The 468,762-nt window shown below is 47.5% G+C and overlaps 9 protein-coding genes and 6 long non-coding RNA genes across 15 annotated transcripts; 7 read left to right on the forward strand and 8 right to left on the reverse strand.

The window, feature by feature from the left end:
• Positions 1–20,756: 20,756 nt before the first annotated feature.
• On the reverse strand, positions 20,757–21,668 carry LOC135399464 (uncharacterized). The gene is made up of 5 exons (XR_010424285.1): positions 21,581–21,668; positions 21,455–21,496; positions 21,161–21,229; positions 20,888–20,932; positions 20,757–20,818 (listed from the first exon to the last, which is right to left on the reverse strand). It is a non-coding gene; the product is annotated as an uncharacterized LOC135399464 (long non-coding RNA).
• Positions 21,669–38,124: 16,456 nt separating this feature from the next.
• On the forward strand, positions 38,125–38,523 carry LOC135399896 (THAP domain-containing protein 2-like). Its single transcript, XM_064631632.1, has one exon. It carries the CDS (start codon positions 38,125–38,127, stop codon positions 38,521–38,523), a length of 399 nt encoding a protein of 132 aa, XP_064487702.1.
• Positions 38,524–39,059: 536 nt separating this feature from the next.
• Positions 39,060–39,507, forward strand: LOC135399466 (uncharacterized). The gene is made up of 3 exons (XR_010424286.1): positions 39,060–39,158; positions 39,250–39,387; positions 39,470–39,507. It is a non-coding gene; the product is annotated as an uncharacterized LOC135399466 (long non-coding RNA).
• Positions 39,508–56,599: 17,092 nt separating this feature from the next.
• LOC135399901 (uncharacterized) lies at positions 56,600–58,112 on the forward strand. The gene is made up of 3 exons (XM_064631637.1): positions 56,600–56,841; positions 56,965–57,078; positions 57,194–58,112. Exons 1-3 carry the CDS (start codon positions 56,600–56,602, stop codon positions 58,110–58,112), a joined length of 1,275 nt encoding a protein of 424 aa, XP_064487707.1.
• A 469-nt stretch (positions 58,113–58,581) lies between these two features.
• LOC135399902 (transcription factor Adf-1-like) lies at positions 58,582–60,482 on the reverse strand. The gene is made up of 3 exons (XM_064631638.1): positions 60,299–60,482; positions 60,037–60,199; positions 58,582–58,993 (listed from the first exon to the last, which is right to left on the reverse strand). The coding sequence occupies exons 1-3, from the start codon at positions 60,480–60,482 to the stop codon at positions 58,582–58,584; spliced, it is 759 nt and encodes a 252-aa protein (XP_064487708.1).
• A 2,164-nt stretch (positions 60,483–62,646) lies between these two features.
• On the reverse strand, positions 62,647–233,276 carry LOC135399468 (uncharacterized). The gene is made up of 17 exons (XM_064631244.1): positions 233,239–233,276; positions 232,686–232,727; positions 232,483–232,515; positions 231,696–231,740; positions 230,332–230,361; positions 227,503–227,571; positions 226,533–226,574; positions 224,623–224,658; positions 218,990–219,019; positions 213,737–213,778; positions 212,590–212,622; positions 207,540–207,575; positions 206,054–206,089; positions 205,153–205,185; positions 69,615–69,656; positions 69,412–69,447; positions 62,647–62,731 (listed from the first exon to the last, which is right to left on the reverse strand). The coding sequence occupies exons 4-17, from the start codon at positions 231,726–231,728 to the stop codon at positions 62,729–62,731; spliced, it is 501 nt and encodes a 166-aa protein (XP_064487314.1). The 5' UTR covers positions 231,729–231,740; positions 232,483–232,515; positions 232,686–232,727; positions 233,239–233,276; the 3' UTR covers positions 62,647–62,728.
• Positions 66,637–67,775, reverse strand: LOC135399467 (uncharacterized). Its single transcript, XR_010424287.1, has 3 exons — positions 67,566–67,775; positions 67,208–67,371; positions 66,637–66,755 (listed from the first exon to the last, which is right to left on the reverse strand). It is a non-coding gene; the product is annotated as an uncharacterized LOC135399467 (long non-coding RNA).
• Positions 231,852–273,539, reverse strand: LOC135399903 (uncharacterized). Its single transcript, XM_064631639.1, has 11 exons — positions 273,371–273,539; positions 263,796–263,870; positions 258,105–258,197; positions 248,927–248,959; positions 247,812–247,853; positions 245,870–245,920; positions 241,630–241,662; positions 238,049–238,090; positions 235,697–235,738; positions 233,239–233,280; positions 231,852–231,917 (listed from the first exon to the last, which is right to left on the reverse strand). Exons 1-11 carry the CDS (start codon positions 273,413–273,415, stop codon positions 231,852–231,854), a joined length of 564 nt encoding a protein of 187 aa, XP_064487709.1. The 5' UTR covers positions 273,416–273,539.
• LOC135399907 (uncharacterized) lies at positions 273,414–281,376 on the forward strand. The gene is made up of 2 exons (XM_064631641.1): positions 273,414–273,496; positions 280,605–281,376. Exons 1-2 carry the CDS (start codon positions 273,414–273,416, stop codon positions 281,374–281,376), a joined length of 855 nt encoding a protein of 284 aa, XP_064487711.1.
• Positions 281,377–313,429: 32,053 nt separating this feature from the next.
• LOC135399914 (putative nuclease HARBI1) lies at positions 313,430–317,017 on the forward strand. The gene is made up of 4 exons (XM_064631647.1): positions 313,430–313,606; positions 315,160–315,295; positions 316,482–316,861; positions 316,988–317,017. The coding sequence occupies exons 1-4, from the start codon at positions 313,430–313,432 to the stop codon at positions 317,015–317,017; spliced, it is 723 nt and encodes a 240-aa protein (XP_064487717.1).
• Positions 317,018–397,564: 80,547 nt separating this feature from the next.
• On the reverse strand, positions 397,565–398,332 carry LOC135399469 (uncharacterized). Its single transcript, XR_010424288.1, has 2 exons — positions 398,217–398,332; positions 397,565–397,740 (listed from the first exon to the last, which is right to left on the reverse strand). It is a non-coding gene; the product is annotated as an uncharacterized LOC135399469 (long non-coding RNA).
• Positions 398,333–405,295: 6,963 nt separating this feature from the next.
• Positions 405,296–406,088, reverse strand: LOC135399470 (uncharacterized). Its single transcript, XR_010424289.1, has 3 exons — positions 405,753–406,088; positions 405,554–405,698; positions 405,296–405,488 (listed from the first exon to the last, which is right to left on the reverse strand). It is a non-coding gene; the product is annotated as an uncharacterized LOC135399470 (long non-coding RNA).
• Positions 406,089–409,543: 3,455 nt separating this feature from the next.
• LOC135399471 (uncharacterized) lies at positions 409,544–410,726 on the forward strand. Its single transcript, XM_064631246.1, has 2 exons — positions 409,544–410,596; positions 410,657–410,726. Exons 1-2 carry the CDS (start codon positions 409,705–409,707, stop codon positions 410,707–410,709), a joined length of 945 nt encoding a protein of 314 aa, XP_064487316.1. The 5' UTR covers positions 409,544–409,704; the 3' UTR covers positions 410,710–410,726.
• Positions 410,727–411,725: 999 nt separating this feature from the next.
• On the forward strand, positions 411,726–412,546 carry LOC135399472 (uncharacterized). The gene is made up of 2 exons (XR_010424290.1): positions 411,726–411,894; positions 412,371–412,546. It is a non-coding gene; the product is annotated as an uncharacterized LOC135399472 (long non-coding RNA).
• A 13,652-nt stretch (positions 412,547–426,198) lies between these two features.
• Positions 426,199–426,915, reverse strand: LOC135399926 (uncharacterized). The gene has a single exon (XM_064631664.1). It carries the CDS (start codon positions 426,913–426,915, stop codon positions 426,199–426,201), a length of 717 nt encoding a protein of 238 aa, XP_064487734.1.
• Between the last annotated feature and the right edge of the window lie 41,847 nt (positions 426,916–468,762).

Raw genomic sequence — 468,762 nt, forward strand, 5'->3', positions numbered from 1 at the left:
GAGAAGTTCGCTCAGAGGTCCCAGGAAAGAGCAACTATTTGGGTGTTGAACCACAAAACAGTTTGTATTTCTTTTAAATGTCCCGTTAATATTGTTCAACTATCTTCAATTATAACGACGACCGTTTTGTTAAGTGCCCATTGACTTCGATGAGCACCCTGCGAATTAATCTTTGCCACGTTCTTGTTAAGCCTGATTTTTCTCAGAATGAAATTTATAATTTGGCACCCCCAGTGCACCAGAGGAAGCACACTAAACGCCCTAACAAACAGCATCATTCGCGACATACACGCGTTCTGCATATGTGCATCGTGCCGCGCATTGTACACATGTTTCAGCGACGTTTTTAGAAAGAATTTGTCGATCCTTTTGACTTTTTTCTATCCGGAAAACAGATGATAAACGATAACGCCACAGCAAGTTAGCCAGACTAGACTGAGTGTCGTCTGCTAGGGAGCGGCCGTGTGTTAAAAAGATCGCCACTAGCGGCGCTGACACACAAGGCTTGCTGCGCCACCTGGCCCAGCGCAACAAGCCTATAGTCAAGGAGGTCACACGTGTTTATGGAACTACACAATCCTGCGGAGGAGTGAGTTATTTGTACTAAGGGTAATGGTTACAGCTGCCTTCAGGCTGAGACCCGTATGTTCGTGTGCCGCCATCTACATGCGAAAAAATCGTGAATCGGAGATGCCGCCTCACTCGTATCCCCTCTTAAGTTGGCGCTGGCGGCAATTCCAAAATTGCATGCGCCTGACCCAATGAGAGATTTCACGCTAACAACAGACGCGTCAGAAAAGGCAGTGGGAGCCTGCCTGTCACAGTGTTTTGAGGGCGACAATATCCCAATAGCATTTTTCAGCAAAAAGCTGGCACCCTCACAAACAAAATGGTCTGCAATAGAGCGGGAGGACTTTGCTATCGCACTTGGGCGCGTGATACATGGGTATATGGAGCAAAAATCAATGTGGTGACAGACCACAATCCCTTGGTGTATCTCGCCCGATCAGCTGGAGGCAGTGCCAGACTGACACGTTGGTCACTTGCGCTGCAAAAATACAACATCGAAATAAGCCACATTAAAGGTGTGCTGAATCAGTGCGCAGACGCGCTATCCCGCCTTGATAGGGATCAGTAAGATATGTGTAATTAGCTACTGCGACGCTACCGATTTATTAAGTTATTATTATTATTTGGTTAATTTCATGGCTCATTATGGCAGTGTTTTGTTCAAAGACATGGTGAAGCCTGGAACGTACCGCTCAGGGTGTCAAACCTAGGTTTTCTGTGTGTGTGTGTGTGTGTGTGCGTAGATCGGCACTAACTTTTTTTTTATTGTTGAAGTTCCACGACAGACTTCTGTGCGTAGAACATTCTTGGTGGGGAGGTGTGAAGTTATTGCCTCCATCATACTTCGCTTGTAGTGGAATTTTACCGAACCTCGAAGTGACCAATTTAAGTGGCGACTCAAGGCTACTCCCGCCGCGGAGCTGTGGGGAAGAAAGGACTCCGTAATACGCACGGAAGGTCAACAGGCACTCGTCATAATGGATGAAGGTCGCGGAACGCGAAACCTACCTTGTCGCTGACCTCGGACCGAGGTGTAGCGGAAAGTGAATGTGATTGTTACAATCACTCAGGATTTGGCAATCGGGTGGGACACTGGTCTCCCCGTGTAAATAAACTTGTATATAGTGTACTCCTAGTGTACTCATGCACGGCCGTCAAGGCACCGACGAACACCAACCCCTTCCCCCGTCATTACCATCATCGACTAGGGGAAAATCTTACTACGACTAACAAGACAAGAGCACTGCTATACTATTAACGAAGGTGATGAGTGAGTGCTGCGCAGCCTGACGATGAATCGGCTGAACTTCTCACTGGTCCAACCAATTGAAATCCATTGGAACTTGTGAGAACAGCTGCTTAGCATGCTTCCCTCATAATACATTTAAGCCACCACCCGCATTAGCTGTGCAGGCAAGTTGTAACCCAAATTTTTATAAACTAGGCAGTTCTGCTTTTACACAGGAAAAGGTTCCGTCAGGCCCACGAGGGTGGAAACACGAGTTAAATGACTAGGGTTGAAAGAAGCTTTACCTACCAATAATGCGTCTGGAAACGTTAAGGTTGCAGAATGAGTGCTTCCCTTTTTTTCCTTGCCACGAAAATTCTGCCACCACCCGATCTGACATCAGCGTCCTTAGTATTCGCCTAGTACAAGATTCCGGGCTCACGCCCCCAATGCTCGACAAGTAGCGAACCTGCAAGGATAGAAGAAGACAAATGAAATCGGAATCCGTTTGGCAATGGAAAGAGCCATAACGCGACAGCATGACGGCTTTGTGCCTCTATCGAATTGTTGCAATTACCAGCAACGGGAAGCATTAAAGCAAGCGTATTTTTATTTGAAATAATTAACTGCTTATATTCCTGATGTATTGGCACTTCATTACCCTCTAACAGATTAATATAAGGTTCACGTAAAGGGCTGTGTATACTCCAACAGCAGACAATGTAGCTCGTGCAGGGTTGTTGCTCTCTGCCATTTCCATGTTCTTGCCATCCCGTGAGATACTTCTCTATTAAAATGTCAAGAATGCCATTCGCTCTACTAAACTGCTTTAGTGTACCTGCAGTGACAGCTATATATGGTGTTTAGTGCAAGCATTTAACTACTTCCAGGCAATTGTCTTTATGCTTGACGTGTCATAGCCCGTACAAAATTCGTGCAGTATTACCAGAGATCCTTTCGTTGCTTCGGTCAGGGACACATCAAAGCGTTGCAACGCCGCAGTGTCGCCAAACTGATCCTTGAAGACGCTGCCTTCTTCCAGAATGACACTGTCTTTTGTGCATTGTGCTGTCAACAGTTCAGACTGCTGCTGTAGTACCATGCGAAGAGCTGTGAGACGAGTCAGCACCTCATGCTGGAATTCTGCAATAATAACATGCATTAGAGGTGTGCGAATAGCAAAATCCCCATGTCGAATCGATTTCAAATATTTCATGTTCAATGCGAATCGAAGTCGAATAATTTGGCACCATTTCGAGTCGAATTCGAATATGTACGGAACATTCGAAACGAATACCTTTCGAATATCTCACCTTTATAGTTTGGAAATACTAAATCAAATAATTGGCTCACTCATAAGAATGGGTTGCCTGACAAGATCATGGCTGTCATCATATCTATGCAGACTTCCGCATCGCATGCCAAGACGTTGATTTCTGCAATCAGCCCTGAGTTTGTTTCGTGTGGCACATGTACATGTGGACGATTATGCACTTTACTCAGATGCAATCGATAGCTTTGGAATCTGAGGTGATCAGTTTTAATACAAGACTGGAAGCAAAGAAAACTTGATGAAGTTCACATTTCAAAGTAAGGTGGCACACATATGAAAGGGCTACAAATTATCATGCAAAAAAGCAAGATGTTCCACATGTCGTGGTGTAAGACGGGCCCTGCGTGTGCATGCAACATTGCCGGACAAAGAAAAAACACGTTCACTTGGCACTGATGTTGCCGGTATAGGTAGGTACCTCCGTGCAAGTCTTGCCAAGTGGGGAAATTTGTGTTGCCCCGTGGTGTACCACCACTGACATGGGTCAGCATCACGACTCACTGGTTTGTCACTAGTGTAGTTCTCCAGTTCTTTTTGTGGCTGGGAGGCAGAACACTCTTGATCCTTGACAAGCAGGTCAAAACTGTCCCAAAGTGTTGTGCTAGCTGACTGACACTGATGTTCTTGATGAGGAGTCAGTTCGACCGAGGAAGGCCATTCATCTGGTCCTAATTTCTCTAGCTCCTTGGATACGACATCCCTTAGCCATACTTCTTTTGCCGGCACACTCTTGTAGATGAGAGTCTTATACCTGGGATCAATAAACATTGCTAGACTGGCGGCCACATCAAGCTGGTAGTCAGAAAACCTCGTTTTTAGACTCTTGACCAGGTTTTGGGCAAACTCTGAGTCTTCTTTCTCTGAGGCACACCTCAAGTGTTCAAAAATACAATACAGGATTGGTATCTGGGATGACAAAGTTGGGTATTTGTCCCCTCCTGCAGTTGTCGTTGCATCTGCCAGGGGCTTAAGGGTGCCAACATATTCTTTCATTTGCCTCCAGTCGGAGGCCGTTAATCCATCCACAGGCATATCATGAGATGCAAAGTCCACACATATCGCCTCTTTTAACTCAAGCAGACGATCTAGCATCAGAAATTCGCTGTTCCATCTAGTCTCTACGTCTTGCTTGACGTGGAGTGGAGCCTTTCCAGACTTTCGCCGATATTCGTCCAGTCGTCCCTGAGCTTGAGTGCTGTGCTTATAGTGTCCCACTACTGCCCTCGCCTTCTTACAGAGTTCTTGAATGCCGCGTGTGCAGTCCTTTGCATCACTTATGACTAACTGCAGTGTATGCGCCATACACGACCTTTCACACCAACCTAGTTCTCTGATGGCTGCCTTCATGTTACGGGCGTTATCGGTGACGATATACACAGGGCACGCATGAGTGTCTATACTCCACTCCGCTACCAGTTCCTCTAGGGCTGATCTTAGCGGCGGTGTGCCTTCCCGAGAAATACGATGTATTTAGGTGATAGTGCTTCAAGCAATACGCTGAGTCCAAAAAGTGGCAAGTCAGGCTTATGTAGGCTTCGTTAGCACATGAAGTCCACATGTCCGATGTGAATGATATACTTTCCATACCGTTTTCAAAGGCTGCGCGAAGTTCTTCTTGCACCTTCCTTCTCGTGTCGTCATATAACTTAGGTATGATCGTCCGTGAAAGAGACGTTCTTGATGGTGGTGTGTAGCCCGGGACAGCCTCTGTCATCAGCTCCCGAAAACCACGATCGTTTACAATAGAGAACGGCTGAAGATCGACGGCAATCATTCTTGCCACCTTCGCGTCAAGAGCCTCCTTCCTTCGTGAGGATATGGTGTCCTGCCTTTTCATCGTGTCTGTTATCTTGCGTTGCGTACCGTCTTTCAGCTGCTGACACTCATTTTGATATTCCTTGAAGACCAACACGTGTCGTCTCAAGTGATTAGCAAGAGCCGTCGTCGTCCCCGTTGGCGTCTGAAGGGACGCGCCACAGGTCTTGCACTTCCCGCCTGTCGCAGATTCTTCGAAGTACTTCCACACTGCACTGCGCTTCTTTTTCTTCGTCGGGCATTCGTCAGGCGTTTCCATTGTGCCGGAGAACGGCGTAGCGGCGTGAAGACTGCGGCACCAGTTGCACTTCCAAAGTTTCGGTTTACAGCTCGACTCGCGCACGTGAGTAGCATGCGTCAGCAGGAAGAAGAGGAGGAGAAGGAAGGACGGTGACGATGGCGATATGGTTGCACTAGGTTTGCGCTAAACACGCTTAACGAAGTGCAGGGGACTTCTAGGACTCATACCTGCGCGCATGGAGTACCAATTTTGCGGAATCCGGCCTCTTTTACGCGCATTTTTGGTTTTCTGTACACAATTCTATCTGCGGCCTCTCACGAACGGGCAGTCACGGCAATTTCCGGTAATATTCGAAAAATATTCGAAAAAATCGAATAGTTGTAACCATTTGCGAATACCATTCGAATAGCGCGAACTATTCGAATCGTATTCGAAACTTCGAATATTCGCACACCCCTAACATGCATCAGTGAGTAATCGTGCCTGACGCGAAATTGCTTCACACTAGTCTTTCCACTACACAAGCCGATGGGATCAGAACGTTGTTAAAACTCTGACCTAAGTTGCAATATACTGTAACCGACAGGAAGTTATTGTCCCACCCTGGTAAGCAATTTGTTTGCCCTCAAATAAGTTACCTCTTGAAGCAATCACGTCCATTATAAGGACTAAACCACAAGTGAAAGGCTGAAATTCCATGTACATCAGCAGCCAATTGGGATGTGGAATAGCACAACATTATGTACAAACACGTGCATGTACCAAGTTACTCACCACCAGGAGGCGACGCTTTTCTATTAGTGCGTGTCGGCTGCTGTTGCTGTTTTGTACGTTCTTGGTCAATCTCCAGGGAAGCCGAACTATGCACTGTATAGAAATAGAACGACTGAAGCATAAGGGCAGCCATGGAAATTTGTGGCATGTGTATTTGCTATTGCACATTCAGGGATACATGCTATTTCCAGAGCTGGATATCCTACCAGGCAGGATATTTCCTCATACAATAGATAATTATCAGCTAATCCCTAATCTGGTGTTCAGACATTTCTGCCAAAGCATCTTTGAAAGGCCAATTATCAAATTTCACCTAACTTCACGCACTTATTTTGCTTGCACAAAACGTTCACCCGCATAACCAGCAAGAACAAAATCTATGCTTCTATGGCTGCACTCTGGCATGCGCGAGAACGTTTTTTCCTTTTTTTTTTTTGCTATTATACAGCGGAACAGAGTAATGTAGAGCGGAGACTAATTGTGTAGAAATAATGCTTTACAGTTACCTTTTCGAAGTGAGCTTTCGCAATCAACGCTCTCATCTGCTGCTTGGATGTCACTGATGTCATCTACCAGAACGAAAATATAATTGCTCAAACTAGTGCTACACACTAACCACATAATATGCAAGACGTAACCAGCATATTCATAAGATTAGCATAGACCCCATTCTGCAACAGTTATGTCAACGAAATGTTGTGCATGAGTGGGGTAACGGTCACAGCAAGAAAATTCACGACTGATGTTGTTTGATTTCTACACTAATTTCCCCTAATAGTAGTAGGAGTACAAGAAGCCCAGTTAGTATAGGCTGAAGTAGGAGCTCATTGAGTGAGGAACCTATAAATGGACTACAAGTATTAATCAGTCGTCATGTCGGCACAGTACTTTGCGATCCCACTAACGACTTACGTAATATATGTATACGTGTACATGTGAGGTAACACACCGAGGCCACTTTAGAACAAGGATAAGACCTACAAATTAATAATTACCAATTATGGTATCCGATACCGTGGACAATGCTGCATCATCTGAAAAAATATTCCCAAACATTCAGCAAATATATGAATACTGCACCCTAAAAAAATATTTGCAAGTGTTACCTTCATCAGGTGTATCATTACGAGGAGCTGTAATTAGAGAACGAAAAGTTAATAAAACTACTAATTTCCTTCTGAGGGATGCATTACAGTGGGACGCCGAGGCTCGTGGAAAGCTCAGTGGTGGCGTGGGTGCACTGTAGAGTCCGTCTTCGTCGTCGTATCTGGTGGGCCTTTGTGTTCTTCGCTTTTTGAGCTCCTGACCCGAGTCTAAATCTGAAGTGTACTGCGCAAGTTCAAGCTTCCTCCGGCCATCTTCGTACCTATCTGTTGAAGTGAAGCAAGAATGAAGGTGTCTAAATCAGTGGCTATGATTGTTCGTGAAGTTCAAGCATTACCATAAGCTCCCTTGACTGCAACCTTGTACATTTTCCATTCTCGTCCTGGAGGCTGACGCTTCTTGATCAAGTGTGTCTTGTGTACCAGGTCCAGGTGGCCACGAGCACTTGTTCCCAGTTATCCAGTTCGATTGAACTAGTTCAACGCTGCCTTCTTCAACACACTCAACAATGCAGTACTTTGCCATCTGAAAACAAGCAACAAAACTTACGCAAGGAAACAAACAAGTGTAGCTTTTACATACTTTTCACTGCTGTTGACTGCAGAGGACCATATCACGTCACAGGAATCACCCTAGTGTGCAGCTGCATAAGAGTACGATTTCTGAACCCCAATGTATCAGCAGCGTGCCAGGATATCACAAACTGCCGTAAGTCTGTCTGAATCCAAGAAAAAATCAACGGTCTGCGAAAGTAACTCGACGTTGTGAAAGGCACATTGACTTTCTTTGTATCTAGTTTTGGTTTAGAGACATTGTATAGAGAGCTTTTGGTTTAGACGCATTGCTCAATGACAAAACACAGGTTTGCGGTTAAGAACTCCATTATTATAATCCCAGAACTCCTCCTGGATCCTTAAGCAGTATGCTGGAGTGGTATTACCACAAACTTGTCGCCGTACGGCAGCTATACAAGCTTTCTCACGTTCTCCACAGGCCAACACATTGTTGAAGAAAGTTTGCTCACAATCTGAATGCCCAACCTTGTTGAGTCAATCGGGAAATTGTGCAAGGCTTCCATTTTACAAAACTTCTTGCCGATTATGCACGCATGGCCGGTTAACTTCAGATGAGCGAAATTTTCAACAACCACGATGTCCCCTTTGATCTCGCAACAATTGTCACTCTTGAATAAGTTCAGTGTAAAAGATGGGGCTCTTAGCACTTTGTATTGCGGAGGCCTGCACTGAGGTGGAAGCTGGTGCTCGTCATGGCCGCCTGACAGAATAAACTGTGTCGATTGTTCCGTGCATTGATGGCGTTTTGTGTGCATGCGCTTTTCTTCCATCCTGTTGTATATTTGGCACAGAGGAGAGCCAGGTCTACGGAGAAGCTTCTTCATTGTCTGCATGTTATTTTCAAATGGGAATGCTGAAAACGAATCCAGCGTACCGTAGAGATGTGCGTCGTCTGCTAGGTGTAGCAATCCGTGAACATTATATGACACCTCTTCTTTTCCGTAGATTTTCTGAAACTTTTTCACAAAGTGTTCAAGAAGCTCCCCAGCATACGTAGCGTACTCCTGACAGAGAGATTTACTGCACAGAATGGTTGCTGCTACATGTAGTGTCAAAAAGTTTGCATATACAGTGTCAGATAAAATATCTTTCAGGATCACGAGACCAGTGTAGTGGAGAAAAGTCCTGTATTCAGTAGCTTTCCAACGGTCTTTTTCATCTAGTGTCCTCGGTTTCCTCGAAAACTCCAGTGGGACGCCTTTTCTAGAGCGGCACTCTTCAGCGATATCTCCTTGCGATCTACCGGGCCGAGTCTGACTGGTAATGGCCCAGCAAACCACAGCTTGATAACCTTTCGCACGACTCCAAGGTAAAGCAAGTGCATCGGATCGAAGGGGACTGATTTAATGCAATCTATTGGGAGTTCTGTTAAAATTGATTCTCCATGGTGGTGTTCTGGATCTTCTTGACTCCTAAATGACTGATCAGTTCGTATAGTTCCGGGTTTGACAGGGTAAAACATTTTGTTCTGAAACTGACCTTCAACCGTGCATTTCGGACAGGCGGAATAGCCACTGTGACTTTTTGTTTTAAATATAAAAGCACGGGCGGGTGCATCACAAATGAAATTTCTTATTTTGACTGGGACAGCGTTACCAGAAACAGAAATTCCTTCTTCAGTCAGCTGCTTTAGCTCACATACGAAAGGCTTCAAAAACGTGTCGGCACAATCGGGTTTCGAGGCTCCAACAAATGCTCCAACCACAAATGGTCCCAGCTTCTGATTATTACCAAAATGCGTCAAACACTGAATGGGCCACAGTTGCTGTCTCGAGCTCTTTGATAAAGGCAAGCCATCAACATTAAATGACAAGCTCAGCTCATGCAAAAGCTGGGTGCCATCAACCAAAATATTCATCAGGCCTTTCTTTAGGCCATAATGACAGTACTGCCCGGGTGGGAGTTCTGTAACATTGGCAACATCAGCTGTCCGACGGGGTGTCCTCAACAGCGTCCGGGCATCTGTTGGCAGGTTCGAAAAGCAGCTATGCTCTTCCAAGAGGCTGAGAAGATGTGATAACGTTTTGTGTGCGATGTTGTGACTAACTGCCCAGTCTGCCAATCGGGAGGGGAATTTCTCATCTGAACTTTTGTCCGCTGAAAGGAACGCGAACTCATGTGAGGAAGAGTCTGTTCTTTCATAGCTTCCACCTTGCATGTAATCCAAACCATCTTTTACCCCACCGGCGTACGATCTATTTGTATCAATGACAGCATATTCATCTTCCGCTAACAAGTCATGAAAACCTACATTCTCTGTGTTAGCTGCAATGTAGCTCCTCGTAGAAGAAGCGTCTGTGCAAGTAGACGCGCAGCTATCTGAATCGCTTTGCGGGCTCTAATTTTTCGTGCGCGCTTGCTACGACGAATTGGAGAACGCATCCCGAATGTCCCAATGGGCCCTTGATTCAAACAAACTTTCAACTTCCATGCGAGCAAGCTTCCTAACATGATTTATGGTAAGGAATTTTGACATTGTGGGGGAGAGGTCAATCAGCAACGGCGTCGTAGAAGTTAAACTTCACGTTATCGTAGTGAAATACGCCTCAAATCTGTGTCAGGAGAGTTTAGTATAACAAATCGGGCAAACATACGTACTTTGCAGTCCCAAGCGTAGGCAATTACAATGTGCGAACGCGAGCACAAAGCAGAAGACACAGAACCCGACAGGACGCCGAAGCAACAGGGCGGAGGTCACCGGAGCTCATCCAAAACTGCCGTCAAAGTAAGGAAGCCGCCATTAGGCGTCCCCGTGTTGCCAGGCCAGAACTGGCGGAGCCCGCTAGTTTTGGCGGAGAAAATCTGAACAATGGTTTCGGTTCATGTTTGTCGTTTTGTCACTGTGTGTACCAAACAAAGAGGTGTGAAACGTGATAAAAAGCGATTAAATCTATAGTGGGGTCATATCTTGTGTGTTTTATTGTTCCGATGTATTCTTTTAGACTGGCCTCCACGTCTGAGCTTTCTAACTCGAGCCTACTTAGATTTCGGTTTCTTTTCCGTGGTTGTCAAACCTGTCAAGCCATAAAACGCGTGAACGTGCCGTTAATTAGTGAGTTTGTTGGCGATTTCGAAGATATCGTGGTTACAGATGCCTTGAAATGTAGCCGAAATCCGAGAGCTTCGACGCTCTGTTTCGGAAGTCAGCAACATAAACATGAAACTCCCCATTGGCCTCTGGCGATAGAGCTCCCCATTCATAGTTGTTATTGTTGTTGCCCAATAAATGCATAAAAGAGAACTGCAAGCAGTGCAGAGATGGTGGATCAGGAGCATCTTTCCTAAAGTAAGTAGCCTGCTTTTCCTACTTTCATGTGTGTGAAATTCTTTCACTATGTTTTTGAGAGAATTAAGTTTGTCTTTCCCTGGCCGTGCAGCTTTGCACATCAGAGTGCCAATATGTACAAACATAGCTTTATATTTGTAACATTCACACAAACCTATAAATTTCAACATCAGAAATATTTTACTAACACTGCATTGACTAGAGGGCACATGCCGCAAGGTAGCATTCCGCTTAGCACCCACCTTATCCCAGTTGCTTATATTTGTTTTATCCCATCTGCCACGTTTTTGTTCAATCATCTGAGAAAAGGTACCGAAAGAAGCAGTGCAAGTTAGCATTTCAGATACTAGTACACACAAATATAGGAGCACCTTGTATTTTCCTCAAGGTAATACAAGCACTCTGGGAATATGGCAAGCAGATGCTGCACCATCCCATTAACAGCTCCACTCGGGAAGGCTTTGGGGATGCATGTACCTGCAGCTGGAGATCCTATAGCTTTTTCCAACACATTTGAAGGTGTATTATGCGTGTGCTACATAAAGGTAAAGATGGCCTACTTCTGTTGTTTCTGTAACATTGTTAATGGAAATTTGTCGCCCTCACAGGCTCCCACAACAACATACCAAACGATATTCGAAATGGGTTCCGCGACTTGAGGAAGTGAATGTGAAATCCTACACTGACTGCAAACACGACATCATGTGCTCCACTCATTTTCAGCAATGCTCCTTTTATGGTGGACACAGTCGAGCTGTATTGAAGCATGGTGCATGCCCTAGCGTTCCGGCACCAAGTCAACAAAGTATACATGTTCAGGTGATGGAGCTTACACTGTTTCATTCCTTTTAGTGTCAGTGTGCCTCTGTACTTCTCTGTGAATTTTCTCAATTTTATCCTGATTGTGCTTGTGTGCAGGTTATGCAAGAGTATACCAACAGCAAAGTGTGTTTCAGATGCAAACCTCTTCAAGCATTCGCCATGAAGTCATGACACAGGAACGGCTTCACTTAGGCCATTCAGTTGAAAGTCTGCTTGCAACGTACTTTTTGCTTGAGCAAGGGTTTTCAAATCCTTTAAAAAGTAAAGTACTGATTAAAAGTACATGATTGCTGCATCAGTGTAATTTTTAAAAGCCAGAAAAGCCAAAAAAAGGTCGCCAGGTAGTTTGTGTGAGGCATATTCATCTAGCACATGTTACATGACTGAAATTCATGTACTAACCACAAAACTATGGCTTAAATCTTTGTGCAATTATACCAAAACCAAGGAAGAATCTCCAGCAAAGTGCGCGGGCACTACGACTGTCTACATCATGCAGCTATGTGCTACAACATGTTCTACATCGTGGCTGCTTAGTCGATCATCTCTTTTATAAGGGGAGTACCGACACTGACAGTGCAGCGTGGCGTGGTGAATGCTCCTGTGTAATACAGTCACAGCTTGTTACAGAGAAGGTCAATGCAATTGTATTTTCACTGTAACAAAATAGAATCATCTCTTGATTAATGAAATTCACAAATTCATTTATTTTATTAACAGTGCCCTCTCAAACAAAACCGATTTCCTTATTTATTGCAAAATTATAAGCCTCGCTTTATGAATCTCAATTAATTATAATATTTTGCAGGAATATTGACCATTCATAAATTGTGTGTTAATTGTATTCGATACAATAAAGTAGACCACTCATGATCACCATCCATTCTTTTAATACAGAGGTGTTCCTGTGTCGAACAGCCTGTGTACCTGCAACACTATATTTATGGTCTGACATTTTCAAGTTAAACTCATCTCCTACTGATTATTACCCCGAATCAGTTGAGCCCCAATTTTGTTTGAACATGATCTCTGTCTGAACTCCAATCATGTATCATATCTACTAATTAATGGCAATATGAATGCATATGTATGATGTAAAATTATTTTAGTGCAAAAATAAACTATGCAAGGCACGTTTGATATCACAACATTCAGCGTTTGTGACCATTAATTGTGATAACTGTATATTTGACTTCCTTTACCTGAGGTCCAGTTGCACAGAGAATTACGCAGCTTATAACACCGAAATGCATCAGCAGCACCTGATGTCATCCTGATTTACAGATGGGAAACTGAAAGACTGTACCTTCAGCTTTTTCTTCCCTTTTCTAGGGAGCGTACGTAAAAAAAAGACAGACGCAAGTATAGTTTGCTCAGACGTAGCGCTGTAGAACAGCATCCCATCCACAACTACGTTTTTACATGCTCCTTGGCGGCAGCAGCTACATGTCTGTTGACTACCCCGTAAAACAGCTTAATTTTACTGTACTGTTCTCTAATAAAATCGTGACTCGCATTAATAAACAGATTTTCTTTGTACCAGCAAAGTTTTGTGTTGCTGTCTCATTCACCTACATGTTTCCCTCTACTTCGTGCATTCGAATAGCTATTCTGCCTGAATCACGGCAGATTGTGATATCGCACATCGACCTACAGAGCTCTGCGCCAAGTGCCATCAACATGCGCAGTTCATTCGATGCAAACAACTTGATGCATCTGTTAATAGTTGAATTGCATGATGCAGCTTGCACGATGATCCTAATGCTGCGTACTTCACTTCGCTAAACTTGAAACGAATTCACAAAAACGAACGCAGGTCATCGTTCTTGGTAGAAAAGGTAAATGGCACGCAAATGTAAAGGTCACAGCACCGACAACACTACTCCAACAAACGCGATGACGTAAACAAGGCTTGAAGCCCGGAAGCCACAAATCACCAATTTCACAAAACTGTGCAGCATATTGTAGATCAAGAACTTCCAAAAATACGTTTCTTCAATTCACAAACCGACGATTTCGCATTATCTTCGCCCTCGCAGTGCTTCTTGTTGACATTAGGAGCATTTAGGCTTGGCTTGGACAAGTTGCCAGTTGGATCGCTTGGATTGAGTCTGTGATCCACTTGGATCCAAACAATCATCCAACTTTAGGATCAGTGTGCCCAGACACTTTATACTTTGCGCCAAGTATGGGGAGAGATATTTCTGTGCTAATACCTGTGGGACGTCTGATGGCTGCCGCCGCCGTTTGGACGCGCTGAATAGGGAGAAATGCATGGGAAGATGGCACAGGGGTGGCGTACAATGCATTCGGCCCATAGAGATAGCGTGTCGGGGGTCCGCAATGCATTCTGGACACGTCCTGGTCGCACGTCATGAGCTACGTCACTGTTCACGTCACCAAAAACATGGCTGCGCCCGTGATCGGTTTCGAAACGTTTGTAAACAATACGGATTCTACTTCTGTGCGGTATTTCGTGACTTCTTTCAACCTCGGTAATCAGTTTTATTGGTTATTATTGCAGCTGAGCATGCAAGTTCATAAAATTGGTCTCGCAGTGACCGCCGACGACATCGGTGTTTGGGTTCGCTCAGTGAATCGGATCGGAGGTGCTCTTCGACACGGAGTCATATTGGTACCCATCATATGTGAAATAAACTATCGCTGTGATTCGATAGATAAAATATCGCTTAGTGTTGATTTATGCCATCTTGTTCCAACTACGTCAAACTGCGGCACCGTAGTATGATCACTTTGCTTGCAACGGAACGATGGCCTCAGATTTCACGTGTTAAGAACAACTTATTGACAGCTAAAAAAAGTACTGTATTGCTTACAGACATTATACGAACGTACCTATATGTTTATGACATGCATGATAGATAGCACGAGGTGAAAAATTATATGCAGACATGGGAAGTAGTCAATAGTAGCGATGTTTTCTGCTGATTACCTACATCAGTTAGGTTATATTGCAAGGCGTAACTACTTAGTTGCAGCTTCTGCCTTCACGTTGATACACAGCGGTCTTTATGGCTCATTGAAGCTTGAAATAAACGGGGGGAAAGTACAGATATAGCATACAGCGATCATTCTACAATGCTGCTGGGCGCTTTTTAGTGCATACAACATTCCACATCACGTATCACCTGAACACTGACAAAAGCACCACATTCTCCTCCATTCCATGCATTATTATCCCCAAAAGGCATGGGCAGGCAAGACATCTGGTCCTAATTTTCACTTTACTTTTCTTTTTTTGTGTGTATGCTATAATAATAATAGTATTTATTTCCACAATATTGTGGGGGAGCCAAGGACAAAAAGCTCCTTTAGAGTTTGACAACACCTAGTGAAGCACGGCCTGACATTTTCATGCTTGTTAGGGACCTACAACTTTGCAGCCAACTTACAAAAGTGCAGCCTAAGAAAAATCATAACTAATCATAAGTTATCATAACTATGATGAATAAGTTCTGACTGCATGGAGATGCCAAAGGTCTCGGGGAGCCATTGAAAGTACTCTCATAATCGGATCTATTTCACTGATTTTGATTCACAATGCATAAAACTTCATTGTGAAACTTGTTTGCAAGTACAAGTTTTTGCTCACGCAAAGGAAAAGCAATGAAAAATATCTGCTGCACGGGCCCAATTTTTGTAAGACCACATTTTGGAAAAGACAAGATGCACATTGTACAAGGTAAATCAGAGTAGACAGAATCCCGGGCGTGGGCATGCTCCAAGGTACAGAGTACTGTCAGTGATCTTTGTGTATGATATTTTGTAAGACATGGTAGGGTGTTATGAGCATGGGAATACTGGGAAAAAATGAACTATAAAAAGGGTGAGTAATTGAAAATATACTTACATTGCATTACACAGTTGCAGTAGTCATGGCTTTAATTAATGGTATAGAAATGTAGTTTCACTAGTGACTGAACTACATCTTCAAATAGTAGTAGCACTTGAACTATAGTACATGATTAAAGTACTTGCTGTGCATATGTACAAAACAACAGGAAATAAGCATACTATAAGGAATCACATAAAACGATTGTACTTTAAACTAATAGTAATTGCACTTGAACAATAGTATGCAATTAAAAGACTTACTGCGCATATGTACAAAACCCCTGGAAATATGCATATTGTAAGAAGTTACATAAAACTATTGTCCTTTAAACTGAGTTAGCTTAGTAAAGAATTGCCTGCATCTGACTTTATGCAGCTCCTCTGTGCGTGTCTTGCTGGCATGCCGCATACGTATATTGAGGTACTTGTGTGCAATGCATCTTATCAAGTGAAAGTAATGATTTTCCAATGGAGACTGCTCGAGCATATGTTCTTCACGTAGAGAAGGAAAGAACCCACTGTCCATCACAGAATCCAGCACTTGCAGGAGCATTCTTTGCATGAGAGTTCCTGATGCCATACCTTCTTTAAGAAGGGCCTCGCGTAGCACCTTCTCTGATCTTCTGCATATCGTGATTACATCAGGGGATGGATAAGGAAGTTTGTGAAACATTTCTTTCTGTTGTATCAAAGAATGGTGGAGAGAAGGCACAAGAACTGTCAAGTGGGAGACACAGGTCTCACATTTTAGGTATCCCTGTAGGTAGGACACGATGTGTCCTGCAATATATACGATAACTCTGTCACCAAAAATGGACGGTTCTGTAGGATCTGAAAAATAGTCATGATCAGAGATGTCGTTGTGCAGGCTTGTTTCTTCAGTCACCACAGTCCTCCCTTTTGACGTCCAGTTTATTATGTCTTCTGACTGCACCTGTGTTGCACTACTGACATGCAGTATAGTGACGTTTTCAAGTGGGAGACAGTTTCCTTTCCGGGAGCTTTGTACTTCAGTACTCACAATCAACTTTTTATATGCTGCTGCAAACTGCCTTGCAGTTGGGTTGTTGTTGTAGCCCCCATGTGAACGTAAGATGTCAAAGAATAGTTCTAAGTGGTCTTGGCTCACTCTATGCATTGGGAGGTAGTTCACCAGAGACTTAGAGAAGAGAGAGTCATACAGTTCAGTGGCACTTTTACAGCACACAAGGAAACCAAGGAACCCAGTTTTCCTATTTGTTTGCAGAAGAAGAGGCCCAGATTCACTTTTTTGAAGCCGAGATATGTAGGAGGTTACAATTTGAAACATTTTACGGACATCATCAATGTTGTCAGGGCACAGTGGTCTTTTCCAAGACTTTTGTTGCACATTCACTGAGTTAAGGGCATCAAAAATATTGTTGATGATCCTAAGAAACCTTTCAGTTGCTTCAGAATCTTCGAAACCTTCAATGGCCAGGTTACGGCATTCATTTATAGCATCTGCCACAGACATACTTAGAAGCTCTGTGGCAAGCCTCACCTTCATAGGCTGTCGCTGCCAGTGAATGTGGGCTTTTCGTAGCTTGTTTGCTGCATGAAGCCCCTCTTTCTCCTGCAGTAACTGTAGTCTTTCAACGTGGTCCCACGAAACTGTGCAGCCATCTTCATCAACAAAGCATTTGAAATGTGATAAGGCATTTCTTATTAATTTTAGCATATGGCATGTGTCAAGGAATATAAATATGGGTTCTGCTGTGTTGGGATGGGGGAAGCTTATTCTCAGATTGTTCGACTGTAGGCAGCAGCCAAGGTTTTGCAGCATGGAAAGGTTAGCTGCAGCACCATCACAGGTAAGTGACACAACTGCTATTCCAGCTTCGTGAGCAAGTACCAATGCTTTTTTCACGAGGTTGCTGCGCTGTTCCCCAGAGATGCCATCTACTAGGAAGTAGCCAATGGGTAACTTCCATTGCTCATGTAGGGAAACAAGCAGGATGACAAACGCTTCCTTAGCTACTGTGCCAGTATCGTCACAGCTTGGTCCCACACTTACATACCCATAAGTCCTTCTTCCGTCCCACTCTATGTGCCGCCTTATAGCCATTTCGTCAACCATAAGGCTGCACACAGATGGCACACCTTTTTGCTTGTTGCTCATTGCCTGCATGTGTAGTGCTGCAATTGCCTCCTTTGTGAAGCCAGGCTCACCATCGACAGACTGGTACCACCTCTTAATAGTACGGGGATGAGGAAGGCATGTGCCAAAAGTGTGACGTACGTAGTCGTACCCACGTGGTGAGAGATAGTACAGAGTAAGAGCAAAAGCGCGGAGCTCTGGACTGTACTGTTTTGGTGAGCTAGTGCCTGCAACCTTAGCTGCCTGTCGCATAAGGAGCTCTTTGTTTGCGCCAGCAATATTTTCTAGACACCTTGCTTGTTCCTCCAGCAGAATGTTCTTGGATGTGAGGTCGCTAGTTATATGCTCTAGCTTTGCAACCTTTTGTTTTATACGACGCTGTGCCTGTTGCAGAGCCTTAATCCTCTTCTTGCTGACAGTGTGAAGGTTTCCTACTCTTTTTACTTCCTTTTTGAGGAAAGCCTTTACAGATGTATCCTCAGATGATGGTTCCTAGGACAGTATTTAGCATCTATGTTAACACATCACTGGGCCAGTTTTGATATAGATAACAGCAATGGCCATGCAGCTATCTTATATCATGCATCTATTGTTACTTGTTTATTATTTTGCTTTCATGTAATAGTAGTGTGCTGCTTGCACTTTATCAAGGGCAAGGGAGACTTATCTTAATTCTCTTACAAATGGTTCTTCCTTGAGTAAAGAAAAATAAAAGGACGGTAACATATGCTCAGTACAAGAGCCATGCCATTTGGCTAATTTGAACACTTACATGCAGTGGAATGCAGATGAGGTATATATATATATACATGAGTGGGAGGTAGAGTGGGAAAGTCAGGTCTAGTAGTAGAACAGACACTTGAAAAATGGCAATGATGCTTCCTAAAATTGATTACAAGCTTTCCACACTTCTTCCTGTACTGATTCCTTTCGTTCTGTACCTGATGATGTTTCCCTTCATTCAGCACCATGCCAAAGCTAGTAATAACTTTAAGGAAGCTTCATTGCTGTTTCTCACTTGTACGCAGTGCTACCCTGAACTAAGTGATGACCTAACAAACTTGTATCTTTCTGAATACATACTGTGATACTCACAGAGTACAGGAGTGCTGCACCTTTGAGCCGTAGTTGCCACAACAGGTGGCACAAAATCAGGCATGCAAATCACAGGAAGTCCACCACTGTGGGATGGCTAAAGTAATCTTTATTTCGTCAAATGTGTACAATTCATTGTGGTTTGTGTTACAGTTGTAAGTAATCAACAACATGCAGAAAGTGGTATGCAGTGGATAATTTGTCATTAGAGGGAATGAAACTAAGTATCCTACCGAATATCTTATGAAATCTTGACGTTAATGCTCATGTATACTATCGGTAACGTGAACACCAGTGTGTGGCCAATCCCTCACTGTGTTCTCCAGCATGTCGTATATGTCGTATTTACATCCGATAAATATGTACTTTAAAAATTACTTCCTCCCCCTGTTTCAGAGTTTCCATAAACTTTCATGACTTTCATTAACTGCACTTCACTATGGTTGTGCCCTCTGCTCTCATGCTCAGCTGTACTTTGTTCTTTGCACCAAATCTTCAGCATGTTCTTTGCACCAAATCTTCAGCATGTTCTTTGCACCTAAGCTAAGCTATTTTCAGTGTGGAGTTTGCCGTCTACAAGCAGTTTGCCTGTACTTGTACGACATATTATCTCTCCTGCATATCCACTGGTTAATCTTTTCACAGTCTATACGCATGCAATTCTTAGTATCCCTGGTCACTACTCTTACCGCATATCTGCTGGTGCTTGGGGTAGAAAAGGTAATGCTGGAGGAACTAGTGATCTGGAAATATACAGAAATAACAAAAACATAAATTACATGTTACAGGTTTGCAATGTTGAATTACACGCTTTCAGAGCACTCACGTATATTTCACATAAAGAAACCAAGAAGTTTTTTTTTTTTTCACGTTTAAATAATGCTGTGAACGAAGCGTGTTTTGTGATCATGAAGTGACCAGCACATAACTGGATGAATGGCATGGGTGCTACACTCTTTTTTTTTTGTCTCAGAACTACCGATCTTTCTCTATGAGGCTTACCAGAGATGGGTATTTCAACGATTTTGGAGTTTCAGCACTGGTACTGCTTTCCAAAAAACTCTGCAAAGCAAATGTACTAAGAGATGCAGGATTATGCTTCGAAGTGGTTTAGAATAGAGCAAAATATGGTTTTTGCCACGGTGGGTAAATGAAAATTGAATTAATGAGCTGTACCACATATACTACCACAGAGGGGCAGAGAGCAATAGCTATTGCACAGCCAATTAACATTCATACAGCAATTTCCACGTGCTAACATCTTACCGGTGATGTTGCCTCATTCCAGTCATGAAAAGCTGAAAGATTTTCGCAGTCAAATCCAGTGCTGTCCTAAAATTGACGTCAATACGATTAGCACTTATCCAAACAGTCGGAAAACTAAAAACAAGCTCCAGATTTTTGTGATGATGCAAGCATATAGATCTTTTGGGACTTTAATGTGCTCAGTCACTTCATTCAAGCAAGGTTCAAAAGCACATGCAAAAATACTCACACAACACTGCTACATCTATGTAGTCAATACGGTAAAGCACAAGTAATGGACAGGAAACCTAATCATTTTGGCATCGCATTTACAATATGGCTATATTTTTTAGCAGTACACAGCAATGACAGCGTCCATATGAAAGCAAAGCAATGCTTACACCACTCAGCGCAGTATCCAAGTGACCACCTGATGTGCCCTTAAAGGGAGAAAATAGCAGAATGTCTTATATGGTGATGTACATAATCCAGCTAAAGCAAATAAACACATCATGCCCAATCGAGCTACTGTGTAAACAGGTGACTTGAAATGCATAGCCGACACCTGAATATTAAACTAAGAACACTAAATCACATATACCACAGTTGACGAGGCGAATACATCCATAGCTTTGTGCACCTGTAATGCAAAATTTTTAGTGATACTGTAGTGGAATGCATATAACCAGATCTTACGTCACATAGCTCTGGTCCAGGCTCAGACACAGTATGTGGCACTTCTGTTTCTTGTAGATACTACAATGACAACAGTGGCAACAGCTATTATATATGCACCACTGCACACAACCACAATTTTTCACATACCTGCTGAGCATGGATCAAAGAGTGTGGGCTCACCGTACTGGACCCCTGTTCAAAGGAGGAACATGATGTGTCTTACACAAAAAAGATCATGACATACCATATACATGCAGGAACTTTCCACTGTCAGGGATTTAATATAGGGCACCAAGTAACCAAGGCAACAGATATAATGTAGCACATTAATGTTAGAAATGTAAGCCAGCAGTAGATTCACATGGCACATTATTCAGCTTTGCAATTACTTCTATGCACAAAACGAAATTCTTTATGCACCTGCTGAGCTTGCGCAGAGCAGTGTGGGCCCAACCTGCCTTCCTGTTCAAAAGAGGGACCTGATGTGCTCTACACGAAAAAGAAAATCAGAACAGTATTGTATTTGGTACCATATGCACATTTTCCGATTTCGGGAACTACATACGTCGTAACAAACAAGGCAACAGAAATAAATGATGCGCGCAGTACAATGTAATAAATATAAGCCGGCTAATGCGGTTGGCACATCCTCAACTTCGTGAACTTAAGCAACAAGCATTTTGTGGTACTGTATAATGAAAATGACTAGCTTACATCACTTGGTTCTCGTCTGCTGGCTTGTAACACCTGCAGGTGCTATAAATGACAAAGTGATATCAGCAGCATATCAATGTAGTTCATGCACGCGCCGACTACCTTTTCTTCTTTTATTTTACGCACCTGTAGAGCGTGTACCGAAGAGTGTGCAACGGGAACAGCGCCTTGTCGTAGGCGGACTCGTGCCGGTGATGTCCTGTCAAAATCGTCATTCCGGAAATGCTTCGAGCAGACAACACTATTATTTGTTGGGACCCAGCTTGGACGTCCAATTGCATGTGCCCATGCCAGCCGCAGAGAGGAATCGCGAGGAAAACTATACGAAGAGCCGAGGGCAATAAATACGAAGAGTTTCGAAACTCGCGGAACATGTCACTTACCAGTGGTATGTTATACCAGATTCTTTGCAGGCGAATGTCGAGCGATTCGCGCATCCCAAATAGCAACATATCACCATTGTGAATTACAAATAGCATGCCGACAACAGAGAAACAAAACTACCGAAGTACACGGCAGCCCCAGCTGTGCGCTGCGTCAAAGAGCAATAACGTTTAATGACGTTTAGTGACGTGCGACCAGGACAAGATGGCGGTTTTGCACCAAGCGACCGCTTGAGGGTAGTTACAAATATGGCGGACATATGTCACCCCTGTGGAAGATGGCGACTTACTCCCACCTGTATGGCGGGCTAGAATGCCACCTGCAGGGCGGGTTAGGATGTCAATGACCATGACGCTTATGCAAAGCCAGTGAATAACGCGAAGATATTCAATATGCCCAGCTTTACGTTTGTGGCTTTAGCATATGGTTTCAAGCAGCCGCGTTTTTATTCTCGTGCGGCTCCAAATACTTCGGTCGACGGTTATTTGCCGTGGAATGAGACAAAATAGGAAGAGTACGAAACCGAAACCACTGGGAAATGATATGGAGGATATATTGTACTGACACATCACACAAAAGAAAGCGAGAGATATATATAAAGGGTCAGAAGAACCTATGAGACTACGAATCCGTTTACATCAGCGCCCATGGCCAAGAATTACAGTGATGTCTTCACTTTGAAAACGCCAAGTTTTGTCACATATATTAGACGTTGATCGCACTTAAGAATAGATGTGCATTAGATATCGGTAACTTTTGTATACTGCACGTTCTATGGACGTCCACCTGTTCTAATGTACTCAGTGTACGTATGATGGATATCGAGTGGACGTTACTTTTGGACTTAGATATTTGGATTTTTCTGGTACGTCGAAAAGATGTTTGTGGTTTACTGGGAATAGGTTGAAACACATGGCATGATGGCGACTTTGCCTGTTAAGTTTCTTCATCCAGATCACCTCTCCGTAGTTTGTATTGTATTTTGTTTGCCAGAATTCCTGTATACCGTCGGTCGTCTCTTTCTGTCCAGAGGGTTTTGTTTAGAGCCACTTTCGCTAATACGTTCCTCCGTGAATAGCTGCGGATTATGTCAGGACATCCATGTACGAATGAGCATTGTGGCACGCGGAACACTAGCGTTTATCCCCATTGGGGGACACTAGGAACGTGGATTGGGGAAAAACTTGCCATCCGTGGGAACCTCGACCCTGCGAGCCCTATCACGTGTTTGTATACATTTCTCTTTGAGCCAGTAATGCCGTTTTGGATTTGTAACATTGTTTATTTGCGACAATTATCTAATTCCGGGAACTCTCTTTTGTAATGTGCTGGCCTTGGCATCTGATCATTTTGGATACTTTCTGTAACGGAACAATCCTGGGACTGAAAAGTGAAAAATTTGCATGCTTAATTTTGTTTGTGTCCCTCGTGGACGGCGCCCATAGTTTACACAAAAAGCCCCGTCGTCCAGAGCTCTTTTGATCTGACCCTATTCGCGCTTCCTCGTCAGGAGCAGTCTTGCTGTACATAGATGTAATAAAGTTATTTCTCTGTGACCTGGACTGTCTTGACTCCCTCCGCGGCCAGCGGGTCTTGACTCGCGTCGTCCCACCACCACCTTTCACGACAACTCTTTTCCACGGGACCGGTGGAAGGAGGTGACTTTGCCCCACCTGTGTTTATATTTGTATTTATTTATATTGTATATGTGTATCTTATTTGTATAATTTATACGTGTACTCACTCCCTGGGGACATCATGCGAATCCTCCCATTATGTCAAGCACCTACCCATCCATTAGTCTCCTCTTCAAACTACGCAGATACCTTCCTCTAAAGTCTCTTATAACAATATATAATTCATTTATATTCACTCTCGCTTAGCATATTGTGCAGCTGTATACGGCATTACATATAGATCTTCGCTCCACCCCCTTCAAATAGCGCAAAACACTGTCATACGCACCATTCTACATATGAAGCGCACTGACAGTGTCACATCCGTATACACAGCAATAAATATAATCCCATTGGAAAAACTCATCAATTTCCGCGCTCTGCTTCTAGCCCACAAAATACTCCACAAGACGATAACAATTTCAGACATCAAACGCACATACAAACAACCCACCAAGATAACGCGAACATCATCGCAAAACGCCTTGACCGTTACCACATGCAGAACTAATTACGGTGTATTCACATTTGCTCACTACTCCTCTACACTCTGGAACTCGTTACCCTCAAACATAACAAACTTATCATCCTTTTTGTTCTTCAAACGAGTATTATATCGTTATATCCTAACAAACGTATAGAACACTATGCTACACCCATTTTAGATGCTACACTCTTTTTGACCGTTAAATGCTGTTTAGCGCCATTTAACATTGGACTTTTTTTTTCTACTGACCGGTTTGTGCATTTATGTACATATATTTATATTTATGTATCTTGTCTTTTATCTATTCATAAATTACATATAAGTGAGAGCCATATGTTTACGAGGCATATGTATATAGGATATATCACTCTGTATGCAGTATATTTCCTAATATAATAATTTAGCTATTCCTACTATATATACTGCACGGTAATATGTATTTCACTGTATATCTATTGTTGATGATTATTCTTTCTTGAAGGATTGACCTACCTAACATATATATTCACCATATAGAGCTGCTAACAAAATAAGATAATAACTCGTGGTCCCACAACTAGCATTACCTATGGGACCTCTTTCTGTACAAACTCACCCAAACTTTGTACCCTTCAACGAGTAAATAAATAAATAAAAAAATAAAAAAATGTCACCTGTATGGTATCAAATGATCATAGCGCCTTGATGGGGTCATAGTTATTCCAGGAGGGGGATTATACAAGGTGTGCCAGGAAACGTGTCATTGAATTATAATAATAATAATAAAGAAAAAAACTACGCCACCTACAATCATGCGGTCAACAGCATTTCTTCTTACTAGGTCTTTTCACCTCCTGATGTGAATGCCATGTAACGAAAGTTTTATTATATAAATTTTTGCGAACCGAACTCGGAAATTTGCATGTAATGGCAACTTTTTTTTACACCACTAATGTGAACAGTGTGCCGAATTTACACAAATTCGTGATAATTAACGGTGATATTGAGGAGCTGTACCACTGGAAAAAAGTAGCCGAACATGTGACTTTCGGGGCACCAAGAGCATAGCGCTTCATGATTTTTTTGTGCGCAATCGTTGTCAGTCCGACGAAAGGAGGTGAGGTCCCACCAAGTGATAGTAAAAAAAAGCGACAGTTGCTGAAATCTGGTAAGGGAAGGCATGATCCCAGCGGAGTCGGATGCGCTAAGCCATGCCTGTGTTATCTCTCTCTCTACTGTCACTCTGTGGGGTGCGTTTATCACCTCCTTTCGTCGGGCTCACAACGATTGCGCTCAAAAAGTCCTCAAAATCGCTGTGCTATCAGTGCCCCGAAAAGCATGATGTTCAGCTATTTTTTCATCGTCATCATGTATTTCTCTCTCTCTCTCTCTCAGATGGGATAGTTCCTCAATATCCCTGTCAATTATCGTGAATTTGCGGAAATTTAAAGCGCTCTTCACTTTGGTTGTTTAAAAAAGTGACCTTTATACTTGGCAAATTTCCGAGTTTGGTTCGCAACAATTTACACAATAAAACTTACGTTACTTGACATTCACATCAGGAGGTTGCAAAAATCTAGTGACAAGAAATGCCCTTGACCGCATGATTCTAGCGTAGTTCTTTTTTTAATTATAATTATAATTCAATGACACGCTTTTTGGGACTCCCTGTATATGTGGCAGAGTTTTACTACCTTCATAGAGAATCACTCTAACTCATAAAATTGCGTAGACACAGGCAAGCTGGTCTTCTATGTGTTTGGCCCCTCTCAGGTTTGCTGTTATGGAGTTCAGCCTAACTCCGTTTTTTTTCCTTTCCCCTTTTTTGGGAGTGTTCAGCTCGCGAGTCGGGGTCGGGACGTATGAGAGTCATCGTATTCGTTGTCATCTCCAGCGGCCCGAATGGCGAAGGGAGTCGCTGGGGGTGCTGGAATTCCACTCACGAGCGTCTCTGGTTTTTAAAGAATGGGATTTTAGAACGGATGGTGTACATACCATAAGGATAACGTAACGAGAGCCGCGCCGCTGTATTTTCGCCCACCAAGTGTCGACTTCCGAGTAGCTCGAGTCCAATGAACGAACACAGTCACAAAAAATAAGCAGTGGTGTCTGTGAGTGTAGGTCCTAGCGTAGTGTCATTTTTTTTTTAATTTTGCGGAATAGGAGATATGCGAAATAGCGCCATCTGTCGAGTGCGCCGCTCCCGACCGCCATGGCTAAGGCAGATCTCTCACGAGCTGCGGCGCGGCTTGAGGGGATTCCGCTAAAGAGGAATCCGCGGCCGCGATTTTTGAAGCACGGCTTCTCGGTGGAGTACAGAACATTTCGGCGGAATGTACGAATGACAAACTGTTCAGAACTCTAGTCTCAGCAGCAGAAATAGTCCTACAGTTTTGCGGTCGATTCCATTTTCAGCGAGATCTCACACGGCATTTATCATCGACGTTCGGCATTTGCATTTACTTTGTTTTCTGTAATACTTCACTTTTTAGTTTTAGCTGATATTGTGATGGTAAGATTAAATGAGATACTGGTCTTATAAAAGGGAATATTTTGATGCAGGAGTTTTTCATACCATTTGCCGCACTGTGCCGAACAATCTCTTCCTTAACGTTTTGAGATTCTGGTAACCACGCCACGGTTGTAGTGCTGCTGCATTTCGTAGTTGTGATATATAATTAGACTATATAGTGCTAGGTTTCAGATTTAGATGTTGGAAGGTATCTGGTTCTATCATTGCTGCTTGCTCTCCTTAAAGGGGCACTAAACAGCTCCAGGAATATTCTCCAGTTATTATGCTCTATGAAAGAACGTGGCTCACGATATCCAATTATGAAATTCATTTACTTCTAGCGAGCGCCTTTACCACGAAACAATGCAATTCAAAGAACATAATCCGCGTGAGTCTCTCCTTCCTACTCCGAGAGCACCTACGTCACACGTCTCGCACGTGTAGCAAAGCTGCATTCCAGTAACTGGAGGTGGGGGAGATTTCGGACTTCTAGCCAATGACGGGCCTCGTTGACACAAACAGCAGCGTGCGGGGAGAACCGGTTGTGAGAACACCGCTGTGACCCCGCGGAGCAAGACAGCGCTGAAAACATAGTGCGCACATGAAATGGAATATTGTGGGCTTTTGGTACCTTTTGATCTGGCTACCTTGAGTTTGACAAGTGTAAATATGTTTAGAATTGACCTCACTACCCGATATTAAAACAAAGTCACTCTACAGGCGCCCCGCATTTTGAATGGTTGATGGTGCGCGACGTCAAAATGACGTGTGGCTATTGTCGCCAGGGCATCACCGGGCGGCGCATGAGCGCGAAAGAGTGCAGTGAATATTCGGTTGGTTTGGAGCCATTATTTACTTTTTTGCGACAAAAATTTTTGCTAAACGTCACTGTAGGAAACGAATCACACTGCATTACAAAAAAGTGCACCTTGCATACCTGTTTATTGCCCCTTTAAGCCACGACTTGACCTGTTTGTCGAGCATGTGACTTCATGACCAACATTTATTTGTTATTTAATAAAAAAAATTGATCAACATAAATGCCATGATTCTGAACCTGTAATAAGAGTGGTTTTATCCTACGTAGTTCAACTACAAGAAGTGATCTTCCTTAACACACACACAAACACAAATAAGATTTAAAAGCAAATATTCATAGATTATGTCCTATTCTCGCGTTCTGGCCTATTTAGTGTCTCGACTAATTTCTTTTCTTACTTTCCCTTGTGCACGAGAAACTGGAACACAGTAGAGAACACATGTAGAGACCGCAAATTATTGTGCACATGCTTATTTGGAGTTAGGATGTACGTCAAGAGAGCGCACTAGGTACATATGCAAAACAATATTCCAATCTATCACATTTGACAATTCACCTGCGGGTTATGATATAATTCACCATAAGTTCAGTGATTTTACAAAAAGAGTCAAATCAGGATCACTCATATCAAATTATGGGTCTGCCTCTCAGGTTCTCCATCAGTGGTGCGTAAACGAGCAGTAAATGTCTGATTCTAAAGTGACTGAACGATCGAGAATGTTAAGCTTTACTCGTTAAGCTTTAGTCTGGTCCGATAGTAGCCTCAACTACAGGATACTATTTCAGGTTTTTTCTTCATGTCATTTTCTTCCTAGTGCTCAGTTACAGCAATTCATGAATATGCACCCTTTTGTCGTTTTATTCCTCTCTGCTAGTACAGCAGTGCGGTGACACCTTCATCATTACTGAATAACATTGTGTTTTGTTCTTCAGAGTTTCGACAAACGCAGTTCTTTTCACGACAAAAAGTTGTGGTAATCAGACGATTCTTTACTAAGCAGAACGAAAAGCTTGCAGTGCCTTTTACACTATGCTGCCGGCTGCTGCCTTGCTGCACAACAAACTTTTACTAAGGCAGTGGTACACGAGGCGCATACACATATGATGACAACAGAAGCCCTTTTCAGCTGCCACTATTCAGTCAAACTTACTCAGGGGCAACGCAAACCGTGTACACGGAACAGCGGGGCCATGCTTTCCAAGCATCGCCTCGACGAAAATGGCGCGAGCGCGTTTTCGCTAACGGGCAAGAGAGGGCGCTTCATTTCGCATATCTCATATTGCGCGAAAACGAGCGCGCGGTTTTCTCGAGGAAATGTGCACTCATGTTCTTTTCCCCCTTCTTTTTGCTACCATCATTTGTGCTTTGATACGCGTTGTTTGTGTTCCAAAACCGGAAGAGCAAAAAAAAAAAAAAAACCCACGACACAACACGGACAAACTGTTTATGTTGCGTTCTGGTGTGCATTCTCCCCAAAGATCTCGCACCAGATACTCCGCTTTGTGTAAAAACATGTACCATTGGGTACCTCAACCACTTGCTTTCTTTAAAACAAGGTAATCTTTTCTACATTTGCTACACGTCGCTTTTGCGAGTTCCGCGATGCGCTTGCAGTGGTTTATTTATGATGCCAAGCACGAGTGGTGTTGCAGAAACTTGAAGGGAGGTTCATTATTACAGTTACGGTCATACCAGCTCGAGGTATCGTACTGACATATGCCTGATGCTGTAATACCCCTCTGTAGGGGACGGACATTTAAAAAGTTAGGAGTGTCGTCAAACATTTAAGGATGTGTCGGGGTTGGATCAATAACTGACCATTGAGAAACTTCATTACTAATCTGCACCAGCTGAATATTTCTATGTATTAATATCGTAAGAAACAGTCATGTTACATAACGAAGAAACCAGTGGCTACCCTTTATTTGCTTACTTACTTACTACAAAGGCACAGAGCACATTGTGAGCATAAGTCGAACACTGTGAGGCGACTCGTTATCCCAACCCGACATTACCACCAGCAATGGTGTATACGGTACACCGCTGGGAATGAAGCTCCCCAGTACCGTCATCATAAAATAAAGTTGTTGTTGCAGTTATTTAAGTTGCAAAGCGACGTTTTTGAGGTAGCCTTGCATGAGTTTCTCAAAAACGGATGTTTTCACACAAGGCGTTTGCAACAGATATCTATTGGGGAAGATGCACTCTTGATAATAGCAAAATAGAAAAAAAGAAAGAGCTGCTTGCTCTTCGACCACATCCACACCAATATTCACCTAAAGATGATCACAAAATCATGGCATGAATGATAATATATTATCATTCATGTACAGTGTCATTCAAGTACACTGGAATCCTCGCAGCCTACGTAACAAGCTCCCAGATTTTAAATCTCATCTTTACCAGTACAAGTTTCCTTTCATAGCTGTATGCGAAAATGGCATGGATGCTGCACATCGTGTTCATGGTTATACAATCTATCGATCCCGTCAATCCTCTGAGAGCCGAACAGCGTTATACATTCGTAATGACCTCTTTGCTGCTCCCAGAGGGTCAGCTTGTCATCGATCTTACGATTATGTCGCCTGTAAGATCCGCCTTGGGCACATGCTGTTAACCGTCGTCAGTACCTATCTACGTCCCGCGGTACAGGTTCGGTGGACTGACCTTCACCGCTTATTCAGTTACTGGAATCCCCAGCTCTTGTACTGGGTGACTTCAATACTCATCATACGGCCTGGGGAAGTCGTAGAACGGATGAACGGGGAAGGAGATTGTTAGAAGTAATGGAGACTGCTCACATGTGCCTCCTAAACAACCGACAGCCAACTTATATGCGATCACCAACGTCACTCGATGTCCTGGATCTTTCCTGGTGCTCAGCAGACAGAATTCGCTACATGTCGTGCGCTACAGATGTCGACACCCGAGGTAGTGACTACTTTCCCATCTATATTTCGCACGAAAGGCTGCCTCTGTCACCCACTACTGGACTGCTCCCTTTCACGAACTGGGCACTCTTTCCTGCTGCCCTCCGAACATCTGTGCACACCGGCATGTCCTCAGAGGCCCTCTCTCAAGGCATTCGTTCCGCCATGCAGGACGCGGTAGTCATGTCTAAACAGTTCACCGGTCACGTCGGTCATTCTTCCGCAATTAACCACCTCAGAGCATTAAATCGCCGAACCGAGAGAACGGCTCGCCGAACTGGGCAACTTCCTGACATTGTGGCGTACGGCCGGATGAAAGCTAAAGTACCACGAGAACTTAAGAACGGGGACCGGAAGCGTTGGCGTAAGTTTTGTTACCACCTTTCACCATTTGACCCCGCCACAAAGATCTGGAGGACAATTCGAGCTCTGAAGGATGCGCCCCCACAAAAGGATCTTCTCGTCGCATTGGCTATCGTTCAGGGTGTAGACGAAACTACGCTCGCGACAGATTTCTCCGTCGTCCTAACGACATCAGCGGCTGCCTCAAGGTCTGCAGTACACCACAGTTTCGTCCAGAGCCTGCAGACACCAAGACTGGTCCCGTCCACAACAACCAAGCAGCAACAATTTTTCTTTTATACCTCTCTTTGTGAAGTGATCTGTCCCACTAAAAACTACATGTAACAACGGCACTTTATATATTCACACAAAGTTACTGTGGGCAGAAGAAAGAGATCGTACTAACTTGTGAGGCTTGGAGCTTGACTGGCGTCAGCGCCTTTCTGGGCTTCACTCCAATCTCTTTGTTCGAAAAGCGACGACATGGAGCCCCATTGATGCTCCTGCCTTTTAGTTCAGAGATCGGCCACAAGATCTTCACTGCCTCCTTGCAGAACAGAGAATCCCTCCTGCGACCCAAGAGCCGCTGCCACTGCTCCTCAGTGACAAAGATGCCGTTGCCGAGATGAACCTGGGATGAAATGCCCAAAAAATGAGCTTGTGATATCCGATGTAGAGTTTGGGATGGCAGGATTCAGCATAACTTATGAGGATTGCACCACTTCACTTACCCGTTCGTTCACCTCTGACAGCAAGGGCAAAGTGGTGAACTCTGCATGGGATGCTGTGGGAATGTCCGTTGAAACCTAAACCCGCCAAAAAGATCTGGAGGACAATTCGAGCTCACAAGGGTGCGGCCCCAGAAAACAATCCTCTCGTCGCATTGGCTATCGTTAAGGGTGTAGACGAAACCACGCTCGCGACAGATTTCTCCGTCGTCCTAACGACACCAGCGGCTGCCTCAAGGTCTGCAGTACACCACAGTTTCGTCCAGAGCCTGCAGACAGAAATCCACCAAGACTGGCCCCGTGCACCGGCGGCTATAGACCGCGACTTTACTCTCATTCAGCTGCAGACTGCGTTGAAACTTGTGAATGTGCGATCGTCCCCAGGACCAGATAAAATCACTTACGCCGCACTGCGAAACCATGACGAGCCGTCACTCCTAGCTCTCCTTCATGTTTATAATACGTCTTGGCGACAGGAATCCGTACATCGACTTGGAAGGAGGCTTTAGTTGTTCCAATCCCGAAACCAGGCAAACCCCCAAATGCCATATCCTCCTTTCGCCACGTGAGCCTGACAAGCTGTCTGGGCAAACTCATGGAGAGAATGGTTTTGCATCGCCTCGACTGGTGGCTCGAAAAACAAGGTGCGTTCCCTCAGGAAATGGCTGGATTTCGCCGCCACCGAAGTTCTATGGATCCAGTTCTCGATCTCGTCTCTACAGTCCAACATGCTCGTGCTCATCGGTGACTCGTTGTATCGGTCTTCCTGGACATGAAGCGCGCCTATGACGCAGTCTCGCACATCTGTGTCCTCCACGGGTTGCGGTCTTTTGGAGTCTCTGGTCGACTTTTCAGCTGGCTTGGCGATTTCCTTACGGACCGAACTGTCGCTGTCCGCACATCCCTCGGCAAAAGCCCCAAGCACCCTGTTCATCAAGGCGTACCCCAAGTAAGCATTCTCATTCCTACACTTTTTAATGTGGTCATGGCAGGACTAAAATCGACAGTTCCACGCAAGCTCGCATTCTCCGTGTATGCCGATGACGTTGCCCTTTGGACAGTAGGCAAGTCACGACCAGCCATTCAGCGCCGTTTACAACAAGCCTTAAACAACGTTCATCTCTACCTTACGCGACTTGGAATGGACCTTTCGCCCGAAAAGTGCGTCGAGCTCCCTTTCACCCACAATGCTACGAGTAATTTCCCTCTTTGGGTTGGTGCACGGAAGCTCGAGCCTGTGCGTTCCCATCGCTTCCTTGGCGTGGTCCTGGACTCCCACCTGCGCTGGGCTCGCCACATTAAGCACGCACAGTAGACGTGCAGTTTTCCACCTCTACAGCCGCTTACACCGATGGCGCCCCTCGAAATGGCAAGTGCGCGTCAGCGTTTGTCATCTCCGGCGAAGGCGTAGTTCAAGGACGTCGGCTTTGGCATTGTACATCATCCACAGCTGCGGTACTCTACGCCATACTTTTCTTTTTGCAGCACATCGTTCCTTTCGCCCCCCGGAATTGGGTGGTCTTCGCTGACTCAACCTCTGCGCTGCAAGCAATTGAAAATTCTGGCATCCGAGGCTCCTCCGCCCCGTTGGTTTGGATGTGTTAACCGCTTAGAAACTTGTCTACGAAGCAGGACATAGGCTCGCTCTCCAATGGGTTCCCGCCCATTGCGCTGTCGAAGGCAACTGGCGGACAGCGCCGCCGAAGCAGCTCTCGTCTCGGACACGGACGCGTATTGCACTGCTCAGAGGCGATCGGCGGTCCATACTTCGAAGCCTTGTGACTCCTCTGGCTACCCGCCAACGGACCGCCGACTTACTACACCCCGCCATGCTGAGCAGAGTTGACCCAGCGCTCGCTTTCCGCATGCCAGCACATATCTCTCGTCAAGACGCCGCAGCAGGGGGACGTCGCAGCAGTTCACCGAATACGCCTCGACGTGGCCTTCACAGCTCAGTGGCGCTACTGCTTGCGACATGTTAACTCTCCCCACTGCAGTCACTGCGGTGACTGCGGTGCTGTTGAAGATCTCGAGCACATTCTTTGCCTACACTACCACCCTTCCGCTCCGTACTCTCCGCCTTCCTCCATGAGCTCGACTCCCGTCCCCTCTCCCTCACAAAATTGCTTGGCCCCTGGCCGCATCCAGCACACCAACGCTCTGTCCTCAAGGCTCTCTTCGCCTTTTTAGACGCCACAGGACTTCGATCCTCATTGTAACGGGACCCATTCCGTTATTCATTGCTTCACTTCCAGCAATAGGGTAGAGTATCGACCCCGGCGATGAAACTCCCCACCCATTATCCTGAACTAAAGTTGTTGTTGCTGTTTATTATCATTCATGCCATTTTGTCTTGACTACGTCAAGGACGCCTTTCAAATGGACATTTTTTTTACAAAGGCTTTAGCGCATGCGCATGCCCATGACGCGCCGGAGAGGGTTATCTTTGTCTGCATTAGGTGTCACAGTAATTGAAATAATCGGGCTTGTTGGTACACTGTCAAAGGGATGCTTAGCGCCATCAATTGCATTATCCGATAACGAACTAGCATATCTTGACACGTGGCGTTGGAAGAATACCCGGTATAGACGGTCGAGGTTGTATAAATGTGGGGGTGATTTCCTCAAATAAATGTGTTGTAACTTAGCGCCCTTTTTTTGTGTGCTTTGTCCGTGCCTCGTCTGTTAGCGCCAAGCGTTTCTTTGATCACGTGCGGGGACGAGAGAATCGGGGGACCAGTGGGGAGACCGCTCGAACGGCGCATCTCGGGACCGATTTTGGTCCTTTTGTGGTACCCACGTGGATTTGTTCGGACGCGCCTAGAGCGTGGTTCGCCGAAGAGGTCCTTTTCAGTTTTAGTTTTGTGTTCTTTCTTTCCTTTTCTTATCTTCTTCGTCTTTTCCTCTTCGTTTCTTTTCTTCTTTGTCTTCCCCTTTTCTTTTCTCTTCCTCCTCTTTTCTTTCGTTCCTCTTTCTTTTCTCCTTTGCCTTTTCTTTTCTTCCCCTTTTTTCCCTTTTCCTTCTCTTCTTCTTTTCATTTTCTTTTCATCTTTTACTTTTCCTTTATTCTTCCCCCATTTTACATTTTTTGGAATAGCAAGCCGACCTCCGTCTGGCTGACCTTTCCTCTTTTTTCTTAATAAATATATTCCGCCCCCTCGATTATCCACCCGCCGCCTGGCAAGCCGTCCTCCGACTACACTCTTAAAAATGAACTTCTCCACATAGCACACTCCTAGCCAACCGTCATCCGTCAACCGTCATCACCGTCTCACCGACATGAATGAAAACGGACTCTTAGAACTCGTTGTTTTATCGCGTAGGACAGAAATATAATTTGAGACCTTTCGTTAAACTACTCAGGTAGCGAAAGTATTAGATGTCTATAACGGGTGTTTCATGAAGCTCCCCCCCCCCCCCTCCCGGGCTCAATAATTCGTGAACAGTTGACGCTAGCGAAGAGACTTCTCTTTAGTAAGAATCATTGGGACATTGGCTATGAACCGAGTAGCGGGTGTTTGATTTCGCACACTTACGGAAACTCTGTTCTACGGACCGGGACCTTTATCGACAACTATTAAAAAAAAAGGCTTCGGCATTTCGTAATTTTTCCAGGTGATTAATTGATTTCGGTTTACATGTTTCTTGAGGAGTACACCAGTGCGCTCTTTGCATGACATCTACGGTTGTCAATTTCGTGTTCATCCGTCTGTGTCCGTGTCCGGAACAGCACCGTAAGCGATACTGCCAGACGGCCTTTTTATCAGCCGTGCTTTGAAAGACGCGCCCCACCTGGGGGTGAACCGCGTTATCAGGGGGCCCTTCTTGTATGGTTGACTGGTCAGATGAGTCACAAAATTAGTGAGCCCATCCTCCTTATCGTTTTAGCCTACCACTCCCTATATCCTTAATTTACTGATTCTCCAATATATGAAGGACCGGCTCCCCTTTGACTCCCTCCACCGCGTACTGATTGTGTGTATTGTCATCAAGCCACAGAGTACTGATTGGCGAAATCAAAGGAAATTTATTGACATGAGCGCCAATGAGTACAATGGAATGTACAATGCAAACAAGCTAACGGTGAATACAACAACAAGCGAACAGTGAATACAAGAATCAATTAAGCTTAGAGTGGACAGTTAATTATTTACATACTTAAATAATCACATATTTATAAAATGCACATCTTAAAACCGTATATTTACAGTGTGCGCAAACACCTCTAGATTTACACAGACACATGTCAGCACGTCTTTCGGCCACTTAATGTTGCCGAAGGATAATGATCCCATTCTTGATGGTGAACTCATTTTCAGCTGCCCGCGCGTGGACAAAGCCATCAAAGTTTGTATTATCGAGCTCCTGCGTTAGGAATTCTTGCACCTCCCTGCGAAGCGATGTCACGGCCGCTAAGACGGGCAAAAACCTCGTATGCTTAACCATGGACCTGCTACGAGCCCGCCACAAGACATGAAACCCCATGAATGTCACAAGCCTGCACAGTCGATGCGTTGGAGATCGAGGCGCCACACGAAGCGCACCCCACAGGAACGGGACACGAAGAGAACAGCTGTGGGCAGCTCGGGACCAAAAAATCCTTGAAACACGGCAATCGTACAGTAGGTGATCCATAGTCTCTTGTGCTCTGCAGAGACAACAGAAGGGAGTGTTTGTGATGCCGATTCTACACTGCCTGTTGAGTGTGGGGAGGGCCCCCACCAGGCCTGCCACATGAAATCACGAGTTGGACCCGAACATCCGCAAACGTGCGAGATCGGAAAGGCATACGCAACTTCCGAAGTCGCTCTCGAGCTTCGTTCGATGTCAAAGCCAAACGCTCGGAGATGCGGACAGCGGCAACGCCGAGAATATCCCAATCTCTGAGAAGAGGCCCAATGTGACGGTAAAAGGTGATCAAGAAGCCGTGCAGCTTGTGAGGTTGCTCAGCTCGGAGTGTAGTTCTCAGGGGTGGAAGATAAGGAAGGGGACGAGTCTGAACGGAACTGAAGTACACAGCAAGTCTGTGAGCAGGGCTCTCCTTGTCCCTGAGGATGCTAATTAGGAACTTTAGCGCAAGGCACTCGCAGACCGCCCCTATGTCAGGAAAGCTCCAGCCCCCTAAAGAAACCGGAAGTTGCAGAGTCGGATGATTCATAACTGCTTGTCTTTCTGACCAGAAGAAAGGGAACAAGACTGCGTTTAGTCTCTGTACTATCGAGGGCGGCGGGAGAAGAATCTGGCCCAAGTGCCAGAGACGGGGGCAAGCGACCGAGCAGATAAAATAACTGTGCTCTGCGAAAGTGAAAGAAAAGTGCTCTGCTGCCGCAACAGCGGCCCGCATGATTGCATTGTCCCGGTTTGAAGGCAACGCTCCGTGGCCATCAAAAAACACGCCAAGAATGCGCAGAGACGTGCACGTAGAAATACTAAACGCGGAGGGCAGTGCAAAATACCCTATCGCCATAATCTTGCTTTTTGAAGCATTTAGCTGAGCACTAGATAGCTCGGAGTACCGCTGAAAGAGATTAAAAACATTGCGTAAGGACGTCTCGTCCCGCACGAACAAAGTAACGTCGTCCGCGTAAGCAGACACTTTTATGGCACCGGCCCCTGGCAACGGAAAGCCCTGGATGCCCTGACAGGCGATCACATGGCGTACAAAAACAACCAGTGTGAGAACAAAAAGTATGGGTGACAGAGGACACCCTTGGTGTATGCCGCAGGTGACCTTAAATTGAAGTCCTTCTCGGCCGTTAAACACTAGACTGCTACAATGGGACCTGTAGATGTTTTCCAGTATTGCGCAGAACTCAGGGGGGAAACCGTATTTGCGTAGTACACAGAACAAGAACGAGTGGACAACCCTGTCAAAGCCTCCTGCCTCTGGTCTAAAGAGAGGACGCCGCCGCTCACTCCAGTCACGGTGGTGTACTATAGCATGTCTCGTATCAGAGATAAGGCGGGGTACATTCCCCGACCTGGCACGGAGCAACACTGGGGCGGGTGAACTACTGTGGGAGACACATCTCGGAGGCGACCACTAAGGACGGCCATCAACAGCTTCTAGTCGGAATTTAAAAGCGTTATTTGTCGCCAAGAACTGGGAAGAGACAGGTCTACTTCTTTCTTGGGAACAAGTATGACCCTGCGGTGCGTGGAAAAAGTGGGGATGCGAGTACTCGCGATAACCGTGTTGAACAGGTCGAGAAGGTACGTCCTAAGCGACGGCCAGAAATTGTGGTGAAACTCGATCGTTAGCCCATCTTCTTCTGGGGCGGTTCCGTGACGCATTCTCTTCAGCGCACTATCCAACTCCTCTAGGGTCAATGGGGATCTTAAAGGTCAGCTCCGGGGAAAATTCAGTGTGACAGATCACAACAAAAACGAGTAGGCACAAAGGTTGGTGCCTACTGAGCGTGCCTCCTAAATAGCTACGCCCATTAAACTGTATTTACGGAGAAATCGATTTTTTGCTTCGACGCCCGATCATCCGCACAAGCCACTGACGTCACTGTCAGCTTTCGCTTTGGCTGTTCTTGGCTTGCTTACTTGCTCGCAGTTTCGCAATCGCCAGCCATCAGCAGGCTGCTTCCTATCCGGCTCCTGCTGGCTTCCGCTTCCGCCTCCTTCACAGGCTTTGTATTTCTCTTGATCATCTCGGACTCGCGGGAAACAAAACCGAGAGTCGCGCGTACGAGTCATAGCGAACGAGTACGGCTTTGCCTTTGATAGGTATATTTCGCTACGCATCGGTTTTCGCTATTCTCACAGCTTGTCAGTGCGTTTACGCCAGTACAAGTTGTGCGAAATGAAGTGCTGTGCACCTCGGTGCACCAACAGGTACGAGGACAACAAACTGGTTTCGTACCACAGATTCCCTGTGGATTCTGTTGTACAGAACCGGTGGTTGCGTGCGATGAACTTGGAAAACTGGACACCGCGGAAGAACAGCCGCGTGTGCTCGAAACATTTTGGCCCGGAGTGTTACGAGGATTTTCACCTGATGGCAGAATTCGGACTCCAGACGCGAAAGGCACTGAAAAAGGATGCCGTGCCTACGCTCTTCGATGACGACGACGAAGAGGAGAACCCCAAAAGACGAAAGTTGGAAGTAAGTATCAGTCTCGGTTTTAATCGCAGCCATTCGTCCTCTCTTGCGGCCACAGGATTGATCTGTGCATCTTTGGCTACGTGCCGCACCAAGTAGGGGATCCATACTGAAGAACCTCCAGACGAGGGACACGAAAAAAAAGGGAAAAAATGGGTTCTCGGAGTTCTTCAGTATGGATCTATATCATTGCTTGCTTCGTAACTATTCTTCAAGTAGAGGAATAAGTGTCACTGCAAATACTGCCACATTATGTCAAACAGAGAAGCGGATCACGGCACTTTTTGTGCGAGGATGTAAGAAGTGATATTCCCAGAATTTTCGTACAGGGGAAGGGGGGAGTGCTCTAATATTTGCAGCTTATCTGGCTTTTTTGGCCTTATTGGCAGACAATTTGGAGGGGTGGTGGAATGTTTTCGGGGGTGTCTTAGAGGGGGCATGGGTATGCTGGAAAAATCTCAGAGTGTAGGCACGGGAGCATGCATGAAGCAGTAGCAAATCGATTGAGATCTGTTGTATGAAAATATGATGTTCCTCAGAAAGCGCTATGTGGAGATGAGCATGTTGCATCCACATTGTTTATAAAGTGCTTCATTCAGCAATTACTAACAATCTACTCTCAAATGTACAGGGCGATGTAGGGGAAGGGACGTCTTCTCACACTGAAGTGCAGCTTGGTGCCGACCCTGCAGTAGGCACTGGATCTCAGCAGGAACCAGCATTCGTGGATACAGGTAATCAAGAACGATGTCTTAGTCTCCAAAGGTTGCATGCAGGTCGTGAAATGTCAAGAAAAGAAATGAACCTTTTTCTTTGGTTTGGCAGAGCATGGGATGGGGCCATTAGAAGTGCCGCTGGAGCAAGCTGCACGGTGCTCTCATTGCCACCAAACACTGCCTGCATCATTCAACATCGATGCACCTGGCACGTACAGTGTGCAAGCACGTTCTAGTGCAATCGATGGTACGGCACACTGATTTCAGCAGTGCTACTATCTGTCAGTTCTATTGAAGACTATTGAGTGTGTCCAACATTCGCATTGCAGAGCCCAGGCTTCAATCTAATCCCGAAGAGCTGGAGGCCTTTGGAGGCCATTCAAGCCTTTGACGATGACATTATTGAGTCTTTCTTCGTCGAGGAAGTTCCCCATGTCACCTTTGAGGCAAGGTACTACATGAATGTGGTGATAAGAGAGTAGAAATGGTGTGGTTCTCAAGATTTCAGCTGCGTCCTGCAACACCAGTTGTCCAGAGTAAGAGGAAGTATGCAATGTTAACTACAGTTAAACTTCGCTATAACGAAACTCACAGGCAATACGATGTTTGTGTGTTGTTTTAATTTTGTTGTGTTTTCTTTTGTTGATTCAGTTCAGTAATCTTCATGGAGGAACCTGCTACTGGGACTGCGGATGATACAAAATATATTGTATTCGAATCGTGTCTCAGGCAACTACTCCAGAGATGTCCACAGTGTGGCACACCAGGCTGTGACGTGACCCTCAGAAACTTTGGTACAATGGTGAAGGCAACAGTGACTTGTTCGAAACAACATGTCACACTGTGGTCAAGTCAGCCAATGCACCACGGCAAAGCCCTGGGGAACATCCTGTTGTGCTGTGCTATTTTGTTTTCGTGCAGCAGCCCTACCCAAGCACTCAGAATGCTTCAGTTCATGGGTGTTCAAAGCCTCCAAAAGACTCACTACTTCGAGTACCAGCGGTTCTACATGCTGCCTGCAGTAACTGAGGTTGGTTGCAAGCAATGAGATTGAATGCTCACTAAGTGTGAATCTTCCACGCATGCACAGGTGTGGCAGTCCGAGCAGGCTATGCTGCTGGACAAGCTACGGGGCCAAGAACTTTGCATTGCTGGTGATGGTAGAGCGGATTCCCCTGGCCATTCTGATGATTTCGGCACATACTCTCTTTTAGAAACTGGGATCAACCGCATTATACATGTAGAAATAGTAAAGGTAAATTGGTACCATGAGCATGAAATGTATTAGTTAATACAGTTTGATCTAATTTTAATGCAAGATTCTCATTCTTCTAGTCCACTGAGGTTGACTCCAGTAATCGCATGGAAAAGGAGGGCCTCCAAAGGTCACCAGAGTATGTTTGCAAACAGGGAATGACAGTGGGCATGCTTGTGACCGACAGACACAACGAAGTGAAGTCTTTCATGAGGAAGGCCCACCCTTCGGTGAAACATCGGTTTGATGTATGGCATGTCGCAAAGGGTAATAACACATTATTCCTTTGTGCTGAGTAGTGTGCAGCATACATACATACATGCGTACATGCTGCACATGCATATCATATTTGTAAATTTTTTCAGAGGCAGAAGGGTAAACACAATACTCTGGATTTGATTGTTGTGAAATGAGGTTGAGCTAAGTCCTAGCTGTTCTTTCACCAAAAATGCGAGCAGTTGTTTATGTATCAATGCACCTATACTTGCTGTAGAAAATACTTGGGATTCCTCAGACTTTTGGATGAGCAAATGCGTGTTTAGTGTCTGCACATATACAAATAATATACGTAATATCGTCAAAGAGGGCAACAAAATGTTTTGTCAAAGTTCAGTTTAGTGGAATGGTGCAATTTTCAGTTGCGTTACTGTGACCAACCACTGAGTGGTGATGTCATTTAAAAGACACATCTAAAATATAGCAGTTATAATTTCACACTTTTATTTTGCAAATTCCTGCTAACCTTTTGTAAATTTACGACAGTACGATTTTTGCATTATGTTGTCTGACTGTTGGTTTTGCCCACACACCATTACCTACATTATGAAGGAATGTATTCCTTAAAAGCAGATGTTTTGCCATATGCAGGTATCAGGAAGAAAATTCATGCCGCATCACTGGCAAAGAAGCATCAGGTTCTGCAGAAACGGTGCCCCAGTATCCTGAATCACCTCTATTGGTGTGCACGAACCAGCAATGACAATGGTGAGCTTGTCCTTGCTAAGTGGCTCACCATTCTACGGCACGTGATCGATATTCATGAGCATCAAGGCCTTCATGCAAGGTGTGCACATGGAGACATGGACAGCGGCTTTGGCTTCATGAAGGTAATTTGCAGTATTTCAAGGAAGCAGGGATAGCTAAGCATTCCTGCATTCCTCGCTTGCAGGAACGGAAACGTTCAAAAAACTGGAGGGGATAGTCGCTGCACCTCACCTTCTCATAGACATCCCATCGCTCGCTCCCAGCAAGCAAACCTTTGGGCTGGAGGCATTTCATGCCGTGATAATTCATTTCGCCCCGAAGTCCTCAAAATTCACGTACAGTGGGATGGCTGCACGGTAGGTGTTTGCTGGGAAATGCTGTATACTAACTCCTTTTGAATAACTGTAGGGAGTCTAGTTCAGGTTAGTTTTATATTTCAGAACTTGTCAAAGACACATATGCTTTGTATTAGTAACCTCCCAAATTTTTCATATTGCTAACAAAACTATACGAAATGAGATTCCCAGAGTGTGCAAAGATATGTCCCCCTCTTCGCAGGAGCATCGCACTGAAGGAACAAATTAGTTTTTGTCGACGCTGTAGCATCTGCCATTGGTCAGATCAACTTTTTATAGCTGCCACTTACACACCAGCTGTTTTTCGGCTAACATGTTACATTAGAGAGGAAGTTATATACGCTTCCTGTGCTGCCTTAGAGCCATTTTATCTGTGGTTCGTATATCATTTTTGAAAAATAAGAAATTGAAAATTAGGAATTCTAAAAAATTTGCATAAAAAAGGATTGCCTACAATTGTGCTATTTTTGGTTTTCCAGATAAACCTTCATTAAAAACTTAATGAATGAACTTTAGCTCCTCATGTGAATTAGGCCCACAATATGCTATCTCTCATACATTTTCAACCAGGCTATATAACCTAAATGCAAAAACTGCATATAGATGCTCTGATACTTTTATTATATATAATATGTGTTCCAGGCTTTAAAAAGAACACCCTGTATGTGTCACCCCCATTGGAATTTATAGCCTGTCTGGTATTACAGAAGCATCTAATGTCTTTGACAGCAGCCGTGCAGATACCCTTACAGACACCTGGAGATATCGAACTCCTTATGCCGCTGAGGAGCTAACTCGTGTCAGCGTCCAGCAGTTTGTGTTCATGGAAATACTGACCAGTATGTGGCTTCCAGAACGTATATCGCAGCCTTGCACTTCAACCACAATGCAGACAGGGCTGTAGCCAAATACATTGTGCGGTGCTCAAAAGCTCGAAAACACTGGACATTGGCTGGTGTGAAAACAAAGGCTTCCATATGGTGAGAATATTTTCATTTAAAATGTAGTACCACAAAGAGCTCTCAGCTAATACAGTACAATATGTAGAGCAGTTTTGCAATGGGTGTTCTGAGGGAGAGCGCTTAGAGCTTGAGGCATGCGCTCATAAAACAATTCCCAAAGCTGAAGTTGGAGTGCACTGTTTTGGCCAGTGGAAGGTAGAGTGCATGCTGCAGAGCGCTCACAGGCTACCAGTTGAAGATACCATTAGATTTAAGAGCACTGCTTCCACCTTATCTGTTCCATCTCTTAGGTGTTTCCCTGCTTTGGGTGTTTATTGATTTTAGTGTCAAGCCAACAGCCCAGTTTTTAACCCCCTTTGTATTTGTGGAACACACATTGTGTCTTCACATAAGGATGCACGCGTGCAGTTATGTACTACCGAAATGTGAAATTACATTGTTCCTTTAGTGCACAAGCCAGTTCCACCTGCTTTAGGTGTTCTAATGATCCTAACTTCCCGTCAGGCTACGTCCAGAAGCTTACCGACACCGTGCTTGACCTCTGTGTGCGGTGGCCCTCCTTCACTGTGGCAAGGCAAAATGTGGAGGAAGCCGTTCATGAGACCATGAGCAGCAGATATGGTCCTAAGCCCCAGCTGGAAGAAGCTAGACAAGCTCACCACAAGAGGTTCAGCGAATGAGTGGCAACCCTAGTACTAACTGCAAGTGGAGAACATAGGGGCTTTACTGAAAGTGAACAAACAGTCTCATTCCTAGGATTTTTGCTTCTCAGTGCTTCGTTTGTCATGAATCGGTGGCTTCTGCAGAAGCATGGGAGGTGGGAACAAACAATTATTTTTTGTGCAAATGGTGTGGTGCATTGCGTTGTGCAAGATACCCACGTGCAATGAGGTAGGTTTCTGTTGATGCTGTGAAACACCAACCCATTCCATCGTCATAAGTCTAGTTGCTGTTTCATGTAAAATCAACCTGCACTAAGGGGAACATATTTCCAAACCGCAAATGAGCGTGTACTGTCAACCCTCCCAGACTCAAGACTGACGCAAGTGGTTTTCATTTGCAACACTGCAGCACGACGACTTACAATGTAAAATTTGCATTGAGAACTGTGATGCTAATTCAAGTTAAAGGGACTATCGCATCCGTCCCGGTCGATTCCGAAACTGTAGTGCTTTTTTACTCCGCGTTCATCACTGATAATAACGCCGAAAACCCGACGCGAATTGGCAGCGTTGTTCCTGTGTAGTTTAACATAAAACTTGGCGAGAGCAGACGACGCATTCCTGGATTCCCTCTCTGGAAACGTCACACAGACGAGGCCAATCACTGCGCGCCCTTTGACATGGAGAATACCAATCACGGAGCGGCCGGAGGGACCTTGGTAGCCTTGGCAACCCACCGACAGGCGGGCGGGCGAGGCGGAATGCTAGGGGACGACGTCTTCTCTGTTACCGGCTAGAGGAATGTTGTTTCTGGTTCGTTGAACGTGTTCGTACAGTCAGGAGCGTAACGCGGTGTTTCACGTAACATGGTTACGTCTGCACTTACATTGGTAAGCGAAAGTCAGCCATATTTACCGAGGACTTTTCACGTAGTATAGTGCGATGCGAACGCCAAGCAGACGATCTCGGAGACAATCGCCTACGCTGCGCTCCAATTCGTGCGCCTGGCTTACGTCATCATGATGTAGGCTGCAGATGGAACGCGGACCTTTAAAACTCGTTTACTTAATATGTAAGATGTTTTCGGAAGAGAAGTTTGGCAAAGTTGACTCTGAAGCAGTGAGGAACATTACCCTATCGGTATCATACATACTTTGCCGGATGCGATAGTCCCTTTAAGTCAATTTAGTACACTGCAACGGCGAACAGGGGTGACCCAACAAGTAGGCAGCACGAGAAGCACATAGCAGAAAGCAGCAATTCAGTAACGAGAAGTTACAAAATTTCAATTTGCCAACTTCGCACAAAGGTGCTTTTACTGGACGTACTAATCGGGAAAGTATATGGGTGGTTGTTTATCACAAAATAATGCAGGTAAAGCGAGCAAAAGTATCAGAGTACTATTTAGATACGTTTTGTGTATGTCAAGCGAAATATCAGATGCATTTATCTGTTGGTGCTTTTATGTGCAACTTGGTTACGTTGATGAAGACTAAATCTTGGGCCTGTATTGGGGTATACGCCATTCCTAAGCAACTTCAGCTGTACTCGTATTACCCAACTAAGGAAAACAATCTCTGGCGACAACACAGGCACTACGAAAGCTTTGCTTAGGTCGGATGCAGAATCATTTATTGGATTGTTTCAGCTGTCATCCCTGTTCATTTGCGGTTTCTTTGCAAGACATTGCGAACATGCCAATATATTACAACAGGGCTCCAAACCCTTATTAAACGGCACCACACTCTTGCCATAAAGGAGAAGACAAACTGGAAACAAACTGAGCTTGGACGTGAAACCCCAAAGAGCAAACTGTTGGTCAAAATGTCGCTACTATACTGGCAGGGGAACATGCAACCAGAACAGAGCATTGTCCATAATTCTGTGTACTTTATCACCTGTGGCGAGCACTACGCGGGCAGTTGCCAAAACTTGCCACTCGTGGTCGCGTGCTCGTAGGTATACGTAGGTGTACCTACAGTGTGTGCACGTTATCATGGTGTTGCCAAATACGACTCGTTCACACGATTGTTATGCCAGTAAAGAAGTGAAACTATTGCCCCTGGAACGTCAAACGCCGGGCCACTTACGCATTCCAAAGTAGATATGTGCGAGCTTCATGGCTTCGCAAGCAGCAAGTCATGCAGCGGTAGTGTCCAACAGTGATTCGACGGCGAACTCTTGAAATTAAACAAACAATCTACTTACTTTATCAAACGTAACTACAATTGGAATAAAACTATCGCTTCCGTATGTAGGCGTACCTCAGCTGGTTCACGAATACGTGACGTTCACATGGTGCTCTTCGCTAGTTAGTCGCAGCAGGCAACGCGAAAGCACAGTTGCACGAATCATAATTTCACAGGTGGTGTCTACAACGTGTTGTTGCGATTGGCAAACAGCAAACAAGCAGACAAAACAGCAACAATAACACTGCAATGAAGAAGCCTACGTTGATCGAGCAGACGCTCTCCGCTACCATCACCCAGTCTGCGTTCCCGTATGTTCCGTAGAGAGGGAGGGTCGCTAAAGAACACTGACATCGCTTACGTCTGTGGTGTAGATCGCCTAAACCAATGCCGTCATAAAAATGGCGGCCCCCATGTCTGTTTCGGTATGTTTAATTTACGATTTCTTAAAATCTGGGCCCTTTTTTTGGAAACGAAGGGTGATATCTGATAGAGCTCGACATGGGCTACCAGAATATCATCACAGTTTCAAAAGGTTAAGGTACCCCCGGAGCTGACCTTTAACACCTCCCGATCTACGTCCGATAAACAAGGCAAGATGTCAAAGAATGGCTCCGCGGGGTTACACGGAGGGACGCCAGCTGAAAGATCTCGGGAGTGATCCTCGTTGAAAGCGTTTAAGATTTCACCTGTGTCCGTCGTCACGAAACCGTCCTGTCATCTGCATGACTGCACAAAGTTGTGCTGCCTCTTACGTTCCCGAAGGAAATGATACATATCAATAACGGACACTGAACAACTGCACGCCCTTTCCCGCTGAGCGGTTGCAGAAGTGGCTCTGAGCAGCTCATCACGTTTGGTGATCAAGCTGTCAAGGTACTCCCGGGAGAGCTTCGATAGAGGGCCACCTCTCCGAACAGCCTTGTCGCATAAATTGTTAAAGTAGTGCGTACACTCTCTAGCTCTACGTTTGCCCCACTCTGTGAAAAGAGCACGCATATCCTGCTTACGGCGCTGCCACTCGCGCAAGGTATGCGCGATAGGCTGACCAAGCAAGCTATTCGCAGCGGTAACACACACGTCGTCTTACAAGAGAGTTCTGTAAATACGCCAAAAGGGATGATGCAAAACAGGCGGATGATCAAGATCAAGTACGCTCGCTGATCAAGATCGCTGACCAGGTCCATGGACCACGCGCCAAGCGTCGATCAACTGGAATTGGTTGACAATACAAATGAGCTCGCGAGCATTCCATATCGGCCGGCCTTGACCTTGACCTATGACATTGACGTTAGAGTCAACCACGCAGTTAAAGTCGCCTGTAAGCAGGACGTTCGCGTTTGATAACAGTCTGTGATCAAGAGACGAAAAAAAAGCCATTCGTTTCATTCACCCTGGCTGAGGCGTAAACGTTTACAATCGTGTCCCAAGCGGCAAAATGTACTGAAAGTCGAGTGCAATAGGGGTGAACGGATAGGCGGAAGGCCTTGAACAGACTCCTGAAACTAAAGAACATTGATAATACACATACCGTCCACCCCTATTGCACCCGGCTTTCAGTACATTGTGCTGCTTGGGGTACTTCACATCTCGTAAGAAAAAATCAAAATTTAAAACACGGCCGTCTGCATCATACGTGCAAAAGAAGTGGTTCAGACACGCACTGTTAAAAACGATCACCGCTACACCGCAGGAGTTTGGTGTGCCCAAACTCGCAAAAACTGAAATGTTGAAACGGGCTTGTGCAATATTCCTCATGGAGTAAAAGTGTGTCTCTTGTAACATGAAAATATCCAAACCTAGGCGACGTCCAACACTAACTACATCCGCCTGTTTCTGAACATTGAGGAGTCCGTTGACATTTAAGGTGGTTATCTTACCCCGCATAATGAGAAGCAGGCAGACAAGTACACAAGCACAGGCCAAGTTCATTATAGAAAAAGCAGAAACAACGAACCTAAGAGCTGTCCGAGTCCGAGCCGGAGAGCTCGTGAACCAGTGGTACTTAACTTTCTTTCGTCGCTTCCTTTGCAGCCCGTCGTCTCCGGTGTTCCTCTGCATTCCTTGATCCGTGGCGGATATCTCGCGCATGGTTGTGTCGACATCAGCGTTCGAAGGGTCACCACACTGTGACACTGCAGGAAACGAGACAGACGACGCTGAGTCGTTCACGGACGGCTCAACGGTGGATGATGATGGCGAGACCACAGCAGACCCGGAGCTGCTGTCCTCGGTTGTCGGTGCATGGCCAGTAACTTGTTCAGTTTCCGGCTGTTGCGTCGCTTGTACTTGGCCATACGTCACTGGATCCGTGGCCCTCTGTAGGTCAGGGAGCTCGGGGAAGTCTGTGCGGATTACCGAAGCATAAGATGCGGGTTCAGGGCAAGGACATGGGGGTGTCTGGTGCGACAACGCCGGCAGCGGGAGCCGCATTCGTCGGTAGTGGGCCGAACGTGGAGCACCGATTAGAAAACGGGACCTTGTAGGCCGATATAAACTGTCCTTCTTGCTCGCATCGCCGACAAATCTTCTTCACTCCAGCGTAGTCGCACTGGACGAGTGCCTCCACGACCCGGACGAAATTGGGAAGCAGGGTTCTCTCACCCATCTCGAAGACGACCTTCTTGTTTCCGGTACGCAAGGTACCACGACCCTTCCGATCCTGGAAGGTAACGTCCCCATTTTGAGCACTTTCCAGTACCTGTTCAGGGCACGAATAAGATTCTCATCGCGCATATAAAGCGGTACCATATTGCAGGTGACGTTCACAACACGTGGCTCGAAAAGCTCAATCGAGCAGGCTTGCTCTGCGACCGTAATGCCGCATTCAATGACACGATCCAAGCAGACCGCGTTCCAGGGTCAACCTCGTAGAGGATGCCACCACGACGCAGGATCCCGTAGAAGTTCCCAGGTCCCACTGTATCAAAAACGGCGTCGATGACGTCGTCCATGGTCGCGACGTCCGTTACGCGGACGGCGAAGCACCACTCCCGGAGGGGTGAGTTGTTATTCATCCTGATCCCCGCGGTGTACGCGGTACATCGGCAGGAGCAATTTAAATCGCAAAAAAGGTTAAAAACTGAAGACTTTGTATTGCCAACTGTAGGATGGGACAAGCGTAAGCTTGCCCACATCACGCTTCAAAAATAAAGCGCCACCTGTGGAAAGCAAGCGCCACCTGTGGTACGCAAGGGCTCATGGGAACTTGGAGCTGAACTTGGAACTGAAGACTTACAGCTGCTGCTCGTAACTGTTCAGAAAATTTTATTAACAGGTATTCTAGTTACATCACCTAAAGGTGGCCACTCTTTAACACACAAAACCCAAACCCCCCAAAACAAGGAAAAACCATTCTATCTATGTAGTCACACACACAATTGTCCCACTACAGTTTTGTTTTTTGTGATAGCTCCTAAGAATCATGATTAAAACCCTATGACGAAGAGGAAATGAGTGGCATGAACAAGTTTATCCTGGTTGAAATGGGAAACGGCCAGCTTTCCTACAGTAGCAGGGTTCCTTTTGTAGCACTCGTAATTTCCCTCCTCTGACTTGCACTAGAGGCTGCCACTCCCACTCTTTCCCAAGGCTTATTTCATCCATAACTCGGAAGCGGTTATGTAAAAATTGCTTAAAGTGCTGGGTGACAATATTCACTATGTAGCTGATAGATACAAAACGGCGATTTTCCCTGGTGTCACGACATCGCACTTGCCATAGAGCTTCCTCGGTTAGCGTGGTAAGAAGCACTCTTATTCTCTTTCTTGGTGTGGTCCAATCCCGAGAAGAAAAACCAGCAGGGAGCTGAAGATTATAGGTGTTGGACATCCGTGACCACGTTGCACGAGCCACTGAGCACTCCCGAAACACATGTTGGACAGTTTCCGTACTCAGGCAATGAACACATTCATCTGTATGTGTGATGCCAAACCGTGTGAGTCGGTCTCGTGTGGGTAGGACTTCCCAGGCCGCCTTCCACCTTAAGTCGTGTACTTTACCTGGCAACCACGATGCTGACACTGCCCTCCAGTTATGCTGCCGTCGTGCTTCTTCTATCGCCTCCTCATTGGAAATTCTTTCTCCTAGCTCTGTAGCCGTCGTTTTGAAAATGTCTATATTCGGGTCCAGGGCTTTTATTTTCTTGTAATGTTGCACAAGCAAAGCGTAGTGTTGGGTCGGTGTCTCTGTCTTGCTGGACTTCTTCCATGTTTCAGCTTGGAGGACGAACCTCCCCAACGGTCCCAGCAAATATCGTGCTAAAGCTGCAGGTGGTCCCTCAGTCTCGAGAGTTTGGAGCAGGCTTTTTAGTGCCAACGTACGAGCGTTGGTACCTAAGTGTGGGAAACCTTTTCCTCCTGACTTCGGGGAACAATGTAGGAAACGCCGTGCTACTAGCTCTGTAGAGTAATCCCAGAAGAAACCGAAGACCAGAGAGTGAAAAGTTCTCAATATGTTGTTAGACGGCACGCATACCCGTGCCATATGCCAGCATCTTGAAAAAACAGCCGTTTTTATGAAATAGGCTTTTTCGTTGAACGAGAAAGAAAACTTTTTTGTTTCTTGGATACATTCTCTAATGTGACGAAGCTTGTCCAACCAGTTTTCTTTTGCCAAACCATCTCTGTTCAAGATGATGCCCAATATCGTTATCGTCTCACACCTCTGTATGGGAAGTTCTTTTGCATCAAAGTTTCCAAATGAGAGTAGCTTGCACTTCCTCATATTTAGTTCTGCACCTGTGAAACTGGCGAAAAGCTCAAAAAGGTGAAGAACCACGAACACTGCATCTAACACGAAGATGGTGATGTCATCTGCGTATACCGCGGTCTTCCACACTATTTGGCCAGGGACCGGTAGTCCTCGCACAGATACAGAGTTATTTAGCATTCTAATGTAGGGGTCGAGGGCAATCACAAAAAGGGGACAGTGGACAACCCTGCCGTACCCCTCTCCCTATGTTGAAGGTTCCTCCGATGTGTGTCATAAAAAGAAGTGCTGCTCGTTGACTTGTGTATGGATGCGTTTGGATGCATTGCGATGGATGTGTTTGGATGCATTGTACGAAGCTCGATGGAAAATTGTACATCTGAAGTAGGTCGAAAAGATAGGTATGTGTTACGTTATCGAACGCTTGTTTCTGATCTAAGGAGAGGACTGCTCCTCTTCCTGTTCGATCTTTGGAGAAAGGTAGCAAATCTCGCACTCCCGACAAAGTGGTGTATATGCTTCTGCCTTCTACAGTGCACGTCTGGGATTCTTGTATTATGCTGGGCAAGACTTTCCGTAACCTGCTTCTTAACAGTCCCATGATAATTTTATAGTCACTGTTGAGAAGAGACATTGGCCTCCAAGTCGACGGGTCTTCTATGACTGAGTTTCTTTTCGGAATGTATACAACATAGCTGGTGTTGAAGTGTTCTTCCCAAGCATTTTTCTCAAACATGTCTCGAAACATTGTGGTGAGAAAGATTCGTAGTTTTGGCCAGAATACTTTGTAGAAAAGGTTTGGCAGACCGTCCGGCCCTGGGGACGACCCTGACCGCATGTTTTTGATCACCACCTCCAGTTCCTCATCGTTTATCGGGCTTTCGAGTGCTTCTTTACTTTCTTGCGAAAGGTGAGGTAGTAAGTCTGCTACATAGTCTAGAATATTTGTTACTGACTTTGCTGAAAATTGCTCCTCCGCATGTCGGAGGAAGCCTTCTTGATCTGCCTGTGTTATATCCCGTACTGCCTTTGCGTCATGCTGACTTGTCAGGTCCTGCCACCTTGTATGGCTAAAGTATCGGAGCATTTCTGCGCCACCTACATGTTGCGATCTGGCATGTTCGAGCTTGGCTGTCATTGTGGATGTTCGGAGCACTTCGAAGTATTGTGCCTTCAGCTGCTTCAAAGCCGCCTGTGCTAAAGCACATTGAATGCCTCCTCTTCGGACTTTTTGAATTTTCATTGCGATGTCAAGTAGCTCTTTTGTGCGTTGTTTTGCCTTAGCCTTCCTAAGCTCGATGAAAAGCTCTTCCAGTTCATCTTTTATGCTTTTCCAATTCGTTAACGACGGAGGTGTTCCTATAAGGCGTTCAGTTAAAAAGTCATTTACTGTGGCCACTACTTCCTGGTCACATAACAAAGCGTGCGAGAGCCTCCATGGTTTCCTTTCCGAGGCCCTTCCACTTGGTATATTAAAGGTTGTTACAACGGCTCTGTGGTCGGATACATACGTCCCAGTGATCGAGGTCTCGAAGACTTCACAGTCTCGCGCACAACTTGCTACCTCTTCAGTTGCATATAGACGGTCTAACCGAGAACTGCTGGTTCCACGAGACCATGTGCTCACAAAGCTATTGCCTTTGATTTTCCGCCAGATGTCTTTCAATGTAAATTGATCAATGATGCGAACTAGCTCTCGACTGTTCCAAATCGGGCGGCCTTGACCTTGCCCCGCAACGTCTAAAGTGCTATCTGTCACGCAGTTGAAATCACCTGCCAAAATGAAATCTTGGTGATCTAGCACAAACCCATCGAGATCCGCAAAAAAAAGCATTGGTATGTGCTGACTGAGCTGTAGCATAAATGTTCAAAATTCGCAACTTTCTCCCGGCACATCTGATATCTACAGCGATAATCCGGCCGTCAGTATCAGGAACAGCAAATGCTTGAGACTGGAGAGACCTGGTTAAGATGACAACTGCTACGCCCGTACACCGACTGGACGCCAAACTAAAGAAACAATTCACTCTAAAACGTTCGTTAAAAGTCTCTACCTGATGCACACTGAAAACGTTTGTCTCCTGTAAAAGCAAGATGTCTAGACGTGCACTCCGCGCAAAACCCATCACTTCAGTTTGTTTTTCAAGGTTGCTAAAACCTTGAACATTCAGCGTTCCGATTCGTAAAAACATTACGATAAAGGAGAGTAAAGGCACACTACACATACCCATAAACGGTTCAAGATTAATCACTTTGCATGTCTTGTGAACTATCTGACGACACACTAGACAAGTCTTCACTTAAGACATTATCTGAGATCACCACAATCTTTTTTGCTGCATGTGTCACTTCGATGTCTTGGGTTGAATCTGATGACGTTGATGTATACTGTCGCTTTTTCACCAGTCCCGCGTCTGGACTGAACTTTGCTGCTGTTGATGCGCGGTTTCTAGGCGCTGTGGGTGAGGGAATGGCAGAAATGTGTCGTCTTGCCATTGGAGTTGATTGCACTTCAGCTTTGGCTATCGGCGTTAGATGTACTTCGTTGTTTTGATTCGCGTCAGAGTCATCTTTGTCGGGAGATTCCGTTGACGAAGTCTTTGTGGTGTCTGATATTTCATGCTCTTTAATTGTATCTTGCATTGTTCTTGCCTCTGAAGCTGGGGCCAAATTAAAATCGTGGACTGATGCTGTGGCCTCTGAAGCGTCTCGCATTTCATCCATGTATTCCAAAGAAAGCTCTTGCGCACAACTTGTGCCATTTCCTGTCACATGGCTTTCTTCTTTTTCCGGTAAAGGAATCCGCGGAAAAGCCTCCACCGTTACTTCTATCCTGCGTTGTTCATCCGAAGTTGGGCCATCCCGTTCGTCGTCTCGCATTTCTCCCATCGTGGCTGGTTGTCTGACAACATCCGACAGAAGCCGTCTCTTGCGGAAACAATCCGCCGACGCGTGTTTTCCGCCACAGCGCTTGCACGCCGGTGCGCACTCTGATGTTTCATGGCCATATGTAGAACAGCGATTGCAAAAGGGTACCGTTCACCCTGCACGCATATGACCTTCACATTTGCATCGGCTACACACCCTGCGAATGCCGAAGTAGTCGCAGGTAACTCTGTGACCTAGTACTCTCAGAAAGTTTGGGACTGGGTGTTTGACCTCCATTTCTATCTCCACTATGCGGTTTCCATTCCGCACTGTGGGCCGGTCTCTTGAGAAACCCCACTCGATTTTCTTCACTTTTCCATTAGGTGCCAGCGCCCTCATTAAATACTCATCAGGTATAAAGACAGGTATGTGCATGCATGTTACCCGAGTGACTTGAGCCCCCAACGACTCCAGAGTGGAAGGTACTCCGGCTATGACGATGACACCTTGAGAAAGTAGTTTCTCCATGGCGTCGAGACGAGGAACTGAGATTTGGAACTCTGTTCCGACCACGTGTTGAACGCTAAAAACGCCTTCTACACTCACCACTTCAGCCACACCATTGATGACGTCTACCAGGGAGGCGTCCTGTGGGGCGTTGACGGTGCAGACCAGTGCCTTCGTGGGGATGAACCGCGAAGTCATCTTTACCCCGGCAACTTGCTCCTGCAAGGACCGGGGCTTCCAATTAAAGCTCAGCTCCGCCGATTTTCGACTGCGACAGAATGGAGCCATGCTTGGGCTGTGCGTTCGTTTCCGCACAGGGAGCATACATGTGAAAAATTTTCACCGATTTGTTTGTAGTTTTTAAGAAAACATTTTTTTAAATTTCCCTGGCACGGCGGTCCTCTGGTCGGCAAACCCTGACCAATCCCGGCTTCGTCCTGGCTTAGCCGCGCTCGTGGCTTGGCTAACGCCAAATCGTCGATGCGATGGCGGAGATCTATGGGCGAAGGTGAATGTTTTGGGTGTGTTCCGTGATAATTGCTGTCGTTAATAGCCTCAAAGATAGTTTTGCTGGTCTTCTTTAACAAGCCTTACAGGATGGCCTCGTTGTGCAACGACGGCCGTCGTGAGCGGACATTCTGTGCCCGCACTGTGCTTCATGCTACCAACAAGACCTAACACCTAACGTGTGACGTACTCGTACGCATTCTCAATAGCTTTGGCAGCGCACTATGCGCGGACTTGCTGCGCGTGCAGAAAGCACCACCAAAGCTATTGAGAACGAGAACGAGCACGTGCTCGAAGACGAAGAAACATGATAAAACGGTGCGGTGGTCCCCGATAGCTCGTGACAGCTATTTCAGCACGATACAGCGGACATGACGGAGTGTAAACACAAACTGGTTGCCAGGCAGAGCTGGCTAGGTGTGGCTATCCAATCCGCGCAGTTCCAAGTATGACGTCACAAGTGGAACCGCCGCCCGGTAGTTTTTCTCAAATTTCTCACGAAGGAGTATGGAAATTTGGAAAGCAATGTGCGTTTATGAATGAAGTTGGGACCACGGTTCTGAATATCACAACGTCTTCATACTTTCGGCACAGCAGCGGAGCTGCACTTTAAGCAGAAATGACCTTGAACAAACGAACTTTGACCTTAGCCAAAAGGCCGAAAAGCGATCGAGCGAGAAGCGATCGAGCAGCTCGTAACTTTTCTTTTCTTTTCGTTTCGTTTCGTTTCGTTTCGTTTCGTTTCGTTTCGTTTCGTTTCGTTTCGTTTCGTTTCGTTTCGTTTCGTTTCGTTTCGTTTCGTTTCGTTTCGTTTCGTTTCGTTTCGTTTCGTTTCGTTTCGTTTCGTTTCGTTTCGTTTCGTTTCGTTTCGTTTCGTTTCGTTTCGTTTCGTTTCGTTTCGTTTCGTTTCGTTTCGTTTCGTTTCGTTTCGTTTCGTTTCGTTTCGTTTCGTTTCGTTTCGTTTCGTTTCGTTTCGTTTCGTTTCGTTTCGTTTCGTTTCGTTTCGTTTCGTTTCGTTTCGTTTCGTTTCGTTTCGTTTCGTTTCGTTTCGTTTCGTTTCGTTTCGTTTCGTTTCGTTTCGTTTCGTTTCGTTTCGTTTCATCATGAAATGTTAGTGCGGCGACTGCCGCGAACGGTGTGTTGCAGTCTGCCCACGGCCACATATCATCAGTGCTAGCTATTCAACTTTGCCGGTGTGGTGGAAGCTTAACAATAAAAGTGTCCGCCTCTCACGCCACTTAGCGATACGCAATGAAGACGACGTTCCACTTTTGAGGACTGAAATAAATGTTGATCATTGTGCACCCTTAAAAATGAACTTCACTGGATAGCACCATCCTACGCTCTTAAAAATGAACTTCACCACATAGCACGCTCCTAGTCAACCATCATTCCGAATGACGTCGTTGTCTCCCCTGATTTGTTGGAAACGGGGGGCACACTTATGGAGAAATGCTAGTTGTCACAAAAAGGCGTACGCCCTGCGCTTTCCGCAAATCAAGAATGATGGAGGTATCTCTCTGTACAATGGGCGGCTTTCAGCGTGGTATCTGATGAAGCTTCGTCATCCCAGATGACAACGTCGTCTCCCTTGATAGCATAAGTATGGGAGGCATGCGCCTTTTTTTTTCATCAATTATGCACGACATAAGAACAAAAAATATAAATAAAAATAAAGGCTCCCGTTCTCGATAAATCGGCCTAGAACGCTGTCATTGGGGATGATGGTGGCTAGGAGCGTGCTATATGTTGCAGTTAATTTGTAAGAGTGCACCCCAGTGCTCCACACCGCAGCGCTCCCGGCGCAGTGCACCACAGCGCTCCCGGCGCATTCGTTATCATCCATGATAAGAGCGCACTATCTCAGCTACGGAATCACAGAACGGTCAGCGTCAAAATGTCAGTCGTGTTGAGAAGGGATACCAAAGCGTCTCTTGTGGCTGTTCCAAGTCTTCCTTTTTCGTTCTTTTTTATACTTTCGTGTTAGCGCCGAGAAGCAACTGTGGCTGTGAGCCGCGTACAGACGTGGACAGATGGAGAGAGGACAGCAGGAAGGAGTGGCGGACAGGGGGGTTAGTATGCGTCCTGGGCCGACTTCAGGGGCAGCTGTGCCGACATACGTCTGGAAAGTCTTCGGAAAACCCAAGGAAAACCTCAGACAGCACAGCCGGTGGTAGGATTCAAACTCACCACCCCCCAGTCAGCACGACATCAAAGAACGAGACGTCTTAAGGCGCCAATATACTCCGACGTTGTCCGCGCGCCGGCAGACGTCCACTGCGCCAAGTTAGCTGAACTACGCCAGGCCAGGAACACGACACGCTATACTCACATGCGAAGCATCGTGAAACGGTACGCCCGCGCATGCGTCGTGCATGGATCAACATACGCGGCAGCTGTCGGCGAGGCGACGAAGCTGTCAGACGCGCGTCCATATCCAAACGTTGGTTTTGTGCGCGATGGCATGCGATGGAGTCGGCATTATTTTTCCGAATTTGACAGGGGACAGAGCAGCATGGACCACCCATCCTCTTCGGCAAAATCTGCTGCGAGCGTTGCTGATTCATCGTCTGCGGCGCAAGCGGAAGCGTACGATGTACATTCGGGATATATTTGACAAACGCACTGTCCTCGGGGAATACCACCATCTCGTGCAGGAACTACGAAATGACGACCCTGAGTACCATTTCAAATATTTCAGGTAATTAACTTTGCAGAAAACGTTGCGTCTGCAGCTCAATTGCGTTAGTGTGACTACTGCACCAATTTGAATGTGAATCACACCTTGCAAATTGCCTGCACTGGTTTGTTAACATTTTTACAGAATGACTAAAGCATCATTTGACCATTTGCTTGGTGTTGTACGCGACCGGATTCTCCATGCACCTACACATAGGAGGCCCATCCTCCCTGCAGAGAGGCTTGCAGTAGCACTGAGGTAAATTTGGTTCTGTAGTCTTTTTTCTTCTACTTTCTGTTCTTTTTTTCTCTCTCTCTCTCCTGGGTTGTTCGGGGTCAGAGGCCGTTACCACCATGTTCAAATCTTTCACCAGGTTTTTGTCGACCGGAGGCTCAATGCAGGACATTGCTATGAGCTATCGAATGCACCGATCAACTGTCTCTATGATCCTCAAGGAGACATTGCCTGCAATATGGGACTGCTTATCACCAGTCGTACTGAAGGTACCCACGAGAGCTGCGTGGGAAGACATACGAAATGGCTTCGACACAAAGTGGAACTTCCCAAATGCCATCGGAAGCATAGACGGCAAACATTTTGCCATAAGATGCCCCGACAAAAGCGGCTCAGACTATTATAACTATAAGGGATTCCACTCAGTGGTCCTGCTCGCTGTAGCAGATGCAGACTACAGGTTTATTCTGGTGGATATCGGGGCACAAGGCCGCCTCTCAGATGGTTCTGTGTTCAGAGACAGTGCAATAGGGAAAAGCTTTGAGCAAAGCACTCTTGACCTGCCAGCGAACATGTCCAGGTGGCCTTTGTGCTTGGTTGGAGACGCTGCATTTCCTCTGCGCCCATACCTGATGCGCCCTTACCCTGGAAGGAACCTGACAGAGAAGAAGAAAGTGTTCAATTACCGTCTATCAAGAGCTCGACGTTGCGTGGAAAACGCATTTGGGATTCTTGCATCCAGGTGGCGTTCATTTCTTGGAACTGTTGAAGGTGATCCGGACTTGCTGACAAGCATGATCAAGGCAGCAGTGTGCCTTCACAATTTCCTTATGTCAGATAGTGTGTACTGTCCAAGCGACTATGGTGACACAGTGTGTGGTGAGGCACTGCAAGAAGGGTCCTGGAGACAAGTTATAAGAGAAACTGTCAGTCACAACCGATCAACTTGTAACCGCTCTGCACCAGCAGCCATGGCGTTGAGGGATGACATCGCTACCTATTTCATGTCCACAGAGGGCTCCCTGCCATGGCAGCTCAAGGTCGTAAGGCGAAGCTGAAACAAAAATGAACTTTGTGAAGTGTACCGAACTGAAAACTGACTTACACATGTATTTTGAAATCTGCACTCTATTAAACTATAATGAAAGCAGAGTTCTCACACAAGCAAGTGTTATATTTGCTCGAATAAAAACCTAACAATACATAATAACCATTAATGATGAGAGTGAAGTTAGCCATTGACAGAATGGCGTAAATGCAGGCTAGCTGGTGGATAAATTCCATGATAGGCAAGCCTGAGCGATGGGCAAAACACGTAAACAAACACAAACACGAAGGCTCAAACCAGCAAAACGTTTTGCTGGTTTGAGCCTTCGTGTTTGTGTTTGTTTACGTGTCTTGCCCATCGCTCAGGCTTGCCTATCATGGAGTGAAGTTAGACAGCGAAATGGCAAACTGGATAACGACATACATGTCCTGTTCTGTGTATCGAGGTGCTGACAAAACAACAAAGCACATATTCACAGCTCATTCGTCGTATTCAGCAATGAGCGCCATAATCTTTGCCTTGCACTGAGATGCTTGACGTGTTGGTAGTCTGTCGAGTGACATCCCAACAGAGAGTCCAAATGCTTCATTCTCAGAAATTTTTTTGTCTAGGCGGCACAACAGCTGCTCCTCGAATGCCTCTGTGTTACTTCTTCTTTTCTTTTGCTGCCGCGAAATCCCTTCCCGCTCCACTGTTGTTGGAACTGTTTCAACAGGTCGTGACGATGCTTCTGTATCTGATGGCGCCGAGTCCATTAGGGGTGGCGGTGTGTGCGATGCTTCGCCACGTACTATTGAGTTCAGTATAAATGCTGCCGTCGGCTGTACCGTATTCGTGTGATCGTCTGGTCCGTTGCAACCCGGTCCTGGCACCTCTAGGTTGGACACTGTCCTGATGCAAAAAGGAGAAACGATGAGTAACTGCAAAAGGGGGCACATTGAAGAACGGGGTACACTGAAACAGTCAACTTTACTGGTTCCATTCTGGCCCAAGCAGCTCCACCTTTCGGCGGTAGCATAGCTCCATACTTCGGCTCCATTCAGAACAGTGCTGCTTAGAGCGGATCATCCCCAAGACAACAAAAAGTGGTTTCTGGCCTCGGAAACAAATTTTCTCTGTCTACATTTATTTTCCCTTTGGTTGGGATTGTTCACACAAGAAGCACGAAAGTTGGGACATCCTTGGAAGTCCTTCCGCAGTTTTAGCTTCTCAAACTCTAGTAACTTATGACGTCTCCTTCGGTGACAAAATGGCATTTACCGGTGGCATGCTGCTATGGGGCAAATTGCAGCGAGTGTTTCAACTTGTGGTATTTACATCACAGAGAAAAGCAAGGAAAAACAAACATTGAGCAAAGCAAAGCAGAGGAGAGTGAGGAATAAACTGAGCCCAAATGTTGCAGTGGACGACTCCACGGAATATTACATTCTGGTGTGCCAAGAGTACGAAATAAACCAGGAATAGGCTAGGTGTGAGGTTTATAAATGCTGGTCACACTGTGATTGTAGTAACAGAGTTTATAAACGCTGGTCGCACTGTGATTGCAGTAACAGAGTCCCATTATATATTTGACATGAGTGCACAGCAAATCTGTAAATCCTGTCTCATGCAATACCCAATTGTTTGAATACTGCTAGTTCGTTATAATGTACGGTTTTATAGGGGGTATATAATGTATGTGTTTCAACATATTACATGTATAATGTAATATGTTGAAACACTCTGCCTTCTGTTGCATATCAACAGTTCTTGGTCATATAGTCATGAAATACTATTGTCGTTTTTATTCCGAAGTATCTTGAGGGATCAACACAGCAGTTAGTACACTGAGACGCATACACCCCCCAAGTACGTTTAGTTGTTAGGACGGTTTTCTAAAGAAATTATTTACTTGCCCCCATTTCCCTACTAGCCTGACCGCTATATATGCTCACTTTCGGGGACGTCCGCAGTCTTTATAAAATTCCATGGCCTGGAAATATTCCCATGTCCGCCTCGGAACAAAACCGCTCCCACTTGCCTGTGTTACCTCAACCGCCTTCTGCTCTCGGCTGTAGCGATCTCGCAGCCTTTTCCATATTTTCTGACACTCATCCGCTACAGTCACAAACGAAAAAGGTGTGCTATGTTATTATCACACTGCCAAAAAGCAAAGGCTCACAACAGAATTGTGTTCAGAAACGAAACGCAACTTGCCTGTGCGAAGTCCGCATGACGACCTGATGATTTCCCAGGCGTTGTTCTTTCTCATCTGGTCGCGATACTCCATGCGCTTTGTATCGTAAACGCAAGGATGTTGCCGAACTGCCTCTATTAACTTTTCGACAACATCTGCAGACAATGCTTGCACTTGGTCACCGAGTTCGCTGGAGGCCGCCATGATGAAACGCAATGCACTCTGGTCTAGCGACCACCAACCAAGCACGGCCTGGATAGAACAAGTTCTATCTCCGCGCCGATCCCGCCGAGGCAAGCTGGCGGACGCCGGGCGCCGCTGCGTCTCGGGTACGCCGGAGTATAGTGTTTCCATGCTCGCCGACGTGACGTCGCATTGACGCGCGCGCACGCTACGTCGGAGTATATTGGCGCCTTTAGGGACAGTTCCCACTTGGCGACGCCCGACGTGGCGTCGTGAGCGGGCGGCGGAAGTAGAGGCACATTTCCGCCGCCCCGTCAGAGTGCACGATTTTCATGTTCCCACCACAGCGGCATTCCGTCGTCCAAAGCATACGAAAACTCAAGAGGCGTGGCCTTTCTCTGTCACCTAATTGGTAGCCAGCTGTCGTTCTCAGCAGCTCTAGCCGACCTCGTGAAAGAAGGTCGGCATGGCACGTTTTTTTACATGCGACTAGCCACAGAGTTATTCCGCCCTCCGATTGGCTCACTGTGCGCAGGCGTGGTAGGACATTTCGAGCGGGTGACTGCTTCGCTCCCGTTTTCTTCTGTAACTGTGACGGACTCGTGGAGACGTGGACGCTACTTGAACTTGGAATTATAAATTGCTGACGCGCTCGTTTTGTGAAGGCATTACCAACCGGTTTGCTTCTTCGGTCTGTAAGGACTGTGTTTTCTCTAGCGCTCGTTCTTAATGCTGCGACGTCTCTTATGAAAACCAATAACACGCAGGCCTATTTGTTTTTGCTTTAGTATATTTAAAGAGATTGAAACATTTGTTGTACTGAAAAACAAGCTTTCGGACGGAGTCTCTCCTTCATCAGGCACTTCTTCATCCTTCTTCCTCGCACCTGATGAACGATGAACTCCGCCCTTAAGCTTGTTTTTCAGTAAAATAAATGTTACTTACTTACTTACTTACCTTACTCACTTGCAAGTGCTAGACTTCTCCCATTTTTTTGGCTGTTAGTTTGCTTTTGCTTTGTAAGAATCGCCTGCTTAGCGATTAACAAGACGACGCCGGGCAAAGTTCACAACAATGAAGCTCTAACGTGACATTTTTCAAGTCAAGTGCGAAGATTTTTAGGAAATGTATAAGCTTTATCATCACAAGTTGTAGTATTATTGGAAGTTTTGTACACTTTCAAGATGAACCTTAGCAAGTACGAACTAAGGAAGGGCGTAGAGAGTGGAATATATATTAACGTGGTTTGCTCACATTTTAGCTAAACAACCCGTTGTTAGGAAAGTTCAAGTAAGCTTACACAGCCTCGCTCAGAGTGATGCGATATACAACGCATACCTCCACCCAGAACTGGCCACGTCTACCCACGTCTTTGTGCGCCACGACGGCACCCGTAGACCTCTCCAGCTTCCGTAAGACGGCCCGTACCTCGTCCACGCCCGCCAAGGCAACACTGTGACCATCCAACTGCCGAACCGCCGAGATGTCCTATCCATCGACAGGGTGAAGTCGGCCTTCCTCCTGCCGGACGCCCCGGCTCCTGCGTCACGCATGCCCCTGCCAGAACCTTCAGCACCTTCGCCGAGAAGGGTCCGGTGGGCGTCCGCCCCGCCTTCGGTGCGACTCGTGCCGTCGCGACATTAGGTCCAGGGGGGGGGGGGGGCGCTTGTAGCGGCACTGTGCGTTAGCCGACGATGAAGATTTCACCAGGCCCGTGTTGCCCGCGCCCACGCTCTTCTGCACCAGCCACCCAGTCATTCTCATTCTTTTTTCCAGCTGTTCGCCAGTAAACAGCCTAGCCCCGCCTTACCCCTTCGGTCTCCTTCACTCTCGGCCTAACACTATAAAACGCTGCGGAGTGTAGTTTTCAACTGCTAAATAATTTGTCCGAATAAACCTTCAGCGGACTTCGTATCATATGCGCTATAACAGCGCAGCCTACCGTACTGCATTTTTTTTCTGGCTTTGTAACTTTCTAGACGAGTGATGATGGCTGGCGATGGCCGTACTTCTCAAGGGATATTTTTTACGCTACAGCGCCTTGTTCCAGTCTCCCTCAATTCACAATGACGAAGGAGAGCATAACTACACACGAAGATGCTGCAATCGAGAGTTCTGTTCAACGTGACCAATCGGGCGGCTCGTAAATGTTATTGCAAAATGCTACAAAATGAATGGACCAGTGTCAATTTGCAAAACACCTTTATTTCGCAGCGCCAAAGAAACGTCATCACTCCCAATGACAGCGTCCCTTGCATTCCGGTTGGTTACTGCAAAACCACAAGACAAAATTGCTACAAAATAAATAGTGTAGTGTAGCTTTAGAAAACGGTTTAAAGCATAGATTGAGAAGTTACGGGTCAAAAAGAACTCGTTACAAGTTAGGTTTCCGTGTGCAAAATCTAACTAAGTTCATAACGAAGTTCTTCAGCCTGAAATGTAGCTCGCAGTTACTGAGTTACTTAAAAAAAAGAAGGAGTTACTTCCAAGTTACTTGGGATACAAAATAGCATTACGCAGGCGCAGCGCGTGAGCAGTTGAGTTTGACCTTGAGCTGCCTGCGGAGGAGTGCAACACGCTTAGATCGTTTTCGTTTGTGCCCAACAATAGACCTCTCTCTGTTTGTAAACAAATGACGTCATAGTGTTCGACAGTGCCACAAATTTGGTAGAATTGAACTACACTCGAAGCTAGAGGTGAACAAAGTCGCGCCCGAAAGCCACCGTCTTGAGGGGATTACAATATGGTCCCTTAAAGGGACGTGACCCTCGGTCCTGCTTTTCTTTCAGTGGGAGGCAGGGAACAAGTGCCCGTTCGTGGAACCCAGCCCGCTCCCTCCGATTTGTTTCGGTTTCAGTCTGTCTACCAATGTCATGATAACGTTTCTCTGGTGGAGGTCTATTCGAACGCTTTGTATCTTACTCCCTGTGGACGCACAGTGGTTCAGCTTAATTTCAATGGCAGCGGTTCTTATTTCCTGAATAAAATACTGTCATTGATTGAATATCACGTTTTATGGCAAAAAATATGGCCATGAAGGAACCGGAGAGAAAACAAGAAAATATTTGGACGTCAGTGAAAAGCGAGTTAAAAGTAACTTGGCACTTCAGTTACTTTGGCAAAGTTACGTGAAAAAGGAACCAGTTCCTCTGAAAGTTACCATGGCGCAAAAGTACCGAGTTAAGGTACAAGTTACCAAAGGAAGGAACTTAGTTACAGTAACGAGTTACCTCGAACTCTGGTTTAAAGTGGCACTACGGACTAAACATCGTGTTATCAGAATCCTACAAAATTTATGTTACTGATATCTTCTTGTCGCACTTTACATTCCCGCAAAATATTTTGGCTCTATATGACGCGAAAACTAGAGAAAATTAATTTTAATTTCTGAGAACTGTGACATCACGTCCCGGCGTCCCGCGCCCGGCTCTCATCTGGCAACGTTGTTGCCCTTCGCGGCTTCCGGGGGTGGCTAACTTTTTGCACTGCGTGAGCGGAGCCCCACGTGACATATGATCCGACCGTTCCGCCCTTGGAGGAAACACAAAGGAAGGAGAGAAGACATCTCTCCCATTTTCCCCTCTTTCCATCAGTGGCACGTGACTTCTCCACCACGTGACCCTACCCAGACAGCAGCGTCGTTGCTAGGAGACGAGTGTCCTCTCCAGAACTTGACATCATTGCAATTTGTGCGCTTATGATGACCTCATTCGGTCGTCGCGTCATCGAAACTTGTGGAGGCTCAGCAGGTCTTCAAACATTGACAGAAATGCACAGTTTTCGTGAACAGCCATGAACTTTTGCGTATGAAATGCTTGAGGCATCTTCTTTTCATCGACTGAATAGCATAAACGCTGTTTTCTGAGTCCAGAGTGACACTTTGAAGAGTTAGGACGTATGCTGAAGAAGTTCCCACACTTCTGCGCAACTTCTGTAGGACAAATGTAAATGAGTGTTATTTTTATGACGTCATCTTGTATTCAAATTTTTCTTGAAAGGGGGCAAGAAACGCGCAGAAAGTCTATACTCCTAATACAGAAAGTCATATAAACGTGACGTCACGGGAGGTATTCTATGATAGGAAGGCGGGAAAAGTGTTTAGAGAGCCAATAGTGATGGACCTGGGCCTTCTATATCTCCTGAAATCTAGGCTTGACGGCGAAGTCCTTCTAGAGCTTGTATCTCAGCAACATGTAGAACAATAATGTTTTACACTCGTTATAGCTTTAATGGAAGATGGCTGGCATGTATCGCAATGCACGCATAATATGGATATCTAGAGGCAGCGCACTAGACGGATACAAAAAGCACTAGATAGGAAAACTGATTAATATGAATAAGTATAGCGTAATGAGCATAATATAATGAATGCAATGGTACACATTAGTGAGACCGTTGCGGTCCCTTTGAATGCTGCAGGCCGACTTTTGGCTCAAAGACACACGCTTCTGGGTAGTTGATTGATTCATTTCCGCTGCGTATGAACAGCGTGGTGTACGTGCGTTTTAGGCACTCGTATTCCCCCAGTCTACAATGTTCCGCGAAACATACATTGTTCCCATTTTCGGATCGAAGTTTAGATAAGGGACGCATCATTGAACTGTCTCACGTTTTGCTCACAGTATCACAGTACAGTAGACTGCCGCTGCGCGCCTTCGGTTTTCGTTTTAATCTGTTTTTTATACTTCGTCGCTTATGTCCAGGGTTTACTTCTGAACCGGCACTGGTATGAGTTCATGACTGTCGTATGACCGAAGGTGGACCTTTCCGGCTGGCACCGGCAACGATGATTTATCTGTCTCAGGTATATGTGCGAGATTGCCGGGGCACCTTAAAGAACCGCAGGCGGTCAAAATTATCCGCAGTCTCGCCCCGCGGCACATATAGCATGTAGCCATATAAACTGTTGGGGGGTCTCGCCTTACGTGTAAATTTATTTTCAATTGTTATTATCTGCCTCAGACTATTATCCTCATTTGGAGAGCGTTGGAACACACACGCGAGGGAAAGACAGCGATCAGGTGATCGGAGTTCAAGCACATAAGTTTCATAAGTGGACGATTAAAGTACCACTACGGACTAAATCTCGTGTCTTCAGGATCCCACCAAAGTTGTGCTACTGAAACCCTTCTTGTCTCACTTTACATTCCTGCAAAATATTTTGCTCTGCGTAATGCGAAAGCTAGAAAAAAATAATTTTTATTTTTGAGAACTGTGACGTCATGTTATGCTCCAACGGAGCGCCCGGCTCTCATCTGGCAACCTTGTTGCCCTTCGCGTCTTCCTGGGGAGCTCACGTTTTGCACTCCGTTCGCGGAGCCCCACGTGACATACCCAACGGACCGTCTGACCTTGGAGAAAACACAACAATGGGAAGCCATCTCTCCCATTTTCCCCTCTTTCGATGAGCGTCATGTGACTTCTCCATCACATGACCCTGCCGGACGCCGGCGTCGTTGCTAGGAGACGAGTGCCGTCTACAGAATAAGACATCATTGCAATTTGTGGGCTTATGATTACGTCACCCGCTCCTTGCGTCATCGAAGCTTGTGGAGGCTGGGCAAATCTTCAAAAATTGGCACAAAATGCACAGCGCTCGCAAACAGGATTGAAATTTCGCGAATAGCATCATTTAGGCACCTTCTTTTTATGGACTAAATAAAATAAACGCTGTTTTTCGAGTCCGGAGTGGCACTTTAAGGAATAATGATTAGCCGTTTCCAGGACAGCCAGTGTTACCTCCATGAAAGCTAGTCTTAACCTATCTCATCTCTCACTTCGACGCAGTGTTACTCGTCTTTGTCTATTTCACAAAATACCCGGGCAGCACAGCCGACGGGACCGATATCGGTGCGCCAACGGGGAACAGTCTCTTTCGACCGGGGCTCTGCTGGCTTACGGTACTGGCGCGCCGCCGATTTTGCAACACCGTTATCGGGCCGGGCCAGTATTGGCAGTCGGTACTCGTGTCCCATGCCTTCCCGATGTGAATTTGATGCACTTCGGACGTTGGTACTGGCACTACCCACTGTCACTCAGTTGTTTACTTATATTTATTATATTATGCTCCAATTTTAGCATCCAGTTCTGATAAGCAAGGGATCACTTACAAAAACACATGCTGCATGTTCTACACACTTTATTGATTACAAGTTATCACACGATGAAAGTCTATTCGCTGCTGGTTTGGCTTGTGTCTTTCTTTTGCGGGCTTCTCGTCCTCCCTCCCGGTCAGGTGCGCCGGCTAAGTACCTCCCAATTCTTTCCACGATGTTGTGTGTTTCAGTAGTACCTCTACAGGAAACACGGTAAGCAACAGTATCTGACCACATTGTTGTAAGAAGGGAGTTGCCTCAGGACAGAAGCCGCCGATATTTCGAACAGAGACTGTTCTTCTTCTCCCAGAAGAAGAACAGTCTCTGTTCGAAATATCGGCGGCTTCTGTCCTGAGGCAACTCCCTTCCTACATCTCTACCGGTTCGCTGGATTTCTACCCATCCACATTGTTGTAAGGTGTTTGAAAAGTAAGTGACATACTCTAATGTTAGCATACAGTTCGGATAAGCAAGGGATCAGTTGCAAAAACATTCAGATGGATAAAGAAGCAATCAAAGAGGGAAAATTCTCGGCAAGCATCATCGAGGCACAATGATGTCGGTATGATAAACAACAATAGAGTAGAAACACTATTGCATAACCTGAACCACAATAGTAAGCGAGCATGTTGAATGCGATATGATACTCACCAGTAATGCAGGAGTAGACTCGCAATGCGGGAAAGTCTTTTTTTTTTCTGTTGTGGCCCCCTTAAGCTGTATTGAAACGCAACGCTGCTCTGTATAAGATTTTTCACCAGGACTCGAGCACTTTCAGTCAGCGAGTTTCCGCCCAGACGAGAGAGCTTTCCAATCTGCAAAAGTTGAACTGTTAAAAAAGGCAATTAGCAGAAGATAGCAACACGATTTCGTTCTAAAACACATATTACCCAGCGCTATCGTGCTTTTTCATCAAATGCAGCATTAAGAGAAATACAAGAGTTAAGTTACACGAGACTAATCATGACTGTACAAGAGTATTATACTACTTACGTGGCAGGAAACTTACCAGGTATACATTGGCTTGCTCATCTGACAGTGACGTTTCAAGATCAAGTAGCTCACTGCATGTCTGAATTGGGAGTTCGGGAAAGTTTGGCTTTGCAATTCCTTTCTCCTGGGAAATTCTTTCGATGAAACGTTCCATTACTTGCAGTCGTTGATCAAGAGATTTCACTGCCCTCTTTATGTCAACCAGTAGCAATAATATATTGCGGTCATCTCCTAGAGAATGATCAAAAGTGAGGGATCTAATTATCATTTCTCGCAGCTGTTCCCATATTGCACCTCGAACGCAGATGTTCCGAAAGCTACAAAATTCCAATAACTGTGACCAAGAATCACGCATCAACTGTCTGTATCAGCAGTGGCATTAGCACCTCGCATGATTAGCAATTGCAGCAGGTTCTGTTTTTTATAGATATATATATATATAGACAGAGAGGGTACCATCGAGTGCGCGTTCGCAACGCAATGAAGCAACATAGTGACGTTAAATTACCGTGGAACCTTCGCCCCATGTCTCGAATCCTACGGCCTCGACAGCAACCAATATCACATACAGGTTCGTTCCACAATAATGCCACAGATAATAGGAAAATGCAAACGTACCTTCCAAATACTTGTAGACGCACACCGCCGAGGGTCAACCGTCAAACCTGGATGGAGGAGTGACGCCGCGCATGCGCGGCACAGCGCACGAGCGGAGCCCTGGCACGATGTCGCAGTTCGGCGTAACCCCAACGCTGTCGGTGATGTGTTGGAGAAGCATCGGGGATGGATGCGAACTTTGTCGGCGTTTGGCGTAACCCCAACGCCGTCGGTGATGCGTAGGAAAAGCATCGGGGACGGGTGCGAGCTTTGTCGGCTACAAGGCGGGGACGGGCTGGTGCGCGACATCCAGTGGGCACCCGCAGATAACCAGTAGCCCCGGGAGGCTCCCGATCGTTTCCCAACCCGCTGTGCTGCCCGGGTATTTTATCATAGCGATATCTTCGGACGTTCTTTTATTTCTCGTCCGTCACATATCTCTTCACCGCTGGACCATGAACAGAAGGTTGCCATTCCCTTTCGCACTACTAATACACGCTCTCGGTCATTTCTGCCCACAACTTCTTTCGAGTGGAACCACCTTCCCGGCTCTATTTCATCCATTACTGACCCTTCCTTATTTAAGAAAGTTCTTTGTGATCATCTGAACGCCACGTAGTGGTTGTTTTTGTCTAATTGTTCGTTGTTTGTTTTGTGTCTCTGTATCCATCCACTTATATTTGAACTTAACTGTTACGCCCCTCCCCTCTCTAATGCTAATAAGCCCTGAGGGTATCATAACTAAATAAACAAATTGTGTACAGTGTGCTTCCATAATGCGTGATTGCGATGTTTTCCATTCTTGATGTTCTGTGTCCACATACATGTCGAATACTTGTGCCACAAGTGTTGCAATTTTTACTACGTGCTTACATTTAGCGTATTTTTAATTGTCTTGTTCGAAGTAAGACATATTTTTAAAATAACGACTCCAAGTACCTCATCTAATGGCAAGTACCGTCTTATTCAGCCTTACACATATGCCTCCGTTTTACTTTTTTTGACAGACAGTACAAGACTTCATGTATGCTGTCTATTACAGCTTAGAAAGTAGTTCAAAGAAAAGGGTCCCTTTGCCATGTCGACCTCACCCCTCATCCACGTCGAAATTACGTTGGTCTTTAAACCATTTATAACTGTTGAGGTAAGCAAGATGGATTTAAACTTAGTTGGACTTGTTACCTCAAGCACAGATACTTATAATTTCCTTTATATCCGCAAACTGTTTTTGCATAATGCTATCCGCTACTGATATCGGGGCTTACCTTCTTTTCGGGTCCAGCGGCTAAGACACCGAGTCGCTGAAAAGGCAGAAATAGGCTCTCATAAGTTGAGAACTGACTCGACCATTGTCACAACTATGTTCAGAAGCAGTGGAAACCAACTAGCAGGGAGTTTTTTCAACCCAGGAAAAGCAACAACTACTTGGTGAATGACATTCAAATGTTTGCGTTGTTGTTGACATTACCTCACCGATCCCAAAGATGCTGTCACGAAGATTCTGGTCGACCTAGGAACGTAAAAACACAATGCGCAATATTAATTATCAGAACATACGTTGATGGTTCACTTCGTCATTAGCTCCCGCCGAGATGTTCCGCACTCTCATTATAATCGTCAAGCGAGATGATTCAAAGCGATTTGGTAAGCCTCATAGAAAGCACAGCAAATAACTTCCAGTATGTTAGAATGAAATTAACTTCTCAAAGTACAACAGTTATAGTTCTTTTCGACAAAGTATACAACTATACGTGTGTTATTTGCAATGGATGTCTAAACCTCTGGGTGAGGCGTTTCATTGCCGCATGATCAGTTTAGAAGGTTATGGCTGCAGGTAACAGATTCAGAAATACTCTAGAAACAGAAGTTGGACAACACAACACACTCAAGACCAAGCAGCCACGTCTGATCTGGGGAGAGTTTCACGGGGGGTGACGTTTAGAACACGTTAAAATATATTCATATATGTATACATATATTATCAATATCGTAAAGGGTCTCTGACCAGAAGCTGGAGAGCCTTTGCCGCAGTGGCTACCGATAGAATACACAAAAGCAACATCACATACGAAAACGCATGCCTCAGCACCTCGTAGTTTTCGTAAACTCGAATTTTGAACATCGCGGCTCACGCTGACGCTGGCACACCTAGCGTCAAACCAAGAAAACGTACGCATATATAGAAAACTCATCTGGTCCTCTCTCTGGGATGACGTCAATCGCCCATGCAATCAGCGCGCAGAATGCTGTCACGTGATCGAGCACTACAACAACAACTTTCAGCAAGGACCAACATTTTACGCCGATATACTGTTGTCACAATGCCTGGAAATAAAAAGTATGTATATACTTCGAAATCTACGACCTGTTTTATAACTGCGATAATCCAATTAGCGACTTCCGTGGAAGGAGGAGCTACGAGGCTACGAGCTACGACGACTTTCGGGATCCAGCGCGCTGTTTCACAGCAGTAGTGCAGTGTGTCTATTTCCAAGTTTTCTTTATTTATATCTTTTGGAACAACGACCAATTTATCGAGGTACACAGACTTCATTTGACATGCCTCGGTTGTGTCGTCAAAGCGAGATTTCTCGGCGGGCATTCAGTTCCGTACGATACTGCGCGTTCAACCGCAGCGGCAGGTATGGTTGGCAACGGATTTTGCCAATCGTATTTGAAGAATGCAGACTATGAGACGGACCCCTCAGTTTGAGTACAAAGAACCTCCGCCTACAGCACTCCGCAGTGTTTTCCTTGAATCTATCTTCCAAGACTGTTGCATCTGGGCGTGACGAGGTTTGTGTCTTCCGTATAATTTATACAGTGATTACTCTCCTTGTGAGAACTACGTTGTGGCATGCAGATGTTAGGAGACCATTTACGCCACAAAGAAAAAAGAAATTCAAGTTTACGCACTAAATCAAAAGATTACTGTACAATTCCGAGTGTTGTTGAATGCAGCCATGCCAATGCAGTAAGCAACATCCACGTACGTAAAATGAAGCTGTGTACTCCGCATCTAGGGGTAACATTATAATTGTCACAGCAGTGTGCACCAATGTAGTTCATGCCTTCCTTGGACAAGATGTAGGAACCAAATGTTGGAAATACAAGGCAGGGATCAGGTACAAGTTTTCTCCTATTTGTTTTCCTTATAATAGGCAGCATACTGCACATAGTAAAGAAGGGCTCTGGATTCTAAACAAACGCAGTTCAAGTCCTTAGTTTACCCCAAGCTGTACTATTCCTGTCTAATCTGGGGAAACACCACAGAGGGCAACTACAATAAAATTACAGTGCACACACACACAAAAAGGAAAGAAAACCTGGTGTACACTCTTAAAAATGAACTTCACCCCGTAGCACGCTCCTAGACAACCATCATCTCGAATTATATCGGTATCTGCCCCGATTTGTTGAAAGCGAGAGGCGTACGCCTTTCTGTGACAATTCTGGCGTTCATAATTCTCACAGAAAAGGCGTACGCCTCCCGTTTTCAACAAATCAGTGCAGATAACGATATCATTCGAGATAATGGTTGGCTAGGAGGGTGCTATGCGGTGAAGTTCATTTTCAAGAGTGTACGTCAACCATGTCTACAGGTGCAATGTGCTGAACCCTCGTTGCAAAGAGGCCCACCAGGGGTGCCAAAGCAATCCATCCTCAGCTCCTTCAAGACATGCAAAATACAGTAGACAAAGTATTCACTTGGAAATCAGACATTTACACAAAATTTCCTTGCAAATTCAGGATCTTTTAGCGCCATCCCAAACACTTCCTATTACGGTGTGAAATCTATCACTGTATCACCTTACAAGGTTCCACTGCTGCGGACCAACTACGGAAATCAGCAGAAACCGTTCCTCTTCCGAACGAATCTGTCAGCTGATTGGAAACGGCCTTCCTGTGTCCAGTTTCAAAACAGAGTTACACAAACTTGTTGAAGTGTTATTAGAGACAGGCCACTCTGTTATCTATTTTTTTTTTGTGTGTGTGTGTGTGTGTGTGTGTGTGTGAAAATGTGCACAGTTCGGTGCAATTGTGTATTTAATTTATGTGGTTGTGGTTTGCTGTATGCTCGTAGTGGTAATATCTCAGTTATCGCATTTATATGGCTTTTTTTTTAAACAATGTTAGGGTGATGACTTCATGGAAGTAGAAGGAACAGGGGAGGAAGACATCTGGCAATGGTCATGACAGTTGTCCGTCAGGTACGGGACCAATTTCTTTTATAAATGTGGTATATAGCGTGCAGTTGTATATAGCGTGAAGTTGCGTGAAAAGTTTTTTGTTCCCTTTAAAGGAATCTACAGGTGGTGAGCATGCGTAACGACTTGACATATCTCAATACAACTTAGACCTGCCTGTTGCACATGAGATGTGTGACTACTCTACTTACACACACAAACTTCTGCAGGTTCGATGCATGTATATTTTGAAACATGAAAGACAGAGTGCTAAAAATATATCTGAGGAGAAAAATTGAGCAGTTCATTGCAGTAATTCTATCGATTTATTTTCAGCATTTTGGGAAAAATATAGTTATGGCAAGATTACCTGTGTTGTACTGCCAGACCATCTGCTATTGGAGTTCAATGTCCCAGTTATTATATATAATAGCTGTTTGAGGCTATTACATATTTATTATGCAAGTTTTGTGCCTGTGAGTTCCTGTAAATGTGCTCTGCGGTGATCATATTAGACAGAGAGCTATGCTTGTATAATAACAGCGACTAATGTTCTCCTGCCCATAAACCTATTCCTAGGGTACATCTGCACCCTTGGAAGTCACTGGAGAGGCGTGTTAGCTTAGCTCAATTGGTAAGGGCCCTGGATCGGTAATACAGAAGATGTGGGTTCAAGTCCTACTACTGGCTAACCTTTCCAGTGACTGCCTTCTTTCATCATTCATTTCTTAGGCACTTGATGCTTTGTATGTATTTGCCTTTTCTATGTGTTCCAGTCTCAGAACATCAACTGCCATGTTCAAAAGAAGTGGAATATGCCTCTGCAATCTGGAACCCATCCCAACATCTCTTAATCGACAAAGTAGAATTTGTACAGAACCGCACGGTTTGTTGCTCGTGATTGTCATCCTTTTTCCAGCGTCTCAGCCATTAAAGCCAAACTCTTTCTTACTCCTTTGATTACCAGATGAAAGGTATCAGGCCTGGCATTCTTTCATAAGTTATATTACAGTCACACCCCTCCCCACTCCACTTACTGTCAATCCCCTCACAAGATACTTCCAAGACTTGATGACTCGCACAAAGTACTTGCTCCACCTACACAAACAAAAAAATTCCTCTACTCTCCGCACCAGCTGATGGTGTCAAACTGGAATGACGTTCCTGCCCACATAGCATCAGAATAAAATGTATTTTCATTTATTTCCAAGTGCTATGATCGTTTTCAGATCGAATGAATTTCTTTGTGGTGCGTGAACGAATTTTGTGTACATCATTTTGGTATTTGTCTTTTTTGGATAAGAAACCTCCCGCATTTATGTAAATCCCTTCACAAGGGTCTTTAAGTAAACAAATGAAATGAAGAACTTCGTGATACTTTCATAATTGGAGCATATTTAATGCATATTTTAAAACAGTGGCTGCTAAAAATGTGTCGGACACCGTTACAAAAGCTGCCGTCTGTATCAGGTAAATCATGATTTTTCCCAGAAGCCCAATAATGTATAACTCTGCATCACATATGCTATTTTGGAACAATCTCTGCAGACATATTATGAAAATATTATCTGAGTGCCACAATAAACTATATGAACCACATTTCATGTTACATCATCTTAGACTAAAACATGCCTATTTGAGTATTCGAGCAGCCCAAGATACAAAGCTTGGTTCCTCAAGGTCTACATCCTATTCGAACTGGGTGTGCACTTTGCACACAAAAGGAAGATTGAGAATGAAAAAATGGCTAGGAAGCAAGCGAACTGGGGTTTTACATCATGCATGGAAGATTGAGGTTTTCGATAGTCAACTTGTGTAGTGAGCACTTCTGGAGGACTGAGAGCAGGAACCGAGGTCACACACAGGGTAACCTGCATAACAGTCTGATTTACTTCCACATAACGATCATTAAAATACTTGAGGTGCCTAAACAATACTATTTGGGTGCTATCAGGTCATTATTATAGTTGCATCATTAGTCTACAGGTGAAATTGCAAGGGCACCCCCTGTAGGGGGTACTTCCACCTAGTATCTTGGGTATTTAAAGCAAGTAGTAGTTACTATGGGAAAGGCTTTGCGTATCCTGTTCACCGCGCAGACTGGTATAACGATTCTCTTGTTTTTTTTTCAAGTTTGTGCAACATCCATCCCACTAACTGTTGGTATGTAGTGTACGTATCTATTTCCTGTATGAGACACGCAAGCTTTGAACAAAACTAAAGCTAGTAGGGCGCAGAGTATTAATTCAGCTGCACTCTTTTTGAATAAGTGACGAACAATAACGAAACGTTCAGAAAAACTATTTTGTATTGAAACCAACCAGCATGGTTGTGCATGAGACACGTACGCTTCTTACTTGTGAATATGAGCGCTAGGTTGGTGCTGCCCTCGAAGTTCTAAATATGCTACTTTAAGAGCAGCTCCTTGCAACATAAGCACTCGACTTCTTTCGGCATTATTATGCAATGAACCACTCCGGCCCCTTTACACGGCGCCGTCAAACATGAAATATACACAAACTGTTCATGTGCTTCATCGTGATGGATGCTGAAAGCTCATCTAACAATCTGTCGTTGGAACTTCCTCTTCATGCTGAAGTCGATTCGCGGCTCAACATTTCAAAAGCAAGGCCTCCAAACTCTGCTGCACCTAGCAGGTGCCTCTCAGCTGCTGAACGGTAGCTGAAAAGATGACTTCTCGACTCCGCTGTGCGTCCGCGGCCATATTGAAAAAGCACCCAGCAACACGGAAGTTGCGGAAACCTCCCGAACTTCCGGTGTGGACTTTCCACCAATAAACGTCGCGGGCGTTTGACGTCATACACATGGGAAAACCACTGCATAATAGCTAGAGTTTTGCGCTGATCGCACGAGTTGAGGGCAGAAATCGAAACCGCTTTTCGGCTCCTTGTTTGGAATAGTTGGCGGCTCCGCAGAGACGAAACGTTTCAGTTGTAACTTGGAGGCACCATGTAGGTTCGTTATCCATACAAACAAAGACATTGACCAGGTTCTGGTCAGAGACCCTTTAAATATACTTTCATCAAAATAAGCAATAGTCTGCACACACTAGCTTGAGCTGCCATTATATCACACTCTCAAAACAGAGCTCTACGGTTTAGTACGCTCCCGTTCTCAGCAAATCAATGGAAAGAACGATGTCACTGGGGATGATAGTTGGTTAGATGCGTGCTATGTGGTGAAGTTCATTTTTAAGAGTGCACCATGATCAACACTTATTTCAGTTCTCAAAAGTAGAACGTCGTCTTCATTGAATACTGCTTAATGGCTTAATGGCGTGAGAGGCGAAAACTTTTATGGATAAGCTTCCACCACGCCAGCAATGGTGAACAACTAGCACTGCCCAACAGCTAACGGCATATTGCACTTATGTAACAGGATAGTCATGGAGTAAGAAAAAAAAAGGTGGTGTTATCTAGTTCTCTTGCTCCATACCTCCATAGGTACCTCCCCTGCTTGATGGCAATACACCCAGTTAGGTTGTTGACAAGAGACACCCCCGTTTTCAGCAAATGAGGGGAAAGAGCGATATCACTGGGGATGACGTTAAGCAGTAACCGCAGGTGTAGCAGTACGAGTGACAAGCAGTCGAGACGTGTGTCAACATTGCATGAAAGTTAAGTAGCTGTCTCACGCCCAGTCGGACGTCTTGACTCGCGCACCCTCACCTTTTATGCAAATAGGCAATGTGGTGACTACGAGGGCAACGTCACGACTCACGCCCTGGGGGAATGTGACTCCTGGACCGACTTGCAAGGGAACTGTGCCACATATGTCTGAAAGCAAGAGAGGAAAACTCAGACGGCACAGCCGGTATCTCTCTGAGGCCGACAACGGCGAGCCCTTTCACAAGCATCACCACCATCGTGATCCCACGAGACCACCTGAAGTCTAAACACAGAACTTCATCGCATAGCACGCCGAAGGAAGCCAACCATTCTACAGGTCGATGCCTTTATTACTCCTGATTTGTTGAAAACGGGACGATAAGCCTTTTCGAGAAACTTAACTGCGTAAGTGTCCCGACAAGGAGTACGACTCTCGTTTTCAGCTAATCAACAGTGTTAAATGCATCATTCTGTACCGTGGTTGGCCTTCGGCGTGCGATGCAGTGAAGCTCTGCTTTTAAAGTGCCGGCTGTGCTGTCTGGGGTTTTTCCTGGGTTTTCCTCAGACGCTTTCAGACATATGTCGGCACAGTTCCCTTAGAAGTCGGCCCAGGACGCACATTCCCCCAGGGCGTGAGTCGTGACGTTGCCCACATACGTGAGGCCGACAACGGCAAGCCCTATCACCACCACCACCACCATTTCTGCTTTTAAAGTCCGTGACCTCGTTCGTGACACTTGCTGTGAGAGCACTCGTGACACATTCTTCCAAAAGTAACAAAAAGCTTCTGATTGTGGCACTTGAGCAAATAGTGACTCTTTTTGCAAAAAGTGAGGCGTGCAATGCATCACAAAAGTGCCACCATGTTTAAACTGACGAACCGACTTCAGCTTTATCACTGGCGAAAATGTCTCCTTGAATTCAATTCCTTCAACTTAGGGGAAGCCACACGCGACCAGCCTGGCTTTATACCTGTCTAGATACATTTCTTCCGGAAGACCCATTTGCTCTTGATGACATGTCGACACCTCGGCCAAGGAGCTACCTCCTGCGTTTCGTTGTTTTTCAGGTCTCCCTTCGCGGTGGAGGGAGGCGAAAGTGAGCTGGTCCTTTAGATTTTGGAGAATTACCTCTGGATAACGCGATCCGTCCCCGGGTGGGCAGTGTCTTTGAATGAGCGGCCGATAAAGAGATCGTCGGGGCAGTATCGCCTGCTCTAAGCTGTCCTGGGAAGATTTTTCTTCAAATCTCATTTGTTCTCAAATGTCCTCTTGTATGACCTTTCTCCGTTCGGTTCCGTCAGGCGCTGACAGTGCTCCTTCCACATTTCTTGGATCAGGCATGAAATTGCTTATTTCTACTGCAAAGCAGGAATAACTTTGCTTTGGCTTGGCGGCTAGCCGTTCGAGACGCCTGGGCAGCGCTGATTGGGGACCACGTTGACAGCTTGGGACAGTGACGACGTCAACAGTTGGAGGGCACACGTCTGCTGGCGCTGGCGCAACCTTCGACGGTTCCACTGGAGCTTTCGTAGGGTTTTCGCCGTCAGTGCTATCGCAATCCAAGCGTAAACTCACGGCGCCATCGCTGAATCCGGGTTTACAAGGAGGGGTCAGCGCGTTGTTCATGCCCGTGTACGGAAAGCAATCTTTGTCAAAGAAAACGACACGGCTGACGAAGAAACTCGGTTTCTCTGTCCCACAACTTGTACCCTTTTACGCCCTCGGGGTACCCGACCAACATAGATTCTACTGCCTTGGGGTCCAGTTTGGACTGTCGACGCTGCTTCTTTATGGCCCAGGCTCTGCATCCACATACCCTTATGTTGCGATACGGACTTGTTTCCCAAACCACAGCGCGTCTGGCACCTGCCCGCCCACCGAGATCTCGGAAGCTCAAAAACAACCGTCACTCTGCTCCACAGGAGCAGCGGAATCTGACACTGAAGGAAGCAGTGCTCCGGCGACTCCGAGATGCCGCAACACGGGCAGTGATCCGTGCGACAGGTATCGAAGCGGTGTAAACGCCCACGGAGCGGCAGGGCACCATGAGCCTGCTTCCACTTGAGACTCGCAGGATGAGCGTTCAACCAGCCAGCCATGATTCGTCGCCAGGCACTCCTGGAAGGGCCACCCACGGCACCAGGCAGGGAGGGAATCAGCAGTGCCTCCGTGAGTGCGGCGTAGAAATATGTGGCTTCCCAGAGAGAGACGTCAGCGTCCAGGGACATCTGCCGCACGCGTCTGGCGGCAGCTATGCAAGCTGCGAAAAGGAGGCGAATGAGCTCCTCCTCTCGGACGGCTGTCAGTGGTGCGGGTGAACCAGCATGACGCAGGAAACAGTGCACCAAAGCTCGCGCTGGATGATCAAGACTGTGAAGCGCCTGAAAGAGAGCACTGATCTGAAATGCTAGACATCGCTTCGTGACAACCGGCACGCCCAACCTGGCCCTATCACGCGTGAGATGCAGATGTGACCTCCTGCCCCATTCAAAGGGACCAGCCCACAGGAAACGGAAGACGTTGCGAGTTATGGCGATTCCAGTTACTGCAGGGGGAGACATCAAGCGTCGAGGAACCATAGACGGCTGTTGTACCAAGAGGTCAGTAAACGGGCACAGAAAGTGAGGGCCAGGTCTACGGAGAATAGCGGAGGAACGTTTAAGCACTCTAGCCCAGTTTACACAAGGTACCCCACTTCCATCGAAGATGACACCGATATTTTTTTACACCTTTTGAGGGTACGCCATAGGCGGCAACGCGAGAAGGTTGTGCATTAATGTAGACGGCACCGCCCTTAAACTGGTTGAGTTGTGCGCCAGACACTTTACAAAAATCGTCGAAAACCTTCAGCACAGGTTCAAGGCAAGCTTCCCTGGTAGCATGAGAGAGATAATCATCTGCATGCGCGATAACAGGAGGGGGGCAACCACCAGGCAGCCTAAGAGGGATAGGGAGGGAGCTTAAACGAAGCAGGAGCGGGTTGATTGCGACAACGTACAACACAGGAGAAACGGGACAGCCCTGCAGTACACCCTGCGTAATTTCAATCGGACGCGATAGACCACCTGCAACTTAGACCAGGCTTTTCGCACCGAGGTACAACACTTCTGCAAAGCGAATGAGAGCCTTAAGCTGTAAGCATGGAAAACAGATACGAATAACGCACTCTGTCAAAGGCTGTCTCAGGTTTAACCACTGGATGGCGTCACGAATGGCCATCCTATGGAGGACCGATGACCTTGTTATCGGCCGCGCCATTCAAGGACATGGCCCACCCAGGGGCGAACCGCGTTATCAAGGGGTTCTTCTCCAAATACGAAGGACCGTCTCCCGTTCGCTTCCCTCCACCGCGAAAGATCAATGCGCGGATTTGAAGGGAGACCAGACCTATGGAGCGGTACGCATCCGCATCCTGCTTAGTGCGACGACTGCCTTATCTGCCCACTGCTACATATCATCAGTGCTACGGGGCGGTACGCGTCCGTCTGTATTGTTGACTGATTAGATGAGTCGTTTAGCTTATCCTTATCGACTCCTGCTTCGTATTGCAACTGTAGAATGGGACAAGAGAATGCTTGCCCGTATCACATTATTCTCGTCTTATCGTCTCCTGTTCAGGTATTCCGGTATCATTGTGTATTGTAATCAAGCAAGATACTCATGACACACAAAATAATCCTTGCAGCACATTGTTAGTGCGACGACTGCCGCAAACGCTGTGTTGCTGTCTGCCCACTGCTACATATTATCAGTGCTAGTTATCCAACTTTTCCGGTGTGGTGGAAGCTTCACAATAAAAGTGTTCGCCTGTCACGCCACTTGGCGGTACACAATGAAGACGACGTTCTACTTTCGAGAACTGAAATAAATGTTCATCGTGGTGCTCCCTCAAAAATGAACTTCACCACATAGCACGCACATAGCCAACCATCATCCCCAGTGATATCGTTCTTTCCCTTGATTTGCTGAAAACGGGGGCGTAAGCTTTTTTTCCCCTTACTTGATGACAATACGCCATTTTTATGGCATTATACAGTTCATAATTGCCATAAAAATGGCGTATAAGCCGTTCGATTTTCATCAAATCAACGGAGAGAACGCTGCCATACGGGGTGGTGCTGGTGGTGGTGGTAGTGACGTTTATTAAGAAAAGAAACCTGCGGCAGTATGCCTGTTCAGAATAGTGGCGGCCAGTTGCATTCCCTAGGGAGGGAGTAGTGGGCGGAAAGATTAACCTATGTAGTTAAGAAAGTGGAAGGGGAGGGGATGATGGTTGGCTAGGAGCGTACTAAGCGGTAAAGCTTTGTTTTGAGAGTGTGATATGATGGCAGCTCAAGCTATTGTGTGCAGACTATTGCGCAATTTGATGAAACAATATTTAAGAACGAAAAATGACCATTATTAATGACCATTAGCTAATCACTAGAACCACATAAATTCAACATAAACCGAATCGATAAAACATGGTTGTGGAACAACTAGATAACAGGATAGCAGTCGTCTTCAACTGACAGCGGTAAACATGGGTCTGGGAATCGCCATCTGATTATCTTACAATACTCTTCACAACCACCGTGCAAAATATTTCAGAAAAAATCGCATCGCGCGATTTATACTCCATTTTTTTCTAGGCCGCAGTAGGTTCTGAGTAAAGGCCGCAGCGAGCTCTCGTGTGACGTGCATAAGAGCAAATCCGCAAGTGACTTGCGCATGCCTATTGCGCGACAGTTGGTTGTCGCGTGCTAGCATTTGCCCATTATGATGATTTTCAGTAGCAATCACACGTTATGCGGAGTAAAATGTAGAGTAGCGTCAATGTAAACACAGGTATCACGACGCAGCCTAGGGTTCAGTACACTCATAGGAAAAAAAAAAACACCTCTCTGCATTCCCAGCAACGGCGCAGTCCTGCGCCTCACTCTGTCCATTGGGGACGTCATGGTCACGTGACCGATAACGGGCGTCGCACTAACAATGTTAAGCGTAGGCATGCCACCGTCGTGTAAATAGACGGCGATTGATTTTCATCTGTGACACCTAAGTAATCACTGTGAATGAAACCTTTTCCAAAAAAAAAAGCAGGATGCGGATGCGTACCTCTCCGTAGCACTTTTGACTTGCTCTTTTGCTGTGGCTCATCTCATAGAGTCAGCAATACAACACCTTCGGGAACATTGCTCCAAGGGGCAGGGGCAAGGGGCTCCGATGCCAATACATATGGGGCAGTATTGATTACAATTGTATTGATATTGATTAAATATTGATACACACCCGGAAAACAAAGCTTCACCGCATAGCAATGCTCTAGCCAACCATAATTCCAAATGACAACGTTCTCTCCCTCGATTTGATGAAAGCTCGGGGCGTACGCTATATGTGTGTCAATCATGAACGCCATAATGCCACTGGTGGTGGTGCTGACGGTGACAGGACTCGACGTTGTCGGCCACAAAAATGGCGTACGCCCCCGGTTTGTAGCAAGTCAGGGGAAAGAACGATATCACTGGGGATGATGATTGGCTAGGAACGTGCCATGCGGTGAAGATCTGTTTCAGAGTGCACTGATCAAACACTCATGCGCGGTATGGCCATCCAATTGGGCTGGATGAAGATGCAAAGAGTACGCATTAAATTCAATGAAAGGATGCAGACAATACATTTCATATAGTTCACGGTTTTTTAACAACACGCACGAAAGAGGGAACCTCGACGCAGTTAACACAACCTATATAGTCGTGTTCAACCTAAGAAAGGAGTTCCGCGGCTGTTGTAGCACAACTTTAACGTATTCTTATTAGGCTTATATAAGGAAACATGTTTTGTCGGACGTAAGTACTACACGACTAGATTGTATGCAACGTTTCAAACAGTATGTTTTCTGGTTTGTTTTTCTGGATGTCGATATCAGGAGGAAAAGAGGCGATGCCGTCCTTAGTACTATCTATACTATAACTATCCCTTATAAAAAAAAAGGTGTCTAAATTATCTCGGAATTGTATACAAAAAACTAGACAGGGCAGGTACAAAAGCCAGCTTTTATCTAATCCTAATCAATTTCCAATGAATATTTGGAGAGCAATTTCTAATGAAACTATACATGGTGTTTGCTCTAACGTGTCCAGGAGTTATATTTGAAGATTTAAAGCGAGCGATAAAAGAAAAGCAAGTGGTACTTTTCTGCTACTTGAGTAAGAAGCAGATACTGCTTCACTATAACACCTCTTTCTTAGTCAAGTACCTGAAAAGTGGCGTCCGTTTCTCTTGTATCGCTCGCTTTAAATACAATTTCTGGACACGTTATAGCAAACACCCTGTATACAGGAAAATAGATACAGGTCGTAAATAAAACGAATAGAATACGCTTTGATCTTCAATTTAGTTTACAGCTTCGATACCTCGTAGGATACGCAGGGTTTGCACCTAGCCGATGCAGTGGTTCGATAACCTTTTTCTTTTGTTTGTGTCTGTAACTTCAGAAACCATGAATAATGCATTTATTTCAGTGCGACATCGGAGAGCTGCTTTCCCACTCGCAATCCCAACAACGAACGAAGAAAAACAAAAAAAAAAAGACTTGTATTCTCATGAAGCAGGAGAGCTATCTACGGAGGTAGGCTGCTTTACACAAACAGGAAGACTAAAAGCGCACTATTATGACGAACCTGTGACGTGCTTGCAGAGGAAGACATACACTCTAAGACAAAAAAAAGAGCAATTTTACTCCTTTTGGGAACTAAATGCACTGCCACAAAAAATAGTCCCGTTAGGGAGTAAATGAATGCCAGGGAGCGGGGACTGCATTTCAAGCTCTGTTCTAAAAGTCCCAGGTGCATAATTCGTGTGCATGCATGAGAATACTTCGCATCAAACGATCAACCGTCATCTATCGAGTGATATAAAGTCTTGCGACATACATAGAGCACAATGTGCGAAGAAAGAAGCGCTAACTGTTTCTTATTCTGTGTGGGTGGAACATTGCTAAGTTGACTGTGTTGTACAGCCTTATGCCGTCAAATAGACCGAGCGCACGTATTTACGTAGACTGTTGCATTCGGAAGGCCATTTTCGGAGTTCAGTGACTATTTGCAGTCGCGGGGAGTAAATGTCGGTGTTAGGGAACTAAAATAGGGAGTACTTGCAGTGTAGGGGACTAGAAGCTGCAATTACTCCCCATTTTACACCTTTTTTTCTTAGAGTGTACTGGTACAGCGTACAAGGTAACGGCTTCGCAATATGCGGAGCCGTGTTCACTTGAGAAGTTCACTTCATTGCAATACAGCTTGGGACAAAAGCTTGCGGACAACGCGAGCGGCGTGCTCTTTCCTCGGTGCGACACCCTAGCGGCTGGTGGAAGCGGGCGAGTTTACTGCATCGGAGGGGTGAAAGTGGCGCTGTTAGTGACACACAGTAGTAGTTCCGGCTCCGCTTGGGTGTCTGGGAAGTGGAAGCTACCACTGTGTGTCCCTAACGGCGCACCTTTCCACCCCTCCGAAATAGTGAACTCACCCGCTTCCGGCAGCCGCTAGGGTGTCGCACCGAAGAAAAAGTATGTCGCTTGCGTGTTCCGTAAACATTTGTCCCAACCTGCACTTCAGCCCTGGTTTATACCTTTTCAGACCTATTGCATACGTCTCCCTCTGACATTGTAGAAGCAGTGGTGCAATATTAAAAAGTATAAGTGATAAGTAAAAAGCTGAAGTGATAAGTCACAATAATGCAATTAACATTTATATCCATGTTCATTCGTGCGCACATAATTACCCGTATTCACCAACTTACTTAAACCATTGGTTTAGTGACGTCGGGTTTAAATCGATCACGTGAGACTTTCGTTCGCCAATCCTGGATCACCACCCCATGCTCTAGAACCTGCTGCTGTGAAGCCAATGGCACCGCACATAGCGAGCTTCTTGCACGGCGCATGCGCATTTCGCCAGAGTCTCCCAGAAGCAGTTGTGACCGGTAGGCCTAATCCCCGGTTCACGAAGAATTCAACGACAATGTATCTGTCCTCTCTATGTTGTTCCAGCCTCAGAACATCAGTTTATCTCACGAAGAAGTTTTCATCAAATCTTGGCTAAGGTTTGGTTGATAGATACTAGAAGCGCCCAGGAGATTCATTTTATCGCAATGGGATGAATATTCGCCTCAAATATTCCATTTCGATCATCCACCCAAGCTACTTACCGGTGGTTTAAGACCCATGTATTTGAATAGGACGTATTTTAAACTACACTCTTAGAAATAGGTCTTCTATCATGCCGTCAAGAGCTGCCGTGTCTTCTACAGGTTTTCCCGCTCATTTTAATCCATTGGTCACTCAATTTAATCCAAGCGCTACCCAATTTAATCCAAGCAACACTTGTAAATGTATTCCGTATGTATTCAGTCATGTCATGACTGAGACTTTCATGATTTCGCCGATGTGTCATGAGTTTATGAGTACTGATTCAACAACTCAGGGGATTTTGCAGCGTCATGGGGTGTTTTATGACTTCTTTTTGTCATTATGATATTTCATGACTAGTTTCATGTTGTGTGCCATGAATATTTTTATGGGACTGCCACTGCTTCAAACAGTGTCATACAGTGTTTTATGACTACGGAACGGTCATTACGGCATTCAATGACTATTTTCATGACTTGTGCCATGAATAACTTTTATGGGACTACTGCTGCTTGAAGCAGTGTCATGCAGTGTTTTATGACTACCGACGGTCAGTACGACATTTCATGACTATTTTCATGATCTCTGCCATGAACCGATTTTATGGGACTACTGCTGCTTCAAACAGTATCATACAACGTTTTATAACTACTGATGGTCATTATGACATGCCATGACTATTTTCATGATATGTGCCATGAATCGATTTTATGGGAAACTGCTGCTTCAAACAGCATCATACAACGTTTTATAACTACCGATGGTCATTATGACATGCCATGACTATTTTCATGATATGTGACATGAATGAATTTTCTGGGACTACCGCTGCTTCAAACAGTGTCATGCAGTGTTTTATGACCACCTACGGTCATTATGACATTTCATGACTATTTTCATGACATGTGCCATGAATCGATTTTATGGGACTACTGCTGCTTCAAACAGTATCATACAAAGTTTTATAACTACCGATGGTCATTATGACATGCCATGACTATTTTCATGATATGTGACATGAATGAATTTTCTGGGACTACCGCTGCTTCAAACAGTGTCATGCAGTGTTTTATGACCACCTACGGTCATTATGACATTCCATGACTATTTTCATGACATGTGCCATGAATCGATTTTATGGGACTACTGCTGCTTCAAACAGTATCATACAACGTTTTATGACTACCGATGGTCATTATGACATGCCATGACTATTTTCATGATATGTGCCATGAATCGATTTTATGGGACTACTGCTGCTTCAAACAGCATCATACAACGTTTTATAACTACCGATGGTCATTATGACATGTCATGACTATTTTCATGATATGTGCCATGAATCGATTTTATGGGACTACTGCTGCTTCAAACAGTGTCATGCAGTGTTTCATGACTACAGACGGTCAGAACGACATTCCATGACTATTTTCATGATATGTGCCATGAATCAGCTTCAAGGAACTACCACTGCTTCAAACAGTGTCACACAGTCTTTTATGACTACCGGCGGTCATTATGACATTCCATGACTATTTTTATGATATGTACCATGAGTCTATTTTATGGAACTACTGCTGCTTCAAACATTGTCATGCAATGTTTTATAACCACCGATGGTCATTATGACCTTTCATGAGTATTCTCATGATATGTGACATGAACCGATTTTATGGGGCTACTGCTGCTTGAAACAGTGTCCTACAATGTATTACGACGACCGCCGGTCATTATGACATTCCACGACTGTTTTTATATTACGTGCCATGAACCGATTTTAGACGACTAATCCACAGACCGACCGCTGTGGCGTCGCTCATGATCTCAGCTGTCACGCGACGTAAACCCCCAGTTATTATTATTATTATGATCATTATTAATGCTGCTAGAAAGGGTGCCATATAATGCCTAATAACTACCGATGGCCGTTACGATATTCCATGACTATTTTCATGATATGTGCTATGAATCGATGTTATCTGACTAAGGTTGCTTCAAACAGTATCATATGGTATTTTATGACATTATGGCATTCCATCTGCTATTGCTAGTGCAGTTTTCTACAAAGTATTCGTGGCTACTGCTTGTCATTGTGACATTTCATGACTATTTTGCATATACGAGTCAAACTTTCGGCTACTGCAGCTGGTCCAAACGGTGTCAGGTGATGATTCATGACTACTGCTTCTAGGTATGACATTTCATTTCAATTTTGCATATACGGGTCTTAAGTTGAATTTGTGGGATCACAGCTGGCTCAAACAATATCTCGCGATGAGTTATATGTATGACTTCCCATTTCAACGTCTTTATGCGTCACACTAAATTCCAGTACGCTTATGTTTCCATAGACCAACGATCATAGATCATATAGGTTCAGTTATGTCTTTGATGTACGTACTCAAGTTCATAAAACGTTCAGTCTGTAGGCACAGCCACGTCATTGTCAACTTTATAACATGAGATACCAGCAGCTGAATCTACAGGAAGTATGACAATACCGCTAAGCTTTCTTGAAGCGGTGTTCTATGAACGAAGAGAACAAAAGCGGAATCCTTGCACTTTTTCTTAATTCCTACATCTCAGCCCCTTGGAGAGCTTGCTCAATATAGCTGAAGTGATTTCTGTTATGCGATGCACAATCCATGCGGTGTTTGCACTGCATGGCGTGCTGCGCCGCATCGGAAAACACGAATTTCAAGCTTAAATTCGGATAAGATTTCCTCAATCTGATTGAAAAAGGTGCTATACGGTGGCGGAAATTTCACGCAATGTCCATCACAGTGTGTTGCTTGATGTGCTTGCTTGTGCAGAGGGGCATTATTCATTGCCAATACTGCCACGACCAGCTCCCGAGGCGTAGTGGTGCCTTCTACGCCGGGACTAGGAGGTGACACAGGTTCGAATCCTGTCACCGGCTTTGCTGTCTGAGGTTTTCCCTGGGTTTTTCGAAGACTTTCCAGACGAATGTCGGCAGAGTTCCCCCTGAAGTCGGCCCAGGACGCACACTAACCTCGCCTGTCCCCCACTTCTTCTTGCTGTCCTCTCTCCATCTGTCCACGTCTGTACGCAGCTCATAGCCACAGTTGCTTCGCGGCGCCAACACGAAATTAAAAAAATACGGCCACGAGACCATATACTAGGTATTGCACTAGGTGAGTCCTCCATTTTAGCGCATTTGTGAAGAAAACGCCGCGTCGGTTCTAGCCGTGTGTCTTTCACGCAGTGTCGTCTGCTGCTCTTTTGTCGGCTTTGGGCGGAGCTTCAAAACACCACCGAACAACTTAGCAGACGACACGGCGTCGCACGCCGTGTCGTCTGCTAGGCTGTCGTCTGCTAAGTTGTTCGGTGGTGTTTTGACGCTCCGCTAAAATGGAACTCGTGGAGAGCTCACCCGGCGCAAGAAGAGAAAATGAAGTGGAATGCGAGCGGCGGCGACCAGGGCGTCCACGAAAAGAACCCGGTGAACCTCTGCGGCGGTACGCAAGATTATCGCAACAAGATAGAGATCGCTTGCTGGATTGTCACAGGCGCGGTGGCGATCTCGTTTCGCTGTCTGCCACCTTGGGGATCAATTGCATTTTGCACATACATACAACACATACAACAAAAAAGTGTTGTTATCTAGTTCTCTTGATCCATACCTCCATTGGTAGCTCTCGTGCTTGTCGACAGTACATTCTAGTTCTCTTGCTTGATGACAACGCACACCTAGCTTGTGGCATTGTAACGCGGAGTTAGTATCTGTCCAAAGGGGACTACCTCCATAGGTAGCTCTCCTGCTTGACGACAATATACCTCATTAGGTAGGTTGCATGCTTGATAAGCATACACACCCCGGTTTTCAGCAAACAGCAAATCAGCGGAAGGAACAATGTGACTGGGCATGTTGTTAACCAGTAACCGCAGGTGTAGCAGTACGAGGGACAACCAGTCGAGACGTGTGTCAACGTCGTCGCAGAAGCCTTTAATGGCGTAGAGAAAAGGAGGAACAACAGAGCACCAGCAGCACCACCACCATTGTGATCCCATGAGACCACCTGCATTCTAAACCATGGTTCCCACCGGTCCTTAAAACCCTTGAAAACCCTGGAATTCGAAAATGCCATTTTCAAGGTCGGGAAAACGCTAGAAATTCACCATGGTCCTTGCAAATCCTTGAATTTATGCTGTTGTTGAGCTCTTAAATTATATGAACCGCAGAAAACGTGTTTTCTTTCTTTTCTTCTTGATTTTGTTCCAATGGGAGCACCATTACCAAGGGGATCATTTGCGAACTGCCCGCAGCAACAGTTTCGGAACGACGGCAGCTCGACCCATCGAAACCGACCTCAGTAGCTGGAACCGGAAGTGCATTGACTTGCTCCACGTGCGTTTCTTCGTGACGCTCTATCGTCGTTCGGGTGTGTGGTGGTTTTGTTCACGAACGCTGGCATTTATTGCCATAATGTGTGTGCAAATGATGTTCCCTTGTTCACGCTTGTTGCTGCTGACGTGGTTAGTTTGGCAACCGAGCATGCTGGCAAGTGCACTTTTCAGCAGCGTTGGCTATGGTGCAGTGAGCACAACTGGGTTGCTCCTGACACAGCAAATGAGAATCGAGCAAAGTGCAAGGTTTGCGCTAAAGATATCGATTTAAAGTGACAGTCGCATCCGGAAACGGGTCTATCAAATTGATACCATAATGTTCGGTATCGTTCATTGGTCTATTTGACCAATTTTCATGACTGGGAACTGCTTAGATATTAAATAGGCGAATTTTAAAGATCAGAGCCGCCTCCGCAGCCGCGGAGGCTCCAGCGGGACCGACATCAACGTGACGTATTTATCTAAGCGAACCAGAGGGCTACGCTGGCTGGGAGCAGTCGACCGTGTTGTTATTGTCTCCAAGTTCGTCTGCTCTGCTTTCGACACGTGTGAATAATGGGAAAATCGCTGACATTTCTTTCACGTCTGGAAGCTCCGAAGTGATCATGTCAGGTGGTGCACGTTGTTACGGTCCTGGTTATATGAAGACGCCCACAGCTAACCCAGTGGTATTTCACGAGCCGAGGGACCGCGAGACGAAGCGAAAGTGGGAAGATGCAATTTCCCGTGCAAACCCTGACTTACGAGAAAACTACGCGTCTGTTCTTCGCATTTTTCGGACGACGTCTAAAGGTCCACTGACATTAAGCGAATGCGCGTAGGGATTCCAGTAAAAAAGAAAGCGTTTGAGTTGACGCCGTGCCGATATCCACTGAACAAAGGCAACTACTCAGCATGCCATTGCCCGAGGTAAGTGACATTTCTTTCTCAGCCTCAATGGGCTATAATGATTTGAAGATATGGTACTACGATGAGCTTTCACGGAATTCGTACGTGCCAGCTAGGATGTACGGAACGTCGTAAAACGATAAAATGAGCAGCGGCTCAGCCACAAACCATACGAGAAAGATATATAGCTGTTCCAACCTGCGGACTCAGTAGTACTGCATGACGCTTTTGCAGTTAAGATTTGCGTGAAACGTAAAATGTTGTATGTGCGCACTTGGAACACACCCACTGGTTCAAATCGGTGCAGAATAAGTTGATTAATTTCAGCTAGGGGCATTTGATCTTATTTATCGAACAAATTCAGTTGATCAGATTAGAGGTAACTTTTTCCCACAATAAAAAGTGCTTCAAATTGAATGGGGTTCCATCTATGGCACAGAGCATAAATAGTACTCCCTTATTAGCATGAAATAATATTTCTTGTTCAGAGCAATATTGGATTATCACTGCCTAAAACGGTAGACTGCATAAGTCAATATCTCCGCTGTAGAATGTGACTCATCCAAATAGTATTATAGTGTCACTTTATCATGAATTGATGCCACGTTACGATACAGTTACACTTTTCAGAAACCCACAACTGTTTGCAACCTTGCCTTGCAGGTACTCAGACCCACTTCCTGATGCCAAGTAGGGCAAGCCTCCCACCTTCTAGCACCCTCCAACAATAGTGTCAGTCGTTCTTGGGGTATGCAGGAGTAGTAAGTACTGGACTCTCACAGTGCACAACGCTCAACTGTCGTGAACACGATTTAATTAGCAATTAGAGCTAATTGGGACCCCCCACATTAATCAGCACCCTCCAGGGAGCCACCACACTAATTGGGGAGCATCTAGACGTGTCCAGACCAGCTGAGCGTTGTGCACTACGAGAGTCCATAAAAATAAAAAAATTGGCAGAAAATAAAATAAAAAGATAGAAAGAGAGTGGAGAGAAACAATTTATTCGAAAACCAACGATGCCGCGGCGAAGAAGCCGCTCCGCAACACCCGAGTGACCAGCGCCCGCCATGTTGGTAGTTGGCACCCAGGAGTTGCAGAGATCGACGACAGGTGGCCACTTAGTTGCAAGGCATCACACCAGATGGCGCCACCATCATAGCTCTAGACGGGAAAGACAGAGAACAAGATACTAGCGGCAGGTAAAAATGGCAGCACTGCTAAACAAGTCTAGGCATGCGAGAGAAAAGGTCTAACCGCTACTGCTAAAACAGCACGGAGAAAACAGTACACATCGGGGAAAAAGGCTTGCAGGGGGTCGATCGCTTAGGCTTAACGTCAACGTCACAACACTACGCAGCTAACACAAGGCGGGAACCACTGGGCACACATCGCTAAACATGCGTCAACACGAACAAAAGGCTTGCTCACCGCAAAACAAGTCTAAACATGCGAGACAAGGCTTAACACGAGCGCGGTCAAATCACTCGTCGGTCACCGCTAAACACGGCAAACATACGAGAAAAGGAGCGCGTCAAATCACTCACCTTTTCCCCCGCGGCGACTTCCAGGCAGAAACTGAGCGAGCGCGGGGAACACACGTCTGCTCTCTACGAGAGCCAGCCAGAAACTGAGCGAGCGCGGGGAGCGCACGTCTGCTTTCCATGACAGACAGAGAGAAACTGACTTGGGCGACGCGCAGCGGCAGCTATGGATGCGCGCGCGCCCTCTGCTTCACCCGTGCGCGCATGCGCGCGCGCGCTTCTAGCGCTCTCTCCGCCGCCCGCGGGTGTTTTCGGTTTCGGCTTTCCGCAGCGCGCGCGCTCCTAGCGACGACGGGTGGCTCCTGAGTTTCGGATTCACTCTCGTTTCTTTGCGCGCGCGCGTTTAAAGGCAGCGCGCACCGCGCTCGCGTCATCATTCTGACCGATATGTGGAAAACGCCATGTGTGGTTTATTCTCCTGGGTTTCTCGTCGTCGCAAGGAAAAGACAAAAAACGAAGAACTTCGCGAATTTATTCGCGCCATCGTGGAGGAAGCCTTTCAAGTCCACTGCCTTGAATGGTTGCAAGCGCGTCAAGAAATGTGTCAGGACAAGATGAAGACGCTCGACCGCATCTTAGCGGCGGACAGGCTGGCGAAAAAGAAGCCCAACTTTAGCCTGGATAATCTGTATTGGGAACGCAGTTCCGATGTAGAGGACGACGACGACGATGTGTAAATAAAAGCGATGCATTTCTCTTCAAGTCTCAGTCTCTTCTTTTTCTTCGTGCAACGTGTACGCACGTAACATGTCTTCCCCCGAACCTTTTCGTTTCCGTCATCCCTTTCGCTGTATCTTAAGCGGCCCCTCGATGTGCGGCAAATCTACTTTCGTGGCTAACGTGCTGAGGAACCTGAACGACGTGGTGGACAAGCCTCCGTCACAAATATTCTACGTGCAGAAATATGCTTCGCCAAGCATGCAGGACGAATTCGGGGACTCCGTAAGATTTACCAAGGAGCTACCGCGAGAGTGGGACACGTCGCGCGCTACGCTGATCGTCGTCGACGATCACATGACCGACGCCGGTTCCTTGAAGGAGGTGACCGATCGTTTCATTCGGGGTTCTCACCACGCCAACGCGTCGATCTTCTTACTCGTTCAAAACATCTTTTTCGACAGTAGCCATTTTAGAACAATATCCTACAACGCCAGTTATGTCGTCCTGTGGCACACCGTGCGCAGCGTGCACCAGATGGAACATTTCGGCCAACAGCTATTTGGCAGAAAAAGATTGGAGTATTTTCTGGACGCATATAAACAAGCGATGTCGTCGCCCCACGCACATTTACTCGTGGATCTTCACAACTATACGCACGAGGATCACAGGTTGCGTAGCAATATCTTTCCGGGCGAACGTCAATATATCTACGCTCCGAAATGAATCTCCGCCCTCACCTCACTTTACTCTCCACTCCCAAGTACTCTCCACTCTACCCCCTCCGCGCCGTTGCGACGTCTTGAGACGTTCGTCCTCGTCCGACATGAAACACCTCTCCGAAATTTGCCTCAATGTATTGAACGGAAAGGCGGCTCTAGCTCCAGATACGTTCGCGCGTTTGAAGAAGCACAAACGCTTTTTACGTCGGCTCGCCTACAAAAAGATTCACAAGAATCCGCAACGTTTGAAGCGCTATCTGTCTCAGCAGCGAGGACAGGGCGTTCTTTCGTCGGTGGTTCTTCTCCTGCTTTCCGCCGTGTTGAACCTCTTCGTCAATGGCCAAGAGAACTGAAGTGACGAGTTCCATCGGAAACATTCTTTCCTCAAACTCATACTGCAAGCACTGTATCGCATACTCAAGCAGTACGGATTCGACCCCTACGACAATAAAAACAAGGCGTCCGACGCTACAAATGACTTTGACTATTCGCTCCTCTCTCCAGAGGTGGACGAAGAGGAAGCGGAAAGGGTCGTCTCGGAATTAAAGAAGGTTCTTTCCTGGGATTGCGAGGGTTGTGTCTCCGTGTCGGGCAAGCCCATCAGACACTCCTCCGTTTACGAACTCGTCAATTATTTGTTGCACCGTAAGACGGGAAAGAAACCTTCCTGGTTCCCCAAAGTCTCGAAACTATTGCGTCTGATTTCTCAGCCCAAATCTCGCGAGCCTCAACAGCAGCAGCAGCAGCAGGCTTCCATTGCGTGGACGACTTATGGAGGGATATGAGAAACCAGAGTGTGGTTTGGGGGGTGTGGAACGCTATAGAAAAGCGCGTCACTTGAGCAAAAAGAAGACTCTCGCCATTCTCAGAAAGCTGGATGCCTACACGCTACACCATCCAGTCAGAAGAAAGTTTAATAGGAGACGCATCATCGCGCTCAAGATCAACGACGTGTGGCAAATGGACCTCGCCGATTTTTCAAAATACAAGAGATTCAACGGTGGCTACCGCTACATTCTCGTGGCAATCGATTCCCTCTCTCGCTTTCTGCGCACCCTCCCGCTAAAGACGAAGTGCCCCGCCGAAATGAAAAGGGCCATGATAAGACTTTTTCGGGGAGGTAACGTACCTACACACATCTTTTGCGACAGAGGAGGGGAATTCTACAACAAGACTGTCAAGGAGTATCTCTCACGAAAGAAGGTACACATGTATTCGGCCTTCTCTCCAGTAATCAAAGCATCACAGGCTGAACGCATGATATGCACTTTACGCGACAGAATATTCCGTTATTTTAGAGTAACGGGAAAATACCACTTCGTTTCCGCGCTTCCCAAGATCGTGCGCAACTACAACAACACCAAACACAGGACTTTGGGCATCAGCCCATCCGAAGTCACGCCCGAAAACGAATTGGAGCTGTTCAATAAGATAAATGGGAAGCCCGTCGTACCCTCCGTGAAAAAGAAGCTCAAAGTGGGGGATAGAGTGAGGGTCCTAGTACACAGAAAAGGTTTTCATAAGAGCTCGGAAGGGAGTTGGTCGCCTCAGATTTTCACCGTCTCCCGCCTGAGCGACACCTCCCCTCCCGTCGTGCACCTGGAAGATTACCGGGGTAAGGAAGTGGACGGATCTTCCTACCCGGAGGAGGTACTCGTCGTAACCCGAGACGCCAATCAGCCTTGGCCAGTAACGAAAGTGCTGAGAAAGGAGCAAGTGAACGGTCAGAGCTTCTCCTTGGTTCGCTGGTTCGGTTACGACAAAGAACACGACAGTTGGGTGCCGAGCAGCGACGTGGTCAAGATTGGGAAATGACGTCAGACATCTACGTCCACCTGCTCTCGAACGCCAGCATGGATAAGTTTCCCTCGAATAAACTCAACGCCTTCACGGTAGCCTTTGATAGTCCGCTTCAGCTCTCGAACCGCTATAAAGTCGGTCTGATGGATCTCAGCATAAGCAACGATTTTTTAAATATTGGTTACGAAAGGCAAGATGCAAAAATCGAGGTTTCTTTCGAGGACACGGTGGAAGCCGGGAGAACTTTTCGTGTCACCTCGGATCTCGAGAGGGATTTGGGAAAAGCCCTTTCGGAATTTTATGTTTCTTTCGGGTACAATAAATCGCGATACGACTTCGTCTTACCCGTGGACGTGAAAGCCGTGGAATTGGACCCTCGGCTCGCACAGGCGCTTGACGCCTCGCTAGCGTCCCGCGAAGCAGGTCGTGCGGTGAAACCTCCCAAATTGAGCGAACGCGAAGCCACCTCCGTTTTATTGGAGCACGCCGCACCCGTCGCTTTCGGCGACGTCACTTTGAATTCGGAAACCACGTCCCTACGGAACACACTCAACAAGTATTTCCAGACGCACAAGCTGGACGCCTCGCTAGAATTCGCGGATAATGTCTACTCTCTGAAAACGCCGAAAGGGTTGCACGTACCAGAACCCTTTGCCAAGCTGCTACATGTCACACCCATCGAGGGTCACGGAGAAACGCTACGCGTCTCTCTCCCCGTAGCGCGTCAATTTTCTTTCGCGATCAAGACGAAAATTCCTCGATCTTTGCAAGTACATCTACCTCCATGCTATTATGCGACGCCGCAAGCACTTCTGGATGCGATTAACCAGCGCGTAGGCGAACGCGCGCGCTTCAGCTTCGACGGAACCGAACAGAAATGTAAAATTCAGCTTTCCGAGGGCACCTCCACCCTAAGACTTTCCGAGTACCTGGCCGTGCTTTTGGGCTTCGAATCGCGTACCGTGTTCACGGGGGAGGAGGAGCATGCCACGAGCTCCGTCGAGGTACTCCTGGAACCCCCGTTTCACAACATAATCGTCTACACGGATATCGTGGAACCCACGTACGTGGGGAGCGGGAAAAAACGATATTAAAAATACTACCCTTTTATTACGAGAAAGACAAGCACGTCGTCAGCTACACGTTAGATAACATCCAGTATTTTAACTTGTCTCAATTCGAAATCCCCTCAGTGACGATCGTTCTCGCGGACGAAACGGGAAGACGTTTGCCGTTGCGGCCCAAAGGCTGAACCAATCTAACGTTGCATTTCAAATATGTACCGTAATTCCCCCAAAATAATTCCCGTGTACACGGGACCCCTTTTCCAACGAGGGGGCGGTGTGTTGAGCAACATATCCAAGTTTATCGTTCCCATCTGGCAGCAAATAAAACCGATCGCCAAGAGAACGTTGAAGCGCTTGGCGCGGAATTTGGCCGGTGGCGAAGGAATATCGCGCGCAGAAAAAAGACGGCCATAGCAACGGGGAGAGACGTGCTGGATTCCATGGAGGGCTCTGGAAACAACAACAATGGAAAGAAACGCCGCAAACGACAACAAAAGGCGCCGACACACGACGCACCTGCAGATATCTTTGGTACGCCGTGAAGGTCACACATCCGCTGTGCGCGCTCCGTCATGACGTCAACGAAAGCAAAAATACAGACGCCAATCTGTCTAACGAGTGATGTGATGATATTCGAACCCCCTTCCATTCAATACGGCGTGGAAGATACTTCGTACCAACTCTTTTATCCGGTCAACGGGGTAAATAATTCTGTGATCGAATTTTCTATTCAAAATTTGCAAAGGGCACACTTGGATCTCTACGGCAGTTTCGTGTCTTTGACCGTGCGCATTGTCCGCGACGACGGGGAAGAAATGGACGAGAAAGATGTCGTTTTCCCAATAAACCACCTGTTGAGCGGCATGTTTAAGACGGTCACCGTTTATGCGAACAACAAGCTCGTCAGTTCCAACGAGTTGTACGCCTACAGGAGTATTTTGGACGTCGTGCTTCATTCCACGCCCATGGCTCAAGAAACAGTGCACGCGGCTGGACTTTATGTCGAGAACGACGAACATTTAAAGAACGATTACGATGTCTCGTCTCGCGGTCCGAAACAACGTTACGAAGCGACGAAGGGTGGAAAATACTTTAACCTGGTCGGACAGATCAATACCGACCTGTTTCAACAGCCGCGCCTGATGCTACCTGCCGTCGAAATTCGCGTCGTTTTCCTGTTAAACAACGACGCATTTAAACTCGTATCGGTTCCCAAAGACAAGAAAACGTACAATTACGAGGTGGATATTAAAGAAATGACGTTACACTTGAAAAAGGTGACGCTGGCACCTTCCCTGTTTTTGGAATACGAGCGACGACTTCAGACCACGACGGCCATCTACGTGTTACGCGGATTGGAAACCAAGGTGTGGAGCTTGAGTGCTTGGACGCTCACTTTGAAAACGTTTACCCCTAAAGAGTACCTTCCAACTTATGCGTCGCCCTGCTCGCCACACTCTAAACCTGGTACCTTCTAGTAAAGGGTAAAAATTTCAAAATTTTTACCCTCTATTTCAGAAGTTACCTTGTAACCTATGGGCAATACCCTCTATAAAGGTTACACAGATCACCTATAAATAGAGGTTACTGTCTCCTAACCGCCACACCGACGTAGAAGTTAGTTTCGCCAGGCATGGCTGTCTCTAAGACGCTCGCCTCTTCACAGACGCTACAGAACAAATGGTGCTCAAAATGAGCTCTCATCAGTGCAGAAGGCATACTGTCATTCGGAACATATAGCTATAATATACGTAATTCATCTAAGGGCATCCAGTGGCGAAAAGTGAGCGATCACTACATGTACATTATTCACATGCACTACAAATGAAAGAAAGAAATAATTGCTACTGGAGCATATGTATTATTTAATTGGCAAACCTGGAACTACAGCTGAGGCAAGAACATGAGGACGTCACAATACCAACACTTCAGCTGTGATGAACGACATTCAGTTTCAAGGAGGTATACTCTTTGCAGTCCCACATTGTTGCAACTTCCTCCCCTCCAGTACGCCGAAAACATTTCTATTCCTTTCTGGTATGTCAGAATGACACATCAGCGACTGTGGTTAATCAGAAGCACACGAAGAAGTAAAACACAAGTATGACAAAGGACTAAGCAAATAACGGACGTAAGACACACACGTACACACTGTGTTGAACCGTGTTAGAGAGACAGACTGTGCTGTGATTAGTGTTCGTAGACTGTCCAGCAAAAACGTACCCACGTAAGCTTCGTAGTGAACATACCGTAGAAATACCCTGATAAAGTTCCGTCACTTGACCCTTGTGCATTCTTCACAATTCTGAACACGATCCGCAGTTCGTACAGACGCAGAGACACAATAACGTAACGCACACTGATCCGACACTCTCGTACCGCATGATTGAATGTGCGGCTTGAACGAGAACGCAGTGACTTTTGAGCAGTACCTTTAATACAGGTTACCTTGTAAAGAAACAAGAAAAACAAGCGAAGGAAATTCAAACGCGGAATTCGTTTAGAAGTTACAACATTCCCATAAAGGGTACATTTATAAGTTACAACGATTGGATTTCCATTGAACACTGAAGTAACCTCTACTGCTCCTCCAGTGTCGCGTTAGAAGTTGTGTTTAACCTCTAAATAGAGGTATCGGACGTGTAACCTCTACGATATTTGGAAATATACGTCTATATAAAGGTTACACATTGCTAAAAGTTACAATAAAGGGTACCGAGTTAAGAGTGCACGTCCGACTTTCTCGGCGACATCCAATCGAACCCCTACAAATTCCGCCATTACGACCTGTCTCATTCGATGCTCTCCGTGGACGGCCAGCAAGTGCGAGCCGAGTACGATTTTCAGAACGACCTCGTCAAAATTCCCTACTTTAACTTCTTGCAAGAACTGGGAGAGAAACATTTCAAGTATAGCTACGAGCGATTTAAAACGAACGGGTTCCTTCTCTACTTCAACTTGGACGTGGACAAGTGTTCTTCTCCTTCGCATTTGAACGAGAGGCGAAAAAGAAACGTTCGCCTGCAATTACGCTTCGCTAAAGCCCTTCCACACGCGGTCACCGTGCTCTTGATTTCTGGGTTTCCCAAGCTCATGTGCGTCGACAAGGACCGGTCACCTTCCCATAAGAAAAGATGTACGAGAGCGACATCTTGGAACTCGTGTTCCTGAACCCCCTCGCTTCCTCCATGCTGAGAGGCATTTGCGCTTCCGACGAAGCCTTCGTTTTACGCAAGCCCGGCTATTTAATCATCAATACGGAAGAGCGAAGAAGACGCGGGCAGCACTGGGCTTGTAATCTACGAGCTTGTAAAGCTCGAGCTTGTAATCTACGAAACGCTTCAATTTCTTTGCAATCTTCCCACTGACGGTGAACAGACGTAAGGGTATCGTCTTGAGAATCGAGCGAAAGTCTCCCTCGCAGCTATCGCCGTGAATATAATCGCGTAATCGCAGCAAGTCCCGATACATTCGCGTTTGCACAGAGGTTGCGAACCTCTGCTCGGGCGTCATGACTGAGATGGAATGAGAGTAGACAACCTTTTTTTTATTTCTCGTTACACATGAATTAGGCTCCAGCTTTGGTTTCATAGCCGGGAAGGCAGCCCAAATACGGACGAAGGCTCGAGTCTAACCAATGGCTGGGGTTTCTCGACCAGAGTCCACCGCAGCGACAGGTAGCCAGTTGATCGCCGATTCGCAAAAAGAAGGTCTTCGGAGGAGGTTTGAAGGTTAGGACCAGAGGTAGATCTCCCGTCAGTAGCCATTCGTAATCTGCAACGAAAGCAGTGTGAGAAATGCGTGTTTTTATATCTCAAACACACACACGTACAATCTTCTTCAGTCACAGAGTGACACTGATGGTCCATCTTCTCCATCTTCCTTCAATACTCGAAGTTCTTCGCAACGTACGTCGAACGGTACCGTCCGACAGCCGAGAAACGGGCGAATCAATCGGTCCGTCCAATGCTTTTGCTCTGAAAAAATGGGAACGATTATAGAACGCATTAAAAAATAACGAGGAAGCGTACCTTTGGACCACAATCCACCGCAATTGGTGCAGAAGAAGCGGCCGCTGCCAATCTCCCGAAATATGTGAGGTGGGAAAAAACCGACTTCACGCGCAGCAAAGGTGTTGTACACTGGAAACGAAACTCTTCAAACATTTCGACGATGATGACGTCATGGGTATTACTTACGAGGATCTACCAAGCTGATCATGATGGCACGAGAATGACAATCGAACGTTCGCTTCGTCATTTATAGTAAAGCTTTCCTCTCCCTCTCTATGACGTCATTGAACGTGTTTGAACATGTTGGGACACGGGCGGCGAACCGTCGAAGTCGCCCCTGGACACACTCGTTCCTCTCTCTTCCTCTTTATGACGTCATTGAACGTGTCTGAACATGTTTGGACGTGTTTGAACATGTTGTGACGTGTGTAGACACGAACTCCGCAATACGAAAAACGTCACGCAGTACGAATTAGACTGGTGGTTAGTGTGTCGCGCCCAGTGTGGAAGGATCCTGGGTTCGAATCCCACTCTGGGTCTTCTCGTCGTCGTATACGAGTCGGCCCAGAGTGTTAGCTAGAAAATACTGTAATGTTTTATTCAACGTCGATGGTATCATTGTCATATGCGACATCGCAAAAGGGCGCGAAAGATGGAAGGCGGGGTGGTCAAAGTACAGACGACACCGTCGCAATGCGAGGAGGAGGAGAGCGGTGTAGCGACTATAAAAGGTGCGCTGGTTCTACGACGATTGATCCAAAGCCCATGAGGGGCATTCATCCACGACGCGAGGCGTTTCGTGGAGCAAAATGTAAGTTGACCGTCTCTGCTGTGAGAGTGTATTCTATGTATGACATTGTTTTTCAGGAACCAATAGCCGCTGTCACCGCATGATACTGAACACACACAGGGACTCATCCCATCCTCTCCCATCATCATCAATCTCAAGCGTTCCTCAACTGAAGCGAAAAGTTAGCATTGTTTCGTGAGGGGAAATCTCGTACTGATTTTGTTTGACCGCAGTGCCGCGCTGTCTCGTATGTCAGTACGACCCCATCGATGCCATGCTCGTGGCCGTAGAAAGAGAGCACGAAGCTAGAATAGAGAATCTCGGTAACAGCCCAGTCGTCCTTTCAGACGGCGACGACAGAGTCAGTAGTCCGCCTTTCGTAATACCTGAAACGGACGACGACGAAGCCCTAGATGGGCACGACAGTGCAGACGAATTGCTCATGTGGGAAGGGGATCAGTCGTATGCAGATTTCATTCCTCTGTCTGGTAGGGTTCGAGATGAATCACCAGATGCAAGCCCAGAATTTCGAAACGAAGCTGAGCCTGTCCAGGGTCGTAGAATCGTTGAATTGAGAGAACACGTCGTAGAGAATCATCCCTCCGTCACGGAGAGACGATTCCTTCCTTTTTTTGTCACAGATGAGGCATTTGACGGAACGGCTACCCGCTTACTACTAGGTACACGCTTCTCTGTTCCCCGCACGATGATAACGTCGACGATTTGCGACTCTACCTACCGAGCATAGCTCCAGTAATCACGCGCGTCCTCGAAGCTTATATCATGCCTTTCAAATTTTGTCTGTGCTCGAAGGCGCTCATGGTTAAGGACGGAGCCGACGGGTTGACTTCTCATCTCCTTCACGTGAACCTTCACATGAGAGTGGTTCATAACCGTCAAGAAATCGAAGGCGCGATAAATGCTGCTATCGCAGAATCCTCGCAACGCGTTGAAAACTATGCGAGAGAAGGGTCTGGTTTCACCTCGAACGACGTCCAATGTGTCGACTTAAAACTAACGCGCTTAAAACCGAAGCGGATTGGGTGCACGATCGAGCTTCCCGAGCTGCTAAAAAGGAAACGAAAGACTCTCACAAACGTCAAACTTCCACCGAATCACGAAAACGAGTGTTTCAAGTATAGCGTGCTGGCACTCTTGCATCCATTGAGAAACAACCCAAACGATTATGTTAGATACCGCAAGTACATGAATCCTTCGCATCCGGAGACGCGCGTAACGTACTGGCCGCCCTGCTTCCCAGTCACTTACGAAGACATCTCCCTGTGGGAGAGAAAAAACAAAATCTCCGTGTACATCTACGTGTTCGACGAGCAGACGAGTTCGATAACAACAGGACGGGTTCCCTGTACGCTCTATAAGGATAAAGTCCACTTGCTCGAGGTTAAGAAGCATTTCTATGGGATCCGAAAATTTAGCACTTTCATGGGACGAAGTGACTACTTTTATTGCGAGAAATGCACGTCCGGTTACGGAACGAGAGAGGCATTGCAGCAACACGAACGTCTGTGTCGAGACGTAAACGAAGTGATTCTCGAAATGCCAAAAGCGGGGGAGAGTGTCTCCTTCAACAAGATACAGTACATGCATCCCTATCCCTATTTCGCGGTGTTGGACACGGAGAGCGTTTTGGAAAAGGACGCGCTCGTGAAGGACGCCGTGAGTGTGCACAGGATGAGCTCGTACTGCATCGTTGTTGTGAGAAGTTGGGACGGAAAAATACTAGGCCTATATGGCTATTTGGGACCCAACGCGGCAGAGAAATGCTTGCTCTCGCTCAAGCGATTTAGAAATCAAATCGATAGGTTGAACAGTTGTCCCGCTCCGTTGGTCATGAGTATGGAAGACCACTTTCGGCACGCGAGCGCTACACACTGCCAATTTTGTGGAATCGAATTTAACCGACATACGCGGAAGGTATCGCATCACGACCACATCCGCTTCGTAGAGCCCGGTTCTTCGAATTTTGTCGCGACGCTGTGTGATACGTGTAAACTTACGTGTCGTAACACCAAAGAACTCGTCGTGTGCGTGCACAACCTGCAGTACGATTTGAGCTCCCTTCTCCGCCACATGCACGTTCTAAATCTGGGCGAGCCGTGGATCTTAGCTTCGAGCTCGGAAAAGATAAGAGGGTTCAACATTGGCGATCTCCATTTCCGCGATACCACGCAGTTTTTCAACCTCTCCTTGTCGAACCTGGTGGAAACCCTGCTCGCCAGCGGTGGTGAAAGCGCGTTTCATTGTACCCGTCAAATGTATGGTGACCGTTTCCGACGCCTTCTCAGGAAAGGCATTTACCCTTACACCTTCGTCGACAGTTTTGAAGCGTACAATTTGCCCGCACTACCGCCAAAGGAAGCTTTCAAAAGTGACCTGAACGACCAAGAGATCACGGACGAGGACTATCAGTACGCCCTCGAGATTTTCGAATTGTTCGAGTGTAAGAACCTCGGTGGTTACACGCGTCTCTACGTCACGCTCGACGCCTGTCAGCTCTGCGACGTCGTACTGTATTTCAGGAAGATTGCGCTAGAGATGGATAGGTTAGATATCCTATGCACAGTGTCCCTCGCCAGTTACGCGTGGAGCAGCGCTCTGAAGCTCACCAAAGTCAAACTCGAGCTCATGACCGATCGCGAGATGTACGAAACAATCAAGAAGGGAATCAGGGGAGGTATTTGTAACAGCTTCGACAGATACTGTCGGGCTAATCACGAGGGGTGTGACGATTACGATCCCCAGCAAGAAAAGACTTTTATCCAGTACCTCGACGTGAACAGTTTGTACCTGTACGCAGTGATGGCCACTAACTACTTCTATAGTAGTTTAACTATAACTACTAACTACTTTGAGATTGAGTAGTTTAACTAGTAGTTCAACTACTTTTCAGGGGAGTAGTTAAAACTACTTCTTTAACTACTGCAATGTAGTTTAACTACATCTGTAACTACGTAACGTTGTTCATCAACACCAATTCCTTGTAGTGTTCTCGGACACCTAAATATGAACCGCAAGCAATGATAAAGTTGGGCTCAAGCCATTGCTACGGTCGCCAAATACAAAGCTTGCGGCGAGGTTTCACAGCAAATGAGGCTTTACTAGACAAGCATTACAAGTGAAGATTTAGTATACACGCACGACACAATTGCTCTGCACCTCCATTCTCATCAAACAAGTAGCTCAAGGTAAAAGTCGGAAGCACAATCGTGCCGTAAAGCTTGCGGCAAAATCGGAAGTAGTTGGCACCTTCAGTAACCTAACTACTGTAGTTAACTACTTAAAATAGTAGTTTAACTAGTAGTTGTCACTACATTTCGGCAAGTAGTTGATAACTACTTTTTAACTACAATCAGGTAGTTTAACTAGTAGTTTAACTATATGTAGTTAACTACTGGCCATCACTGCCTGTACGCGATGACTTTCCATCTCCCGACAGGTGGTTTTGAGTGGGTCGATCCTTCGAGGTGGAGCGAGATCAATTTTCTCAACATTCCTCACGATTCGGAAGTGGGTTACGTCTACGTGGTAGACTTGTCATATCCTGAAGAACTGCACGCGCTCACCAGGGATTTTCCCCTGGCACCCGAACACAGGTGCGTGGACGAGAACGAACTCTCCCCCTACCAACGCCACCTGAAAGATGCGTTGGCGCTGAACGCCCCTTCCACAACGAAACTCTTGCTGACGTGCTACGACAAAGAACGCTACGTCGTTCATTATGCATTCCTCGCTCTGTACGTGAGGTTGGGCATGAAAATAAAACGTGTTCACAGCATCCTCTCATTCCGCCAAGACAACTTTTTGCGAACCTTCGTGCAGAGAAACGTCGCGTTGAGGAATGCCGCGAGCACGAAATTCGAGCGACTTCTGTACGAAACCATGTCGAACAGTACGTTCGGTAAGTCGATACAAAATGTGAGACGCATGAAAAAGTATGCCCTAGCCTACGACAAAGAAAGCGCGCTCCGAAAAGCTAGCTCCGTCGACAGTCAGCATTTTCACATTCTGAGTGACAAGTGCATCTTGTACGAGATGAAACAACGCCGCATCAAATGCACGCACCCCCTTTATGTGGGCTTTGCCATCCTTGAGATATCCAAAGTCCGAATGTACAGCTTCGTCTACGAGTCGCCCTTTTCTCGCTTGACATGTCCACTAGTGCAATTGATCTATAGCGACACGGACAGCATAATTTTTTCTCTCACGTGTGAGAGCCTGGAAGAGCAGCTGATGAAGATTGAGAGTGAGTTAGATCTGTCTTCCTATCCGCCAGACCACCCACTTTTCAACGACGAGCACGCGAATCAGATGGGGTACTTCAAAGACGAGACGGGGGGCGGAGTTATTCAGGAAGTCGTAGCCATCCGAGCGAAAATGTACAGCATTCTCTTGGCTGAGACACACAAACAGATCGCGAGAGCGAAAGGAGTTAAGAAAGACGTGGTGAGGAAACATTTATTGCACGAAGTGTACCGAGATTCTCTGTTCAATGAAAAGGCGGTCTCTCAGAAGCAGTGCACCATCCAGAGTATAAAGCAAACGATGTACACCATTTCGAGATTCAAGAAGAGCTTGGTCCCCTACGACGACAAACGCTATCTCGTGGATGCCGTACACTCCTTCCCTTATGGGAGCTGCGAATACGGTAAGCTTTCCTAGTGTTTTGAAGCGTATCGCATTACGATAGTACTCCCTCTTTGTGCAGCACCGGAAAACCCGGAAGAGAGCCCGAGACCGTCGACGTCAGGCATCGAGTAACCGTGGAACAAAGAGCTGCACGCGCATGTAATCGAGAATAAAAGTTCTAGTCAAGACATGCTTCTCTCTCTCTCTCTTTCTCCCTCAGACAGAAGAAGCACGGGCCATCGTGGCAGTGTGGTAGCGGAATGGGTGTACGAAAAGAATGACCATTCCGTCATCGTGCTGGTGCAGTGACCCGCGCAATGACGACGCTGCGATGAAGATTCCCCTTTTCTGGCACGTCCGATCATCTCGTAATGTTCGTTAGATCAGAGAAGTTACGGAGGGTGTAGGCACCTATTGACCAAGTCCTTTGTATGTATTCAATAAACATGTTTCAGTGAAAGCAAACACAGAGTCTCGTCAACGTTATTCGGACTGTTTAATGCGTTGCATGTCAATAACTAAGCGGTATTTCAATAAATCAATGACAAAGTTGGCGATGTAGACTGCTTGCAAATGTCGCTGCTTCCGCAGGGCGTGCTTAATATGAGCGATGGCACGAGCGAGAAGGTCCACGATGTCTGCAGCGATGTAGTTGAATTCTGCGTTGGCCAGACTCACAAATTCACTCATCAGTCCCAGGGGTCCGTCAGGAACCGTTATGCAGACGTTCTTGTAACGGGCGTAGATCCGACGCACCATCTCCTGCAGCGGCCCCGGCGAGATCTCTCCTATATTGCCAAAGCCTACCATGTCTATCACGTAGCGAAAAGCAGTGATGACGAGCTCGTTGCGGGGACTTTCACTGTTGAAACATTCCTTCTCCACTTCTTCCCAAGAAGCGTGGGTGCGGGAACAATTTTGTAACGAGTGGTAGCTGAACATCTTCACGTAGTGATGACGCGAGCGCAGTGCGCGCTGCCTTTATACAGATAAACGCGCGCGCGCAAAGAAACGAGAGTGAATCCAAAACTCAGGAGCCACCCGTCGTCGCTAGGAGCGCGCGCGCTGCGGAGAGCCGAAATCGAAAACACCCGCGGGCGGCGCAGAGAGCGCATGCGCGGACGGGTGGAGCAGAGGGCGCGCGCGCATCCATAGCTGCCGCTGCGCGTCGCCCAAGTCAGTTTCTCTCTGTCTGTCGTGGAAAGCAGACGTCCGCTCCCCGCGCTCGCTCAGTTTCTGGCTGGCTCTCGTAGAGAGCAGACGTGTGTTCCCCGCGCTTGCTCAGTTTCTGCCTAGAAGTCGCCGCGGGGGAAAAGGTGAGTGATTTGACGCGCTCCTTTTCTCGTATGTTTGCCGTATTTAGCGGTGACCGACGAGTGATTTGACCGCGCTCGTGTTAAGCCTTTTCTCGCATGTTTAGACTTGTTTTGCGGTGAGCAAGCCTTTTGTTCGTGTTGACGCATGTTTAGCGATGTGTGCCCAGTGGTTCCCGCCTTGTGTTAGCTGCGTAGTGTTGTGACGTTGAGGTTAGGCCTAAGCGATCGACCTCCCGTAAGCCTTTATCCCCGATGTGTACTGTTTTCTCCGTGCTGTTTTAGCAGTAGCGGTTAGACCTTTTCTCTCGCATGGCTAGACTTGTTTAGCAGTGCTGCCATTTTTACCTGCCGCTAGTATCTTGTTCTCTGTCTTTCCCGTCTAGAGCTATGATGGTGGCGCCATCTGGTGTGATGCCTTGCAACTAAGTGGCCACCTGTCGTTGATCTCTGCAACTGCTGGGTGCCAACTACCAACATGGCGGGCGCTAGTCACTCGGGTGTTGCGGAGCGGCTTCTTCGCCGCGGCATCGTTGATTTTCGAATAAATTGTTTCTCTCCACTCTATTTCTATCTTTTTATTTTATTTTCTGCCTATTTTTTATTTTTTATGGACTCTCGTAGTGCACAACGCTCAGCTGGTCTGGACACGTCCTAGATGCTCCCCAATTAGTGTGGTGGCTCCCTGGAGGGTGCTGATTAATGTGGGGGGTCCCAATTAGCTCTAATTGCTAATTAAATCGTGTTCAGGACAGTTGAGCGTTGTGCACTGTGAGAGTCCAGTACTTACTACTTGCAGAGACGAGCACAGCTAAAAGTGTGCAACTGGCATCCTTTGGCGATATCAGCTGTTCCACACCAGCACCTCGAGATCCTGATATAACAGCTGCGTCAACGTGGTATGGTGAAGCATATGTTGTATAGAATCATAATTATTTGGCGAGTTTGCTGATATTTGAAGGGAATTGCCTCAGGACGAGAGCCGCTGATATTTCGAACAGAGACTGTTCTTCTGGGCACCATCCTTATCATTGGCATGGTATTTAAAGGGTTAGGTAACCCTTTAAATACCATGCCAATGATCCGGACGGTGCCTAGGAGAAATATCAGCGGCTCTCGTCTTGAGGCAATTCCCTTTATACTTCCTTATACTGGTTCGCTGGATTTCTACCAGTCTACGTACTGCTGATGTTGTGTTATTTCGGAAAGGGGAAGCTGAGATTCTGAAGGTCAGTCGGGCTGCACCAAGGGAGATTAATTTGCTTTTGTCGTGCTATACATGTCACCACACTGTGGCATGTATAGCATGGCAAAAACAAATTAATCTCCCTTGGTGCAGCCCGGCTGACCCTCAGGATCTGAGCTTCCCCCTTTCCGAAACAACAGGGAGCTCAGATTCTGAATACCAAGTTTAAGTCCTGTGCTGGCAGATCTCATCTGAATATACTTTGTCTAGTGAGGAGTACAAAAAACAGTTACAGTCGCAGCCTCGCGAAATCTCGTGTGCATGTGATGTTGGACATACTTTCCACAGTATGCCCATAAACTATACAGTTGCTCATCTACATTTTAGATCAAATCCAAAAGAATACTTGTATCTCATGGCTGAGTTGAGACGTGTGCCGTTGGAGATAAGGAGGTGCAATAGTAAAATTTGGAGTTTTCTCACACAAAAATAAGATGCAATTGGCAATAGTGAAATAGATACAATTACATTATCTGGCGCAGCGATTCAGCGTAACCTCTCTGCATCCAACCATCCTATCTGCCGTGCAGTAATATTTTGAGAGCTGACGAACTAGATTTTGTTTCCTTCTTAAGTCGAACAAGACTATAGAACCCTTGTTGAAGGGCCCATCTTGCGCCAACAGCAATACTCACGTCATAATAACAACAACAGGCACATGGCTGAAAGCAACAACTGCCTGCAGTTGCGGCATCCAGAGCACATGGTCAAGCCAGCCCTGGGTAGAAAATAGGTCACTGGGAAGCACCCTCCTGTGCTCAGCCATTCTCTTTTAGGGCATGAATGTTGCAAAGGCGCTTCGCATGTTTGACATATGAAAGTGTCTACCCTGACGAAATCACAAGCAGTATTTAAAGGCACAAAGCAGCATTTCTTATTTCTTGCTGTGAATGACATGAGTACATTAATGTGGTACAACTTTGGACGGTACAAGTCTCATGCTCGTAACTGTTTCTATTTCCTACATGTAATTAAGACTTAACCACACTGAGAGGTGAAACTTTGATGCTGTATTATGTGTCTTTTGTTCAGGTGTTGTCATATTCTGCACAGGGCTTGTAATTGTAATTCTCCCATCATATTTGTTTAAATACTGTGTTAATGATGAGGACAGTGCACAGAAGGACAACAGTCAAAATATTGGTAGCTGTCCTCCAGAGGCACTTTCCTTCACATTTCCCAACCAATTCGCTGTATTTTTTACCAGTTTACATTTATGGACAAAGATGTCCAAAGCAGCATCAGGGAGAAAGTGTTTCATAAACTACTTGTTATTGCGGACATATTTTGTGTGAGTCAGTTGCTGCTTCATTTGCCTCTCACTTGTACTGCTGTTGCATTTCAGGGATCCCTCAGGAGGGTCGTTAGGTTGACCCTTCCCTGTGCACATCTGATGCCCATGCACCTTGGACCTCCTGGCTAGGCTGCTAGCTCTTGGTGCATTAACCCATCCCACAAGCAAAATGGGACCCAGGGCCCTGCACCAGAATGCATCACTGTGAAGTTGAACATGGTGGAGAACCCACACGGACAAGTACACACACAGCGTTCAACTAGCATCTGGTTTATTTGGACAAACACCCCTAGTCCAAATAAATCTGTTACTAGTTGAACACTCTGTGTTTGTTGTCCTTGTCCCTGTCCATTCTCCAATACGTTAAATCCAAACAGACATGCTCTATTGTTGCACTGTAAAGTTTTCAAGATAAAGCAAAATTTATGTCATGCTTTGCTTATCGTTTTATTGTGCAGTGCAATGTACATCTACACCACATTACAGAGCTGAAACAAGACATGGACAGCAGGAATGAGACAGGTCTCAATGTTATGCTGCCTGACATGCGTTATAACTGAACTGATCAGAATGATTTACTTGCAGCTTGTTAGTTTACAACACGGGATTGCTGTGGAGCAAAAGGATGCACAGAGCAGCAATTTATATGAAAGAAACCTGCATAAAATGGAATAAGTCTGCGAACACATGTACACTCACACAATCTCCATGTCCTACGAATCCAGGCAGTCATCTTCAACCAGCAAGAGACAGGGACACAAATATGCACAACAAGACTATCTACTTCACTATAGCAACTGCGTGACAGAATACAACAAAGACATATCTTTTACTTGAAGAAAAATTTAAGAACATAGGCGCAAGACCTGGAAAATCTGGGATCTCTTCTGGAAAAACTGTGGGCAGCTTCTTCTAGTAATCTTTTACTTAGTTGCTAGTAAAGCAGATTGTCTTGCTGTGCGTGTTCGTGTTCCCTGTCTCTTCCTGTTGGAGGATGCTCGCTCAGTACAAACTACTCCACTTCGCAAGTTTGCTCCGAATACAGGCAAGTAGCAAAACTCATAGTGTCACCAATATACTGCATTGTAAAAAAATTGGTATCCATAGTAAAGTAAGTTATAACATGAAAATGAAATATGTTATCCTTCTGAATCTGTTAGTACCCTCATATGGCGATTGGACGAGCAACAGCACATCCAGGTAGCCGCAGATCCAGCTAGTGAATCATAGACACCTGTGAGAAAAAATCCTTAAATCTGCTGTGTCAATTAAAAAGGGTAAAAGCACTAAAATATACCTTGTGCCATGAAAGACAACCAAGCTAAACTCTACACAGGATATAAACATGAAGCAACATATATACAAAGTATGCCACTAAAGTGTGTTTGGTGTGTGTGTGTGTGTGTGACCCTTCTTAGTGTTTGTTCTGTACAGTTAACATCGTAGTCCAACATGCCCAACAAGATGTTTCGCGTAATATAATAAGCAGGGTGGGACTGGTTCAAATGAGATGATTTTCCGAATTCAGGCGATAAAAAGTGGGGTGCTAGTTGTGGAGAAACATGCATTTCATGTGAAATACAGCACAAAAGGAAGAGATAGACGCAAGATTTGATACGGAATTTGCAGCGATGGCTGCGAGATTTCTAGCTATCTAGCTGTCGTTTGAGAGTGATAACCAGTGCCCCTCAAAGAAACTGAAAAAAACATGTTACTCTACCTGTTGTCTGTTGGAGCAGGAAGTTGCAGCCGGTAGCATAGGTCGGGGAAAAAAAGAGGATACTCCGTAATGCACTAGAACAATGTGCTAGTGCAGAGCGTCGCTACCGGGCCCACTGCACGGTAACACAGTACACGTTCGGCTCCTCTGATTGCAAAACCCGCAGAGGCAGCTGTTGGGCTGTTGTTTTTGAAGTGGGCGCCTGTCAAGCACTGAATCGAGAAGCTGCTCGAACTGACGAACGGCGTATGATCGTCGCGACCATTTTCGTCTCGATATCTCTAGTGTCGTTGCAAAGGATCCGTAGAATACGGATCATTGTCCTCTATTACTGCATCACTGCTGTCCTCGCGAGGAAATCTCTGGATAGCGACGACAGGTAACATTCGCTCGCGTCGGACATGTTGACATCCAAATGCCTTGCAGAGCTTGCAGACGACGGCGGATCAAAAGCGTCCCGGTCCAGATTCTGGAGGCCGCGCCCTGATTGGTTCTTAGATAAATACGTTTCCACACTTTTTGAGAGAGGGATTAGCGGAATACAACAACATCCGTCGTCTGCTCTTGTCATGTATTCCATCGAATAACAGCCGAAGAACGCCACTATTTGGTGTGGGGTTTTCGATGGCGTGTTCAGCAGTCCATAAGGAATAAAATGACACTAAAGTTACGAAATCGCCCGAAACGGATGCGACTGTCACTTTAACGGGTGAATCCGCCCTAAAGTACATGAAGAGAAGAAATATGATTGAAAAACAGAAGAAGGATGCCCAAACATTCGCTACACTGTCGAAACGCAAGCTGGTAGTGGAAGAACTTGATGCTCTCAAGGTGAAGAAAGCGAAGTTGGGAACGGTAATAGACTCCCTCAACGAGAGTGCTAAGTTATGCGGAAAAAGCTGAGGTATCGCAGGACTTCTCGCTTACTGTAAAGTCGAACAGCCTTCGCAAGACTGCTAAAGCAAAGGCGAACGAAATTTTCCAGCTGGAAAAGGAAGTCAAAAGTAAACTTGATTATCTGGCTTTGAGTGGTGAAAACTTCGCACAGCCCGCCTTCCAATGATTGCATTACTGGTAGTATGACATTTTCTGGGTTTTGTAGCTGATGTTGGTGTCTGTGATAGTCATTCCACTATCTATTTGTTTTATCTAGTCATTTTTACTGAGAGGCTTCCTCAGGTAGAGTTTAGTTATGAACGAGTGTGAATCGCTGTTATGCAGCCCCTATTAACATCTCGCTGTAATACAGGGTGTTACCCTATAAAAGTCTACCCGCGCCGGCATGCCGTGCTTGCAATTACTCAATGCAGGCGGTACAATGTGTTGCCTACGTATAAAACTCATAAGGACATTCCATCATGGTAAATATCGATGTGACTGAGCACCGTAACGCAAAGTTATAGCGCAAAACGTGAGGTTCCGGTAGTCAAAACAGCCAAGATGGCGTCTCTCAGTTAGCAGACGACATCCCTTTTGGGTGTCGTCTGCTGAGTATGCGTCGGCATTTTTCGTTCCTCACGTTGCTTACTTCTGAGCAAAATACGACAGTTACACGAAAGCGAAATGAAAACTGCAGCTCCATCCGGCTGGCAGGATATGTGACACGTTGCCGTGTGGGGAGCAGCATGTCAAGTGCTCTTCTCAACGCCGCCATCTTGTTTGTTTTTTTGACTATGGGAATTGCACGTTTTGTGTTATAACTTCGTGCTGCGGCACTCAGTCACTTTGAAATTTACCAAGATTAAATGTCCTTATGAGCTTTATATGAAGATCGCACAATGTGCCACCTGCATTGAGTAATTGGCGAATACGGCAATGCGGCACGGGGACTTTTATAGGGTAACACCCTGTACTATTAGGTTGATCTTTTCGTCCCCTCCCTTGGGAATGGAACTGTTCCCACTATTCTGAGCACACAGACTGCTGCAGATTTCTTTTCCTAATAAACGTCACCACCACAACCTCCACACCTCCACAAGTTATTAGCCCGGCTTTCCGAATATGGCATCGTCCTAAATGCCGCCAAATCTCAATTTGGTGTCCATCAGTTGGAATTCCTTGGCCATCAGGTGGATAAGCTTGGCATTCGCCCTCTGTCGCACAAGGTGGCTGCAATTCAACGGTTCCCCCAGCCCACCACTTTGCGGGGTTTGCACGCGTTCTTGGGACTTTTTGGACTTGGGACTTGGAACTTTTATCGTCGATTCTTAACCAACTGTGCTATGATACTCCAGCCCCTCACTGACATGCTGTCCAAGCATGCTGACCCCCATGGTGCCCTCACTTGGACCTTCGTTGCCTCCGCCGCCTTCCTAAAGGCCAACTAAGCTACTGTAATTAAATATTAGTGCACCCAAAATACTTTCGCACCTGAGTAACTATAGGTTTAATTTAAAGGGTCAGCTTCTTCGTCTCAAGCTAATTTCGGACAAACGTGACTCTGCTGGCTACCGTTACTTTGTTAGCGCATCCCCATCCATCGGCGCATACTGCCATTATGCTCGACGTTTCGAAGGTGGCCATTGGCGTGGTTCTCCAACAGTTCGTCAATGGCCGTTGGTCGTCCCTGACTTTCTTCTCCAGAGTTTTGAACGCCACTCATCGACATTACTGCACCTTTGGCCGCGAACTCCTTGCTGCCTTTGAAGCAGTCGAGTACTTCCGATACTGTGTCGAGGGCCGCGATTTCTCGCTTTACAGGGATCACAAGTCCCTACTCGGTGCTTTCTGCTCAGCTGGAGCCAACCTGTTGCCCCGAGACATACGCCAGATATCATTTATCCTGGAATTTACGTCTGACATCCGCCACAGAAGCGGCACGTCGAATCCCGTGGCCAACGCATTGTCCCGTGTTACGGACACGCATGTCATCACTACCTCTGACACAGTCCTCGATCTTCATGACCTAGCGTACGCTCAAGACAGTGATCCCGAGTTGTCCGCCCTGCCTCACCTGGGCTACTCCCTACACGTCCCATTCCCCGGTTCTGCGCATCATCGGTGGAGCGACATGTCCTCCGAACAGCCCCGACGCTACCTGCCATTCTCCCTTCGCCGCATCGTTTTCGACCGCCTTCATAACCTTTCCCACCCTGGCATCCGCGCATCGCAGCGGCTCATCTGCTCTCGCTACGTTTGGCCTCGTACGCGTGCTGACATACGCGACTGGGCCTGATCCTGTGTGCCACGTCAAGCCTCCAAGATCCACCGCCACACTACTCGCGAACCTGTTCACTTCCCTATGCCAGACTTTCGATTTGAACATCTGGATCTCGACCTTGTAGGTCCCTTACCTCTGTCCCACAGCAAGAAGTATATTTTAACCATCATCGACCGGTGCTGTCCCTGGATCGAAGCCATTTTGTGCAAAATACAGTAGCGCAGAAACTGTTGCGAGGGCATTTTTCGCGGTTTGTGTCGCCCGGTTGAGTGTGCCACTTTGAAACCCACCAGACCGCGGGCGACAATTCGAGTCCCACTTTTTTCATCATCTTACCCGGCTGTCGGTTGCACCCACCTCAAAACAACGCCATATCATCGTGCGGCCAACGGACTCGTCGAACGATGCCACTGCCAATTCAAGTCCGCCCTTCGCGCATACCCCGACCCCAACAATTGGGTTGATCATTTACCCTTCGGCATTCTGGGTCTTCGCAGCGTCGTTCGAGAAGATCTCAAGTGCTCCACGGCAGAGTTAGTTTACGGAGCTACCTTGCGCTCGCCAGACGATTTCCTTTCACCTGTAACCAGGGTGTCGAACCGAACCCGAACCCGAACCGGAAACCGTACCCGAACCGTCATTTTTGCCGGAACCGAACCCAAACCCGAACCGAAATTTTCATGACACTGTTGAACCCGAACCGGAGCAGAACCGTAAAAAATAATAGCGGTAACCGGTTCGCAACAAAACGGTTCGGACATAAAAGAAGTCAGCATAAGAGTTGCTCTCTATCCCCGAACGAAGACACATTGGTATCATCATCACGCGCCTATATCATGGATTTCCGAAATTTTCACCTAGCAGTCAGACGACGACGTATAGTAAGTATACTTTCAGCGTCTTTTTAACATGTTGAAGCGCAGTTGTCCTTGTGAGCGCCGCGGCTAGCGCCCCGCACGCGTTGCGGCGTCTACTCTTCAGAGACGAGGTGCCACGCCTACGAATGAAACAGGAATGGAGTAGGCCAGTTATCTAGCTCTACAGGACGAATATGTGATCAAATAAGCGCCCAAGATTTCCCTTTACTTGTGAGCAGTACAAATTAAACAAGTCAGAAACATAAGAAGTAGAGAAGGAGCGTACGCAGAACGGTGCCTGTTTGATTGGTCGTGGTTTGAAAAGTAAATGTGGTTCTGCTTATTGGTAGCGCAGTTATGTCGTGACACATTGCCTTTGTGTTGTGGATTAACTAGTGCACTGCTGTGAGCTGCTTACACTGCTGGCAGGCTTATTTTCGACATGCTTCAGTACGGTTTCAGATCGATTCACGCTGCGAAGGCAGTGTACCGGCAAGTACTGTCGTCTAGTGTGAAAAAAGAGATTTTGGAAACAGAAAGTAGCAGGACTACATCGCTTCAACAGCGTGGACTTTATTTGCAATAAGTGTTCATCCATTTCTCATTTCTCTCGCTAAAGGGCTACATCACCGCTAGAAACGTCAATGGTGACAACAGCAGTAAGCTATTAGCCACGCATTTCCTGATAAAATCAGTTTTATGGAACATATAAAACGGAAGCGTTGAACCGGTTCGCGAACCGGTTCGGGGCTGCGAACCGGTTCGAGTTTTGGCGTGGCCGAACCGGAACTGAACCGGAACGAAATCAAAACAACGCGAACCCGAACCCGAACCGAACCCGTATTTTTTGCGGTTCGACACCCTGCCTGTAACCCATGATCGTACGCCTACAGTGGAATTCGTTGACAGGTTGCGCCAAAGTATGTCGCTGCTTCGCCCGGTTGCCACCAGGGTTTCCGCTTCGCACCCCACTTATTATCCGGCCGGCCTTGCCAAGCACGTCTTCGTCCGGTGCGATGCCGTTCGGAAGCCCCTACAGCGACCCTACGATGGCCCCTTCGAGGTCCTGGAGCGCAATGCAACGTCCTTCAAGGCCAAAGCCCTTAATTGAGAGGAGCGCATCGACATCATTAGGCTGAATGCGTTCCTATTCTCGGACAGTTGAACCAGTTCAACTGCAGCCCTCACGCCCACCGTCACGAAATCATTTCCAATCCATGTGCGTTTTCAACTCCCCTTCTCGCACAGAGGAGGGGGGGGGGGGATACTGTATTGGACAAAGCCAAAAGCTGATCCGGGGGCACGAGCCTCGCGTTCGTGATCTCGTGTGCTCTCGGCTGATCCACTGGTGCTGTTGACCACGCCGTTGCATCGACCCCCATCTTCAAGTGTTTGATCACTGCACACTGAAACAGAGCTTCACCGCATAGCACGTTCCTAGTTCTTTCCCCGGACTTGCTAAAAACTGAGGGCGTACGCCATTTTTGAGGCAGACAACGTCGAGTCCTCTCACCGTCAGCACCAACACCAGTGGCATTATGGCGTTCATAATTGACACACATATGCCGTACGCCCCCCGCTTTCATAAAATCAAGGGGGAGAACGTTGTCATTGGGAATTATGGTTGGCTAGAACCGTGCTATGGGGTGAAGCTATGTTTTTCGTGTGTGTATCAATATTTCAGACGACTGCTATCCTACTATCTAGTTGTTCCACTACCATGTTTTTTATCCATTCAGTTATGTTGACTTTTATGTCGCCCTCGTGATTAACTGTGTCAAAAATGGTCATTTTTCGTTCTTAAATATAGTTTCATCAAAATGAGCAAAAGTCAATAGCTTGAGCTGCCATTATATCACACTCTCAAAACAGAGCTTTACCGTTTAGTGGCGGCAAGTTTCAGTTTTCCGTTTTCAGCAAGTCAATCGTCTTCATTGCGTACCGCTAAGTGGTGTGACAGGCGAACACTTTTATTGTTAAGCTTCCTCCACACCGGCAAAGTTGGATAACTAGCACTGATTATATGTTGCAGTGGGCAGAGTGCACACAGCGTTTGCGGCAGTCGTTGCACTAACACTGTTAAGGAGACGGACGCGTACCATTTTGACTTGTTCTTCTACAGTGGATCGTCTCATAGAGTCAACAATACAACTTTTGGGCGTCAACAATACAATACAAGTCAACAATACAAGATGTGGGCGTGCTTACGCTTGTCCCATCCTACAGTTGGCAATACAACAATACAACTTTTGACTAGTTGGCGATACAAGGTCATCGATCCCCCATTGGATGGCGGTTCGTGACCCCATTCAGTGGTTAAACCTGAGACAGCTAACAGCGGTGTTAGCCTCGTTCGACCAGGCAAAAGCTTTTGACAGAATGAGTCATTGGTACCTGTTTCATTCAATCATTCATTCATCTGTTTCATTCGTATCTGTCCATTGCAGTTCCACTGCATCATCGTTGCACTGCCATAGGTTTTAACCATGACTGGCTTGTGTAATCATCCTCAGCAGCTCAGGTTCGAAGGGTAAAGCCTGCTTTACCTCGGGAAGTTGTTGGGCTTGTGAGAGACACAACAATAGCCTTAAATGCTGCCAGAACAAACGGAATGATGTGGAGGACCAAGGAGACCTGTTGTGAGTGGAACCCTTGTGTCTGGCCGAGGGATGAGTTGCCTCGGTGGCACTGGTGGCGGGGTAGGCTTGAAACCTTCGACAGACTCTTCAGTAGACCGTACACTTGGAGGCCGTGGAGGCATTTCTGCTGGCGGTGGGCCTGTGGTCTGTCGTGCTTGCCTTGCTTTATCTGGCCTTTGTGGCAGCTGAGGGAAGTTTTCAAACATCAGCGGTGGTGGTAGAGGCGCTTCTTTCTTTTGTTGAGCGTTTTGTTTCGTTTGCTTTGTTGCTTTGTTTGCTAAGAGTATTGTCATGAAGTAAGAAAAAAAAGCGTATGCCCTCGTTTTTCAGCAAATCAGGGGAAAGAAGATGTCACTGGGGATGATGGTAGGCTAGGTGCGTGCTATGTGGTGAAGTTCATTTTTAAGAGTGCACTGTGATCAACACTTACTTCAGTTCTCAAAAGTAGAACGTCGTCTTCATTGCGTACGCCTTAATGGCGTGAGAGAAGAATAGTTTTATTGATAAGCTTCCAACACACCAGCAATGGTGAACAACTAGCACTGTCCAACAGCTCACGGCATATTGCACATGTCTAACAGGATAATCATGAAGTAAGAAAAAAAGTGTTGTTATCTAGTTCTCTTGCTCCATACCTCCATAGGTAGCTCGCCTGCTTGATGACAATAGACACCCCCTATTCAGCAAATGATGGGAAAGAACGATGTCACTGGGATGACGTTAAGCAGTAACCGCAGGTGTAGCAGTAGGAGAGACAAGCAGTCGAGACGTGTGTCAACAGAAAAGCTAGTGAATTTAGTGGCTAGAGATAAGAAGGCACAACAAAGCACGCCACAAGAGACGCGATGACACGCAGAGGAAGTGCAGAACAGACACAAAAGTGGCGTTGATGTTCCCTCTGCGTCTTTCATCCGAAATACGTCCAGAATGTCTTCGGCATACCTCGACTGATCGAGGGTCAAACTCCCATCAGCTCCACGTTGTATCCTCATAGAGAAAATGTGGCTAATTTCTACGATCTCTTTGATATCAAAGGTGGCTCCGGTGCTGTGTTTGACCTTTCTTAGGGTCAATTCACACAATGCAACTTTAGTTTCGCGCAACCGGGTTGCGCCACCAAGTTGCACCGTGTGAACGTGAAGCTCTGGTTGCGCAGCTTGAGCTGCAGGAGTTGCAGAGCCGATCGCTTCACGAGCGATTCCTCAGCTGCAACTCTAGCTGCAACCTGCCAATTACACGGCTCCGCCTTGCAAGCGCCACCAATCAGGAATACTTCGATGTGTAAGTTATGGCAGCGGCGGTTCGCGAGACGATGAAATTACCACGGATCCGTGGAAATTATGCAAAATTATCAAACTCGCAAAGGATTGAAGTCGTAACGAGCGGAAGTCGCGGTGCGATAGGACGAAAATTATGACAATGATGTTCTTTCGTGCCATCCTGCGAGCTCGGCGACCACTACGGCATCCAGAGTTGCTCGCCGTATGAAAGGGACCTTTCTGGAGCAACTTCGGTTGCGTGCAACTGTAGCGGGAAACGAGTTGCAGCAAAAAGTTGCATCGTGTGAATCGACCCTTAATTTGGCTTCGTCCACCGCAATGATAAAGATGTCATCTACGTACACTCCAGCGACTATACCTTCCACGTTGTCGAAATAAATACAGGGATCCGCTTTCAACCTGGTTAAACCCACGCTCTTGAGAAAGTTCTCAAGTACCACATTCCACTAGTGGACTGACGTAACCCGTACGAACTCCTCATGAAAAGCCGACGTCTTCTCCATTTCCTTCATGAAACAGCGCAGCTTGCTCAATGTAGATGCGTTCTTCCAACATCCCGTTTAGGTAGACGGCTGTAATGTCGATTTGATGCGCGGGCCACCCTCTTTCGACTGCTAAAGCCCAAAGTGTACACTCTAAAAGCAGTGACGCTTAAGTGACACATGAAATTGTTGTGACACTTTTGGGCGAGCCTAAACATTAATCTGAAAAACGTCACACCGCGAACTTCGTCCCTATGAAGCAACAGGAAAGGTGTTTAAGTTTTTCAGAGAGGTGGATGGGGTGTCATAGCTGATTACTCAAGCCTGGGAGGGCGTGTGACACTTGAGTTGTGACACTTGCCGCAGCTGCGGCCGTTGTCAGTAAGACATAGTTTGATCCCTGTTTGAACGCTCCGGATCTCTATGTTTTCTCATTCAGCTACGGACAATGGGCAAGCTTTGGCCAATTGAAGCGGGGAACGCGCACGAGGTTTCTCACATTCGGTTCCATCTGCTAAAAATGGCTTATGTAACTCGCTGTCGAAAACACTCAGACGACTGAGACGTTCACGTTACTGGAACGCGTCGAGGAATCTGTGTGTGTTTGATCCATGCGAGAGCCCGTCATTTATGAGATCATAACGTTCGCATTCGTCTGCCTTACAGGATGGCGTATCATGCATGGGCACCCTCCCGTAAGGCAGGGCGTTTCTTTCCTGTTCAGGACGACGAACACAATGAAATCGCATAAACACAGAAAAGCTGGTGGATGCCGGTTTGTCTCTGTGTCTCTCTCATCCCCGCTGACGTACGCGAGCACACTTTCGAAAGCCTATTTGCTTGCCGTAAAGCATTAGAAAAGACAGAACTTGATCCTTGTGAAATCGTTGCCATGCAGACAATCACATCTGCTATGCTGCAAAACGTGCTCCACATGTCCTCGGTGGGTTCAGATAAAGTGGCCCGGTAGGTACGCACCTATGGCTCTCCCTGCTTGCCGCATTAACTTCCGGTGGCGCGGGAAGACGCATTTATCCGGTGAAAATGAACAAATTTTAACGAACAAATTTCATCTTTCATCGTAAAAAATCCTAGTAACCAAACTTCACGTAACAAATAAAATTGTCTAGGCAAACATTCTCTCCGTGCATCCCGATTTTCCCATGCAGAAATCAATATGGCGGTCACGGCAAAGTTGCGTCTAGCTACCGCTAGGTAGCATCCTACCAGATCTCCTATTGTTTCAGGGTGAGTGGCACCTCTGGCGGTAGGGTAATGCAACTGTGCTACACGGCCATGTCCCTTTGGAAATGAGCGGAACGAAGGTCGCGTTGCTAGCGATTTTATTGCGCCAAGTTCGGTTATTACTGTATTTTTTTCTCTATTTGGACCGCATAAATACACCGTCGTGCGCCGCTGGAAGTTCGTAATGTGTGCAGGGAACGCGCTATGTGCGAAAATGCGGGGCTACCTTGTCTGCACCCACCCCGTATTATTCCGGCGTCATAAGCGTCCCTCACGAGTGCACATTGAAATCTGTGCGCCAAAAATCCTTTGACATCCGAAATGGCAATTTACAGCGATAGAAAAAAGGTTTAAAGGTTTTCGGTAGCTGCCAACAATGAAGTATTCGCGGATTATTTTTCATCTTCATTGCGACGTTTCTTCCGATTACGTTCTGCATTTCGTTTCTCTTCTTATCCCTTTTTGAATGTCTCATGATCTAAACTGGCCACGCATCGCTTAGTCTCCGCAGAAACATTATTAGGAAATTTCTGAATAGCATGTGAAAAAATAGCGTAACGTCAACGCAAACACAAATGAATCTGTTTTGCTCGCTATCCAGGTACCATTCTTCCCTTCAGGACATCCCCGTATTTCGAGCTGCATTTCGAGCAACGACTGCCATCTTAGAAGGGGTTCCATGGATCCATCCACCAGAAAGGTCTTGAACGCCGATTACCTCATAGTGTGCCTGTCCTGAAAGAAAATGATTTGCTTTTCATGTGACCCCTAGCATCTGAGCGTGCCAACCACATACATCAGATGTCAGTGTCAGTTGCACGTTTCACCCATCTCTGAAGTCTATATAGCCACATTCAGATTGGGCTTTTGCGTGAAAGTTAAACAGCTCTCTCACGTTCAATCGCACGTCTTGGCTCGTGCACCCTAAACGTTTATCAAAATAGGCAATGTGGTGGCAACGAGACCAACGTTACGACTGATGCCCTGGGGGAATGTGACCCCTCGACCGACCCCTAAGGGTACTGTGCCGACATATGTCTGAAAGCGTATGAGGAAAGGCCAGAAAAAAAAACAGACACCACAGCTGGTATATCTGTGAAGCCGACAACAGTGAGCCCTTTCACCAGCATCACCACCACCATCGTGATCCCATGAGACCACTTGCACTCTAAACACAGAACTTCATCGCATAGCACGCCGAAGGAGGCCAACCATTCCACAGTAGCCTTTATTATTGCTGATTTGTTGAAAACGGGACAATAAGCCTTTTCGAGACACTTAACTACGTAAGTGTCCCAACAGGGCGTAGGCCTCCCGTTTTCAGCTAATCAACTGTGTTACATGCATCATTCTGTACCGTGGTTGGTCTTCGGCGTGCGATGCGGTGAAGATCTCCTTTTAAAGGGCGCGACTTGTTCCTGACACTTGCTGTAAGAGCACTCGTGACACATTCTTCCAAAAGTAACAAAAAGCTTCTGAATGTGACACTTGAGCAAATAATGACTTTTTTGCAAAAAGAGACGCATGCAATGCGTCACAAAAGTGCCACCATTTTTTACTGGTGATATTTAAACTGCACGAACAGACTTCAGGTTTATTAGTGGCGAAAATGTCTCTTTGAAGTCAATTCCTTCAACCGAGGACAAGCCACACGCGACCAGCATGACCTTGTACCTGTCTAGATCGCCGTTTTCGTCGTACTTCTTCCGAAAGACCCATTTGTTTTTGATGACAGGTTGACCGCTCGGCTGAGGAACTACCTCCTCTGTTTCGTTGTTCTTCAGGTCTCCCTTCGCGGTGGAGGGAGGCGAAAGTGAGCTGGTCCTTCAGATTTTGGAGAAGTGCGCCTGGATAACACGATCCGTGCCAGGGTGGGCAGTGTTTTTGAATGACCGGCCGATAAAAAGAATGTCGGGGCAGTATCGCCTGCGCTAAGCTGTACCGGGAAGATTTTTTCTTCAAATCAAATTTGTTTTTAAATATCCTCTTCTATGAGCTCTCCATTCGGTTCCGTCAGGCGTTGACAGTGCTTCTTCCACATTTCTTGGATCAGGCATGAAATCGCTTATTTCTACTGCAAAGCAGGAATAACTTAGCTTTGGCTTGGCGGCTAGCCGCTCGGAACGCATGGGCAGCGCTGATTGCGGACCACGTTGACAGCTTCGGACACTGACGACGTCAACAGTTGGAGGGCACACGTCTGCAGACGCTCGCACAATTTCCGGCGGTTAAACTGGCGCTTGAGTTGGGTTTTTGCCGTCAGTGCTATCGGAATCCAAGCGTAAACTCAAGGCGCCGTCGTTGAATCCGGGTTTACAAGGAGGGGTCAGCGCGTTGTTTATGCGCTTTTACGGAAAGCAATATTTGTCAAAGAAAACGTCACGGCTGACGAAGAAACTGTCGGTTTCTCTGTCCCAGAACTTGTACCCTTTTGCGCCCTCCGGGAACCCGGGGAACATACATTCTACTGCCTTTGGGTCCAGTTTGTAAGGTCGACGCTGCTTCTTTATGGCCCAGGGATCTGCATCCAGGTGCCCTTATGTGGCCGCTACGGGATTCTTTGCCAAACCACTGCTTGTTTGGCACCTACCCGCCTACCGAGCTGGAGGAACACGTATTTCGTACGTAACCGGAAGTTACAAGGGCGTCCGCCCAGAGTCTTTTGGGAATACCAGACTCTCTTTCCAGAGCTTTTACCAGACATGTGAAGGACTTGACTTGAAGGAAGGAAGACATGTGAAGGATAGGAATGACCAACATATATTCTATTGCCTAGGGGTCTAGTTTGGACTGTCGAAGCTGCTTCTTTATGGTCCAGGCTCTCCACCCGCATACCCTTATGTTGCGCTACGGACTTGTTTTCTAAACCACCGCGCGTCTGGCACCTGCCCGCTCACCGATATCTTGGAAGCTCAAAAACAACCGCCACTCTGCTCCACAGTAGCAGGGGAATCTGACACTGAAGGAAGCAGTGCTCCGGCGACTCCGATATGCCGCAAGACGGGTAGTGATCCGTGCGACAGGTATGGAAGCGGACAAGCGGAAGCGCAGGACGAGCGTTCAACCAGCCAGGGGTGATTTGTCGCCAGGCACTCCTGGAAGGGCACCGGGCACCACCGGGCAGGGAGGGAACCAGCAGTGCCTCCGTGAGTGCGGCGTAGAAATCTGTGGCTTCCCAGAGAGAGACGCCAGCGTCCAGGGACATCTGCCGCACGCGTCTGGCGGCAGCTCTGCAAGCTCCGAAAAGGAGGCGAAGGAGCTCCTTTTCTCGGACGGCTGTCAGTGGTATGGGTGAACCAGCATGACACAGGAAATAGTGCACCAAAGCTCACGCTGGATGATCGAGACTGTGAAGCGCCTGAAATAGAGCACTGATCTGAAATGCTAGGCATGGCTCAACATCGCTAGACAACCGGCACGCCCAACCTCGCCCTATCACGCGTGAGATGCAGATGTGACCTCCTGCCCCATTCAACTGAACCAGCCCACAGGAAACGAAAGGCGTTGCGAGTTATGGCGATTCGAATTACTGCAGGGGGCAGACATACAGCGGCGAGGAACCATAGACGGCCGTTGTACCAAGAGGTCAGTAAACGGACACAGAAAGTGAGGGCCAGGTCTACGGAGAATAGCGGAGGAACGTTTAAGCACTCTAGCCCAGTTTAGACAAGATACCCAACTTCCATCGAATACGACACCGATAATTTGTTTACACTTTTTGAGGGTACGCCATAGGCGACAATGCGAGAAGGTTGTGCAATAATATAGGCGGCACCGCTCTTACACTGGTTGACTTGTGCGGCAGCACTTTTACAAAAATCGTCGAAAGCCTTCAGCACACGTTCAAGGCAAGCTTCCCCTGGTAGCACGAGAGCAATATCGTCTGCATACGCCAAAACAGGTGGGGGCAACCACTAGGCAATCTACGAAGGACAGGGAGGGATCTTAAATGGACCAGGAGCGGGTTTATTGAGACGGCGTACAATACAGAAGAGGACAGTCCTGCAGTACACTGTGCGTAATTTCAGTCGGACGCAATATACCACCAGCTGCGGAGACCAGGCTCTTCGCACCGAGGTCCGAGAACACTTCCACAAAGGGAATCCACGCTTCATGAAAGCCTTAAGCTGTGGGCATAGAAAACATATACGAATGACGCATCCTCTCAAAGGCTGTTGCCTGGTCGAACGAGGCTAACACCGTTCTTAGCTGTCTCAGGTTTAACCACTGGATGGGGTCACGAACGGCCATCCTATGGAGGACCGACGACCTGCCAAGAACTGAACAGGCTTGACATGGGTGCAAGGACTTCTGTAACTGCGGCGAAACACGTAGAAGGCAGGGAAGGATCACAGACGTATTTTGGTTACCGTTAATTTGTGCGCCAGACACTTCGCAAAAATCGTCGAAAACCTTCAGCACAGGTTCAAGGCAAGCTTCCCTGGTAGCATGAGAGAGATAATCATCTGAATACGCGATAACAGGAGGGGGGCAACCACCAGGCAGCTTAAGAAGGATATGGAGGGAGCTTAAACGAAGCAGGAGCGGGTTGATTGAGATAGCGTACAACACAGGAGAAACGGGACAGCCCTGCAGTACACCGTGCGTAATTTCAATCGGACGCGATAGACCACGTGCAACGGAGACCAGGTTTTTCGCACCGAGGTACAACACTTCCACAAAACGAATGCACGCTTGATGAGAGCCGTAAGGTGTAAGAATGGAAAAGAGATATGAATAACGCACCCTGTCAAAAGCTGTCTGAGGTTTAACTACTGGATGGCGTCACGAATGGCCATCCTATGGAGGACCGATGACCTGCCGTAAACCGAACGGGTTTGACATGGGTGCCATCTCCAACCGCGGCGAAAAACGTAGGAGAAGTGTCCTGACTAGAACTCAAGTCAAACGTCGTTGTATTGTTGACTCTATGAGATAAGCCACAACAGAAGAGCAAGTCAAAAGTGCTATGGCGAAAGAAACGTTCTTTCCCGGAACAGCACCGCAAGCTGTACTGCCCCGACGACCTTGTTATCGGCCGCGCCGTTCAAAGACACGGCCCACCCCGGAGCGGTCCGCGTTATCAAGAGGCCCTTCTCCCAATACGAAGGACCGGCCCCTTTCGCCTCCCTCCACCGCGAAAGGTCAATGCGCGGATTTGAAGAAAGACCAGACCTATGGAGCGGTACGCATCCGCATCCTGCTTAGTGCGGCGACAGCCGCAAACTGCCCAGTGCTACATATCATCAGTGCTACTGGGCGGTACGCATCCATCTCCTGCTTATTGTTGTATTGTTGACTGATTAGATGAGTCGTTTACCTTATCCTTATCCACTCCTGCTTCGTATTGCAACTGTATACTGTTCAAAACAGAACTTCACCACATAGCACGCTCATAGCCAACCACCATTCCGAATGATATCATTCTGTGTATTGACTTGTTGAAAATAGGAGGAGTCGCCTATCTTGTCCCAGATAGGCGCCTCCCCCCTATTTTGAACAAATCAGGACACAGAATGATATCATTTGAAATTATGCTTAGCTAGGAGCGTGCTATGGGGTGAAGTTCTGTTTTAACAGTATAGAATGGGACAAGAGAAAGCTTGCCCATATGACATTATTCTCGTTTTATCGTCTCCTGTTCAGGCATTCAGGTGCCCCCCAAAACTCTGCCCCTATGCTTTTGCACTTGAGTTGACATTGTTGCCTGATTAGATGAGTCTGTATTGCCATCATGCAGCTGATTAGATGAAATAAAAATTCTTTCCCGGAACAGCGCCCCGACGACCTTGTGTGTATTGGCATCGAGGCGGACCCCGGCGACCTTGAGCCCTGCATTGTTAGTGCGGCGGCTGCCGCAAGCGTTGTGTTGCAGTCTGCCCACTGCTACATATTATCAGTGCTAGTTATCTAACCTTTCCGGTGTGGTGGAAGCTTAACAATAAAAGTGTTCGCCTGTCACGCCACTTGACGGTACACAATAAATAACGACGTTCTACTTTTGACAACTGAAATAAATGTTCATGGTTGTGCTCTCTTAAAAATGAACGTCACCACAAAGCACGCACATAGCCACCCATCATCCCCAGTGACATCGTTCTTTCCCTTGATTTGCTGAAAACGGCGTCGTACGCTTTTTTTTTTCTTACGCCATTTTTATGGCATTTTACAGTTCATAATTACCATAAAAATGGCGTGTATAAGCCGTTCGATTTTCATGAAATCAACGGAGACAACGCTGCCATACGCGATGGTGCTGGCGTCACCTAGTGACGCCACGTACGATACGTGACGAAGTTCGATAGTGGTAGTGACGTTTATTAGGAGAAGAAACCTGCGACACTCTGCCTGCTCAGAATAGTGGCGGCCAGTTACATTCCCAAGGAAGGGAGGACACTCTAAGAAAAAAAGGAGCAAAACGGTGATTAATTGCAGCTTCTACTCCCCTGGGCTGCAGTTACACCCCATTTTAGTCTTCTAACCCGACATTTATTGCCGACATTTACTCCCTAGGACTGCAAATTGTCACTAAATTTCGCGAATGGTCTCCTGAATGCAACAGTCTACGTAAATATGTGCCCTTGGTGAATTTGAACGACATCAGGCTCTATAGCTCAGACAACGAAGCAAATTTCCAGCCACACAGAGTAAGAAACAGTTAGCGCATTTTTCTTCGTAAATTGTGCCCTAGTATGACGCAAGGTATCACTCGATATATCACAATTGATGGTTTGCTTCAAAGTATTTTCATGCATGCACACCAATTATGTACCTGGCACTCTTACAACAGCGCGTGAAATGCAGTCTCCACTCAGTGCCATTCATTTACTCCCGTGCATTTACTCCCGAAAGGGACTATTTTTGTGGCAATGCATTTAGTCCTCAAAAGGAGTAAAAGTACTCCTTTTTTTCTTAGAGTGTGGATGCAGGCTCGTACATAACTGAACAGTTAGGCGACCTTCGTTATGACTCCCAGCGCCTCAGCGCAATGACAGAGCAGCAAGAAACTGTTGACGTCCCAATCATCGGAGAAGCTGCCAGTGCAGAGCACGTAGACACAAGCCAAGATGCCGCAGAGATCGAAGAGAGCGTTGATAGGCATGATGTCCATAATTCAGAGAGAGATGGGCAGGATCAGACTACTGACACCGAGGAGTCTTCCTCAAGCCCTCCGTTACGACGATCTGCCCGGATAAGTAGAGCACCTAATCATCTACAACTTGACCCAAGAAAGGTCACTTACTGTGAAACGGTGACGGAGGAGCAAACCGATGCACGATCCTATGCCGAAGCCATGTGCTCACCACAAAAGGAACAGTGGATCGAAGCCATGGAACAGGAACTTTCTTATCTCCATCACATGAACACCTGGACGCTAGTAACAAGAAAACCTGACATGAAAGTCGTCAAGTCAAAATGGGTATTTCGCATCAAGAGGGACGCATTAGGTCAGCTAGACATGTACAAGGCACGTCTTGTGGCCGTGGGAGCTTCGCAAAGAGACGGCGTGGACTACTTTGGAACTTTTTCGCCGGTAGTTAAGCTCACGAGTCTACGAACACTTCTTGCTATCGGATTGGAGGAAGATATGGTAATGCGTCAACTGGGGGGGGACGTCAAAACAGCATACCTACATGGAACGCTCGAAGAAACTGTTTATGTGGAACCGCCTTTGGGATACCCTGCGTCAGACAGCAAAGTTTCTCTTGAAAAAGGCACTCTACGGATTGAAGCAGTCGGGAAGAACATGGTACTTGACGCTTGACGGTATCCTGAGGAGACAGGGCTACAGAAAACTCGAAGCCGACAGATGTGTCTACGTACTATCCAAAGGACGACGTGAAAGAGTGAGCCTTAGTGTGTATGTCGATGACATGCTAATGATGGCTACTTCCCAGACTCTCCTACAGACTTCGATTAGGAACCTAGCAAGAGAAGTGTAACTGAAGGACATGGGAGAGCCCACTTACATCTTAGGGATTCAAGTACAGCATGATAAAGAGCGGAGGACGCTGACCATTAGCCAGATAAAGTACATCGACGAGATTTTAAAACGCTTTTATATGGAAGACTGTAAGCCCGTCAAAACATTCATGTCCGAAGAATGAAAACGCAGAACCTGAATTTGTCGAGAGGAGCCCGAATGTTCCAGACTCTAGTGGGCAGCTTGATGTACTTGGTTCAAGGTACCCGACCGGACACTGCATTTGCCACCAGCTACTTGAGCCACTTTAATTCAAGCCACACGCAAAATCACTGGCGAATGGCCAAACGAATACTTCGTTACCTAAAGGGAACCCGTGACGTAGGAATAACTTACGCTGCATGTCAGGAGCGAATTTCAGGGTACACAGACGCGAGCTTCAACGAAAACGGCACAGGAAGATCTAGAAGCGCTTATGTCTATACCATGTCACAGGGAGCAGTCAGCTGGCGGTCCACAAGGCAACAGCTCGTCGCTCTGTCAACTTGCAAGGCTGAATACATCGCTCTTGTGGAGGCCCTCAAGGAAGGCAAATGGTTCAAAACCTTCAATGCGGAACTTGGACTCAACAGTTACGGAACAGACGTATTAGAAGTTCGATGCGACAACCAATCAGCGATAAAAATAGCTGAGAATCCGACGTTTCACCAACGGACTAAACACTTCGAACTTAAGCACCTGTTCGCCAGGTATGAAGTCGAAACAGGGCAGTTCAAACTATCGTTTCTACGCACCGAAGACATGATAGCTGGCGCCCTGACAAAACCAGTGCCACACGCAAAGAATGCCGTGTGTGCCAAAGGCTTCGGCTTCAAAGACTTTTATTGATGTTTTTTTTTCATCTTCCAGGTTTGCTTGACGCGGGGGGGGGGGGCTATGTTGGACTGGACCTTTGTACATCGAGCGGAAATCTTGTTACCTTCACTTTCGGTTTCGAGTGGACAAAATAAAATGATCCTGGCAGCGTGTGGCAAGGGAAGGTGAAGTTACCTTGCACCGTCGGCTGCCACTTTCCCCTCTTCTACAAATATAACATTCCCTTCCATGCAGTCCTTTTGCTGGGTGATGAGCCCCTGGTTACTTTTAATTGTGTATACAATTTTTTAAATGATGTTGGTTGCCTCAAGTACCTTTAAACTAAATTGTAACTGAAGTATTCCCCTTTTTTAAATACATAACATTTTATGATTGTCTTGGCGCATAATAGCCCTAGTCGCTCATGTGCCAGAAAAACCTGAATCACTCACTCACTGAAGTTACCTTGCGCGCGTGCTCGACGCTTCTGCAGGACGAACGACGAAGATAGGTAGTTGTCTCTTGCAAGGTGTCGAACCGAACCCAAACCCGAACCGAAAACCGTATTCGAACCGTTATTTTTGCCGGAACCGAACCCGCACCCGAACCGAAATTTTCATGACACTGTTGAACCCGAACCGGAGCACAACCGTAAAAAATAATAGCGGTAACCGGTTCGGAACAAAACGGTTCGGACATTCAAATAAGTCCGCATAAGAGTTCATCTGAATCCCCGAACGAACACACATTGGTATCATCATCACGCGTCCATATCATGGATTTCGGAAATTTTCACTTAACAGTCAAACGAGGACGTATACTCTCAGCGTTTTTTTAACACGTTGCATTTGTGCTTGTGAGCGCCGCGGCTAGCCCCCCATGCACCCGCTGCGGCGTCTATATCTTCAGAGACGAGGCGCCACGCTGACGAATGAAACAGTAATTGAGTAGGCCAGTTATATAGCTCGATAGGGCGAATATGTGACTAAGTAAGCGCCCAGCATTTCACGTGAGTAGTAGAAATTAAATAAGTCAGAAACATGAGAAGTGGAGAAGGAGCGTACGCCGAACGGTGCCTGTTTGATTGGTCGTTGTTTAAAAAGTACATGCAATTCTGCTTATTGGTAGTGCAATTGTGTCGTGACACATTCCCTTTGTGTTGTGGATTAACTGTTACACTGGTGTGAGCTCGGACAGAGCAAGGCTGGCAGACGTATTTTCGAGATGCTTCAGGACGGTTGGAGTTAGATTCACGCCGCGAATGCAGTGTGCCTTCAAGTACCCTCGTCGAAGTAAAATGCTGTCGATTCTATTAGGCTTCCTTTAAGTGTACTTTACTGGCACTGTGCGTGTGAAAAGAAGTTTTTTTGGAAACAGAAAGTAGCAAGGCTACACCGTTTCATCAGCGTGGACTCTATTTACAATAAGTGTTTCTCCATTTCTCCTTTCTCTCGCTAAAGGGAGAAATGGACGAGCTTACCGCTAAAAACGTCAATGCAAACAACAGCAGTAAGCTATCCGCCACGCATTTTCCAATAAAAGCAGTTTTATGAAACAAATAAAATTGAAGCGTTGAACCGGTTCGATTTTGGCGTGGCTGAACCGAAACTGAACCGGAACGAAATCAAAGCAACGCGAACCCCAACCCGAACCGAACCCGTATTTTTTGTGGTTCGACACCCTTGTCTCTTGATCTCCTCGGGGTTTAACTGAAACCGTCGCGCATCACCCACTGTGCCGCCAAGACCCCTCCAAAGGTCAACAGAGACTTGAGCTCCAGGTCCCTCAGGAGATTTTCGAAAGGTTCGCCCTCCGCTTGCACGCGACATCGAAACACATAGCGTTCATATGTCTCATTCCGCTTCAGTGTACAATACGCTTCAAACTTTTTCATCAGTGCGTCCAAATCGTCTTTTTCCGCAATGCCAGGCTTAAACGTGTTGAATACGTCGATGGCTTCCTGGCCCGCCAAGTGTAAAAACATTGCACCTTTTTGCTTACTTGATCTGGTCTCTGCTGCCGTTGCCTGCGGGTAAAGCAGGAGCCGTTGCTTGAATTTCTTCCAGTTTTCCGCTGCATTTTCCAGTAGAATCAACGGCTCCGCCGGCGGGAGAAATTCCAATCCGACGCACTTGGCTATCGCGTTTCAACGCGCCCTTTGCTTCGCTCTCACAGACGGGCAGGCCCCACTAGGCGCCTGCGCACGTCCTACATATCAGACGCAGATTCAGGACTGCGTGAGTCAGGATGGCGAAGCACAGCTAACACCTGCCTGAGCGCACCTCTACACTGCCGGTGTTCACGCGCGCGCTGTCTTCCCCAGTGCCGAAAACGGTGCGCTGCATCCAACTTCAGAGCTTCCCAGTGACAAGGCCCAAAATCGGGCGCGGAACAAACATCCGCAAGCCGATTTTTTACGTCGTTTTTAAATTCGGGGTCGTTGAGCAAAGACACAATCAGGCGCCAAAAACAGGAGCCAGAGCGAAAATTTAGCCCGCCAGATAAAGATAACAGAACACCAACACGATCCGTGAGATCCCCAGCAGGTCGCGTCATACAGATAACGTTTCACTTTTGAAGACTGAAATAAATGGTGTTAAACATAGGACGCACCTAGCCAACCATCATACCGAGTGACATCATTCTCTCCCCTGATTTGTCGAAAACGGTAACGTACGTTTATTATTATTATTTTTTCATTACTCGATGACAATACGCCATCTTTGTGCCCCAAAAGTGGCCTGCATTGTTCATTTTTCATCAAATCAACGGAGAGAACGTTGCTATACGGGATGGTGTGGTGGCAGTGACGTTTATTAGACAAAAAAGGTCTGCAGCAGTCTGCCTGCACAGAATAGTGAGGACAGTTACATTTCCACGGAAGAGGGTAAGGGACGAAAGGATTAGGGTAATAGTTAAGAAAAAGTGGCGTTTTCTTTGACGAATATTGCTTTATGTCCACGGGCGTGAACGTCACGCAGACCCTACATTGCGAACCCGGATTCAACGATGGTGCATTAAGTTTACACCTGGACTGCATACAAGTTGTGGGTGCCCGCTCACGAACCAAGACGTCCGATCGAGCGAAGAGAAAGCTACTTCACTTTCATGCAAAAGGCCTGTCAAAATGTGGCTGCATAGACTTCAGAGATGGGTGAAACATGCAGCTGACACTGACATCTGATGTTTGTGGAAGGCATGCTCAGATGCTAGCTGTCATATGAAAAGAAAATAATTTTATTTCAGAACAGACACACTGTGAGGTAATCGGCGTTCAAGACCCTCTTGGTAGAGGAATCCGAAGAACCAAGATGGCACTCGTTGTTCGAAATGCAGCTCGAAATACGGGAATGTCATGAAGGGGAATGGTAACTAGATAACTAGCACAAGAGATTCATTTGTGTATGCGATGGCGACACGCTCTTTTTGCTGCTTTTTGCTCTCCTGCCGCAATGGACCGAACAAGAACACAGGAAACGGAATCCGAGTTATGGCGACTTGAATACCGCACGGGGCAGACATACAGCGGTGAGGTACCACAGACGGCTGCTGTACCAAGAGGTCAGTAGCGGAGTCAACAGCGGAGGCATGTTTAGGTACTTTAGGCCTGTTTACACGAGATACCCCACTAGCATCGAAGACAACACCGAACATTTTGACTAGGGTACGAGGGTACGCCACGAGGAGCAACGCAAGAAGGTCGTGCATTAATGTAGAGAGTGGGCACCGCTCTTAGACTGATTGAGTTTTGCGCCAGACATTTAAAAAAAAAAAACGTCGAAAACCTTCAGCACAGGTTCAAGGTGAGCTTCCCCTGGTAGCATGAGAGAGATATCATCTGCATACGCGAAAGCAGGATGGGGACAACCACCAGGCAATCTAAGAAGGACAGGGAGGGAGCTTAAGCGAACCAGGAGCGGTTTCATCGGGACAGAGTACAGTAATGGAGAAAAGGGACAGCCCTACCGTATACCTTGCGTAACTTCAATCGGATGTGTGTCAACAGCCTGGTTGACCGAGGCCAACACCGTTGTTAGTTGCCTCAGGTTTAACCACTGGATGGTGTCACGAAAAGTCATCCTATGGAGGACCGACGACCTGCCGAGAACCGAATACGCTTGCCGTGGGTGCAAGACCTTCTCCAACTGCGGCGAAACACGTAGGAGAAGTGTCCTGGCTAGAATTCAAGTCTAAAGTTCTTGTATTGTTGACTCTATGAGATGAGCCACGGAAGAAGTGAAAGTCGAAAGTGCTACGGGGCGGTACGCATCCGTCTCCTGCTTATTGTTGAATTGTTGACTGATTAGATGAGTCGTTTAGCTTATCCTTATGGTCTCCTACTTCGTATAGCTAACTGTAGAATGAGATAAGAGAAAACTTCCCAGATCAGATTATTATCGTTTTAAAGTCCCCTGTTCAGAAAGTTTTAAGAAGTATTCTACAGGAATTTTACAGATATTCATTTAACAGGTGTGGGTATTGTCCTGCTGTATTGCCATCAAGCAGGAGACCTACCGTGTGTATTGGCAAGCTACCAGAGCTTGTATTGTTGAGTGATTAGATGAATCACAGAATTAGTGAGCCCATCTTCCTTATCTTTTAGCCTGCCACTCCCTATATCCTTAATTTACTGATTTGCTTTATTTTCCACAACCGAGTCAACAACTGAGGCCAGTTCTAAAACTCTGCCCCATTGCTTTTGCACTTTCGTGTAACGCTGTATCGTGTGCTTGAGAAGAGCGTCAAAACTCCTGTGCTTTACAATTAACTCACCCCAAAATTCCGATAGATCTCCTCCTTGTGTTGCGGCCGTTAGTATATTCTAAATTCATTTAACTAACCTGCAAATTTAAATTTTATAATACCCTCTACTACTCTGAACCCTTTACACTGCCACTGTTTCGCGAAGTTTTTTGCTCCTAACCTTAGCCGCTCCCTCCCAAGCCAAGTTCGTACGTAGTAACTGATTGTATTTCTCATTCGTTCTTTACCCCAGCACTCACCACCATGCACCACTCTACACCTGTTTACCCAAGCTTAATATGCGATTTCGACTGCTACTAACATGTAAAAAATCTGTTGTCTTTTGGTTACTTTCCCAACATGTATTCCCACAGCTTCTTCAAACGTTAAGTTACTTAATCCAAAATATTTCTTAAAACAGGACCACAGGTACACTGGTACACCGGTACCTTACACTCGAAGACAGCGTGCCTCACCGTTTCTATTTGACCGCAAAGCTCGCAGTCCCTCCTGCGACTTTTACCCCATAGATAAAACTTGCCCTCACTGGTATGACCTCATGCGCCATTTTCCACAGGAATGATTTTCTTTTGTATTCTAACCAGTAACTATGAATTCTTTTCCAACCTTCCGCTGTTATTGTAGATGGATATTTCTCTATTTCTTTCGCCCTCAGATCTCTGTGTATTTCAGCGACTGAGCTTCCGCTGTAGTCTTTGCTCTTGTCTGATCTTTTCAATTGCAGCAAAGTGTGCTTCCCTGCTTCATAAATTGCTGGCTGCCATTCCGACATTGAACTGCTATGATCCATCCCGTGTTGGCGAAAATGTCTTATGTTAATTCCCCGCCAAAATTTTGCTACCTGCTGTCCGATGTCCTTGCCATCCAACATCCTATATATTCCATGTAAAGCATGTGCTTGTGACAATTGTTTCAGGTCAGCAATCTGTAGGCCCCCAACTTCAATAGGCAGATTCATTTTCTCTTGTGCTGCCCATTGCGTTTTCCCATCCCATATAAACTGAGAGCAGAGTTTCTCAATTCTACGGCATATTTCAGGAGAAGGGTAAGCGACAGAAAACAGGTACGCACATGTCGGTATCATAATTCTTTTGACAATCTGCGCTCGAGCTGTAAGTGGCGTTCCTGGTTCAACGTAGTCTTCCTTCAATATTTTTCCAAGTATTTTTCCAACTGCATCCAATCCTTGTGTGAAACCCCGTCCTTATTAAACCTGACTCCGAGGATTTTGGTCTCGTCCACAATGCTCAAACCCAGATCTTTCCTCGGCTTCTCCCCACCTAAATATATCAAGCTTGATTTGTCTGTATTTATTTTCGCCCCGCTCATTGTCCCATATTCTTCCATTACTTCTAAAGCTTTCTCAACTTGCTCTTCGCCTTGAACTACCATAGTGACATCTTCTGTGTAGGCCACTATGGTTTTACACTGTACTGCCCCAGGTAATCCAACCCCTTTCACTGCCTCAGACTGGTTCAGCTCTCGTAACAACCTATCAAAGGCTAACACATACGGCAGGGGAGAAAGGGGGCAACCTTGCCTTACTTCTCTTTTGACCTGAAAGCTCCTTCCCAATTGCATATTGATGAGTAGCCTTCTCCTGGCGTTTTCATACATGGCTCCTATTCTGTTTATTATTGGATTTTCCGTCCCAATTCATTATAATGATTGTCTTAAATATGCGTGTTTAAGCCGGTCAAATGCCTTTTCTTGGTCTAAGGTCTTGAGAATACTCATTATTGTCCTTCTGCTTGTCCATTCTATAACATCTCTTAGCTCCCATATTTTCCTTTGGATTCTTCGACCTTTAACTGCAGCACCCTGTGATAGTGACACCCATTCTTCCATATTTCCTTGTATTCCTAATATTTTATAATCTAAATATCAACCTTCGCCTTTCTACCACCTTTTTGCCTTCCTAGATACCCTTCTCCTTTCAAAGCCATACCACGGCCTTTCTTATCAACTTCCTCGCTTTCTGGTGCTTCACTTTCCTCCGTGCTATATGTATTGGCATGGGAGCGGAAGACCAGCCACACAGACAGCTACCAGAGCTACATTAACATTGTTAGAGCGACGACTGTCGCAAACACTGTGTTGCAGTCTTCCCACTGCTACATATTATCAGTGCTAGTTATCCAACTTTGCCGGTGTGGTTGAAGCTTAACAATAAAAGTTTTCGCCTCTCACGCCACGTAGCGGTACGCAATGAAGACGCCATTCCACTTTTGAGAACTGAAATATATGTTGATCATGGCACACCTATAAAAATGAACTTCACCATATAGCACGCACGTAGTCAACCATCATCCCCAGTGACCTCGTTCTTTCCCCTGATTTGCTGAATACGGCGGCGTACGCTTTTTTTTGGATTACTTGTCCTTTCACCACCATCACCACCACCTTGTATTACTTGATGACAATACGCCATTCGTTTTTCATGAAATCAACGGAGAGAACGTTGGCATACGGGACGGTGGTGCTGGTGGTGGTAGTGATGTTTATTAGCAAAAGAAGTCCGCAGCAGTCTGCGTGCTCAGAATAGTGGCGGCAGGTACATGTCGAAGGGAGGGGGTAGGAGACGAATAGATCAAGCTAACAGTTAAGAAAAAGGAAAGAGGAAGGAGAGGGGACGGAAGGAAGATTGGGGTTGTCGAAATAGATACGGGTATCCGCTTTGGACCTGATTATGCCCACGCTCTTCAGTCTCGCTCCCCAAGCCTCACATTCCACTGACCCCGTAACCCGTACAAACTCCTTTTCAAAAGGCAGACGTCATCTCTATTTCCTTCATGAAACATTTATGGTAAAACCTCTGGAAACAGAGTCTGGTATTGCCAAAACACTCTGGGCGGACTCCCTTGTAACTTCCGGTTAATGTACGAAATACGCGTTCCTCCAGCTCGGTGGGCGGGCAGGTGCCAGACCAGCTGTGGTTTGGTAAAGAGTCCCGTAGCTGCCATATAAGGGCATCTGGATGCAGATCCCTGGGCTATAAACGAGCGGCGTCGATCGTCCAAACTGGACCCAAAGGCAGTAGAATGTATGTTCGCCGGGTACCCAGAGGGCGTAAAAGGGTACAACTTGTGGGACAGGGAAACCGACGGTTTCTTCGTCAACCATGACGTTTTCTTTGACGAAGATTGCTTTCCGTGCAAGGGCATAAACAACACGCTGGCCCCACCTTGTCAACCTGGATTCAGCGATGGTGCCGTGGATTTACACTTCGATTCTGATAGCATTGAAGGCAAAAACCCGACGAAACCCTATTGAAAAAACCCATAAGTAATTCATATAGGTCCTGTGTAAAATTATATAGGATGCTACAGGATCCTTATGGGTTATTTAGGAACCTATATAACTCATGTGTAGGTCATTATAGGATTCTATACGAGTCCATGTAGGAGTCATGTAGGAGCCATAAGGTCCTATATAACTCCTGTGTGAGCCATTATGGGATCCTAAACGAGCCCATGCAGGAGTCATGTAGGACCATGCAGGACCCATGCAGGAAATGCAGGACCCATAAGTTCCTGCATTGAGGATGTAGGAGTTACACGGGTCCTATATGTAGACCATGCAGGAGTCATACAGGGTCACATACGGCCACATAGGAGTCATCCTTTGTCGACCAGTTATAAGTCCCTGCAACCTTGAAACAAGCAAGAACGTGAAGGAATCAATCAATATAAAAGTTTTACATGTGAAAATTTTAAATCAATAAACTAATTAATTAATTAAATTAAAAAATTACATGTAAAAATTTTATATTGATTTTAGTAGGGCTGATATGTGTTTCATCAGTTATTTTAAGCTGCAGCTTAAAATGACTGATGTTCGATTCATTTTTGGAACATACATACAAGTCCATTATTGATCGACCAAACATCAAACATAAAATGATGCGTGCGTTCCATGCACACATTTGGCATATTACAGTACTTGGCGTTCTTCAACCGTCCAGTGGTTGTTGAACCCCATCCAGCGACATTGCTTTGTCGCTCGATGGGTTTCCGGGTCTAATATCTTGGCCTGCAGCTGTCATATCAGGACGCGTTTTTTGTGACGAATTCCCGTTTCTTTCCCCTTCGCCTGCATGCTCGTGGCTTCTGAGAAATCCTGACAGTTGCCGAGATATTTGGAAATTCAAGGCCCCTGTCGGTGCTTCCGACACCTCCAAAGTCCCGTACCTTTCGCCCCGTTTGTCGGATCGAGACCAAAATTTAGGTCCGAACAGGTCTGGAATAGCTCTACGATCGCTCAAATCACACTAGCAGCTGATCTCTAGTGGTTTAGAAGTTGTACGAGGAGACGCGTTAGAAAAGCCGTTTTTTCGAACTTCGGGGCCCTTTTTCGGAAATAAGCTCGCGTCGGACATGATGTATCTTTGGAGAGCATACTGTTACCGACGCGGTGCACGTGGTAAAATTTACCACACTTTTCCAACTTTAGCGGTTGTCGAGTTACAGGTTTCCGCGCTAACTGGCCTCCCTGTACATGGGACCGACGGCTTTTTTCCCCAAAAATGTTCCCCTTGCTGCGACATGCTCGTGTTTCCCTTCGTTGTGACAGTCTCGATGTGCTCTTTCGAACAGCGTTGATCCCGTAGACGCGCGACGTTCTGTTCTCGCGATATCGGCTTAAGAGTATGACGAGGCGACCAGTATCGCTAGCGCAACTCTGAAACGCTTCCCACTGTTCGGAGTCTCAACTCGCATACCCGACGTCCGATTCAGTCAAAATTTTGTGTGCATGTGCTCTGTTCTCTGCTCTACAACTTTCTCATTCAAACCACCCGTCCATTTCCAGCGGTTAAGGCGTCATTCTCGAAATTCCTGACACCGACCACCATTTCCTGACTTTGTCCCCGTTTTCAGGTTCCAAGCCCGCGGCGGATGCGAATTTCCTTTTAATGGATAAACGCACTCGACATAGGCAACGCGTAGAAACATACGGCACCTTTCTATCCCTCTCCGTTCCCGAGTTAGGACACCGTGGCAACGGCGGCCCTCTTATACATAGGACCGGGGGCATTTTTCTCGATATCGGGTTTTTGTTGGCGTAGAAAGGCGATTGAGGTCTCTTTTTGACGGGGAAAGCGTCTTCTTTTCGATAGTATTAGTCCCGTCTTCGCGCGACTTTCCGTTCTCTTGCCATAGTGCGAGGAGCGCCTGAACAGCATGCATTTTCCTTCCCTTCCACCGCCGCCACCAGGCGGGGCGGCGGGGCTCTGGCGCTCTGGCGTCCATTTCGCTTGCAAAGTTCGTTGAGGTCGGACGCGTTTGTTCTCGCATCCGGATTTTCGCGTTTCGTTGTGGCTCTGGGCTTCTCTGGTGCACCGAACTGCTGTGGATGTGTTATTCTGCTCTACAGGTGATGCCTGGACATGCTTTCTTGTGTGCGTGTTGGAAGATACGTCCAGAAGCCCTCAGATTTGGTGAAGTAAAGGTTAGTTGCGTGCCAGTAATGTCATGTTTCGTGCTTTTTTGTTCAATATCCTTTCCAGCATGTGGGTTCCTCCTACTTTATGCTCTCAGCGTGAATATTACCGTTGGGAATCCTATTACCTTATCTCTATCTGTTAGCTCAGTGTCCCTATTGGTAAACCTCCAACGCTTATCTGGGTGAACATGTCACATGTGATGCTCCAGTGGCCCTGCTACTTACGACGAATTGGTGAATTTCAGATGCTTTTCACGGATCGATTTTCGTGAACAACGCAGATGAGCCAGCACACACACGACGTGGGAAAATGAACAGATGCGTCACGGAAATGTGCAAAGACATCAAGTAAGTCGCGCCAAAGTCCGTTGCAGAGTTCTTCACTGATTTGTGTTTACTGTGAAACAGATGAAGGCCTACGCCTCACCCATGCAACTCCGTCATCTGCTCCATGGCAGTGCAAGCCTTTACAGCTGTGTCCTTGAATGTAAAAAAACGTGAATGGTATTAATAAATAAAGGGAAGTAGACGGTATTTTATTGGACTCCTCTCTTATTATTTTTGTTCAGTGCATGTGTATGCATGTATCGCCACAGCCAAATTTCATACCGTGTCCCCATACACGCAATGTACAGATCATATAGGAGACGCAGGTCCTACATCTCCTATAATACCTATATTGCTCCTATAAAACCTATAACTCGTGTGGTACCTACACCACTTATAGGTCCTATATCCAATAACATCATATGAGGATCCACATATAGGATTTTTCAGTAGGGAAGCGCTAGTGGAAGCGTCGGAGGTTGCGCCAGCGACTGCAGACGTGTGCCCTCCAAATGTTCACGTCGTCACTGGCTCATGCTATCAGCGTGGTCCGCAATCACCGCTTCCCAGGCGTTCCGACTAGCTAGCCACCAAGCCCAAGCAAAGTTATTCGTACTTTGCAGTAAAAATAAGAGATTTCGTGCTAGACCCAAGGATTGTGGAAGAAGCACTGTCAGAGCCTGACGGAACTGAATGGAGAAAGGCCATACAAAAGGAGATAACAAATTTGATGTTTAAAAACCTTCCCGCGACAGCACCGCAAGCGGTACTGCCCGATCAGCCTTTTCTCATTTTTGCATTCAAAGTCAGGGCCTACCCGGGGGCGGACTGCTTTATCCACGGGCCCTTCTCCAAAACCTAAAGGACCAGCTCACTTTCGCCTTCCTCTACGGCGAAGGGAGGCCTGAAAATAAGGTTACTATAAAGTGTATGCTAGTAATAGCGGACAGTTGCCCACAAAGTCATTATGGGTAGCGCGGCTGTGTAGACGTATAAATTGAAGCTCAAAAGAAAACAATATGAATAGTGTTGTGCTCGTCTTTATATCCAACCACTGAAGATGTGCAATACAAACGCAAACGAATGACTACTCGATAGGGGATAGTTCATTTTACCTATTTATTTTTCATCGTCGTACACGCTCGACGTGCTTGTGGCGTACGCGAGACTTGAAAAGCTTGGTGAGTTAGTAATTTTTTGCCATATTAAATTTTAAAGTTTCTTCCTCAAGTGTTCCTGCGAATACCGCCAGATTTTATCCTTTAAGGATACATAAAAAAAATGTGTCCCGCGTGTGCACTGTAAGCCGCAGCAAATAGTCGCCAACTCTTGAAAATTCGGCAAATTGCACGTTTTTGATTGGAGTGAAGTGTATTTGTGCCACTTGAGAATCGTAAGGATCAAACCGAAAAACAAAAAGCGGTTCCGATCCCTCGTCATAATGAGCCACCTAAAATCCACATAAAATTCTAGGGGGAGGAGAGTGGCAGCTCTGGATCATTTACCTGGAACGGCCCTGCTATGGGTGAAGAGGAACCATCAATATTGGAGAGACTTCGGCAACGAGATCCCTACCTCGGCATATTATCTGCGTTACTTTTATTTGAGAGTGCTAGGTAGCGGTATTGCGTTAGTGTTTCCAAATATGTAGCGACGGTACTATTGTATTGCGCTGTCTGCTTTTATTCATTATATTTTTATTTGGGGTGTAGGGGGTCATGGTATCCCGTTACTTCGTTTTGGTTGCTGGGTACAACACTGCCTCATTGCACGGGTTCCTCCCCACTATTGCCCCGCATCACTGCAACTTTCTCACGGTACAGAAATAGCATGTGAAGAAGACAAAGGCAGAAAATTTCGATACCTGTTTTTCATTTTGCGCATTTTCTCGAGTTGTATCAGCCATGTACGGTTCAAGGAAATGGAAAAAAAAGTCAACTCAACAAAATTAAATAACGTTCCTTGTTATTTCAACGGTGTCTCTATTAAAGGACTGTCCTTGATTAAGGGTCCGTCGCTTTCGATCTTTGTAGTACAGTGTGCAACTTAAAACCACACGTGAAGAAAACAAACTCAGACGTAAACGAAAAACTGAAGGAAAGAGAGAAACAGCACGGGCACGGAGCGTGCAAAGGGCGAAAATACCAAACCGTGTGTCACGGTCAACGGCCGCTGCTACGGCTAGTGCCACAACTCGCGTGTCACACGTCCTCCCAGGCTTGGGTAATCAGCTGTGACATCTCATCCACCTCGCTGACACGCGATAACACGTTTCCTGTTGCTGCACAGTGAGCAAGTACGCTGTGTGGCCTTCCAGGTTTGGGCTCGCCCAAAAGTGTCAAAGCAGTTTTATGTGTCGCTTAAGTGTCACTGTTTTAAGAGTGTATACCTTTGGCTTTAGCAGTCGAAATAGGGTAGCCCGCGCATCACATCGACATTATGGACGTACACCTGAACGGGTTGTTAAAAGAACGCATCTACATGACTCAACCAGCGCTGTTTCATGAAGGAAATGGAGATGACGTCTGCCTTTTGAAGAGGAGTACCTGTTTCGCTACACTCTGAAAAGAGAGGTGGCGTCACGACTCCCTTAAGGGAGTAAATGGCTTGTCCCAAGGAACACTCCCTTTTGGAGTAAAAGTTACACCCCTAAGGGGAGTAACATGCTACTCCATTTGTGGGACATAACCGTGACAATCCTGACGACTTCCTTTGGTATGGTCCAAAGGGAGTTCCCTTAATACCGGGTAAAGTATGAACACTGCCTCCGCTGTGGGAGCATATTTTGATAAAAAATGCTGTCATCACAACTCTTTTGGGGGAGTAAATGGCTTCTCCCGTAGAACGCTCCCTTTTGGATTAACACTTAAACCTACCCCGAAGGGAGTTCCACTTTAATACATTTCTTAGGAGTAACCATGACAGCAGTTACAGGCACCATGCTGACATCATGCAAGAGATTTATGTAAGGGCCTCTGCATCTGATTCGGAATCATCTGTGAAATTTCTGATTTCGGAATCTTTGCATCCGCTGATAAGCAACTCGCATAGTACATACTCGATGGCGATGCGAAAAGTTGTGCGTAACGAGGAAGAGAAGTGTTAGGACATTGCACGAAAGGTTGGGGAGGGGCCGGTGATACCTCCATGTAAGAAATTCGGTAGTCACACGGAACAACACGCTAGAAAAGGAAACATCCGAGCTTCCCTCAGTTACCTTCATTGGGTGTGTATTGTACATGAAAGTCATGACTTTCATATTTCATCGTTAATTCCTTAAGCAAATCGAGGCTTTGTATGTATTTGTCCCTTCTATATTGTTCCAGCCTCAGAACATCAGTTCATGTTCATCAGTTGCCGCCTGCGTCGATCCCGTCGTATGAATGTGTGTGTGAGTGAGCAAAAATGTAAGAGTGAACGGAGGATGAGTGAGAGAGAGTGGCTGGCTTGTCCTTTCAGATGACGCACCCTGGAGGTCGCTGAGAAGGCGTGTTAGCTTAGCTCGATTGGTAGAGCCCTGAACCGGCAATCCAGAAGATGTGGGTTCGAGTCCTACAGCTGGCTAACCTTTTCAGTGACTTTCATCTTTCATCCTGTGTATTGTCATGATGCAAGATAACTACCTATGGAGGTAGGCTCTTTTACACTAACTCAATCTTACATACCAGATAACAACGCTCCATAGGGAGATTGCTTTTTGTACATGCCATACACTGTGAACAATCCTGGAACTCCGGAAGAGTCGCTACGGGGGAGCAGTACAGTTCTAGTGGGCTTACTAGGACTTGATATGCCACTCACCTTGATCATGACCAAACAGCCGAGTCGCTGTAGGCCAGCGGCGACAGCACTGCTCACACCCAAATAATGACTGCTCACGAATGATATGTGCACGGAGCCCGGCTCTCACTGCCTGAAAAATAGCCATGCTCCCAACTTCTGGGCGACCAAAGGACAGCCGGCACAGGCGAATCCAAATTTGGAAGTTAATTTCCGAAATCAGCAATGCTAGTTGCTTCCGCTCTGCGCGTGCGACCAGCAACGCCTCCAGGTACCTTACGGTGGCTCAATCAATTTCTGGCAGCCCAAATATTTGCCCTTATCAATAAAAGTATTCGCCTCTCACGCCACTTGGCGGTACGCAAATAAGACGGTGTTCTACTTCTGAGAACTGAAATAAATGTTGATCATGGTACACTCTTAAAAATGAACTTCACCACATAGCACGAAGCTAGCCAACCATCATTCCCAGTGACGTTAATCTTTCCCCTGATTTGCTGAAAACGGGGTCGTACGCTTTTTTTCTTACTTCAGGACAATACTCTTAGAAAACAAAACAACAAAGGGAAACGAAACAAAACGCTCAACAAACGAAAGAAGAGTCTCTACCACCACCGCCAACGTCTGAAAACTTCCCTCAGATGCCACAAAGGCCAGATAAAGCAAGGCAAGCACGACAGACCACAGGCCCACCGGCAGCAGAAATGCCCCTACCGCCTTCAAGTGTGTCCTCAGCGTCCTCAGACGCTTTCAGATGTATGTCGGCACAGTTCCCTTAGAAGTCGGCCCAGGACGCACATTCCCTTAGGAAGAGAACGGCGAGCCCTTTCACCATCACCACCACTGTTCCTTTCTTCGTGGCAATGCTGTTACAAAACAAAACAAAACAAAGCGACAGGCTCAACAAAAGAGACTAGCCCCTGCGAGCACTGCCAATGTATGAAAATTAACTTCCCTCAGCTCCCACAAATGTCAGCTAAATGAGGCAAGCACGATAGACCACAGGCCCACCGGCAGCAAAAATTCCTCCAGCGCCTCCAAGTGTATCGTCTACTAAAGAGTCTCTCGAAGCTTTCAAGCCTTCCCAGCCACCAGTGCCACCGAGGAAACTCATCCATCGGGCAGACACAAGGATTCCACCCAGAACAGATCTCATGGGTCCTCCAGACCGTGGCAGCATTTAAGGCTATTGGTGTGTCTCTCACAAGCCCAACAACTTCCCGAGGTAAAGCACGCTCTAGCCTTCGAACCTGAGCTGCTGAGGATCATCACGCAAGCCAATCATGGATAAAACCTACGGCAGTTCAACGATAATGCAGTGGAACTGCAGATACGAATGAAACAAATGAACGAATGAAATGAATGAAACAGATACCAATGACGCACTCTGTCGAAAGCGTTTGCCTGGTAAGGAGGATAACACCGTCGTTAGCTGTCTCAGGTTTAACCACTGGATGGGGTCAACAACGGCCATCCCATGGAGGACCGATGACCTGCGAGAACCGAATAGGCTTGACGTCGGTGTCCTGGCTAGAATTCTAGTCAAAATTTGTTGTATTGTTGGCTCTAGAAGATGAGCAACAGTAGGAGCATCGGGCTCTAGTGTTGGAAACCCGCGACCAGCAGGGCTTTGGCTACACCCTACGCCGTGGCGTCTAAACGTGTCCTTGTTGGAGGAAGAACGTGCGGTGACCGAAGTTACGACATACCTCCGTGGTCGCATGCAGGAGCCCCCTAACCTCGACTGGTGGGATAGCGTTAAAGACGGCGCGCGAGACATCTTGCGGACATGGGGTACAAGACTGGCGGCTGAGTCGCACATGGAGATCGCGATGCTACAGGTTGGACTCCGAGGTCTCCTGGATGCTCGCTTGACGACACGGGAAGAGCGCACTGCGTACAAGGAACTTTAAGCTGACCTCGCTGCTCTCCTGTACCGGAGGTCAAAAGGGTAGTCAACACAGACAGCAGGGATTTTCAGCCCTCGGCACACTTCAGGAAACGCTCCACGAATTCGGTCCGTCCTCGCCGACACACTTCGATCGCCGCAAGAATGTCTTACAAGACATGTACGGGAAGACGGTTTCGTCGCCACCAGCATGGACGAGCTGATGAGCACCTGCCACTCGTTTCACGCAAGCCTGTTCGACCGAAGGGCGGTGGACACCTCTTTGTGGGAGGACGTTTGCCAAGACTACCCGAGTCTCACCCATGACCAGTCGTGTGACCTTGATTTCGAAGTGACGCTGTTGGAGCTCTTCAAGGCTACCAGGACATTGCGGAAAGGTAAATGTCGAGGGCCTGATGGTCTCCCGGTGGAGTTTTATTTACGCTTCTGGGACATCGTCGGCGCTCCTGTGTCGGACGTCTTCGCGGAGGCCATCGAACAAGGCTGCTTGCCAGCATCATGGCGCTGTGGCCTTATCAAGGTAATTTGTAAAGATCGAAGTCGATCGGAATACCTCACGGCCTGGAGACCGATTAGTCTACTAAACGTGGACTATAAATTGTTCGCTAAGGTGATTCAGCTGCGCCTTGCCACTTGCATCGATCGGCTCGTCTTCCCTGTCCAGGCCTGCTCGGTTCCCGGAAGAAGCATTCAGCAGCACTTGATCGCTCTGCGGGACATTTACAACTGGGTGACATGCACGGGTTCTCCTGCGTTCACCGTCTCGTTTGACCAGAAGAAAGCGTTTGACTTGGTGAGCCACGATTTCCTGCATTTCGTCTTGAGACGTGGTGTATTTGGTGAGCCCTTTCGGTGCTTTGTTCGAGTGCTCTACGCTGACTCTCAGAGTAAAGTGTTGGCGAATGCAAGAGCTACTGCGCCATTCAAGGTGCGACCAGGAGTGCGGCAGGGGTGTCCGTTATCACCTCTGCTTTACGTCCTTATCTTCGAGGTGGCCATCCGAAAGCTCTCCGACGAACGTCAGGTCCCGCGACTTCCCGTCCCAGGCAGCAGCCGGTGTCCTACCATCTTCGCCTACGCGGATGATCTGACTGTATGCTTGCCGGAGCCAAGGGTAATCCAACAGGTGCTGGCCTGTCTGGCCACATACAATGCAGCGAGTGAACGAACGGAAGTCAGTGCTGCTTGCTTTCGGGGAAGACTTCCCCTAGGTCTCAGCGTACGGCATACCGCTGCAGGAGTCTTGCCGCATCTTGGGCGTACATTTCAATCGAAGAGGTCCACTTACCAATAATTGGGCCCTCGCCCTGCAAGACATGGAGGGCCGTCTGAAAGCGCTGTCTTCAGTGGATTTGGATTTTAGGCATCGCGCAGAGGTTGTCCCATGAAATGTTTGTTCTCGGTTGTGGTTCTTTGGGACGGCCTTCCAGCCCGCCACTGCAACGGCTCGAAGGATGAACCGCATGACATTTTCCTACTTTTGGAACGATCGTCCTGAACGAGTCCAGCGGTCAGTGATGGTTAGGCCACCACAAGAAGGGGGCTGGAACTTCCCCGATGTTCGCCTCTTCTCCGTCGCCTTGGGCCTTGCGTCCCTGTTCAGCATTCTTCGCAACAAGGAAAACATCTGTCACGACCTTGCCTTCTACTTCTTCGGCAGCTGGATACAGGACTTCGGAGGCTCTTACGACAATGGACGCCCGCACGCCGAACGTCTAATGACGTTCTACAGTCTGATGAAAATGCATGCCGTTAGGCTTCATCAGTTCCTGCAAGAAGCAGACTTCCCGATGTGGTCTGTCCGTTAGATCTACCGAGCACTCTGCGACATAAGCTTTCCAATTAGGGAGCAGCAACAACACGACCAAAGTCGCATCGCATCGAGGCTCATCCACGGAACAAGGGTAGACATCCTATGGCAACATACGCACGACATCCTTCCTGTACGAGCAAGACTGTACCAGTTTGCGTTAATCCGGTCGGATACGTGTGTGCTGTGTGGTGAGAGGGAAACCCACCGCCACATCTTCTACGATTGTATCAATGCGGCGGCTTTGTGGCGTCGAGTGGCTTCTGTCTACCGGATTCCACGAGTGTCCTATGACACGGTCCACTACCTGGACGACCTCCCAGTACCATCGAGGAAGGAACCCGCCTTTCAGTTGCTGGCAGCAGAGATATGTTTTCAGTTGTGGTGTGCGCGAACGCGTTCCGTCTACGGAGCGGCACCGGCTACACTCCTGAACCTGACACTAGCGACACGCGTGGCACTCAAGACCCGCCTACAGGCAGAACTTCGTAGACTAGGCAGCGACGGTTTCCGACGCCGATGGCGAAGTCATCATGACGTCTTTTTGCTCTCCCAGGGAAACAACTTGGTCACTTTTTAGACAATCTTGTGATGTTTTGTCTGTCCTTTTCCCCTTCTTTGTTTAGGTCACTCTGAGCCTTGTGGCTATTTGTGGCTTAAGCAAGTGCACTAGGGCTTTGACGTATATATTATTCTCAAGTGTGTATTGTCATCAAGTAGGAGAGCTACCTATGGAGGTAGTCCCCTTTGGACAGACACTAACTTTGCATTGCCAACTTTGTATTGCCAACTTTACGACACTCAAGTACTATAAGACTCTCTCTGTATTGGCATCAGAGCGGAAGACCAGCCACACAGACTGGCTCCCTCCTGACCTGACTATAGGAATCTAAACATTGTTAGTGCGACGACTGCCGCACACGCTCTGTGCATTCTGCCCACTGCTACATATCATCAGTGCTAGTTATCCAACTTTGCCGGTGTGGAGGAAGCTTATCAATAAAAGTGCTCGCCTCTCACGCCACTTAGCGGTACACAATGAAGACGACGTTTCACTTTCGAAAACTGAAAAAAATGTTGATCGTGGTGCACCCTCATAAAATGAACTTCACCACATAGCACGCACCTAGCCCAACCATCTTCCCCAGTGACATCGTTCTTTCCTTGGATTTGCTGAAAACGGGAGCGTACTAAACGGTAAAGGTCTGTTTTGAGAGTGTGATATCATGGCAGCTCAAGCTACTGTGTGCAGACTACTGCTCATTTTGATGAAACTCTATTTAAGAACAAACATTTTTTTCCCGAATTTTACAAATTTTTTGAATAATGTTTACGAAAACAAAAAAAAAACGACACAGCTAATCACTAACGCGACATAAAAGTAAACATAACCTATGGATAAAAAACATGGTGGTGGAACAACTAGATAGTAGGATAGCGGCCGTCTTAAATATTAATACACACACGAAAAACAAAGCTTCACCGCATAGCACGGTTCTAGCCAACCATCATTTCGAATGACAACGTGATCGCTTGATTTTATGAAAGCGGGGGGCGTATGCCAAATGTGTGTCAATTAATACATAATGCCACTGGTGTTGGTGCTGACTGTGAAAGGACTGGACGTTGTCGGCCTCAAAAATGGCATACACCCTCGGTTTCTAGCAAGTCAGGGAAAAGGACGGTATCTGTGGGGATGATGATTGGCTAGGAACGTGCTATGTGGTGAAGCTCGGTTTCAGAGTGCACTGATCAAACGCTCAAACACTCATGCGTTCTCGGGTAAACGTACACAAGCCCCCGTCACGACTTCCGGTGCCACGAAGACTTCCGGTCCTTCCTCGAGTAAAGACGTTCGGAACCAGCCGCCATGCAGGATATCTTTCACTTTCCCTGTTTGCTGAAAATGGGACGCGTACGCTCCTTTGTGGCAATTTCAACTGCGATAAAAAGGGGCGTATACTCCCCTGTCTCTCCTCAAATCAGCAGCGATAACTGTATCAATCGCCATAGTGGCTGGCGTAGAGCGCGTGTGCTGCGAAACCGGATGGTATTTTGGCCACAAACCGGAAGAGTTGCATAAAGGCATGTATAGGCTTATTTAAGGAAGCATGTTTTGTCGGACGTAAGTACCACACGAGTAGATTGTATACAACGTTTCAAACAGTATGTTTTTTTTTCTTGTTGTCGATATAGGCACGAAAAGACGCGATGCCGTGCTTGGTTTGAACGTCACCATAGATGTAGAATGCCTTCTTAATTATTCATTATAAAAAATGTGTCTAAATTCTACAGGAATTGCGTGCAAAAGTCTCAGGGTATGTACAAAAGCCAGGGTTTATCTAATCCTAACCAATTTGCAATGAATATTTGGAGACCAATTTTTATAGAAACTGTATACAGGAAAATATATACAGGTCGTAAACAGAACGAATAGAATCCACTTTCATTTTCGATTCAGCGTACAGCTTCGATAACTCGTAGGCTACGCAGAGTTTGCGCCTAACCGATACAGTTGTTCGATAAACTTTTTCATTTTTTCCATTTTTTGTGGCTTCAGAAGCCAGAAATATTGCATTTATTTCAGTGCGACGTTGGAGAGCTGCTTTCCGTCGCGAAATCACAACAACGAAAGAAGAAAAACAAAAACAAAAAAAGGTGGGGGGAAATATTTGCGCACGCATAAACCTGTGACTTGTATTGTCATGAAGCAGGAAAGCTACCTATGGAGGTAAGCTCCTTTGCACAAACAGGGACACTAAAAGCGCACAATTCTGACGCACATGCGATGTGTTTGCAGAGGAAGATATTACTGGTAGAACGCACAAAGCGACGGCTTGGCAATATGCGGAACCGTCTTCACTTGAGAAGTTCACTTCACTGCAGGAAAGGCTGGAACAAAACATGGAGTAAGCGGCTCTTCGCGCCACGCTAGCGTAGCCACCCTCTAGCGGTCGCTCGAGTCAAAATCGCCATGCTTCCTGTCCACCACGTGATTCCCTCTAAAGTTTCGGTTTTGCGAGGCTTTCTTTCTCATGCTGCTCTCCGTATGATTTTGCTTTTTGAAAGTGTTTTATTGTGAAAATGTGAGCACCATCGTACAAACGTATGGTAATGTGTTCCTGTTCCTTCTACGGCTCTCGTTGAACTTAAATCAGCTCTGTTACGGGTAACGCGTTGTTCGTAAGTACACGGTCAGTTGTTTTAGTCGCCCGTGTATGCTCGAGTCATCTTGAATTGTTCATTTGGGATCTCAAACTGTGCCGCAGCTTCATTTCATATCTTCTGTTGTTGTACAAATCTGATTAATGGTATTTTGAGCACGGCATTCTTTACCACTTAATCAAGGAACGTACGTACCTTGAAGTAACCGTTGCCATACGTGATGTTTCCGGTCCCGCCTACTCCTTTTGCGTTCTGCACACTGTGACTGGTCTTCTAATACAACAGCAAACATTTGAATACACAGATATAGCGTGCAGGCACGAGTTCAACGTAATACTGCCATATAAACTGTGACACAGGTCGTGTCGTCTGCTCCGTTGGCGCCATGCTCTCTGGTGGGTCACGTGAGCGGTTACGTGGTAGAACAGGAGTATCCCAGAATGCAATGCGAAGCCGCTACACTCGTTCCGATGGAAAACTGTCGGAGGGGCGGCTGCTTGTGCTTCCTTCCTCCATAGTACAAAAGCTTACGGAACACGCGAGTGGTGTGCTTTTTCCTCGGTGCGACACCGCAGCGGCTGGCGGAAGCGGGTGAGGTTACTGCACGGAGGAGTGGAAGGGTGCGATGTTAGCGACACACAGTAGTAGTTCCGACGCCTCTTGGGTGTCTGGAAAGTGGAAGTTACCACTGTGTGTCGCTAACAGGGCACCCCTACCACCCCTCCGAAACAGTGAATTCACCCGCTTCCGTCCGCCGCTATAGGGTGGGCACGGAAGAAAAAGTACGTCTCTCGCGTGTTCCGTAAGCCTTTGTCCCAATCTGTATTTCAGCCCTGGTTTACACGTTTTTATACCTATTGCATACGTTTCCCTCTGACAGTGTAAAAGCAGTGGTGCAACATTAAAAAGTATAAGTGATAAGTAAAAAGTTGAAGTGATAAGTCACAGTAATGCGACTGACATTTATACATATGTTCATTCATGCGCACATAAAATGTATTAGTGATTGCTCAAGTGTACAGCGAACAAAAAGTACCACATGTCTATAAATAGGAACTCCTGTGCTTACTATCAGCTCGACACAGATTGTATCACTCCCAAAATTCGCGGTCACCGTCGGCGCTCTCCGCCACTCTGCTCAGCCGCTACGCGAGAACCTGCCTTACAGGATGTGATACAATGGGAGACAGCGTTTATGCCAATTAAGAGCAAAACACAATAAAAATTTTAAGATGTCATCCTCTAATACAGCACAATATAAATCTAGCGCCCCCTGGCCAATTGAATTTTAATGCATTGCGCCTATGGCGATTTCATCGATTTTTGAATGGGGGCCCCATGTTTAGGCTACAATTTTTCGACAACGAAAGTCACGGTACGAAGTGTGAGGGTTAACTATGACGCACCCAGGGCCTTGCAAGTTGCCAGTCAAAGAGGGTTCCCCTCCTATAGGCACTCGACGGACTAAGTCCCAGTATTATCGTAATACGCATGCGCTGACACTGTACGGCTGGTCTGAAGAAGTACGAGAGGCGGACTGCCATTTCTTTCCGACACGCAATGCCAACATCCGGCACTGCCCAGCCTCCTCTCTGTCAGCCTGTGGCGGCCTTCAGAGCATCTGTTGATCGAGAACTGCTTTTTCCGACTCCAGAAGAACGAGAGGAGAGGATCGTCGTGTTTATACATGGCGTTGAGGTAGCAGGCGGCAGAAGAACGTGGGCCGGAAACCAAAGGTGGCCTAGGAAGACGCACCGGAGGAGATGTTCGCTCTCCTGCTCGCTCTCTGTGCGAGAAGTCGTACTCCTACGCTGCGTGACACGAGTCCTGGATCCGACGAGTGGATAGTGTCCACCTGAGAGGAGTGGACCCATCTTGATAAAAAAACACGCCAAAGATGCGCATGCTCGCGCAATGCTGCCTCGGGAAGTCGGGCTCGACATAAAACGATCCGTGAGTGAGAGTGTTAGACATTTGGGTGTTAAGTTGATTGCTTTATACTGCTCCGTATTGCTTGTATAGCTGCAGGACTGGCATTAGCGAGCATGGGTCGTTGTCATGATCTTCAGCATCGGTCACGAAGGGTATGTCGTCATCAGCATACGCAGAGACCTTCCAACTTCCCACTCCAGGAAGGGGGACTTCATTGACGGCACAGGACGCTTTTACGCATTGTAAAAAAGAAAGGTCCAATGCCAGGACGTTGAGGGCGGGAGACAATGGGCAGCCTTAGCGGACGCCTTGCTCGATGGGGAAGCAAGAGGACTGTAGTCCTCCTACACACATCTGGCTGCGGTGGTTCGCATACAGGAAACGTATGCGAGAAACTAAAATCTCTGGGAAGCCATAAGCGCTCAGCAGCGAAAAGAGGCATGCGTGTAACACTGTGTCAAATATTTTGGCCTCGTCGAAGGAAAGGAGACCACCGGACGCTGCCAGTCCGCGTGTCTAGTGCAAGAGGTCGCGGATCCCACTCAGGTTGTCACACAGGCTACGGACCTGCGCACCGCATGATTGGACAGCGCGAAGGAGCAGCGGGAGCATTTGACTGACTTGAAAGGCAATCGCTACTGTGACGAGCTTGTAGTCGTTGTTGAGGAGCGTGATCGGCCTCCACGATTCGGGATCTGCAGGACTGCCAACTTTCTCAGACACAAGCATAGTGCTTCCCAATCCAAAAGACGATTGGAGGGCGCTAGCCGCGAAACCACGCTGAACAACCCGTACGAAGAAGGTACGCAGCACCTTCAGCGTCGTATTACCAACTGTAGGATGGGACAAGCGTAAGCTCGCTCACCATCACGCTTTAAAAAGAAATGTTTATTGAGAGAGTGAACAAAGGGCTGAAAGCCAGACAACAATACATTGAACAAATACCAAACACTCTTACAAGTGTGTTGTCATCAAGCAGGAGAACTAGATATGGAGGCTACTCTGATCATAGCGGAAAATGCGAGTGGAGCAAAGCCAGCGACGGGAGGACTCGGCTTTGCGGAGCAGTGCTAGGCCGGCGCACGTATAGTCCAGCACGAACTGCCTAAAACAAACCTAAACGCCCGCAGTCATCGAAGGCTAACTGGCACCGGCGTATCCAAATTTGAAAATTTATCTCCGCAAGCAGACATGCCAAATGTTTCCGATCCTTGCTGCAATTGGCAACGGTTCCATGAACCTTACGGTGGAACATTAGACTCGACCTTGGAAGCTCAAAAGCAGCCGCCATTCAGCTCCACAGGAACAGCGGAATTTGACACTGAAGGAAGCAGTGCTCCAGGGACTCCTAGATGCCGCAAGACGTGCAGTGATACGTGCGATAGGTATCGAAGCGGTGAAAACGCCAACGAAGCGGCAGGACACAATAAGCCCGCTTCCTCTGCAGACTCGCAGGATGAGCGTTCAACCTGGCAGCCGTGATACGTCGCCAGGTACTCCGGATGGGCCACCCACGGCACCAGGGAGGGAGGGAACCAGCAGTGCCTCCGTGAGTGCGGTGTAGACATCTCCGGCTTCCCAGAGAGAGACATCTGCGTCCAAGGACATCTGCGGCACGCGTCCGAGAGCAGCTATGCAAGTTGCGAAAAGTGGGCGAAGGAGGTTCTGCTCTCCGAAGGCTGTCAGTGGTATCGGTGAACCAGCATTACGCAGGAAATAGTGCACCAAAGCTCAAGCTTGATCATCAAGACTGTGAAGCGCCTGAAAGAGAGCACTGATCTGAAGTGCTAGACATCGCTCAGTGATAACCGGCACTCCCTATCCGGCCCGATCATGTGTGAGAGGCAGATGTGACCTCCTGACACATTCAACTGAACCTGTCAACAGGAAACGGTAGACTTTGCGAGTTATTGGGATTCGAATTACTGCAGGAGGCAGGCAGCGGCGAGTAACCATAGACGGCTGTTGTACCAAGAGGTCAGTAAACGGGCACAGAAACTGAGGGCCAGGTCTACGAGGAACAGCGGAGGAACGTTTAAGCACTCTAGCCCAGTTTACACAAGATGCCCCACTACCATCGAAGATAACACCGATAATTTTTCACAGTTTTTGAGGGTACGCCATAGGCGACAATGCGAGAAGGTTGTGCATTAATATAGGCGGCACCGCTCTTACACTGGTTGACTTGTGCGGCAGCACTTTTACAAAAATCGTCGAAAGCCTTCAGCACACGTTCAAGGCAAGCTTCCCCTGGTAGCACGAGAGCGATATCATCTGCACACGCCAAAACAGGTGGGGGCAACCACCAGGCAGTCTAAGAAGGACAGGGAGGGAGCTTAAACGGACCAGGAGCGGGTTTATTGGGACAGCGTACAATATAGAAGAAAGAGGACAGCCCTGCAGTACACTGTGCGTAATTTCATTCGGACGCGATATACCACCAGCTACGTAGACCAGGCTTTTCGCACCGGGGTATCCACGCTTCATCAAAGCCTTAAACTGTGGGCATGAAAAACAGATACGAATGACGCATCCTCTCAAAAGCTGTTGCCTGGCCCAACGAGGCTAACGCCGTTCTTAGCTGTCTCAGGTTTAACCACTGGATGTGGTCTCGAACGGCCCTCCTATGGGGGACCGAGGACCTGCCGACAAACGAACAGGCTTGACATGGGTGCAAGGACTTCTCTAACTGCGGCGAAACATGTAGAGGAAGTGCCCCGGCTAGAATTCATATGAAAAGTTGTTTTCTTGTATTGTTGACTGATTAGACGGGTCACAAAACTAGTGAGCCCACTTTCCTTATAGTTTTACCCTAACGGTTGTTGTATTGCTGACTGCTGAATGATCTCTCACTCACTTGGGGCGATGTCTCACGATATCACGGAGCGATGTTTATCACTTCAAATCCGTGCTATCTTTGAGGTGCTTCACAGTCCTGATCATCCAGCGTGCGCTTTGTGCACTATTTCCTCCGTCATGTTTTCCGGTGGTTCACCGATACCACTGACAGCCGTCAGAGAGCAGAAGCTCATTCCCGCCCTTTTCGCTGCTTGCATAGCTGCCGTCGGATGCGTACGCGAGATGTCCCTGGACGCTGACGTCTCTCTCTGGGAAGCCAGAGATTTCTACGCCGCACTCATGGAGGCACTGCTGGTTCCCTCCTTGCCTGGTGCCGTGGGTCCTCCTTCCGGGAGTGCCTGGCGACGTATTACGGCTGGCTGGATGGATGCTCGTCGGGCGAGTCTCCAATGGAAACTGGCTCGTGGTGACCTTTGGCTCCGTGGCTCGACCGCTTCCATATCCATCGTTGCCATTCGTGCGGCATCTCGTAGTGGCAGGATCACTGCTTCTTTGCGTGTCAGATTCCGCTGCTCCTGTGGAGCAGATTGGTCACCACCTCCTGTAGAGCAAGAGTCGAATGGGCCACCGTAACGTAACAAAAAGTTTCTCACGTCACTGAGTCGTCCCTGATGTCCATTGCAGTTCCACTGCATTATCGTTGCAGTGCTGTACTTTTTATCCATGACTGGCTTTCGCGATGGTCCTCAGCAGCTGAGGCTCCAATGCTAGAACCTGCTTTGCCTCGGGAAGTTGATGGGCTTGTGTGAAAGACACAACAATACCCCTAAATGCTGCCAGAACAAAAGGAATGATCTAGAGGACCAATGAGACCTGTTGTGGGTGGAACCCTTGTGTCTGGGCGAGGGATGAGTTTCCTTGGTGGCACTGGGTGGCGGTGTAGGCTTGTAACATTCGGCATGCTCTTTAGTAGTCCACACACTTGAAGGCGGTAGAGGCACTTCTGGTGGCCACGGACCTGTGGTCTTTCGTGATTGCCTTGTTTTATCTGGCCTTTGTGGCCGCTCAGGGAAGTTTTCATTTCACATTGGCGATGGTGGTAGAGGCTTCTCTTTCCTTTGTTGAACCTTTTGTTTTGTTTTGCTTTGTTGCTTTCCTTCGTTTTATTTTCTAACATCATCATGAAATCAGAAAAAAAATGCGTACGCCCGTTTTCAGTATATCAGGGGAAAGAAAGATGTCACTGGGAACGATGATTGGCTAGGTGGCGTGCTATGTGGTGAAGTTCATTTTTAAGGATGCATCATGACCAACGTTTATTTCCGTTGTCAAAAGTAGAATGTCGTCTCCATTGGGTGCCGCTAACTCGCGTGAGACATGAACACTTTTATTGTTAAGGTTCCACCACACCGGCAATGGAGGAAATATAGCACTGCTCAACAGGTAATTGCATTTTGCACATACATACAACACATACAACAAAAAAAGTGTTGTTATCTAGTTCTCTTGATCCATACCTCCATTGGTAGCTCTCGTGCTTGTCGAAAAATACACTCTAGTTCTCTTGCTTGATGACAACGCACACCTAGCTTGTGGCATTGTAACGCGGAGTTCTAGTCGGAGTTGACATTGTAACGCGGAGAGATCTACCTCCATAGGTAGATCTCCTGCTTGACGACAATATACCTCATTAGGTAGTTTGTTGGGTCGATGGGACCGTGTCACCCAGTAATCAGTCAGCTCAGGACGCTTTGCTCTGTTCCCAACACAATATAGACGAAATTGCTAAAAAACGGGGCAGGGCACACCAGCCCTTTAAAGTGCACACTGGGTGTTGTTTGGTTGATGGAACCATATCACCAAGTAATCAGTCAGCTGAGGACGCTTTGCTCTTTTCCCAGCGCGACATAGACGAAATTACTAAAAACGGGCACAACCAGCCCTTTGAAGTGCACACTGCGTGTTGTTGGGTCGATAGGACCGTGTCACCCAGTAATCAGTCAGCTCAGGACGCTTTGCTCTCTTCCCAGCACAATATAGACGAAATTGCTAAAAACGGGGCAGGGGACACCAGCCCTTTAAAGTGCACACTGGGTGTTGTTGGGTTGATGGAACCATATCACCAAGTAATCAGTCAGCTGAGGACGCTTTGCTCTTTTCCCAGCGCGACATAGACGATATTACTAAAAACGGGCACAACCAGCCCTTTAAAGTGCACACTGCGTGTTGTTGGGTCGATGGGACCGTGTCACACAGTAATCAGTCAGCTCAGGACGCTTTGCTCTGTTCCCAGCACAATATAGACGAAATTGCTAAAAACGAGGCAGGGCACACCAGCCCTTTAAAGTGCACACTGGGTGTTGTTGGGTTGATGGAACCATATCACCAAGTAATCAGTCAGCTGAGGACGCTTTGCTCTTTTCCCAGCGCGACATAGACGATATTACTAAAAACGGGCACAACCAGCCCTTTAAAGTGCACACTGCGTGTTGTTGGGTCGATAGGACCGTGTCACCCAGTAATCAGTCAGCTCAGGACGCTTTGCTCTCTTCCCAGCACAATATAGACGAAATTGCTAAAAACGGGGCAGGGGACACCAGCCCTTTAAAGTGCACACTGGGTGTTGTTGGGTTGATGGAACCATATCACCAAGTAGTCAGTCAGCTGAGGACGCTTTGCTCTTTTCCCAGCGCGACATAGACGATATTACTAAAAACGGGCACAACCAGCCCTTTAAAGTGCACACTGCGTTGTTGGGTCTATGGGACCGTGTCACACAGTAATCAGTCAGCTCAGGACGCTTTGCTCTCTTCTCAGCACAATATAGACGAAATTGCTAAAAACGGGGCAGGGGACACCAGCCCTTTAAAGTGCACACTGGGTGTTGTTGGGTTGATGGAACCATATCACCAAGTAGTCAGTCAGCTGAGGACGCTTTGCTCTTTTCCCAGCGCGACATAGACGATATTACTAAAAACGGGCACAACCAGCCCTTTAAAGTGCACACTGCGTTGTTGGGTCTATGGGACCGTGTCACACAGTAATCAGTCAGCTCAGGACGCTTTGCTCTGTTCCCAGCACAATTCAGACGAAATTGCTAAAAACGGGGCAGGGCACACCAGCCCTTTAAAGTGCACACTGGGTGTTGTTGGGTTGATGGAACTGTCGGAGAAAGAGGTAGACTAGACACAGGTTGCCGTGAGAGCCAGGCCAGTCGAACTAGAGCCCGAGCTGGCCGAGGCAAAGGTTTTTATTACCAGCGCGCCTAGGTTATTGGTGCGCGGGAATGGTAATGGCGATGCCGCTACAGGGCTCCCCCCCTAGTGAGGCGTCGGAAGATGTCGAGCGATACATAGCTGTGGGGCCCAGGTGACGTGTCGGCGGCGGGGGGGAGGCGATGGAGTCGAGGGTGGAGAGTGAAGTGCGGACGAAGTGGCAGGAAGAATTGGCGTCGGCCCTGTGTCGGAGTTAACGGCGCTGGGGGACGTCGCAGGAACGTCGAGGAAGGCGGGCTTCAATCGCTGCAGGGCGACAGTCTCCTCTCGGTTCTTTACCAGGATGGTGTAATGCGTAGGAGATCTTCGCACGACAGCGTACGGGCCGGAGTATGGGTGCTGAAGGGGCCTCTTGACTGCGTCGCACCTGAGGAAGACGTGTGAGCACGTTTCGAGTTCGGGGTGCTGGTACGTCGCAGCAGAGCGCGGCACACGCGGGGGGATCGGGTGGAGGGCGGCCATTGTTTGGCGAAGGCGGGACACGTAGTCGGCTGGTGATGGAGACGGGAAGGCGGGAGGTGGGTCGATGATATCGCCAGGCAAGCGAAGAGACGTCCCGAAAACTAATTCCGCCGATGTGCAGCCTAAGTCTGGCTTATAAGCCGACCGAACTCCCAGCAGAGCTAGGGGCAGGACTTCTGTCCAAGGAATGTCAGATGAGGTCCGGAGCGCGGCTTTCAGCTGCCGGTGAAAGCGCTCAACGAGGCCGTTGGAAGCCGGGTGGTAGGCGGTTGTTCGAATACGTTTGGTGCCAAGGGCTTGCGTGAGGATGGAAAACAGGTTGGACTCGAACTGCGCGCCCCGGTCTGTGGTGATGATTGACGGAACACCGAACCGCGATACCCAGGTGGAGATGAAGGCTGAGGCGACGGTGGGGGCGGTAGCGTCGTGAATGGGATTGGCTTCGGGCCACCGGGTGAAGCGATCGACGATGGTCAGAATATACCGGTGGCCAGCACATACCGGAAGCGGTCCAACCAGATCAATGTGGAGATGCGCGAAACGGTCGTCGGGGGGCAAGAACCTTTCTGGTGCTCTGCGGACGTGCCGTTGCACTTTGCTGCGCTGACAGGGAAAGCAAACGCGCACCCAGTTCTTGACGTCCTTGTTCATGTGGGGATGCGCGAAACGGTCGTCGGGGGGCAAGAACCTTTCTGGTGCTCTGCGGACGTGCCGTTGCACTTTGCTGCGCTGACAGGGAAAGCAAACGCGCACCCAGTTCTTGACGTCCTTGTTCATGTGGGGCCAGACATACCGTTGGGAAATCAAGCGCAGAGAAGCGCGGGCGCCGGGGTGAGAGAGCGCATGGTACGTCTCGAAGATGCGACGTCGCAGGGAAGAGGGGACGAAAGGTCAGGGCCGTCCCTGAGAAGTGTCGCAGGCAACCAGAGTGGAGGAACCGGGTAAGGCGACATCTTCGATGGTCAAAGAAGCCGCGCCAGAACGGTACTGAGCCAGCTCGGCGTCGGAAGACTGTGCTTGGGCCAGGGCGTCGAGAGAGAGTGCTGGCAGCGATCCGAGAGTGTTCACGCGACTGAGAGCATCCGCCGCTGCATTGTCAGCACCGCTGACGTGTTGAATGTCGGTGGTGAATTCCGCGACGAACGCAAGGTGACGGGTTTCGCGAGGACTGTATTTGGTACCTGATGCAGAGAAGGCATATACAAGGGGCTTGTGGTCAGTAAGCACTGTAAATGCACGGCCTTCCAAGAAAGGTCGTGAGTGCTTTATCGTGAGGTAGATGGCTAAAAGTTCTCGTCCAAAGGTGCTGTACCTCGTCTCTGGCGGTTTGAGCTTGCGAGAGAAGAACGCCAAGGGGCGCCACGCTCCTCTGATACGCTGTTGAAGCACGGCGCCGACGGCTGTGCTGGAGGCGTCAACCATAATGGACGTTTCGGCGTCATGGCAGGGGTGGAAAAGGAGCGATGCGCTCGCAAGTTCTTCCTTAATGGCCTTGAACGCGGCAGTGGCTTCTTCGGTCCATGATAGAGGCGGTGGGGACATAGTACGTTTAGAAGTAAGCATGGCTTCGAGTGGAATAAGCTTCGCCGCGCACGACGGAATGAAGCACCGGAAGAAGTTGATTAACCCAAGGAACTGGCGCAGCTTGGTCAAGGAAGTGGGAAGCGGGAAGTCCTGGATGGCCGCAACTCTGGAAGGCAAAGGGAGGATTCCCTGGCTGTTGACACGGTGCCCGAGGAAATCGAGTTCCGGAACGCCGAACTCGCTCTTCGCTGCGTTAATGATGATTCCATAGTCGTGAAGACGGGAGAACAGCGCACGAAGGTGTTGCTCGTGTTCGGCCGGCGAACGACTTGCGACGAGGATATCATCAATATACGCATAGACGAAGGGGAGGCCGCGGATGATGTTGTCCACAAACCGCTGGAACGTCTGAGCGGCGTTCCGCAACCCGAAGGGCATCCGCAGAAACTCGAATAATCCGAAAGGTGTTGTGATCGCGGTTTTGGCAATGTCCTCTTCGGCATCGGGATCTGGTGGTACGCACGGACAGGATCTATTTTGGAGAATACTGTGGCGCCCTCCAGCTGTGCAGCAAAATCCAAGATGTGCGGTATGGGGTATCTGTCCGGGATAGTGGCTTGATTCAAAGCGCGATAGTCGCCGCACGGTCTCCAATCTCCGGTCTTTTTGGGCACCATGTGCAATGGCGACGACCAGGTGCTTGATGACGGCCGGACGATTCCGAGCTCAAGCATGTGGTCGAATTCTGCTTTGGCTACCCGGAACTCTCTCGGGTCTCTTCTCGGGTGCCAGACGACGCGGGCGAAAGTGGACCGGTGGGCCACGGGTGGTGATGTGGTGGACCACGTCGTGCTGCACAGGCCTGGTCCAGTCAGGTGGCTGGGTGAGTGCCGGGAATTCCCTCAGTATGGCGGCGAAGGGTGATTCAGCTGGTGATTCAGGCACGGCACAGGCCAAGACACGCAACGGTGGAGTCGATAGACGTAGCCCGTGCACTGACAAGGAAGTAGTCCTGTCGATCAGACGCTTCCCGTGAACGTCTACCAGCAACTTGAAGTGATTTAAAAAGTCGGATCCGAGGATGGCTTGTGTGACGTCTGCAAGCAGGAAAAGCCATCGGAAGTCTCTTCTGAGCCCAATGTTGAGAGTGAGCGACTGCTGGCCATAAACCGGGATAATGGAACCGTTGGCGGCCTTGAGTGTGGAGCAAGGTTGTCGGGAACGGGAATAGCGCGCACCGGCGGGGATGACGCTGACCTCGGCGCCCGTATCGACCAGGAGCCTTAAGCCAGATACACGGTCTACGATACGAAAGAGGCGGCTGTCGCCGAGGCCGAATCCACTTGCCGCCATTAGTGGGGGGCCGGCGGGTTTCCCGTCCAAGAACAGGGGAGCAAGCAGTGGTGGGCTTCGGCACCGAAGCGATGGTGGTACCAACAGAGGCCATCCTGATTCGCAGAACGAGATCGCGATCGCCGTGGCGACGGGGAACCTCTGCGGAACCTTGGGCGACGGGGGCTCGGGGATCGTGGGCGAGCAACCAGCGTCGCAACCAATTGCGTAAGGCTATTAACCTGCTGGAGTATAGCTTCGGTGGCTGGAGTGGGTTGGGAAACCGAAGGACAAGCTTCTGGGATGGGCGGAATGGCTGGGGGAACCGCTCGCCCTCTAGTCTGGGTAGCCGGTTGCTCGAGAACGGAAAGAGAAGGAGATGAGGCAACCTCCATGACAGCATCCGCGAGGGTGGCGAGCTCGTCGATGGGAAGATTCGCGGCTGCTGCAAAGACCATCTGCACGTTATTGGGTAAGCGCTGCATGAACAGCTGACGCAAGAATTTGTCGCCGGCCTGCGGCGCGTCATCTCCCAAGAGCTGCTTCATGCGGCGCAAGAGCTGGGTAGGCCGCCTGTCACCGAGCTCTTCCGCCGAGAAGAGCTGCCTCAGACGGTCACGGTCGGAGGCGGACGTACGCTTCAACAGGGCAGACTTGAGTTGGTCATACGCGTTCTGCGTTGGGGGAGAGATTATCAGATCTTGTACTTCCTCGGCGGCCGCGGGAGACAGGGCGGAGATGACATGATAGAAACGAGTGGTCTGAGCAGTCACACCGGCCAGGTGGAACTGGGCGTCCGCCTGGGCGAACCAGATAGCTGGATTGCGATCCCAGTAGGCTGGAAGTTTAACGGCGATGGCTCCTACATGGTGCTGTTGTCCGTCAGAGTTGGGCTGTAGGGAACCTGTGCTAGACGACGACGGAGGTGGGTCGCCTTGATGCATCGCCGACGGAAAAGGGAAAGTAGCGTCGTTCCAGAAAGGAACGTCCGGGTCACCAATGTCGGAGAAAGAGGTAGACTAGACACAGGTTGCCGTGAGAGCCAGGCCAGTCGAACTAGAGCCCGAGCTGGCCGAGGCAAAGGTTTTTATTACCCGCGCACCTAGGTTATTGGTGCGCGGGAACGGTAATGGCGATGCCGCTACAGAACCATATCACCAAGTAATCAGTCAGCTGAGGACGCTTTGCTCTTTTCCCAGCGCGACATAGACGAAATTACTAAAAACGGGCACAACCAGCCCTTTAAAGTGCACACTGCGTGTTGTTGGGTCGATGGGACCGTGTCACCCAATAATCAGTCAGCTCAGGACGCTTTGCTCTGTTCCCAGCACAATATAGACGAAATTGCTAAAAACGGGGCAAGGCACACCAGCCCTTTAAAGTGCACACTGGGTGTTGTTGGGTTGATGGAACCATATCACCAAGTAATCAGTCAGCTCAGAACGCTTTGCTGTGTTCCCAACGTGATGTAGACGAAATTGCTAGAAACGGGCACACCAGCCCTTTAAAGTGCACACTGCGTGTAGTTGGGTCGCTGGAACCATATCACCAAGTAATCAGTCAGCTGAGGACACTTTGCTCTGTTCCACAATCGAAGCCACACAATCGAAGCCTCTTTCCCTTTGTACCTGACATGCTGGACTGTGCATCCCAGTGCATCTATTCGCTTGTGCGAGTAGTCAAGCAGTTTGATTGATGCCAGTCTCAAGGACGTGCTCTCCCCAAGCAGTAAAAGGTCATCGTGTCGCAAAATGGAAACGGGTGATCCAGTATCTACCAAGAAATTTTTGCGGCTTCCACTGATGTCCACATCCACCGTAATCGTATTCTTGCGTATTTGTAACAAACACAAATTCTTTTCTTCAGTTCCTCTGATTCGACTACATCACGAGTGTTCGCTTTATCTTTTTCACCTCAGCACACTCCTGCATCCAGCACATGAGTGCACTCACAGGAGACCTCATGAGGGTAAGAACGTCATGAGTGCACTCACGGACATAACGACATAACGAAACGAACGAGCGACATAACGAAATTGGTAAAAACGTGCGCACCAACCCTGTGTACACAGCTGGTAGTTGGGTCGCTGGAACAATATCACCAAGTAATCAGTCTGCTCAGGACGCTTTGCTGTATTCCCAGCGCGACGTAGACGACATTGCTAGACACGTGCACACCAGCCCTTTAAAGTGCACCCTGCCGGTAGTTGGGTCACTGCAACCATATCACCAAGCAATCAATCAGCTCAGGTCGCTTTGCTGTATTCCCAGCACGACATAGATGAAATTGGTAAAAACGTGCACACCAGCCCTTTAAAGTGCACACAGCCGGTAGTTCTGTCGCTGGAACTATATCATCAATGCCTTCATAATTGAATTTGCGCATGTCTGGTATGCGTCATTTGACCTCATTTCTGAATGCCCCCATACTGACCTCACACACCTCAGGCCTCACCAGTGACTTCACCCACACAGACCTGGCGCCTTTCAGACCTCATGAGTGCACCCATGGGAGACCTTATGAAGGGAAGACCCTCATGGGTGAGGGCTTGCGTTTGTGAGTGCCGTGGGGGTGAGGGCGAGTGAGGGCATGTGCCCGTGAGGGCAGTGAGGGTGAGGGCGAGTAAGGGCATGTGTCTGTGAGGGCCGTGAGGGTGAGGGCGAGTGAGGGCATGTGCCCGTGAGGGCCGTGAGGGTGAGGGCGAGTGAGGTTTCACCAAAATGCCCACCTATGCATCTTCCTGAAGCTGGGTCTGTAGGCAACTCAGTGTTGCACTCCTGCATAGCGTCCCACTTTGTGGCATTTCGTGCACTCACGGTTTCTTGCTTTGCAGTGAGGGAAATTCGCAAGGTGGTCATCTTTGCTACACCGGTAACAGAATCGCTTCGAAGTAGATGAAGCGCTGGATTTCTTCGCCGAAGCCAGTTTCTTCTTTCGCCCATAGTGTCTCACTTTTCGCAACTTGTTTACATCGTGGGCGTCATCCTGCATCTTGTTGGCCTCGTTTAGTGCCTGCTCGACTTGAGTAGCAAGGGTGACAGCCTTGTCAAGTGATAACGTGGAGCCTTCCATTCAGTAGTCGTTCGCATGTCGTAGCGAGGCATCGTAGCGCGGAGACAAAATATTCGATGCCTTCATCGTGATTCTGAGCTCGTTGGCAACACAGGCGATTATTGGACATGGTTATTGATGCAAAAGATGAGTATTCCCCGAAATATGTGTAAATTTAAATGTCATACCGCATTGATATGATTATGCATTGCCCAATTTAGGTACACTGGTAGCTGATATCCTGTGATCAATGACAGGGCTAAAAGCAACTTTATTTTCAATGATGGTGTATCGGGAGTTTCATAACAGCGATCATGACACTGGTACTGCTTCAGTCACAGATGTCTATATATATGACATGAGCCACACAGGCGATTATTGGACATGAATCTCGATGCAAAACATGAGTATTCCATGAAATATGTGTAAATTGATATGTCATACTGTATTGATATGATTATGCATTGCCCAATTTAGATAAACTGAAGGGACGACACCTTGTGAACAGCACAGGGATCATGACGCCGGTTAGTGTTTTAATCATTGATGTCTACGTGTATGATGTATCCCAGAAGCTACGCGGGGGACTGTCGGAGCTGGTTCTTGATGAAGAAGATGAGTACTCCATGTAATATTCGTAACCTGAAAAAATATACAACAGTGATATGATTATGCATTGTGCAATACAGGTAACAGTGACACGGACACAATAACGGAGTAGATTACATGTTAGGTGAGCGGGCCCATATTTGTGTTGCGATATTCCGCATGTGCATCTAGGTAGGACTACGGATAACTTCAACGATTTGGGTTCCTTTGGAGTGCAGCCGAAATATCGACACCACACGCTGAAGCAATCTTTACCTCCCACACGTCGCTGCAGTCCTCTGTCAGAAATGAGAGGTATGATCACTGTTCTAATCATGGCTATGACAATAATACAAAGAAAGATGTTCATACGAGGAGAACGCTCTTATGAATGACAGAATCAGATAATAAGACTAGATATGTGTGTAATATGCAAGTGAGTTGGTGTATTGCTGACGTTGGCAACATATCTCTGAGTCTTTGGGAAAAGACAACACGACACAACACAAGAGAACACAGAAACATTGTTTCTGTATTCTGCCTTTTTGTCCTTTCCTCAAACTCTGGGATATCCTGCAAAGGTTAAGAGGTTACATCAGGTTACATAAGGTTACATCTTTAGAGCATAAACTGAGCCAAATTGCAGAAAAAAAAAGAAAAACAAGGTGGAGGGATGTCCTACCTGTCCGATGCGTTCTGCGCTCGCCGTTCTCAAGATTTCTGCTCGATCTGTCACCAACGCTTTCCGTGTTGGAAAACGGCAGCAGGTCGGTAAAGGAAGGCTGTTGGTCACATATATTAATGGGTTTTCTTACTCACAGTCTGCTGCCAAGCAGTCGCTTCGCTAGACACACCTGCGTTCGTGGTTTGCACAGTGGTTTGGGTGCTATGGAGCCTCCGTCAGCTGAGCGATTGGGAATCTCGCCGCCAAGTCCAATTACGTCACCGGAAGACAGGTTGACGGAAAAGCGGGAAGCGCTGTTTAAACCGGAAGCCGGTATTTGGTTTCGGAATCGATGTTTTTGATGTTTTATTAAAAAGCACGAACGAATTTTGTGAAACTTTCCTGGGGTTTTCTTCCAGGATGGCATCTCGAAGTTGATACCACGTTTACTTCATAATTCCGGATTGCTCGCGGACACCACCTTTAACATAACTACAGAAGTGTCCCAACACGGCGTAGGCTTCCCGTTTTCAGCTAGTCAACAGTGTTAAATGCACCATTCTGTAGCATGGTTGGCCTCCGGCGTGCGATGTGGTGAAGCTCTGCTTTTAGAGTGCTTCACCTCGCTCGATCGTGACACTTGCTCTGAGAGCTCTCGTGACCAATTCTTCAAAAAGCAACAAAAGCGCCTGAAAGTGGCACTTGAGCAAAGCGTCACTATTTTGCAAAAAATGACGCTTGCAACGCGTCACAAAAGTGTCGCCGTTGTTACAGCGTACGAACCGACTTCAGCTATATCACTGGCGAAAATGTTTCTTTGAAGTCAATTCCTTCAACCTAGGAGAAGCCACACGCGACCAGCCTGGCTTTATAGCTGTCTAGATCGCCGTTTCTGTTATACTTCTTCCGGAAGACCCATTTGCTTTTGATGACAAGTCGACCCCTCAGCCGAGGAACTACCTCCTATATTTCGTTGTCCTTCGCGGTGGAGGGAGGCGAATGTGAGCTGGTTCTTCAGATGTTGGAGAAGGGCCCCTGGATAACTCGATCCGCTCCCGGGAGGGCCGTGTGTTTGAATGCTCGGCGGATAAAAAGTTCGTCCGGGTAGATTATTTTTCTTAAGATCAAATTGTTAGCTCCTGTTGTATGGCCTTTCTCCATTCGGTTCCATCACGCGCTAACAATGCTTTTTCCTGAGTTCTTTGATAATGCACGAAATCGCTTATTTCTACTGCAAAGCACGAATAACTTTGCTTGGGCTTGGTGGCTAGCTGCTTGGAAGGCCTGGCCAGCGCTGATTGCCGACCACGTTAATAGGTTCGTTCAATGATGACGTCAGCAGTTGGAGAGCAGATGCCAGCTGTCGCTGGCGCAACCTCCGACGGTTCCACTGGTGCTTTCGTTGGGTTTTTGCCATCAATGCTATCACAATTCAAGCGTAAATTCACGGCACCATCGCTGAATCCGGGTTTACAAGATGGGGTCAGCGCGTTGTTTATGCCCTTGTGCGGAAAGCAACCTTCGTACGGAAAGCAAAGCAGACATCACGTACTTGTACACATTTGTACTTGTACCCATTAACGCCCTCGGGGTACCCGACCAACATACAGTCTACTGCCTTGGGGTCCAGAATTGGGCTGTCGACGTTGCTTCTTTATCGCAATGCTCTGCATCCACATACCCTTATGTGGCCGAAAGAGACTTGTTTCCCAAACTACAGCGCGTCTGGCACCTACCCGCCCAGCGACCTGGAGGAACAGTTGTTTAATACGCTACCGGAATTTAAAAGGGCGTCCGCTCAAAGTGTTTTTGGAATACCACACTCTGTTCCCAGAGCTTTTGCCAGACGTGTTTCATGAAAGAAATAGAGATGACGTCTTCCTTTTGAAGTGGAGTGTGTACGGGTTGCATCAGTGCATCAGTCCGGCAGGCAGTGGAATGTAAGACTTGACGAGTTCCTCGAGAGCTTCGGCTTAAGCGGGTCGAAAGTGGATCCCTGTATCTGTATCGACAACCCGGACGGTCCCATCTTCCTTCCTTCCCCCTTCTTCCTGTTTCCTTTTTCTTAACTATTAGCTTGATCTTTTCTTTTCCTCCCTTGGAAATGTAGCTGTCCCCACTATCCTGAGCAGGCAGACTGCTGCAGACTTCTTTTCCTAATAAGCGTCACTACCACCACCCCCATCCTGTATGGCAACGTTCTCTCCGTTGATCTGATGAAAAACGAACAGCGTACGCCATTTTTGTAGCACACAGATGGCGTACTGACATATGGCGTATTGCCATGAAGTAAGGAAAAAAAAGCGTACGCCCCAGTTTTCATCAAATAAAAGGAAATAACGATGTCACTGGGGATGATGGTTGGCTAGGTGCGTGCTATGTGGTGAAGTTCATTTTTAAGGGTGCCCACCATGATCAACATTTATTTCACTTCTCAAAAGTGGAACGTTGTCTTCATTGCGTACCGCTAAGTGGCCTTGAGGGGGGAACACTTTTAGCGTTACGCTTCTACCACACCGGCAATGTTGGATAACTAGCACTGCAGTGGTTCGATCACTAGCAGTGGCCAGACTGCAACGCAGCGTTTGCGGCAGTCGTCGCACTAACAATCGACGAAGCACTTTGATCCTGGCGGAGAGTAACCCAGATATTTGAGCTGTCGACTGTCGCCTGGGCCACCGTACAGTTCGTGGAACCGTTGCCTGTTCCGCGCGTTCAGCGTAAACAATTGGCTTTATTAATTACCGAGATCAACTTTCAAATTTGGATCCGTCGTTGCCGGCTGGCTTTCGGTGGCCCAGACTTCGGAGACGCAGCTATATTTCAGGCTGTCAGGGCAGGGCTTCGTAGCCACATTGTGCGTGAGCAAGCACTGTATGGTCTTGTGGAGTGCTCTCGCCGCTGGCTGACGTCTACTCGGCTTTTCCGCCACGTTCAGGGTGAGTGGCAAATCATGTTCTAGCCAGCTCGCTAGGACCGTATTGCACTCTGCAGCGGCTCTCCCGTGTTTGGATGGTTCGCTTGGTATGGTCAGTACGAAAAGCAAACTCTCCTAGAGAGTGTTGTTATCTAGCTTGTAGGACTGTAACGTAAAGTTAGTGTCTGTCCAAAGGGGACTACCTCCATAGGTAGTTCTCCTGCTTGATGACAATACACACTTTGATCCTGCTCTTCGTTTATAGGGCGAGGGCAGTATTATCTTTGAAATGTGATGTGGGCAAGCTTTCGCTTGTACCATCCAGTTCGTGGCTCATCAATGTGGCTCATCTCATAGAGTCAGCAATACAACAAGTCTTAGGCTAAAACGATAAGGAAGATGGACTCACTAGTTTCGTGACGCATCTAATCAGTCAGCAATACAACACATCAACTTTTCATTTGAATTCTAGCCCGGGCACTTCTCCTACGTGTTTCGCCGCATTTAGAGAAGGTCTTGCATCCATGTCAAGCCTGTTCAGTTCTTGGCAGGTCATCTGTCCCCCATAGGATGGCCGCTCGTGACCCCATCCAGTCGTTAAACCTGAGACTGCGAACAACGGCGTTAGCCTCGTTCGGCCAGGCAAGAGCTTTTGACAGAGTGCGTCACGCGTATCTGTTTTGCCAGACCTACAGCTTAAGGCTTTCATTAAGCGTGGATTCGCTTTGTGGAAGCGTTGTACCTCGGTGCGAAAAGCATGGTCTCTGTTGCTGGTGGTCCATCACGTCCGATTGAAATTACGCACAGTGTACTGCAGGGCTGTCCCTTTTTCGCCTGTATTGTACGCTGTCCGAATAACCCTGCTCCTGGTCTGTTTAAGCTCCCTCCCCGTCCTTCTTAGATTGCCTTGTGGTCTCCCCCACCTCTTTTGGCGTATGCAGATGATATCTCTCTCGTGCTACCAGGGGAAGCTTGCCTTGAACCTGTGCTCAGGGCTTTCCACGATTTTTCTAAAGTGTCTGGCGCACAATTCAATCAGTGTAAGAGCTGTGCCGTCTACATTATTTCACAAACTTCTCGCGTTGCACGAGGAGAATTCAGGGACATTCCTTCTGGACGCTGGCTTCCCCTTACTTCACAAATGTCTTGTAAGATAAGCAATGCTACGGGTCACAACATCTGAAAGGAGGAACTGTTGGGTAGAGCGGGAGAGTAAGCCCGAGCCCGCGTGAAACGACATATCCTTGTTCCGCTATCCTTCCGCCAGCGTGGTTATCAGTTTTTTTCCTTGATTTTTTTACCAGACGCCTGCTAACTGGGCTGAAGAAGCAATCTTGTTTCGCCCCTTCGGTTGTACTCCGATTTGAAGACTCGCCGTTTTTGAGCTGCGGGAGCACAGCATAGCAAAAAAGCTTATGAAAGGCTGGGATTTTGTATTGAACTTCTCTCAGCCTCCCTTGCTGCTTAGGGGAACACGTATTAAGCAGAATCCTTGTAATAAATCAACTCACGGTTTGTGTTCAAGAAATCTTCCCCTAGGGCCGCAGGGGAAGAATTTAAATACAAGATTCCCGTAGTATATGATCCGCTCAAGTAGCCGCCAACTCACACAGTGGCCTGGACGCCATTAATTAGCAATTAGAGCAATTTGGGACCCCCCACAGTAATTAGGATCATTCAATGAGTCATCACACTAATTGGGGATCATCTAAAACGTGTCCAGACCACTGTGTGACTTGTGGGCTACAGCTGATAAAAAATAAAAAATAGGTATAAAATAAAATAAAAATATAAAAACAGAACAGAGAGAAGCAGTTTAGTTGAAGATCAACGACACCATCTTGAAGAAAGTGGTCCGGAACGGTCGGTGACCATCGCTGGGCAACGGAGCACAGAGGCAAAGCATCACAGCTGTGACCACCAGTTCCGGACATCCTGTGACGTCAGCTGTGACGTCATCATGGCATGTCCGGGCAGGTTAGGACAGCTCTGGACATGCAAGGAGAAAGACACTCGTAATACGGAGGCTGTGAGAGCAAGAGTAAAGATGCTAACCATGAATAGCTAACAACAAAAAGAATCAGACACAGAAGCAAAGCAGCCCACCACAACAGCAGTCATAGGGAGCGGAGAACGATGCGACTGCTCCATCCGATAGCCAGGCACAGAACTGAATCGTAATGCTTTTTCTCCTCTTTAAAGTCCCGCATCTGCACCCCCTAGCGGGTACTTGCTCAACTAATTTCATGACAAAATTATTAAGAATCACGCCAGTACGAGCGCTGGGTTACAGAGGAAAGCAAACACAGAAAAACACTTGAACAGAGTGAAAAAGACACTCACCCTCATCGGACACATACACTGCATTCCTTCATTGTAAATCCGCTCGTCGCAAAATCCACCATTCACCAGTGACGAACCACACATCTGCACCCCACCAGAGGGAAACGGAACCCCACCGAAGCTACGCTCTTCCACTAACGGCCAACGCAATTGCTAGGAACAGAATTAACGCGTCCACACCACCCAGTGTCCAAGAGAGAAGTGATTCCTTGCGCCCTCTGCAGACCTTTCTCATTGGTCGTGACGTCATCCTATTGTCTCAGGGCTACACTGTTTTTTTTTTCACTAATGTCCAACGCATCTCCTCTGGACAAGGTCCACCTGAAACAATAGAGTCGCGGTATGACCCAAGCATGCACCTGCGTGGCTCAAGGACGCGTACGCTCTAGACCGGGGACCTGTTATTTATTGAATCACTATCCCAAGATTATTTACTTTATTCTACTATAACAATTGCATAGGAAACTATTGCAGAAAAACACCATGCATGAAAGCTGATTGTAGGAATTAGGTATTTCATTCCCAAAGTCTTACTAAATGAGACTTACGAATACATGAAAAAACAAAATATCCCAACAAGTAGCATCATCAATGGCTACATACAACGAGCCAATCGAGACATGTCCGTCTCCTCCCAGAGCCAGGCGTATGCTCGGAGAGTGTCGTGCTCGACCCCCTCAGTTTTGCTTCCAAAAATATTATGGACTCCTTACTGCAAATAAAGGCATTTTCGCGAGTTTTACTGGACAATGTTGAACCCTTGTCGATTTAGGCGGGGTCAAAGTTCGTCAGAATCGCGAAAAACACCCTACGAAAAGAATTACCTACAGAGCTGGGTTTTGCGTCTAGGTGCACTTTAGTGACATAGAATGAAAGAGCGTGGCCCTAACATTCTGCCAATATCAAGTTCTTCCCTGGTGTTTGATTTTCGGCCAGCGAAACAGGGCTGCTTTTTGGCGCTATTTCTTACAACTTTGCGCCTTGCTAAGGGCACTTTCCGCACAAGCTGGAAGGGACAAATAAATTCAGCGTGTTCTGGACCTTCCATACTTCAAAATCACATGCTTTGAAGGCCGACCACACTATACTTTTTTGCCCCATTTAATCCCAAATGCCGTACTTTTGGTAAAGTTGGCCATTTTCAACGCCATTTTTGAAAATGAAGCGGTCGTCCGAGAACGATCCAAATAGATGGAGATGATAGATCAATATCTATACTAAAGCATATAAAAAATTGAGAAGGTACTTTTTGATAAAGGCGAGAAAATAATTTTTATATCCCACCCACTCTACACATAGTTACGGTGAACGGCGCACGGGTGGGTCGCGAGGCTTGGTTCGGCGAATAAAGTTTTTTTCCGTGCGGTGAAGTTTTCCTATCCGCTATGGAGGACCAGGACAGACATTATATACAGCTAAGTCACATCTATGCTACTACCGCAACTAGCCAGAGACGTTCATGTGGTGCTTGCTAATCTACACACACCGAACAGCTCGCTGATGATGATCACCCCAGCAGGCTGGAATGATAAAAACAGTTTATTTGCAATTCAGACAATGTACATATTTTATTTTCGCCATTGTAAGAGTTTGAAGTAATAGCAGAAAAAATACCCACATAATTGAATGCACAGCGGTTTCATTATTATTTCATATTTTCTTTTCAACCGTTAAAAAGCAAAGGCGACCATTTGTAGGGTATCTTATTAAAAGTGACCACTACAATTTCCTCTGTACGGTGAAAAGATAGGTCTTGAACGCTGCTCCGACTGAAGTTTCCATGCGTGCCACGCACTTTCATACCGCAGTCCTTCATTTTGCACGCGCGCATTTGCTGACTTTCCTACTTCGGCCATTATTCAACACAACGACTTCAGCAAGAAACCTGGAGCAATAACAACCCTTTCGGTTACCCGGCATGCATCACATGTGAGAAAGACGATCATAAACTAATCAGCTGAGCCGCGGATGAGCTCTCCAAAGCCGATTTCAAGGCCACGTGTTACAGGTTGCGTGGATGTACGAGCGCGTTTTTAGACGCTACAATGCAGAAAAAGTCATCCGCTCACAGCGTGACCTGCTTTGCTATGGAGGAGGAGGGGGAGGAGTGTCGTTGGGAGGAACCCGAGAGGTCTGCCTGCCTGATTAGGCGGCATGTTTCTCGGGAAGGGAAAGATGGTGGAGAGGAGGAAAGGGTGAAGTGGAAGACCGAGCGGAATCCGCTCGGGGGGAGGATAGCTGCGTCCATGGGCCGACTTCAGGGGAACTGTGCCGGCATACGCCTATTACACATCTGAGGGAAACCCAGGAAAAACCCCAGACGGCACAGCCGGCCCGCGGATTCGAACCGCGGACCTCCCAGTCTCCAAGCGCACGCGTTACCGCTGCGCCACCGGAGCTGGTGCTTTGCTATTGATCATAAGAAACGCGCATTTGAAGGGATAGTATGATTTGCTCATAATGTTCCTTGTGAGTGTGAAAGCATCGCTGTCGTTTCTGATGACTACCACTTTAAAACGCCGCGAATGAAATACTCTGAGAAGCACCTACTAACAATACTTACCAGTGCACTGATAACAATAAAAACTACACAGTTTAGCAACAGGCAAAAAAGATGACATGCTCATATGCGGCCGCTGTACGCGGCTTGTGAGACCTAGGCGATCCAAGGTATATTTAAACAGGTAGCGCAACTCCCATCGGCCCCTGTGTCCTCAGAATGACGCCATGATTGAGACGGTCAGCGCCATCCATTCGTTGCGCGGACCACTACGATTGTAAATAAATGACGTCATAGATGACGTCACTAGTATGAATAATAATTAGTGCATAATTAGCCATGCACGTTTACATTGGCCCACTTCACTTGCTCTGTATTCCCTTTTCCGCGCCCAGTCAACAATACCAGACGAGAACACAGAAAAATAAAGCATATTAGGTTTAATTAATCATATCAATTCCAAATACATACGGTTATCACAGATTTTGACAACTCCAAACAGAAAGGCATCGTGATGACCATACAGAAATTAGGAAGGCTCACATAAGGCCCATTTCTCACCCAGAGCTATACGTACACCTAGTGATTAGACATTTGCATTTATTCAGTGAGTGGCCGTTATAGGTCCATTGCAACAAAACACGACATCGTTGGTGCACAGTTGGTTCCTGCTCACACTCACACTATGATGGCCGCTCGTCCCATGACGAAATCTTTTTTTTTTTTCGCGGGCCCAGCAACAGGGGATGCATTGTATTCACCTGTTCACACGTGTTAATCTTGGTCTACAGCAGGGAGATGTGAACGTCGCTTCCTGTTTGACCCAAAGAGTGTACGAACTCCGTATTACAATGCACGGACACACGGTACGGATACAGAGACGCACGGATAAACACCCCCAACTGTGACACATGCGCAAAGGAGCAGGATACGGAAATGTACTGAGTGGTAGATGATCTCGTATAAGTGCACGAGCGGGGCAACAGAAAGTTTTTTCTACATTGAAATTATGAATAACCTATTAGTACACACACAAGCGACGCCCATGTTTCAAAGGTTTTCTGTTTACAACCGTACCTCTACTGTCAACACCCAGGATCACTCGCGCCTCTTACTGGTGGCCTTGCCGATGGGTCTGATTTGGTATTTTCGCTAGTTTTCGCTACCAGTTTAGATATACCTTGCGCGATCTGCTCGCGCGCCTCACAGGGAGCCGTCTCGTGCGGCCCTCGTGTAACCATGTGGGACATAAAAAATATTTTGTCGCCCTTATCAAAGTGTACATTCTCAATTTTTTATATGCTTTAGTATAGATATTGATCTGTCATCTCCATCCATTTACATTGTTCTCGGCCGACCGCTTCATTTTCAAAATGGCGTTGAGAACGGCCAACTTTATCAAAAGTACGGCATTTGGGATTGAATGGGACAAAAAGCATTGTGTGGTCGACCTCCAAATCATGCGATTTTGAAGTATGGAAGGTCCAGAACACGCTAAATTTATTTATCCCTTCCAGCTTGTGCAGAAAGTGCCCTTAGCAAGGCGCAAAATTGTAAGAAATAGCGCCAAAATGCAGCTCTGTTTCGCTGACCGAAAATGAAACACGAGGGAAGAACTTGATATTGGCAGAATGTTAGGGCCACATTCTACGCCACTAAAGTCCACCTAGACAAAAAACCCTGCTCAGTAGGTAACTTTTTTCGTAGCATGTTTTTCGCGATTCTGACGAACTTTGACCATCCCTAAATCGACAACGGTTCAACATTGTCCAGTAAAACTCGCGAAAATGCCTTTATTTGCAATGAGGTGTCCATGATAATAAACCTCCACCTGAGGAACGTCATCATGACGTTGGTAGACACACCGAAACCAAAAACAGATCGGAAGGGGAGAGCTGGGTTCCACGAATGGACAATTGTTCGCTGCCTTCTATTGAAAGAAAAGTAGGACCGAAGGTCGCGTCCTTTTCAGAGACCATCGTAATCCCCTCAAGACTGTGGCTTTCGGGCGCGACCTTGTTCGCCACTAGCTTTGAACGTAGTTCAACTCTACCAAACTCGTGGCGCTGTCGAACATTATGACGTCATTTGTTTACAAACAGGTAGAAGTCTATTTTTGCAAGCAAAACTGAGGGGGGTCGAGCACGACCTTTGGGTGATTTGGCCTGGAATGACCCTTTTGAGAACTGAAATAAATGTTGATCATGGTGCACTCTTAAAAATGAACTTCACCACATAGCATGCACCTGGCCAACCATCATCCCCAGTGACATCGTTCTTTCCCCTGATTTGCTGAAAAACGGGGGCGTACGGTTTTTGTTTACTTTATGACAATACTCTTAGAAAACAAAGCAGCAAAACAAAAAAAAAAAAAACGCTCAACAGAAGAAAGAACAGCCTCTGACACCACCGCCAATGTCTGAAAACTTCCCTCAGCTGCCACAAAGGCGAGATAAAACAAGGCGAGCCACAAGGCCACAGGCCCAGCGCCAGCAGAAATGCCTCCACCACCTCCAAGTGCGTGGCCTACTAAAGAGTCTGCCACCCCGCCACCACTGCCACCAAGGAAAGTCATCCCTCTGCCACACACAACGGTTTTACCCACAACAAATCTCCTTGGTCCTCCATATCATTCCTTTTGTTGTGAAAGCATTTAAAGCTATTGTCGTGTCTCTCTCACAAGCCCAACAACTTCCCCGGGTAAAGCAGGCTCTAGCCTTTGAACGTGAGTTGCTGAGGATCATTACGAAAGCAAGTCATTGTTAAAGGTCAGCTACGACGATTTCCCGATGTGTTAAAACGGTTGTAATATTCAGAACGAGCACATCCAACTGCCCCCGAAACGCACCTTTGTTTCTCAGTTTTGTCTTCCTGTTACGAAAATTAATTAGTCAAAGAAACCAAAACAAGCCATGGGCGCAGCCATTTTTGTGACGTAGATGGGATAAACCTGCTCCATCTACGTAGACAGAAAATCGTGCTTCTGAATGGATGAAAGCTGAGGCTTTCTCTGACTTCCCTGGCGTCTTCTCCCGTTTGCGTGGAAATCCAGTTATGGCCGCAGGCTACGATGAGCGTTTCGCCCGAGGTAATCCCGAGAACTATTGAACGGTGGAAACAACAACGGCGAACTCACATCAACAACATCTTCGGCTTGAAATTGTGATTGTGTGCTCGAGAACTTCGCGGTTCAACCGTTCAGCTGCCATTCACGTCAACCCGTTTGCTGCTTTTACAACAAGTGCAGGAATGGGAGCGATTGAGCAACAACGTGAGACTTGGTGGTCGTTTGAGCGTATACCTGCAGAGGACTGGTATTCAACGAAAGAAGGCCGTATTTCTGCCCATGCACATCGTGCGCTTGCCAGGCTTGTTACACGAGATACATATATTGTGCAGCATCATAGCGCAACCGCAATGAACGACGTAGGAATGTATCGTGACCACTCGAACTGCATTCGCCATTCGTCGGTTATATGAAAGTGCTCATTAGAGTTGCTCCGCACAAAAAGTGTTGGATATAGTTTTGTGGTGTGTTGTTTATCTCGTAGAGCGCATCGCGGCATGTAGATTGAGAGCCCTTACACGTATTTTTTTGCATGTTTACTTGAGTGTGCGCATTGCTCTATACCACACAGGCCATATTTCATTCATAATAATTTCGCAAATAAACACGTGCATCTCATATTGCTTTTGAGTTAGGCATAGTGTCTTCAGATCAGGGTATGTGTATCCTGTTTGCTGGGCCCAACAGATGTTATTAAGGGTAGTGCAACATTTCCTACTTCTTGAACTATGCTAACATTACCAGAATAAGGAACATTACACTGTGCTGTGTATTCCACACTCAGTTGTCTCGCGATGTAAACCCCCAATTATTATATTGGGTACCCCACATGTTCAACGAGGCAGCACTTCCCATACCCTAATTTTTTAAACATGTGCTTAAAAGTTCACAACTGCCACTCAAGTAACTTTGCCACCAAATTAGTCAGTGACAAAAGGTGTATGTACTTTATCACAAATTTAATAACCTTGGTGGAAATGGTTGATGGTGCCCTCTGCCTTGTACGGTGCCCTTCGTAGCAAAATACACAAGAGTCCAAATGTTTTCCTTGTCCCGAAATGCCCTGTCAAAGCTGAAAGACCGTTATTAAAATGGGGAAGCCGGGGCTTGCTTGTCCAGAGAAAGAAATATGAAACTGCAGCGCTCAACGTAAATAACTGCATGCTCAGCAACTAAGGCCGGTGATGCCGAAGACCTACTATTTCTAGGTTAAAAGGAACAAAGGAGAAAAGACCACTGCGGCGTATTAATGTTGTTTCAAAAGTATAACACCACAAAATTTGTGAGAGTCAGTTGGTGTATTTAGTTATGTTGGTCACCTCCTGCACCAATTTTTAATACGGTTCAATTGCGTTGCTACCGACCAAGACCTAAGCCTGACCTATGATCTAATAACAATAATAATAGTATCTATCTATGACCTATATGGACCTTCAACACTATAGTTTGGTCTAGGTTTCGCACGTGGCTTCTAGTGAAATTAGAAGCTGCTCTGTAGAGCTGACAGGAGACGTGCAGAGTAGTTAATTTTTTTTATTTATATTTTCCAAAGAACATGTAAGAAACAATGTGCTGTACTAACTGTGTTCACAGAAATACAAATATACTTTGTTTTAGCTATGTGCATGTTAGCAGATTACAGGTGACCGATGACATACAATGGGCGTCAAGGGTGAGAACACAAGAATACTACCACTGCAGGCACTGTCCTGAAATTCTAAGTCCCCATTTGTCAGAAAGCAATGACAACGCACAGCCTAAGGATCATATTGAGCTCCTTCCATCATTCTTTTTATGGACAGCGCGTTGGCTGCCATCCAGTTCATGAAAGTGACCTTTATCGTTGAAAGAACGGTTCAACAGTAAGCCAGCTGGTGATAGTGTCCATGATGGCGAGACCAGAAGAGGAGATACAAGAAGGGACATACACACACTATGTTGAGACATTGTGTATGTCCCTTCCTATTCCTCGTCTCAGGATTTTTCGCTATGGACCTTCATGATGTTTCCTTCCGGAAACGTTACATATTTTTATGTAGAATTGCGAAGGTACAGCCAGGCGCTGTTAGCAAATCACACAGTACTTTTCTTGAAACAAGAGTCCATAGAAGGTACGCAGTCATCTTCAGCATTGCACACATCTATGGGACATGTTAATCAATTTGGAATGTCACAGACATGTCATGGAAGCCAGCACATGATTAGTGGTGTTGAACAGACCCCTATTTATCATATTTTAGGCACAAAAAGCAGTTTTGGCACCTGCATGTTGAGACAGATGTATCTCTACATACTTTGCCATGACACAAATATATGAAGCAACAAATGTACCCTCTACTTTATTATGGTTATTAGTCAACACTGCCAAGAATGTGGGAACACAGGCTTGTACCACCTACACTCTTCAAAATGACCTTCACACACGACACATTGTAGGTCAACGAGACTCCAGAATGATGTCTTCTCTCCCCCCCCCCACCCCCATTAGCTGAAAACATTGTCTACTACTTTGCACATGAGGAAGTTAGTACAAGAAACGCACACGTTCCTTTTTTGAGCAAATGAGTATTCAGAGCGTTACCATACTGTGGTGGGCCTGCAGTGTATTACGTGGTACAGCACACACTGCAAAAAATTTCACCGTAGAACATGTCCCTCGTTCTAATGATAATCTTCTCCAGTTTTTCAAACTGCCATTTCCAATAGTGCTTTATAGAATGACACAGTATTCTAAATCTTTACTGTAGTTTATCGGTTGTAGCAGAAAAAGTTACCACTGTTTCCGACCACAGGACGCAAACCATAAGTGCTATACGGCAACAGTACATGCTGCTGTCTAGCAGTTCTTCGTGTTTGGGCATGGTATGATGCATGCAGAGTAAATTCCATGGCTAAAATATCCAAACGTGAACAATTGTTTGACTAGATGATGTAGAATGCTATATAGTACAGTAAAACCTTCAAAGGCGAACACCTCCCTACCTCGGACAACTTCCCATGATTTCATTGCATGGGCAGGCTCTCATTGAAACTACATGGGGACGAAATTCTCTATGTCGGACACCTCCCTATCCCGGAAGTAGGACAGGGTTTTCCCTGCTAAGTGGGACAAACCCCTGGCCAAATTACCTCAATCTCGGCCCATCTTTGCACCAAAAAGGCCCAAAATGAGCCAGTGGCCTTGACATTTGCCCCTTTTTTCCCGTATACAAGTCTCAGTATTTTGTCGTTTTAGTTGTTCGTGTCCAAAAACAAGTGCTGTCAGTCTACATTGTAATTCTTTGTGTGAGCACTTGTCCTCGGTTTGTCTAGAGCCTTTGAACGCGCACTGCACCAAAGCATTTAAGAGCTTCAGAGAAAAGTCCTCGCTGCTCGAAAAGCACCAGAGGTAGTGCCATTGAGTGGAATCTGACCGGAATTCAATCGACCAAATTCAGTAATAGTTATCAGTGAAGAGTGGGTAGAGGTACCACTACCACCAGGTACCACTACCAGGCACCACCACCAGGTACCACTAAGGAACATAAATTGAAGAAGGGGGACATTTCTGGCGACACAGCTGTGATCATTTCCATTTTTGTTTCTCTCATATTCTGTAACTCGAACACCTCTATAAGTAGAACACGCTTCGTCTGCACCGCAGGCATCCAACATAGGAAGGTTGCACTGTATTTATGTCCCGTGTCATGTGACCAAAAACAATATGTGCTTTTGCTCATGCTGCACAGCACAAGCGAAATGAGCAGGATGTGAGGATAACAACATGAAACCCGAGGCGCGGAGGAAAAGGTATGACCTTACGATCTCTGTGTGAGTTGCTTCATGTTGTAGTTGCGTACCATCTCGCCTATACCTGAGAATAGGTTTGATGCATTGAACACGCACCTTAGACATGCAGTGTGTGGTGTGTTGTGATAGTAATGCCACTGCAAATTGAAAAATAACGCTCCATGTGGATTGTTTCGGTACAATCTTGAACTAAGCATACCAAGGGGTAGGGCATCTGCGTGGCAGGTTTACCTGGAACTAAGAATGCAAATGTTAGCTGAAGTCAGCTGAATAATTAACATTATCAATATACTGCTGCAAATCTTACCAACAATAGCACACAAGATACTCCGATATGTTGTGCAGGAATGTCTCTGCACTTACAATATCAGTATAGCAGCTACAGAAAGGCATAAAACAAGTTTTTGTATACATGATACCACTAGAATGCAACACAAGCTTCTGCTGCAATGCCAGAACACAACAGCGGACAGATTTACCTTACTTCACCTGAGAAGAAGAATGTACTGTTGCACACATGATGCTTTTTGAATTCAATCCTGAAACTTCTCGAAAAACATAATTTATGACCGAAACACATCAACTGGAAGATTTCGACTTACCTTACTCAAAACTGCCAAAAGCTATGTGCTGTTGCACACATGAAACTGCTTGAACTGCCCTTGAGGATTCTGGAAGAACACCTTATTTATGACCAAAATACAACAGCTGAGCAAACATTTTATTTTATACCTTACTCAAAATACACAAGATATGCTGCCGTGCATATGATACGATGATACTGCTTAAATGTACTCTGGATCATGGTGCGTGCTATGGGTAGTGAAGTTCATTGATTCAAGGTGCACCACGATCAACATTTATTTCAGTTCTCAAAAGTGGAACCATGTCTTCATTGCGTACCGCTAAGTGGCGTGAGAGGCGAACACTTTTATTGTAAAGCTTCCACCACACCGGCAAAGTTGGATAACTAGCATTTATATTATGTAACAGTGGGCAGACAGCAGCACAGCGTTTGCGGCAGTCGTCGCACTAACAATCTTACTGTGTAAATGCTACATCCTACATCCTACAGTTCGCAATACGAGGTGTAAATAATTGTGCGATTTGTGAAAGGCGTGTTGAAAACATATTTATTTTTGAAGCGTGATGTGGGCAAGCATACGCTTGTCCCATCCTACAGTTGGTAATACCAAGCCTAAAATAGCAAGCTTACGCTTGTCCCATCCTACAGTTGGTAATACCAAGCCTAATACCCTAAGCCTAATTAGGAAGCCTACGCTTAGGAAGCCTAGTTAGGAAGCCTAATGTGGGCAAGCTTACGCTTGTCCCATCCTACAGTTGGTAATACCAAGCCTAATACCAAGCCTAATCTTGAAGCCTTATTTTTGAAGAGTGATGTGGGCAAGCTTACGCTTGTCCCATCTTACAGTTGGTAATACCAAGCCTAATCTTGTTGGAGACAGATTTATTTTTGAAGCATGATGTGGGCAAGCCTACGCTTGTCCCATCCTACAGTTGGTAATACCAAGCCTGCACTTCGGTTTGTTATTCACTCCTGTCCCAATGAAGGCTACTGAGGGATGGTTGGTATTGGCAGTTCAGTGGGACAGCCTGCTTAACACTTGTTGATTCTGCTCTTCGTTTTTATGGCGAGAGCAGTGCTATTTTTGAAATGTGATGTGGGCAAGCTTTCGCTTGTCCCATCCTACAGATGGCAATAGAAAGCCTGCCCCTCTGACCGGCCTTCCATTTGATGCCAATACACTGTGTAACTCATAGGTAGCTCCCCTGCTTGATGACAGCCCTGTTCCCTTTCTCCTCTGTCCGCCGCCACATATGTCAGTGACCACAAGGCTGTCTCCATGGTTCTCGACATTTCCCGCCTGCAGAGACGCAGTGTCGCCACGTGGCGGCTGAACCCGTCCCTGCTCTTTGACCATGTCGTAGTCTCTGACGTTACCGATCGCATAAGGGACTATCTTTCCGGCCGAGAGCACACAGCGCAGGAGTGGGAGGGCTTGAAGCAGTGGGATACGTTTATAAAACTCCCTGAAGCACGTAGCACTTCGTTTGCGGCGATCGTCGAAGTAACATTCGCTCTAGCTTCGTTCCATATTTCGGGTAAGTGATTTTTGGTTTTTTGGGTGGTTTCTTCTGTTTCTGTGTGCTGATTTTTTTTTGTGTGGGTGCCTCACTATGTGAGGAGAGTACAGCCTGTCGTTTTTTGGCGTTTTCGCCACCTATTCGTATGGCCAGTCGGCCGTTAAGATTTTCCGTGACAGTGCCTCCGGCAGTATCGCGGGTAGACTTCCTACTTCCTTTTTTCAATAAGGTAAGGAAAGTCGTGAAAAGCATGCGCCACTTTGGTGGTGGAGCATGTGATCTGATTGTGAAGACCAGGTCTGGTGCTGAGAAGCTTAAGTCCATGGGGTCGCTCACAGTGAAGAGCAATGTGATCGACTTGATCCCGTTCGAAACCAACTTGGTCACAATTTCAGTCATATCGGTGCCAGATGGCATCCCTGATGTAGCAGTGGAGGCCATTCTTACTGAGTACCGTCCTGTCGCCAAAGTAGCCGCGAGACCTTCCCTCAGAAGGAGCTAGAGGGTATTGAAACGGGCAACCGGCGCGCACTTATGAAAGTGCGGACCCCAGTTCCGAACTTCATAAGTGTGCGTGGTAAGCGTTTGACCGTCAACTATGACGGTATCAAACGAGTTTGTATGCGGTGTGGCGCAGTGGGCCACTTCAAAAAAGACAGCGGTCCCAGTGTGTGCTCGCTCTGGTGACTTTGGTGACACGAGAGGTGTGATGCTTCGTGTAAGCTCTGTGGCGGGGACCATGCTGTATCCGAATGTTTGGCTACAATATGGGCATCCCGTGTTTCTGGTAGCGGTGCGCTATCAAATCGTCCCGTTGGAGCTCCTCCTGTGCACGCGCTAGCGGACGAGAGTGCCATGGCTGAGGTGGCAGCGCGTTCAGCGGGAGTGCCTCGAGATAACGCTAGTGTGGCGGATGAGCCTTTGGCTGTTAGTGCTGGCAGTCATATTGGGAGGGGAGACGCAGTTAGTGGTCTAGTTTATGCCTATGGACGCTTAATTTAAGAGAATTAACTTCGCTGATTGAAATATTAGATGGGGTAATTTGAATTTGCACGCCTAGATAGCGCTACCGTCGGCTACTCATTCTGCTTGCCATGTGGTCATCTGAGCGCTAATTTGCCGCTCTCCCTATGCTGCGTCCGCGGTTTTTATCACATTTTAAGGAGTTCACCTCCAATGCAGCGCAGGATGGATGCGCCTATGAGTGTTACGTAAAATGTGTGGTTGTTGTTGTGGGTAAACAGCATCGACGCGAACGCGGCCGACGTACAGACAGGTGGACGCGCCTACATCCAAGTAAACGCAGCTCAAAAATGACTCGTCGTAGGTCTACCTTTTACCGTAAACTGCGACGAAGGGTTCGTCGCACCTTGTCAAGTATGCATGACGAAACTTCTAGCGGTTTCTCGCCAGCTACCTCAGCGGCTTTGCCGAGTTCAGTGCCGTCAGTTGCGAGTTCATCACACGAGCATTTATCATCGCCAGCGGTTTTGATAATCAAAGGGCAGGCTCCGCACCTGTTGGACGACACTTGGCGCGCACAGAATTATCAGCGACTTGAGGAACCAACAGATTCCTACAGTGAAGTTGATTGTGATGCATTCTGAAGGATGGCAACATTGTGAAAATTGCAAACATTGCTTACGACTCCAGCAGTGGTGAACCGTGCATTATTGGCAGATGCTACCGGCACAAGGTGGATCTATATGCATCATCTTGCACATCATCCTTGCTAGGTGTTCACATTGTATCAGACCTTTCCTCCCTTTGATCATGGACTGTCAAGCATTTCACAAAAGTGCCTGAGACTGCCGCACCGTAGTGGCTGGGCAGTTTTTCATCTGCTTCACGAATCTTAGTTGTATTTTATTCACCTCATTTTACTGTATTTCCTTATTTATTCTTTTTTGTTTTGTTGCTCCAGCCGGAACAAACTTTGCAATTGTGGAGTTTAGTGATGGGGTATTGCCGTCGTAAGCGCAAAGTGGATCTCGGGTGACACGTGTGCATGGCCTACGGATAAAGGGACCAAAAAACTGCAGGACCTCGTGATATCTGGATGTACACCAAAATCCACCTGGAAGTGTAGACCGGTGTCATGGTTTGGTATGTGCTATATTTATGATACAAACAGCTCGAAAATGTTACATGTACTTTCTTGTGTTTCTTCTTCTCTCTCTCTTTTCTTTTCTTTTTCTTTTGCAGCATCCTACAGCCAGGCAAGAAGAAATCTTGCATTAGCAGAAGACATATCGGACATCGCGAGTGACCGAGAACTTGGCAGAGGGAAATGAAAAATTAAAGTGAAGAAGTTCACGTCAGAGGACTCATTTAGTGAAGCGAGCATATCAAGTGATGACCTTCTTGAGCTGCCAACGCCTCCACAACCGCCACCTCCTCCACCACACCCTTTAGACCCACAAAGAGAGTTTTTCGAGAAGGGGGACTGCTGATTGATAGCATGACCATTGGAATAGAGAAGAAGTAATTACAATGTGTTGCTTCCACTACTTGAGTCAAGGCACATTGTCTAATCAGCATAGCTTGGAATTTCGGGCCGCGGAACTCATGATCACAATCATCTGATAAAGTGTGAGCACCCATGCGTGCTATGAACTTGCGTGAAGGTGGCTATGGTGTATCACTGAGCTGAATTATGTCGCATATTACCACACTCATTGGATAACGCCACACTTGGGTTAGCCTGCCAGTCTCTGGCTAGCTACAGGTTTGATGTCATTTTCTGATATGATCATGATTGAGCTCAGAGATATGCCATGTTGACCTTCACATGACCGCGCAGGATGTGGCTGAGCTCAGGCCTTATCAGATGATTGTGATGTGAGTTTAACAGCCTCGAATGCGGGGCATTGCTAATAAGTGATTGCCTGCGTTTTCTTTGTAAGTCGCGGGGAAAAGACACTTGAGAAAACACAAACCAGCACAAAATCATACTATGGGAAGAGGCTGAGGCAGTCATCGACACGAGGAAAGGATACATCTGGGTCTCATCATGCACAAAGTGGTAAATGCTTAAGAACTACTTAATGGTCTTATTTGACCGCTCAAGACTGTGGGCCTGCTTTGGAATGAAACGTTTTTGTACATTGTACAATCTGAGATTACTGTTTCTAGGTTGCCATGGTGCAAAATGCACTCAAATCTGTGAAGAAAAAACTTTTAGAAACGCCATGACTTGAAAACCCGAGACGAGGTAGGGACGGAGTTTGTGTTTGTCTGTTATCGTCCCTACCTCGTCTGGGGTTTTCAAGTCATGGATCGTCACCACCAGCTCGCTCTTTTTCCACGGGTTCCAATCCCACACATCCTTTACAATGTATTTATTGCAAGTTCAATGTTGTAGTGCGCTAAATATATTGCAGTACAATTAGCACTTCTCATTTAGATCGATTTAGTCTAGATAAGCATTGATAAGCACTTTGTGTCAGTTTCTCAGCAGCTGAATTGCATGGCAGGCTTGGTAAAGAGTCCGTTTTCTGCTTTTCTTTTTTACAGCCATGGTGTGGAATCCATGTCAACCGGTATCCATGTCCATTCAGAAACGATCACATGAGGCTCAACATGCAGTTGGTCTGGGTGAGTATATGCTGCATTTTTGTGTTAGGAACAATTCATTTAAATGACAAATTCCAATGCCATCAAAATCGGCTCTTCATTATTGAGGTGCCACTTCACGCTCTGACGTAGCGATGAACACTGCGATGAACACTCCTGTGCCACCAGGTGACGACATGCCTCCCAGATGTTAGCAGTATTTCTTTTGCGAAATACAATATAGAATTTGAAGCAAGTTTGTAGTAATGAAAAAAATGTGTTGCATTATGTGTACTTGGTGTGGCACATTTGCTGAAACTGTGCTGCATGTGTCTTCTCTTGTTTCAGAGATAAGCTGTACAGTGCAAGTAGAGTGGTGTGCCACTACTTGTTTTTTCACGCTGTAGTCCTATACAAAATGCTAGGCCGAACATCTGCTTGTAAATCTGTACCCAACTGTTACAGATTCTATCAGTGTTTTATTCTTTTACAGATACTTTTTTGCCACTGCATAGTGCTACAGTCCAAGTTCCTGAGTTGTATGGTTCAGGTGATTGGATCAAGGAAATTCTACATTTCGTAGCACCATGTACGAATGTGTACCCAACCTTGACGGATAGCTTTATTTCTTTACAGAGTGCTCCCGGCAACTGCCTAATGTTCCTACATCTCGAATTCCTCAATCTCAGTGCTCCAATGGTTCAGGTGAGTCGCTTAATTGATGGTTTCATCGCATTTATGGGCAGGACGCTACTTGGGGCTCATATGTTTATATGATAGAAATGTCAAATAATGGTGGGCGTGTTTTTAAGCATCACATGTGAAAGCTCACTTGTGTGAAAGTTGACTATGTGTGCCCAGGGAACAGAACACACTACGTTGACGCACTAGATCAAAAAACTATATTGTTACACCTTTGCCTTGTCGTATCGTCCCATATTCAGTATGCATTGGGTTTACAGTGTAGCTTCTTATATTTTGGATCAGCACGCACACATCTGTTGTAGCTAGGATTATGTAGCTTGCTTACGTTCAGAGATAAATGCTGCTGCCCTTCTTTTCTAGGTCCTGAAGGAACATTCATTGCAAGAGAAGAGACACGGAGACCCCTTTTGAGCAATGCAGTGACAATGTCAGGCTCAACAGGTAAGGTAAAATTTCTGATTCTGTATTGCCTTTTACCTGTAGTTCCGTACTAATGGAAAGTAAACTAGAGCTGGATTGTTTTTGGATTAACGCATTTTTGGAAATATGATTTCGGAGAGTTTGGGTCGATTCACACGATGCAACTTCAGTTGCGCGCAACCAGGTTGCGCCACCAAGTTGCACCGTGTGAACGGCGAGGGTCTGGTTGCACAACCCGAGTAGGAGTAGTTGCAGAGCCGATCGCTTCACGAGCGATTTCTCCTGCAACTCTAGCTCCTACCTGTCTTATCACACGGCTCCGGCTTGCAAGCGCGACCAGTCAGGAAGACTTCCATGTGTCAGTTATTGCAGCGGCAGTACGCGAGACGATGAAATTATCACTGACCAGTGGATATTATACAAAGTTATCAAACTCGCAACGGATTGAAGTCGTAACGAGCGGAAATCGCAGTGGGATTGGACGAAAATGATGACAATGACGTTTTTTCGCGCCATCTGGCGAGCTCAGTGACAACTACGGCATTCAGAGGTGCTCGCCGTATGAAAGGGACCCTTTTAGAGCAACTTCGATTGCGTGCAACTGTAGCAGGAACCGAGTTGCAGCAAAAGGTTGCATCGTGTGAACCGACCCTTTGTTCACTGGTGAACTAGCCTCCACAGGTTCAACTCCCATGCTGCCCCAATAACAGGTTGCTATCGTTAAGATAACTGGGCCACCTCGGCCACACTTCAATGTGCTTAAAGAAATAGAATGTGGCCAATATTAGGTTTTTCAAAGTGTGTTATGCAATTGGTCAGCATGATTTTACTTGGCTTGCAGAGAGCGAAAAGAAGCTTTTCAGGCTACTTCACACGATCAAGCTCACGCTAGAGGAGTACTCGGAACAGATAGATTTCCTTGTGTCCAAGGCACATAGTGAAACGTTCAACAGTGATGAAGACGAAATCCTTCAGGAACCCTTTGGTACTGTAGAAGCGCTCCAGTCACTTGATGAAAATCTGAAGTCATTTCAGAATGCAAGGGAGAAGCTGGTATGTTGAGGCCCTTTAATCATAGTGTCATCATAATTTTGTTTGTGTGCCATTTCAAATACCATATTTTCTCGATTCTTAGGACCCCACGAATCTATGGATCCGCCTCACTTTTTGCCCCACAATTAAAAAGAAGTTTTGACACGAAACTATAAGGACCTTTGTCCATAGCTTCACGTGAGCAGCGCAACACTCGCGTCTGGTTCTCAGCGCCAAGGTGTCCCGTGACACTCAGTCAGCCTTCCTCCTCGCCTCCTTTCTCCTTGACGTCAACCCCGCACTCTGCAGTTTCCTTTTGGTTTTTGGACTTGCCTGGTGCTCGCTGGCCTTGCGCCATAATGATGATTTCCGGACGTACCCTGCACAGTTTAAGCGTAAAGTTATACAAGGCGAATCTCCGGGAAGAATGTGAAGTGTGGAATCGGAATGGCGTTCGTGAGCAAACGCCAGCTGGGGAGATACGAAAAGCGTTTCGGGTGGCCATCGCACAATGTGTTTCAGAAGGCCAGAGATGGTTGAAAAATCGTTTAAAAAATGCTGCATCAGCATCGCATTGGATGGCACAGAAGACTATGTGTTGTGGCGGGCAATCTTGCGGGGGACTCTAACCCCGATTCACTCATGTCAGCTGATGGTGGTGATTAGCACTAAAGTTGTAGCAAAATGAGGTGATGATTTCCACTTTTTTTTGACATTTCTATGTCTTGTAATCCTTATATTCGAATGCAAGGACCCTCCCACACTTTGGCCTGCTTTGTTTAAAAAAAAAAAGGTACTTAAAATCGAGTAAATTTAATGCAGGAACACTGAGATATTATATGCACTCATATATATGATGACAAACAGTCTTTCAAAGGAGATGAAGTCTGTGTCACGGAAGAGGTGCCCACATACGCGGATAACATTCAGTTTGCCCATTAGTATACACTAGTAGTTCAAAGGATATTTTTTAAGCTTTAATATTATTTGCAGTAATAATTTAAGGGCACCATAACAAAAATATTTTAAGAGTGCAGTGCACTGTACAGTAGGCTGTTAATAGTTGCAGACAAGGCATATATAGATGTAGTGACGGAACACATTCACTTGCATGGCGCATGGTGTAAAATATGTAGAAAAAACTACGGATGCATTCAGAAACTTTGCTTGTGTCCTATACACTTGTATGTAGCATTCCAGAGAAGCCAATAAGTGCAATTTGCATAATCCCCCTGAGAAATGTGTGTATTGTCATCAAGCAAGATAACTACCTATGGAGGTAGCCTCTTTTACACAAACTCTATGGAGAAATGTTACTGTTCAGAAAATTTTATTAACAGGTATTCTATTTACATCACCTAAAGGTGGCCACTCTTTAACACACAAAACCCAAACCCCCCAAAACAAGGAAAAAACATTCTATTTATGTAGTCACACACACAATTGTCCCACTACAGTTTTGTTTTTTGTGATAGCTCCTAAGAATCATGATTAAAACCCTATGACGAAGAGAAAATGAGTGGCATGAACAAGTTTATCCTGGTTGAAATGGGAAACGGCCAGCTTTCCTACAGTAGCAGGGTTCCTTTTGTAGCACTCGTAATTTCCCTCCTCTGACTTGCACTAGAGGCTGCCACTCCCACTCTTTCCCAAAGTTTATTTCATCCATAACTCGGAAGCGGTTATGTAAAAATTGCTTAAAGTGCTGGGTGACAATATTCACTATGTAGCTGATGGATACAAAACGGCGATTTTGCCTGGTGTCACGACATCGCACTTGCCATAGAGCTTCCTCGTTTAGCGCGGTAAGAAGCACTCTTAGTCTCTTTCTTGGTGTGGTCCAATCCCGAGAAGAAAAACCAGCAGGGAGCTGAAGATTATAGGTGTTGGACATCCGTGACCACGTTGCACGGGCCACTGAGCACTCCCGAGACACATGTTGGACAGTTTCCGTACTCAGGCAATGAACACATTCATCTGTATGTGTGATGCCAAACCGTGTGAGTCGGTCTCGTGTGGGTAGGACTTCCCAAGCCGCCTTCCACCTTAAGTCTTGTACTTTACCTGGCAACCACGATGCTGACACTGCCCTCCAGTTATGCTGCCGTCGTGCTTCTTCTATCGCCTCCTCATTGGAAATTCTTTCTCCTAGCTCTGTAGCCGTCGTTTTGAAAATGTCTATATTCGGGTCCAGGGCTTTTATTTTCTTGTAATGTTGCACAAGCAAAGCGTAGTGTTGGGTCGGTGTCTCTGTCTTGCTGGACTTCTTCCATGTTTCAGCTTGGAGGACGAACCTCCCCAACGGTCCCAGCAAATATCGTGCTATAGCTGCACGTGGTCCCTCAGCCTCGAGAGTTTGGAGCAGGCTTTTTAGTGCCAACGTACGAGCGTTGGTACCTAAGTGTGGGAGACCTTTTCCTCCTGACTTCGGGGAACAATGTAGGAAACGCCGTGCTACTAGCTCTGTAGAGTAATCCCAGAAGAAACCGAAGACCAGAGAGTGAAAAGTTCTCACTATGTTGTTAGACGGCACGCATACCCGTGCCATATGCCAGCATCTTGAAAAAACAGCCGTTTTTATGAAATAGGCTTTTTCGTTGAACGAGAAAGAAAACTTTTTTGTTTCTTGGATACATTCTCTAATGTGACGAAGCTTGTCCAACCAGTTTTCTTTTGCCAAACCATCTCTGTTGAAGATGATGCCCAATATCGTTATCGTCTCACACCTCTATATGGGAAGTTCTCTTGCATCAAAGTTTCCAAATGAGAGTAGCTTGCACTTCCTCATATTTAGTCCTGCACCTGTGAAACTGGCGAAAAGCTCAAAAAGGTGAAGAACCACGAACACTGAGTCTGCATCTAACACGAAGATGGTGATGTCATCTGCGTATACCGCGGTCTTCCACACTATTTGGCCAGGGACCGGTAGTCCTCGCACAGATACAGGGTTATTTAGCATTCTAATGTAGGGGTCGAGGGCAATCACAAAAAGAAGGGGGGACAGGGGACAACCCTGTCGTACCCCTCTCCCTATGTTGAAGGTTCCTCCGATGTGTGTCATAAAAAGAAGTGCTGCTCGTTGACTTGTGTATGCTGTTTGGATGCATTGTACGAAGCTCGATGGAAAATTGTACATCTGAAGTAGGTCGAAAAGATAGGTATGTGTTACCTTATCGAACGCTTGTTTCTGATCTAAGGAGAGGACTGCTCCTCTTCCTGTTCGATCTTTGGAGAAAGGTAGCAAATCTCGGACTCCCGACAAAGTGATGTATATGCTTCTGCCTTCTACACTGCACGTCTGGGATTCTTGTATTATGCTGGGCAAGACTTTCCGTAACCTGCTTGTTAACAGTCCCATGATAATTTTATAGTCACTGTTGAGAAGAGATATTGGCCTCCAAGTCGACGGGCCTTCTATGACTGAGTTTCTTTTCGGAATGTATACAACATAGCTGGTGTTGAAGTGTTCTTCCCAAGCATTTTTCTCAAACATGTCTCGAAACATTGTGGTGAGAAAGATTCGTAGTTTTGGCCAGAATACTTTGTAGAAAAGGTTTGGCAGACCGTCCGGCCCTGGGGACGATCCTGACCGCATGTTTTTGATCACCACCTCCAGTTCCTCATCGTTTATCGGGCTTTCGAGCGCTTCTTTACTTTCTTGCGAAAGGTGAGGTACTAAGTCTGCTACATAGTCTGGAATATTTGTTACTGACTTTGCTGAAAATCGCTCCTCTGCATGTCGGAGGAAGCCTTCTTGATCTGCCTGTGTTATATCCCGTACTGCGTTTCATCATGCTGACTTGTCGGGTCCTGCCACCTTGTATGGCTAAAGTATCGGAGCATTTCTGCGCCACCTACATGTTGCGATCTGGCATATTCGAGCTTGGCTGTCATTGTGGATGTTCGGAGCACTTCGAAGTATTGTGCCTTCATCTGCTTCAAAGCCGCCTGTGCTAAAGCACATTGAATGCCTCCTCTTCGGACTATTCGAATTTTCATTGCGATGTCACGTAGCTCTTTTGTGCGTTGTTTTGCCTTAGCCTTCCCAAGCTCGATGAAAAGCTCTTGCAGTTCATCTTTTATGCTTTTCCAATTCGTTAACGACGGAGGTGTTCCTATAAGGCGTTTAGTTAAAAAGTCATTTACTGTGGCCACCACTTCCTGGTCACATAATAAAGCGTGCGAGAGCCTCCATGGTTTCCTTTCCGAGGCCCTTCCACTTGGTATATTAAAGGTTGTTACAACGGCTCTGTGGTCGGATACATACGTCCCAGTGATCGAGGTCTCGAAGACTTCACAGTCTCACGCACAACTTGCTACCTCTTCAGTTGCATATATACGGTCTAACCGAGAACTGCTGGTTCCACGAGACCATGTGCTCACAAAGCTATTGTCTTTGATTTTCCGCCAGATGTCTTTCAATGTAAATTGATCAATGATGCGAACTAGCTCTCGACTGTTCCAAATCGGGCGGCCTTGACCTTGCCCCGCAACGTCTAAAGTGCTATCTGTCACGCAGTTGAAATCACCTGCCAAAATGAAATCTTGGTGATCTAGCACAAACCCATCGAGATCCGCAAAAAAAGCATTGGTATGTGCTGACTGAGCTGGAGCATAAATGTTCAAAATTCGCAACTTTCTCCCGGCACATCTGATATCTACAGCGATAATCCGGCCGCCAGTATCAGGAACAGCAAATGCTTGAGACTGGAGAGACCTGGTTAAGATGACAACTGCTACGCCCGTACACCGACTGGACGCCAAACTAAAGAAACAATTCACTCTAAAACGTTCCTTAAAAGTCTCTACCTGATGCACACTGAAAAAGTTTGTCTCCTGTAAAAGCAAGATGACTAGACGTACACTCCGCGCAAAACCCATCACTTCAGTTTGTTTTTCAAGGTTGCTAAAACCTTGAACATTCAGCGTTCCGATTCGTAAAAACATTACGATAAAGGAGAGTAAAGGCACACTACACACGGTTCAAGATTAATCACTTTGCATGTCTTGTGAACTATCTGACGACACACTAGACAAGTCTTCACTTAAGACATTATCTGAGATCACCACAATCTTTTTTGCTGCATGTGTCACTTCGATGTCTTGGGTTGAATCTGATGATGTTGATGTATGCTGTCGCTTTTTCACCAGTCCTGCGTCTGGACTGAACTTTGCTGCTGTTGATGCGGGATTTCTAGGCGCTGTGGGTGCGGGAATTGCAGAAATGTATCGTCTTGCCATTGGAGTTGATTGCACTTCAGCTTTGGCTATCGGCGTTAGATGTACTTCGTTGTTTTGATTTGCGTCAGAGTCATCTTTGTCGGGAGATTCCGTTGACGAAGTCTCTGTGGTGTCTGATATTTCATGCCCTTTAGTTGTATCTTGCATTGTTCTTGCCTCTGAAGCTGGGGCCAAATTAAAATCGTGGACTGATGCTGTGGCCTCTGAAGCGTCTGGCATCTCATCCATGTCTTCCAAAGAAAGCTCCTGCGCACAACTTGTGCCATTTCCTGTCACATGGCTTTGTTCTTTTTCCGATAAAGGAAGCCGCGGAAAAGCCTCCTCCGTTACTTCTATCCTGTGTTGTTCATCCGAAGTTGTGCCATCCCGTTCCTCGTCTCGCATTTCTCCCATCGTGGCTGGTTGTCTGACAACATCCGACAGAAGCCGTCTCTTGCGGAAACAATCCGCCGACGCGTGCCTTCCGCCACAGCGCTTGCACGCCGATGCGCACTCTGATGTTTCATGGCCATATGTAGAACAGCGATTGCAAAAGGGTACCGTGCACCCTGCACGCATATGACCTTCGCGTTTGCATCGGCTACACACCCTGCGAATGCCGAAGTAGTCGCAGGTAACTCTGTGACCTAGTACTCTCAGAAAGTTTGAGACTTGACTTAGACTTGACTGAGAATGTTTGACCTCCATTTCTATCTCCACTATGCGGTTTCCATTCCGCACTGTAGACCGGTCTCCTGAGAAACCCCACTCGATTTTCTTCACTTTTCCATGAGGTGCCAGCGCCCTCATTAAATACTCATCAGGTATAAAGACAGGTATGTGCATGCATGTTACCCGAGTGACTTGAGCCCCCAACGACTCCAGAGTGGAAGGTACTCCGGCTATGTCGATGACACCTTGAGAAAGTAGTTTCTCCATGGCGTCGAGACGAGGAACTGAGATTTGGAACTCTGTTCCGACCACGTGTTGAACGCTAAAAACGCCTTCTACACTCACCACTTCAGCCACACCATTGATGACGTCTACCAGGGAGGCGTCCTGTGGGGCGTTAGCGGTGCAGACCAGTGCCTTCGTGGGGATGAACCGCGAAGTCATCTTTACCCTGGCAACTTGCTCCTGCAATGACCGGGGCTTCCAATTGAGCAGAAATGACCTTGAACAAACGAACTTTGACCTTAGCCAAAAGGCCGAGAAGCGATCGAGCGAGAAGCGATCGAGAAGCGATCTGAACAGCTCGTAACTGAAAAGGTTTTATTCACAGTGATTACTTAAGTGTCACACATGAAAATCAATCGCCGACTATATACACGAGGGTGGCATGCCTATGCCTTGAAAATGACCTTTCCCCTTGTGTTCCATTCCCTTTCTCGGTGCACGTTTGCAAGCACTGAAGTTATGCCATTCTTGCTAGAAAGTTGTTAACAGTTTCACCCGGGAGTTAGCAACCTCGACTATGTTGACACAAGTCCACGCAGACGAAAATGCTGTCTCACCCGTCATCAGCAACTGTCTTTCGAGGAACTGTTTCACCTCACTTCCAACACAGTCGACCAACATCATCACGGAGCACCACTGCCTGGACTGTATGGTATCCCTGCATCGGGCCTTCCAAAGAGCTTGTTCTGCAATGGCTGTGAGCAGAACCCGAAGCTTGCCTTCTGTTGGACCGTACGATCTTGTCTGGAGCCCAGCAGGGAGCCGCAAGCGATATTTTCGAGATAGTATTGACCATACTCTGCGGGCCACAGGGCATTCACGGAAAACATGTAACTTCGTCAGAGAGTGTATTGGCATCAAATGGAAGGCCGGCCACAGGGGCAGGCTTCCTGCAGCATCTCAAATAGACTCGAACAACATTCTGAATACCATACATGTAACTACGTCATGGAATGTTAGTGCGGCGACTGCCGCGAACGGTGTGTTGCAGTCTGCCCACGGCCAGATATCATCAGTGCTAGCTATTCAACTTTGCCGGTGTGGTGGAAGCTTAACAATAAAAGTGTCCGCCTCTCACGCCACTTAGCGATACGCAATGAAGACGACGTTCCACTTTTGAGGACTGAAATAAATGTTGATCATTGTGCACCCTTAAAAATGAACTTCACTGGACAGCACCATCCTACGCTCTTAAAAATGAACTTCACCACATAGCACGCTCCTAGTCAACCATCATTCCGAATGACGTCGTTGTCTCCCCTGATTTGTTGAAAACGGGGGGCACACTTATGGAGAAATGCTAATTGTCACAAAAAGGCGTACGCCCTGCTCTTTCCGCAAATCAAGAATGATGCCGAGAAGCAACTGTGGCTGTGAGCCGCGTACAGACGTGGACAGATGGAGAGAGGACATCAGGAAGGAGTGGCGGACAGGGGGGTTAGTATGCGTCCTGGGCCGACTTCAGGGGCAACTGTGCCGACATACGTCTGGAAAGTCTTCGGAAAACCCAGGGAAAATCTCAGACAGCACAGCCGGTGGTAGGATTCAAACTCACCACCTCCCAGTCAGCACGACATCAAAGAGCGAGACGTCTTAGGGCCAGTTCTCACTTGGCGACGCAAGACGCGGCGTCGTGAGCGGGCGGCGGAAGTAGAGGCGCATTTCCGCCGCCCCGTCAGAGTGCACGGTTTTCATGTTCCCACCACAGCGGCATTCCGTCGCCCAAAGCATACGAAAACTCAAGAGGCGTGGCCTTTCTCTGTCACCTAATTGGTCGCCAGTTGTCGTTCTCGGCAGCTATCGCCGACGTCGTGAAAGAAGGTCGGCATGGCACGTTTTTTTTACATGCGACTAGCAGCAGAGTTATTCCGCTCTCCGATTGGCTCACTGTGCGCAGGCGTGGTAGGACATTTCGAGCAGACGACTGCCTCGCTCCCGTTTTCTTCTGTAACTGTGACGGACTCGTGGAGACGTGGACGCTACTTGAACTTGGAATTATAAATTGCTGACGCGCTCGTTTTGTGAAGGCATTACCAACCGGTTCGCTTCTTCGGTCTGTAAGGACTGTGTTTTCTCTAGCGCTCGTTCTTAATGCTGCGACGTCTCTTATGAAAAACAATAACATGCAGGCCTATTTGTTTTTGCTTTAGTATATTTAAAGAGATTGAAACATTTGTTTTACTGAAAAACAAGCTTTCAGATGGAGTCTCTCCTTCATCAGGCACTTCTTCATCCTTCTTCCTCGCACCTGATGAACGATGAACTCCGCCCTTAAGCTTGTTTTTCAGTAAAATAAATGTTACTTACTTACTTACTTACCTTACTCACTTGCAAGTGCTAGACTTCTCCCATTTTTTGGCTGTTAGTTTGCTTTTGCTTTGTAAGAATCGCCTGCTTATCGATTAACAAGACGACGCCGGGCAAAGTTCACAACAATGAAACTCTAACGTGACATTTTTCAAGTCAAGTGCGAAGATTTTTAGGAAGTGTATAAGCTTTATCATCACAAGTTGTAGTATTATTGGAAGTTTTGTACACTTTCAAGATAAACCTTAGCAAGTACGAACTAAGGAAGGGCGTAGAGAGTGGAATATATATTAACGTGGTTTGCTCACATTTTAGCTAAACAACCCGTTGTTAGGAAAATTCAAGTAAGCTTACACAGCCTCGCTCAGAGTGATGCGATGTACAACACATACCTCCACCCAGAACTGGCCACGTCTACCCACGTCTCTCTGCGCCACCGTAGCTCTCACCGTAGCTCTCCAGCTTCCGTAAGACGGCCCGTACCTCGTCCACGCCCGCCAAGGCAACACTGTGACCATCCAACTGCCGAACCGCCGAGTTCGAACCCATCGACAGGGTGAAGTCGGCCTTCCTCCTGCCGGACGCCCCGGCTCCTGCGTCACGCATGCCCCTGCCAAAACCTTCAGCACCTTCACCTGCAGCACCTTCGCCGAGAAGGGTCCGGTGGGCGTCCGCCCCGCCTTCGGTGCGACTCGTGCCGTCGCGACATTAGGTCCAGGGGGGGGGGGGGGGCGCTTGTAGCGGCACTGTGCGTTAGCCGACGATGAAGATTTCACCAGGCCCGTGTTGCCCGCGCCCACGCTCTTCTGCACCAGCCACCCAGTCATTCTCATTCTTTTTTCCAGCTGTTCGCCAGTAAACAGCCTACACTGTAAACTGAAGAACACCCTTATGGGTGTAAATGACTTGTCCTTTAACTCACACCGCTTTTTACACCGTATGGTCTGAAACACACTATTTAGAGGGTGCATTCTGTGTAAAACACCATTTGAGAGGGTGCTTTTCCTCGAAACCGCCGTCTTTTGCACCCTTTATACACCCTTGTTTGAGGGTGTTTAACAATCTTACACCCTCCTAAAAGGGTGTTTAAAGGGTGCAAAAGAAGGTATTTCCAAGGAGAAGCACCCTTTCAAGGGGTGTTTTACACAGAATACACACTATAAAAGGGGTGTCCCAGACCATATGGCGTAAAAAGTGGTGTGAGTTATTGGACAAGCCATTTACACCCATATGGGTGTTTTTCAGTTTACAGTGTAGCCCCGCCTTACCCCTTCTGTCTCCTTCACTCTCGGCCTAACACTATAAAACGCTGCGGAGTGTAGTTTTCAACTGCTAAATAATGTGTCCGAATAATCCTTCAGCGGACTTCGTATCATATGCGCTATAACAGCACAGCCTACCGTACTGCATTTTTTTTCTGGCTTTGTAACTTTCTAGACGAGTGATGATGGCTGGCGATGGCCGTATTTCTCAAGGGATATTTTTTACGCTGCAGCGCCTTGTTCCAGTCTCCCTCAATTCACAATGACGAAGGAGAGCATAACTACGCACGAAGATGCTGCAATCGAGAGCTCTGTTGAACGTGGCCAATCGGGCGGCTCGTAAATGTTATTGCAAAATGCTGCAAAATGAATGGACAAGTGTCAATTTGCAAAACACCTTTATTTCGCAGCGCCAAAGAAACGTCATCACTCCCAATGACAGAGTCCCTTGCATTCCGGTTGGTTACTGCAAAAACACAAGACAAAATTGCTACAAAATAAATAGTGTAGTGTAGCTTTAGAAAACGGTTTAAAGCATAGATTGAGAAGTAACGGGTCAAAAAGAACTCGTTACAAGTTAGGTATCCGTGTTCAAAATCTAACTAAGTACATAACGAAGTTCTTCAGCCTGAAATGTAGCTCGCAGTTACTGAGTTACCTAAAAAAAAAGGAGTTACTTCCAAGTTACTTGGGATACAAAACAGCATTACGCAGGTGCAGCGCGTGAGCAGTTGAGTTAGACCTTGAGCTGCCTACGGACGAGTGCAACACGCTTAGATCGTTTTCGTTTGTGCGCAACAATAGACCTCTCTCTGTTTGTAAACAAATGACGTCATAGTGTTCGGCAGCGCCACAAATTTGGTAGAATTGAACTACACTCGAAGCTAGAGGTGAACAAAGTCGCGCCCGAAAGCCACCGTCTTGAGGGGATTACAATATGGTCCCTTAAAGGGACGTGACCCTCGGTCCTGCTTTTCTTTCAGTGGGAGGCAGGGAACAAGTGCCCGTTCGTGGAACCCAGCCCGCCCCCTCCGATTTGTTTCGGTTTCAGTCTGTCTACCAATGTCATGATGACGTTTCTCTGGTTGAGGTCTATTCGAACGCTTTGCATCTTACTCCCTGTGGGCGCACAGTGGTTCAGCTTAATTTCAATGGCAGTTGTTTTTACTTCCTGAATAAAATACTGTCATTGATTGAATATCACGTTTTATGGCAAAAAATATGGCAATGAAGGAACCGGAGAGGAAACAAGAAAATATTTGGACGTCAGCGAAAAGCGAGTTAAAAGTAACTTGGCACTTAAGTTACTTTGGAAAAGTTACGTGAAAAAGGAACCAGTTCCTCTGAAAGTTACCATGGCGCAAAAGTACCGAGTTAAGGTACAAGTTACCAAAGGAAGGAACTTAGTTACAGTAACGAGTTACCTCGAACTCTGGTTTAAAGTGGCACTACGGACTAAATATCGTGTTATCAGAATCCTACAAAATTTATGTTACTGAAATCTTCTTGTCGCACTTTACATTCCCGCAAAATATTTTGGCTCTATATGACGCGAAAACTAGAGAAAATTAATTTTTATTTCTGAGAACTGTGGCATCACGTCCCGGCGTCCCGCGCCCGGCTCTCATCTGGCAACGTTGTTGCCCTTCGCGGCTTCCGGAGGGGGGGGGCTAACTTTTTGCACTGCGTGAGCGGAGCCCCACGTGACATATCATCCAACCGCTCTGCCCTTAGAGGAAACACAAAGGAAGGAGAGAAGACATCTCTCGCATTTTTCCCTCTTTCCATCAGTGGCACGTGACTTCTCCACCACGTGACCCTACCCAGACCCTACCCACGTGACCCTACGAGTGTCCTCTCCAAAACTTGACATCATTGCAATTTGTGGGCTTATGATGACCTCATTCGGTCGTCGCGTCATCGAAACTTGTGGAGGCTCAGCAGGTCTTCAAACATTGACAGAAATGCACAGTTTTCGTGAACAGCCTTGAACTTTTGCGTATGAAATGCTTGAGGCATCTTCTTTTCATCGACTGAATAACATAAACGCTGTTTTCTGAGTCCGGAGTGACACTTTGAAGAGTTAGGACGTATGCTGAAGAAGTTCCCACACTTCTGCGCAACTTGTGTAGGATAAATGTAAATGAGTGTTATTTTTATGACGTCATCTTGTATTCAAAATTTTCTTGAAAGGGGCAATAAACGCGCAGAAAGTCTATACTCCTAATACAGGAAGTCATATAAACGTGACGTCACGGGAGGTATTCTATGGTAGGAAGGCGGGAAAAGTGTTTAGAGAGCCAATAGTGATGGACCTAGGCCCTCTATCTCTCCTGAAATCTAGGCTTGACGGCGAAGTCCTTCTAGAGCTTGTATCTCAGCAACATGTAGAACAATAATGTTTTACACTCGTTATGGCTTTAATGGAAGATGGCTGGCATGTATCGCAATGCACGCATAATATGATAATATGGATATCTAGAGGCAGCGCACTAGACGGATACAAAAAGCACTAGATAGGACAACTGGTTAATATGAATAAGTATAGCGTAATGAGCACAATATAATGAATGCAATGGTGCACATTAGTGAGACCGTTGCGGTCCCTTTGAATGCTGCAGACCGACACTTGGCGCAAAGACACACGCTTCTGGGTAGTTGATTGATTCATTTCCACTGCGTATGAACAGCGTGGTGTACGTGCGTTTTAGGCACTCGTATTCCCCCAGTCTACAATGTTCCGTGAAACATACATTGTTCCCATTTTGGGATCGAAGTTTAGATAAGAGACGCATCATTGAACTGTCTCACATTTTGCTCACAGTATCACAGTACAGCAGACTGTTGCTGCGCGCCTTCAGTTTTCGTTTTATCCTGTTTTTATACTTCGTCGCTGATGTCCAGGGGTTACTTCTCAACCGACAGTGGTATCAATTCATGATTGTCTATGATCGAAGGTGGACCTTTCCGGCTGGCACCGGCAACGATGATTTATCTGTCTCAGATATGTGTGCAAGATTTCCGGGGCACCTTACAGGACCACAGGCGGTCAAAATTATCGGCAGCCTTGCCCCGCGGCACATATAGCATGTAGCCATATAAGTGCCGGGGGTCTCGCCTTACGTGTAAATTTATTTTCAATTGTTATTATCTGCCTCAGACCAATTGGAGTGCGTTGGAACACACACGCGAGGGAATGACGGCGATCAGGTGATATCAGTTCAACCACATCAGCTTCACACGTAGACGCTTATGGAATAATTATTAGCCTTTTCCAGGACAGCCAGTGTTACGTTCATGAAAGCTCATCTTAACCTATCTCATCTCTCACTGCGACGTGGTGGTAGTCGTCTTTGTATATTTCACATTTTTTTTTATCATAACGATATGTTCGGACGCTCTTTTAATTCTCGTCCATCTCTTCACCGCTGTACCATGAACAGAAGGTTCGCATTCCCTTTCGCACTACTAATACATGCTCTCGGTGATTTGTGCCCACAACTTCTTTTAAGTGGAACCACCTTCTCGGCTCTATTTCATCCATTACTGACCCTTCATTATTTAAGAAAGTTCTTTGTGATCATCTGAACGCCATATAACGATTGTTTTTGTCCAATCGTTCATTGTTTGTTTTGTGTCTCTGTATCCATCCACTTATATTTGAACTTAACTGTTACGCCCCTCCCCTCTCTAATGCTAATAAGCCCTGAGGGCATCATAACTAAATAAATAAATAGTGTACAGTTTTCTTCCATAATGCGTGATTGCGATGTTTTCCATTCCTGATGTTCTGTGTCCACATACATGTCGAATACCTGTGGCACAAGTGTTGCAATTTTTACTATGCGCTTACATATCGCGTATTTTTAATTGTCTTGTTCGAAGTAAGACATAGTTTAAAAATAACGACTCCAAGTACCTCATCTAATGGTAAGTAAAGACTTCTTCAGCCTTACACATATGCCTCCTTTTTACTTTTTTGACAGACAGTAGAAGACACATTGCATGCTGTCTGTTACAGCTTAGAAAGTAGTTCAAAGAAAAGGGTCCCTTTGCCATGTCGACCTCACCCCTCATCCACGTCGACATTGCAACCGTTTATAACTGTTGAGGTAAGCAACATACCTACCTCACTAATATAGCAATCTCGTTTTGCAATGTTTGTGCAATGCAATGTAACCTGGTTTCACACTTCATCCGTGCGGGTTTCGATACGTTACATTCCTAACCGCAGCCACGATGTAACGCGGATATATGTGCGGATACGCCGGAATAAACACTCCCGCACACACCTCTAGACAGCAGTGCAAGTAACCTTTATGAGCGCAAGCGGTGCTTTCTGCCTAAGTGCAACGAAACATAGTCTACCGCCACAAGTGGTCCATTCGCAAGGTTCACCTTTCTGGTATCCTGTCGTGGTAGCAACTTCAGGCATAGTTCTTAACAATGAACACTAGGGTACTTTTTTTTAAATTTATTTTTTCCGTTTCTATCTAAGGCAGTAGGCAGCACTATAATTAAGGTGCAGAAGTACAGTAAAGAGAAATGCACAAGAACCTAACACACAAAAGCCTACGCTACATAATCTCATACCCAGACAGTTTTTATAATAAGTACAAATATGACAAAGGATAATAGTGAAAAGAAAAATGATAAAATAAAAGCACTCAATACAGCTCACTAAGCAAACAAAAAATCATGGAAAATTTTAGCTTGAATGTTAAACTTAAATGGATTTAAACTTAGTTGGACTTGTTACCTCAAGCACAGATACTTATAATTTCCTGATACCCGCAAACTGTTTCTGCATAATGCTGTCCGCTACTGATATCGAGGCTTACCTTCTTCTCGGGTCCAGCGGCTAAGACACCGAGTCGCTGAAAAGGCAGAAATAGGCTCTCATAAGTTGAGAACTGACTCGACCATTGTCACAGCTACGTTCAGAAGCAGTGGAAACCAACTAGCAGGGCGTTGTTTTCAACCCAGGAAAGGCAACAGATACTTGGTGAATGACATTCAAATGTTTGCGTTGTTGTCGACATTACCTCTCCGATTCCAAAAATGCTGTCGCGAAGACTCTGGTCGACCTAGGAACGTAAAAACACAATGCGCAATATTAATTATCAGAACATACGTTGATTAAAGGTGAAAGATGAAAGTCACTGAAAAGTTTAGCCAGCTGTAGGGATCGAACCCACATCTTCTGGATTACCGGTCCAGGGCTCTACCAATTGAGCTAAGCTAACACGCCTCTCCAGCGACTTTCGGGGTGCGTCATCTGAAGGGACGACAAACCAACCACTCACTCTCACTCACCCTGCTTTCACTGAGGGCTGGTTGAGTGAGTGGCTGGTTTGTCGTCCCTTCAGATGACGCACCTCGAAAGTCGCTGGAGAGGCGTGTTAGCTTAGCTCAATTGGTAGAGCCCTGGACCGGTAATCCAGAAGATGTGGCTTCGATCCCTACAGCTGGCTAACCTTTTCAGTGACTTTCATCTTTCATCGTTGATTTCTTAGGCAATTTGAGGCTTTGTTTGTGTCTGTCCCTTCTATGTGTTCCAGCCTCAGAACATCAGTTTCTCTCTTATACGTTGATGGCTCACTTCGTCATTAGCTCCCGCCGAGATGTTCCGCACTCTCATTATAATCCTGAGGTGAGATTATTCAAAGCGATTTGGTAAGCCTCATAGAAAGCACAGCAAATAATTTCCAATATGTTCGAGCTACTTTGCGAAATTGAAGTTAACTTCTCAAAGTACAACAGCTATAGTTATTTTCGACAAAGTATACGACTATACGTGTGTTATTTCCAATGGATGTCTAAACCTCTGGGCGAGGCGTTTCATTGCCGCATGATCAGTTTAGAAGGTTATGGCTCCAGGAAACAGATTCAGAAATACTCTAGAAACAGAACTTGGACAACACAACACACTCAAGACCAAGCAGCCACGTCTGATTTGAGGAGAGTTTTACGGTGTGTTACGTTTAGAACACGTTAAAATATATTCATATATGTGTATATATATTATCAGTATCTTAATATATATTCTAATCGTTGGGAACTACTAGCAGGTTTTGAATTTGGCTACCATTTACCCTGCATGACGGAGGCGTCAATCCCCGATGAGACATTTTGAAAAAAACACCTTTTTTGAGGTATATTTTTGATAATATATTTCTGAACGTGTATTTTTCAACGGGGATTTTTGAGCGATTGTTTTTTTTTGCACGGATTCGTAACCGTATATTTTAGGTGATATATTTTCCATAGCATATTTTTCCACGATTGATTTTTGACGGGATCGAAGAGCAGTGGTTTACCCACAATTTCGTGCTTGAGGGGGGGGGGGGATCTGCAAAGGGGTGTTTTCCATGATTTTACGAAAAAAAATTTAGGGAGGGGAAGTTACGGGGGTGAAGGGGGGGGTCTGGATAAATCACTGTCGAAGAGTGTACAACCGTGGTTGGTGTAACCACACTCTCAAAAAGGGGGAAAAAAAAGGTTGTCTTTTTATGCCTTTTAGCGGGGTAATGGCTTGTCTCAAACGTTAGCCCATAAGTGTGTGAACTTTAATCGCTTTGCCAGAGTTGTACTGATCAACTCTGCACGTGGGTCCTAACTTTATCGACCTCTGTCAAATTTATACATTTGAAATATGCAAATGGATCGTCTGCAGGCATATGGCGTTTAAGTTGTGGACAGTGCGACTTCCTCGCAATATGCTCAAAATGTATGTTTTGTTGCTCTTGTCTCTCTTTTTTTTACGTTTTAAATATGATACATGCATACGAAATTCGTGATTTTCCCGCTAATTTCCATCTATATAGCGTAATTTCTCCGTAAAACTTCGGCTTACCGGTTGTTACCGATGATAAACAGAAAAATCAAGAAATCTTCTTCACCGGCCGATCACGAGCGCAAATACGCAAACAAAATTAACTGCGCCTAAAAAATGCAAACTTCGTACACAAGGTCGTGCAGATATGTCATGAATTAAGGAACACGCGTAATTGGCGGAGAACAGATTCTATTAATAGGCTGCGACATCGCAAATACTGAGGTCCTCTTGGCCTGACAAGCGACTTTGCAAGTGAGGGTTCGGAGATTTCCTCTTCGTAGTAACGGAAAATATGCCGCAACAAGTGACAACATTTCGCATTAAACTACAACCGTGTTTCTCACTCTAGTTTCTACTTAAATTACACCTCAAATACGACGATGCCGGCGCTTCCAAAAATTATCGCTGTTTCATGTAAGAGACTGAAGTACCTTGGGTGGTAAATTGGCTCAGTTACCGCCCTAAATATGTTGTCGACCGAAGGATGGCGCCGCAATCGAGGAAATAAACAGTCGCCCTTTCCGAAAGGAGGCGCTGCCTCCGGGGAATGTAAGAGAGCGGAGGTTACCACTTTTTCAACCATTTCGAAATGAAAGTTGTTGGTCTGAGTCTTGTGTTTGTGTTGTCGTTCTGTTCATACTTTCAGTAGATCAATCACGAATACTCACCACGAACCCGTAGTGGTAAAGGATAGCGCCCACCTAGAGATTAGACAGGAACTTCATTAACGTAATGACGCTTCATGTTTGCGCGCAAAATACCGCGGCTACTATGCTCACATTTGCCGGGAGAAAGCCCTAGCATACCAACCACTACGGAAATCAGCTCCATTCAAATGAACGACCTATGAACCAGGATCCGCGCGAACGGCTACCAGCTACACCATCTCGAAAGCTTAGTTCAACATCGTGCCAGAACTGAGTTTTCCTGTGTCCAAGAGAGCGAGAGAGAGAGAAATACATGATGATGATGATATGGGGATGACTTCCGCTCATTGAGCAGAATGCTACCTCAGTGCTATTGGGGAAAAATGAGAAGGTGGTGTCCAAAGCTCCATTCTGGGTTTGAAAAACTGCGCTCTAACAAACAAGCTTACTTTACTTTCTTTCATCATTAAAATCTTACTTTAGTCATCAGGTGTAGTCATTCCTGCTTGATTGTATTTTGTGATGAAATAAGGAAGTCACTGAAAAGGTTAGCCAGCTGTAGGATTCGAAGCAACATCTCAGCCTCAGAACATCAATTGCCATCATGTATTTTGTGTCTGTTCGCGATGTTGTCTAGCCCAGCAAATTCAGTCTGACTTCAGTGTCAACTAAAATTTCAGCGTGAGTTTCATGTATCAGCTCTGTTCAGTTCCTTTCCTTCAGTTCACGCAGTGAAATCGATGCTTTCGTGGCACCGCGAGAAGACGGGTTGGGACGCATTGGGACGGGGTAGAATTATGCTGGGTCGCAGAGTACCAGAGTTCGGGAAGCACTGACGTACGGAACATATAAGAACAGATCAGCAGACACCTTGGCTCGTTCACTTTTAGTTGTACAGTTATATAAAGTATCCAGCACTCACCTCAAATATCATACCTCCAAGATCCGACTGCCATTCCTAAGGTTGAATGGAAAGGAAGAAAAAAAAAATCAACAATACGTGGGGCGGATTCTTGGACGCAAACGAAGGAAACTAACAAGATGGCCATAAACAATTAAGGTAGAGCGTAAAAGAATTGTTGCAACCGGCGGACGGCATCTGCGATTACATCTGGCGCAGTACGTGTTCTGTACGTTCGCTGTCGAGGTGCTGTCAAGGTGTTCGGTCAAACAAGAACTCGTCTCGACTAAGAATTAATTTATTACTTATATCGTAGCATAATTTTCCTTAAATGTACCGGAGCCGAACACTCTTTGGGAGCAAAATGACAACAGCGCAACAGCGAGGACTGCATCACTGCGCCTCTGCACCATCCGCGTTAATTAACGTCTCCCGTGGCCGTCAATCAAACTGCACGCAACCGGCACGAGCCCCCCGATGCTACAGGCCGCATCAAAGAAGCAAGCAACGGGCTGTGACTCCATCAGGTAACACTGGGCCAGTCGGCAGCTTCAGTCAGCTTGAAATTATACAAACTATCCAGATCTAGCTTACAATACCTAAAGGGTGATGTACACCTTTTATTCTAACAGGTCCTTATCATACGCACGGAATGTTGATAAATTACCATTAAGAGACGTTCTAACAATCAAGCATCGTTCTTTGATGGCAAATTGAATGTCATTCCCAGCGAAAGGCATTCGTTCCCTGTCACACGGTGAAACCAAATGGCAATACATGCGAATGATATTTGACCAGAGAGGGTGAAGAGATGTGTGTGAGAGGGTGAAGAAGCACAGTGCCACCTCCGATGCCGAAGATGGGTTTTAACTTACGGAAGCAAATAAAAAATAAATGTATCGCGTGACTCTATCGGAACTGCCCTTATCTTGAGTTGCATTTTCTGTTTCCTTTTAATCTTTCTCCAGGACGCAAGTGGCGATAGTGTGCTCTTCCACCCTGTCACATTGGGGGCGAACGAAAGACGCGTCTCTGAAGATGCGCAATGAACCACATAAAGAAAAATGTGTTCCTTCACGAATTTTTTTGCGGACGATCTATCGAACGGATTTTTGTTCTGAAAACGCCGCCGGTATCAAGTGACCAAAGGGACCAGATGTAATCATTGGGACAACTTATTAGCTCTTATTGTTAAAAATTTAATTATTGAAAGTTATCTAAGACTTTGCCTTAGGAGTTTGCTAATGCCTCTATAAGGAGAGCCCTTCAACATATGCTATATTGCAATTGATTTCGTCTCGGAAAAAGTGATATATACATTTAAGAAAAATATGTTCGTATTTAGCTGGGACACGCTGTACATGTTTGTGACTGTGAGAAAATAGCACTGGCACACTGTGAGCGAGCAGATGTGCGCTGGTTCGCCGTGTGGAGAGCACTAAGGGCACCACATCAGATAGCTTTCTATGTGCTGTTAGCCAAATTGTGATGTAGGAATGTGTCTTACCTGCTGGTTTGAACGGGAGTAGTATGACTCTCTCAGCTGTTACGGATGCAAAATGATATAACTCAATGTTATGCTGAAACACGCACATTCCGTCGCGAACTCTCCGAAGGTATTCTTTCGTTTATGTGTGGAGGAACCCGCCTGCTCTACATTTCACATTAGATAGTATAAGGCCTGCTCCAACATATAGCGATATATTATACAGCCTTAGAAAATAGCCCAATATTTTCCTCCCCATAGTGCTCCAAATCGCTAAAAATTACTGCTTGCAGGAGGCGAGCTCATGTCAACTTTTTCAGCGCTAATATTAGCGCTGTATTCGTGTTGAACAATGAGGAGGACCCCCAGCGATGACATCAGGGAGGCCAACGGCCACAGGCCAGGGAGGCAGACATTCGTGAGGCCAACAACGGCAAGCCGGTTTACGCCAGCACCACTACCATCAGGGAAGTCGTCGAGTTGCTTTGAAAAAGCGTAGTATGATGACGATCATTAACTTTAGAAAGATACATCTCCCGTGGGATATCCTCCACTTGTACAACAATACTAAAGTAAGCTAAAGTAGAAGTACTGGAGAAATTCAAGAAGCAATAACCAGCCGATGAGGAGCGCCATCGCTAGCCTCCAAATACGGCGCTGGGAAGCGGTCTATATAACATGGTCGCTATAATCTAGTAGGTCGTGGTCTGGACTGTCCTTTAGAGTTGCGCCAATTAGCGGTTCCGCAAGGCAACGTCTGTTACTTGTGCCTTTTAATACCGTTGTGCGTGGTGTTGCTATGGCACCCATGGTTTGACATAGTTCACTCAGCATTGGGCAAAATGCAAATTAAATTGACTGGACCGTTAAAAATGCGACTATATACATTCCAGCCGGCCTGCGTGTCTCGTCTTTTTGCGTGTCCTGGCTTTCATCGACGTTTACTGGCTGTGGTGTGAATTAACTATAAATACTTTTGTGTAAAAAAGCCATTGCATACATCGTATCAGTTCGTACATGATAGCTAAGTTGCGCGTGCTACCGCCCCGTAACCAACTCCGAAGTTTCAAAACGAACACGCTCTACAATTCCTAATACTGTGTAACGGAGGTGTCTCATGCGTGCACACTACTTCGTGATGAGCATCATCTTTGGCTGCTCACGCAAAATACGTAACGCGCGACCCCCCGCCCAAATGTTCGGTACTTGCCGACAGAAAAGGTGAGAGCCCTAAGGCAAACACTTTTTTAGGACACGTCGCATTTGTATGATACTTAGTTGGCTGGGAGCGCGTTCTAACTTTACGGTTTTGGCTTGTACCAGTACACACTACACATAAAGCATCGCCACACTTAACCGTAACGCGGGAGCGCGTACACTGTATTGACGACAGCGCCGCCTGTATCGACGCTGTGTTCGGAACGACGCTGCATCCTTGAAGCTCAGCTCCGCCGATTTTCGACTGCGACAGAATGGAGCCATGCTTGGGCTGTGCGTTCGTTTCCGCACAGGGAGCATACGTGTGAAAAATTTTCACCCATTTGTTTGTAGTTTTTAAGAAAACAATTTTTTAAATTTCCATGGCACGGCGGTCCTGTGGTCGGCAAATCCTGACCAATCCCGGCTTCGTCCTGGCTTAGCCGCGCTCGTGGCTTGGCTAACGCCAAATCGTCGATGCGATGGCGGATATCTATGGGCGAAGGTGAATGTTTTGGGTGTGTTCCGTGACAATTGCTGTCGTTAATTGCCTCAAAGATAGTTTTGCCGGTCTTCTTTACAAGCCTTACAGGATGGCCTCGTTGTGGAACGACGGCCGTCGTGAGCGGACATTCTGTGCCCGCACTGTGCTTCATGCTACCAACAAGACCTAACACCTAACGTGTGACCTACACTTACGCATTTTCAATAGCTTTGGCAGCGCACTATGCGCGGACTTGCTGCGCGTGCAGAAAGCACCACCAAAGCTATTGAGAACGAGAACGTGCTCGAAGACGAAGTATTCCTTATAAGAAACATGATAAAACGGTGCGGTGGTCCCCGATAGCTCGTGACAGCTATTTCAGCACGATACAGGGGCCATGACGGAGTGTAAACACAAACTGGTTGCCAGGCAGAGCTGGCTACGTGTGGCTATCCAATCCGCGCAGTTCCAAGTATGACGTCACAAGTGGAACCGCCGCCCGGTAGTTTTTCCCAAATTTCTCACGAAGGAGTATGGAAATTTGGAAAGCAATGTGCGTTTATGAATGAAGTTGGGACCACGGTTCTGAATATCACAACGTCTTCATACTTTCGGAACAGCAGCGGAGCTGCACTTTGAACACAAGCGCCTCTAATCAGGGTCGCCAGATTTGGCTACTTCGCGAAATTGGCTACTTCCAGACATTCGGGACATGGAAATTTGTGCAATGGCGATTCGTTATTCTCCTGCTACTTGTGTGGATACTTCTTCTGACTACATTTGAGACTCCTGTGCACCTAAGTCGGTGGGAGGGGAGTAGATTTAATTGTTCACCATAGAATGCCAGAATAGGCAGAGTGCGTTCATTCCTGTTTCCCTTGACGATCGGCCTTCTCTCAGTCGGTACGGTGTTCTATGCGGGTGGCATCATCAGTACACACCAGCTCAGGACTTAAGCAGAGCACGACAGCCTACTTATCTACCAAGGCCCTGCAAACGTCCGAAATAGGGGGCCACGGTTGCTATTGCACACTGTCGCGTCAGACATGAGGAACCAAAATTCGAGGAACGCTCTCAGACACCTATCGCTTGTCACGTGCCAAAGTTATTGCATCGTCGAAATTAATGACGTGTTCTTTAGTCAACAACGGTCGACCACCTCAGTTTTTGTCTGTGTTACGTGTGCGACCCTGACGACGTTCCTTCTGTGCTTGTGCTTGTGCCGTGTGCTAGCTTCACCTATACCGGCTACTTCACTAAGGTGTCCTGGCTGAATAATTCGTAACCTTGCTAAGACCCGTGTAACATCGGTTATGAACCATGCTGGGGGCAGATAATTTGTGTACTGTCATTAATAACATAAAACTCCAAACTTCTAAATTGCACAAATTTTAGTTCAGAAGCTTCTGGAACCTCTGTTTTACAAGACCTCCAGCGAAAAATACTAAAAGCAAACAACAAAAAGAAAAATTATTAATAATTGGTTCCGGTTTACATATTTCGTAGGCGGAGCAGTGTACAAATTCTCTTTTTGGCTGAGCTATGCGACTGTCAATTCCGTGTTCATCCGTCTTGTTCACACACCGGGCATAAGGAGGATAGCCGATGAATATCTTCCCGAATCCAAATGTCACGCATGATGAACAGTGTCATCGCCCTCTCTCATTCCACCACAAACAAGGTCACGCATACAGGGAAGAGGACTTATACCCAGTCCCAGCCTAATCTCAAACTAATAGCGCAAACTGGACCTGATACATTGATCCCATCGACATGTTGTGGGGCCTCGTGCTCCTTTTCGAGTCAACGCGTGCTCACATGAGCAAACTATACAGGGTGTCCACGCTAACAGTGAACAGATTTTTTTAAAATATATATAACACTTTTTCCAAGATGAAATCAATTGCAATATAGCATATGCTGAAGGGCACTCCCTAGGAGGGCATTAGCAAAGTCCGAAGGCAATGTCTTAATTAACTTTCATTACTTAACTTGTTAATTATAAAAGCTACAAAGTTGTCCCAATGAGAACATCTGTTCCTTCCGGTCACCTGATATCGTAGTCGTTTTCAGAACAAAAATCCGTTCCATAGATCGCCCGCAAAAAATTAGTGAAGGGACGCCATTTTTTTCTTTATTTTGTTCATTGCGCATTCTTCACAGACGCGTTTCCTTCAACCCCAACGTGAGAGGGGGAAGGAGTACAGTGCCGCCTCATGCGTGAAAGATGAGCTTTAACTTGCAGCAACAAAACAAAAACAAATGTATCAGTTGACTCTATGGGAACTGGCCTTATCTTCGGTTGCATGTTCTGTTTCCTTTTAATCTTTTTCTAGGACGCGAGAGGCGATAGTGTGCTCTTTTTCCCTCTCACATTGGGGATAAAGGAAAGACGCGTCCTCTAAGAAGCGCAATGAACAAAATAAAGAAAAAAAATGGCGTTCGTTGACGAATTTCTTGTGGGCGATCTATCGAACGGATTTTTGTTTTGGAAACTGCGACGATATCAGGTGACCGAAAGGAACAGATGTTCTCATTGGGACAACTTTGTAGCTTTTATAATTAACAAGTTAATTAATGAAAGTTAATTAAGACATTGCCTTTGGACTTTGCTAATGCCCTCCTAGGGAGTGCCCATCAGTATATGCTGTATTGCAATTGATTTCATCTTGGAAAAAGTGTTATATATATTTTTAAAAAATCTGTTCACACTTAGCATGGACACCCTGTATATGCACACGTGCAGCAACTACTCTTATAAACCTTCAGAACTCGTCGTGGTTACTTCAACTTCAGAACACATCGCCGCGACTTCAACGTGAAGCTCAATATCACATCATGGTCGATATACAAGTATCAAATTCAACATTATATTAGATCACAGACGTTCATACAACAGCATGAGACATAACGACCCATTTGTCTGTCCCCATAGGGGCCAAAGCAGGAGATGCAATAACAGCACGGATAGTGCAGTACTTACGGTGCATAACACTCCGAAAGAGCGTTAACAAACTCCGTGACAGTGCTCAACACTCAACAACAGCAGGTTGTAATGAGTTCCACTTCTCGAGAGTTTCAGGAAAAGACCATGACCGACCGTGACTTTGTGACACAAAGCCATGGTCGGTCATTACTACTGTCAAAAAAAAAAGAAGAAAAATTAAGCAGTTACTGGCACAAAGTTTTTGCCAGTAACTGCAGTAATTTTTTCTCTATGTTTTCGGTGTCTGTCCTCAGCTTATAAAATAGTAGACAATACAACACTGATTTCAGACCACGCGTGATTTCCTATCTCCCTCTCGCCTTCGCTTTTTTCCCAGACTATAGGGAAAACCTTCGAGTACGACACCGTGCCCATTGCTGGGAACTGAATCGAAACGACTGTACCTTTGGTAGCAGCTTAACCATGGCCCAGTATATCTGAAAGACATGTTGTCGGTAACTATATTCGCGCTGTAAAATCATCACTAATAGTGGACCACAAGAAGACCAAATGCGTTGTATTAAAGCGACAGTAGAAGACTAAAGCGACCCATACCAAAGATTTAAAAAAAATTAATAAAAAGGCATGTCAGATGCTTTGTTTTCTATGGTCAGAGTCATCGTACAAAGTATTTCAATTCAATGCAATTCAGACAATTAGTTCTAAATGCACCTTCTACTCTGCACTTTGCCGTGATTGCATTGTTACTGATTTCGTGCTTCTGTTCCACAAAGCCACCAAGCCACCGACTCGAGAACCAGCGAATTCATAGATGTGACTTGATCTCGACTTGATATGCTGATACCTTGGAAGAGCGAGAGCGCACTTCAGAAACCCTGCTCGGCTTGAAGCGTTCTTAAGCAACGAGCTCGAGTTTACACGCGTGGTGAAAATGTCAAGTCAACGCTCGGGCTACCTTAAACCCGACTTGGATGACGCTCCAGTACGGCAGCTCCGGGAAGTCACGTGACACTCAGAATCTTGCCTTGGCTTGGCTTTACGTGAACTGATTCGTCATCAATTTGTTTACAGGGGCTTTGTACAAGCGTTGGTGCCATATGACAAGTGTGGCACATATTAAGTCCTAACGCTAAGAAATGTCGCGGTTTCATTCGGCAAAGCAAATCTTACGTGCAAACTTGAGCGAAAATGTCGCTCCCAGACGCAACTGAAGTTCGCAGGCTACGGCTTGACGAAGTAAGCCAAGCGGGAGGGTTCGTGAAAGACAAAAAAACGTTTTGAGCGAGGACAGGAATTGGCGCGGACTTGCGCGAGTCAAGACACGGCTTCAAGTCAAGTCACATCTACGCATTCGGGGATAACACATGCTGATGATACTGTTTGGCACATCCCTAGACTGTCCTTTATCATCTATATCGCGATTGTGCACACTTGCGATGTCCGTCAAAGTGATCCGGTTAGCTGATGCTTACGTCACCGTGCAGCCGAAACAACCCGTAAACATGCAGTTCATGTTTGTTTATTATCTAAGAATACGTCTCTTTTTGCAGGACGTTTGAGAGTAAACATCATAATGGATTGTGTACGTACGTTCTGCCTACTGCTGGGTGCCTGAACAAGGTAGCCAGTCAGCTATAACGAGAAACATGCGGTGGTAATCAACAAAGAGCGAGGGAGAGCAAGATACACGGGGAAAAACTGTTAATGGTGAATTCATTCACACGAATGGATTAATTCATAACATGATTCCAACGTAATATCCAACCTCAATGTGACGCTCGCCTCTGGAAACACATTTATGAAACCCATGCCAGAATGGTCGACATCGGCTTATAGACAAATTTTTTGCCCGAAAAGTGCTTAGATATTAAATGAACGAATTTTAGAGATCAGCGCTGCTTCCTCCGCTACAGGGCGCTGAGGTGTGACCTCGCTCCTTAACCGTATGACTGAGAGAGCGGCGCTCAGACGAGAGGAGAGAAAGTCGCCGAGCGATGATAGGGTTATCCTTTCGAATTCGAAGAGAAATGGGGGCGTACGCTTTTTTGTGGCAATTTTCCTATATCCGAATTGACATAAAAAGGCGTACGCCTCCCTCTCTACTCCAACGAGAAGCGATAACCGTATCATTCCTGGCAATGGTTGGCGCAGAGCGTGCTATGTGGTGAAGTTCAGTTTTTAGAGTGTATACTCTAAAAGCAGAACATCACCGCATTGTAACGGGACCCGATACTTCATTCCCCGCTTCACCAACTCCCCTGCCATCATCCTGAAAAGTGAAAACCACCCATCATAATGAAAGTTGTTGTTGTTGCTTCCCCGCATAGCACGCACTGCGCCAACCATTAACACTGATTCGAAGAGAAATGAGGACGTACGCCTTTTTGTGACAATTTTCTTATATCCAAATTACCACAAAAAGGCGTACGCCCACCTCTCTCTTCGAATCAGAAGCGATAATCATATCATCCGTGGCAATGGTTGGCGCACTGCGTGCTATGCGGCGAAGTTCTGTCTTTAGAGTGTAGATGCCCGCGGCCGGCCCACTGTGTGCATGATTATTTTATGACTGAATGAGCTTTTTAGCGTTGTAGCATGCTTGATCGACGAGCACGGGTGCCAGACCAATTGTGGCACGAGTCTGAAACGGAGAAATTTTAAGCTTCCTGAAGAACAAAAGCAATCATAAAAGTGCCAACTGTGTCAAACCACCTTTACATTATACTTGCGAGCTATCTCCATCAAGTAGTGTTACTACCCATGCACATAACGAATAACTACACTCTTAAAAATGAACTTCACCACATAGCACGCTCCTATACCAACCATCATCTCGAATGATATCTTTATCTGCCCTGATTTGTTGAAAACGGGAGGCGTACGCCTTTTTTGTGACAATTATGAACAGCATACGTGTCACAAAAATGGCGTACTTCTCCCGTTTTCGACAAATCAGGGCATGTAACAATATCATTCGAGGTGATGGTTGGCTAGGAGCGTGCTATGCGGTGAAGTTCATTATTAAGAGTGTACTTGTTGTTCCAGCCTCAAACTATCAGTTCTCTAATGAATAACTACTTCTCTGCTATCTTTTCTCCCTTTTCCTTGTGCGCATTCTTCAGGATTCTCTGCCAAACAGGATGTCTTCCAATTTGAGCGGCAAAACTGTTATTAGTTTAGAAGGACTGGACTTGGTTAGGGCTGACTTCACGTCGTCTGTTGCAATCTATATTCTGATTATCTTAGAGATGTTAGAGTAGAAGGGCATGAGTAGTTTCTTGCATTTCCGTTGGTAAGTCCAGTAACGATGCTGGCCTTTTCTGAAGTGAACAAATTTTTCACTACGTAGACGACCTTCTAGTAATCAGACCAGAGATAGACAGCAGCTGTTCGGATCAAGTGGCTACTTTCTATAAGCGAGCAGCCCCGGGACTTAGTTTCACTATATCAAACATAACCAATGACAAACTCCGAATCTTGGACTTGGGGTTAATCAGAAAAGGCCAGAATCCACACTGGAGGTACCGACAGAGGGGCCAGAAACCGAACATGCTATTCTAGTCTAACATCTCTAAGACAATCAAAATAGTGATTGCAAGAAACGCCGTGAAATCAGTTCTAAGCAAATCTGCTCCTCATGCGACTAATAATAGTTTTGCCGCTGAGGTCGGAAGACTAGTAAACGCTGGGTACAATGAAGATTTTCTGGTCAATGTTTGCCACAGAGTCCAGAAAAATGCGCACAAGAAAAATGAGGGAAAACAAAGAGTGGAGGACGAGAAGAGGAGATATACGACGTCGTTGCTGTCCAAACCGACAGCATGCACCCACGTGGTCCCAAGGAGTGTGTGCTCCCGATCGTCCACAATTGACTGAGGGGCCTGGACGTTGATGACGTAAGTTCGCTTCGAAGGGATGTGTCTGACGCCCCTATTTTTGCGTGGTAAGTGCGACGCCAGTGCACTCAACACGGTTAAAAGTCGATGTGTGTATTATATGAGGGATCATGAGAAACGTTTCATCGGCGTGACATCTCTTCAAGTTTCAAGAACAATGGTATTCTGGTCGCTTTCCGAGGTGATGCACTTCATTTTGTTTAGTTTTGTGTGCTTGCTTATCAGCCAAGGCAACACGAATAAATAATACAAAGCACCAATAAACTCCCACTTTTCTAGTTTCCATTTGATTTTGCCTCCACGAGTTCAATGAAATTGGGATAGCGTGCTAGAGCTTCCTACTCGACCGATTCGCGAGCTGCATGGGTTGTTATGCAAGCCTGACAAAATTGACAAATATAGACTCTCGTCAGCTGCTCCCCCATTCATTAAAATGCTACTGTGTCAACAACTGAGTTCCTTATCTGAAATTCCTGTTGAACTGAAACGTGATACCCTCCCACACTCTTACCTGAGTTACTTCTATTGTTACTTTTAGACCGTCGTTACGTGTATTTAGAAGTCACATCGGCTCAAAGGAAGAGGTAGCACAGGAAATTGCGAATTTTAGAAGTAAATTGGGACTCGAAGAGCTGGGGCAGAGGTAACCTGTGGGGAAAACCCCTATCTTCTCCTGGTTACTTGTACGTGTTACTTCTAGTGGGAGTCCGTTACTTCTACGTCGTAATGCGTTCGCAAACAATCACAGCCGCTTTTGATCGCTTTTGGTCGTTCATCTGGCAACAGTTTACACTATCACACGAGAAGGGAAACTACATCGCGTCCTCGTGTTTTGTCGGTTGCATCTTTTGAAATGTAACGCCTCTGTGGCTGACAAGTTAAATCACGCTCGTGGTTGTAGAGGTGTTGTGAACTGCTTCCAAATGATGTTTACAAACAAGGACTTCTGGGGAGTGCGGAGAGGCAGATGGAAAGAGTGCGAGGACTGCAAGCAGTCGTCATCTAAAATATGAATACTGTGCGCACAGCCCGGTTTCACATAACAGGATACGTGAAATAGGTAAGTGCATATTTCATCATGATCGTTCGAAGTAGATTCGCTATTGGTTCCTGTCTTATGGTAAGTCATACATGATGTGCTGTCTGCGCATATGCATCTGTTGGTCGCAGTGTTAACGCTCGGCCTTAGCGCATTCTGCTTTCTCTTGCCAGCTTTGCTCTCTACATCGACTTTACTTTGTATCTCTCCGTGTTGCCTTCTCGTCCCAGCATCTTTCATACGCTGAAAGGTATGCGATACCTATAGAGCCATTTTGACATTGGGTTTTGTGCAATGAAATTTAACTACGAGCAAATTGTTTCCATTCAGCGTTGAAGAAGAGTGATAAGCGCTATAGTCTGTGTGTCGTAGCAATTACAACGAAGAGAAACTGGATTTTTCGTAGTACATTGTTCTGAGAAGTATTTAGTTCCCTTATCGTGTGGTTATACCTTTCATTTCGTTTTTTTTTTTCTGACGGACTTAATCGATTTTGGTGTATGGGCTAATTGCTAAAAAACTAAAGCCTAGTCGACAAGTCGGCCTGAAAACTAATGTCGACTGATTTCCCTCAGGTGGCGAAGAACATGTTCAGGACGTGAACTTGCAGCCACAGGAGGAAACAGTGCATAGCTGTGACGTTTTCCATGGTATTGATTTTCTTACATATAACGACCTGCCATCCACAAAATATTTTGCCATCTGTGTTTGTCAGAAGTTAACATTTCAATACTCTCTTCTTTTCATGTGCATGTATCGCTGGCCTCACAATTATGCTGCATTACACCTTGCCTTGAGGAAGTTCAATGTGAACTCCATACTGTGGCTGGTTTCATCACTGCCGCTACATGTACAAATATGGAAGCTCGTGAATTGGAAAATCCCCCGTTTTCGGCAAACGACGCTACGATACCGAACACCGAGTCTTCCAACATATCAGGTATCTGCATTTTTTGCATTCATTACTCGTGCTTGCACAAGTGTAATTACGATCTGCTTTTGCTATTAATGATGTACCCAAACAACGTGAGAACGATAAATAAGGAGTGCCCATTCCATTTTAGATATTTATGGTGGTGAAAGCGGCACCGTCCCCACAGCAACAAGCAAGAATGAGGACAAGGTCCGCATGCATTCATGCCGCCCCTCCAATTTTACAACACAATATTTCACGCGATTCTGTGAACACATCAAAGCCACTTTGGAGCTGTGTTCATCCTACATAGTCTCACATATGCCACCACATTGAGAAACGATATCTTCGTTATCTTACGTTGCCAATGCTGGGTTGTGTTTTCCTGATATTCACAATAAAATACGTGCCCAGGAAAGCCCATGGTCATTGTATTTTGGTATGTCACCCGTGTCGTGTTTCGTGTGTGCCTGCATGCAATTTGCTGCATGCATGCACGGACGCGAGGAACTGGCGGGTGCAGCCCCGGAGCCCCGGGAACGGTGTTACTTCTATAATACACGATGCATCTGGTTACTTTTAGAGAGGTAACCCCGGCAGAGGTAACGCTGTACCCATCTAGTGTACAGGTAACAATATTGCAATTTTTTTACCTTTACTAGAAGTAACCGGGCTAAGAATGCAGTCACAAATATATGTGCAGCAACGGGTTCCGCAGGTAAAAGTATACGGAATACGCTGATGATATAAACGTACTACAATGTGCGCCTGATCGGACTGAGTGGAACTGCTGGAGGCATATACTTCTTGTTCTGTGCGTTAGAAGTGTCAGTTGGAAATTACGGTACTGATAGAGCACAACTATATTACTCTAGCTCTGTCCGATAGGTTATTTCGTTTCCGCCACACAGTGTGCATCCTGCAAAACTAGCAAGTGGGTAGTTTTCCGTGTCGTCTCATCTCAGCTACGGCTACCAGACTACAAGGTGTCTTACCTCAGCCAGAGCTGCCTGGTATGTGTAGTCCTGAAAAACGACAGGAAAAATAAACACGTCAGACGGCATAGAACCCTCGTGAGACTCATTTTCCCTCCCGCGGGCATCTTTTATGAGCAGTTTCTTTATTTTCTTTTTTTGCGTATCTGTTGTTCATTGACCGTTCACCTTTAGGGTACTCGGCACTGCTAACGCCGAAAAGAATGTCCCTTTGCAACCGTCACAACAAAATTGTTCTCTCTCGTGATACGTCATACGTATTCGTCATACACCGTTTCTTGTCAAATTCAATTTGCATAAAGTATCACTGAAAGACTGAAATAATAGACCTCTACTTGTTTGTAAACAAATGACGTCATAATGTTCGACAGCGCCATGAGTTTGGTAGAGTTGAACTACGTTCAAATCTTGTGGCGATCAAGGTCGCGTCCGAAAGCCACGGTCCTGAGGGGATTACGATGGTCTCTGAAAGGGACTCGACCTTCGTTCCTACTTTTCTTTCAATAGGAGGCAGCGAACAATTGCCCATTCGTGGAACCCAGCTCTCCCCATACGATCTGTTTTGGTTTCGGTCTGTCTACCAACGTCATGATGACGTTTGTCGGGTAGAGGGTTATTGCAGTCGTCGAAAAAACCATACAGTGGCGAGAGTCGAACCCCACACCTCTGGATTGCCGGTCCCGAGTGGTTGATAAACATTACGCTACGTGGCAAACAACTTCCCTACAAAGGGAGATATGACAAAAAAAAAAAAAAAACAGAAAAAAAAAACAGACTAAGGCGACGACGAAAAACTGACACACAAAACAGACATCTCAAATACTGCTAGAGCTTATTTGCAGAAGGATACAACTTCTAAAGAGTCCTCAAGAAGGTTAAGGCGGAGGGGATGGTAGTCTCATGAAAGGGCCGAACGTCGTGCCGACGGCTTACTGACACAGCTCCTACACGGACGGATTCAGAAGACTTCTTTCAAAAGCCCATTTCAAAAGCCGCCTGGTGTGGTCATTACCAACGGCCTTTACAACAGTATCTTGCCACGTAGGAACACGAGCCGTTACAACATAACGGTGCTTTGCAATATCTGAGGGATGAACGATATACTTTTTCAACGCATGTTCCTTGAAACGATCGTTTACGCACCTCTTGGTTTGACCTGTGTAACAGAAGCCGCATGCTTGCAAAATTTCATAGATGACATTTGACTGACATTGGAGATAGGTCTTATGGTGTTTATAGGTTGCTTGAGTCTTTTCAGAGGGTGTAACATAATCTAAGCGAAAATAATTTTAATTTTTAAGAACAACAGTAACATTGAACATACGTGTTACAGACAGTAAATTGACCATCTCCATATTCGCGTCGCCCCTGACGGCCGTGTCGAACGTCGTATCTTTCGTCACAATAGACGACCGGAGCCCCTACGTGATCGATTACGTTTTTGCCGCCATGCCGAGGTGGTGGTGGTGGTGATGGTGAAAAGGCTCGCCGTTGTCGGCCTCACAGAGGTGGACAACGTCACGACCGACGCCCTGGGGGAATGTGCGTCCTGGGCCGACTTCTAAGGGAACTGTGCCGACATACGTCTGAAAGCGTCTGAGGAAAGCCAAACCTCCAGACAGCACAGCCGGCACCGGGATTGCAGGTGGCACTGTCAGCTTTATCAGCCTATCAGCCTACGCATTTTTCCCGCTTCTTGTCTACCACAGCAAAATATAACCTCGAACCGGTCTCGTCATGACATCACATGTTTGTGAACAGAGGGTCGTCTATAACCATGGGGACGCTATTCGGCCTGGCATGTTCCGTGGGAACAACAACAAATCAACTTTATTTTTGGCTTTGGAAAGTGGGGAGGTTCATCGCCAGAATAGCGCCTCCTGCAGACTTCCCCGCTATGCCTAACTACGATTTATTTTTACAGTGTGGATATTACGAGCGTGGATTCTTAAAAGGCTCATTTCAGCAGATGGATTTTGACGGGTGGTATCCTAAGCGTGTATTTGTTTATGTTTTATTTTTAAGTGTTTATTTCAGCATACACCCATTCAAAAGACGGGTGTTTCTACTTGATCCGCCATAGCTCCTGTCATTACTGAAATCTACTTGAACACTGATTGTGTCTTTTTGTCGTTTGATGAAGATGCTATGAGTAAAAATGAGCGCGGGTTTCGGTATACCAGCGGATATCCGCGCAATCCGCGCAGCAGGCGCAAAGCCATCCCCTCGGCTTTCTGTGCACGACCCGAGTCATTGCGAATATTTGGCACAAAGTACTTTCCAAGACCGATACCAAGACCTTCCGTGATGTGACAGCTTTCTCATTCACTGGCACCGCGTTTTATGCTTACTCTTTGACTAAGTTTGTACGGCTAGTGCGCTTGGCGTTAGTAAGCTGGCAGCCATGTCAACACTCTCAACAGCGTCTGGCGCCTTGGAAAAGTGGCTCGTAACGGACAGTATCCCCAGCATTAATAAATCATTTCGTGGTGTAACGATCATGTGGAAAAACTTAAACTTGCGAACGCATAGAGCTGCAGGTACGCGGGTACGCACCGGGATGTGCGGGTGCAGATTGCACCAGTAACATTGCTGCGAGTGCGGGCCGTCCGCCCGCGGGTACAAACTTTCATGCCCGCACTCATCTCATCTTTCATCATCTCTATAGTTATGAGTGAGCGTAAAAGGGTTATCATGTATTCCTCACCGAAACTTGTCTTTACTGTCGAGCATCCAAAAAATGGGGTTTTGCAATTTCTTGGTCTTACAGGGGTTACGGAAAAGTTACGGAGCTTCTGCGGGTGTTATGTAAAACTGAACTTGAAACCCATCCTGTGAGCAATGAGTCGTCACTCTAAAATAGTAAAAACGGGTGATGTAAGTGGTCGACTCCTAAATGTATTTATAAAAAAGTCCTGTACGCACTCTCTTCAATCATACGTCGGGTGTATCGCGTTTGGAACCATTAAAAATAATCTTTCAAAAATAAACGCGCAAGTACCCACTGTTGAAAATATATCTCTCAGAATATACGCTTAAAAATCAACGCACAAAAGTAATCGCCGAAATATCCTCGTTTAAATAAAAACGCTAAGGAATCCACGGTTAAGAATATCTCGTTAAAAATAAATCGTTTCAGAATACCCCCCAAAACCACTCTATAGTTGTAGAGTCATGTGGTATGGCCCAAATCATGGTGAACTACAAGCAAGGGGCTTACACTAACCTCACAGGACCAAACTAGCCTAAACTATCCTAAACTAACCGAAACCAAACTAAGCTAACCTAACATAACATGATATAACCCGGCGGCGTAAATTGCAATCAGTCCGCCTCCGTGATAGATGGTGGGTGGATTTTTAAACAGTTTATTTTTAATGGTGGATTATTAAACGGTGATTTCTAAGCGGGGATAGTAAGCGGTTTATTTTAGGAGATATATTTTTAACCGTGTGTTTTTTAAGCGGATTATTCTTGAATGTTTTATTCTTAAACGTTTATTCTTAATGGTGGATTTCGGGGACCCCCCCATACGTCAGCTTCGCCGTCTGGTTGAAACTGAAGCCACCCACAGTTTTTGTTGTCACGTTGGGAAATTGTGTGCTTCCTCACGCCCCCTCATTGACTGGTTCTGCTGGCACTTGTGTTGTAGTGCCTTATTTTCATATTGTATCACACAATTTGCTGTCTGTAGCACGTAAGTACAACGCTACTGTTGTTTTTAAGAATGATTTTTGGATAGACTACCTTACCATTTCGGTTAGATTACATTTGAAAACACTCAGGCAACCTATAAAAACCGTAAGACGTTCTATGTCGAATGCCAGTCAAATGTACTCTATGGAATTCCGCTAGCATGCGACCTCTCTTACATTTACATATAGGTCAAACCAAGAGGTTCCTATACGATCGTTTAAGAGAACTTGCGTTGAAAGTAGAAACAACGTATTGCAGTATATGCTCCTGCCATTTCGGCAACACAGTGTTCTGGTTTCCCTTGAAATCAGCGTACGCGGTGGAGGGGGCAAAAAGAGAGACTGCTCTTATTTTCAGGGCGAGAGCAGCTGAAACACATTTATCCTATGTTTGGTAAGTATGTACTTTCCATTCATATCACCGTGGCATCGTCACTTCGGATGTATCAAGTAAAAGTAAGTGCACATTATATTAAATTTTAACAGTCAGAACAACGTACGGTTCATAAACGTCCCACATTTGTCCCAATATCTCGAAGTGACATCGCAGGGACATACCTGCGACGTTCAAGCAATGTTCATATCCTGGTCTCCTAGAGATGTCACATGGATATCTAGGATATTCAGGCTGATCCCATTACGGATATCCTATTGTCCAAGTTGGGATATCCTGCAGACGTTTGTCAGGACATGTGTTGTTTGTTGGGACATGGATCGAACTTCAGAAATTTTAAAGCGTCTTGTATGTCGTAAAGGCTGTTTTCTTATGTGACAAGATACTGTTGTAAGGGCTGTTGATAATGACCAGACCAGGCGGCTTTTGAGAGAAAGCACCTGAATCCACTCGTTCGGGAACTGCGTCAGTAAGCAATAGCTGACCTACTATCCCCTCCGCCTTAACCTTGTTGCAGACTCTCTAGAGGTTCTTTCGTCATGTATTCCAGTCACTAGCTCGCTTCGTTCTCAAGTCATTCTTTCAGTATACAAAGGGACCTCATTCAAGGAACAGGACATGCACATACTCTCTTCCCATCTTCTCCTGTACTGGTTTCTTATATGTACATAATCATACATATAGGGCAGAGGACGAGGTAAGGGAATCTCGTCGACATGGTGTAAAGTAGATATTCTGAGGTTGCAACACAGGCGTGTCACATCACACATGAGTGTGATGTGATGTGAGTGCAAGCTCCCATTTATCTTTTGGCTGTCATCACTTTGCTTTTTTGTACCGTCGTTCATGATGTGAATTGAAACATTTAATGCGATGGCAGGCTCACACACTAGCTACAATATAGGAGAGTAGACGTCCCGAATAGGCTGGACTCGAAAGCAGCTCTTCCTCGACGTGGCCTTCCGTTTATTGTCCCTGGGTCATTATTAGAATAATGCAAACCAACCCACTGATCGAGCACCGTGGAGTGGTGCTCGACCATTCTCAATTTTCATTTCCTTCTCTGTGTAATTAAGAGTATCTTACAGGATATGGCTCAAATGGGTTCTGGAACAGCAGTCACCACAAATTCTTATATCGTTATGCTCACTTATTTTTCAATATATGTTTGGCAAGTCCCGGTGAAACTCATAACGTTTCCTCCTCTGCCCAAGACAGTCTTGTTTACCAAAAACAAAAGCAAAGCAAAATTCGATGCTGTCAGGTGCTTCATTACATCATGTCGATCCGCTGGCGATGAAAGTTCCCACTCATTACCCTTTAAATAATGTTGTTTTTGGGACAACTAACCAGGCAACCAACCGACCATGTGGAACACTTTGTTGCGAGAGATAGCCACAAGAAACGAATGTAACGTTATGAAGAGGTTGATATTGCTTTTCAAGCGGTTTCTGACCCTCCTTCGTGATATTTTGCAGGTCACGTCTGTAGAAATGTCAAGGGCCTCGTTTTCGGTAAGGTCAGGAACTTCTTACTGCACTTACCTTTTCCGCCACGCTCCTGATAACACCATTGAGCATCTTGAAAAAATAAAGTAAGAGCTATGTTAGTGTGCGCGACCAAGTTTGAAAGGGGTTTACTCCCGAGTGATTTCCGAAGCACAGTCTAATACCCTAGTCAGACGGCAAACCTAAGTCCTTTAGCGGAAAGGCCGTTACTTCACCTGTAGTCCAATCATCATTTGGGACGACATCGTTCTCTGCCCTGATTTGTTGAAAATGGGAGGCGTACTCCTTTTTTATTACAATTATGCTGTTCATAATTGCCACAAAAACGGAGTATGCCTCCTGTTTTCAACAAATCAGGGCGGAGAACGACGTCATTCGAAATCATGATTGGACTACAGGTGAAGTAACGGGCGTTCCGCTAACGGACTTAGGTTTGCCGTCTGACTAGGGCATAAATTTTCTCGGAGATTAGCACGACGCGAAATGGGAGACCGCTCCAGCAGCCCATGTGAACATATTCATGCTTCTAATCCCCTTTGCGCCTCTTTGGGCCGATATCATTTCGGTCCTAATCGAATTTCGTGATTATTTCTGGCGTGAAAGAACCATTCCTGTGTTGAGGAATATCGTTGGTTCTGGATTTCAGTGGGCACCGCAGGCTGGCTGATGAGCCTCGAATTCCAACAACTGTCTGTGCGTCTGTGTCGTCCCTAACTGTGGTCTGCTTCGGCCATTTCACATTGTTTACCGGTGAGCCTCATGCTATTGTTGCATTCTACGTACAGAGTGTTTTCGTTGAAGCGTTACAAATTTTCTAATAAAAAAAACAGTGAGAGTAGCACATGCTCATCGTTTTTGCACGTACGAGTGCATAGCGAATTTGAGAAATGGATGTCTGAACGTACGTGCTGATTTCAGGATGTCGAAAAATATAATAGCTTTCAGCGTGGATTGTCTTCCATTCTGCTGCCTCATTTTCGCCCATAATTACTGAGTTAAATGAATTGTCAGTAATTATTTATCTAGTAGCTACACTCTGTTCGGGAGGATGTCCGCCTCGCCGTACAACTGAAATGCAGAAACAACATTTATGCTCCTCTCATAGCTTTTGTTTAAAAAATATGTTGCGAATTAAGAAACCCGTATACAGGGTCTCCCAGAAAGCGTGTTAATAAATTATAATGAGACTACGCCACCTAGAATCACGAGGTCAACGACATTTGTCCTTACAGTATTATTGCCAGCGCCCAATGCGAATATAATCTAACTTACTTATACGTAGCTTTTTACGAACTGGACTCGGAGATTTGCTAAGGTCGCTTTCTTACCCCATCGATATGAAGCGCGTGCCGAATTTACTCAAGTTCACGGTAATTGGCACGGATATTGAGGAATAGCCGAACATACTTGCGTTACGGAGCGCCCCATAGCCTAGTGTCCGACCACTGTTAGGGCGCCCTCGCTCTCAGTCCGACGAAAGGAGTTTGTTAAATCCAGCCACCAATATAGTGGCGTTCTCAGCCAGGTTCGAATCGGCAACCTTACGATCAGAAAGCGGGAGTGTTGCCGACGAATGCCAGTTTGACGCATTCAATTCCTTCCTTTTTTTTTATAATCAAACTCAAACACAAGCCAATTTGACGCATGTCAATTCAAAAGCATGTTCCGACGAAGCTGGTGTATTGCAGGTTCAATTCACAGAACCAATTTTCTACATGTACCCAATCTAACATGCGTCAAGTTACCACTTAACGTATAATTTATAGCGACGGCGTCATACATGAGGATTTAACGCGTTTAAAACTATTTACAGTTCGAAGTGACCATATGTCCTGGTGATGATTATGATTGAAACGATGAATTCAGAATCAGGTTCGAAATAGTATCCTTCATAGATTTCGCACAAGTTCCAGTTTACGTGGATGCTACGTGTAACCGTATCTTACCTCCAAGCTATAGTTTCCAAAGTCCCTCCAAGTTGGCAAGTCCTGTGTGGGCAAATCAATTCAAAGATGAGGATTCAACGTTATGAATGGCAAGTCAAGACAAATGGCATTGAAAGGGAAAGAAGATCCGCTAGATAAAGAATAAACTTACTGGCAAAACGCAATGGCAACTGAACCTCACTGTTAACAGAGAGCTCCACAATATAACACGCTCCCAGCCAACCATATTCTACCCCATTGCTGGTGGGTGCAATGGAATAATGAGGCACCTCACAGTCAGGACCGAAGGGCTACGGGATCCAATAAGGTTAGAAGTGATTTTAGGGCAGAACGGTGATGGGCTGAATTTGGCCACGGACCAAGCAATCTTGACATAATGAGAGGGCGAGAGTCCAAGTGATTTAGAGACACTGAAAGTGTGGATCTGAAAGCTTCATAGGGCGGGCAAACCGAGAAGGATGTATTTAGAAATACCGACAGAACCATTGCCATTACGATTTGGAGTGCAGGCTATTACACTTGATTTTGAGAAGATTCGGGAGATCTTGAGAACGAGAATACGAGATTACTCGCAAATTTTCTTAAGTTAGCTTTGTGGCAACAACAACAACAGGTACATGCGTGACGATGGGATACAGTGCTTCACCGCAGGAATTGCGATACCCTACCTCAGCGCATCTGGGTTAATATATGAGTGGGATGGCGATGAAGCTTTGTGGCAATTATGAAAACCTACTCATGTTCTCACTCACACACACACATAGATGGGATGATGATGTGGTAGTTCATTCATCGCCGTTATGGCGGTACATTGCTCCATTGCGCTTGTGGAAGGGATGAGAAAGTGAGGATGATGGAAAGGGGTCCTATTAGAGCTCGTTCATGTTCTCAATTAGCAACGTTGATTTTGAAAACCCAGATATTAAAACTTGATGCATTGACAAGGAAGAAACGTAATAACATGACTTACCCTGGCCAAGGTGAGAGTTTCACGAAGCTCCCTTGACGGTCTCAGCCTTAGTAGTTGATTGCATAGCGTCTACAGTATTGCACTTTCTGTTAGTAAAAACGCTCCAAGGTCTGGACGTTCAATCAGTCATACGAAAAAGCTCAATCACTTATGTTCCTCTTTCTCAAGCGCTATTCTGGTGTTAAGGTGTGTGGGACAGCGATACCGTTCTCCGAAGTGTTCACCCAAATACACTCTATACTGATCTACGCATCCGGGCCACGTCCATAAGCAAGTTTGTTTGACGCGCTTCTTTGGTTTCAGCAGTCCACCAACATTGGACCAGTCCACCATACTAGGGCTTGGCGGCCATTTCGACGTCTTCTTCATCAGTAACACTTAAGAATCCACGCTTCTGATTGGAGAGCTAGTCCTTCATACCCTTTATGGTTTAGGACATGATGTTAGCCAAATGGAAAGTATGGCACAGTCTTTGAACATGGTGGCATTTTCCCTGCATGACCACCGAGGCTCACTCGTGAACCAACCCGTTTTCTGACTTCCTCACCAGCCAAACACAACACCAGCCAATCACCTAGCACATGTGCTGAGCTTGAAAAAAGCATTTTTCTTTCCGTTCACAGAAGGAAATCGACTGCATCGTACCGCGAATGCGAAAAACGTCATAGTTATCTGCTCCCATGTGAGCGCTCAACGTCGTATCTACGCGTGCACAACCGTGAGGAATGTCCTGCTACACAGCCACAAGATACTATTCCATAACGGACGAGAGGAAAAGACGATGGCGATGTCATCAGCTGAGTACGAAGTGCACCACTCATACTTCGTCACCGTGTGAATGCTCCGTATAATACGGGGAGGATCCTCTGCTTCGTGAGCAGTATTTTTGTTTTTTCTTCCACTACAATCTTCCGTAATGAACATCGCGCGTGTGAAAATACGGTCAGAGTCAAATTTTGTAGAGTTCCCGTACGAAGTTCGTCTGGAAAATTAGGTATTTCATACGAGTGGCAAGTGGGGGGGGGGGGGGTGCATGGACAGTTTCAGGCATACACCTTGTACAGCAGTTACCCAGCAATAATCCGATACAGTATTCGTCTATTCACACGAGCGACATCTCCACGAAATATCCTAGTGGAAAAAAAATAAGAAAAAAACTGCTCAAGAGCAGGAGTTGCCAACGCGTGCCAAGTTGAGCATTCCCACGGCGCCGGAATATCGGAAACGGCGTACGACAGGAAATATGGTGTCGTCTGCTATGGAATATCTTGTGGTTGAGCCGCGATATGTTCCCCATGATTACGAGAAAAAAGACATGACGTTAAGCACGTGCCAGCACAAAACTATTACGTTTTGAGTTGACGAAGGTGGCGCAGGTGCCAGGGGTACTTACGCTCAATTAAAATATTAAAACTCCACTGGCAACTACCACCTTAAAACAGTTAAAATCATAGCTTTCGACACCTGTACGGGTTTCTTCATCGGAAATGAAATACCGTGCCATTCAATCGCGCTATTTGTCAAGCAGGGCATAGCAATCAGGAAGTGGACGCGGATGTTTGTTTGTGCGTTCCTTATTCTTTTGGATATGCCAGATGTTTCCTTACTTCCCAACGTCCTTCGTTTGCCAGAATGTTAGGGGGGTCTAAGTTTACCGCGTGACCTGTTTTTCGCACGTGTCCGCAAATCTGAGTTTGTGTGTCGGTGTCCTTAATAAGAGCCAGTGTTTGGGTCGATTCACACGATGCAACTTTAGTTGCGCGCAACCAGGTTGAGCCACCAAGTTGCACCGTGTGAACGCAAAGCTCTAGTTGCGCAACTCGAGTTGCAGGAGTTGCACAGCCGATCGCTTCACGAGCGATTTCTCCTGCAACCCTAGCTGCAACCTGTCAATCACACGACTCCGCCTTGCAAGCGCGACCAATCAGGAAGACTTCCATGTGTCCGTTATTGCAGCGGCAGTACGCGAGACGATGAAATTATCACTGGCCAGTGGAAATTATGCAAAATTATCAAACTCGCAACGGATTGAAATCGTAACGAGCGGAAGTCGCAGTGCGATTGGACGAAAATGATGACAATTATGTTTTTTCGTGCCATCTGGCGAGCTCGGTGACAACTACGGCATTCCGAGTTGCTCGCCCTATGAAAGGGACATTTTTGGTGCAACTTCGGTTGCGCGCAACTGTAGCGGGAATAAAAGTTGCATCGTATGAATCGACCCTTAGTACAGCGCTACCGGTATAGCCGGGTAAGCTACCACGTCTATCGTACCTTTTCGACAGATGAAATTCTGGGTCACGCTGTTCTGGTAGGCATCGTAAGCTAACGGTGACGTTATCAGCAGTCTACTAACACTCCCTATTGTCTGGTTTGTGCTTTTTCGTTCTGGTAGATACCTTCTGGTAGAGGCGTGTCTCTCGCTCATGTGTTCTTTGGGAACGTCGCTCATGTATACGCACAGTACGCGCCATGTTCGTCATATTCAGTCTCCTGCATTTAATCTCGCATATATCAAAGTGCACTTGCAAGAAGCTTGGGGCATTCAAATGAACACGACGAAGCGACATTTTCTTATTTCTAAGAAAGACTTCACATAATTTTTCGAAAAGCACTGGGGTAAGTGTGCGACTTCAGAGAATAAATATTTCAGGGTTACTAAGTTTCAATTATGTGTTTTACTTGTCAGGATATATAAATCCGGTCATGTTATTCATGAGTCCTATCATACCATACAGATTCTGAAGGGTTTCGTGAAAACAACGAGGAATGAATACCTCTAAAGAGCACGCTTTTCAGAAATATGAGAAGCTGATGGCTTTTGCTTACCCATTTGGCCCATTCACCGAGTTCGTTGCCCTTTGCAGGTTCGCAAGAAAAGAAAACAATGAGATTCACACGTTACGCTTAGGTTATGTTTCGTATTAATGTGTCTTTGTTAACGAAGGCGCCGGAACACTGTTTCATTAATCAAATTATGTCTACCTGTTTATGGACAGCCCAGTTGTGTGATACACTATTTTGTCAATTGCTTTTTATCTATTTTATCATTATTAGCAAGGCCGGAGAGAAATTACGATTCTCAGGGGTGACTCCGAATGAGTCCTGCCCCGGGCTCCCTCCTCATGTCTCCTGGTGCTGGCAACCGTCGGGCCTTCGGTAGGGTGGGCCCTCTTGGGCCCTCTCACCGGCCCTGATTATTAGACCACTTTGTTTTAATCATAGTGTTTGGGTTGTTTCATCGCGAAAGGCCATACCGTGCTTTCTTGCCCCTGGTACTTTGGTTGAGTCTCAGAGTGAGTCCTACTTTGCACATTTCCTGTCGCGAAGAGTGTGTTCGTTTATGTGAATGTGGGAACGACTGACAACAATGTAAGAGATAATCTGTTGACGGTGAGTGCGCGCCCCCGTGCTTTCTAGCGTTGCTTAGTACGTTAAAAATGAATTCACACAAAGGTCTCTTGAGGCGGACAAATCTAGAAAACATCACCTTCTACGGCTGCTTATCCCTAGTGTAAACTTCCGACTTTCAAAAGCGTGTAGACGGGAGACGGTCTACGCACTTATAAAGAGTGTAAAGGACGATGACAAGAAAAGACGAAAGACAAAGCCAACGTGCAAAGAATGCGTACGCCTCTCCTGTGATTTGGATCACCGTTGTGTTCTTCTGTATTACTTAAAAGTATACTTCGGCACTGCAACATAACAACGAGTGCTTTATCATTTTTATGATGCAGTGACGGAGTGTACTTATGGGACGAACATGTCTCTCCTTGGGCTTGGGTTTTTTTTTTTTTAATGTTGTATTTATCGCTTGAAACGCCATGGCGCACCTGCAACACCGTGTCGACTGTTCCTACAGAGAAGCCGCCTCTCAGCACGAGGGATGACATCAAGAGAAGCCGTAACCCTTTTGCCGTTTCAAAACCATATCCATCCTGTGAGCTCTAGTTGTACGCGTATCGAGCGAGGGACCAGGTGGCAGGGATTTTAACGTTCCATCCTTTAGATGCCGGGAGAGTCGCCGTTCATAGCGTGAGTAAGTTTGTGGTCGGTCTGCTAAACGTACTTACTTCAAGCACGTGTCGGATACGATCATGTATAGCTGCCTTTGCATTAGCATTTCGTCCGTTGGAGAACAGTTTGCTGAAACTCTTTAATATAGCTCAAAGTGGAACGCTTACGCAGCTTACCTCTAGAATTGGAATTCCAGATTGTCCAGACATTGTTAGAAGAGCCTGTTTGAGAAAGTCGAGGCATTATAAATAAGAGAAAGAGGGCAAAGAAAATAGGGCAAAGACCCAGACAGAAAACCATCTCCCACGGACGTCCGAAACAGATCCCAATGTTCATATCGGAATACCTCCGTGGGACTCCGCTGGGATATTTATGGAGGGACACACGTAGCCGTAGGTCTGCGGAGACATAGCAGAAGTCTTGTTGCGTCTGTTTCACGGACTGTCCGAATCAGCTCCTTGATGGGATGCTGTATGGATCATGTATTGCACTGTTCTTTTTTCTTTTTGTTTGCTTTTTTCAAACACCCAATTGCCCCTCATTGGAAACAAAGAGGAGCAACAGAAAATAAAAGGACCGGCGATGGTGGCAGATATTTAAAAAAAAAATGGCGCAAAGACGCTTTAGATTCCACTACAAAGCATGTGCTGACCTCTAAAAAGAGATAAAGTAACACTCGCAAAATACACGCTGCATCCCAAAGAGCTCCTGCTTACGTGGGTATCTCCTGGTTATGTCCGCAAGGTGGACGTTCGTAGGAAGTTCGAAGCCCGGCCTAGTGGATCTCCGTAGTGTATACGCTGGAGCAATTTCATTATTCTACGGATATCCCTATCTCTGTCAAAGTATATACGATGGACATCCGTGGGACATAATTTTCTGACTGGCGATTCCTCCAAAGCTCCCGACAAAAATTTGCTACTCTTTGAATAGCACGCAGAACGCCTCATGTGTGTCCCTTACCGAGGTCACTTCCTCTCCGATTGCAGCCGCTGCCTATATAGGATCAAAACGCGGGCAACAATGGGGTGAGTCATGGCATAAATAAAAGAGAAAACAACGACCTCACCAGCTTATATTATTACTAGAGGCTTTTAAATGGCTAAATAACTAGAAATATTCATTGACTCATCCTTCACAAAACCGCTCCGGGGTCGCTTCATTACCTTGCGAACCTGAGACACGTGCCCAGTCCAAAGAGATATAACCTGCAAATAAAGTCGCAAACCCAGTCATAATCTGTCGTGTGTAATTACCGAAACTGGACATTGCTTATCGCATTGGTATTACAACGGCCGTTCACCGTCAGTGAAACGAAAATTCTCGAGTTCGTCATTTTAAGGCTCGCCAGACATTGGTGCAGAAAGAATGAACCATTCCCGTTCACAACCCGAGATCCCAAGATTGGAAGATAAGCTCGCCTTTTTCACTTAGTTAATGTTAATGAACGGAACCTACTGCACACTACCGATTATGGTGAAGGTTTGCAGAAAGTATATCTCATTATTCTTTGGCATACATCTGGCACCTTTCAAAATGTATATCCAAGTTAAATAAAGAAACGGGTCGCGGGAATGTTAGCATTAACACGTTGAAATCAATACCGTAATGCACGCAAATATGTGGCCGTGGAGTAACCGCGATTAGACGACGACAACGCTGCATGTATATTTTTGAGTCTCCAAGTAGTTGAAAGTGTCTCGGAAAATATATGCGTACCAAGGCGTTTGTCTCCACCTTCACAGCCTCTGCGTTGACGAACTGCAAATAGAACGATTCATTCTCTGAATTGCATTATTGCACAGTGTGATCATTGAAATTCAATTACAAGCAACGGAATTACGACTGAGCTATGCTGAGAGGATGTAGACTTGCACAACCGATTCTCGCCTCTATAACTTCGATGTCGAGCGGGAAAGGTGTGAGTGATTAATTGCCAGTTCTCACTTGGCGACGCCCGACGCGACGTCGTGAACGGACGGCGGAAATAGATGTGCATTTCCGGCGTTGAGACAGGATAGACGTCGAGCCAAAGAACTTGCCATGCCGAACTTTTTTCACGACGTCGGCGAGAGCTGACGAGAACGATAGATGGCGACCAATTAGGTGACACAGAAAGGCCACGCCTCCTGATTTTTCGTCTGCTTCGGACGTCGGAATGCCACTGTGGTGGGAACATGAAAATCGTGCGCGCTGACGGGGCGGCGGAAATGCGCCCCTACTTCCGCCGCCCGCACACGACGCAGCGTCGGGCGTCGGCAAGTGAGAACTGGCCTTAAGGCTACATATCTTGTACAGTGTATAGGGGTCAACACTTCCTTTATCTCCCCGTGAGCGAAAGTTGATGTGTCAAATGCACGCGACAGTGAAAGAACGAACAAGGAAAATATCATTTTGCAAAAAAAAAAAATCCTATGAAACCATTATATATCTTCTTGTCCCTCACTCCCGCTTACGGCCAGCACGTGCAGTAAGTAAGTGAGCATTGCTGCAATGTCCTTCAGTATTTACTGCAGATGCTGTAAGTTAGCCCCGTGACTGGTGAAGACAAGGGTAAGCTGTTCACACCACCACCTAAGTTACCTTTGTTAGTCCTGCGAGGGCTGCAACGTACTCGAACAAAGCCTGTAAAAGAACCAGTTTTATTTCCGCTTAAGTGGCAACAGTGAAGATGGAGTATTTGTCTTTCTTTCTGTCCCGTACCAAAAGTTCGACAGTTGACAACACATTGGACTTAACCGTATAGAGAAACATCGTCTGCTTTTCTCCTGTATCATGTGAACGAATTGAGATTACATACTCGGTTAATCTATTCAAATCTGTACTGAAGAAAGCATGCCGTTACTCGAGCACGCGCGTGCACTCCATATGACAAGCGCAGGATCGGATGACTGCCAACAAGGTATGGCCACGCCATTGTTTTGATGTATGAAGCGCCGTCAGAGGGCACATCACACGGCACTTCCGGTGTAAGATAACAGAGGGGTGGTGCACTTATCAGATATTTAAGCGAGGTGCTTGGGAAGTGCTGTCTCTCTTTTCTTGAGTTGGTTGGCTGGATGCAGCGCAAGCTGTTTTGCTCTTGTTTGTGAATAAACCCGGTATGTTGCATTGAATTTCTGTGTGTGCTGCTTGTTCCTTTGCGCATGGAGCGGACGGTCTGACGCCACGAGGTTGTCGGAACTTAGGTTTCCACAAAGGCTAGGCTAGTTGGTGCAATCTGTTCAGTTTGAAATGCGTCAAGTACGAGAAGGACTGGGCATGTCAGAATAACACACGAAAGATGCACGGTGGTGATGTATGTACATTTGCGGCGAAGGACCGAAAGAAAGACACTGGCCTTCGTTAATAAGTAGTGGAAGCTTGCGCAGTCTTTCACGTTATCCTCGTCTATCCCATCCTTCTCAGTTCAAACTAAAAAAAAAAAAAAAAGAGCGAAAGAAAAACGTAGCAAGTGGCTGTCACTTGTCCTCGCACTTTTTCGTGGTACAACAATTGCAATGGCAGCGAAATGATTATCAAAATCGTATCGAACATTGAGGAAAGTTTTATGCACTTTGAGATAAAGTGATATTGAAAACATCATCATGGAGGGCGAGTGTCGTAGATTGTTCTCCTTCGTTGGAGGGCCAAGCAAAGGAGAGCAAGTGATTCCTAAAACCCCGGCAATTGCCGAACAAATTATTTAAATATTCTACCGCAGGCGGAAAACCATTATTGGCGCAGTTCGTGCCAGCTGGCATTAAGAAAGTTGTAACTTTCCGTTATGTAGGATAGAATGCTAGCACAATCATTCTGCCGCATGTGGCCATAACCCATAATGCAGAGGCGGCACCGCATTTTCAAACGCATGTGTGAATGAGCCTTTAGAACAGCGTGAAAAAGATGTGTTCCTCTTGCCAATAAAAAAAAAAGTTCATTAACGGTTTAGAGGATGAAATTGGGGATAGAATTACATCTCTCCTGTCATCATTAGTGGGACGTGTTGAAATATTTATGTTTGTTCTTCCTGTTCTCTGTTGGTGCTATTCGGATCGAGTTGTATCCAGAGACACGCAGCGCCCTCGAACATGTTAGCGAGCAATACACACATGTATGGGACAAGCTAGATTCTGCGACCTTGAAAACATGAACCAGCATCTAGATGTAAGCCATTGTAAATCTGAGCAATAATTACCGCTTCGGAGTCATCTTCCGTCGGGTATTTCTGGGGTTCGATCTGTAGAGGGTAATAGTTAAAAGGTAAAGGTAGCATGAAACAATGAACCCACAGAAAAGCGGGCAAGCACTACATTGCAGACGTTAAGTCATATTGCGCTTGGAATCATATCGCCGAATCGGTATTTTAGATCTGAAACCCAAGACCTGCTCCGTCGTGGGCATGGAGGAAGGAAAGAGAGGAGGAGCCCTACTGCTCGGAGAAGTGAAGCCGAGATTGGCGGCCACTCCAGTGACATCACCGCTCGCTTTCTGGTTTCGGTTACATACATCTCTATGGGAGCCCGCAACGCATGTACAGGGTGTCCCACCGAAAATGAGCCAGGGGCTAAAGCAAAAACGGACTGCTCTACAGAAATGGAACCAGCTGTACTGCTTGGCAGTTGTGTGGTCTATCCAAAAATATGTTTTTCATCGCCTCGTGTCAATTAATTAGCGGTAATTAATTTTCTAACTTTTTAATTATCGGGTTTAGGTCTTACATATCAATGAGGAAGTTGTAGCACATGTCGAAAAAGACACACCTGAAGTGGTTCGAGGTCGCTACGGCTTGTGGTTTCGTTTTTTTTTCCCCGGGTTTAAAAGGTGGTTCCAGATGCTGGACAGATCGCTGCCCACAAATCGGCTCCCGCGCGTGACGGTTCCAGCGCCTTCCGGCGTACATTCACCTTGAGATTAGCGCGTGGAGACCATCCTTGGGCCACGTCAGACAAGAGGAAGATATTTCACCTGTTTCACGGCACATCTGTCAGAGTGCACCGGAATTATCGCCCGCGGGTGCCGAATTATGGGGAGCGCTCTGTGGTGCGCACCGGCTTCGGAAACCAATTTTTAAACTCGCGAAAAAAAACGAAACCACAAGCCATAGCAACCTCGAACCACTTTAGTTGCGTCTTTTTCGACATGTACTACTACATCCTCATTGACCTGTGGGAGCTAGAACCGACAATTCAAAAGTTAGAAAATTAATTACCTCCAATTAATTGACGAGGGGCGATGAAAAATATATTTTTGGATAGACCACACAACTGCCAAGCACGTGCAGTTGGTTCCATTTGTGTAGAGCACTCCGTTTTTTGTTTAGCCCCTGGCCCTTTTTCGGTGGGACACCCTGTATAGCTTCGGAGTACTTGTAGAGGTGTGGTGGTAGCGCGCCGAAGTGGTCCCCAAAATGGCGTGTGCAAAGCGACCTCATTGGGCTATTCAGGTAACGTGACCCTCTCGCGGCTCCAAAGAAGCTACATCTCATCTCCTGAATCCTCACGTCACTTGCCCCACGCTTTTCTCTTCTGTCGAAGAGCCGTTGGGGCCTCTCCTTTTCTTCTTTCCACCATGGTTGTGGGTTTGTATTGAATCATTAACGGGCTCGACGCGAGATGGCGCCACTGCATGTGTTCTTGCTCTGGGTCGATGGTGTTGGTTGCAAAGCAGATTAACTTCTTTGATGGTTACATTTATATTTTTCTGAAGGCAAAAGTAATGAGTTGACTGATTGTCAGCGTGCGCTGCTGTGTACGACAGTTCTTTGCATGACTGGGTGAACAAGAGGGAGTATTCCTTGTGTGGAGGAAGCGCGAGGAGCGAGACAGCCTACACGAGGTACAGGATACACTCCCCAGATTGAGGATGGTTTCCGACAAGATGTTAGAAAGCGTAGACACTCAGCGCGAGTGAGATCAAAATTCCCTCTTTGATCCAAATAACTTCAAGAAGCTTATTGACTGAAAATGTGGTGTTGTAACGTTAGTGCAGGTCCCCCAAACTCACCTCGGAAAAGCGTGCAACGAAGAAGGCCGCCACTAGATACCCCACTGTTGCCGTTCCGGATCACTTCAGCGCGCTAAGTTTAGCGGCAAAATGTTTTTGTTGTTTCTGCGAATGAATCTAGTCTTTATATGTCCAAATAAAACGCGTATAACAACTCTCTGTAGTGTTTCACTTTTTGGCCCGTTTTTAAACGTGTTGAGCGATCGGAAGGGCCTAGTGCACGGCTGCGTGCATCACATAGCGTACCTGTCGTACCAGGCGCCGCAGGCGCTGCAGTCGTCCATTTCTCCTTCGGTGACTTGGCCTGTCTTGGATTGTGCTTCAACTGGATCTTTAGCGCGCTACAATCCACGCAAGCCAACGTCTGGTAACAATGGGGTATCTAAGGGCGGCCTCCGGCATTGCACGCATCGGGATAGGAAGGAATACATGGGAAAATGGCGACCTTGGGGGACCTGCGTTAGTGGAAGTAAAATTTGTTTGTATTTTCTTGCACCCTTGCACGGGCAGGGCGTCTTCTTGAAAAGAGGACGGAAGGACTTACCACAACATGCTTGAAGAGGGATGTGCCCTCGCATGCGTTAACCTAGGTGAGAAATAAAAGGATAATGTTCCCTGCAGTAGTGGGTCGAGAATCTCTGCCATGTAGAAATACGCCACCGCTAGCTATTTCTATCTCAACTCCGGTATCTGCAAGCGGGTAGCTAATTCTGTGTTAGGTGGCAATGTCACTTCGCCGCATCAATGAGCATAGAATTGATGTAGTGTAAGAAACGGTGGACGCTGTTCGGGAAGGGTTAGCTACACTGTAAATCTGACACCCGTTGCGTACCTTTTGTGTACCTCTCGGAAGCAATGGGACCCGTAGGATGAGGTACACAACTGGTCTGTTGAAAGAGGGTGACAGCGAGAGGGGAATACGAAAAAAGCGGTCGCAAAACTCGCGCACCGCTCGAAAATTGTGCAGTTTCTATATTTCTACTAGAGACATAGAAAAGCGCTGGAGTTTCGGTTCCATAGCGGAATCGGCACCTCGGGGTTAGGCTCTACAACACTGCAATTTCGCGGTCAATCTATTCTCACCACTAACTATGAAGGTTAATTATGAAAGTTAATTAACGGCTACATTAATTACTGATACACCCTTGATAATCACACTGATACCTTTGAGGAGACTCTAACATGAGTATAGATATATTCAACGACTCTTCGAAAAGAAAGTAAATCGCGAATTTATGAAAATTCTGGAAAATTACGTGACACACCCTGTATATCCCAAACTACATTTTGGACTGTGCTTTGAAAAGGTGGCTTATTGTTTGATTAATACTTCAATATCCTCTGTCATTCAAAGTTCCGTCCGTTTCTTGCGCATGCGACGGGAAACTCGGTACCTCGCATCGCTGCGGAGCGGTCATCGCAATCGATATTACCCGAAGGTTGTTGGAATGTATGCTGCAACAGGCGTGCATCGGATCAGTGCTCGCCTGGTGGTCGACCATGAAAGAGCAAACGAGGATGCGATTTTGCGTCGTAAGGGGTAAGCTGATTGTGTGTTTGTTGGCCGTCTCTGAGCTTTCCCAAGGTGCTGATCAGGCTTCAGTCATATTCAAGCCAGGACTGTTGTGCTGTATATCCTATCGAGCAGCAGCTCCAGATCGCGCTCTGTCAGAGTAACGGCATCTCATTCGAGACGATGGCTGGGCTATACCGGTGAAGTTACGGCTGCTCCGTTTATGGCCTTAAGTTTGCCGTCTGTCTAGGGTATTAGTTCGTGTTGCCTCTGCATATTTCAGTCTCGAGTTTGCAGGCATCGCTGTGTGAAGCGCAAAGCTGGTTAAACAAACATTTTGTTGCTGTGATGATTTTACTCAGCTGTACGGTTCGAACATTGCTAATTTGTGCTTGAACACTCCATCTCAGACACCTTTCGGTCCAGTGCCTCAGAAACTTCGCTTTCTTTATGCCATTTGACGAATTGACATCCAATTGACCTTTTTCACATTTGTGTCGTATTCCATCGGCGCTCCAGCGAACCACTCTGGCAGACCTTTCCATTCAATAATATATATCCCCCCCCCCCCACTCTCGGCTGCGCCAAAACAATCACACGTGGGTATAGCATAAAGGACCAAAACCGGTCTTGGAGTAAGGCCGACATGTTCGCGCTGTGTGTCACTGGTCCCCAATCCAGACGTTACCATTCAGCGCCATCGATTGAACACGGAGGTAACCTGGTCCAGCGCAAACCCAAGGTCATCGGCCCACAGTGCATGCGCATGCGCAGCTGTGAAAAATTGTCTATTGGATATTAAATGCCCCGTGATTAATCGTAGGTCACCAGAAGAACACGCGCGGACTGCAGCGAGTCATAATTAGTGATGTCACGAACTTTTTGGTGGTCCGCACTTGGTGGTCCGCAAGGTTCGACGAACCTTCGAATTTCTTGTCAGTTTCGCAAAGGTTCGCAAAAGATCGCAGCTGAATTTAGCTGATTTTTAGCTGCTTTTTAACTTTGAAAGAAACGGACGAAAAGTTAAAAAAATCAAGCAATAATGAACGGTTATGTGCGCCCTCCTGTGCAAGGTACATATTTCTGCCCACATGAGCGAGGCTAGCGTTACTGTCGGTCGAGCCTTTCACTCTCACGCGCCGGGGCCTTATGTCGGATGACTTTGCTGCTGGTTTTGTTGACTATCCCAACCAGTTCAAGCTTCCACTTTAAAGGTATGTTGTTGGCTAACGATAAGGTAATTTGATAGTCGTTGTCTTGAGGCACTTTGATGACGTGTTCCAGAAGTCTACAAGGATGACGCAAAACAGAAAGTACTGAGGGAATGTCGACGTCGTAGCGTCGCAGTTGCTGCTGTGTTTTGTTGACTACCCCAAACAGTTCAAGCCTGCACATTGACTGTATAAGTGTGTTGCCGGCTAAAGATACGGTATTTTGGTAGTCGTTGTATCAGTGCACTGTGGTAACGTGAGTCCCCTGTGAGCTACAGCACAGAAAGCAGCAAAAGGTTTCTTTTACCAATAAAATAGATATTTCTCATGTTGCTGTTATTCAGGAAGACTCAGAAGAGGGTGGTATAATTGCCAGCTGGCTATAAAACTTCGTGGGGCCTTGGATGACAGGTAAGCGACGAAAGTCCGTCCCAGAAAGAGCCCACTAGTGTTCTGGCTTCGTGGTACGTAGTTTGTACGTTTAAGATTTAACTGCCAATAGTTTTGCGCCGTTGTCCTTGCGTGCTTTCTTACCGACTGTCTGTTTACTCTGCGAAGGTGTATGTAGGAATGGCTAGGTGGTTCCGTGGTAGGCGCGGGTAAGTTTATGTTGCTAGAACAGTACAAATCGAAAGAAAGCTAACTGATCTATCGTACATACCGTACAGGAGGACATATTGTCTGATGTGATAAAGCCTAATCAAGCCTTGAGTGGCGTACGTTGGACTGTTTACGTTACCGGGCAGGTCACGCCAGCGCATGCGCAGTGAAGTCGAACTTTCGCGAATTTTTGTGAGAAAAGTTCGAAAGTTTCGAACTTTTGCGAACTCAAACCTTGCCAGGTTCGTGACATCACTAGTCATAATGGCTGTCCATTGTCCGATGTCTAGTGACATTGAAGCTTGTGTGCGTGTGTAAAACGCTTCTTGACAGTGTGCGCGGAATGTTTTGTATGTATGATGGTGCCAACACTGTATACCACTTTCAAGGTACGTATTTTCAGAATAAAATAGCTTGTTGTGTAGAGCCTCATTTCACACATACACTAGGGCGGCACAACAGTGTTAAATTTTACCGACACTTGACAACATTCTCTCTGATTAGCAATGTCGCTATATGCGCCACGACAACCAAGGGAATAAGCTTTCGTGGAAACATTGTGCTACAGGATTATGGCAGGCTCCACCGTTCCGTCTCCAAATCGTTGACACCCTGCTTTGGAAGAATAGTTTCTTGCTTTCACGTGCTCGACTTCATAAAAAAAAGTCATCCATTTATTAAATTTATTCCTTTCGAACTTTTTTTTTAAATCTAAGTCCTAGGCGGGTAGCGACACTCTTTCCCTCAAGCATCGGATGGTAACACCAACAACGTAACACCAATACGATATCTTTCACGTACCTTGGGTTCGTTGATGACATCCTGCAGGGTCACCTGTGTGTGGCGGGAACGCAAGCTGCATCTAAGCCATCTACTTATGTATTAATGCACGATGTAGAACAAAAAACTTGAAGGCCAGCAGGAACACAAATTCCACTGATCAATCGCAAGCGAGTACCTGAGTCCGCTACGGAGCAACAAAATCGGGCACACATGGACCAGGGAATGCACCAGAAAAGCAATGACGCTTCAACCAAGATCATGCATTTTTAAATCAGAACTTCACCGCATAGCGCGCTCTTTGCCAACCACCATCCCCAGTGACAGTGCCCCCTGATTGGAAGGCGTACGCCTTTTTGTGACACTTATGCGGTTATCCTAATTGTCAAAGGGTGGTGGTGGATGTGACGGAACGACCTGTCGTAGCCGGCCACGCTCACTCAGGCAAAGTCACGGAAGGGGGCGTGCGTCTTGGGCCAACTTCTCAGTGAATGTATGAGGAAACTGCGCATTCCCCGTGCTTTCCACAAATCAGTATATTTTTGCGCAATGGTTCGCCTTCACCGCGCTATGTGGTGAAGTTCCCTTTTAAGAGTGTTCCTGCACCCGGCACCGTATTTGTGGACCCTATTCCATTCAGAACGTACCGGAGAAAGGCGTTGCTGGTTGGTCCGGTTAGAGGAGATGAACTTATCGGAGGGGACAGCGCGGTAAGCGGGCAAGCGCGGCGCAGGCAGGTGCACCACTCAGTATTGACACGACACCAAACAACCCGACGGGAGCGGTCGTTTATCATTTATATATTCGTAACTCCACAAGGAAAGCTAGAAGGACAACGAGTATTCCACGCCAAGCGACTTCCAGTATAGAACCAGCAGTCGTAGGAATCGCTGCCTACACTCTTAGAAATGAACTTCACCACATAGCACGCTCCTAGCCAACCATCACCCCGAATGACAACGTTCTTGCCTTAGATTTGTTGAAAACGGGAGGAGGAGCCTATTTTGTGCCATTATGCACGGCACAGAATAGGCTCGGCCTTCAGTTTTAAACAAATCTAAGTCGAGAACGTTGTCATTCGGGGCGTGCTATGTGGTGAAGTTCATTTTTAAGAGTGTAGTTGCTGTAAGGAGCTTTAGTTCACATGCATTGTTTTTACTGGCGCTGTCAGATACTTTCAGAGCATGATGGCCAATCTCTGTTCTCTACGATTGGCGATCATGTCCTTTGACTGTCAGTATACAACGGCCATGTAACGAAGCGACAAACCCATTTTCAGGACTATGTCGCACTTATTTTTTATTGCTGATATCTGAAACAACTGCTATACAAGGAACCACATTGTGCTCAGCAAGGAACCAAGGTCGGGCAAGTAAGCGTGTAAGTTCTGCACTGTTAAAACCAGGGAAGGGTAACGGTAATGGTAACGCAAACAGAAACGGTATATTACCGAAATTGGAGGTGGTAACGATAACGGAAACGCATACCACGGTCATCCGTTACCGGAAACTGAAACGCAAACGAATTTATCGTCCCGTATTGAATTCGGGTAATGACTATTCATGTTGTGCGATGACATTTGAGTGACTTTTCATTTTTTTGTTTTTGTTTTCATGACTCCATTCCCTGTAATGCTCTAAATACTACACGAAAGCATAGAAGGAAAGCGCAATATTGAATCTCCAGGATGCATCCGTCGCTTACATCGTCCCAGTCTTCATAATTTCATAACATCAACACATGACTATATTCCACCATAGCACCAGGATGACAACCTACTATTTAGTTACTTATTTTGTACTTCGTTCTTTTTTTAATTTCACCGTGGCCATGACAGTATTATTTACTACTGAGAGCGTCTGCTTATGAATGCGACATTGAATGAAGGTTACGCCAATCTTGAGTTGCTGGACTCCGAGTGACTGAAGACTGAAGACATGTTCCTACATTTTTTTTTAATCTTGCGAAATGTGCGCATCCCAACGACGTAAAATTACTTGTGTAGTGTGTACGCGTGACACCGAAGGCACCTGTGCAAAACAGGGTGCTGACAGAGCCGGAAGGGCTGTCCGCTCGCAGCTCTGTAACAACCGTTCCATTACCGGAAACAGTAACGGAAACGTAACGGAAACGAAATTGAAGGGCCGGTATCAGAAACAGATAACGGAAACGAAAATATAGCAATAACGAAAATAGAAACCTTAACCAAAATACGTCCATTATCCTTCCCTGGTAAAACAGAACTTCAGCACATAGCACGCTCATAGCCAACCATCATTCTGAATGATATCATTCTGTGCATTGATCTGTTGAAAATTGGTGGAGGCGCCTATCTGAGAACATTATGATTGTCCCAGATAGACGCCTCCCCCCTATTTTGAACAAATCAGGACACAGAATGATATGATTCGGAATGATGGTTGGCTAGGAGCATGCTATGTGGTTAAGTTCTGTTTTAACAGTGTAGCTCTGCCAACCAGAGATGCTTGCACTAGATAGCGCATTCCCAATCAAACGCAAGACGTTCGTGCCTTACGACTTGTATGTCGATACCTGACGACGATGTCAAACCTAGCGATTGTCTTGTCCCGTGTTATATGTCTGTCTGTTCGTCCCCTAGCTTGTCTGCACCACAAACACTGGGATATGCTGCATGAGTCAAGCTTTCACCAGCTCGCTTGCTTAAGACTTCTATGCCCAGCACACTATGGTTCTCAGGTGACAGTAATCATTACATTATGCGGAAGTGACTACAGCTCTCTCGAACTTACAAAGCATGCAAGACAATGGACCTTTTCTGATTAAGCATATGCGCTTATTCATCAACCTGCAGTCAGCTGACATGTCATTTTGGGGTAGGTAATTGGTGTCAAGGTTGCGCGGACGTTCGTGGTCGACACTTGACGTCACTTTGTACTCGTAATCAGTACAATACGCTTTCACTCTTTCCGCATTCTTTTTTCAATTTTCTCAGGCTACTTTCGCACGTAACGTGCCAGCCTGAAAAGCGCCCCGCGTTAATTTTGAGTTGAAATAAGAAGTTTATTTGCATTCTGGCGCCAGAGGCGACACGTACATGCAAATGGTCCGTTTAGGTTCTGAAAGCCATGCTGTTTTAACGCACTGCACGTCCGCCGTACTCCCCGGATGTTACCCGACCGAGAGCAAGGTCTTTTTTTCGAAGCTTAAAGAAGCTTCAAGAACGACGTGCACTAAACAGGTCATTATGCCGAACTGTAATATAGAATTATGACATTTCCTTGTCGGACCGAAAACATTTCAGCATCTCCTGGTATGGTATATGTGACGATCCAATACAGGACAGCCGGTCTGCTGAGAACAGTATGGTTTTTAATTGTGTTCTGCTCTATATAGAAAGGCGTAGATATTCATTGCGCCAGCAGGAAGCATATCGCATAAGGTATGAACATTTTTCTTGTCTTCTTAAATATACCACGTTGCTCATCGGCACGCTTTCTGCACAGCAGTGCGAAAATGACCGTGCCCATTGTAAATGCTCTACCGTCTGGAGAAGTTTCGACGCACTTTCTTATCGTTGATATTTACATGTGCGACACTATTGGCGTCAAATAGCCTCCCCACCCCCCACCCCAACCCCCTGTGCAAGAAGGAAGCAGGCAACGCAACAATAACATCTTTCGCCTTTACCAACATGGCTGTCGTCATCCGCCATTCACTGACAACGACGGACTGCGCGACAAGGTCCTCGAGCGGAGTAAAACTGTGTCGCTCCTTTCCACTTCCCCTCGATAAAGGATGAGCCAGGAGTTTCGAAAACGCAAATTTCACTGGGCATGCTTCGACCAGCAACTGATTGTGAAATTTTTGTAGAAATCTTAAGAAAAACACGTGTTTTTGATTCGGATAGCGTGTTACGGCTATACGCTTCCGAATTCAGGAAGAAAAATGCTGCTTTTCCTTGGCAGTTTCTCGAGATTAATTATGCAACTGAGCTTAATTAATACGTACCACGAACGCAAACGACCTCAATGTGTGGCAAAGGTCCGTGTGAATGTATTTTAAGTGGTTCCATAATTTTCTGAAGTAAAACACACTTTTAGGAATTCAGTTGCATTCTCTCGTGGAACACCCTGTATTACAACTACATATCGCACGTTTAATTTCATCATACTGATCTGATAAAATGTGATTACTTTTGGTGAGATGCTAGTGCGAACGTGATCAACACCGAGCACCCATTCCGTTATTTGGGTGTCACAAATTCTGCAGTATGATTTACCTCCAAAAACAGTTGCAGATCCTTCATGGGTCCACGGGACTGGTTAGCGTTCTGAAAGTAAATTCACAATGTTAACCAGGCTAACGACAATATTTCTATTGAATCAGGCATTACCCAAGGCTCCGTACACCTTAAGACAAAAAGGAGTAAAATGCGGAGTAATTGCAGCTTCTAGTCCCCTAGACTGCAATTAGTCCCAATTTTAGTCCCTTAAACCCGGCATTTACTTCCGAGGAGCGCAAATTGTCACTGAACTTGGCAAATGGTCTTCCGAATGAAACAGACTACGTGAATATGTGCTCTTGGTCAATTAATCTGATGGCATATGGCTGCATAACTCAGCCAACTTATCAATTTTCCGCCCAGTCAGAGTAAGAAACAGCGCTTCTTTCTTCGCAAAATGTATGTCGCAAGATTTTATATGACTCGATATATCATGGTTGACCTTTTGATTTAGAGAATTGTCATGCATGGACACGAGCTATGTACCCGGGACTCTTAGAACAGATTGTGAAACGCAGCCTCCACTCTGTGACAGTCCCGAAAGCGACTAGTCTGGTGTCAATGCATTTAGTCCCCAAAAGGAGTAAAGTTGCTCCTGTTTTGCTTAGAGTGTACTAAGCTCCGTGTTATTCTTGATATGAAGTAATGGCCCACCAACTAATATTTCGTCTACTGTCAGGCTGTTCGCAGATGATTCAGTTATCTACCGAACAATTGTTTCTTCCTTTGATCAGCGTATGTTACAAGACGACCTTGTGAACGTGTACACGAGTGGTGCATAACAATGCATACGCGCTCTTAGCAAAAAGGGTAGAGCAGTTACACCTTTTAAGAGGAAATAGGTTGTCGCATATGTTGTGCCTAAAACGTTGAAAATATTCTACCTGCTATCTATGAATGATAGGGTTACCGCTCTGATATGATGGTGAGCGAGGAGGGCGTACGCCTTTTTGTAGCAATTTAGAGATATGATAATTGCTTTTACCACCCTTTTAAAGCCCTTTATCAGGCGCTACGTTCACCTAGGTGATAACTCTAGAAGTTCCCGCCTTTTCACGCCCTTTTTTTTTTCGTTAGAGTGTGCCATTGAACCTCCACATAAATGTAACATTCCCTTATGTGGTCACCGTATAGTCCTCGTGCCACGGATGATCTTACGTACACGATTAATGACACGATCATCCCCTTCCCTTACTGTTATAAATATCTTGGCGTTTCCGTTTCATCCAACAGTACCTGGAACAGTCACGTTGAACACATTTCTACTAATACAGTATAGGCGTTGATTTAAAAGAGCCCCTCCTCACCTAAAGCATCTGGGACACACTTATTGCGTACGACCAGAACTGGAGTACGCCTGTTCTGTGTGGGACCCTTCCCAAACTTATCTGTCCGGGTCCATTGAGCGCATCCAGAACAGATCTGCCCGTTTCAGCGCTAGCGACTTCTCTTTCTGCACATCTGTATCGTCATTAAAACGTAACTACATTCTCACTAGGCTATCTCAATACTCCCCCTGCACCACACACACACAGAGGGGCTTACTACAGCCCGCAGGAAGAACATTTTGTATGGGAGAGAGTTCAGGATTTTAATTCAACCTTTAAGGTTATTTACTGAACGACTCTCGTAAATCGTTATTCAGCATGATAGGCAAGAAGGAAAGAATTGCGAGCGCATTTTATTCATAGAAAAAGCGCAAGGACAACCGTGCCGTCGTTTGTCTGGAAGTGCCAAAGAAAACCTGAGACTGCACAGACGGCCCCAAAGCGGCCCAGTCTACTGAAAGTCGAGTGCAATGTGGGTGGACGGGTAGGTGGATACAAGGCCTTGAACAGGCTCGTGAAACTAAAAACATTGATAAGACACATACCATCCACCCTTATTGCACTCGACTTTCAGTACTCTTGGGGAAACATAAACGTGGGAATTATCTTACCTCTATGAAGGCATTCACGCCGCTTGCCATGTAGTCGATGACCTTGGAAGGAATAAGACAAGCGTGCTATGTTCATTGATATAACTGAAGGGCGGAGCGTCCAGGTCTAGGATCATGCCGGAAGTGACAGTGTTTTTGCTCTGTCATCCCAGTATACATGCGCCTCTGAGAACCCTAGATATGTCGCACAGGACAGAAACCACATTATCGGGTAGTGGCATGGATATCAAACACTCTTCGAGGATCAGCATTATCATTGAACCAAAGGGATAATGTGTGCAGACAAATATCACGGTGATGACTCTTAGGAATGACTGCCGCGTTCAAGGGGTTTGATACTTTGATGTCGTCTATTACGTCACGCACACATCGTATTGCACACTGAAACACTAAGGGGAAAGAGATTTATTCTCCTGTGTGTAGTACTTGGCGAGATGGGAACCCCTCAACACACGTACGCGCTAAGCTTTGACATCAAGAGCTCCGGCCATTCCCATTGGTATTCGTAAGCACGTGACTTCTACCGCGCTTCCTCCCTTTCGGAGACCTGCTGTGACATCAGAGACGCATGAGTTCCGGTATATTTGCTCTGTCGGTTTTCTACGCGCCTATAAAGTCCATTACTGTACAACATGGAATGCAGGTTCACATGGATGTAAACCTGATTACATTTACGTTTATGCGGAATAACTTGAGATGAAGTGTTGTAACCTCCTTTAAAGGAGCATGGAAGTGACATTTCACGTGGCTCGACACCCTGCTTCATCCCTCTTCATCAAGGAGGCACGATGCAAAACATTTTCGCTCTGGGGCGTATTGTCACTGCGCAATACAATTTACGAAACACAGTCGGAGAAAGCAGTCGCGGACGAGAGACACGAGCCCCGCGTGACGTAGAACCTGCTTGAGCTGTGCCGTTGGACGTCACTGGTGACGTGCCGGAGCCCGTGATACGTCAAGACGTCTTCTCGTTCGCCCATGTGCTTTGGAGACTGTCATCATATTGCTACATATTTCTTTCCAACATGGCGCAAGTTTCAATATCCCCATACTAGCTCTTGCTGGCACTTTTTTGTTTTCCCTAGAGCCTGTACTGCTGACTTTTCGATAATTACCTTTTCTGCCGCTTGTGTATAGTTCTCCAAAGCCTGGAAGTAGACAGAAGGACAAAGTGGATTTAAAAAAACGTTTCGTGATAGTCTAATATCGATACCGCACAACCAGGAACCACTGAGAACTAAAACTGATAATTTGTTCATCGCAGTATTGCACCCACAGTCTCCACATTTTTCTGCACATTACGCTGTATGCTATGTGGTGACAAGCCGTGTTATTTTTTCTTTTTGTATTGCGAGCGACATCACCGGTAGACAGCCTTCCAATACCGTGCGCACCCAGGAGCCTTCATAACATACCGTCAAAGCATTCCTGGTGAGGGATATATCCTGCGAATAATATGCAGGGTTGACCAGGATCAAGTTTCGGCTTTTTAATGACGATAAAACAAAGAACGTTGCTTTTCGGGACCATAAATATGCATCGGACGACGTATTGTACACTAAAATACTATGTCAGTACAGTCACTCCGTTCAAATTACTGCGAATAACTCGTGAGAAAAAGAAAAAAGAAACGGCGGCTCTATAACATTTTCTATAGGGCCAATACCGGTTTCCGTTCCGTCCGCTGGTTGGCGCCACAGTCGGAAGCGGCGTTGAAGTCGAGATTGAGGGCCAGTTCTCACTTGGCGATGATCGACGCGACGTCGTGAGCTGACAGCGGATATAGACGCGCGTTTCTGGCGTTGGGAGAGGAGAGACGTCGAGCAAAAAAAAATTACCATAGCGGTCGCTTTCACGACGTCGGCGACAGGTAGCGAGAACGATACACTGGCGACCAATGAGGTGACAGAGAAAGGCCACGCCTCTTGAGTTTTCGTATGCTTTGGACGTCGGAATGCCGCTGTGGTGGGAACATGAAAATCGTGCGCGCTGACGGGGCGGCGGAAATGCGCCTCTACTTCCGCCGCCCGTTCGCGACGTCGCGTCGGACGTCGCACAGTGAGAATTGGGCCTGAGAGCAACGGAGTGCGTCGAACCCTATGCACAAAAATGCTGTATAAAGCTATTTTATACAACGAAATAAAGTTAAAATTCGGGCGGGTCGGTGATCCATACTAGAAGCGAGAAAAGAAACATTGCTGTGGGGCCACGAAAAGGACAAAGGACGAGACAAACACAGCGCTGTACTGCCAACCAAAGACTTTTACCTGGGAAACATGCCCCTTTTTATAATACAACAACCCTCTGCCCTTCCTTCTCCTGTCGAATATCCGATAACTGCCGAACCCCACCTAGGTCACCAGAAAGTTCATCACCTTATCGAACAGAAGGACACAGAAGGGTTTCTGATACAACTCGAACCCGCTTTGCTATCTCTTATGGCCTTCCTGTACAGCAAACAACCTGGGGGCTTAATCACTTCCATCGTTCGCGAGCCAACGAGGGGCGGAGCTCTTGTTAAAGGGAGAATCCGCATAAGGTCCCTTCCGAGATTTTCGAATATTCGTCACCTTTAGCCATCAACGACCATGCCTGTAAAATATCTCCTTCGAAAACTGAGTCAAACTTGATAAAAATTATTTACTTCTATGACGCGCTCGGTGACAGGGTAGTGCGAGCCACGAGCGCTTTTCTGCAAGCAACACCGAGCGTGATGTAAGTCGCGAGATATCCCGCGCCGTCCGCCTTGCTTTGCTGTGTAAAACACACAGTAAAACACGCAGTTTTGACGAAGGAAATTTTCCGTAGCAATTGTGTTCGTTACGTCTCACACTGATCTTACACCCACCACGATGGCCGGTAAGACATGCTGTATAATCAGTTGTGGCAACAGGTCGGATACAACAACAGACGTAGCATATTTCCAGTTTCCGACGGCCAAACAACGTCGTTTGGAGTGGGAAATGGCGCTGCGCAAAATCAAGTGGAGGAAGACCAGCTCGAGAACGATATGTTCTCATCATTTTGAGCCAGGAATGTTCGACACGAAAAGACGGCTCATGCGGGAACTCGGAGTGGCACCTGCGGGAGGCACCGACCGCATGTGCACCTGCAACATGTTTCATATTACGCGTGCACCCGTGGCACTTATACAGGGTGTCCCAGAAAACGTGTCATTGAATTATAATAAAAAAACTACGCCACCTAGAACCATGCGGTCAACAGCATTTGTTCTTATTAGTTTTTGCCACCTTCTAATGTGAATGTCATTACTCCAAGTTTAATTATGTAAATATTTGCGTACTGAACTCGGAAATTTGCCAAATAAAGGTCCCTTTTTTACCCCACCAACATGAAGAGCGTGCCGAATACACTCAAATTCATGATAATTCACAGTGATATTCACGAGCTATTCCATCGGAAAAAATAGCCGAATATCATGCTTTTCGGAGCACCGGACAATAGCGCGCGATGACGTTTTGAGCGCAATCGCTCTCAGTGCGACGAAAGGAGGTTCCGAAGCCAGCCCACAGAGTGATAGTAGAAAAAGTAACAGTTCCTAAAATTGGGAGAGGGAAAGCAAAATCCCAGCGAAAGTTGGACATGATAAGCCGTGCCTGTTTTATCTCTTTCTGCGATGTCGGGGAGGGCTGGGTTTCCAACCTCCTTTCGTCGGACTGACAAAGATTGCGCTGAAAAATTCATCGTGCGCTATTCTGTGCGACCTCCGTAGAGTATGATGTTCGGCTATTTTCTCCGATGGGATAGCTCCTGAATATCCCTGTCAATTATCATTAATTTGACTAAATTAGAAACGCTCTTCACATTGGCGGGGTTACAAAGTTACCTTTACTAGGCAAATTTCCGACTTAAGCTCGCAAAAATTTACATAATTAAACTTACGTTACACGACATTCATATGAGGAGGTGGCAAAAACCCAGTAAGAACAAATGCCATTGACCGCATGACTCTAGTTGGTGTAATTTTTTTATTATAATTCAATGACACGTTTTCTGGGACACCCTGTATAAGAATGTGCGACAACCTATTAGAAACTCATCATTAGTTACTCCGAGTTCGACAGTCTTCAGTGTATGGGTCCGAGGCCTCGGTTTCAAGCGACGCGCACACTGGTACAGGGTCCGTCGAATACGGCGAGTCGTTGTGGTTTATGGTGGCGGTCAAGTCATTCTCCTCATTAGAATACACGTCTGAATCGGGCTCAAGTCCCGTGGAGTTCTATTCTGATGCGGAGTCGGTTTCCATGACTGCGCGTTGAGCGTAACTTGCTTCCTTGCGTCTTCAATGCAATACAGCACATGGGAATCACGGCAGACGAATCTCGCGACTGACGTCACGGCGTGGCGCTCCTCGATTCCGATGACACCGCCTGCTCTCATAGTTTCGGTTTCGCTTTATCGTTTTCGCTGTTTGTAAATTATACGCGCACGTTTATACGAAACGGAGGCTGTTGTCAGCATCTGGGGGGTGGTCTCTGCTGAAATCAACTTTCACTTAATTTTGGGCACAACCGTTGCGGACCCTCCCTTTAACACGAACAGGTGACACGTTTCACGTGATGCGCGTTTTTGGTTGACGGGACAAAGACGTAATCTCTTGCTCGCGTAGCGACGGACGGTGTCGTCTGCCTAACGAATGCACGTGCACACAGGCTTCATCGCCTACATATGGCTCATGATCTAACGAGGCGGGAGGCACTCGGGAGCTCGAGCACGTGGTGTATGACGCGCACTTTTCGTTAAAGTGACAGGGGCGTAATCTCTCGGTCCAGTTAAGAACGAATTAGATCGTTTGCCTAACGAGTGGGTCTACCCACTCGTTAGAATGTGAAACATCTTCATTTGGAGATTTGCAGAAACGGAGTTTCTGCAGAAACGAACATATATTGCTCCACGACTGTGTACAAAATGACATGCTCCCCGTTTCCAGGTATTTACACCAGTGGTTACATAAGGGCTGTGAGATATTCTCGAGAAGATGCAGATAAAGACTAGAAAAAAGACGAAGAAGTGACACCCACAAGCCACAGACAAACCATAGACAAACCATGCGAGCTATCCAAACAAAATTAAACGACCTCATTGGTCAACAAGATTGCAGCCTCGTTGGCAGCTGTAGTTCGTTCTCACCAGCTCCCGTGGCTCAGTGGGTAGCGTGCTGGCCATGTCACGTCGAGACTGGGAGGTACCCGGGTTCGAATCCCGGTGCCGGCTGTGCTGTCTGGGGCTTTTCCTGGGTTTTCCTCAGACGCTTTCAGACATATGTCGGCACAGTTCCCTTAGAAGTCGGCCCAGGACGCACATTCCCCAGGGCGTCAGTCGTGACGTTGCCCACATACGTGAGGCCGACAACGGCAAGCCTTATCACCATCCACCATCACCACTGTAGTTCGTTCAGGGCGGTGACATCACAACACGTACGAGCACGATAGCCTCAACGACGAAGCAAAACGAGGAGCAGAGATTGTGCCACAGCAGGGCGTCGATAAGTTTCTTCGTTTCGCTATTCGTAACGACACGCTGACGTTGAAGCTGCCCAAGAAAGATGGCGGAGTGATTCTCCGCTTGGGCGATCACACAAGCGGCTAACTGTGCCCCATGGACGTGATGGCGTCAGGAGTCCTTTCAACTGGACGAGACAGATTTTGTAAAGTTCTTCCGTCCACCAAGAAACGCTTTCCGCACCGTTTGTGAGGACTTGCAACCTGCAACCCTCACTCCGTCTTCGTAGCTACGGGTGTTGTGATGAACAACACAGGCGAAATGGATGAATATAGTAGTGTTCGAATTGTTCTCTTTAATAGTACATTGCGGACATAGTGTTGATGTAGTAGTGAGCAGAAGAGCAAAGGATTCTGTGGATTTTCTGAGGTCGATTGTCTTGAATAGTTTCATAACAATATCTTGCTTCGCGGTGCTAACATGGGATTAAAACAGTTCACTAACGTTCTGTTCAAGCTCACTAGAAAAACGTTCCACTTTGAATTTATTTTATTTTAGGCGCCAGGATGCCTTTCAACTGGACCAGATAGATTTTGTAAAGTTGTTCCGTCCAGGAAGAAATGCTGTTCGTACTGTTTATGAGGCCTGACAGTAAGGCAGCGCGTTGCACTTCCATGCTTGAAGGAAAAACTTACATAAAGTTAATGAAATAAGCGTACACGTTGAGGAGAACGGGCAGTATCCTCCTCTTTCTTCTTTTGATACTTCTGATACCACTTCGTCTTTCCTTTCTGGTCTCGGACTCCCACTTGCCCTAGAACTCAGCGTTTGCCCTAGAAAGGCGTTTGTGACACTTATGCTGTTCATAATTGTCACAAAGAGGCGTACGTATTGCTCGACGATTATCCTTACAGTGACGTACATGTTTGTTAATTATTTTCACACGACTAGCGAGCCATATATTGAGACGGGAAGAACAAGAAGATGATGAACGAGCCTGGGAACGAACGCAATGAGCATGTATGAGAGCACGAGAATGCGAGCTATCGGAACAAACGAAACAGTCCTGTTGGTCAGAGAAGATGCAGCCTCGCTGCCAGCCTGCTCTTCACTCAGGGCGGTGACATCACAACACGTGAGCGCTCGCAACGTGCACAATAACCGCAAAGAAGGAGCTTCACGAGGAGCACAGATTGCGACCACGCAATGCATCGATAAAGTTGCTCGTTTCGATAGCCTGAACGTCTCGTTCAGCTGTCTCGTGCCGTTAAGTTGAACGTGTGAAACGATTAAGCCCCCAGATTTGCTGCTCTTAAAAAATAAGCTTCACGTTAGTAAATAATGCCTAGCACCCAACATACGTGGCCAAATCGTCCCCCAAGGTAAACGATGAAAGATGGAAGTCACTGAAAAGGCCAGCCAGCTGTAGGATTCGAACGCATATCTTCTAGATTACGGGTCCGGAGCTCCACCAATTCAGCTAAGCTGACACACCTCCCCAGCGACATCCAATGGAGCGTCATCAGAAGGGACAAACGAGCCACTCTCTCCCACTCATCCTCCTTTCACTCTTACATTTTTGCTCACTCATACATACATTCATACGACGGTATCGACGCAAGCGGCATCACCATGATAGGGAAGCCTGAGCGATGGGCAAGACACCAGCTCAGGCTTCCCTATCATGGAATTTATCCACCAGCTAGCCTGCATTTACGCCATTCTGTCAAGCGGCATCAGTTGCACATAAGACAATTGATGACATCAATTCAGGCGGCATTGGAAGTCGCTGGCGAGGTGTGCTAGCTTAGCTCAATCAGTAAGGCCGGTAGTCCAGAAGATGTGGGTTCGAGTCCTACAGCTGCCTAACCTTTTTTGCGACTTCCATCTTTCATCATTGATTTCTTAAGCATTTGAGGCCTTGTATGTGTTTGTCCTTCTATTCGCGTTTTCGACGACCTGTAGGTGGCGCATCTTAACTCCAACATGGCGGACGTATCCAGGTTGTCACTTAGTTTCGATTTTGATATTGCTGACCTGCAATGTTGATTCTCGATGCGTTGAAGGCGAACGAGTATTACACGCTGCTCATATACTTCTGGCAGGCGTAACCGAGTTGTCCAAAGAGAAGGCTACAGTTGTCGCGTATTATTTGCGAATTTCCTTGATCAACCACACTTCGTGAAGGTGAATTTCACGTTTACCGATTGCGAGGCCGAAATACCAAGCAGCGAGTGACCTGTGCTGCAGGAATGTCAGAGACATGCAAGCACACGATATCTGTGCTTGCATGTCTCTGACATTGTGACACTGACACAGTGACCTGTGTTGATGCTCTCTTACAGATAAGATCTTCTAAGTGTGTAGCGCGTGTACGAATGTAGTTTAGAATTTATAGGGTAATGTTGCCACATCCGTGTGTCATTGATGCGTATGTTTTTGGGAAACCTTAACGAAACGTCGCATTCTTTCTGCATTCTTTCCCAAGTGATTTGACGCGCTGATTCAAATGCACAGTTACAAAACTGACTTAGTTTTCGCGCTATCCCTTGTACTTTATTGCACATAATGGCTACTGTGGAGACTATAGGGGGCGCCAGTAGGAGGGAGCGAAGGCAAAGAAGGAGCCGCCACGGGAGGGCGCGATTGCCAAAGGGTGGAAAGGGAATAAGGCAGGTCCTGGTAAAAAGGAACAGCGGGGAGGTGGGAATTAAGAGAGACTTGTGGCGAGCGGCACGTCCGAGGGAGCGGCCTTACTCTATCAAGGTATGCAATAAGCCGTCTGATGTTTGACTGACCTTTCTTGTGTTCCTCCAAGGGCAGGAGGGGCGGGGGTGGTCGGGGAGATGGGAAGAAATTCCCGTACTACTCAAGTTTGAAAAATATTGTTCTATTTTGCCTAGACTAAGTTTTGCTCCCCTTCCTGACGTGTAGGCAGTACCGCTCCAAGAGCTCTGCCATGCACACATAAGCATTGCAGATGTAACAGGTTTGCTGATTTTGCGTTGCTCAATCCACCTCTTCCGAGGATGCGTCAAAGTGGGCGGTGTTCCATGTGTGGAGAGAAGGAAACGTGGAAAGACAAACTGCTGTCCCCTCGGCGCGCATAGTCGCGTTGTGTCACAGAGCAAAAGTCGTTTGGTTTAGTTTGCTGGTCGTTATCTTCTCTGTTTCCTTCATCCATGATTTTAGCAGCAAAATACAGGTGCAGCTGAGCGACCCATGCGAAAAGCAGCAAGTTCTCCGCACGTGAACGCGGGGTCGGCCATGTGTACCTGGATCGGCTAGTCCCGAGTTTCACCGCTGTGTGGCGTCGATTTGGCGAAAAACGCGAATATGTGTTCCAGCCTCAGAACATCAATTGTCTCAAGGTACCTTGTTATATACGTTCAAATGATGTTGTTTTAATCTTGATTTACCACAATTGGAAATCTCACCTATATACATACAGCTTCCCGCACTTTAAACTTTTCCCCTTTAAATTTTCAGGAATTATTCCCAGTAATTTTAACGGAGTGGCCCTGAATTGACATAAAATTCTAGTGCATGATAAGTCCCTCGATGCACAGGTCCCGAAAAGCCAGTATTCTCTCTGTAACCGTCATTATAATCCCAGAAAATTACTTTCGACAACACCATAGTACGTAGAGGGTGCGCGCAAGGGCCGTTTGTAGACGGATGTTACCTGGCTTTATTCCCCCGTGACATTTTCCATCACTGCTGTAGAGTGTTTTCATACTCTCTCACACACAGTTTTTTTGCTCTTTAAAAGCATTTCTTCCTGGGCATAGCAGCGGGGAAATTCCGCTGTGCCCGCCTACAGGGCGTCCCAGCTAAATGCCAACATATTTTCTTTTTAAATATATATATCCCTTTTCCCGAGATGAAATCAATTACAATATAGCATATGCTGAAGGACACTCATTAGGAGGGCATTAGCACACTCCTAAGGCAAAGTCGTAATCAACGTTTAATAACTAACCTTTTAATTATAAAAGCTACAAAGTGGACCCAGCAAGAAAAAGCTGGTCCCTTCGGTCACCTGATGCCGGAGCCGTTTTCCGAACAAAAACCCGTTCGGGAGATCGTCTGCAAAACAAAAAAAAGTATTGAAAGAACACGTTTTTTTTTTTCAGTGTTTTGTTCATTGCGCATCTTCGGAGATGGGTCTTTCCTTCACCTCCAGTGTGAGAGGGTGAAGGAGCAGAATGCCGCCTCGTGCGTAGAAGATGAGCTTTAGCTTGCGGAAACAAAACGAAAACAAATGTATCGGGTGACTCTAGCGGAACTGCCCTTATCTTGGGCTGCGTTTTATGTTCTCTTTTAATCGTCTTCCAGGACGCAAGAGGCGACAGTGTGCCCTTTCACCCTCTCACATTGTGGTTGAAGGATAGTCGTGTCTCCGAAGATGCACAACAAAGAAACTAAAGGAAAAATGGTGTTCCTTCACGATTTTTTTTCCGGACGATCTATCGAAGAGATTTTTGTTTTGAAAACGGCTCCTGTATCAGGTGACCGAAGAGATAGATCATTTGTTGTCATTGGGACAACTTCGTAGCTTTTATAACTAAAAAGTTCAATATTGAAAGTTAATTAAGACATTGCCTTAGGAGTTTGCTAATGCCCTCCTGAGGGGTGCCCTTCAGCATATGTTATATTGCAATCGATTTCATCTCGGAAAAAGTGGTGCATATATTTTCTAATAAATATGTTCGCATTTAGCTGGGACTCCCTGTATATACTTGAATGCATCACTGTTAAGTACAGTATCTACTACGAAGTAACGTTTGAAAGGTTGTATCCTACCGTGTACGCAAACGTGCAACTTACATGGGAGAATGGATGAGCCTGGAAAGGCATGTTGGTCCCACCGGTGGACGTAATGTACCTCGACTGAGGGCGGCAAGCGGAGTCATCGAAGTCCTAAAACGTACAAATATATGTCAAATTCAGGCAATTTTGGTAGGACATATACAACCCCTTTCTTTCGTTTTCTTTTTTTTGTTGTTATTGTTGTTGTTGTGAGGATGATATGATTAACCTAAATGATTCGCGCTAATTTCACTCAGCAGACTAATTTAATGCAGTAATACGATTGGAAGCTCGAAATGTTGTTCTCTGTACTTAATTTAGGAATACGTAGCGGTTTTTCACAGGTAGAAACGGTAGGCAGGTGAATGTGACCTTGGTCACATGCCAGGAGAACGCGTCACCAGAAATCGCGTTTAATGCTGATAACAGGTATCAACACTAATTGAAGATGAAAAAGCGGCGTTATAGAGGTACTAAAGAAAGGAAGAAAGTCTAAAAGCACAAACGCACTATATTCTGAATGATGGAAAGGAACCCCGACCGATACAAGGAATAGACGTACAAGTACAGATGAATAGACGTGTACGTCTATTCCTTGTCTCCCTTCCATCACGTGCAACCTGCTACCCGTACTCGGTAGCTCAGTCCGTAGCGCACTGGTTTGTCGAGCTCAAGATGGCGGGTTCGATCGCGGCCGAGAGCGGCAGCAATGGGGGAAGGTAAACATTGCTTCCAGCACCGTGCGTTGGAGATCTCCGACACACGTCAAAAGAACCCCAGGTGGTCCAAATTATCCGCAGTTCCATACCCTGCGGCGCGTGCAACATGTCGCCACACTGCGCAGACAAACCTTACGTGTAACATCACGGTATCCTTATTACCCTCAATCTGACCTCCCCTTCATATCCTGAATACTTATCGTACGAAGTCGAGGTCAGTAACAATATGGGTAAGCTGAACAGAGGCAATGTTTGTCGAAGGTTTCCGGCGCACTGCGCAAGACCCCGGGTCATCGAAATGATCCCGTACTCGTAGCCCGCTCCGCGTGCAGCGCATCGCCACACAAATATTGGCAGACTAAGCTTACACTCCTAAAACAGATATCGACGGCATAACAGGTCCCTTCCCAACCATCATCAAAATGACATCGTTCTATCCGTTGATTTGTCGACAACGGGAAGCGTACGGCTTTATGTGACACTTACGCAGTAACGTTTCCTCAGACGCTTTCACACATATGTCTGCACAGTTTCCTTAGAAGTCGGCCCAGGGCGTCAGTCGTGACGTTGACCACATCTGTGAGGCCGACAACGGCGAGCCGCTTCACCATCGCCATCACAACCGTAATGTTAAAATTACACTAGAAGGCACCAGAGCGCAATTATTTCTCCTCGCGAAATTAAAAAAAAACATTGTTACCTTGACACCAGCACAAAAGGAACTTGAGTAAACTGATACGTCGTTAGTGATACATGAGCGAAAGAAGCCACAACTGACGCTTTATCCCTCTCCTATACGCAAGAAGCTCCACAATGAGGAAAGGCCCTCCGATTGGTCCGCGCAAACGATCGATCCAATCATCGAGAGAGGTCGTTAAGTTGAAACCAATTTGTGCCTCATCCGGCATTTTGGGAGGGATAAAGGCCAACCTTCATGGAGCGAATTTTTTGGAACGAAGTTCGCGCGGCAGACTACCACGCGCGTTCCGCCCACAGTTGTACGCCGTCACCAGCTCCATGGGAGGAAAAACTAGCGGACGGCGTCGGAAAGTCACGCCCTGATGTCACTGTTGTCAGAATACAAGGTGAAAGCTGCTCAGTTCATCAGTTGCTCGAAACATTGCATTTAATGTCACAAATTTTGCAAGTAAATCCATCAACTGCCTAAAAAAGCGTGCCCAGTAACGTACCGAAAGGCACATTCACTACTACGAAAGGAAAACATGTTTCTTAGCAGAGAATGCCTGGCGTTCTTGCAATGCAGTATAGGCGAAACAGCGAGCAGACGACAGCATCCCATAGAGAAGAGGACGACGACCACGACGACGATGACTCACGAGAGCAGACGACTACTTGCAGACGACAAGACCTAGCCGGCGTAGATTCGTAGCGGGATTGCGCTTTGATTGGTTGATCTGCAGTTGACTCTTCCGGAATCGCAGACACTTGGCGAAAATATCTGGCATGGGTGGATCGCGGGCGAACTCTCACATTTTTGACGCCTCGCTCAGGGCGTCCGACGCTGAGCGAAGTTCGCAGCTTTTTTCGCTCTACATTCGCTCCATGGATATCGGCCTTAACGCGCGTGTTGCAGTTTCATTTCGTTCAGCTCATAAATCCCGAAAGACGCAGCGGATGAATTCCGCTCCTTTTCTGTTGGTGTCAAGGTAGCGACATCAGCAAAGGGAAACTTTGTCACTATAGTGTCCCTTTAATAGTCGAGAAGAGTTGTCTTGCCTATTCGGGACATCGGATGTGATCTTTCTGTTTAATGATCCGTTATGCCACGAGCTTCTCTTTTAAGAGCGCACGTGTAAACGTGCCATTACTTGTAGTTGAAAGGTAGAAAATAAAGAAACGTGAACAGATACTTTTCGTTAATAATTATCAAGAGCCTCATCCTTTATTTGTTTTTTCAAAATCCGAGTTTTTGCGGCGAAGCAACTGTGCCTATGAGCGGCATACAGTCGTGGAGAGAGGGCAGCATTAAGGAGTGGGGGAATCCTGTGCTGGCTTCAGGGGGAACTGTGCCGATATTCGACTGGAAAGTCTTCGGAAAACCCAGGGAAAACCTCAGACAACACAGTCGGTGCCGGGAAACAAACCCGCGTCACCTCCCAGTCTCGACATGGAAGGCGATCGTTCTAACCGCTACGCCATGCGAGCTGGTTGACTTCAATATCGTCGGCTTTCCCTCTGGGCCCCCCATTATTCCTGACCCACAGTGCGCACAGCGGGAAGAAATCTGTGGTTATCCGTGTATTCACACGGATGACATCCCCACGGAAGATTCTAGTGGAACGAAAAGCAAAAACAATGCTCACAGAGTCGAAGTCCCGTCCCATCCCATGTTACGTGCAGAGTTCATACGGCGCCATTCATAGCAGACGACACTTGGCAGACGACACCGTCAGCGTCTTTCCCTGTCGTCTGCTACGGAATATCTTGTGGCTGTGTCGCAGGATACCCTACGGTTAGCAGTCTACTTGAAGTGCTCGCGCTCACGTGACAGCAGAAAGCTATGACCTTTTTTTTTTTTTTTTTGCATTCTCCGCTGTATTCTGGGGAATGTCCTTCGTGTGAATACAGAGTATGGCTTCCAGGAATAAACGTCTTTGATGATGCCAGTACTTTAAGTGGGGCTGTGATCAGCGCTCCCTTCTAGCCGTTCACGCGGTTTTGGTGAGGCCTACTGTACGTGCTTTACAGCCTTCCAGTCTTGCACAGAATTTCCACAACGTCATTCAATACTCTTCGCGCCCTATTTGCCAGAAGCCTTTGCCGCTGCTTTGGAGTTCTCAGAATGTCTGAAATACGGCAAGCCCTGGCTGAATCTGGTGAACTCCCGGTGGACGTTCTCCGTGAGCGTGAAGTGGCTCGGCACTTCCTACGCTTGCGTGCGCGTCGACCACTTCCCTCGGGGAAATTCGATACCGTGCTGAAAGCGATTTCCATCGAGTTGGGCAGAGGACACGCCGCCGGACAAGGCTTCACACCGACCCCCTGATTCCTTCCTGTGCCACTCACCTTCCTCGGTGGGTGGTACGGGTGGCAACCGACCAGCTGGAACGAAGAGGTCAGGTTCCCCCACAAGTTTTTAGCCCGTTTTTATGCTCTGGTAGAGGCGAAGTTTCCTACCTCTGCCGCAGCATACACTGATGGCGCTCAGCCTCGAAATGGCAAGTCCGCATCGGCATTCGTCATCCCAACCGAAGGCGTAGTGGAAGGCCGTCGCCTTTCTCATTAAACCTCCTCCACAGCTGCGGAACTCTATGCCATACCTTTCATTCTGCAGCATGTCGTTGATCTTATCCCGCGGGAATGGGTTGTGTTCACTGAATCTATGTCTACGCTGCTAGCAATTGAAAATTCTAGCATCCGATGCTTATCCGCACAGTTGGTGATGGATGTGTTAATGGCTTACAACCTCGTCTACGAAGCAGGGCACAGGCTGGTTCTCCAGTGATGGGTTCAAGTCCATTGCGCGTCGATGTGGCTTTTACAGCGCGGTGGGGATACCGCTTGAGACAAGTTGACTCTCCACACTGCTGTCAGTGCTCATTTTAACAGTTGCAATCTACTTCTGGACATAGTCCAATGGTTCAATACAAGTATTTTAATACAAGTACAGAAGAGCCGAGGAGCAAGTGAACAAGGTGAAAGTTTTATCCCCACTTTTTCTTTATCACATCACCATCACCATCAAGGTGAAAGTTTTCTGTGATTTTCCATGGCATTCAGATACTTGATTATTTGAATTATTTCAAAACTTGATTATTTGAAATATTATTTATTTGATTATTTGATTTATATTTAATTATCGCCATGCTGCCTGTAAATAAGCTTTAAATACGGAAGAAACTGTGTACAGATTCACGTTTGTAAAAGTAAACTGTATTATAAAATTTATAATGATTAAAATTCGTTGCGTATTTACACAAACATTTACGAAGCGGCGACACGAAAACCCTTCAGTGCCATGAAAGTCGGTACCTTCGGCTGATTTCGTTGTCATGATTGAGCTCAGCCAGATTGAATAATTAACTAGCGCGGCACTTCATGAACCACAAAAGTTAGAAAAGAACAAAGAAAAGAAAAGAAATGTAGACCTGTGTTTAATTTCACCGTTTCTTCCTGTGCTTCATGCTTCTTTTTATCTACCAGGTTACCGACACAGAATGTATTCTTTCAGGGCATTCCTCAATAGTTATGCAAACCATCGCCCGCCGTGCAAGATGATATGAGATACACAGCAATTGGAGTTACGTATATTATGGTGTCTTAAGGGTGTCTGAGGTATCCTCTGGCGGCTTAAAGGAGCGCTAAAACGCAAAGACATCTTGTTTTGAAATGAAAGTACGTGTTTCAATCAGTATAATGCGAGCAAAGTTAGTTCCCACAGCGCTACGCTGTAGAAGGAAAACTCAGTGAAAACAGAGCCGTGTTTGGGGGCAACGAATGGGATCCACAGGAAGCGACGATTGGCGGCATCCAACGAGACAACAGGACAAGCGCGTGCTTTACCTATCATGGCCGTGGGGATTTGGAACGGGTCCGATCGTAGTGTTCCGTATATGCGCGGCATGATGCGCACTGCTTCATTTTTCAATACCGATTCACTGCTCTACAGCTCTCGCAGGCGTTCCACCGACAACATCCATTTTCACGTCCTTCGGGCAGCGACGCCAGCCCGCTTCGCAACGAGCAACCATGTTTTTCGACGGGACTGGCATGGCACGCGCGTGCACGCGCAGCATGCAATAAAAACACCGATGTACGAGCTGTAACGAGGCACAGTCGTTAGCGCCGAAGCAAGAAAGAGTCCTGTATATTTTTGATGGAAATCTGGTAACGGAATGAATCAAAGGTTTGAATTATGATAACAAGTAGAAAATTAACATAGCGTAGAACGTGATTGGAAGTGAACTTGTTATCGCATTCTAGTGGACCTTTTAGGGCGAGTGTCTTAAAAATAGTGGTTGCAACTTACGACACCGATGGCATCAAAATAAGCCTTGACGTAATGCAGCCCAAACTCTTCACTGCTGATGGCTGTTCCAGGGCTCTGCGTACAAGAGGTATATATATAATACTTAGAGGACTACATTAAAAAAAGCTACCTGCCTAAGTACCTTCCTAAGGAACGCAATGGTGCAGTAAAAAAGCATGAGTTTGGGCAATAAAGAACGGTACTGCATCATTTACTTCACACAAAATAGGGAACGTATATAGTATACACCACAGACGTGGGAAAATTGAGAGGGAAAGGACGGCGAGGGACAGAGGGAAGACGGGTCAAGTACAGCACGAAACAGAGTTAACTGGAACGCCGCTTCGACCGACGGAGCAAGAGGGGAGCCACCCTGGCGGCCTTTAGCAGAATTAAAGGGAGAGGGCGTTTCGACATTTCCATTCCAGTCGGAGGGGTGTTCGTTGTGGTGTGCCGAATAGCGCCCAATCAAGCTGGCGTTATCAAGGCTGCGCCTGTTTGTGTTTTGGATGGGCGATTGTGTCTGAGATAATGCGGAGAATCGACGTCATGGCACGCACCTGGAAACAAGTTGGCGCATGGGCACGCACCATCCGAATCGCTCATTGTGTGATCGAATGAAATTAATAACAATTTCTCTCTTTCGCAAAATTTACTGTGCTCAGAATAGAGGATGCGAAGAGGCTTTAAATAATTAGCGATGGGAATCGCGAAACCATCGTAATGAGTTTTTAAATAATAATAAAACGATGCTTTCATGGTGTAGAATCTCGCGTTTCTCGGGAGTTTCTCACTTCAGTTTCCGTCAGCAGAGGTTCGTTTCGTACATCGACTGCACGTTCCCCAAATTTGCCCTCCCACCTTTCGTAAATCGCATTTTGATTTTTTTTTGTCCCACATCAATCCTTTTTCTAAAAATTTTCCTCATCTCGATCACTTCACCTTAATTTTAATTTTGGAAGTTTGGAGAGGTGAGAGACGACAGGTTCGCACGTGCTAACCCGGCGCGCACCATCGGGATATCATCGATTCTTCGCAATCCCTCAGACAGGGTCGCCCAAAACAAACGAGCCCAGCGTTGATAACGCCAACCTGATTGCGCACCCGTTTATTTCTACTAAACGCCGCCAGGGTGGCTCCCCCCTGGCTCCGCTGTTCGAAGTGGAGTTCCAGTTAACTCTGCTTCGAGCTGTACAACAAGGTCATCACAAGACTTCCACATAATGGTACTATAAGCCAGATGGATATACACTGAGGGCACGCTAACAGAACTGCCCAAGCTTGGGTGTTGTTGCCAAGATAGGGATTAACCTATCGAGTCGGTGGCACCGACAGAATGTGGGTCACCTGAAAATGGCGCATTGACCACTTGACGTCATAACGTCATCACGGGGTCGGCGATTCTGTCGAGAGAGAACGTGGTTAGGGGTGGTAAGTAGGGAGTCCACGTTACTCGTCGGGGGCGCTGCGGGCGTCGGAGATGTAGTGACCCCAGGGGTGACACAAGCCCGCCATTGTTGTACCTACCCTCAAGCGGGTGTCTACGGCAAAACTGCCTTCTTGTCCTGGTCGCACGTTATAGAAAACGTCATTTTGAGGTCATGTGACTTTGTTTACATGCCGTTTGCCGCCTGCCGCATATCTCCGTCGTTGCCAGCGTGAACTATGCGGTGCTTCTTCCACAACGCAGTAGCTCGTTTCTCATTAGTTTAAGTACATCGCATCGGCACAGTGAGTCGTAACGCGCGGTCGTCATCACATCTTTCTAAGTCTTCAACATTACGAGGCCTTATGTTCAAAACTGCGCGTTTTACTGCGATATTATCGGATAAAAATAATTACTGTGATCGAAAGACATTCAAAACGTCGCGCAGAAACAACAACCGCATTGTTTACATACGGTTGGGCCGCCGATCACGGGCGCAGCCATCTTTAAGGTCAGGTGTGCCTTTACGCTTGCTGTGACGTGCGACCAGGACCTGTCCAGGATGCATTGCGTTCGCCGAGAACGCTTTCGTCTACGGAGCGATACATTGGGTGCCATCCATGTGGGACTGACGGCGGCGGCAGGCGCAGCAGCGGGTGCTGCCGATGCGAGCAGTGCATGGAGCGTACTAGCAAGGATGTCGTCACGGTAAAAATAATACTGTGTAAACATGGTGTAAATGGTGGTACGGTGTAAACACGGTGTAAAAATAATAACGGTGCTTTAGCGACACTCGAAGCAGCGCAGAGCATTTTAACTCTGATACGATACTTTTACTTTTTGGCCAGTTAATAACGCGTTTGCAACTGCAGTATGCAGTAAGAGGATATAACGGCGCTGTTGATTTTCATACACTTAGTTATTGTTGGTTTGCGTATAGTGGATGCTGACTGTGATATGGGGAGCGACTGCGGCACCTGGGACGCTGTCACAATGCATTGGCGCTCCGTTAACCGATGGTTAATATTATATAATACCTAAAGCCGATATGGTTTTGACAGTTGGGCCGGTGAAGTTTTGACCCTTTTTCATGCGATTTTAATACACACAGTTTTTGTGATTCGAAATCCGCGCGTATGTATTTCCGTACGCAACGCACGAAGAACGGTGGCGTGTTCCATGGATGCGATGATATAACTGGCTGCTATACCCTGTAGATGGGTGGAAATCCAGTGAACCGGTGGAGATGTAGGAAGGGAGTTGCTTCAGCACAGAAGCCGCCGATATTTCGAACAGAGACTGTTCTTCTTCTGGGCCCAGAAGAAGAACAGTCTCTGTTCGAAATATCGGCGGATTCTGTCCTGAGGCAACTCCCTTCCTATTATATCCTGTAGTTTTTCTGATCAGCATTGCATGTAATTTATGCCGTCTGTCGCTCATATATTTAGTTCTAGTTTCACGTATCTGTAATGTGCAATATATTATTGATGACGTACCAATATGTCCACCAATAATATTCTATATGTGCTGTGACCTACGAGTGCATTACGGAATCCTGCAGCTCTAGTTATTTTGTAGGGGATTACGTAGAGTCTTAATCCGTAACTGTATTCTCTATTTCCTATGGCTGTGTTGTCTACAGCATTATGCAGAAATTTATGAGCGAGCGTCAACAGCAAGCCCCTCGCGGCTGTTCTTGAACACGTATAATATTTAAAAAAACGTCATTATTTTAGTCGCATAACGGAGCGTTCGCAACTGCAGTATGTATCAAAGGAGGTAAGAACTCCTATATTCAGGTATATTTACTTACGGGTGTAATATGTGTAACACTGATCTTCTACGTTCGTTTCGTAATTCTACGTACAATTTATTGTTCAATTCTTGTCCTTCATAACGTGTGCAGCATTAATGCAAAAACTCACTCTTTTTTTTTGGGATACGGGCGAGTAGACGCAGTGCCATCCAGGATACCTCTATCCATTGCTACGTCACTTGAAGAATTGTAGCACCCAATCAGACGCCAACGCCGAGGTACATATAACGTTCTGCTCAACGCACTTCACCACATAGCACGCTCGTAGCCAACTATCATCCCGAAAAAGGACGTTCTCATCCCTGTTATGTTGAAAACGGGAGGCGGAGCCTATTTCGTAGCCATAATGCTGCACGTAATCGTATACAATAGGTTCCGCCTCCCGTTATCAACAAATCAGGAGCGAGAACATTGTCATTTGAGATGATGGTTGACGAGCGGCGTGCCACATCTGGTGAAGAGACGGACCAGTCGGGTTCATTTATACATAAGGTTATACAAAAGTCAACAAGTTAAAATCGCCGTTTGGAGCCGGCACAGTCGGCGGGCCTGCTCAGTAGAGTTCATAGCCGCTTTAACACCGTGATTTTTTTTTTGTAGCTACTATGACGGTGACGTAAGCTACACAATAATGTTTAGAATGAAAGCTTTTGTAACTGCAGTATGCATGTGTTTGCTACGGTCTTTGGTATCAGCAAAGAAAGCGTTTCTTATGAAGGTGCGATTTTATTACGGAGGTGCCTTCTTTTATACGTTATGCACTCCATAATGAAGTTGTGTTCCAGCGCAGCATTTTGCAGATATTAGAGTGTTGGTCATTACGCCACATTTCTGTTACTTTGTGTACCATGTACACTGAAATTCACTACCATGGCGCAAGCACTGCGGCGCATTCGTGACAACAAAGCACTTGCGAAAAAAATTACGTTTACGTCATCGTGCGGAAATTCACTGAAGGGACACGCATACACTCTCATCGCACTCTCTCCTACATTTCTTGTAATTCACACACACACGCACACACACATGTATATATACCACGACCATCTCAATAATACACTACCATAACACTCGCCCGTTCGCCTATGGGACTTCCGTCCGTTGCTCCAGGAGCCGAAGTGCCGTATTTACGCGCGGAGCGCCCGCCAGGGGTGCCACCTGCCGTTCCCCAGGAGAGCGCCTGTTATAGCTCAACTGTGTGCAATATGAGTGGTCATTGTGGAGAATTCGTCGTGCGTACATGCTTGTGTATCATCGCAGGTTCTCTGTGCATGTAAAGCTCAGAGCTATGAAACTAAATACTCAGAAATGGGCTGTGCCCTGAAGCGTGAGGTGGCAAGCCAAAACTGTGAAACTCGCGCGCTATATACTGTACATCGTACACATAAACTTAGCAGCAGCACCTTCTGTGTTGGGCCAGTTATCATGCGTTTATAATTGTCAGACGCAAGTGCGTTCGGACTTTACGTTTCGCGTGAGAGGCGTTCCATGTTAACATGCGGGGCAGTTACAGAGAATGGGTGAATGCGACCTTAAGAGATGACTGACACCAGTTACGACGCCCAAAAGAATTTGTTGTATAAGCAAGCACTTCAGTTTTGAATCAGCAGTTGCTTGTTTTGTTTTCCTACTTATTGGTCCTTTTTTTTCGGTTTGCCATTACAAGGCTCTGCTAACCTTTATTACGCTGTTCGGACAGAAGCCACTTTGAGAACTTTTCTTGATGGTGGCTTTTCTGCGACACTACCTTGTGGTGCCTTTTTTCTGTTACTTTCGCACTCGTGGGAGATGCAAGACCACCTAAACTTCGGGATCGTTAAACTTCGGCCTTGAAATGCCGTAAACACGCTGTCGAGTAGTCTGTCGGAAGCAGGGATGGGCAGTATTTAAATATATTGTAATTAAAGTACTACTTAAAAAATATATATATATTGTTACGACGACGACGACGGTGTCGGCAGGGACGAGCGCGTGTCACGCATGGCCATTCTCATTCTGTCCATTAAACCATTGCCATCACCACACTGTGCTGCCCGTGTCATTTGGTGGAGGTGCGGGGCATCCTTCTTCGAAGCACTGTTGTTCTGGCCATCAATGCCCCAGCCCCGATCCCAGGACCACAAGAGACGACGACGACCGGAGACGACAATGAATAAGCCCTGATGATGCCCCCAGCCCCTAAGACGCCCAACGACGCCCACGACGACGGCGCTCAGTGGAGGATACCCTCGGTCCCGACCCTGTGGAGGCAGCACAGCGTCATTCCACCATCGTCCCATCGTCGCCCACCCGTCCATCTTTCGAATGTCACCGTATCGATCCATTCCCATCATCGATCACACCGTCGCCTCGCTCTTCGCCGAGTACATCACTTATTGTGCCCCCGGCAGCATCGCATTCTTCATCTGTCGTGTCCCGGAGGTCACGCCTCGGGGATGGGGCAATGTTACGACGACGACGGCGGTGTCGGCAGGGACGGGCGCGTGTCACGCACGGCCATTCTCATTCTGTCCATTAAACCATTGCCATCACCACGCTGTGCTGCCCGTATCAATATATATGACACGTATTTATGTTTTGTATCTAAATACATAGTAGAAAAACGTATTTATAATTATATTTAAATATCCGTTTGGGGGTATTTATTCTTGTAAATACTTTATAAATACTCCTAAATATATACTCTTCAAAAATATACAAATAGTAATAATAAATAAAAATATATATTCCTAAAAATATACTGACTCATGTCTTAAATATGCTGCGCTTTTGACCTTTTGGAAAGAAGGGCGAGTTTAGGGCGCAGTGTTTTGTCTAGCATGCAGCCGAAAAACGATTTTAGATGGGGAGTTCTTCCCTGTTGTTGGAGAGAACAGTCGCGGCTGATTACCTTGTAGTACCAAGCATATTGGTCAAATTTAATGCAAGCCTTTGTTCATCGGCACCTGCGAAGATGATGATGTCTTTTGCGAATCAGATTGTACGGCCGAACACAAGACGCCGAAGTGATGCAGTCTTCAAAAGACTTGTAATTTTAAAATTACCATGATAATCTAACAAATAAAGACTATTTTTCCTTGCTGATTTGTTATGATCATCGTTATTTCTGTAGTTCCAGATGACATCCAGATCACAGTATTTATGGCAGTAGTTATGGTGTTTAAATGGTGTATGTGTATTTTGTATTTAAATACTGATATCGAAAAGTGTTTATGAGGAGTATTTAAACACCTCCTGCAACAAAGTATTTTGTATTTATATATTTTATTTTATTGTTGTTATATATTATATATTATTATTTATTATATTTATTATTTTATTATTTATATATATATTTTGTATTTTATATTTACATATTCAAAAGTTGTATTTATGCCCATCCCTGGTCGGAGGCCACGGTTTATCATTCATTCTTTCAGAGAGAGGGGCATAAAAGGTACTCAGCTACTAGATAAAACTATTTATGGTACGCACTGCCGTCGGTAAAGCACACCGTATATGGCATGAAACAATCGCAGTGAAGTTACTTGTGTCAGGACCCAGCTATATATTTCGAGCTACTTGTCCCGTGGGGCAGAATGTGAGCGGAACTCGTGGAACGAAATACTTCGGTCCGACCCTGCCTTCTTCGGCTTGCAAAGCGGGACGGTGCAGTACACCATCACGTCCCACGTCTGACAAACCATGCACTGGAGACAAACACTGGCCACCGCGTGGAAACCAGCAAAGAGCCAAACGCGAATGACGGCAGCGACGGTATCCGCATAGCATGCGTCGTCCTCAGAGGGTCCCGTATTCAGCGCCACAAACGTGCGGCGGCCGCTTGGCGAAACTAAATCAGCGGCGCTGGGGCTAGGTGCGAGTGTTATGCTCGGTATTACAGAGATGGTCGAGGTATATAAACAAGACACAAATTCGAAGCATTTGGTGAGCATGACGGAAGAACTTGTTCTGAGGTTGATGATGATGATGATAATTGGAGGTTTTCGGCGCAAAAGCGACTGAGACCATAGAGCGCCAAAAACTATGGTTGTAAACGACTCAACTTAGGTTCTGAGGTTGGAACATGGAAACACACAAGCACAACACAAGCCTCAAGTTGTCTGGGGCCTGCCGCAAGTTGAGCATCCTGTTGTGCGTGTTTCTTTCTGTGTATCGCCTAAACTGCGGCTCTGAAAAATCGTGGCGCAATGATTTCCACAAAAGGGATGACATCCGCGCTCAACGAAGGCAGAGGACACACCGGACGCGACCGTCTAGAAAGGGGGCGCTTCACATGAGGAGAGAGTTGGCGCTGCGGTCGCCGAGCGAAACTTTAGTACATCAGACCCATGCCAGTTCCCTGAGTTACCGCCGCCGCCACATACCAAGAGAGCCTCTATCATCCGCAGCGTTCCCGCAACGATGGCAGCCTGTAGAAGTGGGCTTCCTACTTCGCACGTCTATGTTCCCGTGTGTTTCCCGACGGGATCGCTGGGCCCGCGATGACGCCTTGACGTCGTGTAGCCAAAGCGCCATCTTCGTATGTCCAGGCACCCGTCGTCGTAATAGTAAAGTCCTCTATTCGTTTGGGATAATCCCTCTCTTATGGGCCTCTTTCGCAGCAATTAAATCAGTGCGAAAGACATGATCATGACATGTCTGTCGGACCACGCTCTTACCACACCCCTTTGTAAATTGTGAAAGAAATTTAAAGCGAAATAATATAGTGCGCAACATACAAAAGCATATAGACAGCACAAGACACAACATAACATGATTTAAAGACTTCCATAAACACCCTGTTCTTTCAAAATATTACTCATCCGTGTATTGACACGAGCGACATACTCACGGAATATTCTAGTGAAAGAAAAAAGCCAAAACACTTCTCACAGAGCCGAAGTTCCGTCTCGTATTATGTTGAACATTCACACGGTGCGAAATATCGGGAGTGGCGTACTGCGTAGTTAGCAGACGACGCTTAGCAGACGACACCGTCAGCTTGTTTTGCTGTCATCTGCTACGGAATATCTGGTGGCTGTGTAGCAGGATATTCCCCACGGTTAGCAGTGTACGTGAAGACATGACGTTGAGCGCTGGCGCTCACGTGATATCAGAAAGCAATGACGCTTTTCCCATCTTCCGCTTCTGGGGGATGTCGCTGGTGTTGTTGTTGTTGCTCCATGAGCGGGATGGCGCTTATCCGTAAGGGAGATTGACCAGGACTAATGAGGTGCGATCATCAGGATGGTAAAAACGAGTTAGAATACATGATATCCCCGACAATTAAGAAGAAGAAGAAACGTTCGCGCTCGCGCGCATTCGTGTACTTCCAGTGCACAAGGAAATGTGGACTAGGTCAATGCATGAACGATACTAAAGGCACTAGTATATACCAGTGTATTACATAACGCCGTTGCAAGGAACGGCACAACTCATATCGGAAACATTCTTCCGGCATCGAAACTGTTTAAAACTGGAATCGCAAAAGCATGTACAGACTATTCGATATGTTGGTTGGAATTTGCAATAGGGGTCGCTCAAACTCCTCGTCTGCCATCTTACTGAGGTTTCTCCAACCGTACACTGGTACGCGCCAGGCGAACCAGTGACGATGAATAAAAGTAAGAAATATGGCCGGTGCAGAAGAGGGGGGGGGGAGGCACTATGAGAGTATATGCATTGGTAACGACACGGAGATCGCGTTACCACAAATTTGTAGCCGAAATACTATTCCGGTATCTACTTAAAGAAAAAAAAGTATCGCGACCCACACTGTGTTGCCGAACATAGAGTATCGATTCGATTACGGTAACGGCGTTGCGTACGTACTCAATTACCTACGAAATTAATCATGAAAGATGGAAGTCACTGAAAAGCTTAGCCAACTGTATGGTTCTTAATAGTTTACACCTTTTAGTATCTATTAGGGGTGTAATCCAAAAGTGCGGAAACTCACATCTTTTAGGGTGCACTATAACACCGTTTTTCCACAGGTTATAGCCTGTTTTTTGAGGGTGTAGCCTGTGGAAAAGGGTGTTATATTACACCCTAAAGGGAATGAGTTATCGCCCGAATGGATTACACCCGTAATACACCCTAAATGATGTAAAAAATTAAGAGTGATTACTCGAACCCACATCTTCTGGATTACCGGTCCAGAGATCTACCAATTGAGCTAAGCCCTTCAGCTAAACTTGGTAGAACGCTGGACCGGTAATCCAGAAGGTGTGGGTCCGAGTCCTACAGCTGGCCATTCTTTTCAGTGACCTCCATCTTTCATCGTAGTATACTGCTTTGTACAGCCGACCAGTAGAGCCCTCTGAACCTAATCTTCTCAAGTTTGCTTACCAGCATGAGTGTCCACACTAAGAGCAGTAGTAACGAAGCGTACATGACGAAAATTCTATGCCACGCAGCGAGAGGAAACCTAAACGAGTTTCAAGAGGGGTGCCCTGCAGACCAGTTACTGCATTTGTGAGTGAGTTATTAAAACGAGCTCGCCGTTTCTCTTCACGCAGGTGGTGCGCATTAGCGCGAGTATACTAATTTGAAGTCGTGACGTCAGCCGGGCGAACCCAATTTCTTTTCGTCCTTTATTGAGCAGTTGCTGTTATACTGAGCGTAGTTAAAGCCACATGGTAATTTCAACGGTGTTTGCTGTCCAGGTGTTGGCAGCCCGTACATAAAGTGAACACGCGCGAAATTGGATGTTTTAAGCAGGCCGTATACGGTATTTACGGGTCACTAGCGTACGTTTTACTCATAAACACGGCGCCGTGGTGAAGGTTCGTTATTACGAAGAGAAATTGTAGTGATTCAACTCTCCGCTCTTAAAACATAACTTCACCACATAGCACGGTGAAGTTCCGCCATTGCACAGATTGATAACCACCACGAGACAATTGATGTTCTGAGGCTGGAACACATATATCATAGAATATCAATTTCGCGATACCCCCCACCCCACCCGAATTTATGTAATGCGCGGGTCCGGATGCTTTTTTATAGCAACTAACATAACTGCATAGTGTCAGCAAAAGGGGTACTGCGCGCGTTCTTAAACAATTATTGGCCAGAACGGTGTTAGCCAAAGTGGTGGTTTGCTGAGAGCGTGCTATATGCGGTGAAGTCCTGTTTTAAGAGACTATCGAACATATGCTGACATAATGGCGCGCATATCACAGTAAATCATTTTACACCTTTTTTGAGTAAACTGCTTCTCCTATAACTGACTCCTTTTTTCACACCAAAGTGGCTGGTGTATTTTAGTACGGCGTTTACTGAAGTATATTATATAGGAATCACTCCTACAATAGTAGATGGGTAGAAATCCAGCGAACCGGTAGAGATGTAGGAAGGGAGTTGCCTCAGGACAGAAGCCGCCGATATTTCGAACAGAGACTATTCTTCTTCTGGGCACCATCTTCATCATTGGCATGGTATTTAAAGGGTTAGGTGTGACGTGTTTAAAGGTTCATGCGAATTGTCGGTCAACAGCCCGGGGGGAAGAAAGGGTCCCTACGGGCTTCTATGGCCGGAGTGAATGGCTGCTTTGTTAAGAGTATGGAGGGGATTATGTGAACGTAGTGATCTAGGCTACAGACCGGTTACAGAAAAATGGAAGGTTCACGAACACGTGGACGAAACGGGACAACAGAAAAGAATTGGCAAGCATAGTGAAAGATAAGGAGGTTAGTGGTTACGTGGGGAAAATTCCAGAACGAGCAGTTTTTTTTTTTAATATATATTTGTAATACAAAGTTGTGGCATGCAATAAAGAAAGCAGAAAGCAGTGGTCATGCAGAACATAACAGATGATAATGGAGGTAGAAGGGAAAAGCATATTTTATTTGTGAAGTGTTTCTAGGGTGCCTGATTTGTTGATACCAGACGGGTGAAGAGCGTTGAACTTGTATATGAGATAAGACTCCCTATCACGTCTGTCACGAGTGGATCTAAACCCGGTTTCTAGAATATATAGTTTAATGTTGTCAAAATTGTGACCAGGAACGTTAAAGTGTTCGGCGACTGCTTTGGGGAGTTTGTTGGACGTGTCGGTTCTGTGTCCGGTAAGGCGGTTGTTCAATTGTTTGCCGGTTTCACCAATGTATTGCATAGAGCAGTCGCCGCATTCAATGCAATATATGACATTGGAGCTTGTGCATGTGAATGCGTGGTTAACGGGGTGGGTGTAATTGCTCGCAGTGCTTTTGATGGAGTTAGCGTGTTGAACGTGCTTGCATGTTTTGCAGCGCGGGAGTTTGCAGGGCCGTGTTCCCGTGTACGGGGCGCTCGTTTCGCTGATTTTGGCATTGACCAAGGAGTCTGCTAGGTTTTTTGCGCGTCGGTATGTCACCTGTATGGGATGGGTGAATATATTGCTAAGTCGGTCATTGCTTTGGAGGGGGGGCTCGTGCTTCTGTAGAATGGCTTTGATGTTTGGAAGTGCGTTGGAATATCTTGTGATGGTATTGGCACGATGATATTGGATGGATGGATGGTATTGGTATGATGGTGTGTATTTGGCACGCGTCAGGATTTTTTCGGTTTTCCAGAACCTCGTTTCGATCGAGTGTGAGTGCCTTGCGACGGAATTCGGTTAGGAGGGAGTCTGGATAGTTCCTTTGGGCAAGTGTACTGCAGAGTTCGTCAAGCTTCTCAGCGTAACCTGTGTCGTCTGAACAAATTCTGCGTAGTGTTACACTCTACCCATTAGGAATTCCAACCTTACAGTGGCGCGGGTGGTGACTCTTGAAGTGAAGGTATTGTTGTTTGTCAGTTGGCTTTTTGTACAGGGTTGTGATGAGGTTGCCGCTGTCTAGTGATATTGTGGTATCGAGGAAGTTAATTAAGTGAGTTGACTGTTGTGATGTGAACTTTATGGTGCTATGCGCGGTGTTCAGTAGATCTACGAACTTTTGAAATTCATGTTCCCCGTGTTCCCATATTATCAGTATATCATCGATGTATCGAAGGTACACAGTGGGTTTTAATGAGAGGGCGCTGAGAACTTTGTTTTCCAAGAAACCCATGAATATATTTGCGTATGTGGGTGCAACAGGTGTGCCCATACTTGTACCGTGTACTTGTAGGTAGTATTCGCCTTTGAACTCGAAGTAGTTCAGTTTAAGGACCAAGTCCATTAGAGCGAGTATGGTTTCCGTGTCTTTTCTGGTGTTTGTTGTAGAAAGGGTATTGCAGAGGGCTGTGATTCCGTCGTTGTGTGGGATGTTAGTATACAGTGATGTCACATCTAGCGTGGCTAGTATTGTGTCCCTACCAAATGTACGAGTGTTGTTTATATCTCTGATTATTCTGAGGAGGTGGGGTGTGTATTGTACGTGCGATGGCAGTGTTGTCGGAATATGGTTTAAATAGTGGTCCAGGAATTTCAAGAGTCTTTCTGTTGGCGTGTTGTTATTAGATACAATTGGCCTGCCGGGGATGTCAGTCGTATAGAGCTCGTTGGCGTGTACCTTGTGGATTTTGGGCAGTAAATAGAAACGACCTGCGCCTGTGTTTGATGGGGTGAGATATCTGAGGTCATCACGTGTGATGAGCTTTCGTTCGTGGAGGTCCTGTATGGTATGGGTTAGTAGCGCCGTGTACTCCTTTGTTGGGTCATGCTCCAGTTTGAGGTAGTGTTGCGTATTGTTGAGTTGCCTATGAGCTTCAGAAATATATTTATCTGTGGGCCAGATGACGATACTCCCACCATTATCTGCGGGCTTGATAATGATATCATCTCTGTGAGCTAGCGCTTTGATGATGTCACGCTGTGTTTTAGTGAGGTTGTGACCACGCGAGCTTTGGAAAATACTGCGAAGGATGTCGTTGCTTACTTGTTTAATGTACAGGTCTAATGCGGGTTCTCGGCCGTGATTTGGTGTCCAGGTTGATGGTAGTCGGAGGTCGTTGTTGTTTTCTTGTGTTGTATCAGCGGAGAATTCTCTAAGGCGTAGCCGTATAGCAAAGTCTGATATGTCTTTGTGGATTTCGTATTCGTTAACAGAATTGAGTGTAGGGCAGAATGTTAACCCCCTAGAGAGGATTTATAGTTCGTCGCTGGTTAGTGAGCGTGATATATCTATTACGGTGCTTGCGTCAGCGTTTTCTCGGGGTGAGTCAGCGATGTTTCGGAGAGTTCTGGTTGTGGTGCTGGAAATGATTTGTTCGGCTGCTGCGTGTGTCATGTTAGTGGGTCCGGTATCCGTGTCGTTGTTGGAATTAGGTTTTCCGAGTTTTGAGTGTTTCTTGTTAGCTAGCTCGCGGTTGAGTTGTTGAATGTGTAGTTCGAGAGTGTTTGCCTCCGCGTCGGTGAGACTGATATTGTTCATATGGGCCTGGATCGTAGCGAGTTGCGCGTGGCACTGTTCCTTTAATATTTCTAGAAACGTACGGGCTGTGTTGCTAAGGTCTGATGCCCACTCTAGCTCTAGTTCAGGTGTCAGTTTTCCTAATGCAGGGACTGTTTTAGGGGTGAGGCCTTTAGGTACTGTGTTGTGAGCCAGGTGGTGGGTGTAGATCCGTAGATGATGTAGGTATCGGCTACGTTTCTCCGTGAGTTTTCGCATTCGTAGAAAGTTCGTTGACTGCGTGGTAGGCTGGTGATTACATAGTCAACGGTGTTTTCTGCGTGATGTGCGCGTGCGTCGTGTCTGTGGGGTTGGTGGCTGTGGAGACTCGCTGTGTTCCTCGATGTCATCTGTCTGTGTTTGCGTGCTTGTGGTCTTCCGTGTCACCGTTTGCGTGAACTTTGTGTGTGTGCGGCTTGTGTTTGGAGTGTTCTCGTTTGCCGCGTGTGTATGCGTGGGTGCAGTGGTCGTTGTGGTCCCCTTTGATGCCGTGTGTTCGTGTGATCGTGTGTTCTGGCGTGTTTGCGGTGCTGCCACTTAAAGTGTAAGCTGGTTGAGGATGTTGTGTTTGAGCGTTTGTCAGTGCAGGACGGCATCTATGGACCATTAGGTGTTTGATGTTGTGTGCCATAGCTCGTACGCCTGCGTGGTTTGGGTGGATGCCATCCCGAGCGAGATGTGCTTCAGCGTGGTATTCGAAAGCTGCGTGTGTGATAACCATAACGTTGGTGTGTACCTGACGCATGTGGATGAGGTGGTTGTTGACAGCGTGCGCCTTCCTGTTGAACTCGTGTAGCCATGCGTCCTGGTATATGTATGCTCGGTGTTTGTTCTGTCTTCGGGGAAGTATCGTTGTCAGTAGTATTTCAGCGCCTGGTCTGTTGTTTGTGATGAAGGAAACTAGTGCTTCGAATTCCTGCATGACATGTTGTGCTGTCGACCGTGCGATGTCGTTGGTCCCTACGTGGAGTATGAAGTGCGTGATGTTCGGTGGAGCGGCGGTTACATGTGTCATGATGTCTCGTATTCTTGCGCCGCTTGAGAAGTGGATGTGAGGTCCGTGCTCTCCGTGCGGGATGTGTTCGTGTATGTACTTGTAACAGCTATCTCCTAGGAGTGCGACATGTGAGAAAGAGAGGACGGGTTGCTTACCTCCTGAGGCCATCGGATCGTCAGTAGCGAACGTAGATGGGTAGAAATCCAGCGAACCGGTACAGATGTAGGAAGGCAGCACTATTTAAACCATATTCCGACAACACTGCCATCGCATGTACAAGACACACCCCACCTCCTCAGAATAATCAGAGATATAAACAACACTCGTACATTTGGTAGGGACACAATACTAGCCACGCTGGATGTGACATCACTGTATACTAACATCCCACACAACGACGGAATCACAGCCCTCTGCAATACCCTTTCTACACCAAACACCAGAAAAGACACGGAAACCATACTCGCTCTAATGGACTTGGTCCTTAAACTGAACTACTTCGAGTTCAATGGGGAATACTACCTACAAGTACACGGTACAAGTATGGGCACACCTGTTGCACCCACATACGCAAATATATTCATGGGTTTCTTGGAAAACAAAGTTCTCAGCGCCCTCTCATTAAAACCCACTGTGTACCTTCGATGCATCGATGATATACTGATAATATAGGAACACGGGGAACATGAATTTCAAAAGTTCGTAGATCTACTGGACACCGCGCATAGCACCATAAAGTTCACATCACAACAGTCAACTCACTTAATTAACTTCCTCGATACCACAATATCACTAGACAGCGGCAACCTCATCACAACCCTGTACAAAAAGCCAACTGACAAACAACAATACCTTCACTTCAAGAGTCACCACCAGCGCCACTGTAAGGTTGGAATTCCTAATGGGTAGAGTGTAAGACTACGCAGAATTTGTTTAGACGACACAGATTACGCTGAGAAGCTTGACGAACTCTGCAGTACACTTGCCCAAAGGGACTATCCAGACTCCTTCCTAACCGAATTCCGTCGCAAGGCACTCACACTCGATCGAAACGAGGTTCTGGAAAACCGAAAAAATCCTGACGCGTTCCAAATAAGCTTCATCACAAGATATTCCAACGCACTTCCAAACATCAAAGCCATTCTACAGAAGCACGAGCCCCTCCTAAAAAGCAATGACCGACTTAGCAATATATTCACCCATCCCATACAGGTGACATACCGACGCGCAAAAAACCTAGCAGACTCCTTGGTCAATGCCAAAATCAGCAAAACGAGCGCCCCGTACACGGGAACACGGCCCCGCAACCTCCCGCGCTGCAAAGCATGCAAGCACGTTCAACACGCTAACTCCATCAAAAGCACTGCGAGGATTTACACCCACCCCGTTAACCACGCATTCACATGCACAAGCTCCAATGTCATATACTGCATTGAATGCGGCGACCGCTCTATGCAATACATTGGTGAAACCGGCCAACAAATGAACAACCGCCTTACCGGACACAGAACCGACACGTCCAACAAATTCCCCAAAGCAGTCGCCGAACACTTTAACGTTCCTGGTCACAATTCTGACAACATTAAACTATATATTCTAGAAACCGGGTTTAGATCTACACGTGACAGACGTGATAGGGAGTCTTATCTCATATACAAGTTCAACGCTCTTCACCCGTCTGGTATCAACAAATCACAAGGCAACCTAGAAACACTTCACAAATAAAATATGCTTTTCCCTTCTACCTCCATTATCATCTGTTATGTTCTGCATGACCACTGCTTTCTGCTTTCTTTATTGCATGCCACAACTTTGTATCACAAATATATATATATATAAAACTTTGCTCGTTCTGGAATTTTCCCCACGTAACCACTAACCTCCTTATCTTTCACTATGCTTGCCAATTCTTGTCTGTTGTCCCTTTCGTCCACGTGTTCGTGAACCTTCCATTTTTCTGTAACCGGTCTGTAGCCTAGATCACTACGTTCACATAATCCCCTCCATACTCTAACAAAGCAGCCATTCACTCCGGCCATAGAAGCCCGTACGGACCCTTTCTTCCCCCCGGGCTATTGACCCACAATTCGCATGAACCTTTAAACACGTCACACCTAACCCTTTATATACCATGCCAATGATGAGGACGGTGCCCAGAAGAAGAACAATCTCTGTTCGAAATATCGGCGGCTTCTGTCCTGAGGCAACTCCATTCCTACTCCTACAATAGGTTCTTTAAGAGCAACTTTCATCTGTCCGGTATCACGAAATTCTATTACGTCGTCGCAGCGCTCTCTCCATCCGCCGCCGACGAGGTCTATGATGTCATCGCTTCACCACCTGCGGATTGCCCGTACGACAAGCTGAACTCCGCACTTCTCAAGCGAACGACCTGCTCCGACCGCGCACGTCTTCAGCAGCTTCTGTCTGCGGAGGAGCTCGGGGACAGACGCCCCACGCAGCTGTTACGGCGCATGAAACAATTGCTCGGTGACGGAGCTGCTTCCACAAGCGACAGCTTCCTGAGAGAACTCTTTCTGCAAAGACTTCCAAGAAATGTGCAGATGGTCCTAGCCACTACGACAAACCTTTCAACGGACGAGCTCGCCACCCTCGCCGATGCTGTAATGGAGGTTGCTATTCCATCACCCTCCGTAATGCATGTGGAGACACCACACCCTCCTTTCCCAGAGCCCACACCTTCGGCCGTTTCGCAAGTGTCTACCCCCGCACCAACGCAAGACACCTCTCAGCACATGGCCGCCATTGAAAGCTTGACGCAGCAGGTGAACAACCTAACCCACCTTGTCGCGACACTGGCAGCGCGGAGCCGTTCGCCAAGCCCCCGGCGCTTCCGCCGACGATCGCTCACCCCTCGCGGCCGGCGCAGCCCAAGCCCTCGGTCCAACGGCATGTGCTGGTACCACCAGCGGTTTGGCGCCGAGGCCCGGTACTGTTTCCAACCCTGCTCGTGGTCGGGAAACGCCCCGCCCAGTCACTAATGGCGACAAGTGCACCGGGTCAACTCGAAAGTCGCCTTTTCTACGTTGTAGACCGTGTGTCAGGCAGACGCTTTCTCATAGATACCGGTGCCGATGTCAGCGTTATGCCCGCTAGCAAAGCCCATCATAGCCGACAACCGTGTTTCACCCTACGCGCCGCCAACTCCACCACCATCCCGGTATTTGGCCAGCAGTCCCTCACTTTGAACCTGGGCCTACGACGAGACTTCCGATGGATTTTTCACGTAGCCGATGTCTCCCAGGCCATAATTGGTGCTGACTTTCTCACGCACTTTGGACTCCTCGTTGACGTCGCTCGGAAACGCCTTATCGACGCCACCACCCATCTTCAGGTTCACGGCATCCGGCGTCGCATTCCACCCTGCCACAGCCTTTCTTACTGTGCGCCGGCGTCGCCCTACTCCCATATTCTGGAAGACTTCCCTGAGCTCACCAAGCCCCCCGATTGGACTCGCCCGGTCAAGCACGACGTCGTACACCATGTTGTCACTCAAGGCCCGCCCGGTCAAGCACGACGTCGTACACCACGTTGTCACTCAAGGCCCGCCCGTTCACTTTCGCCCGCTCCGCTTGGCTCCCGAAAAGTTCTCCATCGCTAAGGCTGAATTCGAGCATATGCTCGAGCTTGGCATTATCCGACCGTCAAGCAGCAGCTGGGCATCCCCACTCCATATGGTGCCCAAGAAGACGGGAGACTGGCGCCCTTGCGGTGATTACCGTGCCTTAAACCGCGCTACGGTGCCCGACCGATACCCCATCCCTAACATCTTAGACTTCACCGCTAACATCGAAGGCGCCACCGTTTTCTCTAAAATCGACCTGGTGCGCGCCTACCACCAAATACCCATGGCGGAAGACGATATTCCGAAGACCGCCATCATTACACCCTTTAGCCTCTACGAGTTCCTGCGTATGCCGTTCGGCTTGCGTAATGCAGCCCAGACATTTCAACGGTTTATTAACTCCGTCACCTTTGGCCTCCCGTTCGTCTATGCCTACATGGACGATATTCTGGTTGCCAGCGCCACCCCAGAAGAGCACGCCGAGCACTTACGAACCCTCTTCGCTCGCCTACAAGATTACGGCATTGTAATCAACGCCGCGAAAAGTGAATTCGGCGTCCCGGAGCTTGATTTCCTGGGTCACCGCGTTAACCAGCACGGCATCCTTCCTCTGCCCTCTAAAGTCGCCGCCATCAAGGATTTCCCCCGTCCCACGTCCGTCAAACAGTTGAGACGTTTCCTCGGTTTAGCCAACTTCTATCGGCGCTTTATACGATCTTGTGCTGCCACACTGGCCCCGTTGGAAGCTCTACTCTCTTCCCGAAAACGCGACGCCGCCACGCTACCATGGTCCGACGACTCTATCGCCGCCTTCGACAAAATCGGGCAAGACATCGCCGCCGCCTCTCTTCTTGTCCATCCCCGGCACGATGCACCTACTTGCATCATGGTGGACGCTTCGAGCAGTGCTGCCGGCGCCGTCCTGCAGCAGCGAGTTTCTTCTGCTTGGCAGCCCATCGCTTTCTTCTCGCGCAAGTTCAAACCTGCAGAGACGCGCTATAGCACGTTTGGACGCGAGCTCCTGGCCATATTACTAGCAGTGAAGCACTTCCGGCACTTGTTGGAAGGACGATCATTCACCATATATACGGATCACAAGCCGCTTACTCACGCTCTCTCATCTTCTGGTACCGGATATACACCTCGAGAAATCCGGCACCTGGCCTTCATCTCAGAATTCACCAGTGACATACAGCACGTGAGCGGCGTCAACAACCCCGTGGCCGATGCTCTCAGTAGAATATCCACCCTGATCACACCCACTACAGCGCAGTGCTCAGCCGTTCTGTCTCTGGACCTTCTTGTCACTGCTCAGTCATCTGATGAGGAGCTGGCCGTACTGCGCACGAAGCCCGCGTCCAACAGCCTCAAGCTTGAAGATGTTCACCTCCCCGGGGCGACGGCCGCCGTGATTTGCGACACTTCACGGGGCTCGCCACGACCTTTCGTCCCCCTCGCATTACGCCGTCCCATTTTCGATCACTTTCACGCTCTCTCCCACCCCGGCGTCCGAGGCACACGAAAGTTCATAGGCACCCGATACGTCTCGCCGAATATGCACGCTGATATCAAGCACTGGGTGCGCACATGCTTGCCGTGCCAGAGAACCAAGACCCAGCGCCACACCCGTCTGTCGCCAGCACATTTTCTGCCACCTGACGCCCGTTTTGACCATGTTCACATCGACTTGGTCGGCCCACTTCCGCTTTCCCAGGGTTTCAACTACATCTTGACGGCCGTTGACCGTTTCACCCGCTGGCCGGAAGCGGTGCCCATTGTTGACTCCACTGCTCCAACAGTCGCATCCGCTCTTATCAACACCTGGATCTCCCGTTTCGGCGCACCATCCATCATCACGACCGACAGAGGTCGGCAGTTCGAGTCTGCCCTCTTCGCCGCTTTCACGAACGCATTGGGCGCCAAACGTATTCGTACAACAGCTTATCATCCTGCTTCGAATGGGCTCGTCGAGAGACTACACCGACAGCTCAAGATCGCCTTGCGTGCCACTCCTGATACACCCTGGCCCGAAGTACTCCCTGTTGCCCTTCTTGGAATACGCACAGCCCTCCGATCCGACCTTCACTGTACCGTCGCCGAGCTGGTTTATGGCACAACGCTCCGACTTCTCGGTGAATTTTTGTCCGTCCCAGACGACCCGCAACCCGACGCACAACAGGACTACGTATCCCGACTTCGCCGTGTTATGTCTTCGTTGCGTCCGGTGCCAGCCCGCTCGCCTGCCCGGTCCGGTCCGACCTACCGACACCCCGACCTGGATACGTGTTCTCACGTGTTTGTGCGATGCGATGCCGTCAGAAAGCCGCTGCAGCCTGCGTATTCCGGCCCCTTCCCTGTGACCACCAGAACCACCCACCACTTCACCCTCCTTATTAACGGCCGGCAGGACACAGTCTCCGTCCATCGCCTGAAGCCGGCGTTCCTCGACGTGTCCCTCAGCTCGCCCCTTCCCAGCAGCCACAAATCGACGGCACCCTCTTCCGTGGACAACCGCACAGCTCCACCTCTCCACCCAAGTCACCCGATTCCTCGACCACGCCACGTATCCTGGGCACGCAAGCTTGCCAGTTTTCGCTCCCTGCCCCCGGCAGGTCGCTAGGGGGGGAGCCCTGTAGCAGCCGCATCGCCAGTCCCTGACATCCAGCACCTGCCCCGTGGCTCGAGTAAATAAACATCCTCGGGCCAGTTGGAAGCTGGTAACCGAGACAAACGGACTACTGCTTCCTGTCTCCTCTAATTCCAACAACTCCATTATTACTCCGCTTTTATTAGGAGCGTAATCCGTTGAAAACATCATTTTGGAAAAGGGTGTTCTATAGGGGATACCCCAAATAGGGTACTAGCTGCTGCAGGAACTGCAGGTTCGCATTTTCACTTTGGTGGCAAGCACCACACAAAAAAGAAATGCGGTAATTCATGCACTGTGTTGCCTGCCTGCGTATCACGTATAATACCGCACAACTTTGAAATTTGAGTACTTGTGCACTTGTTCGCAAAGTTGATGAGATACTGAAGTTTCGGCAGACTGCTGGCATTGCCTGGATCGCAGCATCGTAACGCCGTCCGCTCTCGTGCAATGAGCGCCGTTCCGATGCGGCGATCACCAGGCGATGCCAGCAACGTGCTCAGGCACCCTCGTGTATTGTCATCAACAGCATGTGTATTGTCATCAAGCAGGAGAGCTACCTATAAGGAGGTAGTCCCTTTTGGACAGACACTAACTTTACGTTGCAGTCCTACAAGCTAGATAATAACACTCTCTAGGAGAGTTTGCTTTTTTACTGACCACACCAGGCGAACAATCCAAACACGGGAGAGCCGCTGCTGAGTGCAGTAAGGTCATAGCGAGCTGGCTAGAACACGATTTGCCACTCACCCTGAACGTGGCGGAAAAGACGAGTAGACGTCAGCCAGCAGCGACAGCACTCCACAAGACCATACAATGCTTGCTCACGGACAATGTGGCTACGAAGCCCTGCCCTGACAGCCTGAAATATAGCTGCGTATCCGAAGTCTGCGCAAACGAAAGCCAGCCGGCAACGACGGATCCAAATTTGAAAGTTGATCTCAGTAATTAATAAAGCCAATTGTTTACGCTAAACGGGCGGGACTGGCAACGGTTCCAAGAACTGCACGGTGGTCCAGTCGACAGTCGTCAACCGAAAAATCTGGGATACTCTGCGCCACAGCAAAAGAGGAACACGACAACGCCTGAAACACTCTGCTCTGTGGTTTCACACATCCCGCAAGACGTGCAACCGTCACAGGGAGATGTGAAAACGGTGTAGTCGCTGACGAAGAGGAAGAACACCGTGGGTAACGTTCCACTGAAGGCTGGCGCGGCGGGCATTCGACGCCAAGGCAGTTTCGTCGGTACCGAAGGAACTGGAGGACCAGACTCCAACTCCCACATAGCTATATAAAAATCGCTGACAGCCCATAATTGGATGTCAGCGTCCGGAAGCTGGAGTCCCAAACGCCGTACAACATCAACACAGGCACTGTATTGATGAGGCAGGACTTCGGACCTAAGCCGAAAGCTATGGCTCTCGACGACCCACCTGGTAGCACCTCCCAGAGTGTACTGCACTATTGCGCACGCCGGGTGTTCGGGAGTGTGCAACGCCTCAAAATAAACGCGCGATTGAAGTGCAAGATATTTGTCGAGCACCACCGGTAAGGCTAAGCCGCCCTGGTCACGTGTACGGTGCAAGCGCGACCACGCGACCCACTCTACCGAACTGCCCCAGAAAAAACGGAACGCGTGCCTAGTGATGGCAGTATGAATTAGTGGTGGTGGCGTGGCAACGACTCCCAGAAACCACAGGCGACTGTAGTACCAGGCCACTAGCAGATGAGCGCGAAAAGTGATGGGCAAATCAACAAACTTAAGCTGCCGCAGGACAGCTCTGGAACGATTAAACACTCGTGGCCAATTTACGCTAGATATACCAGTGAAATCAAAAGTCACACAAAAATTTCGACTTCTGGCCTCACTGGAACACAGAAAGGAGCCCCGCGGGAAGGCTGGAGCTTCAAAAACAGTGCTGCACTCTTTGATCTATTCAGTCTTTCCCCTGAAAGAGCTCAAGCGCCTTCAAAACAGGCCCTAGGGAACGCTCACGAGAAACGATCACAGAGATGTCGTCCGCGAACGCAAAAACAGGTGGGTGTCATCCATTGGGCAGCGGCAATGTAACAGGAAGCGAGTACAGTCTCTCGAGTAGAGGGTTGATGGCAATGGCGTACAAGGCGGGAGAGAGAGAACATCCCTGACGGACCCCACAAGTTGAAAGGGGGACGGCAGTACGCCAGAGACAGAAACAAGGCTTCTAGCGCCCCTATACAACGTTTCCACATACCTGACCCAAGCAACTGCGAACCCATATGCCCTCAGTCGAGAGAACAGGTATGCGTGGCGCACACGATCAAATGCTTTGGACTGATCGAAGGACGCCAGCACAGCGGGGGCATGGCCACTGTTAACCCAGTGGATGTCATCGCGAAGAGACATTCTATGAAGGTCTGAGGATCTGCCGGAGACGGAACATGCTTTGCAAGGATGTAACACCTTCTCCAACAGAAACAGAAACGCGCAATAGAAGAATTTTACCTAAGACCTTATAATCGCTCGTCAGTAAAGTAATCGTACGATAAGCATCTGGGTACAGTTTGCGAGACTTGTCTTTGCACAGAAGAACAACAACACCATTCTGCATGCTGGGGCATAGCAACCCCTGGGCTAAGCAGATGTCAAAAACCCGAATCATGGAAGAACCAATAACACTTCAGAAGTGCTTGTAACCGTGTATTCACACGAGCGTGTTTTCTGACGGCGCAGCGACTGAAGGAGCGAGAGGGGTAAATGATAAGGCGCTGAGGCTACGCCCTTTTGGAACGCCTACACAGATAGTGTTCCAATGTGCTGTCGGCTCAGATGCTGGGGAAGCCGGGGATTACTTTCGCGCTGCGGTTGAACGTTGCAGCATTAATTTTATGTGCACGGCGCTTGGTACACAATGGACGAAAGAAAGCGAAAATTTGTGGCTCTTGTTTTTCTCATTGACGATAGGGAATGCTGCCACGAAAAGAAGCGGTTAAAGAAGCTATGGACGAATGAATGGTTGCTGAGGAAAGAGTACGGTCTGAAAAATACCCTTCTACGGGAGCTACGACACGAGGACCCATTTGTCTACCGCAAGGTTTTGAGCATCGATGCGGCCACTTTTAAATACATTCTGCTCCGCATAGCAAAGCGCAAAAGGAGAGTATAGAGGCCAATATGCGGGACAGTATACTATCCAGTGATCGTCTTTCCGCAACCCGTCTGCAACAGGTTCGTTCGAATTATGTGCGCTTAAACATGCCTCTAAATGCATAAATGTTCGTAAATAAGAGTGAGCGGGAAAGAGTGTAGGAGAGAGTGCTGTGAAAGCTGTGCGTCGTCGTTTTCATGTCGTTGGACGTCTGGAAAACGTCGTTTTTTACCGTGACTCCGCAGCAGTCTGACGATGTTGAGTGTGGTGTAAAGCAGAGACGGCTGTGGCGTAAAGGTCGCACCTTTCGAACACAGTAAAACCAGCTTCACCGCATAGCAGGTTCTGCGCCAATCATTGCCGTGAATGATAGGGCTCTCACTTCTGATTGGAGGACAGAGTGGAGCGTACACCTTTTTGTGTCAATTGTGTGTGTGTCTCTGGTGGTCCCTCTGCTGTACGTTCCGCTAAAGCACGAAACCTTGTCCTCTTTCTGCAGAAGGGAGGTCTTGCTCAACGGCCCATCTAATACTTTGCTCTCCCCGACGAACTCATGCACCCTCAACGCATCTCCACCCTTCATCCTCTATCCTCCATCCGTCTTGCTTTTTTTTTCGGCTAGCTTTGGTAGCTTCCAATCCCTGCGTTTCATTGGCCCCATTGCTTTAGACGTTGGACAGGCCATGTTTTTGTGTCTACTACTCATTCCCAGTAAAACGTTCATCGCGTATACCGGTGGCATAGCGAGGAAGAGTTCACATCCACTCAAACCACCCTTATGATCTGTTTCTTTTCTTTTTCTCTTTTTTTGGTGGGGGTACGTTACCGTCCCATACATACATATAAAATTATGGAACAAAACGAAATTCACGAATTGGCACTTTTTGCATATCGCGTTATATAGGAAGCACCCCTAGTGACTAATTATGAAATAATGTCATGACAAAGCGAGACGCCATCACGTAAGTGTTGCATCTTCAGCACAATAGCTTTGTCCAGGGGTTACTCTAAAGCGCTGTGGCAGTTCTCAAACTGTGTGGCCGCGATGAATGGGAAACACGTAAGAATAGTGAAACGGCGGAAAACTGACTCCCTTTATTACAACTGATCGTTCTCGTTGGTGCTTGCCAGAACACGATGTATGCATACAGTGGCCTCCCGTGAATGCGCTGCATGACGTGATGATGACCCCGGGGTGCTGCCATGTAGGCTTGTGTAATGACAGCCCTAAAATATTATACCATTACATGGTTAATTTATGATGCCAGACAACTATGAATATGCGTGACCCCACAGTGGCCGACTTGGGGATAAAATTTTGCACCCCTTTGTCTTACCCGGCGTGCGATACTGCTCACACATTTCTCGTTTTTAAACCAAACTGCTAGCGTCCTGAGCCGATACCTTTTGGTTTGGAACGCGAATGCTGCCAACTCGTTATTATTAATTAACAGCAACTGATACAACGAATGCGCCGTGAATATGGGGACCCAAAAAGTGTTTTGATGTACACATCTACCGTTGCTTCGACATCCGGGTGTCTCTTTTCCATTTCAAGAGCGATCTTTTCCCACATGGCATGTTTCCTCGGTACATTTCGGTTTTGCTCATCGGCAAGCTTCCACAAGATCGGATGTTGCTCTACCTGGTGTAATAGATAAAAAATAATAGAGCTTGTAACATTGGCAACAGAGGGTGGCTTTCTTTTTCGCTCCGTCCTCCTTCTGCGCGTCAGTCGTCAGATTCTGTGCCCCGCGAACAAACTATCCGTGTGCTTCTTTCTGACGGACGGAGCTGCTGAGCGCAGTGATGTTGCACAAGGCTTCTTGATATCTCGCCAAAAATACAATAAAAACGTGCGCGCTTCATAGATTCTGCTGTGCGATAAGCTCCGCCCGCGACCGAATGGTTGGATGATTGCGTGATAATGCTGCTACCTCCTTCTCCTCCTTCAGTCGCTGCGCAGTCAGAAAAGGCGCTCGTGTGAAAACTCAACTGGGAGGCCATCAATGCCAGGGTACTTTCTGGTCGTCATTAAGGAGACAGACGGAAAAACTTCATGTTGCGTGAGCGGCCCTGAGTCAATACGCTCTATTAGTTTCGCCGGCAGTAGGCACTCTCGGCTGATAACAGGCTCGCCGTGAGGTGACTCCTGATAAAGGGTCGCGCAATGCTCACGCATTGCTTCCTGAATGCCACCAGGATCAGTGTGAGCCGTCAGCTGACCGGAGCTCAGTAATTCGAAAGTCCGCGTTTTCTGCTGCATAGTGCTTGAGTAACACACGGGAGCAATATGCCTCCCGCACCAGCGCACCACATAGTGTTGCGTAACAAATTTGCGTCTGGGCTGCATTCGGAGAGAGGCCGGGCGCCTCCGCACGTCCGCGATACCAGACGCAGATTCAGGACTGCGTGAGTCAGGGTTGCGAAGCATAGCCAACACCTGCCAGAGTGTACCTCTACACTGCCGGTGTTCACGCGCGCGCTGTCTGCCCAAATGCTGAGAACGGTGTACTACATCCAGCTTCAGAGCCTCCCAGTGACTGGGCCCGAAATCGGGTGCGGAACAAAGATCCGGAAGGCACTTTTTTACGTCGTATTTAATTTAGGGGTCGTTGAGCAAAGACACGTTCAGGCGCCAAAAACTGGAGCCATAGCGAAAATTTAGCAGGCCAGATAAAGATAACAGAACACCAACATGATCCGTGGGACCCCAGCAGGTCGCGTCACAAAGCGGGAGATGAAATCCGAGAGTCCTGGCGAGATATAAAATCTGTCCAGTCGGCTGTGGCGGCCCAGGGTAGCAACCCAGGTGAGTTCATTAGCATTCCCGTTGTCGTGTGACAAAGCATCAATGAAGCCAACAGAATATACTAAGCGCGCAAGTCCTCTATTTGCTTGTCTGCTGTGCTGTCCGTATATCGTGCAGTTGAAGTCGCCCGCAAACAGTAAATTTTGGTTACCAGAGAAAAAAGGGTCAATTGTGCGAAAGAAATCTGAGCGCTCACTGCGACGGGCAGGGGCGTAAACATTAACAATGCGAAAACCACAACTGCCGTACTCTAACTCCACCGCCACAACCCTACTTTCGGTGACTGTGTCGGACCATCGCACGGTACCCCGGAATGACGGGAACACTAAAATACCCACGCCTGCCTTGTGTGGCGAGCCAGGACTGAAGAAAGCTGTGAGCCCATGTAAATCGTCAAGGCACTTGATTGCACGCCCGTAAGGGCAACCACTCCCATCAAGAATGATTATGCATGTCCACATCTGCCAGCTTTGCCGAATCGACAACCTCCATATGCTTGGCCTCCCTGCCAAGTCCCCGGACGTTTAAGGTTGCAGGACTGAACAGAGGCATTAAGAAAGGAAATGCAGCGAATTTAAAAGTAGCACTCATTGTCCATTTGAGAGTCATCATGCACTTTGGAGCTGTCGGAGGACACACACATACGTTTAGCGACAGAAGCCGGAAAATCCTTATCTCCCACGTGCACTATCTTAGGGTCCTCATCAATTACCAAGCGCTCGGAGTCTGAGGACACAACACTGTCATCCTCGTCGCTGATAGCTTCGGTAATGTGGGAGTTGCGCACTGCCACAACGCCACCAACGACAGCACTAGCGTGCTCAACAGGAGAAGCATCTCTTGCATCAAGGGCACCACACCTGACTACAACAGCTGAAACACTAACAGCACCAGCAGGACTGGGTACGGCGCTAACAGCAGAGACGAGACACCTGCGACTGTGTCGTCGTTATCGGCACCGTCACCACTAGCTGCGTCCACACTACCATTTTGACTGCCAGCACGAACCGCGAAAGGCACAGAGGCATAGAGGCAGTCCCGCTGAACATAACACCTAAGCTGTGACACTCTCGTCCGCGGGCGCCTGCACGGGAGGCGCTCCAATGGGAGCGGTTGATAGCACACCGCTACCAGAAACAAGCGATGCCCCTGTTGTAGCCAAACTTTCGGATACAGCGTGACCCCTACCACAGCGCTTAGAGACGAAGCATCGCACCTCTCGTGCCCCAAATCACCTCAGCGAGCACACACTGGGAGCGCGCAGTCTTTTTGAAGTAGCCCTCTGCGCCACACCGCATACAAACTTGTTTCATACCGTCATAGTAGACAGTCTCACGCTTACCATCCGCACACTTATGAAATTCGGATCTGGGGTCCGCATTTCCATAAGAGCGCGCCGGTTGCCAGTTTCAATACCCTCTAGCTCCTTCTGAGGGAAGGTCACACGAGCAACTTTGGTGACAGTACCTTACTCAGTAAGTACTCTATGAGATGATAGTCAAAAGAGAAATTCTTTTCCGGAAACAGTACCGAAAGATTGAAGAAAAATCTTTCCGGAACAGCACCGCAAGCAGTACTGCCTCCACAACCTTTTTTATATGCCACGCAAGGACACGACCAACCCGGGGGCGGACCGCGTTATCGACGGGCCCTTCTCCACTACCGCAAGCGATAGTTGAATGGTAGTGCGGAGAGCTACCTACAGAGGTACGCTAGTACACACGTGGAAGTAGCTCTATTTTCCTATCTACGAGGGGCGTTCAAGTCAGACCGGGGCTTTCTGTCTCCTCAGTGTACAAATGGATCGCGCTACTTATTTTTTCATCTTTTTCACACGCGACAGGCATCCGCGTCCACCACATAGTGGTCCAAAGTTTGTGCAAACAGAAGACACGTGCTAGACAAGATGACCGACAACATGGTGAGCGCGCACATCGAACAGCGAATTGTCATGAAGTTTCTCGTGAATGAAGGCGTAAAGTAATCTGCAATTAACAGAAGACTTCAAGCCCAGTATGGCCACGATACACTTAGCCGCAGCAAAGCGTTTGAGTGGTGGAAACAGTTCCGAGGCGGCCGTACATCAGTGCAGGACGATCCCGGCGGGGGCGGCTCAGAGCCCAGTGTTAGAGTTCCTGAGAACATCCAACTTGTGGAGCGCCTGATCCTCAAGGACCGACGGATAATACGTCTCGAACTGGCTCGAAAGACGGACCTTTCTGTAGGAACGTTGAACACTATCATTCATGGACATCTCCAGTTTCGGAAAGCCGGGCCATATCACCAAAGAAGTTCTCCTCCTACAGGACAATGTACGCCCGCATACCGCGCATCTCACGGCCCGCACCTTACAGGAATTTGGCTGGGAGTTGCTGCCACATCCACTTTACAGTCTAGACCTCGCCCCCAGTGATTTCCATCTCTTCGGGTCACTGAAAGCGTTCCTTGGGTGCCGCCACTTCAGCTGCGATGACGAGATCAGTAATGCGGTCCAATTATGGCTCCTACGCACCGGTAGGGATTTCTACGCTGCTGACATCCAAGTCCTCGTGAAACGCTGGGATAAGTGCGTAGTGCAGCTGGAAATTTCGCTGCAAAATATAGCTAATTTCTCGCCTGTAAGTTTATTTTACCTTTTCGAAAAATGAAAAGTCCCGGTTTGACTTTGTGTCGCCAACTGTAGGATGGGACAAGCGTTTATCCTATCCTATCCTAGTGTCTGAGATCTGCTACCAGCTCTGGTGTGCCAGGACTCGCTCCGTCTATGGTGCGCAGCCAACGACCCTGGTCAATTTGTTGATGGCTTGCCGCATCGCGCTCAGGACTCGCTTGCAGGCCGACCTTAGGCGGCTCGGCCGAGACGGATTCCGGCGCCGGTGGAGGAGTCACTGTAACTTCTATGTACTCGCCAATGGTGAAATCGTCATCAAATTGTGACTCGGCCAGGATCCCTCGCTGAACTGTGCAATAGTGCGACTGTGATGTGCGGGTACCCTTCATGGCTTGTGACTCTCCAACTTTATGCGTGTTCGGGGTTGCTCATTTACCTGCCTTTTGCTGTTATGTTCATGAGTAGGCCTACTCACCTAACTTTTGTATAGCGTTGTATAGTGTGTTGTATATCATACAGTGTAGCGTAATGTAGGGTATATTGTAGCGTACACCGTGTAGCGTAGTGTGGTGTAGTGTATAGCATTTTATAGTCTTTTTATAGTGTATAGTGTATTGTTGTACAGAGGCGCTTGTCGAGAGTTGCCTGATTTTTAAGCCGGAGGCATTCATGCGCCTGTCTGTTGTATATTTTTGGCAATGTGTGGTTCTTTTGTGCATGAGGGTTTTCTAACCTCTGTAATGTATTTTTTTGGTCTGGGCTTTAGGCCTTAGTTTACTCTTTCAATAAACATCCTATCCTATTATCCTAAATATTGTTAGTGCGGCGACTGCCGTAAACGCTGTGTGACATGTGCCCACTCAGTGCTAGTTATCTAATCAGTGCTAGTTATCTAACTTTGCCGGTGTGGAAGAAGCTTCACAGTAAAAGTGATCGCTAAAGGACTCGCCATTGTCGGCCTCATGGAGGTGCCGGCGGCTGTGCTGTCTAGGTTTTTTTCTCTCAGTTTTCCTCAGACGCTTTGAGACATACGTCGGGACATTTCCCTCAAGTCAGCGTACGACTGACATTCCCTCAGGGCATGAATCGTGACATTGTCCTCGTGGTCACCACATCGTCTATTTGCATAAAACTTGAGTGTGCGCGCTCACGAAGCACACAGGGGAACTAGCCAAGACGTCCGATTGAGCGTGATATAGATACTTAAATGTCATGCAAGCGGCGAATCAGAATGTGGCTGTATATACTTCAGAGAGGGGTGAAACATGCAGCTGACACTGTCATCTGATGTATGTGGCAGGCACGCGCTCAGATGCTAGGGGTAACATGACAAGAAAATTATTTTATTTCAGAACAGACACACTGTGAGGTAATCGGCGTCCATGACCCACCTTGTGGATGAATCCGTAGAACCACTTCTATAAGATGGCAGTCGTTGCGCGAAATGCAACTCGAAATACGGGGATGTCCTGAAGGGAAGAATGGTAACTGAGTAACGAGCAAGAGGAGATTCATTTGTGTTTGCGTTGGCGTCACGCTATTTTTTTTTTGCATGTTATTCTGAAATTTCCTAATAAGGGTGCTGCGCATACTGCGCATAAGGGTGCTGCGCAGTTTAGATGACGAGACGTTAAAAAACGGGGGTAGAAACAGCAACGAAATGCAGAACGTGATCGGAAGAAACGTCGCATTGAAGAAGTAAAATAGGCCGGGAAGACTTCATTCTCGGGAGCTACTCAAAAGCCTGTGAGGTTCTCTCTATTGCTATAACTTGCCATTTCGGATGTAAAAAAAATATTGCGCACATGTTTGAATGTGCACTGGAGTGGGACACTTATGACGCCAGAATAATACAGGGCGGGTGCAAATAAAGTAGCCCCACATTTTCGCACATAGTCTGTTCCCTGCATACCGTACGAACTTGCGGCGGCGCACGACGGTGCACTTACGCGGTCCGAATCGAACAGAAAATACCGTGATAGCCAAACCTGACGCACGCAATAAAATCGTTAGCAACGCGAGCTTCTTTCCGTGTTTTTCCAATGGGACATAGCGGTGTAGCACAGTCGCATGAACCTACCGCTGGGGGTGCCACTAACGCAGAATCGAGACTAGGGGCGCGTTCCCAGCCACGTCGTAGGTGCGCGAGCTCGCTATTGTTTCACCCATCCCCATAGCAACAGCCGGGTCACGTGACAGGCTTCGCGATGGAGCACTAAAGAGCCGTTCCCTGCTACCCCGGCGGCGGCTCGTGCATCACGTGACCGTAGCCGTTGTGAGCGGAGGTAGGACGACCCAAACCTCTTCGGGGTTCGCGATCAAAATGGCGGATCTGTTCGTCATTTTTGACGAGGAGGGCATCGCCGATCGCGACCCGGAACGCACATATCGCACTTACAGCGATGCTTTCGCTACGATGTCAGAGGACAACTTCATTGCAACCTTCCGCTTGTCTAAGGACGCTGCTAGAGAGGTCTGCGAAGCTGTCAAGGGGGATCTAGAGCGGCGTAAGTAGTATTGGATAAACACGACTTAACGAGCAACATGACACCTTCCTCCTCTCTCACCCCCCCTGTTACCCCCAATTTTGCAATTTGCACCCCCACCAAATTTTTTTAAAAATTTTTTTTTCAATTTTTTCACTTAAAATCGCTCATACACGCATAAGAATGTGATAATAGAGCGTAGAATATAATTTTCAATTAATAAATTCAATTACTATTCATTCCATCGAGAGAGAGAGAGGAGGAAAATATCAAATTATCGTTAAGTCGTGTTATTCTATAATGAGACACACGAAAAGAAGCGCACATACGCATAAATGCACTTTCTAAACTCATTTAATAATTCAAGTCATTACTATACACATTCAATTCATTAACGTGCCAGTCCAGGTTCGGTAACAGCATCAGCCCATGGGCGCCGCCATTTGCAAAGCGTCACACCAGGCAGGTCGGAAAGCATCACGTCAGGTGGCAGCACCGCTGTCATCATGGGGACTTCCGTGGAATGCAGAAAGAAACAAAACAAAAAAAGTGCTAACGAGGGGAAAACACGCGCGAAAACAGGCACACACACACACACACACACAAAATTTTCACCATCGCGAATATGTGCGGGCATGCACCGACGAGTATAGCAACAAGGGTCATTGACAGAATGGCGTACAAGGGAATTGCGAACATGTTTGGGCATGCACGGACAAGAATAATAACAACAAGGGGAAGACTTTCTGCTAATCGCAACAAGGTAAATCGACAAACATACACTACTCCAATACACGCTGACAAGTAATCGCAGTTAGGGGGTAGGTAAACGCGTCAACAGAAGAGGAAGTATTAAAACGACAACTCACCGACATCCAAGCATATCTGTGTGCACACACACCGCCCTCCATCTTCTTTACATGACTAAAGAGTTCACCAGCACATCAACGGTCACGATACGAGCGACGCGCCAGACGTCCGCACCCGACGAGAGGCAAACAGAAAACTGAATCTGGCGCCCTCTCCGCGGAGCATACGTCACACGCGCGCGCGCGCGCTCGCAGCGCCACCACGTCTGCCGTCGGACGTTTCGGTTTTGGTCTCGTCGCCCTTCACGTCTCGCGCGCTCGCAGCGCCACCACGTCTGTCGTCGGACGTTTCGGTTTTGGTCTCGTCGCCCTTCACGTCTCGCGCGCTCGCAGCGCCACCACGTCTGCCGTCGGACGTTTCGGTTTTGGTCTCGTCGCCCTTCACGTCTCGCGCATGCGCTTCGAGCACGGTGGTGGCGGTGGTGGTGGAGGATTCGCTTTCGTTCTGACGCCCATTTCTTTACGTTTTTTATTTGGAAGCGCCGTATAAAGGGAGAGCGCGCTATCCGCGCGTTATCATTCAGACCAATACTTGGAAAACACCATGTGTGGTTTATTCTCCTGCGTTTCTCGCCGTCGCCAGGAAAAGACAAAAAACGAAGAACTTCGCGAATTTATTCGCGGCATCGTGGAGGAAGCTTTTCAAGTCCACCGCCTGGAATGGTTGCAAGCACGTCAAGAAATGTGTCAGGACAAGATGAAGACGCTCGACCGCATCTTAGCGGCGGACAGACTGACGAGAAAAAAGTCCACCTTTAGTCTGGATAATCTGTATTGGGAACGCAGTTCGGACCTAGAGGACGACGACGACGTCGTGTAAATAAAAGCGATGTATTTCTCTACGAGTCTCAGTCTCTTCTTTTTCTTCGCGCAACGTGTGCACACACGTCATGTCTAACCCCGAACCTTTTCGTTTCCGCCATCCTTTTCGTTGTATTTTAAGTGGCCCCTCCATGTGCGGTAAATCCACATTCGTAACGAACGTGTTGAGGAACCTGAACAACGTCGTGGACAAGCCTCCCTCGCAAATATTCTACGTGCAGAAATATGCGTCACCGAGCATGCAGGACGAATTTGGGGACTCCGTAAAATTTACCAAGGAGCTACCTCGCGAGTGGGATACGTCGCGCGCCACGCTCATCATCGTCGACGATCATATGACCGACGCCAATTCCTTGAAGGAGGTGACCGATCTTTTCATTCGGGGTTCTCACCACGCCAACGCGTCGATCTTCTTACTCGTACAAAACATCTTTTTCAACAGTAGCCATTTTAGAACTATATCCTACAACGCCAGTTACGTCGTCCTGTGGCGCACCGTGCGCAGCGTGCACCAGATGGAACATTTCGGCCAACAGCTATTCGGTAGAAAAAGATTAGAGTATTTTCTGGACGCATATAAACAAGCGATGTCGTCACCCCACGCTTATTTACTCGTGGATCTTCACAACTATACGCACGAGGACCACAGGTTGCGTAGCAATATTTTTCCGGGAGAACGTCAATATATCTACGCTCCGAAATGAATCTCCGTCCTCATCTCACTTTACTCAAAGTACTTTCCACTTTACCCCCTCCGCGCCGTCGTCACGTCTTGAGACGTTCTTCCTCCTCCGACATGAAACACCTCTCCGAAATTTGTCTCAATGTATTGAACGGAAAAGTGTCGTTGGCTCCAGATACGTTCGCGCGTTTGAAGAAGCACAAACGCTTCTTACGCCGGCTCGCATACAAAAAGATTCACAAGAATCCGCAACGTTTGAAGCACTATCTGTCTCAGCAGCGAGGGCAGGGCGTTCTTTCGTCGGTGGTTCCTCTCCTGCTTTCCGCCGTGTTGAACCTTTTCGACAATGGCCAAGAGAATTGAAGTGACCAGTTCTATCGGAAATATTCTTTCTTCTAAGGAGAGTGACGACGTCAAAGTGAAACTCATACTGCAGGCACTGTACCGCATACTCAAGCAGTACGGATTCGATCCCTACGACAATAAAAACAAGACGTCCGACGCTACAAATGACTTTGACTATTCGCTCCTCTCTCCAGAGGTTGACGAAGAGGAAGCGGAAAGAGTCGTCTCGGAATTAAAAAAAGTTATTTCCTGGGATAGCGAGGGTTGTGTCTCCGTGTCGGGCAAGCCCATCAGACACTCCTCCGTTTACGAACTCGTTAATTATTTGTTACAACGTAAGACGGGGAAGAAACCTTCCTGGTTCCCCAAAGTCTCGAAACTATTGCGCCTGATTTCCCTTCCCAAACCTCGCGAGTCTCAGCAGCAGCAGCAGCAGCAGCAGCAGCAGCAAGCCTCAATTGCGTGGACGACTTATGGAGGGATATGAGAAACCAGAGGGTGGTTTGGGGGGTGTGGAACGTTATAGAAAAGCGCATCACTTGAGCAAAAAGAAGGCTCTTGCCATTCTCAGAAAGCTGGACGCCTACACCCTTCACCATCCGGTGAGAAGAAAATTTAATAGGAGACGCATCATCGCGCTCAAGATCAACGACGTGTGGCAAATGGATCTCGCCGACTTTTCAAAATACAAGAGATTCAACGGTGGCTACCGCTACATTCTCGTGGCGATTGATTCCCTCTCCCGCTTTCTGCGCACCCTCCCGCTAAAGACGAAACGCCCCGCCGAAATGAAAAAGGCCATGATGCGACTTTTTCGGGGTGGTAACGTACCTACACGCATCTTTTGCGACAGAGGCGGGGAATTCTACAACAAGACCGTCAAGGAGTATCTCTCACGAAAGAAGGTACACTTGTATTCGACCTTCTCTCCAGTAATCAAAGCATCGCAGGCAGAACGCATGATACGCACTTTACGCGACAGAATATTCCGTTATTTTAGAGTAACGGGAAAATACCACTTTGTTTCCGCGCTTCCCAAGATCGTGCGCGACTACAACAACACCAAACACAGGACTTTGGGCATCAGCCCGTCCGAAGTCACACCCGAAAACGAATTGGAGCTGTTCAATAAGATAAATGGGAAGCCCGTCGTACCCTCCGTGAAAAAGAAGCTCAAACTGGGGGATAAAGTGAGGGTCCTACTTCACAGAAAAGGTTTTCATAAGAGCTCGGAAGGGAGTTGGTCGCCTCAGATTTTCACCGTCTCCCGCCTGAGAGACACCTCTCCTCCCGTCGTACACCTGGAAGATTACCGGGGTAAGGAAGTGGACGGATCTTTCTACCCGGAGGAGGTACTCGTCGTAACCCGAGACGCCAATCAGCCTTGGCCAGTAACGAAAGTGCTGAGAAAGAAGCAACTGAACGGTCAGAGCTTCTCCTTGGTTCGCTGGTTCGGTTACGACAAAGAACACGACAGTTGGGTTCCGAGCAGCGACGTGGTCAAGATTGGGAAATGACGTCAGACATCTACGTCCACCTGCTCTCGAACGCCAGCATGGATAAGTTTCCTTCGAATAAACTCAATGCCTTCACGGTAGCTTTCGATACTCCCCTTCAACTCTCGGATCGCTATAAAGTCGGCCTGATGGATCTCAGCATAAGTAACGATTTTTTAAATATCGGATACGAAAAGCAAGATGCAAAAATCGAGGTTTCTTTCGAGGACACGGTCGAAGCAGGGAGAACTTTTCGCGTCACCTCGGATCTCGAGAGGGATTTGGGAAAAGCCCTTTCGGAATTTAGCGTTTCTTTCGTGTACAATAAATCGCGATACGACTTTGTACTACCCGAAGACGTGAAAGCCGTGGAATTGGACCCTCGGCTCGCACAGGCGCTCGACTCGTTACTGGCATCACGCGAATCAGGTCGTGCGGTGAAGCCTCTTAAAATGAGCGAGCGCGAAGCCACCTCCATCTTATTGGAGCACGCCGCACCCGTCGCTTTCGGCGACGTCACTTTGAATTCGCAAACCACGTCCCTTCGTAACACACTCAACAAGTATTTCCAGACGCACAAGATGGAAGCAACGCTAGAATTCGCGGATAACGTCTACTCTCTGAAAACACCGAAAGAGTTCAACATTCCAGAACCTTTTTTAAAGCTGCTACAGTTCACACCCGTCGAGGGGCAAGAAGGAACTCTGCGCACCTCGCTCCCTGTAACGCGTCAATTTTCTTTCGTGATCAAGACGAAAATTCCTCGATCATTGCAAGTACATCTACCTCCCGGCTATTATGCTACGCCCCAAGCACTTCTGGATGCGATTAACCAACGCGTTGGTGAACGCGTGCACTTCAGCTTCGATCGAGCCGAACAGAAATGTAAAATTCGGCTTTCCGAGGGAACCTCCACCCTAAGACTTTCCGAGTACCTGGCCGTGCTTTTGGGTTTCGAATCGCGTACCCTGTTCACATGGGAGGAGGAGGATGCCACGAGCTCAGTCGAGGTACTCCTGGAACCTCCATTTCACAACATAATCGTCTACACGGATATCGTAGAACCCACCTACGTGGGGAGCGGAAAAAAACCGATATTAAAAATACTACCCTTTTATTACGAGAAAGACAAGCACGTCGTTACCTACACGTTAGATAACATCCAGTATTTTAACCTGTCTCAATTCGAAATTCCCTCAGTGACGATCGTTCTCGCAGACGAAACGGGAAGACGTTTACCGTTGCGATCTAAAGGTAGAACCAATCTAACGTTGCATTTCAAATATGTACCGTAATTCTTCAAAAATAATCCCCGTGTATACGGGTCCCCTTTTTCAACGCGGTGGCGGTGTGTTGAGCAACATATCCAAATTTATTGTACCCATCTGGCAACAAATAAAACCTATCGCCAAGAAAACGTTAAAGCGCTTGGCGCGAAATTTGGCCGACGGCGAAGGAATATCGCGCGCAGTAAAAAAAACAGCAATTGCGACGGGGAGAGACGTGTTGGATTCCATGCAGGGCTCGGGGAAGAACAATGGGAGGATACGCCGCAAAAGACAACAAAAAGCCACACCTGTCGAAGCACCTGCAGACATCTTTGGTTCTTTTTGAGCGAGAGGGTCACATATCCACTTCGCTCCCGTCATGACGTCAACGAAAGGAAAAATACAGACTCAACGGTCACCGCATTGTCTTACGAGTGACGTGATGATATTCGACCGCCCTTCTGTTCAATACGGAGTGGAAGATACTTCGTACCAACTTTTTTATCCGGTCAACGGAGTAAATAATTCCGTGATCGAGTTTTGTATTCAAAATTTACAAAGGGCGCACTTGGATCTCTACGGTAGCTTTGTGTCTTTGACCGCGCGCATTGTTCGCGACGACGGGGAAGAAATGGACGAGAAAGATGTCGTTTTCCCAATAAACCATCTGTTGAGCGGCATGTTTAAGACGGTCACCGTTTATGCGAACAACAAGCTCGTCAGTTCCAACGAGTTGTACGCCTACAGGAGTATTTTGGACGTCGTGCTACATTCCACGCCTATGGCTCAAGAAACAGTGCACGCGGCTGGACTCTATGTCGAGGACGACGAACATTTAAAGAACGATTACGACGTCTCGTCTCGCGGTCCGAAACAACGTTACGAAGCGACGAAGGGTGGAAAATACTTTAACCTGGTCGGTCAGATCAATACCGACCTGTTCCAACAGCCGCGACTGATGCTACCTGCCGTCGAAATTCGCATCATTTTCCTATTAAACAACGACGAATTTAAACTCGTATCGGTCCCGAAAGACAAGAAAACGTACAATTACGAGGTGGACATTAAAGAAATGACGTTACACTTGAAAAAGGTGACGCTGGCACCTTCCCTGTTTTTGGAATACGAGCGGCGCCTTCAGAGCACACCTGCTATCTACGTCTTACGCGGATTGGAAACCAAAGTGCGGAGTTTGAGTGCCGGGAGCTTGGACGCTCACTTTGAAAACGTTTATCCCGAAAGGGTGCCTTCCAAATTATGCGTCGTCCTGCTCGCCACGTCCGACTTTCTCGGTGACATCCAGTCGAACCCCTACAAATTCCGCCATTACGACCTGTCTCATTCGATGCTCTCCGTGGACGGTCAGCAAGTGCGAGCCGAGTACGACTTTCAGAACGACCTCGTCAAAATTCCCTACTTTAACTTCTTGCAAGAACTGGGAGAGAAACATTTCAAGTATAGCTACGACCGATTTAAAACGAACGGGTTCCTTCTCTACTTCAACTTGGACGTGGACAAGTGTTCTTCTCCTTCGCATTTGAACGAGTGGCGAAAAGGAAACGTTCGCCTGCAATTACGTTTCGCTAAAGCCCTTCCACACGCGGTCACCGTCCTCTTGATTTCCGAGTGTCCCAAGCTCATGTGCGTCGACAAGGACCGCACGGTCACCTTCCCATAGAACAAATGTACGAGAGCGACATCTTGGAACTCGTGTCCCTGAACCCCCTCGCTTCCTCCATGCTGAGAGGCATTTGCGCTTCCGACGAAGCCTTCGTTTTACGCAAGCCCGGCTATTTAATCATCAATACCGAAGAGCGAAGAAATCGCGGGCAGCACTGGGTGCTTTACATGAAAAACTACGACGGGTCTGCAGTGTTTTTCGACAGCTACGGACTTCCCCCCATCGAAGCAAACCTTCGAAGGACTTTACTAGTGGACGAGTATAACGACCAGTGTATTCAATCACCCTTTTCGCCTTACTGCGGGCTTTTTTGTATCTACGTAGCCACGCGCATGTCGAAACGCTACAGCTTGAAAAATTGTGTATCCATATTTTCCTGTAACCTCGAAGAGAATGACGAAACAATAAAACGTCTCCTCGTGAGCGAACTCGTTTCGTAAAAAATAGTCTATTTATTCACGACATACACAAGACCCTTGCGAGACGATCTTCCAACGTGCTGACCCGACGCTCGCCGTCGTTGCCGGTCACCGTGACGTCGAGGGATGTGTGGAGAAGCCAGTAGCGACGGACGATAGGTCGGTTGAAACCCGCGTTGATGAGACACGGGTCAATTGACAGTCCTCGTTTATACTTTTCCAACAGCTCGAGCTTGTAATCTACGAATCGCTTCATTTTCTTTGTAATCCTCCCACTGGTGCTGAACAGACGTAAGGGTATCGTCTTGAGAATCGAGCGAAAGTCACCCTCGCAGCCATCACCGTGAATATAATCGCGTAATCGTAGCAAGTCCCGATACATTCGCATTTGCACAAAGGTTGCAAACCGCTGCTCGGGCGTCATGACTGAGACATGAATGAGAGTAGACAACCGTTTTTTTTTTTATTTATCGTGAGAGGTTACATGAGAGAGAGAGAGAGTTAGCCTCCAGCTTTGGTTTCGTAGCCGGGAAGACAGCCCAAATACGGGCGAAGGCTCGAGTCTAACCAATGGCTGGGGTTTCTCGACCAAAGTCCACCGCAACGACAGGTTCTCAGCTGATCACCAATCCGCAAAAAGAACGTCTTCGGAGGAGGCTTGAAGGTTAGGACCAAGGGCAGATCTCCCGTCAGTAGCCATTCGTAATCTGCACGAAAGGAGTGTAAGAAGCACGTATTTAAAAAAAAAAAAAAACAGATACACGCACAGTCTTCTTCAGTCACAGAGTGACACTGATGATCCATCTCCTCCATCTTCTTCTTCTTCTTGTTCTTGTTGCTTTACGAGACGAATTCCTTTACAATGCACGTCGAACGGTACCGTCCGACAGCCGAGAAACGGTCGAATCAATCGGTCCGTCCAATGCTTTTGCTCTGAAAAAATGTGACTGGTTATAGAACGCATTAAAAAAAAATAACGAGGAAGCGTACCTTTGGACCACAAACCACCGCAGTTGGTGCAGAAGAAGCGTGCGCTGCCAATCTCCCGAAACACGTGAGGTGGGAAGAAACCGACTTCACGAGCCGCAAAGTTGTTGAAAACTGAAAACGAAACACTTCAAACAAACTTTTTTTCTCAAAACGGCCATCACTTACGAGGATCTTCCAAGCTGAGCATGGTTTTCTATACGATTGCTCAAACTGTCGCTACTGCTTCGAAATTTATACTAACGTTTATTCCCTCTCTCTCTCTATCGTCCTTGAACGTGTTGGGACATGTTTGGAAACAGCGGTCAGAACCATCATTTGGAAGCAACGATAACAACTGTCTTATTAACATTTGAATTTGCGCGCGCGCGCGCGCGCGTCATATTGAACGAGAAAATGGCGGTTTCCCGTAAGCGATACTATTACGCCGGATGCATGCGAGCGTGAGAAAGCACGGTTATAAGATGGACCGTTCCTCTTGCCACCTCATCTTCTATTCCCTGCCTATCATCAACCAACCAACCAACCAACCTACCAAGCGATATGGCTCGTCGTTTCCAATCCATCTTCGACCTCCTTGTCCACATCCGTCCCCTCTTTGGTAAGTCTGTTCGACATTGTATAGCGTCTTGTTTATTTATTTATTTATTTTATTTCATGCATTTCTGTAGGGTTTACAGTTATCGCAGTGGTAGAAGCGTTCTTCCAACTGATACCGGCGACGGGGTGCGACGTCCCCCGCATGGACGTGGAGGCCTTCTTTCAGTGCTTCACGTTCAGTGAGGACGTTGAAATTCAGGACGCAACGGTGGCAGTTTTCATGGGCTACTACGTGACTGAGTGGACGCAGATTGCTATGCGTCGGGGACTGGACGGAGAGCTATTTTTTAGACTCCCCCGAAACTTAGAGGGAGAGCTCTGTCTTGAAGGTAATCTTCCCCTAAGTTTTGAGGCCGCAGAGCGCCTCCTCCGGTCCCTCACCACTCAGTGGAACCAAGTGAGCAGTGCGGGATGGAGAGACATCCTCGAACGGTGGATGCGAACGCAAATCCCGTAAGTTTTCCGAGAGATCTTTCTTGTTCGATGTTTCATTCTTTTTGTTTATTTCTATAGGCACGACCCTTGGATCCTCGATGAACATGACGAGGAGGAGGAGGAGCAAGGAGGAGACGTCGACGAGGTCGAATAACTGTATATACCGAATAAAAATTTTCCCTGTCTTCATTCTCTCTCTCTCTCTCTCTCTCGCGCGCGCGCTAGCTAATCGTTCGTGAGAACCCTGCTCAATAGAGGAATACGAAACCGTGCAACCTGAGCATGACAAGTGAATATGTGGGAGCAACCTACCCAACATGCACTCAGTCAGTCAACCAGTTAGTCTTCATTCGAAACGTCCATCCGAAATTCGCGATGAGGCGTTTCGAAAGTGTGACGCACTTGTTGCGGGTCATGGAGCCGTCGAGCGGTGAGTGCTCATCATCATAGAAAGTGTTGTTTATTTATTTATTTATTTAACATTTGCATAGGGTACACCATCCTGGGTATCGTGTCGCTGTTCTTCCAACTCGTGGATTACAACGACGTCCCCAGGGTGGTCTTCGAGGACTTTTTGGAGTTCCTCGTTTTCCCCCTGGACGACGCCGTTGAGGAGGCCCTCAACACCATCCTCCTCGCCTATTACAGGGAGGAATGGGAGGGCAGGGGTCAACATCGCCACCCGTTATACCAGAACCTTGTGTCAGTGCCCAGGAGCCTGGTGGATGACCTCACCGACCTCGATGTCGATGAGGCCATCCCCCTATCCACTGGAATGATCGAGGAGATTATGCACTCCCTGATCTTCCAGTGGAATACCTGCGCGCACAGGCGAAGCGGACCCCAATTCGTAATCCAGTAAGCTCTTTATTATTTTATTTTTGACAAGATAATCACTCTCGTGATTCTATATTAGCAGGTTGATAGTGCACGACCCGGAGGATGATGCGGGGGACGTAGGGCGAGGACGCTAGGTTAGGATACTCGTTAAAGAAAAGTTGTCTTCCTAACGGTGCTTTTGATTTCATCCTAGACCCTCCCTTCTTTTTTTTTTTTTTTTTTTGCACGTGGTAACGTGCTTCGAAACAACGGTTACAACAACCACAAGCAACGTGATGAAAACAGGAGGCTGGACACGAACCCTCATCTTCTGTGTTCCAGCCTGAGAACATCAATTGCCTTCATGTACAAGCAACGAGCTTCGAAACAATGGTTACGGTGACAACAACAACAACAACAAGACAACAAAAATCAAGGAGCATCGAAACGACGGTTACGACAGAAAAAAAAAAGGTGGAGCTTGGAACGCAAGTGTCGATTTCACTCCGGTAAGACTGAGAGGGGGAGAGAAAGAGGAGAGCGGTGTCAACTATAAAAAGACAGTCTTCGCAGGAATTATTGCAAGCCCGCAAGGGCCATCCCTCAACGACGTGGACCGTTTCGTTGAAAACAAACATGTAAGTCGAATGTGTTTGATGATTGCTCTGTTTGTTCTAAATTTTGTACTTTTAGGGGATGATAGTCGCTGACACAATCTTTCATCACGCACAAGTTCTACAGGGGCACCGTTAACTGTGTCCATCCTTTCCCCAACAACCACAACATCAACAGAAACAACTACTACCTCAAGTGTTTCTTATCAAGAAGGAAGAGTGAGTATTTTTTTTTTTTTTTTTTTTAGAGGGGGAATCTCGTATTGATTGTGCTTGGTCGCAGTGCCACGCTGTCTCGTATGCCAGTACGACCCCATCGACGCCATGCTCGTGGCCGTAGAAAGAGAACACGAGGATAGAATAGAGAATCTCGGTAACAGCCCGATAGTCATTTCAGATGATAATGATGATGATGATGATGATGACGAAACACTTATCAGTCCGTCTTTTGTAATGAATCAAACAGATGATGAAAACGACGACGACGACGACGACGACGAGCCCCTAGATGGGCACGACAATGCAGACGAACTACTCATGTGGGAAGGGGATCAGTCGTATGCAGATTTCATTCCTCTGTCTGGGTGGGTGGGAGTTGAAACACCAGATGCAAGCCCAGAATTTCGATGGGAAGATGTCCCCGTGGAGGGTCGCAGAATCGTAGAATTACGAGAACACGTCGTAGAGAATCATCCCTCCGTCACGGAGAGACGATTCCTTCCTTTTTTTGTCACAGATGAGGCATTTGACGGAACGGCTACTAGGTACACGCTTCTCTGTTCCCCGCACGACGACAACGTTGACGATTTGCGACTCTATCTACCGAGCATAGCTCCTGTAATCATGCGCGTCCTGGAAGCTTATCCCATGCCTTTCAAATTTTGTCTGTGCTCGAAGGCGCTCATGGTTAAGGACGGAGCCGACGGGATAACTTCGCACCTCCTTCACGTAAATCTTCACATGAGAGTGGTTTATAACCGTCAAGAAATCGAAGGCGCGTTAAATGCTGCCATCGCAGAGTCCTCGCAGCGCGTCGAAAACTATTCGAGAGAAGGGTCGGGCTTCACTTCCAGAGACGTTCAATGTGTCGACCTAAAAATAATACGTTTGAAACCGAAGCGGATTGGGTGCACTATCGAACTTCCCGCGTCCTTAAAGAAAAAAAGAAGGATCCTGACAAACGTCAAGCTACCGTGGAACCACGAAAATGAGTGTTTCAAGTATAGCGTGCTGGCGCTCTTACATCCGCTAAAAAATAACCCCAACGATTTCGTCAGATACAGAAAATACACGGATCCTACGAATCCGGAGACGCGCGTAACGTACTGGCCGCCCTGCTTCCCAGTCACTTACGAAGACATTTCCCTGTGGGAGAGAAAAAACAAAATCTCCGTGTACATCTACGTGTTCGACGAGCAAACGTCGACGGTGAGCACGGGGAGGGTTCCCTCTATGCTGTATACGGATAAAGTACATTTGCTCGAGGTTAGGGGTCATTTCTATGGAATCAGAAAATTTAGCACTTTCATGGGACGAAGTGACTATTTTTATTGCGAGAAATGCACCAAGGGGCATCTAACGAGAGAGGCGTTGGAGCGCCACGAACGCCTATGCCGGGACGTAAATGAAACGATTTTGGAAATGCCAAAAGCGGGAGAAAGCGTCTCCTTCACCAAGATACAGCACATGCATCCCTACCCCTATTTCGCGGTACTGGACACGGAAAGCGTTTTGGAAAAGGATGCGCTCGTTAAGGACGCAGTGAGTGTGCACAGGATGAGCTCGTACTGCATCGTTCTAGTGCGAAGTTGCGATGGAAAAATAATGGACGCAGATGGGTATTTGGGACCTAACGCGCCAGAAAAATGCTTGCTCGCACTCAAGGGATTTAGCGAACAAATTGATAGGTTGAACCGCCTCCCCTCTCCGTTGGTCATGAGTCCGGAAGACCACCTTTGTCACCAATGCGCAACACACTGTAAATATTGTGGGGTAGAATTTAACCGTGACACGCGGAAGGTGTCGCACCATGACCACACCCGTTTCGTAGAGCCCGGATCCTCGAATTTTGTCGCGACGCTGTGTGATACGTGTAACCTTACGTGTCGTAACACCAAAGAACTCGTCGTGTTAGTGCACAACCTGCAATACGATTTGAGCTCCCTTCTCCGCCACATGCACGTTCTAAATCTGGGTGAACCGTGGATCTTAGCGTCTACCACAGAAAAAATACGAGGGTTCAGCATTGGTGATCTCCATTTCCGCGATACCACTCAGTTTTTCAACCTCTCCTTGTCGAACCTGGTGGAAACGCTACTTACGAGCGGTGGCGAAAGCGCCTTCCTTTGTACGCGTCAAATGTTTGATGAGCGTTTCCGCTGTCTCCTAAGGAAAGGCGTTTATCCGTACACCTTCGTCGACAGTTTCGAAGCGTACGATTTGCCCGCGCTACCGCCAAAGGAAGCTTTCAAAAATGACCTGAACGATGAAGATATCTCGGACGAGGACTATCAGTACGCCCGTGATATTTTTGAATATTTTGAATGTAGCAACCTTGGCGATTACACGCGTCTCTACGTCACGCTCGACACCTGTCAGCTCTGCGACGTCGTGCTGTATTTCAGGAAGATTACGCTAGAGACGGATGGGATAGATATCTTACGCACCGTATCCCTCGCCAGTTACGCGTGGAGCAGCGCACTGAAGCTCACCAAAGTCAAACTCGAGCTCATGAGCGATCGTGAGATGTACGAAACGATCGAGAAGGGAATCAGGGGAGGCATTTGTAACAGCTTCCACAGATATTGTCGGGCTAATCACGAGGGATGCGACGATTACGACCCTCAACAAGAGAAAAAATTTATTCAGTACTTAGATGTAAACAGTTTGTACGCTTATGCCATGACTTTCCATCTTCCGACAGGAGGTTTTGAGTGGGTCGATCCTTCCAGCTGGGGCGATATCGATTTTCTCAAAATTCCTCACGATTCAGAAGTGGGATACGTGTACGTGGTAGACCTGTCCTATCCCGAAGAACTGCACGCGCTCACGAGGGACTTCCCTCTGGCACCCGAACACAGAACCGTGGACGAGGGTCAACTATCCCCCTACCAAAGGAACTTGAAGGAGGCATTGGCACTGAACGCGCCACCCACGAGGAAATTGTTACTGACATGTTACGACAAAGAAAGTTACGTCGTGCACTATTATCTGCTCGCTCTCTACGTGAGGTTGGGCATGAAAATAAAACACATTCACGCCATCCTCTCGTTCCGCCAAGACAATTTTTTGTCCGCCTTCGTGCATAGAAACCTCGCATTGAGGAATGCCTCAACCACGAAATTCGAGCGTTTACTGTATAAGACCATAACAAATAGCACGTTCGGGAAAACGATTCAAAATGTGAGACGCATGAAGAGGTACACCATAGCCTACGACAAAGAAAGCGCGCTCAGAAAAGCTAGTTCCGTCGACTTCCAGCATTTCCACATCCTGAGTGACAAGTGCATCTTGTACGAGATGAAACAGCGTCGTATCAAATGCACGCACCCCCTTTACGTGGGCTTTGCCATTTTAGAGATATCCAAAGTCCGAATGTACAGCTTCATTTACGAGTCGCTCTTTTCTCGCTTAACCTGTCCAGTGCAGTTGATCTATGGAGATACGGACAGTATAATTTTTGCTCTCACGTGCGAGAGCCTCGTAGAGCAGCTGATGAAAATTCAGCACGAGCTAGATCTCTCCTCCTATCCACCGGACCATCCACTTTTCAACGCCGAGCACGCGAACCAGATGGGGTACTTCAAAGACGAAACGGGAGGAGGAGTTATTCAGGAAGTCGTAGCCATCCGAGCCAAAATGTACAGCATTCTCTTGGCCGGAACACACAAACAGATCGCGAGAGCGAAAGGAGTTAAGAAAGACGTGGTGAGGAAACATTTATTGCACGAAGTGTACCGAGATTCTCTGTTCAATGAAAGGACAGTCTCTCAGAAGCAGTGCACCATCCAGAGCATAAAGCAAACAATGTACACCATTTCGAGAGTCAAGAAGAGCTTGGTCCCCTACGATGACAAGCGCTATCTGGTCGACGCCGTACGTTCCTTTCCTTACGGCAGCTGCGAATACGAGGGTAATTTCCGCTCTGTGTGTCTCAATGCATTGTAACAAAACACTCTCGTTTTTTGCAGCACCGGAAAACCCGGAAGAGAGCCCTCGAACGTCATCGGGGATTGAGTAATACAACAAAGGACCAAGTCTGTGCACGCGTTGTCATAATAATCGAGAGAGTCTAAAAAATAATAAAATTGTAGCTCAGAAATATAGCTTCTGTCTTTCGCGCGCGCAGGAAGAGAAGGTGGTTGGTCATCGTGCTAGCACGATGGTGAAATTGACGTATAAACGACTGTCTATTGCACCATCACACTAGCCCGGTAGTCAAGCGTAAAGTCGACACTGCGATAAAAAGACGAAGACGGGAGGAGCACGGGTCATCGTGGCAGTGTGGTGGCGGAATGGATGTATAAAAAGAATGACCATTCCGACATCGTGCTGGTTCAGTGACCCGCGCAATGACGTCGCTGCGATGAAGATTACCCGTACCTTTTTTGGCATGTCCGATCTTCTCGTAATGTTCTGTTCGTGTGGATCGAGCAAGTCAGGGAGAGTGCGAGCATCTATCGACGTGCTCAAGGAAAGAGTATATGTTTAGATTCAATAAAGATGTTTCCATGAAAAAACAACAGAGTCTCGTCAAAGTTATTCAGACTGTTTAATGCGTTCCATTTCGATGACTAAACGGTATTTCAATAAATCAGTGACAAAATTGACAATGTAGACTGCTTGCAGATGATGTTGGTTCCGCAGTGAATACTTAATATGAGCAACGGCGCGAGCGAGGAGGTCCACGATGTCTGCAGAAACGTAGTTGAATTCGGTGTTCGTCGACTTCAAAAATTCACTGATCACTCCGAAGGGTCCATCCAGAACGCTTATAGAGACGTTCTTGTAACGGGCGTATATCCGACGCACCATTTCCTGTAGGGGGCCTGGGGATATCTTTCCTATATTGCCAAAAGCCACCATGTCTATGACGTAGCGAAAAGCAGAGATGACAAGCTCGTTTCGGGGACTCTCCTTGCTGAAACAGTCATTCTCCAGCTCTTCCCAAGAAGCGTGGATACGAGGACAAGTTTGCAAAGCGTGGTAACTGAACATTTCCAAGTATTGGTCTGAATGATAACGCGCGGATAGCGCGCTCTCCCTTTATACGGCGCTTCCAAATAAAAAACGTAAAGAAATGGGCGTCAGAACGAAAGCGAATCCTCCACCACCACCGCCACCACCGTGCTCGAAGCGCATGCGCGAGACGTGAAGGGCGACGAGACCAAAACCGAAACGTCCAACGGCAGACGTGGTGGCGCTGCGAGCGCGCGAGACGTGAAGGGCGACGAGACCAAAACCGAAACGTCCGACGACAGACGTGGTGGCGCTGCGAGCGCGCGAGACGTGAAGGGCGACGAGACCAAAACCGAAACGTCCGACGGCAGACGTGGTGGCGCTGCGAGCGCGCGCGCGCGCGTGTGACGTATGCTCCGCGGAGAGGGCGCCAGATTCAGTTTTCTGTTTGCCTCTCGTCGGGTGCGGACGTCTGGCGCGTCGCTCGTATCGTGACCGTTGATGTGCTGGTGAACTCTTTAGTCATGTAAAGAAGATGGAGGGCGGTGTGTGTGCACACAGATATGCTTGGATGTCGGTGAGTTGTCGTTTTAATACTTCCTCTTCTGTTGACGCGTTTACCTACCCCCTAACTGCGATTACTTGTCAGCGTGTATTGGAGTAGTGTATGTTTGTCGATTTACCTTGTTGCGATTAGCAGAAAGTCTTCCCCTTGTTGTTATTATTCTTGTCCGTGCATGCCCAAACATGTTCGCAATTCCCTTGTACGCCATTCTGTCAATGACCCTTGTTGCTATACTCGTCGGTGCATGCCCGCACATATTCGCGATGGTGAAAATTTTGTGTGTGTGTGTGTGTGTGTGTGCCTGTTTTCGCGCGTGTTTTCCCCTCGTTAGCACTTTTTTTGTTTTGTTTCTTTCTGCATTCCACGGAAGTCCCCATGATGACAGCGGTGCTGCCACCTGACGTGATGCTTTCCGACCTGCCTGGTGTGACGCTTTGCAAATGGCGGCGCCCATGGGCTGATGCTGTTACCGAACCTGGACTGGCACGTTAATGAATTGAATGTGTATAGTAATGACTTGAATTATTAAATGAGTTTAGAAAGTGCATTTATGCGTATGTGCGCTTCTTTTCGTGTGTCTCATTATAGAATAACACGACTTAACGATAATTTGATATTTTCCTCCTCTCTCTCTCTCGATGGAATGAATAGTAATTGAATTTATTAATTGAAAATTATATTCTACGCCCTATTATCACATTCTTATGCGTGTATGAGCGATTTTAAGTGAAAAAATTGAAAAAAAAATTTTTAAAAAAATTTGGTGGGGGTGCAAATTGCAAAATTGGGGGTAACAGGGGGGGTGAGAGAGGAGGAAGGTGTCATGTTGCTCGTTAAGTCGTGTTTATCCAATACTACTGGCGTAAGTATAACTATAGAAACTCATACAGTGCACTTGCTAACTGCATTTGTGCACCAATTCAGAAGTTCCATTCTTAAACAACGGCACATTTCAGCTCAGCAGTGGCGTCGTACAACCCCCAGCGTCGAGCAGAGAGTTCTAATGGCGCTACGGTTCTACGCCACTGGGGCATTCCTCGGCAACATTGCGAGGGAAGAGAGCTTCGTTCGCAGTAAGCATGCAATATCCGAGGCTCTCCACGCAGTGAGCCTAGCCATCACAATGAACCTTGCGCGGAAGTATCTCCAGTTCCCCTCGACTCCAGAGGAAAAGCTGGAAGTAAAGCGCGGGTTCTAAGAGTTGGCTGGGTTTCCTGGGTGCCTAGGTAAGCAATCCCTGTTTTCCATAAACAACATAGGAATGCCTCTCACAATGCATGCAAGAATCATGATGAATAACACGTCTCCTCCGTTTCACTTTTTTTGCCTAAATGCAATGTGTAACAAAAAGTCACTATACAAAAACACAAACTGGATATAACATGAAATAGTAATGGTGATTAGCTTCAGCATTCGTGATCATGCAACTCCCTGGTACAAAATGAATGATTATCCCCTAAAAGTCGTGTCAGAGGGGAACATCCTAATTATTTGAGTGTATATTTTTGGCAGGTGCAATTGATGGTACCCAAGTGGCAATACAGCAACCGAGCCTTGCTGATCCACGCTTCGTGGATGGAAACTACTATTGCCATAAGGGGTACCATTCCATCAACGTCTTAGCGGTGAGCAATTCTCGTACCTTTTTGGTACTTATTTCTGCACAAATATTTCCAGAGTACGAGGTAACTCGTTACTGTAACTAAGTTCCTATTTTGGTAACTTGCAACGTAACTCGGTACTTTTGCGCCGTGGTAACTTTCAGAGGAACCCGTTCCTTTTCTTGGTAACTCTGTCAAAGTAACTTCAGTTCCAAGTTACTTTTAACTCGCTTTTTACTCACGCCACACATTTTCTTACTTTCTCTCCGGTTCCTTCATGGCATATTTTGCCATAAAACATGATATTCAATGAGTGACAGTATTTTATTCAGGAAGTAAGAACCGCTGCCATTGAAATAAAGCTGAACCATTGCGCGCCCACAGGGGGTAAGATGCAAAGTGTTCGAATAGACCTTTACCAGAGAAATGTCATCATGACATTGGTAGACAGACTGAAACCGAAACAAAGCGGAAGGACGGCGGGGTTCCACGAACGGGCACTTGTTCGCCGTCTCCCATTGAAAGAGAAATAGGACAGAGAGTCTCGTCCATTCAAGGGATCATGTCGAAAACCCCTTATAACTGTGGCTTTCGGGCGCGACCTTGTTCACCTCTAGCTTCGAGCGTAGTTCAATTCTACCAAATTTTGGCGCTATCGAACACTATGACGTCATTTATTTACAAACAGGGAGAGGTCTATTGTTGGGCATAAAGGAAAACGATCTAAGCGTGTTGCACTCCTCCGCAGGCAACTCAAGGTCTAACTCAACTGCTCACGCGCTGCACCTGCGTAATGCCATTTTGTGTCCTAAGTAACTTCAAAGTACCTCGTTCTTTTTGTTAAGTAACTCTGTAACTGCGAGTTAGATTTCATGCTGAAGAACTTCGTTATTAACTTAGTTACACTTAACATGCTGTAACTTAACCTGCAACGAGTTCTTTTTGACGAGTAACTTCTCAATCTATGAATATTTCATTTCAATTTTGTACCAGAAAGTCAAAAAATCAATTAGGCAACTATGTTTCCAGAACCATTGTATTTCCAATGCCCCTATGTACATTCTCTTGCTTGTTTGTTGCCTTTTATGCATACAGAGGATGTTCACGCTGTAACATTGCACATCTTTCTAAGATCTGTGATGCAACCAGGCGCATTCTGTTCCTGAATGCCAGACACCCGGGATCGTGCCATGATGCCTCTGTATGGGCAGCGTCCCAGCTCTGTCGAGAAGCTCCCACAATATTTGAAGATGGAGAGTGGCTCATTGGTGAGAATTTTTTTGTTAGTCTGTACATGTCCTGCTTTTCTTCATTTGGTTACTGATCTGGGTTGCACTTTTTTACGATGGCCCATTTTCATGTAACCTTTCCCTCCCACCACACACACTGCAAGTTGTGTCAACATCCCCACACATGTACTTCAGTGTTCCTTAGACGCTGCCTAGATTTTATTGCCTGCCAACACCTGAGTCGCGGGTTCAAAATGAAGCTTGCAGGCCTAATCCTACCTCGTGAGAGAAATGTATATAAAAGGCACATCTTTGTGACGTGCTGATAGCTATTGCAGTTCACGACTGCATCATCATATAGCTAGAGAGCATGTGTTATGCTTTTGTTGGTTATTCAGTGATCTGCTCAACAGATTTCTCCATATGACATTTACATATACAGGGTGTTCAAAATTAAGCTTTCACGAGCGCTACGCAAACACAGCGATGACAGGAAACCGGATGACAACGTTATGCAACTTGTGTAAGAAACAGGTGCTGCTAATTATGTAACACCTGTTTCTTACTCAAGGAACAGAAAAAATAGCACCAGTTTTCTTTTGTTCGCCTATTTATAAAGTGCTAGTGAAAGCTTAATTTTGAACACCCTGTATGTCAGAGTGTGTCAAGTTGTCATTTCAGACTATCCGTGGATGCAGATCGTTGAATTTGTCTGATACACCCAACATAAAAGTCGATGAGGTAGTTAAACTTAGCTTAGAATGACGAACAAAATACAAGCCTCACAGTGCCCCTTTACATGCTTTGATGTAAGAGAGAACGTACTGAGGGTGGGTGTTTGTGTTTAGCATGGCTTCGAACGTTGAAGGGAGGATGGCTAGCATGGTGTATCTGCTAGCTCCTCTGGCCAGAAACTGAAGGGTGTGGAATGGAATCCACTACTGGTGCCTTATTGCTTCAGCGGCGAATTGAAGAAAGAGAATAACACGGAAACGTAGATTACACTGACGCGACCAGCTGCTCCCTGACGCTTGATGAGTGCAAGCATGCAGTGACTTCAAAGATTATTTTCGAATATTCATTTGATACAGTCATTCTCAGTACTCAGTCTTTTACGTCTCATAATATGTTTGAGTGACCTGCTTTGCACTACGTGCTATGATCACGATTGGGCATGCAACCTACATCTGCAGAATAACGGATGAGAGTTTTTAATTATCTACAGGAGACAGCGCCTACCCCTTGCAGCCATGGCTGATGACGCCTGTCCGAACACCAACGACACAGGAAGAAGAGGACTACAATGACACACACAGTCGAACACGTGTGCGCATTGAGCACTGTTTCGGCATGCTGAAGATGCGGTTCCGGTGCCTTCAGAGGTACCGCACCTTACACTTTGCTCCAGACCGGTCGTGCAACATCATAAACGCTTGTGTGGTGTTGCACAACATGTGTATAGCGTACAACACACCTCAGCTACCTGATGCAGGTGACGCAGAAAGTGGGCCTGATGATGACATGACAGAAGAGGCACACGTTGCGGGGGCAGACGATGTAGAGGACAATGGCAGTGCTGTTGCAACAAGCAGTCGCGCAACCCAGGTTAGAAGTCGCCTTATAGCACGGTGCTTTAGGCGACATCTTTAACTACCTAACTGACTCCAGTGCTTGTGGAACTTTGTCACCTGTGGCTATAAAACTGTGCCTTTGACTTCTGCTCTACAACAGGGGCCTCAAACACCTGAGCGAGCTGTGTGACTGATTTTCAATTTCTTTTTCCAAGACTATTTTGTGAAGAAAGTGCACAATACAGTTTGTAAATAGCAGGTAATTTGGATTTTCCTGACAATTGTATTTGTTTCTGAGGGACTACACATTTCTGTTGCATTGTTTTTCACGTTTTAAGTACTGGATTTGGAAAGGCATTCGATTTATTTCCCTTGTGTGTCATGTTGGGTTTTCCAGTAACAAATTTTGTACACACACATAATGCCTCCACATTAAGTGCACCTCCCCATGTTTTCTTTTTAGCCCATCACTGTATGCTATAATAAGGTGTTTTATGGTAAATGCTGTTGTGTGTTCTCTGTGTGGCCCTCTACGCAACCAACAACCTGATTTGAGCGTGAGGCCCCTGTTCTAGAGCTCATGAATTGTAGTACACATTCATTATTTGTTGTACCATAATTTCGTGTGCATTAGCCGTGGTACGTGCACAATTTTTTTCCTCACAGACGTCCTGTAGCTTATCTCACAGAGCGGCTTATCTGGAGACTATTTTTCCGTCGTGTTTTCCCCATAGGGTGGTTTTAACAAAAGTGCCAACTGTGTCTTCGGAACAGCACTGCCCTGCCAATGAACGAACAATACGTAATATGGGCTTGTCCACATTCAGGTAGACTGACTTTCTGGTGCCTTTGCCAGGCAGCTTTAACGAAAGTGGTGTTAATGATCCATTTCTTGTGGAAGGCTACTGACCTGTCGATCCATGAAAAACACTCACCGGCACAATCTTACCCTGGTAGTGCACTACAACTGCCCTTCTTTGTTGTACACCATGCAAACCCTGGAATACGGACCACATGCAGGGTTTTTAGCCTTCTCTATGGTCTTCTTTGTGGCATGAAATCAGTTGTGTCGTATTGCACACGGCTCATCCGGCCAAAGATTTTCAAAAGACTTTCCTAAGGACAGTCCCTGTAGCTTATGCGCGTGAAATTACGGTACTCAACTCATTTGATTCTCCTGTACATACACATTTTAAGGTATACTCAACGACAGCGATGTGCATACATGTCACGCAACTTCCTTACAGTTTTCAAAGATTTTCAGTATTATATGTGGTGGATGTTTTCCTATCAATGGAGGGGAAAAGTGAGAATTGGTTTATTTGTGATATCATAGTATTTACTTTCACTTCCAGTTCTTACTCTGTGGAGGTAGCAGTGAAAAATTGAAAGATTTGTTTATGTACTTGTATTTCTGTGCAGTGCACATTGCCTTTGTTCACAGTGTTTCAGTCCTAAATTCATGTGCCTCTGCTCTGTTCTTCCAGGCTCATGCTGCCACTCTAATTGCGAAATGTATTAAGTGAATGTGTCATGTAATGTGGGTGAAGTGTACGGAAACACCACAAACTGCACACAGAGGATCAACTGATAGAAATGTGTGTGACCAACAAGGACAGACACCAGTAACGAAACTTACAGAACTGATTTATTGAAGGATTACAGTATCCCATGTCAAATATGTGCATGTGTATATACCAGAGATGGGGAAATTAGTATACAAAGGGAACTCATTGCTGCTTAGGTTACAGTGCAAGAAATCTAAGTTACTAACAAATTTACATGTAATGAAAGTGAACTTTCTCCAAGTTATTCTGAGAAAGTTTTCTTTTTCTTTTTTTATAATTAGGGGTTTACGTCGCGAGAAAACTGAGGTAATGAGTGATGCCACAGCAGCTGGTCTGTGGATTGCTTTTGCCCACCTGAGGGTTCTTTAACGTGCGATGACAGCTCATCACAGGGTGACCTGTATTTAACATCCCTCGAGGAAGACGGCATGTCTAAGCAGCTTGTACCCTGCCACCAAGTTGCAGGCGTCCTCGGCCGGGTTCGAACCCGCGATCTCGGGATCGGAAGGCAAACACGCTACCAACTGAGCCACCGAGGCCGGTCCCGAGAAAGTTAACTGACAAATCAACATGTTCCCGAGGAAGTTACTGGAACTCAAAAGCAACAAATTAAGGAAAAAGGTACTAAAAAAGAAGCATAGTTACAGTAGCCAGTTACCCCCAATACTGGTATATACGAGTACATAAAAAATACATAGTGAATAAATAGTTCATTGCTATACTATCAGTAAGTGAGGATGCAGTTATAAGTTTTTTACAGACATAAAAAGTGAACATAGTTAGAAATCAGTCAGTAGCGGTATTATAATGTTGGGAAACTGGTGAAATGTTAAAGGGTGTTGGCAAGCTGCTGTTGATGAGGGTGCAGATGCTGGAGAAAAGCAGAAAGTGATATGGCAGAGGGGCAGACGGCACAGGCCAAAAGATGTCATGCATTGCATTTGCATGTTACAGTTGAGCTCGTGACAGGGGTTGTCACACTGGATACTAGCTTACCTTATTGGCTTGACCTATGTCTTCGCTCCCTCTCTAACAGAAGAGCAGCATACTCACTTATGGGAGTGAACAGCTGTAAATATTGTAAAAGTACATTACGTCAGCAATTAATGAGATCTTGTATCGAGTACAACAAAGATTTGGAAACATGTTTTCAGAGGTTGTCATACTGCTATCACAATGGAATGCTCTGTTGTGTCCCATTAAATGCTCTGTACACTTCATTTCCTTCATGAGCAATGTCTGCATTTTTAAGATAGTTCCCTGACTATTTTGTTTTCGTAACATTTTGAAAACATCTTGCTGCTTGAGTACGTGAGACAATAGCTTCTGACATAGTAATGCAAATCATGAGCTCTCCAACACTGCTTCTGACACATAATCATGTGCACTTATGTTTACTATACCTGGACAAGTGCACTCATCCTGTCTATGATTTTTTTTTTGTCCCGCCACCAATTGTCGCTGCTGCTCGAGGACATCAGTGGCAATGGATGGCGGAATCCGCCGCCTTCGCCTGCGGCACGGTCTTCTTGTTCGCTGTTGCTGCTGCTGTTGCTGGGGTTCGCTTTGAACCTCAGCAGCTTCAGATGAGGCCTCCCCCTGTGAGCCATAAAACATTGTAGTACAATACCATCCGATGATGTACTTGAGCAGTCTTATGTACCGCTGCTGGTGTTGTCACTTCTGTGGCAGCAGATGTTGATGGCAGTGGCTCTGTGTCACTCTGCAAAATATAGACATAATGTTGTCCCCAAAAGAATAATGCAAGACCGAGAGGCTAAAGCACGTTGATTCTTCTGATGCAAAATCCAGGTTGATATAATTGCTTTCAGTTTGATGACGTGGCATATTTGTCAGCTCTGATTGTGACATGATGTACCACTTACAGCAGCAGCAATAACTATAGGCACTGCCGCTTCTCCTCTGGAGGACACTTGAACCCCTCCTGCGAAGCCGGTCACCGTGTCCCAGCCGACTAGTGCCATGACACGCTGATCGGTTCCAGACAGGAGGGATACAATGTCCACTGGTGCAGCACCTGGCCCAGGAGCAATGAAGCCACTGCCTCCTCCTGTAGCGTGCATTTTTTCGGATATGAGCCTCGCTCTGTTTCGGACTCTGTAGCGCCAGTCCTTCCACAACTGCTGCCACCCCTTCCCATCCTTGTGGAGTGGCCCAACTGCGTTCAGATGGGCAGCAATATTGTCCCACTGGGCTCTCCTTTGCGTTGCAGTTTCTCCCTCGAGGAACGTCCTGTTGTTACACAACTGTGGCGATTCCTCGAGGACGCCTAACAAAAGCATATGTTGCTGATGTAACGCCATCTGTAAAAAAGGGGGAAAATATGCTATGTAGTGGACAAAAAAAGAAAAAAAAAGGAATAGTCATGCGTTTTAATTAAAAGTATTCTCCTGCCAGCCTGTGGTTTGTATCTGAGTGCCAATGCTAATCAGTATTGAGCTACTTGCGAATTCTCACTCAAATGTTCACCCAATTTGTTTACAGTAAGTAGAAAATTACATTGTGCACAAGTTTAATGCCAGCAAAATATTCCCAACTTCAGTCAGAAACCTAAAGTTAACGTTAAACTTAACGCCTACAAACCAAGAACTTTGTTGTCATGAACACCGAAAGTCAGGACCCAAGGTAATTGAACTAAACTACGAGTAACTGTGATACCAACTTGTTGTGAACTTTACTTACGTTGCATAACATCGTACAACGTCAGTTACTCACTCACAAATGATTTATGTAACTGATTTGCACTTACCACGAAGTGTTCGCTGTGGATGTGAATGCCGATATGAAGCGACTAACTCGATAGCAGGCGACAGTGCTCTGTGCTGTTATTGGTTATAAGTTGACTTAAAAAGTTGCGGTAAAGGTGGACACATTTCTGCAATACAGCAGCACCTTATTTCTGAATGTCAACAAAAGAACATGTATGATTTTCATTTTATTACACTTACTTCCAGCCCTACTGCCGTTCCAACAGGCACCTGTTGCAGAGAGTTATTGCGGGTTCGCGGTTGGTTGTCGCCAGCCGTTGGTTGTCGCCAGCGCACTCAAAAGATGGCGTTCCTTGCCATGCGTCGGCTGGCGGCGGCACACCGTCGGTCACACGCGCAGCGCCGACTGTGAGCGGAGCAATTGCGAGCTCGCGAGGTGGCCGGGAACGCGCCCCAGATGTCATGTCAACAACAAACCGGAAGCATTGCATAATGGCATGTATAGGCTTATTTAAGGAAGCATCTTTCGTCGGACGTAAGTACCACACGAATACATTGTATACAACTTTTCAAACAGTATGTTTTATTTTCTTTCTTTTTTTCTGCTGGTTGTCGATATAGGCACGAAAGAGGCGATGCCGTGCTTGGTTTGAACGTCACCATAGATGTGGAATGCCTTCTTAATTATTCATTATAAAAAATGTGTCTAAATTCTACAGGAATTGCATGCAAAAGTCTCAGGGTCTCTTATACAAAAGCCAGCTTTTATCTAATCCTAACCAATTTGCAATGAATACTTGGAGACCAATTTTTATAGAAACTGCATACAAGAAAATATTCAGGTCGTAAACAGAAAGAATAGAATCCACTTTCATTTTCGATTCAGCTTACAGCTTCGATAACTCGTAGGCTACGCAGGGTTTGCGCCTAACCGATACAGTTGTTCGATAAACTTTTTTTTCTTCTTTTTGTGGCTTCAGAAACCAGAAATATTGCATTATTTCAGTGCGACATCGGAGAGCTGCTTTCCGTCTCAAAATCACAACAACGAAAGAAGAAAAACAAAAACAAAAAAAGAGGGGGAATACTTGCGCACGCATAAACCTGTGACTTGTATTTTCATGAAGCAGGAAAGCTACCTATGGAGGTAAGCTCCTTTGCACAAACAGGGACGCTAAACGCGCACAATTCTGACGCACTTGCGATGTGTTTGCAGAGGAAGATATTACTGGTAGAGCGCACAAAGCGACGGCTTGGCAATATGCGGAACCGTCTTCACTTAAGAAGTTCACTTCACTGCAGTAAAGGTTGGAACAAAACATGGAGGAAGCGGCTCTTCGCGCCAGGCTAGCGTAGCCACCCTCTAGCGGTCGCTCGAGTCAAAATTGCCATTGCTTCCTGTCCACCACGTGATTCCCCCTAAAGTTTCGGTTTTGCAAGGCTTTCTTTCTCGCGCTGCTCTCCGTATGGTTTTGCTTTTTCAAAGTGTTTTATGTGAGCACCATCGTAGAAACGACGTATGGTAATGTGTTCGTGTTCCTTCGACGGCTCTCGTTGAACTTAAATCAGCTCTGTTACGGGAACGCGTTGTTCGTAAGTACACGGTCAGTTGTTTTAGTCGCCCGTGTGTGCTCGAGTCATCTTGAATTGTCCATTTGGGATCTCAAACTGTGCCGCAGCTTCATTTCATATCTTCTGTTGTTGTGCAAATCTGATTAATGTTATCTTGAGCACGGCATTCTTTACCACTTAATCAAGGAACGTACGTACCTTGGAAGTAACCGTTGCCACACGTGATGTTTCCGGTCCCGCCTACTCCTTTTGCGTTCTGCACACTGTGACTGGTCTTCTAATACAACAGCAAACATTCGAGTACACAGAAATAACGTGCAGGCACGCGTTCAAAGTAATACTGCCCTATAAACTGTGACATAGCTCGCGTCGCCTGCTCCGTTCGCGCCATGCTGTGTGGAGGGTTACGTGAGCAGTTATTTATTTATTTATTTATTTATTATTCCAAAACCCGAGGGACCGCAAAGGGTCATTACATGGGTAAACGATAAAGAAAAAACTAACAACAGCCTTTGCACACTATTAGTTTAAAAGGAGAACAAACAAGAATTATAACAATAATAACAATAGTAATTCAATGCAATAACGATGGTACACTGGCCACAGTAGACCTAGGGAAGGAGGTCTATGTGACAACAGAGTTATTAATGAAACAAATGGGAAAGTAAATGCCTGCGGAAGGTTAGGGGATCTGCGATGTCAACAATGTTCTGTGGGAGTGAGTTCCACTCGGTTTCGGCGAGCGGTATGAAAGAGTGTCTGAGGGACTCGGTGCGAGAGATAGTACGTGATACTTTCAGACTGTGATCGGTGCGATGAGAAATATACCGGGCCCGAATGATGTATAGCTGACTCAGGGATGTAGTGTAGAAGAATTTGTGGAATAAGCAGATCCGAAGGTACTTCCTCCTTAATGTCAAAGAGGGAAGACCTAGATTAAGTTTCAATAAGGACACACTTGATTGAATGGAATAGTCCGATAGGATGAAGCGGACGCACCGGTTCTGGACTGACTCAACAAGTGTTTCCAAATATGACTGATGGGGATCCCATATCGAGGCTGCATACTCCAACTGAGGTCGAACCAGAGTGTTATATGCAATTATTTTAACATTTGAGGGCGCTTGTCTTATGTTGCGTCGAAGGAAAGCAAGTGAGCAATTGGCCCTCTTACAGATGGCTAAGATATGGTCCTTCCATGAAAGGTTAGATGAAAAGGTAAGGCCCAGGTACTTGCATGATGTGGAAGGGAAAACAGAATGATTGGATATAGAGTAGGTAACAATTACAGGTTGTGCGGAACGGGTGAATCGAACAAAAACGCACTTCGGCAAGCTGAGTTCCATTTGCCAGACTTTCCACCATTCACCAATTAAGTTAAGATCGCGTTGTAATATGACCTGGTCTGATATACTCGATATTGCTCGGTACACCACACAGTCGTCTGCGAAAAGCCGAATTTTTGAAGTGATGTTGGTGGGGAGGTCGTTAATGTATATGAGGAATAATAACGGACCGAGAACGGTGCCCTGAGGGACACCCGACGTGACAGAACAGAAGGATGATAAGGTACCGTTAACTATCGTGGCTTGTTTACGGCAGGATAGGAACTGTTCGATCCAGGTTAAGAGAGATGGGGGAAGGTTTAAACGAGATAATTTATAAAGAAGACCCGTGTGAGATACCTTGTCGAACGCCTTTTTGAGGTCGAGGAAGATAGCGTCTGTCTCCACCCTATTATCCAGGCCAGTTTGTAGGTCATGAACGAAGCTGACGAGTTGGGTTTCACAAGAGTATTTCTTACGGAATCCGTGTTGGTGTTGATAAAAGAAAGAATGGGCTTCCAAGAAGGAAGAAAGATTTCAATAGATTATGTGTTCAAGAATTTTGGAAGGAACACTTGTCAGAGAAATGGGTCTGTAATTCAATGGTTCACTACGGTCCCTTCCTTTAAAAATTGGCACAACTCTCCCCAAGCGCCAGTCTAGAGGGACAATGCTGGACAAGAGCGATTGCGAAAAAATGACTGCCAGAAACTCGCTAGATATCCTTTTTGTACTTTTCAGTACTTTGGCGTTTATACCGTCAAATCCACAAGCCGAAGATATTTTGAGACCGTCAATTATCTTAGCGAACCCGTTTGTTGAGATTGAGATTTCGTATTGGCGGTAGGATGATTTCTTGGACAGGACGATTTTCACGGATATTACTCGAGATAAACACAGTTGCGAAGCTTTCATTAAATATTTCACTGATGGTATTCTCGGGAAGGCTGTTGCCTTCATCGTCACTTAATTGAATTGTTTGAGTGGTAGCCGGATTTAACACGTTCCAAAACTTCCGTCGATTTTGTGTCATCATTCTGGGTAAGGTGTCCGCGTAAAAGTCCTTTTTCGCTTTCTTAATCGCGAAGGAGCATAGCTTTGCACATGCGCGGTAAGCGGCCAGGCAATCAGGGTTCGGGTCGTGACGAATTCTGCGGAAAAGACACTTCTTCTTGTTAATTAACCGCCTAGTTGATAGGTTGAACCACGGTGCTGATGGATTGTGTGATATAGTGATCGATGGTACATGAGCAGTCACCAGGCCATTCAATAGCTCCTTGAAGACTGACCAGCTCTCCTCCGCTGTTCGGTGCATAGATCGTTCAGTGAATTCCGTTAAACACGAGGCCAATGTAGCGTTAATGACGTCAAAGTTTGCTTTGTTGTACAACTTAATTAGTTTACATTTTTTCTTAGGTGGAGGGTGTTCAAACTGCATATTTGCACAAACAGTAAGATGGTCACTAAGAGGACACGGTGATGTAAATACGGAATCGAAAAGTGCTGGGTCAGTCGTCAGAATGAGATCTAGAGTATTGTTAGTTGTTGTGGTTATTCTCGTTGGAGGAGTTACGTGGTAGAACAGGAGTATCCCGGAATGCAATGCGAAAGCCGCTACGCTCGTTCCCATGGAAAACTGTCGGAGGGGCTGCTCCTTGTGCTTCCTTCCTCCGTAGTACAAAAGCAGACGGAACACGCGAGTGGTGTGCTTTTTCCTCGGTGCGACACCGCAGAGGCTGGCGGAAGCGAGTGAGGTAACTACACGGAGGGGTGGAAGCGTGCGCTGTTACCGACACACAGTAGTAGTTCCGGCACCTCTTGGGTGTCTGGAAAGTGGAAGTTACCACTGTGTGTCGCTTACAGGGCACCCCTGCCACCCCTCCGAAACAGTGAACTCACCCGCTTCCGTCCGCCGCTAGGGTGCCGCACGGAAGAAAATGTACGTCTCTCGCGTCTTCCGTAAGCCTGTGTCCCAAACTGTATTTCTGCCTTTTTATACCTATTGCATACGTTTCTGACAGCGTAGAAGCAGTGGTGCAACATTAAAAAGTATAAGTGATAAGTAAAAAGTTAAAAGTGATAAGTCACAATAATGCGATTAACATTTATACCTATGTTCATCCATGCGCACATAAAATGTATTAGTTGTTGCTCAAGTGTACAGAGAAGAAAAAGCACCACATGTCTATAAATAGGAACTCCTGTGCTCACTATAAGCTCGGCACAGATTGTATCAGTCCCAAAATTCGCGGTCTCCGTCGGCGCTCACCGCCACTATGCTCAGCCGCTACGCGACAACCTGCCTTACAGGATGTGATACAATGGGAGACAGCGTTTATGCCAGTTAAGAGCAAAACACAATACAATTTTTAAGATGCCATCCTCTAATACAGCACAATATAAATCTAGCGCCCCCTGGCCAAATCAATTTTAATGCATTGTGCCTATGGCGATTTCGTCGATTTTTAAATGGGGCCTGCATGTTTAGACTACGATTTTTCGACAACGAAAGTCACGGTACGATGTGTGAGGGTTAACTATGACGCACCCAGGGTCTTGAAAGTTGCCACTCAAAGAGGGTTCCCCTCCTATAGGCACTCGACGGACAAAGTCCTAGTATTATCGTAATACGCATGCGCTGACACTGTACGGCTGGTCTGAAGAAGTTCGAGAGGCGGATAGCTATTTGTTTCCGACACGCAATGCAAACATCCCGCACTGCCCAGCCTCCTCTCTAGGTACGTTCGATTAGGCCTGCACTTCCTGAACCAGTTCCGGTAGTGCTGCACTCGCCCGTTCGTTTCGGCAGTGCAGCCGAGCGCCCCCTGCACCGTCTCGTTCGTTTCAGACCAGTGCACGCCAAGTGTACCCCTAGTGTAAGGAAACTCTGCACTCCCACAGGGGTCAGTTCAACATTCAAGAGTAATGGCGGTAATGGCAGCAGAAGACACAAGGCAAATAATACTTAATGTAAATTCTCGAACGTATCCCGAGAGAGCCAGAAGAGACGTTTAAATTTGAAGTCGAAATAACGATTCACTACAGTTTCGGTGTACATTGGTACACGGTTCCGGTCAGTTCGCAGAAGATTCAACGCTATCACGGTTACCAGGTCGTCGAATTCTTCATTCTCGCTGTCAGAATCCACAAGTTCCATGGCTGTTTGCACAATTGAATCTCTTATGCAATAAGGGGATAAGTCGATTTATCACCTTTTTGCAATTTTTGCTGCAGTGACATCTACATAACAGTATGTACCTGCCAAAGAAAACTTAGAACCGTATTGCAATCTAATGGCCTGCTACAGGAGGGTAAGAAACGGGAAATGCATGTGTGTCAATGGGACCGACAATCAGATCAGGCCTCTTTTCTCGGTTTGGGATTTTTCGACTTATTCCCTTATTGCATACAGAGGTTCAATTTTTGAACAGTTCATTGTGTTCGAAATTAAAAAGCAGCAATGCACCTGTATTTGAAATGTCACAAGCGTTCTTACAATCCGTAGCGGTGTAAAGACTCGTTGAGAGCAGAAGACCTGCACTAGCGCTGCACTTCGATATTCGCGGGGGCACTAGTGTTGCACAGTTGAACTGGAGCTGGTCTAGTGCAGCGCTTGTTGAGAACTCGCCCTGCACCTCCCGGAACTGGTTCAAGGAGTGCAGGCCTAATCGAACGTACCTCCTGTGGAGGCCTTCAGAGCACCTGTTGATCGAGAACTGTTTTTTTTTTCGACTTCAGAAGAACGAGAGGATCGTCGTGTTTATACATGACGTTGAGGTAGCAGGCGGCAGAAGAACGTGGGGCAGAAACCAAAGGTGGCCAAGAAAAACGCACCGAAGGGGATGCTCGCTCGCCTGCTGGCTCTGTGTACGAAAATGTCGTACTCCTGCGCTGCGAGACCCGAGTCCCGAATCCGACGGGCGGCTAGTGCCCACTTCAGAGAAGTGGGGACATCTTGATCAAAAACCACACCAAGGACTCGCATGCTCGTGCAATGCTGCATCGCAAAGTCGGGTTCGACATAAAACGATCCGTGAGGGAGAGTGTTGGACATTTGGGTGTTAAGTTGATTGCTGTATACTGCTGCGTATTCCTCGTACAGATCCAGGACTCGCATTAGCGGGCATCGGTCGTTGTCAAATCTTCAGCATCGGTCACAAAGAGTGTGACGTCATCAGCATACGCAGAGACCTTCCAACTTCCCCCTCCAGGAAGGGAGACTTCGTTGAGTGCACGGGACGCTTTTACGCATTGTAAAAAAGGAGGTCTAATGCCAGGACGTAGAGGGCGGGAGACAATGGGCAGCCTTAGCGGACGCCTTGCTCGATGGGGAAGCAAGAGGGCTGTAGTCCTGCTACACACATCTGCGGTGGTACGCATACAGAAAACGTGAGCGGGACACTAAAATCTCTGGGAAGCCATAAGCGCTCAGCAGCGAAAAGAGGCATGAGTGTAACACTCTGTCAAATGTTTTGGGCTCGTCGGAGGAAAGGAGACCGCCGGACGCTGCCAGTCGGCGTGTGTAGTGCAAGAGGTCGCGGATCCCACTCAGGTTGTCACACAGGCTACGGGCCTGCGCACCGCATGATTTGACAGCGCGAACGAGCAGCGGGAGCATTTGACTGACTTGAAAGGCAATCGCTACTGTGACGAGCTTGTAGTCGTTGTTGAGAAGCGTGATCGGCCTCCACGATTCGGCATCTGCAGGACTGCCAACTTTCTTAGACACAAGTATAATGCTTCCCAATCCAAAAGACGATTGGTGGGCGCTAGCCGAGAAACCACGCCGAACAACCCGTACGAAGAAGGTACGCAGCACCTTCAGCCTCGTATTACCAACTGTAGGATGGGACAAGCGTAAGCTCGCCCACATCATGCTTTAAAAACAAATGTTTATTGAGAGAGTGAACAATGGCCTGAAAGCCAGACAACAATACATTGAACAAATACCAAACACTCAACTTACAAGTGTGCTGCCATCAAGCAGGAGAAATATATGTGGAGGCTGCCCTGATCATAGCGGAAAATGCGAGTGGAGCAAAGCCAGCGACGGGAGGACACGGCTTTGCGGGTAGTGCTACGTCGGCGCACGTATAGTCCAGCACGAACTGCCTGAAACAAACCTAAACTCCCGCCGCCATCGAAGGCTAACCGGCACCGGCGTATCCAAATTTGAAAATTTATATCCGCAATCAGACATGCCAAATATTTGCGATCCTTGCTGCAACTGGCAACGGTTCCATGAACCTTACGCTGGAACATTAGAATCGACCTTGGAGGCACAAAAACATCCACCACTCTGCTCCACAGGAGCAGCGCAATCCGACACTGAAGGAAGCAGTGCTCCGGCGACTCCTAGATACCGCAAGACGGGCAGTGATACGTGCAATAGGTATCAAAGCGACGCAAACGTCCACGGAGTGGGACGACACCATGAGCCAGCTTCCACTGCAGACTCGCAGGATGAGCGTCCAACCCGCCAGTCGCGATACGTCGCCAGGTACTCCGGAAGTGCCACCCACGGCACCAGGCAGGGAGGGAAGTAGCAGTGCCTCCGTAAGTGCGGTGTAGACCCAGAGAGAGACATCTGCGTCCAGGCACATCTGCCACACGCGTGTGACGGCAGTTATGCAAGCTGCGAAAAGGGGGAGAAGGAGCTTCTGCTCCCGGAAGGCTGTCAGTGCTATCGGTGAACCAGCATTACGCAGTAAAATAGTGCACCAAAGCTCAAGCTGGATCATCAAGACTGTGAAGCGCCTAAAAGAGAGCCGTGATCGGAAGCGCTAGACATCGCTCAGTGATAACCGGCACTCCCAAACCGGCCCGATCATACGGGAGAGGCAGATGTGACCTCCTGACACATTCAACTGAACCAGCCCACAGGAAACGGGACGCGTTGCGAGTTACTGCGATTCGATTTACTGCAGGGTGCAGGCAGCGGCGAGTAACCATAGACGGATGTTGTACCAAGAGGTCAGTAAACGGGCACAGAAAGTGAGGGCCAGGTCTACGGAGAATAGCGGAGGAACGTTTAAGCGCTCTAGCCCACTTTACCCAAGATACCCCACTACCATCGAAGACAACACCGATAATTTTTTACACTTTTTGAGGGTACGCCATAGGAGAACGTTGTGCATTAATATAGATGGCACCGCTCTCACACTGGTTGACTTGTGCGGCAGCACTTTACAAAAATCGTCGAAAGCTTTCAGCACACGTTCAAGGCAAGCTTAACCTGGTAGCACGAGAGCGATATCATCTGCATACGCCAAAACAGGTGGGGGCAACCACCAGGCAATCTAAGAATGTCAGGGAGGGAGCTTAAATGGACCAGGAGCGGGTTTATTGAGACAGCGTACAATACAGAAGAAAGAGGACAGCCCTGCAGTACACTGTGCGTAATTTCATTCTGACGCGATATACCACCAGCTACGGAGACCAGGCTTTTCGCACCGGGGTATCCACGCTTCATCAAAGCCTTAAACTGTGGGAATGGAAAACAGATACGAATGACGCATCCTCTCAAAAGCTGTTGCCTGGTCGAACGCGGCTAACACCATTCTTAGCTGTCTCAGGTTTAACCACTGGATGGGGTCACGAACGGCCATCCTATGGAGGACCGACAACCTGCCGAGAACCGAACAGGCTTCACATGGGTGCAAGGACTTCTCTAACTGCGGCGAAACACGTAGAAGAAGTGCCGTTGTATTGTTGACTGATTAGACAGGTCACAAAACTAGTGAGCCCACCTTCCTTATAGTTTTACCCTAACGGTTGTTGTATTGCTGACTTCTGAGAGATCTCTCACTCGCTTGACAGCGACGTCTCACGATATCAAGGAGCGATGTTTATGACTTCAGATTCGTGTCAGATGTCTTTGAGGTGCTTCACAGTCCTGATCATCCAGCGTGCGCTTTGGTGCACTATTTCCTCCGTCATGCTGTCCGATGGTTCACCGATACCATTGACAGCTGTCAGAAGCTCCTTCCCGCCCTTTTCGCTGCTTGCAGAGCTGTCGTCTGATGCGTACGCGAGACGTCCCTGGACGCTGACGTCTCTCTCTGGGAAGCCAGATTTCTAGCCGATTTCTACGTAGTATCCAAACAGCCATCCGTCGCCATATACACAGGCAGGTAAAACTCGTGACCATTTTCATATCGTCGTCGTCGCCTTCCCGCCTTGCTGCTATGGTTGCTGCTTCGTGTGATCGGAAGCAACACAAACCCTGCGACGTCACGGCTGAAAGAAGAGCTCACGGTTGGTTAAAGCAAAGTCAACGCTCAAGATAGCGTTACAAAAGTTGACCGGGGCTCTACTTGGACTATAGTGGTTTTATAGCGCTTCGCAGCAATGCGAGGAGGAAAATATAGCGAAATTTTCTAGCACTATGTAGGGAAGCGCAATATGTGGGAACTCGCCTTAACACGTTTATTGTTAGGTTTTCACCACACCGACAAAGTTGGATAACTAGCACTCACGATATGTAGCAGTGGGACTGAAAGACCGCGTTTTCGGCTGTCGTCGCACTAACAATATCACAATGCCAGCCGCTCTTAAATGTTTTACGAAGCTCTCCTGCGCCGTTTCAAGTTCCTGTAAGGCCTCAGGTTCGGCCTGTAAGCTAGCCAGTTCGCCTGTTTGGCCAGGTAAGACCTCAGGCTTGCGATTCCAATGAAGGCTTCTGAGGGATATCAGGCGGTTGCTGTTTTGTGGTCTATTTTCGAAAAGTGATGTGGGCAAGCTAACGCTTGTCCCATCCTACAGTTGGTGATACAAGGCCTCAGGTTAAAATCCTAGGAGTTGTTTTTGACAGTGAAGGGGTCTCAACTGTCAACCGGCCTCGAGAATTCAGCAGCTGTAGTGCTATGCTGCGTGAGCTTAAGTTTGTTGACCTGCCGATCACTTTTCGGGCACGGGTAGTGCAAGCTGCTATCGCACGACACGCGTTCGGCATTCCCTGGGGCGGATCCACTGAATGGGTCGGTAGGTCTCAACAACACGGAGGCCGTGAACTGTGTGGCTTAGGAGTACCAGCTGTGCCAGAAAAGTGCTTGACGCTTCAATCGCGTATACTGTTTCAGGTGCTCCGTGCATCAGAGCACCCGGCCTGCGCAATATAGTGCATTATTTCGTAGGGTACGCCGCTAGGTGGTTCCTAGAAAGTACCGAGCTTCGCCCGAGAGCGGAAGTACTCCCTGCTTATTTTTGTCCTTGTGTTGCTATTGTGCGGCACTTGGGTGTCCGATGCCCAGGTGGAAACATTTCCTTCTGGAGCGTCCAACGACGTAAAAAAAATTGGCTTGCGGATGTTTGTTCCGCGCCCGATTTTGGGCCTAGTCACTGGTTGGCTCTGAAGTTGGATGCAGCGCACCGTTTTCGGCACTGGGGCAGACAGCGCCCCCGTGAACACCGGCAGTGTAGAGATGCGCTCAGGCAGGTGTTAGCTGTGCTTCGCCATCCTGACTCACGCAGTCCTGGATCTACGTCCGATATCGAGGACGTGCGGTGGCGCCTGGTCTCTCTCCGAATGCAGTCCTGGCGCAAATTTTTTCCGCGACGCAATGTGGTGCGCTGGTGCCGGGAGGCACTTTGCTCTCGTGTGTTGCTCAAGCGCTACGTGGCAGAAAACCCGGACTTAGGAATTACTAAGCTTAGGTCAGCTGACGGCTCAACTCTGACTGATCCCGGTGATATTCAGGAAGCAATGCGTGAGCATTGCGCGGCCCTTTATCGGGAGTCACGTCACGACGAGCCTGTTGTCAGCCGAGAGTGCCCACTGCCGGCGAAACAAATGCAGGATGTTGACTCAAGGCCGCTCGCGCAAAATGAAGTTTCTGCGACTGTCTCCTCAATGACGAGCGGAAAGTGCCCTGGCATTGACGGCCTCCCAGTTGAGTTTTACAAGCTCTTCTGGAGCGTGATTGGTGCTTGCATGGCTCGGGTTTTTAACATCTGCTTAACCCAGGGGTTGCTATGCCCCAGCATGCAGAATGGTGTTCTTCTGTGCAAAGACAAGCCTCCAAAACTGGACCAAGATGCTTATCGTCCGATTACTTTACTGACGAGCGGTTATAAGGTCTTAGCTAAAACTCTTCTATCGCATGTTTCACCTCTGTTGGAAAAGGTGTTACATCCTTGCCAAGCATGTTCCGTCCCCAGCAGGCCCTCAGATATTCATAGAATCGCTCTTCGCGATGCCATCCACAGGATTAACAGTGGCCACGCCCCCGCTGTTCTGGCGTCCTTCGATCAGTCCAAAGTATTTGATCGTGTGCGACACGCTTACCTGTTCTCTCGGCTTAGGTCATATGGGTTTGGCGTTGCTTGGTCAGGTATGTGGAAACGTTGTATAAGGGCGTTAGATGCGTTGTCTTTGTCGCTAGTGGACTATCGTCCGCTCTTGATGTAACTTGTGGGGTCCGTCAAGGATGTCCTCTCTCTCCCGCCTTGTACGCCATCGCCATCAACCCTCTAGTCGAGAGACTGTGCTCGCTTCCTGTTACATTGCCACTGCCCAATAGATGCCCTCCATGATTTTTTGCGTTCGCGAACGACATCTCTGTGATCCTTTCTCGCGAGTGTTCCCTTGGGCCTCTTTTCAAGGCGATGGAAGATTACGGAGCTGTTTCAGGGGCAAGACTGAATAGATAAAAAAAATGCAGCACTGTTTTTGAACCTCCAGCCTTCCTCCAGGGCTCCTTTTCGTGTTCGGGTGAGGCCAGGAGTCAAAATTATTGTTGTGATTTTTGATTGCACTGCCATATCTAGCGTAAATTGGGCACGAATGTTTAATCGTTGCAGAGCTGTCCAGCAGCGCGCGTTTGTTTCGAGGCATTGCACACTCCCGAACACCCAGCGTGAGCATTAGTGCTCATACACTAATGCATGCGGCTCAAGTCTCAGGACGTCTGAGATGTGCCACCAGGTGGTTCGTTGAGAGCCCTAGGTTTCGGCCTAGGTCCGAAGTGCTGCCTCATCAACACAGTCCTTGTGTTTATGTCGTAAGGCGTTTACGACTTCAGTTTCCGGACGCTGATATCCAGTTATGGGCTGTCAGCGATTTTTATACAGCTATCAGGGAGTTGGAGTCCTGTCCTCTAGTCCCTTCGGTGCCGACGAAGCTGTCTTGGAGTCGGATCACTGCGGGCTGGCTAGATGCCCGCCGCGCCAGTCTTCAGTGGAAGTTGGCCCATGATTTTCTTCCTCTTCGTGAGCGATTTCACCGTTTACACATCTCTCGCTCGACGGTTGCCCGTCTTGCGGGATGTGTGAAACCGCGGAGCACTGTTTCAGGCTTTGTCGTGTTCCTCTTTTGCTGTGGCGAAGATTAACCCAGATATTTCAGCTATAGACTGTCGTCTGGGCCACCGTACAGTTTCTGGAACCGTTGCCTGTTCCGCGCGTTCAGCGTAAACAACTGGCATTATTAATTACCGAGATCAACTTTCAAATTTGGATCCGTCATTGCCGGCTGGCTTTCGGTGTCCCAGACTTTGGAAACGCACATATTTCAGGCTCTCAGGGCAGGGCTTCGTAGCCACATTGTCCGTGAGGAAGCAATGTATGGTCTTGTGAAGTGCTCTCGCCGCTGGCTGACGTCCGCTCGTCTTCTCCGCCCCGTTCAGGGTGAGTGACAAATCATGTTCTAGCCAGATCGCTGTGACTGTACTGCACTCTGGAGCGACCCTCCCGTGTTTGGATTGTTCTCTCGGTATGGTCAGTACAAAAAGCATACTCTTCGAGAGAGTGTTGTTATCTAGCTTGTAGGACTGTAACGTAAAGTTAGTGTCTGTCCAAAGGGGACTACCTCCATAGGTAGCTGTCCTGCGCATCCCGGTGGCACTTTTAACTTGCTCTTCGTCGGTGGCTTGTCTCACAGTGTCAACCCATTTCTACGTGTTTCGCCGCAGTTGGAGAAGGTCTTGCACCAATGTCAAGCCTGTTCGGTTCTCGGCAGGTTATCGGTCCTCCATAGGGTGAGTAGTATAGAATAATACTGTATAAGAACCGTGCTAAACAACGACATCCTTTTTCTAATCCAAGATGGCTGATTCTAATCCAATTCTAAGCCAAAATCCAGTTCTAAGCCAACACAATCCACTTGTAATCCAACACAAGCCAAATCCAAAGCCATCTGATTGGCAGCCATTAGCCCCGCCCACTTCACGTTGATTGGCCACCACGCCACTGATGGGTCAATTGTAGCTCCGCTCCTTTATGCTGATTAGTTGGCTGGGCTCCGCACTGTTCACGCTGAATGGCGCGTGCTAAGCCCACTGATCATTGATTGGTTGACTGTAGCTCCGCCCCTTTATGCTAATTACTCGGCTCTGCCCACTTCACGCTGATTGGTGGACGCGTATCGCTGAGCACAGCTCCGCCCCTTTATGCTGATTAACCGGCTCCACTGATTGGTTCATTCTAAGCCTACTGATCACTCTCCACATTTTCTACGCCCTCTGATTGGCCGTCCCCCGTTTAAGCCTACCGATTGGCCAGTTCTAAGCGCACTAATTGGCTGACTAAGCCCCGCTGGACATAGCCTTCGTTAGCGCCCGCCAGATGGCAGCGACACCGCTGTGGCTTTATCTCAGATGTTCAAACTCACCTATCTCTTCATGCCCACGCTAAGCCATACCATAATGGCTGGCGGGTGGCCTACTGAACATAGCCTTCACCGGCGCCCGCCAGATGGTGCGCCGATCGCTCGCCGGTGGCTTCAGATGGTTCTAACTTATCTCAGATAGCTCTACGAGGTCAAATAGACAGGGGAAAAATACCTTTCAACGTTTATTGAGTACATGTTTGAGGAAAAGCATGGCGGTCTTGGAGAGATTGATTCCTTTGATGCTGGGCGTGGTTCCGCGTAAGTGACGGATCATGTAGACGTCTCCAGGACAGCGACTGAGAAAAATTTCGTCCTCGGCGAGTTGGCACTTCCGCGTGCACTGGATATCTTCGTAGCTGTCGCTCACATCCAACGAGTGAAGGCACATGCGCAGCGATTCAGTACCGTTCCTGTTCAGGTTAATGCTGGACCACATAGGTACCACGTGCCACTCTCTAATGGCCTAGATGTCGCCAGGGCATTCGTGCGCATACGTGTGCTTATCCTTCTCCAGCTTGATGCTCGCAGTACAGTTGCCGGCGTCTAGCGCCAGCGCGCACGAGGCGAGCGAGAAGAGAACGAGGTGCCACATCCTTCCAATGACGCAGTCCAAATGATGATACTCCTACTCATCCACTGCATTATCTGTGCGGCAGGGGAGAGAATGCCAGGTGAAATCCCGCTATCTACGTCATCCACTCGAGCTTACCATATTCGCAGCTTCCGTACGGGTAGGAGTCCACGTCATTGTAGAGATATCGTTTGTCGTCGTACGCCATCAGACTTCTTTTCACATTTCTGATGGTGTACATGCACTGTTTCTTTCCCACTATTGACACCTGTTCGTGCGATACGCTGGCGTGCTTGAATTGGGTATCGCGGTACGTATCATGGAGGAGATGTTTGCGCACAATGTTCTTTTTGACCCCTTTAGCTCTTGCAATTTGTTTTCCACCGGCTAATTTGATGGAATACATTTTGGCTTTCAAGCATTTTACTTCCTCAATGGGTACGCTACCCGTTTCACTTTTGAACGCGCCAAGCCTACCGCGATTCCTCTCGCTGTACAGTGGATGATCACGATAGAAGGAAGACAAGTCCAAATGTTCGTCGGCGATCGCACGTAACTGGTCTTCGTAGTCCTTGCAGAATAGGCCGAGGATCAGAGAATCCGTGTCAAAGTAGCAGGTAATCACCGGACACGTGAGCTTGCTCAACAGGGTTTCATAGTAGAACGAGTACATGGTTAACTTACTCAGTTCTAAAATCGTGAAGCCAATCTGCAGGGGGAAATCGCATCGCACTTTTCTCCTGCGCATTTCGTACATGACACAATCGGGGACAAAATTTCCATTCGCGCGCATTCCGCCCGACTCCCGAGGCGACTCGCCGTCCCCTCATCGAAGGCTACTCGAATGTCCCGCATATTAAATTTATTTAGCAGCGTACGCCCGAAGACCGCATTATTTGGGATTTTATAGAAATTTTTCTCGAACGTCGTGCTCGAGGCGACGCATCTGGCAACATTGTTCTTGATGTAGGGACGCAGGAATGGTGCCTGATGAAATTTTAGAATTCTGTGAATTTTTGTCACCCGCATGCCCAATCTACAATAGAGCGCGAGCAGCGCGTAATGAACGACGTACTCGACCTTGTCCTTGCACGTGAGCAGCAGCTTTCTGCTGTTCGCCGGCTGATACATTAACTCTTCGAGAAGCCCCCGCTGGAATGGTGAGAGCCATTCCTTCGGGACGACCGCCTTCTCGGGAGCCAGGGGGAAGTACCGCGTCAGCGCACGAATAGATTTTGGATGCTCCAAGTCACACACGTACACGTATCCCACGTCCGAATCTGTGGGGTGACGCATAAAATCCACGGAGCTAAAATCCTCGACCCATTCGAAATCGGCGACAGGGAGGTGCTTTATCTTGCTGAATCCGTAAAGATTGTTGCAATCTATGTACGATATGTACACCTCCTCTTTATCGGGATCGCAGCCACTGCACAGTGGGTTGTTAGCCCGTAAATGACGCCTGCTCGCCTGACAGAGCCCGCCTCTAACACCCGATTCGATGATCCGGTACATGTCCTTGTCGATGATCAGCTCCAATTTTGCCCGCGTGTAATTTAGAGCGCATTGCCACGAATAGGATGCCAGAGAAACGCAATGAAGCAATTCCAAACCGCGTGCATCGTAGCACAGGCGTCGGAAGTGCTGCATTACGTCAGCATGTAACAGGGCATCCGTTTTCAGGTACAATGCATTATAGTCCCTCAGATTCGAGCATCCAAAACGTTCAAATACGTGCAGCGCGTACTGATTGTCTTCGTCGCTTATATCCTCCCCCGTCAGATCGTTTCGGAAGGCGGATTTTGCCGGCAGAGCCAATTCGTCGTAGACCATGAACGAGCTAACGTGGCTGTACGGGAATACACCTTTACGAAGCAAAATTTCGTAGTCGACTCCAAATACCTGCTTCAGGCATTGGAACACCTCTGCGCCCCCCATGGATTCGACGGTTTCCACGAGCTCTCCCAGCGACGAATTTAGGTACTGCATGGTATCTCTGAATAGGAAGGTGCCAATTTCGAACAATCGGATTTTTTTCATGGAACTGGCCACGATGAAGGGAGCTCGCTTCCACCCGAGAAGGTGAAATTCCCGCAGTAGTCCGGCCAAATCGTAGGCCAGATTGTGCACCATGATGGGCAGTTTTTCCCGTGTCGTGCACGCCACGTTGCAGGGGTTGCACAGCGTCGCGATGTAATTTGTCTCGCCTGCAGTACAACGCTTGGAATGGTCGTGGTGCTGGACACGGGGTAGATCTTGCGCGAACTCCCGCCCGCAGTACGCGCAGTGGGTGGCAGCTCTGTGCCGCGCTCGTTGCTCATCATTCAGCACCATTTCCGCGGGGCAGGCGTTCAGGGCGATCATCTCGTCCCGCATTTCCATCAAAGCTCTGACGCACTGCCTCGCGGAATCTTCACCGTGGTGCGTCCTGATGCGCATCACCTTCGAGTCGTGGCTGCGCATGAGCACGGCATAAAAGCTCGAGGTGACGTGACGCTGCATGCCAACACCACTGGGCGTGAGAACGCTCTCCGTGTCCAACGCGACGACGTAGTTGTACTGCTGCTTGTACTGAATTTTAGTAAATTCTACAAAGTTTTTGCCCGGTTCGCAAAATTCCAATATGATTTCGTTTACGTCCGCGCACAGGCGACGATGTTTCGCCATGCTCTCTTCCTTCAGGAAAGAGCGCGTGCAACGCTCGCATACGAAACGCCTATTGTCTCTCATCAGTAACCGCTCGAGAGACTTGATTCCGAAAAAATGTTCATCTATAGCCAATAAGTGAATTTTCTTCTCATACTCGAGTTTTGGAGGTTGCGACATGTGCACTCCCTGATCGACGTACTGGTATACGTACACGGATATCTGGTTTTTCTCTTCGAATTCGTCCAGATCAGAGTAGGAAACGGGGAAGCGGCTAGGCCACCAGTACTCCACTGCGTGGTTTTCACATTTTTTCCACGAATTCCTTTCCTGCAGGTGCAGGAGGGCGAGCGTATTGTATTTAAAACACTCACCCTCCTTATGTGTTGGTAAAGTAATATTCGTCAACACGTTCCTGCGCTTAGCCAAATGATCGGGAAGTGTCCCATTGCATCCAAATTTTTAGTTTTCACCACGGAAATGCATATTTGAACGTTTTGGACGTCGGCGGACACGAACCCACTCCCTTCCCGCTGTTAATTTTCGACGCGCCCAGTGGACTCCTGAATCACGTCCATCAGGGTATCCGTGATGGCTCTGTCGCTGTGGACTTCGCGAGCAAACGCCATAAAGTGGGGAATGTGCGCGGTTATGTCCCCCCGAATTTCCTTTACCATTAAAACATCGGAACAAATGCAAAACCTAAAGAGTATCCGTTGCGCTCTCAATATAGCGACAATATCGTGAAAGTGACTCATTAAATATTGTCGCAAATCCTCTACTCCCTGATCGTGAACAGATGCCAATAGCGTGAATCTTTTGACGATACCTCTAAATGCGATGTCAGTCTGGAAGAAGGGCAGGAAGGATGTATCAGCGATGCGCTTTCGAGATCCTTCAACATGGATGTGCTTCACCTGAATGAAGTCCAGAAACTCGGTCGACAAGTTGAAATTCGTCGGGAGAGAAAGCGAGTAAGTGTTGTCTTTGTATTCCACCCGTGATTCTGTATCATTCGTTGCTCTGAAGAATTCGTTGAATCTGTCGGTAATGAGCGATCGGGGTTCTAAAATTAGATCGTTATTGATCACTATCACCCGGCGAACTCGGATCATAACGGCTCTTTCCTCCGCGAGCGGTAACACGTTTGGGACGGCGCGTACTTAACCGCCATCCGGGTGATCTCCATCGATGTTGACGGTTCCAAAGGCGAGATGCAGCGGTCTGTCGATTAATTTCACCGAGCGCACGCGCGATGGTAGCTTAAACACGTAGTGATCTTCCTCGTAAGTCCACTCTATCCCATATTCTGGAAATATTTTATTCAATAGTGTGTCCGTGTCTTCGAACGTGAGCTGTTTTGTTTGCCACTTCTCCGTTGATAGTGTTATCAGGTTATCAGGCGCTTGGTTCACGTTCAGGAAGCTGTTGGGAATGGAAAATCCCTCTAGACTGACGACGTACGAATGATCCAAGTGTAGCGGCTTATCTAACGCGATCGTGAAGTCATTCAGCGTGTTGGACGGGTACAGGTCCATGCTGGCGTTCGAGAGCAGATACACGTAAAATTCATTTTCTGACATCGCTGGCGGGCACCCAAGAATCGTGATCTTTGGCGTATCCGAACCAACGAACCAAGTAGTGCAATACCCCGTTAATTTTCTTCTTTCTAATCACCGCGGATATGAGTCGCTTATCGTACGAGGAAAGATGGTGGACGGGCTGCAGCTCCTGCTCGTAGAATGATCCCAGTATTTCTTTTCCTGTCGAATCTTTCACGTACACTACGGGCGGATCGGTCTTTCTCATTCGCGACACCTCGAACACTTCGGCCGTCCACCTTTGATCGTAGCCTTTGGCGAACACACCGCGATCTAACGCGAGCCTTACCTGGTCCCCTGCTTTATACTTGCTCTCGCGCGGGGTCGTCTTACGATTCAGTCTGTTGAACAGAGCTACTTCATTTCCGGCGTTCACGTTTTTCGGCTTTTCGCCCGTGACGGAGTGTACCGAGTCGTTATAGTCGGCCACTATCTTCGGCAGCGTGTTGATATAATTAAACTTCCCCGTACTAGTGAAATGCCTGGCTATTCTTTCTCTAATTGTTCTCCGCACGCGTTCACAGGAGGCCGCTTTCATTCCACTCTGCGTGCTATAGTGATTTAGAAGCTACTGAAAGTACTAACGAACTGGGGAACCCCAAAATTCGCTTCCGCGATCTGTGAGCAAATTCTTCGGAATTCCGTGACGGAAAACTCGTTGGAAAGCTTTCTTTACGTCTTGCGGGCGCCTTGTGCGAATGGGGACCATGTACAGGTACCTCGATAGCGTATCTATGACCGTTGGGATGTACCTGAAGCCCTTGTTAAATTTCTGATATTTGCGCATATTCAGAAGGTCTGCCTGATACAAATCCCGCACATGAGTTGCGATGATGGAGCGTCGCTTAAATTTTTTCTTCACTGGCTTGTGAAGGGTGTAAGCATCTTCTTTTTTCATCTGTTCCACGGCTTCTGCGCGCGTGAGCTAGTGATAGCGTCGGTACCGATCCACTCCACCTAACCCTTTCTCCTTGATCTTTCTATAGGGCCCCATATTTGCTCCAGCGAGCAATTCGGTGTATTTTCAGAGTGCGTATAATTTTCGATACTTTTTTGTACCAGCTGGGTTTCTTGATGAGCGCGCCATGACGTGCTAAGTAGCTCACGAGAGCCACAATGTTTGAGCGATTGATTCGCTTCCCTCTATATACTAGCACATTATCCGCCTGCCAGGTGAAAACTTTCTTGAATTCTTTTAGCACAGATTTCGCGCATGCTTTATCAACGCAGGAGGGTAGAAGATTAAAATCGAATGGATTGGGTTCCGGTTCGGGCTCCGAATGGACAGGTTCCAGAGAAGGAGGAGAAGGAGGATGAGAGTGAGCACGCTTCAGCAAGTAATAGAGGGCTTCCAGTATTTTGCCCACTTTTACATCGTCCGAATCGTTCGATTTCAGAACTTCACCTATTTCTATTCTATGAGCCATAACCAGGCTTTGGATATCGCTCCCCCGCCGACTCCCACCACGAGACTTGATAGCCCTGAGAGGAGCAGTGGAAGTATGGGAATGAGACCACCTCGTTGTCCCCTAATATATTTCTTCAACTGCCGGGGGCAGTTATGAAGTGACCTGTAAGCAAGGAAGCGGAGGATTTTTTTGTGTTTCTTCAGGTTTTTATGAAGTTCCGTCGAAAGTGGGATATTTCCACGTAGAATGTTCCGACAGATTTCCGAAAGGATTCGAATGTCGTCGCAGCTGAGCTCTTTAAGTAACTCTGCGCGGTGCGTCGGTTTGCTGGCGGCCAATACTTTGAGGAGCGTGAGATGTCTTCTAAGATCGGCCGTCATTTCGCGGGCGTAAACAGGAACTGCCGGTTGTGCGGTAAAATACCCGTTCGCAGGCTACGAGAGGGAGGTGTTTGCGCGTGCAGATCCACATCTAAATAACCGTGCGCCTTCTCCGTCGCCTGGTTATATGCGTCGAGAAAATAGGAGAGCCCCTGTTTCCCGAATACCTGACATCCGAAGGTTTCGATCTGTTGTACGGACCGCGCATTCCGGAACAATACGATATAACTGGCGTTCAGCGATATCGTTCGAAAAGCGGCGTTGTGATAGAACAAGGCTTGTGTGATCAGGATCACGGACGCATTCTTATGGTGGCTACCACGCACAACTAGCGACTCTACCTCCGATAGAACCGCCTTTTCCGTGATTTGATCGTCAATAACTATGAGAGTGGGATATCGCTCATCCCAATCTGTGGGTATCCGGTCCATAAACTCCACACCGTCGAATTCCTTTTCCCAGCCGGCTGCATACTTTCGTACGTAGAGTATCTTCTGCGGTGGAACGCTAAATAATTCGGGGCGTCTCATTATATTCTGCGTGAGCACTGTCTTCCCACACATGGACATGCCAGAGATGAGAATCCGAGCGGGGTGCTGGAACTGCATGCGCATCGTGGAATAACTTGAGCAGACTGTGTAGCGAGGTGTGATGCATCTTTATTTTCATCCATACCTCCTAGCGCAATTGATGATCGTCTCCAGGACTTCTTCCTGACATAGTTCCTGAAGCTCGTGCAGAGACTGCTCCCTGTAAGCCGACAGGTACTCGTCCAAGATTTCGCGTATGATTTCCCGCAACTTGTTTGCGGTGATACGGGAGTGCAATATGTGGCAGCACATCTCGACGACGTTCTCTCACTCGTGTGACGCCTCGAAGTGGAACCGCGCGGAGTTGATGCACCTGAGTCACGCCATCTGGTGGCACGAGGTAAGTTTGATGTATGGTAAGATGTAAGATGTATGAGATAGAGACATTGAGTTAGAATCATCTGAAGCCACCGGCGAGCGATCGGCGCACCATCTGGCGGGCGCCAGTGAAGGCTATGTTCAGTAGGCCACCCGCCAGCCATTAGGGTGGGGCTTAGCGTGGGCATGAAGAGATAGGTGAGTTGGAACATCTGAGATAAAGCCACAGCGGTGTCGCTGCCATCTGACGGGCGCTAATGAAGGCTATGTTGAGCGGGGCTTAGTCAGCCAATCAGTGCGCTTAGAACGGGCCAATCGGTAGGCTTAAACGGGGGACGGCCAATCAGAGGGATTAGAAAATGTGGAGAGTGATCAGTAGGCTTAGAATGGGAGCCAGGGAACCAATCAGGGGAGCCGGTTAATTAGCATAAAGGGGCGGAGCTGTGCTCCGCGATACGCGTGCACCAATCAGCGTGAAGTGGGCAGAGCCGAGTAATTAGCATAAAGGGACGGAGCTACAGTCAACCAATCAATGATCAGTGGGCTTAGCACGCGCCATTCAGCGTGAACTGGGTAACTAATTAATAAGCATACTAACTAAGTAACTAACTAATTAGCATAAAGGAGCGGAGCTACGATTGACCAATCAGTGGCGTGGTGGCCAATCAACGTGAAGTGGGCGGGGCTAATGGCTGCCAATCAGATGGCTTTGGATTTGGCTTGTGTTGGATTACAAGTGGATTGTGTTGGCTTAGGACTGGATTGTGTTGGCTTAGAACTGGATTTTGGCTTAGAATTGGATTACAATCAGCCATCTTGGATTAGAAAAAGGATGTCGTTGTTTAGCACGGTTCTTATACAGTATTATTCTATACTACTAGGGTGACCATTCCTGATGCCATTCAGTGGTTAAACCTGAGACAGCTAACAACAGTGTTAGCATCGTTAGATGCGGCAAAAGCTTTTGACAGAGTGCGTCATTCGTATCTGCCTTGCATGCTTACAACTTACGGCTTCCATGAAGCGTGGTAGGTTCCGTGGTGGTGTGAAGGCTAGGTCTAGGTCGATGAAGCTTAAGTAGTCTGATGAAAGAAGATACGATTTCCACAGTTTGACGAAGCTTACAGACAGCCCTCCACCGAACTCGCAAGGGTGTGCTACTAACCAAGAGTGTTGTGAATCCCTACAGACCTTCGGCCTCCACACAGTGTCCCATGTGTGGCATCACCGAATACACACTACACATAATAATGCAGTGCAAAAAGTACTCTACAGAAGGATCAAGGCTTGAGAGCACGCTCGCTAAGCTGGATGATCGACCTCTCTCCCTCGTGAAGTTAATTGGAACCTGGCAAAATGACACTCATCAGACGGCCGCATTAACAGCATTCTGCAACTATTTAAGGCTCCCGTATTATCACCCGTATCCCGCATGTAAATGAAATCGCAACGCACGGGGATGCACCCCACATCCCAAGTCACATACATATTTATTGTGTGTGCATGTGTGTTGTCGCATGTGTCTTCTGTTCTGTACGTATATTATTTTATTCATGCGTTATTGAAACGCTTCCAAGAAATGGAGCAGCAGACACCTGATGGGTGTCACTCAGCTCCAATGTTTGTAAATAAACTGATATTCGCTCCCTCTCTTCATGAAGCGTGGATTCGCTTTGTGGAAGTGTTGTACCTCAGTACAAAAAGCCTGGTCTCCGTTGCGGGTGGTCTATCGCGTGCGACTGAAATCACGCACGATGTACTGCAGGTCTGTGCCCCTTCTCCTGTATTGTAGGCTGTCGCAATCAACCCGCTCCTCGTTCATTTAAGGTCCCTCCCTGTCTTTCTTAGACCCTCCTTCTGTTTTCGCGTATGCAGATGATATATCTCTCACGCCACCAGGGGAAGCCTGCCTTGAACCTGTGCTGAAGGCTTGCAATGATTTTCGTATAGTGTCTGTCGCACAACTCAGCCTGTCTCAGAGCATTGCCTTCTACATTAATGCCTTTTTGAATTAATACCTTCTCGCGTTGGCCCCTATGGCGTACCCTCAAAAACCTAGTCAAAATGCTTGGTGTTGTCTTCGATGATAGTGATGTATCTTGTGTACAGTGGCCTAGTCTGCTTAAACGTTCCTCCGCTGTTCTCCGTGAACTCAAATCTGTAGACCTGGACCTCACTTTCTGTGCCTGTTTACTGACCTCTTGGTACAACACCCGTCAGTGGTTCCTCGCCGCTGCATGTCTGCCCCCTGCAGTAGTTCGAATCGCAATCACTCGCAACGCCTTCCGTTTCCTGTGGGCTGGTTCAGTTGAATGGGGCAGGAGGTCACATCTGCATCTCACGCGTGATCGGGCCGGGTTGGGCGTGCCTGTTATCATGGAGCGATGCCTAGCACTTCAGATCCATGCTGTCTTGGCCCTTTCAGAGTCCTGCTCATCCAGCGTGTGTTTTGGTGCACTACTTGCTTGGTCATGCGTCCGGTGGTTCACCGATACCACCGACAGCTGTCCGTGAGGAGAAGCCCCTTTCCTCCTTTTCGCAGCTTGCATAACTGCCGTCAGACGCGTACGGGAGATGTCCCTGGACGCTGACGTCTCTCCCTGGGAAGCAAGGGATTTCTACGCCGCACTCGTGGAGGCACTGCTGGTTCCCTCCCTGCTGGTGACGTGGGTGGCACTTCCTTGAGTGCCTGGCGACGTATCACGGCTGGCTGGTTGGACACTCGTCCTGCGAGTCCCCAGTGGAAGCTGGCTCATCGTGTCCTGCCGCTCCGTGGGCGTTTACGCCGCTTCCATACTTGTCGCACGGATCACTACCCGTCTCGCGGCATCTAGGAGTCGCGTGATCGAGCACTACTTCCTTCAGTGTCGAATTCCGCTGCTCCTTTGGAGCAGAGTGGCGGTTGTTTTTGAGGTTCCAAGAATCGAATGGGCCACCGTAAGGTTCATGGAACCGTTGCCGGTTGCAGCAAGGAACTGGAAATATTTGGCATGTCTGATTCCGGACAGAAATTTAATACATAATAAAACGAATAAAAACCTTAAATTTATCAATAAAAACTAATAAATAACATATAATAGAATAAAAATAGGAAATGAAAATTATTAATAAAATAATAAATAAAATTTAAAAAATAGAAACGCCGATGCCGATTAGCCTTCGATTCGGGAGTTTAGGTCTGGTTCAGGCAGTTAGTGCTGGACTATAGAGGCGCTGATCGTTCAGTGCTCCCGTCGCTGGCTTGACTCCACTCGCATTTTCCGCTATGATCAGGGTGAGTGGCACATTCTGTTATAGCCTCCATGTGTAGCTCTCCCGCTTGAGGAAAGTACACTTGTAGGCTGAGTGTTTGGTATTTGTCCAATGTATTGTTGTCTGGCTTTCAGCCATTTGTTTACTCTCTCAATAAACATTTGTTTTTAAAGCGTGACATAGGCGAGCTTACGCTTGTTCCATTCTACAGTTGGCAATACGACGCTGAAGGTGCTGCGCACCTTCACACAGGTTGTTCGACGTGGTTTCGCGGCTGGCGCCGTCCAATCGTCTTTTGGACTGAAAAGCACTATACTTGTGCCTAAGAAAGCTGGCAATCCTGCAGATCCCGAATCGCGAAGGCTGATCTAGCTCCTCAACAACGACTACAAGCTCGTCAGAGTGGGAATTGCCTTTCAACTCAGCCAAATGCTCCAGCAGCTCCTTCGCGATGTCCAATCATGCGGTGTGCAGGGCCGTAGCCTATGTGACAACCTGAGCGGGATCCGCGACCTCTTGCACTAGACACAACGACGGGCACCGTTAGGCGGTCTCCTTTCCTTCGACGAGGCCAAAACGTTTGACAGAGTGTTCCACGCACACCTCTTTTCACTGCTGAGCGCTTGTGGCTTCCCAGAGATTGTTGTGTGCATGATTGCAGTCCCCTTACTTCCCTGTCCGGCGAGGTGTCCACCAAGGCTGCCGGTTGTCACCCGCCCTCTACGTCCTTGCACTGAACCTTTTTTTTTGTTACAATGCGTAAAAGCGTCTCTTCCTGGAGCAGGAAGCTGGAAGGTCTCTGTGTATGCTGATGACGTCACACTCTTTATGACCGATGCTGACGATCATCACAATGACCGATGCACGGTAATGCCAGTCCTGCAGCTGTACGAGCAATACGCAGCAGTATCAGGCAGTCAACTTAACACCCAAATGTCCAACATTCTCCCTCGTGGATCGTTTTATGTCGAACCGGACTTTCCGATGCAGCATTGCACGACCATGCGATCCTTGGTGTTTTTTTTTTTTTTGTCAAGATCGCCCCACTCCTCTGAAGTGCGCACTAGCCACTCGTCGGATCCAGGACTCGTGTCACGGAGCGTAGGAGTACGACTTATCATACAGAGAGCGAGCAGGAGAGCGAGCATCTCCTCCTGTGCGTCTTCCTAGGCCACCTTTGGTTTCCGGCACGCGTTCTTCTGCCGCCTGCTACTGCAATATAACGTATAAACACGAAGATCCTCTCGTTCTTCTGGAGTCGGAGAAACCAGTTCTCGATCAACAGATGCTCCGAATGCCTCCACAGAGAGAAGGCTGGGCAGTGCCGGATGTTGGCATTGCGTGTCGGTGTTTTGCATTCATGCCCAAGATTCGCGGACACGTTTCCCTAAAATGCGCTTAGCCCAATAGTACCCGTTGTGTAAGTAAGACGACTTTACATTTGTTCACCCTATATAGGTGAGAGGAGGCATGAAACCCGAAAGGCAGGAGGAGGAGAGGAGAAGAGAGCAAACACTTTTCACGGGTCACTTCCTTTTGATTGGTTATAACAGGCACTGCCTGCGAGCTTGATAAGGATTCTTCAAACTGTTTCATTCCTTTCAAATGCCGGACTTAAGACGAGTGTCGCTGGTAGAAATGGCACTTTGTGTTTTCCGTATTATTGCAGTTTCATTTCAAATGAGTCAAAGGGTTTTTCTATATAAAAATGGCCCATTGCACTTTAACGAGACTTACTGCGTAGTGTTAGTAAACCGGCACTCGAAATAACCAAATGGCCAATTTTATCAACTGCGGCGCTTAATATAATTCAATATAAAAATAATATTAAATATGTCCTTAGCTCATTTTCTAATTGGTCCATGTCAAAGTAGGATCACGGGGTTTGAACCCCGTATGTTGTTGCCCTGTTGCACCATGAGAGGTCTCGTTTGACAAAGTCGTTTCCAAACCGGCACTCGAAATGGCCAAATGGGGTAGTTTCATCAACTTCGGGGCTTAATATCATATGATATAAAAATGTTACTAAAGATGTCGTCAACTCATTTTCTAAGAGGTATATAAGAAAGTAAGAGCTCGGGGTTTGAACCCCATACCTTGTTCGTCTGTTGCATCCTGAAACGTCGCGTTTGAGAAAATCGCCTCAAAACCGGCATTCGAAATGGCCAATTTTATCACGTAGTATGGCTTACTATAAAAGCGATATAACACACAAGACGGTATCATCTGTATACAGTCGACCCCCGTTTATCCGGACGGTGCCGTTCCCGGCGAAATCGTCCGGATACCGGGGTATCCGGGTAAATGAAACGACCGAATAGAAACGTCCTACAGAGCAAGGTTTAATTAAAACACAGAAATCTCGTCAATGACAGCTTTTACATAGTAGTGTAGGCACTCGATTCCTGCAAACTTTTGCTAGTTTCATAGAGTTGAGCCACGCTGTTGCGCTGCTCGAAGAATGTCAGTGCGGACGCAAAGTGTCAATGTCGGAGCCTTGTTTCTCACTGGCGTTATCGGCATCGTCTTGCTGCACATCATCGGAGGCAACAGCAGCAATCACACCGTCATCAGTCATAGCTGCACAAGCGTCACCATCCTTATCAACGTCAACGTAGTGAGACACCACAGCATCATCTACGGCAGTCGCAGTTAGCCTCTGCATCAGGGATCGCAGCAGGCCCTCGGGTTGGAGTTTTCCCGTCTAGAATCGGACAGTTGCTCGAGATATTTCCAAATGACTCGACTGGTCAACGTGACCCAACGCACACAAATAGAAAAGGGGGTCATCGAGCACAGTTGTCTCTCCTACGGAAGAATGTAGGTCCCTAACGTGTGACGGGAATAACCCCAACACAGCGAAAGAGGTGACGAAGCGGGGTCAGCATCTCCTCTTACTCACGGTAGTCCGGATAACTGAAGCTGGATTACAAGAATTTTCGACTTTCGTTCCCTGGTATTCTTGTCCGAGTCCGGAAGCTGAAGTCCGGATAAACGAGAACAAAATACATGGAGGAAAATCCGTTCCCGTGCCTTTTGTCCGGATACCGCGGGATCCGGATAAATGAAGTCCGGTTAAACGGGGGTCGACTGTATATTACTTACTCAACGTAAAGTTGTCTGTTCTGTCAGTCGTGTGGAGTTCCGGAAAGAATGGCTGTCCGCCTCTCGAACTTCTTCAGATCAGCCGTACAGTCTCAGCGCAAGCGTATTACGATAATACTGGGACTCAGTCCGTCGAGGGCCTATAGGAGGGGAACCCTCTTTGAGTCGCAACTTTCAAGGCCCTGGATGCGTCATAGTTAACCCTCACACATCGTACCGTGACTTTCGTTGTCGAAAAATCGTAGTCTAAACATGGGGACCCCTTAAAAAATCGGCGAAATCCCCATAGACGCAATGCATTAAAATTCATTTGGCCTGAGTACACTAGATTTATATTGTGTTAGCGCCTTTCATGTCTACATAGGTTCTTTTCATGGCATTCTTCTGAATGAGACGATGACATTTTAAAAATTTTTAATCTGTTTTGCTGTAAATTAGCATAAACGCTGTCTCCCAATGTATTCATATCCTGTAAGGCCGCTTCCCGCGTAGCGGCTGAGCACGGTGACGGAGAGCGCCAACGGTGACCGCGTATTTCGGGACTCATACAATCTGTGTCGAGCTCGTACTAAGCACGGAAGTTCCTATTTAGACACGCGGTACTTTTTCTTCGCTGTACACTTGAGCAACAACTAATACATATTATGTGCGCATGAATGAACATGGATATAAAGGTTAATCGCATTATTGTGACAACATTTTACGTACTTAACACTTATACGTTTTAATATTGCACCACCGCTTCTATGCTGTCAGAGGGAAATCTATGCGATAGGTATAAAAAGGTTTAAACCAGGGCTGAAATGCAGGTTCGGACAAAGGCTTACTGAACACGCGAGAGACGTACTTTTTCGTCGGTGCGACACCCTGGGGCGGACGGAAGCGTGTGAGTTCACTATTTCGGAGGGGTGGTTGGGTGCAGGCTTCCACCATCCGCCGGAAGCTGCCGTTTACGCAATGGTCCAGGGAAAATGGCGGGCGCCAAAACCACGTGATCCCCAGGAGCCACTCACAACATCTCCGAGCTGCGGCGCGGGAAAAAAGCCCGGGCCCAGTGCGCATCCGCAAGACCGACCTCCTTTCTCAACCTCCTCCTCCTTCTCTCCTGGGGTTTTTCGTCTCTCTTCTCGTCCCCCCTACCCCCCAGCCTCGTCCGTTTGGTTTGTCTTCGGCGCTAGCTGTAGAACAACGATCATGCTGTCCCAAAGCAGACAATCAAAAAGCCGGTGGTGTATGACAAATCAAGTTTATTTGTCCTCGGGAACTGCCCCGAAAAAGCTACAGTACATATTTTTTTACGTCTTGTAACAGGCTTCACTGGGGCCTTAGGTGCTTCGACATTGAAGGGCAGTTCAGAAGCCAATGCTGAGCTATGTACGTCGTTGTTGCCCATGGCTGCGGGAGAACTGAAAAAAAAAATCTATTGATGATCCGTAACTCTGCACGAAAATCACTGCTATGATAGGCAATCGATCTTGATTTCGTATTTGAACACCAAGCGCACTTGTCACAAATGTTCATAGATCACCGTGAATGAACGGCTGCGACGTGCAGGAGGGGCAACTAGCATAACCACACTGTGGTGGAAGTGTGTTGCCGCGTACCCGTCAGGTGGCGGAAAAGAAAGAAGTGGCACCGAGGTGAAGAGGAAGAGGGGGAGAAGGACATCAAGACAGTCTGTAGCCAGCACTGGACGGTTTAAGTGATCTGAATAAACTACTGGTAACTTTGACTACGTTACATCTTGGCGCCCGAACGTGGGGCCACTTCAAGCCGTCTTGGTCGCTACCTTGCATGTGGGGTCGTCGGTCCTTGGGTCATCCATTATCATCTGCTTCTGCTGCCCGGACATTTCGTTCTTCTGCACGTGCCATGGAACGAGACGGGAGTTCCATTGGAGCCTTCAGCGACATGGATGACGAAGCGAAGGCCGAGGCTTATCGGACAGCTCTGGACACTATTTCCCAGTTGACCGACAGAATCAACGCTCATGAACAGCGGCTTGCTGAAAGACCCGACAGTCCTTGTGTGGAGCAACCACAGCCTTCGGTGGATTCAGCTCGTGTATGTGATGATGCCCTCGATGCGCAAAATCTGCAACAAGCTACTCACGATCTCATCTGCGGGCTCTTGGCACCCATCATCGAGCGCATGGATAAACTGGAATCCACGCTGTCCAGCCGAGAAAAACCAGATAAGTCATCGGAAATTATTCCAGGAGGGGTCCGGCCGGCGTGCGGGCCCTTGACTTTGACGCCGATGAAAAGCAAGAATGACGGGGAAGAAACATCGGCACACACGCATCTTTCTTCGGCTGCGGTGAGCGCTCTACCGATGTTCTCGAAAGATATCCTCACTTGGATACACCAGACAGAGTACTGGATGAAGATATACCGCGTTCCGAACGACGTTGCTGTACCATTAATTATCTCAAAGATGCCATCCAGAGACTTCGCATGGATGCGATATGAGCTGGTAGCCAAAAAGCTGTCCACGTGGAACGAGGTGAAATCAGCTGTTAGAAGACGCTATCATCTAGACAAGCCCGTGGAAACTGCGCAGAAGATGTTCTCGAGAGCTCAGCGTCAAGGTGAATCCTGCGTGGATTACGCAATACAGAAGCTCGAGCTTATGGACGAATGCGAGTACTCAGGAAGCGAACAGGAGAAATGTGAAGTCATTCTCGCTTCTGTATCCAGCCAGACCAAGCGTCGTTATTTCGACCGGTCGTTCACCTCTCTGGACGACTTATTTAACTCGCTCCTGCTGTACGACAGGGCTAGTACGGTCCGGGAGACGTCAAAGGACAAGCTGCAGAACGTAACTCCAGCTACCGTTCGCCGACTCACGGAAACTTCTTCGACCGCCGCACCGCGTACATCGGAGACGTCAAAGCTGGATTCTCCCGTGCACAAACCTGGGTCGCAAAGCAAACAGAGCCGAGCCGCTTCTAACAAGTGTTCTCGCCAGAAAACTCGCTCTGTTGTTTCCAGTTCGGAGGCGTCCCCGTCAAGGAACCAGTCCAACGTATTGAAGATTTGTTTGAACTGCAAGAAGCAGGGACACTTCGTCACCAGGTGCCCGGAACCGTTGTCTCGGCAATTTCTCGACTGGCAGGAGAGCTTCCTGGTGTCTCCTTTATTGCCATCGAAACGTCAGGGAAACTGAAGACTGATGCCTCCTATACCTGCGGGGAGTCATCAGTAGCTCAGCGTGTTAGCTGTAAAGAACCAGCGGGTACCAAAAACGTAGATGTAAAAATTTTGCAACAGCATCTCACAGCAGTCCTCGACTCGGGATCTACGAAGAGCCTAATGAACTGCAAGTTGGCGTTGGACCTTGGACTTGCACCTCAGCCTTCTCAAGTCCGTTTAGTTGGCGCAAACGGCATTGACCTCGTCAATTCAGGGGAAGTACTGACTCAAGTTGAAGTAGATGGTGAACAGTTTCAACAGAGGTTCATCGTCGTCCCCCATCTAGAAGACGATAGGCTGATTCTTGGCGATGACTTCTTGAAATATTCCAAGGCAGTCATAAATTGGGCTACAAACTCGTTCGCCGTACAGTGTACCAGATCAGAGAAAATTCGCGCGGTGCGTTCTCAGGTAGTTCAGCCTTTGACTCGGAAGTTCGTCGAAGTCCGCTTCGATAATCTACGGGGATCCTTTGAGCAAGACTTCTACGAGGTCATCGGCTCTGCGACACTCCACGATCGCTTCCTTCTTCATATGGAGCCCTCATGCGTCCAGGCCACGGAAGGCACGTTTAAAGTCCTTTGTACTAACGCAACGCTTCGACCAGCTCGGATAGAGGAAGGAGCCTCCCTGGGCCTGGCTGACAGAGTTCTGTGCACCGAAGAAATTGAACTGAGCAAAGAGGACAGAGATTTGATTGACAAAGCTCGCAATCTGGAATCGTCGGAAGACTCTGACCGCCTGCCAATTGTTCGTTCGTCTCACCAGGAGATCAAAGTCAGACATGATCTACAATGTCGGGACATCCGTCTCAAGTGGGGAACTGGAAACTGTCAAGTCGCTGTTACTCGATAATGCAGCTGCCTTCGCAACTCATCCTTCAGATTTGGGCCATTGCAAGCTCGGACACCACTTCGTGCCAACGGGGGACATCCGTCCAGTTTCCCAGCGTCCTAGGAGGTTGTCGCCGGCCCAGCGAGATCTGGTTAAGGCCATGATCAGGGACTTATTGGATGCCAACATTATTAAGCCTTCTAGAAGTCCTTGGGCATCACCTCTTGTCCTTGTAAAGAAGAAAGATGGCACCACCAGAATGTGCGTTGATTACCGCAAGCTCAACGCATTGACCGAGAACGACGTGTACCCGCTTCCAAGGGTAGACGACGCCTTGGCTGCTCTGAGCGGAAGCAAATTTTTCTCAACCCTAGATTTGCTCTCTGGATTTCACCAAATTCAGATGAACCCTGAAGATACGCCGAAAACTGCATTCGTAACGCAGTGGGGCCTGTATGAGTACCTTCGCATGCCTTTTGGGTTGAAAGGCGCGCCATCTACTTGCCAACGGACCGTCGACAACGTCATTGCTGGGATAAAGTACCGCAGTGCCCTAGCATACATGGACGACTGCATAGTGTATAGCAAGACTTTTCTGCAGCACATCCAAGACCTCCAGGAAGTATTCGACCGCTTTATCAAGGCAGACCTCAAATTCAAACCAAAGAAGTGCTATTTCTTCTGCTCTTCCGCCGCGTACCTGGGCCACATAGTTCAAGAGGATGGTATTCTGCCGGACCCTGCGAAGCTCGAAGCAGTAGCCTCGTTTCCTGCACCCCGCAACGTCTCCGAACCTCAATCATTCTTGGGTTTAACCTCCTACTTCAGGAAGTTCATTCCCAATCACAGCGCAATCGCAGCCCATTGCGTCGACTGTTGAGGAAGAACATACCGTTTCAATGGGGAAATGAGCAGGATCGAGCCTTCATGGAGCTCAAAGAGGCGCTGTGTGAACCACCCGTCCTGAAGCACTTCTCGGAGGATCCTCGGTTCGCGGTACAAGTTCACACGGACGCATCGTACCAGGGCCTCGGGGCAATTCTTTTGCAAGAAGATGAAAGTGGAGAGTTTCGCGCGGTCATCTACTTGAGCCGTTCCCTTCACTCCGCAGAGGAAAACTATGAATCTACAGAGTTGGAAGCGCTTGCTGTTAAATGGGCACTCGACCAGCTACGTCCATTCCTCGCTGGGAGAAAATTCCAAGTAGTTACGGACCATCATGCCCTATGTTGGGTCCTTCGCTACAAGGAGGGGAACCAAAGGCTGTTACGATGGTCATTGGCACTCCAAGAGTACGACTTCGAGGTTGTTTACAAGTCTGGAGCGTCTCACAAAGGTCCAGATTGCCTGTCGCGCACTCCACCTTCAGCGCCTGAAACAAAAGATGTTATCCTTGCTGTTTCCTGTGAGATAATGCAGGTTACATCAACGGAAATCAAGCATCATCAGCAAAGCGATCCGTTTTGCAAGCAATATCTCGACATTCTTGCACAGAACATAGGTACCAAAAAGGTGCAGAAGAGAGTTAGCAAGAGATACGTCTTGTTCGACGGCGTCCTATACAAGAAAGATGCCGGCCCTCTCCACCAACGGTTCCTTTTGTGTCTTCCAAGCAGTAAGCGGTCTGAGGTCCTACACGAGTTCCACAGTGGGAGGTTCGGTGGTCACATGGGCATTCGCCGCTCGTTTGAGCGTGTTCGTGAAAAGTACTTCTGGCCGAAGATGTACAACGACGTCAAGCGCTTCGTTCAGAGCTGTGACTTATGTCAGAGGATGAAGGTTACGTCGTCGGCTCCTTTCGGCCTGCTCCAGCCTGTGAATGTGGACACCGCATTCCACACAGTCGGGCTTGACATCGTAGGTCCACTGCAAGCGGCTCGTCGATGCAGACACATCATCGTCGCCATTGACTACCTCACGAAGTTTGTCGAAGCAAAGGCGGTCACGAACATTGAGGCGAGGACGATCCAGAAGTTCATCGAGCGTCGCATCATTCTGAAGCACGGCTGCCCAATGGTGCTTATAACCGACCGGGGAACACAAATGATGGCCAGGTCCACGGAGAAGTACCTTGAACATCGTGGGATTCGTCACTCACCGACTACCGCTTATCACCCGGCAGGCAACGGTTTAGTTGAGAGAGCCAACAAGACACTCAAGACTATGATCCGTATGTTGGAGGCGGAGACCGCAGAAAAGTGGCCTGACATACTGCCGTACGTCGTGTTCTGCTACAACACCGGCTACCAGGACACTGTGCGTCAGACTCCATTCTACTTAGTGTACGGCCGGGATGCCGTGCTTCCTCTAGACGTCATCTACAGTCGCAGGCAGCTCGTTGATCTGGAGCAAGCGTCCGATTATGCTGCCGTCGTCCGATCCAATCTGGCGGAAGCTCGGAAGTTGGCTTCGAAGCATATGAAGTTGGCTCAGCAGAAGCAAAAGCGACTCTTCGACAAGCGTCACCGTGAGGTTTCTTTCGAAAAGGGCCAATTAGTGTTGCTGAGGACTCCGCCAACTGGGCTGAAGAAGACAATTCTTTTCGAGGGACCACACCGCATCTTGTCAAGGGTGTCCCCGGTCGTGTACGAGATCGAGTACAGCGACGGCAGAGGGACAGATCTTGTTCACGTTGAAAAACTCAAACCTTATCTCGAACCTGTTGCGGACTTCGTCCAGAGTTAGGTGCCCCACTTCTTTCACCGCATGTAAATACTCATTGTGTAAATAGCTTTTTTCATGGATTGTACATATAGACACCGGGACGTTGTCTTCCTTGGCGCCGCCATGTGGCGGAAGTGTGTTGCCGCGTACCCGTCAGGTGGCGGAAAAGAAAGAAGTGGCACCGAGGTGAAGAAGAAGAGGGGGAGAAGGACATCAAGACAGTCTGTAGCCAGCACTGGACGGTTTAAGTGGTCTGAATAAACTACTGGTAACTTTGACTACGTTACACACACATTATTTGATTAGCGGCATATCAGAAACGTACAAGCTACGGCAATGCACTGCACAATGAAACGCCGCTAACGTACCGAGTGACTCGTAAATGTTGTATGTAATAAACTTAACTTGATAAACCTGCATTACTTCCTTCGGTCACAAAAAAGTAATCAAACTTGTCTTACCGTTGTTACGACTCGCTTGATTTCGCCATGCCACGTGAACCCGTTCCCACATTCTGCAGCGCAACATTTAAGGAAAGCGGGTCACGAGCGGATAACCAACCTATTCATCCCGTCGGCCAGCCGGACCTTGGAGGCTCCAACAATAACGGGGTAGCATCGTGACCTACAGACTCAGGACACGACGCTACGAAACAACGAAAGTTTGGCCCCATTCCCAGACACTATTTGGACCGGAGCTGACGTCTAAACTTGTATACATTCAGCTACTGTGACATCAGTTTCCGGACTGTAGGATATTTAAGCGCGGGATCCAGAGGACCCGAAACATTCTGCTGTCATCATCGCCTCAACATGTGATTAAACGTTGTTTTGTTACCCGAGACGTTCTTCTGCCTGGTTCCCTGCCTGCACGCTACCATTAGGACCTTCGGTTGCAACAACTGGTTGGCAGCGGTCGGATCGACTTCGTCGGATCATGACTTCTGGTTTGGGTGAGTGTTTGGTTCTTTCCATTCGTCTGCCAGACTGTTAGCTATATATGACTGTGTGAAATTTTAGCTGCGGTTGGAGATTGTTTATTCCTTTGAAGCTTAGTGTTACTTGAGGAAAACAATACAGTGCAGAGTGTAGCCGACTCAGTGAACGTGATGGATCTAAACAAGTTGCGAGTGCCAGATCTGTTAGCTGTGTGCGAGGAAATGGGCATAAGCGTAGGAAAGGCAAAAAGAAAACCCCATATTATAGAACTCATCCGTGAGACAGATGCAGAGGACAGTGAGCTTCTAGAATGTTGGGAGTTGATTGTGGAAAAGCGGGAGCGGGAACGGGAGGCAGAACAGAACGAACGGGAAGAAAGACAAAGAGCAGAAAAAAACGAACGGGAAGAGAGACAAAGGGCAGAAGACAAACAAAGGGCACATGAACTAGAAGTAAAGAGGCTTGAGCTAGAAATGAAGAGACTCGAAGCTGAGAGTGCCAGTCGTGTTCACACCCCGTCTAGTGAGACAGGGGCAGAAAAATTCAAGATGAAAGACCTCATGCAGCCTTTCAAGTTAGGAGAGGATATAGGTCTATTCCTCGTAAATTTCGAGAGGACATGTGAAAAAGTCGGATTTTCACGCGAGTCTTGGTCGCAAAAGTTGTTAACGCTCCTCCCGTGTGAGGCAGCCGATGTTATTGCTCGACTAAGCAAACGGGACGCGGAAGACTATGAGAAGGTGAAAGCCGCGCTCCTCAAAAAGTACCGGTTGTCAACGGAGGCCTTCAGACAACGATTCCGTAACGCGTCTAAAAAGGTAAACGAATCCTTCCCTGAGTTTGCTTACAATTTGAAAGCGAATCTTGTGGAATGGCTGAAAAGCGCCGAGGCTTATGGGGACCACGGAAAGGTCATAGAATGCGTCGCGCTAGAGCAGTTTTTTCGTTGTCTTTCTGAACCAGCGAAGTTCTGGATTCAGGATAGGTTAGAGGAACTTGATATTCAAAAAGCCGCGGAGCTGGCAGAAGAGTACACGACGAGAAGGGGTTTAAGAGAGGACCAAAGCAGTCGACCCAAAAACGGCAGGGAGTACAAAGGGGAACACTTCAAGAAAGTGGAACGGCTTAAAGACGAGACACGGGGGACGCTAAACAAAGAGGGAAGCATTCTCGACGTAGCGACCCAAAAAGGCGAAAATGTGGACAAACCAAAGCCGGAAAGTGACAGGATATTTGAAGCTAGGAAACCCAGGGTGTGCTACAACTGCAACGAACCGGGTCATTATGCAGCCAATTGTCCAAACGAAGTCGCGTTTGCGTATGTCACTGGTAGCGCCCAAGATGGGAAATTGTTAGAACCGTACGTGCGAAGAATGATTGTGAACGGCCGGCCATGCGAGATCCTCCGTGATTCTGCAGCGACTGTAGACATGGTCCATCCGGATTATGTGAAGGCAGCGGACTACACAGGCCGAAGCGCTAGCATAAAGCAAGTGGCAGAAAAGCGCAGCGTACGACTCCCTCTTGCAAAGGTAAAGATAGAAGGCCCGTTTGGCGAGCTAGTCACTGAAGCGGTCGTGTCAGTCAACCTTCCGCAACATTACAGATACCTCTTTTCTAACAAGTCAGACCAAATATTAAGGAAACGAGGGCAGTGTTTTTCGAATGCGATGAGCAAGGCGCTACAACATTCGAAATCGAGGCGACGGAGGACGATATCGAAATATCGCAATGATCAACGTGCTTCATGCGACTTGGCGACATCGCAAAATATAGAAAGGTTGGGTGTCGTGAACGACGCGAGCGGCGGCACGACGGATATGGTGAAAACTGAACAGACGTTACTTCGTGAAAGAAGAAATGACGCAACACACGCAAGGCGGAGTGCGAACACTGTACCTTCCTCAACTTATCAAGGTGTTGTCTCTAGTCTCCACAGTGTAGATAGGGAATCGTTGATATCAGAGCAGATGAGTGACCCCTCCCTCAAAGATTGGCGCAATGGCGCTAGCGACGGGTTAGCCGCGAAGAACATTCCGTTTTACGTGAAATCCGGCCTGCTCTACAGGCGCTTTCAAGGCAGAAAGGGGAAGACAATTGACCAACTGGTTGTCCCGCAAAAGTATCGAGCTGAGCAGCTACATTTAGCTCACTGTGGCCCTAACGCAGGGCATTTTGGGGTTCGTAGGACAAAGCTACGTCTGACACAAGGATATTACTGGCCAGGATGTTTGGAAGACGTTGACATATACGTCAGGTCATGTAGCACTTGCCAGTAAATAGGACAGCTAAGAGAAAACGGAAACGCAGCCGGGCTCAGTCGCTGTTTTTAGTTTCACAGATGAGTCCTTGTATGCTTCCAAAATTTGTAATTATGCAAATGTATATAATAGTATGAATTTTCGCATATGACAGAATGGCATGAATAACTGTGTGAGAAACATGCTTCATTTTGTAGTTTGGCTACACATCTCACTGAAGGGACTCATTAACGATTCTGGGATTTGCGGGATTTCATAGGGCGAGTACTGCCACGTAATAATGAAGTCTGGTATACGACAGGGAGAACCGGCACTCGTCCGTGCTAGGGTTATGTTTTGATGAATGTTTGTCCTGTCGTTGTACTTCCTTTTGTTTGCTTCGTGTTTGTCTAAAAGACAGTGAAAGGCAGCCGCAGCAGAGATAACTCATCGGAGATTGCAAGCTTGTGCGAGCTGCTGGACAAGGCAACTGCAGGAAACAGAATACTCCAGAGAACTTACTCATCGACTCAGCGGAGCAGCGACAGGAACTGCACCTCTAGCGATGACCAGCCCGGCGGCGGAGATGCTGTTACGACTCGCTTGATTTCGCCATGCCACGTGAACCCGTTCCCACATTCTGCAGCGCAACATTTAAGGAAAGCGGGTCACGAGCGGATAACCAACCTATTCATCCCGTCGGCCAGCCGGACCTTGGAGGCTCCAACAATAACGGGGTAGCATCGTGACCTACAGACTCAGGACACGACGCTACGAAACAACGAAAGTTTGGCCCCATTCCCAGACACTATTTGGACCGGAGCTGACGTCTAAACTTGTATACATTCAGCTACTGTGACATCAGTTTCCGGACTGTAGGATATTTAAGCGCGGGATCCAGAGGACCCGAAACATTCTGCTGTCATCATCGCCTCAACATGTGATTAAACGTTGTTTTGTTACCCGAGACGTTCTTCTGCCTGGTTCCCTGCCTGCACGCTACCATTAGGACCTTCGGTTGCAACACCGTTCACCTGCAGTACGTCGGGAAGAGTGCAGATTTCCTCTCTGATGATTTCTGCGTCCTTTGGAGGTGCAGGGATTCTATGTCATGTTCGTCTTCCCGCTGCTGTGATGATTAGGTGGATGCGCCATTCCGTTCTCACATTAGCAGTTCGCCACAATCTAAATCTAAAGCATTCAAAACCCTCAAACTACCCCTAGCGTCTGCGTGCACAACGGTTGCAGTCACAGAGAATACGCGTGGCCGGACAGACGCGATGTCTCCTTTGTCGTTTTTCTTTCTCCTCTGTTCGACCGACCGTTTGGACACGCGCGCCTCAATCTAATGACTCTCGCCCAATCAGCGCGAAGGAAACTGACGCCAGTTCTTGGAGACCAATGAGCATCCAAATATTTATACATATAATGCGCAGCCAATCAGAGATCTCCCGAGCTCGCGCGCCGGTGGCGACAATATTTTCGAGGCGGTGCGTTTCGCTTTAGAGCCGGCGGCTGCTTCCACCCCTCCGAGGCAGTAAACAGGCCCCCACAGCTCCCCCTCTTCGCGGCTCTAAAAAAATGTTTGCACGTCATAAACACGTGGTGTTACTCCGTCAGGCATCATAGTTGATACCCATTGGCCGAAGGACATTGCGCTCTCCGCTATTGGTTGGCAAAGTTTCAAAAGAACATTCTTTCGCGGGCTGCCTGTCTGGCGGGCAGTTACGAGAAGAGAATGGAGAGAAGTGGCAGCGGCGTCTCGCGTCTCGACTATGTCAGTTGACACCACGGTATGATGGCATTGTTCAAAGAGAAGTCCCAGATTTGTTCGTGTGTCAAAGTGACTCAGTGCGTGTTGTGATGTTTCCCGACACAAGTATCCTACGTACGAACAGTCTCTCGAGTTCAGAACTGAAATGCCTGAATGAACTGAGACGCCTGAGGAACACTTGTGAGCGCCGTCGCATTTTCAAATGCAGTCACAACGGAGACAGGATTCGGTGTCCGTGCGACAAGCATTGCCCGCTTCGTTGAAACCTTCGCACTGCAACCAACGAAAGGAGATCATCACCGTGAAATCGCGTACACTCGTGTGAGCGTTGCTCACTTCTGGGAGTAGAGTGTGTGTGTGTTTTTCGAGTTCGAACTTGGTCAACGAACGCAACGATTTGGACTCTGTAGGCACGGTGAATATTTGTGTCAGGCTATTGAATTAGTACGATGTTTCAAATAAATGTTTATTTTGTCAAAAATTTGCCTAGTTGTTCTGGAATACGGAATAACAAGCGTCGGGCATGAAAACCAGTAAAAGTAAAAGCCGATGGTAGCCAGTACCGGGCCGAAAGGCGAGCCAAACTGAGAGACTCCTGATTGGCCGAAAGGTAGGCATCATAGTTCATTTTCATTGGTTGCATGTCCAGTGTTGCCTGAATTATCTCAAACTATGGGCTCTATGGGGAGCTGTGGGAGCCTGGCAGTAAACTCACGCGCTTTCGCCAGCCGCTGCGGTGTCGCAACCGAGGAAAAAGCACGCACCTCGCGTGTTCCGTAAGCTTTTGTCCCAACCTTTACTGCAGTGAAGTGAACTTCTCAAGTGAAGACGGTTCCGTTACTTTGTGCGCTGTACCAGTAATATATTTCTCAGCAAGCACGTCGCAAGTGCGTCAGAATAGTGCGCAACGCTTCCAGTCCTCTTTCTTAAGTTCTCGTGTTATCTTAGCTTTTATCCGGCGGCACGCCACAATGTCAGGAAGTTGCCTAGTTCGGCGAGCCGTTCTCTCGGCTCGGCGACGTAATGCTCTTAGGTGGTTAATTGCGGGAGAATGATCGACGTGACCGGTGACCCGTTTAGACATGACTACCGCGTCCTGCATGGCGGAACGAATGCCTTGAGAGAGGGCCTCTGAGGACATGGTGGTGTGCACAGATGTTCGGAGGCCAGCACGAAAGAGTGCCCAATTCGTGAAATGGAGCAGTCCAGTAGTGGGCGACAGAGGCAGCCTTTCGTGCGAAGTATAGATGGGAAAGTGGTCACTACCTCGGGTGTCGACATCGGTAGCGCACGACATGTAGCGAATTATGTCTGCCGAGCACCTGCAAAGATCCAGGACATCGAGTGACGTTGGTGATCGCATATAAGTTGGCTGTCGGTTGTTTAGGAGGCACATGTGAGCAGTCTCCATTACTTCTAACAATCTCCTTCCCCGTCCGTCCGTTCTACGACTTTCCCAGGCCGTATGATGAGTATTGAAGTCACCCAGTACAAGAACTGGGGATTCCAGTAACTGAATAAGCGGTGGAGGTCAGTCCGCCGAACCTGTACCGCGGGACGTAGATAGGTACTGACGACGGTTAACGGCATGTGCCCAAGGCGGATCTTACAGGAGACATAATCGTAAGATCGATGACAAGCTGACCCTATGGGAGCAGCAAAGGGGTCATTACGAATGCAAAACGCTGTTCGGCTCTCAGAGGATTGATGGGATCGATAGATTGTATAACCATGAACACGACGTGCAGCGTCCATGCCATGTTCGCATACAGCTATGAAAGGAAACTTGTACTGGTAAAGATGATATTTAAAATCTGGGAGCTTGTTTCGTAGGCTGCGAGGATTCCACTGTACTTGAATGACACTGTACATGAATGATAATATATTATCATTCATGCTTCATGATAATATATTATCATTCATGGTTTTGTGATCATCTTTCGGTGAATGTTGGCGTGGATGTGGTCGAGGAGCAAGCAGCTGTTTCTTTTTTTTTTTTCTTTTGCTACCATCAAGGGTGCATCTTCCCCAACAGATATCTGTTGCAAACGCCTTGTGTGAAAACACCCGTTTTTGTGATACTCATGCTAGGCTACCTGAAAACCGTCGCTTTGTGACTTAAACAACAACAACTTTATTTTATGATGACGGTACTGGGGAGCTTCATTGCCAGCGGTGTACCGTATACCCCATTGCTGGTGGTAATGTCAGGTTGGGATAACGAGTCGCCTCACAGTGTGCGTAAGCACGCGACGCTGTTGAAAGGGATGCCCCCGTCGGGTCACTTAGCATTCCATTGTGATAGATGTGGATGCTCGCCTTCCTTTGATAAAACTTCAATAGAAATTAGTCTCCGATCGCAGAGGGATCGAGAGATATATGAGGCATTTCTGATTCACGAAAAAGGGGGAAAATGTGTCAGCACCCCATCTATCACCCTCATTCAGGAGGAATTGTGCTATCTCAAAAAGTTGGTAGGATGCATTGGGGAACGTGTACCTGCTCTGGTATTTAAGAGTGTATGTGTATTGAATAGTAAAGTAGTCCTGAGTTGCAGTACGTCCTGTCTTGTGTCTGCCTTTTGTCTGTGTTTGTGCGCAGTGATAGTAGTGAAAGTAGAAGCATATCAATCACGACTGCTCACCACTAACCCGTAGTGATAAAGGATATCGTCCACCTAGAGATTAGCCAGGGACTTCATTAACGTAATGATGCTTCATTTTTGCGCGCAAAATACATCACCTACTATGCTCACATTTGCCGGGAGAAAGCCCTGTGATACTAACCACTACGGAAATCAGCTCCATTCAAATGAACGACCTATGAACCAGGATCCGCGCAAGCCGCTACCAGCTACACCACATCGCAAGCTTAGTTCAACATCGTGCCAGAATTGAGTGTTGCTGTGTCCAAGCTCCACTCTGGTTTTGACAAACTGCGCTGTAATAAACCAGCTTACTTTACTTTCTTTCATCACTAAAAGCTTACTTTAGTCATCGGGTGGAGTCATTCCTGCTGGAATGTATTTTGTGTCTGTTCGCGATGGTGTCTAGCCCAGCAAATTCAGTCTGACTTCAGTGTCAACTAAAATCTCAGCGTCAGTTTCATGTATCAGTTCTGTTCAGTTCCTTTCCTTCAGTTCACGCAGTGAAGTATATGCTTTCGTGGCACCGCGAGAAGACGGGTGGGGACGCATGTTGTTAGAATTATGCTGGGTCGCAGAGTAGCAGAGTTCGAGAAGCACTGACGTACGGAACATATAAGAACAGCTCAGCAGCTTGGTTTGTTCACCTTTAGTTGTACAATTATAAAGTATCCAGCACTCACCTCAAACATCATGCCTCCAAGATCCGACTGTCATTCCTAAGGTTGAATGGAAAGGAAGGAAAAAAAGTCAATAGTACGTGGAATGGATTCTTTTCCGTAAACGAAGGAAGAGGTGATGTGATGGTATGGGGATGACTTCCGCTTACTGAGCAGAATGCTACCCCATTGCTATTGCGGGAAAATGAGAGGATGGTGATAGCGCCTTGATGGTGTCATAGTTGTTCCAGGAGTGGGGTTATACAGGGTGTCCCAGAAAACGTGTCATTGAATTATAATTAAAAAAAAAAAAACTACGCGGTCAACGGAATTTCTTCTTACTAGGTTTTTGTCACCTCCTGATGTGAATGTCATGTAACGTAAGTTTTATTATGAAAATGTTTGTGAACCGAACTCGGAAATTTGCAAGTTATGGTAACTTTTTTTACCCCACAAATGTGAAGACTGTGCCGAATTTACGCAAATTCGTGATAATTAACGGAGCTATACAACTAGAAAAAAGTAGCCGGTCCTGTGTCTTTCGGGGCACCAAGAGCATAGAGCTTCATGATTTTTTATGCGCAATCGTTGTCAGTCCAACGAAAGGAGGTCCCAAACCCAGTCCATAAAGTGATAGTAAAAAAATAATAATAATAAGTACAGTTGCTGAAATTAGGTAAGGGAAGGCATGATCCCAGCGGAAGCCGGATGCGCTAAGCCATGCCTGTGTTCTCTCTCTCTCTACTATCACTCTGTGGGGTGGGTTTGCCACCTCCTTTCGTCGGACTGACAACCATTGCGCTCAAAAAGCCCTGAAAATCGCTATGCTCTTAGTGCCCCGAAAAGCATGATGTTCGTGTATTTTCCCGGATGAGATAATTCCTCAATATCCCTGTCAATTATCGTGAATTTGCGGAAATTCAGAGCGCTCTTCACTTTGGCGGTGTAAAAAAAGTTACCTTTATACTGGGCAAATTTCCGAGTTTGGTTCGCAGAAATTTACATAATGAAACTTACGTTACTTCAGGAGTTACGTTACATTCACATCAGGAGGTGACAAAAACCTTGTAAGAAGAAATGCCCTTGACCGCATGATTCTATGTTCGCGTAGTTCTTTTTTTTAATTATGATTATAATTCAATGACACGCTTTTTGGGACGCCAAGTATATGAGGCAGCGTTTGTGTAGACCAAAGAGAGTCACTCTAACTCATAAAATTTCATAGACACAGACAAGCTGGTCTTCTATGTGTTTTACCCCGCTCAGGTTTGCCGTTATGGAGTTCACCGTAACTCCGTTTTTTTTTTTTCTTTCCACTTTTTTGGGAGTGTTCAGCTCGCGAGTCGGGGTCGGGATGTATCAGAGTCATCACCAGCAGTCGGTATCGAGAAGGGAGTCGCTGGGACGGTGCTGGACGTCGACTCTCGAGCGTCTCTGGTTTTTGAATCTTGGAATTTTAGAACGGATGGTGTACCCACCATAGCGACAACGTCACGAGAGTCGCGTCGCTGCATTTTCGCCCACCAAGAGTCGACTTTCCAGTAGCTCGAGTCCAATAAACGAACACAATCACAGATCATAAGCAAGGGTGTCCGTGAGTAAATATACTAGCGGTTGCGTCATTTTTTGCAAATTTTGCGGCATTGAACGCAAACGAGCGCGCGGTTTTCTATAAGAAGTGTGCACTCAAGTTTGTTTGTTTTTCGCCTTTTTGCTACCATCATTTATGCTTAGCTACGCGTTGTTTGTGTTCCAAAAGCCAAAAAGAAAGAAGAAAAAAAAAAGAACACGAGACAACACGGACAACCTTTTTATTGCGTTTTAGTACGCATTTTCCCCAAACGATCTCTTTCTCCAAAAGACCCCGCACCAGATACTGCGCCTTGTGTCAAAACATGCACCATTGGGTGCATCAACCACTTGCTTTCTTTAAAACAGCGTATTTTTTTTTCTACATTTACTGCGAGCTCCGCGATGGCGCTTGCAGTTGTTTATCTATGATCCCAAACACGGGTGGCGTTGCAAAAACTTGAAGGGAGGTTCATTATTACAGTTACGTCATATCAGCTCGAGGTATCGTCCCATCAAACACGTATCGTTCACCGATTATCCCATTTTGATCTCAATGCCCACACCCGGATGAGACGATCCATGCGAGCACCGTCGGCGACTAAAACCTCTTGCTCCCACACCCATCCACCCGAGAGCAAAATGCGAGCATTCAACTCGAGGGCGAGGAGGTAGTGCGAAACTGTGGTGACTGTATAAAATTACCTAACCACTTTGGCGTTGATGCGAGTGCTACAATGGAATTACAATTATTTGCTACGCTACTTCAACATTATTACCCAGAAACACATTGAGTTTAGATTACAGTGCACATACGTAACGGTCACCGTGGTACAACGTCCAGCGTCCGCGAGGTTCAAACGTGTTCTGACCGGTGCCGTGTAATCGTGCTCGTGACAGCCGCCTTTTTCTTCGTCACCACGCTGGTGGAAGGATGTCAACCAACGGCAGGTGTCGGTTCCTTCACACATGTGCTACCTTTATGCTTCCGTGCCATATAATCGGATTCATCAACTGCGCGCGCCCGACTGTAATTTGAAGAATGTGGAGGTCGGATCGCAGAGTCCGACGCAACGTCACTGCTCGCGTGAATGAAAGCCTAATTGCATTAGCTCGTGCCAGTGAAGCAGGTCCAAATCTCTCGGATACATGTTAATGTCTCGGACAACCGTTTTCCACAATCTCCAGAACGGGAGGAGATCGTGTATGAAAATTTCAGGACGTCTTCAGCTGGTAGGCCTAGTGAGAGCGGAGAGATAATTGTTTTTCTAATTTGAGGTTTTATTGAAATAAATATTTTCAAAACAACCACAAACTGTGACTACATGTAACATGTACAACCAGGTGTGGGCATATTCTCTGGGCACACGACGCTCCGTGAAGGCTGTGACAATGAAAGCAGTGACTGAACGCCATCATTGGAATGGCGGTACGTATGGCGATTCCAACAAGTTTTATTCCCCATATCTGGCCTTCGTTTAACATCGGAAATCGAGCGTCGTCTGCCTCTTCGCCACTACACCTTGCTACACGCTACCGCAGGAAGTTCCGCCCTGCACGCTGCCTTTGCGCGGCGTGCAGGGCGGAGCTTCTTGCGGTAAGGTGGGAACGGCAGGAACGCCTCGCCGTACGCAGTGGCTGCTCCGGAGAACGCGCGCGCTATGATCCCAACTTCACCCCACAGGTTATCCGTGGGAGCACACAGCGAATTCGAAACCGCGGACAAGTTGAGCATTTTTCACGGGTGTTCCGGGTATTGGCAACCGTCCCAGGTACGATCGCATCTTCGCATTTCGTGATCCATCGTTCCTCGCACGTATGGACTTTGGTTTGCTGGTGTACTGACATATGCCTAATGCAGCATTAGGCATATGTCACTAGTATGGCATTAGTAATGCTGTAATACCATGGGCCCCTCTGTAGGGGACGCACATTTAAAAAGTTAGGAGTGTCTTTAGACATTTAAGGGTGTATCGGGGTTGGATCAATAACAGACCATTGAGAAACTTCATTACTAATCTGCAACAGCTGAATATTTCTATGTATTAATATCGAAAGAAACAGTCATGTTACATAACGAAGAAACCAGTGGCTACCCATTATTTACTTACTGACTTACTACAAAGGCACAGAGCACATTGTGAGGCGACTCTACAGGGTGTCCCAGAAAACGTGTCATTGCGGTCAATGGCATTTGTTCTTACTGGGTTTTTGCCACCTCCTCATGTGAATGTCGTGTAACGTAAGTTTAATTATGTAAATTTTTGCGAGCTTAAGCTCGGAAAATTGCCTAGTAAAGGTCACTTTTTTACCCCACCAATGTTTTTTTTTTTTTTTTTTTAATTGGGTGTTAGCGCCGCGAAGCAACTGTGGCTATGAGCGACGTACAGATGTGGACAGACGGAGAGAGGATAGCAGGAAGGAGTGGGGGACAGGGGGTTAGTATGCGTCCTGGGCCGACTTCAGGGGGAACTGTGCCGACATTCGTCTGGAAAGTCTTCGGAAAACCCAGGGAAAGCCTCAGACAGCACAGCCGGCGGTAGGATTCGAACCCACCACCTCCCAGTCTTCAGCACGACCTTGGTTACCACCAACGAGCGGACGCCTTAGCCCACTCGGCCATGCCGCTGGTGCCCCACCAATGTGAAGAGCGTGTCTAATTTAGTCAAATTAATGATAATTGACAGGGATATTCAGGAGCTATCCCATCGGAAAAAAATAGCCGAACATCATGCTCTACGGAGGTCGCACAGAATAGCGCACGATGAATTTTTCAGCGCAATCTTTGTCAGTCCGACGAAAGGAGGTTGGAAACCCAGCCCTCCCCGACATCGTAGAAAGAGATAAAACAGGCACGGCTTATCACGTTCGACTTTCGCTGGGATAATGCTTTCCCTCTCCCAATTTTAGGAACTGTTACTTTTTCAACTATCACTCTGTGGGCTGGCTTCGGAACCTCCTTTCGTCGCACTGAGAGCGATTTCGCTCAAAAAGTCATCGCGCGCTATGGTCCGGTGCTCCGAAAAGCATGGTATTCGGCTATTTTTTTCCGATGGGATAGCTCGTGAGTATCACTATGAATTATCATGAATTTGAGTGAATTCGGCACGCTCTTCATATTGGTGGGGTAAAAAAGTGACCTTTACTTGGCAAATTTCCGAGTTCAGTTCGCAAATATTTACATAATTAAACTTGAAGTACATGACATTCACATTAGGAGGTGGCAAAAACCTAATAAGAACAAATGCTGCTGAGCGCATGATTCTAGGTGGTGGAGCTTTTTTATTATAATTCAGTGACATGTTTTCTGGGACACCCTGTATATCCCAACCCGACATTACCACCAGCAATGGTGTATACGGTACACCGCTGGCAATGAAGCTCCCCAGTACCGGCATCATTTGTCGTTGTTGTTTAAGTCACAAAGCGACGTTTTTGAGGAAGCTTTGCATGAGTTTTGCAAAGAGGTATGCTTTCACACGTGGCGTTTGCAACAGATATCTAAAGGGGAAGATGCACACCTGATTCGTTGCAAAAAAAAAAAAAAGAAACAGCTGCTTGCTCCTCGACCACATCCACACCAACATTCATGTAAAGATGTTCACAACATCATGGCATGAATGATAATATATTATCATTCGTGCCATGATTTGGTCTTGACTATATAGTCAAGGACGCCTTTAAATGTATCCTTTTGTCACAAAGCCTTTGGCGCATGCGCATGCCCATGACGCGCCGGAGACGGTTATCTTCGTCTGCATTAGGTGTCACAGTATGGAAATAACGAAGAAACTCGGGCTTGTTGGTACATGATCAAAGAGATGCTTAGCGCCATCTATTGCATTATCCGATAAGGAACTAGCGTTTCTTGACACGTGGCGTTGGAAGAGTACCCGGTATATACAGTCGAGGTTGTATAAATGTGGGGGTAATTTCCTCAAATAAATGTGTTGGAACTTGGCGCCCTTTTTTGTGTGTGCTTTGTCCGTGCCTCGTCTGTTAGCGCCAAGCGTTTCTTAATGGTCACAGTACGGGGACGAAAGAAGCGGGGGACCAGTGGGGGAGACCGCACGAACGGCGCAACTCGGCACCGATTTTGGTCCTTTTGTGGTACCCACGTGGATTTGTTCGGACGCGCGTAGAGCGTGCTTCGCCGAAGAGCTGCGAGGACGCGACGCGCATATGTGAAAAAAGCGTCATTTTCAGTTTTAGTTTTGTGTTCGTCCTTTCCTTTTCTGATCTTCTTTGTCTTGGCTTCTTCGTTTCTTTGCTTCCTTGTCTTCCCCTTTTCTTTTCTTCTATTCCTTTTCTTTTCTTTCCCTTTTCTCATTTTTTCTCATCTTCTTTTCATTTTCTTTCCTTCCTCTTTCTTTTCTCCTTTGCTTTTTCTTTTATTTCCCCTTTTCTCCCCCTTTTCTAATTTCTTTTCATTTCATTTTTCGTACCGGGACCTTTAGCGAAAACTATTCAAAAAAAGGAAGAAGGGGTCGGCATTTCGTAATTTTTCCAAGTGATTAATTGATTTCTGTTTACATGTTTCTTTAGCAGTACACCAATGCGCTCTTTGCATGACCTCTACGGTTGTCAATTTCTTGTTCATCCGTCAGTGTCCGTGTCCGGAACAGCACCGTAAGCGATACTGCCCGACGACCTTCTTATCAGCCGTGCTTTGAAAGGCACGGCCCACCTGGGGGCGAACCGCGTTATCAACGGGCCCTTCTTGTATTGTTGACTGGTCAGATGAGTCACAAAATTGGTGAGCCCATCTTCCTTATTGTTTTAGCCTAACACTCCCTATATCCTTAATTTACTGATTCTCCAATATATGAAGCACCGGCTCCCCTTCCCCTCCCTCCACGGCTCACTGATTGTCTGTATTGTCATCAAGTCGCAGAGTACTGATTGACGAGATGTATTGTCATCAAGCAAGACAACTATTCATTGACGACATCTAAGAAAAGATCTTAACGGAAAAGCACCGCAAGCGGTACTTCCCTGACGACCTTGTTGTTGGCCGCGCGTTCAAACACACGGCCCCACAGAGTTATAATCGACGAGAGTGTGGATTGTCATCAAGCAAGATAACTACCTATGGAGGTAGCCTCTTTTACACAAACTCTATCTTACATACCAGATAACAACGCTCCAAAGGGAGATTGCTTTTTGTACGTGCCATACCCTGCGAACAATCCTGAAACTCCGGAAGATCAAGAAAAGATCTTCCCGGAACAGCACCGCAAGTGGTACTGCCCCGACGACCTTGTTATCGGCCGCGTGTTCAAATAAACGGCCAACCCGGGGGGGACCGCGTTATCAAGGGGCCCTTCTCCGGAAGATCAGGAAAAGACCTTCCCGAAACAGCACCGCAAGCGGTACTGCTCCGACGACCTTGTTATCGGCCGCGCGTTCAAAGACACGGCCCACCCAGGGGCGGACCGCGTTATAAAGGGAGATTCCGGAAGATCAGGAAAAGATCTTCCCGGAACAGGCGGTAGAAGAGGAAGGTCTTTAGAAAAAATCTTCCCGGAAACAACACCGCGAGCGATGTTCCCCCGACGACCGTTTTACGGGCCGCGCATTCCAAGACACGGCCCACCCGGGGGCGGACCGCGTTATCAAGGGGCCCTTCTCGAAATATGAAGGACCGGCTCCCTTTCGCCTCCCTCCACCGCGATAGATCGAATGATCAATACGCGGATTTGAAGGGAGACCAGAGGAAGGTTCATTCAGGTTCATTCAGAAGGTTCAGAGGAAGGGAGAGGAAGGTTCATTGTTAGCGCGACGACTGCCGCGAAAGCTGTGTTCCAGTCTGTCCACTGCCACATACCATCCGTGCAAGTTATCCAAATTTGCCGGTGTGGTGGAAGGTTAACAATAAAAGTGTCCGCCTCTCACGCCACGTAGCGGTACGCAGTGAAGACGACGTTCCACTTTTGAGGAATCAAATAAATGTTTATCATGGCGCACCCTTAAAAATGAGTGTCAGCACATAGCATGCTCCTAGCCCTGTCGGCCCTGATGTACTCAAATGAGTACACATTCAGGGACGACTGAATATATTCCTAATTTTCGACGGGAAGAACGGAAACAGAACGGAAACTATTTATCAAGCATCACCAGCAACACTGCCATCACTAGCCGCATACCCGCGCTTTCTCCGGCATTTGAAAGACCAAGAACAATGGCGGCAGCAAAAACTAACGACGTGCAAGGTATGCTCATAGTATCATTTTTTTCTCTATTAACTTATTCACGTGGAGAGATCGCAATTTTGTGTTGTCTCGGAGGTGCATATGTGTCCAATTTCACAATAATTTTCGTGCTACAGTCCGCACATTGCGCCTAGCAAGAGTTTTTCCATGTGTGCTCGACCGAGCGCACCAGGGTTAAGGGGTTGACTTTCCTCGTGTTGCGTTCAAGCGGCTACTGTCCATTCACATACTTGTTCGTCTGGAACTTTTTTTTTCTTTTCAGACATCAGCACTCCATGTATAGGAGGTTCTACTCATAAAATAGGAGCTTGTCAAGGTTACGGTGTGTCGACTCCGACACACTGTTTGACGAGCTAGCAAATGGAGATATGTCAGATGTAGGTCAAAACGAGGATGATAGTACCGATATATTATCGGAATGGCAAGCAGAAGTTGCATCAGATGAAGGCGAGGACGGGGCTCCAACGTCTGAGGAGTCTGACGGCAATGAAACATCAGCCGATTGTGGAACATCAGGGACGCAGTGGTGCAGGAGAAAGTTCAAGAGACCATCAGCTGCGTTTTGTCGTCCCGTTGATGAGAATATGCCTGATCATTATCAAATTCCTACGCCGTACGAATACTATCAGCGATATGTCCCAAAGCGTGTATTCCTCGAGCTAGCTGAAAAAACAAACAGGTACTATGTTCTGCAAGACGGCAAGTGTGTCCACACGGACGAAGTTAGTGTCCGTACACCTAGCAATGCGCATCCTGCGTTATCCAAGGCTTGTTTATATTGGAGACCCTCAATGAATATCGAGCTCTTCACGGCAGCTGAAATGTCACGAGACCGTTTTGAAAAGCTGAGAAGTAATCTGCATATTGTCACGAAGCGAAATGGGCCGGCGAGTCGTCGAATAAACAGCAAACGGTTTATTAAACTACTTCTTATCAAAAGCACAAGAGTGATAGCTCTCTGAACACAACGGAGTTCAAAGAACGAATGCTCCAGCCTGGAGCGCACAAGCATTTAAGCGTCGCGCCGAAAAGTCTAGAAACAGCACGTGCGTTTGCCAGAGAGCAGGCGATGTGTCTGGAATCTTCTTGCTTCATCTTCATCACGCGATGAGATGTACCGCTTCGTCCCTGCCCTGGAAGTTTCTCGAAGATGATTCGTGGCATTGCCCCCTCCGTAGATGTGATGCCGTTTTTTTTTTCTTCGTCATGTTGTCTTCTTCCGACCATTCTACAGCGCTACCTGCTGTAGTACGGCTTGAGTCGAACGACGTGAACTATTTCAGTCCTCGGGGGTCGTCGAGAGGGAGCGCTACCCTCGGGCATCACTTCGTAATCCAGGTCTCCAATGCGTCGAAGTACTTTGTAGGGACCGAAGTAGCGCTTGAGCAGCTTCTCGCTAAGGCCTCGTCGTCGAATCGGTGTCCAAACCCATACCAAGTAGCCAAGTGTACCTCACGACGGCACAATCTTCTTTCATCGACGCGTAGTCTGGTCAGCTGGCGGGCTTCTTCTGCTCGCTATGTGAAATCCAGGGCGTCGTTTTCCTCATCACTGGGTTCGTGGGGCAGCATCGCGTCCAGCATAGTCGATGCGTCGTGGCCGTGTGCAAGGCAGAACGGTGTGAAACCCGTTGTTTCATGGACTGCCGTGTTATAGGCGAACGTGACGTAAGGCAGCATTTCGTCCCATGTCTTGTGCTCGACGTCGACATACATTGAAATCATGTCGGCAAGGGTTTTGCTTAGGCGTTCGGTGAGCCCGTTCGTCTGCGGATGGTACGCCGTTGTCCTCGGGTGGGCGGTGTGGCTGAGAACTCAGCCCTGACAACAAGAAGGACTTCGATTTCACAGGTGCACTTGTCCTTCACTTGCTTCGAGGATACCTGATGACGCCGGACACAAACTGTTCTCTGTTTTTCGACAATTATTTTACGTCGCTGCCTGTCATGCGTATTCTACTTGGAAGAAAGATATACGCCGCTGGAACTGTCCGACCAAACCGTACAGAGAAGTGTCCACTGATGTCTTAATTAAATCAAACTTGTCAAAATTAAGTGTCGTGGGTCTCGCTATTATCTAGTGACCTGTGACGGAAAGGTAGTTGTGACAGGGTGGATGGACAATAGGGTCGTAAAACCTGGCGTCAGATTTTGTGGGCGTTGATGAGGAAGACAAGGTTAGACGGTGGAGCGAGACAGATGGCGCATTTGTAGAAGTGCGTGGACCCGAGGTTGTACGCCTGTACAGTAAAAGCATAGGGGGGGGGGGGGTAGACAAGACTGACTACTCTTGTCTCCCTCTACCGAATGACAATTCGTTCGAGAAAATGGGCGCTATAGCGTCATTATGCATTTCATGAGCCTGGCCCTCACAAATGCCTGGCTCGAATACAGACGTAATCTCGAGGCCTTCACCTGGACCTGGACTTCACCTTGAAGATAGTGGAGGCTCTGTGCAAAGCGGGTACAAACAGCGGTGCGCGGAAACGCGGTAGGCCGTCTTCACCGCCTCTTCAGCCGCTGAAAAGGCAGAGCTACATGAAACACAGACCAGTAGATGATGTTCGGTACGGCGGCTTTGGTCACTTGTCGACACTTGTGCTTGGCTTTGGTCTTGTGGTGGCTTGTCGACAAAGATCAGCAACGCTGCAAGCTTGAAGGGTGAAAAGGCAAGCCAAGAACAAAATTCGAGAAATGCCACGCCCACCTGTGTCTTGTCGAACTCGAAGAATTGCTTCAAGGCCTTCCAAGTGCGCCACACGTAGTCAGAGCTCACAATGGACACTCTATAAGGTCCGTGCACATGTAGACGAATAAATACGATACTTTTCACCACTCTTCTTTCCTTTTCCTGTTTGCGACCACTCAGCTCTGATGTACTCATTTGAGTATGCATTGCTATCTCAACACCCAAGGTGCACCCGACATGTGCTTTCTGTTTTGCGGAGCCTTGGGCAGTGCGGGGGTCTAATCTGGTGAAGGAGAAAATCTGTACACATTTAACAAAATCTAGGGCCGAAAGGGCTAGCCAACTATGATTCCGAATGACATTGTTCTGTCCCCTGATTTGATGAAAACGGGGGACACACTTATACAGAAACGTTAATTGTCAGAAAAAGGCGTACGCTTCACGCTTTCCGCAAATCAAGAGTGATGGAGGTATCTCTCTGTTCAATGGTTGGCCTTCAGCGTGCTATGTGGTGAAGCTTTGTTTTAAGAGTGTGGCCAACCATCATCCCGGATGACAACGTCCTCTCCCTTGATAGGATGAGCATGGGAGGCGTGCGCCTTTTTTGTATTAATTCTGCACGACATCAGGACAAAAAATCAAATTAAAATGAAATGCTCCCGTTCATGCAAAATCGGGCGAGAACGTTGTCATTTGGGATTATGGTTGGCTAGTAGCGTGCCATGTGTTTCAGTTAATTTTTAGGAGTGTACCCCACTATTTCAAGCGCTCCCGGCGCATTCATCATCATCCATGATAAGAGCGCGCTATCTCAGCTACTGAACGACAAAACAGCCAGCGTGAGCCGGAAATTTATCGGAGAACAGAATTCCGGGCCGAATTCCGCCGGATCTGGCCAAGCCAGATTTCTCCTCCAAAATGCGAAGTGACGCCAACCAAAAAAGTAGGAGGCATCCAATGGCAAGCCAGAAGGAGAATCACAGCAACGATGACGTAGCAATCAGGTCGACTGCTGCCGTGTGTGCGGCTTCTACCCCTATGAATACAGGGATTATCTCATTGAACTGGATTGTTGAAAGGCGATCTTCCCGAAGGTCAGAAGTCTTCGCCCGAAATTGGGGTGAATTTCGGTAGCATGCGGTGATGCACAGAAAAAAATTCGGCCCCGATTTCGGTTCGGTCAGTTTTCGTACAGTTTTTCGTGCCATGTAGTTCAGCCTTTCACGGGACTGTAAAGCGAATGTTAAAGGTATATACGAGGGGCGTTCAAGTCAAACCGGGACTTTTCATTTTTCGCAAAACTAAAATGAACTTACAGGCGAGAAATTAGTTTTATTTTTCAACGTAATCTCCAGCTGCACTAACGCACTTGGCCCAGCGTTTCACGAGGGCTTGGATGCCAGCAGCGTAGAAATCCTTACCGGTGCGTAGCAGCCACGATCGGACCTCATTCTTGGTCCTGGACCTGGTCCTGGTCCTGGACCCTTGGACCTGGTCATCGCAGCTGAAGTGGCGGCCCCCAAGGGATGACCTTGAGTGGCACGAAGAGATGGAAATCGCTGGGGGCGAGATCTGGACTGTAAGGGGGATGTGGCAGCAACTCCCAGCCAAGTTCCTGTAAGGTGCGTGTCGTGACATGCGCGGTATGCAGGCGTGCATTGCCCTGTAGGAGGAGGACTCCTTTGGTGATGAGGCCCGGCTTCCCGAAACTGGAGGTGTCCATGAATGTGTTTAACGTTCACACAGAAAGGTCCGTCTTTCGAGCTAGTTCGAGACATGTTATCCGTCGGTCCTTGAGGATCAGGCGCTCCACAAGTTGGGTGTTCTCAGGAACTCTGACACTGGGCTCTGTGCCGCCCCGGCCGGGATCGTCCTGCACTGATGTACGGCCGTCTCGGAACCGTTTTCACCACTCAAGCGCTTTGCTGCGGCTAAGTGTATCGTGGCCATACTGGGCCTGAAGTCTTCTGTGAATTTCAGATGACTTTCCGCCCTCATTCACGAGAAACTTCATGACAATTCGCTGTTCGGTGTGCGCGCTCACCTCGTTGTCGGCCATCTTGTCTAGCACGTGTCTTCTGTTTTGCACAAACTTTGGACCACTACGTGGTGAACGGGGAGATCTGTCGCGTGTGTAGCGCGAACCATTTGTACACTCAAGAGACAGAAAGTCCCGGTTTGACTTGAACGCCCCTCGTAGAAACTGTGTGGTCCTGAACACTTGCAACTTGAACGGTTCTGATATGTAAGGAACGTTTTTTACGCTCGCGTCGTATCCTATAGCGGCTGTTGATCGAAACACAATCGGCGTGCGCCAAAGCACAGCCGCAGCCATATTGGCGCCATCTATTGAATATGTAGGGAACCTTCTTGGGCGCCGTCAGGGTCACAGAGTATACGCAGGATCGATGTGAAAAAAGTCTATAATTCTGGTATACTCGTACATTCAGCATTTTTTTCTAGGAATCAAATTTTAAAGGTTGGTACGCCAAGCAAAATTTGTGTACTAGCGCCCCATTTGTTGAGAACGTGAGCGACAAGGCCGGCCACCTCGCGGGACGTGGCCAAAGGGGCACGGTTGGTGCCTCCCGGAACATAACAGAACATAAACCACACAGTAAACTTATTTACACTTTTTTGGTGTAAATGGCTTGTCCCATGGCACACACCATTTTGGTGTTGCCTTAACACCCGAATCAAGGGTGCTGTCTTAAACATACTTTAATTAGGTGTATTCATCATAAAACACTCTTATAATGGGCATTTCAAAACAAAAACACCGTTAAGAGGGGAGTATTCCACTGAAAACACCTTTCAGGATGGAGTTGTTTTGTGCCAAATACTCCTTTGTTTTGTTTTTTTATTCCGTGTTAGCGCCGGGAAGCAACTGCGGCTATAAGCAGCGTACAGGTGTGGACAGATGGAGAGAGGACAGCGGGAAGGAGTAGGCGACAGAGGGATTAGTATGCGTCCTGGGCCGACTTCGGGGGGGGATCTGTGCCAACATTCGTCTGGAAAGACTTCGGAAAACCCAGGGAAAACCTCAGGCAGCACAGCCTGTGACAGGATTCGAACCCGTGTCACCTCTTACACACTTCAAAATGAACTTCCCCGCATAGCACGCACCTAGCCAACCATCATCTCGAATGATATCGTTATCTGCCCTGATTTGTTGAAAATAGGAGGCGTACGCCTTTTCTGTGACAATTACGAACAGCATCAGTGTCACAAAAAAGGCGTACGCCTCCCGTTTTCAACAAATAAGAGCAGATAACGATATCATTCGAGATGATGGTTCGTCACAAAAGGACTAACTATAGGAGCCTGTCAGGTCCATCTCAGACGTCAGCCTTTGTGACTGGCTTTCAATAGCGACCTGTGTTACGTGGTGATGACGTTGTTGTCACTGTACACAGACCACAAGAAATGACAGGGAGTAGTTTTTTTTCCTTACATATATTTACAACCATTCTTCGGTGCAAAATCCAAAAACAGTCCTTGGACCGGCTCTGCCACACACAGAAAGCTCAAGTGACACTCAAGTTACTCAAGTGACAGAATAAAGCAATCATCGGAATAAATTTGAACGCGTCCCCAGAGCGAAATAAATTTTAAAGGCGATGCTCAACTTTAAAGGTTGTTTTAGTTTCCTAACTAAAATTAAAAGAAAAAAATTCTTAATTCGGGATTTTATCACAAGCAAAGAAACTTGATTTCGCTATAGACCACCGCAACGTGAACTTTTCGCTTAAAGCTGCACCAGAAAGAACGTATTTGCGAATGTGGCTATACACTTTGGCCCCCGTGTTTTAGTTCAGCTTATCGGTAAATTCACTTTTAACGCATTAATTCAATCAATAAAATCAACAGACAGAAACATTCATGGCGTGAGGGAAGATGCCCTAGGTCGCTTAATATAATCGGGAAGTTCGTCTCGTTTTGCGATCTAGTCAAGGGACGGCAAAATCGTTACGCTGCAAAAAAGAGGATCTTCTAGAATTTCGAGAAGGACAATGAATTTCACTCAAACTCACCTGAAGCAATTTTCAAGCTTACACATTATACCCAATTATATATTTCCAAGGTACGATATTAAAACCTAGTTCTCTTTTCCGTATTGAGTTGTTATTTGGTCTCTCGCTATTTCCTTTCGCTGTCTTTTGAACGTTATTTTATTTACTGTTTTTCTTTATCTTTTTATTTTTAACGCGCACCTCAATGTGTGTTCTTTCTTGAGCGACTGACGCGGTGTTATGCTTAGCTTTTAGGCATGAGGGAACATGTTCGTTAGGCGGACATGTTCGCTGCGCACATGTGCGCGCTGCTATTGTGTCTCTTCACGTGTCAATGAAATTGTTCATATAAAATTACATCTTCCTCTCCTTCTATTGAGCAAAGGTACAGCCTCAACTAAATCGACATTCCTACCGATTTCAGAAAGTGCAAAGTACCTTCCGGGTCCATGCTAGCAGTAACAGTACAATATGCGTTTATGATATCCAGTGTCGTCTATCTCAGATATGTATTCTGGGCGGTGGCATTCATCTCCTGTGCACCTTCAATGGCGAACACTGCGAACGCCCGCACCTGAGAACGGCATGATGCCTGAAAAGGCAGTTTCCGCGTTTAGTGACACGCAGAACGTGTTCAGTATAGTAACAGTTTACCATTGACACATCAGCGCGACCTCCGTCAGCAGAGTTCGAACTAGTGACAGCCGAAAACCTCCGATATGAAGAAGCTCATACGATGACAAAACTGGTAAATTATCAGTGTCAAAAAAGGGCGTCCAAGATATGCAGGCAGTTGCATGTCAAGGGCGAACGATGAAGAACGAGAGGGGGAAAACCATGCACAGCGCGCAGCCAAGGACGCTCAAGTGAGGGTAAAACTTATAAGTAACATCGCCCTTACTCCTATGGATAGGGAACACAAATCTTTACAAGTTACACCACCTGGCACTCGGCCAGTCACTTATATTACCGACGAGTACCTTCTACCGTGACATATAGAAGTTGCGTAACGTTATCAGAAAAGTAGTGTAACTTTTAAATTAGATGTTACAGCATTTTCAACGTGGCCCTAAAAGTAACCAGATTAAGAGTGTATCAGGGGGAATTTTTCAATCTGCAGGAGGGGACCCGGGCACAACGTCCCCCCCCCCACCCCCTTTTTTTTTATTTTCATGCACAGAGGTCGGGCAGGATGCCGGGGATTTGATGTTCTGACGTTGTGAGGCAAATTTCTACTGGATTTTAATTTTTTCGAGGTGTTCATGTTGAGCGTCAGCTTGGTAGAGTTCTCGTAGAGGTCCTGACGCGGCTTTGGAAAGTTCCGGGAGAACGACGGCGGGGCTCAGTCCCTCAAGCCCCGTAGCATTCCGCGCCTGTCTTCTGATCACTCTACGCACACCGGGTCCGTGGGTCATGGTGGAGAAGCAAGCGACACGGAGACGCCGACAGAGAAAGACCGACAGATCACCCACAACGCGCATATATCGTTACAGGTTACGAAAATGTAAACAGAACTTCTGAAGGGCTGCTGTTATTCTTCAAAAAGCGTCTGACAGTAATCAGTAACCCGTCTCTCGTATTGCGAGCTGTTGGATGGGACAAGCGTAAGCTTGCCCACATCACGCTTCAAAAATAAAGCACCCCGTCTCTGCAGGAGTGTACACGGGAGAACCTCCCCCCCCCCCTCTTCTTTTTATTTTCATACCCAGAGGTCGGGCAGGGTGCCGAGAGTTTCATGTTCTGACGTCATCAGTCAAATTTCTACGGGATTTTCATTTGTTCGAAGTGTTTATCACGAGCGTCAGCTTGGTACAGTTCTGGTAGAGGTGCTGACGCAGCTTGGGAAAGTTTCGGGAGGAGGACGGCGGGGCTCAGTCCCTCAAGCTCCGTAGCATTGCGCGCCTGTCTTCTGATCACTCTACGCACACCGGGTCCGTGGGTCATGGTGGAGAAGCAAGCGACACAGAGACGCCGACATAGTTTCTCAACTCCATCCATCACTTGCGAGGAGCAGGCTGCAACCGCGCACTCACAAGCATCACAAGTAAGGCAGTAATCCGCCCGGGGATCAATCGTGTTTAGTTCGGTAGCCAACGCTAATGAAGTCTTAACGTTTTCAAACGCATTACGTGCCCTTGAATTCCATGGAATAACATTCGGTATCTTCTTTTTGGTGAGATCCGTTAACATAGCTACTTTTTCCGCGTACTTGCTGATGTATTCTCGATAGTAGTTAAATAGCCCGAAAACCCGTAGAAGCTCGGTTTTTGTCTGCGGCAACTTCAATTCGCGAATCGCGGCAACCCTCGTGGGGTCAGGTGAGTGCTTCCCCGAGCCTACGACATGACCGAGATACTTCACCTGCCGCTGAGCAAACTTCATTTACGCGGGTTGTTCTTCAACCCCACTCGCGCGATTGCATCCAACACTGCCCTCAGATGTTCACGTGCTCCTCCCATGTCGTTGAAAATACAGCGACATCATCAATGTACGCTACAGCATATGCACGGTGATCGTTGAGCACCTCATTCATTGTCCTTTGGAAGGTGGCGGCCGAATTGCGCAGCCCAAAGGGCATTAGCCTCCAAGTATAACGACCCCGATGCGTGGCAAACGCTGTCAATTTCTGTGAGGTTTCATCCATTGCAAGCTGCCAATAACCACTCGTCATGTCCAGGGTAGTTATGTACCGCGCCCGGGCAACACTGTAAAGCAACTCGGTGGAGTCCCTCATCGGAAACCGATCTGGTTCTGTAATCGCATTTAGCCTTCGACAATCAACACACATTCTAATAGAACCATCTTTCTTGGCCACACACACCACAGCGTGGCCACTTCTACTCGCGACTTTCGGTTACGAAAATGTAAACAGAACTTCTGAAGGGTTGCTGTTATTCTTAAGAAAGCGTCTGATAGTAATTAGTTGCCCGTCTCTAATGCGTTATGTATAGTACTTCAATATGACGTCGTACCTGTCCGCCACTCCCGAACGGGCTCCCGCACTTCTCCTCGGCGAACGTAGAAGATCGCCTCCATATCAGTTTCTAAAAGTGTTCAGAATATTTAATTAATGCGAAACGTATGAAGAACAGAGAGGTGATGACTTGTGTGTGCCATCAAAATTCCAAGCTTTGCATGGCGGTATCTTAAAATCTGGTAGTTATGTTGCACCTCACAGTCCGTTTAATAAAGTTTATCAGGCACTCAGAGAAAAATCTATACTTTTAGAGGTATAGATCGCCTGCTCAATAACTTAGCCCTTCTTAGGTATTATTTGATACCTCGGTTACAGGTATAAAAATAGTCCTTAACAAAGGGCTGTATGCCTTACCTTTAGGGGTATAGCTCTATACCCCTGTGAAGGTCTGTACGACTACCATCATGGTGTTACATCACACCTAGGCATAGGTATTTTTAGAGGAGGGAACTAGAAAAATCACCTTTGGAGGAAAGAAAAATTTGACATACACACGCACACGTACTACAAGCACACGCAAACGGATATGGTTGTGCAGTAGAACGAAAAGCTCGTGCACATTACTCCGCATGTAAAAAAAAAAGAGATGTGGAGTTGATATCTAAAGAAAATTTTCAAGGAGCAAGATCGCTCTGCGCAGTCATATCACGTGCGTATTGTCATCAAGCAGGAGAGCCACCTATGGAGGTAGTCCCCTTTGGACAAACACTAACTTTACGTTACAGTCGTACAAGCTAGATAACAACACTCTCTGGGAGAGTTTGCTTTTCGTACTGACCATACCAAGCGAACAATCCAAACACGGGAGAGCCGCTGCAAAGTGCAGTACGGTGCATCGCGCGATGTATCGCGAGATAGACATTTACAGATCAACATTGTGGGGGCGCTGGTAGCAATAGGGATGTAGCCCCTTGGGGGCACTAGTTGTTTTGCTGGGGATAAAAGCGCGGACGCAGCAGGGAAGTAGGCAGTGGCTGCTACGCAGCACGGGCGGACAGAACCTGTTCTGATGCGCTGGCAATGCGGTCTGGAATGTCGGAGAATAAACAAGGTTGGTTGGGAGTGAACCCGTTTTGTGGCTTTTCCCATGCGCGGTTGATGCGAGCGAGTCTGAGGTTCCGGTCGTGGTGAACGAAGGTTCCCACAATCTGGCGCCCAACGTAGGGGCCTTCCCCGTTTTCTGCTAATACGAGTATAAGTGCCTGTTTGTAATTTTGTGATTTAGCTCTGTTTTTTTTTGTTTTTTTTGAAGCGGGAAGGAGCTTCGCGCTCTTGCTTCCGTAGCGGTGTGCTAATTTTGCACGGTGCACTAGAGTCACTGCTGGTCTTATTTTCTGTTGCTTTTTTGTGTTTTCAGTCTTTTCGAGACGGAAGCAGCCTTGTGCTGTTGTCTCGAGGGGCAGTTCATCCTGCTTGGTGCAGCGGAGTCGCCCCGTTTATTCGTTTATTTTTTTCTAAATTCTAGTGTGGTCACTGGCCTCGTTGCTCGTGTTGGCGGAATGAGCGGTTTATACCCCGTGTTCCGGAGCCCTCCCGTTCGGTCGCGCGTATGGGGACCACAGTGGGTTTAGTATTTTGCCCACCTCCCGTCCGTTGACGCTCGAACGGAGTCCCTCGTCTGTCGGTACTCACGAACAGGTTTCCAGACCCGCAGTGCCATTTATGTGCTCTTGGTATAAGGTGCAGCGCCCTTGGCCGCACGATGGGTCACGCTGCAGAACCCGCAGGCCGCAGCCGTCATAAATTTAACCCCATAGCGGTGTAACCATGAATGGCACGCTAGGGACAGCGCGTCTTGATGTTAGGCGGTTCGCCGCTCTAGACATGATCTTGCTGGGGTGTTGGTTCCTGACATACCGCCTCCTTGGATTACGCGGATATCAGGCTGATAAGGTGACGTTGCGCTCTACCCGGCGCAACGGTATCTCGGACGAATTTGAGACCGTCCGCAACCTGGAGTACGCTTATCTCTTAAGGCTGGTTCACACTGCCACGTTCGCGCTTACGGGCTACGGGTTGCGCTTACATAGTACCCATCTCGTTGCCGGCTGCGTTCCTCCATCGTTCACATTACTACGTTTCGGCGCTCCGTTCCTCCAATGAGGAGCGGCCTCTTAGAGCGCCATCGTTCCGAAGAAAAGTGAAACAGAGCCACAGAGTAGCATGGCGTCCAGCGTCCAGCACCCCGGTGCCGGCTGCTTTGGAAGACAATCAGACATTCCTTGACGATGTTCTTAACTGTTAACTGTTAATGTTCTTAACTTAACGCCATCGTCGAGAGTGCAACGTACAACTCGCTACTTCGGACAGATTCATTGAGTGAAGATATCACCTGACAGACCCACTGCTATGCTAATTGTCATCCATGAGTTTTCTTTTTTCGTGGCATCCCTGTAGTCGCTTCTTTTGCTATTGTATAGCCAGGGAAACTTCTCAACTTGGAGAATAAGAGCTTCTAAGACATCCAATGTTTCCTCCATCTTTGCAAGGAGACGCCCGAGACAAAACGCATGCGCGGCATCCGAACTTTTCTGCCATCCTATTGGCCAGTGCGCTTACGGTTACGGAGCTTGCGGGAGAAAAGTTGAAGTTGCTTCCACTCCTTGCGGAAACGATCTTGCGGGCGCCGTCTCTTCGTCGTCACGGCAACCCCCACCGTAAGCGCCCGTAACCCGTAGCCGCAAGCGTAAACGTGACACTGTGAACCAGCCTTTAGGATTTGCAAGAGATAGCCCAGACGTGTTACGGTTTGATGTGACGCCCTGGTACGCTTGGGAAGGAGCCGGCTTTCAACTGGTTTAAGGCAATGTCTCGGTTCCCGGATGTCGCCGTTTCCCCGAGTATCTGACACCATTGTTTTGCGCAAAGGTTAGTCATTGCAGCGAGGGTCCTGCGCGGCTCAACCTGCCAGTACGGATCATCTGAGTTGCAGCTCGTACGTTCCCGTCAGTGCTTGGTTTTTGTCACCAGAACCTGGTGCTCCCGACCGAGTGTGCTTTGCTTGAACTTCCGCTACGCGGCCCTTCACCTGTCTGTAAGGCGAGCGCTGATCCAGCACTCGTGGGGGTGTGGGGGAGTTTCCCTCTCATTACTGCCCATTTTATTTTCTTCCAGGCGCTGAACGGGGTCGTCCCAGACGACGGAGGTACAGGTCGCCCAGTCCCCGGTCACGACCGTCGTCCGGGTGGACCGTCGCCCACAATGGATATCCGGTGTCCTGGGCCAGTCACTCAAGGTGGACCTCCCAACACCGCCCCCTCCGGACTTCGGACCCGGCCACCGTTCGACCCCCTTTTCCAGATCTAACCTTGTCGGAGCGACACCCGGAGGACCCTCTTCTGCCGCTTTCGGCCGAGGAGCAGCGCCTCTTCTGCCCAACGTGCGGAGTCCCCGAACTCCACCTAACCACCCACCGGCAGGGTCGCCTGCATCGTTCTCGTGTGGCACAGGCGCCTGGCAACATCACTCCAAAGGCTGCCGTGAGCAGAGGTGGGCACCCTCACGAGGGCGTGCGAGGGTGAGGGTTTCCTCATCCTCACCTCACCCTCACCTCAGGATATTTGAGGTGAGGTGAGGGCCAATTTTTCTGGTGATGTTTGGGTGAGGTGAGGTGAGGAAAATCTTTTTAAACATTTTGAGGTGAGGTGAGGAAAATATGGGAAAATTTTTTGAGGTGAGGCGAGGAAAAATTTATGTACGCGCACTTTATGAAAACTTTACACACGGGATATCTTTCCTTCTTTCCGCGGCGTCTGTCTCGCATCTGGGCGGGGACTGGCCTCCTCTCTCGCCGCTGATCTGACGCCCGACTTTGAGCGTCATTCGCATACCCGCAACTGAACCTCAATTTCCGCGCAACTTTTACGGGTATAACAATCGTTCCACGAAGCGTTTTCTGTGATTGACTAGGCCAAATCCTCCAGCAAGAAGAAAAAAAAAAGAAGAACGTTACATTGACTAAGCAATTTCATCAGTTCAATTTCGAAAATGTATTTCTATGGGAAATTGATGAAACTATTTGTATTCTGTGACAAACTAAATGTCCAGAAGAAACTTGTTTACCCCATATTTTTCCGTTAAGCCGTTTTCTTATAATGGTCAGATGACACGTTTCGTGCCGCACCCTGTATGCACTCACGCTTGAGGCACTCTACATTGGCAGTCACTCAAAGCCAACGCGCATCGAATACACAATCTTCACATCGAATACACAAATAGCTTTAAAAAATTGAGGTGAGGTGATGTGAGGAAAATTTCGAAAAAATTGAGGTGATTTGAGGAAAAGTCTCAAAAATTTCTTTGAGGTGAGGTGAGGCGAAGAAAATATTTGAATCAAAAATTGAGGTGAGGTGAGGAAAAATTTTCAAATTTGTCCGGGCGGACAGAACCTGTTCTGATGCGCTGGCAATGCGGTCTGGAATGTCTGAGAATAAACGAGGTTGGTTGAGAGTGAACCCGTTTTGTGGCTTTTCCCATGCGTGGTTGATGCGAGGGAGTCTGAGGTTCCGGTCGTGGTGAACGAAGGTTCCCACAACATATACTGATATACTGGTGGCGACTTGACAAACTGTGGAGCAGCTTTCGTCTGGTACGCAACCCTAAGGGTGAGGACATCGAGATTCAACATTCCAGCAATGAAGATTTTATGCAGCCATAAACTAACCATGTGGATTTAGATAGTACTGTACTGATGTCTGTGTTTCTTAGTTAAATATCCGTTTAACTTAGCTGATACCTTCTCAAGAAAAAATAATAATGATGTGATACAGCACGTTGCGGAAGTAAAGGTATAAAAAACCATAAATGTATAAAGAAACAGAGGGTATAAGCAGCCTCATCTATATACCGTGAAAGGCATAGCCTGGTGATCTATTCCTGGTATGGATATGAACGCGTGGTGATGAGGTATAAATATGGTACGTTAGCCCTCCTTGATACCCCTTTCATACACTTGAGAAGGGTTGGAGGTATAAATAGGAAATTTGTACCTCTTCTATACCCTCAGCAGAAGGTACAAAAGAGGTATAAGAGCACGTTATTATACCTTATGAATACCTTTTTTTTCTAACAGTGGGCTAAGCATTTGTCGTGTTGCACCTCAGAATAATGTCTGTTCGACTGCAATGTCGAAAAATTGAATTATGCCCTAGTTGAATATCCTACGAGAAATACGGTGTCACACCTGTGTATGATCCTGGGATATGTCACATAATTTGATTGAATTCATTTCGACTGGACAAAACATACTGCTATCGGTTTGCTTCGGGACACTTCACTGCGTCCGGACGTGCCAAAGCGCGTCTTGAACACCCCTGCGGTGTGCTCAGTATATTCTACGACGTTAAATTCCCTACAGTGAGGAAAGCAGATCTTCCAACTCCATGTTAGAGTCGTGGGCTGTATTCAATATTCATCTGTAGCTTATGCTGCCTGTGCTGCAGCTGGAAGGACGCAGGTACGCAGCAGTTCTCCCATGGTCTACCCTGTACAGCAGTGAGATCCGTACAGCTCATGTTATGGCATAAAACACTGCGGAGTGCAGTTTTTAACGTCTAAATAATTTGTCCAGGTGGACTTTAACGGTGGACTTCGTATAATATGCGCTATAACAGCACAACATATACCGTACTGCATTTTTCTTTTCTTTTTCTTGCTTCGTAACTTTCAAGACGAGACGAGTGATGATGGCTGGTGGTGGCCGTATTTCTCAAGGGATATTTTTTTACGCTGCAGCGCCCTGTTCCAGCTTTCCTGAATTCACGATACGCGAAGGAGAGCAGAACTACGTACGAAGGTGCTGCAATCGAGAGATCTGCTGAACGTGACGAATCGGGCGGCTCGTGAATTTTTTGGAAAATGCTTCAAAATGAATGGACCAGTGTGATTTTGCAAAAGACCTTTATTTCGCAGACCCGAACGAAAACGTCATCTCTCCCAATGACAGTATCCCTTGCATTCCGGTTGGTAACTACAAAAACGCAAGAAAAATTGCTACAAAATAAATAGTGTAGTGTTGCTTTAGGAAACGGTTTAAAGCATAGATTGAGAAGTTACTCGTCAAAAAGAACTCGTTACATGTTAAGTTACCGTGTGAAAAATGTAACTAAGTTCATATCGAAGTTCTTCAGCCTGAAATGTATCTCGCAGTTACTGAGTTACTTAAAAAAAGAACGAGTTACTTCCAAGTTACTTGGGATACAAAATAGCATTACGCAGGTGCAGCGCACGTGAGCAGTTGAGTTAGACCTTGAGCTGCCTGCGGAGGAGTCGCTTAGGTCGTTTTCGTTTATGTCCAACAATAGACCTCTCCCAGTTTGTAAACAAATGACGTCATAGTGTTCGACAGCGCCACAAATTTGGTAGAATTGAACTACACTCGAAGCTAGAGGTGAACAAAGTCGCGCCCAAAAGCCACAGTCTTGAGGAAATTACGATATGGTCCCTTAAAGGGACGCGACCCTCGGTCCTGCTTTTCTTTCAATGGGAGGCAGCGAACAAGAGCCGGTTCGTGGAACCCAGCCCGCTCCTTCCTACTTGTTTCGGTTTCAGTCTGTCTACCAATGTCATGATGACGTTTCTCTGGTAGAGGTCTATTCGAACGCTTTCCATCTTACTCCCTTTGGGCTCACAATGGCAGCGGTTCTTACTTCCTGAATAAAATACTGTAATTGATTGAAATCACGTTTTATGGCAAAAAGTGCCACGAAGGAACCGGAGAGAAAACAAGAAAATATGTGGATGTGAGTGGCAAGCGAGTTAAAAGTAACTTGAAACTTCAGTTATTTTGGCAAAGTTACCTGAAAAAGGAAGGAGTTCCTCTGAAAGTTTCCACGGTGCAAAAGTACCGAGCTAAGGTACAAGTTACCAAAAAAAAGGAATTTAGTTACAGTAACGAGTTACCTCGAACTCTGGTTTAAAGGGCCACTACGGACTAAATATCGTGTTTGCAGAATCCTACAAAAGTTATGTTTCTCAAATCTTCTTCTCGCACTTTACATTCCCGCAAAATATTTTACCTCTATGTGACGCGAAAACTAGAGAAAATTAATGTTTATTTTTGAAAACTGTAACATCATGTTATACTCCGAGGGAGCGCGCCCGGCTCTCATCTGGCAACGTTGTTACCCTTCGCGGCTTCCATCGCGGGCTCACTTTTTGCACTGCATGAGCGGAGCCCCACGTGACATGTCATCCAACTGCTCCGCCCTTCGAGAAAACAAGGGGGAACAAAAGAAGGGGTAGACATCTCTCCTATTTTCCCCATTTTCGATCAGCCTCACATGACTTCTCCACCACGTGACCCTTTCCGGACGCCAGCGTCGTTGCTAGGAGACGAGTGTCCTCTCCATAACTTGACATCATTGCAATTTGTGGGCTTATGATTACCTCATTTGCTCGTCGAGTCATCGAAACTTGTTGAGGCTCAGCAGGTCTTCAAAGATTGACAGAAATGCACAGCGTTCGTTAACAGGCTTGAAATTTCGCGTATGGAATGCTTGAGGCATCTTCTTTTTATGAACTAAATAAAATAAACGCTGTTTTCTGAGTCCGGAGTGGCACTTTAAACAGTTAGCACGCATGCTGAAGAAGTTGTGATACTTCAGCGCAACTTATGTAGGATAAATGTAAATGAGTGGTATTCTTATGACGTCATCTTGTATTCAAATTTTTTTCCTGAAAGGGGGCAATAAACGCGCCGAAAGACTCTGCGCCTAATACAGAAAATCATATGACCGTGACGTCACGGGAGGTATTATATGGTAGGAAGGCGGGAAAAGTGTTTAAAGAGCCAATAGTGATGGCCTAGGCCCTCTCTGTCTCTCCTGAAGTCAGGTGAGGTCAGGCGAAGTCCTTCTAGAGCTTGTATCTGAGCAACATGTAGAACAATGGTCGCAAAACTGTAGAAAAACTGTGCTGCAAAAGGTCGTGTGCAGGATGGTTAGGCTCACTGAGGGCATCTAAAACGGCCTTTATACCTAAAGCCAGGCACTTCAATTTTACATGTGAGTATTAGTGTGCAAAAATGTAAGAGTGAAAGAAGGATGAGTGAGAGAGAGAGATTGACTGGTTTGTCCCTTCAGATGACGTACCCTGGAAGTCCCTGAGAAGGCGTGTTAGCTTAGCTCAATTGGTAGAGCCCTGGACCGGTAATCCAGAAGATTTGGGTTCGAGTCCTACAGGTGGCTAGCATTCTCAGTTACCTCCATCTTTCATCAATAATGTGGTTGCATGACAATAACTTGACCTACAACCACTGATAGAGCAGCATAAATGCAGGCAAGGTGGTGGACAAACTGCATGGTAAACAACCCTGAGGAATGGGCAAATGTTGGAAACAACACGAAAAGACTGCATCCTGTCATGTTGTTTTCAGAGCACGTCCATTGATGAGGTCTGTGTACGACAAAGCATGACCTACAAGATTTGCAGAACAGTCTGCGTAAACTTCTAAAATACCTTTTTGCCGGTTTCAAAAAATGGTGCAGTACAAAAGCACAAGTTCATCAAGCATCACATTGCTCTGCCCTGATGTTATAAATAAACAAATCAGAAGGAAGCACCATAACGAAGCAAAACGAATGGACTGGCCCTGCATGCAACTTTTTCATATGGGCATAATTGCAAGACGTTGCGTAGAACACCAAATTACAGTAGACTCATTAATTCAAACCCCAGGTCGTCACATATTTTTGTTCAAATTGTCATAAATTACTCCAAATGTATGTCGCAGCTCACATTTTTTAGCCTTTCCTCTAAAGAAGTGCTATTATAAGTGGGGACACAAAAAGCAGGCTTAATAATAAATAAAAATAAAATAATAAAATTAGTTATGAAATAAAATAAGGTTAATTAATAACAAAAAAGCAAGCAAGTTAATAACTGCAGAGATATTCAAAAGAAGCATGTCAATGGTTACTAGCTTAACACGTTAGTCCTCAAAACTAAATGTCTGTCACCTAAAGGCCAATCAGTAAGGGTGCCTTATGTGCCTCGAGGTAAGCATTATGTTCAAAGGAGGGTGTCTCAAGAGGTGGCGTCATCAACATGTGGAAGCCATCTTCTTCCAGTAGGAGGGTTTCACAAGGACATGAAAAATGTTGATTAGGCAAAAATGCCATCCAGTTAATAAGCTTTTCAATACACTGAAAACTGTGGGCTAAACATGGAGGTGACATGAAGTTTGTCTGAAGTGTGCAAAAGTATGAATTATCGTAGCTCGAGGTAGTGAGAGAACACCTACATTAAAATGTAGCAGGTACCAGACAAGTTGTTGTCGGTTGTTCGAGGTCTATCTTATTAACTGCCGTGAACTTGCCTGAGCTATACTTGTTTGGCAGTAGCACCAGACATCATCAAACGCAATATATTTACTCTTTCTTGTGCAACGATGGCCCGCGTAAAGACATGTCCTGAAGCTCACTAGCACAACTGTTACCTGATAGCCATATTTATTTATTTATTTATTTATTTATTTATACCCTCAAGGCATAGCTTACAGAGGGGAGTGGTTACACATGGTTCACAATGATCTTATGAAAGTAATTAGGATTGACACAAAAGGCTGACGACGGAAGGCTGTTCCAATCATTACTGGTACGTGGTACAAAAGAACTCATAAAAGAATTAGTACAACAATGCAGGACTCCTACCTTGAATTGATGGTCAATGCGAGATGAGATGTATGGTGGTGAGGAAAGCAACTGTTCTTTTAAGGTAGGGTTATGAAAATAAATGGCGTGAAAAAGAGATAACCTTGCAATTTTTCTACGTGCTGATAATGGTTCTAATGACAGTGAGGTCTTCATCGAGGATACGCTAGCTGTGCGGTTGTAGTTTGATAAAATGAAACGAGCTGCACGATTTTGGATCGCTTCTAATTCCTCTATTAACGTGGAGTGATCGGGATCCCAGACTGATGATGCGTATTCTAATTTCGGTCGGACGAGGGTTTTATATAGTGTTAATTTGAGGTGAACCGGGCACATTCCAAAATTTCTCCGAATGTATCCAAGAGCGCGGTTTGCGTTATTTGTGACATATTTAATGTGGGATTTCCATGAGAGATCGGTTGTTAATACTATACCTAGGTACTTGTACGCTGTGGCTGATTCTAGCTGAAAGTTGTTAATGTGGTAGGAACGCGTGGAGCTAACGCGTATTATATGGTAACGTCATGGTTATAGGATTTTCGGTATTTGGGGTATAGACTTTCTGCGCGTTTATTGCCCCCTTCCAAGAAAAATTTGAATGCAAGATGACGTCATAAGAATAACACTCATTTACATTTATCCTACATAAGTTGCGCTGAAGTATCACAACTTCTTCAGCACGCGTGCTAACTCTTTGAAGTGCCACTCCGGACAGAGAAAACAGCGTTCATTTTATTTAGTCCATGAAAAGAAGATGCATCAAGCAATCCATACGCGAAATTTCAAGCCTGTTAACGAAAGATGTGCATTTCTGTCCATCTTTGAAGACCTGAGCCTCCACAAGTTTCGATGCCCCGAGGAGCGAATGAGGTAATCATAAGCGCACAAATTGCAATGATGTCAAGTTATGGAGAGAACACTCGTCTCCTAGCAACGACGCTGGCGTCCGGGGAGGGTCCCGTGGTGGAGAAGTCATGTGAGGCTGATCGAAATAGGGGAAAATGGGAGAGATGTCTTCCCCCTCTTTTGTGTTTTCTCCAAGGGCGGAGCAGTTGGATGATATGTCACGTGGGGCTCCGCTGACGCAGTGCAAAAAGTGAGCCCCCCTGGAAGCCGCGAAGGGTAACAACGTTGCGAGATGAGAGCCGGGCGCTCCCTCGGAGTATTACATGGTGTTACCGTTCTCAAAAGTAAAAATTAATTTTTTTCTACTTTTCGCATCACATAGAGCCAAAATATTTTGCGGGAATGTAAAGTGCGATCAGTGATTTCATTAACATAACTCTTGTAGGATTCTGAAAACACGATATTTAGTCCGTAGTGGCCCTTTAAACCAGAGGTCGAGGTAACTCGTTACTGTAACTAATTTCCTTTTTTGGTAACTTGTACCTTAACTTGGTACATTTGCGTAGTGGTAACTTTCAGAGGAACTCGTTCCTTTTTCAGGTAACTTTGCCAAAGGAACTTAAGTTCCAAGTTACTTTGGCAAGTTACAAGTTACAGTACCTGCGAGCTACATTTCAGGCTGAAGAACTACGTTATTAACTTAGTTACATTTTGCACACGGTAACCTAACTTGTAATGAGTTCTTTTTGACCAGTAACTTCTCAGTCTATGCTTTAAACCGTTTTCTAAAGCTACACTACACTATTTATTTTGTAGCAATTTTGTCTCGTGTTTTTTGCAGTAACCAACCGGAATGCAAGGGACGCTGTCATTGGGAGAAATGACGTTTGCTTTGGCTCTGCGAAATAAAGGTGTTTTGCAAATTGACACTGTTCCATTCATTTTGTAGCATTTTCCAATAACATTCACGAGCCGCCCCAATGGTCACGTTCAACCGAGCTCTCGATTGCAGCATCTTCGTATAGTTCTGCTCTCCTTCGTTATCGTGAATTGAGGGAGGCTGGAACGGGGCGCTGCAGCTTAAAAAATGTCATTTCAGAAATACGGCCATCGCCAGCCATCATCACTCGTCTTGAAATTCACGAAGCAAGAAAAAAAAAAGAAATATGCGGATATGTTGCGCTGCTATTGCGTGTATTATACGAAGACCGCTTAAGGTCTATCCGGACAAACTATTTAGTTGAAAACTGCACTTTAGTTTTTTAGTTTAGTTTAGCTTAAAGTCCAAAAACTGCACTGCGGAGCGTTTTATAGCATAACGCGCCCTGTACGTATCTCGCTGCTGTACAAGGTAGACCATGAGACAACTACCGCGTACCTACGACCTTCCAGCTGCAGCACAATCAACATAGGCTACATATGAATAACCAATACAGGCCACGACTCTCACATTGAGTTGGAAAATCTGCTTCCCATCACTGTAGGAAACTTAGCGTCGTAGGCGATGCTGTGCACACAGCAGGGTTGCTCAAGACGCGCTTTGGCACGTCCGGGCGCATCACCTTCTCATGCTGCTAATGTTTCGGATTGTTTCTGAAACGCAGTAAGTGGCTGCGCTCGAAGATCCAGTGAAGTGTCCCGAAGCAAACCGATAGCGGTATTTTTGTCCAGTCGAAATGAATTCAATCAAATAATGTGACATACCCCAGACTCATACACAGGTATGACACAGTATTCGTTGTTGGATATTCAACTTTTCGACATTTCAGTCGAACAGACATTCTGAGGTGTAACACGACAAATGCTTAGCTCGATAAACTTTATTAAACGGACTGATAAGTGCAATATAACTACCAGATTTTAAGATATCGCCATTGGAAATTTGGAATTTTCATGGCGCACAGAAGACATCTCTCAGTTCCTCATACTTTTCGCACTAATTAAATGTGCTGAACACTTTTAGGAACTCATATAGAGGCGACCTTCTACGTTCGCCGAGGAGAAGCGTGGGACCCGTCCGGGATTGGCTGACAGGTACGACGTCATATTGAAGTACTATACATAACGCATTAGAGACCGATTACTAATTACTATCAGACACTTTTTGAAAAATAACAGCAACCCTTCAGAAGTTCTGTTTAAAATTTCGTAACCTGTAACAATGTCTGCGCGATGCGGGGCGATCTGTCGGCCTTTCTCTCTCAGCGTCGCCGTGTCGTTTGCTTCTCCACCATGAACCACGGAACCAGTGTGCGTAGAGTGATCAGAAGACAGGCGCGGAATGCTACGGGGCTTGAGGGACTGAGCCCCGCCGTCCTCCTCCCGACACTTTCCCAAGCTGCGTCAGCACCTCTGCGAGAACTCTACCAAGCTGACGCTCGTGATAAACACTTCGAACAAATGAAAATCCCGTAGAAATTTGACTCACAACGTCAGAACATGAAATCCCCAGCACCCTGCCCGACCTCTGTGCATCAAAATAAAAAAAGAAGGGGGAGGGGGGGGGGGAGGTTCTGCCGTGTCCACTCCTGCAGATTGAAAAAAAATTCCGCGTACACACCAGAAGATCAAATCTGTGAAAGTCGGTTAGCATAGTTGCTGCGTTCGAAACCACGCGATTTCTACGGAATATTTCCAGGCGCCTTTGAATGTGTACTCATTTGAGTACATCAGGGCCGAAAGGTCTAGGAGCATGCTATGTGGTGACGTTCATTTTTAAGGGTGCACCATGATGAACATTTATTTCACTCCTCAAAACTGGAACGTCGTCTTCATTGCGTACCGCTAAGTGGCGTGAGAGGCGGACACTTTTATTGTTAAGCTTCCAGCACACCGGCAAAGTTGGATAACTAGCACAGATGGTATGTGGCAGTGGGCAGACTGCAACACAGCGTTCGCGGCAGTCGTCGCACTAACAATGGAGATCCTCTTCGAAGAAAGCCGTGGTAGGTATGTCATCCATCTGTGGGGTAAAAGCCGCAGAAGAGACTGCGAGCTTTGCGGTCAAATAGAAACGGTGAGGCACGCCGTCTTCGAGTGCAAGGTACCGATGTACCTGTGGTCCTGTTTTAAGAAATATTTTGGATTAAGTACCTTGACATTTGAAGAAGCTATGGGAATACATGTTGGGAAAGTAACCAAAAGACAACAGAAATTTTACATGTTAGTAGCAGTCGAAATCGCATATCAAGCTTGGGTAAACAGGTGTAGAGTGGTGCATGGTGGTGACTGCTGGGGTAAAGAACGAATGAGAAATATAATCAGCTATTACGTACGAACTTGGCTTGGGAGGGAGCGGTTAAGGTTAGGAGCAAAAAACTTCTCGAAACAGTGGCAGTGTAAAGGGTTCAGGGTAGTGGAGGGTATTATTAAATTTAAATTGGCAGATTAGTTAAATGAATTTAGAATATACTACCGCCGCAAGACAAGGAGGAGATCTATCGGAATTTTGGGGTGAGTTAACTGTAAAGCACAGGAGTGTTGACGCTCTTCTGAAGCACACGATACAGCGTTACACTCAAGTGCAAAAGCAATGGGGCAGAGTTTTAGAACTGGCCTCAGTTGTTGACTTGGTTGGGGAAAATAAAGCAAATCAGTAAATTAAGGATATAGGGAGTGGTAGGCTAAAAGATAAGGAAGATGGGCTCATTAATTTTGTGACTCATCTAATCAGTCAACAATACAACAAGGTATGTCATCCGCTTCTAATATCCTTCGTGCTGCTGTCCCACGAGCAACTCACTTGGTTTGTTGCGAGGTGGCATCTAGCACGTACATCAATCCCAGACCTGCCGTGAGCTCGTCTTTGGGTGTTGGCATTGCGATGGTTGTAGACTAGTGCGTTTGTTGCGTTAAAGGGAGCCAGCCAATATGGCTGGTCTTCCACGATGATGCCAATACATATATATATATATATCCTAGATGACTAGGGGAATACCTCCATAGGTAGCTGTCCTGCTTGATGACAATACACACTCTTCGACGATTAGTCTGTGTCAATCAGTACGCGGTGGAGGGAGCCGGTCCTTCATATATTGGAGAATCAGTAAATTAAGGATATAGGGAGTGGTGGGCTAAAACGATAAGGAAGATGGGCTCACTAATTTTGTGACTCATTTGTGTGTCTTTCAAAGCACGGCTGATAAGACGGTCGTGGGGCAGTATCGCTTACGGTGTTGCTCTGGACAAGGACACAGACAGATGAACACGAAATTGACAACCGTAGATGTCATGCAAAGAGCGCATTGGTGTACTGCTCAAGAAACATGTAAACCAAAATCGAATATTCACTTGGAAAAATTACGACGTGCCGACGCCTTTTTTTTTTTTGTTGTTGTTGAATAGGTTTCCGTAAAGGTCCCGGTGCGTAGAACAGAGGTTCCGTAAGCGTGCGAAATCAAACACCCGCTACTCGATTTACAGCCAATGTCCCAAGGATCTTTACCAAAAAGAAGTCTCTTCGCAAGCGTCAACTGGTCCCGAATTATTGAGCCCGGGTGGGGAGGAGCTTCATGAAACACCTGTTATCGACCTCTAATACTTTCTCTACCTGAGAAGTTTAACGAAAGGTCTCAAATAATACTTCTGTCCTACGCGATAAAGCAACGAATTCTAAGAGTCCGTTTTCACTTAGGTCGGCGAGCACGGTCGTAAGGACAACGCTCTAAAGGACGAAACGCATTGGACGTTTTCTCAGCGCCAAAACGTCGCGCGTACGCCATGGCCTTGCGAAGAAACGCCCGCGAGGCGACCACCCGAAACGCATGGGACGCGTACTGAGCGAGTGACGCGCGCCACTGTTGCTATATTCGTCGACCACAAATATCTGTTAGAACGAGCCGATGCTCTTCTTTCCTGTGGTTCCTGCGTTCCTTCATTCCAGATACCATTCAAATGTTCACGTAAATTTAGTGTGATGCCATCCCGAGAGTAGTAGGTACTGGACTCTCATGGTGCACAACGCCCAACTGTCCTGAACACGATTTAATTAGCAATTAGAGCTAATTGGGACCCCCCACATTAATCAGCACCCTCCAGGGAGCCACCACACTAATTGGGGAAAGTCTAACTCGTGTCCAGACCAGCTGAGCGTTGTGCACCATGAGAGTCCATAAAAAAGAAAAATAATAGGCAGAAAATAAAATAAAAAGATGGAAATAGAGTGGAGAGAAACAATTTATTCGAAAATCAACGATGCCGCGGCGAAGAAGCCGCTCCGCAACACCCGAGTGACCAGCGCCCGCCATGTTGGTAGTTTGCACCCAGCAGTTGCAGAGATCGACGACAGGTGGCCACGTAGTTGCAAGGCATCACACCAGATGGCGCCACCATCATAGCTCTAGACGAGAAAGACAGAACAAGATACTAGCGGCAGGTAAAAATGACAGCACTGCCAAGCAAGTCTAGGCATGCGAGAGAAAAGGTCTAACCGCTACTGCTAAACAGAAAACAGTACACATCGGGGAAATAGGCTTACGGGGACGATCGCTTAGGCCTAACCACAACACTACGCAGCTAACACAAGGCGGGAACCACACATCGCTAAACATGCGAGAAAAGGCTTAACACGAGCGCGGTCACCGCTAAACACGGCAAACATACGAGGAAAGAGGCTTACGGGGGCGATCGCTTAGGCCTATCCTCAACACTACGCAGCTAACACAAGGCGGGAACCACACATCGCTAAACATGCGTCAACAGGCTTGGACACCGCAAAACAAGTCTAAACATGCGAGAAAAGGCTTAACACGAGCGCGGTCACCGCTAAACACGGAAAACATACGAGAAAAGGAGCGCGTCAAATCACTCACTCACCTTTTCCCCCGCGGCAACTTCCAGGCAGAAACTGAGCGAGCGCGGAGAACATACGTCTGCTCTCTACGAGAGGCAGCCAGCAACTGAGCGAGCGCGCGGAGCGCACGTCCGTCTTCCGCGACGGTCCGAGAGAAACTGAGAGAGGCGACGCGCAGCGGACGCTATGGATGCGCGCGCGCCCTCTGCTCCACCCGTCCGCGCATGCGCGCGCGCGCGCGCTCCTAGCGCCCCCTGCGCCGGCCGCGGGTGTTTTCGGTTTCGGCTCTCTGCTGCTGCGCGCGCGCTCCTAGCGGCGACGGGTGGCTTTTCAGTTTCGCTTTCATTCTCCGTTCTTTGCGCGCGCGCGCGTTTATCTGTATAAAGGCAGCGCGCACCGCGCTCGCGTCATCATTCTGACCGATACGTGGAAAACGCCATGTGTGGTTTATTCTCCTGCGTTTCTCGTCGTCGCAAGGAAAAGACAAAAAACGAAGAACTTCGCGAATTTATACGCGGCATTGTGGAGGAAGCCTTTCAAGTCCACCGTCTGGAATGGTTGCAAGCACGTCAAGAAATGTGTCAGGACAAGATGAAGACGCTCGACCGCATCTTAGCGGCGGACAGACTGGCGAAAAAGAAGTCCAACTTTAGCCTGGACAATCTGTATTGGGAACGCAGTTCCGATGTAGAGGACGACGACGACGAGGATGTGTAAATAAAAAGCGATGCATTTCTCTTCCAGTCTCAGTCTCTTCTTTCTCTTCGTGCAACGTGTACGCACGCAACATGTCTTCCCCCGAACCTTTTCGTTTCCGTCATCCCTTTCGCTGTATCTTAAGCGGCCCCTCCATGTGCGGCAAATCTACGTTCGTTGCTAACGTGTTGAGGAACCTGAACGACGTGGTGGACAAGCCCCCGTCACAAATATTCTACGTGCAGAAATATGCTTCGCCGAGCATGCAGGACGAATTCGGGGACTCCGTAAAATTTACCAAGGAGCTACCGCGAGAGTGGGACACGTCGCGCGCTACGCTGATCGTCGTCGACGATCACATGACCGACGCCGGTTCCTTGAAGGAGGTGACCGATCTTTTCATTCGGGGTTCTCACCACGCCAACGCGTCGATCTTCTTACTCGTTCAAAACATCTTTTTCGACAGTAGCCATTTTAGAACAATATCCTACAACGCCAGTTACGTCGTCCTGTGGCGCACCGTGCGCAGCGTGCACCAGATGGAACATTTCGGCCAACAGCTATTTGGCAGAAAAAGATTGGAGTATTTTCTGGACGCATATAAACAAGCAATGTCGTCGCCCCACGCATATTTACTCGTGGATCTTCACAACTATACGCACGAGGATCACAGGTTGCGTAGCAATATCTTTCCGGGAGAACGTCAATATATCTACGCTCCGAAATGAATCTCCGCCCTCACCTCACTTTACTCAAAGTACTCTCCACTCTACCCCCTCCACGCCGCCGCGACGTCTTGAGACGTTCGTCCTCGTCCGACATGAAACACCTCTCCGAAATTTGCCTCAATGTATTGAACGGAAAGGTGGCTCTAGCTCCAGATACGTTCGCGCGTTTGAAGAAGCACAAACGCTTTTTACGACGGCTCGCCTACAAAAAGATTCACAAGAATCCGCAACGTTTGAAGCGCTATCTGTCTCAGCAGCGAGGACAGGGCGTTCTTTCGTCGGTGGTTCCTCTCCTGCTTTCCGCCGTGTTGAACCTTTTCGTCAATGGCCAAGAGAATTGAAGTGACCACCTCCATCGGAAACATTCTTTCCTCGAAGGAGAGTGACGACGTCAAAGTGAAACTCATACTGCAAGCACTGTATCGTATACTCAAGCAGTACGGATTTGACCCCTACGACAATAAAAACAAGGCGTCCGACGCTACAAATGACTTTGACTATTCGCTCCTCTCTCCAGAGGTGGACGAAGAGGAAGCGGAAAGGGTCGTCTCGGAATTAAAGAAGGTTCTTTCCTGGGATCGCGAGGGTTGTGTCTCCGTGTCGGGCAAGCCCATCAGACACTCCTCCGTTTACGAACTCGTCAATTATTTGTTGCAACGTAAGACGGGAAAGAAACCTTCCTGGTTCCCCAAAGTCTCGAAACTATTGCGTCTGATTTCTCTACCCAAATCTCGCGAGCCTCAACAGCAGCAGCAGCAAGCCTCCATTGCGTGGACGACTTATGGAGGGATATGAGAAACCAGAGGGTGGTTTGGGGGGTGTGGAACGCTATAGAAAAGCGCATCACTTGAGCAAAAAGAAGGCTCTTGCCATTCTCAGAAAGCTGGATGCCTACACGCTTCACCATCCGGTCAGAAGAAAGTTTAATAGGAGACGCATCATCGCGCTCAAGATCAACGACGTGTGGCAAATGGACCTCGCCGATTTTTCAAAATACAAGAGATTCAACGGTGGCTACCGCTACATTCTCGTGGCAATCGATTCCCTCTCCCGCTTTCTGCGCACCCTCCCGCTAAAGACGAAGCGCCCAGCCGAAATGAAAAGGGCCATGATAAGACTTTTTCGGGGAGGTAACGTACCTACACGCATCTTTTGCGACAGAGGCGGGGAATTCTACAACAAGACCGTCAAGGAGTATCTCTCACGAAAGAAGGTACAGATGTATTCTACCTTCTCTCCAGTAATCAAAGCGTCGCAGGCAGAGCGCGTCATACGCACTTTACGCGACAGAATATTCCGTTATTTTAGAGTAACGGGAAAATACCACTTCGTTTCCGCGCTTCCCAAGATCGTGCGCGACTACAACACCACCAAACACAGGACTTTGGGCATCAGCCCGTCCGAAGTCACGCCCGAAAACGAATTGGAGCTGTTCAATAAGATAAATGGGAAGCCCGTCGTACCCTCCGTGAAAAAGAAGCTCAAACTGGGGGATAAAGTGAGGGTCCTACTTCACAGAAAAGGTTTTCATAAGAGCTCGGAAGGGAGTTGGTCGCCTCAGATTTTCACCGTCTCCCGCCTGAGAGACACCTCTCCTCCCGTCGTACACCTGGAAGATTACCGGGGTAAGGAAGTGGACGGATCTTTCTACCCGGAGGAGGTACTCGTCGTAACCCGAGACGCCAATCAGCCTTGGCCAGTAACGAAAGTGCTGAGGAAGAAGCAGGTGAACGGTCAGAGCTTCTCCTTGGTTCGCTGGTTCGGTTACGACAAAGAACACGACAGTTGGGTTCCGAGCAGCGACGTGGTCAAGATTGGGAAATGATGTCGGACATCTACGTCCACCTGCTCTCGAACGCCAGCATGGATAAGTTTCCCTCGAATAAACTCAACGCCTTCACGGTAGCTTTCGATAGTCCGCTTCAGCTCTCGAATCGGTATAAAGTCGGTCTGATGGATCTCAGCATAAGTAACGATTTTTTAAATATCGGCTACGAAAGGCAAGATGCGAAAATCGAGGTTTCTTTCGAGGATACGGTGGAAGCCGGCAGAACTTTTCGTGTCACCTCGGATCTCGAGAGGGATTTGGGGAAAGCCCTTTCGGAATTCGACGTTTCTTTCGCGTACAATAAATCGCGATACGACTTCGTCTTACCCGTGGACATGAAAGCCGTGGAATTGGACCCTCGGCTCGCGCAAGCGCTCGACGCCTCGCTAGCGTCCCGCGAAGCAGGTCGTGCGGTGAAACCTCCCAAATTGAGCGAACGCGAAGCCACCTCCATCTTATTGGAGCACGCCGCACCCGTCGCTTTCGGCGACGTCACTCTGAATTCGGAAACCACGTCCCTACGGAACACACTCAACAAGTATTTCCAGACGCACAAGCTGGACGCCTCGCTAGAATTCGCGGATAACGTGTACTCTCTGAAAACACCGAAAGGGTTGCACGTACCGGAGCCCTTTGTCAAGCTGCTACATCTCACAGCCGTCGAGGGACACGAAGAAACGCTACGCGTCTCTCTCCCCGTAGCGCGCCAATTTTCTTTCACGATCAAGACGAAAATTCCTCGATCTTTGCAAGTACATGTGCCTCCCGGCTATTATGCGACGCCGCAAGCACTTCTAAATGCGATTAATCAGCGCGTAGGCGAACGCGCGCGCTTCAGCTTCGACGGAACCGAACAGAAATGTAAAATTCGACTTTCCGAGGGCACCTCCACCCTAAGACTTTCCGAGTACCTGGCCGTGCTTTTGGGCTTCGAATCGCGTACCGTGTTCACGGGGGATGAGGATGCCACGAGCTCCGTCGAGGTACTCCTGGAACCCCCGTTTCACAACATAATCGTCTACACAGATATCGTGGAACCCACGTACGTGGGGAGCGGGAAAAAACCGATATTAAAAATACTACCCTTTTATTACGAGAAAGACAAGCACGTCGTCACCTACACGTTAGATAACATCCAGTATTTTAACCTGTCTCAATTCGAAATTCCCTCAGTGACGATCGTTCTCGCGGACGAAACGGGAAGACGTTTGCCGTTGCGGTCCAAAGGCAGAACCAATCTAACGTTGCATTTCAAATATGTACCGTAATTCCCCCAAAATAATTCCCGTGTACACGGGACCCCTTTTCCAACGAGGGGGCGGTGTGTTGAGCAACATATCCAAGTTTATCGTTCCCATCTGGCAGCAAATAAAACCGATCGCCAAGAGAACGTTGAAGCGCTTGGCGCGGAATTTGGCCGATGGCGAAGGAATATCGCGCGCAGTAAAAAAGACGGCCATAGCAACGGGGAGAGACGTGCTGGATTCCATGGAGGGCTCTGGAAATAGCAACAACAATGGAAAGAAACGCCGCAAAAGACAACAAAAGGCGCCGACACACGACGCACCTGCAGATATCTTTGGTACGCCGTGAAGGTCACACATCCGCTGTGCGCGCTCCGTCCATCATGACGTCAACGAAAGCAAAAATACAGACGCAACGGTCACCGCATTGTCTTACGAGTGACGTGATGATATTCGAACCCCCCTCCATTCAATACGGCGTGGAAGATACTTCGTACCAACTCTTTTATCCGGTCAACGGGGTAAATAATTCTGTGATCGAGTTTTGTATTCAAAATTTGCAAAGGGCACACTTGGATCTCTACGGCAGTTTCGTGTCTTTGACCGTGCGCATTGTTCGCGACGACGGGGAAGAAATGGACGAGAAAGATGTCGTTTTCCCAATAAACCACCTGTTGAGCGGCATGTTTAAGACGGTCACCGTTTACGCGAACAACAAGCTCGTCAGTTCCAACGAGTTGTACGCCTACAGGAGTATTTTGGACGTCGTGCTTCATTCCACGCCCATGGCTCAAGAAACAGTGCACGCGGCTGGACTCTATGTCGAGGACGACGAACATTTAAAGGACGATTACGACGTCTCTTCTCGCGGTCCGAAACAACGTTACGAAGCGACGAAGGGTGGAAAATACTTTAACCTGGTCGGACAGATCAATACCGACCTGTTTCAACAGCCGCGCCTGATGGTACCTGCCGTCGAAATTCGCGTCGTTTTCCTGTTAAACAACGACGAATTTAAACTCGTATCGGTCCCCAAAGACAAGAAAACGTACAATTACGAGGTGGACATTAAAGAAATGACGTTACACTTGAAAAAGGTGACGCTGGCACCTTCCCTATTTTTGGAATACGAGCGGCGGCTTCAGACCACGCCGGCCATCTACGTGTTACGCGGATTGGAAACCAAGGTGCGGAGCTTGAGTGCCGGGAGCTTGGACGCTCACTTTGAAAACGTTTACCCAGAAAGGGTACCTTCCAAATTATGCGTCGCCCTGCTCGCCACGTCCGACTTTCTCGGCGACATCCAATCGAACCCCTACAAATTCCGTCATTACGACCTGTCTCATTCGATGCTCTCCGTGGACGGCCAGCAAGTGCGAGCCGAGTACGACTTTCAGAACGACCTCGTCAAAATTCCCTACTTTAACTTCTTGCAAGAACTGGGAGAGAAACATTTCAAGTATAGCTACGAGCGATTTAAAACGAACGGGTTCCTTCTCTACTTCAACTTGGACGTGGACAAGTGTTCTTCTCCTTCGCATTTGAACGAGTGGCGAAAAGGAAACGTTCGCCTGCAATTACGCTTCGCTAAAGCCCTTCCACACGCGGTCACCGTCCTCTTGATTTCCGAGTGTCCCAAGCTCATGTACGTCGACAAGGACCGTACGGTCACCTTCCCATAAGAAAAGATGTACGAGAGCGACATCTTGGAACTCGTGTCCCTGAACCCCCTCGCTTCCTCCATGCTGAGAGGCATTTGCGCTTCCGACGAAGCCTTCGTTTTACGCAAGCCCGGCTATTTAATCATCAATACCGAAGAGCGAAGAAGGCGCGGGCAGCACTGGGTGCTCTACCTGAAAAACTACGACGGGTCTGCCGTGTTTTTCGACAGCTACGGACTTCCCCCCATCGAAGCAAACCTTCGAAAGACTTTACCTGTAGTGGACGAGTATAATGACAAGTGTATTCAATCGCCTTTTTCGCCTTACTGCGGGCTTTTTTGTATCTACGTAGCCACGTGCATGTCGAAACGCTACAGCTTGAAAAGTTGTGTATCCATGTTTTCCTGTAACCTCGAAGAGAATGACAAAACAATAAAACGTCTCCTCGTGAGCGAACTCGTTTCGTAAAAAATAGTATATTTATTCACGACATACACAAGACCCTTGCGAGACGATCTTCCAACGTGCTGACCCGACGCTCGCCGTCGTCGCCGGTCTGCACCGTGACGTCGAGGGATGTGTGGAGAAGCCAGTAGCGACGGACGATAGGTCGGTTGAAACCCGCGTTGATGAGACACGGGTCGACTGTCTCTCCTCGTCTATACTTCTCCAGCAGCTCGAGCTTGTAATCTACGAAACGCTTCATTTTCTTTGCAATCTTCCCGCTGACGGTGAACAGACGTAAGGGTATCGTCTTGAGAATCGAGCGAAAGTCTCCCTCGCAGCTATCGCCGTGAATATAATCGCGCAATCGCAGCAAGTCCCGATACATTCGTGTTTGCACAAAGGTGGCAAACCTCTGCTCGGGCGTCATCATGACTGAGACGTAATGAGAGTAGACAACCTTTTTTTTATTTCTCGTTACACATGAATTAGGCTCCAGCTTTGGTTTCGTAGCCGGGAAGGCAGCCCAAATACGGACGAAGGCTCGAGTCTAACCAATGGCTGGGGTTTCTCGACCAGAGTCCACCGCAACGACAGGTAGTCAGTTGATCGCCGATTCGCAAAAAGAAGGTCTTTGGAGGAGGCTTGAAGGTTAGGACCAGGGGTAGATCTCCCGTCAGTAGCCATTCGTAATCTGCAACGAAAGGAGTGTGAGAAACGCGTGTTTTTTTTTTTTTTAACTCAAACACACGCACGTACAATCTTCTTCAGTCACAGAGTGACACTGATGGTCCATCTTCTCCATCTTCCTTCAATAGTCGAAGTCCTTCGCAACGTACGTCGAACGGTACCGTCCGACAGCCGAGAAACGGGCGAATCAATCGGTCCGTCCAATGCTTTTGCTCTGAAAAAATGTGAACGATTATAGAACGTATTAAAAAATAACGAGGAAGCGTACCTTTGGACCACAATCCACCACAATTGGTACAGAAGAAGCGGGCGCTGCCAATCTCCCGAAATATGTGAGGCGGGAAAAAACCGACTTCACGCGCAGCAAAAGTGTTGTACACTGGAAACGAAACTCTTCAAACATTTCGGCGATGATGACGTCATGGGTATTACTTACGAGGATCTACCAAGCTGATCATGATGGAATGACGATCGACCATTCGCTTCGACATTTATAGTAAAGCTTTGCCTCTCACTCTCTATGACGTCATTGAACGTGTTTGAACATGTTAAGACGTGTTTGAACATGTTTGGACGTGTTCAGACACGGGCGGCGAAGTCGCCCCTGGACACACTCGTTCCTCTCTCTTCCGCTCTATGACGTCATTGAACGTGTCTGAACATGTTTGGACGTGTTTGAACATGTTGTGACGTGTGTAGACACGAACCCCGCAATACGAAAAACGTCACGCAGTACGAATTAGACTAGTGGTTAGTGTGTCGCGTCCAGTGTAGAAGGATCCTGGGTTCGAATCCCACTCTGGGTCTTCTCGTCGTCATATACAAGTCGGCCCCGAGTGTTAGCTAGAAAATAGTGTAATGTTTTATTCAACGTCGATGGTATTATCATTGTCATATGCGACATCGCAAAAAGGCGCGAAAGACGGAAGGCGGGGTGGTCAAAGTACAGACGACACCGTTGCAATGCGAGGAGGAGGAGAGCGGTGTAGCGACTATAAAAGGTGCGCTGGTTCTACGACGATTGATCGAAAGCCCACGAGGGGCACCCATCCACGACACGAGGCGTTTCGTGGACCAAAATGTAAGTCGACCGTCTCTGCTGTGAGAGTGTATTCTATGTATAGCATTGTTTTTTCAGGAACCAATAGCCGCTGTCACCGCATGACACTGAACACAGGAACTCACCCCATCCTCTCTCATCATCAATCTCAAGCGTTCCTCAACTGAAGGGAAAAGTGAGCATTGTTTCGTGAGAGGAAATCTCGTACTGATTTTGTTTGACCGCAGTGCCACGCTGTCTCGTATGTCAGTACGACCCCATCGATGCCATGCTCGTGGCCGTAGAAAGAGAGCACGAAGCTAGAATAGAGAATCTCGGTAATAGCCCAGTCGTCCTTTCAGATGACGACGACGACGACGACGACGACGACGACAGAGTCAGTAGTCCGCCTTTCGTAATACCTGAAACGGACGACGACGACGAACCCCTAGATGGACATGACAATGCAGACGAATTGCTCATGTGGGAAGGGGATCAGTCGTATGCAGATTTCATTCCTCTGTCTGGTAGGGTTAGAGATGAATCACCAGATGCAAGCCCAGAATTTCAAAACGAAGCTGAGCCTGTCGAGGGACGTAGAATCGTTGAATTGCGAGAACACGTCGTAGAGAATCATCCCTCCGTCACGGAGAGACGATTCCTTCCTTTTTTTGTCACAGATGAGGCATTTGACGGAACGGCTACTAGGTACACGCTTCTCTGTTCCCCACACGACGACAACGTCGACGATTTGCGACTTTATCTACCGAGCATAGCTCCAGTAATCACGCGCGTCCTCGAAGCTTATCCCATGCCTTTCAAATTTTGTCTGTGCTCGAAGGTGCTCATGATTAAGGACGGAGCCGATGGGTTGACTTCTCATCTCCTCCACGTGAACCTTCACTTGAGAGTGGTGCATAACCGCCAAGAAATCGAAGGCGCGATAAATGCTGCCATCGCAGAGTCCTCGCAACGCGTAGAAAACTATGCGACAGAAGGGTCTGGTTTCACCTCGAACGACGTCCAATGTGTCGACTTAAAACTAACGCGCTTAAAACCGAAGCGGATTGGGTGCACGATCGAGCTTCCCGAGCTGCTAAAAAGAAAACGAAAGACTCTCACAAACGTCAAACTTCCGCCGAATCACGAAAACGAGTGTTTCAAGTATAGCGTGCTGGCACTCTTGCATCCGTTGAGAAACAACCCAAACGATTATGTTAGATACCGCAAGTACATGAATCCTTCGAATCCGGAGACGCGCGTAACGTACTGGCCGCCCTGCTTCCCAGTCACTTACGAAGACATTTCCCTGTGGGAGAGAAAAAACAAAATCTCCGTGTACATCTACGTGTTCGACGAGCAGACGAGTTCGATAACAACAGGACGGGTTCCCTGTACGCTCTATAAAGATAAAGTCCACTTGCTCGAGGTTAGAGAGCATTTCTATGGAATCAGAAAATTTAGCACTTTCATGGGACGAAGTGACTACTTTTATTGCGAGAAATGCACGTCCGGTTACGGGACGAGAGAGGCATTGCAGCAACACGAACGTCTGTGTCGCGACGTAAACGAAGTGATTCTCGAAATGCCAAAAGCGGGGGAGTGTGTCTCCTTCAACAAGATACAGTACATGCATCCCTATCCCTATTTCGCGGTGTTGGACACGGAGAGCGTCTTGGAAAAGGACGCACTCGTTAAGGACGCTGTGAGTGTGCACAGGATGAGCTCGTACTGCATCGTTGTAGTGAGAAGTTGGGACGGAAAAATACTAGGCCTAGATGGCTATTTGGGACCCAACGCGGCAGAGAAATGCTTGCTCTCGCTCAAGCGATTTAGCGATCAAATCGATAGGTTGAACAGTTGTCCCGCGCCGTTGGTCATGAGTATGGAAGACCACTTTCGGCACGCGAGCGCTACGCACTGCGAATTTTGTGGAATCGAATTTAACCGACATACGCGGAAGGTATCGCATCACGACCACACCTGCTTCGTAGAGCCCGGTTCTTCGAATTTTGTCGCGACGCTGTGTGATACGTGTAACCTTACGTGTCGTAATACCAAAGAACTCGTCGTGTGCGTGCACAACCTGCAATACGATTTGAGCTCCCTTCTCCGCCACATGCACGTTCTAAATCTGGGCGAGCCGTGGATCTTAGCTTCGAGTACGGAAAAGATAAGAGGGTTCAACATTGGCGATCTCCATTTCCGCGATACCACGCAGTTTTTCAACCTGTCCTTGGCGAACCTGGTGGAAACCCTGCTCGCGAGCGGTGGCGAGAGCGCGTTTCATTGTACCCGCCAAATGTATGGTGACCGTTTCCGGCGCCTCCTCAGGAAGGGCATTTACCCGTACACCTTCGTCGACAGTTTCGAAGCGTACAATTTGCCCGCACTACCGCCAAAGGAAGCTTTCAAAAGTGACCTGAACGACCAAGAGATCACGGACGAGGACTATCAGTACGCCCTAGAGATTTTCGAATTGTTCGAATGTAAGAACCTCGGTGGTTACACGCGTCTCTACGTCACGCTCGACGCCTGTCAGCTCTGCGACGTCGTGCTGTATTTCAGGAAGATTGCGCTAGAGACGGATAGGTTAGATATCCTACGCACAGTGTCCCTCGCCAGCTACGCGTGGGGTAGCGCTCTGAAGCTCACCAAAGTCAAACTCGAGCTCATGAGCGATCGCGAGATGTACGAAACGATCGAGAAGGGAATCAGGGGAGGCATTTGTAACAGCTTCCACAGATACTGTCGGGCTAATCACGAGGGGTGCGACGATTACGATCCCCAGCAAGAAAAGACTTTTATCCAGTACCTCGACGTGAATAGTTTGTACCCGTACGCGATGACTTTCCATCTCCCGACAGGTGGTTTTGAGTGGGTCGATCCTTCGAGGTGGAGCGAGATTGATTTTCTCAACATTCCTCACGATTCGGAAGTGGGTTACGTATATGTGGTAGACTTGTTGTATCCCGAAGAACTGCACGCGCTCACTAGGGATTTTCCCCTGGCACCCGAACACAGGTGCGTGGACGAGAACGAACTGTCCCCCTACCAGCGACACCTGAAAGATGCGTTGGCGCTGAACGCCCCTCCCACAAAGAAACTCTTGCTGACGTGCTATGACAAAGAACGCTACGTCGTTCATTATGCATTGCTCGCTCTGTACGTGAGGTTGGGCATGAAAATAAAACGTGTTCACAGCATCCTCTCGTTCCGCCAAGACGACTTTTTGCGAACCTTCGTGCAGAGAAACGTCGCGTTGAGGAATGCCGCGAGCACGAAATTCGAGAGACTTCTGTACAAAACCATGTCGAACAGCACGTTCGGTAAGTCGATACAAAATGTGAGACGCATGAAAAGGTACGCAATAGCCTACGACAAAGAAAGTGCACTACGAAAGGCTAGCTCCGTCGACAGTCAGCATTTTCTCATTCTGAGTGACAAGTGCATCTTGTACGAGATGAAACAACGCCGCATCAAATGCACGCACCCCCTTTACGTGGGCTTTGCCATTCTTGAAATATCCAAAGTCCGAATGTACAGCTTCATCTACGAGTCGCTCTTTTCTCGCTTGACATGTCCAGTGCAATTGATCTATAGCGACACGGACAGCGTAATTTTTTCTCTCACGTGTGAAAGCCTGGAAGAGCAGCTGATGAAGATTGAGAGTGAGTTAGATCTGTCTTCCTATCCGCCAGACCACCCACTTTTCAACGACGAGCACGCGAACCAGATGGGGTACTTCAAAGACGAGACGGGGGGCGGAGTTATTCAGGAAGTCGTAGCCATCCGAGCGAAAATGTACAGCATTCTCTTGGCTGGGTCACACAAACAGATCGCGAGAGCCAAAGGAGTTAAGAAAGACGTGGTGCGGAAACATTTATTGCACGAAGTGTACCGAGATTCTCTGTTCAATGAAAAGGCGGTCTCTCAGAAGCAGTGCACCATCCAGAGTATAAAGCAAACGATGTACACCATTTCGAGACTCAAGAAGAGCTTGGTCCCCTACGACGACAAACGCTATCTCGTGGATGCCGTACACTCCTTCCCTTATGGGAGCTGCGAATACGGTAAGCTTTACGGGTGTTTTGACGCGTATCGCATTACGATAGTACTCCCTCTTTGTGCAGCACCGGAAAACCCGGAAGAGAGCCCGAGACCGTCGACGTCAGGCATCGAGTAACCGTTGAACAAAGAGCTGCACGCGCATGTAATCGAGAATAAAAGTTCTAGTCGAGACATGCTTCTCTCTCTCTCTCTCTCGCAGACAGGAGAAGCACGGGACATCGTGGCAGTGTGGTAGCGGAATGGGTGTACGAAAAGAATGACCATTCCGTCATCGTGCTGGCGCAGTGACCCGCGCAATGACGGCGCTGCGATGAAGATTCCCCTTTTCTTGCACGTCTGATCATCTCGTAATGCTGCGTTCGTGAGATCAGACAAGGGAGGGAGGGTGCAGGCATCTATTGACCAAGTCCTTTGTATGTATTCAATAAAGATGTTTCAGTGAAAGAACACACAGAGTCTCGTCAAAGTTATTCGGACTGTTTAATGCGTTGCATGTCAATAACCAATCGGTATTTCAATAAATCAATGACAAAATTGGCGATGTAGACTGCTTGCAAATGTCGCTGCTTCCGCAGGGCGTGCTTAATATGAGCGATGGCACGAGCGAGAAGGTCCACGATGTCTGCAGCGATGTAGTTGAATTCTGCGTTGGCCAAGCTCACAAATTCGCACATTAGTCCCAGGGGTCCGTCTGGAACCGTTATGCAGACGTTCTTGTAACGGGCGTAGATCCGACGCACCATCTCCTGCAGTGGCCCCGGCGAGATCTCTCCTATATTGCCAAAGCCTACCATGTCTATCACGTAGCGAAAAGCAGTGATGACGAGCTCGTTGCGGGGACTTTCGCCGTTGAAACATTCCTTCTCCACTTCTTCCCAAGAAGCGTGGGTGCGGGAACAATTTTGTAAAGAGTGGTAGCTGAACATCTTCACGTAGTGATGACGCGAGCGCGGTGCGCGCTGCCTTTATACAGCGCGCAAAGCGCGCGCAAAGAACGGAGAATGAAAGCGAAACTGAAAAGCCACCCGTCGCCGCTAGGAGCGCGCGCGCAGCAGCAGAGAGCCGAAACCGAAAACACCCGCGGCCGGCGCAGAGGGAGCTAGGAGCGCGCGCGCGCATGCGCGGACGGGTGGAGCAGAGGGCGCGCGCGCGTCGCCTCTCTCAGTTTCTCTCGGACCGTCGCGGAAGACGGACGTGCGCTCCGCGCGCTCGCTCAGTTGCTGGCTGCCTCTCGTAGAGAGCAGACGTATGTTCTCCGCGCTCGCTCAGTTTCTGCCTGGAAGTTGCCGCGGGGGAAAAGGTGAGTGAGTGATTTGACGCGCTCCTTTTCTCGTATGTTTGCCGTGTTTAGCGGTGACCGCGCTCGTGTTAAGCCTTTTCTCGCATGTTTAGACTTGTTTTGCGGTGTCCAAGCCTGTTGACGCATGTTTAGCGATGTGTGGTTCCCGCCTTGTGTTAGCTGCGTAGTGTTGAGGATAGGCCTAAGCGATCGCCCCCGTAAGCCTCTTTCCTCGTATGTTTGCCGTGTTTAGCGGTGACCGCGCTCGTGTTAAGCCTTTTCTCGCATGTTTAGCGATGTGTGGTTCCCGCCTTGTGTTAGCTGCGTAGTGTTGTGGTTAGGCCTAAGCGATCGTCCCCGTAAGCCTATTTCCCCGATGTGTACTGTTTTCTGTTTAGCAGTAGCGGTTAGACCTTTTCTCTCGCATGCCTAGACTTGCTTGGCAGTGCTGTCATTTTTACCTACCGCTAGTATCTTGTTCTGTCTTTCTCGTCTAGAGCTATGATGGTGGCGCCATCTGGTGTGATGCCTTGCAACTACGTGGCCACCTGTCGTCGATCTCTGCAACTGCTGGGTGCAAACTACCAACATGGCGGGCGCTGGTCACTCGGGTGTTGCGGAGCGGCTTCTTCGCCGCGGCATCGTTGATTTTCGAATAAATTGTTTCTCTCCACTCTATTTCCATCTTTTTATTTTATTTTCTGCCTATTATTTTTCTTTTTTATGGACTCTCATGGTGCACAACGCTCAGCTGGTCTGGACACGAGTTAGACTTTCCCCAATTAGTGTGGTGGCTCCCTGGAGGGTGCTGATTAATGTGGGGGGTCCCAATTAGCTCTAATTGCTAATTAAATCGTGTTCAGGACAGTTGGGCGTTGTGCACCATGAGAGTCCAGTACCTACTACTCCCGAGGCCCAGGATCCAGGATCCGATGCCATCCACGAGGCCCAGGGCATTTTCTACTGGAAAAGGAGCCTCTCGTCCCAAGTTCAGGAACGCCGGGGTGAGGCCTGTAGATCTGTTGACCGTCGTCCGTGTAGCGAACGCCAGCTCAGTCAGGCGAAGATCCCAATCACCGTGGTGCTGACTAGTAAAAGCGAACAACATCACCAGGTTCCGATTAACACGTTCGGTAATATTAGCCTGAGGGTGATACGGGGAAGTCTTCTTGTGCTGAATGCCTAAGACAGCGCAAGAATCTGAGAACACCTTACTTGTAAAGTAGGTTGCGTTGTCAGTGATCAGCTGAGCGGGAAACCCGAACCAGCAAAAGGTGTCGGGTAGTCGTTCCCATACTCTTTGGGAAGTCAGCGTCCTGAGAGGAAACAGCTCAACCCCCCTTGTGAAATGATCAGTAACCACAAACAGGTATTGGTTACCTCTAGGACTACGAGGAGAAGGTCCCATCACATCACAAGCAACTATCTGCCAGGCCCTATTGCTCTGGACTGGCTGTAAGCGCCCAGGGGGTAAACCACCACGAGGATTTGTCTCTGGCATATCGGACAAGTGCGAACATACTTAGTTACGTCCTGCCTCATTCGTGGCCATGTCGTAACACGACATAACTTTACATAAGTTTTCCTGCCGCTGCTGTGACCTGCCAAGGCCGAGTCATGAAAGTAACGTATGAAAGACTTACGCAGCTTCCGTGGCACCACGACTCTGAATGAGGATGTACCGTCGTCGTCATCCGCCGGGGGCATGTACCTGAACAGGATGCCATGCTCGCCCAGCAGATAGGAGTCATGTGGTCCGTCAGACGTTCCGGTGTCTGCCGAGACCTGCTCAGCTAACCATTGAGACACCCGCTGACAAAGGCCGTCCGCTCTCTGAGCGTCTAGGAGCTGCTCTCTGCTGACGACCGTGTCCCAGGACGAGGATCCATCCCGTGCCACTTGTGCTGCTGCCAGGAGTTGAGAAGGCGCCTCGGTGCCTACCTCTTCCCCCTCCGGTAGAGGCGCACGGGATAGTGCGTCCGCTACCACGTTCGTGGAGCCCCGCCTGTACTCCACGTTGAAGGAGTGCCTTGTAGCTTCAGGGCCGACCTGGCGAGACGTCCAGCTGGGTTGTGGAGCCGCTGCAGCCATGAGAGTGCCTGGTGGTTCGTCTGGACGGTGAAAGTGCTGCCATCCAGGTAGAGATCAAACTACCCGAGAGCGAAGATGATCGCCAGGCACTCCTTTTCCGTGACGGAATAGTTCCGTTCTGCCGGATTCAGCGTGCGACTTGCAAAAGCCACCGGACAGAGAATAGCGTCATGCTCCTGCAAGAGAACTGCGCCAACACTATAATCGCTAGCATCTGTTTGCACAACAAACGGTTTATTTAGGTCGGGCAAATACAGCCTGGCCGTATTAGCGATTGCATGAGACAGAGCTCGGAAGGATTGTTCCTGCTGTTCTCCCCAATGCCAGTGTGTGTCCTTGCGCAACAACTGGTTAAGCGGCTGCGCTAACTGAGCACAATTAGGAATGGATTGCCGGTAAAAACCAACCATACCTAGAAAACGCTGCAAGGCTTTTACGTTACCGGGAACTGGAAACTCCATGATCGCCTTTAGCTTGTCATCGCTAGGACTGATGGTGCCTCCGTCCACCACGAAGCCGAGAAGGCTGATCCTAGGCGATGCCAGCTGTACCTTGCGGGGGTTAATGGTTAGCCCCGCCTGCTTCATCCTTGCAAGGACGATTGACAGGTGTTCCAAGTGTTCCTGAAAATTTCTGGAAAACACTACGACATCATCCATGTACGCCATCGTGAAATTGTATTTCGCATCTCCTAATACGGTGTCCGTCAACCGCTGGAAACTGGCTGGTGAGTTAGACAGACCGATAGGCATCCGTACGAACTGGAACACACCCCAATGACAGGTAAAGGCTGTCTTCGGGACATCCTCCGGGGCAACTTGGATCTGCAAGAACCCTCTGCTACAATCAAGCGTTCAAAACACCGCAGCGTTGCCCAGGGAATACATGATTGATTCGATGGACGGGAAGGGATAAGAGTCCCTTACAGTTACTGCGTTAAGTCGACGATAGTCGACGCATAACCTTGCCGTACCATCACGTTTCGGAGCCAGCACAACAGGAAACGCCCAAGGGCTCTGGTATCTCTGAACTGCACCGGTTTGGAGCATTTCTTCTAGAGCAGCGTCTAACAAAGCACGCTTATGTCCCAAAAATTTATGCGAGCTGCTCATACGCAACCTTGTCTGCTGCACGGTGGCCATGGTTCTGTCTACGTCTCGGAAAACGCGCCCAGACGCGCGCGAATATCTGTAGTCGACAGATTCCGGCGTACGCCCTCCGTGCGCGTTGAAAGATTGGTTTTTACGAGGTCACACGCACCTCGAGCGCGCGCGCGTCGTGAAAACGTCGGAAAAACGCTCCATGCGTTTATCCCTTTGCACTCTTAGAAATGAGCTTCACCACATAGCACGCTCCTAGTCGACCATCATCTCGAATGACAACGTTCTCTCCCCTGATTGGTTGAAAACAGGATTCTGTGCCGTGCATAATGGCTCAATATAGGCTCCGCCTCCCGTTTTCAACAAATCTAGGGCGAGAGCATTGTTACTCGGGATGACGGTTGGCTAGGAGCGTGCTATGTGGTGAAGTTCATTTTTAAGAGTGTAGTCGGAAGACGGCTTGCAAGGCGGCGGGTGGATAATGGAGGGAGAGGAATATATCTATTAAGAAAAAAGAGGAAAGGTCAGCCAGACGGAGGTCGGCTTGCTATACCAAAAAAAATGGAAAATGGGGGAAAATGGAAAAGAAAAAGGGAAAAGAAAAGAAGAGAAGGAAATGAAAAGAAATGGAGAAGAAAAATTGAGAAAATGGGAAAGAAAACATCAGGAAAAGAAGAAAAGAAACGAAGGAGGAAAGACAAAGAAAATAAGAAAAGGAAAGGACGGACACAAAACTAAAACTGAAAAGGACAATTTTTCACATATGCGCGTCGTGAACCAGCAGCTCTTCGGCGAACCACGCTCTAGGCGCGTCCGAACAAATCCACGTGGGTACCACAAAGGGACCAAAATCGGTCCCGAGTTGCGCCGTTCGTGCGATCTCCCCAGTGGTACCCTGCTTCTCTTGTCCCCGTACGTGATCAAAGAAACGCTTGGCGCTAACAGACGAGGCACGGACAAACCAGCTCCGGTGGCGCAGCGGTAACGCGTGCGCTTGGAGACTGGGAGGTCCGCGGTTCGAATCCGCGGGCCGGCTGTGCCGTCTGGGGTTTTTCCTGGGTTTCCCTCAGATGTGTAATAGGCGTATGCCGGCACAGTTCCCCTGAAGTCGGCCCATGGACGCAGCTATCCTCCCCCCGAGCGGATTCCGCTCGGTCTTCCACTTCACCCTTTCCTTTCCTCCTCTCCACCACCTTTCCCTACCCGAGAAACATGCCGCCTAATCAGGCAGGCAGACCTCTCGGGTTCCTCCCAACGACACTCCTCCTCCTCCAGGCACGGACAAAGCACACACAAAAAAGGGCGCTAAGTTACAACACATTTATTTGAGGAAATCACCCCGACATTTATACAACCCCGACCGTATATACCGGGTATTCTTCCAACGCGACGTGTCGAGATATGCTAGTTCGTTATCGAATAATGCAATAGATGGCGCTAAGCATCTCTTTGACCGTGTACCAACAAGCCCGAATTTCTTCGTTATTTCCATACTGTGACACCAAATGCAGACCAAGATAACCCTCTCCGGCGCGTCATGGGCATGCGCATGCACTAAACCCTTTGTGAAAAAAAGGTCAATTTGAAAGGCGTCCTTGACGTAGTCAAGACAAAATGGGGTGAATGATAATAAACAACAACAACAACTTTTGTTCAGGTTAATCGGTGGGGAGTGTCACCGCCGGAGGCGATACTCTACCCCATTGCTGGAGGTGAAGCAGGGAATGAAGGAATGAGTCCCGTTACAATGAGGATCGAAGTCCTGTGGCGTCTAAAAAGGCGAAGAGAGTCTTGAGGGCAGAGCGTTGGTGTGCTGGATGCGGCCAGGGGCCAAACAATTTTGTGAGGGAGAGGGGACGGGAGTCGGGCTCGTGGAGGGAGGCGGAGAGTACGGAGCTGGAAGTGTGCTAGTGTGGGTAATGGAGAAGAATGTGCTCGAGATCTTCAACAGCACCGCAGTGACTGCAGTGGGGAGAGTTAACTTGCCGCAAGCAGTAGCGCCACTGTGCTATGAAGGCCACGTCGAGGCGTATTCGATGCACTAATGCGGCGTCTTGACGAGAGATATGTGCTGGCATGCGGAAAGCGAGCGCTGCGTCAACTCTGCTCAGCATGGCGGGGTGTAGTATGTCGGCGGTCCGTTGGCGGGTAGCTAGAGGAGTCACAAGGCTTCGAGGTGTTGACCGCCGATCGCCTCTGAGCAGTGTAATACACGTCCGTGTCCGACGAGAGAGCTGCTTCGGCGGCGCTGTCCGCCAGTTCATTGCCTTCGACACCTTAATGGGCGGGAACCCGCTGGAGAGCGAGCCTATGCCCTGCTTCGTAGACAAGTTTGTAAGCGGTTAACACATCCATTACCAACGAGCTGGAGGAGCCTCGGATGCCAGAATTTCCAATTGCTTGCAGCCAGGGATAGGCAGTAATAGTAATACTTTGTATTATAATGCTGTTTCTGTAATACTTTTGAGTATTTGTATTACAGTATTATAATACTCATTTTGAAATGTATTTATGTCTGTATTATAATACACAACACGAGCTATTACGTGTATTATAATACTTTTGAAGGTGTAATACTTTCCCAGAGGTCGTAAGTTCGACCTGCAAAGTGTCACCAGTGCACTTCATCAGTAATTTTTGCGTGTCCCACAAACATTTGAACACGAACAAGGATCCTATTGCAGTGTTCTCCGGGCCCAAATTATCCCAAAGCGAGTGACTTTGGGGCCAGAGGTTACTGGAGGTTTCCTCGCATTCCTTCCACTTCAGAATCCGTAAGGATGAGTCAAACCGGTGCAAGCCATTTGTGTTATGAAAGAGTGGGTCCAGTGCAGCCAGTCACCCCTGTACGCGGTTGCACTATGGACAGTCACAGGTTTTTGAACGGCCCACATTTTATCGTCCAGAGTGGATGAAATCAGGGCTCTGCCACAGTGAGAGCAAGTTCTTCACTGCGATCGAATTGATCAGCGCTATCTGATCTTATTCGGAAAGATCAGGCCATGTGCAAAAATGTAAGCGTGAACAAAACGTCATTGGAGAATGATTGTCTCGATAAGTAACGGGCATATATCTAAGTAATTCTTCTGTTCTTTTCCTTTTTTTCTCCCCAAGTTCAGTATCAATGTATTACAAGTATTACTCGTGTAATACACAGAAGTATTAGTATTATGTATTATAATACTCATTTTTGAAACCTATTTGTATCTGTATTATAATACCGATTTGTAGAAAGTATTATGTATTAGTATTATAATACAAAATATGTGTATTACTGCCCATCCCTGCTTGCAGCGCACAGGTTGAGTCAGTAAACACCACCCTATTGCGGGGGGCGAAAGGTACGATGTGCTGCAAAAAGCAAGTATGGCGTAGAGTTCCGCAGCTGTGGATGATGTACGATGCCAAAGGCGACGTCCTTGAACTCCGCCTTCGGCGGGGAGGACAAACGCTGACGCAGACTTGCCATTTCGAGAGGCGCCATCGGTGTAAGCGGTGGTAGAGGTGGAAAACTGCGCGTCTAGGAGAGCAAAAAACTGGGCTCGAAGGACTTGAGGAGGAACCTGAGCTCTGCGGACCTGAAGGTCAGGAAGACATGCAAGGTGAGTGGCAGAGGCAGAGACCAGGGGCGTTCGGTGGAGTGACAGTCCTAGGTGTGAGCGTGGCGTGTCCTCAGCGCCACGCGATGGAAATCACTTTCAGGACGGTATCGAATTTTCCTGAGGAGTGGGTGACCTGGAACGTTCGCACGCAAACGCAGGAAGTGTCAAGCCGTTTCCCGCTCAGTGAGGACTTCCACCAGGAGATCGCCAGCTTCAGCTAGGACTTGCTGTGTTTCAGCCATTCTTGGAACGCCAAGGCAGCGACGAAGGCTTCGGGAAAACAGGGACCGATGGGTACATAACGATGTATTAGAAACCCTATGCAAGACTGGAAGGCTGTAAAGCACAGTCGCCCTCACCAAAGCCGCGTGAACGGCTAAGAGGGAGCGTTGGTCACAGCCCCAGCCGAAGCCAGAAAGATGTTGAATGGCAGGAACCATCGCTGCACTTTGGTTTCAAGGTGCTTAATGTGGCGAGCCCAGCGAAGGTGGGAGTCCAGGACCACACCAAGGAAGCGATGGGAACGCACAGGCTCGAGCTTCCGTGAACCAACCCAAAGAGGGAAATTACTCATAGCCTTGTGGGTGAAAGGGAGCTCTACGCACTTTTCGAGCGAAAAGTGAATTCCAGGTAGCGTAAGGTAGAGATGAACGTTGTTTAAGGCTTGTTGTAAACGGCGTTGAATGGCTGTGTCGTGACTTGCCTACTGTCCAAAGGGCAACGTCATCGGCATACACGGAGAATGCGACCTTGCGTGGAACTGTCGATTATAGTCCTGCCATGACCACATTAAAAGGTGTAGGACTGAGAATGCTTTTTTGGGGTACACCTTGATGAACAGTGTGCTTGGGGCTTTGGTCGTGGGATGTGCCGATAGCGGCAGTTCGGTCCGTAAGGAAATCGTGAAGCCAGCTCAACAGTCGACCAGAGACTCCAAAAGACCGCAACCCGTAGAGGACACAGATGTGCGAGACTGTATCATAGGCGCGCTTCATGCCCAGGAAGACCGATACAACGATCCGCCGATGAGCACGAGTATGTTTGACTGTAGAGACCAGATCGGGAACTGGATCCATAGAGCTTCGGTGGCGGCGAAATCCAGCCATTTCCTGAGGGAACGCTCCATTTTCGAGCCACCAGTCCAGGCGATGCAAAACCATTCTCTCCATCAGTTTGGCCAGACAGCTTGTCAGGTTCACGGAGTGAAATGAGGATAGGGCATTTGGGGGTTTGCCTGGTTTAGGGATTGGAACAACTAAAGCCTCCTTCCAAGTAGATGGTACGGATTCCTGTCGCCAAGACGTGTTATGAACATGAAGGAGGGCTAGGAGTGACGGCTCGTCAAGGTTTCGCAGTGCGGTGTAAGTGATTTTATCTGGTTCTGGGGACGATCGCACATTCACATGTTTCAACGCAGTCTGCAACCCAGTGAGAGTAAAGTCGCGGTCTATAGACGCCGGGGCACGGGGCCAGTCTTGGTGGATTTCTGTCTGCAGGCTCTGGACGAAACTGTGGTGTACTGCAGACCTTGAGGCAGCCGTTGGTGTCGTTAAGACGACGGATAAATCTGTCGCAAGCGTGGTTTTGTCTACACCCTTATCAATAGCCAATGCGACGAGAGGATTCTTTACTGGAGCGCGTCCTTCAGAGCTCGAATTGTCCTCCAGATCTTAGTGGCGGGGTCAAATGGTGAAAGGTGGTGACAAAACTTACGCCAACGCTTCCGGTCCTCTTTCTTAAGTTCTCGTGTTACTTTAGCTTTCATCCAGCGGCACGCCATAATGTCACGTAGTTGCCGAGTTCGGCGAGCCGTTCTCTCGGTTCGGCGACGTAATGCTCTGAGGTGGTTAAGTGCGGGAGGATGACCGACGTGACCGGTGACACGTTTAGGCATGACTACATGGCGGAACCAATGCCTTGAGACAGGGCCTCCGAGGACATGCCGGTGTGCACAGATGTTCGGGGGCCAACACGAAAGAGTGGCCAATTCGTGAAAGGGAGCAGTCCAGCAGTGGGCGACAGAGGCAGCCTTTCGTGCGAAATATAGATGGGAAAGTGGTCACTACCTCGGGTGTCGACATCGGTAGCGCACGACATGTAGCGAATTATGTCTGCTGAGCACCAGGAAAGATCCAGGACATCGAGTGACGTTGGTGATCGCATATAAGTTGGCTGTCGGTTGTTTAGGAGGCACATGTGAGCAGTCTCCATTACTTCTAACAATCTCCTTCCCCGTCAGTCCGTTCTACGACTTCCCCAGTCCGTATGATGAGTATTGAAGTCACCCAGCACAAGAGCTGGGGATTCCAGTAACTGAATAAGCGGTGGAGGTCAGGCCACCAAGCATGTACCGCGGGACATGGATAGGTACTGACGACGGTTAACAGCATGTGCCCAAGGCGGATCTTACAGGAGACATAATCGTAAGATCGATGACAAGCTGACCCTATGGGAGCAGCAAAGAGGTTGTCGTGACGTGAAGAAAAGAGTCGAAGACAGGCAGCAGGAGAAATAGCCAGTTTACTGGGCAAGAGCGCGACTAGAATGAACGCGGGTGAAGATGATGCGTGCCGACGAGCTTGGCTGGTCACGAGGGCGTGGCCTAGCATCGTCGTCAGCTACAGGTACCCCCTCCCTGGACCGTATGCCGGCGAGGTATGAGACGGACAGAAGGTAGGCCGGGTGCCCAGTGTACCGAACGTGACGGATGCACCGGTGAGGGCGTGCAGGGGGACGAGGCACGAGAAGGCTCGGGCACCGGGGTGACGGCAGGCAAAAAGGCAGGCTTGACACGATCCACCGAGACCACCTCGAGCCGGTTAGGAAGCCTAATGGTGATGGTCTTCGCTTGACGAGAGTGGACGGGAAAAGGGCCGTCGTACGGGGGTTGGAGCGGTTTACGAACCGCGTCGTGCCGCAGAAACACATGGGTTGCGGAATGAAGAGCCGGATGAATGAAGACGGGACGGGACGAAGAGGACCGTGTGGGCAGTGGTCGCAAGTCAGCACAGTAAGACTGCAGGCGAGTGGCGTAGTGAAGAAGGTCAGGAGCGGGTTGGGCGAGAGTTGCATGGTCGAAGAATTCTCCTGGTAGTCTTAACGGCGCGCCATGCACGAGCTCAGCAGGTGAGACAGGGGCGTCTGTCTTGATGGCAGCCCTGACGCCAAGGAGAATTAGTGGCAGGCGTTCCACCCAGTGGCTGGGGTCGTCATGTGAGCGCAGGGCGGTCTTCAGAGTGCGGTGGAGCCGTTCTACGAGGCCGTTGGCGCAAGGGTGATAAGCCGTCGTCTGTCGATGTTGGGAGCCGAGAAAACGGCACATCTCTGCGAACAGACGGGAGGTGAACTGGCGGCCTCTGTCGGTGGTTATCGTAGCGGGCGCCCCGTAGCGGGCCACCCAAGTGTCGAGGAAAACGCGCACCACCGTGTCAGCAGTTATGTCGGCGATGGGAATGGCTTCCGGCCAGCGGGTGAAGCGGTCAATGCAGGTGAAAAGGTAGGCTTTGCCGGCAGATGGGGGAAGTGGACCCACCAGGTCCAGATGAACATGACGGAAACGAGCATCGGGTGTAGGAAACGGTGATGGAGGCGAAAGTGTGTGGCGCTGAACTCTTGAGCGCTGACAGGCCAAACATAGACGGGCCCAATCGCGGACGTCTCGGTTCAGCGAGGGCCAGACAAAGCGAGCCGCAATGAGCTTTTGAGTGGCCTTGATTCCTGGGTGGTGCAGGGAGTGAAAAACGTCGAAGATGTGTCGTCGAAAATCTTGCGGAATGAGGGGTCGTGGGCTGCCGGTGGAGACGTCGCACAGCAAATGGTAAGGCGTTCCAGGGAAGGGAATTTTGTGGATGGACAGAGATTGTGGACAAGCAATGAGGTCTTGGATGGCAGCATCCTGGTCCTGAGCTTGCGCAATTGAAGCGTAGTCGACAGTGGTCGGGAACGTGAGGGCGGAAATCCGTGCCCGTGAGAGAGCGTCCGCTGCGACGTTGCTGGTGCCAGGGAGGTGTCGTCTCGATGGTGGAGACGCCCAGTTCACATTTTGCAGGGTTGACGCCGACGCCATACTCTCGTAAACGCTGGAAAAGCTGCCGGAGGTGACCTTCGTGCTCGGAGGGGCTGGAGCTGGCCACCAGGATGTCGTCGAGATAGCAGAAGCAAAAGTGGAGGCCGCGCGTTACTTCGTCAATAAATCTTTGAAAAGTCTGCGCCGCATTTCGCAAGCCGAAAGGCATCCGGATGTACTCGAATAATCCGAACGGGGTCGTGATGGCAGTTTTTGGGATGTCGGCGGGCTCCACAGGAATTTGGTGGTATGCCTTGATGAGATCAATTTTGGAGAAGGTAGTGGCTCCATGAAGGCGGGCGGCGAAGTCATGAATATGTGGCAATGGGTATCGGTCGGGAATGGTCACAGCGTTGAGAGCGCGATAGTCCCCGCATGGGCGCCAGTCCCCTGGGTCTTTTTTGGGAACCATATGAAGCGCAGACGCCCAGGGGCTGCTAGAGGGACGAATGTAGCCAAGCGCGAGAAGATGGTCAAATTCGCGTCTGGCGATGGCGAGACGCTCAGGTGGAAGGCGTCTCGGCTTGGCATGCACAGGGGGGCCCTTGGTAAGAATGTGGTGCGTGGTGGAGTGACGAGGTGGAGTGTCCGTTGGAGGCAACTGGATGACATCGGGGTACTCGTCAAGAAGGGCGCGAAATTGCTCCGGAGCTGACGGGCGGACAATGACAGGGCTGGTCGGTGCATGTAAGGCACGTACTCCGTGGACAAACAGACCGGTACTGTTGTCTTGGAGCTTCCTTCTTTTGATGTCGACCAGCAAATCAAAATGGCGTAGAAAGTCGGCGCCCAAGATGGCATCGGAAACGTCTGCGATGATGAAAACCCATTGGAAGCTGTGTCGTAATCCAAGGTTCAATGTAAGTGAACGTTCGCCGAAACACTTGATGGGGGATGAGTTGACAGCGCGCAGGGAATGAGGGGAGGAACGATGCCCAGGCAAAAATTTTTTGAACTGGTACCAGTTGAACTGTGTTATCGAACAGGGACCAGTTCAACCGGCCCCAGATCAACTGGTACCAGTTGGGACAACTGGTCCCTGTTCGATAACACAGTTCACCCAGTCCCAGTTGCAACCGGTCCCAGTTGAGACTGGGACCGGTTAGAAACCAGTAGGGCCAACTGGTACCAGTTGAGACTGGAACCGGCCAGAAACCAGTTGGGCCAACTGGTACCAGTTGATCGAACTGGTCCCTGTTCGATAACACAGCTCACCCAGTCCCAGTTGAACTGGTCCAGTTGCAACTGGGACTGGGCGAACTGTGTTATCGAACAGGGACCAGTTCGATCAACTGGTACCAGTTGGCCCAACTGGTTTCTGGCCGGTCCCAGTCTCAACTGGTACCAGTTGGCCCAACTGGTTTCTAACCGGTCGCAGTCGCGACTGGAACTGGTTGCAAACCTCATTGTTGAGCTGGGACTCTTTGAAGTGGCTTCACTTAGAGCGGCCTGTTCGGACAGAGGTTAGCTTGTATGTAACCGGTGCCCCTTTGCAGAACCGCTGTTCCCAGCAACAGCACATCCAAAGAACTGCAATGCAAAATTGCATTTTATTTGTAGTCAAACATTACACATATTCTAATGTACATGTAGCGTAACTATAACGTAATTAAATTATAGCAGTAGATGAACTACAGAGTTACATGGAATAGATAATACTTCATGGTTGATTGGTCCCTTGCTTGACTGCCTTGGACATTTTGAATCATTCAACAAAGTATTTGAGATGTTCTTAATAGCACACGATGGATCGATATTTTTACTTGAAGCCCCAGCAGCTTAGGGTTTCTGGAAAGTTGAAAAGGCACAAGTGATTATGCATTCAATTGCAACATGTAATTGTGGTATGTGCCTGTACAGTCACTCAATTTGAGCAGTCGTGGCCCCGGAAAGTACGCGAATCTCTCAACATTTCCGTTGTGCAGTAGTTGGACCTTTCAACTAAGAGATTCGCCGGCTTTCGGGGGCAATGAGTACTACTCTGCGCACCACGCTAATACGACAATATCCGTGGTGCGAAGAATCTAAAACACGAGAGTGAACGAAAAAAAAGCAAAAACAAAAACATGAATGAAAAAAGCTGCTGGTAACGTTAACATAAACCGGATGTTACTCGTAAAACGGCATACAGTTGCAGGTGCCACGAATGTGACGCAGAACAAAGAGAAGCGGTTGTAGTGGAAGTAATATTTCTAAATGGTGCACAAGGGAAAATCACTTAAGCATGTAGTACTCACGATATAAAGCAGTCTCCACAGTTGTAGTCTAGCTGTAATCCTATAACACCCGCCCGGCCGCTGGCACTCATTGTACTGTCGCACTGTCGTAACTTGCAGACAAATCCTTCACATTATAAAAGCAACGCCTATGTCGCCTATGTCACACATCACGCTAAGAACACAACGGGCAAAAATCGCTGTACAAGCATGCTGCTAAGCAAGCGACCGTTGCAGATTAAATGCATGATTCATCGTGGGAGCAGGAACGCACAAAATACAACTACAAGCTTTTCCTTCCTCCATGACTACAAGAGTTCCAAAATAACTTTCGTTAACACTAACGAACTTCACCAAAAATTGAAATATGATTATTTCTACTAATAAAGTTACTTTCTGATCGTTTTTATAACATCATCTTGCAATCTTCATATTAACCTGTCCTGGCACTGAAACCGAAACTTCCCCCAAATATGTAAACTGGTCCAGTTCGAACTGGCACCACCTCACTTCCAGTTGCTACCAGTCCAGTTCGAACTGGTACCAGTTCACTTTCCAGTTGCCACCATCCCAGCTTGAACTGGTTGCACACAGTGCCCACTTGCCACCAGCCCAGCTTAAACTGGTACCAGTTCACTTTCCAGTTGTCGCCAGCCCAGCTTGAACTGGTACCTGTTCACTACCCAGTTGCTACCAGTCCAGTTTGAACTGGTACCACAAAGTGCCCAGTTGCCACCACCCCAGCTTGAACTGGTACCAGTTTACTTTCCAGCTGCCACCAGTTTGGTCAGTTGGTTCCAGTTGACCACCAGTTGGTGCGAACTGGGAACGAGCTGGTACCAGTTGACTTCCCAGCTCAAATTTTCGCCTGGGTGGCGATCGGAGGGAAGTGGTGGGATGATGCTCACTTCAGCGCCAGTGTCGACGAGGAAGCGAAGATGATTGATGGAGTCGATGGCGTAAAAGAGGCGGTTGCCGTTGCCTCCAGCAGCATCTGCCGCCATCAGGTGCTGGGGGAAACGTTTCCCGCCCACGAGCATGGTGGTTTGCACTGGCGGGCGTGCGCACCAAAGGTGCGGTGATACCAGCAGAAGGGGGATGGCGGACTTTGTGCTGGTGACGGCGTGCGGTATCGACGTGGCGAATAATGGCGAGTGCGGGATTGACGGCCACGAAAGCGAAAGGGAGATGGTGAGCGGTGGCGTGTCGTGGTTGCATTTACCACAAGGGTAATCAGGCCGGTCACTAACTCAGTCAGACGATTTACGCTGCAGTGCAGGCTGTTGACAGTCGCCGTGAGGTCTGTGGCGATAGGCTGAACGGCGGATTCGGGGATGGACAGGGCAGCTGGCTGAGACGGATGGAGAAGATGCGCAGCGCGCGAAGCGCAGATAGGGATGAGATGCCGAGGAAGATGGAGTGGTACGTAAGTCGAGAATGCGGTCGGCGAGGCGGGCAAGATCATCCAACGACATCTCACCAGCAGCCGTGAGGACAACGCGTATGTCGGATGGAAGGCGCTGAAGAAATAGTTCTTGCATAATAGCCGGGTCAACAGGTGTGCTTCCCGTAAGCTGCCTCATACGGCGAAGTAACTGTGAAGGCTTTTGGTCGCCAAGTTCCTCTGCGCCCAGCAGTTGTTGTAAGCGGCGATGGATGGAGAGCGCTGTTCGATCAAGGAGCTCGCGCTTTAGCGTGTCATACGGAGCTTGCGCTGGTGAACTGAGAATGAGATCACGGATCTCAGCAGCGATTTCGACTGGAAGGGCGCTAACGGCATGGCCAAATCTGGACGTCTGCGCTGTGATATGCCGGGCGTCGAATTGGCGCTCAACCTGCGCAAACCAAAGTTCCGGGTCTTGACTCCAAAATGGTGGGAGACGGAGGGAAACGGTCGGGTCTTCATGGGTAACGGCCGCGGCCGAAGTGCCAGGCGAAGTGTTGGTGCCAGATCGAAGGGTAGGCATGCCTGGGTCGTGTGGATGCGCGGAAGGTTGGTGCATATAGTCTTCGGGTCACCAGTTGTCGCGACGTGAAGAAAAGAGTCGAAGACAGGCAGCAGGAGAAATAGCCAGTTTACTGGGCAAGAGCGCGACTAGAATGAACGCGGGTGAAGATGATGCGTGCCGACGAGCTTGGCTGGTCACGAGGGCGTGGCCTAGCATCGTCGTCAGCTACAAGGTCATTACGAATGTATAACTCTGTTCGGCCCTCAGCGGATTGATGAGATCGATAGACTGTATAACTATGAACACGATGTGCAGCATCCATGCCATGTTCGCATACAGCAATGAAAGGAAACTTGCACTGGTAAAGATGAGATTTAAAATCTGGGAGCTTGTTACGTAGACTGCGAGGATTCCACTGTACTTGAATGGCACTGTACATGAATGATAATATATTATCATTCATGCCATGATTTTGTGATCATCTTTAAGTGAATGTTGGTGTGGATGTGGTCGAGGAGCAAGCTGCTGTTTTTTTTTTTCTTCTTCTTTTTTTCTTTGTTTTGCTACCATCAAGTGTGCATCTCCCCCAACAGATATATGTTGCAAACGCCTTTTGTGAAAACACCCGTTTTTGCGATACTCACGCAAGGCTACCTCAAAAACGTCGCTTTGCGACTTAAACAACAACAACTTTGTTTTATGATGACTGTACTGGGGAGCTCTCATTGCCAGCGGTGTACCGTATACCCCATTGCTGGTGGTAATGTCGGGTTGGGATAACGACTCCCCTGACAGTGTGCGTGAGCACGCGACGCTGTTGAAAGGGATGCCCCCGTCGGGTCACTTGGCATTCCATTGTGATAGATGTGGATGCTCGCCTTCCTTTGATAAAACTTCAATAGAAATTAGTCTCCGATCGTAGCAGAATCGAGAGATATATGAAGCATTTCTGATTCACCAAAAAGGGGGAAAATGTGTCAGCAATCCCTGTATCACCCTCATTCAGGAGGAATTGTGCTATCTCAAAAAGTAGGTCGGATGCATTGGGGAACGTGTACCTGCTCTGGTATTTAAGAGTGTATATGTATTGAATAGTAAAGTAGTCGTGAGTTGCAGTACGTCCTGTCTTGTGTCTGCCTTTTGTCTGTGTTTGTGCGCAGTGATAGTAGTGAAAGTAGAAGCATGAATCACGAATACCCACCTCGAACCCGTAGTGATAAATGATAGCGCCCACCTAGAGATTAGACACGAACTTCATTAACATAATGATGCTTCTTTTTTGCGCGCGAAACACCGCACCTACTATGCTCACATTTGCCGGGAGAAAGCCCTGTCATATTAGCCACTACCCAAATCAGCTCCATTCAAATGAACGACCTATGAACCAGGATCCGCGCAAACCGCTACCAGCTGCAGCACATCGCAAGCTTAGCTCACCATCGTGCCAGAACTGAGTGTTGCTGTGTCCAAGCTCCACTCTGTTTTTGACAAACTGCGCTCTAACAAACCAGCTTACTTTACTTTCTTTCATCATTAAAAGCTTACTTTAGTCATCGCGTGGAGTCATTCCTGCTGGAATTTATTTTGTGTCTGTTCGCGATGGTGTCTAGCCCAGCAAATTCAGTCTGACTTCAGTGTCAGCTAAACTTTCAGCGTCAGTTTCATGTAGCAGTTTTGTTCAGTTCATTTCCTCCAGTTCACGCAGTGAAATCGATGCTTTCGTGGCAGCACGAGAAGACAGGTGGGGACGCACGTTGTTAGAATTATGCTATGTCGCAGAGTAGCAGAGTTCGAGAAGCACTGACGTACGGAAAATATAAGAACAGCTCAGTAGACAATTTGGCTTGTTCACCTTTAGTTGTACAATTATAAAGTATCCAGCTGACCTCAAATATCATGGCTCCAAGATCCGACTGTCATTCCTAAGGTTGAATGGAAAGGAAGAACAAAAAAATCAATAATACGTGGAATTGATTCTTGGACGTAAACGAAGGAAGAGGTGATGTGATAATATGGGGATGACTTCCGCTTACTGAGGAGAATGCTACCCCATTGCTGTTGGGGGAAAATGAGAGGATGGTGATGAGGATGATGCTGACGGCGCTGACGGGGGTCTTAGAGGGGGTCGATCTGGGCGCTAGTTTCCAGGAATTTGATAAAAGGTCGCAAGACGCACATCTGCTTTCGCCTGTCCCATGGTCCCAAAATGAGCCTGAGGTCAAGGGGTCGGCTGTCAATCCGGGCAAAGTCGTTCGCCAACAAGTGACGCAGCCACCTGTAAGTGGCACACGCGATGATCACATGGTCCACGGTCGCTGGCGCACCACACTCAGGGCACAGGCGGCTAGTGGCACATCCTATGTTGTAACGGTAGTACGGCGTAAAGGCTACATTCAGGCGTAAGCGATGTAGGAGGGACTTAATGATGCGCGGTAAAGATGTCGGGAAGTGGCACGAGAATGTTGGGTCCGCAATTCTCAGTATCGTACTGGCAGGGACATCACGACGCCGTTATTCGACGGATGAGGAGGCAGCCTAAGGGGCAGCCCAAGTAGGGACCGTCTGTCCCCCCTGGGGAGTACAATCGGGACAGACTTGCGCTGATGGTGAGTGGCTGCTGCCGCAGCGTCGTCAATGTGGTTGCCAGAGATTCCGCAATGACCCAGAATTCATTGAAAAGCGATGGTGTAGTCGTGTGCAGGTATGGACTTCAGTAGGCGTAGAATATTTATCACAAGTGTGGCCAGTGAGCCGCAGAGACCTAAGGTTTTCAGGCTTGGAAGAGCTGACTTGGAGTGCGTACACCCATCGCCGTGGGTCGCAGGTGGCCGCATATTGTAAAAACAAAAGGACTCTGTACAGCTCGGCTGAGGTCGAAGAGGTGCGATGGGACAAAAGACAGCCCCGAGTGAGCGGTATCGAGGATATCACAAATGGTTGAGGAGCCATCCGTGAAGAACGTGCAGAACTCGTCGTATGCGGTGGCGATGAAATGCATAGTCGCTGTAGTACGAGGTCGGGGTACCTCCTTTTGTTGTGCATGCCTCGGGGCTGATCACGAATTTCGGAACGGGCGATTTGAATTACATTATACATCCGTGTGTCAGCGTGTTACGCCTTGCCCGAAGTTTACGGATGAGCGGGTGGTGTCGATGGTGTGCAATCAGGCGGAGATACTGGCGTACAGTTTCTGTGTTTCGGAGAACTTGAAAAGGGATGTCGCGGGCTTGCGCAACCACTGGCCTTGTCTCGGCCCCTTGGGGGACACGGAGGCACACCCGTGGACTACGTGCCAGCATAGCGCGGATCCTCTGTGCTGAGGTGCTGGGTAGATCGTGAAGCACAGGCAGACAGTAGGCGACTGTGGCCCAAATCAAGGCGTTACGCAGCATCAGGAGGTCCTTCTCATCGCATCCCCACCTCATTCCAGCGCAGTGACACATGACAGCGGTCCAGCGCTGAAATTTCTTCTCCATGCCATCGATGTGATGTTTCTAAGAGAGGTTAGCGGTTAGAGTTACGCCGATGAATTTGTGATGCTGGACAATTATAAGTGGCCTGTCCCCAGTGTGCAGACGGCATCGCTGCATGTATTTGCGGGAGAAGCGAGTGCCGCACTTTTCTCTGCTGACATTTCCATCCCTGCTCGGAACAGGTAAGTGTGAATGTCGTCCAATGTAGCCTAGAGCCGTTGTCGAATGGCAGGGCGAAATGTACCAGTGGACCAGACGCATATGTCGTCGGCGTAAAGGAACAAGTTGACGTTCCTTCGAATGCAACCCTTAATGCCCGCCATTATAACATTAAATAAGAGCGGGCTCAGGACGCTTCCTTGTGGAACACCCTGAGGGACAAGGAACAAATCGGTGCCGCCTTGTGATGTGCGGGCGAAGACGGATCGTTGTTGGAGAAAGTCCCTAAGCCAACGTAGTGTACGATGCGAGAGGCCGGCTTGGTACAGATCATGCAAGATGGATACGTGACTGACAGTGTCATACGCCCTTTTGACATCAGGAAAAACGGCGACGGAAACCTTCCTGCGCTGTTTACCAACTTGCACAGCTGTGACGAGATCGACTGAGTTATTGAGTCCATTGAGTTACGGTAACGGCGAAAGCCGCTCGGCTCCTGGGGAAAGAATCAATGGCTCTCAAGCCACCACTCTAGTCTCCGTAGGACCACTTGTCGTCCCATAACTTTGCCCAAACAACTTGTGAGGGTAACCGGGCGAAATGAAAACAGCTGAGACGGGTGCTTTCCTGGTTTGAAGAGCGGCACCACCTGACCTACTTTCCACTCTAAAGGCACCTGTCCGCTTCTCCACGAATTCTTGTACATGGCTAAAACTGCCTTGAGGGACAGAGTGCAAATCCCTCTCGTTAGTATGACAATCCGCTTATCCGACTATGACTGAGATTTTTGTCACAAGTAGGGTCAAACACAGGTATTATCTTCTCGTTATTAGACCACGTCACATGAACAGCAGAGTAGCCCCCGTGAGACGCTACCCACGTACCTCAGGCTGAGGGTGACACTTGTTGAAGTAGGGCGCCAAGGCTCGGGATGACTCCTGATGTTGTTGACCTCGGAATTAATCATAGCGCTTTTCGGACTTCCAAAGCACTGTAGTGCTTAAGACAGCAGTGACCACGAGACCAGATCACACTGTGCTGTTGCTGGTGTTGTGTACCTAAGAATGGCCGGAACGAAGCGGCCTCTGAGGTCAGCGGATTGTGCGTTTCTCGTTAGTATGACAATTCGCTTTATGACCAAAATCTGCGGGAATGGTGGTGGTCATATTAACAAGGGTTCACTGTACTCGTACTTGGTAGTACAGTTTAAGATGTTGACGTTGACGAAAAAGAATAATAATAGGGAAACAATTTGAGGTGGTTTGCCCGTCTGTGCAAGTGTTCATGCATTCAACATGACGCAATATGTTTATTTCCCTTCTGTCTGCATATTTCAAGTAAATGTCGACACCAACAACGCGATAAGGGATACGTGGTCTTTTTCTGGCTCTGCTCGCAGGGTAACATGTGGGTTCACTGTGGAAAGTAAAGTAATTGCGTAAAGGAAACGAAATTTACTCATCGTCTTTATGCCATGCGCACGAAACAACCCCACTGTATCAAGCTGCTCAGTATCGGAACACACTGCACAAACGTCCATTTCTTTCGGTCTTCGCGTCACTCCCGGAAAACTTGATCGCGACAGCAAACTGAGATTGCGAAGACAACGACCACAGATAAAACACTGGAGACATGTGGACATCAATGAACTTGGAAACCTCTCAACACGCTTGAAAGTAACTGTTGCGAGACTGGAACAGACAAATACAAGCCTACAAGCATCGCGAACAAACGACGTGTTCCTATACATCTTGTTTTCTCTGCGTGAACCGCTTTGGCTTAGGCTGCTGGGACTCTGATTGGACCTGGATTGAATCTGGATTGGATCTGTAGCCTACTATAATCCTCAGCGAGCACACTGGGTCACCTAATGGCGGTCTGCAGGGTTTTACGCCGCCAATAGGCTGAAATATATGGTATGACGGCGACTTTCCCTGTTAAGTTTCTTCATCCAGATCACATCTCCGTAGTATGTATTGTATTTTGTTTGCCAGAATTTCTGTATACCGTCGGTCGTCTCTTTCTGTCCAGAGGGTTTCGTTCAGAGCCGCTTTGGCTAATACGTTCCTCCGTGAATAGCTGCGGATTATTTCCAGACGTCCGTGTGTGAATGAGGACTGTGGCACGCGGAACACTAGCGTTTATCTCCATTGGGGGACGCTAGGAACGTGGATTGGGGCCAACCTTGCTATCCGTTGGAAACTCGACCCTGCGAGCCCTATCACGTATTTGTATACATGGGTTTTGGATTTGTAGCATTGGTTATTTGTGACAGTTACCTCATTCGGGGAACTCTCTTTTGTAATTTGCTGGCTTTATCATTGGAGCATTTTGGAGACGTTCTGTAGCGTACCAATCCTGGGACTGAGAAGTGAGACATTTGCATGTTTGATTTTATTTGTGTGCTTTGTTGGCGGCGCCCTAATTTTAAACAAAAAGGCCCGTCGTCTACGGGAAGAGGTCTTTTGATCTGGTGTTATTCGCACTTCCTCGTCGGAAGCCGTCTTGTTGCACAAACTGTACATCGATGTAAATAAACTTTCGCTGCGACCTGGACTGTCCTGGCTCTCCTGTCCGCGCGGACTGGACTCGCGTCATCCCACCGCCACCTTTCACTACTACTCTTTTCCACGGGACCCGAGGAAGGAGCTGACTTTGTCCCACCTGTATTTATATTTGTATTTATTTATGTTGTATATTTGTATTTTCTATATGTACTCACTCCCTGGGGGCATCACGCTACTCCGGCCCTTCCCCTTTTTTTTTCCTATTTTCGGAATAGGAAGCCGGCTCTTTGCCTTGCTAACCTATCCTTTCTTTTTTTCTTAATAAACATATCCCCCCCCCCGCCATTAGGTCACTTAAATCGTATCAAATTATCATACTGCCTTGATGAAGTCATAGTTACTCCAGGAGGGGGGTTATACGGGGTGTCCCAGACAACGTGTCATTGAATTATAATAAAAACAAAACAAAAACTACGTCACCGAGAATCATGCAGTCAACGGCATTTCTTTTGCCACCTCATGATCTGAATGTCAAGTGACATAAGTTTTATTATGTAAGTTTTTGTGAACCGAATTCGTGAATTTGCGAAGTAAAGGTCACCTTTTTATCAAACCAATGTGGAGAGCATGCTGAATATACACAAATTTATGACAATTATCAGCTATCCCACCGGAAAAAAATAGCTGAACATTGTCCTTTTCGGGCCACCAAGAGCTCTTGATGACTTTTGAAGCGGAATCACTCAACGCGCAGTATATCTTTTAGGGAAAATGTACACCGAAACGCAAAAAAATGAGGTTGTCCGCGTTGTCTCGTGTTTTTTTTTTCTTTCCTTTCTTTTTTTTTTTTTTTTGCTCTCCCGCTTTTCGAACACGAAGAACCCGTACCAAAGCACAAATGATGATAGCAAAAAGAAGGGAAAACAAACGTGAGTGCACATTAGACAACTGATGTGCTGAGGCTGGAACAACATAGAAGACAAATACATACAAAGCCTCAAATTGCCTAAGAAATTTACGATGAAGGATGGAAGTCACTGAAAAGGTAGAGCCCTGGACCGGTAATCCAGAAGATGTGGGTCAGAGTCCTACAGCCCAGCCCAGTCCAACATATGGTGACTTCTATTAGAGGGGGGGTAGTTGTGGTGAATCCGGCCACCACACATAGATGGCACCAGGCAAAACCTGTGTCTAGGTCAGATGTTAGCCTCACGCGCTGTGGGAGGGGCCTTGGCTTGGACAGATCAAAAACCGTGAGCGCGTGTGAGCGAGGGCAGAGCCTGGAGCGGCTGGCCTCGGATACGGTCCTTGGAACGACTGGCTTAGGAGAACATTCTCGGTGTAAAGATTATGTGAGTTATTAAATATCACGTTTCTTCCTTTTGTATTTTGACTTTGTCTCTGTGCCTCGCTTTCCACGGGAGTCGAATGGACGGGCTTTGCCCCCGAGAGTGGGAATAGGCTCCCACAAGCTGCTAACCTTTTCGGTGACTTCGATCTTTCATCTTTCATGAGTGCACATTTTTTCGAGAAAACCGCACGCTCGTTTTCGCTCAATGCCGCAAAAATTGCAAAAAAAAAAAAAAAAAGAAAGACGGAACCGCTCGTACATGTACTCACAGACACCCTTGCTTATGATTTCTGATTGTGCTCGTTTATTGCACTTGAGCTACTCGGAAGTCGACTCTTGGTGGGCGAAACTACAACGACGCGGCTTTCGTGACGTTATCCCTATATGCTACGTACATCATTCGTTCTAAAATTCCAACATTCAAAGCCCAGAGAAGCTCGAGAGTCGACTCCCAGTACTCCCAGCGACTCCATTATCGATGCGGACAGCTGGAGATGACAACGTATACGATGAATCTCAAACGCTCACTAATTAAATAAACAACCTATCTTTCAAATTTTATTTCGTGCGTTTACGGAGCCTCTGATTTACGAGCCGCGGCCTTCAGCGAAACATATTTAGAAAAAAGAAAAAGACGTCGACACTTACTAGTTTTTCCAAGTAATTAATTTATTTCGGTTTACATATTTTTTGCGCAGAGCAATACAACAATGCACTCACTGCATGACCCTTACGGTTGTCAATTTCGTGTACATCCGTCTGGTTGACACACGGGGGTGATGGATGATAAGGAACAGCCGCACGGCCGCAGGAGACCGTTTTGTTTTCTGCCTCATTCTCTAGAATGAATTGGTGTTTTGAGAGGTGTTCGAAGTGCTGAGGGCCGATACTCATCCGTTTCCTGCTTAACATTGAATTGTTGTTGTATCGTTGACTGATTAGATGAGTCACAAAATTAGTGAGCGCGTCTTCCTTATCGTTTTCGCCTCCCACGCCCTACTGGACTGTTGACTGATTAGATCACCCACAATATCGGTGCATTGTCATCAAGCAGGAGAGCAACCGATGGAGGTAGTCCCCTTTCGACAGACACTTAACTTACAAAAATACAATCTTACAAGCTAGATAACGACAATCTCTAGGAGAGTTTGCTTTTCGTACTGACCATACCAAGCGAACAATCCAAAGACGGGTGGGTCGCTGCGGAGTGCAGTACAGTCCTAACGCCTCCATATGAGTTTCTAAAAGTGTTCAGAATAAATCAGTGCGAAAAATAGGAAGAACTGAGGTGATCACTTGTGTGCGCGATGAAAATAACTTCTGCATGGCGGTATCTTAAAACATGGTAGTTATGTTACACTTTACAGTCCGCTTAATCAAGTTTATCAGGCTAAGCATGTGTCGTACTGCACCTTAGGAATAATGTCTGCTCGACTGCAATGTCGAAAGGCTGAACATTCTACAAGACATACAGTTTCACACCTTTGGATGATCCTGGTTGATCGTTTGATAGAATTGATTTCGACTGGACAAAAAATACTGCTATCGGTTTGCTTCGGGACACTTCACTGGTGGTTGGAGCACAGCCACTTACTGCGTTCCAGAAACAATCCGAAACATTAGCAGCATGAGAAGGTTATGCGTCCGGACATGCCAGGGCTCGTCTCGAACACCCCTGCTGTGTGATCAGTATCTTCTACGACGCTAAGTTCCCTATAGAGTGATGGGAAGCAGACCTTCGAACTCAATGTGAGAGTCGTGGCCTGTATTGAATATTCAATTGTAGCCTATGCTGATTGTGCTGCAGCTGGAACGACGTTGGTACGCGGTAGTTATTTCATGGTCTACCTTGTGCAGCAGCGAGATACGTACAGCTGGCGTTATGCTATAAAACGCTTTGGAGAGCAGTTTTCAACGTCTAAATAATTTGTCCGGATGGACCTTAAGCGGTCTTCGTATAATATGAGCTATAACAGCACAGCATACCGTACCGCATTTTTTTTTTCTTTTTTCTTGCTTCGTGACTTTTAAGACGAGTGATGATGGTTGGCGATGGCCGTATTTTTCAATTGATATTTTTTTTACGCTGCAGCGCCCTGCTCCAGCCTTCCTCAATTCACGATGACGAAGGAGAGCACAACTACGTACGAAGATGCTGCAATCGGGCAGCTGCAATGCAGTTCTCTTGAGCGTGAACCAATCGGGCCGCTCGTGAATGCTTTTGCAAAGTGCTACAAAATCATTGGACCAGTGTCAATTTGCAAAACATCTTTATTTCGCAGAGCCAAAGCAAAACGTCATGTCTCCCAATGACAGTGTCCCTAGAATTCCGGTTGGTTACTGCAAATACACGAGACAAAATTGATACAAAATAAATAGTGTAGTGTAGCTTTAGAAAACGGTTTAAAGTGCCACTACGGACTAAATATCGTGCTTTCAGAATCCTACAAAAGTTATGTTACTGAAATCTCCTTATCGCACTTTACATTCCCGCAACAAAAAAAAAGAAAACCGGAGGCATACGCCTTTTTTGACAATTATCAACAGCTTAAGTGTCACAAAAATGGCGTACGCCTCTAATTTTCGAAAAATCAGGGTAGATAACGATATCATTCGAGGTGATGGTTGGCCAGGAGCGTGCTATGCGGTGAAGTTCATTTCCAAGAGTGTACTGCAAAACCGACGAGTTACAGGGGTGTATTGGCATCAAATACAGGACAATCGGGTGTTTATTGTCATCAAGCAAGATAACTACCTATGGAGGTAACCTCTTACATACTATATAACAACGCTCCAAAGGGAGATTGCTTTTTGTGCCTGCCATAGCCTGCGAACAATCCTGAAACTCCTGAAGAGTTGCTACGGGGGTGCAGTACAGTCCTAGTGGGCTTATAGAGCTTGTATTGCCAACTGCAGGATGGGACAAGCGTTAGCTTGCCCACATCACGCTTCAAAAATGTTTATTGAAAGAGTAAACAAAGGCCTCAAGGCCAGACCACACTACACACACATTACATAGACATACACATAAAACACATTTCACAGATACCAAAACTGTCATGCACAAAGGAAACACACATCGCAAAATAGTATACAACAGACAAGCGCATGCATGCCTCTGGCTTAAAAAATCAGGCAACCCTCGACAAGCGTCTCTGTACAAAAATACACTATAAAAATACTATACAAGGCTATACACTACAGCACACTATGCTGCACTGTACACACACGCTGTACACTACAGTATACCTTACATTACACTACACTGTACGATATGCAACACACTATACAACACTACACAAAAGTCACGCGAGTATGCCTACTTAAGTAAATTGTTCATTGAGAATAATATACGTCAAAGACCTGGTGCACTTGCTTAAGCCACAAATAGCCACAAGCTCAGAGTGACCTACACAAAGAAGCGGAAAAGGACAGACAAAACGTCACAAGATTGTCTAAAAAGTGACCAAGATGTTTCCCTCGGAGAGCACAAAGTCGTCATGATGACTTGGCCATCGGCGTCGGAAACCGTCCCTGTCTGTAGACGGGTCTTGAGTGCCAGGCGTGTCGCATGCGTCAGGTTCAGGAGTGTAGCCAGTGCCGCTCAGTAGACGGAACGCGTCCGCGCACACCACAACTGAAAACATATTTCCGCTGCCAACAACAGAAAGGCGGGTTCCTTCCTCGATGGTACTGGGTGGTCGTCCAGGTAGTGGACCGTGTCATAGGACACTCGGGGGAATCCGGTAGACAGAAGCCACTCGACGCCACAAATCCGCCGCATTGATACAATCGTAGAAGATGTGGCGGTGAGTTTCCCTCTCACCACACAGCACCCACGTATCCGACCGGGTTAACCCAAACTAGTACAGTCTTGCTCGTACAGGAAGGATGTCGTGCGTATGTTGCCATAGGATGTCGACCCTCGTTCCGTCGATGAGCCTTCCGTCGATGAGCGTCGACTTCGGTCGTGTTGTTGCTGCTCCCTAATTGGAAGGCTTATGCCGCAGAGGGCTCGGTAGATCTGAAGGGCAGACCACATCGGGAAGTCTGCTTCTGGCTGGAACTGATGAAGCCTAACAGCGTGCATTTTCATCAGACTGTAGAATTGGCAAAGTAGTATTGAAAGAATAAACAACTGAATCAGAGGAGCTTCCCTCAGTACCCCACTGACTGTAATGGCTGCCCGCGTTCTGCTCTTACCAAAAAGAAGAGCAAGCTCACTTCTGCCCCGCTCCACCACGAAAGATCAATACGCGGATTTCAAGGGAGACGAGAGCATATTGATAAAGGGCGTGATCAGGAGAGATACCTATGGAGGTAGTCCCCTTTGGACAGACACTAACTTTACGTTACAGTCCTACACGCTAGATAACAACAACATTCTCTAGGAGAGTTTGCTTTTCGTACTGACCATACCAAGCGAATAATCCAAACACGGGAGAGCCGCTGCGGGGTGCAGTACGGTCCTAGCGAGCTGGCTAGAACATGAACACATTGACTGTATTGTCATCAAGCAGGAGAGCTACCTATGGAGGTAGGCACATTGAATAAAGGGTGTGTATTGTCATCAAGCAAGATAACTACCTATGGAGGTAGCCTCTTTTACACAAAGTCTATCCTTACCAAAGTCTATACCAGATAACAACGCTCCAAAGGGAGATTGCTTTTTGTACGTGCCGTACCCTGGAACAATCCTGGAGTTGCTACGGGGGAGCAGTCCAGTCCTAGTGGGCTTACTAGAACTTCATATGTCAGTCACCTTGATCATGATCAAAGAGCCGAGTCGCTGTAAGCCAGCGGCGACAGCACTCCACAGACCCAAAACATACCCAGTTGTTGTGGGGAAAAATTTATTCATGGGTGACCTAGGCTCACTTCCAAATGTTCATATACAGGCGAGAGGAGGTGACAGGTGACAGATATCTACAAATGCTATGTGGTATGAACAGTGGTATGTACAATGATGCTCAGTTCGGCAATGAATTGTTAGTGCGGCGACTTCCGCGAACGGTGTTTTGCAGCCTGCCTACGGCCACGTATCGTCAGTGATGGTTATCCAAGTTTGCCGGTGTGGCGGAAGCTTAACAATAAAAGTGTGCCTCTCACGCCACTGAGCGGCACGCAATGAAGACGGCGTTCCACTTTTGAGGACTGAAATAAATGTTGATCATGGTGCTCCCATAAAAATGAACTTCACCACATAGCACCATCCTACACTCTTAAAAATGAACTTACCACATAGCAGGTTCCTATAGCCAATCATCATTCCGAATGACATCGTTCTCTCCCCTGATTTGTTGAAAACGGAGACACACTTATGCAGAAATGTTAATTGTCACAAAAAGGCGTACGCCCCGCGCTTTCCGCAGATCAAGAGTGATAGAGGTGTCTCTCTGTACAATTGTTGGCTTTCCGCGTGCTATGTGGTGAAGCTTTGTTTTAAGAGTGCAGCCAACCATCATCCCGGATGACAACGTCCTCTCCCTTGATAGCATGTGTATGGGAGGCGAGCGTCTGTTTTTGTATCAATTATGCACGACATAAGGACAGAAAATAAAAGTAAAATGAAAGGCTCCCGTTCTCGATAAATCGGGTGAAAACGTTGTCGGTCGGGATGATGGTTGGCTAGGAGCGCGCTATGTGTTGCAGTTAATTTTTAAGAGGGAGCCTGGGATGTACCCGGGTTCGAATCCCGGTGCCGGCTGTGCTGTCTGGGGTTTTTCCTGGGTTTTCCTCAGGCGCTTTCAGACATATGTCGGCACAGTTCCCCTAGAAGTCGGCCCAGGACGCACATTTCCCCAGGGCGTCAGTCGTGACGTTGCCCACATACGTGAGGCCGACAACGGCAAGCCCTTTCACCATCACCACCACCACCACCACCTAATTTTTAAGAGTGTACCCCACTAGTTCACAGCGCTCCCGGCGCATTCGTCATCATCTATGATAAGAGCGCGCTATCTCAGCTACGGAACGACAGAACGGTCAGCGTCTAAATGTCAGTCGTGTTGAGAAGGGAAACCAAAGCATCTCTTGTGGCTGTTCGTAATCTTCCGTAGCCCCCGTGCGAGAACCAGGCGGATGAACCCGAAATGGACAGCCGCATAGCTGATACAAAGATCGAATTGGTGCACTGCTACACGCAAGAGATATATACACGAACCCGATTAATTACTCGGAAAAATCGTTAGGTGCCGACGTGGTGTTTTTCTTGGAATATTTTTCGCTAAAGGTCACGATGCGTAAAACAGTGGTTCCGTAAGCGTGAGAAGTAATAGTTAAAAGTTACACTCTTAGAAATTAACTTCACCGCATAGCACGCACCTGGTCAACCATAATCTCGAATGATACCGTTATTTTCCCTGATTTGCTAAAAACGTGATTCGTACGCCTTTCTTGTGACACTTATGTTGTTCATAATTGTCACAAGAAAGAGGTTCCTTTCCAACAAATGTTGGACAAGAACGTTCTCATTCGGAATGATGGTTGGCTATAGGAGCGTGCTACGTTGTGAAACACAGTTTTAAAAGTGTAGGATGTTTATTTAATTAGTGAGCGTATGCAAATGAGCCGCTCACTACTCAGTTCATAGCCGATGTCCAAAGGATCTTTACCGAAAAGAAATTTCTTCGATGGTGCCGCCCGTTCACGAATTATTCAGCCGGGGGACTTTCGTGAAACACCCTGTATAGTGCACTCTAAAAACTGTACTTCACCGCATAGCACGCTCTGCGCGAACCGTTGCCACGAATCATAGAGTTATCGCTTCTGATTAGAAAAGAGACGGGGTGTACGTCTTTTTGTGTCAATTTCTCGGCACAGTTCCCTTAGAAGTCGGCCCAGGACGCACATTCCCCCAGGGCGTCAGTCGTGACGTTGCCCACATACGTGAGGCCGACAACGGCAAGCCCTATCGCCATCACCACCACCACCACCTTGTGTCAATTTCGATACATGATAATTGACACAAAAAGTCGTACGCCTCCCTCTTTCCTCGAATCAGAAGCGATAACCCTATCATTCGTGGCAGTGGTTGGCGCAGAGCATGCTACGCGATAAAGTTCGGTTTTTAGAGTGTAGATGGGGCAATACTTGTAATTTGGTCGACCCCATAAAGGGATTGTAAAGCGAATGTTAAAGGTATGTATAAAGTGTGTGTCCCTGAAAACTTGTAACTTGAAGGGTTCTGATATGTAAGGAACGTTTTTCACGCTCGCGTCGTATCCTATAGCATCTTTCATCTATAGCTGCTGTCCAGCGAAACACAATCGGCACGCGCCAAAGCACAGCCGGCGCCCTTTTGGCGCCATCTATTGAATATATAGGGAACCTTCTTCGGCGCCGTCAGGGTCACATAGCATGCGCAGGAGCGATGTGAAAAAGGTCCATAATTCTGGTGTACTCGTACATTCAGCTTTCTTTTTTTCTAGCAATCCAGTTTTAAAGGTTGCGCCAAGCAAAATTTGTGTACTCGCGCCCCATTTGTTGAGAACGCGAGCGACAAGGCCGGCCATCTCGCGGGACGTGGTCAAACGTGCACGGTTGGTGCCTCCCGCAACACCAGAACCTAAACCAGACATCCGCACAAAATCGCGAGGTTTCGTACGCAGCAACGATGCCAACCGACTTTCACAGCTTTCATCTTCTGGTGTATAAGCGGAAATTTTTCAATCTGCAGGAGGGGACCCGGGCACAACGCCCCCCCCCCCCCCCTCTCTCTTTTTTTCATACACAGAGGTCGGGCAGGGTGCCGAGGATTTCATGTCCCTACGTTGTGTGGCAAATTTCTACGGGATTTTCACCTTTTCGAGGTGTTCATCTTGATCGTCAGCTTGGTAGACTTCTCGTAGAGATCCTGACGCAGCCTGGGAACGTTTCGGCGGGGAGGACGGCGGGGCTCAGTCCCTCAAGCCCCGTAGCATTCGGCGCCTGTCTTCTGATCGCTGTACGCACACCGGGTCCGTGGGTCACAGTGGAGAAGCAAACGACACGGAGACGCTGAGAGAGAATGGCCGACAGATCGCCCCGCATCGCGCAGGCATTGTTACAGGTTACGAAAATGTAAAAAGAACTTCTGAAGGGTTGCTGTTATTCTTCCAAAAGTGTCTGATAGTAATTAGTAACCCGTCTCAAATGCGTCATGTATAGTACTTCAATATGACGTCCTACCTGTTTTTAAGAGTGTAGGTACGCGGTAGTTCTCTCATGGTCTACCTTGTGCATCAACGAGATACGTACAGCTCGCGTTATGGTATAAAACGATGCGGAGTGCAGTTTCAACTTCTAAATAATTTGTCCGGATAGACCTTAAGTGGAGTTCGTTTAATATGCGCTATAACTGCACAGCATACCGTACTGCATTTTTCCTTTGTTTTTTTGCTTCGTAACTTACAAGACGAGTGACGATGGCTGGCGATGGCCGTATTTCTCACGGAACATTTTTTTACGCTGCAGCGCCCTGTTCCAGCTTTCCTCAATTCACGATGACGAAGGAGCACATTTATGCTGCAATCGAGAGTTCTGTTGAACGTGAACCAATCGGGCGGCTCGTGTTTATGCTGTTTAGTGCTATTAATGTTATTGCGAAATACTACAAAATGAATGAACCAGTGTGGTTTTGCAAAACACCTTTATTTCGCAGAGCCTAAGGAAAACGTCATCTCTCCCAATGACAGTGTCTCTTGCATTCCAGTTGGTTACTGCAAATACACAAGACAAAATTGATACAAAATAAATAGCGTAGTGTAGCTTTACAAAACGGTTCAAAGTGCCACTACGGACTAAATATCGTGTTTTAAGAATCCTACAAAAGTTATGTTACTGAAATCGTCTTGTCGCACTTTACATTCCCGCAAAATATTTCGGCTGTATGTGACACGGAAACGAGAGAAAAATAATTTTCATGTTTGAGCATTGTGTCGTCACGTTATGCTCCGAGGGAGCGCCGGCTCTCATCTGTCCACGTTGTTGCCCTTCGTGGCTTCCGGAGCGCTCACTTCCTGCTCTGTGCTAGCTGAGTCCCGCGTGACATATCATCCGACCGCTCCGCCCTTGGAGAAAACACAAAGGAAGGAGAGAAGACATCTCTCCCATTTTCCCCTCTTTCGATCAGTGGCACGTGACTTCACCACGTGATCCTCCCCGAACGCGAGCGTCGTTGCTAGGAGACGAGTGCCCTCTCCAGGACTTGACATCATTGCAATTTGTGAGCTCATGATTACCTCATTCGCTCGTCGCGTCATCGAAACTTCTGGAGGCTCAGCAGGTCTTCAAAAATTGACAGAAATGCACAGCTTTCGTGAACAGGCTTGAAATTTTGTGTATGAAATGCTTGAGGCATCTTCTTTTCATGGACTGATTAACATAAACGCTGTTTTCTGAGTCTGGAGTGACACTTTTTAAGAGTTAGGACGCATGCTAAAGAAGTTCTGATACTTCAGCGCAACTTATGTAGGATAAATGTAAATGAGCCTTCTTTTTATGACGTCATCTTGTATTCAAAATTTTCTTGAAAGGGGACAATAATGGGGAGGAAAGTCTATACCCGTAATACCGAAAGTCATATGACCGTGACGTCACGGGAGGTATTCTATGGTAGGAAGGCGGAAAAAGTGTTTAGAGAGCCAATAGTGATGGCCTAGGCCCTCTCTCTCTCCTAAAGTCAGCGCTTGACAGTGAAGTCCTTCTAGAGCTTGTATCTCAGCAACATGTAGAACAATAATTTTTATATTATATTTTTATAATTTTTTATACTCGTTATGGCTTTAATGGAAGATGGCTGGCATGTATCGCAATGGCATAATACAATAATATGTGTATCTAGAGGCAGCGCACTAGACGGACACGAAAAGCACTAGACAGGACAACTGCTTAATATGATAACATGATACGCAATAATAAGTATAGCGCAATGAGCATAATATAATGAATGCAATGGTGCATAATTGTCAAACCGTCGCAGCCCCTTTGAATGCTGAAGACCGACTCTTGGCTCAAAGACACGCGCTTCTGTGCAGTTGATTGATTCATTTCCGCTGCGTATAAACAGCGTGGTGTACGTGCGTTTTAGGCACTCGTAGCCCCCAGCGTGCAATGTTCCGTGAAACATACATTTTTCCCATTTTGGGATCAAAGTTTAGATAAGGGACGCATCATTCAACTGTCTCACATTTTGCTCACAGTATCACAGTACAGTAGACTGTTGCTGCGCGCCTTCGGTTTTCGTTTTATCCTGTTTTTATACTTCGTCGCTGATGTCCAGGGGTTACTTCTCAGCCGGCAGTGGTATCAATTCATGATTCTCGTATGACCGAAGGTTGACCTTTCCGGCTGGCACCGGCAACGATGATTTTTCTGTCTCTGATATGACACCGTATGTGCGACATTTCCGGCGCACCTTAAGGAACCACAGGCGGTCGAAATTATCAGCAGTCTTGTCCCGCGGCACATATAGCATGTAGCCATATAAGTGTTGGCGGACTCGCCTTACGTGTAAATTTATTTCCAATTGTTATTATCTGCCTTATACCAATGGGAGTGCGATGGAACACACACTCGAGGGAAAGACGGCGATCAGGTGATATCAGTTCAACCACATCAGTTTCACATGTGGACCCTTATGGAATGATTGTTAGCCTTTTCCAGGACAGCCAGTGTTACGTTCATGAAAGCTAGTCTTAACCTATCTCATCTCTCACTTTGACGCAGTGTTACTCGACTCTGTATATTTCACAATTTTTTTTGTATCATAACGATATCTTCGGATGCTCTTTTATTTCTCTTCCGTCACATATCTCTTCACCGCTGGACCATGAACAGAAGGTTGGCATTCCCTTTCGCACTACTAATACATGCTCTCGGCAATTGCTGCCCACAACTTCTATCGAGTGGAAGCACCTTTCCGGCTCTATTTCATCCATTACTGATCATTCATCATTCAAGAAAGCCCTTTGTGATCATCTGAACGCCACATAGCGATTGTTTTTGTCTAATTGTTCGTTGTTTATTTTGTATCTCTGTATCCATCCACTTATATTTGAACTTACTGTTACGCCCCTCCCCTCTCTAATGCTTATAAGCCCTGAGGGTATCATAACTAAATAAATAAATAGTGTACAGTTTGTTTCCATAATGCGTGATTGCGATGCTTTCCATTCTTGATGTTTTGTCTCCACATAGATGTCGAATACTTGTGGCACAAGTCTTGCAATTTTTACTATTTTTACTATTACTATTTTTTTACTATTTTTATGTGCTTACATTTCGCGTATTTTTAATTGTCTTGGTCGAAGTAAGACATATTTTTAAAATAACAACACCAAGTACCTCATCTAATGGTAAGTAAAGTCTTCTTCAGCCTTACACATATGCCTCAGTTTTACTTTTTTGACAGACAGTACAAGACTTCATGTATTCTGTCTATCGCAGCTTAGAAAGTAATTCAAAGAAAAGGGTCCCTTTCTCATGTCGACCTCACCCCTCATTCACGTCGAATTTATGTTTGTCTTTAAACCATTTATAACTCTTGAGGTAAGGAACATACCCACCTCACTAATATGGCAATCTCATTTTTCAATGTTTGTGCAATGCAATGTAACCTGGTTTCACACTTCATCCGTGCGGATTTCCATACGTTACGTTCCTAGCCGCAGCCACGATGTAACGCGGATATACGTGCGGGTACGCCGGAATAAACGCTCCCGCACACACCTCTAGACAACAGTGGAAGTAACCTTTATGAGCGCAAGCGGTGCTTTCACCCTAAGTGTAGAGAAACATAGTCTACCGCCACAAGTGGTCCATTCGGAAGGTTCACCTTTCTGGAATCCCCAGCAATTAACAAAATATCATCATGAACAAAGAAGATTTGTTTGTGAAATTTAAGTATGGGATTGTGTAATTTAAGTATGGGTATTTTACCCTAATAGTTACCTATTTATACTTTCTCACCACTAGTTTGCTTTTTGAGTCTTAAGTTTGGCCCCATATTATCATTTTACCCTAATTTACTCGTTGTTGTCCTCGTCCTTGTTTTAGTTGGTGCTATTGTGGACAGTTTGAAAGTTGCTGTCCATTATAAAAGATTCAACAAGGAGACCACCCTCGAGAGGTATTGCACGTGTGGGCTTCGTGCGTTCTTCTCCGGGCGGGTTCCAGTGATGAGATGTGAATTCCGATTGGTTGAGTGGTTGGGTACTTGAGTGGTTGCTGATTGTCCACATACGTGAGGTCGACAAGCCCTTTCACCATCACCACCACCACCTGCTGATTGTCTACTGAGTGCGTTGAGCCCTTGTGGACTGCTGAGTGCTGCTGAGCTGGTGAGTGCTTGCTGAGAGATTGCTGCCGCTCGTTGATTGTTGCTGAGTGAGTTGTTGAGTGCTGATTGTTGCTGGGTGAGTGCGTTGATGAGTGGGCGACAGTACCGCGACCGGTACGACAGTGTGAATGCCGGTTGCCGCCAGAGAAGTGCCAGGGAGGAGCATCATGAAGCAAGCGGAGGCCAAAAAGTCAGCTTACTGTGGTCTCCCTGCTGGTTCCCGGTGCGCCTTGCCTGCTAGAGGGTGGTTCGCTGCTGGTTTGCCGCCGAAAAATTTAGGATGGTGAATGGCAGAATTACGCCGAACATGGAGTTCGTTGTTCGGGTCACCAAATGTAGAGGAGGTGGTGTTCCTCTACCAGTGGCGTAGCCAGACGTCCAAGGTAGGGGGGGCTCTATACGAAAACCCGCTGATCCTGGGTGTGACAACACACAATACTTGTGCACACCGCAGCATGCGACGAAAAAAAAACCGAAAGTAATTGATTTGGACATTCACAATACGATTATACTGTGATGTCCAATGAGGTGGTATCACGAGATTGGAAGGATTTTGGAAACCATTCAAGTGTGCCGCTTAGATAGACGCCGTGAACTTTCGCGATCGTCACACTGCCCCCCCCCCCCACCATATATTATTTTCTCCTGGATTTGCACGATTTGCGTGAGTCGGTCAGTGGCAGGTAAGGGGAGCTCGGGGCCCCCCCTAGCCCCCCGTGGCTACCCCACTGTCCTCTACACGAGTCCTGACCGGCGATGATGGAATATCTCAGCGTTCAGATGGTCGTGGCTTCCCCTAGGACGGTGCCGGTAGAACTGATGTGCCAGCGCCGTAGCGCGTGGCAGCATACGCACGTCGTCACCGGGCCGCCACAACAGAATGATTCTAGTAAGATACTAAATAGCGATAAAAGTACATAAACCACAGTACTTCAAAATACAATACTTGTACAAGTCTGCTTGAGTCCGACCAATCGAAATAATCGGGGGTTATAAAAAATGCGAGGACTCATATATTTAGTGGCTATATACTTGTTGCGTATTCTCAAAGACCTGTTAAAAGTAACGACACTATTCTTTCTCACCTCAGAACATTGTCCGATGTTTCGAAATTAAAATCTAACGTAAAGGGAAGTGGACGTCGATAAACTGTTCCAACAGAAAATGATCTTCTGTTCAAAATATACTGAGGTACTTTCTTTAACATTCTCTTACCGTTTCGTTGGATTTTCTACGCTTAGAATCTCGTCGTTGGTTGTTGATGCATTTTATTTCTAATTTCTAATCCACTGCCCCCCCCCCCCCCCGTCTGCAGGACATAAAGGTAACGAGGTTATTTCTCAAGAAGGCTGCGTGTTTGCCTCAACACAAGGCTGAGAATGCATGATTAGCTCGTGTCAATAAACAACACTCGTGTCGACGGCTTCTCCATTAATAATAACGCGTAAATATTGTTACTTTCTCTGGAACGCATTCAATTGAAGTATTTCGATCACGTTTAGCGATCCTTCATTACATTTCTGTTCGGTAGAAGATTTGTTCGCTTTATGAGCATGTAGTACAACGCGCGGAGTAGGCAAACGCATCCGGGAAGTCCTCGCCCACATGGTGAATGTTATTGAAAGATTAACGACATCGATTTCCTTTCGAAGGGTTTCGGAAACAATTTGTACAAAGTATCGTTTGCTTCCGTTTCCTCCATATCTCATTATTACTGTAGAAGGTCATGTATTGGAAGGACATCTTGTGTGAATGAGAAGAAGTTTGCTTTTAAAGGAAACAGATTGTGCACTCCCACTACCGCTGTTGAGATAATTGGCGCAAAAGGGTGCAATGACTGCCACGTGTGCTGTATAGAGAGAACCCTCCGGCTTTGCTGTCTTATTCAAAGTTACCCCTACATTTTAGTGCACGTAATGCCGCACGTTCAATATTGTCGGTACATGAAACTTTGCTGCGTTTAGAGTCGAATCTTATAGAACGCCACAAAAGCCGTCCTGTATAAAAATATAGGCGGCAAGCTACTTGAGCAGCGGGAGCGTCGTTGCTATGAAACAAGTATCCCGCAACGTAAACACAGGAAACACTCATCCTCTATAATGCTTGATTTTAGCCACAGAAAAGCTGCGTCAGAATTGCAAGCGTATATGACCATGCTTGCACGAGTCTTGAGTTCGTACTCGAAACACGGTATTTTAAATACTTTTCCGGTATTTTTGTATCTACTCCATAGTTTTGGCGACAAGTATTTTTTGGGGCATTTACCGTACTTTCTTCGGTACTCAGAATACTTTCCTCGCTAATCGTGTGCAGTATCCCGCCGTGTTTCCAGCTCCACCATAGCAATAAACACGGGCAACCGGAAGTTATAAGTATTTTCACGTAATCTGTTCCAACAAATGTCAGGGCATGTTCTCATACTGATAATCATAACCAACGACACGTGCGTTGAAATCTACTCATCCGAGTGCCGCCTCTTCCAGGATAAACGGTATTTCGGTTAACGATATTGCTGGATGTTTCTGAGAAACGACGTATACACTATTTACACAGAGAGAAAGAAAGAAGCTTTATTACAATTAACACAAACAAGACCTGTACCGTTCGTCAGGTCAAAGAGTAGCCATACAACTGGACACAAGCAGAGGAGTAGGGAAATATGGAAATATCTAAGTGAAATAGAAGAACAAAACACTAACGAAGACACTGTTCTAGCTAGCCGAGGAGGCTGAAAATATAATAAGTAAAGGGGGGAATCAGATCAGCAACTACAACACATGTGTCACAGAGATAGGACAGGGGAAGGTTTACAGCGCAGACAGCCGAAAAACGCAAGGCGACCCTCCAGATCCTCCAGGCAGCAAAATGCACTGAAAGTCGAGTGCAATGGGGGTGTCTTCTCAACGCGCTTAAGTGTCACGGGTTTGTTCAAAACCTTCCACCTACCTGTCCACACCCATCGCAGTCGACTTTCAGTACATTGTGCTGCCTGGGTCCGGAGTTTCGGGGAAGGCACAAGGTCGCCCTGCGGTCGCCGGCCGGCAGCGCTGTCGGACCCCCCTCACTCCACATCCGCATTTCCTGGACTACTGAAGGACGACTTATTTGATGGATAATTGGAAACTGAACAACTGTAATGGTATGGTGTATATGTTTAACCTATGTGGCTGAAGGGAGCAAAGTTTAGAGATCAGGTAGGGTTCGCGATTTTTTTTTCATTTAATGTCATTTTCACATCCGTGTTCAGGGAGTACAATTGATAGATGAGTGTTAACTTCCTGTCCCTATGCATTAAAATGTATTGATACAGGGGCGGGGCTATATCGGAGTTGTGGCCACAAATTCTTTCTCGCATGGAGTTTCATGCTTCACCAATATACTGAATGTTGCGTTTTTCGCACATAATCAAATGCCGTGAATTAAACCAATTGCAGTGCAAAGAATGTCGGGTTTTGAATGTAGAGGAATCGGCGTTACTAGGGATTGGGTTTATGCAATGGCATGTTTGACAGCGTGTTTTATTGCAAGGAGAGAAACCGTGTTGCTGCCGATTCAGCGCGAGGAGCTGCGGGATGCTGCGAATACTGCGAGACCTGCGCAAAGTTAGAATAGGTGTTATGCCAAATTAACTTGGCATCAGGCAACAACTAGCCCTGAGGCTTCGTCGGCAATCTTAGTTGTGTCGAACCTCCGGTAAACGTGCGTTGTGTTTGTCTGGTCTACGATGACGACCCGGCCGCGTTTTCCATTTTTTGGTCATGACATGTGGAAAACCGTCCTGCGGAAAAATACTGCCCTGTTTGTCATATGGCCTCGTGGACAAGCTGGCACTACCAAGTGAAAGAGAACGACCAGGCTCATCAAACGAGTGCTCGGTCGGTCGTATTTTTCACCTCATACCCTAGGCTCGTTTGCCGAACGTCTGGGAGGAGGCGCACGGGTTTATGCCGTAGCCGTGCTCAAATTCCTGGTTTCTGAAGTGCTCCAGTAGAAGCGCAACGCGGCTGCCTGAAATGAGATGAGGATCATCCCCCATCACCGCCTCGGGCTCGCCGTTCTCTGCTGGCAGTTTGTCGTTAACCTCTCCAGCGTCAACATATAGGGTCGTGCACAAGCTGGCACTACCAAGTGAAAGAGAACGACCAGGCTCATCAAACGAGTGCCCGGTCGGTCCTATTTTTCACCTCATACCCTAGGCTCGTTTGCCGAACGTCTGGGAGGAGGCGCACGGGTTTATGCCGTAGCCGTGCTCAAATACCTGGTTTCTGAAGTGCTCCAGTAGAAGCGCAACGCGGCTGCCTGAAATGAGATGAGGATCATCCCCCATCACCGCCTCGGGCTCGCCGTTCTCTGCTGGCAGTTTGTCGTTAACCTCTCCAGCGTCAACATATAGGGTCGTGCACAAGCTGGCACTACCAAGTGAAAGAGAACGACCAGGCTCATCAAACGAGTGCCCGGTCGGTCCTATTTTTCACCTCATACCCTAGGCTCGTTTGCCGAACGTCTGGGAGGAGGCGCACGGGTTTATGCCGTAGCCGTGCTCAAATACCTGGTTTCTGAAGTGCTCCAGTAGAAGCGCAACGCGGCTGCCTGAAATGAGATGAGGATCATCCCCCATCACCGCCTCGGGCTCGCCGTTCTCTGCTGGCAGTTTGTCGTTAACCTCTCCAGCGTCAACATATAGGGTCGTGCACAAGCTGGCACTACCAAGTGAAAGAGAACGACCAGGCTCATCAAACGAGTGCCCGGTCGGTCCTATTTTTCACCTCATACCCTAGGCTCGTTTGCCGAACGTCTGGGAGGAGGCGCACGGGTTTATGCCGTAGCCGTGCTCAAATTCCTGGTTTCTGAAGTGCTCCAGTAGAAGCGCAACGCGGCTGCCTGAAATGAGATGAGGATCATCCCCCATCACCGCCTCGGGCTCGCCGTTCTCTGCTGGCAGTTTGTCGTTAACCTCTCCAGCGTCAACATATAGGGTCGTGCACAAGCTGGCACTACCAAGTGAAAGAGAACGACCAGGCTCATCAAACGAGTGCCCGGTCGGTCGTATTTTTCACCTCATACCCTAGGCTCGTTTGCCGAACGTCTGGGAGGAGGCGCACGGGTTTATGCCGTAGCCGTGCTCAAATTCCTGGTTTCTGAAGTGCTCCAGTAGAAGCGCAACGCGGCTGCCTGAAATGAGATGAGGATCATCCCCCATCACCGCCTCGGGCTCGCCGTTCTCTGCTGGCAGTTTGTCGTTAATCTCTCCAGCGTCAACATATAGGGTCGTGCACAAGCTGGCACTACCAAGTGAAAGAGAACGACCAGGCTCATCAAACGAGTGCCCGGTCGGTCCTATTTTTCACCTCATACCCTAGGCTCGTTTGCCGAACGTCTGGGAGGAGGCGCACGGGTTTATGCCGTAGCCGTGCTCAAATTCCTGGTTTCTGAAGTGCTCCAGTAGAAGCGCAACGCGGCTGCCTGAAATGAGATGAGGATCATCCCCCATCACCGCCTCGGGCTCGCCGTTCTCTGCTGGCAGTTTGTCGTTAACCTCTCCAGCGTCAACATATAGGGTCGTGCACAAGCTGGCACTACCAAGTGAAAGAGAACGACCAGGCTCATCAAACGAGTGCCCGGTCGGTCCTATTTTTCACCTCATACCCTAGGCTCGTTTGCCGAACGTCTGGGAGGAGGCGCACGGGTTTATGCCGTAGCCGTGCTCAAATTCCTGGTTTCTGAAGTGCTCCAGTAGAAGCGCAACGCGGCTGCCTGAAATGAGATGAGGATCATCCCCCATCACCGCCTCGGGCTCGCCGTTCTCTGCTGGCAGTTTGTCGTTAATCTCTCCAGCGTCAACATATAGGGTCGTGCACAAGCTGGCACTACCAAGTGAAAGAGAACGACCAGGCTCATCAAACGAGTGCTCGGTCGGTCCTATTTTTCACCTCATACCCTAGGCTCGTTTGCCGAACGTCTGGGAGGAGGCGCACGGGTTTATGCCGTAGCCGTGCTCAAATTCCTGGTTTCTGAAGTGCTCCAGTAGAAGCGCAAAGCGGCTGCCTGAAATGAGATGAGGATCATCCCCCATCACCGCCTCGGGCTCGCCGTTCTCTGCTGGCAGTTTGTCGTTAACCTCTCCAGCGTCAACATATAGGGTCGTGCACAAGCTGGCACTACCAAGTGAAAGAGAACGACCAGGCTCATCAAACGAGTACCCGGTCGGTCCTATTTTTCACCTCATACCCTAGGCTCGTTTGCCGAACGTCTGGGAGGAGGCGCACGGGTTTATGCCGTAGCCGTGCTCAAATTCCTGGTTTCTGAAGTGCTCCAGTAGAAGCGCAACGCGGCTGCCTGAAATGAGATGAGGATCATCCCCCATCACCGCCTCGGGCTCGCCGTTCTCTGCTGGCAGTTTGTCGTTAACCTCTCCAGCGTCAACATATAGGGTTGTGCACAAGCTGGCACTACCAAGTGAAAGAGAACGACCAGGCTCATCAAACGAGTGCCCGGTCGGTCCTATTTTTCACCTCATACCCTAGGCTCGTTTGCCGAACGTCTGGGAGGAGGCGCACGGGTTTATGCCGTAGCCGTGCTCAAATACCTGGTTTCTGAAGTGCTCCAGTAGAAGCGCAACGCGGCTGCCTGAAATGAGATGAGGATCATCCCCCATCACCGCCTCGGGCTCGCCGTTCTCTGCTGGCAGTTTGTCGTTAACCTCTCCAGCGTCAACATATAGGGTCGTGCACAAGCTGGCACTACCAAGTGAAAGAGAACGACCAGGCTCATCAAACGAGTGCCCGGTCGGTCCTATTTTTCACCTCATACCCTAGGCTCGTTTGCCGAACGTCTGGGAGGAGGCGCACGGGTTTATGCCGTAGCCGTGCTCAAATTCCTGGTTTCTGAAGTGCTCCAGTAGAAGCGCAACGCGGCTGCCTGAAATGAGATGAGGATCATCCCCCATCACCGCCTCGGGCTCGCCGTTCTCTGCTGGCAGTTTGTCGTTAACCTCTCCAGCGTCAACATATAGGGTCGTGCACAAGCTGGCACTACCAAGTGAAAGAGAACGACCAGGCTCATCAAACGAGTGCTCGGTCGGTCCTATTTTTCACCTCATACCCTAGGCTCGTTTGCCGAACGTCTGGGAGGAGGCGCACGGGTTTATGCCGTAGCCGTGCTCAAATTCCTGGTTTCTGAAGTGCTCCAGTAGAAGCGCAACGCGGCTGCCTGAAATGAGATGAGGATCATCCCCCATCACCGCCTCGGGCTCGCCGTTCTCTGCTGGCAGTTTGTCGTTAACCTCTCCAGCGTCAACATATAGGGTCGTGCACAAGCTGGCACTACCAAGTGAAAGAGAACGACCAGGCTCATCAAACGAGTGCCCGGTCGGTCCTATTTTTCACCTCATACCCTAGGCTCGTTTGCCGAACGTCTGGGAGGAGGCGCACGGGTTTATGCCGTAGCCGTGCTCAAATTCCTGGTTTCTGAAGTGCTCCAGTAGAAGCGCAACGCGGCTGCCTGAAATGAGATGAGGATCATCCCCCATCACCGCCTCGGGCTCGCCGTTCTCTGCTGGCAGTTTGTCGTTAACCTCTCCAGCGTCAACATATAGGGTCGTGCACAAGCTGGCACTACCAAGTGAAAGAGAACGACCAGGCTCATCAAACGAGTGCTCGGTCGGTCCTATTTTTCACCTCATACCCTAGGCTCGTTTGCCGAACGTCTGGGAGGAGGCGCACGGGTTTATGCCGTAGCCGTGCTCAAATTCCTGGTTTCTGAAGTGCTCCAGTAGAAGCGCAACGCGGCTGCCTGAAATGAGATGAGGATCATCCCCCATCACCGCCTCGGGCTCGCCGTTCTCTGCTGGCAGTTTGTCGTTAACCTCTCCAGCGTCAACATATAGGGTCGTGCACAAGCTGGCACTACCAAGTGAAAGAGAACGACCAGGCTCATCAAACGAGTGCTCGGTCGGTCCTATTTTTCTCCTCATACCCAAGGCTCGTTTGCCGAACGTCTGGGAGGAGGCGCACGGGTTTATGCCGTAGCCGTGCTCAAATTCCTGGTTTCTGAAGTGCTCCAGTAGAAGCGCAACGCGGCTGCCTGAAATGAGATGAGGATCATCCCCCATCACCGCCTCGGGCTCGCCGTTCTCTGCTGGCAGTTTGTCGTTAACCTCTCCAGCGTCAACATATAGGGTCGTGCACAAGCTGGCACTACCAAGTGAAAGAGAACGACCAGGCTCATCAAACGAGTGCTCGGTCGGTCCTATTTTTCTCCTCATACCCAAGGCTCGTTTGCCGAACGTCTGGGAGGAGGCGCACGGGTTTATGCCGTAGCCGTGCTCAAATTCCTGGTTTCTGAAGTGCTCCAGTAGAAGCGCAACGCGGCTGCCTGAAATGAGATGAGGATCATCCCCCATCACCGCCTCGGGCTCGCCGTTCTCTGCTGGCAGTTTGTCGTTAACCTCTCCAGCGTCAACATATAGGGTCGTGCACAAGCTGGCACTACCAAGTGAAAGAGAACGACCAGGCTCATCAAACGAGTGCTCGGTCGGTCCTATTTTTCTCCTCATACCCAAGGCTCGTTTGCCGAACGTCTGGGAGGAGGCGCACGGGTTTATGCCGTAGCCGTGCTCAAATTCCTGGTTTCTGAAGTGCTCCAGTAGAAGCGCAACGCGGCTGCCTGAAATGAGATGAGGATCATCCCCCATCACCGCCTCGGGCTCGCCGTTCTCTGCTGGCAGTTTGTCGTTAATCTCTCCAGCGTCAACATATAGGGTCGTGCACAAGCTGGCACTACCAAGTGAAAGAGAACGACCAGGCTCATCAAACGAGTGCTCGGTCGGTCCTATTTTTCTCCTCATACCCAAGGCTCGTTTGCCGAACGTCTGGGAGGAGGCGCACGGGTTTATGCCGTAGCCGTGCTCAAATTCCTGGTTTCTGAAGTGCTCCAGTAGAAGCGCAACGCGGCTGCCTGAAATGAGATGAGGATCATCCCCCATCACCGCCTCGGGCTCGCCGTTCTCTGCTGGCAGTTTGTCGTTAACCTCTCCAGCGTCAACATATAGGGTCGTGCACAAGCTGGCACTACCAAGTGAAAGAGAACGACCAGGCTCATCAAACGAGTGCTCGGTCGGTCCTATTTTTCTCCTCATACCCTAGGCTCGTTTGCCGAACGTCTGGGAGGAGGCGCACGGGTTTATGCCGTAGCCGTGCTCAAATTCCTGGTTTCTGAAGTGCTCCAGTAGAAGCGCAACGCGGCTGCCTGAAATGAGATGAGGATCATCCCCCATCACCGCCTCGGGCTCGCCGTTCTCTGCTGGCAGTTTGTCGTTAATCTCTCCAGCGTCAACATATAGGGTCGTGCACAAGCTGGCACTACCAAGTGAAAGAGAACGACCAGGCTCATCAAACGAGTGCTCGGTCGGTCCTATTTTTCTCCTCATACCCTAGGCTCGTTTGCCGAACGTCTGGGAGGAGGCGCACGGGTTTATGCCGTAGCCGTGCTCAAATTCCTGGTTTCTGAAGTGCTCCAGTAGAAGCGCAACGCGGCTGCCTGAAATGAGATGAGGATCATCCCCCATCACCGCCTCGGGCTCGCCGTTCTCTGCTGGCAGTTTGTCGTTAATCTCTCCAGCGTCAACATATAGGGTCGTGCACAAGCTGGCACTACCAAGTGAAAGAGAACGACCAGGCTCATCAAACGAGTGCTCGGTCGGTCCTATTTTTCACCTCATACCGTAGGCTCGTTTGCCGAACGTCTGGGAGGAGGCGCACGGGTTTATGCCGTAGCCGTGCTCAAATTCCTGGTTTCTGAAGTGCTCCAGTAGAAGCGCAACGCGGCTGCCTGAAATGAGATGAGGATCATCCCCCATCACCGCCTCGGGCTCGCCGTTCTCTGCTGGCAGTTTGTCGTTAACCTCTCCAGCGTCAACATATAGGGTCGTGCACAAGCTGGCACTACCAAGTGAAAGAGAACGACCAGGCTCATCAAACGAGTGCTCGGTCGGTCCTATTTTTCACCTCATACCGTAGGCTCGTTTGCCGAACGTCTGGGAGGAGGCGCACGGGTTTATGCCGTAGCCGTGCTCAAATTCCTGGTTTCTGAAGTGCTCCAGTAGAAGCGCAACGCGGCTGCCTGAAATGAGATGAGGATCATCCCCCATCACCGCCTCGGGCTCGCCGTTCTCTGCTGGCAGTTTGTCGTTAACCTCTCCAGCGTCAACATATAGGGTCGTGCACAAGCTGGCACTACCAAGTGAAAGAGAACGACCAGGCTCATCAAACGAGTGCTCGGTCGGTCCTATTTTTCACCTCATACCCTAGGCTCGTTTGCCGAACGTCTGGGAGGAGGCGCACGGGTTTATGCCGTAGCCGTGCTCAAATTCCTGGTTTCTGAAGTGCTCCAGTAGAAGCGCAACGCGGCTGCCTGAAATGAGATGAGGATCATCCCCCATCACCGCCTCGGGCTCGCCGTTCTCTGCTGGCAGTTTGTCGTTAATCTCTCCAGCGTCAACATATAGGGTCGTGCACAAGCTGGCACTACCAAGTGAAAGAGAACGACCAGGCTCATCAAACGAGTGCTCGGTCGGTCCTATTTTTCACCTCATACCCTAGGCTCGTTTGCCGAACGTCTGGGAGGAGGCGCACGGGTTTATGCCGTAGCCGTGCTCAAATTCCTGGTTTCTGAAGTGCTCCAGTAGAAGCGCAACGCGGCTGCCTGAAATGAGATGAGGATCATCCCCCATCACCGCCTCGGGCTCGCCGTTCTCTGCTGGCAGTTTGTCGTTAACCTCTCCAGCGTCAACATATAGGGTCGTGCACAAGCTGGCACTACCAAGTGAAAGAGAACGACCAGGCTCATCAAACGAGTGCTCGGTCGGTCCTATTTTTCACCTCATACCCTAGGCTCGTTTGCCGAACGTCTGGGAGGAGGCGCACGGGTTTATGCCGTAGCCGTGCTCAAATTCCTGGTTTCTGAAGTGCTCCAGTAGAAGCGCAACGCGGCTGCCTGAAATGAGATGAGGATCATCCCCCATCACCGCCTCGGGCTCGCCGTTCTCTGCTGGCAGTTTGTCGTTAACCTCTCCAGCGTCAACATATAGGGTCGTGCACAAGCTGGCACTACCAAGTGAAAGAGAACGACCAGGCTCATCAAACGAGTGCTCGGTCGGTCCTATTTTTCACCTCATACCCTAGGCTCGTTTGCCGAACGTCTGGGAGGAGGCGCACGGGTTTATGCCGTAGCCGTGCTCAAATTCCTGGTTTCTGAAGTGCTCCAGTAGAAGCGCAACGCGGCTGCCTGAAATGAGATGAGGATCATCCCCCATCACCGCCTCGGGCTCGCCGTTCTCTGCTGGCAGTTTGTCGTTAATCTCTCCAGCGTCAACATATAGGGTCGTGCACAAGCTGGCACTACCAAGTGAAAGAGAACGACCAGGCTCATCAAACGAGTGCTCGGTCGGTCCTATTTTTCACCTCATACCCTAGGCTCGTTTGCCGAACGTCTGGGAGGAGGCGCACGGGTTTATGCCGTAGCCGTGCTCAAATTCCTGGTTTCTGAAGTGCTCCAGTAGAAGCGCAACGCGGCTGCCTGAAATGAGATGAGGATCATCCCCCATCACCGCCTCGGGCTCGCCGTTCTCTGCTGGCAGTTTGTCGTTAATCTCTCCAGCGTCAACATATAGGGTCGTGCACAAGCTGGCACTACCAAGTGAAAGAGAACGACCAGGCTCATCAAACGAGTGCTCGGTCGGTCCTATTTTTCACCTCATACCCTAGGCTCGTTTGCCGAACGTCTGGGAGGAGGCGCACGGGTTTATGCCGTAGCCGTGCTCAAATTCCTGGTTTCTGAAGTGCTCCAGTAGAAGCGCAACGCGGCTGCCTGAAATGAGATGAGGATCATCCCCCATCACCGCCTCGGGCTCGCCGTTCTCTGCTGGCAGTTTGTCGTTAATCTCTCCAGCGTCAACATATAGGGTCGTGCACAAGCTGGCACTACCAAGTGAAAGAGAACGACCAGGCTCATCAAACGAGTGCTCGGTCGGTCCTATTTTTCACCTCATACCCTAGGCTCGTTTGCCGAACGTCTGGGAGGAGGCGCACGGGTTTATGCCGTAGCCGTGCTCAAATTCCTGGTTTCTGAAGTGCTCCAGTAGAAGCGCAACGCGGCTGCCTGAAATGAGATGAGGATCATCCCCCATCACCGCCTCGGGCTCGCCGTTCTCTGCTGGCAGTTTGTCGTTAATCTCTCCAGCGTCAACATATAGGGTCGTGCACAAGCTGGCACTACCAAGTGAAAGAGAACGACCAGGCTCATCAAACGAGTGCTCGGTCGGTCCTATTTTTCACCTCATACCCTAGGCTCGTTTGCCGAACGTCTGGGAGGAGGCGCACGGGTTTATGCCGTAGCCGTGCTCAAATTCCTGGTTTCTGAAGTGCTCCAGTAGAAGCGCAACGCGGCTGCCTGAAATGAGATGAGGATCATCCCCCATCACCGCCTCGGGCTCGCCGTTCTCTGCTGGCAGTTTGTCGTTAATCTCTCCAGCGTCAACATATAGGGTCGTGCACAAGCTGGCACTACCAAGTGAAAGAGAACGACCAGGCTCATCAAACGAGTGCTCGGTCGGTCCTATTTTTCACCTCATACCCTAGGCTCGTTTGCCGAACGTCTGGGAGGAGGCGCACGGGTTTATGCCGTAGCCGTGCTCAAATTCCTGGTTTCTGAAGTGCTCCAGTAGAAGCGCAACGCGGCTGCCTGAAATGAGATGAGGATCATCCCCCATCACCGCCTCGGGCTCGCCGTTCTCTGCTGGCAGTTTGTCGTTAATCTCTCCAGCGTCAACATATAGGGTCGTGCACAAGCTGGCACTACCAAGTGAAAGAGAACGACCAGGCTCATCAAACGAGTGCTCGGTCGGTCCTATTTTTCACCTCATACCCTAGGCTCGTTTGCCGAACGTCTGGGAGGAGGCGCACGGGTTTATGCCGTAGCCGTGCTCAAATTCCTGGTTTCTGAAGTGCTCCAGTAGAAGCGCAACGCGGCTGCCTGAAATGAGATGAGGATCATCCCCCATCACCGCCTCGGGCTCGCCGTTCTCTGCTGGCAGTTTGTCGTTAATCTCTCCAGCGTCAACATATAGGGTCGTGCACAAGCTGGCACTACCAAGTGAAAGAGAACGACCAGGCTCATCAAACGAGTGCTCGGTCGGTCCTATTTTTCACCTCATACCCTAGGCTCGTTTGCCGAACGTCTGGGAGGAGGCGCACGGGTTTATGCCGTAGCCGTGCTCAAATTCCTGGTTTCTGAAGTGCTCCAGTAGAAGCGCAACGCGGCTGCCTGAAATGAGATGAGGATCATCCCCCATCACCGCCTCGGGCTCGCCGTTCTCTGCTGGCAGTTTGTCGTTAATCTCTCCAGCGTCAACATATAGGGTCGTGCACAAGCTGGCACTACCAAGTGAAAGAGAACGACCAGGCTCATCAAACGAGTGCTCGGTCGGTCCTATTTTTCACCTCATACCCTAGGCTCGTTTGCCGAACGTCTGGGAGGAGGCGCACGGGTTTATGCCGTAGCCGTGCTCAAATTCCTGGTTTCTGAAGTGCTCCAGTAGAAGCGCAACGCGGCTGCCTGAAATGAGATGAGGATCATCCCCCATCACCGCCTCGGGCTCGCCGTTCTCTGCTGGCAGTTTGTCGTTAATCTCTCCAGCGTCAACATATAGGGTCGTGCACAAGCTGGCACTACCAAGTGAAAGAGAACGACCAGGCTCATCAAACGAGTGCTCGGTCGGTCCTATTTTTCACCTCATACCCTAGGCTCGTTTGCCGAACGTCTGGGAGGAGGCGCACGGGTTTATGCCGTAGCCGTGCTCAAATTCCTGGTTTCTGAAGTGCTCCAGTAGAAGCGCAACGCGGCTGCCTGAAATGAGATGAGGATCATCCCCCATCACCGCCTCGGGCTCGCCGTTCTCTGCTGGCAGTTTGTCGTTAATCCTCTCCAGCGTCAACATATAGGGTCGTGCACAAGCTGGCACTACCAAGTGAAAGAGAACGACCAGGCTCATCAAACGAGTGCTCGGTCGGTCCTATTTTTCACCTCATACCCTAGGCTCGTTTGCCGAACGTCTGGGAGGAGGCGCACGGGTTTATGCCGTAGCCGTGCTCAAATTCCTGGTTTCTGAAGTGCTCCAGTAGAAGCGCAACGCGGCTGCCTGAAATGAGATGAGGATCATCCCCCATCACCGCCTCGGGCTCGCCGTTCTCTGCTGGCAGTTTGTCGTTAATCTCTCCAGCGTCAACATATAGGGTCGTGCACAAGCTGGCACTACCAAGTGAAAGAGAACGACCAGGCTCATCAAACGAGTGCTCGGTCGGTCCTATTTTTCACCTCATACCCTAGGCTCGTTTGCCGAACGTCTGGGAGGAGGCGCACGGGTTTATGCCGTAGCCGTGCTCAAATTCCTGGTTTCTGAAGTGCTCCAGTAGAAGCGCAACGCGGCTGCCTGAAATGAGATGAGGATCATCCCCCATCACCGCCTCGGGCTCGCCGTTCTCTGCTGGCAGTTTGTCGTTAATCTCTCCAGCGTCAACATATAGGGTCGTGCACAAGCTGGCACTACCAAGTGAAAGAGAACGACCAGGCTCATCAAACGAGTGCTCGGTCGGTCCTATTTTTCACCTCATACCCTAGGCTCGTTTGCCGAACGTCTGGGAGGAGGCGCACGGGTTTATGCCGTAGCCGTGCTCAAATTCCTGGTTTCTGAAGTGCTCCAGTAGAAGCGCAACGCGGCTGCCTGAAATGAGATGAGGATCATCCCCCATCACCGCCTCGGGCTCGCCGTTCTCTGCTGGCAGTTTGTCGTTAATCTCTCCAGCGTCAACATATAGGGTCGTGCACAAGCTGGCACTACCAAGTGAAAGAGAACGACCAGGCTCATCAAACGAGTGCTCGGTCGGTCCTATTTTTCACCTCATACCCTAGGCTCGTTTGCCGAACGTCTGGGAGGAGGCGCACGGGTTTATGCCGTAGCCGTGCTCAAATTCCTGGTTTCTGAAGTGCTCCAGTAGAAGCGCAACGCGGCTGCCTGAAATGAGATGAGGATCATCCCCCATCACCGCCTCGGGCTCGCCGTTCTCTGCTGGCAGTTTGTCGTTAATCTCTCCAGCGTCAACATATAGGGTCGTGCACAAGCTGGCACTACCAAGTGAAAGAGAACGACCAGGCTCATCAAACGAGTGCTCGGTCGGTCCTATTTTTCACCTCATACCCTAGGCTCGTTTGCCGAACGTCTGGGAGGAGGCGCACGGGTTTATGCCGTAGCCGTGCTCAAATTCCTGGTTTCTGAAGTGCTCCAGTAGAAGCGCAACGCGGCTGCCTGAAATGAGATGAGGATCATCCCCCATCACCGCCTCGGGCTCGCCGTTCTCTGCTGGCAGTTTGTCGTTAATCTCTCCAGCGTCAACATATAGGGTCGTGCACAAGCTGGCACTACCAAGTGAAAGAGAACGACCAGGCTCATCAAACGAGTGCTCGGTCGGTCCTATTTTTCACCTCATACCCTAGGCTCGTTTGCCGAACGTCTGGGAGGAGGCGCACGGGTTTATGCCGTAGCCGTGCTCAAATTCCTGGTTTCTGAAGTGCTCCAGTAGAAGCGCAACGCGGCTGCCTGAAATGAGATGAGGATCATCCCCCATCACCGCCTCGGGCTCGCCGTTCTCTGCTGGCAGTTTGTCGTTAATCTCTCCAGCGTCAACATATAGGGTCGTGCACAAGCTGGCACTACCAAGTGAAAGAGAACGACCAGGCTCATCAAACGAGTGCTCGGTCGGTCCTATTTTTCACCTCATACCCTAGGCTCGTTTGCCGAACGTCTGGGAGGAGGCGCACGGGTTTATGCCGTAGCCGTGCTCAAATTCCTGGTTTCTGAAGTGCTCCAGTAGAAGCGCAACGCGGCTGCCTGAAATGAGATGAGGATCATCCCCCATCACCGCCTCGGGCTCGCCGTTCTCTGCTGGCAGTTTGTCGTTAATCTCTCCAGCGTCAACATATAGGGTCGTGCACAAGCTGGCACTACCAAGTGAAAGAGAACGACCAGGCTCATCAAACGAGTGCTCGGTCGGTCCTATTTTTCACCTCATACCCTAGGCTCGTTTGCCGAACGTCTGGGAGGAGGCGCACGGGTTTATGCCGTAGCCGTGCTCAAATTCCTGGTTTCTGAAGTGCTCCAGTAGAAGCGCAACGCGGCTGCCTGAAATGAGATGAGGATCATCCCCCATCACCGCCTCGGGCTCGCCGTTCTCTGCTGGCAGTTTGTCGTTAATCTCTCCAGCGTCAACATATAGGGTCGTGCACAAGCTGGCACTACCAAGTGAAAGAGAACGACCAGGCTCATCAAACGAGTGCTCGGTCGGTCCTATTTTTCACCTCATACCCTAGGCTCGTTTGCCGAACGTCTGGGAGGAGGCGCACGGGTTTATGCCGTAGCCGTGCTCAAATTCCTGGTTTCTGAAGTGCTCCAGTAGAAGCGCAACGCGGCTGCCTGAAATGAGATGAGGATCATCCCCCATCACCGCCTCGGGCTCGCCGTTCTCTGCTGGCAGTTTGTCGTTAATCTCTCCAGCGTCAACATATAGGGTCGTGCACAAGCTGGCACTACCAAGTGAAAGAGAACGACCAGGCTCATCAAACGAGTGCTCGGTCGGTCCTATTTTTCACCTCATACCCTAGGCTCGTTTGCCGAACGTCTGGGAGGAGGCGCACGGGTTTATGCCGTAGCCGTGCTCAAATTCCTGGTTTCTGAAGTGCTCCAGTAGAAGCGCAACGCGGCTGCCTGAAATGAGATGAGGATCATCCCCCATCACCGCCTCGGGCTCGCCGTTCTCTGCTGGCAGTTTGTCGTTAATCTCTCCAGCGTCAACATATAGGGTCGTGCACAAGCTGGCACTACCAAGTGAAAGAGAACGACCAGGCTCATCAAACGAGTGCTCGGTCGGTCCTATTTTTCACCTCATACCCTAGGCTCGTTTGCCGAACGTCTGGGAGGAGGCGCACGGGTTTATGCCGTAACCGTGCTTAAATTCCTGGTTTCTGAAGTGCTCCAGTAGAAGCGCAACGCGGCTGCCTGAAATGAGATGAGGATCATCCCCCATCACCGCCTCGGGCTCGCCGTTCTCTGCTGGCAGTTTGTCGTTAATCTCTCCAGCGTCAACATATAGGGTCGTGCACAAGCTGGCACTACCAAGTGAAAGAGAACGACCAGGCTCATCAAACGAGTGCTCGGTCGGTCCTATTTTTCACCTCATACCCTAGGCTCGTTTGCCGAACGTCTGGGAGGAGGCGCACGGGTTTATGCCGTAACCGTGCTTAAATTCCTGGTTTCTGAAGTGCTCCAGTAGAAGCGCAACGCGGCTGCCTGAAATGAGATGAGGATCATCCCCCATCACCGCCTCGGGCTCGCCGTTCTCTGCTGGCAGTTTGTCGTTAATCTCTCCAGCGTCAACATATAGGGTCGTGCACAAGCTGGCACTACCAAGTGAAAGAGAACGACCAGGCTCATCAAACGAGTGCTCGGTCGGTCCTATTTTTCACCTCATACCCTAGGCTCGTTTGCCGAACGTCTGGGAGGAGGCGCACGGGTTTATGCCGTAACCGTGCTTAAATTCCTGGTTTCTGAAGTGCTCCAGTAGAAGCGCAACGCGGCTGCCTGAAATGAGATGAGGATCATCCCCCATCACCGCCTCGGGCTCGCCGTTCTCTGCTGGCAGTTTGTCGTTAATCTCTCCAGCGTCAACATATAGGGTCGTGCACAAGCTGGCACTACCAAGTGAAAGAGAACGACCAGGCTCATCAAACGAGTGCTCGGTCGGTCCTATTTTTCACCTCATACCCTAGGCTCGTTTGCCGAACGTCTGGGAGGAGGCGCACGGGTTTATGCCGTAGCCGTGCTCAAATTCCTGGTTTCTGAAGTGCTCCAGTAGAAGCGCAACGCGGCTGCCTGAAATGAGATGAGGATCATCCCCCATCACCGCCTCGGGCTCGCCGTTCTCTGCTGGCAGTTTGTCGTTAATCTCTCCAGCGTCAACATATAGGGTCGTGCACAAGCTGGCACTACCAAGTGAAAGAGAACGACCAGGCTCATCAAACGAGTGCTCGGTCGGTCCTATTTTTCTCCTCATACCCAAGGCTCGTTTGCCGAACGTCTGGGAGGAGGCGCACGGGTTTATGCCGTAGCCGTGCTCAAATTCCTGGTTTCTGAAGTGCTCCGGGAGACCACAAAGGCCGGGTCTTCCTCTCCCGCATTTGAAACAAGGTAATAGGGTGAGAAAGGTGGAATGAATGGCGATTACAAAGGCCGCTTAATGTGTCAATTTGAAGTTTATGTAACAGCTTGGTCCTGCTTGTATGTAGCCAGAACGAATAGCGCCTTCTTGTTTATGGATTTCAATTTGAGCTTTATGTTCGTAAACAGCCTAGGACAAAAGACTTGATTCTAGCTCGAAAGGCACTCGGCTCCCAGGGCTGTAGCAACAAAGAGCGTTGTCCCCTCCGAACATATGTCCGGGTTCACTTACAGTGCAGAAGCTGGAATATTCATATAAGGTTTATATTATGCATACATAGGCCTGCAGTGAACATTTGCGGAAAACCCTTCTTTCGAGCCTTGTTCTTCGCAAGTTGGTTAATCAATGCGGCATAGTCTAGAGATATGATAATCATGTTTTCGGCTGACAACGAACTCAGAAAGCCTGACATATCTTATGGTTGAGCGCAGGATATTCTTGATCGGTCAGTTTCATTGTGCTGAGGCTTCTTTCAACATCAGCGACAGTAGCTGGTGTGGTCAGAAAATAGAATCCTGACGCAAATGCAAGGATTCAGATCCTGGAGGCTTTCTTGTAGGTGTACGTTAAAAATTGTTTGGCGTCCTCTCTTTTTCTCAATGACACAAAACGATATTCCATTATAAGTTCGCTGGCATCGATGTGTACCATTTTTACTTCAAAATTTTTGCTGCGCTCCAGTTCAAGTTCCCATTGAGACTGCTCCAAGTTGTTAGCGTTTTACAGAAATCCAAACAACTTTTACCACTCCACGAGTTGGTCGACAAAACAGAAGATATGGCCTGATCAGTGAGAATAAGAAAGAACTGAGATTTGAATTTTCGTTCTGCAGAAAGACGATTCTTACTTTTTCTTTTTTTCACTTTTAGGAGAAGGTAGCAGACATTGCAGAACTGCTTCATGATCTTGTCGCGTTGTCTGTACTCCGCAAAATAAAGAGAGGAACAGAAAGAACAGACGCAATTTGTACAATACAAGCGGTGTAGCAAATGGAACCGCTTTTATGTTCCTCATTAAATGGCGTGCAGCATTTATTGTTCATTAAGATTAATGTTATTTTAAAAAAGCATGTCTTCCAATTTCGAACAAATGAGGAGTGCGAATGATAGCACTTGATTGGCTATGATTCGGTTTATCAGATGTCCACAACGACGCTCCTGTATTTTTGGGCGCACGGAACCGCGCGGGACCATTTCTTCCGCCACGCAACCAGGGACCAATTTTTCCGGGACTATTTTTTTCCGAAACTCCATCCAACATGCTCTACACATTTTCGCTCCTATAGTTATTCTACCTTCGGTCTGAAGATGACTCGCTTGGTTCTTTGGATGATTGGTTTTCAACTCATTTCTGTTTGCCCACCGTTTTAGGCATTCAAGAACAACATTACTTCCTCTTATAAGTAGAACTCGGAAATTTACGTGCCTAAACCATGAAAGTAGACAGATATTTAGACCCAAAAAAATACCTAAACAGGCAAGAACATGCAAAAACAGACACGTTGTAGCACATGCCAAAACTACTTCTAATGTACGCTTCACGACGCAGACTTTATACTGTGGAACTGTAGCGAATGCTACAGAACCATTCGATGACGCCAGTGCCTGACTGCGACGCTGTGCAGCGTCAATCCTCCTTCCTGCACCGCTAGTTCAAGCTCACTGGGTGTTACCGTTGAACCTCTAACATATATTCAGTTTAATGTTATTTCTTCAGTTTATTTTTACTACTCGTTTTCTCTTGTGTTTACTCGTTTATGTAGCTGAAGGCGCTATGGAGTCGACGGCGTTCCATGTTGATATCCGTTCATCGGCCACATTTTCTCTTGCACGTTTTGTCAACCACACTCTACCTCAGGTAGGCGAATTTAATTCACTGTGGTGACGATGAAAGGTCTCGCCGTTGTTGGCCTCACAGAGGTGGGCAACGTCACGACTGACGGCATTGGGGAATGTGCATCCTGGTCGACTTCTATAGGAACTGTGCCGACATATGATTTGGTCGAAAGACATTTAATCGAAGATCGAAACGGCAGCGGTCGTTTGATCGATTTTTTATTGGTTCACTTGGAGTGTTGAACGCCGGAGTTCTAAATGCCGTTATCCTAAGCAACATTTAACAGCGTGTAATCCGTTTGCTCGTAAACATATTCCTCATGCTAACCCACTTTGTCAAATAATAATTGATTTCAAGTATTAAACATTCTTGGCAAATAAATAAAAAATAAATTAATGACATTTTTCGATTATTTATTCCTGTTGAATGTGGATAAATTTTAACAATGTATTATTGTTTCTGACAATCAACTGACCATTGTATAGGAGAAAGAACAGTTTTAGTTTATTTACTTATGCAGGTGCTTATGTAATGCACTTATGCCTATGTGCAGGTGAATCTAAATTTAGTTCTTGCAACAGACATGTAACCGAAGAAGTCCTTCGAAACCTAGACAAGATAAGCAGGGCAGCAGATCTTTGTACTTTCTCTATTTTTTTTGGATAGCGTGCATGTGTAGTGACCCAGATTGCAGATGCATACACTAAACGAGGTTGAACTAAGGTTTTATATGCTGTTAATTTAATATCTTTCGTTGTGCCATGGCGAAATTTCCTTCTTAGCATCCACAGACTTGGAGTGGCTTTCGCGCACGTATGGCTATCCCGTTTCAGACCGTTCCCTTTAAATATGTCACCAGCAATGAGAAGGGTGCTCAGAAGAAACACAGACTATCGGCTGCTCCCAACCTGGGGCAACTTTCTTGAACATGTGTCCGACTGGTTCGTAAATTACAAACGTCTGCAAGTAACCAGCGGTATCCCTGCAAAAAAAAAGGAAAAGAAATAATAATAATAAAAATGAAAAAAAGCAGAGCACCCTGATTGCCAGCTCCGTATGCTCGAGTCAAAAGTTACAGAAAAAGAGGTGCGGATGACACAGTGCATGCAGTTTTGAACTCCCTTCGAACAAACGTCTTTCGAACAAAAGGCATCGATCAACCGGCTTTCGATCAAACGGTTTCGACCAAGCGGCGTTCGATCAAACGCCTTCGATCAAACGTCATTAGACCAAACGGCGTTCGACCAAATGGGCGGACACTACGGCGTTCAAACACCAATTGACTCACGATAGATAAAAATAAACTTCCATAAAAATTCGTTCTGACTACATACAAGCAGGACCAAGATGTTACATAAACTTCAAACTGACACGTTAAGCGGCCTTGGTAGTCGCCATTCATTTCACCTTTCTCACCCTATGACCTTGTTCCAAATGCGGGAGAGGAAGACCCGGCCTTTGTGGTCTCCCGCCTTTCGGTGCATATGAGCATTCGGATGTTCTGGACGTTTGATGCTTATGAGCGGGTTCTCCCCTCCTGCTCATTTCCACCAAACGCTCAAAACCACCAACTTTTTTTCGGTGCATATGAGCGTTTGGAGGTTTTGAGCGTTTGGAGGTTATGAGCATTTGGTGCTTATGAGCTACTACCTTGTTAGAACTCGGGATAAGGCAGACCAGTTGGAAGAGCGGCAACCTTGAGAAGGTCAGGTTTAAGCGGGATTGAAAGATAATGAAGTTCTTGGTTTGCCAGTCAGTGCAATGTGTTTTTGTCTGTCTTTTTAGCTCCCCGCCACTGGGGGTTTTGGCGATTTTAATAGTGATTATTTTTATAGACTTTGTTCTCCTTTCTGATAATAAAGTGCCACAGTCCAGAATGCTGCTAGGCCGTCTCGGA

Source organism: Ornithodoros turicata, chromosome 7, assembly GCF_037126465.1.
Source record: "Ornithodoros turicata isolate Travis chromosome 7, ASM3712646v1, whole genome shotgun sequence".
Lineage (NCBI taxonomy): Eukaryota > Metazoa > Arthropoda > Arachnida > Ixodida > Argasidae > Ornithodoros > Ornithodoros turicata.

Excerpts from the sequence above, each read along its gene's own strand:
- LOC135399471 (XM_064631246.1), top strand. The coding sequence starts at position 409,705 with ATGAAAATAAAACGTGTTCACAGCATCCTCTCGTTCCGCCAAGACGAC. Across the intron at positions 410,597-410,656 it reads TTATGGGAGCTGCGAATACG|CACCGGAAAACCCGGAAGAG; the intron begins GTAAGCTTTACG and ends CTCTTTGTGCAG.
- LOC135399896 (XM_064631632.1), top strand. The coding sequence starts at position 38,125 with ATGAAGTGCTGTGCACCTCGGTGCACCAACAGGTACGAGGACAACAAA.
- LOC135399902 (XM_064631638.1), bottom strand. The coding sequence starts at position 60,482 with ATGGCGGCCTCCAGCGAACTCGGTGACCAAGTGCAAGCATTGTCTGCA. Across the intron at positions 60,200-60,298 it reads GTCATGCGGACTTCGCACAG|CGGATGAGTGTCAGAAAATA; the intron begins GCAAGTTGCGTT and ends TTGTGACTGTAG. Across the intron at positions 58,994-60,036 it reads GACTGCGGACGTCCCCGAAA|GACAGTGTCCAACCTAGAGG; the intron begins GTGAGCATATAT and ends TTTTTGCATCAG.
- LOC135399901 (XM_064631637.1), top strand. The coding sequence starts at position 56,600 with ATGGCATGCGATGGAGTCGGCATTATTTTTCCGAATTTGACAGGGGAC. Across the intron at positions 56,842-56,964 it reads TACCATTTCAAATATTTCAG|AATGACTAAAGCATCATTTG; the intron begins GTAATTAACTTT and ends ACATTTTTACAG. Across the intron at positions 57,079-57,193 it reads AGGCTTGCAGTAGCACTGAG|GTTTTTGTCGACCGGAGGCT; the intron begins GTAAATTTGGTT and ends ATCTTTCACCAG.
- LOC135399914 (XM_064631647.1), top strand. The coding sequence starts at position 313,430 with ATGGCGCTACGGTTCTACGCCACTGGGGCATTCCTCGGCAACATTGCG. Across the intron at positions 313,607-315,159 it reads CTCCAGAGGAAAAGCTGGAA|ATCTGTGATGCAACCAGGCG; the intron begins GTAAAGCGCGGG and ends CATCTTTCTAAG. Across the intron at positions 315,296-316,481 it reads AGATGGAGAGTGGCTCATTG|GAGACAGCGCCTACCCCTTG; the intron begins GTGAGAATTTTT and ends AATTATCTACAG.
- LOC135399903 (XM_064631639.1), bottom strand. The coding sequence starts at position 273,415 with ATGTACGCTTCGTTACTACTGCTCTTAGTGTGGACACTCATGCTG. Across the intron at positions 238,091-241,629 it reads ATGTCATCAACGAACCCAAG|GTTAACGCATGCGAGGGCAC; the intron begins GTACGTGAAAGA and ends TTTCTCACCTAG. Across the intron at positions 231,918-233,238 it reads AGGTGGAGACAAACGCCTTG|ACCTACGGCTACGTGTGTCC; the intron begins GTACGCATATAT and ends ATGTCTCCGCAG.
- LOC135399907 (XM_064631641.1), top strand. The coding sequence starts at position 273,414 with ATGACGAAAATTCTATGCCACGCAGCGAGAGGAAACCTAAACGAGTTT. Across the intron at positions 273,497-280,604 it reads GCAGACCAGTTACTGCATTT|GTTCTTTAAGAGCAACTTTC; the intron begins GTGAGTGAGTTA and ends CTCCTACAATAG.
- LOC135399468 (XM_064631244.1), bottom strand. The coding sequence starts at position 231,728 with ATGTCTGGACAATCTGGAATTCCAATTCTAGAG. Across the intron at positions 227,572-230,331 it reads TCGGTGAATGGGCCAAATGG|ACGCTATGCAATCAACTACT; the intron begins GTAAGCAAAAGC and ends GCAATACTGTAG. Across the intron at positions 226,575-227,502 it reads AAACTCTCACCTTGGCCAGG|GACTTGCCAACTTGGAGGGA; the intron begins GTAAGTCATGTT and ends TTGCCCACACAG.
- LOC135399926 (XM_064631664.1), bottom strand. The coding sequence starts at position 426,915 with ATGCCTACCCTTCGATCTGGCACCAACACTTCGCCTGGCACTTCGGCC.